This window comes from Mastigoproctus giganteus, chromosome 2 (genome assembly GCF_048544385.1).
Source record: "Mastigoproctus giganteus isolate SK-2022 chromosome 2, ASM4854438v1, whole genome shotgun sequence".
NCBI lineage: Eukaryota > Metazoa > Arthropoda > Arachnida > Uropygi > Thelyphonidae > Mastigoproctus > Mastigoproctus giganteus.
Window position 1 is genome coordinate 47,633,438 of NC_143576.1, and position 576,716 is coordinate 48,210,153.

Here is a 576,716-nt window from a genome sequence, read left to right on the forward strand (position 1 = left end):
GGTTCTTTCTGACTGCAGTCTCTGGCAAAGTGACCTTTGCCAGAAATTGCAGTCAGGCATATTTTAACTGGCATATTTATGGCAGTTAAAGCAACTTTGGATAGGGAAGTGTTCTTTAATCTATGACTGGCCCAGCCAGCATAGATTCTCTGTTGTCCCTGCAATACCTTCCAAATTTTTGGTGTAATTTCTGCAATTATGTTGAGTTATCCATTCCTTTTGTTTTTTGTTGCTCTTTTCAGCAGCAAATTCATCTATTGTCATTTCATTGTTAAAGTTTTTGAAGTAGATATCCATCATGAATTCTTTTTTCTATTAATGACACAGGTACATCAAAGATTATAATATTAGGGTTTTTCCCTTTTGGTTTTTCAGGGAGCAAGCCCAGTTTTTCCATCTCAGGATGGTTTTCTATTTTTCTTAGATCTTATTTGCTTGCTACCTCGATCAGGAGGACTCCATTATTCCTGATTTTCCGCATGTTGTTTATCTTTATTTTTCTCAGATGAAGCCTCAACTTTGTTACCACTGTGTCCTTAACTGCCTCACTGGTTTTATGGGTAGAGTCACTTTTTGCTTTCAGAATAATAATGTTCCTTTCCTTGTTTATATTAGGTTGCGTAGTAGCTATTTGTTTTGCTTTAGTTATGTCCTGTTTGCCGTTAAACTTTGCACATTGGGCATGGGTTAATGTGTTCATTGTTTTATAGTTGTTTTGCTCTTCAGTTGTAACCTCTAATTTTGATTTTAACACTTGGTCCTCTGTGTTTAATTCAATCAGGCGCTGCTCAAGCAGTGACCAACAGTTCACTATCTGCAGCCTAATTGCAGAAGTAATCCTGTTGGTTTGCTTGTGCATATTCTAGATACACTCTGTTTTCCTTTGCCTGTTTGATAGGCTCAGTCAAATTTGTTATGTAGTCTAGTTTTAGTTCTTCTTCTGTCTTTTGTTGCATCTCTGGAATTTCTATAGTTTCTTGATTTTTTCCTTTCCTGCCCTTCTTAATACTTCTTAATACGGAGGCCAGCTATCCAGTTCATTACCATTTTCCTCATTAACAGGGGCTTTCTCCCTGAGCACTCTAGCTTCATTTTCAGAGGAGGCTTTTAAGTCATCGTCCAGAATTTTGTCATTATTTGATTTTTCCGCCATAATTTATGCATTAAATTCACTTGGTAGCAATAAGACAATTTCTGACGTTTTATGTAGTGGTTTGAGGTACTTATTTCCAGTGTAGGCCCACTAGAAATAAAAAATCGCCATTTTCCAGTTTTGGCGGGAAACGCCCGTAGACAAAGAAAACAATCTTATAAACTAAGTATAAGTTAATTCTGTCAGTAGTATTATATTTTTCCATACAAAATAACCTTATCACAAGCAGTTTGAAGTATAATATAATCAAAATTTTTGGACTTTTGAGATGTACTCAAATCAGTGGCTATGCCAGTGGGCTCGCTACCGCTGAAGCTGTAGCGATCGCGCTGAGCAAAAACCTTCTCAAAAGAGCAAAAATAGTCTAATACAATCACAAAAGCTATTTTTTCCAGACTTAATTTACTTACTTTCATGGGTAGCACAGTGGTATCGTCATCGTCCTCCCCACACCGGGTGGAAAAGGCCCGGGTTCGAATCCCGTCGATGATGCGAGGAACTTTAGTGGTCTCTTTTCACTCCGTGGCTGAGTTAGTCGGTCTCAGGCGTAGATAGCAAGGTTTTTTCCCTCAGAAACTGAGGTTTTTTCGTCCAGCAAAACAGGCAAATCGACCAGGGAACACACGAATACGGGTTAATGTAATCATTTACGGGTAACCCTAATAAAGTAATATTTACCTTCATCTGTGATACTCTTCAAACCTGAAAAATCCATGTTGTAATACTTGACTAAATGGAAGATCGCTCAATATTTTCGTCAATTTTCGTCCGCCGTTTACATCAAGTGGAACTTCGTGCAGATGCGTCCGTAAGGCAAATGGGATGCTACCAGGTCAGTTTTATCCTTGGCTGAAGTGACAACAGAACCATCTGTTTTTGACAGAGATGGGCAAAAGTTATGGCCAATAGCTGTGGCAAGAGACCACAATGCTTGGCTACCATTAGGGCAAGAAGAAAGTTTTCTACTCTTAGCCTGTTCAAAATCTAGTTTGGACTGATTAATAACTGCTTTACAATTGTTGCGAGCTTTGGTGTAGGCACAAAATGAAACTGAAGAATTGGAAACAAGCCAATTACGATATGCAATGTTCTTCTCTTGAACAGCCTTAGCACATTTATTAGAAAACTAAGGGACGAGATTTTAATAGAAAGGACGAGATTTTAAAGTGAAGTGTGGAAAAAAGGATTCCATTCCTACAAGAATAATTTCATTGACACCACCTGAGCAAACTTTGACATTAGAAATTTTGAAACAGTAGTCTGACCAAGGAAATAAAGAAAATAAGTCTTGCAGGTTATCTATCCCATTTTGCGTTATTTTAATGCCAAATAATACGAGGTTCGGAATAGCCATGAGATGAAAGCTCCATTGGAGAAGAGACAATCGCCAAGTTGTGATCTGAGGTGCCTAAAGGACAACTCACTCCGACTGTGTACTTAGAAGGGTTACTTGTGAAAAAAGATCAAGTGTGTTAGCTGCATTGTTAGGACAGTCAGGTATTCTTGTAGTTAAATGAACAATCTGTGCAAGGTCATTAGAAATTGCAAAAGCTTCAGCATCTCGACCAGCCATATCGGTGTGACTAGAAAACGAGAGCCAGCTGGAGTTGGGAACATAAAATCACCAAGGAAAATTACCTCACTGTTAGTAGAGTTGGACTGGGAAAGTCAAGTTGCAAAGGGAGGAAGGCAAAGAGCTCCAAGTGCTTAGTGGAGTTGAGAGAATGGTAGAGACAAAAGATGAATTTGACACAATGAGGTAGAGAGATTTTAAGCCAGAGAAGATCGAAAAGAGGAGATTCCAAATTACCAAATCTCTGTCAGAGAATATCAGAATGGTAATATGCACAAGTATCACCTTCGAGTTTATTACAAAAAGGCAATACCAATCACAACTAACGGCTTAACCCTCAATGTTACCAATGATTGGAAGCAGGAGCAAAAAATAATTGATGCACACCTAACTCACATTTGCCAGACAAAATGAAATGACACCACCAAAGGAGCAATAACACACAAATTTCTTTCCCTAGTAACAAAAATGTACTCAAAAGCACCAGCATGGATCTACCCGGGCCTCAACACTACCTACTTATTAACAAGCCACGGCCCGTTCAAAGATAAACTAAACACAATGGGCATAATAGAAGATAGGAATTGTCCATGTGGAGAACCAGACACTTGGAGTCATGTCATGCATGACTGCGACAACTATGAAGATATAAGAGCAAATCTTATTGTAAGAGTTCAGTATAACCCAATCCACCAAGAGTCCCGAATATTTTACACACACGAACAGTACACAGTACTAACTAACTTCACAATACAATTATTCACAAGAAGAAAAACAATTTTCGCAATGAAACCTGATCCTCCGGAGGACAATAACACCTAATAGATATATCACAAACCAAATGTCATGGACGAATCAAAAATAAAGGAGAGACACAGAAGAGTCAAAGCAAGAGCAAAAGAATAAAATTTCAGCATGAAGAAATAAACATTTCTTTATGTTCCACCTATCCTTTTTAAAGGATAGGTGGAACAGGACCAGGGTATGTGTGCCAGGGGCAAAAGTTGTAGAGCGGATATCATCTTTTAAGGGCACAAAAGGTGATATAGTTGTACACGTTGGCACTAGCGATATTAAGAGTAGGAGACCGGCGGAATTACTTGACAAGTACAGGTCACTGATGAAAAAAAAGCCGTGAATTAGGGTTGAAATTGAAAGTGTCTGCAATTCTGCCCAGACACGATAGGAGGGAGTATATGATGAGAGCCCTGTCAATCAATTCGGCCCTGGAAAGATTGTGCAGGGCTCAAGGGGTAAAATTTTTTTCAGCCTGGTCTGTACTTGTTAGCAGGAGAGACTGCTTCTACAGGGATGGGATACACTTAAATAGAAAGGGTGCAAGAATGTTTGCTGATGCTATCGAGGCAGTGTTAGGCGGGTCGGAAAACTGCTAGATTGGGGGGATACAAGGACTAATAGATTAACAGTAGCCACTGGCAGAAGTGAAAGTGATTCTTGCACTGCTTCTATTGGAATGAGCCGCAGCCTGGAAAATAAGATGCAGGATATTTCAGAGACTGCTGGGAATCATTGGGGTACAAGTAAACACATGGGTTGTGTTAGGGTAGCTAAGAAAAAGAACAGGTGCATGTATACTTGCGTGTACACCAATGCTAGGAGTTTAGTAAATAAATTTGATGAATTTGAGGTATTGCTCAAAACATCAAAGGCAGATATTGTGGGGATTTCAGAGACGTGGTGTCAAACAGATATAAGGAATGCAGAACTGGAATTTGGGGAGTACAATGTGTATAGAAAGAATAGACGGGACAGGAGGGGAGGAGTGGTTATGCTATTAGTTAAAAAACACATAAAATCCAAGGAAGTGAAGCCATTCGACATTGATGGACAGGGCAGTGTCAGGTCAGTTTGGTGTGACATAAGCATTGGGAGATCAAAATTGAGAGTAGGAGTGTGCTATAGGCCTAATGACTCTGATGAGTATAATAAGAAACTGTTCGGAGAAATAGAGTGGGCCAGTAAATCAGAGAGTCTTATAATGGGAGATTTTAATTTCCCAGATATTGACTGGAATTTGGGGGCTGGTCACTCACACACTAGCAGGGCTTTTGTGGATTTATTGGATGATTGTTTTCTACATCAGCATGTTCGGGAGGCAACTAGAGGGAGTAATACTCTTGATTTGATTATCAGTAGTGATTCTTCATGCATTAAGAATCTGCAGATAAATGAACCACTAGGTGGCAGTGATCACAGTGTGCTGAAGTGGGAGTTACTCAAAGAGGTAACTACCATTAGGGGTAAAGGGAAGGGGTATTGCTTTCGTAAAGACGACTACAATGGACTGAGACAGTATTTAAATTCTATACAGTGGGATCAACTGATGATATTGCCAACAGCAAATTCAAAATGGGAAGCATTCAAAGAACTTATCTCGGAAGCTACTATGCTTTACATACCAACTAAGAAATATTGTTCAAGGTTTAGGCCTAAATGGATGTCAGATGAACTAATGACGCATATGGCAGAGAAGAAAAATGCATGGGATACATACAAATTAACACGTGACACAGACGCCTATGATAGATACAAGTTGATCTGTAACCAAGTTACAAAGGAGGTTACGCAGGCGAAGGCAGATTACGAGAGATCCTTGGCAAGGGATGCGAAGAAAAACAGCAAAGAGTTCTTTACTTATGTAAATTCTAGAAGGAAGGGGATGAATCAGATTGGTCCACTTGAGATCGATGGGTCAACTGTAGATGACCCTGCTCAGGTAGATAACAAACTAAATGAATATTTTTCATCGACATTCACACATGAGGAGTTATTCAGCGAGGGGAATGTCAGAGGTGTATTCAACTCTAGCAGTAAGCTAGAGAATCTTGTAATAACTGAGAGCAAAGTGGAGGAGAAATTGTTGAAGATAAACACAAGAAAGGCACCTGGGGTGGATGGGATCTATCCAGTTATATTAAAGGAGGCAGCAAAGGAAGTAAGCAAACCCTTAGCCATAATTATGAGAGCTTCCTTGGACTCAGGGGAGGTACCCATGGACTGGAGATGTGCAAATGTGACCCCAATTCACAAAGGGGGATCAAAGGCTGACACAAGTAATTATAGACCTGTGAGTTTAACTTCTGTTCCCGGAAAATTAATGGAGACTCTGGTTAAAGAAGCACTGCAGGATCATCTAGACAAGACTTCAGTTATAGCTAGGACACAGCATGGTTTTGTTAAGGGTAAGTCTTGCCTGACCAATTTGATTGTATACTATGATGCAGTCACAAAAGAACTGGATGCAGGGAATAACTTTGATATTATATACTTGGATCTTAGAAAGGCTTTTGATACTGTTGCACATGGAAGACTGCTGCACAAATTGGAGCAGTGTGGCATTGGAGGCAAATTGCTGCTATGGATAAAGGGGTGGTTGAGGGGGAGAAGACAGAGAGTAGTAATCAATGGACACTGCTCATCGTGGACTAATGTTATTAGTGGAGTCCCTCAGGGTTCAGTATTGGGTTCTTTAATGTTTTCTGTATTTATAAATGATATTGATGATGGTATATCAGGCTTAATGTCCAAGTTTGCAGACGATACGAAGGTTGGCAGGGTTGTTAAGGACACTACTGACACTATGCTACTGCAACAGGATTTGGAAAGGTTGAGCAGATGGGCTTCGAGGTGGCAAATGAAGTTTAACATTGACAAATGTAAAGTACTACATATGGGAAACAGCAACCCCACAGCAACGTATCAACTCTGTGGTACTACACTGACAGTGGTAGAGAATGAAAGGGACCTGGGGGTGGTTGTGCAGGCAGATATGAAGTTCTCTGAGCAGTGCAGACGGGCTGCAAGAGTAGCTCATGGTGTATTGTCAATGATATATAGGAATTTTTCTAGCAGGGATAAGGAGGTGATTATTCCCTTGTATAAAGCAATGGTCAGGCCTAGAGTACTGTATACAGGCCTGGAGGCCTCATTTCAGGAAGGATGTAGAGCTGCTGGAACGAGTACAGAGAAGGGCAACTAGATTGGTGAATGGGACAAAGCGGTGCTCTTACGAAGAAAGGCTTAAGTTTTGCGAATTACAGTGTCTGGAAACTAGGCACCAGCGAGGTGATCCGATAGAGGAAGCCTTGAATGGTTTGAGCATGCTCAATGCTGATGGGATTATTCCTCTTGCTCAGAATAATCACCTGAGAGGGCATAAATTCAAATTGAGGAAAGACAGATGTAGGATAGATGTGCGGAAATTTGCCTTTAGCCAGCGGGTGGTTGGTAAGTGGAACAGACTTCCATCCCTTGTCGTGGAAGTTGATAGCCTAAATAAGTTTAAGGCTCAGCTGGACAGGTATTTCGAACGAACAGAGGGGTGAAGTGGAAGTGGTTATTTTTATTTATGTTACTTTCTTTTTTTTTTTTTTGGCTGATGCTGCATAAGCTTGCTTTCTTGCATCAAATGCCTCTACTAATGCTAATGCTAATGCTAATATGCAATTTGAGCCTGAAGAGACCTAAGCAGGGCTATGCCTCCTGGGAGAGACCAAAGCAAGAATTCTGCGGCCGATCATCTCGGACTTGATACAAATGCGCCACAACGAAGTTCCTGAAAATGATGAAAACTGGAATGACATCAGAACTAGAGTGCCATCTGGCTATCAAATCTTGCACCTGCGAGATTTCTTTAAAAGCCTAATCCCTGGCGGAGGAAGAGACACGCGCTCCCTTCCCCCTTGCCAAACCTATTTCCCTCTGGTGAGGCATGGGCATGCCCCACTGAAAAACGGGGGTTCACCTTCCCTATCGATCCCTCTGCTTCCTATTTACCTCCAGCCTTCTGCCTCCCCACCCAAATCTGTGATCTCACACAACAATTAGCCCTACATCAAAATTTTAAGCCACACCAAAATTCTTGTCCTACCCAATTAGGCTTTATCAAAACCTTCAGTGTAAAACACCAAACAGTGCTCCTAAAGCAAAACCCCAAATTCGCAATAAAACAACCTTGCAACTATTTATTTTTCTAATTTTTATTTTATTTATTTTGGTCCTAGCCACTGAAATCCCAAGAAAGTGGGTGGCAGGACCTGCCAGAGTACTGATTCAATCACTGGTAACACCTGGCCGTGGCTGGTATTGGTAACGTCCTGTTAGCCGCCGGGCCCCTGGTGGGGCCCGGCGGCTAACAGGCCGAATTAACAATGGGCACAACATACTACATAGTACATATCCCACACACTTTTAAATCTCTGGCTTGGCCGATGCAGAGAACATACGCGGAGATGGGAGAAATCCCAGGTGCCATCAGACCCTCAACATATTTAATACCTAAAAAAAAAAAAAATGTCTCCATACTTCTGCTTATCCTCTCCAGTCTTCAACCTTCCCACCCACTCTGACTTTTGCAACTGTGTACGTCAGCCCTGGCCTGCCTCCCTAAAGTCCACTCATGCGCACATTCTCGATGGTAAGCCCTGTTACGTCACTTAGGTGGCAACAAACCTGTAGAGCGGTTCCCTTCAAGATGCCTGGTCAGCGTAAAGAGGAAAAGACGAAATCCTCCAGCATATGACAGCACCACGAAACAAATGGCCCTCAGTCCCCAGCGGCTTTTACTCACACTCTTACGGCAGCGAGAGGATCAGAGTGGAAGCAGAGGGTGCTAAGAATCTCTGGTTATGACAAGGCTGCCATGTTTTCAATAATTATGTTACCTGGAGGTGGCCATTGCTTCTTCCTCATTTGTTGAGAACAAAGGCCGTTGTCTGGAACTGCTGATCACGTGATCACAAGACCTGGTCTGGATTGGCTGGCTTAGCCTGTCCGAAGCTAGTCACTTATTCCACGGTTGGGCTTATAATTGTTTGTAATTAATAAATTAACTTCGTTAGGAGATTCATTGGTGGCGTCATAGTTAATGATTATTAATAGAGATCATTGATAAAAGATTTAGCTTTGAACCTTTTATAATGACTTTGATTAATATGGAAACTAAGGGTAAGTACTATGTGGCCGCTAAAGAATATGCTTCATCGGGGTTCTTTATGCAAATCAAGTAATTTGGCAGCATACCCCAGTGACAATAGTTTGAACTTAGGTTTTCAGGAAAAGTCACCTGCCTTCAACGGAAATCAGGAGAACCCAATAATTATCAGACATCTCACTGTAAGTTCAAAGTTTCAACCCAACTGGGCAAAACGCTTAGTAATGAGCTCCCAGGATGAATCAAGCTCTAAATTGGAAGAGCCATATGACCCTGAGTACCTCCTCTCACCTAAGTCAGGAGGTAAACCAAGGAGGAAGAAGATTAAGACCAAGAGAAGGTCCCAGGCCCATCCTCTCTCCTCTTCCAACAACCTGTCTCCAGAAGATAAAAACAGCAGGATCCTTACTGCTGATCCACCCCAGTCTCCCAGAGCTGAGCTAAACTTTAGCATTTCAACCCCTGTTGCTGCCTCCATTTTGGAATCTCTTGCCTCAGCAGCCACTGTTCCCCATCTTCAAGCCCTCTATCCAGTTTCCCCACCCAATCATCTAATCAAGCAGTCCTCAGACCCCAATCAGAGCACTCAAACTCTGACAGCTCCAACTGCCACTATGGCCACAAATTCATCACTAGCTGAAACAGGGAGAGCCTCCCAAGTTGCGTCATCACATCCGATCCTGGCCTCACCAGTTGCTCACATTCTCACCCCATCTTCTGCTCCAGAAACTTCTGCCACAGCACCTGGAGCTCCTCTTCTTCCCTCTGCCCTGGATCAACTGATTGCTTCAGACCTTCCAGCTTCTAGTAGTCTTGCTATTCCTGATACTGCTTCAGGCCTTCCAGCTTCTAGTAGACTTACTATTCCTGATACTGCTTCAGGCCTTCCAGCTTCTAGTAGACTTGCTATTCCTGATACTGCTTCAGTCCCTGGGCTGGACTCCAATGATGCAGCCTCACTCCACCAGGTCATCTCCATGCTACATAGGGGCCGGGCAAACTTTCTGAACCAGGAAACAAACAGATTCACCAGATCTGCTGCTAACTCCATTCAGGAGATGTGGGACAACTTAGTGTCAATAGCCACATCCCTGCTTATTCAAAATGCTAAGCTCAAGACTGCTAATGAGGAACTTTCCTCCCATACGGCTATTGTGGAGCAGGTCCTTGGTACCATCTCCAAGCTACCCTTGCCCTTAAGTGAGGGCCCAGAGCCTGTGAAGATGATAAAAGAGAAACAAAGTGGACCTCCATTAAAATCCTGTGCTTCTGTTGTGGGGTCAGCACACCCATCCCCCATCAGTCAGCAAGGAGGTCAAAGATTTGGTCCAAACCACCCTAAAGAAAGACTTTAAAACACTAAAAGTTAAATCGCTACCTGTCATTCGCAATCGAGGAGTCATCCTTGAAGCCACCAACAAGGAAGATCTGACCTCAATCTCAATGGCACCTGCTCTGCAGGCAGCTGGCCTGTCCAGCAACCCGCCTAAACGTACCGATCCATCAGTCCTTGTTTATGATGTGCCCAATACCATCTCTGATACAGAACTACTGGAGGACTTGTTTAACAAAAACCTTGACAAGTTTGACATCTCTTTTGAAGAGATTAAACAAGAGACGGGGTACAGGTTCTCTATGAAGGCTCGCTCATCTGAGGCATCACACCGCATCATTACAGTGTCCCCCAGACTCTTCAAGTACATCATGTCCCATGACAGAATCTTCCTAGGCTGTAGTGCTCACCGATTCAGACCCTTCACTGTACTAACAAAGTGTTTCTTGTGTCTTGGCTTTGGGCATACAGCACAGCATTGCACCCACTCCTCTCCTACATGTGGACACTGTGCCCGCAGTGGACAAGTGCTTGCTGAATGCTCACACAGGGATGAAAGTCCTTGCTGTGCTAATTGCAAAAGGAGAAAGAAAGAGCATGGCCACTCGGTCAGAGATGCAGCCTGCCCAGAATATCAAAGAGCCCTCAACCTGGCAAGACTAAGGACCGCTGATGGATGAACCTGTTCTAACCCTCCTACAGAAAGAGTCAGACAATGATAGGCCACCACAACCACTCCCAATATATTCAGCCTCAGTAAACTCTAGGAACAAGAATCCCTTTACAAAACTTAGAATAATGCAAATAAATGGTCACCGGTCTCGGGCAGTTTCTGACGAAATTAGAAGAGCAGCAGAAGAACATGCAATAGATATAATCTCCATCCAAGAGCCCTATGTCTCCAGAACTCCAATGTCCAACAGTGATAAGATTGTGGGATACTCCATACATGTAAAAGTCATCCACTCTGCTACAAAGAACTCAAAATCATCCTGTATTGTGGTGCTTAATAGAAAACTTGATGTACTGGTGATCCATGAATTATGCACAAAATTTGCAACCTGTATTCAGATAACATTCTACTCACACTCATTCTATCTAATATCTCTATACTGCCCACCATCTATGGATATTGAAGAGTCACTCCACTATATTGAGCACGCATTGGACTTTCTTGGCTCTAAAAAAACTTGGCTCTAAAGCTATCGTCATCACGTCAGATGTTAATGCAAAATCCCCACTCTGGCACTCCCCGGCTTCGGACCCTCGAGGACTTCTCCTGGAAGACTTGATCCTGTCTAGTATTCTTACTGTACACAATCAGCCCAGCCAGACAGGTCAGTCCAACATTGACATTACAGTCTCGACCAAGGATCTCAGGACAGCAATCAGCGAATGGACTGTCATTCCAGACTGGACACTCAGTGACCATAGGGTGATCCTATTCAACCTCTGCCTGAACTTGAAAAACTCAACATTCATGAACCGGACCCCGGACTTTGTTAGGTTCTCCACGAAAACAGTTCACTGGACCGCTTTTGATGATACCATCCAGAATGACTTCCCTGATTCAAACATCCAGGGCCTGGAGCACATCTCAGCAGTTGACCTAGGACATAAGATTCAGAAATCTTTATCAAAAGCAGCGTACAAGTCTGCTAGGAAAAAGACTATCGTGCTAAGACCCTGTGCCTGGTGGACAGCTAACAAACTCAGGAAAGACACCCACAGTGCTAGGAGGGAATATCAACGCCATAGAGACTGGCCTCCCCCTGATGTTGAACGTCTTCACACTGCCTACTTGACAAAGAAGAATGAATACACCAAGGCTATTGCTGCTCGCAAAAGAGAAACCTGGACTGGATTTGTCAGAGACTCAGGTAATACTAACCCATAGGGCCTCCTGTACAAAATCACGAGGGACAAAACCTTTGTCCCAGAAATCTATGGATCGGTTACCACTGCTATGAGGGAAACCACCAACTGGGAAGGCTCAGTCAACGAGATACTAGATAAGCTTTTCCCCCAGATGAAGTATCAGCAGATATGCCAGAACATATGACAATCAGAAGAAACAATGCTAACTATATAGCATCCAACAGTACTAATCCTTTTACCCCACAAGAACTTGAAACAGCTATGATGAAAATTAATCCAAAAAAAAATGTCCGGGCCCCGACTTGTTTGAGTACATGTTTATACAAAGATTCTATAAATTAAAACGCAACCTACTGCTACTCCTGTTTAACAAATGCCTCCTGGAGTCAAAATTTCCAAAATACTGGAAGGAAGCACTCCTCCGCCTTATACCTAAACCAAACAAGCCACCAATGGAGCCAAGATCCTTTAGGCCAATTACTTTTTTGGCCAACCTAGGCAAAATCCTGGAACGCCTCATGGCCCTGAGGATTGTCGACTTATTCCAATCACAAGATCTTATTTCCTTAGCACAATACGGTTTCACGCCTGGCCGCTCCTGCGAAGATGCCCTCTTCGACCTGGTTCTTCATCTAGAAACATCTAAGTCAAAGTATGAGCTTGCTGTTTGTGTTGACTTTGAGGGTGCATTTGACAAAGTTTGGTGGGAGAGTGCACTGGAGCGTCTCCGATCAGACAACTGCTTCTCACAACTCTACTGGCTAACTAGAAACTACTTTTCTGAAAGGTCAGTTATGGTGAAAACAAAGCATCGGCATGTCACCAGACCAGTCTTTAGGGGCTGCCCCCAAGGATCTGTCCTAGAACCCCTGGTCTGGAATGTAGTTTTACAAGATTGGCTGAGCAGATCATTTGAACGCACCAAAGTCATTGCATTTGCTGATGACCTTACCATTGTTGTCTCCGGACACTCAAGACTTGCTCTGGAAAAAGACTATCGTGCTAACCTATCGTGATATACTGCTAACCTAGTACTAACTAACCTTACCAACTGGGCTAAGACTAACAAACTGCACATCAATCCTCACAAGACAAATATGACGAATTTTAAAACTAAACTGGATCTTCGGCGGCCCCCTCAGGTCAAGATAAACGGAATACGGCTCCCCCTGGTGACACAGACCAGGGTTCTTGGGGTCGTTATTGATCACCGGCTATCCATCTTACCACACTTGCAACACTTATATGCCAAAATCAGAATATTCTCTGCCTCAATTATCAGAATCTCCAGAAGCGACTGGGGTCTCTCTAAACATACCTTACAGTTATACTATAAAGCTGTTTTCTTACCTATCGCTACCTATGCTGCAGGAGCGTGGTTTCACCGAGCGACCAATTGCAAAATCAAACAGAAGCTTAACTCCATCCAGAGAAGCATTATTCTTGCTACCCGTCGCGCTTGTAGAACTGTGTCAACTGCAGCATTGCAAGTAATATCTGGAAACATTCCCCTGGATCTATTCCTTATCTATAGAGAACTTGCCTACCGCCTGAAGAAAAGAATCCCAACTGAAATACTGGATATTGAACTCAACCTGGACAGTGATACCAAACAGGAAAGAGCTCGTTGCTATAACGAGCTAATCAATTTCTGGCAGACCAGATGGGACACGACCACAAAAGGTGTTGTTACGAGAACATTTATACCGGATATCACATTCGCAACCAGCAAAGCGGTCAACAAGTGGTTCTCAATCAGCATGGAAACCTACTTTCTGGTCACTGGACATGGATCTCTCAACCAGAAACTCCACCAACTAGGTCTACTAAATACCGATATCTGTTTCTGTGGGTCTGTCGAGAGTTGGGGACATCTACTCTTTGAATGTATTATCTACGAGGACCATAGATAACAACTGCAGGCAGCAATTTCGGGATTTTCTCCTGACCAAGTAGAACTCCTGGTCCATTCCAAAAGGAACTTAGGTGCACTACAGCACTTTGCGGCAGAGGTATTCAAGCGTAGAAGGAGGATCATCCTAGAAACTTCTGCAATTCAATAACTAGTTATTTATTTTTATTATTTATTATTATTATTATTATTTTTCTCTCTCTCTCTCTCTCTTCTCATAATCTGCTAGCACTAGTAGCCCTAGCACTCTCCTGATAGCCTTTTCCTATCCACCCCGCGTGGGATAATTATTAAAAAAAAAAAAATCTCTCTTTCTTTTCTTTTTTTATTTCCCCCATTATTCTACTTGCTGACATCCTGGCCCATGCTCTATTCCTTTCTTTGACCAGGTTGTGGGAATTAGACTCTTTTTTTTTTTTTTTTTTTTCTTCGCGTTCTGGCCTGGGCTGGGGCTCCCCAGACCAGGAAAGCTCCTCTCTCACACTATACGTTTATTTTATTATATTTTTAATTATTATTATTTTTTTATTTTTATTATTATTATTATTTTTTTTTGTTTGTTTGCGTTGTTGTTCTAGCTATCCATCCTGGATTGGGACTTCCCTGGGCCGGAACAGTCCTTCTCCTCTTTACTCCTTCCCTCTCTTCATCTTATACAAGTTTTTCTTTTTTCCCTGGGGACTCTTTCCCCAGGGAGGAGGGCGTGCAGATAGTAGGGGAGGCCTTGCCTCCTTCTGCCGGGGACGAGCACCTGGAGGAAGGTCGTCCAGGTGATCACTGCTTCCAGGTAGCCAAAAGGCCAAAACACAACATTACGCTACAGAACACACACATAAGCTCACAAACAGTTTTTCTTTCCTATCATTTTCTCCCGTTCGGGATGAAAAACTTTTTTTTTTTTTCTTTCTCTCTCGCCTTCCTTTTCATCTATCTTCATCAAACCTGGGATATTTCTGTGTAGATTTGGTTTGGGGGAGGAAAAGAGAAAAAAAGGGGGAAAAATTATTTATTCTTATTTTTACTAGATACACACTGGCCTTACCTTGACAGAGTCTGTAAAAATTGAACAGAGCAACGAGGCGGAGTTGAACTTCTGTTCTAGGAGCCGCCCATACAAAAACACAAAAATAAAAAACAATAAAAAAAATGCACGGAAACTGAACTTGGCCTGTTACAACGCAAGATCGCTCATCGGCGTAGAGCTGGAAAAGGAATTAGAAAGGGTAAATTGGAATATCATCGGTTTGGCTGAAACAAGAAGAAATGAATCACTTATAAGTTTATCAAGTGGAAATCTACTGTACATGAATGGAAACAGTGAAAGGAGCGAAGGTGGAATTGGGTTACTGGTTCCTAAATATATATAAAAAAACAACATTTTGGAATTCAAAAGTACATCACCAAGGATGCCAAGAATAATACTCAAGATTTCTATGAGGTACAAGCTAAAGGTTATAATGATTTATGCACCAACATCGAGCCATGATGATGAATGAAGAAATGTACACCGAAATTGAGAGTCTTCAAGATGAGCAGAAAACCCACTACACTATTATTATGGGTGACTTCAAAGGTTGGAAAAAGACAAAACAGCGCAGAAATGGGAACTATAGGAAATTTTGGAATTGGTGAAAGAGGTGAAAGACTTGTGGAATTTGCAGAATCTCAAGGATTGTCAGTAATACACACTTTTTTCAAGAAAAGGGTGAAAAAAAATGGACATGGAAGTCCAAATGGATTAACAACTAATGAAAGCGACTTCATCGTCACTAACAGAAGATATATCGTGAATGATGTTACCTTTTTTATAAGATAAATGTTGGAAGTGATCACAGAATGGTAAGATGCACACTTGATAGAGATATAGGAAAGGAAAGGAAAAACCTGACTCGAGTAAATAATATGAAGGTCTTTGAGATAACTGAAGAAGAGAAAAAGCAGTATGTACTGGAACTTGACAACAAGTTTGAGCTGCTGCAGACTGCTCAGGACCAAGATATCAACGAGGAATATTACAATTTTCTGAAAGTGATAAAGTCCAAGAAACCTATAGGGAAAATGAAATCCAAAGAAGAAAAATTAGTCAAGAAACACTTGTCATGATGAACCGAACGCGACAAATGAAGAGCAAGATAAACGCTGGCAAGGAGAAAATTGAGCATACTGGTTTATGCAAAGCCATTAGAAAGAGACACACACAGAGACGACATAACAAGATTTAACAGAAGAAAAGTAGAACAAGCATTAAGGGAAAACAAAGGACTTAAATCAGCAGCCATGAGCTGCTGATGGGTAAGATGGATCGCAAATTATCAACACATACAACATACCCAGTATTCTTCCTGATGAGGTAGAAAATGCGTTGAAGAAAATGAAGAATCAAAAAAACCCCGGGGAAGATGAAGTTACTGTAGAGTTGTTAAAATTGGGAGGAAGAAACATAACACAAAAACTGGCAAGGCTCGTCACAAAATGCATTACAAAAGATGTGATGCCTAAACAGTGGAATAATGCAATCACAGTTTTGCTGCATAAGAAAGGAGATAAATCAGAAATTGGAAATTACAGACTAATTAGCTTGTTATCCCACAGCTGCAAGTTGTTCACATGGGTCATTACTAACAGATTAGAAAGAATACGTGATGAGAATCAACCAAAAGAGTAAGCTGGCTTTAGGACGGTATTCTCAACTATGGATCACCTTCATGTAATATCACAGCAAATGGAGATGGCAAATGAATATTAAACACCATTATACCTGGCATTTGTGGATTATGAAAAGGCATTTGCCTCCATACAGCTTAAGGTAATGTTTCGGGCACTGGAAAGACAAGGCATAGATACCCCATACAGCTTGGCGTCGCATAACGCGAGTTCGATTAACACAATATTCAGTTAACGCTATTTGAAAAATGATACCAGTTTTTACTTTACACGATGCAAATTTCCAGTTAACGCGATATTTTTTTTTATGCGATAGTCGAAAAAGATTTGAATCGCGCGTTAAGCTTATCGCGAGTCGTAAGGTCAATAAACAAACGTTTGCCTGCTGCCCGCCTCGGTGTGTTCCATCAACCATCGGAAGAAGACGTGTTTGTCTCCTGCTAATAAAGTCAATGCAGACTTGCATTTAAAAATTCAAATTTTTAAATGAGCCAGATGAAAATGTTACCGCGAAGGAGCTAACGGTGTAAAAGAATTAGATGAAATCTTTCGTATCGCATAGGACCTCAAACAAAAGGTTTGATGTTCTCTGCTATATTTCGCCAGGGCCCAGAGAAGATTGGTGTCGGCTATCGGAAATTAATTGATGAAAAGGAAAGGCAATACTGTTCAAATATTTCCGCATCATTGTGTATTTTATGTCAGAGGTTCCCAACGTTTCTCAGTTAACGGCGCCTTTAATGTCTCAGTAATTTTTTCAAGGCGCACCCAGACCAAAAGAAAAACCTAACAGTTTCGTTTAGTAATTAGGTCCAAACAACTTAATAAGAAATGCGAAATGAAGTACCACGATCTAGTAGTTCGCGCGGTGTCCGACAGATGTCGAGTATCGCTGTGTTTCCGTCGAAAATTTAAAATATTCCGCGGCGCACAGTTTAAGAACCAATGTTTTATGCAATAAATATTTAATTCCATAATTATTTTCATTATCTTTTACATTATATACAGTTAAAAAGTTATTTAAAAGGAAATTTTAAAATTCTTTATGGACATTCCAGAAGGTCAAGGACCAATTATAATTTTTCCTATTGATTATTATATTCGATTAATGCGTTTCCGTTTTGCGCGATGCATTTGCGGCATGAATTAATATCATCATCATCAGCCATTTTCAATTCACTACAGGATGAAGGCCTCTCCAGCAACTTTCCAGTTCCTTCTGTTTTGTGCAATGGCCATCCATTTACTACACACAAACTCATGAATTTCATCTAACCATCTCCACCATTATCTTCCAGGTTTTCTTCTAGCTCCTCTTGGGTACCATTCTGTTATTTTCTTAGTCCATCTGTCGTTATGTCTTCGAGCTATGTGTCCTGCCTAAGACCATTTTAGTTCTTTAATTTTGATAAGAATGTCCTTTATTTGAGTTTGCTGCCTAATCCATGTATTTCTCTTCTTATCTAACAGTCTGATACCCAATATAATTTGTTCCATTCTTCGTTGTGTAGTTCTCAACTTCTCTTCCATTCTTTTGGTGAGTGCCCAAGTTTCACTAACATTAGTCATGGTGGGGAGATACATTGATTCATTATTTTACATTTCAGACAAACTGGGATATTGCTCTTCAGTATGTGACTATATTTCCTGAATGCTATGCATCCAAAACTTATTCTTCTCTTGACTTCCAGCCATTTATCATTATTACAGCTAATAACTTGTCCCAGATAAGTATTTGACTCCACCTTTTCAATTACTGCTCCATCAATCATTATTTCCCTTTCTGTGGCATACTTGTTCATCATTACTTTTGTTTTAGCCATATTCATCTTTAGTCCAAAATCCTTACTAACTGTGCATAATTGATTAAGATTTTCCTCTAATTCTTTGGGATCATGGCTTATGACCACAATGTCAACTGCAAATCGTAAATGGTTTGGGTACTCTCCGTTCACATTGACTCCTTTTTGCGACCAGTCTAATCTTCTGAAAGCTTCCTCAAGGGCAGCAGTAAACAGCTTCCGAGATATTGTGTCTCCTTGTTGAACTCCTTTCTCGATTTTAAATTTCTTACTGTCTTTGTCTAGTCTAATAAAGGAGGTAGCACTCTCATATATTTTCTTCAAAATCATAATATGTGGGGTATCTATGCCTTGTCTTTCCAGTGCCCGAAACATTGCCTTATGCTGTATGGAGTCAAATGCCTTTTCATAATCCACAAATGCCAGGCATAATGGTGTTTTATATTCATTTGCTTTCTCCATTAGCTGTGATATTACATGAAGGTGATCCATAGTTGAGAATCCTGTCTTAAAGCCAGCTTGCTCTTTTGGTTGATTCTCATCAAGTATTCTTTCTTATCTGTTAGTAATGACCCTTGTGAACAACTTTTAGACGTTGGATAACAAGCTAACTGGTCTATAATTTCCAATTTCTGATTTATCTCCTTTCTTATGCAGCAAAACTATGATTCCATTATTCCACTGCTTAGGCATCACACCTTTTCTAATGCACTTTGTGAAGAACCTTGCCAGTTTTTGTGTTATGTCTCTTCCTCCCAATTTTAACAACTCTACAGTAACTTCATCTTCCCCCTGGGCTTAACGCGTTTCCGTTTTGCGCGATGCGCTCGCGGGACGAATTAATCGCGTTAATCGAGGCCCGCCTGTATATTATGATTTTGAAGAAAATATATGAGAACCCTACCTCCTTTATTAGACAAGACAAAGACAAAAGCAAATTTAAAATCGAGATAGCAGTTCGATAAGGAGACACAATATCTCCGAAGCTGTTTACTGCTGCCCTTGAGGAAGCTTTGAGAAGACTAGACTGGTCTCAGAAAGGAATCAATATGAATGGAGAGTACCTAAACCATTTACGATTTGCAGATGACATTGTGTTCATAAGCCACGATCCCAAAGAATTATAGGAAAATATTAATCAGTTATGCACAGTTAGTAAGGATTTTGGACTAAAGGTGAATAATGGCTAAAACAAAAGTAATGATGAACAAGTATGCCACAGAAAGGGAAATAATGATTGAATGAGCAGTAATTGAAATGGTGGAGTCATATACTTATCTGGGACTAGTTATTAGCTGTAATAATGATAAATGGCTGGAAGTCAAGAGAAGAATAAATTTTGAATGGATTGCATTCAGGAAATATAGTCAGATACTGAAGAATAATATCACAGTTTGTCGGAAATGTAAAATAATGAACCAATGTATACTCCCCACCTTGACTTATGGAAGTGAAACTTGGGCACTCACCAAAAGAATGGAAGAAAAGCTGAGAACTACACAGCGAAGAATGGAACAAATTATATTGTGAATCAGACTGTTAGATAAGAAGAGAAACACATGGATTAGGCAGCAAACTCAAGTAAAGGACATTCTTATCAAAACTAAAGAACTAAAATGGTCTTGGGCAGGACACATAGCTCGAAGACATGATGACAGATGACAAAGAAAATAACAGAATGGTACCCAAGAGGTACCATAGAAGAGAACCTGGAATACAACGGCGGAAATGGATAGATAAAATTCAAGAGTTTGTGGGTAGTAAATGGATGGCCATTGCACAAAACAGAAGGAACTGGAAAGTTACTGGAGAGGCCTTCATCCTGCAGTGGATTGAAAAAGGCTGATAATGACGATGATGGTGACGTCAGCCCTCAGTCCAAATTTAACTCGATATCAAAGTTAAAATCAATCTTTTAACCCTATCGGAATACTTATAGTAAAGCGTTGTCCCACACATATTTTTTAATTTTTTTTTTTAGATCCTGTCCACTGAAATCTCTGGAAAGTAGGTGGCAAGGCCTGCCTGAGTGCTGAATATAAATCTACTGGGTACCCTGACCTGCCTCATGTGGAAAGTGCAGGCAACGGGGAATCCCACTAGTGGCCCAACGGCTGAATGGTCAGATATACAACGTTGGCATTAGCATTAGTAGAGGCATATGATGCAAGAAAGCAATCTTATGCAGCATCAGCCAAAAATAAAAAAAAAACGAGTTCAATTTCACCCCTCTTTTCGTTCGAAATACCTGTCCAGCTGAGCCTTAAATTTATTTAGGCTATCAACTTCCACAACAAGGGATGGAAGTCTGTTCCACCAACCAACTACCTGCTGGCTAAAGGCAAACTTCCGCACATCTATCCTACATCTGTCTTTCCTCCTCAGTTTGAATTTATGCCCTCTCAGGTGATTATTCTGAACATACCATGACATTACACAACAGGACACTGGCCATATACTTTTTGTAAATCTCTGGCCTTCCCAGACCTCTGTGCTACACCTACAATGCATACAACGTGGAGATGGGGGAAACCCCTGGTGCTATTATACATCAAATACTCTGCAGTTTACACTTTTTACTTGACGTGAAGATCGCCAATATGTCCGCCGTTATAGTCGGACACATTAAACATCGCTCCATAAATATTGCATAATAAGAAGGGTTTAGATTATATGTTGGTGACTAAACTTCACACCAGTCGGTAGATAAGTAAATTTTCAACACTATAACTAAAAACACTTTATTAAAATAAAATAAATATAAAATAGATATATATTTACAATAAAAATAAATAACGCCGATAAAATATACTAAAAACCGAAATTAAAAGCGATAATTTTTTTTTTTTTTTTTGCTGTAATTTTCGGAGGCAGCAGTCTCCTTCCTCAGCAGCATATGTATATTGTGCGGCACATCTTTAAATAGCAAATCCACGGCACACGTCACATTGTTCCATGGTTGGAATTTTCCATTTGCGCACCGGAACCGGAAATGGCTGGGGAGCGCGCTAGCTGAAACCGTTCATCACGTCCAAGAACGACGGTTTCCAGGAGGGGATGTAGACATACACCCCTATCCCTATTAATAGTATTGCTAGCTGCCCCAATACGTAGGATCGCAAGCCAATTAAGGTCTCAGAACCCTGTGCATGATCTGTGATGACAGCATCCTCTGGGGAAATTTGGTGTTGTTTCTCCCAGAAATGTTCTGCCACAACAGACGTCCCATAATTTGCGGACTTTATTGCGTTTTCATGCTCCCCCAGCCGATCTTTCATTCGCCGCCCCGTCTCACCCACATAACACACCCCACAATCCGGGCATTTAATTTCGTACACCACCCCACTGCTGGCTTCTTTGGATATGGGGTCTTTAACTCGAGATATCACTGTGTGCAACCTCCGACCTGGGAGTTACACACAGCGTATCTGACACCCCCGAACTATTCGTGCACTGTGGTCTGAAAGGCTCGGATATTAGGGAATGTATGCGGTGCTCACAGGGGCGAACTGCTCATTACGGGTGGACTCAAATCCTCTAATGACTCTGTCTAACACCTTCTGGGGGTAGCCGCACTTCTTGAGGTCTGCTGTGACCTGAAAAATTTCATTATCTTTATCATCGGAGGTGCTGCAGTGGGACCCCACCCTGTCTATTAAAGCCTTGACCACACTGTTTTTGTGTTGGCTGGCTTGTGTCAAGGTATAATGGGTATATTGACTCTGGCACATCGGCTTTCTAAATACCTTGGACTTAAGCCTACCACCTTCCCTAATTACCAACACGTCAAGGAATGGTAAGGTTCCCTCTGCCTCCACCTCCGAAGTAAATTTGATAAAAGGGGAGAAACTATTAAGTACATTAAATACCTGATCCTCCCTCCCCTTCTGTATAATGGAGAATGTGTCATCAACATATATCCTCCATCTGCACACTGCACACCAAACTTAATGGGAATACAAGTAAACAGTGATGTAACATCGAACGAAATCATTATCTCATATTCCCATATAGTCTGTCCTTTTATAAAGTCCACAAATTCCTTACTATTCTTAATGACAAAGCTGGAAAGTCCTACTATGCTGCAATTAGCTTAGCTAAGTACTTAGATAAAGCATACGTAGGACTGTTTATAAATGATACAATAGGTCTGAGCGGTGTACCTACTTTGTGTATTTTTGGAAGCCCATAGAATCTGGGTAATCAACATCCAGAAGCATGTAACGACAAATAGACTTCCTTAGATATCCATCGTGACTTTTCCCAATGTTGTAAAAGGTTATTCACTTGTCGTTCCCAACTAACAAACGGATTACGACGGGTAACTTTTATGTGGCAGTACTTAATGTACTTAATAGTTTCTCAGGTACTTAATATACTTAATATTTTCTCCCCTTTTATCAAATTTACTTCGGAGGTAGAGGCAGAGGGAACCTTGCCATTCCTTGACGTGTTGGTAATTAGGGAAGGTGGTAGGCTTAAGTCCAAGGTATTTAGAAAGCCGATGTGCCGGGGACAATATACTCATTATACCTCGACACAAGCCAGCCAACACATAAACAGTGTGGTCAAGGCTTTAATAGACAGGGTGGGGTCCCACTGCAGCACCTCCGATGATAAAGATAATGAAATTTTTCGGGTCACAGCAGACCTCAAGAAGTGCGGCTATCCCCAGAGGGTGTTAGACAGAGTCATTAGAGGAGTAGAGTCCACCCGTAATGAGCAGTTCGCCCCTGTGAGCACCGCATACATTCCCTAATATCTGGGCCTTTCAGACCACAGTGCACGAATAGTTCGGAGGTGTCAGATACGCTGTGTGTAACTCCCAGGTCGGAGGTTGCACACAGTGATATCTCGAGTTAAAGACCCCATATCCAAAGAAGCCAGCAGTGGGGTGGTGTACGAAATTAAATGCCCGGATTGTGGGGTGTGTTATGTGGGTGAGACGGGGCGGCGACTGAAAGACTGGCTGGGGGAGCATGAAAACGCAATAAAGTACGCAAATTATGGGAAGTCTGCTGTGGTAGAACATTTCTTGGAAAAAAACAACACCAAATTTCTCCGGAGGATGCTGTCATCACAGATCATGCACAGAGGTTCTGGGACCGTAAATGGCTTGAGAGCTTACGTATTGGGGCAGCTAGCAATACTATTAATAGGGATAGGGGTGTACGTCTACATCCCCTCCTAGAAACCGTCGTTCTTGGACGTGATGAACGGTTTCAGCTAGCGCGCTCCCGAGCCATTTCCGGTTCCTGTGCACAAATGGAAAATTCCAACCATGGAACCATGTGACGTGCCGTGGATCTGCTATTTAATTATGTGCCGCACATTAGACATATGCTGCTGAGGAAGGAAATTACAGCAAACAAAAAAAATTATCACTTTTAATTTCCACGTTTTTAGTATATTTTATCAATGTTATTTATTTTTATTGTAAATATATATCTATTTTATATTTATTTTATTGTAAATAAAGTGTTTTAGTTACAGTATTGAAAATTTACTTATCTACCGGCTGGTGTGAAGTTTAATCATCAACATGAATTGTCCGAGCCTTGTATGCCTATTAGGGATAGGTTTAGATTATAGTCTAAGTTTTAAAAAGTGCACTCATAAGAAGATATCAACTGCAAGATTCCAGTGGTGGACTCTTGCAGTCCGTAAATCCAATGATTAACTTTTCGTTAATCATTGGATTTACGCCAGATACCAGCGTTATTTTCTGTTTTCCTTTGTTTGCGAGCTGCATGGTTACCATGTGGCTCGAGGAAGGAAAATAGAAAAGCGTTCCGAGATAACGCGGCTGCCGCGCTATGATCCTACCCTTGACTGGGGGTGGGTACCCCCATCTGTGTAAACCAAGCAGACTACTGCTCCAACCTAACTGTGATCAGAATTGTGTTTCTACTGCTGCGAAACATATACTTAGTGATTTCCCACTCAGTCATCATAAACTTTCCATGGTGTCATCCAAACTTCCTTCTGGTGCATTTTAGAATAATTTTAATGTCATCATCATCTCTGCAGCGCCCAGAAAACCCATAGGGAACTAGCTCTACTGCTCTAGGGGTTCAGCTAGTTCCCTATGGGCTTTGGGGGAAACAGCACCTGGCTGTTCCTCCCCCAAAGTGATAGAGGGGGATAGCCCATATCTTCAAAGGCACACCAGTGGCTACCAAATATACCCACGAACTTGTAGCGGGCATCATTTACCAGCATTTTACCAACCCCAGCCAACCCTATGAACAATTTCTCACTCATTCGAACAGTCTCGTTAATCTTACTGCACCGTTCTCCCTTGTCGGCGCGCGTAGCAAAGTGGTATCGTCACCGTCCTCCCCGCACCGGGTGGAAAAGCTCCTGGTTCGAATCCCGTCGATGACGCCAATAACTTTAATGGACTTTTTAAACTCCGCGGCTGAATTAGTCGGTCTCAGGCGTAGATAACAATGTTTTTCTTCAGAAACTGCGCTTTTTCATCCAGCAAAACAGACAATTCGACGATAGAACACATGCAATTAACAGACATAAGACACACTGCACGGCAGATGAATTAATTATTCAGGTGGCCTAAAAATAATAGTTTAGTTGGGTTTTTTTTGCACCGTCTTCCCCACACCGGATGGAAAAGGCCGAGGTTCGAATACCGTCGATGACGCTAGGAACTTTAATGGGCTCTTTTCACTCCGCGGCTGAGTTAGTCGGTCTCAGGCGTAGATAGCAACTTTCCTCCCCCCCCCAGCACCTGGGTTTTTTTTGCCCAGCAAAACAGGAAATCGACCAGAGAACACACGCAATTAACAGACAGAAGATACACAGCACGGCAGATGAATTTCATTATTCGGTAGGCCTAAAATAATAATTAGTTAGTTGCACCTAACAATACCTCTTCAGTGACTTAAGGGTTCCATATTCGCATGCCACCACCACCCTTCTCTTCTTTTTTATTCCACGTGCTCTGGAGTTCCCACTCTAGTGCAGCTAGTTTATTTATTCATTTATTTTCATTTCATTTATTTATTTTATTTTTTCTTTATTTATTATTTTTATTTACTTAATTTTTTTCTTCACACACTCTGCCTTGAGTTCCCACTCTACTGCAGCCAATTTATTTCATTGTTATTTTTATTATTATTATTTCTTTATTTATTTTATTATTATTATTATTATTATTTATATATATTTTTATTAATTTTTTTTCCTTCCATTTTTTCCTCTAATTTTCCCCTCTTCTTTCTTTTTCCTCTAATTTTCCCCTCATTTCTTTTTCCTCTAATTTTCCCCTCATTTCTTTTTCCTCCTCCCTCTGGAATGGGCCCACAGAGGAATCTGGCCCACCTTCTGGCAACACTAGGTGGGTCAGAGTCTCTCTTGAGACAGTACGCGTTTTGCTGGGACTGGTCCACCTTCCCGTGGTGTGGACGAGTGCCCGGAATCATCTGTGCAGGTGACTGATGCTTCTGGGTAGTCAAGAGACCAGAACACACACATAATACACACAAACCTATGAGGCGCCTCCGTAGCCAGGTGGGAAGGAGCAGCAGCAGTGCGTAGCACACGCTTCTTCATTAAACCGTGGTTCGAGCCCGTCACCACCAAATACGGCGGATGCTGAAAGGTCAGGGAATGACCACCGCATATCCCGGAGCAATATGGCCTTAGTTGCTAATGCTCCTAAAAACTAAATAACAAAACAAAACAAACCTATGTCTCATATATATCTGGCCTATTTGTAGTGATACTGTATGTTCTTTACAGAGATACGAGGCGGTGCTGACCAAACGTTCTAGGCGCCACCCTTATATTACTGTACACATATTTATCTCCTGTTTGACCTCTTCCACATGTACTTCTGCGTGTCGTATTTTATGTTAACATGTGCTTCATTGGTGCTCCCAATTCCTTGGATTATTAGTGTGGATTTACGGCGATTTAAATATGGAAATTAGTGTCTCCTTCTTCATGAATGCCTAGTGAGTACATAGACAAAAGTTGCTTCCAGATTCTCCATGGAGATGCTTAGATATTTGTGTTAGGAAAACTGTCAAACCGTATAGAATGTCAAGCAATAGAAAAACAGTGTGCTGCCATATTGACTATATACTATATATAGGTTTGGTTGAGTTGTTTTGAAGGTAAAAAAATATTTTCTTCCTCGGTTGTTACCAACCGCCAGTTATCTTAGAAAATATTAGAAAACTTCAATCTTAAAACAGTGCTGTAGTCAAAATTATTCTGCATCATTTGAAATATGTTACCTTAAGCATAGATACAGATTTGGTCTCTTGAAAACAGAATTATAAATATTATATTTAAATTACTAAATAAAACTTCTGGGCTTAATGGCGGTCATGGCGTCTTCTTCATAAACTTTGGGAAGGAAAATTCCCAGCACCCATTTTGTCTTCCAGCGCTGTCTCGTAGATGCGTCTCCATTACATCTTCAGCTTGGAAAATTATCGAAAAATCAGAAAATAATTAAATATGTATAAAAACTTTGGTTTTCGCTTTCAAATTTTGGTCTGCATTACAAAAAAAAAAAAAAAAAAAGTGGTTGGGCTTGTAGTTATCCTAATCGGTTCAAAATTCATAACTCAGTTAAAAATCACCGTTAAATTTCAGGAAAAATTCCGAAATTCATTTTAAATCTTGTTCTACAGAATAAAAAATGGATTCGGACCATCAAGTTGAGTCTTAGGAGGGTTTCCATCCCCACCTTCTTCCTCACAAGTTGTTTATGGAAGTGATCCTGTAAATACTGTAACTACTTCTGTTTGTAGAGAAACCAGAGTTAAGCTCCATAGACTTAATTCAAAGGATTTACCTAAATCTATAGAGGGGTTGTCCCCTAAATTTGAGAAATCTGAATCCAGAACTGTAGGAGATTCAGTTGAAACTTTTGATCAATCTTAAGGCAATCTTGACCTTGGAGTTCATATGGATCACGTTTTTTCGTTGAGGTCTGTTCTCTCTTCCCTAATCTCTGTGGAGGAAGTCTGACCAAGCAAGTTACGAAACAGATTCAAGATATTTGGTCGGATATGGAGCAGATTCTCATTAACGTTATCACGGAGAATGAACGTCTGAAGGCAAAGTTAAAAGAGAAAGAATTACAATTCACTAAATATCAGGAGGAGGGATTTAGACCTCTTGCTTCTCGATCTTGCTCTGCATTGTCTTATGCACAGGTATACACCTGTGCATAAGACAATGCAGACAATTTGAAATTGTATACACCATTTCAAACTGCAGTAACTAGACAGGGCGTTGCAGGTAAGTCCAGGCAAGAACAACATATAATATTAATTAAAGCACAGGAAGGAAGTGCGCTTACCACCAGTGAAGAGGTCAAACAGGAGATAAAGACTAAACTAACTAAGGATATAAAAGACTTTAGAATTAAATATATGCCCAAAATAAGAGCTAACGGGGTCCTTATTGAGACTGCAACGTCAGAGGATCTGGATAAAATTAAAAATTGCACCAAACTGCAAGAAAGTGGCTTGAAATCAGAAACACCCAGGATATTAGGACCAACCATAATAATTCATGATATTCATAAAGACTGTAAATTCAATGAGATACTTGACGACATATATCAAAATAATTTAAAGGATCATGGTTATACGTTTGATGAGACTAAGGAACAAGTTAAATCACGATTCTCTACAAGGTCCAAGCCAGGCAAATCTAACGTGAATTGGATTCTAGAGGTCACCGTCGCAATACGCAAGATCTTACTGACTGCACGCAGAATTTATGCACGCAGAACGATGGAATGATTATACCATCGTTCCCAGGTGTTTTAAATGCCTGGGATATGGACATTCCGAGAATTTTCTCACAAGAAGCCCAGACCTGTGGACATTATGGTCTCACAGGGCACAATTATTCTGATTCCCGAAAAAAGAGAAGTCACCTGAATGTCCCGATTGTAAGCGAAGAAGAAGAAACTGTGCTCACTCATTCAAAGACTCCAAGTGCCAGGAATATTTGAAAGCCATAGAAGCTATTCGTTCTATAACATTATATGGATAATACTACTCATTCCAGTAATAATCCAAGATGCATGCAGAATTCAGAGCTCCGTTTTCTATAGTTAAATTTCCAGAGATCAATATCAGTTAGATTTCAGAAATTTTAGTTAGATCAATGATCTAACTAAAATTTCACAAGAGCATAACATTCAGGTTATGGCTCTGCAAAGGCCATATTTTTACAAAGGACTTCAAATTCGCTACAGATTCGTAGTCTAATTCGGTCACCATTGGTATAGGCAGAAATGCTCGCTGCAGAATCTGGGCAGCAGTTGTTTTAGATCCAAACATAACAATCACAAAAATCCCCAATTTATGTTCTACACATGCTGTTTGCGTTTGTTTGGAGAGATGGTTCGGTCAGGTTTTTTGTTATCTCCCTTTATTGTCAATGTTCCCAGTATAGAGACTCCATTATGACGTTCGTTGAGTATCTCGACGCAACTTTGCATTCTCTACGAGATAAAAATATCATCTTAATGTTAGATGCAAATGTCAGTTCCACTCTCTGGAACAGTAGCAGCATGAATGAAAAGGGAGAACTGTTAGAAGATATAATTTTATCTCATCTATTGACCATCTTAAACACCATGGGCCATCATCCAACATGTGTCACGACTATGGGTTCATCTTTTATTGATGTAACTCTTGCTTCTTCTATTGTGGTTCCTAGTCTTAATAACTGGAAATTACATACAAGCTTGTCCACAAGCGATCACAACGTGATTATATTTCAACTGAATTGTGATGTCAGGAGATCCAGGCTGGACTCTACTGATTTTCCCAGATTCCTTGTCAGGGATGCTAAGTGGATTATTTTTGATGTCTTAAAGGAGTCACTTACACGAGATCATATTAATGATCTGACTTCACTCACTGTTGACCAGCAGCAGGAAACTATTCAAGGTAAAATCATCACAGCTTGTAAATAGTGTATGCGGTACAAAAAAAGGAATCCGTATCATGTGCCGTGGCGGTCTCCTGAACTTTCTCATTTAAAACTAATAACTAGACAAACTAGAAGGGAATTTCAAAAGGCCAAAAGGGATAGATCGCGTACTAATTTGGATATGCCATCCTCCTTCAGAGTCGGTATAAGCAAGCTCGTCGAAACGACCATCAGGAGATATATGTAAAAGGAAAAAAGCAGCTTGGGAAAGCGTTGTGAGCACTCAAGGAAATGGTGATTTACATCTCATCTACAAATTCTTAAATAATAAGATTCCTCCTCGCGAAATGTTTTCCTCAGTGAGAACAGAAGATAATTTTGATACTTTGTCCTGGGTTCCTACTATAGACAGGATATTGGATGTAACCATACACCAGGAAGAGGAGACATGTAACCACCCATTACAACTAGGTATTAAAAGGGAAAATGCTAATTACGTGGGTCCTGATGATGAATTCCCTTTTACCGTCGAGGAGATACACTGTGCTGCCACTTTATTAGGTACACCCCTGCTGTGCATACAAATAGTTTGTCCCACAACGTTGCAAGTAACATGACCAGTTGTGGATATAAATGCAGCAGAACAAACTTTCTAGTATCAGTTAAGCATACAAACCATAGCAAGAATGGGGAAAGGAGTGATCTAACTGCTTCGAATGTGGAATGGTAGTAGGTGCAAGACGTGCTGGACACAGCATCTCTGAAAGGGCAGTTCTGAACTTTTCACGCATCCAAGTTTCAAGAGTGTATCGAGAAAGGTACAACGAACAGAAAACATCCTTTGAACGGCATTCCTGTGGAAGAAAATCGCTTGTTGATGACAGAGATCAGAGGAGGATGGCTAGAATTGTGCAAGCAAACAAACGGGCCACAATGTCGCACATCACGTCAGAATACAACCTTGGTGGGCAGAACAAAATATCGCAACGGACCACTAGTCGCACTTTGTCGCGAATGGGCTACAACAGCCGAAGGCCACATGGCGTACCTTTGTTATCAATGAAGAACAAGAGAGTATGCCTCCTGTGGGCACAGCAACACCAGCACTGGACTATCGAAGATTAGAAAATAGCTGATTGGTCTGACGAGTCGAAGTTCCTGGTGTATCATGTTGATGGAAGGCTCAGAATTTGACGAAAACAACATGAATCCATGGGCCCGTCATGTCTGACGACTAGTGTGCAAATTGATAGGGGCAGTGTTATGGTGTGGGGAATGTTTTCTTAGTACACTTTTGGTCCATTGATACCCATAGATTCACGTGTGAATGCCATACGTGAATCTTGGTAAGCCGTTGCTTACCAAGTGCATCCGTTCATGTTGACAGTTTATCCTTAGTCAGATGGTTACTTCCAGCAGGATAATGCGCTGGTGCACAAAGCCCGAATCACTATGGAATAATGTGGAATAGTTCCAGGAACACGACAATGACTGTTCTTTGCTGCAGTGGCCCGCTGAGTCCGCGGTTCTCAATCCCATTGAACATCTTTGAGATGAGCTGAAAAGGGCTGTTCGCTGCAGGCTTACACCTGCGTTGAATCTGAAGGAGCTGCATGACACTCATGTCTGCATGGTATCCGTTCCTGCACAACGTTTTCAGCATCTTGTTTAATCCATGCCTGGACGAATTCAGACTGCTTTGAAGGCTAACGGAGGCTCAAAACGCTACTAGGTAGGTGTACCTAATAATGTGGCAGCACAGTGTAGATTTAGCTATTAAACCTATGCGATCGGGAAAGTGCCCGGTATTGAGTAGTTCGAATTCGCTAATTTTATTGACGTCACTTCTAACATTACTGTATCAATAATTAAGACTTACTGTTTTTGTATATTTAACAACCCTAACACAATCCTTGAAGTTTTTTAGGCTCTCTTCCCTGGCATTAGCTACCCGCTCACTTGAAACGTTTCTACCCCCCGAACATCTAGATAATATGTCCAGTTGGGGTAACAGACAAGAACTCTTGAGGTATGTGCAAGAGTTACTTTGACCAATATTATCAGATAAATGCGTGTCAGTATTACACACATCCCCCCTAACTACAGTTTCCTTGAACCTTTAAGGTATCCTCAATAATACTGGCAAAAACATTTGCACCACCTTTTTTTAAGTGTATCCCGTCTCTACAAAACAAATTCCTTCTACTTACAAGTGTGGGCCATGCTGATAGAAATTTCCCCCCTAAAGCCTTGCAGAGTCCTTCAAGTCTTGAGTTAATCCACAATGCTTTTAACATATAATCCCTCCTATCGTGTCTGGGCAGAATTGCAGACACATAGACATTGTGGCCTAGCTCTAGGAATTTCCTCAGCATGGTCCTGTATTTTTCCCACAAATCGTCAGATCGTGTACGTTTAGTGTCATTAGTCCACACATGAATAATAATATTCTCTTTACCCCCCTTAAAATCCAACAATCTGTTGGTGACATCATTAATAGTTCCTTCCGGCCGACATACCCTGGTTCTACTCCACCTGTCCTTATTACAAAAATATTCCCCATTTCCCTGAGAATTGAGTCTCCTAATAAAACAATGTCCTTTTTAACCAGAGTAGTTTGCACTCGGTTTTTCTGTTTTGAGGCCCGAATCGGGTGTGCATCACTTGGTAGATTGCTGGAGTTTTGTGTCCCTGACGAGCTCCCAGATGCATTATTCTCGAGGGCAAGCACCCGTTTTTTCAGGGACTCAAATGGTTCAATCACTGCACAAAATTGTAATTTAAGATCGGTGCACTCCTTACATCGATCACAAAGAAAAGAATCCCCCAGGTGAGCTATGATTAGTCACCAAGTTGACCTTGGAAAACATTCCACAGGTTCCGCAACGGATTAAATCATGACTCACCCGTAAATCGCCATCGGCGTTTTCCGTCTGAGTACCCTGTGACGTGTTTAATGCAGATCTCATAACTGCCATTATAAAATTAGCTAAATATCATTGAAAATTAACTTTAAAAAATTATATCTATAATATCATTAAAATCAAACTGTTACAGGAAAACCTATAACAAAATAATCCAACAATATCTAAATAAATCAAATATTTTAAAAAAAATTAATATTAATATTAATTAACAGTAATCCAGTAACAGTTAACTGGATTAACACTTAATCCAGTAACACTTAACTGAGGAGCCCTGACGAAGCGCCTCCGCTCATCTCGAATGCCAACACCAAAAAAAGTTCTTTGAATGCTTCCCACTTTGAATTCGCTATTGGTAACCTCGTCAGTTGGTTCCACTGTATAGAATTTAAATACTGACTTAGACCATCATAGTCGCCTTTACGAAAGCAAACACCCTTCTCATTACCCCTGATGGTAGTTACCTCATTGACTAAATCCAACTTCAGCACACTGTGATCACTGCCACCTTTATCTGCAGATTCCTAATGCATGAAGAATCACTACTGATAATCAGATCAAGAGTATTACTCCCTCTAGTTGCCTTCCGAACATGGAGTCTTTTGGCGGGGAAAGAAAAATCAAACATACCTTCTCTTACACAGTTGATTAACCTTAACTAATACAAATAGTGCCTAATAAAACAATGTATTCTACATACAATTTTCTTTTTTAATAGGTTACTAGGGTTGTTTGACGATAACCAACGTCAACTTGGTACGATTTTGCACACAACAACCTTACCTTGGTTGAAGTAACCATGATTACAAATATTTTAAACCCAAAAAAAATTAATATTAACATGACTTAGGAGATATAATGTTCTGTTCACAAAGTGACCAATGTTCGTAGATTTTCGTGACTATGTCTTCTGGGTTCACATATTTTCTTTATTAATTATGCTGGAGAATGTTCTCCTGTTTGTGGATGTTGATTCTAGAAAACTATAGTTCTGATGTGCTAAAAAAAAAGGCCTATTGCTGGTTTGGAGGATCACTGGGAGTTCACCTCTGCAGAAACACGCAGAATGTAGCTTCCATGTCACACTCTTCACTCGATGCAGTAACATGATATGGAACAAAATAAACAAACAGTTAATATCTGCTCTTTTTCCTAACATTCATTCACAAATTATCTGGTATAATTTGTACTAGACATAATTCATATTTGTGACAATCAATATATAAAGACAATACATTGCACATATAATGTTATTTCATAACTCGTGTAATTATATATTTTGGCCAAATACAATATAAGTTTGCGTCCCTTAAAATACCTTATCAAAGTTTAATAGGTAACACACTCATAATGATTAAACCAACAACAAAAAAAAAATGTATTGAGTGATAAATTTGATTAACCGATAGTGTAATGATCTAAGAAGTTACATAGGCATTTATGTGATATCATAATTACTACATAAATAACTACGACAGATTCTACATTTCTGTCAGTTACTTATACAGCTATTGCAATTATATAGACATTAATAAAATCTGACATGTGATTATAATGAAATTTAAACATTTCTTTTTTTTTTTATATATATATATATACTTTGCCTCCTTCCTCTGTCGTCTGGTCAGGTCCTCCCTGGTTGTTGTCTGATAGTCTGAGTGAAGATCATTCCCACAATTCAGTCTGGGCCAGAGCACTTCTCACCTTCACTAGACCTTCAAACTCAAGCCATTGGGTGAAAGTGTTGGCTGTGTGCACTGCACAGTGCATTGCCGGGTGCTTCCAAGAACATTGAGTGGTTATCCCTTGCTGCCATAAGGGACTCTTTATTGGGGCAGGAGAAGATTCTGATGTGGAAAACTGTTTTAAAAGGAAGGGTCCCTTGTAGAGATTGTGCCTTCACTTCCCGTTCAGTGAGGATCGTCTGATATGGTTTAGCAATTGGGTTGATCCATGACCCGAAATGTGGGGAAGTGAAAGCTCCTGGCCTTTGATCCGAAGCTATATATTGGTTATCCCAGCCAATTATAGCTATCTCATCTGCCGAGAGCGCACCTTCTTCTTCTCTTGACAATAGAATGTCAATAAAAACCCAATTATTGAAGGGAAGGGGAGATGACCTGAGAGGATCTCTTGTCGATGACATCTTTGATGAAATCCTTGCGATAAAATACACTAAAATAAACCGGATAAAAACGATAAAAACTGGAGCTTTCGGAAGCATTGGCTTCCTTCCTCAGCAGTAACAAAACTTCCTGCAGCACGTCCTTATATAACAGGCTCATGCTACTTATACACATGGTTCAGTCGGCGCATGGTCTGAGCTGAAAGCGGAAACAGCTTGGGAACATGTCAAGCAAAACCGTTCATCCATACTTAGGATGATAGTTTCAAACAGAGGATGCATACGCATACCTCTGTCCCTATTCATAATATTGTGGTCCGATGAACAGATTCGTAGGCTCTCGAGCCATTTACGGTTGTCTGGTACCCTAAATTCACATGAACAAATGCAAATACGTCATGATAATGAAAAGTATGAAGGACCATCAAACATTGAACCCTTTTCACTCCTAGATCTGGGCTCTGCCGTAGCAAAGCTCAATGGTAATAAATGCCCCTGTATTTGATTGAGAACACATTCATAGTTAAATTTTTTTGATTTTTTCAACACATTCTTTTAAATTTGATGAATAAGTGTTTACTAGAAGGAATATTTCCAAGTCAATGGAAAACAGCTCTACTAAAGATTACTGCACAAGCATGAGAAATTAATATCAGATCCATGGGCCTACCGACCTATTTCGCTTTTAGCAAACCCGGGGAAATTGTTTGAGCAAATGTTAGCCCCAAGAATCCAAAAAATGCTAGAAGATCATCAGTTATGTTCAGAAGCAGAATACGGTTTTAAGAAAGGACAGTCGACTGAAGACGTTATAAATCTTCTAACCAACTGTGTCCAACTCACCTGCTAAATACGTACTCGCTGTGCTTGTGGACTTTCAGGGCACGTTTGACACTTTATGGTGGGAAAGTGCCTTCAGGAGCTTGAAATCCCCAGAGTGTGATGTGTATATCTACAGTGTCATGCGATCGTACTTTAGCGACAGACATATTAAGGTGGTGGCAAAACATCTTACGTACTGATGCCCCCAAGGATCAGTGTTAGGTCCTCTCCTCTGGAACGCTGTGCTGGATCAATGGTTAACGCGGCAAGACAATGGTATCAGTAAGATATCCTATGCAGATGATTTTTTGATCGTTGCTGATGGAAATACAAGGAGAGTAACTGAAGAGAAAATACAGCCTATCTTGGATGACTTGATGTCATGGGCTACAGTCAACAAGCTGAAAATATCCCCCATAAAACCAGTTTTATGACTTTTAAAAACCATTTTAGCCACAACAGACCGCCCAGAATCCGACTGAATAATACCCAAATACCATATGTATCCCAAACTAAATATTTGGGAATTACCTTAGATGATAAACTCAGTTTTCTGCCACACGTGTCACAACTCAGGGACAAAATCCGTTTTTTCACAGCCTCACTTATCAGAGTCTCAAGGAAAGAATGGGATTATCAAAGAAAACCTTGAACCTTTACTATAAAACCATATTTTTGCCTCTTATATCATACGCTGTAAGTGTTTGGTACCAAAAAGTATCAAAGGTAAAAGTGAAACAGAATCTTATTCCCACACAAAGATTAGTTCTTTTGACGATCAGTAATATTCCAAGGACTGTTTCAAACAACGCACTCCAAATACTTGGCGGTACGATTCCTGCAGATTTATATATTGCTTTTCGGGGTTTGATTTACTACCTAATAAAAGAACAGTCTAAGACAATGCTTGGAATTACAACTGACCCAGCCAGCGGCTTTAAAAGGGGGAAGAAAAGGCTTTGGAAGAAATTTACTGTTGTCCGGCAAAAAAGATGGGATGAGAGCGAATTTGGGCTTGTAACAAGAAAGTATATTGCGCAAGTGGAATTCTCAACAATCCCTGGAGTTATTTCGTCGTTTAGACCTTCTATGACAACTTTTTATCTGTTAACAGGGCATGGGTCCCTTTGGCCTAAGTTATTTGAGCGTGGCCTGCAGTGTGATCTGTACTGCACATGTGGGGAATATGAAACGTCGATTCGTGTATTTCTGAACTGTCCATTGTAGTCTTAACTTAGAACGGATTTATTGTCTGCTGTTCTAAACTTATTGGAGAACAATGCTAAGAACATCAGCTTCTTCTGGGAATTGATTTCACAAATGACCAAAAGACAAAAGGTTTAAGTGTAAACAGAAGATTTAAGTTAATTGTTATTGTGTTGACTTATATGGATTGCTATTGTGTTGGTTTATGTTAATTAATGTTGCACTGATTTTGGCCAATTGTTTTTGACAAGATGTATGTTACGCATGGTTTTCTTGGTTCCCAGTAATTCAGAGACTCTGAGAATATTTTTTAAAAAAAAGTATTGTATATATCTGTTTAATATAATAATTAATGGGTGTAAGTGAGGATAATTTGTGGAAGTTTTCCTCTAGCAATTCATTTGTTGACACCCACTGGAATTGAACTACATCCAGCGGGTGCGGGATTTGTGCATTCGGCACAAATACATAACGTAAACCCGGGCCTAGAGAAGGGCACCGGGCAACAGCTGTCTTATATTGACGGGGTAAAATACCTCGCCAGAACAGATGAACTAGGTGGAGATGGGCTTTTGCCTAGGAGCCACCCTTGACTCGGGGATATACGTACGAAGTGCACCAGGAAGTATAATGTATTGTCTTATATATGTGTAACGAGAATGTTGATGTATATAAAATTGTACATATATCTTTTTCTAAATATTGTATATATAACGTATAAGGTGTAAGGTATGTTAGTGTCTAACGGCTCCTGGGATTTCTCCCATCTCCGCGGGTGTACCGCGGAGATGGGAGATTGTATCGGGGCCAGAGATTTGAAGTGTGTGGGGGTAATGTGCTGTATATTGTATTGTGCCCTTTGTTCCTCCGGTCTATTAGCCACCGAGCCCCTAGTGGGATCTGACGTTACCACACCATGCCACGGGGAGGCTGACCGGGTGTACCACTGTAGCTAGAGTACTCTAGCGGGTCCTGCCACCTACTTTCCTGGGATTTCAGTGGCTAGGACCAGATTTGAGAATGAGATGATCGCTGTTTCTTGAGCAACGGTTGTAATTTTAACAGAGTGTAGGGTTGTTCGCTGATAACTTGTTCTAGGGACAAATAGGTTGGGCAGTAATTTTGATGTTTTTAGATTTAGACCTGTGGGGCATGTGTGTGTGTGTGTGTGTATATATATATATATATATATACACACACACACACACACACACACACACACACACACATATATATATATATATAAACTAAATAAAAAAAAAAAACGTTGCGCAAGAGAAAAGTAAGGGAGGAAAAAAAAATCATTCTGTAAGAGAAAAATACTACCCTCCAGTCTTTTTTTTTTTTTCGGCTTCTTTCTTCTGTTTCCTGCCATCCGTTCTTTTACTCTCCCCCTCCCTATTTTTCTCTTACAGAATGATTTTTTTTCCCTCCCTTACTTTTCTCTTGCGCAACGTTTTTTTTTTTTATTTAGTTTATATATATATATGTGTGTGTGTGTGACCACCTCCCCACAAAAAAAAAAAAAAAAAATCATTCTGTAAGAGAAAAATAGGGGGAGCAAAAGAACGGACGGCACGAAACAGAAGAAAGAAGCCGGAAAAAAAAAAAAAATGAGAGAGAGATATACCTCGCAAGTTCAGGGTAGGTACAGCTAGCATGGCCAGTCAGTTGGAGCCGACAACTTGCTGGAAATCCAGCAGTGTGAGTGCTGCTATGGTGGATGGGTAATGTTCAGGTGTCGTCATTGGGACTCCATTTGGTGAGTCTGTGTCACATCCAGACTGAAGGCTGATCCAGTAGTCCATCATAACGAACAGTGGGGGTGGTCAAAACCGGGAGCCCAAGATTGATGGTCAAGTCCAGGGATCGATGCTAGGCCTCTTCTTGATGAGATGTGTCACGTCTGGTCGAGAGAAGTTTCTCCAGGACTCAATGATGAGGAATTTGTCAAGTCAAGGTATGTGTGGACCCTGTCTTTGATTGCACTGATGGTCAAGTCTGTGCAAGTTGGTCCAAGGTGTTGGCATCCATGGCTCAATGATGCGTAGCAACAATTGGTAGTCATGGTTGTTATGACCTATTGATTCGGATACTAAGGTGGTGGTAGCGCTTTCTGCCTGGTAAATAGGTCCATTGCAAATTGAGTCAGAACTCAGTAAGTTTCTTCAGTCTGTAGGGTGAGGTGTTCTTGATTTTGGTAGTTGAAGCGTAGTTTCGTTATTAGGATCCTCCTGAAGTCCTCGTAGATTTCACAGCTGTGGGCAAGGTGCTCCCACGTCTGATCCTCTCCACAGTGGCAGCGGGGTGAGTCTGAAATTCTGAAGTCATGTAGTTTTTTCTGGAAGGAGCCATGTCCAGTGAGGAGGTAGGTAGCATAGAGTTCTGGTGAAAACCAGACAGGTATGAGGGGGTAGGAGGCCCTGACATCAGGGAGGAATCTTTTGGTGACAGCGCCTTTAGTTGATGTCTGCCATCTTTCTTGCCAGGTGTCTGTTAGATCTTCATTAAGTCTCTTGTTTTCAGCGTTTCTATTATTTGCTGGGTCAGTGGTGAAACCTGCACAAGTAACTGCTCTTCCTTTGGCTATTTGGTAGAGCAACTCATGACGAACAATCTCCAGGTCCAGTGGAAGAGATCCAGTGAGGACCTGGAGCGCATGGGTGCTGACAGTGCGACAGGCACACGAGGACAGAAGGAGAAGAGAGCGCTGGATAGTTCCTAGGCGCGATCTGTTTACTACTGTATTGGCCTTTTTGTACCAGACTCCAGAAGCATAGGTGATAACCGGGATGAAAACTGCCTTATAGAAGAGAGAAAGCGTTCTCTTCATCAAGCCCCAGTCGTTCCGGGCAACTCTTGAGACTTGGGCAGCATACTTCCTGATCTTAATCCTGAGTTGGTCTACATGAGGAGTGAAGGAAAGGTTTTTGTCTAAGATCAAACCTAGATATTTAAGCTCTGTTTTTAGTTTAACTGTAACACCATTGACCTTGATTTGGGGTGGTCTTCTCAAATCAAGGGTGCCTTTTAGTAGGTTCGAATTGGTTTTCTCTGGGGAGATCTTTAGGTTGTTATGCTCTGCCCAAGCTTGAAGGGTGGAGATGGCCTGGTTGGCAGTTGCTTCTAGTTGGGTTCTGTTATTGGCAGAAAAGAGCATGACCAGGTCATCTGCATAGGCCTGGGTTTGTACATTGTTGAGTTTGGTGTTCAGGAAATCATCCAGCACCAGATTCCAGAGGAGAGGTCCCAGGACAGATCCCTGAGGGCATCCCCTGAAGACTGGTCTGGAGACACTGCAGTGGGGAGCAGACACGACAACTCGCCGGTCCTGGAGATAGGTCTTGATGCATCTATATAAATTTTCTGGGACATGCGCTCTCCGGAGTCTGCCCAGGACGCTGGGCCGGCCACCAAAGGGAATCGAAGGCACCAGCAAAGTCAAAGGAGATTAGTAGAAAGTATTTGGAGCTGCAGTTGGTAGCAGCTTCAATGATTGTTTCCAGTGCATCAATCGTGGGGCGTCCTTTCCGGAAACTGTACTGCTTAGGTGAGGAGAGACCAGCGTCATTGTAGTGGGCTTCTATTCTATGGAAGATCATCCGTTCGAGAAGTTTGCTGAAAACTGGCAGCAGTGCCAGTAAGATTGGCCGGTAAGATTGTGGCAGATCATGTGGTTTGGTTGCATTCTTCAATATAAATCTAAGGGTTGCAGTCCTCCATTATGTGGGGAAGAATCCTAGGTGGAGACAGTGGTTTAACAGGTTGAGTATTGTAATGGGAATAAGTTCAATGGCCTTCTGGACGATTTCTGGATCGAGCATGTCTCTGCCCGGAGCCTTCTTGTTTCTGATTCTAGATGCAGCTAAGTTGAGCTCGGTTGTGGTGAAGGGTTCTTCAATTGCAGTTGTATGATATATTTCATTTTCCGTGCAGAGCTGTAGCTGTTCCGGTGTGTGTGGGTCAGCAGGCTGCTGGAATGTAGCGTCTAGAATATTATTGATAGTATCTTGCCACGATCTGGTGTAGAGTCCGTTCGGTAATTTTGTGGTTGATACGACCTAGCCTCTGGAGAGCTTGATAGTGGTCACTTTGTACACAGTCCCCCAGGGATCGGCGTTCCATTCAGTGCTTACCATGGATTCCCATGAGCGCCTTTTGCGCTGTTTTATTGTTGTGGTATACTGGTTCCTAGTCACTCGATATTGCTGAAGTAAAGCCTCTGTTTCTTCTGGAGGCCATGTTCTTCTTGCAGGTTGATGGCGTTTTCGTCGGTAAATGACTTCGCGTCTAAGAGCTTGGAGTTCAGGTGACCACCAGGGGACAGCACCAGGTGTGAATCTCTTCTTTTTGATAGCCTTGTTTGCAGCATTACTGACGAGCTGTGTAATTGCGCATTGATGCTGGTCTGGGCTGAGGCCGCTAGGATGGAAGCGGCTGGCTGCCCAGAACAATTCCTCCTTAAAAAGGTTCCAGTCAGCCTTATTCAGGGCATATCTTCTTTGTTGAGTTCGGTTGGTTGGTTGAGTGACTAGTGAACGGTGTAGTTGGAAGGTTAGTACCCTGTGGTCAGAGGTGGTCCAGTCCTCACGGACTGTCCAGGAAGTAAGGTGCTGAGCAATGGAGCTTGAGGCTAAGGTGATATCTATTGTAGCTTCCCACAGGGTACTGGAGAAAGTTGGCAGGCAGTTAGGTTTGTTTAGAATGACCAGGTTGCTGTTAGACAAGTAGTCCTCAAGACGTTGGCCATTTCTATTTCCTCTGTGATTTTGAGTTCGGCTGTGCCAGGCTGGGGACCAGCAGTCAACATCAGCCCCTATAATGAGTTTTGCATTTGGAATTTGTAGCTGGATGATCTGTAGATATCGGGTAGCAGGAAGATTATCTTCCCCCGGTCGACAGTATATCGAAACTAAGTAGAATTGGCCCAGTGGTGAAATTACATGTGCGCACACAGCCCAGATAGTAGACAGATCAGTGATTTAGGTGACAGTCAGTTCGGGATTGCGAACAACGATCGCGGCCCAGGGTGTGTCACCATCAACCTGGACCACTTTAAATCTCAAGGGGTAGCCTTTTACCTCCTTGTTATGAGTGTATGGCTCCTGAAGCAGCAGCACATCTAAGTTTCTCTTCATGCGCCTTTTTGACCAGTTGTGCAGCAACAGCCTTGGCCCTCTGAGCGTTATGTTGTGCTGTTTTCACGGTGTGGGTATTTAGGTTTGGTCTGTTACTCCCCATATTCTATTCTTGATTGTTGAGCACTTCTGGCTTTGAGATAAACTGGGCAACTGCTGTCACGGAGCGAATGGTTGGCTGGCACCTTTAGGGCCTTGCAATTGTCACATGTGGGAGGTTGAGACTTTTTGGGACATGTAGCGTATTCATGCCCCATTTCGGCACAGTGGCCACAGGTGGGCAGATTTTGCCTGCACGTGTGCGTGGTGTGGCCGAAACGGCAGCACCTCAAACATTTGGGGACGGCTACATGCTCCCTAAAGCGGTGGCTGCCCCAGTTGATGTAAATTCTTGTTTGTTGGGAGAGGATGTTCCAGGCCTTGGGTGATAGCTGAAAGACCCAGTTAATGGTGTGCCCAGCTCTGGGTTTTGTTTGGAATTTAGGGATTATGTGAGAAGTTGGTTCTTCATCTGGGAGTTCCTGTTTCAAGTTTCTGTGTAAAATTTCGCTTTGCAATTCCTCTGGAAGGAGATCCTTGTCCACATCTAGTACCAGTATGCAAGGGCCCTTTTGTCTAAGGGGCTCGGCCAGGAGTCCCAGAGATGGTAATTTAGGATTCTTAACAATCAGTTCAGCATCCTCTTTTGTGGCTGTTTCTATAATTACTCCTGTATTTCGCGTTTTGCGAATTGACTTGATTTTAGTGTTCTTTAAGTCATCTGTCAAGGAATCCATGATGGTCTTCTTGACCTCCTCACTGGACATACGACCTTCACTGGTAAGGGGTTTAAGTACCACCAAGTTAGGTCTGGGTGATAGCGTTTTCTACAGTGTAGTCCGTAGGTTGGCACCTGAATTGTTCGTCTGGTAGCTCAGTTCCTGAGATTCGGGAATAAAGTCCGGTGGTGACTTCCTCAGCGCTTGGGCACATGTGGAGTCGCGCTGTCGCATTTGTTTTACTCCACAGTCAGAGTAGGCTTCCAATTTTGCAGTTGCCTTTTCGCTTTCCAGGTGAGTCTGGATAAGCAGCGATTCTAGCTTATTCCATAGGGTGACGATTTCTGCCCTAAGAAGTGTTGTAACTCTGTTAGTTGGCTCTTTGAGCAAGTTCTCCAGTGCTACTTTGAGTTGTAGCGATTGTTGGTTAGATAACTGTCCCCTCAGGCATGCTGGGGTCAAGGGGAAGGTCAGGGTGTCTCATATCTCTGTACTCGGTTTGGGAGAGGGGGGGGTTCCATGGTCCCTCTGTCTTGAGATTTTGACCTGGTTTTTCGATCAAATTTGGTACCGATTGATTTTTTGTTCTTAATGGGGGGTTCAGTTTGAGATCCCTCATGTTCTTCGTGTTCCTCTGCTATTTTAGGGTTGTCGGTCTGGGTTGTGTTTACAGCCGATTTCCTCGCCGATTTTCTTGTTTACTGGCTGGGTTGTGTTTACAGCCGATTTCCTCGATGTACCCTCCATTTTGAGCAGATACGAATTGGCGAGTTCACTGCGGATGAGCGATGGCGAGACAGTCTCACAGAAAGAGCTCAGAAAATGAGTGCAGATGATACCCACTGCAAGTTAGTAGGTGAATCAACTTAAGAAGTGCTACACAAGAACAGCTACCACCAATAGCATTTAGGTGCTATTAAGTCGCGTGATATTTGCCCTGGGATGATATCCATATGGTCATTATAATGGTATTAAGTTACACCAGTGCTTGCAATATTATTTATATCGAGTGGCACAATTCTAATTTCTGCCGAAACCGTGGGGCAAAATCAGCCGTTCACATCCAGTATCAGCGCCCTAGTTTAAATAGCCGACTGGGCTAGGTGAGTAAACTGCCTGCCTGGCAACCCAAAGGTCGTGGGCTCAAATCTCGCCTCGGGCTTGGATCAGAGTACTGCAAAAACTTTGGGAGGTGTATTATAGCCACAGAAGCCAATGCGCCAACAACTAACTAGGGTTAAACGAGGCAGTCAGCGATTCATGAGTTAGGCCTAACAATATTACAAAAGTAATAAACTAATATTAACAGTTTACAAAATCTATTGAAATTTATAGCCAGTTAGGGAATAACTTACTGACAATTTCTGGACAACAACTGAATTAAATAAAGCACAATGAATACATTAGGATATTAAATGAAGTGCAGCATACTAAAACGTCAACCGTACTAGTGTTGCCAACTCTTAATAATACTTCCCGCTAGCCGCGTGCTCAAAATTCGCTATTTTTAACACTTAACCAGCTAACTTTTGAAATTTTCATTTGGGTTAAACCTATTAATGGTGCCATCAAAAAAATAATGGGTGCCTTAAAAATTTTTAAGACCTCAACATTATGTCCAAACAAAAACTTCCAAATTGCATATTAAATGCAGTTTATTCTGAGAAAGAAGTCAAAAATGACAAGAACCGTTTAACGGAGTTGATTAATTTATGCAGTGGCATGATCACTGGATTTCTTGGTTGGCGAAGAATTACATTTTGCACAGTACAGCTTTTTTTTGTTAGTGCATCAGCTTCTGTGGCCATAATGCACCTACCAAAGTTTTTGCAATTTACTCTGATCCAAGCCCGATGCGGGATTCGAACCCGCGACTGTTGGGTTACCAGGTAGGCACTTCATCAACCTGGCTAGCCCGGTCGGTACAGCTTTTTTTTTTTTTTTGTGAAGTTTGCAATCTTGAAATGCGGCTTACAAAAAGTAAATGTAAAACTAATGTTTAGATGGGGTTGTAAGAAACCTTGCCGTAAAACAAAGAGTATTAGACATAAATCATTTTTTAATGATAGTAGATTATCGTTATCTCAAAATTTATTATTTCTATACTTCTGTTCCCAAGATTGGAATCAAGATTGCATTGCTAAATATCAATAAAAACATTGTTATTGAAAAATGCAAAGATCTGAGGGAGATCTGCATGATATCAATAATTGATTAAGATAGTTAACTAGGGGGGATTTCAGAAAATGGAATTCCTATCGAAGTTGAAATTGATGAATCGGCATTTTTCAAAAGAAAATATAACTGAGGGCGACTAATAGGAACACAATGGGTTTTTGGTGCATTCGAAAGAATTACAAACATATTTTTTTAGTTACGGTAGAAAATAGAGATAAAACAACTCTATTATCAATTATAAGAGAGAGAATATTGCCAGGTACAAGAATCATCAATGATGGATGGCCTGCATATAAAGATTTCTACCGAGACATTAATTATACCCATGATGAGGTTATTCATCGCTATAATTTTGTTTCTCCAGATGATTCAAGTGTTCATACTCAATGTATTGAAAACACTTGGTTACATGCCCAAAATAAAATTAAAATACCATTCTTCTGTTTCTTGGTGATTCCCTTCTACTCTCTCTCTCTCTCTCTCTCTCTCTCTCACAGGTTAACTCAGGGAATTTTTTTTTTTTTTTTTTTTTTTGCGGGTGCAGCATAAGCCTCAGGCTTTCTTGCACCATATGGCTAATAATAATAATAATAATAATAATAATAGTTTGGAACACAGGATAGTCAACTAGAAGGTTATCTATATGAGTTTCTATTTAGAAGAAAATTTTCTAAAGAAAAATTATTTAATTATCTTATTTTAGAAATAAATAAATAAGAAAGGTAAAGTTTTTTGTGTTTTGAAAGTTAATTGAATTTTTGATTTTCCCTAATTTTTTATTTATTAAATTTTTTCTAACTTTTTTAAGCATATATTTTTTATTTTTTTATGGCATCCATTAATAGGATTTAGCCTTCATTTGTTTGTAAGGATTTAAAAAATATATTATATATAAATAGTTATTTATTTTCTGTTTTTAATATAAAATATCTAAATTAGAGTCGAAATTCAATACCTCCTCATCATATGCTTCTTGTGTACCCATTTTGTGAAGCACTTCTTCAGGTAAAACATATTTTTTACAACACTTTTCAACTCTTTTGAACCCGTATCGTAGCCACATTTCTCGATTTGATTCAAAAATTTAAAGGTATGACCCAACGGTCATGTCGTTTGTCCGCGAGTGTAACTACGTATTGAAATTGTTGGGTTCCCCTCAGGGGAATCCCTGTATAATATAAAACCGATTCTTCGCTTTATAAAAAAAAAAAAAAAAAACTGTGAAATAAGACATCTCTCTATGTTTACGATGTATATAAATAAAACATTTCAATTATAAAATATTTATACATATTATTAAATAAATATTTCTTAATTTAAATATTACACTGCCGAAATATATAAAATGCTAAACATATTTAAAAGTTTTACATTTATACTCTTTCCGCTAAAAAATCCGCTATCCGCAATTACATATTTTAATCCGCCAAATCTGAAGCAATTCCGCTAAAACTAGCGGGAAAACCGCTAAATTGGCAACACTGAACCGTATTAACAACGACATTAGCAACACCCCATTGTATAAAAATATGAATTTTTATAAATATATGAAATAATTGTGTGGGTATATATATATATATGAAATAATTGTGTGGGTACAAATAAATGAAAAAATGAAATTAATGGGGAGTGGCCTATCGGGTGACCACTAACCAGGAAACCGCAAGGAGAATATACAAAGACATGGCAAGAGTCAATTAACAATATCCTAGACGCCATGTTTCCAGAACATCTTAATCCATCACCCCATCCTCTCTGGAGCAAACACAGCTTTGCCAACAAAATATCTCCTACACAACAACACAGGAAGAAGAACCCTTCAGCAGGATTGAGATGGAGATTGCGACTGCCAAACTGAGGAACAAGAAGTCCACAGACGAAGATCTCTTAGAACCAGAGATTATTAAGACAACAGTTGAGACCATTCGGGAGGAAATATTAAAACTATACAACAAATAGATACGCCAGACACTTGCTACCTGGGAGTCTAAAACGGTGATAGAACTGATATTCGGGTGACACTCAAGTCAAGTGGACCCAATTTCGGCGAAATCCGGACGGTCTGTGAGAGGCAAATCCTCTGCTTGCACCTTCACGATGGTGGGACTGTTAGTAATCCTGGATATAACCTCAATGTACAAGTACATGGTGGGCGACCACCCAGGTGTGAACCAACGTAAGCAGGGATCGAGATGTGGCACCCACACCACATGGAGGAATGCCTCCCCTCAAGGTTACCAGGCAGTACTAGGTGGGATGACTCTCATCAACCCGTGCAATACTGCCACTTTGCTTATTGGAGGCTTGAAGTGGTGGAACCCAGGTTATGTCTAAAGCTAAGTCCCGGTGAACACTTCCCTCTCTTCCATCATGCAGTATGATTGATGACTTTTGAGGTTATGATGAACACCGTAGCGAGATCCAATATTCCTTATATTTCGAGGGTACAGCTCTTAAACGATGTTCGCATATGGATATGGCATACACATTCCCATGTGTACGCCATATCCAAAAATTTCATTACTTAATATAGCTTGCCCCCCCCACCCACTTTTTCTTACTATTGAATACATCACGAATTGTCAAACGATTAGAGCAAGCTTATCTGCGAAAAGATCTAAACCTCCCAAGCACTTCCTAATTCATTTCACAAATATACGTGATCTCAATTCTAATCTTAACGATGTGCATTTTCACTTGCAGTCTGTCAAACCCCATGTACTTTTTCTGACAGAATCTCAGTTATCGGTTGATTCAACTACTGCTCATATCAGATGCCCAAATTATTTGCTGTATGATTCCTTTCGCCTCAAAGGTGCATATGTCCGTTCTGATATTCCCTGTCAGAGACTTGGCAATTTGGAATTTCCTCTCATTGATCTTCTCTGACTTAAAATCTCTCAACCTCATTGTGTAAAATTCGTCTGTTGTCTCTACCGTTCTCCCAAGTCCACTAATCACTTGGAGCTCTTTGACTTCCTCTCTTTGCAACTTGACTTTCTCCAGTCCAACTTTCCTAACAGTTAGGTAATTTTCCTTTGTGATTTTAAGGTTCAGAACGACAAATGGCTTCCGTTTTCTAGTCACACCGACCCAGCTGGTCGAGATACTGAGGCTTTTGCAATTACTAATGACCTTGACAGATTGTTCATTTGCCTACAAGAATACTGGACAATCTTAATCATATAGCCAACACGTTTGATCTTTTTCTCACAAACAACCCTTCTAAGTACACGATCGAAGTGAGAGGTCCTTTAAGCATTTCCGATCATAACTTGGTAATTGTCTCTTCTCCAATGGAGCCTTCATCTCATGGCTATTCCCAACCTCGTTATGTTTGGCATTACAAGAATGCAAAATGGGATGACCTGCGAGACTTCTTTTCTTCTTTTCCTTGGTCGGATTACTGTTTCAAAACTTCTGATGTCACCGTTTGCTCAGATCGTGTCAGTGAAATTATTCTTGCAGGAATGGAATCCTTTATCCCACACTCCACATTAAAATCTCGTTCTTTATCTAAACCTTGGTTTTCCAATAAATGTGCTAAGGCTGTGCAAGAGAAGAATGTTGCATATCGTAATTAGCTTGTTTCTAAATCTTCAGTTTCATTTTCTGCCTACACCAAAGCTCGCAACAATTTTAAAGCAGTTATTAATCAGTCCAAACTAGAGTTTGCATAGGCTAAGAGTAGAAAACTTGCTTCTTGCCCTAATGGTAGCCGAGCATTCTGTTCCCTTGCCAAAGCAAAAGTTGGCCGCAACTTTTGCCCATCTCTGTCCACCCCAGATGGTTGTCATTTCAGCCAAGGATAATGCTGATCTGCTAGAATCCCATTTTTCTTCTAACTCGTGTATTAATGATCTTGGTAAAACACCTCCCACCAATTCCCAACATGCTCCATTCAATACCTCCTGTGGTCTTCCGTGAAAAGGATATCAGAAGGATTTTGACGAATTGTGATGCTAAGAAAGCTCCAGGTCCTGATGGTATTTCTCCAATTGTTCTCAAAACATGTGCTCCTGAATTTACTCCTGTTCTTTGCCGCATTTTTAACTTTCTTATTCCAAAGGTGTTTTCCTTCTGCTTGGAGATTTGTTCATATCCAGCCAGTTCCTAAAAAGGGTGACAAATCCCTCCCATCCAATTATCGTCCCATTGCAATTACTTCTACTCTTTCTAAAGTAATGCCAAAATCAATTAACCGCCAACTCTTAAACTACTTAGAAATTTTCCATCTGATCAACGATCGCCAGTATGGATTCCGTCACTATCGATCCACTGGTGATGTTCTGGCTCATATTACCCATTTATGGACTAATTCAATGGAAAGGTTCGGTGAAATACAAGTAGTTGCTCTTGACATCTCAAATGCTTTCGATCGTGTTTGGCATAAATGTCTTCTAAATAAGCTTCCAACTTATGGTTTGCCAACTGTTTTTAGTAATTGGTTATCCAGTTTTCTCTCTGATCACTCACTGAGGGTGATAATAGATGGCTCTCTGTCTTCTAACTTTTCCACTAATGCTGGTGTCTACCCAGGTTCAGTTCTTTTCCCCTTGTATATTAATGACCTTCTTCCATTTAGTGGAAATCCTATCCATTGTTTTGCCAATTATAGTACATTGCATTCCACTTTCCATTTTGAGAAAACTTCGTCTGTTCAATCTGCTTCAACTTCTCGAAAATCTGCTACCAATTCCTTAAATGCCGATCTTCTCATAATTTCCAAGTGGGGCAAAAACAACTTAGTTGATTTCAACCCTTGTAAAACTCAGTCTTGACTTATATCTCGCAAAAAGGATTCTTCTGCTCCTATGCTTATCTTTAGTGACACTCCGATTTCTAGACAAAATAATATATCTCTTTTGGGCAAAATGATATTACCCTGACTTCTAATCTCTTTTGGCACAAACACATTTCAAATATTGCTTCCTCTGAATCTAAAAAACTTGGTTTTCTCTTCTCTTTCGCTCTTGGCGTTACTTTTCTTCCAAACAGCTGCTCACTATGTATAAATCGCAAATCCGAACTGCCATGGAATATTGTTCCCACATGAGGGGTGGTGCCCCAAAACCTCTCTCAGGCTTCTTGATTCCATTCAGAAGAGGGCAGTTAGGTTAATTAATGATTCATTTCTAACAGAGTCTCTCCACTCGCTGTCTCATAGACGTACTCTTTCTGCTGCATGACTCTTCTACAGATACTTCCATGGGCACTGTTCTTCTGAATTGGCTTCTATAATTCCCGCTCTGTCTTTCAAAACAGTCCGAACACGTGCTGCCACCACCTAACATGCATTTACTGTCCAACTTCAAACTCACAGAACCAACTTTTCATCTTCCTCGTTTATTCATTCAACTGCCATTTTCTGAAACAACCTTTCTTCTTTCGTATTTTCTGAAAATTAGTCTGCAGAAGTTCAAGTCCAATGTTAACAAATATCTTCTTTCGTCTTCTCAACCTCCAACCCAAGCACAATACTAAGTACTTTAGGTTGTAATACCTCTCGTGTTTGGGGTTTACATAAAAAAAAAAAAAAGAATACCCAAAAGAAGGGTACTTCCTCCCGTGCTTGGAGGGTGGCCATGCTCCGACTAATCCTAAACACTACAACAAAGCGGTAGGACCTCTCGGGGTCTTAGCGACCCATAGCACTCCTCACAATACTCAGCAAACTGTTGGAACACCTGCTATGAAACACGAAAGAAAACCACTATGCAAATACATGCCTAGAGTCGTCGAATCAGTTCGGCATCCGGAAAGGACATACTGTGCATAGTGTTAGGGTCACCTCTGCACGATATATATGCTGTGAAGAGATACAGTACTCCTGTAAATGCCAGAAAAGTGAATGCCACTAGGAGGTAGCCAGGCTACCCATTTTACTCTGGCTAGTCTCCATCAGGGTTATCTGAGCTTCCTGAGTAGAGACCAATTAAAAAAAAAAATAAATAAAATAATAATAATAATAAATAAAAATAATTTAAAAATAATAAAAAAATAAAAAATAATAATACAAAATAAATAAAATAAATAATAATATAAATCATAATAGAAAAAATAAAAATAAATAAAATAAATAATAATATAAATAATAATAGAAAAATAAAAAAATAATAAATAAATAATAAAAATAAAAATAAATGGAAAAAAATAAAATAAATAAAGAGAATAATAATTTTTTTTTAGTATAGCAGAAGGGTATATTGAATGAAGGGAGTAAAGCTTGGAGAAGGTGTAGCGGCTGTAGAGAAGGCAACCTATCAAGTTCAGTGGAGCAAGGTCCACCAGGTGAAGGAAAGGGGAAGGGAACAAGTCCCAGGAAAAGGAAGAAAGTCCCACATGTTGGGGGGGGGGGGAGGAAGTGTGTTGAATGGAAGAATTGAATGGGGGGGGAAGTGAGAATGGAATGCGCACGGCACCAATTGTTGGAGGGGGTTTATGTTAGAATATTCTATAATTGTTTATTTGATGTTATCTGTCGTTAGGTCGTCACAACCATTTTTGATAGGAGAAATAATGAATAATGTCTTCTATTATAAAAGGCTATAATTGCTATAAAGGCGGTCATTAAGTTATATTTGCATGATTAAATTTTTCTCCTTAATCAGTAATCTTCCCCAACATAGTTATGGCTTAATCTGTGTGTCTTGTGGCTTTGTTTAGAAACAGATTTCGTATATCCTAATACATAATAGATGAGATGAATAACCTATTTCCTCTACTATGCATGCGATTTGAATCTGTTTTTGCGTTGTGTACTGAGGAAGGATTTAATTAATTAATTTAATTAATTATATATTTTCTTCCCCCAGCGCAATATTTTTAATTGAACTTAATCAACCCCAGGTGATTACTAATGTGATCTGAAGTCAGCAACGAGGCAGTATTTGTAACAAAACGATCATTTAATACAATATATAAAACACATTACAAAAGAAATACACATATATATAACTCATTCTCACTTTTATAACATTTCATCTTCTTATTAAAGATTAGGAAATTATCATCATTTGATTTAAACTGTTTTAAGATTATACTATGATTCCTTATAATTATATTTCTCTTACAAGGGCCACACCATTAATACAACAATCTATACTATCCATAAACATATCTATATATTTCTATTGGCCTTTGTTGAATATCAACTGGGTACCATCGTCTTTTTTACCTTTTTCTCTTCTATATAATATTTAAGACATTTAGTATTTGTGAACGTTTTAACATTTAAAACATTTATTATTTTAAGTACATACATTAGGATATCAGATCTTTATGTTAACCAGTTAATATTCATGGTACTTAACTGTTGTACCGCGGCATGTATATAATTCATGGGTAACATATATAAACATAGAAAGAAATCAACTTAGAAAGGAATCATCTTTTAAAACTGCGTCACTGTAGTATTCCATTTAAACTATCTCTTGTTCTCACACATACATGATGAAACATTTTAACTTACCGTTATCTCTCTCTTAGGCTTGCTTCAAGCTTCTTCCTTCTTTCTTCTGCTTGATTCTGCTGCTGGAAAGTTACTTGACTCCTCAATACGATTTTCACTGACCGATTTTTACTAAGTAGCGTTTCACTATATATAAAATGTCGCGACTCTCTTTTAATTTTTAGATCGAACTATCTTCCAATTCTTCTTACTAATGCTATGCTTAACAACAACAACGCCAACACTTCTTCTTCTCTCCTAACTCTCTCCTTTTTCTAGTACACTCTCCATCTGCTTTTATATTCAGGGTCACATTCTTCGGGTATCTTACCATCGCTTGTCTCATTGGATGTTCTAATTCCAAGGCCAAAATCTTAGGTAATCTTTGTACCATGTCATGGTCAAAGAATCTGTTGACCCTTCTTCTGGACCACTTAACGAGCAACAAACCCTATGCACGTCACGATTTTCTCAGTTGCTACGAAGGCGTTGCTGACGTTGATGTTATTTCTGACCATCTTTGGGCAAGCTAGATTGTTATTCTATATCACTATCATTTGGAAAGAGCTCAAGGTATTTTGTTGTTTATATGGGGATGGAACTGATCTTCCCCTGCTATAGCGTCTTCCCAACTTGCTGAATGCCAGCATGTTTATAGGAGAAGACACTTTTCCCTTGACATCTTGACCCTCCAACGGAAGTTTATACAGCTGGAACTGTACTGTATATACTTTTCTCCTAAGCAAGGTTACGAGTGGAGCTGGGTCTTTAGAGGATATTTAATATTCTATTTCTAATTTCGAATAACATTTACTTGACTTTACTGATTTCCGTCCATGCTGATGGTATTACAATTTCTATGAATTTCAACACAATTCAAATATACATCAGCAACCAGGGAAATCAGACTAATAGTTAATTTATCCATTACTGAATATTTAATTAATCCGAAAAGAGGAAGGTGGGATTCATACCGCTCGTAACACTGCTCTCTCCCCCGAGAAAAAGATTTAGTTTACGGGATGAAAATCCAGGAACTCAATCTTTGGTAAGCTTTGGGAAAGCAGGTGCGACTTCAAACAAAAAAAATGATTCCTTCCTTTACATAAAATAATTATTTGATAACATTACTAAATAATTGAAGATTAACATGGGTATATTTACTTTATCATTATATCAATGTAGCAATATAGATTATTAGAATACTTCTAAGTCATTAACATAAGTAATACAATGTTATATAAGAAAAGCATACATAATATTATTCTGAGACATTATTTATTTCTTGAATAATCACCATTCCTTTGCATTCGGGATTCACTATAGTCCTGAACACTTAGTCTTAGATAAAAAAACTGTTCAAAAAAAGAATACTGAGTGTTCAAACACATCTCTTATGTTCTTTCACTTCCCTTGTATTACTGTCCTTAATCACCTATGATTATACACTCACAGTCTAATCGTCCACTTCTTCAGTTTCGATTCGGTATCTGCATCTTTTCTTGCTTTAACTCTTCCATGGGTGTACACTATTATCATCTTTCACAATTAGTCTTTCTTTCCTTATCTTTCAAATCACTCAGAAGAGATGATACATATAATAAAAAAAACAAACAAACTTTAATATATATTCTTTCAGCATATTTATGAACAATGAATTACCTGATTATTAAAATACATATAGTAATAAATGACAAACACTATAAACTAAAACTTCAGTTTCATCAAAGAATAGAATATATCTAATAGAAAATGATAAATCATTAAAAAAAATGTTTATTTCCTTCTTCTTATTCTCTTCAATGATTGAGTTCTCTTCATCTTTTAATTGACCAATTTGAAGGAAACACATCACTATTGGTAACACTTGTGATGATTTTAGCAAACTGGAATTGAAGATCTCTCTTGAATAGGACGTATAGCACAAAGATATAATATGAGTATTGCATAATACATCAAGAAAATCAAAAAGAAAAATGCTTTATTAGAAGACTCAGTGATTAAGATGTTCACAAGTTCAGAACGATTCCAATTAAGTGGCAGTCTATTCTGATCTAAGTGGGAACTTCTTGTCTTTCATCTTCTCTTCTCAGATCTAACTATTGATGTTTTCTTCGTCAGTGATGTTTCTACTATAATATATTTGGTAAGAGTTGCTTATCTCTTCCATGTTATTTCCACGTTTTCGTAATTTCCACAACCCAGTTCCTAAGGTTATAATGATTAACAGTCCGGCTGGGACTCCTAACGTGAAAAAGATTGCTTCTTTTGATCAGTTTCTTTCTAAAGGTATGGTGAGTTTTAAATAACCCCATTTATTCCATGCGTGACACTGATAATGACCGAAATCTTCTACACGTACAGACTTAATCATAAGTGAACTACTGAGATTTCTTATTCCTTGCATTTCTATATGTGTGGTCAAATCATCCAAATTTGGGCCTTTCCAAGTCAGATTTTCGACAGGCGGCACATTTTTGAAAACGCAACGAAGTTGAACATCATCTCCAAGACTTGCGAGATGTGAACTGCATATGCCTTCTGGTGGTTCCTTCAGATAAATTAAGGCTTCGTCTTTTACCGACGGAAAATTCGGGATCACTCCTTCACATGAATAACGACCTGATGTTCTTGGCGACATCTTGGGGATCGTTAGAGTAGAAATAATGCTAGCTTGAATGAGTTTGCCTTCAAAGTACCATTTTACTGTAGGCAATGGAAATCCTCTGACATCGCACTGCAACACAACTGGGTTACCATAGGTTGTGGCAATGTCACTAAGTTTCGTGTTCAAGGTGGGGCCATATGATACCGTAATTAAAAATGAAACTTGAGCTGATCCTAATTCGTTTCGTACAACGCATGTGAAATTGTTATTGTGATTTTCTCTTCGAATGTTCCTGATTATAAGCGTAGCATTTCCTTCCTTTATTAATCGCTCTTCTCCTTTGAACCATTGATATGAGAAAACGTCAGGATTTGCTAACGCCTCACATTTCAACTTAAAATCATCATGCTCACGTGCAAATGTTGAAGTTGCTTTCATGGTAACTCTTGGTTTATATTTAACGATGATTGTTATGGAAATCATCAAAGGGTGAGGATAAGTCACATGATTTGCAATACATGAGAAAGCCTTTTTATCATATTCTGGTATCAGAGTAGTTATCCATTTTAAATAGGAGGTCATTCTAATTTTATCTGACCACAGCTCATGGCTAGATTGTAACGATCCTTTTATCATAGAACCATCGTATTTAATCCAGCTTAATGAAGCGGGTGGCTTTCCTGCTATAGACTTACATGTGAGAGTAGCTTGGTCCCCCTCATAAATTTTGAGTGATTAACCATTTTCGATTTGCCATGGTGAGAAGACTTACAAGATCCGTTTTATCTGCGCGTAGATCCAACAATTCGCAGAGGTTGTGAATATACCAAGATCCTTCTTCTGTGTGTTGCCACGACATACATTCAGACACTAAAGAATATACAATAAGCATGTCTGCCTGAAGAACTGGTTCGGTTACCGGGCTTTCCGTTTGAATATCATCTGGTATTTTACCAGGTCGCCTGCCAAAGCAGCACTACCCTGACAAGCTTGGATAAAGAAGATCTTAGGCTTATCTCTTAACGTCGGGAAAGCGCTCTCCCAAAAAGGTATGAACAATTGTTCCATGCCATATATCCCGTCTCGTGCAAACAAAGCGCCAACTCCTCCATGAGTTAGTATGCAGCACACAAAACAATCGGCCTCTGAATGATCACTTGCTGCACTTTGTTGTAACGCATGGATTAGCTCTCTTACCAGAAACTCATGATGTACTATGACATCAAAACCCAAATTGCTGAAACAGGTTGCCAACCGTACTGTGTCTTTTTCTACAGACCTGATATCCTTAAACACGGAGCTCGTCTGAAATTGAAATACTTTATTGCAGAAAATTATGCATGTTCCCCGTCTGTGATTTGCCATAGAGTACGTTGCATCTTCCATAGATGTTTGGAATGGGATTCCTTGACTTTTGATTGATTGGTGATTTATATTAGAGAGATTGGGCAACATCATCTTGGATAATTGCGTAGTTAATGGGCGTTCGCTCACCAATTGTGCTATCTTGTCTCCGGGTCTAATTCTTATTCCTATTCTACCCAGATTCAATAATTCTACTTCTAGATTTTCACACAATTCTGGGTTTTTCAAGCTTGCGCCGACTTCCAGGTAATGACTGATGGGAATGTCAGCCCTTGGAAGGATTCTCCCTACACATCCAGTGGGCATGCGAATTTGAAGATCTGTTTGAATTATAACTTTTGATAACGGGGGAATTAAATATTCCCTTGGACTATACAAATCAAAGGCGGTACTATCTGGCGAAACCCTTGTGGGGGTATGTGCCAGTGTTGACAGTTTTGTGAAAGTCAGATACGGGAGGCATATTTCACTATGAATTTCCATTTATATTTCTGATGAATGTCTTCTTGGGTATCCTATTTAAAAGAATGATTCCAATTCAGTATCTCTCAATTTATTCATTTATTGATTTTTTTTTCAAATTGTTGTTATTAGTTCCAATGGAATAAGTATTCTGGGTGAAAAGAAAAGAGGCTACTTCTGAAACTTCTTTAATATTCTTTTATTCCTAACTCACCATGTCTCACTCCCTTTTTTTTTTTTTTTTTTTTAAATAGAGAAGAGAAGGTACTGCATTTACTATTTCTTTCTCTCTCTTAAGCTTTAAACAAATAAAGCGTGAGAGCGTCTAATGGGTTGCTATCCCTCCTTTTCACCCTCATTCTCTTCATTTAAAATTTATTATATTTTTTTTATTTATTTATTTACATATTTTTTTATTTTTTTTCTTTCTTTTGAGATATTACTTCTTAAAACAGGTGAGGCACAATGAAAAAATAAATGAACACATCAGTATTATACTCAAAAGTATCAATGGTAGCTTGATCCAAGAGGTTAATCCATCACCAACTAGCTGTTGGAACCAAGTTGTCCATGGCGTTTGACCAGGAGAAAATCCAGAAATTTGGGATAACTGAGAAAAATTTGGATGAGTAATTTGTAAAGTAGGATCTTCCAAACAAAATTCTAATTCTTTGCAATCCGATATGGTTCTGCCTAACAGGCATATTTTCTCCTCATGACATTTCACATCTGTCTTAAATTCGATCATATAAGTAGTAGGTATCTCATATAATTTGATTGATCTTGTAGCCACCAATATGTCCTGGCCGCACTAAAGTATTATTCAGAAGGTATACCATTGACACCCATTGCTTTACACAATCATGGCAATTTGCCTTGATACAACTATCAGCAGGAATTACTTTAAGTAGATCCGTTGACGGATTCACTGATCCACATTTGTATGCACCTTGCTCAACTTTACATATTTCCACTGGGGCGTGGGTGATTACTTCATAAATTACGTGAACCAAAATCAGCAGTATTCTTGAATTTATCTTCATTCCCAACGTCCTTGTTCGAGTTCTTAGCGTTCTTAACCTACATAGAGTATAGAAAATAATCTATCAGTCTTGAACTTCGAACCCTCTTTGAGTAAACAATTGCCGTTTGGGATATCGAGCTTTTTGGTGACAAACAAAAAAAATGATCTCTTTTTTTTCGAAGGAGAAGGATAGGCGGCCTTTACTCTAAATAAAAAACTAGATCTTGTGTATTACATTTCTTAATTTTCTGCCCAGATAAACGGCTCACCTTGAAACGTTCAAAGCACTTATAGCTACAAGTCATTCTTTATGAATAAACCTTGAGTGATATGCCCTCTGATAAAACCTAATAGTAGGGCATAAATCAGACAGCTGATTTTTTTTTTCTTTTTTTTTTTTTTTCATACACAAAACAGTTGATAATAACTATGCATTTATCCTGTCTTGATGATCTTATGTTAATGCAATGTCATTAACTCCTTAATTCCATATGTGAAAGACTTATAATGAATAGATAAAGTTCTATTTCACAATTATTTGCAGAACTAAAATTCTGATGTAGATTGCTCCAGATCTTTTAAGAGTAAAATGAGTTTTTTTTTTTTTTTTTTTTGCAAAACAATCAGCACAAGAAGAAGATCCCCTTATCTTGATCTTGAAATTCAGATGTGATGTTATCTCTTATTTCCTTTAACTCTTCTTTTTAGAAACACGATAAAACAAATAGTAACTGGTGGGAGGAACCAGCCATCCCCAGGCTAAATGCCTCATCTCATCTCTAAAAAGGGCTATTATGATCTTCCCTAGATATCATTCTGAATCTTCTTTCTTGAGCTTGAATTTAGACTTACAATGAGAGGAAGAGAGAGAATGCAAAAGGGGACTAGGGGGGCGCCTAATAAAACCCTAGACCATTTGCAATCTTCCTCTCCTCTTTTAATCCTGTATACTCGAAATATAATTTTGCGGGATGAAAAATTATCATCTGCTCAGTAATAGTGGTTCATCACTATTAGTTAATAAAAGGTTCTGGCACAATTCTCCCTTTTTTTAACTCTGTCCCATAAAAGAATAACTTATGCTTTTGCTTGAAACTTCTCAGTTACAATAAATTAAATTCTCCTTCCTGTGTTACTAATTATACTGTATAACAATCTGTGCTCGTTGAGCTATCCAATCACAACTGCTGATAAAACATGATGATAGATTCGAATACAATCCGTTTTTTTTCAACCTTTCATTATGGTAACCTCTTTAATGCTGAATTAAATCAGTAGGTACAATACATGAAAATGCTAATTCCTGAGATGAATCATGTGCTCAGTCCTTTGCATTTATCCACTTCACTAAAAGATCATATCCATCGTTCGCCCAATTTCGTTCGGAAGTTGGTTCGGGATTGGGTTCAATTTCAGGTTCGTTCACCCATCGTACAAATCGATCATAAAGACTCTGATTTTCAGAGTGTGGCGCTGTTGCTTCTGCCCTTTCTTCAGAGCAGACTTGAACTGGCTGAGATTCATCTTCTTCCTTAGTATTTTCAGAGGGGCCACTTTGGTCTATTTCTTCATCTGACGTTTGAATTGTCTCAGGAACAATTACTCTATTTGATGCCTGAGGATGTATTTTCACATCTTCCTTTTCAGGAACTGATATAAAACGAGGTTCATGGCTTTTACTGCGTAAATTATATTGATGTGTTGGCTGAGAACACACTTGCTGTTTTCTGACTGGCAAAGTGACAGTTTCCTCTTGTATTCCACTCTGTGCACTTGCCTGTTGATCTTGCTTTATTTGTGTCGCTTGCTTCTGACCCCTATTTGGCAAGTATGCTAATGGAATTGAAACGGGTAAACTCTGTGGCTGATAGAAAACCGGTTCGACCCATTCTTCTTCTTCATCTGTTTCCGATTCCACATATACTCTTTTTGGTTTAGTGTTTTCTGAGGATCGTTCAGGTGATGTAGTAGTCTCAGAAGACTCTAAACGTAGCTCTGGAAATGGTTTGCGATCTATCACTTTCGTTAATTTGTCTACATGTACCAATTGCTTATCCTTAGGATGATATATATGTTGAATCTGAAAATTAACAGCGTATGTCTGTGATATGACACGATATGGACCACTACTCTGTCGAGACAATTTACGTGTTCTACCTGGTTTTACCATAGGAGTATAAAGATATACTATGCTTCCAACCCTAATCTGCTTATCTACAGCTTTAGTAGAGCGATATTGTTCTTGCGTTTGTGCAGCATCTTCCAGATGCTGCCAAACTATTTCATAAGTTCACTGCATCCTTGCTACCATTTGCTCTGAATAATGCTCTAAAGAAGCGTATGTAGGGTGGATTTCTGAAGTCCAGATGTGCTGAGGCATCACAATATCTCTACCATACATTAAATAATTTAGTGTTTCATGAGTAGCAGAATGTACAGCTGAATGATATGCTGCTACTGCTAATGGTATACAGGAATGCTAGTCTGATTGAGTGGCATTCACGACATGCGATAGAATTGCTGCTAAAGTTTTATTCAGCCTTTCTACTTTTGCGTTTGCCTGCGGATGATACGCAGTGGTTCCCAATTTCTTAATGCCTAGTTTTTGATAGATCTCTTTCATTAAGGTTGATAAGAAATTACTTCTCCTGTCAGTCAATAAAATCTGTGGAATTCCATGTCTAGCAACTACATGATTCACAAAAGCGGTTGCCACTTCTTCTGCTTTCTGTGTCTTCAGTGGTATTGCTTCTACATACCGCGTAAAACAGTCTACGACCATCAGCAGATATTTATCGCCAGCCAAACTGGTAGGCAGTGGACCAAGAATATCCATGCTTACTCGATACCAAGGCATTGTTTCAAAAGGAACCCGCATAAGGTTAGCTTTTGCTTTTGGATTATATCCTCTTCTTTCCAAACATGAAGGACAAGTGTTCACATAAGCTTTAATGTCAGAGAACATATTCACCCAGAAGAAATTTCTCTGTACCTTCTGTAAAGTTTTATCAAACGCTAAATGCCCGCTAGAAGGACTGCTGTGACAAGCATCTAAAATCTCTCGTTTTAATGCATGTGGAACCACTATTTGTTCGAAAGGCTGTTCTCGAGCTGATCTTGTGTCAGGTAAAGTATAATGGCATAAAACACCATCATTTAAATAGTATGAATCTGGAATTCTTGATAAAGCTTGGGTGTTTCCCTCTAAATGAGTGATCAACGATTTCAGCTTATTATCTTCTCTTTGTAATGTTCTTACCAACTCTTTAGTGGCCTCCTTCGGCACTACCAGTGTTTCAAGTGTAATTCCGGTTGACATCGTTGCACCATGTTCATTCTTAGATTTCTTTTGCCTCTTAGGCTTAGCATCTTCCTCTAATACTGGTCTGGATAAATAATCAGCATTAGAATGCAGTTTACCAGGATGGTAAGTAACCTCAAAATCGTACTCTTGTAACATTAAATTCCAGTGCGTTAAATAGGGGTTGGATTCTTCAATTGGAGAAGATATCTTAATGGTGCATGGTCAGAAATTATCTGAAATTTAAACCCGTATAGAAAAGGTCTAAACTTTGAAATGGAGAAAACGACTGCTAAACTCTCCTTTTCCACTGTACTATATGACTTTTCAGCTTGTTTTAACAGACGGCTAACATAAGCAATAGGATGTTTCTCTCCATCTTCTGCAATCTGTTCAAGAACGCCTGAGATGGCAATATTACTAGCATCAGATGACAAATAGAAAATTTTGGAAAAGTTAGGATAAATCAAAACAGGTTCTGTTATCAGGGCCATTTTAAGCTTCTCAAAAGCAGCCTGTGTTGCTTCGTCCCATTTGAAGGGAGTGTCTTTCTTTGTCAATCTAGTCAATGGGAAAGATATCTCTGCATAGTCTTTAATAAACTTTCTATAGAATCCTGTCATACCTAAAAATCTTCTGACTTGTTTTACTGTTTTAGGAACTAAACTCTTTTTGATGGCTTCCACATTTTCCAGATTTGGGCGGATGCTTTCAGAGTTGATGAGATGGCCAAGGTAAGTGACTTCTGGGTTTAGGAAATCACACTTAGAAGGTTTTAACTTGAGATCGTATTGTCTCAGTCGCTGAAAAACAGTTTCCAATCTTTCAAGATGTTCAGTAAAGGTTCTGCTGGCTATCACAACGTCATCCATATAACAGAAGATGGATTGTTTCTTTAAACCTTGCAAAGCAATTCCCATAGCTCGCACGAAACTTGCTGGGCTATTTTTTACTCCCTGTGGTAATTTTTCCCACTGCCATAAATCTTGACCCATTGTAAATGCCGTTTTGTGCTTATCAGCAGGATGAATTGGGATCTGCCAAAAGCCAGATTGGAGGTCAAGTATGGAAAAGAAACGAGATTCTGACAACAGCTGCAATATCTCCGAGATCTGAGGAAGAGGGTAACTATCTGCCACCATTTTCGCGTTAAGTTTTCGAAAATCAACACATAATCTAAAAGAATTGTAACGTTTTTTAACTATGACGATTGGAGCACTGTAAGGTGAAACGCTCGGAGAAATTATCCCTGCCTCTCTTAGTTCATCAATTTGGCGATCTACCTCAGTTCACAGAGAATAAGGCGTTCGGTATGCACGCTGTGCGACTGGAATGTCATCTGTGAGCTTTATTCTATGTTGTAAGATTTTAGAATTGCCTAACTGGGAAGGAGATTTGGCAAAAACATCTCTGTAATCAAGTAACAATTTAGACAGTTGCTTTCATTGAGAACCAGTTAAATGATTCAGTTTGAAGTCTTCTATAGACACTGGAGAAGACCTCCTAACTTTCTCTTTCTCCCCTGTAAAATTAGCTTCTTTCATATTAACACATTCAACTTTAACAAGACCTGTCCCTTTTGCTAAATGCAATGGCTCGGCCGAAACATTCGCAATCGCGACAGAAACACGCCTGTCTTGAGATAACTGATCTAATGAGCAACAAACAGCTAGGTCATTAATGCCTAAATTATAATTTGGTTCGATTATTACTGCCTGTTCAGGAAAAAGCTTGTGATTGCACTGCACAGTAAGCTCTGTCTCAGTATTAGGTGGGATAATGTGTTTAGATGTTAGTTTTCCTATAGTGGGTTTTGTATCACCTAAAATTCTTTCTCTAACCCCTATTTCTCTCATGCAAATGCCTAGTGGCACAGATTTTAAAATTCGTTTGCCTGAGTCTAGGACAAAAGATCGTTTTCGCAAAATATCCGATCCAAGAACAATATCATATTTTGGACTTAAGGCATCTAAGGCTACGAGGACCTGTTCTGTAAATGTCTTCCCATCCAAAGTTAAATTTACTGAAATTTTTGTGCGTATGGGCACAACTTTACCTCCTATCCCACAAACAGTAACTTCAGGGGGTCTTTGTTTCAAGGACCTGTGATGTCTGATTTTATTAAAGATCCCTGCACTAATTAAAGATACTGACACATCACTATCAATTAAAAATTTAGTTGGGATGCCCTGAATTAAACCAGCAACTAGAGGTAAATCCATGTCATTTTCGGCAGTGAAAATGCCATGTTCTGCTCTACGATATCTTAAATGAGGTTTAAATGGAAAGGGTCCTTTTAGTCAACTTGTTTGGCGATTAGGTTGCCAATGTGAATTAACTCCCATATGGTTTACCTGCCTGTGATTTTTTATTCTGGGCGATCGTCGTCCCCTGTTGATATTATATGTTTCTCTTCTATCTCTGACATATGAGGAATTAGGATCTATATTTTCTGGAAAGCGATTATCTGTCCTATCAGTAACGGACCTCCCAACTTGTGTCACCCCAGTGTAGTTATTTCTATCTGGCGCTCTCCGGCGGTAGATAGGCTCGTTTGGTTTCTCAGCAGGATATTGACACCATTTATCCCTATCAAGGTTTACAGGTCTCTGAGTTTGCCCCTGCCACTTACTGTTATATCTGGTGTAATTTGATACGTTTTGATTGCGAGCTTCTCGATTTCCCCATCTTTCTCCTTGTGGAGCAGTGTAAGAGATCGGTCTGACTGCTGTATCTCAGCATATATTAGGTGAGTAATAAGGCCTAAATTGTTTTTGTCTAATTTCTCCTAACTGTTGATTAGTTTCATCTGCATACTGCTGAAACCTGTTATTAAGTGAAGCCATTTGTTTTTCTAAACCGTTCAGATCTGCATTGTTAGTTGTTAACTTATCTAATGAATGTTGTAACGATAGAATTTGTTCTTGCACTGGTCCTAACATCTGTTTAATCTGAGGTTCAGTTGTTTGTACCGTGCTTATGGTTACATGTTTTCCCTGTACGAGGCTATCATTCTGTTCCTCTAGCATTGCTATGTCCAAGGCTAATTGAAAAGTGGCCGGATTTTGGCTTAGTACTAATCGCTTCAGTTTTATATTTAATCCGCTCAAAAATTGTGCCAAGAGAGTTTGATCTCTCAAAGTTATGACCTCCTGTGTTTCACTTTCTGTTTTGAAAGCTGCTCTGCACAAATTTTTCAGACGAGTTCCAAACTGGATAACTGATTCGTCTGTTCCCTGTCTAGCATTACTGAACTTCTGTAATTGCGATATGACAGGTTGTGTACGTTCAAATCTTGTCAAGAATGTTTCTTTAATTTTATCATAATCTTTTTCTGATCTTAACTCGATTGAGTGAGACAAGAACTTGGCGGCACAACCTCTAAGCCGACTTTTAATTACTGCGATTTTCTCCCTACCTGACCACCCAGCAATGACCCTGATTTCTTCTAATATCTCGAAAAAATAAGAAATCGTCATAACATCGTCACCTCTACCATGGTACATCGGGACCAGATTAAGAAAACCAGCAATTTGAGGTGGATACACCCTCGCAGGTGTTGTCTCAGGTTGGGTGGGAAATAATGGTTCAGACATTTCTAAATTTGGCCCTTCTAAACCTGGATCTTCCATTTTTTTTTTTAAATCAAATCTACCACTGTATCACAATTGCCCCACAAAAGGTATAATGCTAAGGTTAAGCTAGCAACAAGCAGTAACTAATATATATATATTTTGAACCTTTATAGATTTACTGATCTAAGTTTAAACTTCAAATTTTCTAACTAAATTTCCTTTAGTTAACTATTTCATGTCCTTAAACCAAGATATATATATAACTCCATGATTTTATTAAATATTACTATTTGTTGCTATACATGATCAAATAAAAATACCATAATTCATAACATATTTCATAATAATGATAATTCAGCAATGCTAAGTAAAACAGAAAACATAATACCTGTTGCTATACTCTCAGAACATCAGTAATCATTAACTTTTGCTTCAGACATTACTTTTATCCTTTTAATACCTATTCACATACTTAATGAACGTTAGAAACCTTAGTAAACTTCCCCTAATTTTCTAAAGCCATAATTGCTTATTTGTATTGATCGCGACAACAAAATGTTATTCGTGCTGGTCACGGCAACAATTGTTGGGGGGGAGGAAGTGTGTTGAATGGAAGAATTGAATGGGGGGGGGGAAGTGAGAATGGAATGCGCACGGCACCAATTGTTGGAGGGGGTTTATGTTAGAATATTCTATAATTGTTTATTTGATGTTATCTGTCGTTAGGTCGTCACAACCATTTTTGATAGGAGAAATAATGAATAATGTCTTCTATTATAAAAGGCTATAATTGCTATAAAGGCGGTCATTAAGTTATATTTGCATCATTAAATTTTTCTCCTTAATCAGTAATCTTCTCCAATATAGTTATGGCTTAATCTGTGTGTCTTGTGGCTTTGTTTAGAACCAGATTTCGTATATCCTAATACATAATAGATGATATGAATAACCTATTTCCTCTACTATGCATGCGATTTGAATCTGTTTTTGCGTTGTGTACTGAGGAAGGATTTAATTAATTAATTTAATTAATTATATATTTTCTTCCCCCAGCACAATATTTTTAATTGAACTTAATCAACCCCAGGTGATTACTAATGTGATCTGAAGTCAGCAACGAGGCAGTATTTGTAACAAAACGATCATTTAATACAATATATAAAACACATTACAAAAGAAATATACATACATATAACTCATTCTCACTTTTATAACATTTCATCTTCTTATTAAAGATTAGGAAATTATAATTTGATTTAAACTGTTTTAATATTATACTATGATTCCTTATAATTATATTTCTCTTACAAGGGCCACACCATTAATACAACAATCTATACTATCCATAAACATATCTATATATTTCTATTGGCCTTTGTTGAATATCAACTGAGTACCATCGTCTTTTTTACCTTTTTCTCTTCTATATAATATTTAAGACACTTAGTATTTGTGAACGTTTTAACATTTAAAACATTTATTATTTTAACTACATACATTAGGATATCAGATCTTTATGTTAACCAGTTAATATTCATGGTACTTAACTGTTGTACCGCGGCATGTATATAATTCATGGGTAACATATATAAACATAGAAAGAAATCAACTTAGAAAGGAATCATCTTTTAAAACTGCGTCACCGTAGTATTCCATTTAAACTATCTCTCGTTCTCACACATACATGATGAAACATTTTAACTTACCGTTATCTCTCTCTTAGGCTTGCTTCAAGCTTCTTCCTTCTTTCTTCTGCTTGATTCTGCTGCTGGAAAGTTACTTGACTCCTCAATACGATTTTTACTGACCGACTTTTACTAAGTAGCGTTTCACTATATATAAAATGTCACGACTCTCTTTTAATTTTTAGATCGAACTGTCTTCCAATTCTTCTTACTAATGCTATGCTTAACAACAACAACGCCAACACTTCTTCTTCTCTCCTAACTCTCTCCTTTTTCTAGTACACTCTCCATCTGCTTTTATATTCAGGGTCACATTCTTCGGGTATCTTACCATCGCTTGTCTCATTGGATGTTCTAATTCCAAGGCCAAAATCTTAGGTAATCTTTGTACCATGTCATGGTCAAAGAATCTGTTGACTCTTCTTCTGGACCACTTAACGACCAACAAACCCTATGTACGTCACGATTTTCTCAGTTGCTACGAAGGCGTTGCCGACATTGATGTTATTTCTGACCATCTTTGGGCAAGCTAGATTGTTATTGTATATCACCATCATTTGGAAAGAGCTCAAGGTATTTCGTTGTTTATATGGGGAAGGAACTGATCTTCCCCTGCTATAATCAGAAACGCTAAAATCAGAAGCGAATTTGCACCCAATCAAGCAATCAGAAACGCAAAATGAGGTAAATTACGTATTCCCAGTAATAAGCCAATCATAGAACTTGACTGAACAATCACTCCATTCTTCGCCCACGTCCGCAACGGAGATACAGTGTGATACAGTGTATATGATACTATTTTTATCAAGGCAATTTAAAGCATTCAGAGGGTCTTCAAAAAATTATATGAAAATGACAATGATAAATTTTTAAAACTTAGTGAAACAATTGCTAAATTTGATTCAGCTGTGGCAGAACATTTTCGCCTATTCAGAAATCTGAATAAAAAGTATGCATTATTTGGGTTAATTATGCATTATCTGAATAAAAAATATGTATTATTAAATGCATTATTTGGGTGATCAAATACAAAATGAAATTATTGAAATAATTTCACAAAATATTACAGATAAAATACTATAAATGACTAGAGAAGCTGAATATTTGCTATGATTGTACTATAATCACTGAACACGAAAATAAATATAGGGATACAAGGAATCATTCTAAATCAATAGCCTTGAAAATAGTGTCTTATAGTTTCTTTGTTCAATTATAATTTGGCATGATACTTTAAAAAAAATTAATCCGGAAAGTAAAATGCTCAAAAAAAAAAAAAAAAAAGAAAAAGAAAGAAAGAAAAAAAAACGAAAAAAGTATTCTGATATATATATATATATATATATATATATATATATATATATATGATATTATATTCAAGATATATATATATCTTGAATGTCTACAAAATATCAGGGAAGAATGTTTAAAAAATTTAGAACAGAGGAAGCAATCCAAACAATTCTTGATTCGGCTACTATCATTGGCATTGAAGATTCGTTTCCAGAAGGAAGCACTGTAAGGAAAGGATTGAAAAAACGTCATTTCGATTATAAAAGTAGAGATTAAGCTATTCAGGATCTGCTACTTTTTCAAAATTAATTTTTTTCTTTCAAGTAATGGACACAATAATTTTCTCATTTACAAATATGAAAGAAGGTGTAGAAATGTTTAAAATGCTTTATAACATTTTTGAATAAAAAAAATGGTCAGATGACGATTTATTAAATCATTGCAAAGATTTACATATTAAGTGACATTGATCGAAATGCAGTGGCGTAGCTACCATGTAGGCAGGCAAGGCAATTGCCTCCGGGCCCGAAAAAGGGTAACTACGCTACTGTCGTAATGAGTCTGATATTGATGGTTTACCATTATCTGAAGAACGTAAGTACAGTACTTCAAATTTATATTTAAAGACAATATTACGCAATTTGAAGTTTCACAATATATTTTTAAAAATGATTTTACAGATACTTTTCCAAATGTAGCAGATGCATTAAGAATTTTTCTAACTTTATCAGTTTCAGTTGTCTCAGGTGAACGGAGTTTTTCAAAATTAAAATTAATCAAAAATTATTTATGATCGACGATGTCTCAACAATGAATCTCTAATTTGTCAATAATTTCAATCGAAAATTATATTTTGGAACAAATAAACATAAATGAAATAATTCATCAATTCGCACATCTTAAAGCAAAGAAACATAAATTTGTATAATTTTTTAGCCTTATAATTTTTCTTTTATTTCATTTTTGTGGGTGATTTGGAATTTAATGATTTTTAATATTTGCTTGTTGTTTGATTATATTACATGTGAGATATGTTGTAATTCTTTTCTTTTTCAATAAATTAATAATAATTATTTACGCGTTTTTTATTTTTTAATCCAAATATTTTGGGGCAGAAAATTTGATTTCGCTTAATGGCTGCACATAGGGTCGCAGCGGCACTGCAGATCTTGGGCAAATTTGGTGAATGCATGATAGTACTGTTCTTCTGTAATGAGCAAGTGTTCATGTCCTTGTGGTATGTCTTGGATACTAGTGTAAAAGATGATACGAAGGTCCTCATAGAGTGGGCAGAGGTACAGTAAATGGTTCCAGTCCTCGATTTCTCTACAAGATCAAAGGGTATATATTGGAATTTTCTAATTTGTGAGAATATATTGGAATATATTCTTACAATTTAGACCGATTCATAGAACATTTAATTATACACGCAACAAACAGTTAAAATAGGATTTGCAATAAGTCGTTAGGAAAATGTTTAAGGGCTAGACAAAATTCCAAGAAGGAGGGTGAGTTCGACCTACAAAAAGGTCAGGTTAAATTTCCCCGAAATGGTCTGAACCAGGAGAAATATACGAAGAAACGGAGAAGGTCAAGGACGATGGATTATATTAAAATAAGGGATGGGAGGAGAATTTAGGATGAAGATATATAAGGATTTGTTCGGCGGGAAATAGTAGTTGTTAGTCGGTTTAGAGTGAGTTGGTGGGTTGGAAGTAATTGTTGGTGGGTTGGAAGTAATTGTTGGTCGGTTTAGAGTAAGTTGATAGTTTGGAGGTAGTTGTTGGTCATTTTAGAGAGAGTTGGTGGTTTTAAGTGAGTTGTAAAGTGAGCAGGAAGTTTTACGGTGTAGGCCGTATTAGAGTGAGTTGGTCGGTGAGTTTTTTGGTACAGAACAAAGGAACCCGATTTGAAGACCATAATGGAAAGTCGCCCAAAAAATCAAGGAGGCTGGCCCAATCTGGAGAAGGGGAGAATAAATTGTAAGTACTGTTTAGTATTGTTATACTTAGTCAAGGTATAGTCCTGGGAAAAGGAGAAAGGCATTCTGAAGTCCAATGAATGACTTGATTAATCTGTGAGGTGGAAGGAAAAACACAATTGATGTTTTAAAGGAACTGTAAATAAATCTTCCTGGTAATGAGATATAGTAAGGAACTTTTGTAACTGTATATCCTAGTGAAGGTGCCCGTATTAGAAATTTAGTGAAAATTTTGTATGTACATGAATCAGTTTCCTAGAATTAAACATGTTGCAATTTACTTGTGTTTTTTCAGTTGTCTCACTCATTTCTAGCAAATCTGAAAATCCCTGGACCAGTATACACAGTCAGAGGCCCAAGGGTAACACATAGTTACCAAAATAATGAACTAACCATAGGTGAAACAAAGGTATATACAGGGTGATTCACTACCAGTGCGACAAACTTGCAGGAGGTGTAGAAGAAACAAAGACGAATTGGAATCCCATAGCATTGCAGGGTCCGAAATGCCTTCATCATGCGGGAGGTCGTGTGAACAAAGAAGCAAAGAAAAAGAACAGAAACAGCAACTCGTTAGTGTAACGGAAATCATTTTAATGACAAGTTTTACTTTGGCAAAAAGCCATGCAACAGAAGGTGTTCAAAGGTTCGACCAGAAGCAGTCACACAGGCTTCACAGCGCCGCCGCATGGAATCCCTAATGTTCTAGAATATTCCTGGCATGTCTCGAATCTCCCCGGCAGCTACAGAGACGAGGTCTTCAACTGAATCAACGGGGGTCTTGTACACCAATGTTATCATTCGACCCCAGCAGAAGTCCAGGCATGATAGGTCCATTGATCTAGCAGGCCAATGAACCGGAGCACCACGACCTATCCAATGCTGTCCAAATGTTTAGGTGTTAGCGGATGTCATTGGTGTAATGTGGGGGTGCCCCATCATGCTGGAACCACATTGAGTGGCGCAACGACTGAGGCACATGTGCTTCTTCAATAAGTTCGGGCAGGACTCGCTGTAGAAAGATCAAGTATGCCTACCGTCCAGACAAGGGGGCAGAAGGTATGGTCCAATGAGGTGGTCTACAACAATGACGGCCCAAACATAGACAGAGAAATGCCATTGAGTTGCACGTGTTCGCGTACCATGGGGGGTTCTCCAAAGCCCGCAAATGGGTGTTATGTTGATTGAAGGTTCCCTCTCTTGTGAAACTTGCCTCATCTGTGAACAATACGGATGCAGCAAATGTGATGTCTGCCGCACTCTGTTGAAGAAACCAAGTAGAAAAAGTCTTCCGGAGTGGATAATCCGAGGCTCCAATGATTGGATGCATTGCAGATGGTATGAACTCATTTGGTTTGTTGACAGTATCCTCCATACAGTGGATTGGGAAATTCCCAATCGTTTACCTATCGCTCGAGTACTCATACTTAGATTGCCTTCTGCAAGATGTAGGACATTCTCCTCATTGTCTGGTGTACTCGTTGTTCGCTCTTGATTCATGGTACCTCTCGTGAAACAACCAGTCTCATGTAACCTTCTGTGCACATGTGCGAAAATCATATGATGAGGAACATGCCTGTGTGGGACACGTTTCTGGTACAAGCGCAGAGCGGCACGCCCATTACAGTCCGCAGCTCCATACGTGAGGTGCATGTTGGCCAGTTCAATGTTTGAATACTCGTCCATTCTACTGCCTCAGGAACCGGTTCGCAAATGCTGACTTCCAGCAGGATCGCTGTTCACATGACCTCCCATTCAATGTGCTCTACCGAACGACGAAGGCATTTCGGACCCTGCAATGCTATGTGTTTCTGATTCGTCTTTGCGCTCCCTACACCTCCTGTATGTTTGTCACACTGGTAGAGAATCACCCTGTATATATAAATGATATAACAATTAAATAAACAAATGTATATACATATATAATACACAGAGTAGAAAAGTGTATGCCTACAAGGGATTATCTCTTATGCCCATGGAATTCAAGTTTTGATTGATCAAACCATGCCCAGCTATTAGATAAGTTGTGTAAAGACCTGGGGAGAACCACAGTGGAGCTTTGGGGAAAACAAGAACAATGTCAGGAATAATTTTTTTTTGTAATTAGACACTTGTCAGCATCTGTCCATCTGGCCTGCCAGCTCTGTAGAAGCTTGGCTGCAATTAGTCTCTTCTCTGTCATGCTCTCATTGAGGGTGTTGATGATATAACCAAGAATGGAAGTGGGTAAACCCCTGGACAGCCAGTAATACAGTCCTCAATGGATGACCTCTAGATCGAGCAGAGGGACAACCGCAGGGACATGGAGGGTAGCAGAAATGACCAGGCAGTAGGCCCTGGTGGTAGTTGGTATGAAAAATATTTTAATTTCCATCCCTTTCGCTTGCTTTCAAGAAGCATGCATGCTTCTAGGTGCCCTATACTTTTTCTACGGCCTGTACAACTAAAAGAAATAGCATCACTTTTGGAGCTTTTGCATTTTACTTTCATTTTCGAACACCCAAGGGGATGCAGCCGCTGAAATATTACACTACTACGGGCATCTAGTCGGTCGATGATGTCACGTCGTTCTCCTGTGTAACGGGCAAGCGTCAAACATGAATATCTCAACAATGGTCAGGGCAGAAGGTGACTATTGTCATAAGTACAAAAATTAGCAAAACAAGACACATCACGTTTTGTGTAATCAGAACTCTATAAACACATTAAGATAACATATTTTCCTGTAGTGTCTAGTTCGCAATAGGCGACAGGTTCCCAGTGTAATTCTTTTCCCCATATTATTGACCCGTGAAACCAGAAGAGTCAGGGGGAATGCAGATGTATATATATTTTAAAAAGGGGGATAGCAGAGAGAAAGAGTTAGCTTCGGGTGAGACTTGACAGAAAGGAGTGAGCAGTGAGAGTTTTTGGCCAATTTTTGAGAGTGTGTGAGTGAAGAAGAAGGATAAAGAAAACAAATCACTAGTAAAAGATGAACAAAGAACCACAATGAACGTCTGGTCCAGAACTTCGTCCCCCCCTTGAGGCTGTGCAGAATTATTTGGGTAAGTCAACCCTTGTTGCTTAATTACAAACTATTCTAAATTGCCCCATAGTTGTACCTCCCCTCTACACTCGTTTTAATGCATTTACAAGATATCCTTCCTCATAGACTATTAGACAATTGTAACATTTTCTTAGTACTCAGTTTTAACAGATAATATGACTTATCAACTTAGTTGTCAAAATACTAATTATACTATTAACTTAATATATTTTCCTGTTCCAGCATTAGAACAGTTGTATGTTATGACAAACAACAATCATTTTGATACCTGTAAGATTGACAAGCAAAAAGATGACAGGAAGAACACTATTATCCAGTTATACCAACAGCAGTAATGTTTTAACCTACTATTTAGTTGTATCTAATCTGTTTTATAAGAGTGTCGTACAAATCATGATATATTTTGTCTAATAATCTACTGCATAATTTAGTATTTTAATAAACCTTGTTTTGTTTGTTTACCCTCTTGCATCCTGACTATTCTCTCTAGTTACACACAATTCACTTAATAAGTTTGGTAAAAGGACCATAGTTAATGCCATGGAGCCCAATCACATAGAAAGGAGCCCAAAGTATAATCACAGCGTGGTCTTTGATGTTGCAGTTTTTGATGTTTGATGTTTACTCAACGTCCATTTGGGTAAGTTTTCAGAACACAAGATCTTTGTCCTAATTTAACTGCTCGATTTTCATAGAAAACCCAGGTTTTCTGGACACACATGGTAGCATGTGATCTTGCTGGCAGCCGATTGATCAAGAGTACATTGATTGGCAAGCACACTACAACAGAAAAGACCCTGTGGAACACTGTAGCTGATCGTGATCAACATTGGAATGTGTTGTTGTGGGATGAAAAACCGTTTTATTTGAATGCTTTTGAGTAGTTGAGATTGCTGTAGACTAAAGAGCAAAGTGACAATAGGAGAAACTAGTGAATAGAAAACGAATTAAAGAAGATTACTGAGGTAATAGAAAGGAAGGGAAAATGCCCAGCACTAGTGATTTTGTGTTTATTTTATTTTTCTCTTTCAGCAATACAAACAACACAGATGTCTTTAAGTACCTACATATTAATAGCAGTTGGCAACTAGAATCATTTAAAACTAGTTTATTTATAAAAAAATAAAATAAAATAATAATAATAATAAATTTCAAAAAAAAAAACTCCAGTTGCTATATGTTAGAAACTCATTTTGTTTTATAGAATTGCTTAGTACTATCAGTTTAGTTCTATTTCAGTTACGCAAAAGTAAGTACACTATTTTGGAGGGACCCTTCCCCACCCCAAATTTTTACTCAAATATTAAAAGAGGCACTTAGTTTCACATAGACACTAATAAATCCAATATGGCAGAACAAATTACACAAACTTCAACAGAAGTCGAAGTCGATCCTGCAGCCGCAGTGTTTGGCACACAGCAGACACAATCCCCTCCCGAATCTGGCAGGCTGTGTGAGGCTAATGTCACAGGCTATCTTGGCCTAGTCCAGATATTTTTTGGTATGGATGAAGGCCCATCTGTCTAATATATTTTTTTGAAACTTTAGAAAGCATAGAGGAACTAGCATTTTGGTGCGATCCAGAGCTTATATCTATCTGTAGGGCAAAATTTCATTCAGCAGCAGCAGAATTCCTGGCACAATCCACTGAATTATGCAAAAAAAATTATAGCATGTTCAAAAATGTAGTAGAGGCACAGTTCGAGAAAACAGAACCCATAGTCACATGCTTGCACGAATTTGCCAATGCTGTTCAAAAGACTACAGAAAATGTGGCCAGTTTTAGGGCTACAGTAAAGAATTTAGCTGGACAGGCGTTTAAAATGGAAAGTAATTCACCAGAAACATTAAATATTCTGGATCAGGCAATGTTGGCCCAATTTTCTAAATTCGAATTGAGGAAGGACAGATGTAGGATAGACGTGAGGAAATTTGCCTTTAGACAGCGGGTTGGTTGGTTGGTTGGTGGACCAGACTTCCATCCCTTGTCGTGGAAGTCGATAGCCTAAATAAGTTTAAGGCTCAGCTGGACAGGTATTTCAAATGAACAGAGGGGTGAAGTGGAAGTGGTTATTTATTTATTTTTATTTTTTTATTTAATTTTAATTTTAATTTTTTTTTTCGCTGATGCTGCATAAGCTTGCTTTCTTGCATCAAATGCCTCTACTAATGCTAATGCTAATGCTAATTTCTTAGTGGTGTTTCAAATAAAATTAGGAGAATGGTACTTCCCCAGAATCCTTTAATTTTTCACAAGCAGTGACGATTGCAAAGTGCAAAGGAACCAACAATGAGCTTACAGAAACAAAACACAGACCAGTTAATGCCATGTATTGTCAGACTAACAATGACGAAGTCGGTAGCCAGCAGGAAAATTATTTTGAAAAAATTATTAAACCTTTACAAAACCAAAAAACTAGACTTACAAGAGTCATTAAAATCATTAACTGTAAGCAACACTACCTGTAATAACTTACAAATGCCAGTTAACGAAATGGAACGATGTCAAAGTTATGATGCGGCAGCTTATCCAATTCCCCTTCCCTACAGGCACAGAGCTCCCAATTTTATGTATCGCAGTCTCATGAACAGAGAGACGCTATGTCCTCAGGTGTCAGGGTCAATGAACTCACTCGATCTGAAAGACAGACGCTGTTTTGCTCCGTGCTATGCTAGGAAGCATATATACTATAATCCCTCTTACCAAGCAGAACAGGGAGAGAGAGATGCTATGCGGCTTGCAGTCACCCTAGTAGCTCCAGACTGATGCCAATTTCTCCTACCCGCCCATGCCCGAGTCACGCAGCATGCGAATACACTGCGTTACCAAAATATCAGTCATCTTCGGTTAACAGACAAAGTTGGAATTTTAATGGAAATGGGGTCAGAAATGCAAATAGAATGTACAATAATAATCAAAATAGGACTAATATGAACTCTTACACAAGGATAAGAAAAGAAATACCCAGAAATGAGTTTAATCAGGTACAAACTCACCCTAAAGTGATTTTTGGTAGGCCAATGAACCAGGTAGACAATGTAAGTTGCAGACAAGACAGAGATGGATATTTCTGACATAGACGGGTATCTGAACAAAGTAAAAGGGACTATCAATGTCATATAACTGTTTTAGCAGGTCAAAATTATTTTAGGGAAGATAAACCTTATGCCCACCACAAAAATGTACAACATGGAGTATATATTTTAGATAAGGATTCTCAATTGCCATTGATCACAGGATCAGTTCAAAATGTTGAGGCTAAATTTCTTGTGGATACAGGTGCAAGCAAAACATTAATAAGCACAGAACTTTTCAATAAAATTAAGCATGATAAGTCTAAATCCATGGGCTCCAAACTTGACTGTAACCGGAATTTCAGAATATCTGGTTCCCATACATATGGAAGTTACAGCAAATCTTAAGCTAGACAGTGCAATTTTTCAGGAAAATGTTTTGGTGGCTAATAGGAATTTTAAAGGGCAGTATGATGTAATATTGGGATTAAATGTTTTAAGACGTTTTCCGTTGATAATAGACTTAGGCAAAGGTATAATACGGCCAGTTCCATTGAAGGTCTACTTAAGCAAAAGAGGTGTTAGGGCCAGTTCATGAGTTCTAAACCCGTGGTAGCTAAACTCACATGTAAACATGTACTACCATTGTCACAACCCTCTCTGACAATGCTGGTAGTACATGTAAACATGTACTACCATTGTCACAACCCTCTCTGACAATGCTGGTAGTACATGTAAACATGTACTACCATTGTCACAACCCTCTCTGACAATGCTGGCAGTACATGTAAACATGTACTACCAGCATTGTCAGAGAGGGTTGTGACAGCATATTGTAACCACCTCGCTGTTTCCACAGAACAACTAGTGGTAACACAGCTGAATTCTAACCTAGGTGAAGACTTAGCTGTCAGATGTTCAGTGGACAAGGTAGGGTCTGATGGATTGGTATCGGTCTTGGTTGCAAATTTGATGATGGAGCCCAAAAAAGGGAATGGGGATTGCTAGTTTGGAAAGTGTTGATAATAGTCCAGTTTCTTTTGCAGGTAAGGAAGTAGATGAGAATAAGACATCTCCTGTGACCTTACAACACTTTGACCTCGATCACTTGACAGGTGATCAGAAACATAAACTATCAGATTTGTTATATGAATAGAGGGATGTTTTTGCTAAGTCTCCATATCAGCTAGGTAATTCGAAAGTGTTTCAGCATAGATTTAAATTGACAAACAAAATACCAGTAAAGCAGCCTATAGAGTTCCTTTTTTATTGAAAGATGAAGTCCGAAAGCAGGTAAATGAACTTTTGGAGGCAAACATCATCCAACCCAGTAATTCACCATTTTCGGCGCCAATTGTTTTAGTACATAAAAAAGACAAATCATATCGTCTTTGTATTGATTTCCAGAGATTAAATTCTAAAAGTATTTCTGATTCGTACCCAATCCCGGATTTGGCTGAAATTCTGCAACTTCTCGGACAGTCCGTTATTTTTCGTCTCTTGATTTGCAAAGTGGATTTCACCAAATTCAGGAACACCCAGCAGACTGCCACAAAACAGCTTTTACCACTGGTGAAACTTTGGGCGAAATTTTTAAAAATGCCTTTCGGGTTAAAAATAGGCCATCATTATTTGTAAGCGCCATGGCCTTGGTATTACAGGATTTGAAAAATGAATCGATATTCACTTATCTTGATGACATCATTGTCACATCAGTTACTGGGATTCGTATCTTGGTAAAATAAGAAAAGTCTTCCAGCATCTGAGAGATTATGACTTAAAATTGAAGCCTAAAAAGTGTGAATTTTTGAAACAACAGATATGTTACTTTGGCCACCTGGTGAGCGGGGACGGCATTTGCCCAAATCCCGCTAATGTCACAGCAGTCAGAGAGTGTAGGCCGCCCAGAACAATTAGACAAGTCCGATCATTTCTCGGAATGGCAGGTTTCTACAGAAAGTTCATACAAAATTTTGTGGAGATTGCAAGACCACTTACAAAAAAGGAAACGCCCTTTCTTTGGGACTGTTCCATGCAGCAGTCTTTCGATCAACTAAAAACTGCCTTGACAACTGAACCTGTCTAGTTTATCCAGACTTTCCCAAAGCGTTCCTTGTCTCATCAGATTCCTCATCGCATTGTGTTGCAGCATGCTTGGAGGTAAAGGTAGATGAGAATACAAGACAGCCAGACATTTCTAGGCTGTTGAAGAAATCGGAATTGAACTATAGTACGATGGAGAAAGAAGCTCTGGCAATTGTTTTTGCAGTAACACAATATAGACCTTTTGTAGTGTCAAATCATTTTACATTAATAACAGATCACTAACCGTTGAGTTATTTGCTCAATCTGAAAAATCCCTCAACTTGTCTAGCACATTGGAGCATGCTGTTACAAGAATACGATTTTAAAATTGTGTACCGTCTGGGTAAAGTACATTCAAATGCAGATTTTCTTTCAAGACCAGTGCTAGAAGAGGATCAAAAGAAGAAAAGGCCAAGGAAACCTAAAACAACTGAGTTAGTCACTCCCATATCAGCCAATGTAACCATGGAATCACTGGTGATGCCCCAGCAGCAAACCAGAACTTTGATTAAAACCCTGCAAAGAGAAGATCTCATTTTGCAAAAGTTAATTAAACAGTTGGAAGGAATACCCCAGGCATCAGCGAAAATCCCAGATTCCTTCTATCTAAGGAGGGAATACTATTTCATTACACTTTATCTAATCCTGGAGCAACAGGAGAGGAGCCAACAGAACAAAAAGTAGTCCCAATAGCTTGAAGACAGAGGTATTGAAGGAATGTCATGATAATATTCTCAATGGAGGACATTTGGCTTTGCAGAAGACATTGGAGAAACTCAGGAAGAATTTGTTTTGGATTGGGATGTTTAGCGATGTACAGAACCATATTGAGTCATGCCCGTCTTGTATGGAGCGTAAGGGTTACAATCCTAAGGCCAAAGTGGCTCTGATGACAGTTTCTGTTGAAAATTCACCTTGGACAAGAGTGGCCCTGGACATTTTAGGACCACTTCCAATGACTCTGAGAGGGCATAATTATCTATTGTTAGCAGTAGATAATTCTACTCGTTATTCTTAGGTGATCCCACTCCAGACTCAGAAGGCTGATGAAGTGCCTACAGCTTTTATAACAATGTGTTTGCCAGACATGGAATACCTAACTACATTCTCACTGATCAAGGTATGAACTTCATGTCTTCCTTAGTCTGACAAGTGTGTGAAAAACTGAATATTTATCAGTTTCACACTTCGTCTTTTCACATCCAGTGCAACGCTAAAGTTGAACTTTTGAATCACACTTTAGCAAACATTTTATCCCATGTGGTGAATTATACCCAGACTGACTGGGATGTCACGGTCCCCCTAGCAGTCACAGTATATCATGCTGCAACTCACAGTGCTACTCAGGAATCGCCTAACTTTTTAATCTACGGCAGAGATTTGGTGTTACCTTCAGACTTATGGTATGCAAAAATAAGGCAAACTTATTCATCGTTGGAGAACTATTTGGAACAGATGTGTGCAGCACTTAGGAGAAGTTATGAAATTGTTTCTGAACATTTGGAGGAAGCAGTGCAGAAGCAAAACAATGCAGAGCAGCAGTGCAGAAGCAAGAACAATGCAGAGCAGCAGTAGCTGTGGATAAGAATATTCGGGTAGGAAGTCTTGTTTACCTTTTCAGTCCTAAGGTGAAAGTAGGGGCTACAAAAAAACTAGCTCATTTGAGTACAGGTCCTTACAGGGTAATCAGTCAACCTTCATTGGTCAACTATGAAATACAGAGTATGAATAACCAGAAAGACAAGCAGATTGTACATGTTGATAGATTGACGAAGGTTATTGATCAAAATGTTTTTCCCGAACATAGAGTAGAAGAGTCAGAGGAATCAGAAGATGGTGAACTACAAGATCAATCTTGTACAGAGACAGTGCCAAAAGAAACATGGATCTTTGATGAACCCATTGTGGAAGAATGTGCTTTGATCCCACCCATAGATCCCCGACCTATGTATTTTCAGCCAACTAGAACTGCACCTATTCCAGAACCTTTGACGACGTCTCCAAATGAGAGCCGGAATAGGCCATCCATGATAAAACAGTCTGAGGAATCAGTTGAATCCACCTGTAGGCCAGCACAGACACATGACTACAATATGCGTAGCCATAGTCGAGTGACTCATACACCGCATGTGGTAGCCCTTATTCCGTCATCACGAAATGAAGTGATAATTCCCAAGTCAGTTTCGGTTAGAAGAGAGGAGATAGAACAAAATCATCCAACCATAGGTATGGAGGTTCAGAGGAGTGAACCTTCAGATCAAATAGTAAACAACAAAGAAATGCAGTTCAAGCAGATCAACCGAGTGGAGTCGATAGGACTATTCAGTGGATGTTGGGTGGTCTACTTGCCGCGAGGTTAGATGCACCAAGTAATGGAAAAGGATTGGATTTGGCAGGTGTTATCAGAGATGCGTGGAGAGATTAAAGAAAAAAAAGGAAAATCATAAGGTTGGAATTCTGTAGAACAAGGAAACAGTATAAGGGGAAGTTTCGTTAATTGTGTTTCCTGTGTCTTTAAAGAAAAGGAGTCAGTTCTTGGAAAGGGAAAGTAACACAGGAATAACAATTCCAGTTTCACAATAAATTGATTCACAGTGTCTTGAGACAAATATGGCATTTGGCCGAAGATGATTTGATTGTAGGGCTAAGAGATGCATTAAATGAAGTTTCTGATTAATTAGAGTATCAGACCCATGAAATTTATAATTCTAAGGGGAAAAGAAAGGATTGTTTTCATCAGACGCTGTCAATGTGTTTTTCAGCAGTTATGTTATGGATAATGCAGTGAGAACAGAGAATGAAAGGATGAAGGTAGACACATGGGAGAGAGAACCTGGATTGGAAAAAAAAGTAAAAGAGGACGAGTACTAGAACTCCTATTCAAATTTGACCATTGAGAAAATATTTTTATGGAATATTAATTATATTATTATCACCCTCCTCCAGCAAAACATGTTTAATTATATAGGCCATTGTAGAGAGGAAGGATGCAGATGGGCTAGGGCCTCATGGGTGCACCCCCTAGTTTCTTTTGTTTTCTCTCTCTCTCTCTCTCTCTCTCTCTCTCTCTCTCTCTCATTGCATGGATATATTTTAAGTCCAAGAAAAAAAAATTATTTGGCTTTTCTTTTGAAAATTGGATGAAATAAGTGGTGGTCTCAGGATGGCTGGTTCTGCCCAGTCACTGCTTGTTTTGTTGTTCCTCTGAAGAGAAGAGTTGAGTGAAAGAAATAGTAACACTCGTATTTCAAGATGTAGATAAGAGGATCTTTTCTTGGCCATTATTTTAAAGAATACTGAGCCTCATCCTGAGTTAAGGTTTTGAAATAATATAAATCAGAATTATAGTTCCATAAATATTATTTTTTTTCGAAAAGAAGTATATCCACTAATTTCAACTTTATCACATATGAAATTAGAGGAGTGAGTGATATTGTATTAATGTAAAGAGGGTTTAGACAGTATGCATATATAGTTAATATCGACTATAATGAAAAGAAGACTGCTGAAGTATCGCTCTTGTGCTCATGCCTTCGAAAATCCAAACAGCTAATAATAAAAACAGTGCGCTGATTGAGGAAACATGAGTTCATTTTCGAATTAAGAGAATAGTTTCCAATTCCTTTTGATGGAAATCTTGTTAAGCTTTCATGTGTGACTGGTGTGTTTCTTTTTTCGCAAATAGATTGAGAGTTCCATTTTTGTAAAGAAATGAAAGGAAATTAAGAAACTGACAGTTTTGAATGTGAGCGAGTACAAGAAGGAGTGTATGTGAAGTGTATATGACATGAGACCCACCCCCTCTCCTTCAGTTCAAAACAAAAAGCTAGAAGATGAGTAAATGTTGCAAACCTGTCAGTTGGACATGTTGAACAGTAAGAAGAAAGAATGAGCAAATCAGATCATTTTCTCCACTTAACGTTTTACCCTCTCCTTGCTCACAGTTTCTTTGATGATATTTTTTGCTGGCTGTCTTTTTTTTGTGCACGACTGTTGACTTTCTTCTGAATGCAAACAGTTCTCCCATTCAGAACTATAGTGAACATTGAATCTTTCTCCTGCCTTGGCATGACGTTCATGCCCGCTGTGAAGGACTATCCCCATGAATGTCCATGGAATCATCTAAAGGAACATTATGCTGCCTTCACTGCTGACAAGTGCATTCAGTGGCTTGAACTTAAAGGACTTGTGACGCCGCTAATTCTCCCTATCCAGGGGTATTGAGATACCTCGTAAGATGAATGATAACACCTCCAGAAGGTTGCAAACAGTTAAAAAAAAAAAAACTATTCAGTTGATCAATCGATACAACTGCCTGAACGTCCTGCCTTGGCATAACATTCATGCCTGCTGTGAAGGATTATCCCCATGAATGTTCATGGAATCAACTAAAGTAATGTTATGCTGTCTTCACAGCCAACAGGTGTACTCAGTGGCTTGAACTTAAAAGACTTGTGAAGCCGAGAATTCTCCCTATCTGGAGGTAGTCAGATACCTCGTAAGATGAATAATAACACCTCTAGGTTGTAAACAGTTAAAAAAAAAGAAAAGAAAAAAAACTATTCAATTGGTCAGTTGATACAACTGCCTAAATTTTTACAGTTGAATTTGTAGTCTTAGAACATTGCAAGTTAAGTCATAGGTTGAAACTTGCAACCATATTTACTCATATGTATTCCTTGTATTCAATGGTTTTGTCTTCTTGCAAATAGTATGTATAATTTGCAATCATATATTTGAGCATTTATATTATTTAATCACTTTGAGTTAATTGTTTGCTAAGTTTTCCTTTTAGAAAAAAAAGAAACTGGTCATATGTTGAAAAAACCATCTTTACTGTTTACTAGTTACATACATAAATACATTCATTATAACGGAATGTTATGTGTATTGTATACTTGTGTTATCTCAGTTGTTAAATGTCACAATGAATAGTAAGTATAGTGCATTTTATATTAATTATGTTAAAACAAGAATAGATATTGATTTTTTGATTTTTTTGTTGCATGTAATGCTATTGTGTCGAGTCAATAGTACGATAAAGGAGTTGCATCCTGAGAACTCTTTAAGAAGAAAGTTTCCAGTATTTCCCCAAACCAACAATGGATAGTCTAATAAGTATTCCAGTGCTTCAAACTTCCAGTCTTGACATTTCCAGCTTAGAGAACATTCGGTGCAATGAAACCAAAACAATGTGTTAATCCATTGAAAAAAAAAAAAAAAAAAATGTTACACTATAAACATTGGACATGTGATAAACAAGACATTCCACCTCAACTCATGTGAAAATTTACTTTGTTGTATGTGAATTTTTTTAGATCTGTGGAGACCAGTTTGTCTGTTGAACCAAGGCAAGATTGTTGGATGTTAAAATTTACATAAAATTATGATTATTAGATCCTAAATGACTCAGATTTTGGAAATTATTGGATAGGAACCTTATTTTCTTTTGGGTACTATTTATCATAATTAAGAATAATCCAATTTTGTAAGAGGCCAGATATTTGTGTCTACATTTTTCCCACCGGAAGATTTCATGTTACACGTACACTTCAAAGAAACTTGTAAATTTTGAGTGTGTGAAATTCTCTTTTCCCTTTGCACAAAATTTATGGCCATAGGTGTATAAAAATTATTTTAATTTCTATCCCTTTCGCTTGCTTTCAAGAAGCATGTATGCTTCTAGGTGCACAATACTTTTTCCACGGCCTGTACAACTAAAAAAAAATAGCATCACTTTCGGAGCTTGTGCATTTTACTTTCATTTTTGAATGCCCCAGGGGATGCGGCCACTGAAATATTACACTGCCGCGAGCATCTAGTCAATCCATGATGTTATGTAGTTCTCCTGTGTAACGGCATCGAACATGAATATCCCAAGAACGGTGAGGGCAAAAGGCAAATATTGTCATAAGTAGAACAATTAGCAGAACAAGACACATCACGTTTTGCGTAATCAGAACTCTACAAACACATTAAGATAACATATCATTTTCTTGTAGTGTCTAGTCGCAATAGGCGATAGGTCCCCAGTGTAATTCTTTTCTCCACATTATTGACCCATGAAACCAGAAAATGTCAGGGGAACACAGATGTATATATATTTTAAAAAGGGGGATAGCAGAGAGAGTTAGCTTTGGGTGAGACTTGACAGAAAGGAGTGAGCAGTGAGAGTGTTTGGCCAAATTTTGAGAGTGTGTGAGTGAAGAAGAAGGATAAAGAAAACAAGTCACTAGTAAAAGATGAGCAAAGAGCCACAATGGATGTCTGGTCCAGAACTTCGTTCCCCCTCGAGGCTGTGCAGAATTATTCGGGTAAGTCAACCCTTGTTGCTTAATTACAAACTATTCTAAATTTCCCCATAGTCGTACCTCCCCTCTACACTCGTTTTAATGCATTTACAAGATATCCTTCCTCGTAGACTATTAGACAATTGTAAAATTTTCTTTGTACTCAGTTTTAACAGATAATGTGACTTATCAACTTAGTTGTCAAAATATTAATTATACTATTAACTTAATATGTTTTCCTGTTCCAGCATTAGAACCGTTGTATGTTATGACAAACAACAATCATTTTGATACCTGTAAGATTGACAATCAAACAACCGACATACCAACAGCAGTAATGTTTTAACCTGCTATTTAGTTGTATCTAATCTATTTTATACAAGTGTCACACAAATCATGATATATTTTGTCTAATAATTTACTGAATGATTTAGTATTTTAATAAACTTTGTTTTGTTTGTTTACCCTCTTGCGTCCTGACTATTCTCTTTAGTTACACACAATTAACTTAATAAGTTTGGTAAAAGGACCATAGTTAATGCGGCACTTTGGAGCCCAATCACATAGAAAGGAGCCCAAAGTATAATCACAGCGCGGTCTTCGATGTTGCAGGCTTACTCAACGTTCATCTGGGAAAGTTTTCAGAACACAAGATCTTTGTCCTAATTTAACTGCTAATTTAATTTTCATATGAAACCCAGGTTTTCTGGACACACATGGTAGCGTGCGATCTTGCTAGCAGCAGAGTGATCCAAGAGTACATTGATTAGCAGGCACACTACAACAGAAAAGACCATGTGGAACAGAGGATACTTCGCTGGATAGTTTCTAGCTCGTACTGGTTGCAGATCAATATACCTTGGTGAAACCAGACCTTGGAGCAATATGTAATTATTGGTAGAAAGATGGATTTGTGGAGCAACTTAAGTGTGTGGCAGTTTAACCCCCAGTCTGACCGACTGATCCGAACAATGATGGCTGTTTAATTTCTGACCATGGTATTGAGATGAGAAAGATGTGGGGAAAAGGTGAGCTTGGAGTCCAAGAATAAGGTGCATTTTAACCTGCGGAGGTCTTGTTGCCTGAAGGGATCCCTTAAGGAGGACTGACTGGGTTTTCTGTGGGGAAAGACGTAGCTTATGGAGTTCCGCCCAATCCCGCATTATCTGAATCTCATGATTTGCGATGGCTTTAATGGATGCTCTTGAGTCTGCAGCGACTGTCATGGTAAGGTCGTCGGCGAATGCCTGTGTGGTAACAGGGATCAGGTCAAGAGCAAGGAGATCATCCAGAACAATGTTCCAGAGGAATGGGCCCAGAACTGACCCCTGTGGACAACCCCTGTGGACAGAGCGTGTGAGGCTTCTGTATGGAGTGGAAATTGTGATCTGGTTATCCAGGTATGTTTGAATACACTTGTACAAGTTGGGTGGGGTATGTACTTGCCACAGTCTTCACAGGATGCTCAGCCACCAGAGCATATCAAATGCTCCAGCAATATCTATTGCAATTATTAGGTAATATTTATGTGTTCTTGATGTGGCTGCACTGACTAATTGGCAGAGGGCATTCTCTGTGCAGCCTACTGGGCAAAAACCGAATTGAAGGTCAGTGCTCATATAATGTGTTTGGAGCTGCGGTTGGAGGAGTCTTTCGAAGAGCTTGTTTATCTTGGGTAAAAGAACAATGGGCCAGTAAGAGTTGGATTGCTTGGGTGGCTTGGATAGTTTCTTAAGTATAAGTCGAACATTTGCAGTTCTCTATTCTTCCGGGAAGTAACCAAAATTTAAGCATTTGTTGAAAAGATCCAAGAGGAACTGTGGGTTGATTGTTGCTGCCTTCTTAAGAATTTCAGATTCTATGAGATCTGGTCCAGGCCATTTTTTGTCCTTCATGTGAGCGATGGCCTGATGCAATTCCTCGATGGTGAATTGAGCTCAAGTTGCTTCTTTGTAATAAGTGCTATTAGAGTGGCAGATTTCCTGTTGTTGAGCTGTTTGGGGATCCACATCGCTAATAAATAAGATGTTGAAGATTAACCATTGATTCTTCCCAGGACGTAGTGATAACACCTTTGGGAGTGATAGTTGAATCAATTATCTCACCTTTGGGGAGCCTGTTAGTGGTCATGCGATATACTACTCCTCAGGGATCGGAGTTTGATGTAGTGAATACAGTTTCTCCCAGGAAGCTCTTTTCAGCTGTCTTATTAGTGAGTTATAATTTCTAGCACGAATGTATTCTTCACAGAGAGCATTGACTTCACTGACAGGCGACGAGGAGCATTGACTTCACTGACAGGCGACGAGGAGCATTGACTTCACTGACAGGCGACGATGAGCATTGACTTCACTGACAGGCGACGACGAACGAATGAGCGCTTTTTCTCTTCAGGCTGACCAGGCGTCTTGAAGAGAACTGCTCTACACGTTCGTTACCACCTAAGTGATGTAACAGGGCTTACCATCGAGAAGGTGTGCATGAGTGGAGTTTAGGGAGGTAGGCCAACTGGACTTCTCCTAAATCTTCTGAAATAGAAAGTTATTGGATCCATCAGTGTTTTAGACTGTGATAACCCAGACAATGCCTGTTCCACTTTAAGCCCTATTAGTGTACTACCACTGTATATAGTTAACTTGGTATTAATTGTATTGTTGCAGGACCTCTGATGAGGAAATTTATTTGTATTTATTGCAGGACGGCAATATTAGGGTTTAGTATATGTAAATCGATGTGCCAGGTTGGCTGTTGTGTGGGAGGTGTACTAGGACTTCGGCCTCTAATAAGGTACATAAATTGTAAATCCTAAATTGTTTAAATTGTAAATCTTCAATTCTATAAATTGTAACATATAGGTCTGACTCCATTCTAACCGAACTGGTAGGTTTTAACTGTCTGTAGAGCAGTTTAAGTTGCGAAGGTTAATGTAGAAATTAGTGCCTTCAACATATTATAATAAGTGAGTTTCAAGTGTTATGGATATATAGTTCGGCGGTATTACATTGGTTTCAGGCGAGAGATTTATTGGTTGTGATCATTCATGTGAAGTTGGTGGATCAAGATATTTTGCAAAACTAAAATTGTAAATAATGTACAGTTACTCTTCAGCGGCAGATAGGGATACACTGGAGCCGGCAGAAAATAATAAAATACTTTGAATACTTTGAGTACATATCTATCCAACAGATCTGTCAAAGTCACTGCTCCATACCGCACAGTAACAAGATCAATTTACAGAGGATGCCCACAAGGCTCCCTTCTAGGCCCACTTATTTGGAACGTGGTCCTGAACAGATTTCTGAATTTCAATCTCGGAAACATCCCAAGCCTATGGAGACGACCTCATTCTGATTCTGGCTGAGGACAGCAGAGCAAATCAGGAAATTACAGCAAACGAGGTGCTTCCAACCCTGCAATAATGGGCTGATAGAAACAACCCAGCAATATGTTGAGAAAAAACAAGCTCAATCCTACTCCGGGTGACCTTGGACATCAGTAGACTTCCCCAAATCAAAGTAATTGGTTAAGCTCACAACAGAAATTAAGCGCCTTGGTGTCATTCTAGACAGAAATTTATTCTTAACCCCATATAAAGTACCCCCAAAACAAAATTAGAACTTTCACCTCTCTCTTTACATGAATCATCTGTAAGGACTGGTGTCTGAGAAAAAGATCCTCGCCCTCTTCCACAAAACTGTCTTTCTGCAAGTCATCTGTCTGCGCCAGGAGTCTGATATAAAAAGCGATAACCACAACAAACAGAAGAAAGCTTGAAACTGTACAGAGATACATCCTGCTCACGATCGCCAATTGATGTTGGTGCCCAATGCAATATTGAAATTATTTGGTGTGACACTGAGAAAGGAAGAAAGAGAGTAGGTTTTTGTCATAGGCCAAATGAATCTGATGAGCATAATGAGCAATAGGGCAGAGAAATAGAGCGGGCCAGTAAATCAGAGTGTCTTATTGTAGGGGATTTTAATTTCCCAGAGACTGACTGAAATTTGTGGATTGGTCACTCACAAACTAGCAAGGCTGTTGTGAATTTATTGGATGATTGTTTTATAGAGCAGCAAGTTCGTGAGGCAAATAGAGGGAGTAATATTCTTGATCTGATTATCAGTAGCATTTCTTCATGCATCAAGAATCTGCAGATAAAGAAACCACTAGGCCGTAGTGATCACAGTGCACTCAAGTGGGTTTTACTCAAAGAGGTAACTAACATCAAGAGTAAAGGGAAGGGTTTTTGCTTTCATAAAGTTTATTATGGTGGTGAGACCGTATTTAAATTCTATACCGTAGCACCAACTGATGATGGTACAACAGCAAATTCAAAATGGGAAGCATTCAAAGAATTATTCTTGGAAGCTAGTAGGGTTTTCATACCAACAAAGAAATATTGTTCAAGGTTTGGGCCTAAATAGATGTCAGATGAACTAATTAGACATGCGACAGAGTAGGAAAATGCATAGGATGCATATAAATTAACATGTGACACAGAAGCCTATGATAGATATAAGCTGGTCTGTAACCAATTTGCAAAGGAGGTTAGGCAGTCGAAGGAAGATTACTAGAAATCTTTGGCAAAGGATGCAAAGAATAACAGAAAAGAGTTCTTTACTTATGGAAACTCTAGAAGGAAAGGGATGAACCAGATTGGTCCACTTGATATCGATGGTTCAACTGTTGATGATCCTGCTCAGGTAGCTAACAAACTAAATGAATATTTTGCATCTACAAATGAGAAGTTATTTAGGGAGTGTAATGCTAGAGGTGTATTAAACTGTGGCAGTAAGCTAGATAATCTTGTAATAACTGAGAGTAAAGTGGAGGATAAATTGTTGAAGTTACACATACGAATGGCACCTGGGGTGGATGGAATCTATCCAGTTATATTAAAGGAGGCGACAATGGGAGTAAGCAAACCGTTGGCCATAATTATGAGAGCTTTCCTGGACTCAGGAGAGGTACCCATGGATGGAGATGTGTAAATGTGACCGCAATGCACAAAGGAAGATCAAAGGGAGACACAGGTAATTACAGATACGAAGTTTTCTCAGCCGTGCAGATGGTCTGCAAGAGTAGCTCATGGTGCCTTGTCAAGGATATACAGCAACCTTTCTAGCAGCGATAAGGAGGTGATTATCGTCTTGTATAAGGCAATGGTCAGGCCACACCTAGTTTAACTTCTGTTCCGGGGAAATTTATGGAGGCATTGGTTAAAGAAGCATTGCAGGATCATCTAGACAAGACATCAGTTGTAGCTGTGATATAGCATGGGTTTGTTAAGGGAAAGCCTTGTCTGACTAATTTGATTGGACACTAGATGTAGTCACAAAGGAACTGGATGCAAAGAATATCTTTGTTATCATATATTTGGATCTTAGAAAGATTTTTGATACTGCTGCACATGGAAGACTGCTGGACAAATTGGAGCAGTGTGGCATTGGAAGCAAATTGCTGTTATGGATAAAGCGATGGATGAGTGGGAGAAGGTAAAGAGTGGTAATCAATGGACACTGCTCTTCGTGGAATAATGTTATTAGTGGAGTCCCCCAGGGTTCAGTGTTGGGTCCATTGTTGTTTTCTGTATTTATAAATGATATTGATGATAGCATATCAGGCTTAATGTCCAAGTTTGCAGACTATACGAAGGTTGGCAGGGTTGTTAATGACACTAATGGCAGTACACTGCTGCAACAGGATATAGAAAATTTGAGCAGATGGGCTGAGAGTTGGCAAATGAAGTTTAACATTGACAAAGTAAAGTACTACATATGGGAAGCAGTAATCCCAGAGTAACGTATCAGCTCTGTGGTACCACACTGACAGTGGTAGAGAATGAAAAGGACCCTGGGAGTAATTGTGGAGGCAGATACAAAGTTTTCTCATCCGTGCAGATGGTCTGCAAGAGTAGCTCATGGTGTCTTGTCAATGGTATACAGGAATTTTTCTAGCAGCGATAAGGAGGTGATTATCGTCTTGTATAAGGCAATGGTTAGGCCACACCTTGAGTACGTTATACAGGTCCGGAGGCCTCATTTTAAGAAGGATATAGAGCTGCTGGAACGATTACAGAGAAGGACAACAAGATTGGTGAATGGAGCAAAGAGTTGTTCTTAAGAAGAAAGGCTTAAGTTTTGCAAATTAGTGTCTGGAGACTAGACACCTGCGAGGTGATCTGATTGAGGTGTATAAAGCCTTGAATGGTTTGACCATGCTCAATGCTGATGAGATTCTTTCTGATGCTCGGAATAATCGCCTGAGAGGGCATAAATTCAAATTGAGGAAAGTCGGTTGTAGGATTATTGTGTGTAAATTTGCCTTTAGCCAGCGGGTGGTTAAATTCTGGAAATAACTTCCATCTATCGTTGTAGAAGTTGGTAGCTTAAATATATTCAAGGCAGAACTTGACAAACATTTGGAGTGAGAGGATAGGTGAAATAAGGGGTTTTTTTTTTTTTGGCTAATACTATATAAGCTGCTTTCTTGCATCATGTGCCCTTGCTAATGCTAATGCTAGTCTGCAGCACAGTCAGCTCTCATGCGCTCCAGTCCTTCCCCTGGACCTCGATATAGTTCGCTGTAGCCTCCTCTAAAATCTTTCCAATGGCAAAGCCGCTACCTGTCAGCCGTCACACTATACTTAACCAAAGTCTCGAAAATGGAGAAGAGTAGGCTCGCCTTACATCTTCAACAAATCTGGCAAACTCGCTGGGAGAACTCATCAAAAGGACAAATTACACGGAAATTCATGCCAATAATACAAACTGTCTACCCGGAATATCTGCACTGGTTCTCCCCAGGACTGCTGTTTATGTACCTGCTTACCAGTCGCGGTGCCATCAGACATAAACTATCAAACTTTCGACTCAGTGACAACCCCCTATGGTATTGTGGAATGATTGAAACATGGGAGCACCTTACGCACCACTGTCATTAATCGACGACCTTCGATGCCGCCTTATCACTGAAATCCAATATGTATTACAGAACCAAGATGACCATATACTGGAGGAAGAGGGTAGTTATAGGGCACTAACAAAATATGCGCAGGACCTCTTCGACAGAAGATGAACCTTCCCCGTGCCACAATCCTAGCAACCACAACCAACGTAAATCCTAGCTAATTCCCTCAATGAAACCACACATTCTGAAACCACCAAAGATCACTAGAATCTACCAAGTATGACCATGAATAATCTGGCCATGTAAACCACTACACAATGTCCATGGACGGACAGTCAGCTAACTGAACCAAACTACTTAGGATGGGACCACATCCCATGATAAAACACACTGGGAGAACTCATCAAAAGTACAAATTACACGGAAATTCTTGCAATAATACAAGCCGTCTACCCGGAATATTTGCACTGGTTCTCCCCAGGACTGGACGAAACACATTGATGTGATAACCACGCACTCGATCCACGAACTCGACCCAAAGATTTGACCAAATAACAAGTGTATTGCCACCGAACCTGATTGGCGAGCTGTGCCAGCTCCCTTGCCTGGCCCACTTTACCTTCCCTGGCGGGGGGAAGATGACGGTCTTACTGTCTTTCTCCCTCCCAGCCGTCACTCTCCTTTCCTTCTCTATCTTCACGCTAGCGTATGCCCCACATGTCAAAATCTAACTTTGTCCAAATTACTTTTCGTTCACTTGAAGTCTGAGAGGCCAAAAGGCCTCTCAGGCTTCAAGTGGTCTCCCCATCCAATCGATGATTTATTAAATAATCATTATATGTATATATAGATTTATTTATTTTTTATCTATTTATTTATTTTTTTATCTATTTATTTATTTTATTTTTATTTATTTATTATTTTTTTATTTACTTTTTATTTTATTTTATATATATATATTTTTTTATTTTTAATTATTATTTTTTAAAGGTCCTAGCCACTGAAATCTCAGAAAATTGGGTGGCAGGACCGGCCAGAGTATATACAAACTATTAGGTACCTGGTCTGCCTCCACGGGGTGAAGTGCGGGCAACCTCGTGCCTCAGAAGAGGTCTGGCGGCTAAATGGCCAGAAGAACAACGGTATATGACACCACACATTCTGGACTCCACAAACTTTTAAATCTTTGGCATTTACAGCAAACTGTATCATACCACAATGTAAACTACGCGGAGATGGGGAGATGAGGTAAACCGGTGGTACCGTCTGACCCTAAATACATTTTACACTTTACCTAAACATCATTGCTGACCAGGTACACCCTTTCATGTAAACGGTCTTCCCCTCCGGCGGTGCCGTCTTTCAGCAGGATAATGCGCCAGGCCACACCGCCCAGATTGTTCGAGACTGGTCTGCGGAACATGAGGAAGACTTCCAGGTATTGCCCTGGCCTCCAAATTCCCCAGCCATCAATCCCATCGAGCATCTGTAGTTTGTGTTGGAACAGCAAGTTCAATCTGCGGCGTCTCAACTACGGGCCTTACATGAGTTAAAGGATCTGCCTGTTACGTGTTGGTACCGGATACACAAGACACATTTAGAAATCTTGTAGCGTCCACGCCTTCCCGGGTACGACCTGTTTTAGATGTACGTCAAAGACCAACATCATATTAGCTAAGTGGTCATCATGTTTTGGCTCATCGGTGTGAGTTGAGTGTGTGACAACCGCAAGCTGAAAAAATTGCTGTTGAGCATTGTTCTTGTATTTTTGCTTGTGCACCGTCGTATTTTCTAGCCATATTTGTCCCATTTTCGTAGGTTCAGCTCTACAATCTCTGAGAGGAACAGCATGTTCTCTCAAATTACCAGTTATCAACTGGACAATTTCTTCTCCTATTTTGTTGCTACAATCTGCAAACTTGAGAAATCTTTCTTGAATCTCATACTGCATTTCTTTTAAAAGTACGTATCTCAAAAGAAATGTTGTTTGTTCAATATGGTAGGAATCTGGTGTGGTATCTTCTATTACTGCAAAGTAATTTGCTGATTGCTTCTCCAGAAAAATGTGTTGTTTCACAAGATTCATGCATTCTGCAATAAATTAATTTTGTGAGTCAGGGGACAGATAATGAACTTGAAGCCACTCACTCACTCCTTTTCTGTGACTTCTGTACACTTAGCACATGTTCCTGAAGGATGAGGTCCCACTGGAGAGCAGTTCAATATGCCCCTAAAAAGAGTCCATTGTTTGACTCACCAATTCAGTGTGATGAACCAGTAAAGGCCATAACACGTTCTCCCAAGAAGAGTACAACATCGATCATGCACTTTTTAAGGTTGTATCATTTCACAGCTTCAGTTTTCATTGACGCTTCTAATATAGTGTCAACTCCTGTCCCAGACAGCAGGCGTCTTTCTAGTTCTTGCCAAGCTAGGTAACATTCTCTGTGACTATTGCCTTTTTCATTTTTTGGGATCCTATAGGAAAGTTTCTGCCACTTCCCATTAGAATCCCAGCCTTCAGGATACCAGTGCAGATTTAGATGCAGAAGTGCTAGTCTTGAGACTATTGACTGTCTTGTGCCAAAATAATCGACATGGAAAGCAATATAATGTTTGTTTCTGTTGACTCCAGTCAATCCAGTCTCTTACATGTATTTCTCCATTGGTGCTTTGAAATTTCAGTATGCTTTCTGGGAAAACTTGATTGCAGGTATCTTTTGGGAATGTTTTAGGAAGAGGGCTGTGACCTTTCGTAACATACATTTCTACTTTCTTTTGAAATGGAAACTTGAATGTGATACATCCAATGTCAAGGCTTACATTATGGTTACTCCTCTCGTTTTCTAAATTCAATACAAATGTGCATGTATGTCTGTTTATTTCTGTTTTCCATTTTCATTTTCTGCATTTTCCCCTTCATCAGATGCCTCTGCATGATTACCCAAGTCAACTGTTCCTTGTTTGGGGATGAGGTTTCCAACAGTTTCTTCTTGCTCCAATTCTATAGGTGAGCTCAATAAAAAAAAATTTGAATCCGCACTTAATCCAAATTGAAAAGGCGTTTGTTGATTCTTTTTTTCATTTTCTTCTCGTTCTTTCTTGTTTTTTCTTTTCTAGGCTCCTGATTTGTGAGAATACATTTTGTAGGGATGATTTATGATTTAAACTTTTTATCTGAAAAAAAAGGAGAAAAAAAGATAATAAGACAAACAATATTATATACTAATAATTTAATAGTAGTACTAGTTGTAGAAGTAGTGGCAGCAGTGGTAGTAGACTAGTATTACTAGTAGTAGTAGTAATAGTGGTAGAAGTAGTACTGGTAGTAGTAGTAGTAGTGGTGGTAGAAGTAGTACTGGTAGTAGTAGTAGTAGTAATAGTAGTAGAAGTAGTGGTAGTGGTGGTAGTACACTAGTATTAATAGTAGTAGTAGAACTGCTATGCCGACCGGGCTAGCCGAGTGGGTAAAGTACCTACCCGGCAACCCAAAGGTCGCGGGTTCGATTCCCGCCTCGGGCTTGGATCAAAGTACTGCTAAAACCTTGGGAGGTGCAATATGGCCACAGAAGCCGATGCGCCAACAACTACCAAATCAAAAAAAAAAAAAAAAAAAAAAAAGAACTGCTATAATTAACATGACGTATATTGTCATTTTAGAGAACATGCTACTACATCTAAGTTCAGGCAATGTCAACATCCACCAGCCAACGATAAAAGCCATTCCGATTTTAAATATTGTATATTAATATACACTTTACCTTTTCATTATTCATGTACAAATTGCATAGCTACTTTAGTTTCGTTGTAGCATAAAATCATTGGCTTATCAGAACGTACAATATGTGATGCCGGATTCTTTGAATAGGCTTAGCCAAGCTGGCGATCATAGTTATCATCATTAGGCTTAAAAGTTCTATTGATAAGCTATGAACTGTTGCAATAACGTGTAATATAGGTCACAGTTGATACTTTGGCTCCAGGGCCCTGGTACGATGTACTCCCTGCGCATGCCTATCATAGGCCCTGCCCATATGCATTACTTTGCATTTGTTAACTTCAGTTGTTAATTCTCAGCCCATTTGCACAACTTTTACAGATCCTGTTGCAGTACCATACTATCATTACTGTCATTAACAGCCCTGCCAACCTTTCTATCATCTGCAAACTTCGACTTTACAAAATTCTGCTTTACATACCAACTACGAAATATTGTTCATGGTTTAGGCCTAAACGGATGTCAGATGAACTAATGAGACATGTGGCAGAGAAGCAAAATACATGGAATACATATAAACTAATGGGTGACATGGAAGCCTATGATAGATATAAGCTGGTCTGCAACTAAGTCACAAAGGAGATTAGGCAGGCAAAGGCAGATTATGAGATTTTCTTTGCATCCTTTTCCAAGGATGCAAAGAAAAACAACAAAGAGTTCTTGTTCTTTACCTATATAAACTCTAAAAGGAAAGGGATGAATAAGATTAGTCTACTGCAAAGTCAGCATCAGACTTTAAGAGCATTAACAACAGTTGTCAGCGAGATGTCCTCGCTTCCATCATCATCACAAAAAGAGAGCTTATCCAGGCCATCAATGATATCCCACCAACGTCTTGCACTGGATATGATGGGGTCCCACAATTCGTTCTTAAGAGCGTTAGTGTATTCATCATTGATGCACTCCTAGGTATCTTCAATGGAATCCTCACAACGCAAAGTTTCCCAATAGCCTGGAATCAATATATTGTCAGACCAATCCCCAAAACACAAGGAGCGACATCAATTTCACAATTCAGGCCAATAATGAAAGCCTCATGTCTCCTCAAAGTCATGGAGAAGTGCCTTCTTCCTATCCTAACCAACCAGGTTCTGCCATGTGAATCACCAAACATTCACTATGCCTTGTAACGCAGGTCCACCATTACAAACCTATAGCAAACCACCAACACCATTCTGGGGGCTCTACAAGATAGGGCTGAGATGGCAATTGTTTATCTGGATATCCAGTCTGCATTCGACAGCATAGACATCCAGCCCCTCCTGCAACTTTGTGAGGATGGATACCAGATAAAAGGCAATATACTGGAATTCTTGAAGTCGCTACTTACGACCAGGGTCCTTCACTTGACTGTGAATAAAAAATCTTTCACAAGGAAAGTTTGTGTAGGTGTACCCCAGGGCGGAGTTCTCTCAGGGCTCCTCTTTACAGCTGCCATCCACCCATTCCTGTGTCAGCAAACAGAATTTATCAGTTATGCAGACGACTTGAAGCTCCTCTATCGGATCAACGGGACCGCCCGATCTGATTCTGTTTCTGGAAACATTATCAACAGCCTCAAGAATCTGATTACATACTTGGCACAGTTCTCTCTTAAGAAAAATCCAAAAAAATCTGCACAAATGGCATTTTCTCTCAAATCAAACCCAACGCAACTAAACCTGGAAATCCACGGAACCCCCATCACCCCAGTCATCAAGCACAAAGATCTCGGCGTTATATTCGACCCTAAACTCAGTTTCAAACACCATGTTGCAGACATTCACAACAAGGTCTGCAGAGCAAGATGGCTTGCCAAACTACACCTCCTTCATGTCACAGAGCCTGAGTACACGCTCCAATACATATACCGGTTTCTGCATCCAGCCATCACCTACGGGTCAGAAATCTGGCCGTCAGCAACGAAAACCACGCTAAAAACCATTGCATCTGATGAGTACTGGCTTCTTCAGTGGATCCTCTTCAAGCATAAACTGCCACCGCTCATACATACTTCAGATATCACCCAACTTCTAAATTACAGAAAAGTCTCCAAACGGATATTTGCCCTCCGCTTGCTTGTGTCAATTAAAATGATAGCGGGTGAAGTCAATACGCCAAATTTTTGGCAGATGTGCAATTGGAGGATCCACCCAAAACCCTTAAGAGCCCTCCCCTCTCTGCAGTCTGTAGCGTGGAGGCTCAGAATAGGGGATAGATTCCTGCCCATGGAGATGCTCTACAATGTCCAGGATCTGGATGTGGACTACAAAAAGTTCATAGAGGACAAATCGTACAGAAGACGCATCATCAGGGACCAGCTTTCGTCTTCAACCGAGTGACTGTCATCGTCCTTTCATGTGTCTTCATTTCACATGTTAATATTAATTTTATATGTAAAATATGTAATTATACGTTTTATGTCCTAATATATGTTTTAAGTAATTTTTCTTGTATAAGTTATTTAATGTTAAACCCCTAGCATTGTCGCAGTTGTGGGTATTATTGCATCAGGCAATCATGTAACCAATCACTGCCTGCAATAAAGATATATATATTGATGGTTCAACTGTTGATGAACAATCAACAGTTGAACATCTACATTCACCCATGAGGACTTATTCAGGGAGGGGATGCCAGAGGGGAGTTAAACTCCTGCAGTGAGGTGGATGATTTTGTAATAACTGAGAGGAAATTGGAGGGAAAATTGTTGAAGATAACCATACAAAAAGGCTCTCGGGGTGGTCGGGATCTATCCAGTTATATTAAAGGAGGCAGCAAAGGAAGTAAGCAAACCCTTAACCATAATTTTGAGAGCTTCTTTGGACTCACGGGAGGTATCCATGGACTGGAGGTGTACAAATGTAATCCCAATTCACAAAGGAGGATCAAAGAGCAACACAAGTAATTATAGACAGGTTGGTTTAACTTCTGTTCCACGAAAATTAATGGAGGCACTGGTTAAGAAGCACTGCAGGATCATCTAGATAAGACTTCAGTTATAGCTCGGACACAGCATGGTTTTGTTAAGGGAAAGTTTTGTTTTGTTTGGTCTTGCCTGGCCAAATTGATCGGATACTATGATGTGGTTACAAAGGAACTGGATGCAGGGAATAACTTTGATATCATATATTTGGATCTTAGAAAGGCTTTTGCACATGGAAGACTGCTGCACAAATTGGAGCAGTGTTGCATTGGGGGAAAATTGATGGTTGAGTGGGAGAAGACAGAGAGTGGTAATCAATGGACACTGCTCATCCTGGACTAATGTTATTAGTGGAGTCCTTCATGGTTCAGTATTGGGTCCATTGTTGTTTTCTGTATTTATAAATGATATTGATGATGGTATATAAAGCTTAATGTCCAAGTTTGCAGACGATACAAAGGTTGGCAGGGTTGTTAAGGACACTACTGACGTGATGCTGCTGCAACAGGATCTGGAAAGATTGAGCAGATGGGCTGAGAGGTTGCAAATGAAGTTTAACATTGACAAATGTAAAATACTACATATGGGAAACAACAACCCCAGAACACCGTATCACCTCTGTGGTACTACAATGACAGTGGTAGAGAATGAAAAGGACCTGGGGGTAATTGTGCAGGCATATATGAAGTTCTCTGAGCAGTCCAGACCGTCTGCAAAAGCAGCTCATAGTGTCTTGTCAATGATATAAAGGAATTTTTCTAGCAGGGATAAGGAGGTGATTATCTCCTTATATAAGGGAATGGTACTGTATACAGGTCTGGATGCCTCATTTTAAGAAGGATGTAGAGCTGTTTGAACGAGTACAGAGAAGGGCAACAAGATTAGTGAATGGAACAAAGGGTTGATCTAACGAAGAAAGGCTTAAATTTTCCAAATTACAGTGTCTGGAGACTAGGGACCTGCGAGGTGATCAGATTCAGATGTATAAAGCCTTGAATGGTTTGAGCATGCTCAATGCTGACGGAATTCTGCTTCTTGCCCAGGATAATCATTTGAATGGGCATAAATTCAAATTGAGGAAAAACAGATGTAGGATAGATGTGTGGAAATTTGCCTTTAGGCAGCGGGTAGATTGGTTGGTGGAACAGACTTCCATCCCTTGTCGTGGAAGTTGATAGCCTAAATAAATTGAAGGCTGAGCTTGACAGGTACTTGGAACGAACGGTGCGGTGAAATGGGAGCGTGTATTTTTTTTTTTTTTTTTTTTGGCTGATGCTGCATAAGCTTGCTTTCTTGCATCCTATGCCTCTACTAATGCTAATGCTAATGCTAATTAACCCCACTTGAGGCCTGCACTTTTATGCCTAATTTTTAATTATAATTTGATACCCGGCCTCGTGATAGAAACTAATTATTTCTGAAATTTCTACTCAATCTACAAAATTGAAACTCTCAATATACATAAACAGAATATTTTTCTTTGATTTCCTACCTTTAAAGTTCAGCAAGACCTATTAATTAACTCAAAAACAGCAAAAATGTACGATCATATTTGCATTTTTATAGTTATGAGCGCAAAAAACAGTCGGCGAAATTCGTTTGATGTATATAACGCGTCTCTCCATACGTTTGAAATTCGCGCCAGATCGTTTCGCATCTGGCTAGAACGAATCAACTTACACAGAGCTGTAATTGACTGACGTAATTTTACGTCAGCGTTACCAAGGTGACTTATGTAATTTCACATCGGCGTTACCAAGGTGACTGACGTAGCCGACAGGGAGGAAAAAATATATATATGTACGCAAGTGTTTCTTGGCATAAGAAACTAACGGAAAGAATTGCAACGAATTGTTTTTGAAAAACAACAACATCTTATTTCCTTTCTTCAATATGTATTGTATCTACTAACCAAAAATCAAGAAAATTCATCTATTGGAAGCCACAGTGGAAACGGTAAAAAAAAAAAAAACTGGCGTAAAACTGATAACACAATGCTCATTTGAAAAGAAAAAAAACCTTCAGTTCACTGTAATTGTTTTAGAGAACAATATTTTGCATTATTCTTTTACCGTAATTGTAGTAGGCAACAATATCGGATACTGGATATATATTTGATCTTCTACAAAAATTTCAATTTCGAAAACGTGTCGAAGCAACTTTGCAATTTCGGGACCAAAATCGGACTTTTCTCGTTCGGCTCCCCTGTAAAAGAATTTCTCCATTGAAACTCTAATGACGCATTCCCGGAAAGCGCTCTCACGCACACCAAGGAATTATTATTGTTATTATTGCTCTTATATTATTTCTCCCTGATTAGGGGATTCCACTTCGTGACGGGTACTGCTACGAAGTACACAGGGTGGTTGTAATGTCTGGTGTTACTGTTGGTCGAGGAAATCTCTGATTCTCCGACAGGTGTTCAAGATCGCGACTTTCTGTTGTTCCTTGTAGGTGTTCTCTTGGAGACCTATTGCTGCCAGTAATCCGTTATCTTCAATATTTTCTAGCAATTTGTATTGTAAAAAAATATTGCAGTTTTGCGAAGAATACACACTTCAAAAAACAATGCCTTCATAGCGGATGATTTTTTTTCTTCTTCTTTTGCGCACCAGTTTTCGAAGTTTATATATAATGCTGCTATCAATAAATGAATTTCCTTGATTTTGTGTTACTAGATACAATTGAAGAAAAGAAATACGGTCTTTTTAATATTTCAAAAACAAATGTTTCTTATGGTTATTCAGTATACTATGCAAACAGATGCATGATGCCCCCGCTTTGGAGCACGTGTGGAGAATTCTGGCGTCATGCGGAAACGATTCCCACGCCAAAGTTTCGCAAACACAGCTCGTGCTCGCTAAAATAAAAAAACCAATGGAATATCGCGTTTCATGAGCCCTAGGCTAATTACGATGGAAATTAATAAAATAAGTCAAAAAGGCTTAAAAAATGCATACTTGATGTCACATTTTTGTCATTTGCGTGAAATTCAATAGAAAGGTCGGAAATTTTAAGTAGGACAACTCAAGAAAAAAAGTTCTGGTTCCAGCTATACCGAGTTTCAGCTCTGTAATTAGTGTAAAAATTATAGAATTTATGAATTGTAATTTGATCTGGGTAAACATTTGCCCAGAGGCCCCGTTCCTTCATCAATTTCACTGATAAATATAAAGCTGAAAAAAAGGCATGCTTCCCGATCTTCTAATAGTTCACAGAGACAATGAGAATAAACAGAAGATTGAAGGTGGCAAGCATGGCTTGCAGGGAACCATAACCAATAAAAATGAACAGAGTACTAAGAAACTGTAAGAACCATTTTTGTACAGAAGTTTGTAAAGCAAACTTTACAGACCGGATAAATTTCGAAATGACAATACCCTTCGAAGTATTGCACCAGTGAAGAAAATGAAGATTCCAACTACCTGTTTTTTCATATTTGACACTGTGTTGTACGTCAATTGTAATACCAGAAAAGCCAATAGAGATTTCGAATCGTCTGTAAAAAGAAAAAGCCTTGAGAGGCACGTAAAAGATCAGGGAGGGTGACATAACTTCATTAACAGTAATAACCACAGTGCGACATGTAACTGGCAATATGTTTCGATGAATAAAAAAAAAAAAAACAAAAAAAAAAAAAGACTTACCGTACTCTGAATAGCAACACTGTTAGAAAATCAGAACCTTGTGCCGGCGCCATAGGTACACATTGGGAGAAAGACCATCTATAATCATGCGCTTAAAAGGTGATTCTAAATTATTGTCGGGGTTTCCAATAATGTCTGGGAGATATTGTTGGCATTACTTCAAAATGGCGACTGTTCAAGAGAAGGCAATGTGCGTACTTGGTTTTTTGAAACCAAATCCTTTATCACAACGCAATATGTGATATCGTACAGAATTCAGTATGGAAAAGATCCACCTTCAGATAATGCTATCCGACGTTGGTGAAAGCAATTTCAAGAGACTGGTTGTGTTGTGTACCGAAAAGGAGCGGGAAGACCGAGCACTTTGCTGGAAGATGTTGATCGAATCCACGAAGCATTTTCTCGAAGCCCACAAAAATCAACTAGACGAGCTTCTTTGCAGTTAAGTATGCCACAAACAACTGTTTGGAGGATTGCTCCTAACCCTTCACCTCCATGCCTTCAAACTGCGGATTCTGCAGGCTTTAAAGCGAACGATGTACCCCGCCGTTTCCAAATTGACCAAGACATTTGTCAAACGTCGAAGCTGATAAAAATTACCTTTGGAGATGGAGATTTAGTGATGAAGCAATGCTTTACATAACAAGCAGGGTAAATCGTCATAACTGCAGAATATGGTCATAACTGCAGATCAGAAAATCCTCACGCCATTCGAGAATTCGAGAGAGATAGTCAAAAGGTCAATGTCTGGTGTGCTTTGTCATGTTCGGAAGTTTTCGGGCCCTTTTTTCCTGAAGAAAAAACAGTGACAACGGTGACCTATCTGGACATGCTACAGCTGTATCTGTTACCCCAGTTGGAAAATCATCAGCCAAATGTGGTGTTCCAGCAAGATGATGCACTGCCACATTGGGTACCGCCGATTCCGTGGCGCCTCCGTAGCCATGCGGGCAGGAGCAGCAGTGCGTAGCACACGCTTCTTGATTAGACCGGGGTTCGAGCCCGTGACCACCAAATACGGAAGATGCGGAAAGGTCAGGGAATGACCACTGCATATTGATGAATTTGAAGTATTGCTCAAAACATCAAAGGAAGATATTGTGGGGATTTCAGAGACGTGGTGTCACACAGATATAAGGAATGCAGAACTGGAATTTGGGGAGTACAATGTCTACAGAAGGGATAGACAGGATAGGAAGGGAGGAGAGGTTATGCTATTAGTTAAGAAATAAATAAAATCCAAGGAAGTCAAGCCAGTCGACATTGCTGGACAGAGCAGTGTCGAGTCAGTTTGGTGTGACATAAGCATTGGGAGATCAAAATTGAGAGTAGGATTGGGCTATAGGCCTAATGACTCTGATGAGTATAATAAGAAATTGTACAGGGAAATAGAGTGGAGCAGTAAACCAGGGTGTCTTATAATGGGGGATTTTAATTTCCCAGATATTGACTGGAATTTGGGGGATGGTCACTCACACACTAGCAAGGCTTTTGTGGATTTATTGGATGATTGTTTTCTACATCAGCATGTTCTGGAGGCAACTAGAGGGAGTAATACTCTTGATTTGATTATCAGTAGTGATTCTTCATGCATTAAGAATCTGCAGGTAAATGAACCACTAGGTGGCAGTGATCACAGTGTGCTGAAGTGGGATTTACTCAAAGAGGTAACTACTATTAGGGTTAAAGGAAAGGGTTATTGCTTTCATAAAGGCGACTATGATGGACTGAGACAATATTTAAATTCTATACACTGGGACCAATTGATGATGTGACCAACAGCAAATTCAAAATGGGAAGCATTCAAAGAATTTATCTTGGAAGATACTAGGCTTTACATACCAACTAAGAAATATTGTTCAAGGTTTAGGCCTAAGTGGATGTCAGATGAACTAATGAGGCATATGGCAGAGAAGAAAAATGCATCGGATACATACAAATTAACACGTGACACAGAAGCCTATAATAGATACAAGTTGATCTGTAACCAAGTTACAAAGGAGGTTAGGCAGGCGAAGGCAGATTACGAGAAATCCTTGGCAAGGGATGCAAAGAAAAACAGCAAAGAGTTCTTTACTTATGTAAACTCTAGAAGGAAGGGGATGAATCAGATTGGTCCACTTGATATCGATAGGTCAACTGTTGATGATCCTGCTCAGGTAGCTAACAAACTAAATGAATATTTTGCATCGACATTCACACATGAGGAGTTATTCAGCGAGGGAAATGCCAGAGGTGTATTCAACTCTGGCAGTAAGCTAGAGAATCTTGTAATAACTGAGAGTAAAGTGGAGGAGAAATTGTTGAAGATAAATACAAGAAAGGCACCTGGGATGGATGGCATCTATCCAGTTATATTAAAGGAGGCAGCAAAAGAAGTAAGCAAACACTTAGCCATAATTATTAGAGCTTCCTTGGACTCAGGGGAAGTACCCATGGACTGGAGATGTGCAAATGTGACCCCGATTCCCAAAGGAGGATCAAAGGGCGACACAAGTAATTATAGACCTGTTAGTTAAACTTCTGTTCCCGGAAAATTAATGGAGGCACTGGTTAAAGAGGATCATCTAGACAAGACTTCTGTTATAGCTCAGACACAGCATGGTTTTGTTAAGGGGAAGTCTTGCCTGACCAATTTGATTGGATACTATGATGCAGTCACAAAAGAACTGGATGCAGGGAATAACTTTGATATTATATACTTGGATCTTAGAAAGGCTTTTGATACTGTTGCACATGGAAGACTGCTGCACAAATTGGAGCAGTGTGGCATTGGAGGCAAATTGCTGCTATGGATAAAGGGGTGGTTGAGGGGGAGAAGACAGAGAAATCAATAGACACTGCTCACCGTGGACTAACGTTATTAGTGGAGTCCCTCAGGGTTCAGTATTGGGTCCATTGTTGTTTTCTGTATTTATAAATAATATTGATGATGGTATATCAAGCTTAATGTCCAAGTTTGGAGACGATACGATACGAAGGTTGGCAGGGTTGTTAAGGACACTACTGACACTATGCTACTGCAACAGGATTTGGGAAGGTTGAGCAGATGGGCTGAGAGTTGGCAAATGAAGTTTAACATTGACAAATGTAAAGTACTCCATATGGGAAACAGCAACCCCAGAGCAACGAATGAACTCTGTGGTACTACACTGACAGTGGTAGAGAATGAAAGGGACCTGGGGGTGGTTGTGCAGGCAGATATGAAGTTTTCTGAGCAGTGCAGACACCCTGCAAGAGTAGCTCATGGTGTATTGTGGATGATATATAGGAATTTTTCTAGCAGGGATAAGGAGGTGATTATTCCCTTGTATAAGGCAATGTAGCCAGGCCACATCTAGAGTACTGTATACAGGTCTGGAGGCCTCATTTCAAGAAGGATGTAGAGATGTTGGAACGAGTACAGAGAAGGGCAACAAGATTGGTAAATGGAACAAAGGGGTGCTCTTACGAAGAAAGGCTTAAGTTTTGCAAATTACAGTGTCTGGAGACTAGGCCCCAGCGAGGTGATCTGATAGAGGTGTATAAAGCCTTGAATGGTTTGAGCATGCTCAATGCTGATGGGATTCTTCATCTTGCTCAGAATAATCAACTGAGAAGGCATAAATTCAAATTGAGGAAAGACAGATGTAGGATAGACGTGAGGAAATTTGCCTTTAGCCAGTGGGTGGTTGGTTGGTGGAACAGAATTCCATCCCTTGTCGTGGAGGTTGATAGCCTCAATAAGTTTAAGGCTCAGCTGGACAGGTATTTCGAACGAACAGAGGGGTGAAGTGGAAGTGGTTATTTTTTATTTATTTATTTTTTTTTTTGTTGGCTGATGCTGCATAAGCTTGCTTTCTTGCATCAAATGTCTCTACTAATGCTAATGCTAATATTCCCTGAGCAATATGGCCTTAGTTGCTAATGCTCCTAAAAAAAAACAAAAATAGCCGATTCCGTGGCTTCGCGCTCAACCAATCTTAAGCTGCTTGATTTCTTCCTGTGGGGATACGTGAAGGACATTGTGTTCAAGACCCCTGTGACCTGCCTCGATGAACTGAAGCTCAGAATTGTTGCTGTGATCGAAACAGTTACACCGCAAATGCTGGAGCACACTTGGAGGGAAACCGAATACCGCTTGGACATCTACGTGCCACGAAAGGCGCGCACGTTGAATTTGTTTAGCATTCTGCAATATTGATTCTATAGTTAATAAAACTCTTTGACTTACACTTTCATATTCCGTAAGCAGTTTTATTTTATTGTTTCCCGTTTGAAAATTATAGGCCACGGAGACCCCAACAATGATTTATAATCACACTGTCCCCATGCGGCAGAAAAAAACATTATTTCCTCAAACTAGCAAACCCCTCATTTCTGTGGACTACCTATTTTGGTAAACGTGACAATATGGTAGTTTCCCCATTGTTAATAACAAACGTAGTCTGCTCATGGCCAGGTAGAAAACGAGGATTTGCCCAACCTGTACAGTAATATATTTTTTTCGCTCGTAGCACGAAGCACTTGCTCTAAATTGACTAGTGTTTTTTTTTTTTTTTAATCACCCTCGTAATATGGACATGTGTTGTGTGCTGCGGTTGTACCCAACTATTTGCATATTTATTATCTATTTATTGTTGTTATGAAACCGGAAATGATGATGAATGAAAGGTGTCTTTATTTATTTATTAAATTTTTTGCATCCGGAGTAATGGTATTACAGAGTAGTACATAACTCACTCGTCTTATGTGTTTGATACTGGTATGTGTTATGGCTGATAGCCATTGCTTCAACCACAGGAGTAGTCTGTTTACGTAATGTTATAACTATCTGTTTTTAAATCTTTTTTTTTTTTTTTTTTTAACTGTAGACGAATTTCAGTAAGACTCATTTCGAATGACTTACTTAAAATTGAAATAGTGCATACTTGTTTGATAAGAGTGAGATCGAAGTGTGAATCCCGAGTATACGCCTATAGTGGCATAACGTTAACTTTCTGTTTCTTTTCGCTGTATTATGATGTTATGCAGGTAGGTGAATGGCAGCTAAAGGGTGATTATAATATCACTTAATTGAAAAAAGGATCATATTATTCTAAATTCTTGTGTTTTATGCTTTATGGAAATTTTATTTTTATTGCCGTGAACAAAATTTAATACATATCTTAATAAAGCACGGTCTTAAATTTAATAAAATGTATAAAATCAATCTGAGCTGGATATCATCATTCTTCTGTTGGTGATTCTCTTCTACTTCTGACTCTTATTCCTCTCTGTCTCACAGGGGATTTTTTTTTTTTTCTTGGCTGGTGCAAAAGCTTCAGGCTTCCTTACACCATTTAACCCAGGGGCTGAGCATGGGCTTGGCAAACCCAGGGTCCTGAGCTGGATAACATTCTTCTCTTTCTTGCTGAATCCTTTCTACTTCTCTCTCCCTCCCTCCCAGGGTAACTCGAGAATTTTTTTTTTTTTTTTCTTTTGGCTGGTGCAGCATAAGCCTCAGGCTTCCATGCACCATATGGCTAATAATAATAATATAGCTAAATATAATAATTTAAAAAGAAATATGTATCTTGCAAGCTGAAAAATAAAAGATGACAATAAACAGATTAATATAAATGCTTATTTATGAGAAATGGTATGCTATTACATTTAGAATGAAAAATTTATTCTGTACAGAGAGATGAATAGCTGCAGCATTTACAATACAATTTTATATATTATATATAATTTATTGTGTGTATTATATATAATTTATAATATATATATTATAAAATATATACAATGGTGGATAAAAACTGCATCACCTTAAAAAAAAAAAAAATTTGTGGTGAAACATATAAGATATTGTTTGATTACATTCATTTTGTTTGTCGCAAAGCAAAGGTATTGTGTCAAATAATGCTTCTGTTGCATCAGACAGTAAATGCAAGGTATTGTTTCAACAAATACGGCTTTTGAATGGTATATAACCTCATTAGTATTATGTTTTGAGGAAGTGTAAGCATGGATCTATATGCCCAGTTGATACTAAGAAAAAGAAAAGTGTAGCTGTTGCTCTATAATACCAGAAAGGGTTTTCTACATGTGCTATCGCTGATAAATAGGCTGCCACCAGTCAGTAGTATCCCGGGTTCTGAAATTAAAGCATGAAATCAGTGATGTGAACAGAAGACCTGGATCAGGCCATAAGAGACTAAGCTTTCCCAAGATCGATATTTGAAATGGCTATGCCTTAGTAATCACCATGCTAGTGCTCCTGATCTAAAACTGGACTTTGAGATGGCCTCTGGTGTTGAAACTAGTGCACGAACTATCCAAAGACTGCTTTCGGAATGTGGTCTGCATGCTTATCGGCCCAAATAGAAGCCTTCGTTGACCCAACAAATGAGGAAGGTTGATTGGTCTAAAATGCATGTTTTATCCCAAGTTTTAGCTAAAATGACTTGCTTGGGCTAAAATGGATGTTTCACAACAAAAGAGCAATGGGGCACCATCATACCTTCCGACGAATCTAAATTCAATCTGCATGGCTTGTATGGGAAGCAATATGTCAGAAGACCAAAATTGGTGGCATACCATCCTGACTGCATAATTGAAAATAGATTGTAAAGTTCCCCGCTGGTCAGATGGTCTGGGGATACATAACAAGCAAAAGAGTGGACGAATTAACTTTATTAATGGACCAGTGAATGCAGAAACCCACACTGCTATCTTGTAGAAGTGCCTGAAATCCGTTATTAGGGATCACCACATAGACGTCCAAAACTTCATTTTTCAACAGAACTCAGCACCTTGCCACACAGCAAATTGGTAAGTTTTATGCTATTTAGATTTAATGGTGAGTTTGTCTTCTTGTCTCACAAGGCTTAAAACTGTTGTGGTACCAGTGTTTTCCCTCGTTTTTCTCTCCCTTAAGGTGCAGTCATACCTCAGAAATGCTGGAATTACGTGTTGGACTGGCCTAACAACAGTCAGATTTGAACCCTATTGAAAATTGCTGGTACATAATGTCATCTAAAATTTCTCAGAAGAAGCCAACAAGTTGATATTTGTTGTGGAAGTTGATAGCCTAAATAAATTTAAGGCTGAGCTGGACAGGTATTTGGAATGAATGGAGGGGTAAAATGGGAGTGGTATTTTTTTGGCTGACGGTGCATAAGCTTGCTTTCTTGCATCGTATGCCTCTACTAATGCTAATGCTAAAGTAAGATTCAGCTGCAGTGTAAAGGTGTGGTACCATGAAATTGGGCAACTGTATATCCAGAAGTTCATTAACTCTATGCCAGATTGTTGCACAGTTGTAATTGCAGCTCGAGGAGGAGGAACAAAATATTGAGGACTTATTTTGCTGATTTACAGTACATAATACTATTATGTTAACTTGTCATTTCAGTTTGTACACATAAATGCAATAAAATGTATGTTTGGTGGGCATGATTGCCATTAGCATGATTTCTCATATTTCCATTAATTACACATTTTACCCTTTGGGAAGATATTTATGGCAGTTAGGTATATTAGGTCAAGTCTTTTTATTGGATTTCATTCACAGAGATATATATTCCATCTAACAAATGCATTTTGAATATTTCTGCAACCCACAATGCAGTGTAAATCACATTATTTGCAAAATTCACAAATCATGCAGTTTTTTCCCTGCCACTGTAGTTTGGATAAATCGAGTTAAAGTAACATATACAATATGGAGATAGTGGCTAATTATGTTTATAAGAGTTATATGGTAAATGTACCCAAGTGCACAAAAGTATATATTTAAAGTTAAAGTAAGGTTTAACCTTATATATATGTATATATACACTGAGTGATCACTGAATTATGACCACCCCTATGAAAACTAAATTAACCCATTGACCATGTGAGGTACGAGAGTGTGGAGTCAGTCAACGTACGTAGCATAGATAAGGTGTCAGTGGTTCGGTAGGTAGTAAAATTCTGAGCGTGAGGAGTAAAAGGAAGGATTTATCAGACTTTGATAAAGGACAGATTGTCGGTGCTTGGCGAGCTGGTGCCTCGATTTACCAAACGGCTGAACTGGTGGGTGTTCGAGAGCCACCATACACCAGTTAGTGTATCAGGACTGGCATCAAAATGGTCAAACAATGACCCGATTTGAAAACGGCGAAGGTCAGTGAAAGGTTGATGTTAGAGGTGAGCGCTGGGTCTGACGACTCATACAGGCGAAGAGGAGTAGCACTGTTGAAGAGTTGGCTACCCAATACAACATGGGCCAACGCGGAACAGTATCTGGAATGACCATGCGTCACACACTCGCACGTATGGGCTATACCAGTAGACATCCCCTACAGCATCCTCTCCTAACCAAGGTTCATTGGCATAAAAGATTCATCTGGTGCAAAGAGAATGCAAGTTGCACGTTAGAAGACTGGAAGAAGGTGTGCTGGTCAGATGAGTCATGTTATTTACTATATTGTATGAGTTTCACCATTTTTTTTATAGCAGGATCATTTTTCATCCCTGATGTTGTGGCCATGTCAGTCACCTGCCTTTCAGGTAGCACATTTTGGCTGCTGATTTTTGTTTTTGGCAGTTCTTGTAGACTTGCCCAGGAACTGTGCAATGACCACATACAGAAGTTTTTTGGCAGTGTGACCATATTAATGGCAATTATAACACCTCTGTATTGGGTAATGCTTCCTGAATATATGACGAATCCAGCTAGCATGGATTCTCTGTTGTCCTTGCAGTGCCTTCCAAAATTTTTGATGGGATTCTACAATTATGTTAATCTGTCAATTTCTTTTACTTTTAGTTGCTGTTTTTTTGAACTTATCAGCAAATTCTTCCATTATCATTTCACTGTTAAACTTTTTTTTTTATGTGAACCCCAAACACGAGAGGTATTAGAACCTATAGTACTTAGTACCGTGCTTGAGTTTGAGGTTAAGAAGGCGAAAGAAGAAGATATTTGTTGACAAATATCTTCTATTTGTTGACTTGAACTTCTGTAGATTGTAATTTTCAGGAAATACGTATGAAGGAAGGTTGTTCCAGAAAACGGCAGTTGAATGAATAAATGAGGAAGATGAAAAGTTGGTTCTGTGGGTTTGAAGTTGGACAGTAAATGGATGTTGGCTAGTGGCGGCACGTGTTCAGACTGTTTTGAAAGAGAGAGCAGGAATTATAGAAGCCAATTCAGAAGAACAGTGCCCATGGAAGTATCTGTAGAAGAGGCATGCAGCAGAAACAGTGCATCTATGAGAAAGCGAGTGGAGAGATTCTGTTAGAGATGAATCATTAATTAACCTAACTGCCCTCTTCTGAATGGAATCAAGAAGCCTGAGAGAGGTTTTGGGGGCACCACCCCAGATGTGGGAACAATATTCCATGGCAGGGTGGATTTGCGATTTATACAGAGTGAGCAGCTGTTTGGAAGAAAAGTAACGCCGAGAGCGAAAGAGAAAACCAAGTTTTTTAGATGCAGAGGAAGCAATATTAGTAATGTGCTTGTGCCAAGAGAGATTAGAAGTTAGGGTAATCCCCAAAAGAGATATATCATTTTGCCTAGAAATCGGAGTGTCACTAAAGATAAGCATAGGAGCAGAAGAATCCTTTTTGCGAGATATAAGACAAGACTGAGTTTTAGAAGGGTTGAAATCAACTAAGTTGTCTTTGCCCCACTGGAGAAATACCTGAAGATCGGCATTTAAGGAATTGGTAGCAGATTTTCGAGAAGTTGAAGCTGATTGAGCAGGACAGGGTTTCTCAAAATGGAAAGTTGAATGCAATGTGCTATCATCGGCAAAACTATGGATAGGATTTCCAGTTAATGGAAGAAGGTCATTGATATACAAGAGGAAAAGAGTGGGGGAAAGAACTGAACCTTGGGGGACACCGGCATTAGTGGAGAAGTTAGAAGACAGAGAGCCATCTACCATCACCCTCAGTGAGCGATCAGAGAGAAAACTGGATAACCAATTACTAAAAACAGTTGGCAAACCATAAGATGGAAGCATGTTTAGAAGACCTTTATGCCAAACATGATCAAAAGCCTTTGAGACGTCAAGAGCAACTACTTGTGTTTCACCGAACTTTTCCATTGAATTAGTCCATAAATGGGTAACATAAGCCAGAATATCTCCAGTGGATCGACACTGACAGAATCCATACTGGTGATCGTTGATCAGACGGAAGGTTTCTAGGTAGTTTAAGAGTTGGTGGTTAATTGATTTCTCCATTACTTTAGAAAGAGGAGAAGTAATTGCAATGGGACGATAATTGGATGGGAGGGATTTGTCACCCTTTTTAGGAACTGGCTGGATATGACAAATTTCCAAGCAGAAGGAAAAATACCTTTGGAATACGAAAGTGAAAAAAGGCGGCAAAGAATAGGAGTAAGTTCAGGAGCACAGGTTTTGAGAACAAGTGGAGGAATACCATCAGGACCTGGAGCTTTCTTAGCATCAAGATTCATCAAAATCCTTCTGATATCCTTTTGACGGAAGACCACAGGAGGCATTGAATGGAGCGTGTTGGGAATGGTGGGAGGTGTTTTACCAAGATCATTAGTACATGAGCTGGAAGAAAAATGGGATGCTAGCAGGTCAACTTTATCCTTGGCAACAGAAGCTGAAGTGGCAACAGAACCACATGGTTTGGACAGAGGTGGGAGCAAAGATGGGCAAAAGTTGCGGCCAATAGCTTTGGCAAGATACCAGAATGCTCGGCTACCATTAGGGCAAGAAGCAAGTTTTCTACTCTTAACCTGTTCAAACTCTAGTTTTGACTGATTAATAACTGCTTTACAACTGTTGCGAGCTTTGGTGTAGGCAGAAAATGAAACTGAAGAATTAGAAACAAGCCAATTACGATATGCAACATTCTTCTCTTGGACAGCCTTAGCACATTTATTGGAAAACCAAGGTTTAGATAAAGGACGAGATTTTAAAGTGGAGTGTGGGATAAGGGATTCCATTCCTGCAAGTATAATTTCACTGACACGATCTGAGCAAACGTTGACATCAGAAGTTTTGAAACAGTAATCCGACCAAGGAAAAGAAGAAAAGAAGTCTCGCAGGTCATCCCATTTTGCATTCTTGTAATGCCAAACAACACGTGGTTGGGAATAGCCATGAGATAAAGGTTCCATTGGAGAAGAGACATATCACCAAGTTGTGATATGAAGTGCCTAAAGGACCTCTCAATTCGACCGTGTACTTAGAAGGGTTGTTTGTTAGAAAAAGATCAAGCGTATTGGCTGTATGATTAGGATTGTCCGGTATTCTTGTAGGTAAATGAACAATCTGTGCTAGGTCATTAGTAATTGCAAAAGCCTCAGCATCTCGACCTGCTGGGTCGGTGTGACTAGAAAATGGAAGCCAGCTGGAGTTGTGAACATTAAAATCACCAAGGAAAATTACCTCACTGTTAGGAAAGTTGGACTGGAGAAAGTCAAATTGCAAAGAGAGGAAGTCAAAGAGCTCCAAGTGATTAGTGGAGTTGGGAGAACGGTAGAGACAACAGATGAATTTGACACAATGAGGTAAATATCCAACATTAGATCTTTTTCTGATACTGCTTATGATATGTCAAACATAATATGGGTATTTTTGCCTCTTGGCTCGGCGCCTCCATAGCCAGGTGGGCAGGAGTAGCAGTGCGTAGCACACGTGTCTTGATTAGACCGGGGTTTGAGCCTGGAGCCACCAAATATGGAGGATGCGGAAAGGTCAGGGAATGACGACCGCATATCCCCAGAGCAATATGGCCTTAGTTGCTAATGCTCCTAAAAACCAAATAACAACAACAACAAGCCTCTTGGCTTTTCAGATAGCAAGCCCAAATTTTCAACCTCAGGATGGTTCATTATCTTTTTCAAATCTTTGACAGCTACTTGCTTTTGCTTGATAACAGGAGAGACTGCTTCTACAGGGATGGGACACGCTTAAATAGAAAGGGTGCAAGGATATTTGCTGATGCTATTGAGACAGAGTTAGGTTGGTCTGAAAACTGCTAGTTTGGGGGGGAATACACAAACTAATAGATTAACAGTAGCCGCTGGCAGAGATGAAAGTGATTCTTGCACTGCTTTTATTGAGATGCAATTGAGCAGCAGCCTGGAAAGCAAGGTAATGGGGATTTCCAGGACTGCTGGGAGTCATAGTTTAACAAATAAATACATGGGCTATGTTAGGGTAACTAAGAGTAGAAACAGGGGCATGTATACTTGCATGTACACCAATGCTAGGAGTATAGTTAATAAATTCAATGAGCTTGAAGTGCTAGTCAAGACATCAAAGGCAGATATTGTTGGTATATCAGAGACATGGTGTCACATACATAAGCAGTGCAGAATTGGAATATGGGGAGTACAATGTGTACAGAAAGGATAGACATGAAGGAAGGAGGGGTTATGTTGTTAGTTAAAAAACACATAAAATCTAAGGAAGTGCATTCAATTGATGTTGGTGGACAATGGGCAATTGTGCAGACAAATAGTGGGTCAGTAAATCAGAGTGTCTTATAATGGGGGATTTTATTTCCCAGAGATTGGCTGGAATTTGTGGGTTGATCACTCACACATTAGCAAGGCTTTTTGTGGATATATTGGATGATTGTTTTCTATATCAGCATGTTCGGGAGGCAACTAGAGGGATTAATACCCTTGATCTGATTATCAGTAGTGATTCTTCATGCATTAAGAATCTGCAGATAAAGGAACCACTAGGTGGCAGTGATCACAGTGTGCTGAAGTGGGATTTACTCAGAGGTATCTACCATCCCTTGATGGTAGTTACCTCTTTGAAGGGAAGGGTTTTTGCTTTCGTAAAGGTGACTACGGTGGTCTCAGACAGTATTTAAATTCTATACGGTGGGATCAACTGAAAATTTTTCCAACAGCAAATTCAAAATGGGAAGTATTCAAAGAATTAATCTTGGAAGCTACTAGGCTTTTCTTACCAACTAAGAAATATTGTTCAAGGTTTAGGCCTAAATGGATGTCAGATGAACTAATGAGACATATGGCAGAGAAGAAAAATGCATGGGATAGATATAAATTAGTTGGTGACATGGAAGCCTATGATACATATAAGCTGGTCTGTAACCAAGTCAAGGAGGTTAGGCAGGTGAAGGCAGATTACAAGAAATCTTTGGTAAAGGGTGCAAAGAAAAACATCAGAGTGCTTTACTTATGTAAACTGTAGAAGGAAGGAGATGAATCAGATTGGTCCACTTCATATCAATGGTTCAACTGTTTATGATCCTGCTCAGGTAGATAACAAACCAAATGAATATTTTGCATCTACATTCACACATGAGGAGTTATACAGGGAGCGGAATGCCAGAGGTGTATTAAACTCTAGCAGTAAGCTAGAGAATCTTGCAAGAACTGAGAGTAAAGCGGAGGAGAAATTGTTGAAGATAAACATAAGAAAGGCACCTGGGGTAGATGGAATCTATCCAGTTATATTAAAGTAGGTGACAAAGGAAGTAAGCAAACCCTTAGCCATAATTATGAGAGTTTCCCGGGACTCAGGGCAGGTACCTATGGACTGGAGATGTGGAAATGTGACCCTAATCCACAAAGGAGGATCAAAGGGCGACAGGTAATTACAGACCTGCTAGTTTGACTTCTGTTCCAGGGAAATTAATGGAGGCACTGGTTAAAGAAGCATTGCAGGATCATCTAGACAAGACTTCAGTTATAGCTTTGACACAGCATGGGTTTTGTTATGGGAAGTCTTGTCTGACCAATTTGATTGGATACTATGATGTAGTCACAAAGGAACTGAATGCAAAGAATAGCTTTGATATCATATTTTTAGATCTTAGAAAATCCTTTGATACTGTTGCACATGTAAGACTGCTGCACAAATTGGAGCAGGGTGGCATCGGAGGGTGGCAAATTGCTGCTATGGATAAAGGGATGGTTGAGTGGGAGAAGACAGAGAGTGATAATAAATGGACAGTGCTCTTCGTGGACTGATGTTATTAGTGGAGTCCCTCAGGGTTCAGTGTTGGGTCCATTGTTGTTTTCTATATTTATAAAGGATATTGATGATGGTATATCAGGGTTGATGTCCAAGTTTGCAGACGATACGAAGGTTAGCAGGGTTGTTAATGACAATAATGACAGTGCACTGCTGCAACAGGATCTGGAGGGTTTGAGCAGATGGGCTGAGAGGTGGCAAATGAAGTTTAAAATTGACAAATGTTAAGTACTACATAATGGAAGTAGTAACCCCAGAGTAATGTATCAACTCTGTGGTACTACATTGACAGTGGTAGAGAATGAAAAGGACCTGGGGGTAATTGTGCAAGCAGATATGAAGTTTTCTGCGCAGTGCAGATGGAGTGCAAGAGTAGCTAATGGTGTCTTGTCAATGATATACAGGAATTTTTCTAGCAGGGATAAGGATGTCATTATCCCCTTGTATAAAGCAATGATCAGGCCGCACCTTGAGTACTGTATACAAGTCTGGAGGCTTTATTTTAAGAAAGATGTAGAGCTGTTGGAACGAGTACCGAGAAGGGCAACAAGATTAGTGATTGCTCTTACAAAGAAAGGCTTAAGTTTTGCAAATGACAGTGTCTGGAGACTAGGTACCTGCGAGGTGTGATCTGATTGAGGTGTATAAAGCTTTGAATGGTTTGAGCATGCTCAATGCTGATGGGATTCTTCCTCTTTCTCAGAATAATTGCCTGAGAGGGCATAAATTCAAATTGAGGAAAGATGGGTGTAGGATATATGTACGGAAGTTTGCTTCTAGCCCGCGGGTGGTTGATTGCTGGAACAAACTTCCATCTGTCATTGTAGAAGTTGATAGCTTAAATAGATTGAAGGCATAACTTGACAAACATTTGGAGTCAGTGGATGGGTGAAATAAAGGTTGTTTTTTTTTTTTTGGCTGATGCTATATAAGCTTGCTTCCTTGCAGTAATGCTAATGCTACCTCAATTAAAATTCCATTGTCCCTAATTTTCTGTATGTTGTTAACCTTTATTTGCCTTCAGATGAAGCCTCAATTTTGTTTCCACTGTATCTTTATCTGCTTCACTGGATTTGTGGGCAGAGTCATTGCTTCTTTGAGGATGATAGAGTTGCTTTCTTTTTTTTTTATTTGTCTGCTTGTGTATTTGTTTAGACTTGGCACAGGCCTATTTTCTATTAACCTTTACAGATTGAGCATAGCTTAATGTGTCCTTCATTTGATAAGTATTTTTCTCTTCACTAGTTTAGTTTAGTCTTATCTCTAGTCTAGTTTTCAGTATTTAGTTTTCTGTGTTAAGTTCAATCAGGCACTGTTTAAGCAGTGACCATCAGTTCACTATCTGCAGCCTAATTAGAGAAGTAATCCTATTGGTTTGTGCATATATTCCTCAAAACCCTGGGGGCTCACATCTGGTGAGTATGGGCTTGGCAAACCCAGGGTCTTGAGCTGGATATCATCATTCTTCTCTTTCTTGGTGATTCCTTTCTACTTCTCTCTCTCTCTCTCTCTCTCTCTCTCAGGGGGTAACTTGGGATTTTTTTTTTTTTGGCTGGTGCAGCATAAGCCTTAGGCTTCCTTGTACCATATGGCCAATAATAATAATAATAATAAGTACACTTATTTTGTCTTCTTGACGGGATTAATCAAATTAGTTAAATACTCAATTTTCATTTCTTCCTCTGTTTTTTTGTTCCATTTCTGTGGTGAGAATTTCACCTTCAATTATTTTACTAATCCCTCTCAGAGCCTTATAAACTTCAGTCAGGTCACCTCTGAGGTGCCTGGTTGCCAAGTTCTGTAGCCCACATAATCAGTGTTTCCTCGTATTGCTATCTATCTGCCGATCTCACCATTCTAGTTGCCCGTCTTTCGACCCTTTCAAGAAGCTTGATGTCTTTTTTCAGATGAAGTCTCCATACTTGAACACAGTATTCCAAATGTAGTCTTACAATTTCCTTATGGGCACCTCCGTAGCCAGGGGGGAAGGAGCAGTAGTGCATATCACATGCTTCTTGATTAGACCGGGGTTCGAGCCCGTCACCACCAAATGCGGACGATGCGGAAAGGTCAGGGAATGACCACCACATATCCCAGAGCAATATGGCCTTAGTTGCTAATGCTCCTAAAAACCAAAACAACAACAGTTGCCTTATACAGTGGGATTATGACCTCCCCATGTCTACAGGATAATGTTTGATAAATCAACATTAGGACACCATGGGCTTTCCTGGCTGCTTGTTTACACTGTTCAAACTTGGTATCTGCCTGTATTTCAATGTCTAGATCCCTTTCCTCCTCCTCCAGTGTTTTTAATTTAACCCCCTATTTATTTGAGGGTTGAATTAAAAACAGTGGAGGAGGAAACTCCCATTAGCAGCATTAAAACATAGCTGCCATGTCTCTGACCATCTTTGAAGTCTGTTCAATCATCCTCAAGGGGAGCTGCTTGGCACTGATAATTAATTTAGGAAAATTACCATTAAGACTCCACACTACTGCATTACCAGGAACCACCTGTATCAACTAGGAACCCTGGTTCTTCATTGTTCCTTTTCTTATTCCTCAACATCCCGTATATCATCTTAATTTCCATTAATATCCTCCTCTAATTTTTGTGTAAACTCCATCCAACTTTTGTCCTTTTCCTCTTTTACAATTCTCTTTGCTTCTTTTTTCTTCTCATTATATGCCTTTCTGTTCTTTTCCAATTTTGTTTTTATAAATTTCCTGAAAGCATCATTCATCAGTTTCCTGCCCTTTTTAGCACTGTCATTCTACAAGTATCTCTCTTTCTTTTCTGATTCCTCCAGTTCTCCCACATACCTGTACAGCAGTTTGTACCATCACTTTCTTAAATTTTTCCCATTCCTTGTTAACATCTTCTGTCATTGTACTTGGTACTCTTCATCTCATTATCTCTCTAACATGCTGCTGTAGAAAACAATCATCCAAAAATATACAAAAGTCTTGCTAATGCATGAGCAGCCAACCCACCAATTCCAATTAACAATCTGGATAGTTAAAATCCCCCATTATGAGACATTCTGATTTGCTGACTGACTCAGTTTCTTTATTTAGATATTTCGTTTATTTAGCTATTTTGTATACTCATCACAGTCATTAGGCTTATCATCATCAGCCGTTTTCAATCCACTGCAGGATGAAGGCCTCTCCAGCAACTTTCCAGCTCCTTCTGTTTTGAGCACTGGCCATCCATTTATTACCCACAAACATATGAATTTCATCTATCCATCTCTGCCTTTGTCTTCCAGGTTTTCTTCTAGCTCCTCTTGGGTACCATTCTGTTATTTTCTTAGTCCATCTGTCATCATGTCTTCGAGCTGTGTGTCCTGCCCAAGACCATTTTAGTTCTTTAGTTTTGATAAGAATGTCCTTTACTTGAGTTTGCTGCCTAATCCATGTGTTTCTCTTCTTATCTAACAGTCTGATTCCCAATATAATTCGTTCCATTCTTCGCTGTGTAGTTCTCAGCTTCTCTTCCATTCTTTTGGTGAGTGCCCAAGTTTCACTTCCATAAGTCATGGTGGGGAGTATACATTGGTTCATTATTTTACGTTTCAGACAAACTGAGATATTGCTTTTCAGTATGTGACTATATTTCCTGAATGCTATCCATCCAAAATTTATTCTTCTCTTGACTTCCAGCCATTTATCATTATTACAGCTAATAACTTGTCCCAGATAAGTATATGACTCCACCTTTTCAATTACTGCTCCTTCAATCATTATTTCCATTTTTGTGGCATACTTGTTCATCATTACTTTTGTTTTAGCCATTATTCATCTTTAGTCCAAAATCCTTACTAACTGTGCAAAACTGATTAATATTTTCCTATAATTCTTTGGGATCGTGGCTTATGACCACAATGTCATCTGCAAATCGTAAATGGTTTAGGTACTCTCTGTTCACATCGACTCCTTTCTGCGACCAGTCTGATCTTCTGAAAGCTTCCTCAAGGGCAGCAGTAAACAGCTTCGGAGATATTGTCTCCCCTTGTCGAACTCCTTTCTCAATTTTAAATTTCCTGCTGTCTTTGTCTAGTCTAATAAAAGAGGTAGCATTCTCATATATTTTCTTCAAAATCATAATATGCATGGTATCTCTGCCTTGTCTTTCCAGTGCTCGAAACATTGCCTTATGCTGTATGGAGTCATATGCCTTTTCATAATCCACAAATGCCAGGCATAATGGTGTTTTATATTCATTTGCTTTCTCCATTAGCTGTGATATTACGTGAAGGTGATCCATAGTTGAGAATCCTGTCCTAAAGCCAGCTTGCTCTTTCGGTTGATTCTCATCAAGTATTCTTTCTAACACATAATTAGGCCTATAACACACTCCTACTCTCAGTTTTGTTTTCCCAGTGCTTACATCACACCAAACTGACTCAGCATTGCACTTGTCACCCATGTCAACTGGATGCACTGCCTTAGATTTAATATGCTTCTTAACTAAGAGCACTACCCTTCCACCTCTCCTATCCTGTATACTTTGTACTCCCCATATTCAAATTGCGCATCATTTATGTCTGACTGACACCATGTTTCTACTATTCTTACAATGTCTGCATTTGATGATTTAATCAGTACCTCAAATTCATCAAATTTATTTACAGTGCTTCTAGCATTAGTTATTATTATTTTGTTCACACTCAGTTATTCAAATTCAGTTGTTATATTATAAGTAGTATCAACATTGGCTATATGGTACATGGAAGCCACAGGCTTTTTCTGCTCAAGTCAAGAAAAAAAAATAGTCTCTCATTCAAATTGAATTGCTCTCATTGAAATTCATCTCCTCTGTTCAATTTCACATTCAAATTTGACTTCTTCATTGAAATTCAGTTCATAGTACAGAGAAGGGCAGTGAGATTGGTGATGGGAACAAAGGGGTGCTCTTACCAAGAAAGGTTTCAGTTCTGCGAATTGCAGCATCTGGAAACTGGGCACCTGCGAGGTGATCTGATTGAATTGTTTAAGGCTTTGAATGGATTGAGCAAGCTCAATGCTGATGGGTTTTTCCTCTTACTGACTTGGTGCACTATAGCCTTAGATGCTGATGCGCCATAAAAATCCTAATAACCAACCAACCATCCTCTTACTGACACACACACAGGACACAAATTCAAATTGAGGTAGGACTGTTGCAGAAGATGTGCATTTGGCCAGTGGGTGATTGATTGCTGGAACAAACTTTCATCTGTTGTTGTGGAAGTTGATAGCTTAAATAAATTCAAGGAAGAACTAGACAAACTATTGGAGGGAATGAATAAGGGAAATATGAGGTGTCTTTTTTTTTTATTTCTTTGGCTGATGCTGTATAAGCTTTCTTTCTTGCATCATTTGTTACTGCTAATGCCAATATTCAACTTACAAGTATTCTGAATTATAAAAAGTGGGCTTGTACTGGTTGACAGTATACATTGTTGTAAATCACCATTCTGTTTTATTGATTTTTGTTTTTATTTATTTAATTTGTATATAGCTTTTTTGAAGGAGTTTAATATTTATTTTGTCAGTTTATTTTTATTGTGTAAATTATATTTTAGTTTATTTTTATTATGTAAATTATATTTCACGTGCCTTAATTAATTATTTTATTTTTGACTAGTGCTCATTCAGCTCTTGGAAGAGTACTATTATTATTATGTGCTACTGTTATATGAAAGATTTGATGTGGCTTCCAGTGGTTTGCCAACATCTTTCAGGTAAGTTGTGCAGTTTATAGTTCAATAATTTCCTAGTATCTTTATTAATCCAATATAAATTACTGATATAACGAAAATTTTAAATATATAAATGTTATTTTGAATGTATAAAATAATTTACTGACTTTTTCATTTTATCAGCAATACCCTATTAGAAATAAATATTTTGGTTTACATGCACTGAAACAAAGGGGGAAACTGATTACAAGTGCTATGAGAACAACTTGCAGAAAAGAAAAGTAGCCCACCTTTCAAATTGAACTAATGAACTGATGTACTGTAATTTTCTATATTCAAGTACTTTTAGACTTGTTATATTCTTATTTAATGCACTATAGATCCAATATATTCGAAATTCGATCTACAGACACCAAGGCTGCTGATTACTATCACAATTAAAATTTATTATACAAGAAGGCGGCTGTGTTCCAGAACAAATTTACAATTGCAATGAAACAGGACTTTGTTATTGCATACTTCCCGATAAGATACTAGTTTGTAAATTCAATGAAAAAAAGGCTTGAACAGGGCTTGAAAGTGATGAAGGATAGGGGGCATTGCTGTTTTTCATCAATAAAACCAGCACATGCATAAGCCCAAATCACTGTGTGTAGGAAAATGGAAGGTGACAAGGTGTTTCCACCACAAAAAACATGCATATGTTAGTGTTTCGTATCACCACAGTAGGGAATACCTGGATGATAGCAGAGATTTTTTAGCAATGGTTTCATGAACTTTTTGTGCCATGTGGCACAAAACGTTCATGAAACCATTGAGTAAACACAGATGTGTTTACTCATTTAAGAAAGAAAAATATGGAACCTAAAGCACTTTTGCTGCTGGACAATTGTTTTTCCCACCCTCCTGCAAAAAACCACAAACTGTGGCTGTTAAATAAAGGTGAGCTAGTTGCCAAACAAAATACAACTTCAAAGATCCAGCTTTTGGATCTAGGCATTATATTGATCTCCAAGATGCACTACAGGAAAAATTTAATCAAAAGAATAATTTATGAGTAAATATCCATAAGTGAATGCCTGCAGAAGCTCACACTGGCTAGTGGTTTTGACTAGGCCAAGAAGGCATGGAGAACCATATTGCCATCTACAATTGAGAAGTATTGGGGTAAAGTTTGCATGAAGCATTTTTAATTGCACCTGGCTCAGAGAAACAAGAAAAAGATGAAGTAGTGTAGTCTGACTCAGAGGAAGAGTTTGAGGGGTTTATTCAAGAGGATGTCCGTAAGGCAAATGTAGTTTATCAGGAACTGGTTACACAGTCTGGCAATCACAACATTTATGACTGGACCCATATTGACAATGATTGACCTACCTATGAACGCTTAAGTGACCAGATGATTGCAGCAAATGCTCCGAGTTTCAAGGCCCAAACTGAAGCCACATCTTGTAACAGCAGTGCCGAGGAGGAAGGTGACACGCCACTTTCTCCACATTCCATTGTTATTGTTATTATTTGGTTTTAGGAGCATTAGCAACTAAGGCTATATTGCCCCGGAGATATGCGGTGGTCATTTCCTGACCTTTCCACATCCTCCGTATTTGGTGGGCACGGTCTCAAACCCTGGTCTAATCAACAAGCGTATGCTGCGCACTGCTGCTCTTGCCCACCTGGCTATGGAGGCGCCACATCCCAAACTAACAGAGGCTTTAGCAGCCATGGAAACTGCACTTTCATGACTAGAGTTAGAGAATGTTAATAGAATTCATTTCCTTCATTTTAAATCAATTATTAAAATTTCAAAACAGAAGGAACTGGAGATAACAGAGCACATAACTCTGTATTCATTTATTTAAAAAACCACAATGTAACAGAGTATTTTGTAGACTTCATCGAGTGCTCATGTCAGATAGTTATTGCTCTGTCAAATTGCATGTCTTGTTATTTCCACAATCTTAATCTTTAAGAGCTTTATCAATGTGTTTTTTTTTTTAAATTGATAATGATAGAGTGCAGATATTTTTCAACTTTGCATGTGTGGGCTTGGTTGTGTGCAAAATCAAAAAAATGTATATAATTGCTACATTTTTTTTTATATATTTTCATTCATTCACGTGTAATGATCATTAGTTGTAGTTACAACCTTTAGGTGGTTTTTTTTTATAATGGTCAAACATTGGTAAGTTTATGCAAGTATGTGTAATTTCGGTATATATAATGCAGACTCACTTATAACACGGTCCAAAATTTTGGACCCCATCATTCATGTTATATTGGGTCTAGGGTGTATTTGAAATTAATTTAAATTATAATATTAATTATATTGCTATTGCTTAATGAAAAAAATATTTCTCTTCAAGATGAATGATGCATATGGATTATAGAAGATTTCGCAAAGTGGTACAGAAGAAGAATGAACTGTTCAGCACTTTTGGAAAAGGAATATATTCCATCAGTGGAAGAATTTGTGTCGAGTATGGTGATAATCTTATTTCATTTTTTGTTGTTAGTGTACATTCGAAAACTGGACTCTATATTTCTTGAGATCACTGTACCTATTTTCCCCCACCTGGAAAAAAAAAATTGCACTTACAGTTGAATACAAGTAGGTTTACTGTATGAGAGAGTGAGAGGGTCTAAGAGAAATAAAATTACTGAAATAAAAATACCCTAATGAAGGAATTTATTTCAGCTACATCTTTAAACAGGAGAATCAGATGGATTGATATTAGATTGAATTTCTGTAGAATTGACTTTGAAATTGTTGATATTAGATTGAATTTCTGTAGAACTGTAATTTTCAGGAAATTCAATAAAAGAGTGGATAAATGAAGAAGAAAAAAGTTGGTTCTTTGAGTTTGAAGTTAGACAATAAAAGTATGTTGACTGGTTGTTGTATGTGTTTGAACTATTTTGGAAGAGAGAGCAGGAATTACAGAAGCCAATTCCAAAGAACAGTGCACATGGAAGTATCTGTAGAAAAGGCATGCAGCAGAAACAGTACGTCTATGACACAACGAGTGGCGAGACTCTGTTAGAGATGACACCTTATTTAACCTAACTGCCCTCTTATGAATGGAATCTAGATGCCTGAGAGAGGTTTTGGGGGCACTGCCCAGATGTGGGAACAATATTCTATAGTGGGGCGGATTTGCCATTTGTACAGAGTGAACAGCTGTTTGGAAGAAAAGTAACACCAAGAGCAAAAGAAAAAATCCAGTTTTTTAGATGCTTATGCCAAGAGAGATTAGAAGTCAGAGTAATCCCCAATAGAGATATATGATCTTGCCTAGAAATTGGAGTGTCATTGAAGTTAAGCATAGGAGCAGAAGAATACTTTTTGATGATATAAGACAGGCCTGCATTTTAGAAGGATTGAAATCAACTACATTATCTTTGCTCTACTGGAAAATTACCTGGAGATCAGCATTTAAGGAATTGATAGTGGATATTTGAGAAGTTGAAGCTGTTTGTGGTGGGCAAGGTTTCTCTAACTTGAAAGTGGAATGCAATGTGATATCATCAGCAAAACTATGGATAGGATTCCCATTCAATGGAAGAAGGTCATTAATATACAAAGGAGAAAGAGTGGATAAAAGAAGTGAACCTTGGGGAACACCAGCATTAGTGAAAAAGGTCAAAGACAGAGAGACATATCCTCTCACCCGAAGTTAGCGGTCAGAGAGAAAACTGGATACCAAATTAAAAAACAGCAGTTGGAAAACCATAAGGTGGAAGCTTATTTAGAAGACCTTTAGGCCAAACACGATCAAAAGCCATTGAAATTTTAAGATCAACTGCTTAAGTTTTGCCAAACGTTTCCATTGAATTTGTCCATAGATGGGTAAAATAAGCCAGAATATCACCAGTGGATTGACACTGAGGGAATCCATACTGGCAATCATTGCTCGGATGGAAGGTTTCTAGATAGTTTAAGCATTGACAGTTAACTGCTTTCTTGATTACTTTAGAAAGGGTGAAAGTAATTGCAATGGGACAATAATTGGATGGGAGGGATTTGTCACCCATTTTAGGAACTGGCTGGATATGAGCAAATTTCCAAGCAGAAGGAAAAACACCTTTGGAATAAGAAAGTGAAAAAAGGTGACACAGAACAGGAGTAAGTTCAGAATCACATGTTTTGAGAACAAGTGCAGAAATACCATCAGGACCTGGCACTTTCTGAGCATCAAGATTCTTCAAAATCCTGAGTCCTCTTGTTATACAGGTTTGTATATAGGTTTGGAGACCACATTTCAAGAAGGATGTAGAGCTGCTGGAACGAGTACAGAGAAGGGAAACAAGATTAGTGAATGGAACAAAGGGTTGCTCTTACGAAGAAAGGCTTAAGTTTTGCAAATTACAATGTCGGGAGACTAGGCACCGGCGAGGTGATCTGATAGAGGTATATAAAGCCTTGAATAGTTTAAGTATGCTCAGTGCCAATGGGATTCTTCCTCTTGCTCAGAATAATCACCTGAGAGGGCATAAATTCAAATCGAGGAAAGACAGATGTAGGATAGAAGTGCAGAAATTTGCCTTTAGCCAGCGGGTAGTTGGTTGGTGGAACAGACTTCCATCCCTTGTTGTGGAAGTTTATAGCCTAAATAAATTTAAAGCTCAGCTGGACAGGTATTTCGAACGAATGGAGAGGTGAAATGGGAGTGGTGTTTTTTTTTTTTTTTTTGGGTGATGCTGCATAAGCTTGCTTTCTTGCATCATATGCCGCTACTAATGCTAATGGTAGAAGACCACAGGAGGCATTGAATGTGGTGTACTGGAAATAGTGGGAGGTGGTTTAACAAGGTCATCGATACACTAGTTGGAAGAAAAATAGAATGCTAGCAGGTCAACTTTATCCTTAGCTGAAGTGGCAATAGAATGATCTGGTTTTGACTGAGGTGTGAACAGAGAGAGCAGAAGTTGCGGCCAATAGCTTTATCAACAGACTACAATGCTCAGCTGCCATTTATACAAGAAGCAAGTTTTCTACTCTTAGCCTGTTCAAAACTTAGTTTGGAATTATTGATAACTGCTTTTCAATTGTTGCGAGCTTTGGTGAAGGCAGACAATAAACTTGGAGATTTTGAAACAAGCCAATTACGATATGCAACAATCTTCTCTTGAATAGCATTAGCAGAGGCATACGATGCAAGAAAGCAAGCTTATGCAGCATCAGCCAAAAAAAAAACACTTCCACTTCACCCCTCCATTCGAAATACCTGTCCTGCTGAGCCTTAAATTTATTTAGGCTATCAACTTCCACAACAAGGGATGGTAGTCTGTTCCACCAACCAAACTACCTGCTGGATAAGGCAAATTTCCGCACATCTATCCTACATCTGTCTTTCCTCAATTTGAATTTATGCCCTCTCAGGTGATTATTCTGAGCAACAGGAAGAATCCCATCAGCATTGAGCATGCTCAAACCATTCAAGGCTTTGTACACCTCTATCAGATCACCTCGCTGGTGCCTAGTCTCCAGACACTGTAGTTTGCAAAACTTAAGCCTTTCTTCATATGAGCACCCCTTTGTTCCATTCACTAATCTTGTTGCCCTTCTCTGTACTCGTTCCAGCAGCTCTACATCCTTCTTGAAATGAGGCCTCCAGGCCTGTATACAGTACTCTAGGTGTGGCCTGACCATTGCCTTATACAAGGGAATAATCACCTCCTTATCCCTGCTAGAAAAATTCCTATATATCATTGACAATACACCATGAGCTACTCTTGCAGCCTGTCTGCACTGCCCAGAGAACTTCATATCTGCCTGCACAACCACCCCCAGGTGCCTTTCATTCTCTACCACTATCAGTGTAGTACCACAGAGTTGATACGTTGCTCTGGGGTTTCTGTTTCCCATATGTAGTACTTTACATTTGTCAATGTTAAACTTCATTTGCCACCTCTCAGCCCATGTGCCCAACCTTTCAAGATCCTGTTACAGCAGCGTAGTGTCCTTGACAACCCTGCCAACCTTCGTATCGTCTGCAAACTTGGACATTAAGCTTGATATACCATCATCAATACATTTATAAATACAGAAAACAATAATGGACCCAATACTGAACCCTGAGGGACTTCACTATAACATTAGTCCACGATGAGCAGTGTCCATTGATTACCACTCTCTGTCTTCTCCCCCTCAACCACCCCTTTGTAGGCCTGACGTAGCCGAGTGGTCAGGAGCGAGAGTGCATAGCACGCGTTCCTTGAGTGGACCGGGGTTCAAGCCCGTGACTACTAAATATGATAAATGTTTGTATTGACGATTTATTGTAAACTGTACTGATTTGGTTGTCGTGCCGGAGTATAAACAGAAAAAATTTATTCCACCCCTTTGTCCATAGCAGCAATTTGCCTCCAATGCCACACTGCTCCAATTTGTGCAGCAGTCTTCCTTGTGCAACAGTATCAAAAGCATTTCTAAGATCCCAGGTATATAATATCAAAGTTATTCCCTGCATCCAGCTCTTTTGTGACTTCATCATAGTATCCAATCAAATCGGTCAGGCAAGACCTCCCCTTAACAAAACCATGCTGTGTCTGAACTATAACTGAAGTCTTTTCTAGATGATCCTGCAGTGCTTCTTTAACTAGTGCCTCCATTAATTTTCCGGGAACAGAAGTGAAACTAACAGGTCTATAATTACTTGTGTCGCCCTTTGATCCTCCTTTGTGAATTGGGGTCACATTTGCACATCTCCAGTCCATGGGTACCTCCCCTGAGTCCAAGGAAGCTCTCATAATTATGGCTAAGGGTTTGCTTATTTCCTTTGCTGCCTCCTTTAATATAACTGGATAGATCCCATCCACCCCAGGTGCCTTTCTTGTGTTTATCTTCAACAATTTCTCCTCCACTTTACTCTCAGTTATTACAAGATTCTCTAGCTTACTGCCAGAATTGAACATACTTCTGGCATTCCCCTTGCTGAATAACTCCTCATGTGTGAATGTCGATGCAAAATATTCATTTAGTTTTTTAGCTACCTGAGCAGGATCCTCAACAGTTGACTCATCGATATCAAGTGGATCAATCCGATTCATCTCCTTCCTTCTAGAGTTTACATAAGTAAAGAACTCTTTGCTGTTTTTCTGTGCATTCTTTTCCAAAGATTTCTCGTAATCTGCCTTCGCCTGCCTAACCTCCTTTGTAACTTGGTTACAGATCAACTTGTATCTATCATAGGCTTTTGTGTCACGTGTTAATTTGTATGTATCCTATGCATTTTTCTTCTCTGCCATATGTCTCATTAGTTCATCTGACATCCATTTAGGCCTAAACCTTGAGCAATATTTCTTAGTTGGTGTGTAAAGCCTAGTAGCTTCCAAGATAAGTGCTTTGAATGCTTTCCATTTTGAATTTGCTGTTGGTAACATCATTGGTTGGTCCCACTGTATAGAATTTAAATACTGTCTCAGTCCATCGTAGTCGCCTTTACGAAAGCAATAACCCTTCCCTTTACCCCTAATGGTAGTTACCTCTTTGAGTAATTCCCATTTCAGCACACTGTGATCACTGCCACCTTGTGGTTCATTTATCTGCAGATTCTTAATGCATGAAGAATCACTACTGATAATCAAATCAAGAGTATTACTCCCTCTAGTTGCCTCCCGAACATGCTGATGTAGAAAACAGTCATCCATTAAATCCACAAAAGCCTTGCTAGTGTGTGAGTGACCAGCCCCCAAATTCCAGTCAATATCTGGGAAATTAAAATCCCCCATTATAAGACACTCTGATTTACTGGCCCACTCTATTTTCCTGTACAGTTTCTTATTATACTCATCAGAGTCATTAGGCCTAGCACACTCCTACTCTCAATTTTGATCTCCCAATGCTTATGTCACACCAAACTGACTCGACACTGCACTGTCCAGCGATGTCGGACTGGCTTCACTTCCTTGGATTTTATGTATTTCTTAACTAATAGCATAACCCCTCCTCTCTTCCTATCCTTTCTGTAGACATTGTACTCCCCAAATTCCAGTTCTGCATTCCTTATATCTGTGTGACACCAAGTCTCTGAAATCCCAACAATATCTGCCTTTGATGTTTTGAGCAATACCTCAAATTCATCAAATTTATTTACTAAACTCCTAGCATTGGTGTACACGCAAATATACATGCACCTTTTCTTTTTCTTAGCTACCCTAACACAACCCATGTGTTTACTTGTACCCCAGTGATTCCCAGCAGTCTCTGAAATATCCTGCATCTTATTTTCCAGGCTGCTGCTCATTCCAATAGATGCAGTGCAAGAATCAGGTGGTAGATGACTTTGATCAACCGGTGAAATACCACCAATTTGCTTATTGGAGGCTTGAAGTGGTGAAACCCATATTTAGTCTCTAGAGCAAAGTTTCCGGATCCTCCACCCCCACTCCCCTCTCCCCATACTTCTCCTTCAACCCATGCACCGTACTAAGTACTATAGGTTTTGATACCTTTCGTGTTTGGGGTTCTCATAAAAAAAAAAAAAAAAAATCACTTTCACCTCTGCCAGTGGCTACTGTTAATCTAGTAGTCCTTGTATCTCCCAATCTTGCAGTTTTCCGACCCACCTAACACTGCCTCGATAGCATCAGCAAACATTCTTGCACCCCTTTCTATTTAAGTGTATCCCATCCATGTAGAAGGAGTCTCTCCTGTTAACAAGTACAGACTATGCTGAAAAAAATTCTACCCTTCAGCCTTGCACAACCTTTCCAGGGCCGAATTGATCGACAGTGCTCTCATCATATACTCCCTCCTATTGTGTCTGGGCAGAATTGCAGACACTTTCAAATTCAACCCTAATTCACGGCTTTTTTTCAACAGTGATCTGTACTTGTTAAGTAATTCCGCTGGACTCCTACTCTTAATATCATTAGTGGCAACGTGTACAACTATATCACCTTTTATGCCCTTAAAAGATGATATCCGCTCTACGTCAGAACTGTGTCAGCTTTTGATCCTCCTTTGTGAATTGGGGTCACATTTGCACATCTCCAGTCTTTCAAAATGTTTTTCAAAATTTGTAATCAGGTCACAAAGGAGGTTAGGCAGGCGAAGGCAGATTACGAGAAATCCTTGGCAAAAGATGCTGAGAAAAACAGCAAGGATTTATTTACTTATATAAACTCTAAAAGGAAGGGGATGAATCTGATTTGTCCACTTGACATCGATGGTTCGACTGTTGATGATCCTGCTCAGATAGCAAACAAACTGAATGTGTATTTTGCATCTACATTCACACATGAAGAATTATTAAGGTTTGAAAATGGCAGGAGGTTATCAAATTGTAGCAGGATACTTAATGATTTTGTAATAACTGAGAGCAAAGTGGAGGAGAAATTGTCGAAGTTAAACATAAGAAAAGCACCTGGGGTGGATGGGATCTATCCAGTTATATTAAAGGAATCAGCAAAGCAACTAAGCAAACCCTTAGCCATAATTATGAGAGCATCCTTGGACTCAGGGGAGGTTCCCACAAACTGGAGATGTGCAAATGTATCCCCAATTCACAAAGGGTGTTCGAAAGGTGACACGAGTAATTACTAAGCAGTTAGTTTAACTTCTTTTCTGGGTAAAATAATGGAGTCACTGGTTAAAGATGCATTGCAGGATCATCTAGACAAGACTGCAGTAATAATTCAGACACAGCATGGGTTTGTTAAGGGAAAGTCTTGTCTGACAAATTTGATAGGGTATTACGATGTGGTTACAAAGGAACTGATGCAAAAAATAATTTTGATATCATATATTTGAATTTCAGGAAAGCTTTTGACACTGTTGCACGTCGAAGGCTATTGTACAAATTGGAGCAGAATGGTAGTAAGGATAAGTTGCTACAATGAATAAAAGGATGGTTAAGTGGGAGAAGACAGAGGGTTGTAATTAATGGGTGCTGCTCTTCGTGGACTAATGTTATTAGTGGAGTCCCACAGGGTTCGGTGTTGGGTCCACTGTTGTTTTGTATATTTTTCAATGATATTGATGAAGGTATATCAGGCTTAATGTTGAAGTCTGCAGATGATACAAAGGTTGGCAGGGTTGTTAATGACAGTAATGGCAGTGTGCTACTGCAAGAGGATCTAGATAATTTGGGCAGATGGGCTAAGAAGTGGCAACTGAAGTTTAATCTTGAAAAATGCAAAGTACTGCATATGGGTAGAAGTAACTCCAGAGAAACGTACCAACTGTGTGCTACTACACTTAAGTAACTCCAGAGAAACGTACACAACTGTGTGCTACTACTACCACCTTAATTACACTTAAGGTGGTAGAAAATGAAAAAGACCTGGGAGTAATTGTGCACTCAGAGATGAAGTTTTCTGAGCAATGCAGACAGGCTGCCAGGGCAGGTCATGGGGTTAGGAATATAGGAATATTGCTAGCACGTGTTAGAGATATAGGAATTTTGCTAGCACGGAAAAGGAGGTAATTGCCCCTTTGTATAAGGCAAAGGTCAGGCCATGCCTTGAGTACTGCGTACAGGTGTGGAGGCCTCATTTTAGGAAGGATGTAGATTTACTTGAGCGTGTACAGAGAAGGGCAGTAAGATTGGTGAGGGGAATGAAGGGATCCTCTTACCAAGAGAGGCTTAAATTCTGCAAATTGTAGTGGCTGGAGACTAGGCACCTTCGAGGTGATCTGATTGATTGAGGTGTATAAGGCCTTGAATGGGTCGAGCACGCTGAATTCTGATGGGATCCTTCCACTTGTTCAGATTACGAACCTAAGGTGGCATAAATTCAAATCAAGAAAGGATAGATGTAGAAGAGATGTGTGGAAATTTGCCTTTAGCCAGCGGGTAGTTAATTGCTGGAACAAACTTCCATCTGTCGTTGTGGAAGTTGATAGGTTGAATTAATTTAAGGAGGAAGTGGACAGGCATTTGGAGCGAATGGTGTGATTTTTTTTTTTGGCTGATTCTGCACAAGCTCATACACTTGCTTTCTTGCATCACATGCCACTACTACTATGGGTACCTCCCCTGAGTCCAAGGAACTCAGGGAAGGAGGAAAATAGCTTTAGCATATTTATTGGAAAACCAAGGTTTAGATAAAGGATAAGATTCTAATGTGCATTGTGGAATAAAGGATTCCATCCCTACAAAAATAATTCACTGACAAGATGTGAGAAAATGTTGACATCAGACGTTTTGAAACAGAAATCCAACCAAGGAAAAGAAGAGACAAAAAAACCTCATATCATCCCATTTTGTATTCTTGTAATGCCAAACAAATCAGGATTGAGAATGACAATGAGTGAAAGTCACCATTGGAGAATTGACCATCACCAAATTGTAATCTGAGGTGCCTAGAGGACCACTCACCTTGACCACGTACATTAGCATTAGTAGAGGCATATGATGCAACAAAGCAAGCTTATATAGCATCAACAAATTAAAAAAATGAAAAAAAAAAGCTAACCAGTTAACCAATCCACTCACTCCAAATGCTTCTCTAGTTCTGTCTTGAACTTATTAAAGTTGTCGACCTCCACTATGACAGATTGAAGTTTGTTCCAACTATCAACCACCCGCTGGCTGAAGGAAAATTTCTGCACTTCTGTTCTACAATTTTCTTTCCTCAATTTGCATTTGTGTCCTCAGGTGAGCAATCTGAGCAAGAGGAAGAATCCCATCAGCATTGAGCTTGTTCAAACCATTCAAGGCCTTATACACCTCAATCAGATCACCTTGCAGGTGCCTAGTCTCCAGATGCTGCAATTTGTAGAACTTAAGCCTTTAAATATAACAGCAACTCTTTATTCCATTCACCAATCTCGTTACTCATATATGTACTAATTTCCAGCAACTCAATGATCTCGAGGTGAGCAAAGGCTCTCCTGGATGATATGTGGCAACAGAAGGGCGACTGTGGTGCAACTCACCACTAATATGAATGCAGGTGACAGGAGTAATGTGTCACAACACACAGTACATTGAACCGTGCTGAAAATGGAGCCGCGTAGCCGCCGGCCGTTCCCAGTGCCCATACTAATCATTGTTCACCGGTGACAGTACCTACAATGGGCATGCAAGCGTCAAAACTGGACCTTGAGTGATTTGAAGAAGGTCGTCTGGTCCAATGAATCATGTTTCCTGTTACACTATGTGGATGGCCGGGTACGCGTGCTTCATTTACCTGGGGAAGTGATGCCACCTGGATGCACTGTGGGACGAAAACAAGCCGGTGAAGGCGGTGTCATGCTTTGGGCGATGTTCTGCTGGGATACCCTGGGTCTAGTCATCCATGTGCCGGGCCCTCTGGCATCTACCACCTACCTAAACATCATTGCTGACCAGGTACACCCAGGGGTGAAGTATAGTGGACTTGCATGGGCTCACAAGAGCCAATTGTTATTTATTTTTTTTTTTTTGAAATTTGTGAGCCAATTGTTGAGACAATCATTTATTTTACAAATGAAATCCTGAATGCAATTATTGAGTATCCAGAGCTGAAACTATGGTGCGGCAAGCGGCCCCATCCACATTATTTTAATGGCGAAATCAACCAGTTATGTATTTTAAAATTGTTTCATTTTTGATTTTATTAAAGTCAGACCTCTGTTTAACCACTTCTTAATAGCAAATTTTTTTTAATTCCTCTTACTAATTATATTTAAATAGTTTTCGTTGAATGAAGAAAATTTTCATGTAACAAACGGATTAGGAGAGACAACTTTGTGTGCGTTGTTCTCACCTCTGGCCTTTAGTCAATTAGAAAGTGCGAATTAAGGGTGAAAGGATTACCGTTTCACAATGTTATTGGTGTTCCTAAAACCTATGCAGTCACAACCGAGAAGTCGCGCTAGTCAATATGCTTTAGGCATCCAGTCAGATTATTAAGAAGATTCCCGACACGGTAATAGCCTCTGGTCAACTTGCGTTATGGTTACCCTTTACCCCGACAAACAGGATATGTTTTTCGGAGAAGTGAGTGATCCACACCTTCCAGTAAATTTCTCCTGTCTCTAAGTTTACGTGGTCACAGTACCTGAATATCCATGTGATTCCGACATTTTTCATGGTATTCAAAGAACTAGTGACAGTAGCAACGCAGAGAGGGGTGCATTGAGGCAACTAAAATATTACATAAACTTTACAAAGATGAAATGTTGGCAGATTTTGAAACTTTGTCGAGGCTTTCACTGTGCAGAAAATGTTTTAAAATATAATGGCATACAGGCAATAATTAAAAAAAAACAAAAAAAAACGCCAATCTCCAAAAAACTAGCATGAATTAAAGATGATTGCTAAAGAACTTGATGTGGAATCTTAAAGATCAGTCACATTCAGGCCACAATGGGCAGCTTGTAGGTTGCAGACGACAATTGCGGGTTTGAGGAATTATCGTGCTTTATGCAAACATTTTGAATCAGAAGTTAAATACTGTATTCTGGATTATTAAACCAGACTTTTCTATCTGGAATTTCTTAATGATTTAGCACTAACGATCAACATCTTGCAGGAGCTCTCTTACCTTTCAGAAGCTTTACAGAATCACTATGATAAAAACAGATAAATTAATGATTCGAACTATCAATGCTATTGCTAATTTGAAAAATTCTGAAGGGAATTATGAAGCTAAAATTGAGAGCACGTTGAAGTGGAAAGAATTTGAAGGAATCAAAATCGAAAGTAAGAACACATTTAAAAAAATACATCGTGACATATTAATGCAACAGTAATTTTAAATTAAATGAAGAAAATAAAGATACTATTGACGACAAGGAATTGAAAGAAATTTTAAACATATGTTACCCAAAATTGTGCAATATGAAAGAACTTTCGTCTCCATTTGGTGGTAAGAGAGTGAAAACCGAATGAGAAATTTAAGTTTCCTGATAAAAAATATGTAATAAAAATGAATGATTTTAGAGATTTTGTCAAAGACAGTTTATCTTTAAAATCGAGGGAAATTCCCTTTTGAAAGCCAGAAATATCTTTGAAACCATTGTGATTACCAGTGCTGAAGTTGAGCGAGCTTTCAGCGTAATGAATAATGTTGACAATTAAACACATTGCAGATTATGATGACCATACATCTAAATGGAAAACCATTGCTTCAATTTGATCCGGATCGTTACGTCAAATCATTCCTCTGTAATCGTCGCTCAGCTATTGAACAAAGCAGAAGATAGACAACAAAATTTAATATTAATAAATTGTATATGGCAATTTTTAGAATAAATTTTTCTTGAATATTTGCGTAATAATTTTTTTCAAGTAATCTGTGATTTTTGTGTACTTTTTCTAAAATAGTTTTTTTTTTTTTATGTAATATTTATTTTTATATTGTGGAATGTTTTGTGATAGTTTTTATGTTATTTGTGTTATGGGAAGTATTTCATGTTATTTTTTATTTGCAATATTAAAATTTTATCATGAAAAAAATGTATCCATTATATTTCCCTAGTTGTTAAAAAAAAAAAAAAACTAACAAAACCATTGTGCTAGTGCCTATCTCATCGGTAGATGGTTTATGTGAAATGTCCTTCGCATTTCTTTTGGTTATTTTGATTTGTATATATTGTTGAAATAAAAGAGCTTTTGTATTGTAAATATTTTATTGATCATTCACAAATTTTCGTAATTTCTGAAAGACAAGGTACAATGGATTTATGATAACTAAAGTAAGAGACGTTTACTTGCGACTGCAACATATCTAAATGTACCTGGAAAAGTGTCGATTGAAGTACCGATCTTGTAGTTTCATAGTGATAAGCTGGTAGCTCAGATAAACTAACTCCTGTTGTCCTACTGGTGAATAATCTACCAGATATATAACTAGTACTGTCATCGTGTTTGAATTTTATTTCTTTTACATCTTTAGTCCTTTCGATGAATGAAATTTGATTCTGGTCCAGATTTTGATCTTTTTGTTCACTGTCCAAATTATGCACAGCTGTTGCACTTTCAAGTGACGAGGAACTCATATGACAATGAAAATGACCACATTGATTTAAGTTCCATAAATTTATTTGTCTGTGTACTGAGTACACTTATGTTTTCATTTGTGCGCCTCCGTAGCCAGGTGGGAATGAGCAGCAGTGTGTAGCACACGCTTCTTGATTAGACCGGGGTTCGAGCCTGTCACCACCAAATACGGAAGATGCGGAAAGGTCAGGGAATGACCACTGCATATCCCAGAGCAATATGACCTTAGTTGCTAATGCTCCTAAAAAAAAAAACCAAACCAAACCAAGTTTTCATTTGCAGTGGTATCATTATAATTAGACGAATGAAGGTCGCGATAAGTAGTCGATATTTGATGCACTTTCTGCAGTTCACTGTTTGGAGAAACACTTACTGATGATGCCAATATATTAAAAGAGTCTGTAGAGTCTACAGCAGGCATTTTAACTTTAAGATCTTCATGATTGAAATCCAGAGCTCTTGCATTTTGTGCAACTGTAACGTTTACTGGAATATATTTCTCACTACTTTCACTTTGAACAGATGAATAGTGGAGAGTGGTTGAACATGACTAGCTTCTTTTGGATTTCTTGTTTCTTCAAATTCTTCAGTAGTATCAGAGTATATATTGCCTTAGCTTCTGTCTGTGTGGATCAGTTTCTCACTTGGCTTCTGACTGCATGTCTGTTCTTCACCTTCATGAAAGCCATCTTGTTGGTGAAAATTTTGTGTAATGTTAGTAGAACTTGAGTTAAGGATTTCTTGCAACTGCTCAACCCCATCATTCTTTGGGTTTTCATTCTCATCTGATGGATTATTGTAATGGAAATTACCTTCTTGTGGAGCATGAGTAATCTTGAAGTCGTGAGGGTCACCTTTTGCAGTCAAAAATTCAGACGTGGTTGTAGTTATGAATGCTATCCAAAACAGTGCAATACCAACGAATGCACAAGAATTTGTTATTCGCAGTTTCTTGTTGAAGACCATGGCCTGTTTACAATAGTTTCTGTTGCTGAACAAACGCTGACCACCAGTCCATTTTTATTTTATTCTTCATGAGGGCACCAATGTCTCAAATAAATATATGACAAATGCAGTTGTGAAAATTCCAATTGTTACAAATGGCATATCTTATCTGGCTACTCTTAGGAAATTTAATAGCCAACGAGAAGGGTACACAATGGTACGGCCATCGTCAACATTAAAAATCTGAACAAAAATTTTCTTCCTCAACATTGTTCTAAAAAAAATAAATTAAATAAAATCAGAATATACTTTAGCTGTCTCTACATTTCACTTCCCTCTAATTTTAATATTATGCAATGCAAAATATTTTTATTAGAATTTTTACACTGCCTTCCTCGACTGGCATTTAGCAATTTTGCGCCCACATTTTAAAAATTTTTGAGAAAATTTTACATTGACCAAATAAACAACTTTAAATCACGCTCAATTTGTGACATTATACCTCAAAAAAATTCATATCACAATCCTAAAAATATTCTAATTCACATACCATATGCTTCTACCCAAAATGAAATGGTATACACAGCTGTTAGGGGCACCTAACAATTTAATGTAACGAAAATGCGAGACAAAAAAAAGAAATTGTTGACAAATATTTGTATTGTTGAGTCATATGATAAACACTTGTATTGTCACAGTCATATGACAAATACTTGTATTGTTACAGTCATACTTCAGGAAGTATGAGTCCTGAAGTATGTTATATTAGCATTAGCATTAGTAGAGGCATATGATGCAAGAAAGCAAGCTTATTCAGCATCAGCCAAAAAAAAAAAAAAACCCCACTCCCATTTCACCCCTCCGTTCGTTTGAAATACCTGTCCAGTTGAGCCTTAAATTTGTTTAGGCTATCAACTTCAACAACAAGTGATGGAAGTCGGTTCCACCAACCAACCACCCGCTGGCCAAAGGCAAATTTCCGCACATCTATCCGACATCCGTCCTTCCTCAATTTGAATTTATGCCCTCTGAGGTGATTGTTCTGAGAAAGATGAAGAATCCCATTGGCATTGAGCATGCTCAAACCATTCAAAGCCTTATACACCTCTATCAGATCACCTCGCCGGTGCCTAGTCTCCAGACTCTGTAATTTGCAAAACTTAAGCCTTTCTTCGTAAGAGCAACCCTTTGTTCCATTCACTAATCTTGTTGCCCTTCTCTGTACCCATTCCAGCAGCTCTACATCCTTCTTGAAATGAGGCCTCCAGACTTGTATACAGTACTCAAGATGTGGCCTAACCATTGCCTTATACAAGGGAATAATCACCTCCTTATCCCTGCTAGAAAAATTCCTGTATATCATTGACAAGACACCATGAGCTACTCTTGCAGCTCGTCTGCACTGCTCAGAGAACTTCATATCTGCCTGCACAATTACCCCCAGGTCCTTTTCATTCTCCACCACTGTCAGTGTGGTACCGCAGAGTTGATACGTTGCTCTGGGGTTACTGTTTCCCATATGTAGTACTTTACATTTGTCAATGTTAAACTTCATTTGCCACCTCTCAGCCCATCTGTTCAACCTTTCCAGATCCTGTTGCAGCAGCATAGCGTCAGTAGTGTCCTTAACAACCCTGCCAACCTTTGTATCATCTGCAAACTTGGACATTAAACTTGATATCCCATCATCAATATCATTCATAAACACCGAAAACAACAACGGACCCAACACTGAACCCTGAGGAACTCCACTAATAACATTAGTCCACGTTGAGCAGTGTCCATTGATTACCACTCTCTGTCTTCTGCCACTCAACCATCCCCTTATCCATAGCAGCAATTTGCCTCCAATGCCACACTGCTCCAATTTGTGCAGCAGTCTTCCATGTGCAACAGTCTTCCATATCATCATCATACTATTCAAAAATTCTAAAAAGAACTCCAGACGTTATTGTATCCAGGTATCATCGTAAGGGGAGGCATGACAACCACGTTTTAAAGGTTTTTTTTTTTTTTTTAGATAGACCTAGGAATGTTATACACATGTTATACACTTATGTGCATGGTTAAGGAAATAAGAAGCCCCATCTGTCCAGCCCTGACTCGAAATATCATTCCAATCACAAAAAATGTGTCACACGCTATAATGACACTACTTTAGTGCAGGTAGTGGGAAGCACCTCTGGTGGAAGCTGCGGATGATGTCACTTCTGTGACAATTCAAATTTACTTGGTAGAAAGTCAGATAAATTGCGAGCCATTTGTTAAAATATTCACAGGTCAGAGCATATCCAAAACGGCACAGCTGGTGGGGTGCTCACGGTCAGCCGTGGTTAGTACCTACTGAAAGTGATCTGAAGAGGGAAAACCCATGAACCACTGGTGAGGTGTTGGATGACCACGGCTCATCGATGCTCGAGGTGAGCGAAGGCTCTTCCAGATGACACATGGCAACAGAATCTCAGTTATCGGTTGATTCAAGTACTGCTCATCTCAGATGCCCAAATTATTCGCTGTATGATTCCTTTCGCTTCAAAGGTGGTACTTGTGTATATGTCCGTTCTGATATTCCCTGTCAGAGACTTGGCAGTTTGGAATCTCGTCTCTTTGATCTTCTCTGGCTTAAAACCTCTCTACCTCTTTGTGTCAAATTCATCTGTTGTCTCTACCGTTCTCCCAACTCCACTAATCGCTTGGAGATCTTTTACTTCCTCTCTTAGCAACTTGACTTTCTCCTGTCCAACTCTCCTAACAGTGAGGTAATTTTCCTTGGTGATTTTAATGTTCACAACTCCAGCAGGTCGAGATGCTGAGGCTTTTGCAATTACTAGTGACCTAGCACAGATTGTTCATTTACCTACAAAAATACCGGACAATCCTAATCATACATCCAATACGCTTGATCTTTTTCTCACAAACAACCCTTCTAAATACACAGTCGAAGTGAAAGGTCCTTTAGGCACTTCAGATTACAAGTTGGTGATTGTCTCTTCTCCAATGGAACCTTTATCTCATGGCTATTCCCAACCTCTTGTTGTTTGGCATTACAAGAATGCAAAATGGGATGACCTGCGAGACTTCTTTTCTTCTTTTCCTTGGTCGGATTACTGTTAGCATTAGCATTAGTAGAGGCATATGATGCAAGAAAGCAAGCTTATGCAGCATCAGCCAAAAAAAAAAACCCTTCCACTTCACTCCTCCGTTCGTACGAAATAACTGTCCAGCTGAGCCTTAAATTTATTTAGGCTATCAACTTCCACAACAAGGGATGGAAGTCTGTTCCACTAACCAACTACTCGCTGGCTAAAGCCAAATTTCCGCACATCTATCCTACATCTGTCTTTCCTCAATTTGAATTTATGCCCTCTCAGGTGATTATTCTGAGCAAGAGGCAGTATCCCATCAGCATTGAGCATGCTCAAACCATTCAAGGCTTTGTACACCTGTCAGATCACCTCGCCGGTGCTTAGTCTCCAGACAGTGTAATTTGCAAAATTTAAGCCTTTCTTCGTAAGAGCAACCCTTCGTTCCATTCACTAACTTTGTTGTCCTTCTCTGTACTCATTTCAGCAGCTCTACATCCTTCTTGAAATGAGGCCTCCAGACCTGTATACAGTACTCAAGGTGTCGCCTGACCAATGCCTTATACAAGTGAATTATCCCTGCTAGAAAAATTCCTGTATATCATTGATAAGACACCATGAGCTACTCTTGCAGCCCGTCTGCACTGCTCAGAGAACTTCATATCTGCCTGCACAACCACCCCCAGGTCCCTTTCATTCTCTACCACAGTCAGTGTAGTACCACAGAGTTGATACGTTGCTCTGGGGTTGCTGTTTCCCATATGTAGTCTTTACATTTGTCAATGTTAAACTTCATTTGCCAACTCTCAGCCCATCTGCTCAAATTTTCTATATCCTGTTGCAGCAGCATAGCATCAGTAGCATCCTTAACAACCCTGCCAACCTTTGTTTCATCTGCAAACCTGGACATTAAACTTGATATACCATCATCAATATTATTTATAAATACAGAAACAACAATGGACCCAACACTGAACCCTGAAGGACTGCACTAATAACATTAGACCACGATGAGCAGTGTCCATTAATTACCACTCTGTCTTCTGACACTCAACCATCCCTTTATCCATAGCAACAGTTTGCCACCAATGCCATACTGCTCCAATTTGTGCAGCAGTCTTCCATGTGCAACAGTATCAAAAACCTTTCTAAGATCCAAATATATAATATCAAAGTTATTCCCTGCATCCAATTTTTTTGTGACTACATCATAGTATCCAATTAAATTGGTCAGGCAATACCTTCCCTTAACAAAACCATGCTTTGTCTGAGCTATAACTGAATTCTTGTCAAGATGATCCTGCAGTGCTTCTTTAACCAGTGCTTCCATTAATTTTCCTGGAACAGAAGTTAAACTCACAGGTTTATAATTACTTGTGTCAGCCTTTGATCCTCCTTTGTGAATTGGGGTTACATTTGCACATCTCCAGTCTGTGGGTACCTCCCCAGAGTCCAAGGAAGCTCTCATAATTATGGCTAACGGTTTGCTTACTTCCTTTGCTCCCTCCATTAATATAACTGGATAGATCCCATCCACCCCAGGTGCCTTTCTTGTATTTATCTTCAACAATTTCTCCTCCTCAATTATTACTCTCAATTATTACAAGATCATCTAGCTCATGCCAGTGTTTACTTCATCTATGGCATTCCCCTTCCTGAGTAACTCCTCATGTGTGAATGTAGATGCAAAATATTGATTTAGTTTGTTAGCTACCCGAGTAGGATCATGAACAGTTGAACCATCGATATCAAGTGGACCAATCTGATTCATCCCCTGCCTTCTAGAGTTTACATAAGTAAAGAACTCCTTGCTGTTTTTCTTTGCATCCCTTGCCAAAGATTTCTCGTAATCTGCCCTCACCTGCCTAACCTCCTTTGTACCTTGGTTACAGATATCTATCATAGGCTTCTGTGTCACATGTTAATTTATATGTATCCCATGCATCAGATGAACTAATAAGACATATGTCTCATTAGTTCATTTTGAGTTTGCTGTTGGTAACATCATCAGTTGGTCCCACTGAATAGAATTTAAATACTATCTCAGACCATCGTAGTCACCTTTACGAAAGCAGTAACCCTTTCCTTTAACCCTTGTGGTAGTTACCTCCTTGAGTAAATCCCACTTCAACACACTGTGATCACTGTCACCTAGTGGTTCCTGTATCTGCAGATTCTTAATGCATGAAGAATCACTACTGATAATGCATTAAGAATCTGCATATACAGAAACCACTAGCTGGCAGTGATTCAAAACTTCTGATGTCAACGTTTGCTCAGATCGTGTCAGTGAAATTGTTCTTGTAGGAATGGAATCCTTTATCCCACACTCCACTTTAAAATCTCGTCCTTTATCTAAACCTTGGTTTTCCAATAAATAAATGTGCTAAGGCTGTTCAAGAGAAGAATGTTGCATATCGTAATTGGCTTGTTTCTAATTCTTCAGTTTCATTTTCTGCCTACACCAAAGCTCGCAACAATTGTAAAGCAGTTATTAATCCATCCCAACTAGAGTTTGAACAGGCTAAGAGTAGAAAACTTGCTTCTTGCCCTAATGGTAGCCGAGCATTCTGGTCTCTTGCCAAAGCTATTGGCCGCAACGTTTGCCCACCTATGCTCCCACCTCTATCCAAACCAGATGGTTCTGTTGTCACTTCAGCCAAGGATAAAGCTGACCTGCTAGCATCCCATTTTTCTTCCAGCTCATGTATTAATGATCTTGGTTAAACACCTCCCACAATTCCCAACATGCTCCTTTCAATGCCTCCTGTGGTCTTCCGTCAAAAGGATATCAGAAGGATTTTTAAAAATCTGGATGCTAAGAAAGCTCCAAGTCCTGATGGTATTTCTCCCCTTGTTCACAAAATCTGTGCTCCTGAACTTACTCCTATTCTTTGCCGCCTTTTTTCACTTTCTTATACCAAAGGTATTTTTCCTTCTGCTTGGAAATTTGCTCATATCCACCCAGTTCCTAAAAAGGGTGACAAATCCCTCCCATCCAATTATCGTCCCATTGCAATTACTTGTACTCTTTCTAAAGTAATGGAGAAATCAATTAACCGCCAACTCTTAAACTACCTAGAAACCTTCCGTCTGATCAACGATCACCAGTATGGATTCCGTCAGTGTCGATCCACTGGTGATATTCTGGCTGATGTTACCCATTTATGGACTAATTCAATGGAAAGGTTCGGTGAAACACAAGTAGTTGCTCTTGACATCTGAAATGCTTTCGATCATGTTTGGCATAAAGGTCTTCTAAACAAGCTTCCATCTTATGGTGTGCCAACTGTTTTTAGTAATTGGTTATCCAGTTTTCTCTCTGATCGCTCACTGAGGGTGATGGTAGATGGCTCTCTGTCTTCTAACTTCTCCATTAAGGCCGGTGTTCCCCAAGGTTCAGTTCTTTCCCCACCCTTTTCCTCTTGTATATTAATGACCTTCTTCCATTGACTGGAAATCCTATCCATAGTTTTGCCGATGATAGCACATTGCATTCCGCTTTCCATTTTGAGAAACCTTGTCCTGCTCAATCAGCTTCAACTTCTCGAAACTCTGCTACCAATTGCTTAAATGCCGATCTCCAGTGGGGCAAAGACAACTTAGTTGATTTCAACCCTTCTAAAACTCAGTCTTTTCTTATATCTCGCAAAAAGGATTCTTCTGCTCCTATGCTTATCTTTAGTGATACTCCGATTTCTAGGCAAAATGATATATCTCTTTTGGGGATTACCCTGACTTCTAATCTCTCTTGGTACAAGCACATTACAAATATTGCTTCCTCTGCATCTAAAAAACTGGATTTTTTCTTTTGCTCTCGGTGTTACTTTTCTTCCAAACAGCTGCTCACTCTTTATAAATCGCAAATCCTCCCTGCCATGGAATATTGTTCCCACATCTAGGGTGGTGCCCCCAAAACCTCTTTCAGGCTTCTTGATTCCATTCAGAAGAGGGCAGTTAAGTTAATTAATGATTCATCTCTAACAGAGTCTCTCCACTCGCTTTCTCATAGACGTACTGTTTCTGCCGCATGCCTATTCTACAGATACTTCCATATGCACTGTTCTTGTGAATTGGCTTCTAAAATTCCTGCTCTCTCTTTCAAAACAGTCCGAACACGTGCCGCCACCAGCCAATATCCATTTACTGTCCATCTTCAAACCCACAGAACCAACTTTTCATCTTCCTCATTTATTCATTCAATTGCCGTTTTCTGGAACAACCTTCCTTCGTACGTATTTCTTGAAAATTACAATCTACAGAAGTTCAAGTCCAATGTCAACAAATATCTTCTTTCGTCTTCTCAACCTCCAACCCAAGCACGGTACTAAGTACTATAGGTTCTAATATCTCTCATGTTTGGGGTTCACATAAAAAAAAAAAACTAACAGGTATCAGGTTCTCTCACCCTTTGAAACCCCCTTTGTGAACTCTGGAAAAATTTGCACTGCTGGTGTCAGTGGGAATCTCCCCTGAGTCCAAGGATGCTCTCATTAATTTGGCTAAAGTTTTGCGTACTTCCTTTGCTGCTTCTTTTAATATAACTCGATAGATCCGATCCACCCCAGGTGCCTTTTTTATGTTCAATATCAACAATTTCTCCTCCACTTTGCTTTCGGTTATTACAAAATTGTTTATCTTTCTTCTAGAGTTTGATAAACTTCTGGCATATTCTAGGATCATCAACAATCAAACTATCGATATAAGTGGACCAATTGAATTCATCCCCTTCGTTCTAGAGTTTACATAAATAAAAGAAGACTTTTTGCTGTTTTTCTTTGCATCCTTTGCTAAAGATTTCTCATAATCTGTCTTTGCTTGCCAACCTCCTTTCTGTCTTGATTACAGACTAGCTTATATCTATCATGGTCTTCTGTGTTAGCTGATAATTTATATGTATCCCATGCATTTTTCTTCTCTGCCATGAGTCTCATGAGTTCATCTGACCTAAAATTTAGGCCTAAAATATGAACAGTATTTCTTTGTTGGTTCAAAAACCCTAGTAACTTCCAAGATTGCTTCCCTGAAAGATTCCTATTTAGAATTTGCTGTTGGTAACATCATCAGTTGGTCCCATTTTATTGAATTTAAAAACTGTGAGACCACTGTAATCTGTACGTAAAGGTACAAATAAAATTTGTACCTTTATGAAAGCAAAAACCCTTCTCTTTTCCCCTGATGGTAGTTACATCTTTGGATTGATCCTATGTCAGCACACTGTGTTCCTTTATATGCAGATTCTTTATGCAGGAAGAATCACTGCTGATAATCAGTTCAAGAGTGTTATTTTCTCTACGTGTCTCTCGAACATGCTGATGTAGAAAACAGTCATCCAATAAATCCATAAAAGCCTTGCTAGTGTGTGAGCGACCAATCTACAGGTTCCAATCAATATCTGGGAAGTTAAAATCCCCTATTATAAAACAATCCGATTTACTGGCTGGCCCACTCTAATTTTCTGCACAGTTGTTCATTGTATTCAACCGAGTCATTATGCCTATAACATACTGCTACTTGCAATTTTGCTTTCACAGTGCTTCTGGGCTGGCTTAAGGCACAATCGAGCAGTTCCCCCGAACAAGGACGCTAAAATTTGTACCCCAGATTTTTCTGTAAAAGTCAAGTCACGATACTGACTCGATCCTATATTTTGATTCAAGTACATTAGGTTTCATTTTTAATACATTCGAAACAATGTAGGTACAACATCTCTGTCGGAAAATATATATAGGCAGTCCTCTACTTATGTACAACGTCTCGTAGATGCGTACACAGCACAAAGCTTCTCAAAATTAATAAAAATATATAATGTGAACCCAATAACATGTTTTTTGGTAATTCGTTCCAAGACCGCATAAGTTGAAATTTTCACTATATAACTAAGCTATTTATCTCTCTGAAAGGTCACTTTTATAATGGAAATTCTATTAGTTTCATATAAATTTATGTCAAATAAGCACAACACAAAAATCACTTTTAAAATGCATTACACTTTCTCCATTTATTACTATGTTTGGTTATAAGAAGAATCAGTTTTGAATGGCTTCATGATATTTTTCTAAAGCAGATTTCTGGAGGTCATTCATAAAATAATGAAAACAATATGCACTTTCCATTTTATTGGGCTTTTCTGTTTGTGCAGTCTAATTATTAAATACATAGTAAACTCAATCTCTCTATTACAGAAGATTTAGGAGAAGTCCGATTGGCCTGCCTCCCTAAAATCCACTCATGCACACCTTCTCGGTGGTAAGTCCTGTTATGTCACTTAGGTGGCACCGAACATGTAGAGTGGTTCTCTTCAAGATGCCTGGTCAGCGTGAAGAGGAAAAGACCAAACCCTCCAGCATATGACAGCACTGCGAAACAAATGGCCCTCAGTCCCCAGCAGCTTTCACTCACCCTCTTACGGCAGCTAGAGAATCAGAGTGGAAGCAGAGGGTGCTAAGAATCTCTGGGTACAACAAGGCTGCCATGCACGTAAACTGAACTTGGCCTGTTACAATGTAAGATCGCTCATCGGTGAAGACAGGAAAAGGAGACAGGAGCTGGAAAAGGAATTAGAAAATGTGAATTGGAATATCATCGGTTTGGCTGTAACAAGATGAAGAAATAAATCACTTATAAGTTTATCAAGTGGAAATCTACTGTACACCAGTGGAAACAGCGAAAGGAGTGAAGGTGGAGTTGGGTTTCTGGTCCATAAAGATTTTAAAAAGCAACATTTTGGAATACAAAAGTACATCACCAAGGATGTCAAGACTAATACTCAAGATTTCTAAGAGGTACAAGCTAAAGATTATAATGATTTATGCACCAACATCAAGCCATGATGATGAAGAGGTTGAAGAAATGTACACCGAAATTGAGTCTTCTAGATGAGCAGAAAACCCACTACACTATTATTATGGGGGACTTCAATGCTAAGGTTGGAAAAAGGCAAAACAGCGCAGAAAGAGGAACAATAGGAAATTTTGGAATTGGTGAAAGAAATAAGAGGTGAAAGACTTGTGGAATTTGCAGAATCTCAAGGACTGTCAGTAATGAACACTTTTTTTCAAGAAAAGGGTGAACAGAAAGTGGACATGGAAGAGTCCAAATGGATTAACAACTAATGAAATTGACTTCATCCTCACTAACAGAAGATATATTGTGAATGATGTTACCATCCTGAATAAGGTAAATGTTGGAAGTGATTACAGAATGATAAGATGTACACTTGAAATAGATGTAGGAAAGGAAAAAACTGACTCGAGTAAATAATACAAAGGTATTTGAGATAACAGAAGAGGAGAAAAAGCAGTATGTGCTGGAACTTAAGAACAAGTTTGAGCTTCTGCAGACTGCTCAGGACCAAGATATCGATGAGAAATATTACAACTTTCTGAAAGTGATAAAACCCAAGAAACCTATAGGGAAAAAGAAATCCAAAGAAGAAAAAATTAGTCAAGAAACACTTGTCATGATGAACCGAAGACGACAAATGAAGAGCAAGAAAAACATTGGCAGGGAGAAAATTGAGTATACTGAGTTATGCAAAGCCATTAGAAAGAGACTCAGAGAGGACATAAGAAGATTTAACACAAGAAAAGTAGAACAAGCATTAAGGGAAAACAAAGGATTTAAATCAGCAGCCATGAGCAGTAATACAGAAAGACAAATGATACTGAAACTGAAGAATAGCGATGGTATACTTATAAACAGCAGAGAAGGCATAATTCAAATAGCAGAAGACTACTATAGAGAATTATACAAGGAGCGAGGGAATGATACCAGCAGTGGGGAAGATGGATTGCAAAGTAGCAACACATACGACATACCCGATATTCTTCCTGATGAGGTAGAACATGCATTGAAGAAAATGAAGAATCGGAAAGACCCGGGGGAAGATGAAGTTACTGTAGAGTTGTTAAAATTGGGAGGAAGAGACATAACACAAAAACTGGCAAGGCTCTTCACAAAGTGCATTAGAAAAGGTGTGACACCTGAGCAGTGGAATAATGCAATCATAGTTTTGCTGCATAAGAAAGGAGATAAATCAGAAATTGGAAATTATAGACCAATTAGCTTGTTATCCCACATCTACAAGTTCACAAGGGTCATTACTAACAGATTAGAAAGAATACTTGATGAGAATCAACCGAAAGAGCAAGTTGGCTTTAGGACAGGATTCTCAACTATGGATCACCCTCACGTAATATCACAGCTAATGGAGAAAGCAAATGAATATAAAACACCATTATGCCTGGCATTTGTGGATTATGAAAAGGCATTTGACTCCATACAGCATAAGGCAGTGTTTCGGGCACTGGAAAGACAAGGCATAGATACTCCATATATTATGATTTTGAAGAAAATATATGAGAGTGCTACCTCCTTTATTAGACTAGACAAAGACAGTAGGAAATTTAAAATCGAGAAAGGAGTTCGACAAGGAGACACAATATCTCCGAAGCTGTTTACTGCTGCCCTTGAGGAAGCTTTCAGAAGATTAGACTGGTCGCAGAAACGAGTCAATGTGAATGGAGAGTACCTAGACCATTTACGATTTGCAGATGACATTGTGCTCATAAGCCACGATCCCAAAGAATTAGAGGAAAATCTTAATCAGTTGTGCACAGTTAGTAAGGATTTTGGACTAAAGATGAATATGGCTAAAACAAAAGTAATGATGAACAGGTATGCCACGGAAAGGGAAATAATGATTGAAGGGGCAGTAATTGAAACGGTGGAGTCATATACTTATCTGGGACTAGTTATTAGCTGTAATAATGATAAATGGCTGGAAGTCAAGAGAAGAATAAATTTTGGATGGATAGCATTCAGGAAATATAGTCACATACTGAAGAGCAATATGCCAGTTTGTCTGAAACGTAAAATAATGAACCAGTGTATACTCCCCACCATGACTTATGGAAGTGAAACTTGGGCACTCACCAAAAGAATGGAAGAGAAGCTGAGAACTACACAGCGAAGAATTGGAACAAATTATATTGGGAATCAGACTGTTAGATAAGAAGAGAAACACATGGATTAGGCAGCAAACTCAAGTGAAGGACATTCTTATCAAAACTAAAGAACTAAAATGGTCTTGGGAAGGACACATAGCTCGAAGACATGATGACAGATGGACTAAGAAAATAATAGAATGGTACCCAAGAGGAGCTTGAAGAAAACCTGGAAGACAAAGGCGGAGATGGATAGATGAAATTCATGAGATTTTCGGTAGTAAATGGATGGCCAGTTGTCAAAACAGAAGGAACTGGAAAGTTGTTGGAGAGGCCTTCATCCTGCAGTGGATTGAAAATGGCTGATGATGATGATGAAACTCAGTCTTACTGCATTTTCGATAAAACCAATAGCTGGAATTGTGTGGGTTTTTATGTCATTATGGAGAAGTGTGTTTCCCTTTCACTGAAATCTTCAGTCATATAAAAAACAAATTTTCAGAATCTTCTCTTCTCTTCATTGCTCATCTTTTTTATTGTTTTCAATTTTGCAACCCAAAAAAAAAAAAAAAAAAAAAAATCAGTGAACAGAAATATCAATTAAGCTATTTATGTAAATTAAGCTATGTACGTAAGTGTAAATTTATTGTTACTCTGCTAACCTGTGGAAAATTCTCTTCTGATTTTCATGTATTTAATTTTGTTAATTTGTATAAAAAAAAAAAAAAAATAAAATAAATTAGATAGGGTTACCTGGAAATATCTTTCATATGTATTGTGTATGCAAATTGCGTATTATGCTCTGCGTTCTCTGCAGTAGCATAGCTAGCAGGGGGTGGCTTGCATCGGGTGCCAGCCAGAAAGGGGTGCCATCTCTTGAAAATACGAGAAGGAAGGTTTAACTTTAAGAAATAATTTCAAATAATTTTTTTAAAATTTATCTCTTTCTCCTATGTAATCTCAGTTTTTTAAAGGGATTTCTTTTTTTTAACACCCTGTTCCAAACTAGGGCTCTCACCTGTACCTACCATATAAACAGATACTGTTAACATTTAGTTTATTTGTTTATGTGCAAAGTTAAAGTGTGATATGTAGGAATGGTGAAATTATACTAGAAAGTTAAATGACTCATTTCTGCAAAACAACAGACGAAGGATAAAGGAAAATTACTCCTAATTCTCTAATGGTGTTTACATCAGAAAACAGATTGACCGTGGCGTATTGTCCCCATTGGGAATATACCTTAATCTGTTTCACTGGTTATAGACACTAAAAAGCAGTCGACCAGTGTGACTTTTTGGTACGGTATGTGAGGGAGGCGGTTGTAAATGTGTTACGGACACCACTATATCCACTAAATTGTGGAGAATTAATCTCTTTAGCTCGTAATTCATGCTTTCTACAGTAGCAGCAGCAGCTCAGTTGCCTAAAGGCCAGATGTGCAAACAATATGTCTCTCTGAAATTTGTTCATTATATGGAAATTTTATTTATTCCACAGAAACTAATTTAATTGGACCACCCATATGTTTCAGAATCTATTTAAGCTGAGACCAGAAAACTGTTAACATTTAGTTTAATTGTTTATGTGCAAAGTTAAAGTGTGACACGTAGGAGTGCACACATTGAAGTAAATATAGGTACGTATCGGTATCTTTGGAAATAATGTTGTAGTTTAATAAATTGTGATTCAGTTGTAACAGATAGTTTAAATATCATATCTATGTAATATTTAATTGTCTATCATATACTTGGATTTCAGGAAAGCTTTTGACACTGTTGCACATGGAAGACTACTGTACAAATTGGAGCATTATGGTATTAAGGGTAAGTTGCTACAATAAATAACAGGGTAGTTGATTGGGAGAAGACAAAAAGTGGTAATCAGTGAATGCTGCTCTTCATGGACTAATGTTATTAGTGGAGTTTCCCAGGATTCGGTGTTGGGCCCACTGTTGTTTTGTATATTTATCAATGATATTGATGAAGGTATATCAAGCTTAATGTCGAAGTTTGCAGATGAGATACAGAGGTTGGCAGGGTTGTTAATGACAGTGATGGCAGTGTGCTACTGCAATAGGATCTAGAAAATTTGGGCAGATGGTCTGAGAAGTGGCAACTGAAGTTTAACATTGACAAATGTAAAGTACTACATATGGGTAGAAATAACTCAAGGAGTGGTAGAAAATTAAAAAATCTGCAAGTAATTGTGCAGTCAGATCTGAAGTTTTCTGACAGGCTGCCAGAGCAGGTCGTGTGTTATTGTCAAATGATATACAGGAATTTTGCTAGTAGAGAAAAGGAGATTATCCCTTTATACAAGGCAATCGTCAGGCCATGCCTTGAATACTGTGTACAGGTCCGGAGGCCTCATTTTAGTAAGGATGTAGAGTTGCTTGAGCGTGTACAGAGAAGGGCAACAAGATTGATGAGGGGATAGAAGTGGTCCTCTTACCAAGAAAGGCTTAAGTTCTGCAAATTGCAGCAGCTGGAGACTAGGCACCTGAGAGGTGATCTAATTGGGGTATATAAGGTCTTGAATGTGTTGAGCATGCTGAATTCTGATGGGATTCTTCTGCTTGCTCAGATTATGAACCTAAGGGGAGGCATAAATTCAAATTGAGGAAGGGCAGTTGTAGAATAGATCTGTGGAAATTTGCCTTTAGCCAGCGGGTGTTTAATTGCTGGATCGAACTTCCATATCAAACTTCCATCTGTCATTGTGGAAGTTGATAGTGTAAATAAATTCAATGAGGAACTGAATAAACTTTTAGAGGGAATGGATGTGTGAAACTGGGTTTTTTCTTTTTTTTTTTTTTTTTGGCTGATGCCATAAACTCCTACATAAACTCATACTCCTGCTTTCTTGCATCACTTGCCTCCATTACTACTACTACTATTGTGACTGTGGCATATGTGTTCTTTATTGAGAGCTTTTTGGTTTCTAGTTCTTAAAATATGAATTGCTTCAAGTTTTAATTTTTTTATATTGAATCAATATCATTATCAGTATTCTGACATCACTTTTTGACTTATCCTGGTATCAGATAACTCGAGAATTTATTTTATTAAGAAGGGCAGTGAATATTTTCAAAATAAGGACGGATCTTCTGACACTGGTCAAAGAGCAGGAGAAAAAATTAAAGGGAAATATCGACAGCTAACAACTTTGTGGTTTTATTAGACACTGCCAAATGGAGAAAAAATATTAAGAACATGAATGGTTTATTCCCATCATCAGGAAATTTATATTTTTTTTCTGCAAACTATTTTCATTGAAGAATAAAGAAATTGAAACATCCAACTTTATCATGGAATTTAAAACTTGCTGGAACTGAAACCCAAAGATTTCTGACCATGAAAATAGTGAACAGCATCTCTCATGCTTGGAGTTCATGGTTGAAGTTTCAACAAACTATTGACGACATTTATGTGACAGTACTGGAGAAAGAAAGAAGAAAATGAAGAGATGTTTTACATCGGCTTTTAGATGTAATCTTATTTTTGGCTCATCAGAATTTTCCATTTCATGGACATGAATCCATATTTTTTTCTAATAAAGCAAATTTTAGAGAAATGGTAGAGTTGCTATCAAATTATGACTCAGTTTTTAAGAATGTATTGTTGGAAAGACTACTGTCGAACTCAAAAAAGAAATTTTGTGAGTTTGGCAGTAGTCTGCGCTCAAGGCTATGACAATGTCTGTGCTCAAGGCTATGACAATGTGGCAAACATGGCAGGAGTTCATGTTGGGGTCCAATTTAAAATCAAGGAAATTAATCCTGAAGCATAGTTTATACCCTGTGCAAACCACACCTTAAATTTATGTGGAGTGCATTCATTTGCAAGCATTTCGTCATGCATAACCTTTGGAACTTCAGAAAACCTTTTCTTTTCAGTCTCTCTACACTATTGGGAAATAATGAAAAAACATACAGGAATGAGAAAAATTCAAATTACCCAGAATTTCTTGTATATACCCATTTTGTGTCTATAAGTTGCATGTGTTCTCTGGTCGATTTGCCTGTTTTGCTACAAATATTATTTGGACACATGCACACACACACAGTGGTGTTCAAAGAAAGTGTATCACCAAGGAATTCACATTTCTAAGGCAAAGCTAAGTAATATTTGATGGGTGCTCTCAACATATTCCAAAATGAGCATTTGCAACCTTTATACAACAGTTTTGGTAAACGCGACAATTATGGCTGAAATGTTATCAGAAGCCCTAAATTTGCTTCAAAGAAAAAAAAAAAAAGTTCACCAGGTGCAAACTAATATTTAGTTGAACGGCCTCTGGCCCTTGATGACAACAGCACACCTTCTAGGTATTGACAAGATCAGTTTCTGAAGATAATCAACTGATAATTTGTGGTTCCAAACACGAATTATGGCTTCGTGAAGTTCACAAGGGTCTTTGGTTTCTTCTGGTAACTGCAGATTCTTTCTTCTGGTAACTGCAGATTAAACACGATGCCAACAGTTAGGTCTCTATAGGATTCGGGTCCAGCCTGTTTCCCGGACAGCCAAGAGTTGTAATGGACTGTTCTTCCAACCATTTTTTCACCTATCACAAATGTGTTTACATTTGTTATAGGTAAAAAATGCAGAAATTAAGCTAAAGTAACTACATAAGTGCCTACTTACACTTTTTGCCTGATGAAAAGGAGCAGAGTCCTGAAAAATACAGTTACTTGGCAGGTTCAAATGATCTAATGGTTGGCAGCAATTTGTCTTCAAATTTAGTCAGGTATCCATTGGCATTTGTGGAACCTTTTATAAACTGCAGGTGACCTATTCTGCAATACGAAATGCACTCCCATATCATTTGGCTGGTAGGGAATTTCACTGTAGACACCATACATTAGCATTAGTAGAGGCATATGATGCAAGAAAGCAAGCTTATGCAGCATCAGCAAAAGAAAAAAAAAAAACACTCCTATTTCACCCCACCGTTTGTTTGAAATACCTGTCCAGCTGAGCCTTAAATTTATTTAGGCTATTCAACTTCCACAACAAGGGATGGAAGTCTGTTCCACCAACCAACTACCTGCTGGCTAAAGGCAAATTTCCGCACATCTATCCTACATCTGTCTTTCCTCAATTTGAATTTATGCCCTCTCAGGTGATTATTCTGAGCAAGAGAAAGAATCCCATCAGCATTGAGCATGCTCAAACCATTCAAGGCTTACCTGTCAGATCACCTCGCCGGTGCCTAGTCTCCAGACACTGTAAGTTGCAAAACTTAAGCCTTTCTTCGTAAGTGCAACCCTTTGTTCCATTCACTAATCTTGTTGCCCTTCTCTGTACTCGTTCCAGCAGCTCTACATCCTTCTTGAAATGAGGCCTCCAGACCTGTATACAGTACTCAAGGTGTGGCCTGACCATTCCCTTATACAAGGGAATAATCACCTCCTTATCCCTGCTAGAAAAATTCCTGTATATCATTGACAAGACACCATGAGGTACTCTTGCAGCCTGTCTGTACTGCTCAGAAAACTTCATATCTGCCTGCTCAATTACCCCCAGGTCCTTTTCATTCTCTACCACTGTCAGTGTAATACCACAGAGTTGATACGTTGCTCTTGCGTTACTGTTTCCCATACGTAGTACTTTACATTTGTCAATGTTAAACTTCATTTGCCACCTCTCAGCCCATCTGCTCAACCTTTCCAGATCTTGTTGCAGCAGCAGCATACTGTCAGTAGTGTCCTTTACAACCCTGCCAACCTTTGTATCATCGGAAAACTTGGACATTAAGCTTGATATACCATCATCAATATTATTTATAAATACAGAAAACAATAATGGACCCAACACTGAACACTGAGGGACTCCGCTAATAACATTAGTCCACGATGAGCAGTGTCCATTGATTACCACTCTCTGTCTTCTCCCCCTCAACCACCCCTTTATCCATAGCAGCAATTTGCCTCCAGTGCCACACTGCTCCAATTTGTGCAGCAGTCTTCCATGTGCAACAGTATCAAAAGCCTTTCTAAGATCCAAATGTATAATATCAAAGTTATTCCTTGCATCCAGTTCTTTTGTGACTGCATCATAGTATCCAATCAAATTGGTCAGGCAACACTTTCCCTTAACAAAACCATGCTGTGTCCGAGCTATAACTGAAGTCTTGTCTAGATACAGTCTGGATAGGGATCCGAGATTCTGGGATCCTGAATATCGGGATCCCGGTAATTTTTTTCCCGTATTCAGATACCAGTATTGATTCAAAAATACTGGTTTTTCGATACTAATTTTAAAGAAATAGTTTATAATTTAATCTCATAAAGGTTATAAAATCACCTTTATGTGATTATCTCTACTAGCATATGTTCGATAAATCATCGATAGGACACCATGGAACATCGCAACCTGCCCACGATTCTCGGACAACTTCATGTCTGACTGTATCGTAACTCCCAAGTCCCGTTCCTCCACTACTGACTTTAGTTCAACTCCACCAAGTGTATAAGTTATTTTGGGGTTGCTGTTCCCGAGGTGTAATTTTGCTGAATTAAAGCATATAGCTGCCCCTTTTCTGACCATCCCGGAATTCTATCTAGGTCACTCTGAAGAATGATCAGTACAGTAGTTGATGAGCACCTCTCTGCTTGGTGGTGATCATTAACTACTGTACTGATCTTTACATCATCTGCAAGTTTAGACATCACACCCTTCGTAGATGTCATTTAAGATAATCAAAAACAACAGTGGTCCCAATACTGATCCCTGGCTTCTTACATTAACCCAATCTGAGGAATAATCACTTATCACCACCCCCTGCCTGGTGCCCTCAAGCCACCGTGCTATCCATCTAAGGATTTTCCCTATGATTCCAGCTTGCTCCAACTTATAAAATAACTGCTCATGTGGGACTGAGTTGAATGCTTTGCTGATATCTAAATAAGCAATGTCGAAAATTATTCTCTAAATCCAGCTCACGAGTGATCATCAAAATGGCTAACCAGATTTGTTAAACATTGTTTTCCCTTTTCAAAACCATGCCGTGTATCCTTCAGAATTCCATTTCCATCTAAATGATCCTGAATTCCAACCTTGATCATTGCCTCCATGATTTTCCCTACTACTGAAGTTAGATTGGCCGGTCGGTAATTTCCCGTTACACTCCTAGAACCACCTTTGTTCCAATTTACACCAATCCAAAGGAATCTCTCCTGTCCAGTGATGCTCTCATAACTAGTCTTAATGATCCAGTGCACTCACTTGCTGCCTCCTTTAAGATTATAGGGTATATGCATCAACCACAGGAGCCTTACTCGCCTGTAGGTGCGAAAGTTCTCATTAAATAATCATTTGAAATTTCAACTCATTAATTACATTTTTTTCAACTTCACTTCCATAATATCTCATTGGCACAAAGGGTTTTTTTTATGTAAATATCGATGCAAAGTAACTGTTGAGTTCATCTGCAACTTCAGCTATGTTCTAATACTATCCCATGTCCATCACATTGTTTTCCCTTTTCGAAACCATGCCGTGTATCCTTCAGAATTCCTTAACTGCCCTCTTTGCTCTCTTCTTTATTCCTTATCCCCACTCTTTGCTCTCTCCCAGACTCAGTAAAGATACTATAGTGAAAATTATACTTTGGTGAATAAAATGTGTTTCTCCTTCAGAAAATGATGAACATAATTCAATGGCGCCTCCGTAGCCAGGTGGGAAGGAGCACCAGTGTGTAACACACGCTTCTTGATTAGACCGGGGTTCGAGCCCGTCACCACCAAATATGGAGGATGCGGAAAGGTCAGGGAATGACCACCGCACATCCCCGGAGCAATATGGCCTTAGTTGCTAATGCTCCTAAAAAAAAAAAAACCAAATAACCGAACATAATTCAACAACATGGAACAGAACATCAATGTTCTCCAAATTCTTTCCAGAATAAAAAATTGCCCAACTCCAATGAGATTTTAAAAGATGAGCTTGAGTTGGAAATTAATGGAATACTTTTTAACTATTTTTGCTAAAAAAGTTCAAAGCCTAGAAAATATGGACTGAGATTGTCTACGATTATCTCAGTACAATAGTACCAGAATAGAATCCGAAAGGGTGTTTTTTGCCGCTAATCAAATATGTACCAAAATTAGCATTAGCATTAGTAGAGGCATTTGATGCAAGAAAGCAAGCTTATGCAGCGTCAGCCAAAAAAAAAAAAAAAAAAAAAACCACTTCCACTTCACCCCTCTGTTCGTTCAAAATACCTGTCCAGCTGAGCCTTAAACTTATTTAGGCTATCAACCTCCACCACAAGGGATGGAAGTCTGTTCCACCAACCAACCAACCACCCGCTGGCTAAAGGCAAATTTCCGCACGTCTATCCTACATCTGTCTTTCCTCAATTTGAATTTATGCCCTCTCAGGTGATTTTTCTGAGCTAGAGGAAGAATCCCATCAGCATTGAGCATGCTTAAACCATTCAAGGCTTTATACACCTCTATCAGATCACCTCGCTGGTGCCTAGTCTCCAGACACTGTAATTTGCAAAACTTAAGCCTTTCTTCGTAAGAGCACCCCTTTGTTCCATTCACTAATCTTGTTGCCCTTCTCTGTACTCGTTCCAGCAGCTCTACATCCTTCTTGAAATGAGGCCTCCAGACCTGTATACAGTACTCTAGGTGTGGCCTGACCATCGCCTTATACAATGGAATAATCACCTCCTTATCCCTGCTGGAAAAATTCCTGTATATCATTGACAATACTTCATGAGCTACTCTTGCAGCCCGTCTGCACTGCTCAGAGAACTTCATATCTGCCTGCACAACCACCCCCAAGTCCCTTTCATTCTCTACCACTGTCAGTGTTGTACCACAGAGTTGATACGTTGCTCTGGGGTTGCTGTTTCCCATGTGTAGTACTTTACATTTGTCAATGTTAAACTTCATTTGCCACCTCTCAGCCCATCTGCTCAACCTTTCCAGATCCTGTTGCAGCAGCATAGTGTCAGTAGTGTCCTTGACAACCCTGCCAACCTTTGTATCGTCTGCAAACTTGGACATTAAGCCCGATATACCATCATCAATATCATTTATAAATACAGAAAACAATAATGGACCCAACACTGAGCCCTGAGGGACTCCACTAATAACATCAGTGCACGATGAGCAGTGTCCATTGATTACCACTCTCTGTCTTCTCCCCCTCAACCACCCCTTTATCCAAAGCAGCAATTTGCCTCCAATGTCACACTGCTCCAATTTGTGTAGCAGTCTTCCATGTGCAACAGTATCAAAAGCCTTTCTAAGATCCAAGTATATAATGTCAAAGTTATTCCCTGCATCCAGTTCTTTTGTGACTGCATCATAGTATCCAATCAAGTTGGTCAGGCAAGACTTCCCCTTAACAAAACCATGCTGTGTCTGAGCTATAACTGAAGTCTTGTCTAAATGATCCTGCAGTGCTTCTTTAACCAGTGCCTCCATTAATTTTCCTGGAACAGAGGTTAAGCTCACAGGTCTATAATTACTTGTGTCAGCCTTTGATCCTCCTTTGTGAATTGGGGTCACATTTGCACATTTCCAGTCTATGGGTACCTCCCCTGAGTCCAAGGAAGCTCTCATAATTATGGCTAAGGGTTTGCTTACTTCCTTTGCTGCCTCCTTTAATATAACTGGATAGATCCCATCCACCCCGGGAGCCTTTCTTGTGTTTATCTTCAACAGTTTCTCCTCCACTTTACTCCCAGTTATTTCAAGATTCTGTAGCTTACTGCTAGAGTTGAATACACCTCTGGCATTCCCCTCGCTGAATAACTCCTCATGTGTGAATGTCGATGCAAAATATTCATTTAGTTTGTTAGCTACCTGAGCAGGATATCAACACTTGACCCATCAATACCAAGTGGACCAATCTGATTCATCCCCTTCCTTCTAGAGTTTACATAAGTAAAGAACTCTTTGCTGTTTTTCTTTGCATCCCTTGCCAAGGATTTCTCGTAATCTGCCTTCGCCTGCCTAACCTCCTTTGTAACTTGGTTGCATATCAACTTGTATCTATCATAGGCTTCTGTGTCATGTGTTAATTTGTATGTATCCCATGCATTTTTCTTCTCTGCCATATGCCTCATTAGTTCATCTGACATCCATTTTGGCCTAAACCTTGAACAATATTTCTTAGTTGGTATGTAAAGCCTAGTAGCTTCCAAGATAAGTTCTTTGAATGCTTCCCATTTTGAATTTGCTGTTGGTAACATCATCAGTTGGTCCCACTGTATAGAATTTAAATACTGTCTCAGTCCATCGTAGTCGCCTTTACGGAAGCAATAACCCTTCCCTTTACCCCTAATGGTAGTTACCTCTTTGAGTAAATCCCACTTCAGCACACTGTGATCACTGCCACCTAGTGGTTCATTTATCTGCAGATTCTTAATGCATGAAGAATCACTGCTGATAATCAAATCAAGAGTATTACTCCCTCTAGTTGCCTCCCGAACATGCTGATGTAGAAAACAATCATCCAATAAATCCACAAAAGCCCTGCTAGTGTGTGAGTAACCAGCCCCCAAAATCCAGTCAATATCTGGGAAATTAAAATCTCCCATTATAAGACACTCTGATTTACTGGCCCACTCTATTTCCCTGTACAGTTCCTTATTATACTCATCAGAGTCATTAGGCCTATAGCACACTCCTACTCTCAATTTTGATCTCCCAATGTTTATGTCACACCAAACTGACTCCACACTGCACTGTCCAGCGATGTCGACTGGCTTCACTTCCTTGGTTTTTATGTGTTTCTTAACTAATAGCATAACACCTCCCCCCTTCCTATCCTGTCTATCCTTTCTGTAGACGTTGTACTCCCCAAATTGCAGTTCCGCATCCCTTATATCTGTGTGACACCACGTCTCTGATATCCCAACAATATCTGCCTTCGATGTTTTGAGCAATACCTCAAATTCATCAAATTTATTTACTAAACTCCTAGCATTGGTGTACACGCAAGTATACCTGCACCTGTTTCTATTCTTAGCTACCCTAACACAACCCATGTGTTTACTTGTGCCGCAATGGCTCCCAGCAGTCTCTGAAATACCATGCATCTTGTTTTTCAGGCTTCTGCTCATTCTAATAGAAGCAGTGCAAGAATCTCTTTCACCTCTGCCAGTGGCTACTGTCAATCTATTGGTCTTTGTCTCCCCCCAAGCTAGCAGTTTTCCGACCCACCTAACACTGCCTCGATAGCATCAGCAAATATTCTTGCACCCTTTCTATTTAAGTGTATCCCATCCCTGTAGAAGCAATCTCTCCTGTTAACAAGTACAGTCCAGGCTGAAAAAAATTCTACCCCTTGAGCCTTGCACAATCTTTCCAGGGCCGAATTGATCGACAAGGCTCCATTTTAGATCCATTTTAAATGGATCTTAAAATTCATTTTAAGATTCATTTTAAAATTAGATCCATTTTAAATGATCATTCTATTGATTGCTTATGTTTCTTAAGAGCTCACTTTATTTGGACAGGTTGTGTGGATGCGCAAACATAACTGAACTTTGCAGTAACAAAATGTATTTTTAATGATTTTTTTCAGAATATTTATTATTGCAATAAAAGTTTATTTAAAACATGAATAATTCAAGTAATTACAGTACTTGTTTTTTTCCTTACTTTATTGCACCTAATTGTCATTAAAATTTATTGAGAAAAACGTTTGTTTTTGGAATACCAGTATTTATCCCGGATTCATAAATTAAAAATACTAAAATACCTGTATTAAGATTTTGGCTGGTATTGTAAGTCCTAAGTCTGGATGGTATTCCTCACCATGTCTACAGCGAATTGTTTATCTCCCATCAGAGCCATGCAGGTTGAATTTCTTCTCATCCGAGAATATAACTGACTTCCACTGCTTGGTGGGTCCATTTGACATGCTCCTTACACTAAATTAATCGGACCTTTTTAATTTTTTGTGTGAGGAGGGGCTTATTCTTAGGACGACAGGCTACAAGTTCATTTTTGAAGAGGCATCTTCTGACTGTTACTGCACTTGCTACCACTCCTGTACATTCTTCCCATTCTCTTTTCAGCTCAGACAACAGTTTTTAAGGCATAAGCACTTCAAAATGCGGTTCTGTTTTGATGTAGAGGCTCGCTTGCATCCGGTTCCTTTTTTCCTATCAGTAGAACCAGTGTTCTTGAGTTTGGAAAGAAATCTACTCACTGTCGACCGATTTCAAGACACTATAAGCAATATGATGAGAAGAACATCGTTCCTCAGGTAAAGCAACAATAGCACTTTCTTTGTGGCATCAACTGCACGTAACTCGCATCCTGACACAAGCAAGAACTCTTGCTTATATCAGGATGGCTGCAACTCTTGCAGAGTGTGCTAATATAGCTGAAAGTAACAGCTGATGCAGTATTACGTCATGATGTAAGAAATATTGCCATGTACTTACGTTATTTGGACAACAATTTCAATTTTAAGGTCTGCACTTTCTTTGAACACACACACACACACACACACACACACACACACACACACACACACACACACACACACACACACACACACACCAGTGTGTGTGTGTTTAGTATAATAGTAATTGGTATTGGAGTTGATTATAAGAGGAATATTAGAATGATTATGTAGTATGATAGTAATAGGTACTGGACTGATTATAAGAGCAATATTAGAATGATTATAGACCTGGGTTACTAGTAAGTAGAGTAGTATACATCCAACGACCATAAATAGATAAATAATTGTAGGAGATTAGGTTTTTAGTGTGGCTAGTGGCCGGTAGGTATTATAATCAATCGTAGGCCGAAATCATGGAATGGAAGTTGTAAAAAAGCAAATTCGTACCTCAAAAATAAAGGTAAAATCATATTAATAAAAATAGTACAGTGGTACCTCGGTATACGTCCGCTTTGGAATAAGTCCAACTTGATATACGTCCTGTTTGGATGCGAAAGCACGCACCGTGCGTATGCACGCACGGTGCGTATGCACGCACGGTGCGTGCTTACATCCTCGATCGACTGAATTCAGTTTTTGGAGAGGGGGTTAAGATCTGGCATCTTTGCCACGACTGCCCATGAGCGTCAGTGCGACAGTTTCTACCATTCAGTGAACAACCCGCACTATAACTCTCTATGAATTTTCAAGTGATTTTGTGTTTTTTTGTGTAAATTGTTTGTAAATTCATTAACCATGAGTTCTAAGAAAGTTAATGAGATGAGCCAAGCAACGAAGAAAATGGTTAGGATCACCATGGAGATGAAAAAAGAGATTGTTGAAAAGTATGAAGGTGGCATGCGTATCCGGGACTTTGCTGCTGTATACCATATGCCGAGAACGACGGTATCTATGATTGTGAAAAACAAAGACGTTATTAAATCTGCTAACGTTGCGAAGGGAGTGAAATCGATTACCAAACAAAGATCAGGGACATTAGAGCATGTTGAGAAATTGCTTTTGATCTGGATAACAGAAAAACAGTGTGCTGGTGATAGCGTATCGGAGGCAATGAGTTGCGAAAAGGCAAAACTAATGCATGCCGATCTTTTGAAAAACAAGGCAGGAATGAGCCAAGAAAGTGAAGTGTTTAAAGCCAGCCATGGCTGGTTTGATAATTTTAAGAAGAGGACTGGCATTCACAGTGTTGTAAGGCATGGAGAGGGAGCCAGTGCTGATAAAGATGCTGCCAATGATTTTGTTACAGAGTTTGGGGAATTTGTGGAGGCTGAGGGTTTTGTTCCCCAACAAGATTTTAATTGTGATGAAACAGGCCTGTTTTGGAAGAAAATGCCTAACAGGACCTATATTACACAAGAGGAGAAGGCATTGCCAGGGCACAAGCCAATGAAGGACAGGCTAACTCTCTTGTTCTGTAACAATTCAAGTGGGGATTGCAAACTGAAGCCTCTACTGATCTACCACTCTGAAAACTCGAGAGCCTTTAAGAAACATAACGTGCAGAAAACTCAGTTACCTGTGATGTGGAGGTCAAACAGCAAGGCTTGGGTAACCAGAGAATATTTCAGCGAGTGGTTTAATGTTATGTTTGGGCCAAGTTTAAAAAGTTATTTAGAGGAGAAAAACCTGCCTCTGAAGGCCCTCCTCATAATGGACAATGCTCCAGCTCACCGTCCAAGCTTGCAGGACTATGTGCTGCCAGAATTTGACTTCATCACTGTAAAGTTCCTATCCCCCCCTAATACGACCTCTCTCATTCAGCCCATGGACCAGCAAATCATCAGTAATTTCAAGAAACTCTACACTAAAGCACTATTCCAGAGGTGCTTTGAAGTGACCTCTGACACAGAATTAACCCTGAGAGAGTTTTGGAAAGATCACTTTACTATCGTCCATTGCATATCTCTCATTGACAAAACCTGGCAGGAAATTTCCTACAGAACAATGAACTCTGCTTGGAGGAATTTGTGGTCAGAAGCAGTGACTAAAAGGGACTTTGAGGCTGTGCCTATAGTGGAGGATATTGTCTCTCTGGGCAGGTCCATGGGTCTGGATGTGAGTGATGGTGATGTGGAGGAGTTAGTGGAGGGGCACAGGGAAGAGCTGACCACTGAGAAGCTGCAGGAACTTGAGAAGGAGGAGCACAAGACTAAGATGGATATACTCTCTTCAGGCTCGAGGAGGAGGAGATAGAGGAAGCCCCTACTTCATTAATCAAGGAAATCTTTGCCAAATGGATGGATGTCAAAAACTTTGCAGAGAAGTACAACCCCAACAAAGCCCAAACAAGCCATAATAGCATTGTCTGGAATGATCAGACAATGTCACATTTCCGAAACACCCTGAGGAGAAGGCAGAAGCAAAGTTCTTTGGACAGATTTTTAGTAAACGTCAAATCTGGTTATCCTCAACCAGGTCCAAGTAGGGAAAAGAGACGGAAAAGAGAAAATTAAAGTTTTTTTAAATTTTCATTTATTTCATCTAATTGCTTTTGTATTTATATATTTTAGTATTAAGCAGTGTTTAAATTATTTTATACAACCCCATCAATGTATAATATGCCAATAACAATAGGATTTTTTTTCATGGGAATGGATTAATCATTTTCCCTTTATTTCTTATGGGAAAAATTCGTTTGGTATACGTCCTGTTTGATATAAGTTCAAGGATCTGGAACGGATTAAGGACGTATACCGAGGTACCACTGTATATAGACTATAAGATATTTTAAGGGCAAAGGCCTCATACTACGAGGTAGAATGACTAACATGTAGGTAGTTAGTGCAAAAGCATAATTTTAGCGTAGCCATCTACCAAAATAGTTAAATTAATTAATTAAATTGGCATCGTTTTGGTTATATCTCATATTGTGAATGCCTTCACAATGAGTTTCCATGGTATTGTACTACCTCGAATAGATAACACTTCACCAGTGGAGAAGACTACTGTTATTTATTCTCAGCGGATATCACCACCCAGACGGCACTGTTTCAAAGCTTGTGGTCGAAAATTCGTAATAACAAATTTATAGATCAACTGGTTCTTCAGGGTCCAAAGCAAGTTCAACTTAAATTTTATCCTCACAATACCAACGGATGTCATTTCTCAAATAATCTTTATTTTTGTACACTTGCTAATAATGAATTTATACCACATAGATGGTTGATGTATGCCAAAACTGCAGGCCATATATTTTGTTTCTGTTGCCTTTGTTTTTATTGAGGCTTGAGATCACATTTCGCAAGTGATGAATTCAATGATTGGGGTCATTTATCTTCAGCCCTTAAAGGTCATGCAAATCACATGAAATTTTGAGTCGTAGATAGAAACTGAATCAAGACTTAAATTGGGAAGAACAATTGATAGAGCAGAACAAATGTTGATTCAAAAAGAATCAGATCATTGGAAAAATGTTTTGACTAGATTGATGAACATTGTTTTGTACCTTTCAGAAAATAGGATGGCATTTTGGGATTCGTCTGATAAATTGTATACGAAAAACAAAGGAAAATAGTTGTTTTATTCATTATTGGAAAAATTTGATTCTGTTAATCAAGAACACGTTGGCCATATTTTGAAAGACAAATTAGCGGTTCATTACTGCGGGAAGAATATTTTAAATGAACTTATTCAGTTAATGGCTGAAGAAGTGAACACTAGAATAATATCGAGCATACAAAACGCAAAATATTTTTCTATAATAGCCGACTTGTAGAGTTGTACACCAGTATTAGTCACGTAGAACAATTGTCTTTGACAATACAATTTGTTGATTTAACCAATACTGATGTTGAGATCTGTAAACTGTTCTTGCGATTTACTCCAGTAGTGGACTACTGGTAAAGGACTATTGGATGTTATAATGAAGTTGTTGGAAAAAAATAAAATATAGTTAAAAGCATTGTCGGGGTCAGGGTTACGACAATGGAGCAAATATGAAAGGGAAAAATAGTGGCTTTCAAAAGAGAATCTTGAATTATAATCCATTTGCATTATTTATGTCCTGCAGATGCCATAACCTGAACCTTGTGTTGTGTGATGCTGCAAAATCTTCTGTCAAATCTGTGTCACTATTTGGAATTTTAGGAAGATTATGCTCTCTGTTTGCTGTGTCTGTTAATCATTGGAAGATTTTAATTGACCATATTAAACTTTTCACATTAAAACGACTTAACGATGCATGCTGGGAGGCAAAAGTTTCCCCTGTGAGAGCTGTTAGATATCGGTTTGGTTGATATCCATGATGCACTCATCCATATGACTGAAAAAGCGGAAGAACATGATCTTGAAACTGCACATGTAGCTACAAATTTATGTGGCCAACTGAAAGATTTCAGTTTTCTCGTTTCATTAGTTGTATGGTACGACGTACTCTTCCAAATTAATGTCATCAGTAAATCAATGTAGAGTCAGAGTATTGATGTATGTAGTACTGTGGAATTAGCTAAGGGATGTATGAAATTTTTAGAAGAATATAAAGAAAACTGTTTGGAGAGAACTGTTTTAAGTGCTAGTGAACTTGCTACCCTTCTCAGATGTTGAACCTGAATTTAAATGAACAAAACGATTGAGGTACATTAAATGAGATTTCGATTGAGTAGAGACAAACCGATTGAAACACCCAAGAAACAATTTGAAATCAAATTTTTTAATACATTGCTATTATGTCAGCTCATGAAAGATTTGAGTAACTCAATAAGCACGCAGAAACATTGGGTTTCCTCTACAAAATAAAGGAACTACCAAAAAGGGAGAAGCTTGAAAAGCACTGCTCTGATCTCAGCTGGCATTAACTGTTGGTGAAGATAATGATATTGAATGCGGTCCTTTATGTAACAAACTGATAAGTATCCACAAATTTGTAAGGAACTTGGATAATCCAACCTGCTCAATGTTTTAAATTTTATAAAAAAGACGAAGCTGAAATATTTATATCCCAACGTGTGGGTATGTTTGAGAATCTTATTAACCCCACCAGTTTCTGTAGCTGGTGGTAAGAGAAGTCTCAAAATTGAAACTAATAAAAACATATATGCGCTCATCTATGTTGCAAGAAATGTTAACTTCACTAACAACCCTTTCAATCGAAAATAATGTGGCTCAAAACGCTGATTTTTCTGAATTAATTAAAACTTTCGCTAGTAAAAAGTGAGAAAAGTAAATTTTTCGTAATATTCATATTTTTATTTAGTAGTGCCAACCTATTTTTGAGTATTTAGTAGCCACTTGAATTTTATGCCAAAGAATTTAACTTTTTTTTCCCCCCTTGTTTGTCGATACTAATTTTATTATAAATAACATTATTATATTAAATAATTTTAAGTATTTAAAGTATTTTAAGTATTTTCCAAAAATAATATATTTTTAAAAACCCTCGTATTTCCATGTTTCTTGCTTTTTTAAGAAACCTTAACTTTTTTAACTAAAAAAAAATTTAAGTATTTTTCAGTTAACAACAAGGATAATATAATTTTTTAAAATAGACGAGTGGAAAGATTTGTTTGATGAGATAAGTTGGATAATAATAAAAAAAAATTCTTTAGTATGCTAAGTCAGTTAAAAATATAGCCAAGAATGTTATGGGTACCTCCTGTATTTTTCTCAGCAGTAAATTATCTTTTGGTTTTTATAGTCTATTGATGCCTGAGGAAGGCACATAAGGTACCAATAACATTGAGATTTTGATTATATTTTTAATAAAATGACTACTTTCTGAATTTTTTTATATACAGGGTGTTTCAGTTAAACGTTTCAGAACTTCTAAGAGGGGTAGGGTACATCCTGACAACTCGAAATCATATAGCAATGTGGGGTCGGAAATGCTTTCCTGAAGCGGTGTTGTACACAGAAGCACCATAAAGAAAAGAGACCGTAAGTGAGAAATCGTTTTAATAATACATGAAAAGAAGCAAAAGGTACATGGGTTAAAGTAAGTGTTCGAAGTTTCTTCCACGGTCTACAATGCATGCCTCACATCTCCGACGCATGGACATCCGAACATTCTGGAATACTCCAGGCGAATTTCGAATTTCTTCGGCAGCTACTGCGATTCTTGCAACCAGCTCCTCAACATTGTCAACAGGGGTGTCATAAACTAGCGATTTCATATGACCCCAGAAATAAAAATCAAGACATGATAGGTCGGGTGACCGAGCAGGCCAACGCACGGGACCACCACGTCCGATCCACTGTTGACCAAATGTGACATCCAGGTAGTTACGAACATCTCCGCTATAATGGGCAGGGGCTCCATCGTGTTGGAACCACATTGTCTGTTGCATCGATGCAGAAATCTGTTCATCTCTCAAAAGTTGTGGCAATACTTGCTGCAGAAAGATCAAGTAGATAGGTCCGGTTAGACGACACGGTAACAGGTAAGGTCCGATGAGGTGATCTCCCATAATACCGGCCCATACATTGACCGAAAATCGAATCTGTGCTGCACGACGTCGTATTGAATGCGGGTTCTCAACCGCCTAGATATGGTCGTTATGCGTGTTGAAAATTCCTTCCCTTGTGAAGGATGCCTCATCGGAAAACAACACTTCAGCAGGAAAAAGGGGATTTGTAGCACATTTTCCAAGGTACCACTGTCTTGTTCTCGGAGAATCCTCCAGACGCTGCAATGGGAAACCCCGACTGCGTTTGCTAGACTTCGTGTACTCGTTCTTGGATTCCCCTGTACATGCTGCAGCACATTCTGTTCGACGGCTGGAGTCCGTGCTGTTCTTACCCTGTCCCTGTCAGCTCTTTCAAATGAACCTCTCTCAGCTAACCTCTGGTGCAGTCTTGCAAAGAAATTATGACTGGGAATACGCCTCGTCGGATATCGTTCCGCGTACAAACGCTGTGCGGCTGGCCCACTACAATTTGCAGCCCCGTACGCCAAATGCATATCGGCTAACTCTCCGTTAGTGTAATCATCCATCCTACTAACTTGGCGTTCTTGTTCAAGAAATTCGAAATTCGCCTGGAGTATTCCAGAATGTTCGGATGTCCATGCGTCGGAGATGTGAGGCGTGCATTGTAGCCCGTGGAAGAAACTTCGAACACTTACTTTAATCCATGTACCTTTTGCTTCTTTTCATGTATTATTAAAATGATTTCTCACTTACGGTCTCTTTTCTTTATGGTGCTTCTGTGTACAACACCGCTTCAGGAAAGCATTTCCGACCCCACATTGCTATATGATTTCGAGTTGTCAGGATGTACCCTACCCCTCTTAGAAGTTCTGAAACGTTTAACTGAAACACCCTGTATAATTTTAAAATTTTTTAATAGTCGTGGGGAGCAAAAATAAATCTCGCACATGGCGTTGATAGACCTAAAGCCAGTCCTGTTGTGCTTAGTCACACCAAACTGACCAAGCATTGCACTGTCCTCCCATGTCAACTAAAAACCCCTCCTTTCTTTCTATCTTGTCTATCCTTTCTGTACACATTGTACTCCCCAAATTCCAATTCTTCATTCCTTATGACACAATGTCTCTGATATCCCAACAATATCTGCCTTTGATATCTTGACCAGCACCTCAAATTCGTGAAATTTATTTACTAAACCCTTAGTATTGTTGTACATGGAAGTATACATGCACCTGTCCTTGGCGCCTCCGTAGCCAGGTGGGCAGGAGCAGCAGTGCATAACACACGCTTCTTGATTAGACTGGGGTTCAAGCCCATGATCACCAAATACGGAGGATGCGGAAAGGTCAGGGAATGACCACCGCATATCCCGGAGCAATATGACCTTAGTTGCTAATGCTCCTAAAAACCAAATAACAAATAACAAGCACCTGTCCTTACTCTTAGTTACTCTAACACAGCCCATGTATTTACTTGTTTCATGATGTCTCCCAGCAGTCCTGGAAATCCTCAGTACCTTGCTTTCTAGCCTGCTGCTCATTCCAATAGAACTGTGCAAGAATCAGTTTCACATCTATCTGTGGCTACTGTTAATCTGCGAATCCCCCCCTCCCAAGCCAACAGTTAACCTAACGCTGTCTCAATAGCATCAGCAAATATTCTTGAACCATTTCTATTTAAGTGTATCCCATCCCTGTAGAAGCATTCTCTCTTGTTAACATGCACAGACCATGCTGAAAAATATTTACCCCATTACACTTGCACAGTCTCTCCAGAGCCAAATTGATTGGCAAGGCTCTCTTATATACTTCCTCCTGTCATGTCTGGGCAGAATTGCAGACACTTTCAAATTCAACCCTAACTTGCAACTTTTTTTCAACATTGACATGCTTTTAAAAAAAATGAACTATTTACTTTGAACAGCTTAATAGCACCCCTTGCACATGAAACAAACTACAAAAACAACAAGATATTTAAGGATGGCTGTGTATTCAATCATATCATATGGACAAGAATTATTTGCGTAAACCACTCCTACCCACATTAGGAGAATATGCTTCATAGAATTCTGGGTACTGAACAATAAGCACTGTGTCCCCCAATAAATTAAGGACCATGCAGCAGCTTGATGACCTTACAGGCTTCTGTTGCCTAGAAACAGCAGGAACATCAGTAAACATGAGGACTGGTGCAGATTTATATCATATAAATCTTTCGATTATCAGTAGAGTAATTTGCATCATAAGGAAAAAAAAATAATAAAGAAGCATTGCAGAATCACTAGACAAGACAGTAGTAATAATTTAGACACAGCATGGATTTGTCAAGGGGAAGTCTTGTCTGACCAGTTTGATTGGATACTATGATTTGGTCACAAAGGAACTGGATGCAAAAAAAAAAATTTAATATCATATACTTGGATTTCAGGAAAGCTTTTGATATTGTTGCATATGGAAGACTACTGTACAAATTAGAGCAGTATGTCATTAAGGGCAAACTGCTACAATGGATAAAACGATGGTTGAGTGGGAGAAGACATTGAATGATAATCAATGGGTGGACTAATGTTATTAGTGGTGTCCCTCAGGGTTCGGTGTTGAGCCCATTGTTGTTTTGAATATTTATCAATGATATTGATGAACTTTGACATTAAGCTTGAATATATCAAGCTTATTGTCAAAGTTTGCAGATGATACAAAGGTTGGCAGGGTTGTTAATAAAAGTAATGACAGTATGTTGCTGCAACAGGATCTGGAAAAGTTGGGCAGGTGGGCTGAGAAGTAGCAACTGAAGTTTAACATTGACAAATGCAAATTAATGCATATGGATAGCAGTAACCCCAGAGAAATGTACCAACTATGTGGCGTTACATTCAGGGTAGTGGAGAATGAAAGAGACCTGGGGGTAATTGTGCAGTCAGATATGAAGTTTTCTGAGCAGTGCAGACAGGCTGGCAGAGTAGGTCATGGGGGTCTTGTCAATGATATACAGGAATTTTGTAAGCAGGGATAAGGAGGTGATGATTATCCCCTTGTATAAGGCAATGGTCAGGCCACACCTTGAGTTCTGTATAGAGATCCTGAAAGCCTCATTTTAAGAAGGATGTAGAGTTGCTAGAACAAGTACAGAGAAGGGCAACAAGAAGGGAACAAAGGGGTGCTTTTATGAAGAAAGGCTAAGTTCTGGAAATTGCAGCTTCTGGAGGCTAGGCACCTGTGAGGCGATTTGATTGAGGTGTATAAGGCCTTGAATGGATTGAGCAGGCTTAATACTGATGGGATTCTTCCTCTTGCTCAGATTATAAACCTGAGATTAACAAACTGAGGAAAGACAGTTGTAGAATAGATGTGCTGAAGTTTGCCTTTAACCAGCCGGTAGTTGATTGCTGGAACAAACTTCCATCTGTCATTGTGGAAGTTGATAGCCTAAATAAATTCAAGGCAGAACTAGACAAACATTTGGAATGAATGGATCAGTGAAACGGGAAGGGTTTTTTTTTTTTTGGCTGATGCTTTATAAGCTTGCTTTCTTGCATCATGTCTCTCTCCTAATGCTCTAATGTTTCTGTCTGTTGTGTGAGTGATAGCACATCTCGCAAATAGCCTTAAAGGGTATGAAAACCCTGAGAATAAAAACCAGCAAATTAAAGATGGCAGATAGGTTTATACCAGCCAGGCCACCGAAATCTATTCAAGACTTAATTAATGTTGGAAGTGACCCTGAAAGGCTGTCAGCTGATGCATGCTGTAGGAAACAAACAGTGGTGTGGTTTGCTTAGGCTGCTGTAGCTTAGCTATTGCTCTGTCTAGTGCACATTCCAATACCTATTCCAATGTCAAATCATGAAGATCAAAGAGATGTGACTCATGTTTGTGTGAACAGTTGTGTGCATAATCATTATTAGTTTGTAAACTTCTAGTTGGGGCTCACATCTGTTAAGTATGGGCTTGGCACACCCAGGGTCCTGAGCTGGATATCTTCATTCTTCTCTTTCTTGGTGATCCTTTCCAATTCTCTCACTCTCTCAGGGTGACTTGGAAATTTTTTTTTGGCTGGTGCAGCATATGCCTTAGGCTTCCTTGCATCATCATCAGCCATTTTCAATCCACTGCAGGATGAAGGCCTCTCCAGCAACTTTCCAGTTCCTTCTGTTTTGAGCACCGGCCATCCATTTACTACCCAAAAACTCATGAATTTCATCTATCCATCTCCGCCTTTGTCTTCCAGGTTTTCTTCTAGCTCCTCTTGGATACCATTCTGTTATTTTCTTAGTCCATCTGTCTTCATGTCTTCGAGCTATGTGTCCTGCCCAAGACCATTTTAGTTCTTTAGTTTTGATAAGAATGTCCTTTACTTGAGTTTGCTGCCTAATCCATGTGTTTCTCTTCTTATCTAACAGTCTGATTCCCAATATAATTCGTTCCATTCTTCGCTGTGTAGTTCTCAGCTTCTCTTCCATTCTTTTGATGAGTGCCCAAGTTTCACTTCCATAAGTCATGGTGGGGAGTATACATTGGTTCATTATTTTATGTTTCAGACAAACTGGGATATTGCTCTTCAGTATGTGACTATATTTCCTGAATGCTATCCATCCAAACTTTATTCTTCTCTTGACTTCCAGCCATTTATTATTATTACAGCTAATAACTTGTCCCAGATAAGTATATGACTCCACCTATTCAATTACTGCTCCTTCAATCATTATTTCCCTTTCTGTGGCATACTTGTTCATCATTACTTTTGTTTTAGCCATATTCATCTTTAGTCCAAAATCCTTACTAGCTGTACATAACTGATTAACATTTTCCTCTAATTCTTTGGGATCATGGCTTATGACCACAATGTCATCAGCAAATCGTAAATGGTTTAGGTACTCTCCGTTCACATTGACTCCTTTCTGCGACCAGTCTAATCTTCTGAAAGCTTCCTCAAGGGCAGCAGTAAACAGCTTCGGAGATATCGTGTCTCCTTGTCGAACTCCTTTCTCAATTTTAAATTTGATACTGTCTTTGTCTAGTCTAATAAAGGAGATAGCACTCTCATATATTTTCTTCAAAATCATAATATATGGGGTATCAATGCCTTGTCTTTACAGTGCCCGAAACATTGCCTTATGCTGTATGGAGTCAAATGCCTTTTCATAATCCACAAATGCCAGGCATAATGGTGTTTTATATTCATTTGCTTTCTCCATTAGCTGTGATATTACGTGAAGGTGATCCATAGTTGAGAATCCTGTCCTAAAGCCAGCTTGCTCTTTCGGTTGATTCTCATCAAGTATTCTTTCTAATCTGTTAGTAATGACCCTTGTGAACAACTTATAGATGTGGGATAACAAGCTAATTGGTCTATAATTTCCAATTTCTGATTTATCTCCTTTCTTATGCAGCAAAACTATGATTGCATTATTCCACTGCTTAGGCATCACACCTTTTCTAATGCACTTTGTGAAGAGCCTTGCCAGTTTTTGTGTTATGTCTCTTCCTCCCAATTTTAAGAACTCTACAGTAACTTCATCTTCCCCCGGGGCTTTCCGATTCTTCATTTTCTTCAATGCATGTTCTACCTCATCAGGAAGAATATCGGGTATGTCGTATGTGTTGCTACTTTGCAATCCATCTCCCCCACTGCTGGCATCATTCCCTCGCTCCTTGTATAATTCTCTATAGTAGTCTTCTGCTATTTGAATTATGCCTTCTCTGCTGTTTATAAGTACACCATCGCTATTCTTCAGTTTCTGTATCATTTGTCTTTCTGTATTACTGCTCATGGCTGCTGATTTAAATCCTTTGTTTTCCCTTAATGCTTTTTCTACTTTTCTTGTGTTAAATCTTCTTATGTCCTCTCTGAGTCTCTTTCTAATGGATTTGCATAACTCAGTATACTCAATTTTCTCCCTGTCAGTATTTTTCTTGCTTTTCATTTGTTGTCTTCGGTTCATCATGACAAGTGTTGCTTGACTAATTTTTTCTTCTTTGGATTTCTTTTTCTCTATAGGTTTTTGGGCTTTATCACTTTCAAAAAGTTGTAATATTCCTTGTCGATATCTTGGTCCTCAGCAGTATGCAGAAGCTCAAACTTGTTCTTAAGTTCCAGTACATACTGCTTTTTCTCCTCTTCTGTTATCTCAAAGACCTTTGTATTATTTACTCGAGTCAGTTTTTTCCTTTCCTTTCCTACATCTATATCAAGTTTACATCTTACCATTCTGTGATCACTTCCAACATTTACCTTATTCAGGACGGTAACATCATTCACAATATATCTTCTGTTAGTGAGGATGAAGTTGATTTCATTAGTAGTTAATCCATTTGGACTCTTCCATGTCCTAGGCTTCCTTGTACCGTATGGCTAATAATAATAATAAAAATTACTCAACCATTCATCATCTATTTTAGTGCATGTCAATCCTCTGAAATCTACTTTCATGAAGGGAATTTGTCTCTTAACAGTATATATTTATCTTCTTATTTTATTTATTATTATTTTTTTTTTTTTGTAGGACAAATGAAGATTTATGTATTTATTTATTTATTTAAAGTTTGTAGATTGTAAAAATTATTATTGCTATGAGTATAAATCTCCATCCCTGAATATTAGCATTTGAGGAAGTGGAAGGAACTATATGTGGTTAGTGAATTGTCAGGAAAACAGGAAATATATTATGCAAAACGAAAAGGTGAAATAGGACAGGGTGTGTCTGCCAGGGACTGAAGTTGATGGAGCTGTAGAACAGCTATCATCTTTTAAGGACACAAAAGGTAATATTGTTGAATAAGCTGGTATTAATGATATTAACAGTAGGAGATTTGAGGATTTACTTAACAAGTACAGGGCAGTGTTGTCAAAAGTCGTGAGTTGCAATTAAATTAGAAAGTGTCAGCCGTTCTGCCAGATACCATAGGAGGGATACATGATTGAAAGTCTTATCAATAAGTTTTGCCTGAGAGAGATTAAGCATGGCTTATGGGGAGAATTTTTTTTCAATGTGGTCAGTGCTTGTTGGCAGCTTGATGACTTCATTTTACAGCAGTGTTTCTCAACCTTTTTTAATTATCGCCCCCAAAGGGCTTTTTTATACAATTTTTTTTTCATAATCACCCCCCCCCCATGAAATTTTAAACAAGGAAATACTTTATACTTACTTTTTTATTCAGTGGAATCCTGATGCTTGTTAGCTCAAAGTTCAATATGAGGTTAGTAAGTTTAATTCTAATGTCTCCTTTTGAACCTATATCAGTTCTGCTTCTTTCCTTTGTTAATATTTAATTTACTGAGCTAAAACCACTTTCAACCCTATAAGACGGAAAAGAAAGAAGTACTTTGGTCATTTTAGACCACATTGTTGGATAAAGAAGTTTAGTTGTTTTTGATTCCACAACTCAGCCATTCCACCTTTTTCAAATTTAAATTTGCTTTTTCAATGAGCTTCTTGAATTTCTTCACTAGCAGACCTGACATCACATCAAATTAGATCTACATCAATGGCTCTACTTCAAAAGATCATAAATCTGAAAATCTCTTTTTCATTTCACCTTTTAAAGAACATAAATGATCTGAATAATTCTTAAGATCATTCATGGTGAGAGATTCATTGATTTCAGCTAACCATACCACGAAATTGTTTTCTCATTAAATTGCTTTCAAATATTTCCAGTTTTTCAATGAAGGCTTTTAATGTTTGCAGTCTATCACTGTAATTAATTTCCCTTGAAGTTAAAGTGTTACTTCATTAAGTTTTCAAAAAATCCAAGCCAGGGTGATTCAAGAGGAATAGTAAATATTTTGGAGGTTATAGTATTGATTATTCTGAGTAAAAAAGTTCATATGAACATGTGTCCAATTCTCAGTGGATACGGAGATACAGCTGTTTGAAACTGGCACACACAAAGTCATTATGAGAGGTATTGAAAAATGATAAAGGACTTATTATTTGTATTTATTAACTTTTTGAATGATACAAAACACAAATAATTGACAATTTTTACAGTTCATAGTGAATGTTCGAAAATACTACTGCAGCCTCAATGCACTTTGCAAATTTCGTGTTAATACGAGGTGTTGTTCTACTGAGGTCGTCTTGGCGTTCCTTTATGAGGGCAGCAGTATCCAAAATGTGAGCAAGCAATTTGTCTCTTGTATTCACCTTTTCTTTGTATACTGTGCTTTTCATCCATCCCTACAAAAAAAATCTAACGGAGTGATGTCTTGATTACCTTGGTGACCAATGAATGGGATTACCTCAGCAGATCCATCATTCAGGGAAAGTTCAGTTTAAATATTGTATCACCAGTCACGTATAATGTGCAGGAGCTCTCTCATGCTGAAAGTACAACCATTCCTTGTAGCCAAGGGAATTTCCTCTAGTTGAAGTTTGTTTTGCAGAAATTCTAGGTAAATGGGCATAAACAACAGATCCAATCAACTGATTGTCGATGATATCGCACTACACATTTACACAGAAGCGATGTTGAAAATTTGTTTCTACAGTGGCATGTGGATTTCCATCTGGCCACCTATGAGAGTCACGGGTGAAAGTAGCTTCGTTGCTGAAGAGTATTAATAGAATTAATCAGTGATTAGCATTTCATCATCATCCATTTCCAATCCACTGCAGGATGAAGCCCTCTCCAGCAACTTTCCAGTTCCTTCTGTTTTGTGCAATGACCATCCATTTACTACCCACGAACTCGTGAATTTCATCTCTCTATCTCTGTTGTTGTCTTCCAAGTTTTCTTTTAGCTCCTCTTGGGTACCATTCTTTATTTTCTTAGTCTATCTGTCATCATGTCTTTGAGCTATGTGTCTTGCCCAAGACCATTTTAGTTCTTTAGTTTTGATAAGAAAGACCTTTACCTGAGTTTTCTGCCTAATTCGTGTATTTCTCTTCTTATCTAACAGTCGTGATTCTTAATATAATTTGTTCCATTCTTTGCTGTGTAGTTCTCAGCCTCTCTCATTCTTTTGGTGAGTGCCCAAGTATCACTTCCGTAAGACATGGTGGGGAGTATACATTGATTCATTTTACCTTTCAGACAAATAGGGATGTTGTTCCTCAGTATGTGACTATATTTCCTGATTGCTATCCATCCAAAATTTATTTTTCTCTTGACTTTAGCCATTTATCTTTATTACAGCTAATGACTTGTCCCAGATAAGTATACAAATCCACCTTTTCAATTACTGCTCCTTCAATGATTATATCCCTTTCTGTGGCATACTTGTTTGTCATTACTTTTGTTTTAGCCATATTCATGTTTAGTCTGAAATCCTTACTAACTCTGCATAACTGATTAAGATTTTCCTCTAATTGGATCATGGCTTATGATCACAATGTCATCTGCACATCATAAATAGTTTAGCTACTCTCCATTTACGTTGACTCCTTTCTGCGACCAGTCTAATCTTCTGAAAGCTTCCTCAAAGGCAGCAGTAAACAACTTTGGAGATATTGTGTCTCCTTGTCGAACTCCTTTCTCAATTTTAAATTTGCTATTGTCTTTGTCTAGTCTAATAAAGGAGTAGCTTTCTCATATATTTTCTTCAAAATCATAATAAATGGTGTATCTGTGCCTTGTTATTCCAGTGCTCGAAACATTTCCTTATGCTGTATGGAGTCAAATGCCTTTTCATAATCCACAAATGCCAGGCATAATGGTGTTTTATATTCATTTGCTTTCTCCATTAGCTATTATATTACGTGAAGGTAATCCATAGTTGAGAATCCTGTCCTAAAGCCAGCTTGCTCTTTCGGTTGATTCTCACCAAGTATTCTTTCTAATCTCTTAGGAATGATCCTTGTGAATTACTTTTAGATATGGGATAACAAGCTAATTGGTCTGTAAATTCCAATTTCTGATTTATCTCCTTATGTGGCAAAACTGTGATTGCATTATTCCACTCCTTAGGCGTCACAACTTTTCTAATGCATTTTGTGAAGAGTTTTGCCAGTTCTTCAGTTTAAGTATCATTTGCCTTTCTGTATTACTGGTCATGGCTATTGATTTTAGTCCTTTGTTTTCCCTTAATGCTTGTTCTACTTTTCTTGTGTTAAATCTTCTTATGTCCTCTCTGAGTCTCTTTCTAATGGCTTTGCATAACTCAGTATTCTCAATTTTATACTTGTCAGTGTTTATCTTGCTCTTCATTTGTTGTCTTCGGTTCATCATGACAAGTGTTTCTGGAATATTAGCATTTACCCACCAACAAAATTCGAATCGTTGGGCGTCATCTCCTGGCCAAAGGTGTTGCAACCACTGTATGCGAAATGGATACAAGCCTTAATGTTCGCCATACCCTTGTCTGCGAAACACCGATACATGTAGAAATTCTTCATGGGGCAATAGTAGGACTACGTTCTACTGACTGAAGAATGTGTTCAATTTCATCCACATATTATTCATTTGCAAGTTCAGAAGAAATATGAGAACTGGGAACTTTACCAGTCTCACACAGTTTTGTGTAAATGCTCTGGAATCTGGTATTCTGTAGTTAGCAAATGGTATTCTCTACAAGCAACAGTAGCATTTCCACAACACAAACTGTAGACAAGCACCATATTGACATATTCAGCATGTGTGAAGATGTGCGCTTTCTTAACAGCTTCTTGGTCACATCTGATTCAGGGAGTTCTGTGTGCCAGTTTAAAACAGCTGTATTTCCGTATCCATTGAAATTTGGGCACATGTTTATATGAACTTTTTACTCAGAATAATCAATATTATTGCCCTCCCAAAATATTTACTATTCCTCTGTATGTTGTTTTTGTGTTTGCTAATCTCCTTTTCTAAATCTGTCTCCTTTGCTTTCTAAAGAACTAATTATCGTATCAAAAAGATTTACAAATCTTGTTATAGTTTCCTTTAGAAAGCATCTGACTTCTGTATGTAAACGAAGCCTTGCATACTGTTCTTCATTATTAACAAAAAATTTTCTGAAAAGGCGATCAACATGATTTTAAATAAAGTCACATAGCAAACATTGCTATGTGACTTTATTTTATTGATGGTTTTAATAACTATACTGAGAGATTGATAAAGAACTGGACTAATATTTTTTCGCAATCAGATGATGTCGGTACACGATGCAGTGTATTGCACGAACTTCGTGACATACTTCCTTTAGGTGGGCTATAAAAACCTTTGTCTTCCAACAATGGAAGTAGCACCATCAGTGGCATAGGATACCACATTTTTCAATGGTATTTGTTTTTCCTTGAACCATGTTTTTACAGAAGCAAAAATGTATTCTCCAGTACAGTCAGTTCCTATAGATTTTACAAACATCTCTTCTTGCAATTTACAAACATCTCTTCTTGCAATTTACAATCATCATCGAAATAACTACCATATACCATTAGAATGACCTTATTGTCAGTAACTATGGATTCATCAATGTGATTAGAAAATTTTCTCGTTTTTAGTGTGTCGATTAGCAGCTGTTCAACGTTAACTGACATCTCATAGATTCGTCTTCGAATTGAATCGTTGCTCAATGGCAATGCTATTAAAATACTGGAAGGATTTTGATGCATCTCTTTTGAAATTACTGTCTGAAATGCAGGTCGTATAACAGTCTCAGCAACTGTAGCAGCACTACCAGTTTTTGCAATGATTTTGGCAATTTTATAAGATGCAGTTATTCCATTGTCATTTGTTTGTGTGTTCTTCTTAAATAAGGAAGTAACAGTGCTACGTTGCTCAAAATTCTCTTTAAAATTTTTAAAATATTTAATATGTTTACCAACTTTATCAGGATGTTACTTTTTAAATGATCTAAGTCTTGATGGTTTCATAGCCTCATTTGAAAAATAACTATTACACATAAGACACATGGGCTGTCTTGAGTTGAATGGGCTTTCAATAAAACCATAAGCTAGATATTCATCCATGCTACCAACACTTTCTTTTCAGCACTTGCCATGATTGATAATGAGTTGAATAACTACAAAGAATTAAATAATTTAATAATTAAATAAAAAAAGAACTGGATGCAGGGAATAACTTTGATATTATATACTTGGATCTTAGAAAGGCATTTGATACTGTTGCACATGGAAGACTGCTGCACAAATTGGAGCAGTGTGGCATTGGAGGCAAATTGCTGCTATGGATAAAGGGGTGGTTGAGGGGGGAGAACACGGAGAGTGGAAATCAATGGACACTGCTCATCGTGGACTAATGTTATTAGTGGAGTCCCTCAGGGTTCAGTATTGGGTCCATTATTGTTTTCTGTATTTATAAATGATATTGATGATGGTATATTCAGCTTAATGTCCAAGTTTGCAGACGATACGAAGGTTGGCAGGGTTGTCAAGGACACTACTGACACTATGCTACTGCAACAGGATCTGGAAAGGTTGAGCAGATGGGCTGAGAGGTGGCAAATGAAGTTTAACATTGACAAATGTAAAGTACTACATATGGGAAACAACAACCCCAGAGCAACATATCAACTCTGTTGTACTACACTGACAGTGGTAGAGAATGAAAGGGACCTGGGGATGGTTGTGCAGGCAGATATGAAGTTTTCTGAGCAGTGCAGACGGGCTGCAAGAGTAGCTCATGGTGTATTGTCGATGATATATAGGAATTTTTCTAGCAGGGATAAGGAGGTGATTATTCCCCTGTATAAGGCAATGGTCAGGCCACACCTAGAGTACTGTATACAGGTCTGGAGGCCTCATTTCAAGTAGGATGTAGAGATGCTGGAACGAGTACAGAGAAGGGCAACAAGATTAGTGAATGGAACAAAGGGGTGCTCTTACGAAGAAAGGCTTAAGTTTTGCAAATTACGGTGTCTGGGGACTAGGCACCAGCGAGGTGATCTGATAGAGGTGTATAAAGCCTTGAATGGTTTGAGCATGCACAATGCTGATGGGATTCTTCCTCTTGCTCAGAATAATCACCTGAGAGGGCATAAATTCAAATTGAGAAAAGACAGATGTAGGATAGACGTGAGGAAATTTGCCTTTAGCCAGCGGGTGGTTGGTTGGTGGAATAGACTTCCATCTCTTGTCGTGGAAGTTGATAGCCTAAATAAGTTTAAGGCTCAGCTGGACAGGTATTTCGAACGAACAGAGGGGTGAAGTGGAAGTGGTTATTTTTTATTTATTTATTTGTTATTATTATTTTATTTATTTTTTTTTTTTTTGGCTGATGCTGCATAAGCTTGCTTTCTTGCATCAAATGCCTCTACTAATGCTAATGCTAATAATAAATTATAAACTATTTTTATTTAATTCTCATAGCCCATGTCACTCACAAAAGCACTGTGAATCAAAAATAAACAACTTCCAGAAGGAAACAATAAATTAATACTAATTGTCACTTAGAAAGTAGAAACAATATATATATTTTTTTACTATTATTTTTGTATTTTTGTATGGGCGGCCCCTACAACAGAAGTTCATCTCCGCCTCATTGCTCTGTTCAGTTTTTTCAAGGTAAGGCCAGTGTGTGTCGTGTAAAAAAAAATAATAAATAAATAATAAAAAGTTTTATTTATTTTTTTTTCCAATCCAGATCCACAGAAATATCCCATGTTGGATGAAGATAGATGAAAAGGAAGGCGAGAGAGAGAAAAAAAAAAAGTTTTTCATCCTGCACGGGAGAATGTGATAGGAAAGAAAAACTGTTTGTGAGCTTATGTGTGTGTTCTGTAGCGTGATGTTGTGTTTTGGCCTTTTGCCTACCTGGAAGCAGTGATCACCTGGACGACTTCCTCCAGGTACTCGTCCCTAGCAGGAGGAGGGCAAGGCCTCCCCTACCATCTGCATGCCCTCCTCCATGGGGAAAGAGTTCCCAGGGAGGAAAGAAAAACTTATATAAGATGAAGAGAGGGAAGGAGTAAAGAGGAGAAGGACTATCCCGGCCCAGGGAAGTCACAATCCAGGATGGATTGCTAGAACAACAATGCAAACAAACAAACAAAAAAAAAAAAATAATAATAATAAATAAAAACAAAAAAAATAATACATAAATAATAAAAATAAATAAATAAAATAAACGTGTACTGTGAGAAAGGAGCTTTCCTGGTCTGGTGAGCCTCAGCCCAGATCAGAAGGAAAAAAAAAAAAAAAGTTTAAATCCCACAACCTGGTCAAGGAAAGGAATAGAGCGTTGGCCAGGATGTCAGTAGGCAGAACGATGGAAAAAAAAAAAAGAAAGAGGGATTTTTTTTTTTTTTTTTTATTATTATTATTATTAATTATCCACACGGGATGGATAGGAAAAGGCTAGCAGGAGGGTGCTAGGGCTACTAGTGCTAGCAGATCAGAAGAAGAGGGAGAGAGAAAAAAAAACAAAAACTAATTTCTTCCCATGCAAGATAAACGAAGTGCTGAGTTGGCATTAAGCCAAGCGGCCATTAGTTATTGAATTGCAGAAGCTTCTAGGATGATCCTCCTCCTACGCTTGAATACCTCTGCCGCAAAGTGCTGTAGTGCACCTAAGTTCCTTTGGGATTGTACCAGGAGTTCTACTTGGTCAGTAGAAAATCCCGAAATTGCTGCCTGGAGTTGTTGTCTATGGTCCTCGTAGATAGTACATTCAAAGAGTAGATGTTCCCAACTCTCGACAGACCCACAGAAACAGAGATCGGTATTTAGTAGACCTAGTTGTTGAAGTTTCTGGTTGAGAGATCCATGTCCAGTGACCAGAAAGGAGGTTTCCATTCTGATTGAGAACCACTTGTTGACTGCTTTGCTGATTGCAAAAGTGACATCCGGTATAAATGTTCTCGTAACAACACCTTTTGTGGTTGTGTCCCATCTTGTCTGCCAAAAATTGATTAGCTCGTTATAGCAACGAGCTCTTTCCTGTTTGGTATTACTGTCCAGGTTGAGTTCAGTATCCAGTATTTCAGTTGGGATTCTTTTCTTCAGGCGGTAGGCAAGTCCTCTATAGATAAGGAATAGATCTAGGGGGATGTTTCCAGATATTACTTGCAATGCTGCAGTTGACACAGTTCTATAAGCGCGATGGGTAGCAAGAATAATGCTTCTCTGGATGGAGTTAAGCTTCTGTTTGATTTTGAAATTGGTCGCTCAGCGAAACCACGCTCCTGCAGCATAGGTGGCGATAGGGAAGAAATAGCTTTATAGTATAACTGTAAGGTACGCTTGGAGAGACCCCAGTTGCTTCTGGAGATTCTGATAATTGAGGCAGAGAATATTCTGATTTTGGCATATAAGTGTTGCAAGTGTGGTAAGAAGGATAGTCGGTGATCAATAACGACCCCAAGGACCCTGGTCTGTGTCACCAGGGGGAGCTTTATTCCGTCTATCTTGACCTGAGGGGGCCGCTGAAGATGCAGTTTAGTTTTAAAAATCATATATTTGTCTTGTGAGGATTGATGTGCAGTTGGTAAGGTTAGTTAGTACTAGGTTAGCAGTATCTTGGTAAGAAGGATAGTCGGTGATCAATAACGACCCCAAGGACCCTGGTCTGTGTCACCAGGGGGAGCTTTATTCCATCTATCTTGACCTGAGGGGGCCGCTGAAGATGCAGTTTAGTTTTAAAAATTATATTTGTCTTGTGAGGATTGATGTGCAGTTGGTAAGGTTAGTTAGTACTAGGTTAGCAGTATCTTCCAGAGCAAGTCTTGAGTGTCCAGAGACAACAATGGTAAGTTCATCACCAAATGCAATGACCTTGGTGCATTCAAATGATTTGCTCAGCCAATCTTGTAAAACTGCATTCCAGATCAGGGGTCCTAGGACAGATCCTTGGTGACTGGTCTGGTGACTTGCCAATGCCTTTTGACCATAACTGACCTTTCAGAAAAGTAGTTTCTGGTCAGCCAGTAGAGTTGTGAGGAGCAGTTGGCTGATCGGAGACGCTCCAGTGCACTCTCCCACCAAACTTTGTCAAATGCTGCCTCAAAGTCAACACAAACAGCAAGCTCATACTTTGACTTAGATGTTTCTAGATGAAGAACCAGGTCGAAGAGAGCATCTTTGCAGGAACAGCCAGGCGTGAAACCGTATTGTGTTGGTTAAATAAGATCCTGTGATTGGAATAAGTTGACAATCCTCAGGGCCATGAGGCATTCCAAGATTTTGCCTAGGTTGGCCAAAAGTGCAATTGGCCTAAGGGATCTTGGCTCCATTGGTGGCTTGTTTGGTTTAGGTATAAGGCGGAGGAGTGCTTCCTTCCAGTACTTCGGAAATTTTGACTCCAGGAGGCATTTGTTAAACAGGAGTAGCAGTAGGTTGGGTTTTAATTTATAAAATCTTTATATAAACATATACTCAATCAAGTCGGGGCTCGGACATTTTTTTGGATTCATTTTCATCATAGCTGTGTCAAGTTCTTGTGGGGTAAAAGGGTTAGTACTGTTGGATGCTATATAGTTAGCATTGTTTCTTCTGATTGTCATGTGTTCTGGCATATCTGCTGATACGTCATCTGGGGGAAAAAGCTTATCTAGTATCTCGTTAACTGAGTCTTCCCAGTTGGTGGTTTTCCTCATAGCAGTAGTAACCGATCCATAGATTTCTGGGACAGAGGTTTTGTCCCTCGTGATTTTGTACAGGAGGCCCCATGGGTTAGTATTACCTGAGTCTCTGACAATTCCAGTCCAGGTTTCTCTTTCGCGAGCAGCAATAGCCTTGGTGTATTCATTCTTCTTTGTCAGATAGGCAGCGTGAAGATGTTCAACATCAGGGGGAGGCCAGTCTTGATGGCATTGGTATTCCCTCCTGGCACTGTGGGTATCTTTCCTGAGTTTTAGTTCAGCTGTCCACCAGGCACATGGTCTTAGCACGATAGTCATTTTCCTAGCAGACTTGTACGCTGCTTTTGATAAAGAATTCTGAATCTTATGTCCTAGTTCAACTGCTCTGGATGTTTTAATCAGGGAAGTCATTCTGGATGGTGTCATCAAAAGCAGTCCAGTGAACTGTTTTCATGGAGAACCTAACAAAGTCTGGGGTCCGGTTCACGGATGTTGAGTCTTTCAAGTTCAGGCAGAGGTTGAATAGGATCACTCTATGGTCACTGAGTGTCCAGTCTGGAATGACAATCCATTTGCTGACTGCTGTCCTAAGATCCTTGGTGGAAACTGTAATGTCGGTGTTGGACTGATCCGACAATAGACTGAAACATTTCCTTATCCCATCCATGCCTCATATATTGATCAATGAAACAAAATAAATAAATAAACCACGCCATGCCACCCCACTGTCAAGGTTGCAGCTGTCGGAAAGGCACAAACACAGCTCAGGCACAGCATGGTTTTGTTAAGAGGAAGTCTTGCCTGACCAACTTGATTGGATATTATGATGCAGTCACAAAAGAACTGGATGCAGGGAATAACTTTGATATTATATACTTGGATCTTAGAAAGGCTTTTGATACTGTTGCACATGGAAGACTGCTACACAAATTGGAGCAGTGTGACATTGGAGGCAAATTGCTGCTATGGATAAAGGGGTGGTTGAGGGGGAGAAGACAGAGAGTGGTAATCAATGGACACTGCTCATCGTGGACTAATGTTATTAGTGGAGTCCCTCAGGGCTCAGTATTGTGTCCATTATTGTTTTCTGTATTTATAAATGATATTGATGATGGTATATCAAGCTTAATGTCCATGTTTGCAGATGATACAAAGGTTGGCAGGGTTGTCAAGGACACTACTGACACTATGCTGCTGCAACAGGATCTTGAAAGGTTGAGCCCATCTGGCTGAGAGGTGGCAAATGAAGTTTAACATTGACAAATGTAAAGTACTACACATGGGAAACAGCAACCCCAGAGCAACGTATCAACTCTGTGGTACTACACTGACAGTGGTAGAGAATGAAAGGGACTTGGGGGTGGTTGTGCAGGCAGATATGAAGTTCTCTGAGCAGTGCAGACGGGTTGCAAGAGTAGCTCATGGAGTATTGTCAATGATATACAGGAATTTTTCCAGCAGGGATAAGGAGGTGATTATTCCATTGTATAAGGCGATGGTCAGGCCACACCTAGAGTACTGTATACAGGTCTGGAGGCCTCATTTCAAGAAGGATGTAGAGCTGCTGGAACGAGTACAGAGAAGGGCAACAAGATTAGTGAATGGAACAAAGGGGTGCTCTTACAAAGAAAGGCTTAAGTTTTGCAAATTACAGTGTCTGGAGAGTAGGCACCAGCGAGGTGATCTGATAGAGGTGTATAAAGCCTTGAATGGCTTAAGCATGCTCAATGCTGATGGGATTCTTCCTCTAGCTCAGAAAAATCACCTGAGAGGGCATAAATTCAAATTGCGGAAAGACAGATGTAGGATAGACGTGAGGAAATTTGCCTTTAGCCAGCGGGTGGTTGGTTGGTGGAACAGACTTCCATCCCTTGTGGTGGAGGTTGATAGCCTAAATAAGTTTAAGGCTCAGCTGGACAGGTATTTGGAACGAACAGAGGGGTGAAGTGGAAGTGGGTTTTTTTTTTTTTTTTTTTTTGGCTGATGCTGCATAAGCTTGCTTTCTTGCATCAAATGCCTCTACTAATGCTAATGCTAACTTCAAGGATTGTGGAGACATTACCTCTGAAAGCTTAAGCATTTAATGTCTATGAAAACTAAATTGAATTAAATCTAAATTGAATGATGTTTGAATTAAATCATGCCCACTATCTTCCTTTTATTAAAATTTCTCACTCACTCCTAATATAACATACCTATATGTTCAAAATCAGTTGTCTTATGGAAAAAGACAACTGAGTGAGAAAAATTAAATGTTAAGGAATAAGATGCCATTGGTTAGGGTTGAACTTTGGAGGGTCACAAACCATTGTATTACCCATGATTTTTTTCCCCCAAAAACCAATTTTTGCCCACCCCTTGGGGGGCAATATTGCCCCCATTGAGAATCCCTGTTTTACAGGAATGGGGTACACCTAAATTCAAGAGGTACAAGAAGAATATTTGCTGATGCTATAAAGGCAGTGTTAGATTGGTTTGAAAACTAGCTTGGGGGAGGGATTAATATATTAATAGCAGCTGCAGACAGAGGTGTAACTGATTCTTGTGCTGCTATTGGGACATGCAGCAGCCTGGAAAACAAGGTGTTGGGGATTTCAAGGCCTGCAGGGAGTTCTCACAAGATAAGCAAATTGACGAGCTGTGGGAGGAGGTTGCTAAGAATAAAATCAGCTGCACATATACTCACTTGTATGCTAATTTTAGGAGTATAGTAAACAAATTTCATGAATTTGAAATACTGGTTGAGTCATCAAATGTGGATACTATAGGGATATCAGAGGAAGTGTGTACATAATGTATAATGTCGATTGTCAAGCACCAGGGTCCCCTCCACAGTTGTATACTCTGTGTTTCAGTGCAAACTTTGTGAAGGCCAGAGATATTGTGTTTTAGTGTTGGTCTGCAAGGAAGTGTGTACAGCAGGGCCTTTTTTTTTTTTTTATTTCTTGGTTGAGGTAGTTCTCACCAGTACTGGTTGCCATCCCTGTCCCATAGAGATGGGCCATCTATTTTCACCATTCTCCATGGCAGAAGAATCAGAAGGGGAAAAAAGTCTTCAATACATAGCTTGGAGTCATGACACAATAGAAAGATTCGACTCTGGTTCAGGTAAAATTACAGTTCAGTTGGAGATCACATCAATCAAGATAAAATGCAGATATCAAATCCACAGATTTAACTACAGGAGGATTTGACATCTATAACAATATGTTACCTCTCCATAAACTATGAATAGACACAAAGTACAGAGTAGTCTGCATTCTAAAAATTACTAAAGGGGTTAGGCAAGCTAAGACTGATTATAAGAATTCTTTGGCTAAGAATGCAAAAAAAAAGTAACAAAGAATGCTTTTCTTATGTTAAATTAAAGGGGGTGAGTGAATGTGATTCAAAGATGAATCACATTCGCTCACTCCAGATAAGTGATGCAACTGTTGAAGATTCTGTTCAAGTTGTTGATAAATTAAATAATTTGCATCCCATGAAGTTTCTAGAGATAGGAATGCCAGTAGTAAACCAAGTTAGAACTAGGAGCTAAATGATTTTATGATAATTAAGCAGAAAATGGAAGAAAAATTGTTAAGCTAAAAGTAAACAAGGCACCTTGTTTACTTTTAACTTAACAACCTGTGTATGATGGGATCTATAATTATATTAAAGGAAGCAGAAAAAGAGTTAAGCAAACCCTTGGCCATAGTTATGAGAGCATTCTTGAATTCAGGGAAAGTTCCTGTAGATTGAAAAAAGAAACCCGTGGTAATTCTAAGTGTGTCATGAAGTTATTTGAGTAGTGTACCAGACTGCTAGGACAGCTCATAGGTTCTGTAAGGAACTTTGTTAAGGACATGAACCACCAGGAACAAGTTAGTGATCATCCCATTGTATGAGTTAATGGAAGAAGGCCTCTATAGCCAAGTGATTGGGAGTGCAGTAGCACATGCTCTTTGAGTAGACCGGGGTTGATGCCCCTGACTGCTAAATATGGTTGATCTGCCAATCCACACTGGACCAGCATGGCAGATTATGGTCCATTTCTTCTCTTTCTTGGTGATTCCCTTCTGGCCACAGTTGGCATTTTTTTTTTTTTTTTTTTTACTTTTATGAGTTAATGATTGTTGAGTATGGTCAGTTCTGCTATAACTTGCATTTTGACAATGTGAATGTGCTCCAAAGCGACTGATATATTCGGGAACAATGTGAGTATAACGCAATTTTCGCATTGGCTCATGTACGATCTCGTCTGAGTAATACCAGGTGAATGCAAAAACCAGGCACCAAGCTGAATGTAGTGACCTGTGCAGCAATACATACAAGTTTACAAAGCTTAAAAAATGTCAAATGTGTGAGAGCTATATTTCTCACTTACTGTAGTTGTATTGGTCGGAGACACTGTTGTCATTCGCTGTATTCACAAGATAACAGGTGATAGGCTGACTCATGTTTTCAGGAGCTCACATTTTTCAGTTCAAACAGAAATTTCCTGAGGCATGATAGTGTGAGTGGAGGTCACTACCATAAAACAGTAAAAGCAGTTTGCAGGTTTATTGGGGTTTTCTGTTAGTGCAGTCTAATTATAAATGGGCAGTAAACTCAATCTGATTGCATTTTCGATAATACCAATAGCTGGAATTTTGTGGGTTTTTACGTTATTATGGTGAAATGTTTCCCCTTCCATGTTCAATCAATCTTCAATCATATAAAAATCATAAATAAATTTTCAGAATCTACTCTTCATTCCTATTTTTAATGCGCAAAATTGTTATGCATGCAGTGTTTATTGTAATTGATTGTTTTTCTTTTTTACTGTTTTAAATTTTACAATCCAAAAAAAAATGTCAGCGAACAGAAATATCAATTAGTATGTTTATATTACAGTGGTATATTTACTGTAATATTTATTTATTTGGAATTTAAGATGTTTAAACCTGTGTTAGCAATTTTATTGGATTTCTAACTTTTATTAGTGTTTTTATTACCAGACCAAACATTTTTTTCTTTTTTTTTTTTGAGTGCTCTGCCCCATCCCTATTTTTCCCATAAGCCCTATTGTTTTTAATGCTTCAAATACCATAATATTGAGATTTTTAGGAACATATGTACTGCTTTATAGCAGAACTGACTGTACTGTATTTAGTACTCAATATTAGCATATTGAGTACTAAATACAGGTCTGGAAGCTTCATTTCTTCTTAAGAGGAATATAGATTTCTCTTGAAATGCATGCAGAGAAGAGCAACCAGATTAGTCAAGGACATAAAAAAAGCCCTTGCCACAAAAAGGTGCTGCAGTTCTTTGTGGTAAGCAAATTGCAGTGCTTGGAAACTAGGTATCTACTACCTACTTGGCATCTCGGTAGCCAGGTGGGCAGGAGCAGCAGTATGTAGCACACGCTTCTTGATTAGACTGGGGTTCAAGCCCGTGACCACCAAATGCGGAAAGGTCAGGGAATGACCACCGCATATCCCCGCAGCAATATGGCCTTAGTTGCTAAATGCTCCTAAAAAGCAAATAACAACAAACATAACTACCTACTTAGAAACTAGGTAAGGAGACCTGATTGAGGTGTCCAAGGCTTTAAATGGATTGAGAACACTAAATGCTGATGGCAACCTTGTTCTTTCTTGAACAATACACATAAGGGAATATAAACGTCACTTGAAGAAGAGTGGCTTCAAGATAGATGTATGGAAATTTGCTTTCAGCCAGAGTAATTGATTGCCCGAACAAATTACCATCTGGTGTTATGGAATTTTAAATAATTTTTAGGGCTAATCGGACAGTTTATTTGAGGTAATGGAAAGAAAAGCTGGCATTACTCAGAAGCTGAATTATTAGATTTCTGAAAAATTACATGCTGGGTTATTAGATTACTGCATTTCTTAACTTTTGTATCTTTTACAATATCTTTTACCGCGGTCGTATGAAACGTGCCTGCTTCAACTTCAGTCTCCAAACCTTAAAAGTGTGGATTGGTTATGTCCAGCTTACCTCCACCTCGAAATACAGAGAGCTGGATTCAACAAATCCAGACTCATGCAGGAGCTAAGAGGTTTGATCTCCCCATTAGCATTATCAAACTTAATTCACCCTCTTTGCTTTCAGGCCAACAGTGTGACTGAAGCTTAGTGCTCTCGCCAGCAACGTAAGTTTCTTAACCTGATCGGAGAGGAGGGGAAAGCTCCAGAAGTCTTCAGGACCGCCTTGCAGACGGGTCCCATCCCCCTGGGTGACTCTGAACACACTGCAATCACAGAGCATTTTTGGTAAACTCATCATGACCTCAACCCACAGGCGCGATAGTGAGGTGATCAACCAATCTCGACACTACTATCACTGCCTATGTTCAGAGTCCCTAAATATATCCAGCTGTCGGATAGAGCTTGAAGGATAGGGTGGATGCCCTCGAAGGATTAAAAGTGAGGGGCCCATCAAGCTCTCAGCTGCCCACACGAACACCAGAGTTTGCACTTGGGCATCACGCAACACAGCGGCAACCCCCAAGGCAGAATGCGCTGGTCCCAAAGGAACTACTAGTTGTTGGTGACTCTATTGTCAGGGAAACGGGAAATATGGTTTGTAAAAAGGATAGGTGGAACAGGACCAGGGTATATCTGCCAGGGGCAAAGGTTGATGACGTTGTAGAGGGGATATCATCTTTTAAGGGCACAAAAGGTGATATAGTTGTACACGTTGGCACTAATGTTATTAAGAGTAGGAGACCGGCGGAATTACTTAACAAGTATAGGTCACTGTTGAAAAAAAGCCATGAATTAGGGTTGAATTTGAAAGTGTCTGCAATTCTGCCCAGACACGATAGGAGGGAGTATATGATGAGAGCCCTGTCGATCAATTCGGCCCTGGAAAGATTCTGCAAAGCTCAAGGGGTAGAATTTTTTTAGCCTGGTCTGTGCTTGTTAACAGGAGAGACTGGTTTTACAGGGATGGGATACACTTAAATAGAAAGGGTGCAAGAATGTTTGCTGATGCTATCGAGGCAGTGTTAGGTGGGTCGGAAAACTGCTAGATTGGGAGATACAAGGACTACTAGATTAACAGTAGCCACTGGCAGAGGTGAAAGTGATTTTTTTTTTTTTTTTTTATGAGAACCCCAAACACGAAAGATATCAAAACCTATAGTACTTAGTACGGTGCATGGGTTGAAGGAGAAGTATGGGGAGAGGGGAGTGGGGGTGGAGGATCCGGAAACTTTGCTCTAGAGACTAAATATGGGTTTCACCACTTCAAGCCTCCAATAAGCAAATTGGTGGTATTTCACCGGTTGATCAAAGTCATCTACCACCTGATTCTTGCACTGCATCTATTGGAATGAGCAGCAGCCTGGAAAATAAAATGTAGGATATTTCAGAGACTGCTGGGAGTCATTGGGGTACAAGTAAACACATGTGTTGTGTTAGGGTAGCTAAGAAAAAGAACAGGTGCATGTATACTTGCGTGTACACCAATGCTAGGAGTTTGGTAAATAAATTTGATGAATTTGAGGTATTGCTCAAAGCATCAAAGGTGGATATTGTTGGGATATCTGAGACGTGGTGTCACACAGATATAATTAATGCAGAACTGGAATTTGGGCAGTACAACGTCTACAGAAAGGATAGACAGGATAGGAAGGGAGGAGTGGTTATGCTATTAGTTAAGCAACACACAAAATCCAAGGAAGTGAAGCCAGACGACATCGCTGGACAGTGCAGTGTCGAGTCACTTTGGTGTGACATAAGAATTGGGAGATCACAATTGAGAGTAGGAGTGTGCTATAGGCTTAATGACTCTGATGAGTGTAATAAGAAACTGTACATTGAAATAGAGTGGGCCAGTACATCAGAGAGTCTTATAATGGGGGATTTTAATTTCCCAGATATTGACTGGAATTTGTGGGTTGGTCACTAACACACTAGCAAGGCTTTTGTGGATTTATTGGATGATTGTTTTCTAAATCAGCATGTTTGGGAGGCAACTAGAGGGGGCAATACTCTTGATTTGATTATCAGTAGTGATTCTTCATGCATTAAGAATCTGCAGATACAGGAACCACTAGGTGGCAGTGATCACAGTGTGCTGAAGTGGGATTTACTCAAGGAGGTAACTACCATCAGGTGTAAAGGGAAGGGTTATTGCTTTCATAAAGGCGACTACGATGGTCTGAGACTGTATTTAAATTCTATACAGTGGGACCAACTGATGATGTTACCAACAGCAAACTCAAAATGGGAAGCATTCAAAGAACTTATCTTGGAAGCTACTAGGTTTTACATACCAACTAAGAAATATTGTTCAAGGTTCAGGCCTAAATGGATGTCAGATGAACTAATGGAACATATGACAGAGAAGAAAAATGCATGGGATACATATAAATTAACATGTGACACAGAAGCCTATGATAGATATAAGTTGATCTCTAACCAAGTTACAAAGGAGGTTAGGTAGGCGAAGTTAGATTACGAGAAATCTTTGGCAAGGGATGCAAAGAAAAACAGCAAGGATTTCTTTACTCATGTAAACTCTAGAAGGAAGGGGATGAATCAGATTAGTCCACTTGATATCAATGTTTCAACTGTTCATGATCCTGCTCAGGTAGCTAACAAACTAAATCAATATTTTGCATCTACATTCACACATGAGGAGTTATTCAGGAAGGGGAATGCCTTAGATGAAGTAAACACTGGCAGTGAGCTAGATGGTCTTGTAATAATTGAGAGTAAAGTGGAGGAGAAATTGTTGAAAATAAATACAAGAAAGGCACCTGGGGTGGATGGGATCTATCCAGTTATATTAAAGGAGGCAGCAAAGGAAGTAAGCAATCCGTTAGCCATAATTATGAGAGCTTCCTCACAGACTGGAGGTGTGCAAATGTAACCCCAATTCACAAAGGAGGATCAAAGGCTGACACAAGTAATTATAGACCTGTGAGTTTAACTTCTGTTCCAGGAAAATTAATGGAAGCACTGGTTAAAGAAGCACTGCAGGATCATCTTGACAAGAATTCGGTTATAGCTCAGACAAAGCATGGTTTTGTTAAGGGAAGGTCATGCCTGACAAATTTGATTGGATACTATGATGTAGTCACAAAAGAATTGGATGCAGGGAATAACTTTGATATTATATATTTGGATCTTAGAAAGGCTTTTGATACTGTTGCACATGGAAGACTGCTGCACAAATTGGAGCAGTGTGGCATTGTAGGCAAATTGTTGCTATGGATAAAGGGATGGTTGAGTGGCAGAAGACAGAGTGGTAATTAATGGACACTGCTCATCGTGGACTAATGTTATTAGTGGAGTCCCTCAGGTTTCAGTGTTGGGTCCATTGTTGTTTTCTGTATTTATAAATAATATTGATGATGGTATATCAAGCTTAATGTCCAAGTTTGCAGACGATATGAAGGTTGGCAGGGTTGTTAAGGATGCTACTGACGATATGCTGCTGCAACAGGATCTGGAAAGGTTGAGCAGATAGGATGTGAGGTGGCAAATGAAGTTTAACATTGACAAATGTAAAGTACTACATATGGGAAATATCAACCCCGGAGCAACGTATCAACTCTGTGGTACTATACTGACAGTGGTAGAGAATGAAAAGGGTAATTGTGCAGGCAGATATGAAGTTCTCTGAGCAGTGCAGACAGGCTGCAAGAGTAGCTCATGGTGTCTTATCAATGATATACAGGAATTTTTTTTTGCAGGGATAGGGAGGTGATTATTCCCTTGTAGAAGGCAATGGTCAGGCAGCACCTTCAGTACTGTATACAGGTCTGGAGGCCTCATTTCAAGAATAATGTAGAGCTGCTGCAACGAGTACAGAGAAGGGCAACAAGGTTAGTGAACGGAACGAAGGGTTGCTCTTACAAAGAAAGTCCTAAGTTTTGCAAATTACAGTGTCTGGAGACTAGGCACCGGTGAGGTGATCTGATCTGATAGAGGTGTACAAAGTCTTGAATGTTTTGAGCATGCTCAGTGCTGATGGGATATTGCCTCTTGCTCAGAATAATTACCTGGGAGCGCATAAATTCAAATTGTGGAAAGACAGATGTAGGATAGATGCGCGGAAATTTGCCTTTAGCCAGCGGGCAGTTGGTTAGTGGAACAGACTTCCATCCCTTGTTGTGGAAGTTGATAGCCCAAATAAATTTAAGGCTCAGCTGGACAGTTATTTCGTACGAACGGAGGAGTGAAGTGGAAGGGTTTTTTTTTTTGGCTGATGCTGCATAAGCTTGCTTTGTTGCATCGTATGTCTCTATTAATTCTAATGCTGTCACAAAGTTTTAAATCCCAGTAGAGGTACAAGACTACACCCAATTTTAGAATTGGTAGTTTTGAAACACTAAAATGCTGGCAGCAATTCCATATGCACTCTGCGCCAGCATCAATCGCCTGATCTGGACTAGTGAATGACTGAACATTTGCGTTCACATATGCTTTCTACCGGTCATTTGATCACTCACAGCCTATTTAGTATAATTTTTTCCATTCCTAATGTTTTTATGTTATGTTTGCATTTCTGTATGTATTTCAGGTTTGTTCCCCTGAAAGCTACTTGTCATATTAAAACTAATTAAATTTACTTTAGTTACTACTTCTACTTACTCTGCTGTATTTTCTCTTCTAAATCTTTCACTGCACATCTAAACTTTTGTCTTTCACAGCATTTCTAAAGTAATGATATGCTGTTTGTAGTAGTAGAAGTAGTCCCTATGGCTAATGCTGCGCATGAACCACAGTCACAAACTATGCATTGTTGTAGTTTCAACAACAAAAACTATTGTTTAATAATTTTCAAATAGATATTAACAGTATACCCAGTATAAAATAAAATATAAGTACAAATTCAGTAGCTTTCGGAACACGTGTCCCTTTATCAACTGAAAAATTTGAATACATTACAAGCAAAGTGTGGCACGTTACTCATGCGTCATTGTTGTAGCACGGACGTGTGCTGCCTTACGCCAGTGATCATCCATCAATAAAACGGTTGTCTCTAGGATGGGATGTATACGCATGCCTTTCTGGCGATTTAATGCCTTAGGGTTGTTTATTATGTTTAGTGACTCTAGCCATAGGCGGTGGCGAAAGTGTTGCGCGTGGTCCACTATCTCAAAGTCGCGCTTGGGGTCAAGATCGTGGTTGGTAGCCCAAAAATGTTCTGCAAGCGCGGACTGGTCAGTTTCGGCAAGCCGGATTGCTCTGTCGTGTTCCGTGAGGCGATCCTGGAGACGTCTCGATGTCTCACCTACGTAGCAACTGTTACAGGCCCTACAGGTGATACGGTACACTACATTGCTGCGTAAGACAGGTGTGACAGGGGTCTTCACACTGGAGACAAGTGAACGTAGGTTCCTACCTGGTAATTGCACACATTTGATGTTGTAACTTCTCAGGATCTTCGAGATACGTCTTGACACTCCTGGATAGTACGGAATGTAGGCGGATGATATGCCAACTTGCTTCGGAGGTCTTGGGTTGGAAGTAAGTTCTTGTGCCTGTAACAAGCATCTGTTTAGTACATGGGATGGATAACCGCATCTGGTTAGGTCCGCCTTCACACGGGAGATCTCGTTACGTCTAATTGTGTTGGTGCTGGAATGGCTCCAGGCCCTGGAGAACAGGGTGCGGGCAGTGCTATTGAGATGGCTTGGAGCGTGGCCGGACCCGTAGTTGGTGAATTGACCGCACCACATGGGTTTGAGGTATACTGAGGTCTCTAGATGTGGGCCTACGCGATGCACTAGCACGTCCAGAAACGGGAGCGAACCGTCCACCTCTGATTCTACGGTAAACTTGATGAAATTGGATAGAGAGTTGAGGTATTCTAGTAGTACCGTTTCAGAACCACGTGGTATTATCGTAAAAATATCGTCGACGTATCTACACCACGTTGTAATAGGTGTAGGTGGGTTCTGGTGTATCTGCTTCTCCAGATCTTCCATGGCGATGTTAGCTACTATGGAACTGACAGGGGCACCCATAGCAGTGCCATGTACTTGTTTGTAGAGTGAGTCTTCAAAGGTGAAGATGCTGCTAGAGAGGCATAGGTTGAGGGCAGTACAGATGTCATCAGTGGATAGTGACGTCCTGGATTGGAGGCTTAAGTCACTCTCAAAGAGCCTTCTGGCGCAGTGCACGGCCTGTTGGACGGGAATCGAGGTGAATAAAGAAACCACGTCAAATGATGCCATGACAGAGTTATCAGGGATTGAAATGTCCTTAATGATGTTAATGAATTCACTGCTGTTTTTAACGGTGTGAGATGTATTACCTATAAGAGGCGAGAGGAGGCTCGCGATGTGTTTGGACAGTTCATACGTTGGGGCACTGCAGCAAGACACTATAGGTCTGAGAGGAATACCCGGTTTATGGATCTTTGGTAATCCGTAGAATTGCGGTAGTTGGCAGCCAGTAGCACGTAGAAGATGGTGAGTCGCGGTCGCGATCTTCTTATCTTTAAGCCATGCGTGGACAAGTTTATTAACATTTGCTTCCAGACGTTTCAAGACTTTAACGGGAGGATCAGGTAGAGGTTCATATACGTTAGGATCGGGTAATAGGGCCAAGGCTTTCTCTCGGTAGGCTGATCGGTCCAGCACAACAGTCCGGCGCCCTTTATCCGCAGGAAGTACAACGATGGAGTTGTCTTTTCTTATAGATGACAGGGCGGCAACGCTGGTGGTGGATGAGGTTTGAGCACGGTTTTCGAGTGTTGCGGAGGACTGCAACACTCGACTACAGGCAACATTTACGCTTCGCACACAGATGCAAAAGCAATCGAATTATACCTAAAGGGTTCCGATACAAAGCCCCGTTCCACAACTCTCATATGGATCGTGCCTGCTTTAACTTCAGCCTACGCACATTAAATTTGTGGATATCCCATCTCCACCGTGAAATCAGGAATGCTGACTACAAGTCCAGACTGTTACAACATCTACAAGGTAAGGTCTCGCCTATTGTATTTACAAACCTTATACATACCATCTGCCATCGGGCTAGTCAGACCTCGGATACCTACCGTTTACGCCAACAGCGCAAGTTCATAAACTTAAGCATAGAAGCTAACTCCTTAAAGGCGAACACTCGTTCAGACGACATGACTTCTTTCGTCTTGAATCTAAGTAACAAACAACTGTCCGAGCAGCTGAGTGTTTTATCAAACGGTATGAAATTCGCCGTTATACCATCGAAACCTCCCATCACACAGCTCGCTATGGGTATAGAAGCCAGTATTACCAACCTTCCCGAAGAAACTGCCAACGAGATCCGATTCAAGACTGCCGCAGTCCTCCGCAACACTCGAAAAACGTGCTCAAACCTCAACCACCGCCAGCGTTGCCGCCCTGTCATCTATAAGAAAAGACAACTCCATCGTTGTACTTCCTGCGGATAAAGGGCGCCGGACTGTTGTGCTGGACCGATCAGCCTACCGAGAGAAAGCCTTGGCCCTATTACTCGATCCTAACGTATATGAACCTCTACCTGATCCTCCCGTTAAAGTCTTGAAACGTCTGGAAGCAAATGTTAATAAACTTGTCCACGCATGGCTTAAAGATAAGAAGATCGCGACCGCGACTCACCATCTTCTACGTGCTACTGGCTGCCAACTACCGCAATTCTACGGATTACCAAAGATCCATAAACCGGGTATTCCTCTCAGACCTATAGTGTCTTGCTGCAGTGCCCCAACGTATGAACTGTCCAAACACATCGCGAGCCTCCTCTCGCCTCTTATAGGTAATACATCTCACACCGTTAAAAACAGCAGTGAATTCATTAACATCATTAAGGACATTTCAATCCCTGATAACTCTGTCATGGCATCATTTGACGTGGTTTCTTTATTCACCTCGATTCCCGTCCAACAGGCCGTGCACTGCGCCAGAAGGCTCCTTGAGAGCGACTTAAGCCTCCAATCCAGGACGTCACTATCCACTGATGACATCTGTACCGCCCTCAACCTATGCCTCTCTAGCAGCATCTTCACCTTTGAAGACTCACTCTACAAACAAGTACACGGCACTGCTATGGGTGCCCCTGTCAGTTCCGTAGTAGCTAACATCGCCATGGAAGATCTGGAGAAGCAGATACACCAGAACCCACCTACACCTATTACAACGTGGTGTAGATACGTCGACGATATTTTTAACGACAATACCACGTGGTTCTGAAACGGTACTACTAGAATACCTCAACTCTCTATCCAATTTCATCAAGTTTACCGTAGAATCAGAGGTGGACGGTTCGCTCCCGTTTCTGGACGTGCTAGTGCATCGTGTAGGCCCACATCTAGAGACCTCAGTATACCGCAAACCCATGTGGTGCGGTCAATTCACCAACTACGGGTCCGGCCACGCTCCAAGCCATCTCAATAGCACTGCCCGCACCCTGTTCTCCAGGGCCTGGAGCCATTTCAGCACCGACACAATTAGACGTAACGAGATCTCCCGTGTGAAGGCGGACCTAACCAGATGCGGTTATCCATCCCATGTACTAAACAGATGCTTGTTACAGGCACAAGAACTTACTTCCAACCCAAGATCTCCGAAGCAAGTCGGCATATCATCCGCCTACATTCCGTACTATCCAGGAGTGTCAAGACGTATCTCGAAGATCCTGAGAAGTTACAACATCAAATGTGTGCAATTACCAGGTAGGAACCTACGTTCACTTGTCTCCAGTGTGAAGACCCCTGTCACACCTGTCTTACGCAGCAATGTAGTGTACCGTATCACCTGTAGGGCCTGTAACAGTTGCTACGTAGGTGAGACATCGAGACGTCTCCAGGATCGCCTCACGGAACACGACAGAGCAATCCGGCTTGCCGAAACTGACCAGTCCGCGCTTGCAGAACATTTTTGGGCTACCAACCACGATCTTGACCCCAAGCGCGACTTTGAGATAGTGGACCACGCGCAACACTTTCGCCACCGCCTATGGCTAGAGTCACTAAACATAATAAACAACCCTAAGGCATTAAATCGCCAGAAAGGCATGCGTATACATCCCATCCTAGAGACAACCGTTTTATTGATGGATGATCACTGGCGTAAGGCAGCACACGTCCGTGCTACAACAATGACGCATGAGTAACGTGCCACACTTTGCTTGTAATGTATTCAAATTTGTCAGTTGATAAAGGGACACGTGTTCCGAAAGCTACTGAATTTGTACTTATATTTTATTTTATACTGGGTATACTGTAAATATCTATTTGAAAATTATTAAACTATGGACCCCAGTACTCCAGGCCCATTTGTCACTAAAAACTATTGTTGTAATTTCAATAATATCATGATGAATTGAAACAAAAGGTGCTGGCTATTTTTCTGAATATATTTTGCTTCTTTTTTTATTCATGTGTTCATATTCTTCAGCTTTAGGAGAACTTAGTATTGGTCTTGTAATACTTGGAGGTCTAGTAACAGTTGCTATGGTTGGAATATTCCTTGAGGAGGGTTTCTATGTGTATCGGCATTGGCCATTGAGACATTTTCTTCTGAACTTGGGCTGTCTAAGTGTTTTTCCGGTGAGTAATTTTGACTTAAGCATTGAATTTAGTCATATAATTGGTAATTTTGCTTTGTGAAAGTGTTGGTATAAAGTACAGTAAACTCCATTATAGCACTGTTTTAGTGTTATCTTGCTTTTCATTTAAATTACTCTTTACTTCTGACCACGTAATAAATTCTGTGAAGTACTATGCATTTTTTAACATATATATCACTCCCATTTAAAATGCTTTCTTGCATATATTGCTTTTTTAAGATTTCCAGGAAGGAATAAATCCCAATTTAAACCTTCTTCCACTTGTGTGTTTTTTTTTTTTTTTAATGAATGGATTCATCAAAAAAAATTTTTTTTGATGAATGGACACTTGGTCTAGGAATTGTTTATGGTATCGTTTGTTTACTTCAAAGAAAACTCAAAGCATTAAAGGTAGATAAGCCACACTTTATAATTCAGTGTCTTCCCATTTATTGGTGCATTTGAATGCTCTTTTTTTTTTTAAATTCAACATTATGCGTAAATGCTACATTTATCTTTTTTTTTATTATTATTTTTTTCATGAAAACCCGAAAAATGAGAGGTATTAGAACCTGTAGTACATAGTACTCTGCATGGGTTGAAGATTAAGATGAAAGACGATATTTGATGGCATTAGATTCTGTTGATTGTAATTTTCAGAAAATACATATGAAGGGAGGTTGTTCCAGAGAACAGAAGTTGAATGGATAAATGAGGTTATTATTATTATTAGGATATTTATTATGCATCAGCATCTAAGGCTATAGTGCGCCAAGGATAAATGAGGATGGAAATAAGTTAGTTCTGTGAGTTTGAAATTAGACACTAAAAGGATGATGACTGGTTGCTGCATGTGTTTGAAAGAGAGAGGGGGGAGGGAAATACAGAAGCTAATTCAGAAGAACAGTGCCCATGGAATTATCTATAGAAAAGGCATGCAGCAGAAATAGAATGTCCAATGCAACAGAGATTGGAGAGACTCTTTTATAAATGAGTCATTATTTAACCTAACTTCCCTCTTTAGAATGGAATCTAGAAGTTTTGGGGGAACCCCCAGATGTGAGAACAATATTCTGTGGTAGGGAAGATGTGCAATTTGTACAGAGTGAACAGCTGTTTGGAAGGAAAGAGAGCAAAAGAGAAAACCCAGTTTTATAGATGCAGGGGAAGCAATATTTGTGATATGCTTATGCCAAGAGAGAGATTAGAAATCCCCAGTAGAGACATGATCTTGCCTAGAAATCGGAGTTTCGTCGAAGATAAGCATAGGAGTAGAAGAATCCTTTTTGCAAGATATGATAGGACAGAGTTTTTTAGAAGGATCGAAATCAACTAAGTTATCTTTACCCCATTGGATAATGGGGTAAAGATAACCTGTAGATCAGCATTTCAGGAATTGTAGTGGATATTCAAGAGGATTGAAGCTGTTTGTGTAGGGCAAGGTTTCTCAAACAGGAAGGTGGAATGCAATCAGCAAAATTATGAAGAAGATTCTGGTCAATGGAAGGAGGTCATTAATATACAAGAGGAAAACGATGGGAGAAAGAATTGAACCTTGAGGAACAACAATATTAGTGGAGAAAGTTAGAAGACAGAGAGCAATCTACCATCACCTGCAGTGAGCGACGAGAGATAAAACTGGATATCCAATTACAAAAAAAAAACAGTTCGGAAACCATAAGATGGAAGCTTATTTAGAAGTCCTTTATGCCAAACATGATTGAAAGGCTTTGAAATGTCAGGAGCAACTGCTTGAGTTTCACCAAACTTTTCCATTGAATTTTTCTATAGATGGATAACATAAGCCAGAATATTACCAGTGGATCAACACTGATGGAATCCATACTGCAATCATTAATCTAGTTAATTTAAGAGTTGGCTGGTAATTGATTTCTCCATTACTTTAGAAAGAGAAGAATTAAGTGCAATGGATTAATAATTAGATGGGAGAATTTGTCACCCTTTTTTAGGAACTGGTTCAATATGGCCAAATTTCCAAGCAGAGGGAAAAATGCCTTTGGAATAAGAAAGTGAAAAAAGCCAACCCAGGATTGGAGCAAGTTCAGGAGCACAGGTTTTGAGAACGAGTGGAGATTGATCATGATTGATCAAAACCCTCCTGACATTCTTTTGATGGAAGACCATCAAAAGGGTCAGCTTTATCTTTGGCTAAAGTGGCAATAGAACTATCTGGTTTAGACAGAGGTGGGAAATGAGACGGTCAAGAGTTGGGGCCAGTAGCTTTGACAAGAGAACAGAATGCTTGGCTACCATTTAGACAAGAAGCAAGTTTTCTACTCTTAGCCTGTTTGAAATTTAGCTTAGAATGATTAATAATTGCTTTACAATTGTTGTGAGCTTTGGCATAGGCAGAAAATAAACCTAGAGATTTGGAACAAGCCAATTATGATATGCAACATTCTTCTCTTGAACAGCCTTAGCACATTTATTAGAAAACCAAGATTTAGATAAAGCATGATATATAATGGTGGGGAGAGTAATAAAGGATTCCATCCCTACATGAATAATTTTACTGACATGATCTGCACAAACGTTGACATCTGAAAATTTGAAACAATAATCTGACCACGGAAAAGAAGAAGAAAATAAATCTAGCAGATCATCCAAATTTGCATTCTTGTAATGCCAAACAACATGGGGTTGAGAATGGCCAAGAGAGAAAGGCCCTAATGGAGAAGAGACCATCATCAATTTGTGATCTGCGGCACCTAGAGGACCATTCTCTTCAACACTGTACTTAGAAGGGTTGTTTATGAGAAACTGATTAAGCATGGTTAGGATCGTTTGGTATTTTGGTAGGTAAATGAACCATCTGTTTTAGGTCACTAGCTCCACTGGCTGGGTCCATGTGACTAGAAAATGGAGGCCAGCTAGAGTTGTAAACATTAAAATCACCATTAAACATTAAAATTTTATAAAGTTGTAAACATTAAAATTTCTTAACAGTGAGGAATATTTCCTCACTGTTAAGAAAGTTGGTAGAGAGATTTTAAGCCAGAGAAGATCAAAAAAGGAGATACCAAATTTCTGTCTTTGACAGGGAATATCAGAATGGACATAAGCACAACTACCACCTTTGAAGTTGAAGGAATCATACATCGAATAATTCGGACAACTAAGATGAGCAGTGGTTGAATCAATCGATAACTGAGATTCTGTCAGAAAAAGTACATGTGGTTTGGCAGACTGTAAGTGGAAATGGACATCATTGAGATTAAAACTGAGATCACTTATATTTGTGAAATGAACAAAGAATAAAGAAGTGTTTGGGAGGTTTAGATCTTTTTGCAGATAAGTTTGTTCTGTTAGTTTGACAATTCATGGTGCATTCAGTAATAAGAAAAGGAGGAACATGCTGTATGAAATAATTAAATTTTTGGATATGCCATACATATGGTAAAAATATACCTAGCTCTGCGAAATAACGTGGCCTCGACAATGCCCCCCCCCCACATACACACTGTTCAGACTCCCTCCAGCCACTATTTGGCAGAGTAGAGTAGAGACATTAGCATTAGTAGAGGCATTTGATGCAAGAAAGCAAGCTTATGCAGCATCAGCCAAAAAAAAAAAAAAAAAAAACCCACTTCCACTTCACCCCTCTGTTCGTTCAAAATACCTGTCCAGCTGAGCCTTAAACTTATTTAGGCTATCAACCTCCACCACAAGGGATGGAAGTCTGTTCCACCAACCAACCACTCGCTGGCTAAAGGCAAATTTCCGCACGTCTATCCTACATCTGTCTTTCCTCAATTTGAATTTATGCCCTCTCAGGTGATTTTTCTGAGCTAGAGGAAGAATCCCATCAGCATTGAGCATGCTTAAACCATTCAAGGCTTTATACACCTCTATCAGATCACCTCGCTGGTGCCTAGTCTCCAGACACTGTAATTTGCAAAACTTAAGCCTTTCTTCGTAAGAGCACCCCTTTGTTCCATTCACTAATCTTATTGCCCTTCTCTGTACTCGTTCCAGCAGCTCTACATCCTTCTTGAAATGAAGCCTCCAGACCTGTATACAGTACTCTAGGTGTGGCCTGACCATCGCCTTATACAATGGAATAATCACCTCCTTATCCCTGCTGGAAAAATTCCTGTATATCATTGACAATACCCCGTGAGTTACTCTTGCAGCCCGTCTGCACTGCTCAGAGAACTTCATATCTGCCTGCACAACCACCCCCAAGTCCCTTTCATTCTCTACCACTGTCAGTGTAGTACCACAGAGTTGATACGTTGCTCTGGGGTTGCTGTTTCCCATGTGTAGTACTTTACATTTGTCAATGTTAAACTTCATTTGCCACCACTCAGCCCATCTGCTCAACCTTTCCAGATCCTGTTGCAGCAGCATAGTGTCAGTAGTGTCCTTGACAACCCTGCCAACCTTTGTATCGTCTGCAAACTTGGACATTAAGCTTGATATACCATCATCAATATCATTTATAAATACAGAAAACAATAATGGACCCAACACTGAGCCCTGAGGGACTCCACTAATAAGATCAGTCCACGATGAGCAGTGTCCATTGATTACCACTCTCTGTCTTCTCCCCCTCAACCACCCCTTTATCCATAGCAGCAATTTGCCTCCAATGTCACACTGCTCCAATTTGTGTAGCAGTCTTCCATGTGCAACAGTATCAAAAGCCTTTCTAAGGTCCAAGTATATAATATCAAAGTTATTCCCTGCATCCAGTTCTTTTGTGACTGCATCATAGTATCCAATCAAGTTGGTCAGGCAAGACTTCCCCTTAACAAAACCATGCTGTGTCTGAGCTATAACTGAAGTCTTGTCTAAATGATCCTGCAGTGCTTCTTTAACCAGTGCCTCCATTAATTTTCCTGGAACAGAAGTTAAGCTCACAGGTCTATAATTATTTGTGTCAGCCTTTGATCCTCCTTTGTGAATTGGGGTCACATTTGCACATTTCCAGTCTATGGGTACCTCCCCTGAGTCCAAGGAAGCTCTCATAATTATGGCTAAGGGTTTGCTTACTTCCTTTGCTGCCTCCTTTAATATAACTGGATAGATCCCATCCACCCCGGGTGCCTTTCTTGTGTTTATCTTCAACAGTTTCTCCTACAGTTTACTCCCAGTTATTTCAAGATTCTGTAGCTTACTGCTAGAGTTGAATACACCTCTGGCATTCCCCTCGCTGAATAACTCCTCATGTATGAATGTCGATGCAAAATATTCATTTAGTTTGTTAGCTACCTGAGCAGGATCATCAACACTTGACCCATCAATATCAAGTGGACCAATCTGATTCATCCCCTTCCTTCTAGAGTTTACATAAGTAAAGAACTCTTTGCTGTTTTTCTTTGCATCCCTTGCCAAGGATTTCTCGTAATCTGCCTTCGCCTGCCAAACCTCCTTTGTAACTTGGTTGCATATCAACTTGTATCTATCATAGGCTTCTGTGTCATGTGTTAATTTGTATGTATCCCATGCATTTTTCTTCTCTGCCATATGCCTCATTAGTTCATCTGACATCCATTTTGGCCTAAACCTTGAACAATATTTCTTAGTTGGTATGTAAAGCCTAGTAGCTTCCAAGATAAGTTCTTTGAATGCTTCCCATTTTGAATTTGCTGTTGGTAACATCATCAGTTGGTCCCACTGTATAGAATTTAAATACTGTCTCAGTCCATCGTAGTCGCCTTTACGGAAGCAATAACCCTTCCCTTTACCCCTAATGGTAGTTACCTCTTTGAGTAAATCCCACTTCAGCACACTGTGATCACTGCCACCTAGTGGTTCATTTATCTGCAGATTCTTAATGCATGAAGAATCACTGCTGATAATCAAATCAAGAGTATTACTCCCTCTAGTTGCCTCCCGAACATGCTGATGTAGAAAACAATCATCCAATAAATCCACAAAAGTCCTGCTAGTGTGTGAGTAACCAGCCCCCAAATTCCAGTCAATATCTGGGAAATTAAAATCTCCCATTATAAGACACTCTGATTTACTGGCCCACTCTATTTCCCTGTACAGTTCCTTATTATACTCATCAGAGTCATTAGGCCTATAGCACACTCCTACTCTCAATTTTGATCTCCCAATGTTTATGTCACACCAAACTGACTCCACACTGCACTGTCCAGTGATGTCGACTGGCTTCACTTCCTTGGTTTTTATGTGTTTCTTAACTAATAGCATAACCCCTCCTCCCTTCCTATCCTGTCTATCCTTTCTGTAGACGTTGTACTCCCCAAATTGCAGTTCTGCATCCCTTATATCTGTGTGACACCCCGTCTCTGATATCCCAACAATATCTGCCTTCGATGTTTTGAGCAATACCTCAAATACATCAAATTTATTTACTAAACTCCTAGCATTGGTGTACACGCAAGTATACCTGCACCTGTTTCTATTCTTAGCTACCCTAACACAACCCATGTGTTTACTTGTACCGCAATGGCTCCCAGCAGTCTCTGAAATACCATGCATCTTGTTTTTCAGGCTTCTGCTCATTCTAATAGAAGCAGTGCAAGAATCTCTTTCACCTCTGCCAGTGGCTACTGTCAATCTATTGGTCTTTGTCTCCCCCCAAGCTAGCAGTTTTCCGACCCACCTAACACTGACTCGATAGCATCAGCAAATATTCTTGCACCCTTTCTATTTAAATGTATCCCATCCCTGTAGAAGCAATCTCTCCTGTTAACAAGTACAGTCCAGGCTGAAAAAAATTCTACCCCTTGAGCCTTGCACAATCTTTCCAGGGCCGAATTGATTGACAAGGCTCTCATCATATACACCCTCCTATCGTGTCTGGGCAGAATTGCAGACACTTTCAAATTCAACCCTAATTCTCGGCTTTTGTTCAACAGTGACCTGTACTTGTTAAGTAATTCTGCCGGTCTCCTACTCTTAATATTATTAGTGCCAACGTGTACAACTATATCACCTTTTGTGCCTTTAAAAGATGATATTCGCTCTACAACGTCATCAACCTTTGCCCCTGGCAGACATACCCTGGTCCTGTTCCACCTATCTTTTTTACAAAGCATGTTCCCCGTTTCCCTGACAATAGAGTCACCAACAACTACTAGTTCCTTCGGAACCAGCGCATTCTGCCTTAGGGGTTGTCTCTGTGTCACGCGATGCCCAAGTGCAAGCTCTGGCGTTGATGTGGGCAGCTGAGAGCTTGATGGGCCCCTCAATTTAGTTCCTTCGATGGCATCCACCCTGTCCTTCAAGCTCTCATATAGGCCCACAAGAACACCGAGTTGTTGCCTGATATCGATACACTCCTTGAATCGCGCACACACAAAGACATCCCCCTTGGCAGTATCATGTCCCGTACCCGATTGCTCTGCAAACATCAAGCAAACGGTGCATTTTATGAGCCATATAGTGTTAATTGTAATGTGGCTCCAGGGCTTCCCCCAACTCTGTGTCAGGCAATGTGATGAATATAAAACTCTGTAAAGGCCAGATTTATATAGCTTAGTGAGTGTTTGTGTAGTATTAGTGTGGGGTTATGTTGTTCATCTGGCCTCTTAGCCTAGGGGCTTGTTTTCTCTCAAAAATCTAGTTCACCCTGTGGTAGCCAGGGCTACAGATGGAGAACCCAGTTAAAAAAAAATAAAATGAAAGGTAGAAGATGATAGTGGGGAGACAAAGTAGGAGGGGATTAAAGTGATAGAGGGACAGTAGCATCCGGCTGGTTGAAAGGGGGACAGAATGCCATCCTGCCACCCAGGGGTGGGAGTTGACAGATGGCAGTGGGGTTACCCACCAGGTGAGGGGAGGAGTGAGCAAAAAAAAATCAACCCAGGTGGTAGGAATGAAGGATCATAGGGAAAGGGTTCACCACGTTGGAGCACCTGCATTGGTGCTCAATCACACTGGCCAAGAACGAAGACCTGTTGGTCAGTATCCCACACCACACTGGCCAACTAGCAGTGCTGTGGTGTCTGCTTATATAGGCAGGTGCCACTATGGTCCTCTGCCCATCAAATGGACAGGAATGGAGGAAGGCAGGCAATTTTATTCACTCATAATCCTCTCTGCTCTCATTCTGTTTTTTTTTAGTTTCTGCTTACATTTTATATTGTTTTTGCGTTTTTTTTATTTTTTCCCCCACACATTGGTCTTCTTTTTCGCACCGGGGGAAAGGAGAACGCAGTGGTATGTAGTGTACTTACTATACAAAACATCCAATACAGCAACTCCCCGACTTATGTAATGGTTGCATTCCGCAGAACTCTATGTAAGTCAGAACTTCCCCCAAGCTCTTGTAGCACTCACAACTGTGCTCTCTGAATTGATTGAATCAAAAAAGAATTATTTATTGTATTTATTTGATTTTTTTATTTCGTTGTGCAGGAAAAATAACAAGTGTGTGCATTTTATAATTATTATTATTATTTTTTTTTTTGGTAGTTGTTGGCACATCGGCTTCTGTGGCCATAATGCACCTTCCAAGGTTTTTGCAGTACTTTTATCCAAGCCTGAGGCGGAATTCGAACCCGGGACCTTTGGGTGGCCAGTCAGGCACTCTACCCACCTGGCTAGCCCTGTCGGCTTTATAATTATAAAAAGTTTTATAATTTTATTATTATTTTATTTTATAATTTTATAATTTTCAAAATTATAAAATTACAAAAAAAGAGAGGAGACAGGCATGATATCAGTAAGTTTTACCTCTCGAGCATCGTTGCCAGAATTGACATTTTGCAGAGGTTGAGGGTTGTGGAGATATAGAAGGGGTTGGCTGCTCAACCTTACGAAAGAACATTGTAATGGATGAACTAGATGCTGGCAGTTTTATTTTCACCATAGATTTCTTAGTAGCAAGCAAGCATATCATTCGCCCCTCTGTTATCTTTTAAGAATCATTCGCTGTCAGGATCCATCTTTTCAAACCTTGCCATTGCTGATGCAATTTCACAAAATGTCATTACTATCTCTCTGGTGGTGAAGTGTTTCGGCTCCTCATTTGGTTTATCTTGAGCTTCGTCAGCATTTTCTTCTTTCACTAGCGCTGCCTGCAAGTCAATAAGTTCTTTGTTAGATTATTCCTTCTCTTCTTCCTTTGGCATCAGCCTCCAACTGAAGTAGCTCTGCAACCTTTACAATCTTATCTGTAACCTCTTCATATGATTCGTCTTTTTCAAATCCTTTGAAGTCTTTTACGTGCAGTGGGCATATTTTCTTCCATGTGCCATTTAAACAACTTTTAGTAATTTCCACCCAGGCCTTATTAATGTTTAAGATGGCGTGGTAAATATTGTAAGATTTCCAAAAGTCTCTTAACTTAATTTTTCTCACTGTCTACTGCAGACAATGCCTGAGTAAATGTTTTGCATAAATAGAATGCTTTTAAATTCAAAATAACAGCTTGATCCATAGATTGGATGAGTGAAGTCGTGTTTGGCAGTAGAAATATGACTCCCACGTTTAAATTGAAATCATCTGCATGCATAGGATGCCCAGGAGCATTATCTAATAGAAGCACAATCTTGAAAGGAACGTCATTGTCTTTACAATATTTTTCAACCTCGGAAATGAAGCAGAATTTAAACTAATCTTAAAAGAGAGATATCGTCATCGATGATCTCCATTTCGATCGGAAATGCATGGGTAGGGTGGCTTTATTGAAGCCCTTAAATGCACGAGGATTTCCAGAATGGTACACAAGCAGTGGTTTTAATCTGTAATCCCCACTCAACGTTAAAAATTTTCTGTGTTGAATAGCTGCCTTCAACAATAATTTTTTCCAACATATCACAAAATTTCTCTGCAGCTGCAGAATTGGCACTGGCGACTTCACTGCATACTTTAGCATTGTGGAAACCAGCGCGATGCTTGAATCTATTAAACCACCCGTTGCTTGCCATGAACTTGGATTGGGGTTTGCCGTACTTATCCTTAATATCTTTATAAATATTTGTTGCTTTTTCTGGAATGGTCATTAGCCTCAGGGCACTCATTTCTGAATCTGATTTTCCATCTTTGTTATTAATATCTGTTCCATCTTCGATATAGCACCTGAATGCTCTTTTGTGATCACTGTTGATCTTAAGTGCATTGATCCTTTGACATGTTCTTTTATATGCACACTGTCCTTTAAAATAGTATTCACTGTTGAAGCAGCAAGGCCTAATTCCATGCAATAGATGACAAATTTTGTCTGTCTTCATACTTCTTAATAATTTTCGTCTTCATTTCTAAATCAATTTTGTTTCATTTCCTAGCACTGCCACCACTTGCACTTTCCGTTGGTTGCTTTCCCTTCATAATTGTAATATGTAAATAGGAATGAAGAGAAGTTTCTGAAAATTTGTTTTTTATATGATTAAAGATTTCAGTGAAGGGGAACACATTTCACCATGTAACATAAAAACCAACACAATTGCAGTTATCGGTATTTTCACAAATGCAATAAGTTCAAGTTTACTATCCGTTTATAATTATATGCACTAACAGAAAAGCCCAATAAACCGAAAAGTGCAAATTGTTTTATGGTCCTGACCTCCAGAAACATGCTTTAGAAAAATATCACAAGGGTGTTCAAAATTGATTCTTATAACGAGAACATATGATAACGATGAAAAGGTAGCGCAATTTCTATTATAAATTTTAGAGAGATTATTTATCTTCCTTTTAGAGAGATAAATAGTTTAGTAATATAGCGAAATTTTCAACTTCCAAGGGCTTGGAATGAATTACAAAAATAAAATAAAAAACCAATGTGTTATCGGGTTCACATTATGATATTTTCACAATACCTCCATTTATCCCTACAGATGCAAAATACGTTTCCATATTTTTTTCAGTTTGCACTGGCCGGCAAAAACTTACCTAAAGTCGAATTTGTTGCGTAAGACGAGTAATACATAAGTTGGGGAGTTCCTGTAATTAATATTTAGTGCCTAGAGACTGAGAGTTAGTAAACACTTAAATTAATCCATATGTGGTTTGCACCCTATCACACTTACAGACATAATCTCATTTATTCTGCAGGCATTTGTGTCATTTACTCAATTCTTTCTTACTGCACTGCTCTCCTCAGGCACTTCAACTTTCTAATACTTTTCAGTTCAAGTGCTGGCCTGACTACAGATCTTGCAAGCTGGGTGGGCTCAGTGTTTGTGTTGCTAGCATACAGTTGAGATTGTGTTAGTATTTCTAATAAATATATTGTTGTTATATATGTTCTTGCAGCAATTTGTTTCATTCCTTCACTCACTCACATTTACCTTAATCTCATTCCCTCTCTCTTGCTCCCTTGCTGGGTTGCCCTCTTCCACCAAAACCAACATTCATTCCCTTTTACCACAATTCCTCTCTCACTCTAACATTCAGTGCCCAGCCCATTCTCATCTTTCACACTCTTTCATTCATTCATTCTGAATTGCATCCCCTTGCTGCTACCTTACTAATATTTTTCAGCTAAGCTGCTTCCCTGGCTGCCTGTACATCTCCTTCCCCCTCCCCTACATGTTTACTTATTTGGTATGAGGCCCCAGGTCTCCCACTAGGGGTAGATTAATCCTTATGGCTCTAGTCAGTTCAGTTTAGTCAAAATTGGGTATCTGTTAGGGAGCTGGATACAGCTACCCTGTCAGTTTAAAAAGTCATTATTTGGTGAGAGACATGGGTACTTTGGCTATGGAATGTTTTTTTGTGGGGGCTGTAAGACCCATCTCTGAATATTTCTACACATATCAAATATTTTTTGTGTGAAGCTTGTATCTTCTTCTTTTGATGCAATTCCTATTGGCGATCACCACGCCGTACTTCTCTCTGTATTGGGTGAGATGAAAAAGATCCTTAGCTGATCTGCCAGTCCAATTGCAGATGTTTTTCAGCCAAGAAAGTTTCCTCTTCTCCACTCCTTGCTTTCCCTCTATTATTACTTGAAGCAATTTATATTTCAAAAGCTTGTATAAGTTTTATAATTATTTTCTTCTATTATAAATAAATGTTCCTGTTCCTTGGGTAAGGGGCCATTTTCTGTTATTAATTCGGTTCTTGGCATATCATAAATTTTACATTCATAGAGAATGTGTGCACAGCCTACTTTTGCCACAGGTAAAATTTAAACCCCAGGGACTCACATCTGGTGAGTATGGGCTTGGCACACCCAGGGCACTGAGCGGGACATCACCATTCTTCTCTTCCTTGGTGATTCCCTTTTATCTCTCTCTCTCTCTCTCTCTCTCTCTCTCTCTCTCTCTCTCTCTCTCTCTCTCTCTCTCTCTCTCTCAGGGGAGTTCAGAAATTTTTTTTTTTTTGGCTGGTGCAGCATAAGCCTCTGGCTTCCTTGCACCATATGGCTAATAATAATAATAGAATCATCAGTAAGCCCGAAGAAAGTTAATTTAGCCTTTGGAGAGCCAGACCTGTCAATATAAATTTTGTGAACTCTCCTGTAGCGTACCACTTTGGTGGCTTAGTACTAACCAGTTCCAACCTTGGGAGAAACCTTTTGGTAACCAGACCTCTGGTTTCCTGCTCCCCAATTTGTTTCCCATAGCTCACGGACCTTTTTTTTTTTTTTTCCCAGCATTGATGATGTTGGCTGTGTCAAGGGCTATCCCCAGAAATTCTGTGGGTATTTCCTTTTTAAGTCAGTAATATAAGCCTCTTATGTCTACTTCCAAATAAAGTGGGAAAGCACCAGCCAACACCTGCAGTTGCCAGTGTGCCCACAATGCAATATGTTCTGGTGATAGTGAGAAGTATTGTTCTGTGAATTCTAATTTGTTCCTGTTTCTGACTATGGCCATGCGGGTAAACCACACATTGACTCCATATGTGATGACAGGCAAGAATACTGCTCTGTACGATTGCCAGGGCCTTCTTTTGAGTCCACAGTCAGCCCAACTAATCCTGGCTGTCATGCCTGCGTAGTTTCTCACTTTTGCCAAGTATTCAAAATGGGGATAAAAAGTTAATTTTGAGTAAAACAAAACCTGGATAAATATTTTAGTTGTCATACCATTTTTATGGTTTTTCCATAGATTTTAATTTGAAGGGGTTTCCTTAGGTTTCCTTTCCATCGTAATGATTTAGTTTTTTTCAGGTGATATCCTGAGTATATGCATTTATGCCCACTCTCACAGTTGCATGTGGGCAGTATTTGATCTTTGCTCTACAACTACTCTTGTGATTGCTTTTATAAGGAGAATCAAATCATCGACAAAGGCTAAGCTTTCCACCATGCCCACCAGATCCAAGGTCAAAAATTCATCTAGTACAGTTGTCCAGATGATTGAGCCCTGTGGGCATCCTTTGTTCACAGAGTATGTCAAATCCTGGAACCGTGTGCTAACTGAGACACTTCTGTCTTTAAGGTAGCTGTTTATTACCTTATAGAGGATTTGTGGGACATTCGTCTGGCGGAGTCTCCTAAGGACACTATATGACCGGAGTGAATTAAATGCCCCTGCAAAGTCTATAGAAATTGCCAACATGTACTTTTCTCTATTTTTTACTCTTATCAGTGGGTGGTGCATGGCATCCTCTGCAGAGTTGCCCTGCTTAAAACCATACTGATTATTTGAGTGAAAGCCTGCTTCTGTATAATATGCAGATATCCTATTGGAAATTAGTCTTTCTTTCATATATTTTTCCTAGTACCAGGAGCAGAGCTATTGGTCTATATGATTTTGGATTAGTGAAAGGATGGGTTCTCTGGGTTCTTCATGATTAATCTTAGTACTGCCTTTTTTTTTTCAGATTTTAAGGAATATTTCCTCTGTCATATAGTGGTTGTATAAGGCTATTAGTTTATCTGGTGCTATTTCAGCTAATTTTTTAAATATTTCAACCTATAGGTGGTCAAAACCAGGGTTTTTGGTTTTGGTTAGAACTATTTATAATTCTTCTGTTGTAAAAGGAGGTTCTATGTTGGCATTTTCATTTTCACTATTATTTTTTATAATGTCAATCTGAGTAGGAAAATAATCCCCAACCTCAGTCTGTATAATAGTGTGTAAGATGTTGTTCACAGATTCTGCCCAACACAAGGTTGGGGTTCCATCTGGTTTAACTGTAGTTTCCGTTACATTTCTTGGCAACTTGTTGGTCACTGTTCTGTTGACAACTCCCCAAGGGTCAGCTTTTTTCAGAGGTTTTCACCAAATGCCCCCAGGATTCTTTTTTCTTTTTTCTAATGAGGGAAGTATATTGGTTCCTGAGAGTTCTGTAAGAATCTCTTATTGCATCAACTTCATTTTGTGACCAAGATGTTCTGGCTCTTTGAAAATTTCTTGATCCCTGGTGTACCCTTCTCCTGAGTATTGTCAGTTCAGCACACCACCATAGAACTGCCTGCTTTCTCAGTTTTTTCTTTTGGATAGACAGACAGGTTTTATATTTTTATTAAGACATTTGTCATAATCAGTGCATGGTTGTCCAGACTATAATTGTTTGACCTCTAGACCATTCATTTTCCTGCTTTTGTAGCTCAGCTGTTGTTAAAGTTCTGGGAATATATTCTAAATTTGCTTTCTTTATGTTGTAGCTTTTGATATCCAACAGGAATTGTTAGGCTGTTGGTAACTGTTTTTTTTTTTTTTTTTTTTAAGTTGGTCAGTTAGTTTGTTAGTTTCTTTAGTTTGATGATCTGGTGTGGTCCAGGCTGGCTGGACACACCGGTCTGTAATTTTATAAGCTATTGCATTTGTCACTCTCCCACATGGTGCTGCTAAAAGTTGGCAGGTTATTTGGCTGATTCACTACTTGAAATGTGGAGGTAACTATGTATTCCATATTTGGCCATTGTGTGTGTACCTGCTCTGTCTTCTGTACGGTTCTACCATAAGGTTGACCAGCAGATGACATCAGCACACAATAATGTTAGCATTAGGCAGCAAATCTGTAACTACTTGTAGATATTCAATAGTGTTATTTATATCTTCACCTGGCCTGGAATATAATGAAATGATATAAACCTGTCCCACAGCATGGTGATAATGTGCACACACTGCCACTGGGGAGCAGAGGTGATGAACCTTTGTGACAGTAAGATCAGTGTTTTTTACTACTATTGCAGTAGAAGAGTGTTGTGACCATAAAATCATAGAATACATCTGAGGTGTAGTTTATGATTTTATGGTCTCTTGGCTATCCTTGAACCCTACCCCTATGTGTGTGTAGGGTTCTTGGAATACCAAGATATCTATGTCCTTTTCTTCTGGTTTGAGTTTGATTTGATCTACAAGAGTTCTTGCTCTGTGAGCATTCCGGTGGATAAGATTTAGAGCCCTAGTTACATTTATGTTTTCAATCTCACCCGTAATTGTTCCTTGATTGTCTAAGTGTATCATCTTTTTACAGCAGGGGCATTTGCCATCCATGATAGTGTGGGAATAATCAGTCAACCATGCTGCCTTATAAGTAGCATATTTTGGCTGCTGGTTTTTGTTTTTGTAGTTGTGACCAGGGGCCACATAGTGACCACAGACAGTTTTCTGATTGCAGTCTCTGGCAGTATGACCATATTTGTGGCAGTTGAAACATCTTTGTACAGGAAAATCTATGGCTTGTCCAGCCAGCAAAGATTCTTTGCTGTCCTTGTAAGTGCTTCCAAATCTTAGGGGAAAGCTCCACTATTACATTTAACTGGCTGTTTTTCCTACTTTTTGTCTCTCTCTTTAAACTTGAAATTGTTCAGAAAACTCATTTATGTTTGTAATGAGAATGAATTCTATTAGAATGAGCAGAAGCCTGAAAAACAAGATGCATGGTATTTCAGAGACTGCTGGGAGCCATTGCGGTACAAGTAAACACATGGGTTGTGTTAGGGTAGCTAAGAATAGAAACAGGTGCAGGTATACTTGCGTGTACACCAATGCTAGGAGTTTAGTAAATAAATTTGATGAATTTGAGGTATTGCTCAAAACATCAAAGGCAGATATTGTTGGGATATCAGAGACGTGGTGTCACACAGATATAAGGGATGCAAAACTGCAATTTGGGGAGTACAACGTCTACAGAAAGGATAGACAGGATAGGAAGGGGGGAGGGGTTATGCTATTAGTTAAGAAACACATAAAAACCAAGGAAGTGAAGCCAGTCGACATCGCTGGACAGTGCAGTGTTGAGTCAGTTTGGTGTGACATAAGCAGTGGGAGATCAAAATTGAGAGTAGGAGTGTGCTATAGGCCTAATGACTCTGATGAGTATAATAAGGAACTGTACAGGGAAATAGAGTGGGCCAGTAAATCAGAGAGTCTTATAATGGGAGATTTTAATTTCCTAGATATTGACTGGAATTTGGGGGCTGGTTACTCACACACTAGCAGGGCTTTTGTGGATTTATTGGATGATTGTTTTCTACATCAGCATGTTCGGGAGGCAACTAGAGGGAGTAATACTCTTGATTTGATTATCAGCAGTGATTCTTCATGCATTAAGAATCTGCAGATAAATGAACCACTAGGTGGCAGTGATCACAGTGTGCTGAAGTGGGTTTACTCAAAGAGGTAACTACCATTAGCGGTAAAGGGAAGGGTTATTGCTTTCGTAAAGGTGACTACGATGGACTGAGACAGTATTTAAATTCTATACAGTGGGACCAACTGATGATGTTACCAACAGCAAATTCAAAATGGGAAGCATTCAAAGAACTTATCTTGGAAGCTACTAGGCTTTACATACCAACTAAGAAATATTGTTCAAGGTTTAGGCCAAAATGGATGTCAGATGAACTAATGAGGCATATGGCAGAGAAGAAAAATGCATGGGATACTTACAAATTAACACATGACACAGAAGCCTATGATAGATACAAGTTGATATGCAACCAAGTTACAAAGGAGGTTAGGCAGGCGAAGGCAGATTACGAGAAATCCTTGGCAAGGAATGCAAAGAAAAACAGCAAAGTGTTCTTTACTTATGTAAACTCTAGAAGGAAGGGGATGAATCAGATTGGTCCACTTGATATTGATGGGTCAGCTGTTGATGATCCTGCTCAGGTAGCTAACAAACTAAATGAATATTTTGCATCGACATTCACACATGAGGAGTTATTCAGCAAGGGGAATGCCAGAGGTGTATTCAACTGTAGCAGTAAGCTACAGAATCTTGAAATAACTGGGAGTAAAGTGGAGGAGAAACTGTTGAAGATAAACACAAGAAAGGCACCCGGGGTGGATAGGATCTATCCAGTTATATTAAAGGAGGCAGCAAAGGAAGTAAGCAAACCCTTAGCCATAATTATGAGAGCTTCTTTGGACTCAGGGGAGGTACCCATAGACTGGAAATGTGCAAATGTGACCCCAATTCACAAAGGTGGATCAAAGGCTGACACAAGTAATTATAGACCTGTGAGCTTAACTTCTGTTCCAGGAAAATTAATGGAGGCACTGGTTAAAGAAGCACTGCAGGATCATTTAGACAAGACTTCAGTTATAGCTCAGACACAGCATGGTTTTGTTAAGGGGAAGTCTTGCCTGACCAACTTGATTGGATACTATGATGCAGTCACAAAAGAACTGGATGCAGGGAATAACTTTGATATTATATACTTGGATCTTAGAAAGGCTTTTGATACTGTTGCACATGGAAGACTGCTACACAAATTGGAGCAGTGTGACATTGGAGGCAAATTGCTGCTATGGATAAAGGGGTGGTTGAGGGGGAGAAGACAGAGAGTGGTAATCAATGGACACTGCTCATCGTGGGCTATTGCTCAGTGTTGAGTCCATTATTGTTTTCTGTATTTATAAATGATATTGATGATGGTATATCAAGCTTAATGTCCAAGTTTGCAGACGATACAAAGGTTGGCAGCGTTGTCAAGGACACGACTGACACTATGCTGCTGCAACAGGATCTGGAAAGGTTGAGCAGATGGGCTGAGAGGTGGCAAATGAAGTTTAACATTGACAAATGTAAAGTACTACGCATGGGAAACAGCAACCCCAGAGCAACGTATCAACTCTGTGGTACTACACTGACAGTGGTAGAGAATGAAAGGGACTTGGGGGTGGTTGTGCAGGCAGATATGAAGTTCTCTGAGCAGTGCAGACGGGCTGCAAGAGTAGCTCATGGAGTATTGTCAATGATATACAGGAATTTTTCCAGCAGGGATAAGGAGGTGATTATTCCATTGTATATGGCAATGGTCAGGCCACACCTAGAGTACTGTATACAGGTCTGGAGGACTCATTTCAAGAAGGATGTAGAGCTGCTGGAATGAGTACAGAGAAGGGCAACAAGATTAGTGAATGGAACAAAGGGGTGCTCTTACAAAGAAAGGCTTAAGTTTTGCAAATTACAGTGTCTGGAGACTAGGCACCAGCGAGGTGATCTGATAGAGGTGTATAAAGCCTTGAATGGTTTAAGCATGCTCAATGCTGATGGGATTCTTTCTCTAGCTCAGAAAAATCACCTGAGAGGGCATAAATTCAAATTGAGGAAAGACAGATGTAGGATAGATAGACGTGCGGAAATTTGCCTTTACCAGCGGGTGGTTGGTTGGTGGAACAGACTTCCATCCCTTGTGGTGGAGGTTGATAGCCTAAATAAGTTTAAGGCTTAGCTGGACAGGTATTTTGAACGAACAGAGGGGTGAAGTGGAAGTGGTTTTTTTTTTTTTTTTTTTTTTGGCTGATGCTGCATAAGCTTGCTTTCTTGCATCAAATGCCTCTGCTAATGCTAATTTTATTTTGAAATTTTTATTGTATATTAGCAGTTTCAGGGGTGTTCTCTATGATATCAAATAACAAAATGTTTGGATTTTTCCCTTTTGGTTTTTCTGGTTTTAATCCAAGTTTTAAAACTTGAGGGTTAGTTTCCACCACTTTAAGGTCCTTTGTTTGCTATTTCCAGCAGCACACCATTATCCCTCACTTTGCAGAATTTCCAGCAATTTACAGTCTGCAGTCTTATAGCAGATATTATTCTGTTAGCCTGCTCCTGACCACTTGGCTACGGAGGCCCAAGACTTTCCAGCAATTAACAGTCTGCAGTCTTATAGCAGTTATAATTTTTATAGCCTTTACATGGATATAATTTTTATATCCTTTACATTTTATATCCTTTAATTGTGTTATTATAGTTTCTTTTAACTGCTTCGCCAGACTTGTGATCTAAGTCAAACCTCTCTTTTAAAATAACTATGTTTGTGTCCTTTGGTTTATTAACTTGTTTTGGTTGGTTAGTCTCTATTTTGTTTACCCTTGCTACTTGGGCATAATTTAATGTGTTCATCTCCTTATAATTTTTTTCCCCTCTGTCACTGTCTCCACTTTGGATTTTAATATTCTATTTTCTGTATTCAACTCTGACTCTCCACTCCAAGGTATAAAAAAAAAAAAAAAAAGTAAACTGCAGCCATTATCAACCCCCACCGCAGGAAGGAAGCCTCCTCAACAATTCAAGTTGAGAGAATTGCACCATAATCTGCCACACCGGTTCAGTGTGGGGTTGGCAGGCATTATAGCCCTAGTTGCTAATGTGCCATTAAAACCAAAACCCAAGCGGGTTGGCAGATCGACCGTATTTAGCAGTCAGGGGCTCGAACCCTGGTTTACTCAAGGAGCATATGCTATTCCACTCCTGCTCCTGATCACTTGGCTACGGAGGCCCAAGACTTTCCAGCAATTAACAGTCTGCAGTCTTATAGCAGATATTATTCTGTTAGTCTGTTTGTGGAGGAAGTTTTCTTCTTCTTCTTCAAGAGGAGTGTTTCCATTTACAATAGGTTTCCTCAGCCTACAAGTTATTTCTTGTTAGGAATTTTTTCCCGCCATAAAGTGTGGTTCAAGGTGTCTTGGTCGGTTAAGCCTCGGGCTGTCATGCACTCCCGTACTCCCTCCATCCATGTCCTCCTAGGTCTTCCTCTTCTTCTTCCAGGAGGTATCCATTTCAAGATAGCCTTTGGATATCTGTTTTCTTGCATCTGTTTTACATGTCCATACCATGTTAATATGCTTTTCTACCATACCATGTTAGATGCTTTTCTCTGATGGTGTCAATAATAGTCTTTTTCACTTCCATTTTTTCCCTTATGTCTTCATTCCGTTTTTCTGTCTCTTCTAGAAGTTCCTGCTGAGTGTCTCCAAAAATCCATTTCTGTGGAGAGCAATTTGTTTTCCGCTCACCTATTCAATGTCCAGGCTTCCGCTCCATACAATAGAAGACTTTGTACAATTGTTTGAAATATGTTTCTTTGTTTCATGTAGGATATTTTTGCTCCACAGAACAGAGTTTAACATGCCGATAGCCTTTCTGCCGTCTGTAATTCTCTTATTGATCTCTGCGTGGGATGATCCATCACTTTGTAAGATTGATCCCAAATATTTGAATTTATCGACTTGTTTGATTTTAAAACCTGCAATATTTAGAACGTGTCCTGGCCCTGAAGACAACATTTCAGACTTGCTAAAATTGATTTTTAGACCCCATTGTTTATATTCCTCAAACAATTGACGACATGCATACTTTGCATCTTCTAAGTCTTGTGCTATCACCACCTGATCATCTGCAAAAAGTAAATTGTGAATATAGGTGTTCTTATTAATCAGCAATCCCGTTTTATTACATTTTTTTGACCAGGATCTTAGGCAGATGTCGATATAAATTTTGAAGAGTGTTGGTGACATGCAGCAACCTTGTAATAAGCCTTTTGAAGTGTGGAATTCAGGTGACAAAGCTGATCCCACTTTAATTCTACATCTATTATTCCTGTAAATTGCCTTAGTAATGTTAATCAGTTGTCCATCAATATTTGCCTCTTTCAGTGCTTCCCATAAGAGTTTTCTAGGAACACTGTCATATGCCTTTTCAAGGTCAATGAAAATCATAAAGTTTTTTTTCCTTTTGATTGGCATTTTTCAAGGATCTGTTGTACTGTTGAGATATGATCTATACATGACCTCCCAGCTGAAAAACCACTTTGTTCTTCTGATACCTCAATTCGGGCTTCTAAATGGTTCCTGATCCATTTTCCAAGGATCTTTAACAGCGGATTCGGGATGCATATTCCTCTGTAATTTGAACAGCTTTTCCGATTGCCCTTCTTATAAATTGATGTAATATATCCTGTTATCATTTCTTTCGGTATTTCTTCTCCTCTCAGTATACTATTTAACAGTTTTTGTATCAGAACAGCCACTCCTTTTCCTCCATATTTCAGAAGTTCCATGTAAACTCCTCCAGGTCCAGATGATTTGCCATTCCTTCCTTCCTTTAGCAGGAGTTCCACTTCCCTAACAGAAACGTTTAAGCCCGAGTCTTCTACACCAAAATCCTCCATCATCTTGAACTCTTTCCAGTCTTCTTTTAAAAGTCCTTCGTAGTACTCCGTCCAGTCTTTCAAAGGTATTAATTGCAAACCAGCATTGTGTTTATTCTGTTTTTTCAAGTCTTTAAGGACCTTCCATGTTTCTGCTGATTGTTTGAAGCCCAATTTGCTATTAATAGTTGCGCATTTCCTTTCCCATTCTTTATTTTTCGCTTCTACTACCAACCGATTGGCTATTTTCTTTTTTTCAACATAAATGTTTCTATATGCATCATTCCTATCACCCAGCCATTTCTGATATGCAAGTTTCTTTTCCTCTACAGCAGCTCTTACTTTCTCTGTAATCCAGGTCTTTTTTTGTCCTTTGGCTCTTCTTTTTGCCTAGGATTTCATGAGCTATTTTTTTTTAACAGTATTTTTTAAATATTCGTAGATTTCTTCAGTATTACCTTTTATCTCTATGTTAATTGCAGCATCCAATCTCTGGGTGAAGTTGTTTCTAATACTGTCATCCTGGAGTAGGTCAATGTTAAATTGATCCACTTGTAGCATTTCTCCTTCCCTTCATTGTTGGTTGTCTACACATATTTTATTAATCCAGTTCCACCTCAGCATTGTTTTAACAAGAAAATGGTCAGATCCACATTCAGCTCCTCTGTAAACTCAGACGTCTTTCAATACATAGGTCCCTGAATGTTTTGAAATAATGTAATCTATAACTGATCTAATTTGTCTTGTCTCTTGTGACCAAGTATATTTATGGATATCCTTGTGTTGGAAAAATGTGTTGTTTATTCTCAAGTCGAACTGTTCACAAAGATTGCATAGTCTGTCTCCGTTGTCATTCCTCTCTTTCTCTCCAAATCTTCCAATAACTTTGCTATTTTGTTCAGTTCCTACTCTTGCATTGAAATCTCCCATTAGAAATATCTCTTTGTTCTTAGGAATTTTTTCTATTAGTTCTCTCAGATCCTCCCAAAATTCATCCTTCAAGGTATCGGCAGTGTCATTAGTCAGGGAATATATTCCCAAAATACATATTTCTCTCCCGTACATTTTCAATTCCAATGAGATCATTCTTTCATTAATAAATTGCCAGTTTTTTGATGTTGTGTCTCAATTTCATTTTAACAGCAGTAGAAACTCCTGCTCTTGCTCTTTCACTCTTATCAACTCCACTCCAAAAATAGTAGTATTCTCCCATTATTTCCTCTCCAGATCCCTTTTTCTTTGTCTCTGATAATACGACAATGTCTAACTTGAATTTTTGCAGTTCATCCGAAAGAAAGTTTCTTTTAGTTGAAAGGCCTTGAATATTCCAGCATTCCAAAATCATAGTCCTTTTCCGTTTGCCGAGTCGTTTCCGAAAGTGCAGTCCATTTTCATTTTCAGTTGTACATCGTTTAGCATTTGTGTATTTTTTACACTGAACAAGGAGCTAGCCCATTGCAGCAACCCCCAACCTGGAAGGCTGGGGTATCTCTCTTAGTCTGGCCCCTACCCTTTGACCTGTCCGGCTTGGGAGGCTCTACCAGTAGCTAAGCTACTGCCGACTTAGCTCTCCAGGTCATCGGGATATGCAAGCTCCCCCACCGCGACAAGGTGGAGAATACCATCGGGGGAGGAGGAAGTTTTCTAGATAGTTTTAATTCTTTTATCTGTCTTATTGGATTTTAAATTTCAGTTATCGTTTCAAAGCTTTTTTCCCTTCTGTTTTTATTTTCAGTTTGTTCAGTCAATTCTTTTTCTCTGCCTTCTCTATTTTAGATTTGGTTTCTCCATTTTTGGCTCTTTTCATACACTAAGGGAGCCTGCGGGACAAGGTATCAAGGTATTCATTATTTGTTTTGTCATTATTATTAGGGTTCCTTTCCTTTAAAACTTATTTCTGGGTCAGGGATATCATCATGTCTGTGTCGTGATTTCCGGGATTTTGCGCTTTTTCGTCAGGATTTTGGTCTTTTCCTTTAATTTTATCAATTTCGTGTTGGGGAGTAAAATAATGTTGTGGGGAGTAAAATAATGTGTCTATTTCCAATCTACACCTATTTTCGTGATTTGATGATTTGATTTTTGTGATTGATGAAACATGATTTTCCAGTTTAGGCAGGAAAATCGCTTATAACAAAAAACTATCTCACATTATAAAATAAGTTAAAACTATTGTTTGAATTGAGTTTCCCATCCATAATTAGCCCAGAATGCCTAGTTTTACTTCTGATATATTCAAAATCCTTGAGTTTTTGAGGTGCAAGCAAGCCAATAAGTTTGACAATGGGATCGCTACTGCTGGCACCACAGTGCTCATGCTGTTCAAAAACACCCTCAGAAATGCAAAAATAAGTAAATACTCTAACAAACAAAACTCTTACCTGGATTAAATTACTTATGTCCATCTGCAGATGTCTTTTAAATAAGATAAATCCATGGTAAAGTCCTAGTAGCAATCAATTCAACAAAGTCATCGTCAATCACTGTCTGGTGTTTACCTACCAAGCGGAGCTTCGTGCAGGCATGTCCGTTTGCTTCCGTGACAGCAACACTCTCCCACAGAGTGGTTTTCGACCTTTTTTTAATAACGGCACCCCTAAGTAATTTATTTTATTTTGTGGCACCCCTACTCAATCTAATATTAAAAAAAAATAAGTAATATGATAGTTATTACAATAATATAACTATAGACAAAATTACAAATCATATATACTTATATAATAATTTTATTCTTTATTGTACTAAATAAACATCAGTTATAGATCACCACAAAATTAAATAGATACTGTACACCTTTTCATAATGAAATAAATATATAAATTTTAAAGTCTTTACAAAAAGTAAAGTCTTTACTTTACCTCCCCACCTAAGTGCTTAAAAAACGGTACTCACCTTTGAATAAATCTGCAATAGTTTTTTAGAAAAGAATGGTAATTAAATCATTTAGGTGGGGAGGTAAAGTAAAGGGATTAAGGAGGTTAAGGTTAATTTAACGGAATTTTAAAATGGACCCAAGGAAGTAGAAGCACACATCTCCAATCCTAGGTTGTCATTAAAGAAAGAAGAAATCATTAAGAGTGAATCAAAATGGATAATATAGTATGATGGAGCCAGTAGTCGTTACAAAGGACTTTTGTTGGTTATAACGTCTTCAGTTGGCAAATTGGGCGGGAAGTAAACGTGTGCTGTATTTTAAAGGTTGTCTGTACTTCCCATGATGCTCTTTTGGACATGTGGGAACGTCAACCGCGAGAGGTACCAAGCTGGGGAAGTTTCATGTTTATGATGTTAAGGTTAGAAAATTTGCTAACTGAAGACGTTATAACCAACGCAAGTCCTTCGTAATGACTATTGGCTCCGTCATACTATATTATCCATTTTAATTCACTCTTAATGATTTCTTCTTTCTTTAATGACAACCTAGGATTGGAGATGTGCACTTCTACTTCCTTGGGCCCATTTTAAAATTCCATTAAATTAACCTTAACAACCTCCTTAATCCCTTTACTTTACCTCCCCACATAAATGATTTAATTACCATTCTTTTTTTAAAAAACTATTGCATATTTATTCAAAGGTGAGTACCGTTTTTTAAGCACTTGCTATTCCATATTTTAGTCTAATCTCACGGTATTATAAGATTTCTATAATTTCTAGCAATTTGTTTAAGTAACTTAAGCCCAAATTACGTGGTACCCCAGTTGAAAACCACTGCACATAGATTCGGTCCGGTGGTAGCTGGCCTACAAACACCTTTTTAAAGCTGTATTCTCAAAATGAAAGGAAGATTGTATCTTGCCATGATGTCCATTATAACTTCAAAAGACATCAATCGTACTGCATGATCAAAGAGATGGGGGAAGGTTTGCAGGAGCTTTGCTCTGGTGACTAAACATGGGTTCAAGCCTCTAATAAGCAAAGTGGTGTTATTGCACCAGTTGACGAGAGTCATCTAATCATGTTATCTAATCAAGTTATCATGGTTGTATAGTAATAATGCTCAAGATATAGTTACTTTAATTAAATAACTAAGTCATTAAGTTTTTCTTTTTAAAAATTTACATGTATATTTTTTTAATAGCATGCAATGAGAGGATGAAGCAAGTGCACAGGTTTTCAACTTGTGTCAACTTACATATAAACCATTGCTTTATGAACACTGCAAAAAAAAAAAAAAAAAAAAGCTAAAAAGTTAATTTTATCTACCAAAATAGTGATAAAAGTGAAAAATAGAATCCCCAATGGGCTTTTCCACATGTAATGCTCTTTGGGGCAGATCTCTTCAATAGTGCATAATGTGAGTTTACTGTATGTCACTAAGATGAAATTTCCTAGTACTCTTTCTTCCTCTCTCTTTGAAAAAAGTTAAATTCTTACAGGATTTAATTATTTTCAATTTTCAGAAGTAAAGTTAATGAATTTCAAGGAAGTAGAAGAAAATATGGGCAAAAATGAAAGGTGGACAAAATTTTTTCAGAATTAATATATTAATGATGCAATGTGTTACTCGTTACATATTGCTTCATTAAGTCTGAAAAAAATATTAATGAATATTTTGAAATTAAATAAGTTCCATCAGACATTTTCCATAAATGGAAATGAAATTAAAAATAAAATAATTATGATTAAAATAATTAAATTGTGAAAATAACTATGAAATAAGTTTCATATAACTAATAACAATTTTTCAAATAATAAATTTTAATATATATTTTTATAATTTTAATAATTTTGAATATACAGTCAAACTTCCCTATAACGAATTCGATAAATCCAGCAAAAAAATTCATTATAGAGAAATTTTATTATACAGAGAATATCTTTTTTATTGGAAATTGTTATCTAATCAGAAAATGAAAACGAATGTACATTTATTTTTAATGTATTTTATTTCAAAAATACATTAAAACACTTATTTAAATTATGTATACACAATCACTTATCACTTAAATTATGTATACACAACCGCCAAAACACTTATTTAAATTATGTATACACAATCTTTGCCGGTAAGTATCACAAATAAAAAAAAAAAAAATCGGTAATTTTCGTTTGCACGGAATTTTACAATTAAAAAATTTGATTCTCAAAGAAAACCTCACATTTATTCAGAGCATTAAGAACATTATTAGGAACATTTTCACAAAACTGTAGACCCAGATGAACTGTTTTAAAAGTTGAATGATTTCTTCACGAGTTGATTTTTCTACAGGTTGTTCTGATGCGCATTCAGCATCATCATTAATTTCTTTGTGATCGTGGTCGCTTCTAACACTGTTCAGCAGTATTTCATCTTCATTTCTTTGTTCTGTTGTAGCCAGATTGTGATCTACATAAACATAACCATCCAGCGTTATTTCATTTTTGTTGTTTCCGGATTATTCTAATAATGTCCAGAAGTTTTTCAGTTGCGAAAGGTGCAGTTAATCTTGTTCATCCAGTTGTCGTTAGACGTCTGTATTCAATGCAAATCTTCTTTCGAAAAACAATTTTGAATAGTGTTTTTAGTGACATCGTTTGTCCAAACTTTTGCCAGTTCAGAGATGCAGTCTCTAATGTTAATTGCAACCTCCAAGTTTCTATTTTCTCATAACGCATTGACAATCTTCATTATTCTCTTTCGATAATGAAATTTAAAATTTTTAATAATGCCTTGGTCAATCATTGGCTGGAGTTTCGACATTACATTTGGTGGTAAAAACAACTTCACACAACGGATGCAAATCGAATGAAGTTTGGCCGAAATACTGGCAGGATGTGCCAGACAGTTGTCGGTAATCAACACGATTTTTCTTTTTTCTTTTGTTATATGCTTGTCTAGTTTTAATATCCTTCTTCGAAAATATCACTTGTCACCCATGCTTTTTTATTAAAGGTGTAGTCAACTTCCAAAGATTTTGTGCCTCTAAAACATCTTGGGTTTTATGATTTTCCGATGACTAAAAGTCTTAATTTTTCACTTCCTGTCATATTGGCTCCAACTAGCACAGTGATTCTTTCTTTGCTTTCCGCCAAAACATTTATCATTCTTAAAAGCAAGCAAGTATTCTATTAGTTAAACATTTAAAGAATAAACCCAGTTTTGTTAGCATTAAAAACATCCTTAGGTTCATATTCTTCCAAAATCTTCTTTAAGGTGTTGTTCCTTGAACTGTTGAAATCTTCTTTGCTTACATTAACACTTTATCTACAAATAGCCTTTTCCACAATTCTGTGGCGCTTCTTAAATTTATCTAACCACCCAGTGCTCACATTAAATTCTGTATGTCCAAGGGACTGTGCAAATTTCAGAGCTTGTTGCTTAATTATTGGACCTGATATTGCTATATTCTTTTCACGTATCATTTCAATGTATCATTTCACGTATCATTTCAAAAAAAAAAAAAAAAATCACGAAAATCAACTACTGGGAGTCCAGTTAGGTGAGAACGAACATATACAAACACTATCATATAATGATTGACAGGAAGGTCACGTGGTACGGTCGAGGTGAGAAGCGAATGTCACTCAGTAGGCAAACTGACTATTGAAGCATGCAGTGTATTGCTGCCGCACCGTGCTAAAAGTTTACCCGCAGTGATTTTTCGTTTTCCCATTAGCCAACATCAATTTACAAATCTACCCTGTTTATTGCAAAGTTCATGACCACTTTTAAGAAAACCCATTTGGTTTTATAACTGTAACAAAAATGAAACCAAGATGGGCATCAATGACCACGAGTGGTCACTGAAAGGATTAATAATTCCAGATGGTAACGAGCAATTTCGGAGTGAAGGAGGCCGTACATTTGAGTGGCTGTTTAGCAGTAAATGCTTGAAATTTTTCAAAAATGCTTATGCTAATTTTTTTTAAAAATTCGTTATAGAGAGCTTAACACTTCGCTATATGGGGTTAATTTTATATGTAATTTTGTTTTTTGGTGCAATGTTTTGCGAAAAAATTCGTAATATACAGAAGTTCCACTGTATTTTTAATTATAATTTTGAATATTTTTGTTGGCCTATTTCCAGTTAACTGAAGGAGATACAAAAGATTAATGGAATTCACATATTAACTTTATTTTAGTGTTTTTAGATTTAAATAGTTCTTAAAATAATATTTATGAATGAGGTCTGTCGTGGTCATTTTTAAATTCTGATGTAGCTGTTTTTTGTGTGATTGACTGTCGGTTTGCATCTTCAATTTCTTTCTTTCAGCAACTTGGGTTTCTTTTACCATTAAAATACCAAACAACCTCACTTACTGCTCGAATGCTCTTTGTTTTATCACTGACACTGTATACACTCTAAAGATAGAATATGAATTTGATATTATTAGTTTTATCTTTTTAATACTATTTTGTACTGAAAGTGTTTTTTTTTTTTTTCTACAACTTTTAACTGTCACTTGTGCCCTCAATTCAACAAAAATGCTTGCTGGTGTCTGTGAAACACTCCTTTTTGTTTTAATTATAAAAAAATATATAATTTTAAACTTTTTACTGAATTGAAAGCAGTGATCTATTAATCTATTGAAAGTAGTGACTTGTAAATCTATTGAAAGTAGTGACTTGTAAATCTATTGAAAGCCTTGATCTGCTAAAATCAATTTAAAAATCATATGTGTACCCACGAAATCACACAAAAGTTGTTTTATCTCTGACAACACCTACTAAATTTTGAACAGCTAGAATCACGAAAGATGCAATTTATGCTCATGCCCGTTACTTACTCTACCGAATCAATGTTAGTGATAAATAGGATATACACACCCACTGCTTACTCTACCGAATCAACGTTTGGAAGAGGTTAGGCCAAAAGCCTAATTACCCATTTGATTGTAGCCATTTGTTGAATAGTATGAGTTCAACAATACATGTATTTGTATTGTTATAATCATACTATCATGTTGGATCATGTTAGTGAAGTCCCCAGGGTTCGGTGTTGGCCCCACTGTTATTTTGTATATTTATCAATGATATTGGCCGACCGGGCTAGCCGAGTGGGTAAAGTACCTGCCCGGCAACCCAAAGGTCGCTGGTTCGATTCCCGCCTCGGGCTTGGATCAAAGTACTGCAAAAACCTTGGGAGGTGCAATATGGCCACAGAAGCCAATGCGCCAACAACTACCAAATCAAAAAAAAAAAAAAAATGATATTGATGAAGGTATATCAGGCTTAATGTCGAAGTTTGCAGTTGATACAAAGGTTGACAGGATTGTTAATGACTAATGAGTGTGCTGCTGCAACAGAATCTAGAAAAGTTGGGCAGCTGGGCTGAGAAGTGGCAACTGAAATTTAACATCGACAAATGCAAAGTACTGCATATGGGTAGAAATAACCCCAGAGAAATGTACCAACTGTGTGTTACTACACTTAGAAAATGAAAAAGATCTGGAAGTAATTGTGCAGTTAGATATGAAGTTTTCTGAGCAATGCAGGCAGGCTGCCAGAGCTGATCATGGTGTTATTGCCAATGATATACAGGAATTTTGCTAGTAGGGAAAAGAAGGCAATTATCCATTTGTGTAAGGTGGTGTCCAACCTGTGACCTGCGTGCCGTACCAGCCCCCAAATAATTTTTATATGGCCTGCCCAGAAAGTGAACTAAGACATCATTTTTGCGAGTTGCACCACTGCGTGTACAGGCATGCAAGCATTGAGATTCACTGTATGAAATGTGTACATGTAGTCCAGTGCAGTCATAGGTATGTATCAATCTTTTCGTATTGTGAAATTCTACTATTTGGATATAACTTGTTCATTGTATTGAATTAAAAAATCATCCTTAAAAATATTCCAAAAGAGGAAAGTCGTTTTGGAGTGTTGTATTTTTTTATCATAGGTGGACTGAAGACTATGTCTTCATTGAGTACAACGAAAAAACAATGTGTTTCATGTGTAAAGAGACTGTGTCAGTTTTTAAAGAATATAATTTAAAACGACACTATGATTCCAAGCATAAATCTAATGATCAATACAAAGGAGTGTTGTGAAAGGAAAAGTGTTCAAAGTTACAAATCAAACTAAGAAAACAACAAAACACACCGAAAATGTACAATCAAGAAATTTATCTGCTATAAGTGACAGTTAGCATTAGCAGAGGCATTTGATGCAAGAAAGCAAGCTTATGCAGCATCAGCCAAAAAAAAAAAAAACCCCACTCTCTGTTCGTTCAAAATACCTGTCCAGTTGAGCCTTAAACTTATTTAGGCTATCAACCTCCACCACAAGGGATGGAAGTCTGTTCCACCAACCAACCACCCGCTGGCTAAAGGCAAATTTCCTCATGTCTATCCTACATCTGTCTTTCCTCAATTTGAATTTATGCCTTCTCAGGTGATTTATCTGAGCGAGAGGAAGAATCCCATCAGCATTGAGCATGCTGAAACCATTCAAGGCTTTATACACCTCTATCAGATCACCACGCTGGTGCCTAGTCTCCAGACACTGTAATTCGCAAAACTTAAGCCTTTCTTCGTAAGAGCACCCCTTCGTTCCATTCACTAATCTTGTTGCCCTTCTCTGTACTCGTTCCAGCAGCTCTACATCCTTCTTGAAATGAGGCCTCCAGACCTGTATACAGTACTCTAGGTGTGGCCTGACCATTGCCTTATACAAGGGAATAATCACCTCCTTATCCCTGCAAGAAAAATTCCTGTATATCATTGACAATACACCATGAGCTACTCTTGCAGCCCGTCTGCACTGCTCAGAGAACTTCATATCTGCCTGCACAACCTGATTCTGGATTAGACCGGGGTTCGAGCCTGTGTTACCACCAAATATGGAGGATGCGGAAAGATCAGGGAATGACCACTGCATATCCCGGAGCAATATGGCCTTAGTTGCTAATGCTCCTAAAAACCAAATAACGACAACAACTGAAACCATTCAAGGCTTTATACACCTCAGTCAGATCACCTTGCAGGTGCCTAATCTCCAGGCATTAATTTGCAAAATTTAAGCCTTTCTTCGTAAGAGCAACCCTTTGTTCCATTCACTAACTTTGTTGCCCTTCTCTGTACTCGTTTCAAGAGCTCTACATCCTTCTTAAAATGAGGCTTCCAGACCTGTATGCAGTACTAAAGGTGTGGCCTTACCATTGCCTTATATAAGGGGATAATTACTTCCTTATCCCTGCTAGAAAAATTCCTGTATATCATTGACGAGACACTGAGCTACTCTTGCAGACTGTCTGCACTGCTCCGTAAACTTCATATCCGCCTGCACAATTACCCCCAGGTCCTTTTCGTTCTCTACCACTGTCAGTGTAGTACCACAGAGTTGATACGTCACTCTGGGGTTGCTGCTTCCCATATGTAGTACTTTACATTTGTCAATGTTAAACTTCATTTGCCACCTCTCAGCCCATCTGCTCAACTTTTCTAGATCCTTTTGCAGCAGCATACTGTCATTAGTGTCCTTAATAACCCTGCCAATCTTCGTATCGTCTGCAAACTTGCACATTAAGCTTGATATACCATCATCAATATCATTTATAAATACAGAAAACAACAATGGACCCAATACTGAACCCTGAGGGACTCCACTAATAACATTAGTCCACGATGAGCAGTGTCCATTGATTACCACTCTCTGTCTTCTCCTACTCAACCATCCCTTTATCCATAGCAGCAATTTGCCTCCAGTGCCACACTGCTCCAATTTGTGTAGCAGTCTTCCATGTGCAACAGTATCAAAAGCCTTTCTAAGATCCAAATATATGATATCAAAGTTATTCCCTGCATCCAGTTCCTTTGTGACCACATCATAGTATCCAGTCAGATTTGTCAGGCAAGACTTTCCCTTAAATAAACCATGCAGTGTCCAAGCTATAACTGAAGTCTTGTCTAGATGATCCTGCAGTGCTTCTTTAACCAGTGCCTCCATTAATTTTCCTGGAACAGAAGTTAAACTAACAGTTCTATAATTACTTGTGTTGCCCTTTGATCCTCCTTTGTAAATTGGGGTCACATTTGCACATCTCCAGTCCATGGGTACCTGTGCTGAGTCCAAAGAAGCTCTCATATTTAAGCAATCAACTACCCGCTGGCTAAAGGCAAAGTTCCACACATCTGTTCTACAACTGTCTTTCCTCACTTTGAATCTATGCCCCTTCAGGTTCTTAATCTGAGAAATTGGAAGTATCCTATCAGCATTGAGCCTGCTCAAACCATCCAAGGCAAGGCTTTATACACCTCGATCGGATCACTTCTCAGGTGCCTAGTCTCCAGATGCTGCAACTTACACAACTTAAGCCTTCCTGTGCAAGTGCACCCCTTTGTTCCTCTCACCAATCTTGTTGTCCTTCTCTGTACCCATTCTAGCAACTCTACATCCTTCCTAAAATGCAGCCTCCAGACCTGTATATAGTACTGAAGGTGTGGTCTGATACATTGCCTTATACAAAGGGATAATCGCCTCCTTGTCTCTGCTAGCAAAATTCCTATATATCATTGAAAAACTCTCCATGACCTGTTCTGGCAGCCTGTCTGGGCTGCTCAGAGAACTTCATATCTGACAGAACAATTACCCCCAGATCTTTTTCATTCTCCACCTCCCTGAGTGTAGTACCTCAAAGTTGGTATGTTTCTCTTGGGTTATTACTACCCATATGCAGTATTTTGCATTTTTCAATGTTAAAATTCAGTTTCCACTCCTCAACCCATCTGCCTAACTTTTCTAGATCCTGTTGCAGTAGCATACTGTCTTTACTGTCATTAACAACCCTGCCAACCTTTGTATCATTTGCAAACTTGGACCTTAAGCCTTATATACCATCATCGATATCATTGATAAATAAACAAAATAAACAAAACAACAATGGGCCCAGAACCGAACCTTGGGGGTCTCCACTAATAACAATAGTCCATGTAGAGCAGTGTCCATTTATTACCACTCTCTGCTGTCTCCCACTCAACTATCCCTTTATCCATTGCAATAACTTAATTACATACCGCTCCAATTTGTATTTAATCATCCTTTTATCCATTGTAGCAACTTCCCTGTAATGCCATATTGCTTCAATTTGTACAGTAGTCTTTCATCTTTGATATGGTCTTTCATATCAAAAGCTTTCCTGAAATCCAAGTATATGATATCAAAATTATTTTTTGCATCCAGTTCCTTTGTGGCCACATTGTAGTATCTAATCAAATTGGTCTGACAAGACTTCCTCTTAACAAACCCATGCTGTGTCTGAACTATTACTGCTGTCTTGTCTGGGTGATCCTGTATCACCTCTTTACCAGTGACTCCATTATTTTCACTGGAACAGAAGTTAAATTGACAGGTCTATAATTATTTGTGTCACCCTTTGAACCCCATTTGTGAATTGGGGATACATCTGCCATCCATGGGGACCTCCCCTGACTCTAACGATGCTCTCATAATTATGGCTAAGGGTTTGCTTACTTCCCTTGCTGTCTCCTTCATTATAACTGGATAGATTCCATCTTCCCCGGGTGCCTTTTTTATGTTTAATTTCAACAATTTCTCCTCCACTTTTGTCTCAGTTATTACAAAATCACTTAGCTCCCTGTTAGAATTTGATAAACGTCTGGCATTCCTCTCCTTGAATAACTCCTCATGTGTGAATGTAGATGCAAAATACTCATTCATTTTATCAGCTACTTGAGCAGGATCATCGATAGCCGAACCATCTATTGGACCAATCTTAAGCGGACCAATTTGGTTCATTCCCTTCCTTCTAGAGTTTACATAAGTAAAGAACTCTTTGATGTTTTTCTTTGCATCCTTTGCCAAAGATATCTCATAATCTGCCTAACCTCATTTGTGACTTGATTACAGACTAGCTTATATCTGCTAGATGGGAAGCCTTCAGTAGAAGTTTGGATATATAGATGGCCTTAAATGCAAAATGGATGTCAAAATATATAATTGACAGCTCCTGTCTTTATTGTAAGTTTTCTAAAATATCCACTGTGGTTGTTGCAATATTAGTTGATCTTCCAGAGATCCCGTAGGCAAGTATATTTGTTCAGGACTGTCACGGAGACCATGGTGAGTGATGGATGGTAGTAGTGCTTTCTCCAGAATTTAAATATTTAAAAAGAAACAATAACAGATGAGAATCTTCATTCCGTATTGAGAATTGGCCTCAGAAATTTTCAACCAAATTTTGAATAATATCTAAAAACAGCCAGCCTTAATCATTACATTATATTTATGTATTCACCTTAATATTGAAAAGCAGGGATAATTTTCAGGTCGTAAAGTGAGCATTTAAAAAGAATAAGGTATTTAAAAAAAACAAAACAAAAGTGTGAAGTATATTTTAAAAACAAAAGTCGTATTTTTATGATTTTAATAAAATCTAAAAAATAAATCACTGACATAGATTTGTTGCACATAAAGGTGTTGCAAATTTCCGTTTTTTTATATATATAGCCTGAAAATAAAAAACGGTAACATGAAAATAGAAACTTTCCTTTTACGTGTAACAAGAAATGGAAAATGTAACACATTTTTTTCTAATCACTTAGTGTGGCTCGCTAAACAAATCTAACTTTGAATATGGCCCCTGTACGGGAAAAGGTTGGACACCACTGGTATAAGGCAATAATCAGGCCACATCTTGAGGTATTGCGTATAGGTCTGGAGGCCTCATTTTAGGAAGGATGTAGAGTTGCTGCTTGAGTATGTACAGAGAAGGAGATCAAGATTGATGAGGGAATGAAGGGGTCCTCTTATCAAGAAAGGATTGTTTTGCAAATTGCAGCAGCTGGAGACTAGGCATCTGCAAGGTGATGTGATTGAGGTGTATAAAGCCTTGAATGGGTTCGGAATGCTGAATTCTGATGGGATTCTTCTTCTTGCTCAGATTACGAACCTGGGGGGGGGGGAATAAATTCAAATTGAAGAAAGACAGTTGTGGAATAGATGTGCTGAAATTTGCCTTTAGCTAGCTGGTGGTTAATTGCTGGAACAAAGTTCCATCTGTTGTTGGGGAAGTTGATAGCTTAAATAAATTCAAGGATGGAATGGATGTGTGAAACCTTTTTTTTTTTTTTTTTTGGCTGATGCTACATGAAGCTATTTGTTATTGTTATTATTTGGTTTTTAGGAGCATTAGCAACTAAGGCCATATTGCTCAGGGAATATGCGGTGGTCATTTCCTGACCTTTCCGCATCCTTTGTATTTGGTGGTCACGGGCTCGAACCCCAGTCTAATCAAGAAGCGTATGCTATGCACTGCCGCTCCTGCCCATCTGGCTATGGAGGCACCGCTACATGAAGCTCATACACTTGCTTGCATCACATGCCTCCATTACTACCTACTACTCTGTCATGCTTTGTCCCAAATTACACATGCAGCACTACGAGATATGCAGGAAACTACAGTATCCATGTTATCGAAACTATGGCTTGGCTCAGGATCTCAACATGTGCAAGATGGTTAAGTTGCACATTCCATTTTGCAATGAGGAAACAGATACTGTCAGAGATAAAATATGTCAAGATCTATGACAACAATGAAGAGCTCATTCTACATCGTAAATTGTATGAATCGGACTTGGACATTCACAAAACGATTGGAATATGTAAGACAATGTGTCAAGGCGAAAACAACATTGCCTTGAAGAAGAATGCGCTCAGAGCCGGTTTATGCTAGCTCTGAGTGTAGCTGTGAATCACCTCAAGCTAGCAGGAAACTCCAAGTTTGGAGTGATTCACAGAAAAATAGATTAACAGTAGTCACAGGCAGAGGTGAAAGTGATTCTTGCACTGCTTCTATTGGAATGAGCAGCAGCCTGGAAAGCAAGGTGCTGCAGATTTCAAGGAATGCTGGGAGTCATCATGGAACAAGTAAATACGTGGGTTAGTGTAACTAAAAGTAAGAATAGGTGCATGTATACTTAAAGGTGTGAATGTATACTATACTACTAGCATGTACACCAGTGCTAGGCATATAGTAAATAAATTTGATGAATTTGAGGTGCTTGTTATGACATCAAAGGTGGATATTGTTGGGATATCAGAGACGTGGTGTAACACAAAGATAAGGGATGCAGAATCAGAAATTTGGAAGTACAATGTGTACAGAAAGGATATACAGGATAGAAAGGGAGGAGGGGTCGTGCTGTTAGTTAAGAAACATGAAATCTAAGGAAGTGCATCCAGTTGATATGGGTGAACAGTGCAGTCTAGAGTCAGTTTGGTGTGACATAAGCACTGGGAAAGCAAAGTTTGAGAGTAGGAGTATGTTATAGGCCTAATGACTCTGATGAGTACGACGAACAGCTGTACAAAGTGGGCTAGTAAATCAGATTATCTTATAATGGAAGATTTTAACTTCCCAGACTGGAACTTGTGGGTTGATCACTCACACACTATCAAGACTTTTGTTGATTTATTGGATGATTGTTTTCTACAGCAGAATATTCAAGAAGCAACCAGAGTGAGTAATACTCTTGATCTGATTATCAGCATTGATTATTTATGCATTAAGAATCAGCAGATAAAGTAACCACTAGGTGGCAGTGATCACAGTGTACTGATGTGGGATTTACTCAAAAATATAACTACCATCAGGGATAAAGGGAAGGTTGTTTACTTTCATAAAGTGACTACAGTTTTTAAATTTTATACAGTGGGACCACCTGATGATATAACCAACAGCAAATTTTAAATGGGAAGCATTCAAAAAATTCTTTTGGAAGCTGCTAGGCTTTTCATACCAACTGAGAAATAATTTTCATTTTCATATTTTTGGCCTAAATGGTGTCAGATGAACTAATGAGATTTGTGGTAGAGAAGAAAAATGCATGGGATGCATATAAATTCTTGGGAGACAGATGCCTGTGTGATATAAGATAGTCTGTAATCAAGTCACAAAGGAAGTTAGCTAAACAAAGACAGATTATGAGAAATCTTTGACAAAGGATGCAAAGAAAAACAGTAAAGACTACTTTACTTATGTAAACGCTAGACAAAGGGAATGAATCAGATTGGTCTACTTATATTGACGGTTTGATTGTTGAGGATTCTGCTCAGGTAGCTGACAAACTGAATGAGTATATTGCTTATACATTCACACATGAGGAATTCTGTAAGTAAGCAGAGGGCAGACCAGAAGCTTATCAAACAGTAACAGGGAGTTAAATGATTTTGTAATAACTGAGAGCAAAGTGGAGGGGAAATTACTGAAGTAAAACATAAAGAAAGCACCTGTGGCAAATGGGATCTATCCTGTTGTATTAAAGGTGACAGTAAACAAAGTAACCAGGCCCTTAAACATGATTATGATGGCATCTTTTGGCTCAGGGGAGGTTTTTGGCATCTTTTGGCTCCCCATAGACTGGAGATGTGCAAATATATCTCCAATTAGGCCAAAGAGGGATTGAAAGGTGACGTCAGTAACTTGAAAAGTTGAGCAGATGGGCTGAGAGGTGGCAACTGAAGTTTAACATCGACAAATGCAAAGTACTGCATATGGGTTGCAGTAATCACAGAGTAAGATACCAACTGTGCAATACTACACTCAGTGTAGTGGAGAATGAGTAGGACATGTGCATAGTTGTGCACTCAGATATGAAGTTTTCTGATCAGAGCAGACAGGCTGCAAGAGTAGCTCATGGGGTATGTCAATGATATATAGGAATTTTGCTAGCAGGATTGAGGGCGTGATTATCCCCTTGTTTAAGTCGATGGTCAGGCCACACCTCGAGTACTGCATACAGGTGTGGAGGCCTCATTTGAGGAAAGGTGGTGAGCTACTAGAAAGAGTGCAGAGAAGGGTGACGAGATTGATGAGTGGAACAAAGGATTGTGTTTTTTCCAAGGTAGGTTTAAATTCTGTGAATTGCAGCGTACAGAGACTAGGCACCTGCAAGGTGATCTGATTTAGATCTATAAGGCCTTGAATGGTTTAAGCTAGCTCAATGCTTTTGGGATTCTTCCTCTTGATCAGATTACACACCTGAGAGAGCATAAATTCAAATTGGGGAAAGTCAATTGTGGAAATTTGTCTTTAGCTAGCAGGTGAGTTTGAAAACTTAAATAAGCATTTGGAGTGAATGGATGAGTGAAAGCTGACCGGGCTAGCCAGGTGCCTGCCTTGCAACCCAAAGGTAAGTGTAAAGTGTGTTTAGGGTCACACGGCACCAGGGATTTCCACCATCTCCATGTAGTTTACATTGTCAGATGATACAGTACACTGTAAAGGCCAGAGATTTAAAAGTGTGTGGATCTTGGGGTGTGTAATGTCATGTACCGTTGTTCTTCTGGCCATCTAGCCACCAGACTTATGCTGAGGCCCGACGTTGCCCACACTTCGTCCTGTGGAGGCAGACCAGGTACCTAGTAGTTAGTTTACTCTGCCAGGTCCTGCCACCTACTGAGATTTCAGTGGTGAGGACTTTAAAAAAAAAAATTTCATTCGATCAAAGGGAGAATGCTTGAAGTATTAAAGGCCGAAAGAGTAGGCGAGAGTGATTTGGATAAAGTTAGATTTTGACGTGTGGGCGTACGCTAGCTTGCAGATAGAGAAGGTGGGGAGACTGAAGGCTGGGGAGAGAAAGACAGAAGTACGGGGTCGATAGTGAAGGCGACTCCAATCAGATGTCAGTGGGGCATGCCCATGCTCCAACAGAGGGAAGGAAAGGGGTGGTGAGCAGGGGGGAGACAGGGGACCGTCATCGCCCCTTTCTGCTGGGGAGGGGAGAGACAGTGAGCCAGGCAATGGAGCTAACTCAGATCACCAGTATGGCTCTGCAGTAGCATTTCTACTATTTGTTATATCATAGGTAGAAATGTCCAGGCAAGCTCCAGTGCCAGGGCTGGCTGTCCATTCAGTGCATGTGTCATTTCCAGGATCGGGTCTCATTGAGGGTAATTTTGGTTAGCTAGGTTTCCAGCTGAGCTCAATGCTTGCTAGTTGTCTGTCAGGTGCAGATTTTCACTTACAGTCCCACTGTGTCAGGCCAGTGTTTTAGTGCTTTCTAGAAAGCAGCTCCGTCTTGGGTAGTTGTCATATCTAAATGTCCATATGGACAGTGTCTTTGCCAGTTGTCTGGTCCGTGGATTTCAAGTTTGGGAAAGAAAGTCTCTTTAGGTTTTGTCTCTTCTATGTTTTAGCCATTCCTGGGGTGCAGTTTCTTCCAGATAGATGAGTCTTAAAAGGTGGGTATCCGTGTGATCGAGCTTCTCTCTGGGTCTGGTGAGGAGCAGAGATTACTGTCTTCGCAGTTGCTTTGGTTGTGGCACAGAGAAGGTCCTTCTTCTGCCAAAGAGGTCTTGCGCATATTTGGTCAAAGCTTTGTAGCTGTATTCCTCTTTCAGTACACGGTCCTCCTGATTTTGTAATACATATTGGGTCTCTGTAATTAGACGGCAGCGTAAGTCGTCGTATAATTGACAGTGGTGCATCAGGTGCTCCCACTTTTCTGTCTATCCACAGTGGCAGAGAGGTGTGTTGCTCAGTGCAAAATCTGATAGCTTCTGTCTGATGGCACCATGGCCGGTGAGCAAGTATGTGGTTAGTAGTCCTGGTGAAAGCCAGTGCAGGTATGTTGGTAATACAGAGTGTACTTTTGGCACGAATTTTCGAGTAATTGAACCCTTTGGTGAATTTTCCCAGCGTGTTTGCCAAGTTTGTTGGAGGTGCAGAGTTAGTCTCTTCTTTTCTGTTTTGGTGTCATTTGTCAGATCTGTTGTAAAGTTCTGGCTGGTAGCAGTTTGGCCTTTGGAGAGATGGTAGAGGAGTCCACATTGAACAACTTCCAAGTCCAGTGGAAGGGCACCCATGAGGACCTGGAGTGCGTGGGTGCTGACTGTATTTCAGGCTCTTGATACAGTGAGCAGGATGTATTGTTGTGTTGTTTCTAGCTTTCTTCTGTTTGTTGCGGTTGTTACTTTTGGATGCCAGACTCCCGGTGCATATAGGATGACTGGCAGGAAGATCGTTTTTTGGTAAAGGGCGAGGGTCTTCTTTCTTAGGCCCCAGTCCTTGCGAGTAATTCTTGTGAAGAGAGGAATATTTTACAATTTTGTTCCCGATATAGTTAATGTGGGGTGTGAAGGAAAAGTTCTTGTCTAAGATGACGCCGAGATACTTTAATTCTGTTGTTAGTGTGACTTTGGTTCCCTGAACTTTTATTTGGTGAGGCCTCCTGATGTCCAGAGTTCCCCGAAGTGATATTGAACTTGTCTTTGTTGGAGATATTGTCAGATTGTTTTGACTGGTCCATTGTTGTAAGGCAGCAAGTGCCCGGTTTGCATTGTTTTCTAATTGAGCTCTACTATCCTCAGCGAGCATCAGGACAAGGTCATACACGTAGGCCGATGTCTTAGCATTCCCAATATCGAGGTTTAAGAAGCCGTCCAGGACCACATTCCAGAGAAGTAGGCCTAGGACAGAGCCTTGTGGGCATCCTCTATGTACTGATCTTGAGACTGAGCAGAACGGGGCTGTGACAGTGATGAATCTATTTGACAAGGTAGGTAGCAATGCATTTATAAAGGTTGATTGGTATGTTAGCCTCCCAGAGGTCTGCCAAGGACACTTGGCCACCAGAGGGTATTAAACACCCCGGCAAAATCCACTGATATGACAAGAATTTTTTTTTTTTTTTTGTTTGTTGTTGTGGCTGCTTTCATGATGTTCTCCAGGGCATCAACAGTTGAGTGTCCTCTCTGGAAACCGTACTGGTTTGGCAATTGGAGTCCGCAATTGGTGTAGAGATTTTCAATCCTGCTCTGCAGTAGGTGTTCCAGGAGCTTGCTTAACACTGTCAATAGTGCTGTGGGTCAATAGGACCCTGGGAGGTCCTGTCACTTTGTAGGGTTTTTTAAGACAAGGCAGAGCGTTGCCGCCCTCTATGTGAGGTGAAAGTATCCTTCTTTTAAGCGTCTGTTGAAAAGGTTTAGTATTTGATCGGGAATGGCCTCAGCAGCCTTTTTTATGATTTTGGGCTCTAGGAGATCTATGCCTGGTGTTTTCTTGTTCCATAGTTTGGTGGCTGCATTTTCCAGGTCAATCTTGGTGAAAGGCTCCACTACATCTGCCGTAGTGTTGGTACTGTTTTGGTGGCATAGCAGCAGCAGTTCCGGCCTAATTGGGTCCTAGTGTTCCAGAAACATGGTGCCCAAGATGTTATTAATTGAGTCTTTCCACGTCTTGGTATGTTGTCCCTGTGGCTTTCCTGGTTGCTTGGATAACTTCACCTCTTGGAAGCTTTTTCATGGTCACACGAAAAACCACTCCCCAAGGATCATTTTCCTCTCTCAGAGACCAGGTGCTCCCATGTACGCTGCATCCGTTCCCGGATCTTAGCTGTGTATCGATTTCTGATTGCACGGTATTGCTCCCGCAGTGCCTCCGTTTCAGCATTCCTTAGTTGGTACATTCCCTTAGGCCAACTGCGCCTGGAGCGCTGGAAGCCTTTCCTGGAGGTGTTCATCTCCTGTCTGAGTTGTTGGAGCTCCGGGGACCACCAGGGGATGGCCCCTGGGATCGGTCTTTTCTTTTGATTGCTCTGTCAGCAGCGTCAGTGATTAGTTTTGTTATTATAGTTTGATGTTGATCTAGATTTAGTCTATCCGTTTGGATAGCATATCTAAATTGCTTTTGCCTTGGTGTTATTGTTCTGGTTATGGATCGGTTCAAGTTGAACGTGATTGCTCTATGATCAGATGTCCAATCTTTGGTAACAGTCTGCCAGGTAATGTGGTCAGCAATAGATCTGCTGGCCAGTGTAATATCTATTTTGGCCTCCCTCATGGTGCTGGAGAAGGTCGGCAGATTATTTGGTTGGTTTAAGATGGTGAAGTAACTGTTTGTGAGGAATTCCTCACGGCACTGTTTGTTTATAGCACCACATCATTCCTGGGTTTCACTGTGCCATGCAGGTGAGCGACAGTTTACGTCTGCACCAATAATTATTTTTGCGTTCATGAAGTCTGCACATATGCTCTGCAGATATGTTATGGCAAGTAAGATATCCTCTCCTGGCCTGCAGTAGAGTGAAATCGCATAGAATTTGCCCAGTTGAAAATGTGAGTGCACGCCGCCCAAGGGAGACAGTAATTCGTTAGCTTGGTTACTGTGTAGTTATGGTTTCTTATTAGAACTGCTGCCCAAGGGGTTTCCCCATCTATTTGGACTATTTTGTAATTCAGGGGGTATCCCCTGACCTTTTTACTGTGGGTGTAGGGCTCCTGTATAAGCAGGATGTCTATGTTCTCTTCATCAGCTCTTTTGGTTAGCTGAGCTGCGACTGCCTTGGATCTTTGGGCATTTAGCCGGACGAAATGGACCCTGTTATTGTTTAGTGTTTAAGGTGTGCTGCCATAGTCCAGTTGGACTATGGCATGTTGGTACGTTCCCTTTGCTTTAATATAAACAGAGCACTTGTTATCCCTGCCTTTTCTGCTTGCATTTGTTGCGACTTACAGTTTGCGCATGTTGACAGTTCTGCTTTTTTAGGGCATTCCTTGAATTCGTAGCCCTTTTCAGCGCAGTGTCCACATGTGGGAATGGTTTGGGCACAGGTATGTGTAGTGTGTCCGAATTGGCCACACCTAAAGCACTTGGGGATAGTCACGTGCTCATTGTAGCGATGACATCCCCAGTTTATAAAAACCCTGTTGTGTTGGTTTATGGTCTTCCATACTGCCATTTTCCTTGAACAGATTTTCAAAGGTCGTCTTTAGTAACAGGGATTTCTGGTAAACCGTATCCTCTGGCAGGGTAGAATCCAGCAGTGGGTTCTGCTGCTTGTCGTCACTCATTTCCTTCTGTTGACATGCTGTGTCCAGATGCTCTCTCGTCTCTGTCTGGGATCACGTTTCCCGTTCTGGTTTGGGACCTGTCCTTTTGATGTTTTTCCGCCTTGTCTGGGGGGCACCTGGTCAGATGTCCTCCATATCATCCATTTCTTCTGTGATGATCTGGATGTCCTCATACTGGTTGGATTGCTGAGAGTCCTTTCTTTTTTCTAGTTTCCCTTCCATGTCGATGCCGTCTGGATAAGCGGGAACTGTCCGGATTAGCAGGAAGTGGTTTGTGGAGTCTGCTAGAGCTTAAGATTTGGTGGCTACTACAGAACCATTTAGGTTTTGGGCTGGTCCCCCCAGTCGTTTTGGGGAGAAGGAAACAGCCTGTTATTAAAATGCCCTGAGACAAGCGGGATCACTTCCTTGGGGGGGTGGTATCTGAAGACGGCAAAGACGTGGTAGCATTGAAAACGTTGGTAGGCACACAGGGAAGAAGATATCACATTAACATTTTAAGTCTAAGGTGGGGGGAAGCACAACATTCATTGTTTCTGATTCAGATAGCACACGATTTTACACAATTCAGAAGTTTACGGCACAGTTTGGTGGGAGCGGTCTTTCAGCTCAGTTTTAAACACAGTTTGGGCACTTCCCAAGTCAAGTGTATACTACCAATACAGCTTCTGCTTTATATCAGTGCCTCTCTATGGCCCTGCTGCCAGCCACATGGTGACCATTGTAGTCTGACAACAAAGGACACAGATAGAAATGCTGGTAATTTGCTAAATTCCCAGTAGCTCACCTACGGAATCCTCCAGACAAGCTCTTTCAGATGGAACACTTTTTTAAACTGATTAGACATTTTAAACATTTAATTTCCACACAAATTCAGGAGTGTGAAGTAATGTGTCCGGTCATGATGGCAGCCATATTGGCAGTCATTGCAACCCAAAGGTCGTGGGTTCGAATCCTGCCTTGGGCTTGGATCAGAGTAAAATGCAAAAACTTTGGGAGGTGCATTATGGCTACAGAAGCCGATGCAGCAACCACTAACAAAAAAAAAAAAAAAAAGAGAGATGAGTGAAATGGGAAGGTTTTTTTTTTTTTTTTTTGCTGATGCTTGCTTTCTTGCATCACATGCCTCTGTTAATGCTAATTCCCTCCTAGCATCTAGTAAATGACAAACAAAAGCTTAATGTCTCTTAATTCATAATATATTGAAATGAAAGCAGAAAATACTGTGTAATCAGTTAGAAATTATTGGTATGTTACGGTACAAAGAAGATTTTTGGTTTCATTTACAAATTTGGCACCTCTGTAGCCAGGTGGGAAGGAGCAACAGTGCGTACCACACGCTTCTTGATTAGACCGGGGTTCGAGCCCATCACCACCAAATACGGAGGATGCGGGAAGGTCAGGGAATGACCACTGCAGTTGCTATTGCTCTTAAAAAAAAAAAAAAAAAAAAATATTTAATAACATTTTTGTCTGTCCCATGCTATACTAACAGTGGAAAGATAAGGAATTCTTCAGATATATAAATTTTTTTTTTTTTTTTTTTTTTTATGAAAACCCCAAACACAAAAGGTATCAAAACCTATAGTACTTAGTACCGTGCATGGGTTGAAGGAGAAGTATGGGGGGGGGATGCCGGAAACTGCTCTAGAGACTAAACATGGGTTTCACCACTTCAAGCCTCCAATAAGCAAAGTGGTGGTATTTCACCGGTTGATGAAAGTCATCTACCTGCATTTTGAAATCAATGTAGGAGAGTATTATCTTCTATTAACCTCAGCTGATGTTGCAGATGACCTCAACTAAATTACTTTTCATCAATATTTACAGAAGACAAACCTTTTATGTCAGTGAGAAATTCTGGGAGTGAAGTTGAAAAATATGTAATTAATGATATTGATATTTCACATGATTATTTAATGAAAAAACTTTCCAGCCTACAGGCAAGTAAGGCTCTTGGGGTTGATGGGCATATACCCTATAATTTTAAGGAAGGTGACAAGTGGTTGCATCGAACAATTGAGGCTAATTATCAGAGCATTTCTCGATCCTGGAGAGATTCCATTGGATTGGAAAAGTGCCAACATATCTCCAGCAGCGGCCGACCGGGCTAGCCGAGTGGGTAAAGTACCTGCCCGGCAACCCAAAGGTCGCGGGTTCGATTCCCGCCTCGGGCTTGGATCAAAGTACTGCAAAAACCTTGGGAGGTGCAATATGGCCACAGAAGCCGATGCGCCAACAACTACCAAATCAAAAAAAAAAAAAAAAAATCTCCAGCATAAGGATGGTTCTAAGAGTGAAGTGGGAAATTATCGACCTATCAGTCTAACTTCAGTAGTAGTGAAAATCATGTAGACAGTAAACAAGGTTGGAATTCAAGATCATTAAGAAAAAAAAAAAATAATTCTGAAGGATACAAAGCATGGTTTTGTAAAGGGAAAATCATTTTTAACAAATCTGGTTAACTATTTTGACAGGATCAAAATAGGATTTAGGGAATAATTTCGACATTGTTTATTTAGATTTCAGCAAAGCATTAGCATTATCAACGACACTTGATGCAAGAAATCAAGCTTATGTAGCTTCAGCAAAAAAAAAAAAAAAAACACCCCCCCTTCTAATTTCACTCATCCACCCGCTCCATATGTTTGTCTAGTTCTGCCTTGAATTTGTTTAAGCTATCAACTTTTATGACAGATGGAAGTTTGTTCCAGCAATCAATCACCCACTAGCTAAAGGCAAACTTCTGCCATTTATTCTACAACTGTCTTTCCTCAATTTGAATTTATGCCCTCTTAGGCGATTATTCTGAGCAAGAGGAGGAATCGCATCAGCATTGAGCATGCTCAGACCATTCAAGGCTTTATATACCTCAATCAGATCACCTCGCAGGTGCCTAGTCTCCAGACACTGTAATTTGTAAAACTTAAGCCTTTCTTCATAAGAGCAACCCTTTGTTCCATTCATAATCTTGTTGCCCTTCTCTGTACTCATTCCAACAGCTCTACATCCATCATAAAATGAGGCCTCCAGACCTGTATACAGTACTCAAGGTGTGGCAGACCATTGCCTTATACAAGGGAATAATCACCTCCTTATCCCTGTTAGAAAAATTCCTGTATATCATTGACAAAACACAATGAGCTACTCTTGCAGACCGTCTGCACTGCTCAGAAAACTTCATATCTGCCTGCATAATTATCCCCAGGTCCTTTTCACTCTCTACCTCTGTCAGTGTAGTACCACACAGTTGATACATTACTCTGGGGTTACTGCTTCCCATATGCGGTACTTTACATTTGTCATTGTTAAACTTCAGTTGTCACTTCTCAGCCCATCTACTTTTCAAGATCATTTTTCAACCTTTCAAGATACTGTTGCAGCAACGTACTGTCATTAGTGTCAATAACCCTGCCAACCTTCATATTGTCTGCAAACTTGGACATGAAGCCTGATATACCATCATCAATATCGTTAATGAATACAGAAAACAACAATGGACCCAACACTGAACCGTGGGGGACTCCACTAATAACATTAGTCCACGAAGAGGACCAATGTTATTAGTGCATTTGGCTGATGCAAGCTTTATAGCTTGCTTTCTTGAAGCTTGCATCAGCCAAATCAGCCAAAAAAAGAGAAAAACAGTCTCATTCCACCACTCGCTTCAAATTTTTGTCAAATTCTATCTTCAATCTATTTAAGCTATCAACTTCTACAAAGACAGATGGAAGTTTGTTCCAGCAATCAACCACCCGCTGGCTAAAGGCAAACTTCTGCACATCTATCCTACAACTGCCTTTCCTCAATTTGAATTTATGCCCTCTAAAGCGATTATTCTGAGCAAGAGGAAGAATCCCATCAGCATTAAAAATCTAGAAAGATACAACAACAGTTGAAAATATAATTTTGAGTGTGTCAGAAGCAACTGATGGCCTCAAATTGAATTGGGATTTGTTATCAGCAGTTATGATGGATGGCAATAAAAATATGGTCAGTACTAAAATTGGGTTAATGGGTCAGCTTCAGTGATTTAAGAGGAAAATCTTGAGAGTAAAAATATTAAAAAATCAATGCAATTTCATTGAATAATTCACCAGCAGTCTTTCTGAGGAAACTTTTTGGGCGTAGATGTCAACTGTAATATCAACGGTAAATGTAATATCAACGGTAATATCATGTATTCATGTCATGATAGTATTCATGTCAACTGTAATATCAACGGTAAATTTTATTTGCATGACTGGTCTGAATCGTTGGAAATTTAAAAATTTTATTGAGGCTGAATACAGTGATGATTTGTTATACACCACACTGAAGTATGATGGTTGAGTCTCGGTAATGTGTTGAAGCGATTTTTTGAACTTAAGATTGATTGATTTATTTTTGGTAAGTTACTGTGTAGCACAGAGCGAAACGGAAGGCAAAATAAAATAAATGACAAGTTTAATGTTAAATTGTAAAACATAATATGTTAAATACATACAGTACAAAAAGCTTGCAGTTATTATGTTGAACTGACAATTTAGGAACGTAGAACATAAGGGCATGTAGTGCTAGTCATGCACAATAAACTGAGTGATCTAATAGTTAACTGTTTGATGTTGAAGCCTGTGTTTGTGACATATGCGAACATTGGCAACTTTTATCAGTCATGAGAATAGTTGTTTCGATAATAGGGTGGACACGACATCCACTGCTTCTGTTGACCAAAGTATTAGGGCATGTGATGTGCAGTGACTCCAACCAGGCGCGGTGTCGGTAATGGCAGGACCGATCAATAACCATGACATCAGGGTGCAGGTCAGTGTCGTGTTGGCATGACCAGAAGTGCTCAGCAATGGCCGAGTGTTCTATGTCCGCTAAGTGGATGGCTCTTTCATGTTCTGAGATACGTTTGCCGAGGATTCTCCCAGTTTCTCCAGTGTAGCAGCTAGTGCAGTCACTGCAAGAAATGTGGAAGATTAGTCCACTTTGTAGTAAGGTGGGAACTGGTGTTTTAACTCTAGAGATGAGGGATCGCAATTGCCTGCCTGGGAGCTGTACACACTTTATCCCATGAGATTTCAGGACCCTAGGAACCTGCTGTGATAGGTTTGGGTATGGGATAAAGGCACTTGTGGTGGAGTCATTACCTTGAGTGTTCCTATTGGTCACTACATGGTCTTGTGCCTGCAGGTCACACCTATCTAGGGTACTGATGAGATAGCCACACCACCCAAGATCTGTCTTGACCCTAGCAATCTCGGTGTGCATCTCATCCACAGAACTAATGGGCCCAGGAACGAGTTAACAAGGTCCATGCAGTGCCAAGATGGCTGTGCGTGTGTGCTGACCGATAGTTGCTAAATTGGCCAGCACACATTGGCTTGCAGTAGACTGTTGTCTTCAAGCGTGTGCCCTCATGTTGGACAAGGGTGTCTTAAGTATGGTAGGGTATTGTCCGACTCTACTTCGATGGTGAATTTTATGAAAGGCGACAGAGAATTGAGGTGGTTTAAGAGTCGGTCACCCGAACTCTTCGGATAACTACAAACACATCTTCCACGTAGCAACACCAAAAGGCAATGGGATCTGGTACACTCGTTAATGCACGACCCTACAATTCTTCCATCGCGATGTTTGCTGTGACTGAACTAACTGGGGAACTCATGGCTGTGCTGTGCACCTGTTGGTAAATGGAGTCACTGCACCACCAGTTAAGGGTCTGAGGGTGGTGGAAATATCATTTGATGATGATTTATTTTTGAACAAAAAATTTAAACCTGTTCTGGAACTGTCAGTTCTCAAATGGTTGTGGAACCTTGCCTTTTTAACAGATATATGTGAACACCCAAATTTTCTTAATATGAAGCTACAAGGACCAGACAAACTTGTCAATGAACTGTATTATAATGCCAAAGCATTTGAAAATAACTGGAGTTATTTAAAAAAAGTTATTTAGAGGGCGCTGGGATCGCAGAACAGTATGGACGGCGGATTTTTGGCTGCTGTAAAGGGATAAGTATTTTAAAATTATTAACGTATTCTTCGATATTTAACGTAGTACATCGTGTTTTACGAAGATATTAAATAGCTTTAGTGCATTCGTTAGCTTCTTATTTTGAATTTAACCAGTGATTTTTGGAAGTTACGACTCCCGTTGTTGGCGCCAATATTGTTGAACTAGCCGCCATATTGTAGTCGATAAGAAATAGCTTAACGTATATATATATATATATATATCACGAACTGATAGTGTAAGGTATATAAAGTTAAGAGAGTGCTGTGGCTCGGGGGAGAAATGAAGGGGGCGATTCTCTAAAGCATAACAGTCTCAAAAAATATGCGAAATGTGAAATGTTTGCTGACTTTTCTAAAACAGGACATGATCTAGCCAAAGAGGATGCCTTTGTGTGTGTGGTAGGTGTCCGGAGTGTCAAGAAATTAGGTGCCAACTCAGCATTCTGATGGGCATCTATGAGAGCTTGAGGTGTAGGGTAAATACCCTCAAAGAAATTAATATGAGGGGCCCATCAGGCTCTCAGCTGCTCAGCTCAGTGACAGAGCTGGGTAGCTGTGCATCAGGCAACACAGAGGCAATCTCCAAGGCAGAATGCGCTGGTCCCAAAGGAACTAGTTATTGTTGGTGACTCTATTGTCAGGGAGATGGGGAATATACTATGTAAGAAGGATAGGTGGAACAGGACCAGGGCATGTGTGCCAGGGGCAAAAGTTGATGATGTTGTAGAACAGATATCATCTTTTCAGGGCACAAAAGGTGATATTGTTGTACATGTTGGAACTAACGACATTAAGAGTAAGAGATCTGCAGATTTACTCAACAAGTACAGGTCAATGTCAAAAAAAGTCGCGAGTTAGGGTTGAATGCGAAAGTGTCTGCAATTCTGCGCAGACATGATAAGAGGGAGTATATGATGAGAGCCTTGTCAATCAATATGGCCCTGGAGAGATTGTGCAAGGCTCAAGGTGTAGAATTTTTTTTCAGCCTGGTCTGTGCTTGTTGACAGGCGAGACGCTTCTACAGGGATGGGATATACTTAAATAGAAAGGGTGCAAGAAAGGGTGCTGATGTTTTCGAGGCAGTGTTAGGTGGGTCGGTAAACTGCTAGTGTGGGGGGGGATACACAGACTAAAAGGTTAACAGTGGCCGCAGGCAGAGACAAAAGTGATTCTTGTACTGCTTCTATTAGAATGGGCAGCAGACTGGAAAGCAAGGTAATGGAGATTTTCAGGATGGCTGGGAGTCAGTGTAACAAGTAAATACATGGGCTGTGTTAGAGTGGCAAGGAGCAGGAACAGGTGCATGTATACTTGCATGTACACCAATGCTAGGAGTTTAGTTAATAAATTTGATGAGCTTGAGGTGCTAGTCAAGACATCAAAGGCAAATATTGTTGGGATATCAGAGACGTGGTGTCACACAGATATAGGCAGTGCAGAGTTGGAATTTGGGAAGTACAATGTATATAGGAAGGGAGGAGGGGTTATGCTTTTAGTTAAGGAAGTGCATCCAATTGATGTTGGTGGACAATGCAGTGTTGAGTCTGTTTAGTGTGAAATAAGCACTGGGAAAGGAAAAATGAGAGTAGGTGTGTGTTATAGGACTAATGAATCTGATGAGTATAATGAGCAATTGTGCAGAGAAATAGTTGGCCAGTAAATCAGAATGTCTTATAATGGGAGATTTTAACTTTCCAGATATTGACTGGAATTTGGGGGAATTTGGTCACTCGCACACTAGCAAGAATTTTGTGGACTTATTGGATGACTGTTTTCTACAGCAACATGTTCAAGAGGGAGTAATACTCTTGATCTAATTATTAGTAGTGATTCTTCATGCATTAAGAATCTGCAAATGAAGGAACCACTGGGCGACGACAGTGATTACAATGTATTGATGTGGGAATTATTTAAAGACGTAACTACCATCAAGGCTAAAGGGCTTTTGCTTTTGCTTTCGTAAAGGTGACTACGATGGTCTCAAACAGTTTTTAAATTCTGTACAGTGGAATCGACTGATATTGTTACCAACACTAAGTGAATTCTAAATGGGAAGCCTTCAGGGACTTAATTTTGGAGGCTACTAGACTTTTCATTCCAACTAAGAAATACTGTCCAAGGTTTAGGCCTAAATGGATGTCAGATTAATTGAGGCTAGTGGCAGAGAAGAAGAATGTATGATGCATATAAAGTATCAAGCGATACAGAAGCCAATGGCAGGTATAAACTAGTCTGTAATCCAGTCACAAAGGAGGTTAGGCAGGCAAAGGCAGATTATGAGAAATATTTGGCAAAGGATGCAAAGAAAAACAGCAAGGAGTTCTTTGCTTATGTAAACTCTAGAAGGAAAGGGATGAATCAGATTGGACCACTTAACATAGATTGGGTGACTATTGATGATCATGCTCAGGTAGCTTATAAACCGAAGGAGTATTTTGCATCTACATTAACACATGAGGAGTTATTCAATGAGGGGAGTGCCAGAAGTTTATCAAACGCTAACAGGGAGCTAAGTGAGTTTGTAATGACTGAGAGCAAAGTGGACAAGAAATTGTTGAAGTTAAACATAAGGAAGGCACCTGGGATGGACGGGATCTATCCAGTTGTATTAAAGGAGGCAACAAAGGAAGTAATCAAACCCTTAGCCAAAATTATGAGAGCATCCTTGAACTCAAGGGACGTACCCATGGACTGGAGATGTGCAAATGTATCACCATTTCACAAAGGAGGTTCAAAAGGTGGCACAAGTAACTACAGACCTGTTAGTTTAACTTGTGTTCTGGGGAAAATAATGGAATCACTGGTTAAAGAAGCATTGCAGGATCATCTAGACAAGACTGCAGTAATAGTTAAGACACAGCATGGGTCTATGAGTGTCTATGAGTGTCTGATAACACACAGGTATCCTGTGTGTTATCAGACACTCAGCCTAAAACACTGATGGATCCAATATCTCTCTATTACAGAAGATTTAGGAGAAGTCCGGTTGGCCTGCCTCCCTAAAATACACTCGTGCACACCTTCTCGATGGTAAGCCCTGTTACGTCACTTAGGTGGCAACGAATGTGTAGAGTGGTTCTCTTCAAGACGCCTGGTCAGCGTGAAGAGGAAAAGACCAAACCCTCCAGCAGTGAGAGCACAACAATACAAATGGCCCTCAGTCCCCAACAGCTTTCACTCTCCCTCTTACGGCAGCGAGAGGATCAGAGTGGAAGCAGAGGGTGCTAAGAATCTCTGGGTACGACCAGGCTGCCATGCACGGACTTTGAACTTGGCCTGTTATAACGTACGATCACTCATCGGTGAAGACAGGATATTAGAGCTGGCTGGAAAAGGAATTAGAAAATGTGAATTGGAATATCATCGGTTTGGCTGAAACAAGAAGAAGAAATGAATCACTTATAAGTTTATCAAGTGGAAATCTGCTGTACACCAATGGAAACAGTGAAAGGAGTGAAGGTGGAGTTGGGTTTCTGGTCCATAAAGATTTTAAAAACAACATTTTGGAATTCAAAAGTACATCACCAAGGGTGCCAAGACTAATACTCAAGATTTCTAAGAGGTACAAGCTAAAGATTATAATGATTTATGCACCAACATCAAGACATGATGATGAAGAGGTTGAAGAAATGTACACCGAAATTGAGAGTCTTCTAGATGAGCAGAAAACCCACTACACTATTATTATGGGGGACTTCAATGCTAAGGATGGAAAAAGGCAAAACAGCGCAGAAAGAGGAACTATAGGAAATTTTGGAATTGGTGAAAGAAATAAAAGAGGTGAAAGACTTGTGGAATTTGCAGAATCTCAAGGACTGTCAGTAATGAACACTTTTTTCAAGAAAAGGGTGAACAGAAAGTGGACATGGAAGAGTCCAAATGGATTAACAACTAATGAAATCGACTTCATCCTCACTAACAGAAGATATATTGTGAATGATGTTACCGTCCTGAATAAGGTAAATGTTGGAAGTGATCACAGAATGGTAAGATGTACACTTGATATAGATGTAGGAAAGGAAAGGAAAAAACTGACTTGAGTAAATAATACAAAGGTCTTTGAAATAACAGAGGAGGAGAAAAGGCAGTATGTACTGGAACTTAAGAACAAGTTTGAGCTTCTGCAGACTGCTCAGGACCAAGATATCGACAAGGAATATTACAACTTTCTGAAAGTGATAAAGCCCAAGAAACCTATAGGAAAACAGAAATCCAAAGAAGAAAAAATTAGTCAAGAAACACTTGTCATGATGAACTAAAGACGACAAATGAAGAGCAAGAAAAACACTGACAGGGAGAAAATTGAGTATACTGAGTTATGCAAAGCCATTAGAAAGAGACTCAGAGAGGACATAAGAAGATTTAACACAAGAAAAGTAGAACAAGCATTAAGGGAAAACAAAGGGTTTAAATCAGCAGCCATGAGCAGTAATACAGAAAGACAAATGATACTGAAACTGAAGAATAGCGATGGTGTACTTATAAACAGCAGAGAAGGCATAATTCAAATAGCAGAAGACTACTATAGAGAATTATACAAGGAGCGAGGGTATGATACCAGCAGTGGGGAACATGGATTGCAAAGTAGCAACACATACGACATACCCGATATTCTTCCTGATGAGGTAGAACGTGCATTGAAGAAAATGAAGAATCGGAAAGCCCCGGGGGAAGATGAAGTTACTGTAGAGTTGTTAAAATTGGGAGGTAGAGACATAACACAAAAACTGGCAAGGCTCTTCACAAAGTGCATTAGAGAAGGTGTGATGCCTAAGCAGTGGAATAAAGCAATCATAGTTTTGCTGCATAAGAAAGGAGATAAATCAGAAATTGGAAATTATAGACCAATTAGCTTGTTATCCCATATCTACACGTTGTTCACAAGGGTCATTACTAACAGATTAGAAAGAATACTTGATGAGAATCATCCGAGAGAGCAAGCTGGCTTTAGGACAGGATTCTCAACTATGGATCACCTTCACGTAATATCACAGCTAATGGAGAAAGCAAATGAATATAAAACACCATTATGCTTGGCATTTGTGGATTATGAAAAGGCATTTGACTCCATACAGCATAAGGCAATGTTTCGGGCTCTGGAAAGACAAGGCATAGATACTCCATATATTATGATTTTGAAGAAAATATATGAGAGTGCTACATCCTTTATTAGACTAGACAAAGACAGTAGCAAATTTAAAATCGAGAAAGGAGTTAGACAAGGAGACACAATATCTCCGAAGCTGTTTACTGCTGCCCTTGAGGAAGCTTTCAGAAGATTAGACTGGTCGCATAAAGGAGTCAATGTGAACGGAGAGTACCTAAACCATTTACGATTTGCAGATGACATTGTGGTCATAAGCCACGATCCCAAAGAATTAGAGGAAAATCTTAATCAGTTATGCACAGTTAGTAAGGATTTTGGACTAAAGATGAATATGGCTAAAACAAAAGTAATGATGAACAAGTATGCCACGGAAAGGGAAATAATGATTGATGGAGCAGTAATTGAAAAGGTGGAGTCATATATCTGGGACAAGTTATTAGCTGTAATAATGATAAATGGCCGGAAGTCAAGAGAAGAATAAATTTTGGATGGATAGCATTCAGGAAATATAGTCACATACTGAAGAGCCGTATGGGGGCTCACATACTGGGGGCTTAGAGGGGAACAGGTATCCTGTGTGTTATCAGACACTCAGCCTAAAACACTGATGGATCCAATATCTCTCTATTACAGAAGATTTAGGAGAAGTCCGGTTGGCCTGCCTCCCTAAAATCCACTCATGCACACCTTCTCGATGGTAAGCCCTGTTACGTCACTTAGGTGGCAACGAACGTGTAGAGTGGTTCTCTTCAAGGTGCCTGGTCAGCATGAAGAGGAAAAGACCAACCCCTCCAGCAATATGAAAGCACGACGAAACAAATGGCCCTCAGTCCCCAGCAGTTTCACTCTCCCTCTTACGGCAGCGAGAGGATTAGAGTGGAAGCAGAGGGTGCTAAGAATCTCTGGGTACGACCAGGCTGCCATGCACGGAAACTGAACTTGGCCTGTTATAACGTAAGAACACTCATCGGTGAAGACAGGATATTAGAGCTGGAAAAGGAATTAGAAAATGTGAATTGGAATATCATCGGTTTGGCTGAAACAAGAAGAAGAAATGAATCACTTATAAGTTTATCAAGTGGAAATCTGCTGTACACCAATGGAAACAGTGAAAGGAGTGAAAGTGGAATTGGGTTTCTGGTCCATAAAGATTTTAAAAACAACATTTTGGAATTCAAAAGTACATCACCAAGGGTGTCAAGACTAATACTCAAGATTTCTAAGAGATACAAGCTAAAGATTATAATGATTTATGCACCAACATCGAGCCATGATGATGAAGAGGTTGAAGAAATGTACACTGAAATTGAGAGTCTTCTAGATGAGCAGAAAACCCACTACACTATTATTATGGGAGACTTCAATGCTAAGGTTGGAAAAAGACAAAACAGCACAGAAAGGGGAACTATAGGAAATTTTGGAATTGGTGAAAGTGGTGAAAGACTTGTGGAATTTGCAGAATCTCAAGGACTGTCAGTAATGAACACTTTTTTCAAGAAAAGGGTGAACAGAAAGTGGACATGGAAGAGTCCAAATGGATTAACTACTAATGAAATCGACTTCATCCTCACTAACAGAAGATATATTGTGAATGATGTTACCGTCCTGAATAAGGTAAATGTTGGAAGTGATCACAGAATGGTAAGATGTACACTTGATATAGATGTAGGAAAGGAAAGGAAAAAACTGACTCGAGTAAATAATACAAAGGTCTTTAAAATAACAGAGGAGGAGAAAAAGCAGTATGTACTGGAACTTAAGAACAAGTTTGAGCTTCTGCAGACTGCTGAGGACCAAGATATCGACGAGGAATATTACAACTTTGTGAAAGTGATAAAGCCCAAGAAACCTATAGGGAAAAAGAAATCCAAAGAAGAAAAAATTAGTCAAGAAACACTTGTCATGATGAACCGAAGACGACAAATGAAAAGCAAGAAAAACACTGACAGGGAGAAAATTGAGTATACTGAGTTATGCAAAGCCATTAGAAAGAGACTCAGAGAGGACATAAGAAGATTTAACACAAGAAAAGTAGAACAAGCATTAAGGGAAAACAAAGGATTTAAATCAGCAGCCATGAGCAGTAATACAGAAAGACAAATAATACTGAAACTGAAGAATAGCGATGGTGTACTTATAAACAGCAGAGAAGGCATAATTCAAATAGCAGAAGACCACTATAGAGAATTATACAAGGAGCAGGGGAATGATGCCAGCAGTGGGGAAGATGGATTGCAAAGTAGCAACACATACGACATACCCAATATTCTTCCTGATGAGGTAGAGCATGCATTGAAGAAAATGAAGAATCAGAAAGCCCCGGGGGAAGATGAAGTTACTGTAGAGTTGTTAAAATTGGGAGGAAGAGACATAACACAAAAACTGGCAAGGCTCTTCACAAAGTGCATTAGAAAAGGTGTGACTCCTAAGCAGTGGAATAATGCAATCATAGTTTTGCTGCATAAGAAAGGAGATAAATCAGAAATTGGAAATTATAGACCAATTAGCTTGTTATCTCACATCTACAAGTTGTTCACAAGGGTCATTACTAACAGATTAGAAAGAATACTGGATGAGAATCAACCGAAAGAGCAAGCTGGCTTTAGGACAGGATTCTCAACTATGGATCACCTTCATGTAATATCACAGCTAATGGAGAAAGCAAATGAATATAAAACACCATTATGCCTGGCATTTGTGGATTATGAAAAAGCATTTGACTCCATACAGCATAAGGCAATGTTTCGGGCACTGGAAAGACAAGGCATTGATACCCCATATATTATGATTTTGAAGAAAATATACGAGAGTGCTACCTCCTTTATTAGACTAGACAAAGACAGTAGGAAATTTAAAATTGAGAAAGGAGTTCGACAAGGAGACACAATATCTCCGAAGCTCTTTACTGCTGCCCTTGAGGAAGCTTTCAGAAGATTAGACCGGTCGCAGAAAGGAGTCAATGTGAATGGAGAGTACCTAAACCATTTACGATTTGCAGATGACATTGTGGTCATAAGCCATGATCCCAAAGAATTAGAGGAAAATCTTAATCAGTTATGCACAGCTAGTAAGGATTTTGGACTAAAGATGAATATGGCTAAAACAAAAGTAATGATGAACAAGTATGCCACAGAAAGGGAAATAATGATTGAAGGAGCAGTAATTGAAAAGGTGGAGTCATATACTTATCTGGGACAAGTTATTAGCTGTAATAATGATAAATGGCTGGAAGTCAAGAGAAGAATAAATTTTGGATGGATAGCATTCAGGAAATATAGTCACATACTGAAGAGCAATATCCCAGTTTGTCTGAAACGTAAAATAATGGACCAATGTATACTCCCCATCATGACTTATGGAAGTGAAACTTGGGCACTCACCAAAAGAATGGAAGAGAAGCTGAGAACTACACAGCAAAGAATGGAACGAATCATATTGGGAATAAGACTGTTAGATAAGAAGAGAAACACATGGATTAGGCAACAAACTCAAGTAAAGGACATTCTTATCAAAACTAAAGAACTAAAATGGTCTTGGGCAGGACACATAGCTCGAAGACATGATGACAGATGGACTAAGAAAATGACAGAATGGTATCCAAGAGGAGCTAGAAGAAAACCTGGAAGACAAAGGCGGAGATGGATAGATGAAATTCATGAGTTTGTGGGTAGTAAATGGATGTCCAGTGCTCAAAACAGAAGGAACTGGAAAGTTGCTGGAGAGGCCTTCATCCTGCAGTGGATTGAAAATGGCTGATGATGATGATGATGATGACTGAAGAGCAACATCCCAGTTTGTCTGAAATGTAAAATAATGAATCAATGTATACTCCCCACCATGACTTATGGAAGTGAAACTTGGGCACTCACCAAAAGAATGGAAGAGAAGCTAAGAACTACACAGCGAAGAATGGGACGAATTATATTGGGAATCAGACTGTTAGATAAGAAGAGAAACACATGGATTAGGTAGCAAACTCAAGTAAAGGACATTCTTATCAAAACTAAAGAACTAAAATGGTCTTGGGCAGGACACATAGCTCGAAGACATGATGACAGATGGACTAAGAAAATAACAGAATGGTACCCAAGAGGAGCTAGAAGAAAACCTGGAAGACAAAGGCGGAGATGGATAGATGAAATTCATGAGTTTTTGAGTAGTAAATGGATGGCCAGTGCTCAAAACAGAAGGAACTGGAAAGTTGCTGGAGAGGCCTTCATCCTGCAGTGGATTGAAAATGGCTGATGATGATGATGATGATGGGTCTATGAGATGGTCACAAAGGAACTGAATGCCAAAAATAATTTTGATATCATATACTTGGATTTCAGGAAAGCTTTTGATACTGTTGCACATGGAAAACTGCTGTACAATTTGGAGAGGTATGGCATCAAGGGTAAGCTGTTATAACGGATAAAGGGATGGTTGAGTGGGAGATAACAGAATGTGGTAATCAATGGACACTGCTCTTCGTGGGCAAATGTTATAAGTGTAGTTCCACAGGGTTTGGTGTAGGGCCCATTGTTGTTTTGTATATTTATCAATGATATTAATGAAGGTATATCAGGTTTAATGTCCAAGTTTACAGATGATACAAAGGTTGGCAGGGTTGTTAACGACAGTAATTAAAGTATGCTACTCCAACTGGAACTAGATAAGTTGAGAAAGTGGGTTGAGAAGTGCAAACTGGAGTTTAACTTTGACGAATGCAAAGTACTGCATGTGGGTAGCAATAACCGAAGAGAAACGTACCAACTGTGTGGTACTATAATCGGGGAGGTGGAAAGTGAAAAAGACCTCAGGGTAATTGTGCAGCCAAAAATGAAGTTCGCTGAGCAGTGCAGACGGACTGCCAGGGCAGGTCATGGAGTCGTGTCAATGATAAATAGGAATTTTGCTAGCAGGGACAGTGATAATCCCGTTATACATGCAATGGTCAGGCCACACCTAGAATACTGTACAGGTCTGGAGACCTCATTTTAGGAAGGATGTAGAGTTGCTAGAACGAGTAGAAAGAAGAGCAACAAGATTGGTGAGGGGAACAAAGGAGTGTTCTGACCAAGAAAGGCTTAAGTTCTGCAAATTGCAGCACCTGGAGAGTAGGCACCTACGAGGTGATCTGATTGAGGTGTATATGGCCTTGAATGGGTTGAGCAAGCTGAATGCTGATGTGATTCTTCGTCTTGCTCAGACTAAGAACCTGAGGGGGCACAGTTTCAAATTGAGGAAAGATAGTTGTAGAATAGATGTGCAGAAATTTGTCTTTAGCCAGTGGGTAATTGATTGGTGGAACAGGCTTCCACCTTTTGTTGTGGAAGCCAAAAGCCTAAATAAATTTTAGGGCCGAGCTGGACAGGCATTTGGAACGAGTGGAGCTAATGGGAGGGTTTTTTTTTTTTTTGGCTGATAATGCATAAGCTTGCTTTCTTGCATCTCATGCCTCTAATGCTGAAAGTCAACTCCTTTGGAATAATTTTTCACATTTTCTGTGTTGCAATAATTTATATAAAAATATGTGTAGTTGTAATTTTGTACAAAACATTAGTTTGTTGCTGGAAAATTTTGCGGCTAGAATTTCTGATTTTAAAAATAATTCAAAGGTGTTTGAATTTTTTCAAAATGGTTTTGATGTACCCGTCAACAATTTTAATGAGAATCTTCAATTAGAATTTCTAGAACTTCAATCTAATGATGCACTGAATACAATTATGTACAATTTAAAAATGAAAATCTAATTCAATTTTATTGAACATTATCTGAGTCGGATTATCCAAAAATTAAAAATTTTGCAAAAATGATTACATCAATTTTTGAAAGTACATGTGTATGTCAGCAGACGTTTTCAAAAATGATATACATAAAATTGAAAATATGATCATATCTAACTGACCGGCATTTACAGACTTTTTAAGAATTGGAACTAGTACTTTAAAACCCAGTATTACAAAACTTGGTCACATTCTACAACCACATTCTTCGCATTAATTATAATTTTGTTGTATTACTAACTGTATTTTTGTGATTAGTACAATAAATAAGTAATAATTAATTCGTATTACTAGTTGTATTTTTGTGATTAGTGTAATAAATAAGTAATAATTTAAATTTGATATAAAGAAACTGGTATATTTTATATTACATACCCATTGATTTATTTTTGAATCTGTAGATATAGATAGGTATAAAATTTGTTTCTGTGCATAACATTAAAGTTATGCAGAGAATGTAGATTTCAGTTCAGCCATTCCCCGATTAATGTAAGGGTTGCGTTCCGCGGAACTCTAAGTAAGTCTGATTTTTCATAAGTCGAAATTTCCCCAATGCTTGTGCAACTCTCACAACTGTGCTCTCTAAATTGATTGAATCCAAAAAGAAATATTTGACGAACATGTGAATAGAATTATTTATTGTATTTATTAAATTTTTTATCTCATGTGCAGGAAAAATTACAAAAACGTGCAATTTAAAAAATTTCAAAATTATAAAATTACAGAAAGGAGAGGAGACACGCATAAAGTCAGTAAGTTTTACTTCTCGAGCATCATTGCCAGAATCAACGTCTTCAGCTGATAAGTACGCCACTATGCAGGTTGAGGGCTGTGCAGATTTAGAACAGTTTGGCCACTCACCCTTTCAAGAGAACATATAAATGGATGACTGGATGGTGGCTTTTTTTTCTTTTCATTGTAGATTTCTTTGTAGCAAGCAAGCACCCCTCTGTTAACTTTTAAGAATCGTTTGCTGTCAGGATCCATCTTCTCAAACCTCGGCATTGCCGATGCAATTTCTCAAAATGCCATTGGTGATGAAGCATCTCGTCTCCTCATTTGGTTCATCTTGAGCTTCATCTGCATTTTCTTCTTTCACTATCACTACCTGTAAGTCAATAAGTTCTTCGTTAGATAATTCCTTCTCTTCATCTATTAACTCCTCCACATCTTTGGCATCAATATCCAATTGAAGTAGCTCTGCAACCCTTACAATATAATCTATAACCTCTTCATATGATTTGTCTTTTTCAAATCCTTTGAAGCCTTTTACGTGCTGTGGGCATATTTTCTTCCATGCACCATTTAAACAACTTTTAGTAATTTCTAGATCTGTAATTTCAATAGTAATTTCAATCCCTGGCCTTATTAATGTTTAAAATGGCGAGATAAATATTGTAAGATTTCCAAAAGTCTCTAAATGTAAAATTTTTCTCACTGTCTACTGCAGACAATGCCTGAGCAAATGTTGTGCGTAAATAGTATGCTTTTAAATTCGAAATAAAAGCCTGATACATAGGTTGGATGAGTGAAGTCGTGTTTGGCAGTAGAAATATAACTCACATGTTCAAATTGAAATTATCTAGATACGTAGGATGTCCAGGAGCATTATCTAATAGAAACAAAATCTTGAAAGAAATGTCGTTGTCTTTACAATATTTTTCAACCTCAGGAATGAGGCAGCATTTAAACCAATTCTCAAAGAGAGATATCGTCATTGATGCTCTCCGGTTCGATCGGAAATGCACGAGTAGGTGGCTTTATTGATACCCTTAAATGCACGAGGATTTCCAGAATGGTACACAAACAGTGGTATTAATCTGTAATCTCCTGCTGCATTAGACCCCAAGCCCTATCTTTTGAAGCCTTGAAACCCCCTTTCTTCTTTGGCAGTGTATGTTCGATCAACGGTAAAAATTTGCTGCATTTAAGTAGCCACCTTCACCAATAATTTTTTCTAACACATCACAAAATTTCTCTGCAGCTGCAGAATCAGCACTGGCGACTTTACCACATGCTCCAATGTTTTGGAAACCAGCGCGATGCGTAAACCTATTAACCCACACGTTGCTTGCCACGAACTTGGCTTGGGGTTTGCCATACTTATCCTTAATATCTTCATAAATACTTCTTGCTTTTGCTTGAATGGCCATTGGACTCGGGGGCACTTGCTGCTGAATCTGATTTTCCATCCATATTATTAATAGCTGTTCCATCTTCTATATAGCACCTGAATGATGTTTTTTGATCACTGTTGATCTTTTGACATGTTCTTTTATACGTGCACTGTCCTTTAAAATAGTATTCACTGTTGAAGCAGTGAGACCTAATTTTGTGCAATAGATGACAAACTTTGTATTGCTTCGTACTTCTTAATCATTTTCATCTGGCCCCGGGTGCCAAGCAATTGTGACCGAGCGTTTTCTCTGTGCTTAAATAGTGATTATCTAAAAGCAATTTATAATTCTTTTAAGTTCCTGTCCTTAAGAAGTTTATTTTTTTAATATCAGCTACTGTTACAAAAAGTACTTGTACAGAGCAAGAAAGAAAAGCTACCTTTCTCTATTTTTCATATTTCTTTTACTAACACTTACTACTTTACGCTTGGTCACACTGGGCACTGCTCCTGCATCCCCGTTGCGGTCCCGGAAATCTTGGCAGAAAAGCTAATCTGCCAAGGGCTAAAAGGAGCAAACATGGATCAACGTGCCTTTCCGCCTCTCGAGCCGACAAGCTCCCGACCAGAGTTAGACAACGAGCATAACACGTCGCAACCCAAGAGGTTGAAAACCACTTCCTCAGCGACAAATTGTCCTGCATTTCTAATAATGCACTCTCTTGCAGATCAGCCGCTCAGTAAGCTCTCTCCGTTTCTTATCCAGAAACACTTGGAAAGTCTGGCAGGATCTCCTAAGACAGTCAAGAGACTGCAATCAGGGGACCTACTAGTGGAGATAATAAACCATGGACATTCGCAGAAACTGCTAAACCTTGCCAACTTTGCTGGAATTCCAGTAAAGGTTTCTTCCCATGCAACCCTAAATTCATCCAAATTCATTCAATATATCCAGCTGGGATGTATTGAATGTCACGGAGGAGGAGATAACGCAAAAACTTCAAGACCAAAATGTCATTGCAGTCAAAAGGATTATGACTAAAAAAGACAATACACTTAAACCTACAAGGAACATTATTCTCACTTTCAATACTCCAAATCTACCAACATCGATAAAAGCAGGCTATCTACTTTGTCACATTAGGCCCTACATTCCTAATCCATTGAGATGTTTTAAGTGCCAAAAGTATGGCAACTCTCAAACGACATGCAGAGGAAATCAAGTTTGCCCCAATTGTGGGTCCTCTGACCACCCTCAAAGTGATTGCTCAGCAAACGAAATGGCCTGCCCCAACTGTAAAGGCAACCATCCTGCTTATTCCAGGTCATGCGACAAATGGAAAACTGAAATATAAGATTGAAAAAAAGTAAATTTTCAAGAAGCAAGGAAAGTAATTGCTCCCAGTATGACTAAGCGGACATAAGCCAGCAGTGCACAAAAGTATCAATCGGTGGGCACCCAAACTGATGTTACAGTCCCTTCAAACACTTCAATCTCTGACTGGGCTTGGGCTGTTCTCTCCCAGCAACCCAATACCCCTAAGCAGTTGAACCAGGCAAATAATACTGCACTTACAGTACCAGTAACATTTTCTTCTCCTCCCCCAGTGATTGCTTCTACATTGTATAATCGGAGCTCACATTTAAAAAAGAATATCCAAGAAACATCTATGGATACACTCGATACATGCAGAAGAAGAAATGGACACCGGTCGATCATTCTTCTCCAAAAAAGACAAACCAAAGCCTGAACATCACAAGCCAGTCATATTAAAAAAACAGTCGGATAGTCTTATATTCTTATAAACAGTCTTATATTCTACAATGGAATTGCAGAGGATTTCGTAGCAACCTTAATGATATTCAAATCTTAATTAACCGCTGCTCTCCAGTTTGTTTCTGTCTACAGGAAACCTATCTAACTCCTCAAATTTCCACCAACATTAAGAACTATGCCATTTATCGACAAGATCGTAATACTTCAAATGCTGCTCGTGGAGGCGTGGCCATCTTGGTCAGCTCAAAGATCCCGACCAAACAAATTGTTTTGCAAACTGAACGTTTAATAAGAGAAGCAAAGACAACCCAGATTGCGTTAACACTAGTATCAGTCTATCTCCCACCAAGTCAAACCTTCTCTTACCAAGATCTTGAAAACCTGCTAATGCAATTATCACCCGTCTGTCTCTTGGGTAGGGTGATTTCAATGGCCACCACCCCTTATGGGGATCAACAAAATTAGGTACACATGGCCGCCTAATTGAAACTTTTCTGGATAAGCTGTTCTTAATATTGGAGCACCCACCCACATACAATTACCAACTGGACAAACTTCTGCAGTCGATCTATCAGTATGTTCCCCGATTCTGTTTCCAATCATAGAATGGTCTGTTATGGATGACTCCTTGGGCAGTGATCATTTTCTAATTATTTGTGATCTGTTCACTGCACAACCACCATTAGTCAAACCCTGCAGGAAATGGAAGTTCTCTCAAGCCAACTGGGTCAAATATCAATCTTTTGTCACCCTGGATGAGCAGTATATATGAACACAGTCGATAGATGAAGCCACAGATTACATCACTTCACACCTACTATCTGCAGCTAAATGTTCAGTTCCATTGTCGAATCCACAGTCCCGATGGCACCTTAACTATTGGTGGAACGAAGACTGCACAAAAGCAAAGAAGTAAAAAAATAAAGCATTGAATTTATTTCGTAGATCACCAACCACGGCTAATCTTATCAATTACAAGAAGCTAAGAGCACGTCGCATTCAAAGAGAAGCCAAGAAAAATTCTTTGATTAGGTTTGCATCTACCATAAACAGAAACACTAACTCCAGGTTAATATGAAAAAAAATCAGGCAGATTTCCGGGAAATTTCCAACCACCCCATCACCAATTCTTTCATGGAATGGGCAGGAACTCTCTGCTCCTAAAGACATAGCAAATGCCTTGGGCAAAACCTTTGCTGAAGTTTCAGCGGCCTCAACTTATTCTGCGGATTTTCAGAAAATAAAGACCATGACTGAACAATGAGCCATCAACTTTTGAACCTCCATTTTCCTTCCGTATAACCAGCCTCTTCAATATCATGAACTTCTACATGCCATTAAAACAACACGCAACGGTGCCGCTGGGCCAGACGGAATATCTTGCATTATGTTACAAAACCTTGGTGACAAAAAATTACGAATACTGCTGGCCTACTATAATCGAATATTTATAGAAAACATTTATCCCAGCTCTTGGCATCATGCCACAGTTCTTGCCTTTTTGAAACCCGGAAAAGACCCGACCAATTTCCCTCTCCAGTTGCCTCCGTAAAATACTTGAAAAAATTATTCATAATCGACTTGTTTGGATTTTCGAAACACAACACCTAATGAGTAATAATCAGCATGGCTTTCGTAAGAACAGGTCCTCTTTAGATCTCGTAATCAAGGCAGAGTCTGCAATTCGGAATGCCTTTGTCAAAAATGAACATCTTGTTTTGGTTTCCATAGACATAGAGAAGGCATTTGACACTACCTGGCGCCATGGCAATCTCAGTGACCTCCATGCCCTTGGTCTACGAGGCAACCTTCCTATATTCATTAGGAATTTTCTCCAAAATCATTCGTTCCAAGTTCGATACCACAACTCTCTTTCTATGACATTTTTACAGGAAGAAGGAGTGCCACAAGGTTCTGTACTGAATGCAACCCTCTTTGCTCTTAAAATTGATTCTATCACAAAAGAACTTCCAAATACAGTTGAGGCCTATCTTTATGCGGATGATCTCTCCATTTTTTGCTACTCTCAGAATATGAGATACATTGAACGTCAATTGCAGATATCCTTGAATAAGGTCCAAAGGTGGGCAGGACTCAATGGCTGTTGTCTATCTCAGCAGAAAACCGTTGCAATCCACTTTTGTAATCAACGAAAAATGCATACAGATCCTGAACTTCAGATGTCAAATTTAACCATTCTAATGACCAGCAGTATCAGATTCTTGGGATTAATCCTTGACAGAAAATTAAATTTTTTTGAGCACATTAAATAGGTGTGTACTTCCTGTCTCAAAAAACTGAACATACACAGAGCTTTATCTGCCCTGTCTTGGGGAGCAGACCATCCATCTTTGCTTCTCTTATACAGAGTATTGATCAGATCCCGTTTGGATTATGGTGCTCCAATCTACGATTCTGCCTGACAGAGTACACTACGCCGGTTGGACCCTATACAGAATAGTGCATTGCGGATTGCCTTTGGAGCATTCAGGACATCTCCTACACACAGTTTATATATCAAAGCACATGAGGCCCCCCCTCCCTTTGTTTCCACAGGAAAACACTACTTCTTAAGTATGTAGCCTGAATACAAAGTTTCTGTCAGCATCCTATTGAGCCATACCTCTTTAATCCACCACTCTATGGAAATAAACCCAGTAAAATAAGACTGGCAGGCTTACGCCTAATTGAAATAACACAGAGTTGGAATATTCCTAATGTCAACAGACTAGAAGTAGTGAAATGCTCTCATCCACCTTGGACACCTCCTCCTCAATTACCTCCTCCTCCTCCTTAATTGTGATACTTATCTTCAAAAATGGGGAAAGAATCACCTACCGTCACTCAACGTGAAACAACTCCATGCAAGCCATATTCAGAAATATGCTAGTTTATTGCCAATATATACTGATGGCTCCAAATCACATTCAGCTGTTGGAGCAGCAAGTATTTCCCAAATACAATCATTTCTGCTTCCCTTCCACCTGAATATAGTAGCTTTTCTGCAGAACTTCATGCAATAAAATTAGCTTTTTAAAAATCAGAATCTCTACCTATCTTTAAAATATATTGTATACACTGACTCTCTAAGCTCAATTACAGCAATACAAAACTTTTCTTACTAGGTTCATCCTATGTTAAACCAAATCAGAAGCCTATTAGTAAAAATTGAGGAATGTCATCAATCAGTGACCTTTTGCTGGATCCCAGCCAATTCGGGTATAGGGAATGAACTCGCTGACAAAACTACCAAAAATCCATCAACCTATGATTTAACCCTTGCTCCTATTCCAATCTATGACTATAATCATGTCATACAAACAGCATGTCTCGTGCAGTGGAAAGACCCCTCGACGTGGGCACCTGTACGTGGTGAGGGGACCTCCCAGTGACGCTGCTGGACTTCCAGATTAGCATCACTGGTATCCAACGCCCACAGCCCAGGTTCCAGGCTTACATCAATGGAATCCGGCGTGTTTGCTGTGCGCTGCGACCCGTGGAAATTCGGAAAGGGGGATCCTGGTGGTTGAGGGGCCCAGCTTCAATACACCACTTTGGCCTCTGCATCGACAAGACGGGAGGTCCTGGAAGGTCCGGCTAGGATCAATCGGCTAGTAGGCTCGCCTGCGAGGGTCAACCGTGTCAGTGCCACGCCCCTACCCTCACGGTCCGAGGGACAGGATTCAGGCTGGTGGCGGTGCGGGTATGGTGTCTGGGTAGCCCTGGCGTCCCACTCCCGAGCGCATTTATTGCTTGCCGGGTAGTGGGCGTCCCTTTGGGACGCCCACTACCCGGCAAGTAAACGGTTGACCCTCGCAGGCGAGCCTACTAGCCGATTGATCCTAGCCGGACCTTCCAGGACCTCCCGTCTTGTCGAAGCAGAGGCCAAAGTGGTGTATTGAAGCTGGGCCACCCAGGTAGTGGGCATCCCAAAGGGACGCCCACTACCTGGGTGGGGAGCCCAGGCATTGAACCAAATAAAATTTCTATGAATCCTGATAAACTCACTTCTTCAGGGGCCCCAACCCGGTCCCTATCCGAAATCAATGAGAAAGATAAAGATAGCAGTATTGCTAAAAAGAGGCAGCGAACTGAATTACCATCAGGGCCTACCCAAGGTTTTTAATTATGCATTCTACCAATGAGACACCGATTGGTAAAATGTCACCCTTTTTTATTCAGAAAGGGTTAGATGGGTTAGCAGGTTCACCCAAATCAGTTAAGAGGCTTCGTTCTGGAGAAACTTTTAATTGAAACTAAAAATGACAGGCAATCAGAACATCTCCTCCGAGTAACATCAATCAGTGGAATACACATAACAGTGACACCACACAGAACACTCAATTCATCGAGAGGTGTCATTTCGGAGTGGGACCTTCTCGACGTAACCGAGGAGGAAATCTGCTCCGAATTAAAACCCCAGGGAGTTATTGCCGTCAAGAGAATTACTGCGCAAAGGGATGGAAAAATTGTTAAAACCAGGAGCATTATCCTGACTTTTAACTCTCCTAAACCTCCTGACAAGATTAAAGCTGGATACATCAATTGTTCAGTGCGTCCATACATTCCGAACCCTTTACGGTGTTTTAAATGCCAGAAGTATGGACATTCTCAAATGGCCTGCCGTGGAGTCCTTGCATGCGCTCGATGCGGTGCAAAGAACCACGAAACAACAGCATGTTCAGCCGCAAAATCCACCTGTATTAACTGTTAAGGTGAACACCCGGCCTGCTCACGAGCATGCCAGAGCTGGAAAGAAGAAAAAGAAATTCAACGGCTGAAGGCAGAGCTAAATATATCATACCAGGAGGCAAGGAAATCGGCGAAACCCCTGAATATCAATAAACCTACCTACGCCCAGAAGGTAGCAGGGAGATGTTCCGTCGGAACTCAGATGGACATGACCATTCCTCCAAAGGAGTCTTTCACTCCCATCGCGCGTTATCTCTTAAGTTCTCAAAAACCTGCACAGAAAAACCAATCAGCTGCCACTCCTATATCAGTACCTCCTAATGCTCCACAAGTAACAAAGGTAATTATGAAAGAAAAGAATAAGAAAGGGGAAGTCTCCCCTACTACCCAAGAAAACATGGATGTCGAGCAGAAGGAGGTACCCGAAGATTCAGTCTTGGAACTCTTTGCGGAGGAAGAAATGGACATGGGACAGCGTCCATTCTTTCCCAAAAAAGATAAACCCAAGACTGATAAAAGTAAGCCCTCAGCACCTCGGAAGCCGCCTGATGGACCCACCAAGCCAAAATAATGGCTAAATTCCTACAGTGGAATTGTTGTGGATTCCGGCGAAATACTGATGACATCAAGGCCCTCCTGCAAAAGCCCGAGCCAGTTTGCTTTTGCTTCCAGGAGACTTACCTAAAGGCAAATGATGATCCCACAATGCATAACACCACAATTTTTCGTAAGGATAGAATTGCGGATGGTCCTGCTCATGGAGGAGTGGCTATCCTTGTGGGAAACCAGACCCCAGTTCAGCCCTTGCTAATTACAACTAGCATAGAAGCTGTTGCAATTCGCCTTACAGTGGGATTTTTATTAACGGTCTGCTCTATTTATTTGCCACCTGGGACTGACATCTCCCAGGAAGACCTTGATGATCTTGTAACGCAGTTGCCTCCCCCTCTCTTACTTTTTGGGGATTTTAATGGACACAACACCCTGTGGGGTAGTGCTAACATCAACGGAAGGGGACGAGTCATAGAGTGTATGATCAATGACAATGACCTCTCCCTTCTAAATACTGAAACAAACACCTTCTTCCACATGCCTACCCGTACTTTTTCTGCAATTGATCTCTCTATCTGCTCCCCTTCTCTACTCCCTTCACTCACTTGGGAAGTGGAGGAGAATCCATACGGAAGTGATCACTTCCCTGTGATAACCTTGTTACACAGTGCGAGCCCATGCCTTCCTTTTAGGTTACCACGGTGAAAGTTTGATCAGGTTGACTGGAATGCCTTCCAACATCCGGCAAATTTTGACCTCAGTACAGTCAGTCGGGAGCCTATCAATGACGCAGTAAAGTACATCACAGAAATCATTGTCCAAGCAGCTGCTAATGCTGTCCCAAAAACATCTGCCCGGTTTCCACCATTTCCCAAACCTTGGTGGAATTCACAATGCACAACAGCAAGAAAGGCTCAAAACAAAGCGTGGGGGATATTTCGCCGATATCCTACCACAATCAACTTTATAGCCTTCAAATGCGCACGAGCCAAAGCACGCTACATCCGTCGTCAGAGTCAAAAGGAATCGTGGTTCCGTTTTACATCATCTATTAACCAGTCTACCAACTCTAAGGTAGTCTGGGATAAAATCCAGAAAATGAAGGGAAAATATACATCCCACCCTTCTTCAATCCTAGATTATAATGGATGCACTATTGCAGATCCAACTGCAATAGCCAATGCTCTTGGTGAAACATTCTCTAACATCTCCGCAACATCTTCGTATTCCCCAGAGTTCCTGGTTCTGAAACACAAAATCGAAAAACATGCACTTAATTTTAAGTCCCAGGTCCTCTATCCCTACTACGGGGCATTCACCATAGAGGAACTGAAAAGAGCCCTCACTCTTTCCAAAGCAAGTGCTGTTGGACCAGATGGAATCCATTATGACATGATTAAACATCTTTCACCAATATCTATGGATTGTCTGCTCCTTCTGTATAACAGAATCTTTATTGAGGGGCAGTTTCCGGACTCCTGGCGAAAGGCAATCGTTCTTGCCTTTCCTAAGCCAGGAAAGGATCCAAAAGTCACCACCAATTATCGTCCTATTGCTCTGACTAGCTGTCTGTGCAAAATCCTGGAGAGAATGGTTAATTCTCGTTTAATATGGTATCTAGAATCAAATGACCTTCTCTCCAACATCCAGTGCGGCTTCCGAAGGAACCGGTCCACTTTGGACCATCTTATTAGATTGGAAGCATCCATCCGGGATGCTTTCCTAAAACGCGAACAGTTGGTGTCGGTGTTCTTTGACATGGAGAAAGCGTATGACACAACTTGGAAATTTGGCATCTTAAAAGATCTGCATAGCCTTGGTCTTAGGGGGCAACTCCCAATTTTTATTAAAAACTTTTTAGCCAATCGATCTTTCCAAGTTCGCGTGGGATCCTCACTCTCTCCTTCCTTCAGCCAAGAGGAGGGAGTACCACAAGGATCAGTATTAAGTGTCACGCTTTTTGCCATCAAAATAAATTCAATCACAGAACAACTTCCTCCAACTTTAAACAGTGCCTCTATGTTGATGACGTTAGCATTTTTTGTCAGTCATGCAACATGAGGGTTATTGAAAGACAACTGCAGAAAGCCATTGATAATCTGAATTCCTGGGCACTTGCTAATGGCTTCAGGTTCTCGCCGGAGAAGACCGTTTGCGTACACTTTTGTCGTAAGCGTAATCTTCATCCTGAACCCGAATTAAGGCTCGGACAAAATGCTATTCCAGTAGCAGCGAACATAAAATTCTTGCGACTCATATTTGAAAAAAAACTCACCGTTTTGGATCATATTCGTCAACTCTGCACAAAGTGCACGCGTGGGCTTAATATTCTCCGCTCGCTCTCCTCTACATCTTGGGGAGCAGACCGATGTACCCTTCTTCAGCTTTACTGTGCACTTGTGCGATCCAAACTAGATTATGGGTCCTAGGTATGTTCCTCAGCCAGAGACAGTGTCCTCCGATGGCCGGACCCCGTCCATCATCAGGCCCTACGTATTGCTACTGGAGCATATTGCACATCTCCTGTCCAGAGCTTATACGTCGAAGCAAACGAACCACCGTTATCGCTTCGACGTAAGCAGTTGTCTTTAAAGTACGCTTTAAAATTGAAATCCCTGCCAGACCATCCTACGTGGCCATTCGTTTTTGAGCCACGATGGGAAAATTTATACAATACCTGTAAGACTGCCAATCGTCCTTTTGGTATTCGTCTCCAAGAGCTACTCAAAGAACTTAATATCAAGGTAGACAAGGTTGCCCAAACACCAAAGCAACCCTTTCCACCCTGGCATGCTCCTGTCCCGGCATGTGACTTGTCCCTTAGAAATTGGGGAAAGTCGGACACTCCATCATCTGTCTGCCTGCAGCTGCAGCTTTATTCAGCACACCGAGCTGAACATTGTGACTTCGCGCCAGTTTACACAGACGGCTCGAAGTCGGAATCATATGTGGGATCTGCTGCTGTCTTTGCAGACAGCACTACATCGGAGCAGATTCACTCTGAATGCAGTATATTTACTGCAGAGCTGCATGCTATAGAGTTAGCCTTGGATCACATTAGTGAATGCCAATACCAACGGTTCATTTTATATTCCAATTCTCTCAGTGTGTTATAGGCTTTAATATCTGTGAGGTATAATCCTCATCCAGTTCTGTCTAGTATTCAGCAGAAGATTCACTTCCTTCTTGGACGTGAATATGATATCCGCTTCTGCTGGATTCCCAGCCACATTGGGATTAGGGGAAATGATTTGGCTGATGCCGCAGCCAAATCAGCAATTCCCAATAATAACTGCTGCCTGTCAGTCCCCTATACAGACTACAGGCAAATAATACACCAAAACATACACTCCCAATGGCAAGACTCGTGGAATAGACAGACTGGGAATAAACTATATTGTATAAAGCCTGTAATTGAACCGTGGCAGTCTAGTCTGCGCAGGAATCGTAAGGAGGAAGTTGTTCTTGCCTGGACCCGCATAGGACACAGTCATTTAACTCATTCGTTTTTGCTGAGGGCTGATGACCCACCTATGTGTGTGTCCTGTGGCACAATTTTAACTATCAGACACATTTTAATTGATTGTCCAGATTTTAGTAATATCCGTTTTACTGCTTTTAATCATCTCACTGAGCCGTATACACTCAGCCAGATTTTATCCGACAATGACAATGTATCTGCTATTTTTAGATTTTTAAAATCAATAAATATTTTTGCTCGTTTATAAAATTTACATTTTTCTTATACCTCTTGACATAGTGACCTAACTAATTAGGTCACTGAAAGTTTAAACTTTTTTATAAATAACATGGTCTTGGCGCATTATAGCCTTAGTAGCTAATGCGCCATTAAAATCAAAACAAACAAACAAACAAACAAACAAGCAGTGGAAAGATTTACTGCACACCCAAACCAATAATAAACTATATCAGTTGAAACAGCACCCAAAGCTTTGGCACTCTAGCACCAAAACAGTGTGAAGAGAAGTAGTAGTACTTGCATGGGCATGAATAGAATATACGTATCTCACTCACCTCCATCTACTCACAGGAGAGGATCCCCCTCAGTGTTCAGCACATTTATCAGCGAAGCGTATCCTAATTGACTGCCCACAGTATCAACAGGACAGAACATCCGTCCTGTCTTCCCTGACAAATCTGCGAGAAATGATGACGTTAAAGCATATATTATTGGCGAGGAAGCAAATATCAATGAATTTTTATCTTTTCTGAAAAAAATTGGACTTTATCATTAATTCTGAAAGATTACCATAACAAAAATCAAGTCATTACAACTGAATTTTGTTTTTAGCAGTTCCCTATGAATAGGCACACTGTAGCCCCAGAAGCTTATGCGCCATTAAACCTCCATAACACACACACACACACACACACACACACACACACACACACACTCATTTTCATCTTCATTTCTAAATCAATTTTGTTTTGTTTTCCGGCACTGCTACCACTTGCACTTTCCATTGGTCGCTTTGCTACATTTTCCTACATTTCGCTTTCCCTGTAATACGTAAATAGGAATGAAGAGAAGTTTGTGAAAATTTGTTTTTTATATGGAATACATTTCACCATAATAACGTAACATAATAACCCACACAATTGCAGTTATCGGTATTATCGCAAATTCAATAAGATCGAGTTTACTCCCCAGTTATAATTAGATGCATTAACAGAAAAGCCCAATAAATTGGAAAGTGCAAATTGTTTTATGGTCGTGACCTCCAGAAACGTGCTTTGAAAAATATCACAAAGGTGTTCATAATTGATCCTTATAATGGGAACATATGAAAACGAAGAAAGGGTAGTGCAATTTCCATTATAAATATGACCTTTTAGAGCAGGGGTGGGCAACTTTTTTTCGTCAGCAGGCCGAATGAAATTTTCGCATCATGATGCGGGCGGAATAGATTGAACGATTTAATAAAAAAAATCAGAACCTAAAAAATGTTATATTACTTGAATTACCAAATTATTAATGTATTTTTAAAAAAAGTAAATACAATATTTAAATTTGTCAGAGCTCTATCTGTTTTGACAAAATTTTCAAAGTATTTTGTTGCTTACGCAAACCACATTTTAAATTTTCTGCTTCAATTTTCATTTGTTCCGGTGAAAATAGCTTATATTTTACGAAATGTTTTTTTTGAAAAATGCCTTTTTAGATTATATTCTTTAAAAATGGAAATAGTTTCGTTACAAACCAAACAAACAGCTTTATAGTCTATATTTGCAATTAAATATCTGAATGTCCAATTATCATTGAAAATGCGGCATTCGGCATCAATTTTTCTTTTTTTTTTTAGTTGGCTCGTTTTATGGGCTATAAATTATATTAAATTAAAAATTGTAATAATTAGAAAAGGCATAAAACATAAAATATCTCGCACCAATATTATTTTTTTCAATAAGAAGTCAAACCCAAAGGAACTTCGTTCGATCGACGCTACAATAATAATTAGGAAATAACTCTTTGACGCTGCGTAGAATCACTTGGTTACTGTTGTACTGGCCGCGATTCCCGATTGAACCGAATTAAGCCGAACTTTTACGGCGAGTGTAGTCAGGTATGGATTTTCTATATTTATGCATTTACCGAGGGGGCCGGATTCAACATCGTCGCGGGCCGGCTGTTGCCCACCCCTGTTTTAGAGAGATAAATAGCTTAGTAATATAGCAAAATTTTTAACTTCCAAGGACTTGGAACTAATTACAAAAAAAAAAAAAAAAAAATTGTTCATTGGGTTCTGATGATGATATTTTCACAATATCTCCGTTTAACCTTATGGGTGCAAAATACATTTCTATATTTTTTTTTAGTTTGCATTGGCTGGCAAAACCTTACTGAAGTTGAATTTGTGTAAGTCAGGTATTATGTAACTTGGGGAGTTTCTGTTATTAGGAATTTTCTCTGGCCCACAAATATTCCAAAAATTCATATGTGGCCCACTTCTCTAAAGGTTTGGGGAACCCTGGCCTAGATGATCCTGCATTGATTCTTTAACCAGTGTCCTCATTACTTTCCCCAGAATGGAAGTTAAACTGACAGGTCTGTAATTATTCATGTCACCCTTTGATTCCCCCTTTGTGAATTTTGGATACATTTGCACATGTCGAGCCCATGGGGACTTCCCCCTGAATCCAAGGATGCTCTCATAATTACGAGTAAGGTTTACTTACTTCCTTTGCTGCTTCCCGTAATATAACTGGAGAGATCCCATCCACCCCAGGTGCTTTTTTATGTTTAACTTCAACAATGTTTCCTCCACTTCACTCTCAGTTATTACAATATCATTTAGTTCCCTTTTAGAGTTTAGTTTGGTAAACTTCTGGTCTCCACTTACCTACCCAATTCCTTGTATGTGAATGTAGATGCAAAATACCTGTTCAGTTTGTAAGCTACCTGAGCAGGATCATCAACATTTGAACCAGTACTTTCGAACAGACCAGTCTGTTTCATCCCTTTCTTTCTAGAGTTTACATAAGTTAAAATAAGTAAAAATTATACTTAGCTAAAAAAGTAATGTTTACATATATATTATGTAAAAAGTAATTTTTACATAAGTAAAAATAAAGAGATATATTATGTGGAACATGGTAAATAAGACAGTGAAATGGATATTGAAAATTAAAGAAAATATAGACTGAATACATGTGAACTTATGGGAATGAATTAAAAGCAACATATAAGTGAAAGTAAACTTGTGAAGGATATACATATTAGGCAAGTTTGCTTCTATAGCAGGCCGACCGGGCTAGCCAGGTGGGGAAACTGTCTGCTTGGCAACCCAAAGGTCGCGGGTTCGAATCCCACCTCAGGCTTGGATCAGAGTAAAATGCAAAAACTTTGGGAGGTGCATTATGGCTACAGTAGCCGATGCGCCAACAACTAACAAAAAGAAAAAAAAAAGCTTCTATAGCTAGTCAGTCTATATTTTCTTTATTTTTAATTTGGTCCTTGAGGTTGTCACAGATATTAGACGTCGACGGCCACGTTCATCCACCCCCTTTCTCCTCTCAGATATGCCAGACAAGCTGTACTTGCTACCCGGGAGTCTAAAACGCTGATGGAACTGATATTCGGGTGACACTCAAGTCAAGTGGACCCAATTTCGGTGAATTCCGGATGATCTGTGACAGCCAAATCTTCTGCTTGTACCTTCACGATGGTGGGACAGTAGTAATCCTGGGTATAACTTCCATGCACAAGTACATGGTGGGTGACCACCCAGTTGTGAACCAACGTAAGCAGGGATCGAGGTGTGGCGCCCACACCACATGGAGGAATGCCGCCTCTCTATGTTATCAGGCAGTACTAGGTGGTAGATGACTCTCATCAACCGGTGAAATACCACCACTTTGCTTATTGGTGGCTTGAAGTAGTGCAACAAATGTTTAATCTCTAGAGCTAAGTTCCGGTCAGCCCTTCCCTTTCTCTTCCATCATGCAGTATGATTGATGACTATTGAGGTTATGATGAATGTCGTGGCGAGATCCAATATTCCTTACATTTTGAGGGTACAGCTCTAAAACGGTGTTTGTAGGCCGGCCGCTAGTTAGTACACTGGACCGAACCTATTGGTAACTCTCTAGGAGGCTTCCGAATCAGCTAGTGTATAATCTTGCTACCTCTACTCTGCCAGATAGTGACTGGAGGAAGTCCGAGTACTGCGGGGAGCATTGTCGAGGCCACGTTATGTCAAGGATCTGGTTATATTCTTACCACGTGTACGCCATATCCAAAAGTTTCATTACTTCATACAGCATGTCCCACCCACTTTTTCTTACGATTGAATACACCATGAATTACCATAAATTGTCAAACTAATAGAGCAAGTTTATCTGGGAAAAGATCTAAACCTCCCAAGCACTTCTTAATTCATTTCACAAATATATGTGGTCTCAATTCTAATCTCAACGATGTTCATTTCCACTTGCAGTCTGCCAAACCCCATGTACTTTTTCTGACAGACTCTCAGTTATCGGTTGATTCAACTACTGCTCATCTCAGATGCCCAAATTATTCGCTGTATGATTCCTTTTGCCTCAAAGGTGGTACTTGTGTGCATATGTCTGTTCTGATATTCCCTGTCAGAGACTTTGCAATTTGGAATCATCTCTCTACCTCATTGTGTCAAATTCATCTGTTGTCTCTACTGTTCACCCAGCTCCACTAATCACTTGGAGCTCTTTGACGTCCTTTCTTTGCAACTTGACTTTCTCCAGTCCAACTTTCCTAACAGTGAGGTAATTTTCCTTGGTGATTTTAATGTTCACAACTCCAGCAGGCTTCCGTTTTCTAGTCAAACCGACTCAGCAGGTCGAGATGCTGAGGCTTTTGCAATTACTAATGACCTAACACAGATAGTTCATTTACATACAAGAATACCGGACAATCCTAATCATACAGCCAATACGCTTGATCTTTTTCTCACAAATAACCCTTCTAAGTACACGATCAAAGTGAGAGGTCCTTTAGGCACTCCAGAACACAACTTGGTGATTGTCTCTTCTCCAATGGAACCTTTATCTCATGGCTATTACCAACCTCGTGTTATTTGGCATTAAAAGAATGCAAAATGGGATGACCTGCGAGACTTCTTTTCTTCTTTTCCTTGTTCGGATTACTATTTCAAAACTTCTCATGTCAGCTTTTGCTCAGATCGTGTCAGTGAAATTATTCTTGCAGGAATGGAATCCTTTATCCCACACTCCACTTTAAAATCTCGTCCTTTATCTAAACCTTGGTTTTCCAATAAATGTGCTAAGGCTGTTCAAGAGAAGAATTTTGCATATCGTAACTGGCTTGTTTCTAATTCTTCAGTTTCATTTTCTGCCTACACCAAAGCTCACAACAATTGTAAAGCAGTTATTAATCAGTCCAAACTAGAGTTTGAACAGGCTAAGAGTAGAAAACTTGCTTCTTGCCCTAATGGTAGCCGAGCATTCTGGTCTCTTGCCAAAGCTATTGGCCGCAACTTTTGCCCATCTCTGCTCCCACCTCTGTCCAAACCAGATGGTTCTGTTGTCACTTCAGCCAAGGATAAAGCTGACCTGCTAGCATCCCAATTTTTTTCCAGCTCATGTATTAATGATCTTGATAAAACACCTCCCACCATTCCCAACACGCTCCATTCAATGCCTCCTGTGGTCTTCCGTCAAAAGGATATCAAAAGGAATTTGATGAATCTTGATGCTAAGAAAGCTCCAGGTCCTGATGGTATTTCTCCACTTGTTCTCAAAACCTGTGCTCCTGAACTTACTCCTATTCTTTGCCGCCTTTTTTCACTTTCTTATTCCAAAGGTGTTTTTCCTTCTGCTTGGAAATTTGCTCATATCCAGCCAGTTCCTGAAAAGGGTGACAAATCCCTCCCATCCAATTATTGTCCCATTGCAATTACTTCTACTCTTTTTAAAGTAATGGAGAAATCAATTAACTGCCAACTCTTAAACTACCTAGAAACCTTCTGTCTGATTAACGATCGCCAGTATGGATTTCGTCAGTGTCGATCCACTGGTGATATTCTGGCTTATGTTACCCATTTACGGACTAATTCAATGGAAAAGTTCGGTGAAACACAAGTAGTTGCTCTTGACATCTCAAAGGCTTTTGATCGTGTTTGGCATAAAGGTCTTCTAAACAAGCTTCCATCTTATGGTTTGCCAACTGTTTTTAGCAATTGGTTATCCAGTTTTCTCTCTGATCGCTCGCTGAGGGTGATTTTAGATGGCTCTCTGTCTTCTAACTTCTCCACTAATGCCGGTGTCCCCCAAGGTTCAGTGCTTTCCCCCTTCTTTTCCTCTTGTATATTACTGACCTTCTTCCATTGACTGGAAATCCTATCCATAGTTTTGCCGTTGATAGCACATTGCATTCCACTTTCCATTTTGAGAAACCATGTCCTGCTCAATCAGCTTCAATTTCTCGAAAATCTGCTACAAATTCCTTAAATGCCGATCTTCAGGTAATTCTCCAGTGGGGCAAAGACAACTTAGTTGATTTCAACCCTTCTAAAACTCAGTCTTGTCTTATATCTCGCAAAAAGGATTCTTCTGCTCCTATGCTTATCTTTAGGGACACTCCGATTTCTAGGCAAAATCATATATCTGTTTTGGGGATTACCCTGACTTCTAATCTCTCTTGGCACAAGCACATTACAAATATTGCTTCCTCTGCATCTAAAAAACCTAGTTTTCTCTTTAGCTCTCGGTGTTACTTTTCTTCCAAACAGCTGCTCACTCTGTATAAATCGCAAATCCGCCCTGCCATGGAATATTTTTCACACATCTGGGGTGGTGCCCCCAAAACCTCTCAGGCTTCTTGATTCCATTTAGAAGAGGGCAGTTAGGTTAATTAATGATTCATCTCTAACAGAGTCTCTCCACTCGCTTTCTCATAGACGTACTGTTTCTGCTGCATGCCTCTTCTACAGGCACTGTTCTTCTGAATTGGCTTCTATAATTCCCGCTCTCTCTTTCAAAACAGTCCGAACACGTGCCGCCACCAGCCAACATCCATTTACAGTCCAACTTCAAATCCACATAACCAACTTTTCATCTTCCTCATTTAGTCATTCAACTGCCGTTTTCTGGAACAACCTTCCTTCATACGTATTTCCTGAAAATTACAATCTACAGAAGTTCAAGTCCAATGGCAACAAATATCTACTTTCATCTTTTCAACATCCAACCCAAGCACAGTACTAAGTACTATAGGTTCTAATACCTCTTGTGTTTGGGGTTCACATAAAAAAAAAAAAAAAAAAAAAATATCCATTTCACAATCTGATTTACGCAATTCTATTTATCACATGGTACTTCTTTTTTTTTTATGAAACCCCAAACATGAGAGGTATTAGAATCTTATAATACTTAGTAGCATGCTTGGATAGGAGGTTGAGAAGATAAAAGAAGATATATGTAGATATTAGACTTGAACTTCTGTAGACTGTAATTTTCAGGAAATACGTATGAAGGAAGGTGGTTCCAGAAAATGGCAGTTAAATGAATAAACTAGGAAGATAAAAAGTTAGTTCTGTGAGTTTGAAGTTGGACAGTAAATGGATGTTGGCTGGTGGTGGCACATGTTCGGACTGTTTTGAAAGAGAAAGCGGGAATTGTAGAAGCCAATTCAGAAGAACAGTGCCCATGGAAAAAATATCTGTAGAAAAGGCCTGCAGCAGAAACAGTACGTCTATGAGACAGCGAGTGGAGAGACTCTGTTAGAGAGGAGTCATTAATTAACTTAACTGTCCTCTTCTGCTGAATGGAATCTAGAAGCCTAAGAGAGGTTTTGTGGGCACGGCCCCGTATGTGAGAACAATATTCCATGGTAGGATGGATTTGTGATTTGTACAGAGTGAAAGATGTTTGGAAGAATAGTATGGCGAGAGTGAAAGAGAAAACCAAGTTTTTTAGATGCAGAGGAAGCAATATTTGAAATGTACTTGTGCCAAGAGAGATTAGAAGCCAGGGTAATCCCCATCGTTTTGCCTAGAAATTAAAGTGTCACCAAAGATAAGCATAGGAGCAAAAGAATCCTTTTTGCGAGATATAAGACAAGACTGAGTTTTAGAAGGGTTGAAATCAACTAAGTTGTCTTTGCCCCACTGGAGAATTACTTGGAGATCGGAATTTAAGGAATTAGTAGCAGATATTCGAGAAGTTTGAAGCTGATTGCAAGTCACGGTTTCTCAAAATGGAAAGTGGAATGCAATGTGCTATCATCAGCAAAACTATGGATAGAATTTACAGTCAATGGAAGAAGGTCATTAATATACAAGAGGAAAAGAGTGGGGGAAAGAACTGAACCTTGGGCAACACCAGCATTAGTGGATAAGTTGGAAGACAGATAGCTATCTACCATCACCCTCAGTGAGTGATCAGACAAAAACCTGGATAATCAATTTTAAAAAACAGTTGGCAAACCATAAAATTGTTTAGAAGATCTTTATGCCAAACACGATCGAAAGCCTTTGAGATGTCAAGAGCAACTGCTTGCATTTCACCAAACTTTTCCACTGAATTTGTCCATAAATGGGTAACATAAGCCAGTATATCACCAGTGGATTGACACTGACAGAATCCATACTGGCGATTGTTGATCAGACGGAAGGTTTCTAGGTAGTTTAAGAGTTGGTAGTTAGTTGGTTTCTCCATTACTTTAGAAAATGTAGAAGTAATGGCAATGGGACAATAATTGGATTGGTGGGGATTTGTCACCCTCTTTAGGAACTGGCTAAATATGAGCAGATTTCCAAGCAGAAGGAAAAAGACTTTTGGTTAAGAAAGTGAAAAAAGGTGGCAAAAGAACAGGAGTAAGTTCAGGAGCACAGTTTTTGAGAACAAGTGGAGAAATACCATCAGGGACCTGGAGCTTTCTTAGCATCAAGGTATGTCAAAATTCTTCTGACATCCTTTTGACGGAAGACCACAGGAATTGAATGGAGCATGGTGGAAATGGTGGGAAGTGTTTTACCAAGATCATTAATACATGAGTTGGAAGAAAAATGGGATGTTAGCAGGTCAGCTTTATCCTTGGCCAAAGTGACAACAGAACCATCTGGTTTTGACAGAGGTGGGAGCAGAGATAGGCGAAAGTTGCGGCCAATAGCTTTAGCAAGAGACCACAATGCGCGGCTGCCATTAGGGCAAGAAGCAAGTTTTCTACTCTTAGCCTGTTCAAAATCTAGTTTGACTGATTGACTGCTTTACAATTGTTGCGAGCTGTAGTGTGTAGGCAGAAAATGAAACTGAAAAATTGGAAACAAGCCAATTATGATATGCAACGTTCTTCTCTTGAACAGCCTTAGCACATTTATTGGAAAACCAAGGTTTAGATAAAGGACGAGATTTTAAAGTGGAGTGTGGAATAAAGCATTCCATTCCAACAAGAATAATTTCACTGACACGATCTGAGCAATGTTTACATCAGAAGTTTTGAAACAGTAGTCCGACCGAAAAAAAGAAATCTCGCAGGTCATCCCATTTTGCATTCTTGTAATGCCAAACAATACGAGGTTGGAAATAGCCATTAGATAAAGGCTTCATTGGAGAAGAGACAATCACCAAGTTGTGATCTGAGGTGTCTAAAGGGCCACTCACTTAGACCGTGTACTTAAAAGGGTTGTTTGTAAGAAAAAAGATCAAGCGTGTTGGCTGTATATTTAGGATTGTCCGCTATTCTTGTAGGTAAATGAACAAACATGCAAGGTGTTTAGTAATTGCAAAACCTTCAGCATCTCAACCAGCTGGGTCGGTGTGAATAGAAAACCGAAGCCAGCTGAGTTGTGAACATTAAAATCACCAAGGAAAATTACCTCACTGTTAGGAATGTTGGACTGGAGAAAGTAAGTTGCAAAGAGAGGAAGTCAAAATTCTCCAAGTGATTAAAGTGGTGTTGGTAGAATAGTAGAGACAACAGATGAATTTAACACAATGAGATAGAGAGATTTTAAGCCAGAGCAGATTCCCAATTACCAAGTCTCTCACAGGGAATGTCGGAAGGGACATATGCGCAAGTACCACCTTTGAGGCAAAAGAAATCATACAGTGAATAATTTGGGAAACTGAGATGAGCTGTAGTTGAATCAACCAATAACTGAGATTCTGTCAGAAAATGTACATGGAGTTTGGCAGACTGGAAGTTGAAATGGATGTCATTGAGTTTAGAATTGAGACCACATATATTTGGGAAATGAACTAGGAAGTGTTTAGGAAGTTTAGATCTTTTCGCAGATGAGCTTACTCTATTAGTTTGACAATTCATGGTGTATTCAATAGGAAGAAAAAGTGAGGAAGGACAATCTGCATGAAATAATTAAATTTTTGGATATGTCATACACATGGTAAGAATATACCCAGATTCTTGACATATCATGGCTTCGACAATGCCCCCTCCCCACATACACACTACTCAGACTCCAGTCACTATCTGGCAGAGTAGAGGTAGCAAGATTATACGCTAGCTGATCTAGATGCCTCCTAAAGAGTTACCAATATGTTTGTTCCGGTGTACTAACTAGCGGCCAGTCTGCAAACACCGTTTTAGAGCTGTACCCTCGAAATGTAAGGAAGATTTGATCTCGCCATGATGTTCATCATAATCACAAAAGTCATCAGTCATACCACATGATGGACGAGATGGGGAGGGTTGACCGGAACTTCGCTCTGGAGTTTAAACATGGGTTTGACCATTTCAAGCCTCCAATAAGCAAAATGGTGGTATTGCACAGGTTGATGAGATTCATCTACCACCTAGTATTGCCTGGTAACACAGAAGGGCATCATTCCTCCATGTGGTGTGGGCACCACACCTCAACCCCTGCTTGCATTGGTTCACACCTGGTTGGTTACCCACAGTGTGCCTGTGCATGGAGGTTATACCCAGGATTATTATCAGTCTCACCATTGTGAAGGTGCAAGCAGAGGATTTGGCTGTCAGAGACCTCTTCGGACTTCACCGAAATTGGGTCCACTTGACTTGAATGTCTCCTGAATATCAGTTCCATCAGCGTTTTAAACTCCCAAGTAGCAAGTACAGGTTGTCGGGCATATCTGAGAGAATGTCTGTGACAACCTCAAGGACCAAATCTACATGATCTCTCTTTTTATCTTCGTTTTACTTTTGTCTCAGTAATTTGTACAGTTGCTGTATAATACTTACTGTTTTTATAATCACGTGCTTCTTACCACTTTTCCAGCCACAGACTGCTTGCTACTCTGGGCTTTATCCCACATTTGTAATTCTTAGTTTTTCAGATATATACTGTATATAGGAGGGCCTCTATTAATGCGATTAATTCGTCCCGCGAGTACATTGCGCAAAACGGAAATGCGTTAATAGAATATAATAATCAATAGGAAAAATTATAATTGGTCCTTCACCTTCTGGAATGTCCATAAAGAATTTTAAAAATACCTTTTAAATAACTTTTTAACTGTATACAATGTAAAAGATAATGAAAATAATTATGGAATTAAATGTTTATTGCATAAAACAGCGGTTCCAAAACTGCGTGCCGCAGAATATTTTAAATTTTCGAGGGAAACACAGCGATACTCGACATCTGTCGGACACCGCGTGAACTACTAGCTCGAGGTAGTTCAGTTTCAACATTTCTTATTAAGTTGTTTGGACCTAACTCATCATCATCAGCCATTTTCAATCCAGCAGCTTTCCAGTTCCTTCTGTTTTGAGCACTGGCCATCCATTTACTACCCAAAAACTCATGAATTTCATCTATCCATTGCCTTTGTCTTCCAGGTTTTCTTCTAGCTCCTCTTGGGTACCATTCTGTTACTTTCTTAGTCCATCTGTCATCATGTCTTTGAGCTATGTGTCCTGCCCAAGACCATTTTAGTTCTTTAGTTTTGATAAGAATGTCCTTTACTTGAGTTTGCTGCCTAATCCATGTATTTCTCTTCTTATCTAACAGTCTGATTCCCAATATAATTCGTTCCATTCTTCGCTGTGTAGTTCTCACCTTCTCTTCCATTCTTTTGGTGAGTGCCCAAGTTTCACTAACATTAGTCATGGTGGGGAGTATACATTGATTCATTATTTTACATTTCAGACAAACTGGGATATTGCTCTTCAGTATGCGACTATATTTCCTGAATGCTATCCATCCAAAATTTATTCTTCTCTTGACTTCCAGCCATTTATCATTATTACAGCTAATAACTTGTCCCAGATAAGTATATGACTCCACCTTTTCAATTACTGCTCCTTCAATCATTATTTCCCTTTCCATGGCATACTTTTTCATCATCATTACTTTTGTTTTAGCCATATTCATCTTTAGTCCAAAATCCTTACTAACTGTGCATAACTGATTAAGATTTTCCTCTAATTCTTTGGGATCGTGGCTTATGACCACAATGTCATCTGCAAATCGTAAATGGTTTAGGTACTCTCCGTTCACATTGACTCCTTTCTGCGATCAGTCTAATCTTCTGAAAGCTTCCTCAAGGGCAACAGTAAACAGCTTTGGAGATATTGTGTCTCCTTGTCGAACTCCTTTCTCGATTTTAAATTTGATACTGTCTTTGTCTAGTCTAATAAAGGAGGTAGCACTCTCATATATTTTCTTCAAAATCATAATATATGGGGTATCTATGCCTTGTCTTTCCAGTGCCCGATATTACTTGAAGGTGATCCATAGTTGAGAATATTGTCCTAAAGCCAGCTTGCTCTTTCGGTTGATTCTCATCAAGTATTCTTTCTAATCTGTGAGTAATGACCCTTGTTGGTCTATAATTTCTGATTTATCTCCTTTCTTATGCAGCAAAACTATGATTGCATTATTTCACTTCTTAGGCGTCACACCTTTTCTAATGAACTTTGTGAAGAGCCTTGCCAGTTTTTGTGTTATGTCTCTTCCTCCCAATTTTAACAACTCTACAGTAACTTCATCTTCCCCCGGGGCTTTCCGATTCTTCATTTTCTTCAATGCATGTTCTACCTCATCAGGAAGAATATCGGGTATGTTGTATGTGTTGCTACTTTGCAATCCATCTCCCCCACTTCTGGCATCATTCCCCTGCTCCTTGTATAATTCTTTATAGTAGTCTTCTGCTATTTGAATTATGCCTTCTCTGCTGTTTATAAGTACACCATCGCTGTTCTTCAGTTTCAGTATCATTTGTCTTTCTGTATTACTGCTCATGGCTGCTGATTTAAATCTTTTGTTTTCCCTTAATGCTTGTTCTACTTTTCTTGTGTTAAATCTTCTTATGTCCTCTCCGAGTCTCTTTCTAATGGCTTTGCATAACTCAGTATACTCAATTTTCTCCCTGTCAGTGTTTGTCGTCTTCGGTTCATCATGACAAGTGTTTCTTGACTAATTTTCTCTTCTTTGGATTTCTTTTTACCTATAGGTTTCTTGGGCTTTATCACTTTCAGAAAGTTGTAATATTCCTCATCGATATCTTGGTCCTGAGCAGTCTGCAGAAGCTGAAACTTGTTCTTAAGTTCCAGTACATACTGCTTTTTCTCCTCCTCTGTTATCTCAAAGACCTTTGTATTATTTACTCGAGTCAGTTTTTTCCTTTCCTACATCTATATCAAGTGTACATCTTATCATTCTGTGATCACTTCCAACATTTACCTTATTCAGGATGGTAACATCATTCACAATATATCTTCTGTTAGTGAGGATGAAGTCAATTTCATTAGTTGTTAATCCATTTGGACTCCTCCATTTCCACTTCACTCTTTTCTTGAAAAAAGTGTTCATTACTGACAGTCCTTGAGATTCTGCAAATTCCACAAGTCTTTCACCTCTTTTATTTCTTTCACCAATTCCAAAATTTCCTATAGTTCCTCTTTCTGCGCTGTTTTGCCTTTTTCCCACCTTAGCATTGAAGTCCCCCATAATTATAGTGTAGTGGGTTTTTCTGCTCATCAGAAGACTCAATTTCGGTGTACATTTCTTCAACCTCTTCACCATCATGGCTCGATGTTGGTGCATAAATCATTATAATCTTTAGCTTGTACCTCTTAGAAATCTTGAGTATTAGTCTTGATACCCTTGGTGATGTACTTTTGAATTCCAAAATGTTGTTTTTAAAATCTTTATGGACCAGAAACCCAACTCCACCTTCACTCCTTTCACTGTTTCCATTGGTGTACAGCAGATTTCCACTTGATAAACGTATAAATGATTCATTTCTTTTTCTTGTTTCAGCCAAACCGATGATATTCCAATTCACATTTTCTAATTCCTTTTCCAGCCAGCTCTAATATCCTGTCTTCACCAATGAGTGATCATACGTTATAACAGGCCAAGTTCAATTTCCGTGCATGGCAGCCTGGTCGTACCCAGAGATTCTTAGCACCCTCTGCTTCCACTCTGATCCTGTCGCTGCCGTAAGAGGGAGAGTGAAAGCTGCTGGGGACTGAGGGCCATTTGTATTGTTGTGCTCTCATATGCTGGAGGGTTTGGTCTTTTCCTCTTCACGCTGACCAGGCATCTTGAAGAGAACCACTCTACACGTTCGTTGCCACCTAAGTGATGTAACAGGGCTTACCATCGAGAAGGTGTGCATGAGTGGATTTTAGGGAGGCAGGTCAACCAGACTTCTAAATCTTCTGTAATAGCGAGATATTGGATCCATCAGTGTTTTAGGCTGAGTGTCTGATAACACACAGGATACCTGTTCCCCTCTTGGACCTAACTACTAAGCGGGCAGCAGGCAAACGTTTGTTTATTGACCGTACTACACGCGGTAAACTTAACGCGTGATTCAAATATTTTTCAACGATCGCATAAAAAAAAAAAAGATTTGCATCGTGTTAAGTGAAAAGTGGTATAATTTTTCAAATAGTGTTAACTGAAATTTGCGTTAATCGAACTCGCGTTATGCGAGGCCTTCCTGTATATTTATATATATAAATGTGTAGTTTGTAGCATTAATACATGGTCTGCAAAGATTGATATGAGTAGTACACATTATTATTATTAGCCATATAGTGCAATGAAGCCTGAGGCTTATGCTGCATCAGCTAAAAAAAATTTCCGAGTTAACCTGAGAGAGAGAGAGGTAGAAGTGAATCACCAAGAAAGAGAAAAATGATGATATCCAGCTCAGGACCCTGGGTGTGCCAAGCCCTTGCTCACCAGATGTGAGCCCCTGGGGTTAATAGTGCCTCAACTAACAGGTATAAAGGATAGTAGAAAAAAGAAATAAAATAATAATGTAATAGGTGAAAGAATGTTAAAATCCTAGTGTGATTATGAATTTAAATAATTTAAATTCTTAAATTAAATTAAATTAAATAATTTAATTCCTATAGGAAGAAATGGGGTTGGACTCTGGAAAAAGTAAATACACAAAATAAATTTCAAAGGGGTATAACCAGTGGTGGGATTTGGCCGGTTTGCACCGGTTCGGCAGAACTGATACCTAATTTTTTGTTGAGTTCGGCGAACCGGTTGTTAAAATGGCAGTTGTGATGAGGGTTCTTTCTAAGGTGGGCACCTGGGAGCCACCCAATGTGGAAATCACAAAATTACATTCCTTACTCTTTTTTAACGTTCATCTACGCAATAGCGTATTCCAAGTGCCGGTAGTAATATTCATTCCGTCCATAAGTGAAAAAAATTAGACTGAACTATGCTTGTGGTATTTATTTATTAATTTCATAAAACTCATTATACCTTTGATGAAATACTACATTTTTATTCCCTCGCGTTTGTTACTTAAGTAAACAAACATATAACGTAAAGAGAAAAAGTGCCAAACAACCAGGGGGAGTGACACACTGTCATTTGTTTCAGCTTTGTGTTAGGCCCTAAATTCACACGAGATATTATGAGTGCGTTGGTGTTCCCCGATCAGTAAAAACAATAGGAAGCTAGGACACAACGAACCAATAGAAATATAGATTTCAAGGTTATCTTATCGCCCATTTCGGAAGCCGTGGAAGAATGTTCTTCCATGTTGGAATCCTTATGCCAGTGTGCACGTGGTAATTAAGACGTTTTTATCACAACTTTCCCGTGACAAACAGGTTTGTCGTACACATTATTCTATCGTATTTAATCTGCATAGCCTATGCCATTTATTAATTCAGCAAGAAATTTTCATTCAGTATCGATAAAATGAAGAAAATGTATGTTCTGACTGATGTTTATCAATGGTTAAGCACAGTGCTTTGTTTATGATATGACCACAAGTGGACAGAACCTGTAAAAATATTTAAATATATAGGCACATATCCGCTCCTGCTCTATAATATATTAAAATAAAACATTTTTTTAATTTTTTTGCAGTAGCCCTTAAAAGAATGAAAAGGCAACAGAGTTTGACAGATTTTTTCAATAAGAAACCAAAATCAGAATTTGTTGTATCAGAATTGGTCTTGGATGGTACAAAACAGTCACAAGCACAACCACTCCAACTTGAAGAAAGCAGCATGTCAGTTATTGAAATAAAAAATGATAACAATTCCAAAATTGAAAATAATCTTCCTGAATGCTGGACAGTGCAACAATATAACAATTTTAAAGAAAAATATGACTGACTGGTAATTTTTAAAAAAAAAAGTTAGGTTGGGAGTATTGCGCAAAATATAACTTTATAAAAGAGAAAAGTGTTCATGTGTCAAAAGAATGGAAATGTTTTCAGATTGAGGCATCAGGGAGAAATAAAGAGGTACAACAAGCTTCTCTAAGGAAAAAAATGAAAGAACATTTTTCATCAAAAGCTCATAACATTTGTAAAGAGAACTTAAACAGTGTGAGCAGGGTTCAATAACAAAAGTAATAGATACGATGAATGAAAAGTATTTACATGCTACTTGTAGTGTATTTAATACAGTTTACAGCCTGGCAAAAAGATGTAAACCGTTTTCAGACATAGAAGATGAGATAGAAGTGCAAATTAAAAATGGATTAGATATGGGAATAGGATTACATTCTCGTAAAACTGCTGTGAAAGTAGTTGATTTCATTGCAAAGGAAATTAAAAAAGAAATATTTAATAAAATTATTGAAAATAATCTGAAACTATGTTTGATTATTGACGAAGCTTCAACGATATCCTGCAAACCAGTTATTATATTTTTCTTAGAAGTTGAGGATTCAGTTACAATCACCAACAATTTTCGTTGAACTAGTTGAATTGGAAAAACAAGATGCAGAGACAATATGTTCTTCAGTTATGGAAAGTTTAAATAATGTTGGGCTTACTAAGAACTACCTAGAAAAAAATTTGATAGGATTTTGCTCCGATGGTGCCAGCGTTATGCTTGGGAGAAAATCTGGAGTGAGCACTAGGATTGCAAAAGAGTTTCCAAACATAATAATATGGCACTGTTTAAATTATCGCCTCCATCTTGTTTTAGATGATTCGGTAAAGGAAGTAAATCATTTTACAATATTTATTGATAAGATATATACTATTTTTCATCAATCCAATAAGAACCAAATTGAACTTTCCAAAATATCCGAACAGCTTGGAATTGAAATTATAAAGATTGGTAGAGTTTTGGGACCAAGATGGGCTGCCTGTAGTTTAAGGTCAACCCTAGCTGTGTGGCACGCTTATCCAGCAGTACATCACTATTTTTATTCAAATAAAAAGTACTTAGGTGTGGCTGCCCATTTTGAAAATATATATTTTATAACTGATTTGACATTGATGATTGATATTTTAAACGAAATTTCTCTTCTTTCAAATGCACTGCAAGCAAGAAATATAGACATAATAAAGGCTGAAAAACTCATGATAAGATCTATTAAAGCATTTCAAATGCTTGGAAAGGAAAAGGGTCCATACGAAAAAAAAGTTGATGAATTAATTACTTCAGAAGCCTTCAAAAATATATTAAATTTGTAGAAAATCATCGATTTGTCGGGCTTCCTCGGGAAAGACTTTTAGAAAACATCGTAACAAATTTGAAAAAAAGACTAATGGATTGTGAACATTTAAAAGCAAGTTGTAGCCAATTTCAAGATAGGAATAAATTACAATTTCTCAATTTTTTGGAGCCAGAATACTGGAATATTGAAGAAGTACTAGTTCCATGGAAAGCAGCTGAAGAACAATTGCTCGTATTTAATGACATTTTTAATTACCAAATTGATATTAATGATTATCGAGATTTCGTGGAAAACGTTTTAAAAAATTCCCAGAATTATGCAATTCCTGAAAGTGTTCAAAGAGCTAAAAATATTGTCAGAACAATTGCTGTAAGTTCAGCAGAAGCGGAAAGGGGTTTTTCAAAGATGAACATAATATGTTCAGAGAAGAGAAGTCACCTAACTGTTTCTAATATATCAAACACAATGACTATTAGTCTAATCGGCCTACCTCTAAAGGAATGGGATCCTACTCCTAAAGTGAAAAGATGGTTAAGGATAAACCACTCAGCCGATAATGCTCGGATAAAAGCGAAGAAAATTGCAAGTGAGGACGCCAATCAAGAAGCAATGTGGAAATATCTTAAATAACAGTTTTGTTTTTTGTCAGGTATAATTTAATATTTTAAAACTCTTTCTTATAACATAATCTAGTTTTGTGGGCCTCTTTTATTGTTCTTATTTAAGTATTAACTGCATGAAATAATGAACTACCTTTCGTTATATAGTTTTTTTATACTTAGAACGGTCATTAGGGCAGCGAACCGGTTGTTAAATTATTTGAATCCCACCACTGGGTATAACTGTATTCAGAGATGGGTGCGCAATTTTAGAAAGAAGGTAGGGATGGCAAATATGCAAAATCTGAAGATAGTTAAAAAGAAAAATTATACATGTTCAGGCATTTCAATAGAAGTCTACTCCTGACCATGTATCAGTAGCTGCATTTTCAAACTTGTCCATAGTACAAGAAAAGGGGGAAAAAATACAAAAGTAATGCCCCTGCCCCTGTCTTAATACTATCGGACAAGGTAGTCCCTACACAGTGTAAGTAGGCGCCTCCGTAGCCAGGTGGGAAGGAGCAGCAGTGCGTAGCACACGTTTCTTGATTAGACCGGGGTTCGAGCCCGTCACCACCAAATACGGAGGATGCCGAAAGGTCAAGGAATGACCACCACATATCCTTGAGCAATATGGCCTTAGTTGCTAATGCTCCTAAAAACCAAAACAAAACACAGTGTAAATTTAAATTTATAAGGGATAAAAATATAATACTAAATAATACAAATAGTGTTTACAGTATGGTATGGGGAGAAAACATCAACTGTAACAATACAATTTATAGTACAAATACAGTTTGAAGAAAAAATATGGTTAAAAATAATGTGAACAAGCAAATGGTATAGGGCAAGGTAAAAAATTATTTGAGGATGGAGAAGGGAAGAAAGAGTCGTTAAATGAAGATGAAAATAGCGATAGAATGAAGAATAGTAGGAGCATTCATATCACCCTCATATTACACTAATTGTTTTACGAATGGGAAGAAGATAGAAAAAGAAAGCAAAAGGATAAAAAGTGTAGAAAAAGTAATTAAAATTACTGAACTTACTTGGGTGTGTAAGGCCCAACCTTAAATTAAGGGTTCTGGTATTTGTAAGAGTTAGTAAAAAATGAGGCAGGTATTAACACCATAAGCTTCTAGAGAAGAAAGGCAAACCAAAAGTTAAAACATTACCTGGAGTAATTAAGCAAACCTGAGGCGAGATGACAAGGACCTTGAAAAATAAATGGCCGACGGTGAACACTGAACTTGTAATGTATCAATTTTCCCTTTTAACTGTCTTCAGATTTTGCATACTTGGCCATCCGTATATTCGGCCGTCTTTCTAAAATTGCTCACCCATATCTGAATACAGTTTATTTTGTTTAATTTGTTTGTTTAAACAAAATAATGTAATTTATTTTGTTTTTTTTATTTGTAAAATAATAAGAGGAGTTTACCTCAATGAGTATTACAGCTCTGATTCATGCTATCTAATTTATTTTGTATATTTACTTTTTCCACAGTCCCATTTCTTTCTATTGCCTTGTTAATTAAGCCCTTAATTATTTAAATTAATAATCACATTAGGATTTTAACATTCTTTCACCTATTACATTACTACTTTATTTCTGTTTTCTACTATCCTTTATACCCTTTTAGTTCAAGCACTATGTGTACTTCTCATATCCATCTTTGCAGACCCTGTATTAATGTTACTAACTAGACAGTTATATATATTTTTGCTTCCTTTATTGCTGCCCTGCGCATTTTGGAGCATTTGATATACGATCCTTTTCAAAAATTTCTCTCTCTCTATATATACACACACACACACACACACACACACACACACACTGTAAGAGTGGCACCTCCGTAGCCAGGTGGGCAGGAGCAGTAGTGCATAGCACACGCTACTTGATCTTGATTAGACCGGGGTTGGAGACCATGACCACCGCATATCCCCAGCCCAAAATAAAGGGTGAGGGTTGGCGTCAGGAAGGGCATCCGGCCGTAAAAATTGCATGCCAAAACAATAAAAATGCTGACCCCATGTAATAAAGGAAAAAAGGCGAGGACAAAAAAAAAAAAAAAAATATATATATATATATATATATATATATATATATATATATATACAGTGGATTCCGGTTATTTGGGCCACCGGTTAATCGGGGCAGCCGTTTATTTGGGGCAAATCTTAAAAAACAAAAACCAATCGAGAAAATAGCCAGGGTTTACTTCGCTTAATTGGGACAAAATGCCGTTTAATCGGGGCAGGAGACCTCAGCACTGGAGATTACCGTACGATTGTCTCCGACCGTACCACGTAGTTCGGTCGGATTTATGGAGGTCACAACCATAAAACAACAAAAACAATTAGCAGTCACCTGTTTATTTGGCTTTTCTGTTAGTGCAATCTATCATAAACGGACAGTAAACTCGATCTTATTGAATTTGCGATAATACCGACAGCTGGAATTCTGCGCGTTATTAGGGTGAAATGTGTTTACACTTCCATGGAATCTTCAATCATATAAAAAAAATTAATTTTCAGATCTTCTCTTCATTCCTATTTTTAAAGCTTCGTAATTTGTTACTCCGTTCTCACTTGCGCGTGTTGTGTTACTTGCAATTTGTGTGTGCCGTGTTCTTTGTTATTGATTGCTTATCTTTTTACTGTTTTAAATTTTAACCCCCAACTACAAATGTCAGTGAACAGAAATGTCAACTAGTTAGTATGTACATATCACAGAACGTATTAATTATTCCGATTATCACATATTCTACCGATTTTCACGTATCATTTAATTTTTTAATTGGTAAGGTAATAAAGAGAAAATCTGTGCTTAATATATCTTTACTTTTTTAGCCTGCGGATAATATTCCTCCTATTTTCACTAATTAGAATCGCTGTTTAATAGAATTAAAATTCAATTGACAAACGTGATCACAATGACCGGCGCTTACTACACATCGTATAGTGAACGGTACTTTACTGTGGTGAGTTCGTCGTAACGTGATTTCATTGTACAGTGAACTAATTGTAATGGGGGGGGGCTAAATTGTACTTTTAACTATATACGTGAAACTTCGGATAATTGGGGCAGCCGCTTAATCGGGCCAAAATGCACTAGGCCTGATGTGTCCCAAATAACCGGAATCGACTGTATATATATATATATATATATATATATATATATACAGGGTTATTCAAAATGAAATCCGGGGTTTCAAACAGTTCCTGCACACACATGAGCAGACATAGGAAGAAAGAAATATTTCCAGAATGCAAGTATAGTAATGAATTTTTTTTACGTACCTCATAAATATTCAATATGAGAGCCTTTAGTGATCCGGCAGACATCAACTCGGAAAAAGAATTCTTCCCACACATGGCTTAGTAAGTCAGGAGTGATGCTGTCAGTGGTTTTGGTGATCCAATCTTTCAGTTCTGGTATAGTCACAGGTAAGGGAGGCACAAAAACGTTATCCTTTACGAAACCCCACAGGAAGAAATCGCATGGTGTTAGGTCGGGAGACCGAGGCGGCGAGGATTCAATCTGCTGATCTGCAGCACTCCCACATTCGATCCATCGCTGCGGTAAATGGCGGTTTAAAAAATTCCGGACTATGTGATGGAAGTGACATGGGGCATCATGCTGTAGGATGAAGTTGCACTATTGTCCTGTAGTTGGGGTAGAAGCCATAAGCATAATAAATCCAGATAAATCTCTCCAGTTACAATTTTTTCACAAAAGAAAAATGGGCAGTAAACTTTCCTTTGAGATATGGCACAAAAGACATTTACTTTTGGAGAGTCCCGCTTGTGTTCCACCTGTGTATGCGGATTTGATGTCCCCCAAAATCGCACATTCTGCTTATTCACTTTCCCCGACAAATGGAAGGTCGATTCATCAGAAAAAAAATCACTCTGTCAGCAAGGCATGTCATCTTGTTCCATGCGGCTCTGCAGTGCAGTGCAGAAGTTACTTGTCGTGCACAGATCATCTGGTTTCAAAGACTGCAACAGGGTTAGACGATATGGTTTCATTAGTAATTGCTTCCACAAAACACGCCAAACTGTAGTTTGTGGGATGTGAAGTTCTTTGCTTGCTCTCATAGTGGATTTCCTTGGGCTCCTTAGAAAATTTTCCCTAATGTCTTCCACATTAGCATCTGATACGGGCGAGCGACCGGGACTTTTTCCCTTGCACAGACATCCTGTCTCCTTAAACTGCGTATACCATCATTTAATTGTCTTGTCCGTCGGCGGATCGTTCTTAAATTTTGTCTGAAAGTGGCGTTGCACAACGGTTATAGATTTACTTACATGAAACTCCAACACAGTAAAAGCTTTCTCATTACATTCCGAAGCCATGTCGCAACAAAGCAGAACTGGCGTCACAGGCAAACGAACGACTGTATGGCGATATGCATCCAATGGCATCTGGTGGTTAGCCCTGCAGCAGACCGAACATTGCGAGCGTGGGAACGAAACTTCAGATATTATGCATTCTTTCGAGATGGCTACAAATGATTATGACACATGCGCTTTCCCAAAAAAAAAATTCTGAAACCCCGGACTTCGTTTTGAATAACCCTGTATATATATTGTAATACCTTGTATAACGTCGTTAATTTGTTCCAAGGAAATATGGTGTTAATCAATACATTATTACATACAATGGATATTTTTTTTTTTTTTTTTTTTTAATTTTAGCATTAGCATTAGTCGAGGCATATCATGCAAGAAAGCAAGCTTATTCAGCATCAGCCAAAAAAAAAAAAAAAAAAAAAACACCATTCCCATTTCACCCCTCCGTTCGTTCGAAATACCTGTCCAGTTGAGCCTTAAATTTGTTTAGGCTATCAACTTCAACAACAAGTGATGGAAGTCGGTTCCACCAACCAACCACCCGCTGGCCAAATGCAAATTTCCGCACATCTATCCGACATCCGTCCTTCCTCAATTTGAATTTATGCCCTCTGAGGTGATTATTCTGAGCAAGATGAAGAATCCCATTGGCATTGAGCATGCTCAAACCATTCAAAGCTTAATACACCTCTATCAGATCACCTCGCCGGTACCTAGTCTCCAGACTCTGTAATTTGCAAAACTTAAGCCTTTCTTCGTAAGAGCAACCCTTTGTTCCATTCACTAATCTTGTTGCCCTTCTCTGTACCCGTTCCAGCAGCTCTATATCCTTCTTGAAATGAGGCCTCCAGACCTGTTTACAGTACTCAAGATGTGGCCTAACCATTGCCTTATACAAGGGAATAATCACCTCCTTATCCCTGCTAGAAAAATTCCTGTATATCATTGACAAGACACCATGAGCTCCTCTTGCAGCTCGTCTGCACTGCTCAGAGAACTTCATATCTGCCTGCACAATTACCCCCAGGTCCTTTTCATTCTCCACCACTGTCAGTGTAGTACCGCAGAGTTGATACGTTGCTCTGGGGTTACTGTTTCCCATATGTAGTACTTTACATTTGTCAATGTTAAACTTCATTTGCCACCTCTCAGCCCATCTGTTCAACCTTTCCAGATCCTGTTGCAGCAGCATAGCATCAGTAGTGTCCTTAACAACCCTGTCAACCTTTGTATCATCTGCAAACTTGGACATTAAACTTGATATACCATCATCAATATCATTCATAAACACCGAAAACAACAACGGACCCAACACTGAACCGTGAGGGACCCCACTAATAACATTAGTCCACGATGAGCAGTGTCCATTAATTACCACTCTCTGTCTTCTGCCACTCAACCATCCCCTTATCCATAGCAGCAATTTGCCTCCAATGCCACACTGCTCCAATTTGTGCAGCAGTCTTCCATGTGCAACAGTATCAAAAGCCTTTCTAAGATCCAAATATATAATATCAAAGTTATTCCCTGCATCCAGTTCTTTTGTGACTACATCATAGTATCCAATCAAATTGGTCAGGCAAGACCTGCCCTTAACAAAACCATGCTGCATCTGAGCTATAACTGAATTCTTGTCTAGATGATCCTGCAATGCCTCTTTAACCAGTGCCTCCATTAATTTTCCTGGAACAGAAGTTAAACTAACAGGTCTATAATTACTTGTGTCAGCCTTTGATCCTCCTTTGTGAGTTGGGGTTACATTTGCACATCTCCAGTCTATGGGTACCTCCCTTGAGTCCAAAGAAGCTCTCATAATTATGGCTAGGGGTTTGCTTACTTCCTTTGCTGCCTCCTTTAATATGACTGGATAGATCCCATGCATCCCAGGTGCCTTTTTTATGTTTATCCTCAACAATATCTCCTCCACTTTCCTCTCAGTTATTACAAAATCATCTAGCTCACTGCCAATGTTTACTTTACCTACGTCATTCTCATTCCTGAATAACTCCTCATGTGTGAATGTAGATGCAAAATAATCATTTAGATCGTTAGCCACTTGAACAGGATCCTCAACTGTTGAACCATCAATATCGAGTGGACCAATCTGATTCATCCCTTTCCTTCTTGTTTAAATAGGTAAAGAACTCTTTTCTGTTTTTCTTTGCATCCTTTGCCAAGGATTTTTCGTAGTCTGCCTTTGCCTGCCTAATCTCCTTTGTGACTTGGTTACAGACCAACTTATATCTATCATAGGCTTCCATGTCACCCATTAATTTGTATGTATCCCATGCATTTTTCTTCTCTGCCACATGTCTCATTAGTTCATCTGACAACCATTTAGGCCTAAACCTTGAACAATATTTCTTAGTTGGTATGTAAAGCCTGGTAGCTTCCAAGATTAGTTCCTTGAATGCTTCCCATTTTGAGTTTGCTGTTGGTAACATCATCAGGTGGTCCCACTGTATAGAATTTAAATACTGTCTCAGACCATCATAGTCGCCTTTACGAAAACAAAAACCCTTCCCTTTACCTCTGATGGTAGTTACCTCCTTGAGTAAATCCCACTTCAACACACTGTGATCACTGCCTCCTAGTGGTTCATTTATCTGCAGGTTCTTAATGCATGAAGAGTCACTACTGATAATCAGATCAAGAGTATTGCTCCCTCTTGTTGCCTCACGAACATGCTGATGTAGAAAACAATCATCCAATAAATCCACAAAAGCCTTGCTAGTGTGTGAATGACCAACCCACAAATTCCAGTCAATATCTGGGAAATTAAAATCCCCCATTATAAGACTCTTTGATTTACTGGCCCACTCTATTTCCCTTTACAATATCTTATTATACTCATCAGAGTCATTAGGCCTATAGCACACTCCTACTCTCAATTTTGATTTCCCTATGCTTATGTCACACCAAACTGACTCAACACTGCCCTGTCCATCGATGTCGACTGGCTTCACTTCCTTGGATTTTATGTGTTTCTTAACTAATAGCATAACCCCTCCTCCCCTCCTGTTCTGTCTCTCCTTTCTATACACATTGTATTCCCCAAATTCCAGTTCCGCATTCCTTATATCTGTGTGACACCACGTCTCTGATATCCCAACAATATCTTCCTTTGATGTTTTGAGCAATACCTCAAATTCATCAAATTTATTTACCAAACTCCTAGCATTGGTCTATACGCAGGTATACATGCACCTGTTTCTATTCTTAGCTACCCATTTTGCCAAACGTATGCCTTGCCAGCCTTTAATTACACTGTAATGCCTTAGTGCCGATCAATTATTTATTATTTGGTACCCAAAAATTAAAAATATGTATTTTTAGAAATGCTTATTGCTGAAAGCCAAAAACAATTTTACCCCACATGAGAAGCATGCAAAAGTTCAATGAAATTTACCAGTAAAAGTACTTTGCTCTAACGGCATTTGTATTGTTGCTCGCTCGGTAAACAGACGGTGGGTTTACTGGTCTGGAGTAGAAGTTCAATCCTATGGGAGCTAGAAACCCTCCTGAAGTGGAGGGGGGTAACCTGATCTTTTTTCTTTAGAATCACTAACAGAGTCATATCGGAAGTTTTGGCATCATAACGTAGTTTCACCAATAAACTTTTTTGAAGTTTGCCTTGCTTCTCGTGTGGTCTTTCTTTACCTTCACAACAATTTTTTTATTGTTTTGAAAAAACAATTTGTTTTAAAATCATAAAACAGTTTTGTTTTTGTTTTAAAATTATAAATCGCGTTGTAGCAAAACCTGCACTGATCAAAACTACATTACACAAGGTATTACAGTATATATATTTTGATTTTGTTCCTCTGTCTGTACATCTACCTCATGCTGCTTAACTGTTTTTACTTCCATTTGCTTCTTACTGCTATTCCCTTCATTGACTGCTTGCTACTTTAGACTTTATCCCACGATTTATAGTTCTTTGTTTTATTTATTTATTTTTTTGGCTGATGCTGTATAAGCTTGCTTACTTGCATCATATGCCTATGCTAATTTAGTTATCCGGGTATATAATAGAGTGGGCCAAGAAATCAAATTGTCTTATAATGGGGTATTTAAATTTCACAGATATTGACTGGAACTTGTGAGTTTGTCACTCACACACTAGCAAATCTTTTGCGGATTTTTTGAATAATTGTTTTCTACAGCAGCATGTTCGGGAGGCAACTACAGGGGTGATACTCTTCATCTGGTTATAAGTAGTGATTCTGCATGCATTAAGAATCTGCAGATAAATGAAAAGCTGGGTGGCAGTGATCACAGTGTGCTGATGTGGAATTTACTCAAAGAGGTAACTACCATCAGGGGTAAAGGGAAGGGATTTTGCTTTCGCAAAGGTGACTACAGTGGTCTTGAGACAGTTTTTAAGTTGTTACCAACGGCAAATTCAAAATGGGAAGTATTCCAGGAAGTAATTTTGGAAGCTACTAGGGCTCTTGTTCCAACTAAGAAATACCGTTCTAGGTTTAGGCCCAAATGGATGTCAGATGAACTAACGAGACTCATGACAGAGAAGAAAACTGCATGTGATACACATAAATTTTCAGGTGACACAGCAGTCTATGGTAGATATAAGCTAGTCTGTAATGAAATCACAAAAGAGACAGGCAAAGGATGCTAAAGAAAACAGCAAAGACTTTTTTTTACTTATTTAAACTCTAGAAGGAAGGGTCAAATGAGATTAGCATTAGCATTAGTAGAGGCATTTGATGCAAGAAAGCAAGCTTATGCAGCATCAGCAAAAAAATAAAATAAAATAAAATAAAAAAATTAAAAAATTAAATGAAAAAAAGAAAAAAAAAAAGAAACCACTTCCACTTCACCCCTCTGTTCGTTCAAAATACCTGTCCAGCTGAGCCTTAAACTTATTTAGGCTATCAACTTCCACGACAAGGGATGGAAGTCTGTTCCACCAACCAACCACCCGCTGGCTAAAGGCAAATTTCCGCACGTCTATCCTACATCTGTCTTTCCTCAATTTGAATTTATGCCCTCTCAGGTGATTATTCTGAGCGAGAGGAAGAATCCCATCAGCACTGAGCATGCTCAAACCATTCAAGGCTTTATACACTTCTATCAGATCACCTCGCTGGTGCCTAGTCTCCAGACACTGTAATTTGCAAAACCGAAGCCTTTCTTCGTAAGAGCAACCCTTTATTCCATTCACTAATCTTGTTGCCTTTCTCTGTACTCGTTCCAGCAGCTTTACATCCTTCTTGAAATGTGGCCTCCAGACCTATATACAGTACTCAAAGTGTGGCCTGATCATTGCCTTATACAAGGGGAATAATCACCTTATCCCTGCTAGAAAAATTCCTATATATCATTGACAATACACCATGAGCTACTCTTGCAGCCCGTCTGCACTGCTCAGAGAACTTCATATCTGCCTGCACAACCACCCCCAGGTCCCTTTCATTCTCTACCACAGTCAGTGTAGTACCACAGAGTTGATACGTTGCTCTGGGGTTGCTGTTTCCCATGTGTAGTACTTTACATTTGCCAATGTTAAACTTCATTTGCCACCTCTCAGCCCATCTGCTCAACCTTTCCAGATCCTGTTGCAGCAGCATAGTGTCAGTAGTGTCCTTGACAACCCTGCCTACCTTTGTATCGTCTGCAAACTTTGACATTAAGCTTTAATATACAATCATCAATATCATTTATGAATACAGAAAACAATAATGGACCCAACACTGAGCCCTGAGGGACTCCACTAATAACATTAGTCCACGACGAGCAGTGTCCATTGATTACCACTCTCTGTCTTCTCCCCCTCAGCCACCCCTTTATCCACAGCAGCAATTTGCCTCCAATGTCACACTGCTCCAATTTGTGCAGCAGTCTTCCATGTGCAACAGTATCAAAAGCCTTTCTAAGATCCAAGTGTATAATATCAAAGTTATTCCCTGCATCCAGTTCCTTTGTGACTGCATCATAGTATCTAATCAAATTGGTCAGGCAAGACTTCCCCTTAACAAAACCATGCTGTGTCCGAGCTATAACTGAAGTCTTGTCTAAATGATCCTGCAGTGCTTCTTTAACCAGTGCCTCCATTAATTTTCCTGGAACAGAAGTTAAGCTCACAGGTCTATAATTACTTGTGTCAGCCTTTGATCCTCCTTTGTGAATTGGGGTCACATTTGCACATCTCCAGTCTGTGGGTACCTCCCCTGAGTCCAAGGAAGCTCTCATAATTATGGCTAAGGGTTTGCTTACTTCCTCTGCTGCCTCCTTTAATATAACTGGATAGATCCCATCCACCCCGGGTGCCTTTCTTGTGTTTATCTTCAACAATTTCTCCTCCACTTTACTCTCAGTTATTGCAAGATTCTCTAGCTTACTGCTAGAGTTGAATACACCTCTGGCTTTCCCCTCGCTAAATAACTCCTCATGTGTGAATGTCGATGCAAAATATTCATTTAGTTTGTTAGCTACCTGAGCAGGATCATCAACAGTTGACCCATCGATATCAAGTGGTCCAATCCTATTCATCTCCTTCCTTCTAGAGTTTACATAAGTAAAGAACTCTTTGCTGTTTTTCTTTGCATCCCTTGCCAAAGATTTCTCGTAATCTGCCTTCGCCTGCCTAACCTCCTTTGTAACTTGGTTACAGATCAACTTTTATCTATTATAGCCTTCTGTGTCATGTGTTAATTTGTATGTATCCCATGCATGTTTCTTCTCTGCCATATGCCTCATCAGTTCATCTGACATCCATTTAGGCCTAAACCTTGAACAATATTTCTTGGTTGGTATGTAAAGCCTAGTAGCTTCCAAGATAAGTTCTTTGAATGCTTCCCATTTTGCATTTGCTGTTGGTAGCATCATCAGTTGGTCCCACTGTATAGAATTTAAATACTGTCTCAGTCCATCGTAGTCGCCTTTACGAAAGCAATAACCCTTCCCTTTACCCCTAATGGTAGTTACCTCTTTGAGTAAATCCCACTTCAGCACACTGTGATCACTGCCACCTAGTGGTTCATTTATCTGCAGATTCTTAATGCATGAAGAATCACTGCTGATAATCAAATCAAGAGTATTCCTCCCTCTAGTTGCCTCCCGAACATGCTGATGTAGAAAACAATCATCGAATAAATCCACAAAAGCCTTGCTAGTGTGTGTGACCAGCCCCCAAATTCCAGTCAATATCTGGGAAATTAAAATCTCCCATTATAAGACTCTGATTTACTGGCCAACTCCATTTCCCTGTACAGTTTCTTATTATACTCATCAGAGTCATTAGGCCTATATCACACTCCTACTCTCAATTTTGATCTGCCAATGCTTATGTCACACCAAACTGACTCGACACTGCACTGTCCAGCGATGTCGACTGGCTTCACTTCCTTAGATTTTGTGTATTTCTTAACTAATAGCATAACCCCTCCTCCCTTCCTATCCAGTCTATCCTTTCTGTAGACGTTGTACTCCCCAATTTCCAGTTCTGCATTCCTTATATCTGTGTGACACCAAGTCTCTGATATCCCAACAATATCTGCCTTTGATGTTTTGAGCAATACCTCAAATTCATCAAATTTATTTACTAAACTCCTAGCATTGGTGTACACGCAACTATACATGCACCTATTTCTATTCTTAGCTACCTTAACACAACCCATGTGTTTACTTGTACTGCAATGGCTCCCAGCACTCTCTGAAATATCCTGCATCTTGTTTTTCAGGCTTCTGCTCATTCCAATAGAAGCAGTGCAAGAATCTCTTTCTCCTCTGCCAGTGGCTACTGTTGATATATTCGTCTTTGTCTCCCCCCCAAGCTAGCAGTATTCCGACCCACCTAACACTGCCTCGATAGCATCAGCAAATATTCTTGCATCCTTTCTATTTAAGTGTATCCCATCCCTGTAGAAGCAATCTCTCCTGTTAACAAGTACAGTCCAGGCTGAAAATAATTCTAACCCTTTAGCCTTGCACAATCTTTCCAGGGGCGAATTGATCGACAAGGCTCTCATCATATACTCCCTCCTATCGTGTGTGGGCAGAATTGCAGACACTTTCAAATTCAACCCTATTTCACGGCTTTTTTTCAACAGTGACCTGTACTTGTTATGCAATTCTGCCGGTCTCCTACTCTTGATATCATTAGTGCCAACGTGTACAACTATATCACCTTTTGTGCCCTTAAAAAGATTGGTCCACTTGATATCGATGGTTTAACTATGGATGATCATTCTCAGAAGTAAGGTTGAGAGGTGGCAACCTAAGTTTAACATTGACAGATGTAAAGTACTGGATATGGGTAGCAGTCACCCCAGAGTAACATATCAACTGGGTGGTGTTAAACTCAGGATAGTGGAGAATTAAAGAGACCCAGGGGTAGTTGTGCGGTCAGATATGAAGTTTTCTAAGCAGTGCAGACAAGCTGCTAGAATAGGTCTTTTGGGAGCAGGGATAAGGAGGTGAATATTCCCTTGTATAAAGCAATGGTCAGGCCATGCCTTGTGTACTGCGTGCAGGTCTGGAAGCCTCATTTTAGGAAGGATGTAGATTTGCTAGAAAGAGTACAGGGAAGGGCAACAAGACTGGTGAAGGGAACAAAGGGGTGCAAAATGTATAAACTACAGTGCTCAGATTTTTGCCGAAAAGTATAAACTTTTGGGAAAAATTTATAATTTTGTGCTGCAGTGCCCAAGGGCAGCGCAGCAAACTCACAGGGGCGTGGTGGGATATTTTAAATTTTCGAGGGAAACACAGAGACGCTCGACATCTGTGGGACACCGCGCAAACTACTATCTCAAGGTAGTTCGCAGTTTCAACATTACTTATTAACTTGTTTGGACCAAACTACTTAATAAACAAAACTGTTAGGTATTTCTTTTGGCCTAGGGGTGCCGTGAACCGAAATGGTTTTGGGACCTCTGCATTAGACCTTGGCCAAAGGACAGGTAGCAAATTTGCCAATGACATCTGGATTTCATTGGCAAAGAGGGAATGTTGCAGTGAAGCATCTTATCATGTGGTTAGAAGCAAACTGGGTGCTCTGAAGTGGATGAGGCCAGTAGAAACGAATTACCTTCTACATATCTTTTATGGATACAAATGAATACAAATTTCTTGGAGCATGGAAGCTCTGGGGATTTTATTTTATTATTATTTTTTTCTTTTTGCACTATATTGAGTCATTTCACACAGAAGCCATTGCATAATGCAATTTACTTCACTCTTCTTTCGTATATGTCACACTATTGGAATGAGCAGCAGCAGCCCAGAAAGCAAGTTGCTGTGGGGATTTCAGGAACCGCTGGGAGTCAAGAAGTAAATACATAGGTTGTGTTAGAGAAATTAAAAGTAAGAACAGGTGCATGTTCTTACAGGTGTATACTTGCCTGTATGCCAAAGCTAGAAGTATAGTAAATCAATTTGATGAATTTGAAGTGCTGGTCAAGACGTCAATGGCGTGTATTATTGAATTATCAGAGACATGGTGTCACAGAGATTTAAGGAATGTAAAACTGGAATTTGGCGAGTACAATGTGTACTGAAAGGACAGGAAGGGAAGAGGGGTTAGGCTGTTAGTTAAGAAACACATAAAATCTAAGGAAGGTGCATCCAGTTGACATTGAGGTCAAAACAATGTTGAGTCAGTGTGGTGTGACACTTGGAAAGGGAAAATGAAAGTAGGAGTGTGTTTATGAGCCTAATGACTCAATGAATATATAATGAACAATTATACAGATAAATAGAGTTGGCCATTAAATCAGAGCATCTTATAATGGGAGATTTTAACTTTCGAGATATTGACTGGAACTTATGAGTTGGTCACTCGCACACTATCATGGCTTTTGTGGATTTATTGGATGATTGTTTTCTAAAGCAGCATGTTAGAGAGGCAACCAGAGGGAATAACTCTTGATCTGATTAACAGCAGTAATTATTGATGCATTAGAAATTTACAGATAAAGGAGCCACTAGGTGGCAGTGATAACAGTGTACTGATGGAGGATTTACTTAAAGGTCTAATTACCATCATGGGTAAAGGGAAGGGTTTTTGCTTTTTTAGAGGTACTACAGTGGTCTCACACATTTTTAAATTCTATACAGTGGGACCAAATAATGATATTACCAACAGCAAATTCTAAATGGGAAGCATTCAAGGAAATAATCTTGGAAGATCTTTGGGCCTATACATTGTTCAAGGTAAGGCCCAAATGGATGTCAGATGAACTGTTGAGACTCATGGCAGAGAAGAAAAATGCAAGGAATGTACATAAATTGTCAGGTGCAACAGAAGCCTATGATAGATATAAGCTAGTCTGTAATCAAGTCACAAAAGAGGTTAGGCAAGCAAAGGCAGATTATGAGACATCTTCGGCAAAGAATGCAAAGAAAAGCATCAAAGATTTCTTTACTTATATAAACTCTAAAAGGAAGGGGTTGAATCAGATTAGTTTGACTGTAGATGATCATTTTCAGATAGGTACTAAACTAAATGAGTATTTTGCATCTACATTCATACATGAGAAGTTATTCAAGGAGGAGAAGGCCAGATGTTTATCAAACTCTAACAGGGAGTTAAATGATTTTCTAATAACTGAGAGCAAAGTGGAGAAGAAATTGTTGAAGTTAAACATAAGGAAGTCACATGATGCAGATGGGTTCTATCCAGTTATATTAAAGGAGGCGACAAAGGAAATAGCAAACCCTTATCCAAAATTATGAGAGCATCCTTGGACTCATGAGGATTCCCATGGACTGGATTACGGATCTGTTCATTTAACTTCTATTCCAGGAAAAACAATGGAGTCACTGGTTAAAGAAGCATTGAAGGATCATCTATACAAGACTGCAGTAATAATTCATAGGTAAGGGGAAGTCTTGTCTGACCGATTTGATTGGATACTATGATGTCACAAAGGAACTGGATGCAAAAAATAATTTTGATATCATATACTTGGATTTCAGGAAAGCTTTTGATACCATTCCACATGGAAGACTACTACACAAATTGGAACAATATGGCATTGCAGTCAAGTTGCTGCAATGGATAAAAGGATGATTGAGTCAGAGAAGACAGAGAGTGGTAATCAATGGACACTGCCCTTCATGGACTAATGTTATTAGTGGTGTCATCCAGTGTTCGGTGTTGGGCCCATTGTTGCTTTGTATATTTATCAATGATATTGATGAAGTTATATCAAGCTTAATGTCAAAGTTTGCAGATGATACAAAGATTAGCAGGGTTGTTAATAACAGTAATGACAGTATGCTGCTGCAACAGGATCTGGAAGAGTTGGGCAGATGCAAAGTACTGCATATGGGTAGCAGTAACCCCAGAGAAATGTACCAACTAGGTGGTGTTACACTCGGGTAGTGGAAAATGAAAGAGACCTGGGGATGATTATGCAGTCAGATATGTAGTTTTCTGAGTAGTACAAGGAGGCTGCAAGAGTAGCTCATGGGTAGGATTGCCATTCGTCATTTATTTTAGTCAAACTGCCCTTGTCCTTTATTGAAATGAGAAAGGATGCAATTTGTCCTTTATTGAAATGTGAAAGGATGCAATTTGTCCTTCATTTTACAATGCCTGTTCCTCGTAATGGCAGTGGCAGATTTCTGCACAAGCATAGGGCACCTCCGTGGGCAGGAGCAGCAGTGTGTATCACGCACTTCTTGATTAGACCGGGGTTCGAACCCATGACCAAATATGGAGGATGCAGAAAGGTCAGGGAATGACTACCGCATATCCCCGGAGCAATATGGCCTTAGTTGCTAATGCTCCTAAAACCAAAAAAAAAAAAAAAAAAACAACCAAACACAGGTGTGGGAGGCATATGCTTTGGATCCCAGATAATTTGTCGGTTTGGGGGACCCCAGGTCCCACCAAACCGACAAAAAATTACAATTCCATTTCAAAGCTTTAACAGGGAGGGGATATGTTGAAAACCCCCTCAAATGCAAAATCCACCACTCAGAAATGAATCATAAAGAGAAAATCTTAACTATTCTAAACTCTCCAGCTCATTTATGTAGTTTCACGAACACCATGCACTTAATTTCATACTTCTCAATGAAATTATATTTTTTTGACAAAGCATAAAAATTTGCACCTTTGTTGTCATGATCTAATTTTCACGAAAGTCGTGCGACTGGCAGATTTTAATAAAATCATAGGTATCGGAAAAATCACTTTTTATAATATGGAGTTCAATGGCTTTGTTTAAACCATTTTCCCTATAACTTTAAAAAGAAATATTTGTTGGTGTCATTTATACGATTATAGGCACCTACATATTTCATGTTATGTACAAACATATTTTATTTTATTAGCCATCAAAAAAGGAATTTCCCTCAAAAAAGAAGAGACTTTGTTCTTATAACAAAAATTGGGAGCAAGAATACAAATGGCTAGCTTCAACAAATAATTGTCATGAGGCAACGTCTCCTATGCAAAAATGTATTTAAAGTTGGTTATATGGGCATCTTTGCAGTTACTCACCATAAAGACTCACAAGGTCAAAAATCAGCAAATTCTTCAAATTTTCTTGATAGGTTTCTTGTGAAAAAGAATATGAAAGAAGAGGATTTAGTTACTGCAGCTGAAATAACTCATATTTATCATTCAATTAAACATCACCATTCTTATAACTCATTAGATTGTGGCATGAAATTGATTTACAATGATTCAAAAATTGCACCAAAAATATGTGGACGCTCTAAATCTACTGTCATTGTTTGTAATGTTACAGGTAAAAAAAGCATTGCAAATTGTTTTGGATGATTTTAAACATCATGATCCACCATTATTTTTTTGTTTACAGATTAATGCTTCTAATAGAAAGGATATGAAAATATTTCCTTTGTCAGTTTTGCACATTATTTTTTATTGCACTTCAACAAAGAATATGGTCCAACAAACTATTTAGTTGATTTTTTTGAAAATGCTGATGAAAATTGCAGATCGAATGTTTGAGTGCCTAAAACATTAAATTTCAGTGAGTAATTTAGGATTGGATTGGCAAAAGGTATCTAGTTTCAGTGCAGATTGTAATTGTAAATGGTAATTTTGGGAATAATAAATCCTTATTCCAAAATATTAAGAAATTTAATGAAGACGTAATTAAAGTAAACTGCCATGCTCACATTATTCATAATTTATTTAAATATGCTTTCGGCAATTTAGATATTATCATTATTAGCCATATGGTGTGAGGAAGCCTGAGGCTTTTGCTGCACTAGGCAAAAAAGCTTTCTGAGTTACCCTGAGAGAGAGAGAGAGAGAGAGAGAGAGAGAGAGAGAGAGAGAGAGAGAGAGAGAGAGAGAGAGAGAGAGAGAGAGAGAATGAGAATATATGGTCATTTTTCTGTTTCACCTAAAAGATGGGATAACCTTAAAGAATTTCATGAGTTTGTCGAAACAGAGTTTAAGGAAATTTTAAAGCACATACCAACTAGATGACTTTCTTTACAACCATTTATAGAACGAATTTTGCTTTCATGGAAGGCTTTAAGCCTTTATTTCATACCAAAAGATTGTTCCAAACAGCTTTTTATAATTCTTTAAATTAATGAAAATTCAACAGAGGTCCCTATAATTATAGAATTATATTTTCTTAATTTATGCAATCGAAATAATTTTCAAAGCAGTAAAAGAGCTTGAAAAGAATCAAACATGTGCCAATGATATTTTTTATATAATGAATGATCTAAAAAATCTTGATCAAGAATTTTTTGGGTATCAAGTTCATCAACATTTTCAAAAATTATACTCTGTAGTTGAAAGCACAGTAATAAATAATTTCAAAGCATTTTATAATGCTGCTTTGAAATATTTAGGGAAGAAATTTAATTTTAATCAAAATACCCCTTTTTTGAAACTCGGCAAATTAAGCTTTAAAAATGGTCGTCCTAACTGACTCATTTGTTGAAGTAGCAGAATATTTTAAATTAATAGATAAACTAAAGTTGGATATGAATGATTTATTTGATAAAGTTTCAGTATTTGAAAACAAATTATTAAAATGTGTCAACCTCTGAAAAATTTAAAACTTGTTCGAATACTTCGAGTCAATGGCATTTAATTTTGAAAAGTGTTGATTTTAAGCTTTCAAATATTTTCAAGGTCATTTCGTATATTTTTTCAGTGCCGGGGACTTCAGCAAATTTAGAAAGAATTTTTAGAGTAATGGACTTGAAGTGGAGGGATGGGGGAAATAGATGTTCAGTTTTAAAGATAATTGTTTAGATTTTTCTTAAAAAATTAAAAATGATACCAGAGTTGTTAAGGCTGCTCGCAGTAGTACAAAATATGTTCAATGATTTCTAGCTATTAAACCAGTACCTTTTTTTTTTCTTTTTGCTTTTTTCACCTACCTAAAATTGCTTTAGCTTGATGTCAATTAATGCACTAAACTTGCATTCAAATATTTGGATCAATTCATGCTTTTTAATGTCATCCATATTCTTCATTATCCTTGTATATCAATATCCTTGTATACCCCATTGAAAGCCATGGTTTACCATTGAATATTTTGCCGACCGGGCTAGCCGGGTGGGTAAAGTGCCTGCCTGGCAACCCAAAAGTCGCGGGTTCGAATCCCACCTCGGGCTTGGATTAAAGTACTGCAAAAACCTTGGGAGGTGCATTATGGCCACAGAAGCCAATGTGCCAACAACTACCCAAAAAAAAAAAAAAAAAAAATTAATATTTTAAATTCTAAATTAAACTGAAATTTGCAAATATTTATAGGCAATATGAAAACTAATTTTTAAACCAAAATCTAAAAAATATAAACAAAATGTTTAATTAACTAAAAAAATCATTCAATTTTCCTTTTTTTGGGGTGCGAGGGGTGGAGTGAGAGTTGGAGAGTGGTAGCATTAATTATTTTTTTGTGTCCTTTAATCTAGTCATAGAGATCTGGCAACCCTGCTCATGGAGCCTTGTCAATGATATATACGAATTTTGCTAGCATGGATAAGGAGGTAATTATCCCCCATTATAAGGCAATGGTCACAGCACACCTTGAGTACAGGTCTGGAGGCCTCATTTAGGATAGACATAGCACTGCTGGAAAGAGTGCAGAGAAGGACAATGAGATTAGTGAATGGAATAAAGGGGGTGCTGTTACCATGATAGGCTTAAGTTCTGCAAATTGTAGAGTCTGGAGATGAGACCTCTGCGAAGTGATCTGATTTGAGGTGTATAAGGCCTTGAATGGTTTGAGCAAGTTCAATGCTGATAGGATTCTTCCTCTTACACAGATTCCGCATCTGAGGGGGCATAAATTCAAATTGAGGAAAGACTGTTGTAGAACAGATGTGTGAAAATTTGCCTTTAGCCAGCGGGTGGTTGATTGTTGGATCAAATTTCCATCTGTCATTGTGGGAGTCGACATCTTAAATAAATTCAAGGCTGAACAAGACATACTTTTGGAGTGAATTAATTTGGGTGAAACCAGGAAGGTTTTTTTTTTTTTTTTTTGGCTGATGCTATACGAGCTTGCGTCATATGTCTCTGCTAATGCTAAATGCAGCATCAGGTGTCATGCTGGCTCTGCATATTCTCATACAGTATACAGTGGAACTCATGATCTGGTTATCAACAGTGTTTATTTATGCATTAAGAATTTGCTGATAAAGGAACCACTAGGTGACAGTGATCATAGTGTACTGATGTGGGATTTACTTAAAGATATAATTACCATCAGGGATAAAGGGAAGGCATTTTGTTTTCATAAATGTGACTGCAGTGGCCTCAGACACTTTTTAAAATTCTACAAAATGAGACCAACTGATGATGTTGCCAACAGAAAATTGTAAATGGGAAGCATTCAATAAATTAATCTTGGAAGCTACTAGGCTTTTCGTACCGATTAAGAAATACTGTTCAAGGTTTAGCCTAAATGGGTGTCACAGATGAACTAATGAGACTTGTAGCAGAGAAAAAAAATGCATGGGATTCATATAAATTACCAGGCAACACAGAAGCCTATGGCAGATATAAGCTAGTCTGAAATCATTTCAGAAGGGAGATTAGGCAAGGAAAGGTAGATTACGAGAAATCTTTGGCAAAGGATGCTAAGAAAAACAGCAAGGTTTTCTTTACTTATATAATCTCTAAAAGGAAGTGGATGAATTCGATTAGTTCACTCGATATCGATGGTCCGACTGTTGATGATCTTGCTCAGAGAGCTGACATGCTGGCTTAATGATTTTGTAATAACTGAGAGCAAAGTGGAGGAGAAATGTGGAATCAAAGTGGAGTGAAGTTAAACATAAAGGCACCTGGAGTGGATGGAATCTATCCAGTTATATTAAAGAAGGTGGCAAAGGAAGTAAGCAAACCCTTAGCCACGATTATGAGAGCATCCTTGGACGTGGGAAGTCCCCCACAGACTGGAGGTGTGCAAATGTATCCCCAATTCAGAAAGGGGGGTGAAACGAGTAATTGCAGACCAGTTAGTTTAACTTCTGTTCTGGGGAAAATAATGAAATCACTGGTTAAAGATGCATTGCAGGATCACCTAGACAAGACTGGAGTAATAATTCAGACACAGCATGGGTTTGTTAAGGGAAAGTTTTGTCTAAAAAATTTGATTGGATACTATGATGTGGTTATAAAGGAACTGGATGCAAAAAATAATTTTAATATCATATACTTGGATTTCAGGAATGCATTGGACACTACTGTACAAATTGCAGCAGTATGGTATTAAGAGTAAGTTTCGACAATGGATAAAAGGGTGGTTGAGTGGAAGAAGATAGAGTGTGGTAATAAATGGACATTGTTCTGTGTGGACTAATATTATTAGGGTTTGGCATTCGGCCCACTGTTGTTTTGTATATTTATCAATGATATTGATGAAGGAATATCAGGGTTAATGTAGAAGTTTGCAGATGATACAAAGTTTGGCAGGGTTGCTAATGACGGTAATGGCAGTGTACAACTGCAACTGGATCTAGAAAACATGGGCAGATGTGTTGAGAATTGTCAACTGAAGTTTAACATTGAAAAATGCAAAGTACTGCATATGTGGTACCACACTTAGGGTGGGAGAAAATGAAAACAATCTGGCAGTAATTGTGCAGTAAGATATAAAATTTTCTGAGCAATGCAGACAGGCTGCCAGGGCAGGTCATGGGGTTTGTCAGTGATATACATGCATTTTGCTAGTAGAGAAAAAGGAGGTGATTATCCGTTTGTATAAGGCAATGGTTGGGCCACATCTTGAATACTGCGTACAGGTCTGTAGGCCTCATTTTAGGAAGGATGTGGAGTTTCTTGAGCATGTACAGAGAAGGGCAACAAAATTGATGAGAGGAACGAAGGGTTCCTCTTGCCAAGAAAGGCCTAAGTTCTGCTAATTGCAGCGGCTGCAGACTAGGAACCTGTGAGGTGATCTGATTTTGGTGTATAAGACCTTAAATGGGTTAAGCATGCTGAATTGTGATGGGATTCTTCTTTTTGCCAAGATTGCGAACCTCGGGGGACGTTATCATTATTAGCCATATGGTGCAAGGAAGCCGAGGCTTTTGCTGCACCAGGAAAAGAAAAAAAAAAAATTTTTCTGAATTTCCCTAGAGAGTGAGAGAGAGGGAAAGAAGGAAATCACTAAGAAAGAGAAGAATGATGATATCCAGCTCAGTACGCTGGGTGTTCCAAGCTCATACTCACCATATAAATTGAAATTGAGGAAAGACAGTTGTAGATGTATGGATATTTGACGTATTGGAATAAACTTCCATCTGCCGTGGGCGTTAATAGCTAAAAAAAATTCAGGGAGGAACTGGACAAATTTCTAGACGGAATGGATGTGGGAAATTTTTTTTTTTTTTGGCTGCTGCTAGAAAAGCTTATACACTTGCCTTCATTACTACTACTAAACTCTTAACAGGGATATAATGATTTTGTAACAACTGAGAGCGAAGTGGAGGAGAAATTTTCAAAGTTAAACATAAGAAAGTCACCTGGGGTGAATGGGATCTATTCAGTTTTATCAAAGGATGTAGCAGAGAAAGCATGCAGCTCCTTAGCCATAATTATGAAGGCATGGTTGAACTCAGTGGAGGTCCCCCACAGACCGGAGATGTGCAAACGTATTCCCAATTCATAGATGGGTGTCAAAGGGTGACATGAGTAATTACAGAACTATTAGTTTAACTTCTATTCTGGAGAAAATAATGGGTTCACTAGTTAGAGTACTGCAAGATCATCTAGAAAAGACTGCAGTAGTAATTCAAACATGGACTGGGCTTGTTAAGGGAAAGTCTTGTTTGACCAATTTGATTGCATATTATGATGTCATCACAAATGAACTGGATGCACAAAATAATTTTGATAACATGTAATTGGATTTCAGGAAATCTTTTGATGCTGTTACACATGGAAGAGTACTGTGCAAATTGGAGCTGTCATTAAGGGAAAGTTGCTACAATGAATACAAGAATAGTTGAGTGGAAGAAGACAGAGTGGTAGTAGTAGCAATAGAGGCATATGATGCAAGCATATGAGCTTATGTAGCATTAGCGAGAAAAAAAAAAAAAAAAAAAAAATCATTACATCCATTTCCTGTAAATGTTTGGCCAATTCTTCCATGAATTTATTTAAGCTATCAACAACAACAGATAGAAGTTTGTTCCAGCAATTAACCGCCTGTTGGCTAAATGCAAATTTCTGCACATCTATTGTACAACACTCTTTCCTCAATTTCAATTTATGCCCCCTCAGGTTCGTAATCTGAGCAAGCAGAAGAATCCCATCAGAATTCAGCATGCTCAGCCCATTCAAGGCCTTATACACCTCAAATCATCTCGCAGGTGCCTAGTCTCCAGGTGCTGCAATTTGAAGAACTTATGGCTTTCTTAGTAAAAGGACACCATTCGTTCCCATCACCAATCTTGTTGCCCTTGTCTTCCAAATCAGGTATTAATGATCTTTGTAAAACACCTCCCACCATTCCCAACATGCTCCATTCAGTGCCTCCTGTGGTCTTCCGTCAAAAGGATGTCAGAAGGACTTGACAAATGTAAATGGTAAGAAAGCTCCAGATCCTGATGTTATTTCTCCATTTGTTCTCAAAACCTGCGCTCCTGAACCTATTCCTGTTCTTTGCCGGCTTTTTTCACTTTGTTATTCCAAAGGTATATTTCATTCTGCTTGGAAATTTGATCATATCCAGCCAGTTCCTAAAGAGTGTGAAAAGTCCCTCCAATCCAATTATCGTCCCATTGCAATTACTTCTACTCTTTCTAAAGTAATTTAAAAAATCAATTAACTGCCTACTCTTAAACTGCCTAGAAACCTTCCGTCTGATCAACGATCGCCAGTTTGGATTCCGTCAGTGTCGATCCACTGGTGATGATCTGGCTTATGTTACCCATTTATGGACTAATTCAATGGAAAGGTTCAGTGAAACACAAGTAGTTGTGGCCCCGGGTGCCAAGCGATTTCTTTGCATATCTCAAAGCGTTATCTCTAAAGAGCCTTCAAGTGATAGATTATATTTTGTTTCAGCAACCGTTTTCTTTATTTATTAATTAGTGTAATATTAGTAAAATAATAAGAGGAGTTTACCTCAATATAGTGAATAGAACACTTCCGTATGATACCCTCCAGAAATTAAAACGGAAAAAACAAAAAAATCGACAACTTACCGGTACATTAGAGTAAAATATAAATAATTTAAATCACGCAGGATCAGATTAGGAAGGAAAATCGTTTTGAATATTTTCGTTAGATTCTTTTAATTGCGTTAATTTGATTTTTAATTGTTTTGAATTGATTTGATTTGTGTTAAATCGATTATTTAAATTATTTATATTTTACTCTAACGTACCGGTAAGTTGTCGTTTTTTTGTTTTTTCCGTTTTAATTTCTGGAGGGTATCATACGGAAGTGTTCTACTCACTATATTGAGGTAAACTCCTCCTATTATTTTACTAATATTATTATCAACGTAGAACATATTGAGTAGTACAACTCTGATTCATACTATATAATTAATTAGTGTAGTTCTTTTGCACTAGAAGAAGTAGGAAAAGGCCCAGAAAGGAAAGTTATCTTTCTGTTTTTTATTTCTAATAGTACTAACTAACTAACTTAGCTGCTTGGTCACCTTGTGGCACTGCTCCTGCCTCTCTGTGGCGGGGCCGGAAATCTGGGTGGTAAAACAAACCGCCAGGGCCAAAAGGAGCAAAACATGGACTGTGACAATATTCCACCGATTAGTACTGCAAATCCAAATTCATTGGATTTGCACATACCCGATAATGACTCATCCAATCCAAAGAGACTGAAGACGGATGCTCCCCGAATGGAAAACACAAGTTTTCTGATTCTGCATTCGCTAACTAACCAATCCTTGGGTAGTTTATCACCATTCCTCATTCAAAAATGTCTTGAGAGCGTAGCTGGCTCCCCTAAAATGGTAAAACGACTGAAATCTGGCGACCTGCTTGTTGAGACCACGAACTCCAAACACTCTGAGTCTCTACTCAGACTCACCTCATTTGGTGGAGTTCCAGTTAAGGTGTCACATCCAAATTAATTCATCCAAAGGTGTTATTTCTGAATGGGACCTAATGAATGTATCAGAAGAAGAAATTGTTCAGGAACTGCAGGATCAGAAAGTCACACAGGCAAAATGAATTATGATGAAAAAAGATGGCGAACTTCTTCCAATTCGCAGCATAATTTTGACATTCACAGCTCACCTAATTTACCTTCATCAGTAAAAGCAGGGTATTTGCATTGTCGCATTCGCCCATATATTCCGAACCCAATAAGATGTTACAAGTGTCAGAAATTCGGACACTCACAAACAGTCTGTTGAGGAGACCCCGTATGTCTAACTGTGATTCAAAAGATCATTCCCAGGCTGACTGTAAAGCCCAGGCTCCGCTCTGCCCCAATTGTAAAGGTAACCATCCAGCCTTTTCTAAAAATTGTGAACAATGGAAATATGAGAAAAAAATCCAGAAATATAAAATAGAAAAGAAAGTTTCATTCCCAGAAGCAAGAAAGCAAATACAACTAATGACACCTAGACGCACGTATGCTGAGCCTCTAAAAGTTTCATTCAGTATCAGTCCAGACTGATACATCAATACCTCCAAATATCTCTATTTCGTAATGGGCTCGTTCCCTGCTCAGTTCTGTACCTCAACCTTCAAAACAACAGATGTCTACTAGAGCTAACAATACACCAGTCACGATACCACCTTCTGCCGATGCAGATCCCGTAAGATCCGTCCAAGCAGATAACGCAGATTCTAATCGAAAACAGACATTTGACTCCTCCCTTATGGATACTAATGAAATTTCCAGTCAAGATAATACTGAAACCATTTTGGAGATCCATCCAGAGGATGAAATAGACAAAAGACCTGTTTTCTCAAAAAGAGATGGGATTAAAATTGACCGTGTCAAACAGACTTCCAAAAAGCAGTCAGATTCAGTTCCTTCATCTAAATTGAAACAATGAACAACGTTGTCCAATGGAATTGTAGAGGCTTTAGGAGCAACATTGATGACATATATGACATAATTAAGCAGCATAAACCAGTGGGCATCTGCTTACAGGAGACATATCTGACTCCTCAGGTATCTCCCTTGATAAAATCTATACTCTTTACAGACAAGATAAACTATTGCAAATAATGCTCTTGTTGGAGTAGCCATTCTCATAGATTTGCGAGTCCCATGCAGACGCATTTCTTTACAAACCTCTATAGAAGCCGTTGCTACCCGAATAGCAATTGGCATCACTCTGACTCTTGTTTCGATCTATCTACCACCCAATCATCCATGTACTATTCACGAACTTGAAAATCTTATCCTGCAGTTGCCAATCCCTTTCTGTTTATTGAGCGACTTCAATTGACACCATCCATTGTGGAGTTCCCCCAATGCAGATGGACAAGGGCAACTCATTGAAATGCTCATTGATAGACAAAACTTAACCATCCTAAATACCGGTTCGCCAACTTACATCCATCTCCCAACAGGAACAGTGTCTGCAATAGATCTATCTATATGCTCTCCGATCCTCTTTCCTAATATTGAGTGGACAGCTTTAGATGATCCACTAAACAGTGACCACTACCCATTAATCTGTAAGATCCAAACATCACACTCTTCAACTGCAAAAAACCAAATAAAATGGAAATTTTCCAAGGAAGATTGGGCCAAGTATACCTCTCATGTTTCATTTGATAAACAGATCGTTGAATCTTTCCCAATCGACACAGCCACTGATCATATCACCAAACAAATTCTAGCAGTTGCATCTATTGCCATCCCACAATCACAATCAGACACCTACAGACCCATAAACTATTGGTGGAATGATGACTGTAAGAATGCCAAAAAAGAAAAAAAAAAAACGAGCGTGGAATATATTTCGCAAATACCCTACTACCAATAATCTTATAAATTATACGAAACTAAGAGCCAAAGCCCGACACATTAGAAAGAAAGCTAAAAAAACACTCTTGGATCTGATTTGCAACTTCAATAAATAAAAATACTGATGTAAGAATAATATGGAAAAAAATAAGACAGCTAAATGGCAAATTTCCTCCATTATCCTCGCCAATATTCAACTGGAATGGACAGGAGCTCTCTACTCCTGTAGAAATTGTGACTACTCTAGGGACAGTATTCTCCCATTTGTCTGCCTCAACCTCATATGATCCGTCATTTCAGAAGATCAAAGCTTCAGCCGAAAAATCAAAACTTAACTTCAAAACCGCTGCTTCTCTACCATATAATCAGATACGTACTATGATCGAAGTTCAAAAAGCTATATATTCCTCAAAGAACAGTGCTGCTGGTCCCGATGGAGTATATTACATAATGCTTCAACACTTAGACAATAAATCATTATCCTTGCTGCTGACCTTTTACAACTGTATATTCATTGAACATTCATACCTCATTCGCTGGCATCACTCCTATGTACTGGCAATTCCCAAACCAGGGAAAGATCATTCAATCCCTCACAATTATAGACCCATCTCTCTTACCAGTTGCTTGAGTAAAACATTAGAAAAAATTATACACCGCCGATTAACATGGTATCTGGATTCAAAACATCTAATCTCTGATAACCAGTTTGGTTTCAGAAAAAATCGCTCATCCCTAGATCTTATGGTTAAAGCTGAAACAAATATCAGGAATGCATGTATTCGAAATGAACATCTTGTCATGGTCTGCCTTGACAGAGAGAAGGCCTTTGACACCACCTGGCGTTTTGGTATCTTAAAAGATCTTCATTCCCTTGACCTGAGAGGTCACTTATCATGCTACATATAAAACTTCCTTCAGTATAGATCTTTTCAAGTTCGCTATAGACAAGTCTTCTCGCAAATCTATATACAAGAGGAAGGAGTCCCACAGGGCTCAGTTCTCAGTGCTACTTTATTTGCATTGAGAATAAATCATATTACCAAATGTATTCCCAACACTGTGAACTCATATCTCTACGCTGATGATCTGATTGTTTCCTGCAGTTCGCTGAATATGAACTTCATTGAAAGGCAACTACAAATCTCACTAAACAGTATTGAACTATGGGTGACACAGAATGGTTACAGACTATCTCATCAAAAATCTAGTGCCATTCACTTTTGTAACAAACGAGGGATGCATTCTGACCCATAGCTACACCTGACAAATCATCCTATCTCAGTTATGAGTACAATTCGCCTCCTCAGTCTAATTTTTGATAGGAAACTTAATTTTTTAGAACATATCAAATATCTCTGGACAACCTGCCAGAAAAAAAATGAACATTCTCAAGAATTCTTTCTGCTACAACATGGGGTGCAGACCGTTACACCTTACTTCACCTGTATAGAACTCTAATTAGATCTCGTCTTGATTATGGAGCACAGGTGTATGACTCTGCTAGGGAGAGTGTGCTAGTACGGCTTGCTCCTGTTCAACATTCTGCCCTCAGGATTGCTATAGGTGCTTATAGAACATTGCCAGTACAAAGTCTCTACGCTGAAGCCCATGAAGTTCCACTCTGCCTCAGAAGAAAGGTGTTACTTCTGAATTATGCCGCTAAAGTTCAAAGCATGCCTAACCATCCAATTTGGCCTATACTTAGTGATCCACAGTTTAAAATGTTCTACAGAAATAAACCCAGAGCAGTCCAACCTACTGGCATCAGATTGCAGGCTCTATCTGAAAGCTGGAATTTACACCTTGAAAAAGTCCTCCAAGATCCAAACACTTCAGTTCCACCATGGTTCTGTATTAATCCATCCTGTGACAATTACTTCCTGAACTGGGAAAAAGATTCCCTTGCAAATATTAACGTGCGAAAACTTCATACTGCTCACACACAAAATTATCCGCATTTCATGAAAATATACACAGATGGATCAAAGTCTGATAGTGGAGTAGGTGCTGCAGCAGTTTTCCCTTTTAACACCATCTCTGTATCTCTGCCTACTGAATGCAGCAGTTATACAGCTGAGTTATTCGCCATCAAACTTGCCCTAGAAAATATTGTCCATCGCTCCATTAAAAAAAGTATAATATACTGACTCGCAGAGTACACTAGTAGCCCTACAAAACACCTCCTCACCAACCAATCCTTTAATAAAAACCATAAGAAGTAAGATGATTCTTATTGAGGAATGCCAGCAAGTAGTCATCTTCTGCTGGATCCCAGGTCACACTGGGATCCCAGGAAACGAATGCACGGACTATGCCGCAAAACATCCATCTAACCCGTCATCTTCAGGCTTTTGCGTTCCATATGTTGATTACAGACCTTTGATACGAAGGACATGTAAGGAACAATGGACACTTGTATGGCAAGCTCAAACAGATAATAAGCTATTGGAAATAAAACCAGAACCACAGTTATGGCCCTCTAGTTTTCGTACTAACAGAAAGGAAGAAGTAATCTTAACCAGAGCACGAATCGGCCACAGCCAGTTTATTCACCTATTTCTCCTCACAGGAAATGATCCTCCACAGTGTTTTCAATGCAACTGTCAGCTAACAATGAAGCACATTCTTGTTGAATGCACTCTGTACAAACATGCTTGGCAATGTTCATTCAGCTTCCTTCCAAATCTAAAAGAACCACTAAAACTCTCTCATATCATAGGCAACGATTCTAATCCCTTGGAGTTATTCTGCATTCTTAAACGAATAAAATTATATGATCGTCTCTGACTGTTTCCATAACAGTCACCATCGATAACTTTCATATCACTTATAGGCGCAATATGGTCTAAGCAGCCCTTGCGCCAAAAATAACAATAACAACAACAACAAGTAGTTGCTCTTCACATCTCAAATGCTTTCGATTGTATTTGGCATAAATGTCTTCTAAATAAGCTTCCATCTTATGGTTTGCCAACTGTTTTTAGTAATTGGTTATCCAGTTTTCTCTCTGAACGCTCACTGAGGGTGATGGTAGATGGCTATCTGTCTTCTAACTTCTCCACCAATGCTGGTGTCCCCCAAGGTTCAGTTCTTTGCCCCACTCTTTTCTTCTTGTATATTAATGACCTTCTTCCATTGACTGGAAATCCTATCCATAGTTTTGCTGATGATAGCACATTGCATTCCACTTTCCATTTTGGAAAATTTTGCCCTGCTCAATCAGCTTCAACTTCTCGAATATCTGCTACCAATTCCTTAAATGCCGATCTCCAGGTAATTCTCCAGTGGGGCAAAGAAAACTTAGTTTATTTCAATCCTTCTAAAACTCAGTCTTGTTTTATATCTCGAAAAAGGATTCTTCTGCTCTACGCTTATCTTTGCTGACACTCCGATTTCTAGGCAAAATGATATATCTCTTTTGCGGATTACCCTGACATCTAATCTCTCTCTCTTGGCACAAGCACATTACAAATATTGCTTCCTCTGCATCTAAAAAACTTGGTTTTCTCTTTCGCTCTCGGCGTTACTTTTCTTCCAAACTGTACTTTCATTCTGTACATATCGTAAATCTGTCCTACCATGGAATACTGTTCCCACATCTGCGGCAATGTCCCTAAAACCTCTCTCAGGCTTCTAGATTCCATTCATAAGAGAGCAGTTAGGTTAATTAAGGACTCCTATCTAACAGAGTCTCTCCACGCTCTATCTCATAGACATACTGTTTCTGCCGCATGCCTTTTCTACAGATACTTCCATGGGCATTGTTCTTCTGAATTGGCTTCTATAATTTCAACTCTCTCTTTCAAAACAGTCCAAACACATGCAGCCACTAGCCAACATTCATTTACTGTCCAACTTCAAACTCACAGAACCAACTTTTCATCTTCTTCGTTTATTCATTCAACTTCCGTTTTCTTGAATAACATTCTTTCATACGTATTTTCTGAAAATTACAGTCTACAGAAGTTCAAGTCTAATGTCGACAAATATCTTCTTTCATCTTCTCAATCTCCAACCCAAGCACGGTACCAAGTTCTAGAGGTTTTAATACTTCTCTTGTTTGGGGTTTTCATAAAAAAAAAATTGTACTAACTTACCCTTGATACCATACTGCTCAAATTTGTACAGTAGTGTTCAATGTGCAAAAGTGTCAAAAGCTTTCCTGATATTAGCATTAGAATTAGCATTAGTAGAGGCATATGATGCAAGAAAGCAAGCTTATTTATGCAGCATCAGCCAAAAAAAAAAAAAAAAACCCTTTCCACTTCACCCCTTCGTTTGTTTGAAATACCTGTCCAGCTGAGCCTTAAATTTATTTAGGCTATCAACTTCCACAACAAGGGATGGAAGTCTGTTCCACCAAGCAACTACACGCTGACTAAAGGCAAATTTCCACACATCTATCCTACATCTGTCTTTCCTCAATTTGAATTTATGCCCTCTCAGGTGATTATTCTGAGCAAGAGGAAGAATTCTATCGGCAGTGAGCATGCTCAAACCATTCAAGACTTTATACACCTCTATCAGATAAACCCTGCTGGTGCCTAGTCTCCAGACACTGTAATTTGCAAAACCTAAGCCTTTCTTCGTAAGAGCAACCCTTTATTCCATTCACTAATCTTGTTGCCTTTCTCTGTACTCGTTCCAGCAGCTTTACATCATTCTTGAAATGTGGCCTCCAGACCTATATACAGTACTCAAAGTGTGGCCTGATCATTGCCTTATACAAGGGGAATAATCACCTCCTTATCCCTGCTTAAAAATTTCCTGTATATAATTGACAAGACACCATGAGCTACTCTTGCAGCCCGTCTGCACTGCTCAGAGAACTTCATATCTGCCTGCACAATTACCCCCGGGTCCTTTTTATTCTCTACCACTGTCAGTGTAGTACCACATAGTTGATACGTTGCTCTGGGGTTGCTGTTTCCCATATGTAGTACTTTACATTTGTCAAGGTTAAACTTCATTTGCCACCTCTCAGCCCATCTGCTCAACCTTTCCAGATCCTGTTGCAGCAGCATAGCGCCAGTAGCATCCTTAACAACCCTGACAACTATTGTATCATCTGCAAACTTGGACATTAAGCTCGATATACCATCATCAATATTATTTATAAATACAGAAAACAACAATGGACCCAACACTGAACCTTGAGGGAGTCCACTAATAACATCACTCCACGATGAGCAGTGTCCATTAATTACCACTCTCTGTCTTCTGCCACTCAACCATCCCTTTATCCATAGCAACAATTTGCCACCAGTGCAACACTGCTCCAATTTGTGCAGCAGTCTTCCAAGTGCAACAGTATCAAAAGCCTTTCTAAGATCCAAATATATAATATCAAAGTTATTCCCTGCATCCAATTCTTTTGTGACTACATCGTAGTATCCAATCAAATTGGTCAGGCAAGATCTTCCCTTAACAAAACCGTGCTGTGTCTGAGCTATAACTGAATTCTTCTCAAGATGATCCTGCAGTGCTTCTTTAACCACTGCTTCCAATAATTTTCCTGGAACAGAAATTAAACCCACAGGTCTATAATTACTTGTGTCAGCCTTTGATCCTCCTTTGTGAATTGGAGTTACATTTGCACATCTCCAGTCTGTGATTACCTCCCCTGAGTTCAAGGAAGCTGTCATAATTATGGCTAACGGATTGCTTACTTCCTTTCCTGCCTCCTTTAATATAACTGGATAGATCCCATCCACCCCAGGTTTCTTTCTTGTATTTATCTTCAACAATTTCTCCTCCACTTTACTCTTAATTATTACAAGATCATCTAGTTCACTGCTAGTGTTTACTTCATCTATGGCATTTCCCTTCCTGAATAATTCCTCATGTGTGAATGTAGATACAAAATATTGATTTAGTTTGTTAGCTACCTGAGCAGGATCATGAACAGTTGAACCATCGATATCAAGTGGACCAATCTGATTCATCCCCTTCCTTCTAGAGTTTACATAAGTAAACAACTCCGTGCTGTTTTTCTTTGCATCACTTGCCAAAGATTTCTCGTAAACTGCCTTCACCTGCCTAACCTCCTTTGTAACTTGATTACAGATCAACTTATATCTATCATAGCCGTTAATTTATATGTATCCCATGCATTTTCCTTCTCTGCCATATGTCTCATTAGTTCATCTGACATCCATTTAGGCTTGAACAATATTTCTTAGTTGGTATGTAAAGCCTAGTAGCTTCCAAGATAAGTTCTTTGAATGCTTCCCATTTTGAGTTTGCTGTTGATAACATCATCAGTTGGTCTCACTGTATAGAATTTAAATACTGTCTCAGACCATCGTAGTCGCCTTTATGAAAGCAACAGCCCTTCCCTTTACCCCTGATGGTAGTTACCTCCTTGAGTAAATCCCACTTCAGCACACTGTGATCACTGCCACCTAGTGGTTCCTGTATCTGCAGATTCATAGTGCATGAAGAATCACTGCTGATAATCAAATGAAGAGTATTGCTCCCTCTAGTTGCCTCCCGAACATGCTGATTTAGAAAACAATCATCCAGTAAATCCACAAAAGCCTTGCTAGTGTGTGAGTGACCAACCCACAAATTCCAGTCAATATCTGGGAAATTAAAATCCCCCATTATAAGACGCTCTGATTTACTCGCTCCCTCTATTTCCCTGTACAGTTTCTTATTATACTCATCAGAGTCATTAGGCCTATAGCACACTCCTTCTCTCAATTTTGATCTCCCAATGCTTATGTCACACCAAACTGACTCGACACTGCACTGTCCAGCGATGGCGACTGGCTTCACTTCCTTGGATTTTGTGTTTCTTAACTAATAGCATAACCCCTCCTCCCATCCTATCCTGTCTATCCTTTCTGTAGACGTACTCCCCAAATTCCAGTTCTGCATTACTTATATCTGTGTGACACCACGTCTCTGATATCCCAACGATATCCGCCTTTGATGCTTTGAGTAATACCTCAAATTCATCAAATTTATTTACCAAACTCCTAGCATTGGTGTACACGCAAGTATACATGCACCTGTTCTTTTTCTTAGCTACCCTAACACAACTCATCTGTTTACTTGTACCCCAATGACTCCCAGCAGTCTCTGAAATATCCTGTATCTTATTTTCCAAGCTGCTGCTCATTCCAATAGAAGCAGTGCAAGAATCACTTTCACCTCTGTCAGTGGCTACTGTTAATCTATTAATCCTTGTATCCCCCAATCTAGCAGTTTTCCGACCTACCTAACACTGCCTCGATAGCATCAGCAAACATTCTTGCACCCTTTCTATTTAAGTGTGTCCCATCCCTGTAGAAGCAGTCTATCCTGTTAACAAGTACAGACCAGGCTGAAAAAAATTCTACCCCTTGAGCCTTGCACAATCTTTCCATGGCCGAATTGATCGACAGGGCTCTCATCATATACTTCCTCCTATCGTTTCTGGGCAGAATTGCAGTTACTTTTCAAATTCAACCCTAATTCACGGCTTTTTTTCAACAGCGACCTGTACTTGTTAAGTAATTCCGCCGGTCTCCTACTCTTAATATCATTAGTGCCAACGTGTACAACTATATCACCTTTTGTGCCCTTAAAAGATGATATCCGCTCTACAACGTCATCAAACTTTGCCCCTGGCAGACATACCCTGGTTCTGTTCCACCTATCCTTTTTACAAAGCATGTTTCCCGTTTTCCTGACAATAGAGTCACCAACAAATACTAGTTCCTTTGATACCAGCGCATTCTGCCTTGGGGGTTGCCGCTGTGTTTCATGATGCCCAAGTGCAAGCTCTCGAATTGGTGTGGGCAGCTGAGAGCTTGATGTGCCCCTCACTTTTAATCCTTTGAGGGCATCCACCCTGTCCTTCAAGCTCTCATATAGCCCCATAACAACGCTGAGTTGTCGCCTGATTTCCTTACACTCCTTACACTGCACACATATTGGTCCTTGAGGTTGTCACAGACATTCTCTCAGATATGCCAGACAAGCTGTTCTTGCTACCTGGGAGTCTAAAACGCTGATGGAACTGATATTCGGGTGAAACTCAAGTCTAAGTGGACCCAATTTCGGCGAAGTCCGTACGGTCTATGACAGCCAAATCCTCTCCTTGCACCTTCACGATGGTGGGACTGTTAGTAATCCTGGGTATAACCTTCATGCACAAGTACATGGTGGGTGACCACCCAGGTGTGAACCAACGTAAGCAGGGGTCGAGCTGTGGCGCCCACACCACATATAGGAACGCCGCCTCTCTATGTTACCAGGCAGTACTAGGTGGTAGATGACTCTCATCAACCGGTGAAATTCCACCACTTTGCTTATTGGAGGCTTGAAGTGGTGGAACCCATGTTTAGTCTCTAGAGCTAAGTTCCGGCCAACCCTTCCCTATCTCTTCCATCATGCAGTATTATTGATGATTTTTGAGGTTATGATGAATGTCGTGGCGAGATCCAATATTCCTTACATTTCGAGGGTACAGCTCTAAAACGGTGTTCGCAGGCCGGCCGCTAGTTAGTACACCGGACTGAACCAATTGGTAACTCTCTAGGAAGCTTCCGGATCAGCTAGTGTATAATCTTGCTACCTCTACTCTGCCAGATAGTGACTGGAGGGAGTCCGAGTAGTGTGTATGCGGGGAGCATTGTCGAGGCCACGTTATGTCAAGGATCTGGTTATATTCTTACCACATGTACGCCATATCCAAAAATTTCATTACTTCATACAGCATGTCCCACCCTCTTTTTCTTACTATTGAATACACCATGAATTGTCAAAATAATAGAGCAAGCTTATCTGCGAAAAGATCTAAACCTCCCAAGGACTTCCTAATTCATTTCACAAATATACGTGGTCTCAATTCTAATCTCAACGATGTCCATTTCCACTTGCAGTCTTCCAAACCCCATGTACTTTTTCTGACTGAATCTCAGTTATCAGTTGATTCAACTACTGCTCATCTCAGATGTCCAAATTATTTGCTGTATGATTCCTTTTGCCTCAAAGGTGGTACATGTGCATATGTCCGTTCTGATATTCCCTGTCAGAGACTTGGCAATTTGGAATCTCCTCTCTTTGATCTTCTCTGGCTTAAAATCTCTCTACCTCATTGTGTAAAATTCATCTGTTGTCTCTACCGTTCTCCCAACTCCACTAATCACTTGGAGCTCTTTGCAACTTGACTTTCTCCAGTCCAACTTTCCTAACAGTGAGGTAATTTTCCTTGGTGATTTTAACGTTCACAACTCCTGCTGGCTTCCGTTTTCTTGTCACACCGACCCAGCAGGTCGAGATGCTGAGGCTTTTGCAATTACTAATGACCTAGCACAGATTGTTCCTTTACCTACAAGAATACCGGACAATCCTAATCATACAGCCAATACGCTTGATCTTTTTCTTACAAACAACCCTTCTAAGTACAAGGTTGAAGTGAGAGGTCCTTTAGGAACTTCAGATCACAACTTGGTGATTGTCTCTTCTCCAATGGAACCTTTATCTCATGCCTATTCACAACCTCGTATTGTTTGGCATTACAAGAATGCAAATTGGGATGACCTGCGAGACTTCTTTTCTTCTTTTCCGTGGTCTGATTACTGTTTCACAACTTCTGATGTCAACGTTTGCTCAGATCGTGTCAGTGAAATTATTCTTGCAGGAATGGAATCCTTTATCCCACACTCCACTTTAAAATCTCGTCCTTTATCTAAACCTTGGTTTTCCAATAAATATGCTAAGGCTGTCCAAGAGAAGAACGTTGCATATCGTAATTGGCTTGTTTCTAATTCTTCAGTTTCATTTTCTGCCTACACCAAAGCTCGCAACAATTGTAAAGCAGTTATTAATCAGTCCAAACTAGAGTTTGAACAGGCTAAGAGTACAAAACTTGCTTCTTGCCCTAATGGTAGCCGAGCATTCTGGTCTCTTGCCAAAGCTATTGGCCGCAACTTTTGCCCATCTCTGCTCCCACCTCTGTCCAAACCAGATGGTTCTGTTGTCACTTCAGCCAAATATAAAACTGACCTGCTAGCATCCCATTTTTTTTCGAGCTCATGTATTAATGATCTTGGTAAAACACCTCCCACCATTCCTAACACGCTCCATTCAATGCCTCCTGTGGTCTTCCGTCAAAAGGATATCAGAAGGATTTTGATGAATCTTGATGCTAAGAAAGCTCCAGGTCCTGATGGTATTTCTCCACTTGTTCTCAAAACCTGTGCTCCTGAACTTACTCCTATTCTTTGCCGCCTTTTTTCACTTTCTTATTCCAAAGGTGTTTTTCCTTCTGCTTGGAAATTTGCTCATATCCAGCCAGTTCCTAAAAAGGGTGACAAATCCCTCCCATCCAATTATCGTCCCATTGCAATTACTTCTACTCTTTCTAAAGTAATGGAGAAATCAATTAACCGCCAACTCTTAAACTACCTAGAAACCTTCTGCCTGATCAACGGTCGCCAGTATGGATTCCGTCAGTGTCGATCCACTGGTGATATTCTCGCTTATGTTACCCATTTATGGACTAATTCAATGGAAAGGTTCGGTGAAACACAAGTAGTTGCTCTTGACATCTCAAAGGCTTTTGATCGTGTTTGGCATAAAGGTCTTCTAAACAAGCTTCCATCTTATGGTTTGCCAAATGTTTTTAGTAATTGGTTATCCAGTTTTCTCTCTGATCGCTCACTGAGGGTGATGGTAGATGGCTCTCTGTCTTCTAACTTCTCCACTAATGCTGGTGGCCCCCAAGGTTCAGTTCTTTCCCCCACTCTTTTCCTCTTGTATATCAATGACCTTCTTCCATTGACTGGAAATTCTATCCATAGTTTTGCCGATGATAGCACATTGCATTCAACTTTCCATTTTGAGAAACCTTGTCCAGCTCAATCAGCTTCAAGTTCTCGAAAATCTGCTGCCAATTCCTTAAATGCCGATCTTCAGGTAATTCTCCAGTGGGGCAAAGACAACTTAGTTGATTTCAACCCTTCTAAAACTCAATCTTGTCTTATATCTCGCAAAAAGGATTCTTCTGCTCCTATGCTTATCTTTAGTGACACTCCGATTTCTAGGCAAAATGATATATCTCTTTTGGGGATTACCCTGACTTCTAATCTCTCTTGGCACAAGCACATTACAAATATTGCTTCCTCTGCATCTAAAAAACTTGGTTTTCTCTTTCGCTCTCAGCGTTACTTTTCTCCCAAACAGCTGCTCACTCTGTATAAATCGCAAATCCGCCCTGCCATGGAATATTGTTCCCACATCTGGGGTGGTGCCCCCAAAACCTCTCTCAGGCTTCTTGATTCCATTCAGAAGAGGGCAGTTAGGTTAATTAATGATTCATCTCTAACAGAGTCTCTCCACTCGCTTTCTCATAGACGCACTGTTTCTGCTGCATGCCTCTTCTACAGATTCCATGGGCACTGTTCTTCCGAATTGGCTTCTATAATTCCCACTCTCTCTTTCAAAACAGTCCGAACACGTGCCACCACCAGCCAACATCCATTTACTGTCCAACTTCAAACCCACAGAACCAACTTTTCATCTTCCTCATTTATTCATTCAACTGCCGTTTTCTGGAACAACCTTCCTTCATATGTATTTCCTGAAAATTACAATCTACAGAAGTTCAAGTCCAATGTCAACAAATCTTTTTTCGTCTTCTCAACCTCCAACCCAAGCACGGTACTAAGTACTATAGGTTATAATACCTCTCGTGTTTGGGGTTCTCATAAAAAAAAAAAAAAAAAAATATAAAGACATCCCCCATGGCAGTATCATGTCCCGTACCTGACTGCTCCAAAAACATCAAGCAAATAGTGCATTTTAAAAGGCTGTGATTCAGAGGCAACTGCCCCCCTCAGTTCTCCCCTGAGCCACAGCACTCCCATTAGCTTGAGCCTTTTGCTTTGCTGCTCTGGTGTGAGTCATGATTTCGATTTAATTTCAATAAAATTTCAATTTCAGTACAAAATTAAAACCCTAAACTTGTATCTCAACACAGTTATAACGCTGTATTTATGTTTCAGTATCGAGTGTTATCTACGAAATCCCTTTATATAACTTCCGTATCAAGTTTAGTATTAATTATTTATTTTAGCTAATTATTTATGTTGTGTAATCTAAGTCATTATATGTATAAAGTTAAAAGTACAATTTAATTGACAATGAAGTTCAACAAGATTAATAGATTTACTGATTAATTGACAATATTATATTATGTACTATACTATACTAAGCTTATGCTGTCTAGTTTGAGATATTTTGTATCACGTAACAATGGCGGCAATTTACGAATGGTAAATCTACAGACACTTAAGTATCGATTAACTTCCAAATCTCGCTGTCTCAATTCAGAATAAACTAAGCATCCTGCCTAGCTACTTACAGAAAATAATTTGATATAACAGTTGGTTAATAAATCTAAATATGGTTAAAAAAAAAAAAACCTCTCCTTCAACGGAGCTGCAACTTGTAACACGTGGATTTGATACCCTTACCGATACTAAGTAATACCTACAAAATCTCTATCTAAGTTAAACTTTAAACTAAATATCGTAACTAGGAATATAAAGCTACTCTAGAAAATAAGTTAATATGCCAATTTAAGCTAATAAAACAGAAAATAAATCAGAAAAAACTTCCCTGTTCCAGGAGCGGCAATAAGCTACGTCCACACAGGCTACCCTCGTTTTCAAACTCCAACTTTATGATATCAAAATAATTTTTTGCATCCAGTTCCTTTGTAATGATATCATAGTATCCAATAAACTTGGTCAGACAAGACTTTCCCTTAACAAACCATAGAATAAAACTAAGGCCTTCTGCATTATGTTGCTCAAACTAACTTGCAAGAAACACCCCACTTCTGAAAGAATGTCTCATGAGAAGTGACCTGCTGAAAAAGTTGTAGTAGCGACACACACACATTTGTAGACTATTTTATTTAGCTGTACTGTTTTATATTAGCATACATAATTTTTGTTACGTTTGTGTATATAAATATACATATAAATTATGTATGCTAATATAAAGTAGTTTAGCTAAATAAAAAAAGCCAACTTGATAAGTGTGTATTTTTAGTCATCACTGTCACTACTTTGAACATTTTCTTTAGGTATCTTCCCAAAACATAATTCACAGACAGTCTTCGAGTGCTCCTTACAAACTCGTTCTAAACATGCTTCGCAGAATTTCTTTGTTTTACGATCTTTCTTCCTGGGACACTTGTAACATCTACTTGGCTTAGGTGGACACTGTTGGGAAGGTCCAGGAATTTCTTCTGGTGGAATACAAGCATATTTCGCTGCTTTCGCACGAAGATATTTTGGAAGAGTTACCGTGGCCGCTCTTTTACGGAGCTGTGGATTCACTAAACGTTTTCCAATCTCTGCGAGAAACTCGCTTCGAGGGGGTCTCACTTCTGGATTATTGCTATGGAAAATAGCCAAGGCATTTATTCCAGCAATGTTCAAAATCCTGTGGAAAAGTACCATTGGCCACCTTCTGGTTTTCCGATAAGTAGTATATGTTTCACACATTTCATTCAAGACATCAACTCCACCTTTGGTCATACTATAAAACGTAATAATTTCTGGCTTTCTTTTGTCGCCACTGTCAGGATCTATAGTATCGTCGTGGTGCTTAGTCGGTATTAGGATCACATTTCTGGTTTTTTTTGGTACATAGGACACAACTGTGGTCTGATCTTGGAATGTGAACAAACTACTAGTCGGCTTGTGTTCCTTCACATTGACCAATTCAGCTGGTAGCTCACGTTTATTTTTTCTTAGTGTGCCAACAACAGTAATGTTTTTTTCTCGTAATTTAGAAGCCAGAGGCACACTGGAGAACCAATTGTCTGTGGTCAAATTACGGTTGGTTCCTTCAATTGGGCGAACAAGCCGCATGACCACATCGAGGGGCGAATTTGACAGGGCATATGGCCCAGGAGGTTGTCTCCCCACATAAACTTCCATATTGAACGTGAAACACATCTTAGCATCGGCTAATGTAAATATTTTCAGTCCATATTTTGCCGGTTTACTTGGGATGTATTGAAGGAATGAGCATCTACCCCTGAATGGCACTAATTGTTCATCTACAGTTACATACTCCGAAAGTAAGTAAAATCTCTGGCATCTCTCCAAAAACATGAAAAAATTTTCACGAAACGCTGCAAGTCGGTCCGATTCTTTTCTAATGTGTCTATCACTCTTGCTATCGAATCACATAACCCGAAGGAGGAATGAAAACCTCTTATGGGTCATAACCGATGCCAGCAATTCCGGACCAAGTCCATCTTTACGCCACATATGTTCTGCGTTTATCCCTGCTAGCCCAGACATTCCTGACACTATTAAAATACCTATCAAAGCTCTCATTTCCTCGTTATCTGTTCTTCTAGCATCCTTGGCCAACGAAAAATTAGAAGATATTTTATCAACATATTCGTTAGTATGTTTCACTATACGAGTTATCATTTCATTATCGAAAAATAATAAAAAACAATCAATTGGTGATTTGGCGGACTTACCTGCAGCCTTCACACCTGGTAAATGAATAATGTTACCTCGAGCTGCGCGAATATTTAGACGAGGGGCAACTTTCCTCCACACCGTGCTTTTATCCTTCCCGATATATATATATATATATATCCTTCTCCAGCTGCTCCCAGTCGCTGTCATTGCCATCGCTTGTCTCTGTGCTACTCCGATGGTCCAATTCCTCACAGAAGGAGCTATCATCTTCTGATGATGACTGCTCATCAGCTGCCCTTTCTTCATAATTCCCTTCCAAGTAACTCGTTTGCATTTTCTAAGGTAAATCTGAAATCTAAATATGAAAATAAGTCTGAAATCTAAATGTGAAATATCAATGGTTGTCACTACTTAAATTGAAGTTCTTGCGTTGCGCAGAAGCAAGAAATGTGGAAAATCCGTTGAGCTTTTTCTTGTAGCTCTTTCTTGTAGTGAAAATAATTTGTTTGGGTGGAGTATGTGTTTTCACCTTCTACATATGTATAATTGTGAAAACTTCTTTGCGGTAAATTCAGCAAATAGTAGTCAATAATCCCTCTAGAAATATTGGGAAGTGTTTCATTCTAACCTTACGGTAAGATCAAACTATAGTACAGTAATCCTTTATTGCATGGAAAATATTGTCATCTAGAAACAATGTCAGGACAGTAACAATAAGCCTATGCAGTTAGAACGGGTGTTTTGTTCTGAGAGTCCGTTGAGTAGAATCAAAGAGGAAGTCACCCTTCATGTTACCGCCAGTAATTTGTTACGGTAAGGGAGATCAAAATCTTACCGTAATATCAAACCAAAGTACAGTAATATTTTTTGCATGGTAGTAGTTGTCATCTAGAAATAATGTCAGGACAGTAACAATAAGTGTATGCAGTTAGAACAGATGTTCTGTTCTGAGTTTCTTGCAGTAAAATCAAAGAGGAAGTTACTGTTCGTGTTACTGCAAGTAATTCGTTACGGTAGGGTAACATAAACTGTCTTCTGTTCGACAGATATCAGTATTTGCAATATTCCCAAAGGGGAATAATTTCAGCTTAGAAGGGACAGTGGACGGCATTCAATCCCTTTTTCGTCAATTGGATATACTAGCCATAAATATATTGGAAGCTGGATTATACATTTCAAACATTACTTGAATGCAAATGACTACACAGTTACTTTGGACTAATCTGATGTCTTCGGGTAAAATCAGTCTTTTTGTTGTAATTTTCCCAAATGTAATTGTATTCAAACAATTTTCCCAAATTGTTTGAATACAATCACATTTGATTTTACAAAATACAATTACAAAAAAAATATTCCTGTGTTCAAACAATTTGGGAAAATTGTTTGAACACAGGAATATTTTTTTATTTCCAATGTGTATTTTACTATCGTATTTCCTTTCTTCAATATGTATTTCAATACATATTATAATAATTTACATATTGTAAATTTCTTCAATACATATCGAAGAAATTACAATACATATTCTGTCTACTGACACAAAATCAAGAAAATTCAACTGAAAGCCACAGTAGAAACGAAAAAAAAAAGAAAAACACTTTGCTGTACTATTGTTTTAGGGAACAGTATTTAGCATTTTTACTTTCTAACAATATTTCACATTATTGCTCTGTTACAATGTTTTGCTTTGTTGCTTTACGTTATTGTTGTAGCGAACAATATCGTGCACGACATTTCATCACAGATGCTTTAGTTCTAATTAGTCAGTTCATCCTAGGATGCGGAATTACTAATTAGTCCGATTTTGGTCTGGTGCTCATTTGATAAAAAATCCAGAATAATTCCTCTGGAAATATTAGCTAGTGAACTGCATTATAAATTTCAAACATCGCTGTATTGCTTATCCTTCGAGTGACCGCATGTTTTCGCCTTGTACAATTGTTTTATTGTGGGCACTTTCTTCCAGTCAGTAAAATCATTATTATACCTATAAAGTAATATGTAATTCATTATGTTGGGGGAAACCGTTTTTGCTCCTAATTGATGTAGCACTTTCGAATTTCGCAAAGTGGATTATTTGAACACAACATACATTAGAAGGTCGGTAAAAGATGATTATTTGAACACAACATACATTAGAAGGTCGGTTGATAATTGATGGGCAGCATTCCGACAAACAAATTTTCTGTTTATATTACGTGATAACCACACTGTCAGAGATCCCGAAACAGAGAGAGAGAGAGAGAATACAAGAAACTGCACTGCATTTAGCAGTCACCGACTCATCTGCCAAAAACCACAGTAAAACAATAAAAGTGATGGGGAGTAAGTCTATTTGTCAGCGGAGTTTATCTGTTTATTGCAGTTCAGAACAGCATCATGACCGTGGATAGTGAATTTATTCGGCTTCTGAGCTAAAACAGAATTTCTCCCTTTGCGATGACATCAAAGCGTAACAAGCAAATATCTTCTAACGATACTTTTTGAGCAGCCGTTAGTTGTAATCTGTTAGCTTTGTATTGTTACAAATATTGCAGTTATGTGAACAATACACATTTCAAGAAAGAAAGAAATTCATAGCGGATGATTTTTTTTTCTTTCTTTTGATGCACCAGTTTCGAAGTTTATAACGCAGCTATAAATAGAAATATTTACTCGAAATTTGGTTAGAAGATCAAACCCAGGAAACTGCTGTTCTGATATTGTTTACTAAAAACAATTACAATAAAACAAACTTTTTTTTTTTATCAAATGCACATTGCAGCGTTATCAGTTTTACACCAGTTTTTCCCGTTTCCAACAGATGAATTTCCTTGATCTTCTGTTCGTAGGAGCAATACACTGTTGAAGATAGGATATACGATCTGTTCACCTTCCATAAACTGTTATTGGTACTGTATGGCTTTATTGCTTCTTATGTCAAAAACAGTAGCTCCTGTTCGTCTTTTGTTTATTTACACTTCTCCCTTACCGTCTCGATGTAGCTGTACGGGTGACGTGATATATACTTCCCACGCTTCGCTCGTATTCAGGCGGAGTTGTTTATCAGAACTGCTCCTCTCCGTAAAAAGAAATTCGCCCGCTTTACGCCAAGAAACGAATGAAGTGTCGGGTTTCATAAGCTCTAGGCTGGTTAGGGCGGGGGTAAAAAAATTAATTGAAAAGGCTTAAAAAATTGCATACTTGATGTCACATTTTTGTCATTTGCATGAAATTCAATAGAAGATTTTGAAAATTTAAGTGGAAAAATTCAAGAAAACAATTCTGGCTCCAACTATAGCGAGTTTCAGCTCTGTAATTAGAGTAAAAATTATAGAATTAACTTGCTGAACCCAGTTGGGGCTGGTACAAACCCCAACGGGCGGGAATACGGTTAAATAGAAAGGGTGCAAGATTATTTGCTGATGCTAAGGGGCAGTGTTAGGTGGGTCGGAAAACTGCTAGCTTGGTGGGGATACAAGGACTAATAGATTAACAGTAGCCACTGGCAGAGGTGAAAGTGATTTTTGCACTGCTTCTATTGGAATGAGCAGCAGCCTGGAAAACAAGATGTAGGATATTTCAGAGACTGCTGGGAGTCATTACGGTACAAGTAAACACATGGGTTGTGTTAGGGTAGCTAAGAATAGGAACAGTTGCATGTATACTTGCGTGTACACCAATGCTAGGAGTTTAGTAAATAAATTTGATGAATTTGAGGTATTGCTCAAAACATCAAAGGCAGATATTGTTGGGATATCAGAGACGTGGTGTCACACAGATATAAGGAATGCAGAACTGGAATTTGGGGAGTACAATGTGTACAGACAGGATAGGTAGGGAGGAGGGGTTATGCTATTAGTTAAGAAACACATAAAATCCAAGGAAGTGAAGCCAGTCGACACCGCTGGACAGTGCAGTGATGGGTCAGTTTGGTGTGACATAAGCATTGGGAGATCAAAATTGAGAGTAGGAGTGTGCTATAGGCCTAATGACTCTGATGACTATAATAAGAAGCTGTACAGGGAAATAGAGTGGGCCAGTAAATTGCAGAGTTTTATAATTGGGGGAATTTAATTTCCCGAATATTGACTGGAATTTGTGGGTTGGTCACTCACACACTAGCACGGGTTTTGTGGATTTATTGGATGATTGTTTTCTACATCAGCATGTTCGAGAGGCAACTAGAGGGAGTAATACTCTTGATCTGATTGTCAGTAGTGATTCTTCGTGCATTAAGAATCTGCAGGTAAAGGAACCACTAGGTGGCAGTGATCACAGTGTCCTGATGTGGGATTTATTCAAAGAGGTAACTACCATCATGGGTAAAGGGAAGGGTTTTTGCTTTCGTAAAGGCAACTACGATGGTCTCAGACAGTATTTAAATTCTATATAGTGGGACCAACTGATGATGTTACCAATAGCAAATTCAAAATGGGAAGCATTCAAAGAACTTATCTTGGAAGCTACTGAGCTTTACATACCAATTAAGAAATATTGTTCAAGGCCTAAATGGAAGCCATATGAACTAATGAGACATGTGGCAGAGAAGAAAAATGCATGGGATACATAAAAATTAGAGTTACATGGATGCCTACGATAGATATAAGCTGGTCTGTAACAAAGTCACAATGGAGATTAGGCAGGCAAAGGCAGATTATGAGAAATCGTTGGCAAAGGATGCAAAGAAAAACCGAAGAGAGTTCTTTACCTATGTAAATTCTAGAAGGAAAGGGATGAATCAGATTGGTCCACTGGATATTGATGGTTCAACAGTTGAGGACCCCGCTCAGGTGGCTAACAAACTAAAAGAGTATTTTGCATCTACATTCACACATGAGGAGTTATTCAGGAAGGGGAATGCCAGAGGGAATGCCAGAAAGTCTTGCCTGACCAATTTGATTGGATACTATGATGCAGTCACAAAAGAACTGGATGCAGGGAACGACTTTGATATTATATATTTAGATCTTAGAAAGGCTTTTGATACTGTTGCACGTCGAAGACTGCTGCACAAATTGGAGCAATGTGGCATTGGATGCAAATTGCTACCATGGTTAAAGGGATGATTGAGGGGGAGAAGACAGAGAGTGCTAATCAATAGACACTGCTCATCTTGGACTAATGTTATTAGTGGAGTCCCTCAGGATTCAGTGTTGGGTCCATTATTGTTTTCTGTATTCATAAATGATATTGATGATGGTATATCACACTTACTGTCCAAGTTTGCAGACGGTACAATGGTTGGCAGATTTGTTAAGGACACTACTGACGCTATTCTGCTGCAACAGGATCTGGAAAGGTTGAGCAGATTGGGCTGAGAGGTGGCAAATGAAGTTTGACATTGACAAATGTAAAGTACTATATATAGGAAACAGCAACCCCAGAGCAACGTATCAACTCTGTGGTACTACACTGACAGTGGTAGAGAATGAAAAGGACCTGGGGGTAATTGTGCAGGCAGATATGAAGTTCTATGAGCAGTGCAGACGAGCTGCAAGAGTAGCTCATGGTGTCTTGTCAATGATATACAGGAATTTTTCTAGCAGGGATAAGGAGGTGATTATTCCCTTGTATAAGGCAATGGTTAGGCCCCACCTTGAGTACTGTATGCAGGTCTGGAGGCGTCATTTCAAGAAGGATGTAGAGCTGCTGAAACGAGTACAGAGAAGAGCAACAAGATTAGTGAATGGAACAAAGGGTTGCTCTTACGAAGAAAGGCTTAAGTTTTGCAAATTACAATGTCTGGAGACTAGGCACCGGCGAGGTGATCTGATAGAGGTGTACAAAGCCTTGAATGGTTTGAGCATGCTCAATTCCGACGGGATTCTTCCTCTTGATCAGAATAATCACCTGAGAGGGCATAAATTCAAATTGAGGAAAGACAGATGTAGCATAGATAAGCGAAAGTTTGCCTTTAGCCAGCAGGTAGTTGGTTGGTGAACAGACTTCCATCCCTTGTTGTGGAAGTCGATAGCCTAAATAAATTTAACGCTCAGCTGGACAGGTATTTTGAACGAACGGAGGGGTGAAATGGAAGGGTTTTTTTTTTTTTTTTTTTGGCTGATGCTGCATGAGCTTTCTTTCTTGCATCATATATGCCTCTACTAATGCTGTCTGTATTAGCTGGTAATATATATGAATCCCATTCATTATTTTTCTCTGCCATAAGTCTCATTAGTTCATCTGTGACACTCATTTAGGCTAAACCTTGAACAGTATTTCTTAATACGTCTGAAAACCCAGACCAAGATTAATTTATTGAATGCTTCCCATTTAAAATTTTCTGTTGGCAACATCATCAGTTTGCCCCATTTTGTAGAATTTTATAACTGTCTGAGACCACTGTAGTCACGTTTACGGAAGCAAAAACCCTCCCCTTTACCTCCTGATGGTAATTATATCTTTAAGTAAATTCCACATCAATACACTGATCACTGCCACATAGCGGTTCCTTTATTTGCAAATTGTTAATGCCCGAATAATCACTACTGATAACTAGATGAATCTGGTTTCCTCTCAAACATGCTGCTTTAGAAAACAATCATCCAATAAATCCACAAAATTCTTGCTTGTGTGCAAGTGACCAAATCAAAAGTTCCAGTCAATATATGGGAAGTTAAAATCCCCCGTAAGAGCACAATCTGATTTACTAGCCCATTCTATTTCTCTATACAACTGTACGTTGAATTTATTCCAGTCATTAGGCCTATAACATACTCCTACTCTCATTTTTACTTTCCCAGTTATGACACCAAACTGACTCAGCATTGCACTGTCCATCTATGCCAACTGGAAGCAGTTCCTTAAATTTTGTTTTTTCTGAATTTACAACATATCCCTACCTATCCTGTACTGTATACATTGTATTCTCCAAATTCCAATTCTGCATGCCTAATTTCTGCGTGACACGACATCTCTGATATCCTAACAATATCAGCCTTTGATGTCTTGATCAGCACTTCAAAATCTGTTGACGAGGCTAGTAGGAGCCAGATGTGTTCAAAGCTGCTAAGTTAATTTTTCTTATTTATTGATTTGAAATTATTGTTTTTCTAAAACTTTTGATTTAAATTTAGTAGTATAGCATTATTTTGTGATTTTCTGATTAATCTGGTGTATTTATTCTTTACTCGGCCTTGTAATTGCATAAAAGTATCGGTAAGGGAATCAAATCCACGTGATACAAGTTGCAACTCCGCTGAACGAGTTTTTTAGCCATATTTAGCCGCTTTATTGAATATTTTTTACATATTTTCTGTAAGCAGCCCTAGTGACGATTGTTAGTTTATTCTGAATTGAGACAGCGAGAATTGAAAGTTAATTAATACTTAAGTGTCTGTAGATTTACCGTTTGTAACTTGTCGCCTTTGTCATAGATAGCGTTAGAATAGTGTAGGTTATAATATTGTCAGTTGATCGGTAGAATCTATTAAACTTGTTGAACTTTGTTGTCAATTAAATTGTACCTTTAACTAAATACATATAACGACTTAGATTACAAACGTAACATAATTAATTAATACATAGCTGATACAGAAGTTATATAAAGGGAACTCGTAGATAATTAATACTTGACACTGTAAAATATATATACCATTATAACTGTGTTGGGATACAAGTTTAGGGTTATAATTTTGAACTGAAATTGAAATTTTATCGAAATTAATAGAAATCATGACTCAGACCAGAGCAGCAAAGCAAAAGGCTCAAGCTAATGGAAGTACTGTGGCTCAGAAGAGAACTGAGGGGGGCAGTTGCCTTCTGAATCACAGCCTTTTAAAATGCACTGCTTGCATGATGTTTGTGGAGCAGTCAGGTAGGGGACATGATATTGCCATGGGGGATGTCTTTGTGTGTGCGCGATGCAAGGAGTGTATCGAAATCAGGCAACAACTCAGCGTTGTTATGGGCCTATATGAGAGCTTGAAGGACAGGGTGGATGCCCTCGAAGGAACTAAATTGAGGGGCCCATCAAGCTCTCAGCTGCCCACATCAACACCAGAGCTTGCACTTGGTCATCACGCAACACAGCGACAACCCCCAAAGCAGAATGCGCTGGTCCCACAGGAACTAGTAGTTGTTGGTGACTCTATTGAGGTTTGAGCACGAGAGTTTCCTGTGCGGACGTGCCTTTCTGCCACTACTGGAACAGAGAAGTTTTTTCTGATTTATATTCTGCTTTATTAGTTTATTAGCTTCTTTGGACTCAGGGGAGGTACCCATAGACTGGAGATGTGCAAATGTAACCCCAATTCACAAAGGAGGATCAAAGGCTGACACAAGTAATTATAGACCTGTTAGTTTAACTTCTGTTCCAGGTAAATTAATGGAGGCACTGGTTAAAGAAGCACTGCAGGATCATCTAGACAAGAATTCAGTTATAGCTCAGACGCAGCATGGTTTTGTTAAGGGCAGGTCTTGCCTGACCAATTTGATTGGATACTATGATGTAGTCACAAAAGAACTGGATGCAGGGAATAACTTTGATATTATATATTTGGATCTTAGAAAGGCTTTTGATACTGTTGCACATGGAAGACTGCTGCACAAATTGGAGCAGTGTGGCATTGGAGGCAAATTGCTGCTATGGATAAGGGGATGGTTGAGTGGCAGAAGACAGAGAGTGGTAATCAATGGACACTGCTCAACGTGGACTAATGTTATTAGTGGAGTTCCTCAAGGTTCAGTGTTGGGTCCGTTGTTGTTTTCGGTGTTTATGAATGATATTGATGATGGGATATCAAGTTTAATGTCCAAGTTTGCAGATGATACAAAGGTTGGCAGGGTCGTCAAGGACACTACTGACGCTATGCTGCTGCAACAGGATCTGGAAAGGTTGAACAGATGGGCTGAGAGGTGTCAAATGAAGTTTAACATTGACAAATGTAAAGTACTGCATATGGGAAACAGTAACCCCAGAGCAACGTATCAACTCTGCGGTACCACACTGACAGTGGTGGAGAATGAAAAGGACCTGGGGGTAATTGTGCAGGGAGATATGAAGTTCTCTGAGCAGTGCAGACGAGCTGCAAGAGTAGCTCATGGTGTCTTGTCAATGATATACAGGAATTTTTCTAGCAGGGATAAGGAGGTGATTATTCCCTTGTATAAGGCAATGGTTAGGCCACATCTTGAGTACTGTATACAGGTCTGGAGGCCTCATTTCAAGAAGGATGTAGAGCTGCTGGAACGGGTACAGAGAAGGGCAACAAGATTAGTAAATGGAACAAAGGGTTGCTCTTACGAAGAAAGGCTTAAGTTTTGCAAATTACAGAGTCTGGAGACTAGGCACCGGCGAGGTGATCTGATAGAGGTGTATAAGGCCTTGAATGGTTTGAGCATGCTCAATGCCAATGGGATTCTTCATCTTTCTCAGAATAATCACCTCAGAGGGCATAAATTCAAATTGAGGAAGGACGGATGTCGGATAGATGTGCGGAAATTTGCCTTTGGCCAGCGGGTGGTTGGTTGGTGGAACCGACTTCCATCACTTGTTGAAGTTGATAGCCTAAACAAATTTAAAGCTCAACTGGACAGGTATTTCGAACGAACGGAGGGGTGAAATGGGAGAGGGTTTTTTTTTTTTTTTTTTTTTTTTGGGCTGATGCTGAATAAGCTTGCTTTCTTGCATCGTATGCCTCTACTAATGCTAATGCTAATGCTATTGTCAGAGAAACGGGGAACATGCTTTGTAAAAAGGATAGGTGGAACAGGACCAGGGTATGTCTGCCAGGGGCAAAGGTTGATGATGTTGTAGGGCAGATATCATTTTGTGCCCTTAAAAGATACCATCTTTTAAGGGCACAAAAGGTGATATAGTTGTACACGTTGGCACTAATGATATCAAGAGTAAGAGACTGGCAGAATTACTTAACAAGTACAGGTCACTGTTAAAAAAAATAAGTGAATTAGGGTTGAATTTGAAAGTGTCTGCAATTCTGCCCAGACACGATAGGAGGGAGTACATGAGGAGAGCCTTGTCAATCAATTCGGCCCTGGAAAGATTGTGCAAGGCTCAAGGGGTAGAATTTTTTTCAGCCTGGACTGTACTTGTTAACAGGAGGGACTGCTTCTATAGGGATGGGGTATACTTAAATAGAAAGGGTGCAAGAATATTTTCTGATGCTATCGAGGCAGTGTTAGGTGGGTCAGAAAACTGCTAGCATGGGGGGAGACAAACACTAAAAGATTAACAGTAGCCACTGGCAGAGGTGAAAGAGATTCTTGCACTGCTTCTATTGGAATGAGCAGAAGCCTGAAAAACAACATGCAGGATATTTCAGAGACTGCTGGGAGTCATTGCGGTACAAGTAAACACATGGGTTGTGTTAGGGTAGCTAAGAATAGAAACAGGTGCATGTATACTTGCGTGTACACCAATGCTAGGAGTTTAGTAAATAAATTTGATGAATTAGAGGTATTGCTCAAAACCTCAAAGGCAGATATTGTTGGGATTTCAGAGACGTGGTGTCACACAGATATAAGTAATGCAGAACTGGAATTTGGGGAGTACAACATCTACAGAAAGGATAGACAGGATAGGAAGGGAGGAGGGGTTATGCTATTAGTTAAGAAACGCAAAATCCAAGGAAGTGAAGCCAGTCGACATCGCTGGACAGTCCAGGGTCGAGTCAGTTTCGTGTGACCTAAGCATTGGGAGATCAAAATTGAGAGTAGGAGTGTGCTATAGGCCTAATGTCTCTGATGAGTATAATAAGAAACTGTACAGGGAAATAGAGTGGGCCAGTAAATCAGAGTGTCTTATAATGGGAGATTTTAATTTCCCAGATACTGACTGGAATTTGGGGGCTGGTCACTCACACACTAGCAAGGCTTTTGTGGATTTATTGGATGATTGTTTTCTACATCAGCATGTGTGGGAGGCAACTAGAGGGAGGAATACTCTTGATTTGATTATCAGCAGTGATTCTTCATGCATTAAGAATCTGCAGATAAATGAATCACTAGGTGGCAGTGATCACAGTGTGCTGAAGTGGGATTTACTCAAAGAGGTAACTACCATTAGGAGTAAAGGGAAGGGTTATTGCTTTCGTAAAGGCGACTACGATGGACTGAGACAGTATTTAAATTCTATACAGTGGGACCAACTGATGATGTTACCAACAGCAAATGCAAAATGGGAAGCATTCAAAGAACTTACCTTGGAAGCTACTAGGCTTTACATACCAACCAAGAAATATTGTTCAATGTTTAGGCCTAAATGGATGTCAGATGAACTAATGAGGCATATGGCAGAGAAGAAACATGCATGGGATACATACAAATTAACACATGACACAGAAGCCTATGATAGGTACAAGTTGATCTGTAACCAAGTTACAAACAAAGGAGGTTAGGCAGGCGAAGGCAGATTACGAGAAAACTTTGGCAAGGGATGCAAAGAAAAACAGGAAAGAGTTCTTTACTTATGTAAACTCGAGAAGGAAGTTGATGAATCAGGTTGGTCCACTTGATATTGATGGGTCAACAGTTGATGATCCTGCTCAGGTAGCTAACAAACTAAATGAATATTTTCATCGACATTCACACATGAGGAGTTATTCAGCGAGGGGAATGCCAGAGGTGTATTTAACTCTGGCAGTAAGCTAGATAGATAATCTTGTAATAACTGAGAGTAAAGTGGAGGAGAAATTGTTGAAGATAAACACAAGAAAGGCACCTGGGGTGGATGGAATCTATCCAGTTATATTAAAGTAGGCAGCAAAGGAAGTAAGCCAACCCTTAGCCATAATTATGAGAGCTTCCTTGGACTCAGGGGAGGTACCCATAGACTGGAGCTGTGCAAATGTGACCCCAATTCATAAAGGAGAATCAAAGGCTGACACAAGTAATTATAAACCTGTGAGTTTACTTCTATTCCAGGAAAATTAATGGGGGCACTGGTTAAAGAAGCACTGCAGGATCATCTAGACAAGACTTCAGTTATAGCTCGGATACAGCATGATTTTGTTAAGGGGAAGTCTTGCCTGACCAATATCATTGGATACTATGATGCAGTCACAAAAGATCTGCATGCATGGAATAACTTTGATATTATATACTTGGATCTTAGAAAGACTTTTGATACCGTTGCACATCGAAGACTGCTGCACAAATTGGAGCAGTGTGGCATTGGAGGCAAATTGCTGCTATTGATAAAGGAGTGGTTGAGGGGGAGAAGACAGAGAGTGGTAATCAATGGATTAGTCGGACTCTGTGGGATTCTACTAATGTTATTAGTGGAGTCCCACAGAGTTCAGTGTTGGGTCCATTATTGTTTTCTGTATTTATAAATAATATTGATGATGGTATGTCAAGCTTAATGTCCAAGTTTTCAGACGATACAAAGGTTCGCAGGGTTGTTAAGGAAACTACTGATGCTATGCTGCTGCAACAGGATCTGGAAAGGTTGAGCAGTGGGCTGAGAGGTGGCAATTGAAGTTTAACCTTGACAAATGTTAATATGGGAAACAGCAACCCCAGAGCAACGTCTCAACTCTGTGGTACTACACTGACAGTGGTAGAGAATGGAAAGGACCTGGGGATAATTGTGCAGGCAGATATGAAGTTCTCTGAGCAGTGCAGACGGGCTGCAAGAGTAGCTCATGGTGTCTTGTCAATGATATACAGGAATTTTTCTAGCAGGGTAAGGAGGTGATTTTTCCCTTGTATAAGGCAATGGTCAGACCATGCCTTGAGTACTGTATACAGGTCTGGAGGCCTCATTTCAAGAAGGATGTTGAGCTACTGGAACGAGTACAGAGAAGGGCAACAAGATTAGTGAATGGAACAAAGGGTTGGTCTTACGAAGAAAGGCTTAAAATTTTCAAGTTACAGTGTCTGGAGACTAGGCACTGGTGAGGTGATCTGATAGAGATGTATGAAGCCTTGAATGGTTTGAGCATGCACAGTGCTGATGGGATTCTTCCTCTTGTTCAGAATAATTGAGGAAAGACAGATGTAGGATAGGTGTGCGGAAATTTGCCTTTAGCCAGCGGGTAGTTGGTTGGTGTAATGTAACAGACTTCCATCCCTTGTTGTGGAGGTTGATAGCCTAAATAAATTTAAGGCTCCGCTGGACAGGTATTTCGAACAAATGGAGGGGTGAAGTGGAAGTTTTTTTTTTTTTTGGCTGATGCTGCATAAGCTTGCTTTCTTGCATCAAATGCCTCTACTAATGCTAATGCTAAAAACTCTTACCAAGAAAGGCAAAAATTGCAAACTGCAGTGTTTGGAGACTGGGCTCTTGCGAGGTGATCTGATTGAGGTGTATAAGGCCTTGAATGGTTTAAGCAAGCTCAGTGACGATGGGATTCTTGTTCTTGCTCAGATTATGCATTTCATGGGGCATAAATCCAAATCGAGGAAAGACAGTTGTAGAATACATGAGCAGAAATTTGCTTTTGATCAACAAACTTCCATCCGTTGTTGTGGAAGTATACAGCTTATATAAATTCAAGATAGAACTAGACAAACTTTTGTTGACAGTATCAAGAGTGTATCGAGTATATGCCATTTCCAGAATAATGTTTGATGTAAGGAGTGTGAGGGAATGAAGCACCAATTCACCGTCGTAATGGGCTTTTATGAGAACTTGAAGAACAGCGTAGATGCTCCCAATTACTTTAATTGATGCGCCCATCAATACCAGAGCTTGCACTTGAACATTGGGCAACACAGTGGCAATCCCCAAGGCAGAATTCGCCGGTCCCACAGGAACTAGTTGTTGTCTGTGACTCTGTTGTTAGGAAAACAGGGAACAGGACAAGGGTATGTCTGCCAGGGACAAAAGTTGATGACGTAGAGCAGACATCTTTTAACGGCACAAAAGGTGATATTAGCATTAGCACATGACGCAAGAAAGCAAGCTTATATAGCATCAGCCAAAAAAAAAAAAAAAAAACGTTATTTCACCCATCCACTCGCTTCAAGTGTTTGTCAAGGTCTGCCTTGAATCTATTTAAGCTATCAACTTCTACAACGACAGATGGAAGTTTGTTCCTCCAATCAATCACCCGCTGCGTAAAGGCGAACTTCCGCACATATACAACAGTCTTTCCTCAATTTGAATTTATGCACTTTCAGGCGATAATTCTGAGCAAGAGGATGAATACCATCTACATTGAGCATGCTCAAAATATTCAAAGCTTTATACACCTTGATCAGATCACCTCGCAGGTGTCTAGTCTCCAGACAGTAATTTGCAAAACTTAAGCCTTTCTTCGTAAGAGCAACCCTTTTTTCCATTCACTAATCTTGTTGCCCTTCTCTGTACTCATTCCAACAACTTTACATCCTTCTTAAAATGAGGGCTCCAGACCTGTATACAGTACTCAAGGTGTGGCTTCACCATTGCCTTATACAAGGGAATAATCACCTCCTTATCCCTGCTAGAAAAATTCTTATATATCATTGACAAGACACCATGAGCTACTCTTTCAGACCGTCTGCACTGCTCAGAAAACTTCATACCTGCCTGCACAATTACCCCCAGGTCCTTTTCATTCTCTACCACTGTCAATGTAGTACCACAGAGTTGATACGTTACTCTGGGATTACTGCTTCCCATATGTAGTACTTTACATTTGTCAATGTTAAACTTCATTTCCCACCTCTCAGCCCATCTGCTCAACTTTTCTAGATCCTATTGCAGCAGTGTACTGTCATTAGTGACATTAAGAATCCTGCCAACCTTCGCATTGTCTGCAGACTTGGACATTAAGACTGATATCCATCATCAGTATCATTTATAAATACAGAAAACAACAATGGACCCAACACTGAACCCCGAGGGACTCCACGAAGAGCAGTGTCCATTGATTACCACTCTCTGTCTTCTCCCCTTCAGCCACCCCTTTACGCACAGCAGCAATTTGCCTCCAATGTTACACTGCTCCAATTTGTGCAGCAGTCTTCCATGTTCAACAGTATCAAAGGATTTTCTAAGATCCAAATATATAATATCAAAGTTATTCTTTGCATCCAGTTCCTTTGTGACTACATCATAGTATCCAATCAAATTAGTCAGACAAGACTTCCCCTTAACAAACCCATGCTGTGTCCGAGCTATAACTGAAGTCTTGTCTAGATGATCCTGCAGTGCTTCTTTAACCAGTGCCTCCATTAAAATCTCTGGAACAGAAGTTAAACTAACAGGTATGTAATTACCTGTCTCCCTTTAATCCTCCTCTGTGGATTGGGGTCACATTTGCACATCTCCAGTCCATGGGTACCTCCACTGATTCCAGGGAAGCTCTCATAGTTATGGCTAAGGGTTTGCTTACTTCCTTTGCTGCCTCCTATAATATAAATGGATAGATTCCATCTACCCTAGGTGCCTTTCTTGTGTTTATCTTCAACAATTTCTCCTCAACTTTACTCTTAGTTATTACAAGATTATCTAGCTTACTGCCAGTGTTGAATACACCTCTGGCATTCCCCTCCCTGAATAACTCCTCATGTGTGAATGTCAATGCAAAATATTCCTTTAGTTTTTTAGCTACCTGAGCAGTATCATCAACAGTTGAACCTTCGATATCAAGTGGACCAATCTGATTCATCCCCTTCCTTCTAGACTTTACATAAGTAAAGAACTCTTTGCTGTTTTTCTCTGCATCCTTTGTCAAAATTTTCTCGTAATCTGCCTTCGCCTGCCTAACTCCCTTTGTAACTTGGTTATATACCAGCTTGTATCTATCATAGGCTTCTGTGTCACATGTTAATGTTAATTTATATGTATCCCATGCATTTTTCTTCTCTGTCATATGTCTAATTAATCTGACATCCATTTAGGCCTAAATCTTGATCAATATTTCTTTGTTGGTATGAAAAGCCTAGTAGCTTCCAAGATTAATTCTTTGAATGCTTCCCATTTTGAATTTGCTGTTGGTAACATCATCAGTTGGTCCCACCGTACAGAATTTAAATACCGTCTCAGACCAGCGTAGTTACCTTTACGAAAGCAAAAACCCTTCCCTTTATCCTTGATAGTAGTTACTCCTTTGAGTAAATCCCACATCAGCACACTGTGATCACTGCCACCTAGAGGTTCCTTTATTTGCAGATTCTTAATGCATGAAAAATCACTACTGATAATCGGATCAAGAGTATTACTCCCTTTAGTTGCCTCCCGAACATGCTGCTGTAGAAAACAATCATCCAATAAATCCACAAAAGCCTTGCTAGTGTGTGAGTGACCAACCCACAAATTCCAGTCAGTATCTGGGAAATTAAAATCCCCCATTATATGACACTCTAATTTACTCGCCAACTATTTCTCTGCACTGTTGCTCATTATACTCATCAGATTCATTATGCCTATAACACACACCTACTCTCATTTTTCCTTTCCCAGTGCTTATGTAACACCAAACAGATTCAACATTGCATTGTCCACCCACATCAATTGGATGCACTTCCTTAGATTTTGTGTTTCTTTACTAACAGAATATCCTCTCCTCCCTTCCTGTCCTGTTTATCCTTTCTGTACACATTGTACTCCCCAAATTCCAGTTTTTCAGTGCTTATGTATGTGTGACACCATGTCTCTGATATCCCAACAATTTGATGTCTTTGACTAGCACTTCAAGCTCATCGAATTTATTAACTATACTCTTAGCATTGGTGTACATGCAAGTATATACACACCCCATGCATTTACTTGTTCCACTGTGACTCCCAGCAGTCCTGGAAATTCCCATTGTCTTGCTTTCCAATCTGCTGCTCAATTGCATTTCAATAAAACTAGTGCAAGAATCACTTTTACCTCTGCCAGCAGCTACTGTTAATCTATTAGTCCGTGTATTCCCCCAAGCTAGCAGTTTTCCGACCCACCTAACTCTGCCTCGATAGCATCAGCAAATATTATTGCACCCTTTCTATTTAAGTGTATCCCATTTAAGTGTAGAAGCAGTCTGTCCTGTTAACAAGCACAAACCAGGCTGAGAAAAATTCTACCACTTGAGTCTTGCACAATCTCTCCAGGGCAGAATTGATCGACAAGGCTCTCATCATATACTCCCTCCTATCGTGCCTTCGCAGAATTGCTGAGACTTTCGAATTCAACCCTAACTCATGGCTTTTTTCCAGCATTGTCTTGTACTTGTTAAGTAATTCTGCCAGTTTTCTACTCCTAATATCATTAGTGCCAATGATATCTGCCCTGCAACGTCATCAACCTTTGCCCCTGGCAGACATACCCTGGTCCTGTTCCATCTATCGTTTTTGCACAATATGTTCCCTGTTTCCCTGACAATAGTCGCAACAACTAGTTCCTTTGGGACCAGCGCATTCTGCCTTGAGAGTTCCTGCTGTGTTGCACTGTACACGTTGGCACCAATGATATTAAGAATAGCAGAACTGCAGAATTAGCTACTTAACAACTACAGGTCAGTGTTGAAAAAAAGCCGTGAGTTATGGTTGAATTTGAAGGTGTCTGCAATTCTGCCTAGACACTATAGGAGCGAGTATATGATGAGAGCCCTGGAGAAATTGTGCAAAGCTCATGGGGTAGAATTTTTCTCAGCCTGGTCTGTGCTTGTTAACAGGAGAGACTGCTTCTACACAGATGGGATACACTTAATATAAAGCTTACAAGAATATTTGCTGATGCTATTGTGCAGTGTTAGGTGGGTTGGAAAACTGCTAGCTTTGTGGGATACACGGACTAATAGATTATCAGTAGCCCCTGGCAGAGGTGAAAGTTATTCTTGCACTGCTTCTATGGGAATGAGCAGTAGCCTGGAAAACAAGGTGCCAGAGATTTCAGAGCCTAGGCATTCATTGCAGAACAAGTAAATACATGAGCTGTGTCAGGGTAGCTATGAATAAATAAATTTGATGAATTTGAGGTGCTGGTCAAAATATGCAGATATTTTTGGATTATCAGATACATCAGATTATCAGAAGCGACCTGGAGCGAGGGGTGTTGGGGGTTTCAGGGACGGATGGCAGTCATCCTGGAATAGTTGGGTATATGGGATGTGTTAGGGTAACAAGGAATAGGCATAGGAGCATGTATGCTTGCATGTATACCAATGCTAGAAGTATAGTAAATAAATTTGATGAATTTGAAGTGTTGGTCAAGACATCAAAGGCGGATATTGTTGGGATAGCAGAGACGTGGTGTCACAAAGATATAAGGAATGCAGAACTGGAATTTGGGGAGTACAATGTGTGCAGAAAGGATAGACAGGACAGAAAGGGAGGAGGTGTTATGCTGTTAATTAAGAAAAACATAAAATCAAAAGAAGTGCATCCAGTTGATATAGATGGACAGTGCACTGTTGAGTCAGTTTGGTGTGACATAAGCACTGCAAAAGCAAAAATAAGAGTAGGAGTGTGTTATAGGCCTAATGACTCGAATGAGTACAATGAACAATTGAACAGAGAAATAGAGTGGGCCAGTAAATCAGAATGTCTTTTAATGGGGGATTTTAACTTCCCAGATATTGACTGGAACTTGTGGGTTGGTCACTCACACACTAGTCAGACTTTTGTGGATTTATTGGATGATTGTTTTCTGCAGCAGCATGTTCGAGAGGCAACCAGAGAAAGTAATACTCTTGATCTGGTTATCAGCAGTGATCATTCGTGTATTAAGAATTTGCAGATAAAGGAACCACTAGGTGGCAGTGATCACAGTGTGCTGAAGTGGGGTTTACTCAAAGAGGTAACTACCGTCAGGGGTAAAGGAAAGGGTTTTTGCTTCCGTAAAGGGGAGTACAGTGGTCTCAGACAGTTTTTAAATTCTGTACAGTGGGATCGACTGACGATGTTACAAACAGTAAATTCTAAGTGGGAAGCATTCAAGGAATTAATCGTGGAAGCTACTAGACTTTTCATACCGATGAAGAAATATTGTTCAAGGTTTAGGCCTAAATGGTTATCAAATGAACTAATGAGACTCGTGACAGAGAAGAAAAATGCATGGGATGCATATAAATTATCAGGCGACGCAGAAGCCTGTAGCAGATATAAGCTAGTCTGTAATCAGGTCACAAAGGAGGTTCGGCAGGCAAAGGCGGAATACGAGAAATCTTTGGCAAAAGATGCTAAGAAAAACAGCAAGGATTTCTTTACTTATATAAACTCTAAAAGGAAGGGGCTGAATATGATTGGTCCACTTGACATCGATGGTTCGACTGTTGATGATCCTGCTCAGATAGCAAACAAACTGAATGAGTATTTTGCATCTACATTCACACGTGAGGAATCATTACAGTTTGAAAATGGAAGAAGGTTATCAATTTGTAGCAGTGTGCTTAATGATTTTGTAATAACTGAGAGCAAAGTGGAGGAGAAATTGTTGAAGTTAAACATAAGAAAGGCACCTGGGGCGGATGGGATCTATCCAGTTATATTAAAGGAGGCGGCAAAGCAACTAAGCAAACCCTTAGCCATAATTATGAGAGCATCCTTGGATTCAGGGGAGGTTCCCACGGACTGGAGATGTGCAAATGTATCCCCAATTCACAAAGGAGGTTCGAAGGGTGACACGAATAATTACAGACCAGTTAGTTTAACTTCTGTTCCGGGTAAAATAATGGAGTCACTGGTTAAAGATGCATTGCAGGATCATCTAGACAGGACTGCAGCAATAATTCAGACACAGCATGGGTTTGTTAAGGGAAAGTCTTGTCTGACAAATTTGATTGGTTATTATGATGTGGTCACAAAGGAACTGGATGCAAAAAATAATTTTGATATCATATACTTGGATTTCAGGAAAGCTTTTGACACTGTTGCGCATGGAAGACTACTGTACAAATTGGAGCAGAATGGTATTAAGGGTAAGTTGCTACAATGGATAAAAGGATGGTTAAGTGGGAGAAGACAGAGGGTGGTAATCAATGGGTGCTGCTCTTCGTGGACTAATGTTATTAGTGGAGTCCCACAAGGTTCGGTGTTGGGTCCACTGTTGTTTTGTATATTTATCAATGATATTGATGAAGGTATATCAGGCTTAATGTCGAAGTTTGCAGATGACACGAAGGTTGGCAGGGTTGTTAATGACAGTAATGGCAGTGTGCTACTGCAACAGGATCTAGATAATTTGGGCAGATGGGCTAAGAAGTGGCAACTGAAGTTTAACCTTGACAAATGCAAAGTACTGCATATGGGTAGAAGTAACCCCAGAGAAACATACCAACTGTGTGGTACACTTAAGGTGGTAGAAAATGAAAAAGACCTGGGAGTAATTGTGCAGTCAGATATGAAGTTTTCTGAGCAATGTAGACAGGCTGCTAGGGCAGATCATGGGGTTTTGTCAATGATATATAGGAATTTTGCTAGCAGGGAAAAGGAGGTGATTGTCCCTCTGTATAAGGCAATGGTCAGGCCACGCCTTGAGTACTGCGTACAGGTCTGGAGGCCTCATTTTAGGAAGGATGTAGATTTGCTTGAGCGTGTACAGAGAAGAGCAACACGATTGGTGAGGGGAATGAAGGGATCCTCTTAGCAAGAGAGGCTTAAGTTCTGCAAATTGCAGTGGCTGGAGACTAGGCACCTGCGCGGTGATCTGATTGAGGTCTATAAGGCCTTGAATGGGTTGAGCACGCTGAATTCTGATGGGATCCTCCCACTTGTTCAGAATACGAACCTACGGGGACATAAGTTCAAATTAAGAAAGGATAGATTTAGAATAGATGTGCGGAAATTTGCCTTTAGCCAGCGGGTGGTTAATTGGTGGAACAAACTTCCATCTGTTGTGGAAGTTGATAGGTTAAATAAATTTAAGGAGGAACTGGACAGGCAATTGGAAGGTATGGTGTGATTTTTTTTTTTTTTTTTTTTTTTGGCTGATGCTGCATAAGCTCCTAGACTTGCTTTCTTGCATCAAGTGCCACTACTACTACTACTACTACATGGTGTCACACAAATATACGGAATGCAGAATTGGAATATGGGGAGTTCAATGTGTATAGGACGGGAGGAGGGGTTATGTTATTAGTTAAAAAAAACACACAAAATCTAAGGACGTGCATCCTGTTGACATGGGTGGACAGTGCTGCGTTGAGTCAGTTTGGTGTGACATAAACACTGGGAAAGCAAAATCGAGAGTAGTAGTGTATTATATGCCTAATGACTCTGATGAGTATAATGAACAGCTGTAGAGAGAAATAGTGGGCCATTATATCAGATTGTCTTATATTGACTGGAACTTATGGGGTGGTCATGCTCACACTATCAAGGCTTTTGTGGATTTGTTGGATGATTGTTTTCTACAGCAGCATGTTTGGGAGGCAACCAGAAGGTGTAATACTCTTGATTTGATTGTCAATAGTGATTCTTCATCCATTAAAAATCTACAGATAAAGGAACCACTAGGTTGCAGTGATCATAGTGTGCTGATGTGGGATTTACTCAAAGAGGTAACTACCATCAGGAGTAAAGGAGACTATGGAGGTCTGAGTCAGTTTTTAAAGTCTATTCAGTGGAACCAACGGATGTTCCCAGCAGGAAATTCTAAATGGAAGTATTCAAAGAATTAATCTTGGAAGCTACTACGCTTTTCTTACCAACTAAGAAATATTGTTGAAACGTTAGGCCTAAATGGATGTCATATGAACTAATGAGACATGTGGCAGAGAAGAAGAATGCATGGGATACATATAAATTAACACAGAGAAGCCTATGGAAGATAAAAGCTGGTCTATAATCAAGTCACAAAGGAGGTTAGGCAGGCCAAGGCAGATTACGAGGTAGCTTTGGCAAAGGATGCAAAGGTAATAAGTAAAGAATCCTTTGGTAAAGGATTCTTTACTTATGTAAACTCTAGAAAGAAGAGGATGAATCAGATTGGTTCACTTGATATCGATAGTTCAACTGTTGATGATTCTGCTCAGGTAGCTAACAAACTGAATGAGTATTTCCATCTACATTTGCACATGAGGAGTTATTGAGGGAGGGGAATACCAGAGGTGTACTAATCAATGGTATTGAGTTAAATAATTTTTTAATAATTGAGAGCAAAATGGAGGAGAAATTGTAGAAGATAAACATAAAAAGGCACCTGGTGGAGGATGGAATTTATCCATTTATATTAAAGGTGGTGGCAAAGGAAGTAAGCAAACCCTTAGCCATAATTATGAGAGCTTCCTTGGACTCGGAGGATGCACAAATGTAACCCCAATTCACAAAAGAAGATCAAATTGGTGATACAAGTAATTTAACTTCTTAATTAGTTTAATTAAGAGTGTAGTCTATCAGACTACTCTTAATTGATCAATTGCAAAATGATTGATCAATTAAGGACTTGTACGTGAGTGGTGAGTGTAGTCTACCAATAAAATTAGATGAAAGGGGATAGAAAAAAAAAGAAAACTCAAACTGACAGATTTTATAGCTCTATCATCTTTTATGATTCTTAAACTGAAATTGATTCCAATAGGAAAAACGTTTTAGACACTGCAATGTATAAAATGGTTCAGGTTTTCAAGTTTTGATTCAGTAAATTGGCTGAATCACTTAACCAGTGATTCCTATAAGTAGAACATACTATGCAGCTAAAAATTTACGATAAATTAAAATAAAGAATTATGCCATGTACCCTTTAAAATCCTTTCGCATACCACACTTGGGGATACACTGAGTAAGAGAAAAATGACTCTGTCACTTTTGTTGAATTTAGAATCTAAGATCAAAAATAATGAGAAAAATATTAACAAACATTTTCAGACAGATAAAAGATACTGTCAAGATTTAAATAATTTAACACAGGTGAATCGAACACATAACACATGTGACGAGTCATTAAAAAATGAAATTGCAAAATGTATTGAAGGACAGATTTATTGTATGAATGAAGTTTACAAAAATTTTAAATTTTATCTAAGAAATCATTACTGAATTCAAATGATAATGAAATTATGATCATGCAAGATCTTATGTGAATCTTATTCCAGTGCTGATTTCATGGAACTTCAATTAGAGTTAAGGTAATTAAAAAAACATTTTATAAAATTTGACATCAAAGAAGATAAGTACCAAATGATCTCAAAGTGATCTCAGATGTTTTTTCCGTATTGACATTTTATTGAGAATAACCTTAATGCTTCCAGTTGGAATTGCTTTGGCAGAACGAAGTGTTAATAAATTAAAAATTTATTGATGAGCGTCAACAGGCCAACAATTTAATTCTTTTGCAATTCTTTCCTTAGAATATGAAATGCCAAAATTAAATTATAATAAATTAATTGATGTTCTTAACAAAGAGAACAAATAAAATTTAGTGGTATTCATTTCTGTATTTACATATTCTGTGCTCCAGAAGTAGTGCTTTGTTTGTATTTTTGTTTATATAGAATATAAAATATTTAAATATATAAAAGTTTTGAGAATATTATTATTCTTTTCTTACTATTTAAAATTTTCATAAAGGGTGCGAAAGGCTTGGATTTGCCAGGGGTGCAAAAAAAAGTTTCACGACAGCTCTTGACAAGAGAACACTTTTCTTCTCTTTTTATTTGTTTATGGCCAAACTTCCTCATTAACACAACATTAAGGATGCAATTCAGAATGAAACACAATAATTCAAAAATTTGTGTACATTGATATCACTCATATAGATTTTGAATAAATTTAAAATCAAGCATAAGCATATCCTAAGGTGTGCCTGTCCCAGAGTCAATATTGCGTTGTGGAAAGAATGATTGCCACTTTTAATTGTTATAATATTAATGAGGTTTTTTCGAAATATGACCAAGTTTGTAAAAACAGTTTTTTTATACTTGGAATTTTATTAATTGAAATATAAAAGCATAGATAATTAAGAAGTACATATAAAAAGTAATTCTGTATTTAAAATTTTTCAGGTTATAGGTTTCTGCTTTTTTCTCACATTGATTATGCCACGTGCCAGTTATATTACCACACCGGTTGTAGTTCTGTAAGTTACTTTTGTCTATTTTTTTTTCTTTTTTTTTTTAATAATTGCAGTATTACTAGATCAGAATCTTGATTTGCTTCATTATAGAACCTGCTAAAATCTGCTGTTAAAAAAAATTGACTCTGGGGCTGCTACTGTTTTTCATTTTTTATTTATTGTAATGGTGCCTGACCTTGTATCAATCCATTGGTATGATTAAAATGGAAGAATCACAGTTTCTTAGTTTTTTTTGTTTTTTTTTGTGAGAAATGCTGCCATGAAGGCAAAATGTAAACACATTTGCAAAATGTGGATAAATTCTCCACATTCTTGTTGGAATGAATTCTCCTCTTCTTCCTCTTATTCTTTTGACTTGAATAACCCCTTGGTCTTTTGGTTCTTCTTGGATTTCTTCCTCTACTACATAGAGGAGATGCCATTCTCTGATTACTTATTCCTTTTGAAGTGTTGAGGGTGGAACATGGAGTAACTGTTATTAGAATTTCTCCAAAGTGTTTTGCTTTTTGCAACTGTTATGCTTGTTTTTTTTTTGTTTGTCATCTTTACTAGTATGAGAGGCATTTGAAAAGCAAATGGCCTGAGTAGGATAGAGTAATGGTACAGTGTTAAAATTTCTGTACTTAATGTATAACATTTCAAATAGTAACCCACCAAGTTTTATGCTGCTTTAGTAATATCTTTTTTAAATTACAGGTCCTGAAATCAGCAAAGTTTTGTAAATGGGGAAAGATGGACAAAACCAGTCAGCATGCAGTCATCTGATATTTGGGAAAAAGGGGACCAAAACAAAGGCAATTCATGAGGGTATGGTTACAACATTGGGAGAGGATTCCCTCTGAGAGAGGGAGAACCTGGAAGATAACCCACACTGTGGAAGACTGCAGTGTCCATCACTTCAGAAGTTGCTCACAGTTTGGTACATTGCCAGCATCTTCGGCCTGTCATTTGAATGCATGTACTATATAATAACAGAGGTTCTCACAATGAAAAAGGTGTCAGCACAATGGATTCCAAAGGTTTTTTTATGGTAGATCAAAAACACACAAGAGTCATTAAGTCAAGTGAACATCTGCATCATTTTCAAGCTGATCCAGCAAATTTCCTTCCAAGGTTTGTGACCATGGATGAGACATAGGAACATTACTTTCAGCCAGAGGCAAAAGGGCAGTCCAAAGAAAAAAGCAGGTTGATTCCCTTTGCTGGCAAGATGATGCCATTAGTTTATTTGGATACTGATGAAGTGTTGCTGGTAGATTACCTTCAAGAAAGGCCAGATGGTCGCAGTAGCATATTACGCAGAGCTTGTGAGGTATTTGCATGAAAACATCAAAGCCAAATGCCAAGGAAAACTCAGCAAAGGAGTCCTGTTCCACCAGGGCAACATGCCTGCACTGCATGAGTGCAGTTTTGAAATCTTGGACCATACCCTACGTTCACCAGATCTAGCACGATCAGACTTGAACCTATTTCACCTAATTTTAAAAAATGCCTGGCTATCATCCATTTTTCAACCAGCACCTGAAGGGCCAAGAGAACTTTCTTTACAGCTAGAATCAACACATTGCAGAACCACTGTAAAAAATGTGTTTACTCTCAAGGGGACTATGTTGAAATGTAACATGTTGTCAGACTCTTAAAATAAACCTTACATACTCAGACCTCAAACTTTTCAAATACCCCTTGACAGCACCCTGATTTTAGTTGTTTGACTGTTTTAGAAGAACTAGCAATGCATTTCAAGAGATTTTGTATTTGGAAAGGGAATAGACTCCCCCATGGACTGTTTATTCATAGAATGAATAACTAAATATAGAGGTGTGACTAGAGGGTATGCCTCTGTCTTTTGTTGCCATATACAGGGTTATTAAAATTAATATATCCCTATGTAGAAGACTCTGGAGCAAGTTCTAAGGCTCATACTGAAGAGAAATTTGGACAACAGGTACAATAAAGAATGCATTCACTGTTTATTGGGAAAAAAAAAATAATTACAAAATATGTCACTATATGGTGCTGTGGCAATACAAATCACTTGAACAGCACTACAATTGTTCAATGTGTCCTTCATTTTGGGCAACAACAGTTTCCATTCGAAGAACAGCATGTAACATGTCAACTGGAATAGTCAGCACATGACATCCTTCCCGATACACTTGGTTCTTCAAAAACCCCACAACTAGAAGTCGCATGGGGTTGAGGTCCAGTCATTGGGGTGGCCAAGAGGTCTGGAAACAACGGCTGATGACCCATTCGTCTGTAAAGTGTTGCCTTATCAATCTTTGGACACAACGGTGGATGTGGGGTGGCACATCCTTTTGCATGAATATGGTATCCTGAAGGCACCCATGTTGTTGCAGATCTGATATTGCGAAATTTGCCAACATTTCATAATATCGCTGTCCAGTGAGGGAACAGGTGTGGGGTCCAGTTGGTGTTACCTGTTCAAAAAAATATGGCCCAATCATGAATGTGGCCATAAATCCACACCACACTGTCACTTTTGGCGAATGCAACAGGACCTCTTGGATAACTCGAGAGTTTTCTGTTGCTCAAATGCGACAGTTGTGCTATTCACTTGTCCATTTAAGCAGAAGTGGGCTTCATCACTCCAAAGGATGTTCCATGGCTAAGTGATATCCACTGCCATTTGTGCCAGAAACTGAAGTGCGTATGTTAAACGAATATCTGCATCACCATGCTTTAGCTGCTGTAGCATGTGCATCTCGTAAAGATAGTACCACAACACCTGACACATTACTAGCCTTACAGTGGAATACAGCATGTCCACTTAACAAGAAACAGCTGACACACTTGCGCTACCACATGGAGATTGACTTCATAAATCCATGACAGCCATAGCCACATCTTGAATACGAGAGGAGTCCACTCGCTTTTGACCTCTACCTGGTTGAACACCAAGATGTCCTGTCACTTCAAATTTTGCAGTCATTTTGGAGACAGCACAAACAGTCATAGTTCCACTCCTTATGTGCTTCTGACGCCGGAATTCTCCGATAGCCGCTACGTTGTTGCTGTTCTGATAGTACAGCTTCACTAATAGCACCTTTTCCTGCAACGTTGGTTTTTTTTTTTTTTTTTTTTTTATGAAAAATCCCAAACACGAAAGGTATCACGGTACTTAGTACCGTGCATGGGTTGAAGGAGAAGTATGGGGGGAGGGGGATGCTGGAAACTTTGCTCTAGAGACTAAACATGGGTTTCACCACTTCAAGCCTCCAATAAGCAAAGTGGTGGTATTTCACCGGTTGATGAAAGTCATCTACCACCTACTGTAGTGCAGGCAAACATCTACTGTATGATTTTGAAGAGACTGTTTTGCTTTTATACAGCACAGTAGATCTGAGTAGTGACGCTGTGGCAATAACTTATGATTATGCAAATAATATAAGTTATTTGTATAATTGTAACTAAGATAGTTACGTGCCATACAGTGACAAAATTTGTAACTAATTTTTGTTTTTACAATAAATGGCAAGTACATTCTTTATTGCAAAATGTGGATAAATTCCAAATTTCTCTTCAGTACGAGCCTTGGAACTCGCTCCAGAGCCCCTACATAGGGATACTTTAATTTTAAAAACCCTGTGTGTGTATATATGGGTGAAACCCATACACAAACACACACACACATATATATATATATATATATTATACATACAAAGTGTGTGTTTTTCCTTGTTAGTTGTTGGCGCATCAGCTTCTATGGCCATAATGCACCTCCCAAAGTTTTTTTGCATTTACCTGGGTACCTGCCCGCCCACTGATGATGAAGCCGCACAGCTTCGAAACGATCGTCTGGGTGGTGGTACCGCTGAAAATAAATAACAGTAGTCTTCTCTACTAGAGAAGTGTTATTTATTTAAAGTAATGCAATAGTAGCTATCTCGTTGTGAAGGCAACAACATTATGAGATACAATTAAAACGATGCCCTCTACGCTACATACGTAGTTCAAATATATGGTGTATTTACACCGATACTATATATATATATATATATATATATATACACACACACACACTTCTTTCATTAAGTTTTCTGCTGGGTTGAGCAGTAGTTTGATTGTCTGCATTTGCTATGTTTGCCTCTTTTTGCTCTTGCCATGACATTTGGTCCTTTTCTGTCACGGTTTCCAGCTCCACCGCAAGAGACAAGAGGCCAAGTGGTTGAGAGTTAGCTGGTCCGTAAAGTTATTTATATATAGGCTCCTCCGTAGCTAGGTGGGCAGGAGCAGCAGTGCGTAGCACACTCTTCTTGATTAGACCGGGGTTCGAGCCCGTCACCACCAAATACGGAGGATGCGGAAAGGTCAGGGAATGACCACTGCATATCCCCGGAGCAATATGGCCTTAGTTGGAAAGGTGAATTTCGTTTCTGTGTTCTTACTTGTGTCTTTATGATAGAAGTCTTTAAATTAACTGTTGACAAAAAAGGCAAATAGAAATTAAAAAAGAAACTCAAATGCTAATCAAAAGCATTGTCCAAATCAGAGTCAGAGTAGAATTGCTTGTTCTCCAAATACTATTGACACTCAGGGCCTTTTGGGCTGATGCTATATGCTTGCTTCCATGCATCATGAAAAGTTAAACTAATGGGAAAAACGTATATGTTAAAAGATCTAAAGCTTCCAAAAGTTTCCTAATTCACTTCAAATACATGTAGTCTGAGTTCCAAACTAGATTTCCATTTCCACATACAGTCTGCCAAACCCAGGGTGACCAGATATCCTGTTTATCAGCATTTTGTCCTGATGTCGCGTAAAGCCTTGTTGGGGCATAGGAATGTCCTGTTTTTTAATATTTTCAGGACCCCGACGATTAAATACAAATAAAAAGTAATACTTTCAATATAGGAAATGCCTACTTTGTTTCTCGTTCATCTATTCCGGTATGAAAGAAGAGGGTAATTGTGACAGTGGCAAGAGTTCCATAGGGCTTCAAATTACATCTGCATTTTTGTTTTGTGTCTCATTCAGTATTCTTCTTTCCCTTTAACATTGCAATAAATGACACACAACAGCCCATATATCTATAAAACTGGACATTTCCAATGTTTCTGTTGGTTACTTGCTGCAATGATTCCTTATCTTAGACTGAAAACAATTTTTTTTTTTTTCCAGTTTAGTAACTGTATATAAACCATTAAAAAAAATTGTAAACTTGAGGTTTCATAACATTCATTGGCGAAGGTAAAGAAAATCAACACAACAACCACGGCAAACTTTGGCCAACTAACTAGACAAATTGGTTTCCTATTACTGCAGTTTCTCCCTGCATTCTCAGTAAACAGATAGCGTGTGTTATTGGTAGTAGAAGTCGATAATGATGTACTGATTAGTTTTTTCTCATTATTAAAAGCATATTATTGGAGTGTGTAATGCCTTCGCAGCTGAAATTTACTTATGGGTACACCCTCCAGACTGTTTCAGTCTGGAGGCAGTCTGGAGGGTGTACCTGTGTATGTAATCAGGATGGAATAGTCCGGTAAACAAAAAAAACAAAAAATAAAAAAATAAAAAAAATTAATTCCCTTCCCGTTTTAAAATAGGAAAACGACTTCTACAGAAGGTGCATGTTATCAGTAGTGGCAGTAAAAGTCATTTTCCTATTTTAAAACAGTGGGAATGGGTGAATAAACACCCCCTTAAGACTGAGGCAGGCTGGAGGGTGTACCTGTAAGTAAATTTCAGCTGTGAAAACACTCATAAACTCCAATAATCTGCTTTTAATAATGAGAGAAAACTAATCAATACATTGTTATTGACTTCTACTGCCACACTACCGACTTCACAAACTTCAAGAAAACAAGTTTCTTGAAGTTTGCCTTGGTTCTCGTGTTGGCTTTCTGTACCTTAGCCTATTCATCATTTAAATCAAATGTCCAATTTTTCCTTCGTGTGACCAATGGCAACTTATGAAGAAGAATAGCAAAAGCTTCAAAAACGCTTTTGGACAAATTTATAAGAGGGCCAACTCAATCCATTCAAAGCCTTAAGCCCCTCAGTCAGACCTTTTTTTTTTTTTTTTTTTTATTGCTCCAAAACAGCTTATGCCTTACAGAGGAGAAACAAAATATATAATATTACACACATAAATTTAATAACAATAAAAAATAGAGTAAAATACAAAATATAATTAAAAATAAAGAAATTTGCATTTAAATGGAAAGCACTATAAAAAATAAATGATTTTCTAATAATACATTTGTGACTTTCATCTAAACAGCTCATATTTACACCTCATTAACATTGATTAAATGTTTTTAGTTTATTTTAATTTGAGTTCATTATTATTTTTTAATACTTTTTATACATTTATTTTTTAATTAATTAATTTTTTTTTTTTTTTTGTTTACCGGACTATTTCATCCTGATTACATACACAATAAATGTATAGACATATCCTGCTAAATACATAAATATTGAAATCATAGACACATGTTCATAGAATTTTTTTAATTTCATTTTTAATATTGATATGCTTGGTTAAAATATCAATATTAGATTCAATATCAGTATTAAATAATAATCTAGATAATAAATAAATAATTTTAATAATATTAAATAATAAATATCAATATTAAATAATAATCTAGCAGTCCTATTGAAAAATTCAAACTTTAAGTGATTAGTTTTGAATGGCCCTTGTACAAATAAATAATGCTTTCTCAATATTCTCTGTGGGCATCCAAAATTTATTAGGCAGAGTAACTCAGGTGCATCCAACTTACCATTAATTAAATTCATAAAGCACTTGCAGTCAGCAACAGCCCTTCTTTGATAAAACGGTAACATATTGAAATGAGTGCACCATTCTTTATAAGACTTTTCTGTAATTTCTAATCTTGATTTGTACACTAAAAATCTAATCATGGATCTCTGAATATGTTCCAACTGTTTGATAAGTATTAAAGTATGGGGGTTCCAAATCTGTGATGCAAGAATTGAGTTAATAACCATCATACATGCAGTTTTTATTACTTCTATGTTGGTGAAGTCAAAAAATAATCTTTTAATAACCCAAGGGACTTAGAAGCTTTTCCAGTAATCCTTTTAATATGTAAGTTAAAAGTCCCATTGGCAGAAAACCATATACCTCCCATGTATCATAGATCTCCCATGTACTTAGTCTCCAGACACTGCAATTTGCAAAACTGAATCCTTTCCTGGTAACAGCACCCTTTTGCTACACTAACTAATCTTGTTGCTGTTCTCTGCACTGCTTGATAGATCAACAACATTCCTGAAATGAGGCTACAGACCTGTATGTAGTGCTAAAGATGTGGCTTAACCATTGCCTTATACAACAGGATAATCACCTCCTTATCCCTACTGGAAAAATTCCTGTATATCACTGACAAAACACTGTAAGCTGTCTTATCAGCCTACACTGCTCAGAGAATTTCATATTTTGCTGCACAGTTACTCCTCTCTTCCAAGATTTTTTTTAATTCTCCACTAACTTGAGTGCATTCATATGGGGAACAGTAATCTGGGATTACTGTTCTCCATGTGAAGTACATTGTATTTGCCAATATTAAACTTCATCTCCCACTTTTCAGCCCATCTGCCTCATTTGTCTAGAGGTTGTTGCAGTAGTGTATCTGATTACTGACATTATCCACCGTGCCAACCTTTGTATCATATTTAAACTTAGACATTAATATGTCATCATCAGTATCATAAATAAATACAGAAAACAACAGTTTGCTCAACGCTGAGTCGTGGAGAATTCTAATGTTAACATTAGTCCAAGAAGAGCAGCTCCCATTGATAACCACTCTCTGTATTCTCACACTTGAGCATCCCTTTATCCATAGCAATAACTTGCCATTAATTAAATGCAGCTGCAGTGCCATACATTATTTACACAGACAGCTGAAATGTAAAATTGACTTGGTGGGAACACTAAAAACTAATCGTAACTAAATCATAGTTATTTCACATCTAGAAATTTGAAAAAGAATGAAATTCTTGCATTAGAATGCAGCAATTTCAAAGAATGCAAAAATCGCTCTCATCAACGGGAGCAATACCACCACTTTGCTTATTGGACGCTTGAAGTGGTGGAACCCATGTTTAGTCTCTAGAGCTAAGTTCTAGTCAACCCTTCCCTATCTCTTCAATCAATGCAGTATGATTGATGACTTTTGAGGTTATGATGAACATCATGGCGAGATCCAATATTCCCTACATTTCGAGGGTACAGCTCTAAATCGATGTTCGAAGGCCGGCCGCTAGTTAGTACACTGGACAGAACCTATTGGTAACTCTCCAGGCTTCTGGATCAGCTAGTGTACTATCTCCGGTCACTATCTCTATTCTGCGAGATAGTGACTGGAGGCAGTCCAAGTAGTGTGTATGCGGGGAGCATTCTCGAGGCCACGTTATGTCAAGGATCTGGGTATATTCTTACCATATATACGCCATATCCAAAAATTTCATTACTTCTTACAGCATGTCCCACTCACTTTTTCTTACTATTGAATACACCATGAATTGTCAAACTAATAGAGCAAGCTTATCTGCGAAAAGATCTAAACCTCCAAAGCACTTCCTAATTCATTTCACAAATATATGTGGTCTCAATTCTAATCTCAACGAGTCCGTTTCCACTTACAGTCTGCCAAACCCCACGTACTTTTTCTGACAGAATCTCAGTTATCGGTTGTTTCAACTACTGCTCATCTCAGATGTCCAAATTATTTGCTGTATGATACCTTCCGCCTCAAAGGTGGTACTTGTGCATATGTCCGTTCTGATATTCCTTGTCAGAGACTTGGCAATTTGAAATCTCCTCTCTTGAGGTTTTGATCTTCTCTGGCTTAAAATTTCTCTACCTCATTGTGTCAAATTCATCTGTTGTCTCTACCGTTCTCCCAACTCCACTAATCACTTGGAGCTCTTTGACTTCCTCTCTTTGCAACTGGACTTTCTCCAGTCCAACTTTTCTAACAGTGAGGTAATTTTCCTTGGTGATTTTAATGTTCACAATTCCAGCTGGCTTCCGTTTTCTAGTCACACCAACCCAGCAGGTCGAGATGCTGAGGCTTTTGCAATTACTAATCATCTAGCACAGATTGTTCATTTACCTACAAGAATACCTGACAATCCTAATCATACAGCCAATAGGCTTGATCTTTTTCTCACAAACAACCCTTCTAAGTACACGGTCGAAGTGAGAGGTACTTTAGGCACTTCAGATCACAACTTGGTGATTGTCTCTTCTCCAATGGAACCTTTATCTCATGGCTATTCCCAACCTCGTGTTATTTGGCATTACAAGAATGCAAAATGGGATGACCTGCGAGACTTCTTTTCCTTGGTTGGATTACTGTTTCAAAACTTCTGATGTCAATGTTTGCTCAGATTGTGTCAGTGAAATTATTCTTGCAGGAATGGAATCCTTTATCCCACACTCTACTTTAAAATCTCATCCTTTATCTAAACCTTGGTTTTCCAATAAATGTGCTAAGGTGCCTCCGTAGCCAGGTGGGAAGGAGCAGCAGTGCGTAGCACACGCTTCTTGATTAGACCGGGGTTCGAGCCCGTCACCACCAAATACGGTGGATGCGGAAAGGTCAGAGAATGACCACCGTATATCCGGGAGCAGTATGGCCTTAGTTGCTAATGTTCCTAAAAACCAAAATAACAACAAATGTGCTAAGGCTGTTCAAGAGAAGAATGTTGCATATCGTAAATGGCTTGTTTCTAATTCTTCAGTTTCATTTTCTGCCTACACCAACGGTGGCAACAATTGTAAAGCAGTTATTAATCAGTCCAAACTCGAGTTTGAACAGGTTAAGAGCAGAAAACTTGCTTGCCAAAGCTATTGGCTGCAACTTTTGTCCATCTCTGCTCCCACCTCTGGTGTCACTTCAGCCAAGGATAAAGCTGCCCTGCTAGCATCCCATTTTTCTTCCAACTCATGTATTAATAATCTTGGTAAAACACCTCCCACCATTCCCAACACACTCCATTCAATGCCTCCTGTGGTCTTCCATTAAAAGGATGTCAGAAGAATTTTGATGAATCTTGATGCTAAGAAAACTCCAGGTCCCGATAGTATTTCTCCACTTGTTCTCAAAACCTGTGCTCCTGAACTTACTCCTATTCTTTCCTGCCTTTTTTTACTTTCTTATTCCAAAGGTGTTTTTTCTTCTGCTTGGAAATTTGCTCATATCCTAAAAAGAGTGACAAATCCCTCCCATACAATTATCTTCCCATTGCAAATATTTCTACTCTTTCTAAAGTAATGGAGAAATCAATTAACCACCAACTCTTATACCACCTAGAAACCTTCCATCTGATCAGTGATCGCCAGTATGGATTCCGTCAGATATGATTGTCAATCCACTGGTGATATTCTGGCTTATGTTACCCATTTATGGACTGATTCAATGGAAAGATTCAGTGAAACACAAGTAGTTGCTCTTGACATCTCAAAGGCTTTCGATCGTGTTTGGCATAAAGGTCTTCTAAACAAACTTCCATGTTATGATTTGCCAACTGTTTTTAGTAATTGGTTATCCAGTTTTCTCTCTGATCGCTCACTGAGGGTGATGCGCTCTGTCTTCTAACTTCTCCAATAATGCCGGTGTCCCCCAAGGTTCAGTTCTTTCCCCCACTCTTTTCCTCTTGTATATTAATGACCTTCTTCCATTGACTGGAAATCCTATCCCTAGTTTTGCCGATGATAGCACATTGCATTTTACTTTCCATTTTGAGAAACCTTTTCCTGCTCCATCAGCTTCAATTTCTCGAAAATCTGCTATCAATTCTTTAAACGCCAATCTTCAGGTAATTCTCCGGTGGGGGCAAAGAAAATGTAGTTGATTTCAACCCTTCTAAAACTCAGTCTTGTCTTATATCTCGCAAAAAGGATTCTTCTGCTCCTCTGCTTATCTTTAGTGACACTCCGATTTCTAGGCAAATGATATATCTCTTTTGGGCATTACCCTGACTTCTAATCTTTCTTGGCACAAGCACATTACAAATACTGCTTTCTCTGCATCTAAAAAACTTGGTTTTCTCTTTCGCTCTTGGTGTTACTTTTCTTCCAAACAGCTGCTCACTCTGTATAAATCGCAAATATGCCCTGCCATGGAATATTGTTCCCACATCTGGGGTGGTGCCCCCCAAAACCTCCCTCAGGCTTCTTGATTCCATTCAGAAGAGGGCAGTTAGGTTAATTAATGATTCATCTCTAACATAGTCTCTTCACTCGCTATCTCATAGACGTACTGTTTCTGCTGCATGCCTGAACTTTAATATTGTTAATATTACCTGAACAAGGTAAGTCCTGTTACGTAAGAAACAGGACTTTTAAGGAAAAAAAACAGGATATCAGAAAGTAAGGAAAAAACTGACTCAAGTAAATAATACAAAGGTTTTTGAGATAACAGAAGAGAAGAAAAAGCAGAATGTACTGGACCTTAAGAACAAGTTTGAGCTTCTGCAGACTATTCAGGACCAAGATATCTATGAGGAATATTACAATTTTCCAAAAGTGATAAAACCCAAGAAACGTATAGGGAAAACCAAATCCAAGAAGAAAAAATTAGTCATGATGAACCGAAGACGACAAATGAAGAGCAAGATAAACACTGACAAAAATAAAATTGAGTATACTGAGTTATGCAAAGTCATTAGAAAGAGAATCAGAGAGGACATAAGAAGATTTAATACATGAAAAGTAGAACAAGTTGAAAGTACTATTAAGGAAAAATAAAGGACTTAAATCATCAGCCATGAACAGTAATACAGAAAGACAAATGATACTGAAGCTGGATATCATCATAGCAATGGTGTACTTATGAATTGCAGAGAAGGCATGATTCAAATAGCAGAAGGCTAATATAGAAAATTATACAAGGAGTGAGGGAATGATATCAGCAGTTGGGAAGGTGCACCAAAAAAATAGTAACAAAAATGACATACCTGACATGCTTTGAAGAAGAAGAAGAATCAGAAAGCCCCAAATGAAGATGAAGTTACTGTAGAGTTGTTAAAATTGGGAGGAAGAGACATGACACAGAAACTGGCAAGATTCTTCACAAAATGCATTAGAAAAGGAGCGACACCTGAGGAGTGGAATAATGCAATCATAGTTTTGCTGCATAAGAATGGATGTCAGATGAACTAATGAGACACATTAGTGTCTCATTAGTTCATCTGACATCAGAGAAAAAAAAATGCACGGGATACATATAAATTAATGGGTGACATGGAAGCCTATGATAAATATAAGCTGGTCTGTAACCAAGTCACAAAGGAGGTTAGGCAGATTATGAGAAATCTTTGGCAAAGGATGCAAAGAAAAACAGCAAAGAGTTTGTTACTTATGTAAACTCTAGAAGGAAGGGGATGAATCAGATTGGTCCACTTGATATCGATGTTTCAACTGTTGATGATCCTGCTCAGGTAGCTAACAAACTAAATGAATATTTTGCATCGACATTCACACATGAGGAGTTATTTAGCGAGGGGAATGCCAGAGGTGTATTCAACTCTGGCAGTAAGCTAGATAATCTTGTAATAACTGAGACTAAAGTGGAGGAGAAATTGTTGAATGTAAATACAAGAAAGGCACCTGGGGTGGATGGAATCTATCCGGTTATATTAAAGGAGGCAGCAAATGAAGTAAGCAAACCCTTAGCCATAATTATGAGAGCTTCCTTGGACTCAGAGGAGGTACCCATAGACTGGAGATGCGCAAATGTGACCCCAATTCACAAAGTAAGATCAAAGGCTGACACAAGTAATTATAGACCTGTGAGTTTAACTTCTGTTCCAGGCAAATTAATGGAGGCACTGGTTAAAGAAGCACTGCAGGATCATCTAGACAAGACTTCAGTTATAGCTCAGACACAGCATAGTTTTGTTAAGGGGAGGTCTTGCCTGACCAATTTGATTGGATACTATGATGCAGTCACGAAAGAGCTGGATGCAGGGAATAACTTTGATATTATATACTTGGATCTTAGAAAGGCTTTTGATACTGTTGCACATGGAAGACTACTGCACAAATTGGAGCAGTGTGGCATTTAAGGCAAATTGCTGCTATGGATAAAGGGGTGGTTGAGGGGGAGAAGACAGAGAGTGGTAATCAATGGACACTGCTCATCGTGGACTAATGTTATTAGTGGAGTCCCTCAGGGGTCAGTGTTGGGTAGGGTTACCATCCGTCCTCTTTTAACCGGATTTGTCCGGATTTTTTTGTCTAAAATTTTTGTCCAGGTGGATTTTTATAAATTTGTCTAAATATCCGGATTTTTACATGTACGCCATTTTTTTATGCAAACTTGATGAACACTACCGAGTTACATTATACAGAATCTTTTTCGGAATAGGAGACGATTCTTCAGTTCAAATTTCTGTGTTCACAATTAGGCGGAAGACCCCCGACAACGCTCAGGGATTACAGGAATTACAGGAATTCCTGCATGTCAAATAAATATTGACGGTTAGAGGGACTGTTTTCTCTAGAAATTGATTTCAGCATATGAAAACGTGGATTTGAGCTGTGTGCACACCAAATTGATTGAAAGTTGCGTACTGTCCACTAAATTTGGTATACTTATCAAAGATCCAATCAAGAGGCAGACACTAGTTTATTTAATACCAAAGTTTACCCTTTTTTAAAATACTGTTTTTCACTTTAATTACAAAAATATTTATTATCCATTTTTATACCTGTAGGTACTTTTATGCAATTAGGTTAGTTTAGTTGTGAATGTAAAACATAACCTAGCCTTAATAAAATTTATGCTTCGCTACTTACAATAAAAAATATTTATTATTATTTCAATTATAAAAATTAATATTATAAAGACTATACTTCCCCTAAAATGCCTAAAGGGAAGTGCATGTTTACAGAAGAGATGAAAAACAAATTTCCATGTTTTGTATCTGGCCGAGAGGAATGGGAAGCTGAATGTAAAGTTTGCAGAATGGGGACATATGTTTCAGTAGCCAATAAAGAGGTTGGTGATTTGAAACATCACATTGAAACTGAGAAGCACAATAAAGCGGTTCAAGGTGAGGCCTCTTCGGGAAAGGTTACAGATTTTTTTTACATAGCTGTCAGTAAAATAGAATATGATCTGGCTGCTGCAGAGGGTACCTTTGCTTTTCACACTGTTAAACATCATAGTAGTTACAAATCAATGGATTGCACAACTGTCATGTTAAAAAATGTATTTTTTGATTCTGAGATAGCAAAAAGATTTTCCTGCACTAGAACCAAGACAGAAGCCATTGTAAACTTTGTACTTGCAAATCATTCTCTTATTATTACTGTAAAAACTTTAAAAAGAAAATAAAATTGCATACTTTGGAGTCTCAACTGATGGAAGTAATCATGGTTCTGAAAAAATCTTCCCATTAACTATTCAGTATTTTGATGTAAATGAAGGAGGGTTACAAACAAAATTAATTGAATTACAGAAGATGCCTAACGAGACTGCACATACCATTTCTACGTATGTTAAAGAAACTCTTGAAAGAAATGGTTTGTGTGAAAAATGTATTACATTCACTGGGGACAATTGCAAAACAATGTTTGGAGGACTGAGACGAAATAAAGAAGGGAATAATGTCTTTGCAAAATTAAAGAAATTGTTGCATAACAAGACTTTGATTTGAGTGGGCTGCACTGCACATATTTTGAACAGTTGTTTTCAGAATGCCGCAGAACTTTGGGAAGTTGATGTAGAGAACATTTTTAAAATTTACCAGGATTTTCATAATTATACAGTCCGGACTGAAGAGCTTAAGGAATACTGTGAGTTTGTTGAGATTGGATATAGACAGCTCCTTTCTCACAGCAAGATGAGATGGCTTTTATTATTTCCAAGCATCACAAGGCTCATAGATATGTTTCCAGCTTTACAGGCTTATTTTCTTTCCCAAGAAAAACCTCTCATTGTGATTAAAAGGTTCTTTGAAAATGGATTTAGTGAGATTCATCTTTGGTTCGTGCAATGACTTATGAGTGTATTCCATACACACATACAACGAATTGAAAGGGAAAGTAACTCAGCTGCAGAAGTGCTAGATGTCTTAGTCTCAGGGAAAGAAATTATCTCGAAACGGATGGATCACAAATTCATGCCATTAAGAGTAAAGAAAATGCTATACAAAAAACATGATGAAGGACTTGTACTTGAATGTGAAAAATTTTCTAGTGATACAAAAAATCTGTATAGAAATTGCATGGAATATTTAGATAAGTGGCTTATGGAATCCATTTCCTGTTTTATTTGGATGAAAATGGATGCAATACCAAGCTGGAATGATATAGAATGTTCTATTTCCTACTTGATTGACAAAGGGGTAACAATTGATGTTAAGTGTTTTGACCAATTTAACAATTTGAAGAAATTTTTTGAGGGTCAAATGAATAATAAAGACTTTAAAAACATGCTTATACATGAAAAGTGGGCCAAATATTTTAGTAATTCAAAAAATATTGAATTTCATTTAGAATTGTTGAAAATTGCCCAGTTTTTCTTTGCAATTCGTCCTCACAATGCAAATGTAGAGAGAGTATTCTCTCTAATGCAAAGTCAGTGGGCGAAAGAAAGGAATAGGTTAAAAGTCAATTCTGTAAAAGGTATTTTGTTTTTGCAGTACAATTTCAAACATATGTCATGCGTTGATTTTTACACATATTTTAGAGGCAATCCAGAGCTATTGAAAGAAATAATTTCTCAAGACAGATGAATGTACTAATCCTAAACATCAGTAACTGTGGTTTACATTGTCTTTATTTTATTATTTGCATAATATATTTGTCCTCTTTTCTGTCCTCTTTTTTCATCCAAGATGGAACTTTTTGTCCTCTTTTATTCACCCCAAAACTTGTAAATGTCCTCTTTTTATGAGTGCAGAAGACGGTAACCCTAGTGTTGGGTCCATTATTGTCTTCTGTATTTATAAATAATATTGATGATGGTATATCAAGCTTAACGTCCAAGTTTGCGGACGATACAAAGGTTGGCAGGGTTGTTAAGGACGCTACTGACACTATGCTGCTGCAACAGGATCTGTAAAAGTTGAGCAGATGGGCTGAGAGGTGGCAAATGAAGTTTAACATTGACAAATGTAAAGTACTACATATGGGAAACAGCAACCCCAGAGCAACGTATCAACTCTGTGGTACTGCACTGACAGTGGTAGAGAATGAAAAGGACCTGAGGGTAATTGTGCAGGCAGATATGAAGTTCTCTCAGCAGTGCAGACAGGCTGCAAGAGTAGCTCATGGTGTCTTGTCAATAATATACAGGAATTTTTCTAACAGGGATAAGGAGATGATTATTCCCTTGTATAAGGCAATGGTCAGGCCACACCTTGAGTACTATATATAGGTCTGGAGGCCTCATCTCAAGAAGGATGTAGAGCTGTTGGAATGAGTACAGAGAAGGGCAACAAAATTAGTGAATGGAACAAAGGGTTGCTCTTACGAAGAAAGGCTTAAGAGCCTTTCTTCGTAAGACCTCGCCGGTGCCTAGTCTGGAGACTAGGCACCGGCGAGGTGATCTGATAGAGGTGTATAAAGCCTTGAATGGTTTGAGCATGCTCAGTGCTGATGGGATACTTCCTCTTGCTCAGAATAATCACCTGAGATGGCATGAATTCAAATTGAGGAAAGACAGATGTAGGATAGATGTGCAGAAATTTCCCTTTAGTCAGCGGGTAGTTGGTTGGTGGAACAGACTTCCATCCCTTGTTGTGGAGGTTGATAGCCTAAATAAATTTAAGGCTCAGCTGGACAGGTATTTTGAATGAACGGAGGGGTGAAGTGGAAGGTTTTTTTTTTTTTTGGCTGATGCTGCATAAGCTTGCTTTCTTGCATCATATGCCTCTACTAATGCTAATGCTAAAAGAAAGGAGATAAATCAGAAATTGGAAGTTAAAGACCAATTGTTGCCCCACATCTACAAATAGACCAAAAGCTTGTTATCTTGTAGAGCTGTTGGACAGCTCCTTTCTCACAGCAAGATGAGGGTCATTACTAACAGATTAGAAAGAATAATTGATGAGAATCAACAAGGAGTGTGTTATAGGCCTAATTATGTGTTAGAAAGAGTGTGTTAGAAAGATTACTTGATGTGAATCAACTGAAAGAGCAAGCTGGCTTTAGGACAGGATTCTCAACTATGGATCACCTTCACGTAATATCACATCTAATGGAGAAAGCAAATGTATACAGGGTGTTTCAGTTAAACGTTTCAGAACTTTTAAGAGGGGTAGGGTACATCCTGACAACTCGAAATCATATAGCAATGTGGGGTCGGAAATGCTTTCCTGAAGCAGTGTTGTACACAGAAGCACCATAAAGAAAAGAGACCGTAAGTGAGAAATTGTTTTAATAATACATGAAAAGAAGCAAAAGGTACATGGATTAAAGTAAGTGTTCAAAGTTTCTTCCACGGGCTACAATGCACGCCTCACATCTCCGACGCATGGACATCCGAACATTCTGGAATACTCCAGGAGAATTTCGAATTTCTTCGGCAGCCACTGCGATTCTTGCAACCAGCTCCTCAGCATTGTCAACAGGAGTGTCATAAACTAGCGATTTCATATGACCCCAGAAATAAAAATCAAGACATGATAGGTCGGGTGACCGAGCAGGCCAACGCACGGGACCACCACGTCCGATCCACTGTTGACCAAATGTGACATCCAGGTAGTTACGAACATCTCCGCTATAATGGGCAGGGGCTCCATCGTGTTGGAACCACATTGTCTGTTGCGTCGATGCAGAAATCTGTTCATCTCTCAAAAGTTGTGGCAATACTTGCTGCAGAAAGATCAAGTAGATAGGTCCGGTTAGACGACACGGTAACAGGTAAGGTCCGATGAGGTGATCTCCCATAATACCGGCCCATACATTGACCGAAAATCGAATCTGTGCTGCACGACGTCGTATTGCATGCGGGTTCTCGACCGCCCAGATATGGTTGTTATGCATGTTGAAAATTCCTTCCCTTGTGAAGGATGCCTCATCGGAAAACAACACTTCAGCAGGAAAAAGGGGATTTGTAGCACATTTTCCAAGGTACCACTGTGTGAAAGCAATACGAGGTGCATAATCCTCCGGTTGCTGTGTCTGGACACGCTGCACGTGAAACGGATGCATGTCTTGTTCTCGGAGAATCCTCCAGACGCTGCAATGGGAAACCCCGACTGCGTTTGCTAGACTTCATGTACTCGTTCTTGGATTCCCCTGTACATGCTGCAGCACATTCTGTTCGACGGCTGGAGTCCGTGCTGTTCTTACCCTGTCCCTGTCAGCTCTTTCAAATGAACCTCTCTCAGCTAACCTCTGGTGCAGTCTTGCAAAGAAATTATGACTGAGAATACGCCTTGTCGGATATCGTTCCGCATACAAACGCTGTGCGGCTGGCCCACTACAATTTGCAGCCCCGTACGCCAAATGCATATCTGCTAACTCTGCATTCATGTAATCATCCATCCTACTAACTTGGCGTTCTTGTTCAAGAAATTCGAAATTCGCCTCTAGTATTCCAGAATGTTCGGATGTCCATGTGTCGGAGATGTGAAGCGTGCATTGTAGCCCGTGGAAGAAACTTCGAACACTTACTTTAATCCATGTACCTTTTGCTTCTTTTCATGTATTATTAAAACGATTTCTCACTTACGGTCTCTTTTCTTTATGGTGCTTCTGTGTACAACACCGCTTCAGGAAAGCATTTCCGACCCCACATTGCTATATGATTTTGAGTTGTCAGGATGTACCCTACCCCTCTTAGAAGTTCTGAAACGTTTAACTGAAACACCCTGTATAAAACACAATTATGGCTGGCATTTGTGGATTACGAAAAGGCATTTAACTCCACACAGCATAAGGCAATGTTTCGGGCACTGAAAAGACAAGGCATAGATACCCCATATATTATGGTTTTGAAGAAAATGCATGAGAACACTACTTCCTTTATTAGACTAGACAAAGTCAGCAGCAAATTTAAAATTGTGAAAGGAGTTTGACAAGGAGACACAATATCTGTGAAGTTGTTTACTGCTGCCCTTGAAGAAACTTTCAGATTAGACTGGTTGCAGAAAGGAGTCAATGTGAATGGAGAGTACCTAAACCATTAACCTAGGGGATCCGTCTGGTGAGTATAGGTTTGGCACACTCAGGGTCCAGAGCTGGATATCATCATTCTTATCTTTCGTGCTGATTTCCTTCCACTTCAGACTCTCTCTCAGTAACTAATAATTTTTTTTTTTTTTTTGGCTGCTGCAGCAAAAGCCTCAGGCTTCCTTGCATCATATGGCTGCTACTACTACTATATTTCCGATTTGCAGATGACATTGTGATCATAAGCTATGATCCTGAAGAATTAGAGGAAAATCTTAATCATTTATGTGGAATTAGTAAGCATTTTGGACTAAAGATGAATATGGCTAAAACAAAAGTAATGATGAACAAGTATGCCACAGAGTGGGATATAATCATTGAAAGAGCAGTAATTGAATAGGTGGATTCATATACTTATCCGGGAAAAGTCATTAGCTGTAATAATGATAAATGGCTGGAAGTCAAGAGAAGAATAAATTTTGGATGGATAGCATTCAGGAAATATAGTCACATACTGAGGAGCAATATCCCAGTTTGTCTGAAACGTAAAATAATGAACCAGTGTATACTGCCCACCATGACTTATGGAAGTGAAACTTGGGCACTCGCCAAAAGAATGGAAGAGAAGCTGAAAACTACACAGCCAAGAATGGAACAAATTATATTAGGAATCAGGCTATTAGATAACAAGCGAAACATGTGGATTAGGCAGCAAACTCAAGTAGAGAACATTCTTATCAAAACCAAAGAACTAAAATTGTGTTGGGTAGGACACAGCTCAAAGACATGATGAAAGATGGACTAAGAAAATACCAGAATTGTACCCAAGAGAAGCTAGAAGAAGACCTGGAAGACAATGTTGGAGATGGAAAGATTAAATTCATGAGTTTGGGGGTAGTAAGTAGATGGCTATTGCACAAAGCAAAAGGAACTGGAAAGTTGCTGGAGAGGCCTTCATCCTGCAGTGAATTAAAAATGGCTGATGATGATGATTACATTTAGTTTATATCCAATAGTGTAACTGAACCTCTTTTCTCCTATAGCCATTTTCTGAGGGTAAAAATACTTTAAAATAATGTCAAACAATACGATTAGACAATATTGTTACGAAACAGGGTTTGATTAAAAACAACTGGTACACAATCAACACTGTTCTTTATTTTATTTCAGCCACCTACAATGATTACAAGTCATTTTTGAGTTATTCATACGCACTACTGTTCCTGCCCACCTGGCTATGGAGGTGCCTTGTAGTTGGTTTACTTCTTTACTTCTCTGTTTTCCATCTTTGGTTTACATTTCACATAAATTTGTACTTGCCGCCCATCAGAGGGGGTGCTGTTAAATTTCTATTTGATTGGGATTCAAAATTTAATTGATTATTATTATTTTATTATCTTTGCATTTAGATTTTCTAAATTATCTTTGAGAAATTATCTGCTGCAATATTTTTAATCTTGTTACCCTTCTCTTCCCTCTATGTCGGTTTGATCATTATGTTTAATTTTGACTATTTTCGCTCTTCTGTCTTGCCATGCTGCTGGCATTATTTTTTTTTTTAATTATCATTCTGATATATATATATCTATATATCATGTATGCATGTATAAAATATAAATGGAATTACAAAATCAAATCAATTTAAGCACATGTTGGCAGAATGGATAAATCCTGAAAAATACAGATACAATGAAGAAACTACAGTAAGAATAAAAACGTTGTATGAGGAATACTTGCAGAACAATTTAGAACTATTATTTAACAGAAAATATAATTTTTTTTAAAATCAGCTACAATCAAATTTAGACTGGTGCCACAATATATGCTAAAATGAATGAAGTGAAATATCACACAGTAGCAATACCTAAACCAATTGCAGCAATATAACAAAAAAATAATAATAATAATAAATAAAATAGAAGTGACTATTGAGTCCCAGTTTGTTGGAAGCCACAAGCCATCAGTAGCTATGGAAATCTGCATTTTAAATGCTAAATAATATCTGATCCATAATGCATCAGATAGCAACTGACAAATAAACCCAAATTGCCAACTAAAAAGAAAGTTAAATAACAAGAAAAGATTAGCAGTATGGCAGATTTTAACATCTTAGTATATTACTATTATATTACACGGAAACGGAACTTGGCCTGTTATAATGTAAGATCACTCATCGGTGAAGACAGGATATTAGAGCTGGAAAAGGAATTAAAAATTGTGAATTGGAATATCATCGGTTTGGTTGAAACAAGAAGAAGAAATGAATCACTTATAAGTTTATCAAGTGGAAATCTGCTGTACACCAATGGAAACAGTGAAAGGAGTGAAGGTGGAGTTGGGTTTCTGGTCCATAAAGATTTTAAAAACAATTTTGGAATTCAAAAGTACATCGCCAAGGGTGTCAAGACTAATACTCAAGATTTCTAAGAGGTACAAGCTAAAGATTATAATGATTAATGCACCAACATCGAGCCATGATGATGAAGAGGTTGAAGAAATGTACACCGAAATTGAGAGTCTTCTAGATGAGCAGAAAACCCACTACACTATTATTATGGGAACTTCAATGCTAAGGTTGGAAAAAGGCAAAACAGCGCAGAAAGAGGAACTATAGGAAATTTTGGAACTGGTGAAAGAAATAAAAAAGGTGAAAGACTTGTGGAATTTGCAGAATCTCAAGGACTGTCAGTAATGAACACTTTTTTTTCAAGAAAAGGGTGAACAGAAAGTGGACATGGGAGAGTCCAAATGGGTTAACAACTAATGAAATCGACTTCATCCTCACTAACAGAAGATATATTGTGAATGATGTTACCGTCCTGAATAAGGTAAATGTTGGAAGTGATCACAGAATGGTAAGATGTACACTTGATATAGATATAGGAAAGGAAAGGAAAAAACTGACTCGAGTAAATAATACAAAGGTCTTTGAGATAACAGAGGAGGAGAAAAAGCAGTATGTACTGGAACTTAAGAACAAGTTTGAGCTTCTGCAGACTGCTCAGGACCAAGATATCGATGAGGAATACTACAACTTTCTGAAAGTGATAAAGTGATAAAGTTTAGTGATAAAGCCCAAGAAACCTATAGGGAAAAAGAAATCCAAAGAAGAAAAAATTAGTCAAGAAACACTTGCCATGATGAACCGAAGACGACAAATGAAGAACAAGAAAAACACTGACAGTGAGAAAATTGAGTGTACTGAGTTATGCAAAGCCATTAGAAAGAGACTCAGAGAGGACATAAGAAGATTTAACACAAGAAAAGTAGAACAAGCATTAAGGGAAAACAAAGGATTTAAATCAGCAGCCATGAGCATTAATACAGAAAGACAAATGATACTGAAACTGAAGAATAGCGATGGTGTACTTATGAATTAGAATTAGGCAGCAAACTCAAGTAAAGGACATTCTTATCAAAACTAAAGAACTAAAATGGTCTTGGGCAGGACACATAGCTCGAAGACATGATGACAGATGGACTAAGAAAATAACAGAATGGTACCCAAGAGGTGCTAGAAGAAAACCTGGAAGACGAAGGCGGAGATGGATAGATGAAATTCATGAGTTTTTGGGTTGTAAATGGATGGTCAGTGCTCCAAACAGAAGGAACTGGAAAGTTGCTGGAGAGGCCTTCATCCTGCAGTGGATTGAAAATGGCTGATGATGATGATTATATTACACAAATAATAATTATTAAAATAGATTTTAAAAAATCGACTAAACCATTTCTATTAAATCATTTAGGAAACTAAATCAGTTTATGATCACTTAGGGGAAAGTGAAAGAGAAATTGTTGAAGCTAAACATGAAAAAGGTGGCTAGGGCAGATTGGATTTATCCAGTTATATTAATGGAAGTACTGCCATAGTTATAAGAATATCTTTGCAATTCGGGGGAAGTCCCCATGGAGATGTGCAAATGTATCCATCGATTAATAAAGGGGATCAAAGGGTGACACAAATAATTACAGACCTCTTAGCTTAACTTCTGTCCTAGGGAATCTAATGGAGTCACTGGTTAAAGAAGTAATGCATGACCATCTAGACAGGAATGCAATTTTACTGCAGTCAAATTTGTTAAGTGGTGATCTTGGATTTGTTAAGTGGTGATCTTGTCTGACCAGTAGGATTGTATACTGTGATGCAATAACAAAGGAACTGGATGCAGAAAATAATTTTGATATCATATACTTGGATTTCAGAAAGCCTTGATACTGCTTATACATAAAAGACTGCTGTATAAATTGGAGTAGTTTGGCATTAAGAGCAAGTTACTGCTATGGATAAAGGAATAGTTGAACGGCAGCGAGTGGTTATTAGTGGACACTGCTCTTCGGGGATTAATGTTATTAGTGCTAGGCCCATGGTTCCAAACTTATTGGAGAACAATGTAAATATTCTAGTTGAAGACCGTGATAATTTTACTACACTGCAACCCTACTCAAGAACTGTTTTTGCAATGAGAAGTGAGCTAAAGACTTCAGCTTATCCTGTAAATTGACTTCAAAACAAGGATCAAATAGAAACAGGTTACTTTTGAATTATAAATCGCTATGACTTCTAGCCACATTATATCCTTTAAAGAGTATTTATGTATTAAAATAAAATAAATAAATAAATTTTCTGTTTATACTCCAGCACGGCAACCAAGTCAGTAAAGTTTACAATAAATTGTCAGTACAAATATTTATCGTATTTAGTAGTAGTGGCATGTGATGCAAGAAAGCATGTGTATGAGCTTATGCAGCATCAGCCAAAAAAAAAAAAAAAAAAAAATCACACCATTCCCTCCAAATGCCTGTCCAGTTCCTCCTTAAATTTATTCAACCTATCAACTTCCACAACGACAGATGGAAGTTTGTTCCAGAAATTAACCACCCGCTGGCTAAAGGCAAATTTCCACACATCAATTCTACATCTGTCTTTTCTTAATTTGAATTTATGCCCCCTTAGGTTCGTAATCTGAACAAGTGGAAGGATCCCATCAGAATTCAGCGTGCTCAACCCATTCAAGGCCTTATACACCTCAATCATATCACTGCGCAGGTGCCTAGTCTCCAGCCACTGCAATTTGCAGAACTTAAGCCTCTCTTGGTAAGAGGATCCCATCATTCCCCTCACCAATCTTGTTGCCCTTCTCTGTACACGCTCAAGTAAATCTACATCCTTCCTAAAATGAGGCCTCCAGACCTGTACGCAGTACTCAAGGCATGGCCTGACCATTGCCTTATACAGAGGAATAATCATCTCCTTTTCCCTGCTAGCAAAATTCCTATATATCATTGAAAAAATCCCATGACCTGCCCTGGCAGCCTGTCTGCATTGCTCTGAAAACTTCATATCTGCCTGCGCAATTACTCCCAGGTCTTTTTCATTTTCTACCACCTTAAGTGTAGTACCACACAGTTGGTACATTTCTCTGGGGTTACTTCTACCCATATGCAGTACTTTGCATTTGTCAAGGTTATAACCCCAGTCCACTAAAGCAATGCGTGCTATGCACTCTCGCTCCTGACCACTCAGCTACATCAGGCCTAAAACTCAGTTGATGGTATTTAATTTAATTATACATTGTTTTCTTGTTCTCAGAAACTCTGAGCTTTGCATGTGGGGGGAAAAAAATTGCTTCTCAATGGTACTAAGTTTAATTGTGGAGGTTTCTCCACTGGTACAAAATTTTTATTTATTTTTTCTTTCTCCTGGGTCTTGGCAATCTGGGGGCGGGATTGCTGGCACCCACTGGTACTGCACTACCTTCGGCCCCTCGACGTGGGCACCTGTACGTGGTGAGGGGACCTCCCAGTGACGCTGCTGGACTTCCAGACTAGCATCACTGGGATCCAACGCCCACAGCCCAGGTTCCAGGCTTACATCAATGGAATCTGGCGTGTTTGCCGTGCACTGCGATCCGTGGAAATTCGGAAAGTGGGATCCTGGTGGTTGAGGGGCCCAGATTCAATACACCACTTTGGCCCCTGCTTCGACAAGACGCGTGGTCCTGGAAGGCCCGGCTAGGATCAATCGGCTAGTAGGCTCGCCTGCGAGGGTCAACCGTGTCAATGCCACGCCCCTACCCTCATGGTCCGAGGGACAGGATTCAGGCTGGCGGCGGTGCGGGTATGGTGTCTGGGTAGCCCTGGCGTCCCACTCCCGAGCGCATTTATTGCATGCCGGGTAGTGGGCGTCCCTTTGGGCTCCATGGTGGGTGGGGAGCCCGGGCACTGAACCATTTCAAAACTTCATGAATCCTGATAAATTTATTCCTTCAGGGGCCCCAACCTGGTCCCTATCTGAAAATACCGACGGAGAGGCAGATATTATTGTGAAAAAGAGGCAGCGAACTGAAACATCATCATCATCAGGACCTGTCCCAAGATTTTTAATTATCCATTCTACAAATGAAACACGGATTGGCAAAATGTCACCCTTCTTTATACAGAAAGGGTTAGATGGGTTAGCAGGGTCACCCAAATCAGTTAAGAGGCTCCGTTCTGGAGACCTCTTATTGAAACCAAGACTGACAGGCAGTCTGAGCAGCTACTCCGCGCAACATCAATTGGAGGAGTACCCATAACAGTGACACCACATAGAACACTCAATTCATCTAGAGGTGTCATTTCGGAGTGGGACCTTATCGACGTAACCGAGGAGGAAATCTGCTCAGAATTGAAACAACAGGGAGTTACTGCCGTCAAGAGAATTAACGCGCGTAAGGATGGGAAACTTGTTAAAACCAGGAGCATTATCCTGACTTTTAACTCTCCCAAACCTACATCAACTGTTCAGTGCGTCCATACGTTCCGAACCCTTTACGGTGTTTTAAATGCCAGAAGTATGGACATTCTCAAATAGCCTGCCGTGGAGTCCTTGCATGCGCTCGATGCGGTGCAAAGGACCACGAAACAACAGCATGTTCAGCCGCAAAACCCACCTGTATCAACTGTGAGGGAGAACACCCAGCCTACTCACGAGCATGCCAGAGGTGGAAAGAAGAAAAAGAAATTCAACGGCTGAAGGCAGAGCTAAATATATCATACCAGGAGGCAAGGAAATCGGTGAAACCCCTGAATACCAACAGACCTACCTACGCCCAGAAGGCAGCAGGGAGATGTTCCATCAGAACTCAGACGGACATGACGATTCCTCCAAAAGAATCATTCACTCCCATCACGCATTATCTCTTAAGTCCTCAAAAACCTGCACAGAAAGACCAATCAGCTGCCACTCCTATATCGGTACCTCCTAATGCTCCACAAGTAACAAAGGCAATCACCAAAAAAAAATAAGAAAGGTGAAGTACCTCCTACTACCCAAGAAAACATGGAGGTCAATCAGAAGGAGGTACACGAAGATTCAGTTTTGGAGCTCTTTGCTGAGGAGGAAATGGACACTGGTCAGCGTCCGTACTTCCCCAGGAAGGATAAAGCCAAAACTGAAAAAGGTAAGCCCTCGGCACCTCGGAAGCCGCCTGACGGACCCACCAAGCCAAAATAATGGCTAAATTCCTACAATGGAATTGTCGTGGATTCCGGCAAAATACTGATGACATCAAGGCCCTCCTGCAAAAGCATGAGCCAGTTTGCTTTTGCTTGCAGGAGACTTATCTGAAGGCAAATGAGGATCTCACCATGCACAACATCACAATTTTTCGAAAGGATAGAATTGCGGATGGTCCTGCTCATGGAGGAGTGGCTATCCTTGTGGACAACCAGACCCCAGTTCAGCCATTGCTAATTACAACCAGCATAGAGGCTGTTGCAATTCGCCTTTCAGTGGGATTTTTATTAACCGTCTGTTCTATTTATTTGCCACCTGGGACTGACATCTCCCAGGAAGACCTTGATGATCTTGTAATGCAGTTGCCTCCCCCTTTCTTATTTCTCGGGGATTTTAATGGACATAACACCCTGTGGGTTAGTGCTAACCTTAATGCAAGGGGACGAGTCATAGAGCGCACGCTCAATGACAATAACCTTTCCCTTCTAAATACTGGAACAAACACCTTCTTCCACATGACTACCTGTACCTTTTCTGCCATTGATCTCTCTATCTGCTCCCCTTCTCTACTCCCCTCACTCACCTGGGAAGTGTAGGAAAACCGATTCGGAAGTGATCACTTCCCTGTGATAACCTCGCTACACAGTGGAAGACCATGTCTTCCCTTCAAGTTACCACGGTGGAAAATTGATCAGGCTGACTGGATTGCCTTTCAACATCAGGCAAATTTCCACCTGAATACAGTCAGTCAGGAGCCTATCAATGATGCAGTAACGTACATCACAGAGGTTATCGTCCAAGCAGCTGCGAATGCTGTTCCAAAAACATCTGCCAGGCTTCCACCATTTCCCAAACCTTGGTGGAATTCCCAATGCACAGCAGCAAAAAAGGCTCAAAACAAAGCGTGGGGGATATTCCGCCGATATCCTACCACTAACAACCTTATAGCGTTTAAACGTGCACAAGCCAAAGCATGCTACATCTGCCGTCAGAGTCAAAGGGAATCGTGGATCCGCTTTACATCGTCTATTACCCAGTCTACCAACTCTAAGGTAGTCTGGGATAAAATCCGGAAAATGAAGGGAAATCATACATCCCACCCTTCTTCAATCCTAGATTATAATGGATGCGCTATTGCAGATCCAACTGCAATAGCCAACTCTCTTGTGGAAACATTCTCTAACATCTGTGCAACATCTTCGTATTCCCCAGAGTTCCTGGTCATGAAACATAAAATAGAAAAACAGGTACTTAATTTTAAGTGTAAGAGCGACTCTCCCTACAACGGGGAATTCACTATACACGAACTGAAAAGAGCCCTCACTCTTTCCAAAGCAAGTGCTGTTGGACCAGATGGCATCCATTATGAAATGATTAAACATCTTTCACCAAAATCTATGGATTATCTGCTCATTCTGTATAACAGAATCTTTATCGAAGGGCAGTTTCCGGATTCCTGGCAAAAGGCAACCGTTCTTGCCTTTGCTAAGCCAGGAAAGGATCCAAAAGTCACTAGAAATTATCGTCCCATTGCTCTGACTAGCTGTTTGTGCAAAATCCTGGAGAGAATGGTTAATTCTCGTTTAATCTGGTATTTAGAATCAAATGACCTTCTCTCCAACATCCAATGCGGCTTCCGAAGGAACCGGTCCACTTTGGACCATCTTATTAGACTGGAAACATCCATCCGGGATGCTTTCCTAAAACGCGAACACTTGGTGTCGGTGTTCTTTGACATGGAGAAAGCGTATGACACAACTTGGAGATTTGGCATCTTAAAAGATTTGCACAGCATAGGCCTTAGAGGGCATCTCCCCGTGTTTATTCAAAACTTTTTAGCCAATCGATCTTTCCAAGTTCGTGTGGGATCCTCACTCTCTCGTTCCTTCAGCCAAGAGGAGGGAGTACCACAAGGATCAGTATTAAGTGTCACGCTTTTCGCTATCAAAATAAATTCCATCACAGAACAACTTCCTCCAACTGTAAACAGTGCCCTCTATGTTGATGACTTTAGCATTTTTTGTCAGTCATGCAACATGAGGGTTATTGAAAGACAACTGCAGAAAGCCATTGATCGACTGAATTCCTGGGCACTAGCTAATGGCTTCAGGTTCTCGCCGGAGAAGACCGTTTGTGTACACTTTTGTCGCAAGCGTAATCTTCATCCTGAACCTGAATTAATGCTCGGACAAAATGCTATTCCAGTAGTGTCAAGCACAAAATTCTTGGGACTTGTGTTTGACAAAAAGTTGACATTTCTTGAACATATTCGTCAACTTCGTACAAAGTGCACGAAGGGACTAAATATTCTTCGCTCTCTCTCCTCTGCGCGTTGGGGAGCAGATAGGTGCATCCTAATACGTATTTATCGTGCACTTGTACGATCCAAATTAGACTACGGGGCCCAGGTATACTCCTCAGCTACAGACAGTGTCCTTCGATGGTTGGATCCCGTCCACCATCAGGCTATCCGTATCGCTACTGGAGCATTTCGAACATCTCCTGTCCAGAGCTTACACGTCGAAGCAAACGAACCACCGTTATCCCTTCGACGTAAGCAGTTGTCTTTAAGCTATGCTTTAAAGCTGAAATCCCTGCCAGAGCATCCTACGTGGACATCTGTCTTTGAGCCACGTTGGGAAAACTTGTACAATACCCGCCAGACTGCCAACCGACCTTTTGGTATTTGTGTCCAAGAGCTACAAAGAGAGTTTAACATCATGGTAGACAAGGTTGCACAAACACCAAAAGAGACTCTTCCACCCTGGCATGCTCATACTCCATTGTGCGACTTCTCCCTTAAGAAAGTCTTGGTTCTGCCATAAACCACAAGTGAAAAAATGCTGATATACAAAACTCTCCTACCTAGGCTAGGCGCATTATAGCCTAAGCTGCTCTTGCGCCAATAGCTTTCAAATAACAAACTAACAATAACCCTTAAGAAATGGGTAAAATCTGAGACCTCGTCATCTGTCTACCATCAGCTCTTTTCAGCACACCGAGCTGAGTATTCCGACTTCCTGCCCGTCTACACAGACGGCTCGAAGTCTGAATCGTGCATAGGATCTGCTGCTGTCTTTCGTGACACTATATCTCAGCAGATTCTTCCTGAATCCAGCATATACACTGCAGAGCTGCATGCTATAGAGTTAGCCTTGGATCACATTCGAACTTCTCAATGCCAAAGGTCAATAATATATTCTGATTCTTTGAGTGTATTACAGGCTTTATTATCTTTGAGACACAATTGTCATCCAGTTCTTTCTCGGGTTCAGCAGAAGATATATTCTCTTCATAAATACAAATTTGATATCCGCTTCTGCTGGATTCCTAGCCACATTGGGATAAAGGGAAATGATTTGGCTGACACTGCAGCCAAATCAGCAGCTCTTACTAACAATCGTTGCCTGTCAGTCCCCTATACAGACTACAGGCAAATAATACACCAAAAGATATATTCCCAATGGCAAGAACTATGGCAGAGAGAGAGAACAAATAAATTATACCAAATAAAGCCTCTAATACAAACATGGCAGTCCAGTCTGCGCAGGAATCGGAGCGAGGAAGTTGTTCTTGCCCGACTCCGCATAGGACACAGTCATCTGACACATTCGTTTCTGCTGAGGGCGGATGATCCTCCTATGTGCGAGCAATGCAACACCATTTTATCAGTTAAACATATTTTATGTGACTGTTCCAGTTTTAGTAATGCTCGTTTTATCGCTTTTAACCATCTGACTGAGCCTTATACACTCAGTCAGATTTTATCCGACTATGACCATGTGTCTGCTATTTTTAGTTTCCTGAAATCAGTAAACCTTTTTAATCATATTTAAAAAAAAAATCTTATTATTTTAAGATTTTTTATTTTTACCTTGTTTACTGATATTCGTGTTTTACAGTTTATACGTGGCTTTTATACCCTGACTTAGTGACCTAATTCGTTAGGTCACAGAAAGATTTTTACCATTTTTATGACAAGGTTTTGGCGCATTATAGCCTTAGTTGCTGATGCGCCAATAAAACTAAACCACAAGCACTACCTTCGGTGGTGGGACTTGTGCATTTCGGCACAAATGGAGACAGTAAACCTGCCCGACTCCTTGTGCCTGGGGGCAGGCAGCAGCTGCCCTTGTATTGGCTGCTCCCTGGTAGCATGGTGGTCTGACAGTAACACTTTTTCGGGCCATTTTCGTAGAGGTTCTACATCATCAAAGATGAACTAGGTGTAGATGGGCTTTGCCTAGGAGTGACCCTGGATAACAGGTTACACACACAGCACCAGGAGATCACATGTGACATGATATATATGTATAACGAGAATGTAAATGCATGTAGAATTGTATATAAATCTTTTTTTTAAGTTTTGTATATACAGGGTGTCTCAAAAATATTGGTACAAACGTTTAGGGTAGGTAACATCTAAAGGAATGTGAATCGCATAGGAACCCATAACCAGAAATGTCACTCTAAGTCGGTAGATGGCGCTGTTCATCAGTTGGCGAGAGGGAGAATTTCTTGTTTACTCATTCAAGCAGTAGTCGCCGCATGAAGAGCATGCATCTATATATGAACTGTGAGTTGGCAGACATGCACCTAGTGTATGGATTAGCAGAGAGAATTGGACGAGCCGCCCAACGAATTTATGGAGAACGCTTTCCAGACAGACATGTACTGGACCACCATTTGTTTGCGCGTGTGCATCAAAATTTGTGCGATTATGGGTCATTTAGAGGTAACAGGAGTAGTGCGGGCAGATGACGTTCGACTACCTGGATTAATCCTATTACCAGCACATATGCTGTTGCCTCTGCCTTAGGTGATTCCTTACACCCCTTTCATCTCCAAAGGGTTCAGTTACTGCTCCCCCAAGATCATCCTGCACGTGTGGCTTTTGCACAGTGGTTTCTCCAAGAAAGTGTTCAAGACTTGAATTTTCCAGCCTATGTTCACGGATGAGGCTTATTTCATTCGGGAAGGCTTATTCAATCAGCACAATGCTCATGTGTGGGCTCACGACAACCCACATGGTGTGCACCTCCATGCAGCACAACATCGCTTCGCAATAAATGTGTGGGCTGTTGTTGTTATTTGGTTTTTAGGAGCATTAGCAACTAAGGCCATATTGCTCCGGGGATATGCAGTGGGCATTCCCTGACCTTTCCGCATCCTCCGTATTTGGTGGTCATGGGCTCGAACCCTGGTCTAATCAAGAAGCGTGTGCTACGCACTGCTGCTCCTTCCCACCTGGCTACAGAGGCACCCGTGTGGGCAGGAATGGTCAGTGACTGCTTAGTCGGCCCATACCTGTTACCATCGCGCATGAACTCCGCTAAATATGAGATCTTTCTTAAACAAGTTCTACCAGGGTTACTTGATGATGTTCCAGCAAATGTGAGATGCAACATTTGGTTTCAACATGATGGGCGCCTGCCCATTATGGAAGGTGTGTTCGTGATCATTTGAACAGGCGTTTTGGTCATCGATGGATTGGCCAGGGTGGACCCGTCGCCTGGCCCCCACGCTCACCTGATTTATTGAACCTTGATTTCTTTCTTTATGTGGGGGGCCCTCAAATCTATCGTGTATGAATCGCCTGTGGAGATGGAAATGGATCTCATGGTGAGACTCATCTGCACTGCTACCACTGTCAAAGAAACTCCAGGTGTGTTCAACTGTGTCTGCCAATCCATGCTGCATCCGTGTCACGCATGCATTGCGTCTCATGGTAGAACCTTCGAGCATATTAACATTGTGAAATGCATCCATTTCACAATGTTAATATTATGTCAAATAAATGTTTGTCACTAATTACTGTCTTGTTTCATTTCTGCTTCTTGTGCCTCTGCCACTACTTTCCCATGATATTTCTGGTTATGGGTTCCTATGCGATTCACATTCCTTTAGATGTTACCTACCTTCCCTAAACGTTTGTACAAATATTTTTGAGACACCCTATATATAAAATTGTGTGTTTAAATAAATGGAATGTTGTTTTCTATATTTATTAATAATATTTATGAAATTGTTTTGTTCGGTTCACCTTGTTGAAGATTTTTTTTTTTTTAGATAACAAAAAAGCCTTCAATAAGGTGAATCAAACAAAACTGTTTGAAATCTTAAAAGAAGACGATATACCAAACCAGTTGATCGCAGCCATCCTCAATATCCATAAAAATAATAGAATAGAAATTAAGAATGAATCGCAAACAACTGAATTTGAAACAATAAATGCAGGAATGCTACAGGGAACTGGACTGTCCCATTTCTATTCAACATATTTATAAATCATATAAGAGAATGGAGGAAAATCTCCAAGGCAGGCATTGAAATTAGCCACAAAGCAAGAATAGACCCACTGCTTTTTGCTAATGACCAGTTCCTAATAGAAGAACATGAGAACTCATTGCAGAAAGCCATTTTTTCATTAAACAAAATAGCAAAATCATTTGATATCAAAATTTCAACTTAAAAGACAAGTGATGACATTTAAAGAAAGAGATCCAATAAGAAGCAAGATCTGCATTGACAATAATATTATCGAACAAGATAATACTTTCTAATACCTAGGATACCACCTGTCCTATGAAAAAGAAAAAATCTTGAGCTAAAAATAAATAATTACATAGGGATAACTAAAACTATAAATCATATTTTCAAATCTAATCTGGTACATTAGAAAATAAGGACACAAATACATAATGTCCTATCCTAACCTATGGATCTGAGGCATGGACAATGAGCAGAGGGGATAGGGGGAGATTGACTGGTGCAGAAATGTGCTTTGTGTACAGAACCGCAGGCTATAACATCCTTGGTATGAAAAGAAATCAAAACAACCTGTCAGAACTGGAGTAAATTTCAGTACTAAATTTTATCGATTCATACAGGTGGATCCATCATGTAGAGAGAGAGAGAGAATGGATGCTATCCAAAAGAGATTCTGAACTACAAACCCCAGGGAAGGAGAGACAGAGGCAACACCTGCAAAGATGGAGGGAGACCGTAACAGGCCACTAGGCCTAATACTGGACAGGAAGAAGAAGAAAATTTATTAAATTGTATGAGTCTAAGTTGCAGATTGTAGAAAGGTTGGCAAGATGGTTAATAATAGTAAACAAGGTAAGCTACTGCAACAAGATGTAGAAAAATTAGTCAGATGGGCTGAGAAAAGGCAGTTCAAGTTTAATATTGACAAATGTTTAATATTGACTTGATGTGTCTGTATACATCATGAAACTGAATACAGTCAGTCCTCTTATAACATGTGTTTACATTACATGAATTCGATCATACACGATTTATAAATAGGGGAACGATATCTTATATAACACGAACCGAATTCGCTTATGCACGATTCACCTTTGTGTTTACAAAAAGGCAGTCGAACGCGGAATCACCCCAACTGAACAAAACACAATAGGAATGAAAAGAAGATTCTGAAAATGTATTTATGTGTTTTATATCAGTGAAGGGGAAACACATTTCACCATAATAACGTAAAAACCAACACAATTCCAGCTATCGGTATTATCGCAAATGCAATTAGATTGAGTTTACTACCAGTTTATAACAGATTCCACTAGCAGAAACGCAGCTGGAAATAGTTTTTATTGTTTTATGGTAGTAACCCCTAGAAATGTGCTTTAGTAAAATGTGAGGTGTTAATAGTGTATCTCTGCCTTTACGGTGTTGTTTATTCAGTTGCTACACACACGCAGCTTTGTTTATGTGTATCGAGCGTGCCTCCTCGTTTTGTAATTGTGCTTTATTCCCTAAAAATGAGTAAAATAATTAAAAGGTGTGAAAAGGAAGCGTCCTGGTGAAGACACTGCAGATTCAAAGAGAAAAAAAAAGCAATATAGATAAATAGAGCCGGACTGGGTCAAAAATTCTTACCCGGGAAAATTTATAGTGGCCTCATACTACGGTTTATGGCCAAAATCACACCGGCCTCCGGCCCACCGGGGTTTCCCGGTAACGCTTATGGCCAGTCCGCCACTGTCGATAGAGAAAAAATATGGAACTGTGAAACGCTTTAAGCGAAATGAAAGACCATGTGATATTGCACGTGCTACAGACCTGAATGAGGCAACGCCAAAAATTACAAAGAATGCAGAGAAAATAAAAAACTTTCATAGCAGGAACAACTCAAAGTGTAATTAAAATCCATTAGATTAAGACACAAAGAATTGGAAGAGATGCAACGGCTCTTTTTTGTTTGATTTTCTATCCAACTGTTTGGATAGAAAATCAAACAAAAAACAAGCTTGCTTACGATAGAAGCAAAAGCATTAGCAATATTTTATTACGTAATAGTCGTAATAAAATATTTAAGTATTTTATTACGATTATTTATTGTGTTTGGTAATGTTTTGGTTACAAATGTGTGTTCAATCTTGGGTGGCTGGCACCTAACCATATTTTTCCCATAGGGCCTGTTGTTTATATTGCACGAGGGTTTCTAGGAACACAACTATCGTGCTATACGAGGACTGACTGTAATTGGAAACAAGCCAATTACGATATGCAACATTCATCATACATAGAACAAGGTTTGTTGTATGCGTGATGATGTATACATACAACATCAAGTTGTATGATGTATACAGACACATTAAGGATACTGCAGACTCTGCATAAAATCCTTGCCCATTCCTGGCCAGGATCTAGCAGATTTTACATTCTGTTTTTGAATGTTCTTTTGACATTTGTTTATGCTGGATCCCAAGCCACCCTGGGATCAAGGGTGGCCAATTCTGCATCCAGGTCACTGCTACCCCAGAACAATCATAGCCTGTTGTTACCCCTATGTAGACTACAGACGATTGATATGCAACAGTTTGCTCTCCCAGTGGCAACAATCTTGGCATGAGCAGGTCATGACCAAACACTTATCAGATAAAGTCTGTAATCCAACACTGGCAGTCTAATCTGCACAGGAACTGCAGTTCTTGCTCACCTCCACATAGGATACAGTCATCTAACTCATTCATTCTTGGGAAACATTTTTAACCATAAAACATATTTTATCCGAGTGTCCACTTTATAGGCACAAATGCCTTTTATATTTTACTGCTTTTATTAAATCTGACTGAGGCTTCTACTCAGTCAGATTTAATCCAACAGTGTCAACGTGTCTGCAGTTTTTAATTATTTCAAATATTTAAATATTTTTACACATATGTGACCGTGGTTTTGCTGATGCGCCAACCTCAAAGTAACAATAATAATTAGACAGTTTCGGATAGCCCTCATAACAGTGACCTCTTCCCAGTATATGCACATTCTGGATTAACTCTCCTCCTCAAACTGAAACAAAAATAGTCTGAAATGTTAGAGTTAACTGGATAAAATATAAAGAATTGGCACATTTACATATTCAGACTAGTGCACCACTGACTCTGCAAGAAAGTATATGACCTACCAGATAATGGCAGTTGCAGAATCCACCATATCCAAATCATCTATCAAAACCTGGTGGCAACCAAAAAATTGGTGTTAAAATCAAAATTAATGGGAAATACCCTTTTATAGCAGCTCTAATACTGCTTCTAAATGGGATGGAAATTCTTTATCCTCCTGAAATTACCAATTCTTTAGGTTTGAATTGCTTTCAGCTGTAACAGCACGTGAGCCAGTCTTTCACTCACATAAAGTATAGACAGAAAAGTATAATTTGAATTTTAATACAATACACCAGTTTCCATATAATGTCCCTCTTATCCATGACTGATTTAAGCAGTTTATTTGCATGATCTAAGAATAGTATTGCAAGCCCTGATGGAGTTTATTATGCCATGATTTATCATATCAGTTAAGAGTCCCTAACTGCTCTTATAAAACCGTTTAATAGGATCATCATTGAGGATTACTACCGAGCAAGCTGATGTCATTCTATTTTACTAATTTATCGGCTCGGAATGGCCAGGAAAGGGCCATTTCGAGCCGACAAATTACTGACCTTATCACTTTAACTAGTTGCTTAGGAAAAACAGAAAAAATAATTAAATTTTAATAATTAATTAAAAATAATAAATAATTTCAATCTCAAGGAACATGGTTCCTAGAGACTGAAAACAATCTACGTTGAAACACACATAGCTTTCAGTGAGCTAGGTAGACACTTGATCTCATGGTCAAAGCTGAAGCAAACATTGAAAAGGCATTTCCCAGGGATGAACACTTTGTGATGATATTGCATGACATCAAAAAAGCTTTTCACACAATCTGTATGAATTCAGTCTTCAACATCATCTTCCAAAGTTTATCTGAAACTTTTTCAGCATTAGATTCTTTCAGGTCTGTTTTCATTCTGCTCCCTCCCAAATATGAGGGGGTATCAAAAAGTTCGTACCCTTACCTTTTTTAGCATTAGCATTAATGCTAATGCTACCTAGAAATAATAACCCTTACCTAGAAATAATAGTCCTAGAAAAGTTAATGCCTTGATCAAAGAAGTCTGCACTTTTTGCTTGAAATCACGATTCCACTTCATTGATGACTTACTGAGACAAATCAAAGCGGTGCCCATGCAATGATTTCTTCATTTCTCGAAACAAGAACACCTAGCATTCATCATTTTGTCACCAACCGATCAAAGAAGTTCTCAGCATCTGCATTACACAAATCCAACAGTTGGCAAGAACATTGCATTCGACACTGCTTCTGCAAAGGCATCAGCAATCTTGGAACCCATCGTGCGGAGACCTTAGATATGTGCAGATGGTCATATAGACATATTTAGTATCTTATGTAAGAAGTAAATAAAATGGGGGGAAAAAATAATAATAAAAAAAAAATCATCCCACACCAATTTAAGGTGGTGCCAGCAGATGACCCCACCTCAGGACCAGCCTGAGGTTAGCCGGAAATAGAAATCAAGAAGACACAGTGATGTCACACGGCATCATACGAGTTTGTTAACCTACTGTCCAAGGGGAAGATGGTACTTGAGCTAAAAAAATGGTGGTGGTATGACGATGATAGAGACGCTGGTCTGGACTGGAGGTAGAGCTGGAATAGGAGTAATTCCTGAAATTGGGGCACTACTGATGATTTGTCCACATCTGGCAAAGGCTTTATGTGCAAAATCTTGCAGAAGATGAAATTTTTCTTTGGAGTCCAAGAGAGATGACTCATTGCCTGTGGAGAATGGTTGATGCAGACAGAGGCTGATGAAGATCCAAGTAATATGGGTATGTGAAAAGAACATGCTGCCAATCTTCTGGGCTGCCACAGTTACAGAGGGGAGAATCAGACAGATTAAACATAGTAAGTTTAGCATGAAGGGTACCATGGCCAGTTAAAAGAAAAAGAGTGCGGACACTCGGACTGAACCATTTTAAGGCAAAGTACTTTTTGTAAGGCCACAAAGGACACAGATGGAATAAACTTTCTTGTGACCATACCTTTTGAAGAAGAAGACCACCAATCTTTCCAGAGTTGAACAAGGTAGTTCCAGCAACGAGTTTTTTTTTTTTGGTTTTAGGATCGCAGTGGATATTAACAGTGAAGTCTAAAAAGTCAACTGGAATGGCATGTCTAAGGTAATAGCAAAAACCTCGATAAGCGATTTGGAGATCCAGAGGTAGGCAACTGTTTAACACTGCATTTGTGATGAAATGAATTGTCAAGTCTGCACTCAGCACCAGCTGCTCAACCTACAAGCATTTTACTGTCTGCAGATGTTGATGGCCTTCCTTTTCTTGGCTTGTCAAAGGCACTTGTATGACTGCACTGGAACTCCCATTTCCACATTTTTACAGTGTCATAGGATGGATAATTCTGCCCATACACAGCTTTCATATCTTTGTCAATTTCCTGAGCTTTCTTGCTCTGCAAATGTAGGAATTTGATCACTGCTCAATACTCCACTTTTTCAACCACAGCGTCCTTCCTCAGATTCCAGTCTCCACACTGGTGTACGATCACCTACAGGAATGAAATTTCACATGTTAGTTATTGAATATGTAGACAACTTATATTAAAAGTGGGATCTTCCTACTGATGTTTTATCCAAGTTACGGTACAAACGTTTTGATACCCCTCATATATATGCAAGAAGAAGTTGAGAGGAGTCTGTGTTTAGTGTCATGCTCTTTGCCACCAGGATCAATTCAATTATAGAATATATTCCTGACATGGTTGAAACATGCTTGTATGCTGACGATCTTGCAATCTCATGCCACTCTCGAAACATGCATCTAATTGAAAGCCACTTTCAAGGCACAATTAGCAGGCTTGTTCAGTTGGCAAAAAATAATGGTTATTGATTCACAAAGCAAAAAACAATACTATCCATTTTTACTGTAAACGGAATTTACATCCTGAAGTAGACTTACAACTCAGTTGTCATCCAATTACTTTTCAATGTAGTATCAGATTTTTTAGACTAACGGATAAAAAATTCGGTTTGGTGGAACATATTAAGCGTATTCATACAACCTGTCTAAGGAAACTAAATCTACATAGGGTAATTTTAGGGTAAACTATGAGTCTCCTGTATATGTCTCAGCTAGACAAAGTGTATTAAAATGACAAGACTGTGTACATCACAATGCTCTACAAATTGCACTAGGGACTTTTCATACATCACCCTTTCAGGGTCTTTATAGAGAAGCACACAAACTCCCACCACACCTCCATTGGCATACTCTGCTATTAAACTATGCAGCTAAAATCAGAAGTTTCTCACAGCATCCTATATACCTATTCATATCGAAATGGGTAATTTCAGTGAAACTAAATCATTGTAGAATAAGCATTTTGAATTACAGAGCACAAATGCATGTTAAAGACTAAATATGAATAACATAATTCCAGATGTTGGTAGTGCTACACCACCATGGCAAAGATCCTTGGAGCAACCATTTCCAACATTGTGAAAGAATGCCCTTCCAGATTTCAGTGTTAAGCGAATCTATGCAGCTCACTTTTTTTTGATTTTCTAGTTGTGCCAAAATATACACCGACAGTTCCAAGACAGACAGTAAATGGTTTAAATTGGGGCTCATCGAGCACTCAACTGCCCACATCAATGCCAGAGCTTGCACTTGAACATCAGGCACAGCCACAACTCTCAAGCAATGCACTAGTCCCACAGGAGCTAGTTGAAATGTACTGTGCAAAAAGGATTAGTGGAAGCAAAAGTGTGTTAGTTGTCTGACGGCACCAGGGGTTCCCCCATCTCCGCATTGTGTACTCTGTTTGTGTAGCACAGAACTCTATGAAGGCCAGAGATTTAAAAAGTGTGGGGAGTGGACGGATGTGTAGTGTTGTGTACTATTGTTCTTCTGATTATTTAGCTGTTGGGACCCACCCTTACCATACCGCACTTGGCCCCGGGGAGTCAGGTACCCAGTAGATTTTTTTGTACTCTGGCAGGCCCTGCCACCAAGTTTTTGAAGATTTCAGTGGCAAGGGCCTGTGTGAAAAAAAAAGGGGGAGAGGGGGTAATGCTAGAATAAAAGGCTGAGAGAGGTTTATGTAAGCATGGTTTAAATTTGGACATTATTAATAAGTTGTGTGGGGGTGTACACTGCGAGTTAGAGTAGGGGGAGACTGAGGGCTGGGGGGAAAAGACAGAGGAATGGGGATGATAGAGAAGGTGACCCCAGATGGTGGAAGAAGGGGGGGCAGAGAGGAGGTGCTCGGTTTGATTGCCAATGTGGCTTGTGGCAGAGAAGCTGCTGGTGTCTCCAATATCTGGGTTTGGAGTCTTGCATGGGATCAGGTCCCGGTTGATCTTGCCTGCAGATTCAGTTGCAGATATCAGCCCGATAAAACTTGGATGAAAGAAGTGAATTTTAGTTCAGTTGAGCTTCGATGAGGTTGGCGATTAATGCTACTGAAGAGGAGTGCCCATAATCTGTCTCAAGTTATTGGTCTTGGTTGTTTAATAGCCTCCTTAATGTGTTCTTTATCTGTTGAAGACATCTTGTGCAAAAGTGGTGAAGTATTTATAATTGTCATTGGTATGAATTAGTATAAGTTTTTGGTCCTTTGGCTAATCTTTGTGATCAGAATAGATCTCAAGTCTTCATAGTCAGGACACTCATACATTATATGGTGCTAAGAGTCATCAGTGCTACAGTGGCAGCATTGATCATCTGTGATGCCGAGAGACATTAATTTTTCTTGTATCGACCCATGGCTTTTGAGGAGGTATGTTATGTACAGGCCAGGTGAAAACCAGCTTGGAGCTTTTGGAAACGCAAACTTGAGGGATGAATTTCTTTGTAATTGCTCCCTTAGTGGATGTCATCCATCTGTCCTGCCAGGCCTGCTGCAGGTGAGCGAGAAGGCACCTTTTCTCTGTCTTGCAATTGATTGCTGGGTTGGAATAGGATCAGGGTATGTTTGCCAGATGCAAAAGTTAAGGTTAGCATTAGTAGTGGCAACAGAAGTAGTGCACTGCTTCTGTTGGAATGAGCAGCAGCCTGAAAAACAAGATGCAGGGTATTTCAGAGACTCTGGGAGTTTGCAGTAGAAGAAAACACATGGGGTGTGTTAGGGTAGCTAAGAATAGGATTAGGTGCATGTATACTTGCGTATACATCAGTTCTAGGAGTTTGGTAAATAAATTTGATAAATTTGAGGTATTGCTCAAAACATCAAAGGCAGATACTGTTGGGATATCAGAGATGTGGTGTAACACAGATATAAGGAATGCAGAACTGGAATTTGGGGAATACAATGTGTACAGGAAGGATAGACAGGATAGGAAGGGAGGAGGGATTATGCTATTACTTAAGAAACATAAAATCCAGGGAAGTGAAGCCGGTTGATATTGCTGGACAGTGCAGTGTCGAGTCACTTTGGTGTGACATAAACATTGGGAGATCAAAATTGAGAGTAGCAGTTTGTTATAAGCCTAATGACTCTGATGAGTATAATAAGAAACTGTACAGGGAAATAGAGTGGGCCAGTAAATCAGAGATTCTTATAATGGGGAATTCTAATTTCCCAGATATTGACTGAATTTGTGGGTTGGTCACTTACACACTAGCAAGGCTTTTGTGGATTTACTGGATGATTGGTTTCTATATCAGCATGTTCGAGAGGCAACTAAAGGGAGTAATACTCTTGATCTGATTATCAGTAATGATTCTTTATGCATGAAGAATTTCCAGATAAAGGAACCACTAGGTGGCAGTGATCACAGTGTGCTGAAGTGAGATTTACTCAAAGAGGTAACTACCATCAGGGGTAAAGGGAAGGGTTTTTGCTTTCGTAAAGGAGACTATGGTGGTCTAAGACAGTATTTATATGATACACTGTGGGACCAACTGATTATGTTACCAACAGCAAATTCAAAATGGGAGGCATTCAAAGAATTAATCTTGGAAGCTACCAGTCTTTACATACCAACTAAGAAATATTGTTCAAGGCTCATCATTGAACCTTGACAAATATTGTAAAGGTTCATCTGACATCCTATATGGATGTCAGATGAACTAATGAGACATATGGTAGAGAAGACGAATGCATCGGATACATGTAAATTAATGGGTGACATTGATGCTTATGCAAGATATAAGCTGGTCTGTAACTAAGTCACAAAGGAGATTAGGTAGGTGCAAACGCAGTTTATGAGAAATCTTTGGCAAAGGATGCAAAAGAAAAACAGCAAAGTGTTCTTTACCTATGTAAACTCTAGAAGGAAAGGGATGAATCATATTGGTCCAACGGATATTGATGGTTCAACTGTTGGTGATCCTGCTCAGGTGGCTAACAAACGAAATAAGTATTTTGCATCTACATTCACACATGAGGAGTTATTTAGGAAGGGGAATACCAGAGGTGAATTGAACCCTGGCAGTGAGCTAGATGATTAAGCTTCTGACTGGAATTTGTGGGTTGGTCACTCACACACTAGCAAGGCTTTTGTGGATTTATTGGATGATTGTTTCCTAAATCAGCATGTTCGGGAGGCAACTAGAGGGAGCAATACTCTTGATTTGATTATCAGTAGTGATTCTTCATGCATCAAGAATCTGCAGATACAGGAACCACTAGGTGGCAATGATCACAGTGTGCTGAAGTGGGATTTACTCAAGGAGGTAACTACCATCAGGGATAAAGGGAAGGGTTATTGCTTTCGTAAAGGCGACTACGATGGTCTGAGACAGTATTTAAATTCTATACAGTGGGACCAACTGATGATGTGACCGACAGCAAACTCGAAATGGGAAGCATTCAAGGAACTTATCTTGGAAGCTACTAGGGTTTACATACCAACTAAGAAATATTGTTCAAGGTTCAGGCCTAAATGGATGTCAGATGAACTAATGAGACATATGGCAGAGAAGAAAAATGCATGGGATACATAAAAATTAACATGTGACACAGAAGCCTATGATAGATATAAGTTGATCTATAACCAAGTTACAAAGGAGGTTAGGCAGGTGAAGGCAGATTACGAGAAATCTTTGGCAAGTGATGCAAAGAAAAACAGCAAGGAGTTCTTTACTTATGTAAACTCTAGAAGGAAGGGGATGAATCAGATTGGTCCACTTGATATTGATGGTTCAACTGTTAGCTCAGGTAGCTAACAAACTAAATCAATATTTTGCATCTACATTCACACATGAGGAGTTATTCAGAAAGGGGAATGCCATAGATGAAGTAAACACTGGCACTGAGCTACATTATCATGTAATAAATGAGAGTAAAGTGGAGGAGAAATTGTTGAAGATAAATACAAGAAAGGCATCTGGGGTGGATGGCATCTATCCAGTTATACTAAAGGAGGCAGCAAAGGAAGTAAGCAATCCATTAGCCATAATTATGAGAGCTTCCTTGGACTCAGAGGAGGTACCCACAGACTGGAGATGGGCAAATGTAACCCTAATTCACAAAGGAGGATCAAAGGCTGACACAAGTAATTATAGACCTGTGAGTTTAACTTCTGTTCCAGGAAAATTAATGAAAGCACTGGTTAAAGAAGCACTGCAGGATCATCTTGACAAGAATTCAGTTATACCTCAGACACAGCATGGTTTTGTTAAGGGAAGGTCTTGCCTGACCAATTTGATTGGATACTATGATGTAGTCACAAAAGAATTGGATGTAGGGAATAACTTTGATATTATATATTTGGATCTTAGAAAGGCTTTTGATATTGTTGCACATGGAAGACTGCTGCACAAATTGGAGCAGTGTGGCATTGGTGGCAAATTGTTGCTATGGATAAAGGGATGGTTGAGTGGCAGAAGACAGAGTGGTAATTAATGAACACTGCTCATCGTGGACTAATGTTATTAGTGGAGTCCCTCAGGGTTCAGTGTTGGGTCCATTGTTGTTTTCTGTATTTATAAATAATATTGATGATGGTATATCAAGCTTAATGTCCAAGTTTGCAGACGATACAAAGGTTAGCAGGGTTGTTAGGGACGCTACTGACACTATGCTGCTGCAACAGGATCTGGAAAGGTTGAGCTGATGGGCTGAGACGTGGCAAATGAAGTTTAACATTGACATATGTAAAGTACTACGTATAGGAAACAGCAACCCCAGAGCAATGTATCAGCTCTGTGGTACTACACTGACAGTGGTAGAGAATAAAAAGGACCTGGGTGTAATTGTGCAGGCAGCAGATATGAAGTTCTCTGAGTAGTGCAGACGGGCTGCAAGAGTAGCTCGTGGTGTCTTATCAATGATATACAGAAAATTTTCTAGCAGGGATAGGGAGGTGATTATTCCCTTGTATAAGGGGATGGTCAGGCCGCACCTTGAGTACTGTATACAGCTCTGGAGGTGTCATTTCAAGAAGGATGTAGAGCTGCTGGAACGAGTACAGAGAAGGGCAACAAGGTTATTGAACAGAATGAAGGGTTGCTGTTACGAACAGTGGCATAAATTTTGCAAATTACAGTGTCTGGAGACTAAGCACCGGCGAGGTGATCTGATAGAGGTGTACAAGGCTTTGAATGATTTGAGCATGCTCAATGCTGATGGGATACTGCCTCTTGCTCAGAATAATCACCTGAGAGGGCATAAATTCAAATTGAGGAAAGACAGATGTGTGGAGATTTGCCTTTAGTCAGTGGCTAGTTGGTTGGTGGAACAGACTTTCACCCCTTGTTGTGGAAGTTAATAGCCTAAATAAATTTAAGGCTCAGCTGGAGAGGTATTTCGAACGAACGGAGGGGTGAAGTGGAAGGGTTTTTTTTTTTTTTTTTTTCTTTTGGCTGATGCTGCATAAGCTTGCTTTCTTGCATCATATGCCTCTGCTAATGCTAATGATTTTGTAATAACTGAGAGGAAAGTGGAGGAGAAATTGTTGAAGATAAAAAAAAAAGTCACCCGGGATGAATGGGATCCATCCAGTTATATTAAAGGAGACAGCAAAGGAAGTACGCAAACCCTTAGCCCTATATATGAGAGCTTCTTTGGACTCCTGGGAGGTACCCATGGACTTGAGATGTGGAAATGTGACCCCAATTCACAAAGGAGGATCAAAGGGCGACACAAGTAATTATAGACCTGTTAGTTTAACTTCTATTCCAGGAAAATTAATACAGGCACTGGTTAAAGAAGCACTGCAGGATCATCTAGACAAGACTTCAGTTATAGCTCAGAATTGCATGGTTTTGTTAAGGGAAAGTCTTGCCTGACCAATTTGATTGGTTACTATGATGTGGTTACAAATGAACTGGATGCAAGGAATAAGTTTGATATCATATATATTGAATTTAGAATGGCTTTTGATATGGTTGCACATGGAAGACTGCTGAACAACTTGAAGCAGTGTGGCTTTGGAGGCAAATTGCTGCCGGCACCTCCGTAGCCAGGTGGGCAGTCTTGCCTGACCAATTTGATTGGTTACTATGATGTGGTTAAAAATGAACTGGATGCAAGGAATAAGTTTGATATCATATATATTGAATTTAGAATGGCTTTTGATATGGTTGCACATGGAAGACTGCTGAACAACTTGAAGCAGTGTGGCATTGGAGGCAAATTGCTGACGGCACCTCCGTAGCCAGGTGGGCAGGAGCAGCAGTGCATAGTGCACGCTTCTTGATCAGACCAGGGTTCGAGCCCATGACCACCAAATACGGAGGATGTGGAAAGGTCAGGAAATGACCATCGCATATCCCTAGAGCAATATGGCCTTAGTTGCTAATGCTCCTAGAAACTAAATAACAACAATAACAACAGCAAATTGCTGCTATCGATAAAGGGATGGTTGATTGGTAGAAGACAGAGAGTGGTAATGGTAACTGCTCATCATGGACTAATGTTATTAGGGGAGTACCGCAGGGTTCAGTGTTGGGTCTATTGCTGTTTTCTGTATTTATAAATGATATCGATGATTGTATACCAAACTTAATATCCAAGTTTGCAGACGATACTAAGGTTGGCAAGGTAGAAAAGTTGAGCAGATGGGCTGAGAGGTGGCAAATGAAGTTTAAAATTGACAAATGTAAAGTACTACATATCGCAAGCAGTTACCTCAGAGTAACGTATCAACTCTCTGGTACTCCACTGTCAGTGTCGTTTGCTTTGGTAATTGTGCAGGCAGATATGAAGTTTTCTGAGTAGTGCAGATGGTCTCCAAGAGTAGCTCATGGTTTCTTGTCAATGATATACAGGAATTTTTCTAGCAGGAATGAGGAGGTGATTATCCCCTTGTATAATGCAATGGTCAGGCCACAACTTGAGTACTGTATACAGGTCTGGAAGTCACATTTTAAGAAGGATGTAAAGCTGTTGGAACGAGTACAGAGAAAGGCAACAAGATTAGTGAATGGAATAATGCGTTGCTCTTACTAAGAAAGGCTTAAATTTTGCAAATTACAGTGTCTGGAGACTAGGCACCTGCGAAGTGATCTGATTGAGGTGTATAAAGCATTGAGTAGTTTAAGCATGCTCAGTGCTGTTGGGATTCTTCCTCTTGCTCAGAATAATCACCTGAGAGGGCATAAATTCATATTGAGGACAGACAGATGTAGGATAGATGTGTGGAAGAGTGCCTTTAGCCAGTGGTTAGTTGTTTGGTGAAACATACTTCCATCCTTTGTTGTGGAAGTTGATATCCTTAATAAATTTAAGGCTGGTCTGGACAGGTATTTAGAATGAACAGAGGGTTGAAATGGGATCGATTATTTGGCTGATGCTGCATAAGCTTGATTTCTTGCATCATGTGCCTCTACTAATGCTAATGCTAACCTGTACCAACTTAAATTGTAATAGATGCGTAGTACCCATTGCACCAATAAATCAAGCAAACAACAACATAATTCCTGGCCAATTTCTAATAGTATTAGAAATTACATTTTGAATAACCTTTCCTAAATGAACCTCGCCTAATATGGTGCAGGTACTTTAATAGGTATCCCATTGTAACACTTCCTAGTTAATTTCACAAATATACGTCATCTGGATTCTAATCTCAACAATGTCCATTTCCACTTGCAGTCTGCCAAGCCTCATGTACTTTTCTTGACTGAATCTCAGTTATCAGTTGATTCAACTACCGCTCATCTCAGTTGCCCAAATTATTCACTGTATCAATCCTTTCGCCTCAAAGTTGATACTTGTGCATATGTCTTTTCCGGTATTCCCTGTCAGAGACTTGGTAATTTGGAATCTCCTCTTTTCCATCTTCTCTTGGCTGAAAATCTCTCTACCTCATTCTGTCAAATCCATCTGTTGTCTCTACTGCTTTCCCAACTCCACTAATCACTTGGAGCTCTTCGACTTAGCATTAGCATATGATGCAAGAAAGCAAGCTTATGCAGCATCAGCCAAAAAATCCCTCCGTTCGTTCGAAATACCTGTCCAGCTGAGCCTTAAATTTATTTAGGCTATCAACTTCCACAACAAGGGATGGAAGTCTGTTCGACCAACCAACTACCTGCTGGCTAAAGGCAAATTTCTGCACATCTGTCCTACATCTGTCTTTCCTCAATTTGAATTTATGCCTCTCTCAGGTGATTATTCTGAGCAAGAGGCAGTATCCCATCAGCATTGAGCACGCTCAAACTATTCAAGGCTTTGTACACCTCTATCAGATCACCTCGCCGGTGCCTAGTCTCCAGACACTGTAATTTGCAAAACTTATGCCTTTCTTCGTAAGAGCAACCCTTCGTTCCGTTCACTAACCTTGTTGCCCTTCTCTGTACTTGTTCCAGCAGTTCTACATCCTTCTTGAAATGAGTTCTATAGACCTGTATACAGTACTCAAGGTGCGGCCTGACCATTGCCTTATACAAGGGAATAATCACCTCCCTATCCCTGCTAGAAAAATTCCTGTATATCATTGATAAGACACCATGAGCTACTCTTGCAGCTCGTCTGCACTGCTCAGAGAATTTCATATCTGCCTGCACAATTACCCTCAGGTCCTTTTCATTCTCTACCACTGTCAGCGTAGTAGCACAGAGTTGATACGTTGCTCTGGGGATGCTGTTTCCCCATATGTAGTACTTCACATTTGTCAATGTTAAACTTCATTTGCCACCTCTCAACCCATCTGCTTAACCTTTCCAGATCCTGTTGCAGCAGCATAGTGACAGTAGCGTCTTTAACAACCCTGCCAACCTTTGTATCGTCTGCAAACTTGGACATTAGGCTTGATATACCATTATCATTATATACCATTGATATACCATAATATTATTTATAAATACAGAAAACAGCAATGGACCCAACACTGAACCTTGAGGGACTCCACTAATAACATTAGTCCACGATGAGCAGTGTCCATTAATTACCACTCTCCGTCTTCTGCCACTCAACCATCCCTTTATCCATAGCAACAATTTGCCACCAATGCTACACTGTTCCAATTTGTGCAGCAGTCTTCCATGTGCAACATGGAAGACTGCTGACTTTCTGCAGTCCAATTTTCCTTGGCGATTTTAATGTTCACAAATCCAGTTGGCTTCCATTTTCTAGTAACACCTACTTAGCTGGTCTAGATGCTGTGACTTTTGTAATTACTAATGACCTTTCACAGATTGTTCATTTAGCATTAGCATTAGTAGCATTAGTAGAGGCATTTGATGCAAGAAAGCAATCTTATGTAGCATCAGCCAAAAAAAAAAAAAAAAAAAAAACCACTTCCACTTCACCCCCCTGTTCGTTCAAAATACATGTCCAGCTGAGCCTTAAACTTATTTAGGCTATCAACCTCCACCACAAGGGATGGAAGTCTGTTCCACCAACCAACCACCCGCTGGCTAAAGGCAAATTTCCGCACGTCTATCCTACATCTGTCTTTCCTCAATTTGAATTTATGCCCTCTCAGGTGATTTTTCTGAGCTAGAGGAAGAATCCCATCAGCATTGAGCATGCTTAAACCATTCAAGGCTTTATACACCTCTATCAGATCACCTCGCTGGTGCCTAGTCTCCAGACACTGTAATTTGCAAAACTTAAGCCTTTCTTCGTAAGAGCACCCCTTTGTTCCATTCACTAATCTTGTTGCCCTTCTCTGTACTCGTTCCAGCAGCTCTACATCCTTCTTGAAATGAGGCCTCCAGACCTGTATACAGTACTCTAGGTGTGGCCTGACCATCGCCTTATACAATGGAATAATCACCTCCTTATCCCTGCTGGAAAAATTCCTGTATATCATTGACAATACTCCATGAGCTACTCTTGCAGCCCGTCTGCACTGCTCAGAGAACTTCATATCTGCCTGCACAACCACCCCCAAGTCCCTTTCATTCTCTACCACTGTCAATGTTGTACCACAGAGTTGATACGTTGCTCTGGGGTTGCTGTTTCCCATGTGTAGTACTTTACATTTGTCAATGTTAAACTTCATTTGCCACCTCTCAGCAGATCTGCTCAACCTTTCCAGATCCTGTTGCAGCAGCATAGTGTCAGTAGTGTCCTTGACAACCCTGCCAACCTTTGTATCGTCTGCAAACTTGGACATTAAGCCCGATATACCATCATCAATATCATTTATAATTACAGAAAACAATAATGGACCCAACACTGAGCCCTGAGGGACTCCACTAATAACATCAGTCCACGATGAGCAGTGTCCATTGATTACCACTCTCTGTCTTCTCCCCCTCAACCACCCCTTTATCCATAGCAGCAATTTGCCTCCAATGTCACACTGCTCCAATTTGTGTAGCAGTCTTCCATGTGCAACAGTATCAAAAGCCTTTCTAAGATCCAAGTATATAATATCAAAGTTATTCCCTGCATCTAGTTCTTTTGTGACTGCATCATAGTATCCAATCAAGTTGGTCAGGCAAGACTTCCCCTTAACAAAACCATGCTGTGTCTGAGCTATAACTGAAGTCTTGTCTAAATGATCCTGCAGTGCTTCTTTAACCAGTGCCTCCATTAATTTTCCTGGAACAGAAGTTAAGCTCACAGGTCTATAATTACTTGTGTCAGCCTTTGATCCTCCTTTGTGAATTGGGGTCACATTTGCACATTTCCAGTCTATGGGTACCTCCCCTGAGTCCAAGGAAGCTCTCATAATTATGGCTAAGGGTTTGCTTACTTCCTTTGCTGCCTCCTTTAATATAACTGGATAGATCCCATCCACCCCGGGTGCCTTTCTTGTGTTTATCTTCAACAGTTTCTCCTCCACTTTACTCCCAGTTATTTCAAGATTCTGTAGCTTACTGCTAGAGTTGAATACACCTCTGGCATTCCCCTCGCTGAATACCTCCTCATGTGTGAATGTCGATGCAAAATATTCATTTAGTTTGTTAGCTACCTGAGCAGGATCATCAACACTTGACCCATCAATATCAAGTGGACCAATCTGATTCATCCCCTTCCTTCTAGAGTTTACATAAGTAAAGAACTCTTTGCTGTTTTTCTTTGCATCCCTTGCCAAAGATTTCTCGTAATCTGCCTTCGCCTTCCTAACCTCCTTTGTAACTTGGTAGCATATCAACTTGTATCTATCATAGGCTTCTGTGTCATGTGTTAATTTGTATGTATCCCATGCATTTTTCTTCTCTGCCATATGCCTCATTAGTTCATCTGACATCCATTTTGGCCTAAACCTTGAACAAAATTTCTTAGTTGGTATCTAAAGCCTAGTAGCTTCCAAGATAAGTTCTTTGAATGCTTCCCATTTTGAATTTGCTGTTGGTAACATCATCAGTTGGTCCCACTGTATAGAATTTAAATACTGTCTCAGTCCATCGTAGTCGCCTTTACGGAAGCAATAACCCTTCCCTTTACCCTTTACTTACTTCCCTTTACTTACAAGAATACCTCACAGTCCTAAACATACAGCTAACACGCTTGATCTCTTTCTTACAAACAACCCTTTTAAGTACACGATCAAAGTGAGTGGTGTTTTAGGCACGTCAGATCACAATTTGGTGATTGTCTCTTCTCCAATGGAGCCTTTATCTCATGGCTATTCCCAATCCCATGTTGTGTGGCATTACAAGAATGCAAAATGAGATGACCTGCAAGATTTCTTTTCGTTGGGCGGATTACTGTTTCAAAACTTTTGATGTCAACATTTGCTCAGATCCTGTCAGTGTAATTATTCTTGTAGGAATGGAATCCTTTATCCCACACTCCACTTTAAAAAATCGTCCCTTCCCTAAACATTGGTTTTCCAATAAATGTGCCAAGGCCTTTCAGGAGAAGAATGTTGCATATCTTAATTGGCTTGTTTCCAATTCTTCAGTTTCATTTTCTTCCTACACCAAAGATCGCAACAATTGCAAAGCAGTTATTAATCAGTCCAAACTTGATTTTGAACAGGCTTAGAGTTGAAAGCTTGCTTCTTGCCCTAATGGTAGCCAAGCTCTCGCCAAAGCTATTGGCCGCAACTTTTGCCCATCTCTGCTACCACCTCTGTCAAAACCAGATGGTTCTGTTGTCACTTCGGCCAAGGATAGAGCTGACCTGCTAGCATCCCATTTTTCTTCCAACTCATGTATTAATGATCTTGGTAAAACACCTCCCACCATTCCCAACACACTCCGTTCAATGCCTCTTGTGGTCTTTCGTCAAAAGGATGTCAGAAGGATTTTGATGCTATTTCTTAGCTATTTCGCTATTTTTTAGCAATTTCACACTATTTCTTAGCCTAATGCTAAGAAAGCTCCAGGTCCTGATTGTATTTCTCCACTTATTCTCAAAACCTGTGCCCTTCAACTTACTCCTGTTCTTTGCCTCCTTTTTTCACTTTCTTATTCCAAAGGTGTTTTTCCTTTTGCTTGGAAATATGTCATATCCAACCAGCTCGTAAAAAGGGTGATAAATCCCTCCCATCCATCCAGTTATTGTCCCATTGCAATTACTTCTACTCTTTCTAAAGTAATGGATAAATCAATTAACCGCCAACCCTTAAACTACCTAGAAACCTTCCTTCTGATCAACGATCGCCAGTATGGATTCTGTCAGTGCCGATCCACTGGTGATATTCTGGCTTATGTTACTCATTTATGGAAAATTTGAATGGAAAAGTTTGGTGAAACACAAGCAGTTGCTCTTGATATCTCAAAGGCTTTCAATCATGTTTGGCATAAAGGTCTTCTAAACGAGCTTCCATCTTATGGTTTACCAACTGTTTTTTGTGATTGGTTATCCAGTTTTCTCTCTGATCGCTCACTGAAGGTGATGGTAGATGGCTCTCTGTCTTCTAACTTCTCCACTCCCAAGGTTCAGTTCTTTTCCCCACTCTTTTCCTCTTGTATATTAATGACCTTCCATTGACTGGAAATTCTATCCGTAGTTTTGCCGATGATAACACATTGCATTCCACTTTCCATTTTGAGAAACCTCGCCCTGCTCAATCAGCTTTGACTTATCTTTGGTGACACTTCGATTTCTAGGCAAAATGATATATATATCTTTTGGGGGTTACCCTCACTTCTAATCTCTCTTGGCACAAGCACATTACAAATATTGCTTCCTCTGCATCTAAAAAACTTGGTTTTCTCTTTCACTCTCAGCGTTACTTTTCTTCGAAACAGTTGTTCACTCTGTACAAATCGCACATCCACCCTACCCTGGAATATTGTTCCCACGTCTGTGGAGGTGCCACCAAAACACCTCTTGGGCTTCTAGATTCCCTTCAGAAGAGGGCAGTTAGGTTAATTAATGACTCATCTTTAACAGAGGCTCTCCACTTGCTGTCTCGTACACATACTGTTTCTGCTGCATTCCTTTTCTACAGATACTTCCATGGGCACTGTTCTTCTGAATTGGCTTTTATAATTCCCGCTCTCTCTCTCTCTCTCTTTTAAAACAGTCCGAACATGTGCCGCCACCAGCCAACATGCATTTACTGTCCAACTTCAAACGCACAGAACCAACATTTCATCTTCTTTGTTTATTCATTCAACTGCCATTTTCTTGAATAACCTTCCTTCATATTTATTACCTGAAAATTATAGTCTACAGAAGTTCAAGTCTAATGTCAATAAATATCTTCTTTCATCTTCTCAACCTCCAACCCAAGCATAGTACTAAGTACTGTAGATTCCAATACCTCTGATGTTTGGGGTTTTCATTAAAAAAAAAAAAAAAATTTTTTTTTACCTTCTCTATTCAGAACTTTCGTGGGTAATTGACTTACAAGCACATTTTCTGTACAAATTTCTGTACAATTGGTCAGCAGACATGCAATGAAGGCAAGTGAATGTCAGGTTCAGTATGATACTACTAATTAGACTTGTGATGGTCACAGATTACTTACAGACCAGATTTCACAATTCGGCTGTCTGATGCAGTTCCTTTGGTGTGTGGCACTTAGTGAGGAAATGAAATTGGCAAACTGGAAAATACTGGTTCCAGAATTTAAATAAAAAAAAAAAAAAAAAAAAGAACTGTTGCAAGTCAATAGAGGATTCAGTTTGTGATATGTGCATACCAAAAAAAAAAAAAGAAAAATCTGTTAAAAAAAAAAAAAAAATCTACCAATTCACTGCATACATAATCTTGAATAGTAGCTCATGAGGATTTTACATGTCTGCAAATAAAAGGTATTGACAGACCTTTACAGAACTAAAATATGTAAATAGGATACATTATACAAATCAGAAACCACATCCAGGTGATAGAAGCTATCTTCAAATTTTTAACCAGAAAAGCGCACTCTACATTCATTCAAGATACCTTTTGTTTATGCTGTATTTAAAAGGAGAGAGCAAATAAAAGTAAGATATTAGAGCCCACCTCCCAGTGGGAGGGATGGAAACCAAGTCCACTGGAATAGGCAAGACTTACGATGAATGTCCAAAGTTTATCTTGCTTGGCTTGGTACAAGTGGCCCACCACCATCCAAGCTGAAGCTTATATGTGGCTTAGAACTTAACTCTTTTAACTCATGTAGTATAATAAAACTCAAAAATTAATTAATTTAACATAACTCAAAATAACACTAGTAACTAAGATTGAGAGCTCAGTATGCCACTTGTCCCAAGCCAAGTGAGATAAACTTTGGACATTTATCGTAAATCTCGCTCTTTCCAGTGGACTTGGTTTCCATCCCTGCCACTGGGAGTTGGGCTCTACTATCCTACTTTTATTTGCTCTCTCCTTTTAAATACAGCATAAACAAAATCATTAAAATAAGCAAACATATTTTTCCACAAACAGTCCATAAAGATCTTTGCTCAAGCCTTCCCACCAATATCTCCAATCTGCTCCTTATATCGACATAACAGCTGCATAGAACATTATATGTTCACATGTTTCCTCATGGTCTCCACCCAGGCAATTCTGAACTTTTGCCAACCCTAACTCGTAGTTAGCAAATACTCAACAAATCTACCAGCAGCCTACCTGAAACAACTTGATGAGCGTCTGTTGAAACAGTTTGACGTACTCTAGTGATTGACAAAAGAGTGAACCTTTGAGCCTGCAATATATACTCTTTAATTAATGAATTTGTCATTCTGTGAAGCCAAGCTGCTGAGGCATAGGTTGTTATTGGGACGAAGAGGCAATCATACAATAGATTAAGCGCTCTGCCTTTTATGCCCAAGTCCACCTTTATAAATAAAGGTGGATTTGGGACTCTTTAGCATGGCTTGGCATATAATGTTCTTATCGTCTTTTTCAAATACTTAGCATATGGGACAAAACTGATCCGCTCTCCTATCAATACACCCAATTATTTAACTGTCGTGACATATCGAGCAGACACTCCATATGCACGAACCAAAGGTTGCCTATTCTTGCTCAATTGTCCTTTTAACAATAGTTGCACAGTTTGGTTTCAGAAATTTGTAAGCCCTACAATGTGGTCCATTCCATTAAATCTCCCAAAACTCTTGCAGCCTGTTCTTCTATATGGATTCGAGTATTACCATACACCAAAAAGAGGTCATTGGCATAGGCTATCACATCAACACCCATAAAATTTCATTTCAGGAATTCATCTATTACAATGCAACAGGCATGAGGACAACCTCTCACTACATATTTTACAATTTCTGTGTAAGCTGTTCTTACAACAACTTTCCTACCTTCAAAATATTGTTGAAACAAAGAAAACAATTTTTCAGAACGTTTTGTTGCTCTTAACCTAGTTAAGATCCATCCCTTCCCACCACAGCCTATCAAATGCACCATGAAAATCCACAAAAACACCAAGTACATACCTGCCCCTCATACTCCTGTGTATACCTCACCATCTGACACACGGCATCTTCTGTTGATCTTCCCTTCCTATAACCAAATTGATTACAAGAGGAAAGATTTTGTTCGTATATAATCATAATTCTACTAATACATATTCGTTCATATGTTTTTGCCAGCACAGATAGTAAAGCAATTGGGCAGTATGCACCAGGCTCCTCTGGTATCTTATCTGGACTTTTTATAATTAATCTTAAGAGTGCAGTTCTCCAGGCCGAGGAAATGGAACCTTTGTCTAAACATTTATTATACATATCCACAAAGACAACAGGTCTCAAGTGGAATGCTCATTTCATTACTTTCACCTGTATCAAATCAAGGCCCAGCGATCGGTCCTCAGCCTCTGAAACCTCATCTTGAGAAAACAACACTTCATCCTTGTCTGTTTGTTCCATTTCTAATGCCAGAAACTTATCGAAGATTATGTTTGTGGAATCATACCATTCAATGGCACTAAAATTTCCACTGTTAATTGCATAACTCATTTCATTAAAACATACATTTTCAGTTACAGTCTTAAAAATTGATACCCATGGGTCTCTCGATCCTTTCTCATTCAGAAACTTCTTCCAAGAAGTTTCTTTTACAACCTTTATACTCCTTACATATTCTTTCCTTAACATCCTATATTCTAATGTGTGTGTGTGTGTATATATATATATATATATATATATATATATATATATATATATATCAGCCCTATTAACATCACGAACGCAACGATAAAATTGAAATTGTTTTCTAACAGTCCTTAACTCCTTTCTCAGTAAATCCAATAATCCACTCCACCGATTTACAGGATACCTTCTAAATTTCTTTGTACGCATACTACACTTTGATGATACATATAAAGCTTGTACATGCTCAATATCCGACAATTCATTCCATTTGACATTATTTATCTGAGTACAGAAAGCCAGGTTGAATTGAATTGCCTTCTTGGACACTCCATAGTCTTTACAGTTTGCAGATCTCGCTAACTCCTCTTCTCTGGCAACTGCTTATTTCAAAGAGAATTGCATTATGGTCACTAGTCAAAAAGTCTTCAAGGACCCGCCAATTTTCTATCTTACTATAAACAGAAATCGTACTCACAGTTAAATCTATATGGGACTTCCCATGTACAGTGGAATAAGTAGACTGATCTCCTGGTGTATTTATTATGACCAACCTCGAGGCAGAAAGGAAATCCTCAAAAATTTCTTCTTTCTTTCATTAGGCAATAACACATGGTATATCCTCTCTAACTTATTTATATATGGCTCAATTTCCTCAGAAGGTGGACAATATAAGGAAACAAAATAGATCTTTCCAAAATTCCCAATAATTCCACAAGATGTTATACTTTCATCTGAAAGATGAGTTAATATGGTCATTACCATTCTTATATTCCTTACCAAAATAACAGTTTTGGGATGATCACCTTCAGACAAAATCCTGTAACTCATAGGATATCCTCTAACTTTACCCATCACTTCATAAGGTTCTTGAACCAGAGAAATATGTAATTCTTTCTTCTCCATCTCATATGCCAATTGTGATCAACTGTACCACACTTAGTTTTTCAGCCATAATTTATCTTCTGTTTATACATTTGCAATGCTCTTTTATATTCTTGGCAATTCTTATCCACTGCAACATGGTTCATTGCCCAGTTATTACAAACTGGTTCATTTGCAGTTATTACAAACCGGTCCTTCATTTTTACGAGTACAATTTTTATAAGAATGCCTTGTTTCGGAACAGTGTCGACAAACAACAGTTCCCTGACAATATTTTGAAATATTTCCAAAACTTAGACATTTGAAGTTACCGAGAAGATTTCACAGAATTTATATGCCATCCATAGGGCATATAATCTTCATGCTTTCCAGACTGATGCTTTTCATGCTTTAGCCTGACCTCCAGCACCCAATTAATCTTATAACTATTCCTAGATTTATTTACAGAAACAAGTCCAACATTCTCATTGAATGCCTTCTTGGACACTCCATAGTCTTTACAGTTCTTTAGCCACAACTAATCCAGGAACTCTTCTTGGTTTACATCCTTATCTATGTCAAAAATCACAATCCTTGGATGAATTGTCCTTGGTACACTCAATCTTAAACCCACTTCCAGTATCTTGGCACAACCTTTGATTTTGCGTGTATCATCAACCCTCTCGGCCTCCACTAGCACACCACAATCTCGTACTATTCTAATGGGTTTTTTTTTTTTTTTACTTTCACATCTTTCATTAAGGGTTTTACTTCTTTTAATAATTTTGTTTTCACCTCTTCACTGGTTTTGAATCTTTCACTATCGCTATTTTATCAACAATGCCTTTTGGGCTGCCGACCGGGCTAGCCAGGTGGGTTAAGTGCCTGTCTGGCAACCCAAAGGTCGTGGGTTCAGATCCCGTCTCTGGCTTGGATCAGAGTAAAATGAAAAAACATTTTACTCTGATTATTGCCACAGAGGCCGAAGCACCAACAACTAACAAAAAAAAAAAAAAAAAAAACTTTCGGTCAGTCTTTTCTTTTGGACTTTCTTGTATTCCAGCATAAGTTTTCACTTCTTGAGCCTTTTAATTTAATTGTTCCCTCGATAGCAAGTTCTCCATAGCCTTTGTTCATTGTTCAAGTCCATTGCCTTTGTTTCCAACACATTCCACATTTCCAAGGTTATTCTCATGCCAGCTGTAGGAACTTGACTATATTTATCAAACAAATAGGCTTTCAGTCTTTCTCTTATTTCTTTAACATGATCAAACTCTTTAAATTTAGATCTTTCCTTACTATGATCATCATGCTTTTTTTTATATATCCCTCCTGTATCTATATTTTGAGACTGTTCCTTCTTGGCACTGTTGCTTGCCCTTGATTTCCTTTTGTTTGATTTTGGCGCACTATCACTTTTAGATTGTGAGGTCTGAGGCAGGCCCAAGAGAGATGATGACGTAGAACCCTTAAGCGGCAGAATTCTCTAAATAGTTTTTCCAGAGAATATCTCAATTTCTGCTAGGTCCTGCACTTCTGATGAAATCTTCTTATCTGTCTCCTCTTTCATCATTGGTGACTGCTGATGTTACTTCTAACAATTCCTCTTCATTAATCATTTCTGGTGGCACTGTGCTATCAGGATCTTCTTCTATAATTATATATTTTAAAATTTAAATATATTTACAATAAAAGCTGAATCCTTAAAATAGAAAACAGCCAACTATTTAAAAAATGTACAAACTCACAGTACAGGATCGAGAGCCCACAAATATGGTGTACTTTGAATGACTCTAAAATGCTCACAAATTCACAAGCAAGCTAAAACCCACCTCATTGAAGTAAGGTGGGTTTTTTTCCCTGGGACCCTTACACGAATAAGGGTCCCAGGGAAAAAACTTAATTTGGTGAGGCACAGATTTCAATAACCTCAGAAAGAGGTAAAATAAGCCCCCTCATGAGTTTTGAAAATTTTCCAAAAGTTTAAATGTCAAAACAAAACTTTTTTTTTTTTTTTTTATGAAAACTCCAAACGCGAGAGGTAATAGAACCTATAGTACTTAGTACCGTGCTTGGGTTGGAGGTTGAGAAGACGAAAGAAGATATTTGTTGATATTAGACTTGAACTTCTGTAGATTGTAACTTCGTGCGATCACCGTCCGAACGCCTGCAACGGTGGAGTGAATTCTTCAAAGCATTGTATAATCACGACCCACCTCAGGGACCGCCAGAAGCCGCACTATCGATCGATCCCCCTGAAGTCTCCATGGTCGATGTTGAGCCTACAGTAGAAGAAGTGAAAGCAGCCATACAATCCCTAAAGAATGGCAGGGCACCAGGAGTGGACCAAGTCACCACAGAAGCGATCAAAGCCGGGGGAGATGTACTGCTTCACCGACTACACTCACTCCTCAAAACCAACTGGTGCACTGAACAAATTCCGCTAACATGGAGGAAAGCCATTATCATACCGATCCACAAGAAAGATTGCAAGAACTACCGTGGCATCAGCCTCCTTTCCATCATCAGAAAGGTCTTTATGAAGATCATCCAGTCAAGGCTGCAAAAACATCGCGAGCAAACCAGTCGAGAAGAACAGGCAGGATTTAGACCCGGGCGAATTTGCTGTGATCAATCAAATCTTTGCCATCCGTCAGCTGATGGAGGAGAGGATCCGGTGTGGACAGCGAACCGTCATTGTTTTCATTGACTTTAAGTCTGCTTTCGACTGTGTCCATCGGCGTGCCTTATGGAAACTACTAGAGGTCGAACATGTACCTCGAAAAGTCATCACACTCCTCCAAACTGCATACAACGGTTTAACCAGCCAGGTTCGCATCCAGAATGATTTATCTGAGGAATTTACCATCCAAACTGGAGTCCGCCAAGGGTATGTAGCCTCCCCGTTGCTTTTCAACATCGTGGTCGATGCCATTATGAGGCAAGCATTCAGAAACAGACGGGGCATACAATATGACAAGGATCACTATGTGACTGACCTGATGTTTGCCGATGATAGTGCTATCTTTGCTGGTAACGACTCTGAAGCCACGGACATCCTCTACGACATTGCCCGCATTGCCCGGCCATACGGTTTGAAGATCAATGCTGATAAGACAAAGGCCCTGACAACAGATGGGTCGCAAGCCACCATCTATCTCGAAGGCGTCCAGATCGAGCAAGTGCAGGACTTAAAATACCTTGGGTCGCTGGTCCAGGAGAAGAAAGTTGCATCCACCATGGAAATCCACAGCAGAATTGGACAGGCGGCCACTGCGTTTGCCTCACTCAAATGGTGTCTGTGGAAGAGGACCAACATTTCCTCAAAAACTAAAATCCGACTCTTCCGGACTTTGATCCTGCCCATTTTCCTTTACGGATCAGAAACATGGATTTGTCTCAAGCTAGATTTAAACAAACTTGAGGTATTCCAAATGCAATGACTGTGGCAGATTTTGGGCATCTCACTTCGTGACCGCATCACTAATGATACCATCCGCACCAGATGCCAACAGCAACCAACCATTGCCGACCAAATCCAGAAGCGTAGGCTTAGATGGTTTGGCCACATATGTAGAATGGGCACGAACAGAATACCATCCACACTCCTTTGGAGACAACGACCCACCCAATGGAGCATCCAACGGACTGCGCCTAGGAAAACGTGGGCCAAGCAAGTGGAAAATGACTTGAAGAGCCGACGTCTCGACCTTAACCAGGCCAGGACTGACGCCATGGATCGTAAAGTATGGAAGAACATCATAGAGCAAGTCCGAAACCCTGCGGCACCTACAGCAGCATACTGGTTGCGTGGCCAACCGCCTCCCCCAGCTGCCAGCTAAGGACCAAGAAGAAGAAGAAGACTGTAATTTTCAGGAAATACATACGAAGGGAGGTTGTTCCAGAAAGCGGCAGTTGGATGAATAAACAAGGAAGATGAAAAGTTGGTTCTGTGAGTTTGAACTGGGACAGTAAATGGATGTTGGCTGGTGGAGGGCACGTGTACGGACTGCTTTTAAAGATAGAGCAGGAATTATAGAAGCCAATTCAGAAGAACAATGCCTATGGAAGTATCTATGGAAAAGGCATGCAGCAGAAACAGTACGTCTGTGAGAAAGCAAGTGGAGAGACTCTGTTAGAGAGGAGTCATTAATTAACCTAACTGCCCTCTTCTGAATGGAATCTAGAAGCCTGAAAGAGGTTTTGGGGGCACCACCCCAGATGTGGGAACAATATTCCATGGTAGAATAGATTTGCAATTTGTACAGATTGAACAGCTGTTTGGAAGAAAAATAATGGCGAGAGCGAAAGATAAAACCAAGTTTTATAGATGCAGGGGAAGCAATATTTGTAATGTGCTTGTGCCAAGAGAGATTAGAAGTCAGAGTAATCCCCAAAAGAGATATATCATTTTGCCTAGAAATCGGAGTGTCACTAAAGATAAGCATAGGAGCAGAAGAATCCTTTTTGCGAGATATAAGACAAGACTGAGTTTTAGAAGGGTTGAAATCAACTAAGTTGTCTTTGCCCCACTGGAGAATTACCTGAAGATCGGCATTTAAGGAATTGGTAGCAGAATTTCGAAAAGTTGAAGCTGATTGAGCAGGACAAGGTTTCTCAAAATGGAAAGTGGAATGCAATGTGCTATCATCGGCAAAACTATGGATAGAATTTCCAGTCAATGGAAGAAGGTCATTAATATACAAGAGGAAAAGAGTGGGAGAAAGAACTGAACGTTGGGGGACACCGGCATTAGTGGAGAAGTTAGAAGACAGAGAGCCATCTACTATCACCCTCAGGGAGCGATCAGAGAGAACACTGGATAACCAATTACTAAAAACAGTTGGCAAACCATAAGATGGAAGCTTGTTTAGAAGACCTTTATGCCAAACACGATCGAAAGCCTTTGAGATGTCAAGAACAACTACTTGTGTTTCACCGAACTTTTTCCATAGAATTAGTCCATAAATGGGTAACATAAGCCAGAATATCACCAGTGGATCGACACTGACGGAATCCATACTGGCGATCGTTGATCAGACAGAAGGTTTCTAGGTAGTTTAAGAGTTGGCGGTTAATTGATTTCTCCATTACGTTAGAAAGAGTAGAAGTAATTGCAATCGGACGATAATTGGATGGGAGGGATTTGTCACCCTTTTTAGGAACTGGCTGGATATGAGCAAATTTCCAAGCAGAAGGAAAAACATCTTTGGAATAAAAAAGTGAAAAGAGGCGGCAAAGAATAGGGGTAAATTCAGGAGCACAGGTTTTGAGAACAAGTGAAGAAATACCATCAGGACCTGGAGCTTTCTTAGCATCAAGATTCATCAAAATCCTTTTTTTGACATCAAAAGGATATAAAAAAAAAAATTTTTTTTTTTTTTATATCCTTTTGACGGAAGACCACAGGAGGCATTGAATAGAGCGTATTGGGAATGGTGGGAGGTGTTTTACCAAGATCATTAATACATGAGCTGGAAGAAAAATGGGATGCTAGCAGGTCAGCTTTATCCTTGGCTAAAGTGACAACAGAACCATCTGGTTTGGACAGAGGTGGAAGCAGAGATGGGCAAAAGTCAACAGCTTTGGCAAGAGACCAGAACGCTCGGCTACCATTGGGGTAAGAAGCAAGTTTTCTACTCTTAGCCTGTTCAAACTCTGGTTTGGACTGATTGATACTGCTTTAAAATTGTTGCGAGCTTTGGTGTAGGCAGAAAATGAAACTGAAGAATTAGAAACAAGCCAATTACGATATGCAACATTCTTCTCTTGAACAGCCTTAGCACATTTATTGGACGAGATTTTAAAGTGGAGTGTGCGATAAAGGATTTCATTCCTGGAAGAATAATTTCACTGACACGATCTGAGCAAACGTTGACATCAGAAGTTTTGAAACAGTAATCCGACCAAGGAAAAGAAGAAAAGAAGTCTCGCAGGTCATCCCATTTTGCATTCTTTTAATGCCAAATAACACGAGGTTGGGAATAGCCATGAGATAAAGGTTCCATTGGAGAAGAGAAAATCACCAAGTTGTGATCTGAAGTGCCTAAAGGACCTCTCACTTTGCAACTTCACTTTCTCACTGGAGAAAGTGAAGTTGCAAAGAGAGGAAGTCAAAGAGCTCCAAGTGATTAGTGGGGTTCAGAGAACGGTAGAGTCAACAGATGAATTTGACACAATGAGGTAGAGAGATTTTAAGCCAGAGAAGATCAAAGAGAGGAGATTCCAAATTGCCAAGTCTCTGACAGGGAATATCAGAATGGACATATGCACAAGTACCACCTTTGAGGCGAAAGGAATCATACAGCGAATAATTTGGGCATCTGAAATGAGCAGTAGTTGAATCAACCGATAACTGAGAGTCTGTCAGAAAAAGTACATGGGCTTTGGCAGACTGCAAGTGGCAATGGACATCGTTGAGATTAGAATTGAGACCACGTATATTTGTGAAATGAATTAGGAAGTGCTTGGGAGGTTTAGATCTTTTCGCAGATAAGCTAGCTCTATTAGTTTGAAAATTCATGGTGTATTCAATAGTAAGAAAAAGTGAGTGGGACATGCTGTATGAAGTAATCAAATTTTTGGATATAGCGTACATGTGGTAAGAATATACCCAGATCCTTGACAATGCTCCCCACATACATGCTACTCGGACTCCCTTCAGTCACTATCTGGCAGAGTAGAGGTAGCAAGATTATACACTTGCTGATCCAGAAGCCTCCTAGAGAGTTACCAATAGGTTTGGTCCAGTGTACTAACTAGCGGCCGGCCTGCGAACACTGTTTTGGAGCTGTACCCTCGAAATGTAAGGAATATTGGATCTCCCCACGACGTTCATCATAACCTCAAAAGTCATCAATCATACTGCATGATGGAAGAGGTAGGGAAGGGTTGACCAGAACTTAGCTCTAGAGACTAAACATGGGTTCCACCACTTCAAGCCTCCAATAAGCAAAGTGGTGGTATTTCACCAGTTGATGAGAGTCATCTACCACCTAGTACTGCCTGGTAACATACAGGGGCGGCGTACCTCCATGTGGTGTGGGTGCCACACCTTGACCCCTGCTTACGTTGGTTCACACCTGGGTGGCCACCCACCATGTACTTGTGCATGGAGTTTATACCCAGAATTACTAAAAGTCCCACTATCGTGAAGGTGCAAGCAGAGGATTTGGCTGTCACAGACCGTCCGGACTTCGCCGAAATTGGGTGCACTTGACTTGAGTGTCACCCGAATATCAGTTCCATCAGTGTTTTAGACTCCCAGGTAGCAAGTACAGCTTGTCTGGCATATCTGAGAGAATGTCTGTGACAACCACAAGGACCGACCGTTCTACCGTTCTCCCAATTCCGCTAATCACTTGGAGCTCTTTGACTTCCTCTCTTTGCAACTTGACTTTCTTCAGTCCAACTTTCCTAACAGCGAGGTAATTTTCCTTGGTGATTTTAATGTTCAGAACTCCAGCTGGCTTCCGTTTTCTAGTCACACCAACCCAGATGGGTCGAGATGCTGAGGCTTTTGCAATTACTAATGACCTTGCACAGATTGTTCATTTACTTACAAGAATACCGGACAATCCTAATCATACAGCCAGTCTGCTTGATCTTTTTCTCATAAACAACCCTTCTAAGTACACGATCGAAGTGAGAAGTCCTTTAGCCACTTCAGATCACAACTTGGTGATTTTCTCTTCTCCAATGGAACCTTTATCTCATGGCTATTCCCAACCTCGTGTTATTTGGCATTAAAAGAATGCAAAATGCGATGACCTGCGAGACTTCTTTTCTTCTTTTCCTTGGTCGGATTACTGTTTCAAAACTTCTGATGTCAACGTTTGCTCATATCGTGTCAGTGAAATTCTTCTTGCAGGAATGGAATCCTTTATCCCACACTCCACTTTAAAATCTCGTCCTTTTTATCTAAACCTTGGTTTTCCAATAAATGTTCTAAGGCTGTTCAAGAGAAGAATGTTGCATATCGTAATTGGCTTGTTTCTAATTCTCCAGTTTCATTTTCTGCCTACACCAAAGCTCGCAACAATTGTCAAGCATTTATTAATCAGTCCAAAGTAGAGTTTGAACAGACTAAGAGTAGAAAACTTGCTTTTTGCCCTAATGGTAGCTGAGCATTCTGGTCTCTTGCCAAAGCTATTGGCCGCAACTTTTGCCCATCTCTGCTCCCACCTCTGTCCAAACCAGATGTTTCTGTTGTCACTTCAGCCAAGGATAAAGCTGACCTGCTAGCATCCCATTTTTCTTCCAACTCATGTATTAATGATCTTGGTAAAAACACCTCCCACCATGCCCCATTCAATGTCTCCTGTTGTCTTCCGTCAGAAGGATTTTGACAAATCTTGATGCTAAGAAAGCTCCAGGTCCCGATGGTATTTCTCCACTTGTTCTCAAAACCTGTGCTCCTGAACGTGCTCCTGAACGTACTCCTATTCTTTGCCGCCTTTTTTCACTTTCTTATTTCAAAGGGGTTTTTCCTTCCGCTTGGAAATTTGCTCATATCCAGCCAGTTCCTAAAAACGGTGACAAGTCCCTCCCATTCAATTATCGTCCCATTGCAATTACTTCTACTCTTTCTCAAGTAATGGAGAAATCAATTAACCGCCAACTCTTAAACGACCTAGAAACCTTCCATCTGATCAACGATCGCTAGTATGGATTCCATCAGTGTCGATCCACTGGTGATATTCTGGCTTATGTTACCCATTTATGGACTAATTCTATGGAACGTTTCGGTGAAACACAAGTAGTTGCTCCTGAGATATCAAAGGCATTTGATCGTGTTTGGCCTAAAGGTCTTCTAAACAAGCTTCCATCTTATGGTTTTCCAACTGTTTTTAGTAATTGGTTATCCAGGTTTCTCTCTGAATGCTCGCTGAGGGTGATGGTAGATGGCTCTCTGTCTTCTAACTTTTCCACTAATGCCGGTGTCTCCCAAGGTTCAGTTCTTTCCCCCACTCTTTTCCTCTTGTATATTAATGACCTTCTTCCATTGATTGGAAATCCTATCCATAGTTTTGCCGATGATAGCACATTGCATTCCACTTTCCATTTTGAGAAACCTTGTCCTGCTCAATCAGCTTCAACTTTTCGAAATTCTGCTACCAATTCCTTAAATGCCGATCTTCAGGTAATTCTCCAGTGGGGCAAAGACAACTTAGTTGATTTCAACCCTTCTAAAACTCAGTCTTGTCTTATATCTCGCAAAAAGGATTCTTCTGCTCCTATGCTTATCTTTAGTGACACTCCGATTTCTAGGCAAAATGATATATCTCTTTTGGGGATTACTCTGACTTCTAATCTCTCTTGGCACAAGCACATTACAAATATTGCTTGCTCTGCATCTAAAAAACTTGGTTTTCTCTTTCGCTCCCGGCTTTACTTTTCTTCCAAACAGCTGTTCAATCTGTACAAATTGCAAATCTATTCTACCATGGAATATTGTTCCCACATCTGGGGTGGTGCCCCCAAAACCTGTCTCAGGCTTCTTGATTCCATTCAGAAGAGGGCAGTTAGGTTAATTAATGATTCATCTCTAACAGAGTCTCTCCACTCACTCGCTCATAGATATACTGTTTCTGCTGCATGTCTCTTCTACAGATACTTCCATGGGCACTGTTCTTCTGAATTGGCTTCTATAATTCCCTCTCTCTCTTTCAAAACAGTCCGAACATGTACCACCACCAGCCAACATCCATTTACTGTTCAACTTCAAACTCACAGAACCAACTTTTTATCTTCCTCGTTTATTTATTCAACTGCAGTTTTCTAGAACAACCTTCCTTCATACGTATTTCCTGAAAATTACAGTCTACAGAAGTTCAAGTCTAATGTCAACAAATATCTTCTTTCATCTTCTCAACTGCCACCCAAGCACGGTACTAAGTACTATAGGTTCTAATACCTCTTGTGTTTGGGGTTTACATAAAAAAAATAAAAAATAATTTAAGGTAGTCATTATTGCATCCAGGACAGGCCTGCAATTTGGCCATAGTAGCCCTTGCTCCATAAAAACCCCACTCCAACCAACAAGGACTTAGGATTTTCTTCAGAATTCCTGTGAGGATGGCACATTTCCTCTTCCAATTTCAGAAGTTTTCTTCATAAGTATCCTTCTTAGACAGTGTTCTCCAAAGGTGACATAACTCTTTGATCTATGAAAGTCTTGGTGAACTGTCTTCCCTGGGATCATTGAGATGTCCTGGGGAAAATGTTTAAAGCTAGAATTTAAAGATTTGCTGCTTCTTAGCCTTGCAATAATCTTTAATAGCAACTCCAAGAATAGATTGACTTTCTTATTCAGAAGGATCATTCTGTTCCTGGGAAACTGTATCTAAGTATAGATATCACCTCTTGAAGGTGCATTAACCAGAATATCCCTACCTCCTCAACTTTTAAGATTTGCTTTTCCTATTCTGTGTTCTTCCTCGGCTGTTCAGGGAACACCACAGCTCTCAAAAAACTGTCAAACCATAAAGTGCTTGTCTTAAGTTCCTCTTCTGTTGATATCAATCTGTCATGCTCTTTAACAGTTTGTTAAAACATTTTGGCCTTCATTGCTACCATACTCTAAGGCAGAGGTTTCTAAACTACTGAGATTTACGGACCCCTTCAAAAATCAGAACATGTTTGTGGACCCCCTTCAAAAATCAAAAGAAATTTGTGGACCTCCTGGGTTTCTGAAAAGAATCCGAGGTCCACAAAACCCTCAGAAAACCCAGGGTTTTCTGAAAAGAAAATTCAAAGTTTAATGTGTGAAACAACTCAACTTTATTCTTATTTTTATACAAATACATAATAATAACTTTATTTATCATCAATTTGCTATACATAGAATGAATAATTTGAAATACGTTTACAATTATATACACCAATCGTATCGAAAATATGTAATGTTCTATATCCAAGTTCATTGTGATCCTGTCAGTATATTTTTTAAGAAAATAAACACATATTACTTGATACCTTCTGAACGTTTCGCTGACCCCCTGGAACTGGTCTATGGACCCCAGTTTGGGAAACGCTGCTCTGAGGAATGTGCTTTCAAGTCTTGTTTTGACACCAGATAAACAAAAGCTTTTCCATTTCGGTAATATGTGAATTATAGTTCTTTATACTCATCGATGTCACGACAGTAGCATTCCAAATTCTCTCAAGAAATTTATCCCTTCCCTTAACAATCTTTGCACCTTAGCTCAGGTTTCAATGCTCGTTAGATGGAACTTATATTCCAAATTGAATTTACTTGCTACCTCCATATTATTAGCACCATTTTCATAGATTTCAGACATTTTTCTTTAAATACAAGGTAAAAGGGTTTTCTTTTAATTCTATTCACACTTCAAACAACCAACCAACAGCAGCATTTTTTGCAATGCATTCTTAATTTTATGAAATTTTTTTTGGAATTGCCTAATCACAAAAACAAAGTGAATGCATCACCTTACTTACGTTGATGCGTGTATATAAAATCACGAGTAATTACACATGTATCCATACCACATACAGATAGGATTAAGGAATAGTAGACAATTGAACTCTATAGTAAATTGTTATTAATACAGAGAGAGAGATGGTGTCAGTTAAAATAAATTGTTATATAAGAGGGCGGCAAGTGTTTCTAGTGATCAGATGATTTCTCTGCAATTATAAAGCGATTTCTAAAGTGATAGAGTGATACATATTTCTAGAGTTGAAAGCTAATTCTCTATTATATATATATATATAGTTGCTAAAAAGTGTCAGCGCAAATGTTTCTAAGAAAGGAAACACACCCTTCTTTTATTTATATCCTAGTCCAACTAACCACCAATCTACTTCCTGTTGGTCACTAGGTGGCACTGCTCCTGTCTCCCTGTGGCAGGACTGTAAACCTGAGAGGAAAAGCTCTGAACAAGGAAGAAGGAAACCTGGGAGTGATCCCAGTGCTAAAAGTAGCAAACATGAATGATTCAAATATAACAACCACGGATCCCAAAGATCTGACTCCTTTGAGCCGAAAAAATGAGGAAAATGAGACGATTATGACTAAAAGACAAAAAAAGGACCTTGCATTGCTTCGTGCACCTACTTTTCTATTCCTTCATTGTATGACAGAACAGCCATTAGGAAAGCTGTTGCCATTTGTCATCCAGAAATGTCTAGAAAGTGTGGCTGGAACACTAAAAAATGTCAAGTGATTGAAATCAGGCGACATTCTAGTTGAGACAGCTAATCTAAAACATGCAGAGAGGCTGCTTCACATGACAACTTTTGGTTGGATCCCAGTAAAGGTCTCTCCCCATAATACCCTAAACACATCCAAAGGAGTAATTTCTGAGTGGGACCTCATCAGCGTCTCTGAAGAAAAAATTAAAAATGAGCTGGAAGATCAAGGTGTCATAGCTGTGAGAAGGATTAAAGTAACTAGCAATGGGACACTTACACCAACCAGAAATTTTATACTGACCCAAACCTCAGTGAAGGCTGGATATCTAAATTGTAACATCAGACCATCATCAGCAAATCCTCTCTGCTGGTTTAAATGCCAAAGTATGGTCATTCACAAATGGCATGCTATGGAGTTGCTATCTGTTCAAATTGTGGTTCTCAGGAACAAACCAGTCAGAATTGTCCAGCAGAGCAACCGAAATGTCCAAACTGCAAGTGGGGCCATTCTGCCTATTCCAAAAACTGTAAATATTGGAAAAGAAAAAATCAAACAGAAAGTAGAACATTTTGTGCAAGAGAACTGTACTACCAACTACCACATACCTTCCTATGCATATGTCAAAAAGGCGCCTCCATAGCCAGGTGGGAAGGAGCAGCAGTGCATAGCACACGCTTCTTGATTAGACCAGGGTTCGAGCCCGTCACCACCAAATACGGAGGATGCGGAAAAGTCAAGGAATGACTACCGCATATTCCCGGAGCAATATGGCCTTAGTTGCTAATGCTCTTAAAAACCAAATAACAACAACAACAACAGCAGCATATGTCATAAGAAATCAGCATACAGTAGAGACCCAAACAGATTTCACAATTCCTCTAAAGAATTCCATTTCAGATCGGGCACGAGCACTACTTATAACCTCTCAGCCAAAACAAAAACAGAAAATCGCAAACACAGCACTATCTGATCTGTACCTCCTGATGCAAAACACTCAGAAACAAAAGACCCTCAAGCAAAACATAATGCCATAAGCCAGAAGTTAATGGAACAAATTGATACAGAAGTGACCAATCAAGCAGATGAATTAGTACTAGAGATTTTTGCAGAAGAAGATATGGATACCAGTAAACCATATTTTCCAAAGGAAAAACCTAAGTTCGAAAAGCATAAAGCACTGTCTAGGAAACAGTCTGAAACCTTCTCCAAAACTAAATAATGAGAACTACAATCCAATGGAACTGCAGAGGATTCCGCACTAATATAGATGATATATACAATCTGATTGCACAGCATGTCTGTGTCTCAAGAAACATATCTCAGACCTCAAGACTCTACCACAGTGAAAAACTATATCACATACTGTAAAGACAGAGTAGCAGGTAGCATGACCCATGGTGGTGTGGCAATTCTGGTAAATTTGCATATTCCTTCCCAGATTCTTCCACTAAATATAACTCTCGAAGCGGTTGCCATACGCATAGCCACTAAATCACTCATAATATTATAACAATTTATGTTCCCCAAACCAAGAATCATTACACCAAGATTTAGAAGATATACTAATTCAGTTACCTCCCCCTTCTGTATACTGGGAGACCTTGACGGACACAGCCCTTTGTGGAGTAACACAGCTGTAGACCTGAGAAGAAGACAAATTGAAAAATGGATAGAAGCGAATGACTTAATCCTAATGACGGCACACACATACGTACATCTTCCATCAGGAAACAGCACAGCTATCGACCTATCTATATGATCTCCAATATTATTTTCAATACTTGATTGGTTAGTACACAGAGATCCTCTCAGCAGCAATCACTATCTGATAATCATTACCATGGCATTGAGAACCACATGTACATGGAAAATGTATAAATCTATTGCAAAATTGGATGTAGATATTATTAAGCAAAAACTGTTACATGCAGCAGTACAATCTGTAACAAATAAACTAATCCAAGCCGCTGAGCAGACTATTCCGAAAACATCATCACACCTCTCAACACATCCAAAACCATTGTGTAATGAAGAATGTTTACAAGCTAAAAGACAGAGAAATAAAACCTGGAATAATTTTCAAAGATGTCACTGCAGCGGCTCGAATCTGGTGAGTATGGGCTTGCCACACCCAGGGTCCTGAGCTGGATATCATCATTTTTCTCTTTCTTGGTGATTCCTTTCTACTTTGGATTCTTTCTTTCTCAGGGTAACTTGTGAAGTTTTTTTGGCAGGTGCATCATAAGCCTCAGGCTTATGATGCTCCATATGGCTGATAATAATAATAATGTCCCACTATAGAGAACTTCATATCATTCAAAAAGGCACGAGCGAGAGCCAGACACATTAGAAGAGCCAGTAGAAATGCATCCTGGATAAAATTTGCATCCACATTAACAAGTTCTGCACCATCTCAAACTGTCTGGAATAAAATTAGCAAAATGAATGGCATATACCAGATTAATCCACCTCCAATCCTAAACTGGAATGGACAAGTCACTGAACAACCTTCAGAAATAGCCAAACCTTTGCCAAAACTTCAGCAACCAACTCATATACTCACAGTTTTTCAAATTTACGAGGCAAGAATAGAAAGACACAAACTGAATTTTTCCACAAGAAATGATGAACAGTACAACCTTCCATTAACTTTCCATGAATTGAAAACAGCTCTATTGCAGACAAAGTAGAACCATACCAAATTCACTACATGATGCTAAAAGAACTTAACGACCAATCCCAAATGGCATTACTAAATTGTATAACAAAATCTTATTAGAAAACTAGTTTCCAGATCATGTTGGCATCATGCAATAATTCTAGCTTTCCCAAAACCGGAAAGGATCTCTCTAATGCATGAACTACCATCACTTTAACAAGTTGCCTAGGCAGTGTCATGGAAAAAATTATCAGTGCTCTTTTAACATAGTTTTTAAACAGAAATAACCTCGATCCAGCATAGCATAGTTTCAGAAAAAAATCGCTCAATGCTAGATTTACTTATAAAATTAGAGGTGCCTCCGTAGCCAGATGGACAGGAGCAGCAGTGTGTAGCATACGTTTCTTGATTAGACCAGGGTTCGAGCCCGTGCCCACCAAATACGGAGGATGCGGAAAGGTCAGGGAATGACCACCGCATATCCCCGGAGCAATAAGGCCTTAGTTGCTAATGCTCCTAAAAACCAAATAACAAACAAACAAACTACCCTTTTTGCTATTAAAATAAATACCATAACCAAGCACATTCCAAGAACCGTTGATGCAGCTTTATATGTTGACAATTTTAGTATTTCCTACCTCTCTCAGAATATGTGAAATATAGAATGGCAGCTACAAGGAACAATAAACAAAATAAGCAAATGAGCTCAAACAAATAGTTTCTGGATTTCTTAGGATAAGAAACTAACATTCATAAGATTCTTAGGATAAGAAACTAACATTCATAAGATTCTTAGGATAAGAAACTAACATTCATAAGACTCTTAGGATAAGAAACTAACATTCCTTAAGCACATTAAACAACTCAGACTTTTGTGCCTAAAGAAATTAAACATACTTAGAATTCTTTCTGCAACAACTTGGGGAGCAGATCGATATACGCTTTAACTCCGTCGAGCAATTGTACGTTCCGAACTAGATTATGGAGCAGCTGTTTACGACTTGGCAAAACCAAGTGCACTGAAATGGTTAGACCCCCATACACCACAGGATCCCTATAGCACTTGGAGCTTTCTGCACTTCACCTGTGCAAAGTCTTTATGCAGAAGCCAATGAATTCTCACTGCAGCTTAGACGACAAAACTTTTTATTACACTACGCTGTCAAGATAAAATCTGGCATTGATCATCCAAATAGAGAATTACTGTTTTCATCTAACTGGGAACACATATACCAAGCCCATCCACAAATGAATCGACCTGCCAACATCCGTCTGAAAGATTTGCTGCTAAGCCGAGAGCTTAATTATGACACTGTAGCTACTATGATCGCACAGCCCATTCCACCATGGTGTGTCTAGTTCAACCCATATATGACATGTATTTTCAAACCTGGGGGGAAACAACTCTATCGAGAACAAATTGCCAGCAGCTTCATGCAGCATACAAAGAACAATATGCACATCACACTTTCATATACAGGGTGTCTCAAAAATATTGGTACAAACATTTAGGGGAGGTAGGTAACATCTAAAGGAATGTGAATCGCATAGGAACCCATAACCGGAAACGTCATGGGAAAGTAGTAGCAGAGGCACAAGAAGCAAAAATGACACAAGACAGTAATTAGTGGCAAACATTTATTTGACATAATATTAACAATGGAGTACGAGATGGATGCGTTACAACAGATGCTCGAAGGTTCCACCATGAGAAGCGATGCATGCGTGACACCGACGCAGCATGGATTGGCGGACACGGTCGAACACACCTGGAGTTTCTTTGACAGTAGCAGCAGCAGCGCAGACGAGGCTCGCCACGAGATCCATTTCCGTCTCCACAGGCAATTTATACATGATAGATTTCAGGGTCCCCCACAGAAAGAAATCAAGGCTCGATAAATCAGGTGAGCATGTGGGCCAAGCAACGTGTCCACCATGGCCAATCCATCGATGCCCAAAACACCTGTTCAAATGGTCATGAACACACTTTCCATAATGGGCAGGCGTCCCTGTTACCATCCCACATGAACTCCACTATTTAGCAGAGTTCATGTGGAATGGTAAGCAGTCACCGACCATACCTGTCCACATATTTATTGTGATGTTGTGCCACATGGGAGTGCACACCGTGTGGGTTGTCGTGAGCCACACTAGCATTGTGCTGATTGAATAAACCTTCCCGAGTGAAATAAGCCTCATCCGTGAACAAAACATAGGCTGGAAAATTCAAGTCTTGAACACTTTCTTGGAGAAACCACTGTGCAAAAGCCATACGTGCAGGATGATCTTGGGGGAGCAGTAACTGAACCCTTTGGAGATGAAAGGGGTGTAAGGAATTGTTGTACCAGACACACTGTACACTGCAATGAGATGCTCCTAAGACAGAGGCAACGGCATGTGTGCTTGTAGTAGGATTATTCTGGATGGCATTCAACATACTTTCTTCCATGGCGGGAGTTCGCATCGAATGTGGTCTGTCCCCACTACTCCTGTTACCTATAAATGACCCATAATCGCACAAATTTTGATGCACACCCGCAAACAAACAGTGGTCCACTACATGCCTGCCTGGGAAGCATTCTCCATAAATTCATTGAGCAGCTTGTCCATTGCCCTCTGCTAATCCATACACTAGGTGCATGTCTCTGCCAGCTCACAGTTCGTATATCGATGCATGCTCTTCGTGCGGCGACTAACGCGCCGTCTACTGACTTACAGTGACGTTTCCGGTTGTGGGTTCCTATTCGATTCACATTCCTTTAGATGTTACCTACCTCCCCTAAACATTTGTACCAATATTTTTGAGACACCCTGTTATACAGCTGGGTCAAAAACAGAGACTTGTGTAGGAACTGGGATTCACTTTGAAGATCATACCCTCATCCATCAACTTCCAAAAGAATGCAGTATTTTTAATACTGAATTGCAATAAATTTTGATGGCCATAAACCAAATTAAATGTAAACAGATAGCAAACAGCATAATTTTCACTGACTCACTTAGGTCTGTTATTGGCTTGCAGAATGCTAATACCACAACACACCCAGTTTTACAACAGATCCAATATTCAGTATCAAATCTATTGCAAATAAATCACAATATCAGATTCTGCTGAATCCCAGGCCACACAGGAATAACAGGAAATGAAAGAGCAGACAAAGCAGCAAAAGAAGCTGCCACCTCTTATTATGCCTTTTGCTCAATACCATATACTGACTACAAGTCCTTAATTCATCAAAGCAGTACAAAACAGTGGCAACAACACTGGCTAGATCAGACCAGCAACAAACTTCTTTTAATTAAACAAATACTTTGACCATGGCTGACTAGTTTCCGATCCAACAGACAAGAAGAAATGACCGTTGCTCAATTGCGAATCGGGCATACACATATCACCCACTCTTATCTACTCAGAGGTGAAGAACCTCCTCAATGCCAAAACTGTCAAGTTCCGCTTACTGTACATCGCTTCATGGCGAACTGTCCAAAATTTAATAGAGAATGCTTAAGAGTGTTTCAAAAAATCATAAATCTGCAAAACAACCTCATATTTAAAACTATTTTAGATTACCGTCCAAATATTAACATCATTTTTTTTTTCCTTAAGCTAATTGGATACTTAAGAAACTATATAAAATTAATAGTACAGCATTTATGGAGAAGCTACATGATTATAAAGCAGAACCTTTACTTTCTTCTAAACCACACCAAGAAAAGTAAAAAATGTTGAAATATGAAACTCTCCTAGGCTAGGCGCATTATAACCTAGGCTGCTCTTACGCCAATAGCTCTCAAACAACAACAACAACAAGTTATATAAGAATTTGTTAAACAAGAACTGTGTGTACATTTATCTCATTTTTGTAATAAGAATGTTTAAACTGTTTTACTTTGGTTTAATTTACAGTTTAAATTATTCGTTTTCAGCTATCTTCCTGTTCCAATGGTGATATTCCACTGGTTAATAATTGCATATTCTACAAAAGAAGAGCAATTTCTTCAAAAAATAGAGGGTAAGGAAATACCACTTCAGGGGCCTCCTCTGTGTTGCATATGTTGGTGGTGTCCAAAAGTTCATTTTACTAGGTATGTAATGTTATTTTCTGAAACTTTATTGGTAACATATTTCTATCTGTGTGTACACCTATTGTTAATATTGAGTGTGGAGTTTTGCGCAGGCAGTTTTCATTAACATTATTTAGTCTATGCTTAGCCATATCTAAAACTTTAAATTTTCTTTTAATTTTTAATCTATGCTACGTGTAAGATGGAAAACTAGTGCAGTGTTTCAATAGATTTTATTTATTGGGGAAACTGGTTATTTTTTCTTTATCTTTTAAAAGAAAAAAATTATTCCAAAGCCAGAGTTACCAAGAAGTGCAAAAGGGCCCAGACTATATAATCCTGGCATTGCCCACCATGGCTGTTTATTGGATTTTCCAGCCTATTATTAAATTAGATGCATTAATGTAGTCACTTTTCTTTTCTGAGATGACTCAGATACTTATTTTTTTCAGCTTCTGCAGTAATTACACAAGTCTACAAGTTAGAGCTTGTAGAATTGAATTTGAAGCATTTTATTTTTCTGTTGCCTCCTCTACGATTGCTATATTTTGATTACAAAATTAGTGTCCCTTTTTGAATTACTTAAGTTTTTATGCATTGGGGAAAAAGAAAACACATTTTTTCTTATTTTGTAATTTATTTGATTTTTGTACTATACTTTAGGATTGCATGGATAGTTTCAATGTAATTGAAGTCAATTTTGATCCCAGAGAGGCTTTCTGCTGTCCCCTCAACGTGGGCACCTGTACGTGGTGAGGGGACCTCCCAGTGACGCTGCTGGACTTCCAGACTAGCATCACTGGGATCCAACGCCCACAGCCCAGGTTCCAGGCTTACATCAATGGAATCCGGCGTGTTTGCCGTGCGCTGCGACCCGTGGAAATTCGGAAAGGGGGATCCTGGTGGTTGAGGGGCCCAGCTTCAATACACCACTTTGGCCCCTGCTTCGACAAGACGGGAGGTCCTGGAAGGCCCGGCTAGGATCAATCGGCTAGTAGGCTCGCCTGCGAGGGTCAACCGTGTCAATGCCACGCCCCTACCCTCATGGTCCGAGGGACAGGATTCAGGCTGGCGGCGGTGCGGGTATAGTGTCTGGGTAGCCCTGGTGTCCCACTCCCGAGCGCATTTATTGCATGCCGGGTAGTGGGCGTCCCTTTGGGCTCCGTGGTGGGTGGGGAGCCCGGGCACTGAACAATTTAAAAAACTCCATGAATCCTGATAAACTGATTTCTTCAGGGGCCCCAACCCGGTCCCTATCTGAAAATATAGACACTGACAGCACTATTGCTTCAAAGAGGCAGCGGACTGAACTACCATCAGGGCCTATCCCGCGGTTTTTAATCATGCACTCCACCACTGAAAAACCGATTGGTAAAATGTCACCTTTCTTTATACAGAAAGGGTTAGATGGGTTAGCTGGTTCACCCAAATCAGTTAAGAGGCTCCGTTCTGGGGATCTCTTGATTGATACTAAAAATGACAGGCAATCTGAACATCTACTCCGAGTAACATCAATCGGAGGAATCCCTGTAACCGTGACACCACACAGAACACTAAATTCATTGAGAGGTGTAATTTCAGAGTGGGACCTTCTCGACGTTACCGAGGAGGAAATCTGCTCGGAATTGAAGTCCCAGGGAGTTATTGCCGTCAAAAGAATTAGTGCACGTAGGGATGGGAAACTGGTTCAAACCAGAAACATTATCCTGACATTCAATTCACCTAAATCTCCTGATGAGATTAAAGCTCGATACATAAACTGCCCCGTGCGTCCATATGTTCCGAACCCTTTACGGTGTTTCAAATGCCAGAAATATGGACACTCGCAAATGGCCTGCCGTGGTTCCCTTGCATGCACTCGATGTGGTGCAAAGGACCACTAAATAACTGGATGTTCAGCTACAAAAGCCGCATCTATTAACTGCAATGGAGAACACCCTGCATATTCAAGAGCTTGCCAGCGGTGGAAGGAAGAAAAGGAAATACAAAGACTAAAGGTAGAACTTAATATCTCATACCAAGAGGCCAGGAAAGCAGTTAAACCAGTAAGTAGCGGCAAAGCAACATACGCCGAAATGGTATCCAATAAATGCTCGATTGGCACCCAAACGGATATGACCGTGCCACCAAAAGAGTCATTCACGCCCATCGCCTGCTATCTATTAAGTTCAGTAAAACCAGCACAGAAATCTCAGTCAGCTGCCACTCCAATATCGGTACCTCCCAGTGCTCAAGCACTATCAAAAGCGAGCACTAAAGTAACAGTACAAAAAAATCAAGAGCCCATGCCAGGACAAAAAAAAAATGGATGTCGAAACCAAGGAGGTACATGACGGTTCAGTCTTGGAACTCTTTACGGAGGAAGAGATGGACACAGGACAGCGCCCTTTCTTCCCCAAAAAAGACAAATCCAAGACTGATAAAAGTAAGCCCTCAGCACCTCGGAAGCCGCCTGATGGACCCACCAAGCCAAAATAATGGCTAAAATCCTACAGTGGAACTGTCGTGGATTCCGACGAAACATTAATGACATCAAGGCACTTCTGCAAAAGTACAAGCCATCGTGCTTTTGTGTACAGGAACCCTATTTAAAGGCGAATGATGACCCCACCATACGTAACATTACGATCATTTGTAAAGACAGAATTGGGGACGGTCCTGCTCATGGAGGAGTTGCAATCCTCGTGAGCAACCAGATTCCCTTTCAGCCTTTGCAACTTACAACCAACGTAGAGGCTGTAGCAGTTCGCCTTAAAGTGGGGTTCTTATTAACTGTTTGCTCTCTTTATTTACCCCTTGGTATTGAAATCCTCCAGGAAGACCTTGATGATCTCGTCATGCAGTTGCCTCCCCCTTTATTATTTCTTGGGGACTTTAATGGACATAACACTCTGTGGGGTAGTACTAACATTAACGGAAGGGGACGAGTCATAGAGCGTATGCTCACTGACAATGACCTCTCCCTTCTCAATGTGGGAACACACACTTTCTTCCACATGCCTACCCGTACTTTTTCTGCCATTGATCTTTCTATCTGCTCCCCTTCCCTCCTTCCTTCAGCTATATGGGAGGTGGAAGAAAACCCATATGGAAGTGATCACTTCCCCGTGATAACCACCTTAACTAGTGGTAGACCGTGTCAGCCATTTAGTTTACCGCGGTGGAAGATTGATCAGGCTGACTGGAATGCCTTTCAACATCTGGCAAATCTTGACATCGCTACAGTCAGTCGGGAACATATCAATGATGCAGTCGCGTACGTTACAGAAAGTATTGTCCAATCAGCTGCAATTGCAATCCCAAAAACATCCAGCCGGTTTCCACTATTTCCTAAGCCTTGGTGGAATTCAGAGTGCACAACAGCAAAAAAGGCCCAAAACAAAGCCTGGGGGTTATTCCGTCGATATCCCACAACCGATAATCTAATATCATTTAAATGTGCACGTGCAAAAGCACGTTATATCCAACGTCAGAGCCAAAGGAAATCTTGGATCCGTTTTACATCATCCATAACCCAGACTGCCAACTCAAAAGTAGTCTGGGACAAGATCCGGAAAATGAAGGGCAAATACCCACCGTGCCCTTCGGTGATTCTCGAGCACAATGGATGTCTAATTGCAGACCGAACTGCAATTGTAAATACTCTAGGGGAAACATTTGCGAAAATATCTGCAACAACATCATTCCCTCCAGAGTTCTTGGCCTTGAAAGAAAAACGTGAGAAACATCCATTAAACTTCTCTTCAAAAGGTTCGAACCATATAACAAGCCCTTTACACAAGAAGAGTTAAATGCAGCACTCTTTCTTACGCATGCAAGTGCTGTCGGGCCCAATGACATCCACTACGAAATGATAAAACATCACCACATTCTAAAAATCACTTATTAATTTTGTTTAACAGAATTTTTCTTGATAAACAATTTCCGGATTCCTGGCGGAAAGCAATCGTTCTTGCCTTCCAAAACCAGGAAAGGATCCTAGATATCCAAGTAACTATCGTCCTATTGCTCTGACAAGCTGTTTGTGCAAGGTCCTGGAAAGAATGGTTAATGCCCGCCTTGTGTGGGTATTTGGAAACAAATGATCTGCTTTCCAGGACTCAGTGTGGCTTCCGAAGAGACAGAACCACTTTGGATCATTTAATCCGACTTGAAACATACATTCGTGACTCTTTTATTAAATCCGAGCATCTGGTAGCAGTTTTCTTTGATATTGAAAAAGCGTACGACACAGCCTGGCGATTTGGAATATTAAAAGACCTCTACAACTTTGGTCTTAGGGGTAACCTTCCTCTCTTTATCAAAAACTTCCTTTCGAATCGTCATTTTCAAGTGCGTTTAGGATCTACTCTCTCTCAAGAGTTCTGTCAGGAAGAGGGAGTCCCACAAGGGTCCGTTCTAAGTGTCACGCTTTTTGCAATCAAAATAAACTCTATCACGGAACAACTTCCGCCCACAATAAACAATGCCCTCTATGTTGACGACTTTACTATATTTTGTCACTCGTGCAATATGAGGGTCATTGAAAGGCAACTGCAGAAAGCCATTGACCACCTTACATCTTGGTCATTGGCTAATGGGTTCAGATTTTCATCACAGAAGACCGTTTGTGTACACTTCTGTCGCAAACGTAATCTTCATCCTGAACCGGATTTAAGGCTTGGGCAAAACAACATCCCAGTCGTAGCAGAAGTCAAATTCCTTGGACTTATCTTCGACAAAAGTTGACATTTCTTCAACATATTCGTCAGCTTAGGACAAGGTGTGTTAAAGGGCTTAACATCCTTCGTGCCCTTTCGTCAACTTCATGGGGCGCAGATCGCTCTACTCTTCTTCGTCTCTACCGAGCCCTTGTCCGTTCTAAACTCGATTATGGGTCCCAGGTACATGGATCTGCTAGAGATAGTGTACTTCGTTGGTTTGATCCAGTTCACCATCAGGCCATTCGGATAGCCACAGGAGCATTTCGCACATCTCCAGTCCAAAGCCTTTACGTCGAAGCAAATGAACCATCCCTATCTTTTCGACATAAGCAGTTGTCTTTACATTACACCTTTAAATTGAAAACCCTGCCTGATCATCCCACATGGGCATCAGTTTTTGAGCCACGTTGGGAAAATCTCTATAACACCCGTCGGACTGCCAACAGACCTTTTGGTATTCGGATGCAAGGGCTATTAAATGAACTAAATATGACGGTAAACAATATTGCCCAGTCACCAAGGCAACTCCTTCCACCCTGGTATGCACATTTGCCAATGTGTGACTTCTCCCTCAAGATCATGGAGAAGGCTAATACACCGGCGGCCGTCTATCAGCAACTCTTCGCATCACATAGAGAGCAGTACTCTCTGCCAGTCTATACAGATGGCTCAAAGTCAGAATCTTATGTGGGATCTGCTGTTGTATTTCCTCAGAAGACATTATCATTCAAGATCCCACAAGAAGCTAGCATTTATACTGCAGAGTTGCATGCAATTGAATCCTTGATTTCATTATAAATAGCGATTACCAAAGATACATGATTTACTGTGATTCATTGAGCGTGTTACAGGCTCTAGTATCGATGAGGTACAACTCTCATCCGGTCCTGTCCCGGATCCGGCAGATGCTTTGTTCTGCCTTTGAATCAGAATTTGACATTCGCTTCTGCTGGATCCCAAGCCACATTGGGATCCGGGGAAATGAATTAGCTGATACCGCTGCCAAATCAGCCATTTCCCTGGATAGTCATTGCCTGTCAGTCCCCTATACAGACTACAGGCAAATAATACGATGTAAATTATACTCCCAATGGCAAGACTCTTGGCACGGACAGACCGCGAATAAACTACAGCGTATTAAGCCTGTAATTATGCAATGGCAGTCCAGTCTACGCAGGGTCCGAAAAGAGGAAGTTGTTCTTGCTCGGCTCTGCATAGGTCATAGCCATCTAACACACTCCTTTTTGCTGAGGGTGGATGGCCCACCTATGTGCGAGACGTGTAACGTTATTTTAACTGTTTCTCACATTTTTATTGAATGTCCTGTCTTTAGACGATCATTTTCTAGAACTTTTAATAATCTGGCTGAACCATTTACACTTAGTCAGATTTTAGGTGACAGAGACAATATGTCTGACGTTTTTAATTTTTTACACTCGATCAATTTATACACAAAGATTTAATGTCATATCTTTTACTTTTTTATATAAACTTTAACGATAGTATCATTTTTATCTTTTTGACACGGTAGCCTGTTTTTAGACTGACCAATATTTTTGTATTAGTTTTATTTTTTGATTTGGCGCATTATGGCCATAGCTGCCAATGCGCCATTAAAAACCAAACCAAACCAAGCTTTCTGCTCTCACTGAAGACCAAGGTCTAAGGCTTTGTGGCTTGTTCAGAGGAACAAATACCTATTTTGCATAATGTGCCTATTGGTAATTTCTTTTCAACTACAGCTACTACCCAGCTTACGTAATACTCGACTTATGGAAATTCAACTTTATGTAAATTTTTGCTGGCCGGTGCAAACATATTTTTCATCCCATAGAAATAAATGGAGGCATTGTGAAAATATCATAATGTGAACCCAATCAACTTTTTTTTTTTTTTTTTTTTTGGTAATTCATTCCAAGACCTCGGAAGTTGAAATATTCACTATATAACTAAGCTATTTATCTCTAAAAGGTAATTTTTATTATTGAAATTGCACTACACTTTCATCGTTGTCATATGTTCCCTTATAAGAATCAATTTTGAATGCCTTTGTGATATTTTTCTAAAACACATTTCTGGAGGTCACTACCATAAAACAATTTGCACTTTCTGGTTTATTAGGCTTTTCTGTTAGCGCAATCTATTATAAATAGTAAGCTCGATCTTATTCCATTTATGATAATACCAATAACTGGAATTGTGTGGGTTTTTACATTATGCTATTATGGTGAAATGAGTTCCCCTTCACTGAAATCTTCAATCATATAAAAAACATAAATAAATTTTCAGAATCTTCTCTTCATTCCAATTACTTATTGCAGTGGTGAAGAGAAAGGGACCAATGGAAAGGGCAAGTGCTGGCAGTGCTAGGAAACGAAACAAAATTGATTTAGAAATGAAGATAGTCAATTAAGAAGCAGGACAAAGTTTGTCATCTATTGCATAGAAGTATGTCTCGCTGCTTCAACTGTGAATACTATTTTAAGGGACAGTGCGCATATAAAAGAACATATTAAAGATCAACGCATTTAAGATCAACAGTGATCACAAAACAGCATTCAGGTGCTATATCGAAGATGGAAAAGCTATTAATAATATGGATGGAAAATCAGATTCAGAAGCAAGTGCCCCTGAGTCCAATGGCCAATCAAGCAAAAACAAGAAGTATTTATGAAGATATTAAAGATAAGTACAGCAAACCCCAAGCCAAGTTCGTGGCAAGCAATGGGTGGTTTAATAGGTTCAAGCATTGTGCTGGTTTCCAAAACATTAAAGTATGTGGTGTGCCAATTCTGCAGCTGCAGAGAAATTTTATGGTGTGTTGGGAAAAAAACCCTTCTAAATCTCCACAGCCCTCAACTTCCACAGCAGTGTATTTTGCAGCTATTTTGGTGACAATGCTCGAAAGGTAACACTTGCTGATGTTATGCCTATCTCCTCTCTCTCTTTGTGTAATTTTATAATTTTGAAATTTTTGTAATTTTGTACACTTTTGTAATTTTTCCTGGTCATGGAAACAAAAAAAAATGGAATAAATATTTCTGTTTTCATGTTCGTCGAACATTTCTTTTTTGCTTTAATCAAATTTGCGAGTGCTGCATAAGCATTTAGAGAAATTCCAACTTTTGTAGAGTTCCGTGGAACGCAACCCTTACATAAGTTAATCCCTTTAGCTCTTGGGTAAACTGGTATCCTAAAATTTACCACTAAATTGCCATCAATCCCTCCTGAAATTCAGCAAGTGTCCAGTAATTTTCAGGCAAAACTACTGGAAGTATTATAGTCAAGAGATAAATAATTATGAGGAAAAGAGGGGGAGTGAGTGAGTGGTTTCATGCCCATCACAGGACATTTCGATAAAATCTTCATTGGAATGTGCACTGAAATAATTGAAAGTGGAAGGGAGAAATATTTTTGCAGGTGAAAAATTTTAAATTTATCAATGAAAAAAAAAAAACATTAAAGTGGCTAAGTGTTCAGAAGTTATATATAAGTGTTGTGTATTCATAAAAGTTGGGAGACAGGAAAAGAAAAGAAAACTGAAAGATGAGAGGAGGTACTATAGTTATAGTTAGTTGCAAAAAATAATACATTTTAAACTTAAGATATATACGAACAATCCTGGTGTTTCTTCAAGTGTCAACCACCAGAACTGCAATAAAAAATGATATTGCCATTTTTTTGTGCAATGTTTTTTTGGGACTAATCTTCACCATATACTAATACATACATGTTAACAAATAATATTATATATTACATTATGGTCATGTTGTATATATTGCCACAGCGGTAGCACTAGTCCATAAACACTGTATACAAATATTAATTAAAAAAACAGCGTAATGCAAATATTAACTCTGTTATAACAATAACAGAGAAACTGTTAACGATGGTTTTGTTTTTAATGACAGTATGCAGCTGCAACAGGATCTAGAAAATTTGAGCAGATGGGCTGAGAAGTGGCAACTGAAGTTTAACATTGACAAATGGAAAGTACTGCATATGGGTAGAAGTAACCCCAGAGGAACGTACAAGGAGGTGATTATCCCTTTATATAAGAGAATGGTCAGACCACACCTTGAGTACTGTGTACAGGTCTGGAGGCCTCATTTTGGGAAGGATTTAGAGTTGCTTGAGCATGTACAAAGAAGGGCAACAAAATTGGTGAGGTGAACAAAGGGGTCCTCTTACCAAGAAAGGCTTAAGTTCTGCAAATTGTAGCGGCTGGAGAGTAGGCACCTGCAAGGTGATCTGATCGAGGTGTTTAAGGCCTTGAATGGGTTAAGCATGCTGAATTCTGATGGGATTCTTCCACTTGCTCAGATTACAAACCTGAGGCAGCATAAATTGAATTTGAGGTAAGACCGTTGTAGACTAGATGTACGGAAATGGAATTGCCTTTAGCCGGCGGGTGGTTAATTGCTGGAATAAATTTCCATCTGTTATTGTGAATGTTGATAGCTTAAATAAATTCAAGGAGGAGTTCCGGACAAACTTTTGGAGGGAATGGATGTGTAATTTTTTTTTTTTTTTTTTTTTTTGCTAATGCTACATAAGCTCAAAGCAAGTGTAATGCTACACTTGTTTTCTTGCATCACATGCCTCTATTACTACTACTACTAACATTTGAGTTGTGCTTTTTCATCGATTGTAAGGTATGTTGTGTACTACTGTTGCATCACTTTAAAACATTTTTGACTGAATGTTTTGATTTAAATTTTATTGTCAGAGTTAAATTGTGTAGAAAGAGAGCCCGAAAACATATAGTATATAATAATTTTCGATTTAATACTTCAATTATCAAGTGCACAATGAATTTATGCATTATCAACAGTATGTAAATTGACATATCAATATATAAAGTAGATATATCATATATATCAAGATGTAACGTAAATATAATACGTAAATTCATCATCCACTGATTATTAAAGTGGAGGTTATTATATTATAAATTGTTCCGGGCTATATTTGTACATAATTTAACTTTAAACAACAAAATTTAAATTGAAACACATTCGTTAAGCAATGTTTTACCATCACACAATAATAGTACACGATTGCCATAACTAATCTATTTATGTAAGAAAAACTGGTGTAAATGATGATAACAATATATTGAATTAAAATTTATAAAAATTATCCATTCATTTTGCTGCTTATTTGTTGCCAACGTTTCTCCACAGTATTCCTGTTCAAATGTAGTTTTTCTCTTTTATCCCATATTGGCCGTCTAATATAAACCTTTGAAATTAAAGAGTCTATGTCAATGTTGAAATCAATGCCTTGCTTCAACAACCAGCAAGCTTAAATTAAAATCCGTGGCAGCAAACGGGGATTAACACAACCAGCACTAATTCTGATACATTTTTACCGAGACGATTGTCTACTTGTGACTTGGTTTAAGAGTGGGTTGAGGAGGTGAATCACTTTTTCAGTTAATAGGTTAATTATGGATAATAATCGGCGATTTTTTTTCAGTAATAGAAATAATAGTGTATTGTTTCTATTACTCAGCTAAATGATATGTAGTTTTCAAAATAATTAAGTTTCATTTAATGTTAATTGAAGATAGAAAACCTAGATTAATTAGGAAATAGAAAATATGAAACTGGTGCGTGTTAGCAATTACTGTCTTTTTAAGGCCATGCTGTAAAATATAATGCATATTTTATGCACTATGCAGACTGCCATTTGTTGAAGAAAGCAAAACAGTAAGAAACTTAAAAAAAAAAAAAAATCGATGATAATAAAATGCAATGTGTATTTTATTATGTGCATATAATAATAATAATAATAAATATACATAAATATACATCTGAAAACTGAAGTAATGAAAAGTTAATTTTGCATATTCCAAAACTTTTTTTTTTTTCAAGATTTGAAAACAGTAAGGAACTGATGGCCCAATTTCCATACATTATAGTAAAAAAAATTTTTGAATACCATAATTTATGCAATGAATTGGAAGGTTATGAAGGGCAATTTTTAAATAGCATTAGTGGCTGACACTGCATATGATGCAAGAAAGCAATCTTAAGCAACATCAACCAAAAAAAAAAAAAAAACGCTTCCATTTCACCCCTCCATTCATTCCAAATACCTGTCCAGCTCAGCCTTAAATTTATTTAGGCTATCAACTTCCACAATATAGGATGGAAGTCTGTACCACCAACCAACTACACGCGGGCTAAAGGCAAACTTCTGCACATCTATCTTACATCTGTCTTTCCTCAATTTGAATTTATGCCTTCTCTCATGATTATTCTGAGCAAGAGGAAGAATCCCATCAGCATTGAGCATGCTCAAGCCATTCAAGCCTTTATACACTTTAATCAGATCACCTCGCAGGTGCCTTGTCTTCAGACACTGTAATTTGCAAAACTTAAGATTTTCTTCGTAAGAGAAACCCTTTGTTCCATTCACTAATCTTGTTGCCCTTCTCTATACTTGTTCCAACAGCTCTACATCCTTAAAATGAGGCTTCCAGACCTGTATACAATACTCAAGATGTAGCCTGACCATTGCCTTATACATGGGGATAATCCCTGCTAGAAACATTCCTGTATATCATTGACAAGACACCATGAGCTACTCTTGCAGACTGTCTACACTGATCAGAAAACTTCATATCTGCCTGCACAATTACACCCTGGTCCTTTTCGTTCTCTACCACTCTCAGTTTAGTACCACAAAGTTGATACATTACTTTGAGGTTACGGCTTCCCATATGTAGTAATTTACATTTCACACTGCTCATCGTGGACTAATGTTATTAGTGGAGTCCCTCAGGGTTCAGTATTGGGTCCATTATTGTTTTCTGTATTTATAAATGATATTGATGATGGTATGTCAAGCTTAATGTCCAAGTTTGCCGACGATATGAAGGTTGGCAGGGTTGTCAAGGGCACTACTGACACTATGCTACTGCAACAGGATCTGGAAAGGTTGAGCAGATGGGCTTCAAGGTGGCAAATGAAGTTTAACATTGACAAATGTAAAGTACTACGTATGGGAAACAGTAACCCCAGAGCAACATATCAACTCTGTGGTATTACACTGACAGTGGTAGAGAAAGAAAAGGACCTGGGGGTAATTGAGCAGGCAGATATGAAGTTTTCTGAGCAGTGCAGATGGGCTGCAAGAGTAGCTCATGGTGTATTGTCGATGATATATAGGAATTTTTCTAGCAGGGATAAGGAGGTGATTATTCCCTTGTATAAGGCAATGGTCAGACCACACCTAGAGTTCTGTATACAGGTCTGGAGGCCTCATTTCAAGAAGGATGTAGAGATGCTGGAACGAGTACAGAGAAGGGCAACAAGATTAGTGAATGGAACAAAGGGGTGCTCTTATGAAGAAAGGCTTAAGTTTTGCAAATTACAGTGTCTGGAGACTAGGCACCGGCGAGGTGATCTGATAGAGGTGTATAAAGCCTTGAATGGTTTGAGCATGCTCAGTGCTGATGGGATTCTTCCTCTTGCTCAGAATAATCGCCTGAGAGGGCATAAATTCAAATTGAGAAAAGACAGATGTAGGATAGACGTGAGGAAATTTGCCTTTAGCCAGAGGGTGGTTGATTGGTGGAATAAACTTCCATCCCTTGTCGTGGAAGTTGATAGCCTAAATAAGTTTAAGGCTCAGCTGGACAGGTATTTCGAACAAACAGAGGGGTGAAGTGGAAGTGGTTATTTTTTTTAATTTTTTTTTTTTTTATTTATTTATTTATTTATTTTTTTTTTTTGGCTGATGCTGCATAAGCTTGCTTTCTTGCATCAAATGCCTCTACTAATGCTAATGCTAATTTGTCAATGTTAACCTTCGTACTGTCACTGGTGTCCTTAATAATCCTACCAACCTTCGTATCGTCTGCAAACTTGGACAGACCTGATATATAATCATCAACAAACCTGATATATAATCATCAGTATCATTTAGAAATACAGTAAACAACAATGGACCCAACACTGAACCCTGAGGGACTCCACTAATAGCATTAGTCCACAATGACCATCCCTTTATCCATAGCAGCAATTTGCCTCCATTGCCACACTGCTCAAATTTGTTCAGCAGTCTTCCATGTGCAACAGTATCAAAAGCATTTATAAGAATCAAATATATGATATCAAAGTTATTCCCTGGATCCAGTTCCTTTGTGACCACATCATAGTATCCAATCAAATTGGCAGGCAAGACTTTCCCTTAACAAAACCATGCAGTGTCCAAGCTAGAACTGAAGTCTTCTCTACGTGATCCTGCAGTGCTTCTTTCACCAGTGCCTCCATTAATTTTCCTGGAACAAAAGTTAAACTAACAGGTCTATAATTACTTTTGTTGCCCTTTGATCCTCCTTTGTGAATTGGGGTCACATTTTTACATCTCCAGTCCATAGGTACATGCAAAATACTCATTTAGTTTGTTAGCCACCTGAGCAGGATCATCAACAGTTGAACCATCAATATCCAGTGGACTAATCTGATTCATCCCTTTCCTTCTGGAGCTTATATAGGTAAAGAACTCTTTGCTGTTTTTCTTTGCATCCTTTGCCAAAGATTTCTCATAATCTGCCTTTGCCTGCCTAATTTCCTTTGTGACCTGTTTACAGACCAGCTTATATCTATCAGAGGCTTCCATGTCACCCATTAATTTATATGTATTCCATGCATTTTTCTTCTCTGCTCCTTGTCTCATTAATTCATCTTACATCCATTTTGGCCTAAACCTTGAACAATATTTCTTAGTTGGTATGTAAACCCTAGTGGCTTCCAAGATAAATTCTTTGAATACTTCTCATTTTGAATTTGCTGTTGGTAACAGCATCAGTTGGTCCCACTGTATAGAATTTAAATACTGTGTCAGTTTTATTTCGTAGTCGCCTTTACGAAAGCAAAAACCCTTCCCTTTGGTAGTTACCCCTGATTGGTAGTTACCTCTTTGAGTAAATCCCACTTCAGCACACTGTGATCACTGTCACCTAGTGGTTCCTTTATCTGCAGATTCTTAATGCATGAAGCATCACTACTGATAATCAGATCAAGAGTATTACTCCCTTTAGTTGCCTCCCGAACATGCTGATATAGAAAACAATCATCCAATATATCAACAAAAACCTTGCTAGTGTGTGAATGACCAGCCCACAAATTCCAGTCAATATCTGGGAAATTAAAATCACCAATTCTAAGACTCTCTGATTTACTGCACCACTCTATTTCCCTGTAAAGTTTCTTATTATACTCATCAGAGTCATTAGGCCTATAACACACTCCTATTCTCAATTTTGATCTCCCAATGCTTATGTCACACCAAACTGGCTGGACACTGCACTGTCCAGTGGTGTCGACTGGCTTCACTTCCTTGGATGTTATGTCTTTCTTAACTAATAGTATAACCCCTCCTCTCTTCCTCTCCTTTCTGTACACATTGTACTCCCCAAATTCCAGTTCTACCTTCCTTATATCTATGTGACATCACATCTCTGATATCCAAACAATATCTGCCTTTGATGTTTTGAGCAATACCTCAAATTCATCAAATTTAGGAACTTCCGTAGCCAGGTGGGAAGGAGCAGCAGTGCGTAGCACACGGTTCTTGATTATACCGGGGTTCGAGCCCATCACCACCAAATACGGAGGATGCGGAAAGGTCAGGGAATGACCACAGCATATCCCGGAGAAATATGGCCTTAGTTGCTAATGCTCCTAAAAAAACCAAAATAACAAAATAACATCAAATTTAATTATCAAACTCCTAGCATTAGTGTATACACAAGTATACATGCACGCAGTGGTGAGCTGTGAATATTTTAACAATGGGCTCACACTTTTGCCGACTGTTTGATGTGAAACATCCTTTTGGGGGGGGGGGGTACCTACCGAGTAAATGTGATCGGTCACAGAAGTGACGTCACTTCCGTGACAGATCACATTTACTTGGTTGGAACCCCCCCTTCAAAAGGATGTTTCACATGAAACCATCTACGCTTGTGCTCGGCAGACGCACGACTTTTTTATTCTTTTTTTTACAAGTAGGGATACATTTTTTTCATGATAAAATTTTAATATTGCAAATAAAAAAATAACAAAAATATTTCCCATATTACAAATAATGAATTATCACAAAACATTCTAGAATACATAACCAAATATTACATAAAAAACAAACTGTTCTAGAAAAGGTACACAAAAATCACAGATTACATGAAAAAAAAATATTGCACAAAAATATTCAAGAAAATTTTCTTTTAAAAATTGCCATATGAAACTTACTTCTTTATTAATATTGACATAACGATCTGGATCAAATTGAAGCAATAGTTTTCCATTTAGATTTATGGTCATCATAATCTGCAACATGTTTAATTTTCAACATTATTCATTCATTCATACGATATTATTCGTTACGCTGAAAGCTCGCTCAGTTTATGCACTGCTAATTGCAATGGTTTCAAAGATATTTCTGGCTTTCTTAATTTTAAAGGGAATTTCACTCTATTTTATAGATAAACTGCCCTTCGACAAAATCTCTAAAACCATTAATTTTTATTTCATATTTTATCAGAAAACAAATTTCTTATTCGGTTTTCAAGTCTTGCCACCGAGACGAAAGTTCTTCCACGATTTCCGGTAGAATATGTTTAAAATTTCTTTCAATGGTATGATTATTTTCTTTATTTAATTTAAAATTACCCTGTTGCATTAATAACTTATCCTGGATAAAACAATGCATTTAATAACTTGTCACGAGGTAATTTTACTGTTCTTACTTTCGATTTTGATTCCTTCAAATTCTTTCCACTTTAACATGCTCTCAATTTTAGCTTCATATTTTCCTTCAGAATTTTTCAAATTAGCAATAGCATTGATAGTTCGAATAATTAATTTATCTGCTTTTGCCATAGTGAATCTGTAAAGCTTCTGAAATGTAAGATAGCTCCTGCAAGATGTCTAAATGGTTAAGAAATTCCAGATTTAAAAGTCGCTTTAACAATCCCTAATAAAAATAAATTTTCTGTTTATACTCCAGGGCGACCACATGGTCAGAGGAGTTCACAAGGTAGAGAGAATACAAGAAACAGCACCGTATTCAGCAGTCACGGTGCTTGAACCTGGTTCACTCAAGGCACTTATATTTATGCACTTGCGCGCCTGACCACTGGGCTATGGCGGCCTCTGATTCAAAATGTTTGCACAATGCAGGATAATTCCCTTAACTCGCAATTACTATTCGCAGGCTACAAGCTACTCTTTGTAGCCCGAACACACGACCGATCTTTGTAATTTCCACATCAAGTTCTTTAGCAATCATCCTTAATTCGCACTAGTTTTTTGGAGATTGGTAATAGTTTTTTTTTTTTTTAATTATTGCCTATATGCCATTATATTTTAGAACATTTTCTACGCAGTGAAAGGCTCGGCAAAGTTTCAAAATCTGTCAACATTTCATCTTCGTAAATTTATATAATATCTTAGTTTCCTCAATTGCTCCCCATATGTTGTTACTGTCACTAGTTCTTTGAATACTACAAAATATTGGAATCACTCAGATATTCAGCTACTGTGACTATGTAAACATAGACAAGAGAAATTTACTGGAAGGCAGGGATCACTCACTTCTCCGAAAAACATACGCCCATTTCTTGGAGTAAAGGGGAACCACAACACAGATTGACCAGAGGCTGTTATCCATGTCGGGAATCTTCTTAATCCTCTGACTGGCTATGGAAAGCATATTGACTAGCGCGACTTCTCGGAATGTGGCTGCATAAGTTTTACGGCCACCATTAACGTTGTGAAACGATAATTCCTTTCACCCTTAATTCGCTCTTTCTAATTACGTACCTAAAGGCCAGAGGTGAAAAGAATGCATACAAAGTTGTCTCGCCTAATGCGTTCGTTACATGGAAATAATTTTCGTTCTATGGAAACTACTGTATTTTAAATGTAATTACCAAGCAGAATTTTAAAAAAACATTTGGTATAAAGAAGTTTATTAAACAGAGATCTGACAGTAATTAAATCAAAAATGAAGCAATTTTAGAATACATAACTGATCGATTGCGCCATTAAAATGCTGGGAATGTGGCCCCATTCGTTCCGCCGTAGTTTCGGCTCTGGATATTCAATAATTGCGCATTTAGGATTTCATTTGTAAAATAAATGATCATCTCAACAATGGGCTCGCAAATTTTCAAAAAAAATAACAATCTCTCTTTGCAAGCCCACTATAGCTCACCACTGTATGCACCTGTTCCTATTCTTAGCTATCCTAAAACAACCCATGTGTTTACTTGTACCTCAATGACTCCCAGCAGTCTCTGAAATACCTTGCATCTTGTTTTCCAGGCTGCTGCTCATTCCAATAGAAGCAGTGCAAGAATCACTTTCATCTCTGCCAGTGGCTACTGTTAATCTATTAGTCCTTGTATCCCCCCCCCAAGCAAGCAGTTTTTCGACCCACCTAACACTGACTCGATATCATCAGCAAATATTCTTGCGCCCTTTTTATTGAAGTGTATCCCATCCCTGTAGAAGCAGTCTCTCCTGTTAACAAGTACAGACCAGGCTGAAAAAAATTCTATCCCTTAAGCCTTGTACAATCTTTCCAGGACTGAATTGATCGACAATGCTCTCATCATATACTCCCTCCTATCGTGTCTGTGCAGAATTGCAAACACTTTCAAATTCAACCCTAATTCACAGCCTTTTTTTTAAAGTGACTTGTACTTGTTAAGTAATTCCACCGGTCTCCTACTCTTAATATCATTAGTGCCAACGTGTACAACAATATCACCTTTTGTGCCATTAAAATACGATATCTGCTCTACAACATCATCAACCATTGCCCCTGACAGACATACTGATGGGATTCTTCCTCTTACTCAGAATAATAATCTAAGAGGGCATAAATTCAAATTGAGGAAATACAGATGTAGGATAGATGTGCGGAAGTTTGCATTTAGCCAGCAGATAGTTTGTTGGTGGAACAGACTTCCATCCCTTGTTGTGGAAGTTGATAGCCTGAATAAACTTAAGGCCGAGCTGGACAGATATTTGGAACGAACGGAGGGGTGAAATGGGAGTGTTTTTTTTTTTTTTTTTTGGCTGATGCTGCATAAGCTTGCTTTCTTGCATCATATGCCTCTACTAATGCTAATACCCTGGTCCTGTTCCACCTATCCTTTTTACATATCATGTTCCCCGTTTCCCTGACAATAGAGTCACCAACAACTACTAGTTCCTGTGGGAACCAGCGCATTCCGCCTTGGGGGTTGCCGCTGTGTTGCATGATGATCAAGTGGAAGCTCTGGCGTTGATGTGGGCAGCTGAGAGCTTGATGGGCCTCTCAATTTAGATCCTTCAAAGGCATCTACCCTGTCCTTCAAGCTCTCATATAGGCCCATAACAACGCTGAGTTGTCGCCTGATTTCCTCACACTCCTTACATCGTGCACACACAAAAACATTCCCCTTGACAATATCATGTCTCATACCTGATTGCTTCACAAACATCAAGCAAGCAGTGCATTTTAAAAGGATGTGATTTAGAGGGCAACTGCCCCCCCCCCCCTCAGTTCTGCCCTGAGCCACAGCACTCCCATTATTGTGAGCCTTTTGCTTTGCTGCTCTGAGTGTCTGAGTCATGATTTCGATTCAATTTCAATAAAATTTCAGTTTCAGTACAAAATTAGAACCATAAACTTGTATCCCAACACAGTTATAACAATATATATCAATATATATATTTTCAGTATCGAGTATTATCTCCGAGTTCCGTTATATATAACTTCCATATCAAGTTATGTATCAGTTAATTATGTTACGTTTCTAAAATCTGAGTCGTTATATGGATTTAGTTAAAAAGTACAATTTAATTGACAATGATTAACAAGATTAATAATTTTTACTGATTAATTGATAATATTATATACTATACAAAGCTAACACTATCTAGTTCGGTGTATAACGTTGTATCGTATAACAATGGCGGGAAGTTGTGAACAGTAAATCAATGGACACTTAAGTATTAAATGAATTGAGAAATGTTATGTTTTGAACTTGAATAATAATAAAAACATGGACTAACCGACAAATTCTACTTATTTATTAGCACTTTACAGATAAATATCAGGAAAAAAAAAAAAAAAAAAAAAAACTGTTGTTATTTTGAGACATAAATGGTATTATTATTATATCTTGTTAGCATTTCTTCATGGTATTCCTGTTTGAACTTTTGGTACTTTTATCCCAAATTGCGTATAATGTAAACTTTTTATATAAAATAATAATTAAAATTTCAGTATCAAATTTCAGTAATTAAAATGAAAATTTCAGTATCCATGCTTAAAACTTCTGTATTAGAAGTTTTCTTTATGTCAACATGAATTCTTGCTTTCTATATCAACAGCATTTCTAATAATTGCCTAAAGTCCAGAGGTATGAATAGTGCATAGCCAGTTGAGTGACGTTTGTACTTCCATCTGCTGGGAATCAGCAAGCTTAATTTGTTGAGGCAAGGTGGTGGATTAACACAAGAAGTGATGGCCAATGCCCACACAACTGTTACTGTATGCACTCCCATTAACTTGCATGGTTCATTTAGGCAACCTGTGGCTGCTGGTCCTGGGTAAGCATGGTACCTGCATTCTATGTGTAAGCAACCTTAGGTCTGAGTACTTCTTGATCTTTTCCTCATATGTTTTACGGAGATTGCTGGTATTGGACACTGCTGTGTCGATCAGGTGGGTAGCCATTTCTTTCTTGTCGATGAGGGTTATGTCTGTTCTGTTGTGCAGGATCATATTGTCTGTTATTATGGCATGTTACCAGAATATTCTGTGAGTAAAAGTCTCTAGTATGGCCTAATGGCTCGTACTTGTAATGTGGAAAACTTTCTTTGATTATCTAGTAATTTTGCATTAGCTTCTGGTGTATTATCCTGTTACCTGGTCATGTCTGTGAGTGTACTCTATCTGGGTGATCACTCTGCATCCTGTAGTGATGTTCCAGATTGTTTCTGGGGCCAGGTGGAATCAGCAGCATGTGTCATCTGTTACTCCAGGACCCTGTGGTTGTATTTCCTGTAGTTTTCTGGTGTTGATTACCTGATCTTGGAGGGCAAGAATGAATCCTTCGTTTTGTTCTAGTTTCTGACATATTATCCTGGCCACTTTGTTATATCTGTGAGTGTACTCTGTCTGGTAAAATCACTCTGCATCCTACAGTGATGTGCTGGATTGTTTCTGGGGCCAGGTGGCATTGTGACGTCTTCTGTTACTCCAGGGCTCCGTGATAATGTGTTTCCTGTAGTTTCTGGTGTTGATTATCTGATGGCAAGCATAAATCTTTGGTCCTGAGGAAGAGCTTTCCTTTTGTGAGCCAAGTTTTAGAAGCCATCTTATCTATGCAGTCTCGGTAGAGATCATTGTAGTGCCTGCCATGGAGTGTCTTCTTCATCCTTCTTCGGTCTCCTTGTTGAGTGTTATGTATCATTTGTTTATCCTTCTTATAGCTTGTTAGATTGATACTGTGTTTTCTTGGAAGTAATCTCACAGGTTCTTGATCTCCTTTTTTCTCTCTTGTTCAATGAGGTCATTCAGTCCCTTCCCTTCTGCTTTACTGGCTATGGTCAGTCTCTTAATGGCCAACATTGGGTGGTGTTAGCATCTCTTGGTCATCGTTATCCTCATTGATCTCATAATCTCATCCAGCTCAGTGTTCGTCCAGTCTATGAGTATATTAGTACTGGGACTGCATAAGTCATGAGCTTTTATTTTAACAGACTTCTCAGCCTCTGATAGTATTTCCTTAGTCAGGCAGACATTGATCTTGTTGAGTTTTAACTGGTGGGCCTGCATCAGCTCCAGATATTTTTATGTGTATCCCTCTGTCATGGCTTCAATCTCTTAACCAGTCTTCAACTGGTAGTTTAGTCCAACTAGATGTCCTTGATGTAATCCATGGGTCTTGCATTTGTCTAGGCCAAATTGCATCCTGAACTCTTCAGGACGCAATCTGGATCACCGAAGAGTCAGTGCTGAACTCTTCGGTGATCCAGAGGAGCTGTTAGAGTTGATTCTCAGGCAGGGAATAGAGTTTGGTTTCATTCACGTACATCAACAGAGAGAGGGTGTACTCTCTCACCTCCCTTCTTTTAGGGTAAATCCATACTTGCTGTTATTGAGCATGGTGGACAGTGGGTTGAGTGCTAGATAAAACTATCGTGGGCTCTGGCCATCGTGACCCAGACAGAAATGCCTGCAGGCATTTCCACTGTGAGTAGTAGTTGTAGTAGTAATGGCAAATCATACAAGAAAGCGAGCTTATGTAGCATCAGCCAAAAAAAAAAAAACGCCTACACAGTTCACCCATCCATACCCTCCTAGAATCTGTCTTCTTCCTTGAATTAGTGACCCACTTGCTGAAGGCAAACTTCTGCACATCTATCCTGAGTCATGAGTTCATTATTTGTATAACCTATGGCATTTACTTGTATAGCCTGTGGCATGTAATGCCATGTATAAGGGTGGTCTAGTAGACAAACTTAGCTCAACTGACACTTCTTTTCTTTACACCCGATGTAAGGAATGTAACAATCTCAAATTAAATCTTGGTGCATTAAAAGAAAAAGAAATTGAGTCCCTGAAGAAATGTGTACCATAGAAACAAGTGGAGCTGGGAGCTCATTAGGGATGAGCTTTGATGAATGAGATGAATGGTTTGAGCAAGCTCAATGCTAATGGGATTCTTCCTCTTGCTCACATTACTCACCTGAGGGGACATAAATTCAAATTGAGGAAAGACAATTGTAGAATATATGTGCGGAAATTCGTCTTTAGCCAGCGGGTGGTTGATAGTTGGAACAAACTTCCATCTGTTGTAGTGGAGGTCGAAAAGTTTTTTTTTTTTGGCTGATGTTATATAAGCTTGCTTTCTTGCATCATATGCCTCTACTAATGCTAACATGTCACATAATATACAATATATTATTATTATTGCTCTTTATATTATTTCTCCCTGATTGGGGGTTCCACCTCGTGATGGGTACTGCTACCAAGTACACAGGGTGGTTATTGTGTCTGGTGTTACTGTTGGTTGAGGAACTCTCTGACTATCCTACAGGTGTGCAGGATTGAAACTTTCTGGAGTTCCTTGTAGGCAGTGGCAGACTGGTCTGGGTGTCAGCTTGCCCAATGGCAAGTGGGCCCCCTTGCAATAACATTAGACAATATGTTAAAAATGTTAATGACCTTTTAGTAGCTTGAAAATATAATAGTTGTGGGTGGGCCCCCTTTTTCTCCTAGCAACCAATATTTTTAGATCCAGTCCGCCACTGCTTATGGGTGTTTGCTGGGAGACCTAATGCTGCTAGGCTGTTATGTAGGGTCTTTGGTACCATATCGATGGTTGACACAATGATCGGGATGGTCTATACTTCTTGCATATGCCACATCTCCTTGACTTCGTGTCTCAGGTTCATGTACTTCCTAATTTTTTCCTCATGGTTTTCTGGACATTGCTAGTGTTGGGCACCACTATGTCAATCAGCTAAGTAGCTTTTTCTATCTTGTCCACAAGGGTTATGTCCAGTCTGTTGTGCAGAATGGTCTTATCCGTTATTATGGCACGGTCCCAGTACAGCTTGTGGGTTTGGGTCTCTAGTACTGCCTGGAGTTCGTACTTGTAGTATGGTACACTTTCTTTGGTCAACTGGTATTTCCTCGATAGCTTCTGATGTATTATCCTGGCTACCTGGTCATGTCTATGAGTGTACTCAGTCTGGGTGAATACCTTGCAACCCGCGGTGATGTGTTGGATTGTTTCTGAGGCCAGGTGGCATCGTCGACATTTGACATTCCAGGCTCCTTTGCGATATTTTCTATAGTTTCTGGTTGATTACCTGGTCTTGGATGGCCAGCATGAATCCTTCAATCTCGGGGAAGAGCGTCCCTCTTATGAGCCATACATTGGAAGCAATGTCATCGATATGATCTTGATGGAGGTCATTGTAGTGTCTGCCATGGAGTGTCTTCTTTGCCCATCTTTCTAACTTCGTTTCTTGTTGAGTTTTCTTAGTTTTCTTTGTTTCGTAGGTTGAGTGGGGTATACCACTTATCTATCTTCCTTATGACCTGGTGGAGTGTTGCTGTGTTGTTCTCAAAGTAATCCTTCAGGTTAACTATCACTGTTTTCTGTTGCTCTATCAGGCCCCTTCCTCCCTCTTTCAGAGCTATTGTTAGTCTCTCCATTGCTGATTTTGGGTGGTGTTGTCAGCTCTTGGTCATCATTGTCCTTGTCTTTTGCATGATATCTTCTAGCTCGGTGTTAGTCCAATCTATGACCCCAAAGGTCAGTACTGGTGCTGACTGTATGTATGTCAGTACTGGTGCTGCATAGGTGTTTATGGCTTTGACTGTGTTCCCGCCATTCAATTTTGCTTTCAACAGGCTTCTGAGTCTCTGATAATATTTTTCGGTCAGGCACTTCTTGATTTCCTTGTGCTCTAACTGCTGAGCCTGCATCATCCCTTGGTATTTGTAGGTCTCTCCTTCTGTCATAGCTTCGATCTCTTTACCAGTCAGCTGCTGGTAGTTTCGGCCAACTAATTTTCCATGGTGCAGTGTGTGGGTCTTGCATTTGTCTAGACCAAATTCCATCCTGATGTCCTTACTGAATTCTTCGGTTATTATTATTATTATTAGCCATATGGTGCGGAATATCAGAAATATGATATTTGATCCTATATCAGACTCCAAATCCTATGTTTCCCTTCATCTATTACAGAAATTTATTTGAATAATTAAGAACTTTTGAATACTCAAGGAAATCTGAAGGAAATTTTTTTCCCAAACTAGCTGAACTCTGTATATAACAAAAAAGTATTCCAATAAATACTAGTTATTATAAAATTGGTGAAATGTTAGATAAAAAATTTTATTTATTTCTGTTGTATTTTTTTTTCTTCTTCTCTTAGGAAGCGATTCCAGTACATAAAGATAGCAATATACCAGTTCCTTTTTATTCCCATAATTTTGTTTTGTATTGCTGTATTATGCATTCAAACAGGGGTATTCAAAGAGGCACAGGTAAGGGTAAGGCTAAAATTCTTCTTAACTCTGATATATTAATAACATTAGCATAAGTTTGGAATACCCATTTTTCAGAAAAGGCACATGCTGTTTGTCTATGTTAATGTCAGCAAGCAAAAATTATATACAGGGTGGGTCAAAATTATATACACACACTTTAACAATCTATAATTCATGAGTTAGATGACCAATTTGTATTATTTTTTTTTTTTTTTTTTTTTTTGGCTGAAACCCACAGAAATGAAGGAGAATGTACAATTAAATGTTGATGAGAGAGAGAAAGTGGAGGGGCAATTTTTAAGTGGAAATCTGTAAATTTGGAAATATCATAAAGGTTCAGTGTGCATGAGAAAAACAGTATTACTGCATGCAATACATGAAGGTGATCCAGATCAGTGAATACTATTTTGAGTAGTATTGTCATAAAAATAGTGGAATCAGCACTTTTCAAGATGCATTTGTATGGTCAGACAAAGCCATCTTCAAACCAAATGGACGTTTGAATCATCACAACTGTGTTTACTGAGCAAGTGAAAATCCTCACCTCACCTTGCAGAAAGATGATAACCTGCCAGAGATAACTGTGTAGATGGAAATCTCTTGCATGAGTATCAGACCCCTTATAGCATGGCACATCTTGAAATGTTAAGGAATTATGCAGTACAAATAAGAAGCATGTTTTCAGATGCAATGCTATTTTTTCCACAAGATGGCTCACATCCATATTTTCAGACTGAACAAGGGAATTTCATGAACAATGAATAGTTTGGAGGAGTGCTTTTGAATACCCTCCAAGGCCACTGCACCTCAGTCCCGTATTTTATTTTTTTATTTTTTTTTTTGTTTGAGGATACCTGAAAGATAAGGTGTATGCTCAAAAACAAACAACATTGGTGGATATGTGAATGGTGATACAGCAAAAAACATGTAGAATTTCAACTGACTTATGCACTGTTGCATCTGTGTATATGTTGTGTGAGCATTGCAAAAAGAAGTTATTTATGCATGTAAATAATCACTTTTTATTTAATACTATTTAACTTTATCTCTTTCATAATAGAGTCACTGGTTAAAGATGCATTGCAGAATCATCTAAACAAGACTGCAGTAATAATTCAGAAATATAGGAGGATATTTTGAACATCTTAAATAAGTTTTTCTTTTAAATAATAGCCAAACACATAATTCAGCTTTAATTTAAAAAACTATTTAAATTTATTGTTGGAGTCACAAGTTATGGATTGTTAAAGTGTGTACATAACCTGACTTGCTCTATAGTTAATTCAAATCAAATTTTAACATACAGGTAATTCCTGCTTAACGCTGATAATTCGTTCTGCAAAAACAGAGCGCTAAGTGAATCAGCACTAAGTGAGTGCTGTATTCCCGTAATGTAACATATGTATTTGTGAGTCGCGGTGTATACAACCATGACTCACAAATAATAAATGGTAGTGAAAAGACGGCAAATTTCGGTCAAAATATTTAATATTAAAAATACCTACATAAAAAATATTCTCCATTACATACGTATATAATTATGTGGTAAGTAACTACATTTCATATCAAAATTAAACTTAAAAAAATGCCAATTAAAATCATGAATCTATTAATTCGATGGCCCTGGGCTGTCAAGTTTTCATATCTTTGGTCGATTTTGGGTTGTATTTTGGCCCTCTTCCTAGTAAACTAAAAGGGGTTTTACTTTAAAATTTCCCGTAGCATTACCACTCAACAATAAAGTCTACAGATCCTTCACTGCTTTGAAGCCTGGCACGTTTTTTTTTTTTTTTTCTATCACTATGAAACTTCTTTTAGGCATTCTTTTCCAAAAAAGGCCTGTTTCATCTATGTTATAAACTTGTTTAGAAGTATAACACCTCTCTTCAATAATTTTTCAAGAAAGTTCTTTTTTTGAAAGTTTCAACTCCTTTTTGATCTGCACTTAGGGCTTCTCCCTGAATTAAAAAAAATTTTTTTTTTTTTTTTTTTAGTTCAGCTTTTTTCAGATCACCGCAGACTAATCACTTTTTATTTAATACGATTTAACTTTATCTCTTTCATAATAGAGTCACTGGTTAAAGATGCATTGCAGAATCATCTAAACGAGACTGCAGTAATAATTCAGAAATAGTAAGGATTTATTAAGGGAAAGTCTTGTCTGACAAATTTGATTGGATACTATGATGTGGTTACAAAGGAACTTGATGCACAAAATATTTTTGACATATACTTGGATTTCAGGAGAGCTTTTCATACTGTTGCACATGGAAGACTGCTGTGCAAATTAGAGGGCACCTCAGTAGCCAGGTGGGCAGGAGCTGTTATGTTATTTGGTTTTTTTTAGGAGCATTAGCAGCTAAGGCCATATTGCTCTGGGATATGCGATGGTCATTCCCTGACCTTTCCGCATCCTCCGTATTTGGTGGTGACGGGCTCGAACCCCGGTCTAATCAAGAAGCGTGTGCTACGCACTGCTGCTCCTTCCCACCTGGCTACGGAGGCGCCTGAGGGCAGGAGCAGCAGTGCATACCACATGCTTCTTGATTAGACTGGTGTTCAAGCCCGTGACCACCAAATACGGAGGATGCAGAAAGGTTAGGAAATTTACCACCGCATATCCCCAGAGCAATATGGCCTTAGGTGCTAATGCTCCTATAAACCAAATAACAAACAAATTAGAGAGGCATTAAGGGAAAGTTGCTACAATGGATAAAGGGATGGTTGAGTGAGAGACGACAGAGAGTAAAAATCAATGGACACTGCTCATCGTGGATAAATGTTATTAGTGGAGTTCAACAGGGTTCGGTGCTGGACCCATTGTTTAGCATTTAGCATTAGCAAGGGCACATGATGCAAGAAAGCAAGCTTATATAGCATCAGCAAAAAAAAAAAAAAAACCCTTATTTCACCCATCCCCTCGCTCCAAATGTTTGTCAAGGTCTGCCTTGAATCTATTAAAGCTATCAACTTCTACCATGACAGATGGAAGTTTTTTCCAGCAATCAACCACACGCTCGCTAAAGGCAAACTTCCGCACATCTATCCTACAACCGTCTTTCCTCAATTTGAATTTATGACCTCTCAGGTGATTATTCTGATCAAGAGGAAGAATCCCGTCAGGATTGAGCATGCTCAAACCATTCAAGGCTTTATACACCTCTATCAGATCACCTCGCAGGTGCATAGTCTCCAGACACTGTAATTTGCAAAACTTAAGCCTTTCTTCATAAGAGCACCCCTTTGTTCCATTCACTAATCTTGTTGCCCTTCTCTGTACTCGTTCCAACAGCTCTACATCCTTCTTAAAATGGAGCTTCCAGACCTTTATACAATACTCAATGTGTGGCCTTACCATTGCCTTATACAAGGTAATAATCACCTCCTTATCCCTGCTAGAAAAATTCCTGTATATCATTGACAAGACAGCATGAGCTACTCTTACAGCCCGTCTGCACTGCTCAGAGAACTTCATATCTGCCTGCACAATTACCCCCAGGTCCTTTTCATTCTCTACCACTGTCAGTGTAGTACCACAGAGTTGATACGATGCTCTGTGGTTGCTGTTTCCCATATGTAATACTTTACATTTGTCAATGTTAAACTTCATTTGCCACCTCTCAGCCCATCTGCTCAACCTTTCCAGATCCTGTTGCAGCAGCATAGCGTCAGTAGTGTCCTTAGCAACCCTCCCAACCTTCGTATCGTCTGCAAACTTGGACATTAAGCCTGATGTACCATCTGATATACATAAATGATATATCAATATCATTTATAAATACAGAAAACAACAATGGACTGAACCCTGAGGGACTCCACTAATAACATTAGTCCACAAAGAGCAGTATCCATTGATTACCACTCTCTGTCTTGTCTCACTCAACCATCCCTTTATCCATAGCAGCAATTTGCCTCCAATGCTACACTGCTTCTATTTGTGCAGCAGTCTTTCATGTGCAACAGTATCAAAGGCCTTTCTAAGATCCAAATATATGATATAAAAGTTCTTCTTTGCATCCAGTTCCTTTGTGACTACATCATAGTATCCAATCAAATTAGTCAGATAAGACTTCTCCTTAACAAACCCATGCTGTGTCTAAGCTATAACTGAAGTCTTGTCTAGATGATCCTGCAATGCTTCTTTAACCAGTGCCTCCATTAATTTCCCTGGAACAGAAGTTAAACTAACAGTTCTGTAATTACCCGTGTCTCCCTTAGATCCTCCTTTGTGGATTGGGGCCACATTTGCACATCTCCAGTCCATGTTTGTTATTTGGTTTTTAGGAGAATTAGCAACTAAGGCCATATTGCTCTGGGGATATGCGGTGGTCATTCCCTGACCTTTCCGCATCCTCCGTATTTGGTGGTCACGGGCTCGAATTCCGGTCTAATCAACAAGCGTGTACTATGCACTGCTGCTCCTGCACTCATAATTATGGCTAAGGGTTTGCTTCCTTCCTTTGCCACCTCCTTTAATATAACTGGATCGATCCCATCCACCCCAGGTGCCTTTCTTATGTTTATCTTCAACAATTTCTCCTCCACTTTACTCTCAGTTATTACAAGATTATCTAGCTTACTGCTAGAGTTGAATACACTTCTGGCATTCCCCTCCCTAAATAGCTACTCATGTGTGAATGTAGATGCAAAATACTCATTTAGTTTGTTAGCCACCTGATCAGGATCATCAACAGTTGAACCATCAATATCCAGTGGATCAATTTGATTCATCCCTTTCCTTCTAGAGTTTACATAGGTAAAGAACTCTTTGCTGTTTTTCTTTTCATCCTTTGCCAAAGATTACCCATAATCTGCCTTTGCTTGCCTAATCTCCTTTGTGACTTGGTTACAGACCAGCTTATATCTGTCAATAGCTTACATGTCACCTATTAATTTATATGTATCCCATGTATTTTTCTTCTCTGCGATATGTCTCATTTGATGCAAGATCAGTGTTCATCTGATATCCATTTAGTTCTAAACTTTGAACAATATTTCTTAGTTGGTATGTAAAGCTTCGTAGCTTCCAAGATTAATTCTTTGAATGCTTCCTATTTTGAATTTGCTGTTGGTAACATCATCAGTTGGTCCCACCGTATAGAATTTAAATACTGTCTCAGACCACTGTAATCGCCTTTACAAAAGCAAAAGCCCTTGCCTTGGTGGTAGTTACATCCTTAACTAATTCCCACATCAGTACATTGTGATCACTGTCACCCAATGGTTCCTTTATCTGCAAATTCTTAATGCATGAATAATCACTGCTGATAATCAGATCAAGAGTATTATTCCCTCTGGTTGCCTCTCGAACATGCTTATGCAGAAAACAATCATCCAGTAAATCCACAAAAGCCTTGCTAGTGTGTGAGTGACCAACCCACAAATTCCAGTCAATATCTGGGAAATTAAAATCCCCAATTACAAGACTCTGATTTACTGGTCCACTCTATTTCCTTGTACAGAGTCTTATTATTCTCATCAGAGTCATTAGGCCTATAACACCTATACAATTTTGATCTCCCAATGCTTATGTCACACCAAACTGACTCGACACTGCACTGTCCAGCGATGTCGACTGGCTTCACTTTCTTGGATTTTTTGTGTTTCTTAACTAATAACATAACCCCTCCTCCCTTCCTATCCTTTCTGTACACATACACAGCACCTCCGTAGCCAGGTGAGCAGGACATAGCATATGCTTCTTGATTATACCGGGGTTCGAGCCCGTGACCACCAAATACGGTGATGCGGAAAGGTCAGGGAATGACCACTGCATATCCCCTGGAGCAATATGGCCTTAGTTGCTAATGCTCCTAAAAACCAAATAACAAACAAACAAACTTTCTGTACACATTGTACTCCCCAAATTCCAGTTCTGCATTCCTTACATCTGTGTGACTCCAAGTCTCTGATAACACAACAATATCTGCCTTTGATGTTTGAGCAATACCTCAAATTCATCAAATTTATTTACCAACTCCTGGCATTTGTGTATGCGCAAGTATACGAACAGGTGCACGTATACTTGCGTATACTTGTGTATGCGCAAGTATACGTGCACCTGTTCCTATTCTTAGCTACCCTGATATGCAAATGTATCTCCAATTCACAAAGGAGGATCAAAGGATGACACAAGTAATTACAGACTTGTTAGTTTGACTTCTGTTCCAGGGAAAATAATGGAGTCACTGGTTAAAAAAGCATTGCAGGATCACCTTGACAAGACAGCAGTAATAATTCAGACACAGCATGGGGAAGTCTTGTCTGATCAATTTGGTTAGATAGTGTGATGTGATCACAAAGGAACTGGATGTAAAAAATAATTTTTATATCATATACTTGGATTTCAGGAAAGCTTTTGATACTGTTGCACATGGATGACTACTATACAAATTGGAACAGTATGGCATTAAGGACAAGTTGCTACAATGGATAAAAGGATGGTTGAGTGGGAGAAGACAGAGAATGGTAATCAATGGGTCTATGTGGACTAATGTTATTAGTAGTGACCATCAGGATTCGGTGTTGGGCCCATTGTTGTTTTATATATTCATCAATGATATTGATGAAGGTATATGAAGCTTAATCTCAATGTTTGCAGATGATACAAAGGTTGGCTGGGTTATTAATAACAGTAATGACAGTATGCTGCTGCAACAGGATCTGGAAAAGTTGGGTAGATAGTCTGAAAAGTGGCAACTGAAGTTTAACATTGACAAATGCAAAGTACTGCATACAGGTAGCAGTAACCCCAGAGAAATGTACCAACTGTGCAGTTTTACACTCAGGGTAGTGGAGAATGAAAGAGACCTGGGGGTAATTGTGCAGTCAGATATGAAGTTCTCTGAGCAGTGCAGACAGGCTTCCAGAGTAGGTCATGAGGTCTTGTTAATAATATACACAAATTTTGTGAGCAGGGATAAGGAGGTGATTATCACCTTGTATAAGGCAGTGGTCAGGCCACACCTTAAGTAATGCATACATGTCTGGAAGCCTCATTTTAGGAAGGAGTTGCTAGAATGAGTACAGAGAAGTGCAACAGGACTGGTGAAGGGAACAAAGGGGTGCCTTATGAATAAAGGCTTAAGTTTTGCAGCTTCTGGAGGCTAGGCACATGCGAGGTGATCCCATTGAGGCGTATAAGGCCTTGAATGGATTGAGCAGTCTCAGTGCTGATGGGATTCTTCCTCTTGCTTATATTATTACTAACCGGAGGGGGCATAGATTCAAAATGAGGAAAGGCAGTTGTAAAATAGATGTGTGGAAATTTGCCTTTTGCCTTCTGATAATCAATGGGTACTGCTCTGTGAAAGTTGATAGCTAAAATAAATTCAAGGCAGAACTAGACAAACATTTCGAACATATGGGATTAGTGAAATGAGGTTTTTTTTTTTTTTTTATATTAATTTTTGCTGATGCTGTATAAGAAGTAATGTAGGACCATTTGGACAGGCATGCAATTATACTGCAATCTCAGCATGGATTTATTAAGGGACAGTATTCTCTAACCAATCTTACAGGGGTTCGAACCTGTGACCACCGGATGCGGAAAGGTCAGGGAATGACCACTGCATATCCCCGGAGAAATATGGCCTCAGTTGCTAATGCTCCTAAAAAAAAAAAAAACCAAATAACCAATCTGACAGTGCCAGATTAAAGTACGAGCTAGCAGGGCCTTTCCCATTGTGCCATTCTTTAAGAGGTGCTAAATTTTACAAATCATGAAATATATAAATCTTTCTGCCGTGGGTATGGTGAAATACCTTGTTCCAGGCCTGCAATCTGATAGGTTACTATGATGCAGTAACCAAAAAATTGGATGCAAAAATAATTTTTAAGATCATATATTTGGATTTCAGGAATGCTTTTGATAATATTGCATATATAAAACTGATGTACAAACTGGAGCAATGTGGCATTAAGGGCAAGTTACTGATAAATTGATCATTAAGTGGAAATGACAGGGAGTAATTAACAATGGGTACTGCTCTTCATGGACTAATGTTATTAGTGGAGTTACTCAGGTTTTAGTGCTGGGCTCATTGTTGTTTTCAATATTTTTCAATGATATTAATGAAGGTTTCTTCGGCTTAATGTCTAATTTTGGAAATGATACAAAGGTTGGCAGGGTGGTTAACAACAAGCATTAGGATGAGCTACTGCAATGAGATCTTGAATATTGGGTTGATGGGTTGAGAAATTGCAGTTGAAGTTTAACATTGACAAATACAAGGTTTTGCATATGGATATCAGTAACCCCAGAGTAACTTATCAACCATTCATTAATTATTCTAAATCATTCTAAATCTGATTGAAAAAGGAGCAGACATTACCAAAACATTAACTCTCAATATTAATCTCTTCTCGTATTCAGTACTCATAAATGTATACAAGAGAACGTTTAATCTGGAAAGAAAATAATTATTCAAACAAAATTTTTAATATAATTTAATAATGTTAAGTAGGGCACAATATTTCCAGATAATATAAAAAATCACATTGACAAATGCAATAAAATGCATAATGACAAATGCATAATGACAATAAAACTTTAAGAACAGAAGAAGCGAGCATGAATTACAAGCGAAATATTATTAGTTACTCAGATAATGGACATAAGGAATTAATGTGTCAAAATAATTTTGCTTTGAAAATTGATCGTGAAATCTTAAAAACAACATAGATTACATAGGTAATTTGAAATTAATTATTTAATTTTAAAAATAAAATGGCCTCCATTAACCTTGGGCCTAAACAACTCCTTTTATCAATCAAAATGATCTTTTATGTCAGAGAATCTTTCTACACTTGCTTGTGTGGCAGGAACTGTGAAAATTACTTTGGCTAGCTGATTTGGCTCTGGGTGACTAAACTCTCTTGCTTTACAATATCTTAAGATGCTTGTTTTTGTTAGTACCTTTTCAATATCGTCAAAATTGTTCAGATGAGCCATTAAGTTGAATTTCTTTGTTTCCACTATCTGTCTCTTTTTCATTTCTTTTTCAAATAACAGCTTTGATGTCATCCATGGTTTCACCCATTACAGTAATATATGAAATTTTATTTGAACTTTTTGCTTCAGGATTTTTTTTCTGTAGACTAGCTGGCACAAGCTATCATATATGTTCCTTAGCTTTCTGTTTTTGGATATTATCTAGTAATATTTGGTACCTGGGGTCCAGATATATACAAGCTAAAAAAGTCTCGCTTTCGATTAAACTTACTTCTCGTAGCTTGAGAGAGGTTACCAAAATAGATGACAGTTCATTTTCAATTTTTCTAACTTCCATCTTGCATTTCATCCATGTGTAGTAAAAATCAGTCATCGTCAGCTGCTCTGACTGCAACACTTCACATGCTACCCTAACAGGTTCCAAAACTTCTATATTTTCATTCTTTTGCCACACACTGGGGGTGCCTCCGTAGCCAGGTGGACAGGAGCAGCAGTGCATAGCACACGCTTCTTGATTAGACCGGGGTTCGAGCCCGTCACCACCAAATACGGAGGATGCGGAAAGGTCAGGGAATGACCACTGCATATTCCCGGAGCAATATGGCCTTAGTTGCTAATGCTCCAAAAAAAACCAACCAACCAACCACACACTGGCTGACGAATAGAATTCCTTTATGGATACAGATAAATCGATGCAAAATTGTTTTAGCTACACAAGACATTGTAACATATTAACAGTAGAATTCCATCTGGTTTTGCAGTCTAGTATTGGTTTCCTACACTTTTCTCTTTTAATGTGTATAAGGATAGAAGGGGTTCGACAGGTTTTTCACCATTGCTCGTGCTTTGGCCAAGGGAATTTCAATTCACCACATTTCAGAACATCTTTAACAGCCAATTGCAGAGAATGTGCAGCACAACGAACAGATACCATAATACTCTAAACACGTAGATCATGGAAATTTTCCTTACATACTTTTCTATATTTCTTTGATATCTTCAGTATCATTATCTTCCATATCAAGTTTTCCAGTTTGTTAGCATTAGTAGAGGCATATGACACAAGAAAGCAAGCTTATATAGCATCAGCCAAAAAAAAAAAAAAAAAAAATTCCCCATTTCAACCATCCATTCACTCCAGATTTTTGTTTAGTTCTTTAAGTTCTTGACCTCCACTACAACACATGGAACTTTGTTCCAACTATCAACTGCCCCCTGGCTAAAGGCAAATTTCTGCACAACTGTTCTACAATTGGCTTTTCTTAATTTGAATTTGTCCCCTCGGTGAGTTATCTGAGCAAGAGGAAGGATCTCATCAGCACTGAGCTTGCTCAAACCCTTCAAGGCCTTATACACCTCAATAAGATCACTTCACAGGTGCCTAGTCTCCAGACGCCGTAATTTGCAGAACTTAAGCCTTTATTGGTAACAACAACCCTTTGTTCCACTCACCAATCTCATTGCCCTTCTCTGTACTCGTTCCAGCAGTTCTATATCCTTCCTAAAATGAGGCCTCCAGACCTGTATGCAGTATTCAAGGTGTGGCCTGACCATTGTTTTATTTTTATTTATTTTTTTTATGAAAACCCCAAACACGAAAGGTATCAAAACCTATAGTACTTAGTACCATGCATGGGTTGAAGGAGAACTGTGGGGGGAGGGGGATGCCGGAAACTTTGCTCTAGAGACTAAACATGGGTTTCACCACTTCAAGCCTCCAATAAGCAAAGTGGTGGTATTTCACCGGTTGATGAAAGTCATCTACCACCTTAGTACAAGGGAACAGTCACCTCCTTATCTCTGCTAGCAAAATTCCTGTATATCACTGACAAGACACCATGAGCTACTCTTGCAGCCTGTCTGCACTGCTCAGAAAACTTCATATCTAACTGCACAATTATCACCAGGTCATTTTCATTCTCCACTACCCTGTGTGGTATCACTCATTTGGTACATTACTCTGGGGTTACTGCTACCCCTATGCAGTGCTTTGCAAGGAACAAGTACTTTGCAGTACTTGTTCCTGAGCAAGTAATTTGAATGTCCTTATCATATTAGCCCTGTTGTCCGTTGTTAAACACTTGTTCTAATGTAATTTCAAATTTTTTCAAGACACTTGAAACTTTTGTATAAATTACTGCTTGTAGCCCGATCATACAATTCTTGCATTGCAAGAGTTTTTAGAACAATCTTGTCACAATCAAAAAATTGTACACATATTCCCATAATTGATCTCTCAAATCGAGTTGCAGGATCTCTTTTCAAAGAAATTAATCTGCCCTTCAAAAGAGCTGTGAGTTCTTTACACGAATGATTAGCTTGTCTACTTATCTCATCTTGAATATTTTCATGATCTATCTGAAGTTTACTACCAAGTCCCATAACAATTGGATCCAGTAATTTTCGGAATCCCGTGTCTTCAAGCAGAAAAAATGGTTTGCCATTAACAGTCACTAATTGCACACATGCATCTTTAACTATTTCTGCAGATATATCAACCAATACGGTTTTTCTAACACTAGATGTAACAAATTTTATAATGGCTGCTGAGACTACTTTTGCTTTCTTTTTTAAAACATCCTCATAATTAGTGACATGCTTTCTTTTTAAATGTCTCAGTGGGTTTTCTGACATTTTTCCCTTCAATTCCATTTTACAAACTTGTTTACTCTTGTCCGTGTCTATTATAATGAAATTTTTCGTGGACAGGATTGCCCATTTCTGTTGCCATTCATTGTTGGGGGAGGGAAAAACAGAAATAAATATTTATTTTTAAATTGTTACAAAAATAATATTTAAGAGACATACACTAACAAGTTGTAACAACTCAATAAAGGTGAAGTATGCCAAATGTTCCAATCAAAAACTACGAAAGTATGTACATAAAATGAACAAAAACATTATCATCAAATTACTTAGAATATCCTTTATTTCTTAAATATTACGCAGCACTTATCAATAAATAAGAGTGCATAATCTTTTTTTAGCAACAGGGCTACATTATTGATCTTTTTCTGAGCTTATCTGCCACAAAAAAGTGATAAATACATAGATTCTTTCACACCTACTATTTTTCTCTAAAACTAAAAATTGAATAATAATAAATAAAAAAAATTGAATACAGTAAGACCCCCCCTCCCACATCTGCAGGGGGATGCGTTCCAAGACCTACCGTGGATGGCTGAAACCGCGGATATAAGCGAACACCTGCTGACCCCATATATAATGTGATTTTCTTGTATATACATATGTATAATAAAGTTCTAGGGCTAGTTGGCCCGTTTTCGGTGCCGTATGGGTGGTGGTATCCACTGAGAATAAGTAACAACAGTCTTTTCCCTTGGTGAAGCGTTACTTATTCGAAGTAGTGCAATATCATGGCAACTCGTTGTGAAGGTATTCACAATATGAGATATAACTTAAACGATGCCGCCTATGCAAAAATTTGTTAATTCAGAGTTTAGCTGTGTACTATTATGATGCGTTTCCACTAACTTGTACGTAGTCTAATTCTCTTGCAGCCTGAGGCATAAGACCTTAATGCATCTTAGTCTTTATTCATCTGATACACCATCAGGCATCTCTCATATTGTGGAGTTATACTTCATAACTGTTTTGCCATCATTGCATCACTTGGGTACCTACCCACCCACCGAAGAAGGGCCAAATAGCCCTGAAATGGCACCAGGGGGAGCCTGATGATGTCCAGAGTTTCCAAGAATAGGTAACAACAGCCTTCTCTACTGGGGAAGCGTTGCCTATTCCTATTAGTCGAGTTATTATCCCACACAAATACATATTCAAGGAGTTTGAGTTTTTTTTTTTGAGTTGAAGGAGTTACTGTCCCTTCCATTCTTCTACACCGTTTCTTTTCTTCTTCCACTCCTATTATTTACTTTCCCTCTACCTTTTTGCTTTTCTAAGTCTAATAGGGACAAGTGGATAATTGAGTTATTATCCTACACATATACAAATAGCCCTGAAATGGCATCAGGGGGAGCCTGATGATGTCCGGAGTTTCCAAAAATAGGTAACAACAGTCTTCCCCACTGGGGAAGCGTTGCCTATTCAAGGAGTTTGAGTTTTTGAGTGGTGTGAGTTGAAGGAGTTACTGTCCCTTTCATTCTTCTACACCGTTTCTTTTCCTCTTATACTCCTACTATTACTTTCCCTCTACCTTTTTGCTTTTTCTAAGTCTAATAGGGATAACTGGATAGTTGAGTTATTATCCCACACAAATACAAAATAGCCCTGAAACGGTGCCGTCTGGGTGGTGTTATCTGCTGAGAATAAGCAACAACTGTCTTCTCCCTTGGTGAAGCGTTACTTATTTGAAGTAGTGCAGTATCATGGCAACTCATTGTGAAGGTATTCACAATATGAGATATAACTTAAATGATGTCACCTTTGCAAAAATTTGCTAATTCAGAGCACGGTTCCCTCTAAGCTGAACGCGTGCGTGGCCGCGCACTGATTTCTACGATGTTGCACGGGTCCTTTTACTTCCCGCACACGCAGCTGACATACTAGATGGCAACAGGAATATTAGGGGAAGAATGGATATAGGAAGGGGGGGATAGCTCATGCCATAAGATTCACTATTGTATCACATTCCTACATCTTTTATTTACAAATACATAGTGCATAGTGAAAAGTTATATATTTTTTGATTTTTATTTATATAAATAAAATTATTACATTATGAATATATAAATGACTGTAGCAGTTGTAGTTTATATTGTATGTTTTTAAGGTGAGCTTATTGTTATAAAAATAATATAAATACCATATAATAGGGAAAGTCAGCATTTTTACATTCCATCCACTCAACCACACACATACACAGTATGTTTGGGGGGTAGAGTGTGTAAGGAGTGTATTGTGATCATGAAAATTTTCGAAGTCGAGTGTTTTATGTATTAATTTTTACTAATCAATATGTAAAAATATGTGGGTGGAATGTCGGCAGATCTACTGACCGGATTTTGTTTTATGTATAACCAAAATCGTTTAGTATTACTTAATATTTTATTAATTAAACAAGGTAAAATATGAAATATTAACCTTTTTTTAAATTTTTATAAACTATTTTAATAATGCATTAAAAATTTGTGATTTTTCCTAATATTTTATAATAACTTCTTTTACAAAATACAGAGAATTAATAAAATTCTTTAATTTTAAAATTTTTCAGATAAAAAATGACCAAAAGAAAAACTGAAGACATAAATAAAAAAAAAATTGCAAAACATTTAAAAAGGATTGGCTTTTAAAACAAACTGATGCTGAAATTCCATCATCAAACAAAAAGCAAAACCTAAAACTAGGAGATATTTTACAATACAATAAAGAAAATGGTGTTATCTTGTGTACTTTTTGTGCAGAAGCAAAAGTTGCAGGAGAATTTAGTACAGGAATAAAATGAGAAGAATGGAAACTAGATTATTTAAGACGACATCTAAGTCAGAAGATACATATAGACACAGTTACCAAGTTACGTAATCTGAAAAAAGGTGGAATTTTAAGTATTTTGACAGAAACTGTAGAAGTACGTAACATAAAAAAAAAGGAAAGAAGTGAACGATTGAAATCAAATTTTGATATGGTTAAGGTTTTAATTAATGATGTGATATTAGCCATAAAAATTAATGCATCAATGAACTCTGTACAAGATTTCATCAATGAGAGTGCAATGAACACTTGTAAAATTTTTCCATGTGTTCATGAATGAACACATGGAAAAATTTTTTAGATATACCTAAAAATTGGAGAAGCAAAAATTATTCATTTGAATTTGTTGAATGTATAAATTCTGTTCTCATAAAAAATATCCCAAAAGAAATAAGAGAATCTACTTTCCATACGTTAATTGTAGATGAAGGTACTGATATTTCAGTACAAAAAGTATTAATTTTGTATTTTAAATTTTGAGTGAAAAATAAAACATATAACAAAACAGTATTTGGAGGGAATTTTAGAAAAAATAAAAAATTTTTACAACGAATATAATCTTGATTTTCAAAATATGTAAAGTTTACGTCAGATGGAGCAAGTGTTATGCTTGGTAGGAAAAATGGAGTAGCAGCAATTCTCAAAAAGGAAATATTACATCTATCTGAACAACATTGTGTTGCACACCGAGAAGATTTAAGACTGGACGATGCGTGGAAAAATGTATCTATTATGCAAAATATAGAGACATTGCTTAGAACTGTATACACAATGTTTAGCAGGTCTAGCATAAAAAAAGGAAAATTAGAAAAACTAGCCCAGGTTACAGATGTTGTATCTTTTAGACCATTAAATGAAGTCAGATGGCTATCCAGACATTTTGCAGTTGATGCTTTAGTAAAAAATTATAAAATATTAATGGAATATTGCAATGAGCAGGTTAACAAATGTAATGATCCTATTAGTAAATACTGTTTACAAATTTTGACAAATTCACAACATCATGTGACATTAATTGCACTCAGGAGAGCTTACATCACTTTGCAAATATCTACAAAAAAGTTGTTTAAACATTATTGATGCACATCAATATGTTAAAGCTAAAATAAACAAATTAAGAAGCCAATATCTTGGAAAAAATATTTTCTTGAGTGAAAATGTGAAAGAAGTATTATCAAAAATTCAAAGTGATGTTGACACTGCAGCTATAATTCCCTTTATCAAAACGTGTATGTGATCACTTAGATAACAGATTTCCTGATGATGAATTAAACAATTGGAAAGTATTTGATATTGATGCTATCACAAATGAAAGCAATAATTTTGATTTTGGGAAACTTAATGTGATACGCCTTGCAAAAAAATATTCACAATTTATTACAAATAACGAAAGTGATGTTATTTCTAAAATATCAGAAGAATATTCGGAATTAAAATTTATAATTGCCGAAAAAACTAAAACTGGAACATTTAAAACTTTCAGTGACACTGACATATCTTAATTTCGTACTTAAAATTTAGAGTTTTGTAACATATCCATTTTCTATGATATTATGGGAACATAATTTCTGCACTGCACAGCTATAAGAAAAAATAGAGGGAACGTTGATTTAGAGTTTAGCTGTGTACTAATATTAATTATTAGTACACTAACTTTGCACTTTACGTGTTTGCACTAACTTGCACATAAATAAAAAAAATCAAATAATCAATTTTAAAAAATTGAATAATGTGCAAATGCAGCATATTAGTACGCAGAAATTCTAAAAAACTGCAAAGCCAGCACACTTCGATAATTGGATGCAAGAGATTGCACTCTATACATATATGCACTTGATCATGGATTCTCCCCTGTTTGTATAATAACTAGCAGAGATTTCTGGAATTTTCAGTAAAAAGAATCAAAGAATCAAATCACTGAAACTCCCCAATAGCTCTCAAAAAAAAAAAAAAGCTTTTTTTTTTTTTTTTAGCTATTTGGAGTTTCAGTTGTGAGTAGTGAGTACATGAAGAGCATGTTGCAGCATATTGCTGAAATCATGCTGTATACCTATAGAAATCCATCTCGATTTCAACTATAACCACTGACCCAGTGCACCCTTCCTAGAGTTCACAAATGCAGAAGTTTCCTGTTCATTGTATATGTATAGTTGGAAAAGTATGTAGACTGGAAGACTATATGAATGAAAAAGTTATGATATCTTGGTGAGAATACAAGGCAAATTGTATACCACCCAAATTTCAATGACTTTTGTGTCAACTACCAAAACTGAGAGGAAAGACAGCAATATGTGGGTGCTCTGTTTCTGTAGAAAACCATATGCAAGCAATAATAATTACCAGAGACCAAGATTTTGAATTTTGGTTTTAAAAGTTAGGCCTAGTAGATGCCAAATAAGTGTGGTCTTCTGAAGCATACAGCTTTCTTTATACTTGCAATAATGACACCTATTTATTACTGCTTGGACTATTTGCCAAAGATTGGATCAGATTGAGATCTGTTAGGCACTGAGAGTAGGTAATAAAATGAATGGAAGTGAAATATTCACAGCTATAAATGATAGAATGGATTGTTATAAGTTTTCTTTGAGCTAGTGTGTTGTTAATTACTGGGATAAGTTACTGCCGCTGCAAGTAGCTGAGGAGAAATTTAAAGGTCAACTAGACTGGTACCTACACAAGCAGGAAAACATGTAAGCAGCTTAAATTAATTAATTTATTTTTTTGTACATTTATTATTATTATTTTATTTTTTTTATTATTATTATTATTATTTTATTTTTTTATTATTATTATTATTTTATTTTTTTATTATTATTTTATTTTATTATATTTTTTTTTTTGGCTGGTGCAGCAAAAAACCTAAGGCTTTCTTGCACTATATGGTTTTTTTTTTATGACAACCCCATGCATAAGAGGTATTAGAACCTAGAGTACTTGGCACAGTACATGGGTTAATACTAAACCAGGGAGAAAAACAACAGGAGTCTCACAATCACTCACTTGGCTTACTACTCTGTACTAACAGTATGGAGAAAAGGCCTAGTAAGTGACTTTGACACTCACCAGTCATCTCCTTGCTATAATACTAATTATAAATTTGTTTGTTGGAAATTAAATTTTAATAAATGGATGGATGGTTGGGAAACAGTTGTTTTCAAGTAATCATATAAATGATGGATGCAATAATTGTAAAAATAAAAATACCATTTGCATAATTATAAATGAGTAACATCACTTTGTTAGGTATTAATTTTCTTTCTTTTTTAGTTTGTATTAGATAATGCTGCACCCTACCTGACTGTATTAAATATGGTCTCCTTCTTTGTGGGAGTCTATGGACTAGTCATCTTTACCAGAACGGCAGCTACCCTTTTGAGTGGATTTCATATCAGGGGAAAATTTATTTCTCTTCAGATGCACTTCATCTTAATACGATTTCATTTCTTTGCTTTTGATAATCTAGGAAGATTAGGCTTTTTCCCATGTCGTCCTCCTGTTTCATCATTTGTCACTGCACTATGTAAGTCAGTTAACACATAAGTTGTTTTAAAGTTTTGATCAGTTTTGTAAATACCTTATAAAGATTTTCATTTACTTTAATACTATATTCTGAAAGAATAGTGAAAATTAAACTCTCGGTTATTTATTTATTGGCTTCCTTAAGAGTTTTTGTTTGTTTAATTTAGTTTCCTAAAATTTAAACTTTAGTTTCTTTTTACTTTATTATTTTTATTATTATTGATATTTTTCTTTCTTTTTTTTTTTTTTTTTTTTAGATATTAGAAGTGCCTTACTTTTGGGAGAAGGATTTATTTTAGCTGTTGTGGGACGCTTCTTTTTCCTGCATTCACCTCCACAACATTTTCAATCCAGAGAAACTTCAACAACAGTTGGCTGATCTGTGGATAATTTTTATTCTGTTAATTTTTGCATCCCTTCTTTACTTTTCACTTATTAGGTAGGAAAAATTTATTGGGTTTTTGCAGTAATGCATTTAAATAGTGCCGTAAACTTGTAATTACAAGTATATGCAATTATTGAGCATTTGGTAATTATAACTATATAAAACAGTAAAATTTCTGTTGTTTTCCTATGTAAAATAAATATTAGTATGAACAATTAATGAAAACCATATGATAAACACTATGGAGTACTTTTAAATGAAGAAAATAAAATTAATTTATTGTACTTTATTGCAGTAAATTTAGTTAAGTGGGGTGGTTGTTGTTGTTATTTGGTTTTTAGGAGCATTAGCAACTAAGGCCATATTGCTCCGGGGATATGCGGTGGTCATTCCCTGACCTTTCCGCATCCTCCGTATTTGGTGGTCATGGGCTCGAACCCCGGTCTAATCAAGAAGTGTGTGCTATGCACTGCTACTCCTGTCCACCTGGCTACGTAGGTGCCCACCAAGTGGGGTGGAATGCTAACCAGTAAGCAAGTTGTGAAACAGTTAAAGAATCATATGTTTTTTTTTTTTTTTTTTACTTTGTTTATTGCAATGATATGTTACAAATTGTAATAATATGCTTTTGTTACATGTTGAAATTAGCTATAAATATTTTCCTAAGTAATTTAGAGCAAAAGTCATAAATAGTAATATTTTTAAGAACGACATATTCAGAATTTTATTTTAATCACAAACTTAACATGGTATTAAAATAAATTTTAAAAAGATTTTTAAAAAAAAATATATATATATATATATATATATACACACACATTATGGCTGTAGGGTACGTTTTGCTAATGCAGTGTCCCTGATCCATAATCAACATTATCTTCCTTTTTGTACTGTTACTCTCCACCCTCTATGATTACTTAGCTTCTTAATACTATTATTCTTTTATTATTTATATATATATATATATATATATATATATATATTAAATGTAATATAAAATCATGAGTATTAAACATGTAGTTTCAGTTGATGGATAAATAAGCAATGTATGACAAATGCACCAAAACACACAAAGCAGCAGTAAAGGATGCAGAAGTAAATATGTCTGTAAGAATTGAAAGTCTGATAAGAGTTTTCACATATGAAGTGAAAAATACACAAAGTGTGGTACTAGAAGAGCAAGCATAGCAGGAAAAAAAAAGTATTGTAGATTTGTAATATCCTATAAGTTATGATGAATTAAGAGAATTATAGGCTGAATTGCAATGCCAATTAGAGGTGCGGGAACTGCAAAGTAAAATGATTAATACCAAATGATTAAACAAATAAAATAAAAGGTGATAGCTATCATCAGATTTCCATTGATTTTTTGCATTATATATATATATAATGCAAAAAAATCAATGGAAAAGTAAATAAATAATACTAATATATTAAAGTGGAAACGTTTTTCAGGTACCCAATGTTTTTTCCATTGTTATTACTTCCGGTTTTGCCACCTTCTTCCACCTTTTCCCCAATCTACTTATCTACATTCCATTGTGGTCATTGGTTATGTCTGCTATTTCTAGTAGTACCAGTAATACACCTAGCCTGTAAACCATCTTAATATATCTTTATATATTATTCTTTATTACTATGATTTCAACTTTCACTACAACTCTTATATATATATATATTTAATGGAATAATAACAAAGTGGAAATAAGAAGATAGAAAAATGGGGAAGTAGTCAAAGGCAGCAAATGCAGAGGATGGCAAAGGACCTAAGCAGAGCATGGACAATAAAGCAAGAAAAAATAATAATAAGTAAAGAAATTGAGAGGGATAGAGAGTGATAGAAGGGAGATAGAAGTTAACTAATAAAATATGCATAATAAGAAATAAATAATTACAAAATGAGATTACAAAATGAGATTACGAAATGAATGATTACAAAATGAGATTATGAAATGAATGATTACAAATGAATTACCAAATAAAAATTAGATTTTTATTTATTTTTTCCTATTTTTATTTATGTTTATGCTTTTTACCCTTTGGGTTGTGGTTTACATCAGAAATAAAAGACACATTGCTATTTTAAACCCCGGGGGCTCACATCTGGTGAGTATGGGCTTGGCAAACCCAGGGTCCTGAGCTGGATATCATCATTCTTCTCTTTCTTGGTGATTCCTTTCTACTTCTCTCTCTCTCTCTCTCTCTCTCTCTCTCTCTCTCTCTCTCTCTCTCTCTCTCTCTCTCTCTCTCTCTCTCTCTCTCTCAGGGTAACTCGGGAATTATTTTTTTTTTGACTGGTGTAGCATAAGCCTCAGGCTTCCTTGTACCATGTGGCTAATAATAATAAATAATAAAATAATAATAATAAATTTTACTTGCAATCCTGGCCATTGACACCTGATGAGAGGTTGGTTTTGTAAGATGTGTTGACATCCTTATTTTGTAAATATTTTATCTGTTTTGTAATTATTAATTTCTTATTATGCATATTTTATTAGTTATCTTCTATCTCCCTAATTTTTTTCTTATTTTTTTTATTATTATTTTTACCCTCACTTTATATATATAAAAAGGAAAGGAATAGACAAAAATGCATAGGGAGAGAAAATAAGGAAAGAGCTCAAGGACTAGGGCTGCTGATAATCAGAAAAACCAACAACTACGATGACTACTAGTTTAGTGGTAAAAGTTATGGAGAGAAAGAGAATGAATAAACAGAAAAGGAATAAAGTAGAATTAAGGCAATGAAAATGAAAAAAATCAATGTAAAAAATATATAAATACATTAGAAAGAAATATTACTGCATAATTTACAACATTGGTGTCTTCATCAGAGTGTCAGTCATCAAGATTGTACGATTAAAAAAAAAAGCAATATCATGTCTCTGTTCTGATTGCAAAGTACATGCCAAAAAGGTTAGCTCAATACAAAAGTAAACAAATGATGGGAATTTGGATAAAATGTAATGAAATTTAAGCTAAAACAAAATTAAGAGGGGGGGGGGGGAATATTATATGGTAGGCATGTAGTCTATAGAGAATGCATGGGCCTGGCCCAAAATCTAACAGCCCAGAATCCCGGCAGTATCTACTATATTGTAAAAATATTTGAATATCATTCTGTATACTGTATTTATTAGTTTTTTAGTAAGTAAAAATTTACCTTATTAGATTAATTTTGTATAGAAAGAATATAAAAAATAACAAAAATTTTAATGACAAATACCTCTTTCAATTTGAAGATCATTTTTTCTGTTACAAAAACAGTTTTAAAATACAATCAGCAAATAAAAACAACTTATTTAATTTTACTTTATTATATTGTATTTAATTGGTAATTTTTCAAGTCTAGTTTTGCTGTTTGTATAGGTCATTTGAGCATTAATTATAGGTATGAAATGCTAAAGATAAAAAACTTGAAATAAGAATACTTTCAGAATACGAAAATTTAGAGTAATGTATTTTGGCAACTGCGTAACATTTGCCGTAAATATCATTAGCATAACTTAAACTGTAATTATACAGGTATTTATTTATTTATTTGTTATTAGCTGTACTTTCACGAATATCTTTGACATGTACCATGGCATGGAGGCATGAACATGGGCACTGGCAGGATATTTTGAAAGGGGTAACAGGGAAAAATATCCCATTTTCTTCTTATTATTATAATACTTAAGATTATTTAAGTATTATTATTATGATTATTGAAAGATATTAAGATTATTGCAATACTTAAACGTTTGATTATAATTTGTATGATTTTTTTGCAAATTTTAATCTGTGATTTTGATATCATTAAACTGTGATTATTGTCGGTAATGTGGTTTTTGTGAACTGATTGTATACTGTTAGTATATATATATATATATATATATATATATATATATATATATATATATATATAAGTGTGTGTTGTTTATTCATTAATATGACATAAAACATTAACATTATCATATACTGTTTTTATATCTGCAATGTACATGTTCCTTGTGTTCAAATAAAATTTTAATGTTTTTAGTGGCCGTTTTGATTACATGAAAAATATTTTTTATTGCAAGCAAACACAGTTTCTGAGATATTGACACTGACTTTTTTTTTTAATATAATCAGTATGTCGGGATTTCGGCTGTCGAGATTTTGGGTGGCACCAAGAATGCACGTACAACTACAGAAAAAAATGTATACAACTGAGAAACTTACCACAACTGTTGACGATACAGGCGAGAAAATAGAAGTGGCTAAATATATGCAGCATAGACAAACAACTTCTAGTTGATAATAAAAAAAAAAAGAGAGAAATTAAATTCATGATAAATAAAACTCATTATAGGTAAGAAGCTAATTAATGAACAAAGCAACAAGGAAAAGTGCTGAAAACTTTGGGGAGGCAAAACAAGTTAATATAGGAAGAAAATAGTTTTTCAGTAGGCAGTCATAAAACTAATAGCTCAAAAAAGTAAGAAGAAGAATGTATATATACATATGTATAGATAAGAGGAAATGCAGCAAAATTAAACTGAGTTTTGAAAGTATGAATCACAAATTTAAAATAATGCAAAAATAATGGAAATGTAGGGATAGTAATAAACTAATAGTAAGTAAAAAAAACAAAAAAAAACCAGACTTGCATAGTATAATAAAGCATACTTAGTCATACATTATATAATGTATGATATTTATAGAATGTACAAATCTGGAAAATGACAAATTTTGAATAAAATTAACTGAAGCACCTTCTGAAATTAAGATGTAGTTAGACAAAATGTTATGGAAATTTAGTTAGAAATCTGCTTTAAATCAGTATGATCTAGTAAGAATTTTTTTTTTAAAATTGATAATATTAAGGACTTTAATTATGCATCTGAGGGGGCATAAATTCAAATTGAGGAAAGACAGTTGTAGAACAGATGTGCGGAAATTTTCCTTTAGCCAGTGATCGATTGCTGAAACATACTTCCATCTGCCGTTCTGGAAGTTGGTAGCTTAAATAAATTCAAGGAAGAATCAGACACACTTTTGAAGAAAATGGGAAGTTTTTTTTTTTTTTTGACTGATACTGTATAAGCTTGCTTTATTGCATCGTGTGTCTCTACTAATGCTAATATTATTTAAGGTATAGACAAAGAAGAAAAATGCATCTGTTTATTGTAAGTTATCAACAAGCATGCAAATATACAGTAAAGATAAACTATCTGTAGTCAGGACACAGAGGGGATTAGACAAGTTAATACAAGGAATGCATAGAAATGTATTCTATGCATTCTTTATTAAACTTTTTTTTGCTTATGCTTAACACTAGAAAGGAGGAGTGAACCACATTGCTAAGTATCAATTACGTAACTATCAGTGATGATCTTCTCAGTGCTGACAAACTAAATAAATATTTTGCAACTATATTCATGCATGAAGTGCTTAGGAATGGGTATACAGTATTATGCTAACTGTCTATACTATAATTGTGTGCCAAATGATTTTGTGATAACTGAGAGAAAACTGGACGAGAAATTGTTGACAGCAACAGTAATTAAGGCACCTGGTGCTGATCTAATCTATCCAAATAATTGAGAGGGGAACAGAAAAGGTCACAATCCTTTAGCCATAATTATGTGGGCATCCTTCAGTTCAAAGGAGGTACTATGAACTGGAGATGTGTGACCTTCTTTCTAATGAAAATAATGGAGTCACTGGTTCAATTAGTAATGCAGGACCATTTAGGAAGGAATGCAGTTATGCTGCAGTCACAACATGGATTTGTTATGGGGTGATCTTGTCTGACCAATTCAAAGGAACTGAATACAAAAAGTAACTTTGAAATCACATGCTTTGATTTTAGAAAAGCTTTTTATACTGTTGAACATAAAAGACTGGTGCTCAGGTTGGAGCAGTGTGGCATTAGATGTAATTTACTGTTATGGATAAAGAGTTGTTTGATGCAGGATAAGACAGAGTGGTTATCACTAGGTGCTGCTATTCAATTTGATCCCCTCTTAACCATTAGTTAATCCCCTCAAGGTTCATTGCTTGGCCCGTTACTGTTTTCAATATTTATTAATTATAATTGATGAAGACATACCAAGGTTTTCAAAGTTTTCAGGTGATACAAAGGTTTACAGGGTGGTTAATGAGAGAAATCAGGGTATGATGTTTCAACAAAACCTATAAAAATTACCACAATGGGTCAAGGAGTCGCAATTGAGATTTAACATTGAAAAATGCAATATACAGCAAGATAATTCCAGAATTATGAAAGTAATATTGCAATTAAAGGAAAAGAGTTACCAGTGACCTTAAGGTAGAATTTTTTAATGTTGGAGATAGCAATATTGGAATTAAATTCGTGCCACTATTCACATTATTATTTTAAATCAGTGATTCATACTCTCTCTTCCTGACCACCCGGGCTAGCCAGGTGAGTAAAATGCCTGCCTGGCAACCCAACGGTTGCGGGTTTGAATCCCGCCTCGGGCTTGGATCAGTGTAAAATGCAAAAACTTTGAGAGGTGCATTATGGCCACAGAAGCCGATATTCATACTCTCAGAACTCAGTTCAAGGGCCTTTCTATAGGAATGAGATTTGCAACCCCATACTGCCAGAGCCTTGCTATTTTTGCTGCATTTCCTCTGCTTTTTACTGCTCTACACTCATTCTCTTATTTTTTGAGAGCTATTAGCTTTACAAATGCACATCGAGAAACTATTTTCTTCCTGTATTTCAGTATTTTTTCTTGCCGTTTTGTTCATTAATTACCATCTTACCTATGCTGAGTTGTATTTATCATGAATTTAATTTCTTTTTTTCTTTTGCTAAAAGTTGCTAGTCTACACTATATATATTTGGCCACTTCTATTTTCTCTTTCATGTCTGCCTTCAACAGTGAGTTCTTTGGTTCTATATATTTTGTGAATTATGTGAATGTATCCCCATTTTACAGAGGGTGATCTAAGGATGGAGTGAGTAATTACAGCCCTGTAAGCTTTACTCCTGTTCTAATGAAAATAATAACGTCACTGGTTCAATTAGTAATGCAGGACCTTCTAGAAAGGAATGCAGTTATACTGCAGTCACGTCATGGATTTGTTTTGGGATGATCTTGTTTGGCCAATTTAATTGGATACTGTGATATGATAGCAAAGGAACTGGATACAAAAAATAACTTTTTGCTACATTTCTTCTGCTTTATACTGTTCTACATTCTTCTTCTTATTTCTTGAATTTCTGTAGTTGTACTTACATTCTCTGTAAGTGTCAACTGCAAACTACATGCCTACCACATAATATCTCCCCCCCCCCCCACCTTCCTTTTTAATTTCATTTTAGCTTAAATTTTATCAAAATTTTTCTCCAAATTCCCATCATTTATTTACTTTTGTAATGACCTAAAATTTTCGGCATGTATTTTACAACCAAAACAGAGACACAATATTGTTGCATTTTCCTACAATCTTGATGGCTGATGCTCTGATGACACCAAGGTTTTAAATTATGTAGCAATATTCCTTTCTAGGTTATATATATTTCTTCTGTAGTTGTACATGCATTCTCTATATGTGACAACTGTAAACTACACGAATACACATAATATCCCCCTTTTTTTCATTTTAGCTTAAATTTTATCCAAATTTACTGCAAATTCCCTTTATTTATTTACTTTTGTAGTGACCTAACCTTTTCAGAGACATGATACTGCTGTTTTTCCCTACAATATTGACGATTCACATTCTGATGAAGCCACCAGAATGTGAGCCATCAAGATTATAAGTTATACAGAAATATTCCTTTCTAGTATATTTATTTATTTAATTATTATTTTTTTTTACATTAATTTATTTCATTTTCATTGCCTTACTTCTATTTTATTCCTTTTCTATTTATTTTTCCTCTATTTCTCTTTCTCTCCGTAACTTTTATCATGTAAACTATATATATATATATATACACACACACACACTGTGCTGCCACTTTATTAGGTACACCCCTGCTGTGCACAGCAGGGGTTGTCCCACAAACCATGTTGCAAGTCCCATGACCACAGTTGTAGATATAAATGCAGTAGAACAACCTTTCTAGTATACAAACTGTAGCAAGAATGTGGAAAAGGAGTGATCTAACGGACTTCGAACGTAGCATGGTAATAGGTGCAAGACGTACTGGACAAAGCATCTCTGAAACGGCACTTCTCCTGAACTTTTCACACACTTCAGTTTCAAGGGTGCATCAATAATGGTGCAACGAACAGAAAACATCCTCTCAGTGGCACTCCTGTGGAAGAAAATTGCTTGTTGATGAGAGGGGTCAGAGGAGGATGGTTAGAGTTGTAGAAGCAAACAAACAGGCCACAATATTGCACATCACGTCAGAATACAACCTTGGTGCACAGAACAAAATATCGCAATGGACCACTAGTTGCACTTTGTCGCAAATGGGCTACAATAGCCAATGGCCACATTGCGTACCTTTGTTATCTATGAAGAACAAGAGAGCACGCCTCCTTGTGGGCCCAGCAACACCAGCACTGAACTATCGAGGATTGGAAAACAGTTGTTTGGTCTGATAAGTCGAAGTTCCTGGTGCATCATGTTGATGGAAGGCTCAGAATTTGGTGAAAACAACATGAATCCATTGATCCGTCATGTCTGATGACTACTGTGCAAGGTGGTGGGGTCAGTGTTATGGTGTGGGGAATGTTTGCTTGGCACACGTTGGATCCATTGATTTACATCTCAATGCCACATCGTACCTAAACATCATTGTTGACCAAGTGCATCCGTTCATGTTGACAGTTTATCCTCAGTCAGATAATTACTTCCAGCAGGGTAATGTGCTGGTGCACAAAGCCCGGATCACTATGGAATGGATCCAGGAACATGACAATGACTTTTCTTTGCTGCAGTGACCCGCTCAGTCCCTGGATCTCAATCCTATTGAACATCTTTGAGATGAGCTGGAAAGGGCTGTTTGCTGTACTCCTACACCCCCGTCGAATCTCAAGGAACTGCATGACACACTCATGTCTGCATGGTACTCCATTCCTGCACAACGTTTTCGGCATTTGTTCAATCCATGCCTAGACAAATTCAGGCTGTTTTGAAGGCTAAAGGAGGCCCAACACGCTACTAGGTAGGTATACCTAATAAAGTGGCAGCACAGTGTATATATACAGGTAGCCCTCATTTTGCGCTGGTCCAATTTGTGCCGAATTGCAATAACGCCGATCACTAACCACAACATGCCATTTTTATTTTTATTTATTTATTTTTGCAATATTTTTATAAATTGAAAGTTTAAAATCTTCAGACAAAATTTATTGGCATCATACTGTGCTATGTATCATGCACTGTTCACATGATTTAGGACAATCTGAGCCAATCAGCAATTAGCGCATTCGTATCAGAGACGAGAAAGATTCTCGCCCTCAAAGTAACCACTCGTGGATGTGGGTAGTAACGGTCAATGCGGTGAAGCATTCACTTGGTTATTGTTTGCGCTATTTACACGTGTTGGAAATTTATTATGCTAACATTTTTATTAATTGTCCTACTAATAAATCGTGTTATAAAATTTTTAATTTAATAGAATAAAAACACGCGCTATCTGGTAAAAGTAATTAATTGAATCCTAGTACAGTATTCAGAGGATAGAATCTGATGAGAGCCGCCCTAATGTGTGTAGGGCTATGAATATGCCTCCATCGACTATTACTGCAACTATAGAGTGCTAATAAAATAAAACAATCGATGCAAAGTAGTAGGTAAAATTTTTGGTGCCTGGAACCTAAATAACCCAGTGATTTCCGATTGACTCCATTATATAAAGGGTTCCATTTATGCCTGTCCCTTCAGGAATCCAACCCTGATGTAAATTGAGGGCTACCTGTAAATTTACTCCATTATATAAAGGGTTTCATTTGCGCCTGCCTCCCCCCCCCCAGGAACCCAACCCCGACGTAAATCGAGGGAAACCCTGGTGGACCAGAGGCCGGTGTGATTTTCAGTATTACATTCTGACTTCAGAATGCATGTACAACTACAGAAAAAAAATATATACAACTGAGGAACTCACCACAACTGTTGAAGATACAGGCGAGAAAGTAGAAGTGGCTAAATATATGCAGCACAGACTAACAACTTCTAGTTGATAATAAAAAGAAGAGAGAGAAATTAAATTCATAATAAATACGACTCACTTGCAGCATAGACCCACTACATAATGACAAAAGGTAGTGTGAGGACTATCAAACATCACGGAAGGGATAAAACCCCATAATGACAGCCAGTAGACTTGATTATGACCCCAAGATAATGACCAGAAAATAGGACCCAGACCACATGCAGTCTGGAAGGATGACATCCCAGATTTAACCCCCTATTAGTGTCCCACCTAGATGAGACTCAACGGCCAGCTTTTTAGGGCCTGCAAACTGATGGATCCGACATACGGTGGCACTCTCCCGCCTGAACAGCCTATTGGCGACCCAAATCCGCACTCTCTTGAGCGGATCTTTCTTTCCAAACTCCTGGGAAGGAGAGGCAAGCCTCTCCTCCCCAGGAGTTTGGAAAGAAAGTTTGGTGAGCATGCCTCTCCTAGTGAGGCATGCTCACGGGCATGCCTCACTACCTGCAGGGGCTATCTACTCTATCGGCCCCTTATTTCCAACTTCTTCCCCCAAACTTTTGTCTTGCACAGCGTTTAGCCCTACATTTCAAAATCAAAAGAGAGATCAAAATTCTTGCCCGAACCTATTTGGTTTTTAAAACTCACTTTCACCGCACAGCCCCACGTCGCATACTATTAATACTAACTTGCTAAGTATCACTAATATCAACCTCGATTTATTTATTTATTATAATTATTTTATTTTATTTTTTATTTATTTTTTTTTTTATTGGTCCTAGCCACTGAAATCCCAGGAAAGTAAGTGGCAAGACCAGCCAGAGTACAAATATTGGTAACACCCGGCCGGCCTCCCTGTGGCGGGTATTGGTAACGTCGGGTCTCACTAGGGGCCCGGGCGGCTAACAGGCTGGATGAACAATGGGCACAACAAACTACACAGTACATATCCCACACACTTTTAAATCTCTGGCTTGTCCGATACAGAAAACATACGTGGAGATGGGAGAAATCCCAGGTGCCGTCAGACCCCAAACATACCTAATACCTAATATAGGTAAGAAGATAATTAATGAACTAAGCAACAAGGAAAAGTGCTGAAAACAGTAAGAATTTTAAACTCAGTCCATCTGTGTGTGTATATATATATATATATATATATTGATATAATTGAATCTATTATGCCATTGAAATTATTTCAGTAATAATCTATAATGCATGCCATAGCTAAATTATAAATTGTGCTCATGTACTTTTTTTTTTTCTAATGTACCAATTACTAATATGCAACTAAGTGAAGAAGAGTGATAGAGATATTAAAACTAGCATTAACATATTGAATACAATAAATATTTAAATTTATCTCCTGCTGATTATAGCCTGTATACATTAAGGGGCACTCAACAGGAATCAGCACCCATCAATGTACAAGTGAAAGCAATCATCATAAACCTGTTTCTATGATCTGTATTCCAGTTTAACAGATTTTTTTAATACTAATAAAAATTATATCAATTGGGGAGTTAATTTAGTTGTAAACTAGAAATAGTGAACTGTTTGGTCATGGTCATTGATAATGGCACAAATAATTAAAATTATAGAATTAACCTGAAGGTATCCTTACCATAGTGTAGCTAAATAAGAAAAGACCGTGTGCATTTTTTTTTTTTTATATTGCTGCTATGCGTATATTGCAATGCCCTCTAACCTATTTTGTTTAGGTTAGGTATTGTGTGATATGATGAGGTATAGGTACAAACATCTGTTGTATTTAGAATTAAAATAAATAAGTAAAGGAATAAAGAGAAATGAAATAAAAATAAAAACAAAATAAAATGAAAAAAAATATATAAAAAATTAAATAAATGAAAATAAATTGAAATCTGAGTCTAGCACTTGCTAATATAGTGGACATCCCCAAAGATCATTGGTCATACCAAGCAAACAATTAAGGACCATACCATAGCTATATGTATACAGTGGTTCCAATAGTGTAAGGCATATATAGACAATGCTTATTGTCTATATATCTACTTACTCGATGTAGAGCTAACTCACGAAATATAGGATTTAGCAATTGCTGTGATTTTGGAATACCTTAAAGTGCTGCTGCCCATATATCTGCAATAAATAAGGTGATGGAAAATCCTTCTGACCATATGTGTAGATGCAGTATTCTGTTAATATGATATTTAATGAAATTTTACGGGTACCCCGTTATGCTTAAGTTTACTGATCAACTTCATACATTCGCTTTTAATATTATTATCCTGTTCCATATATTTAGAATTATTATGTATTATATTATATTAAGCTTTTCATTTTTATTATATTTCCATGAATGTTTTTTAGGGCTGTTGGCCTGCCAAAGGCTTCTCGTTTATCATATATTTTAGCTTGCACATATTCTAGTTCAGTAGAGATAAGAATATCCAGGTATGTGTCTCTAGTGTGGTTGTTGGGTTTGCTGTTATGTGAGTTTTATGACTCATAAGCTACTTTGGCTATAATGCGCCTATGTGGTTGTTGGGGTTAGTGCAATTAGTGCAATTTTTTCGTTTAATTAATTTTTTACTTAATTTGTAATTGCATTAAATTGACTTTTAATTATTTCTTACTGTAATGTAAGATTTTTGATTTTTTAATTGTTTTTGTTTTAATTTCTGGAGAGTATCATACGGAAGTGTTCTACGCATCATATTGAGGTAAACTCTTCTTATTCTTTTACAAATATTGATATCAACGTAGAACTATTGAGCATTATAGCTCTGGTTCATGTTATCAAGTACTTTCTGAATAAACATATGCTTGGTAATCCAGACCAGTAAACCTTATTACACTTCAGGGTATTTTGGAATTAACTGTACTAATCACCTACACCACTAATAGTTGCCAACACCACTACACCACTCGTCATCATCAGCCATTTTCAGTCCACTGCAGGATGAAGGCCTCTCCAGCAATAGTTGCCAACACCACTAATAGTTGTCAACTTATTCCTACACCACTAATAGTCACTGACTTACAACACTAGGTTTTGGCACACTATAGCCTTAGTTGCTAATGTGCCAATAAAACCCAACCAATCAACCAACTTACACCACTATGAAAAGAAGATTAACAACAGCATTATAATGTTGTGTTATGAAGATGACCTACACCATAAATCAACCAGAGTTTGAAAATATCGCTACCAATATATACCCATCGGAATTGGCCATTACTCGCACTAACCCCAACAACCACACCAGAGACACACACTTGGATATTCTTATCTCTATTGAAACAGAACATATGTAAGCTAAAATATACGATAAATGAGAAGCCTTTAGTGTTAATACAATTAGCCTCCCAGATTGGCAGGCTAACTGCTCTAAAAAAACATTCATGGAAATATAATAATAATAAAAATGCAATGCTTAATAATTATATTAAAAGCGAATGTAAGTTAATCAGTAAACGTATGCATAACAGGGTACCCTTAAATTTCATTAAATATCATAGTAACAGGACGTTGCATATACACATATCGCCAGATAGTTTTTCCACCACCTTGTTTATTGCAGATAAACAAGGCAGCAGCACTTTAATGTATTTTAAAATTGCCAAAATCACAGCAATTGTTAAAGCCTGTATTTCTTGAGTTGGCTCTACATCGAGTATGCCATAAGCATTCTCTATATATGTCTTACACAATTGGAACCACTGTACACATATAGCTAGGGTATGGTCCTTATTCGCTTGCTTGGTATGATCAGTGATCTTTGGTGATGTCTACTATACTAGCAAGCATTAGACTCAGATTTTATTTTATTTTTATAGTGATTATAATAGTGGTTATTTTAATCACTATTAAATAAAATGGTGATTATTTAATCACTATTTTAAATTCAACGACATATGTTTCTATTCCTTATTATATCACATAATACTAACCTAAACAGAATCAGTTAGAGCATTGCAACATATGCATAGCAGCAAGACAAAAAAGATGCACATGGGCTTTTCTTATTTAGCTGCATTATGTAAGAAGATCTTTGAATTAATTCTATAATTTTAATTAATTGTGCCACTATCTATTGGACCAATGATCCATTATTTTCAGTTTATAACCAATTAACTAAATTAACTCCCCAATTGATATGATTTCTATACCTATTAATAAAACTCTGTTAAACTGGAATATAGATCATAGAATATAGAAATAGGTTTATGATTATTGCTTTCACTTGTACATTTATGGGTGTTGGTCCCTGCTGATTACCCATTGATGTATACCGGCTGTAATCAGTAGAAGATAAATTTAAATATTTATTGTGTTCAATATGTTAATTTTAATATCCCTATTACCCTTCTTCACTATTACCCTTAGTTGAATATTAGTAATTGGTACATTAGAAATTCTATTACATTAACAAAATTTATAATTTCACTATGGCATGTATTACGGGTTATTACTGAAATAATTTCAGTGGCATAATAGATTTAATTATATCAGTAAATATTTGGTGATCACATAATGTTGAATTATTTAATGGAATTAGCAATCGTCAATGTTAAGTAACGATGCATCTCTGCTTTACCTTAAAAGTAAGTCATCGTATTGCCCTTTGTTTATAAGAATATATATTCATTTATTCAGTGCATGTCTTGCATAGTGCAGGAAAGACAGAGCATGATGTAGGCATATATTTCAGTTTTTTTTTTGTTTTTTTCATAACTTTGTCCAATAGTTTCCTTCATGAGGTTGCAGGTCTAGCAATTTTTGATGAATGAAGACAGAAAAATGGAGCTGTCTTATTTCTAGAATAGAAAGACAATTCCTGGTTTAGGAACACCTAATTACTCAGAGCATTGAAATAAGTATTGAAAATAAAAAAAGGTATTGCTCAAAACATCAAAGGCAGATATTGTTGGGATATCAGAGACATGGTATCACGCAGATGTAAGGAATGCAGAACTGGAATTTGGGGAGTACAATGTGTACAGACAGGATAGGTAGGGAGGAGGGGGTTATGCTATTAGTTAAGAAACACATAAAATCCAAGGAAGTGAAGCCAGTCGACATCGCTGGACAGTGCAGTGACGGGTCAGTTTGGTGTGACATAAGCATTGGGAGATCAAAATTGAGAGTAGGAGTGTGATACAGGCCTAATGACTCTGATGAGAATAATAAAAAACTGTACAGGGAAATAGAGTGGGCCAGTAAATCAGAGAGTCTTATAATGGGGGATTTTAATTTCCCAGATATTGACTGGAATTTGTGGGTTGGTCACTCACACACTAGCAAGGCTTTTGTGGATTTATTGGATGATTGTTTTCTGCATCAGCATATTCGCAAGGCAACTAGAGGGAGTAATACTCTTGATCTGATTATCAGTAGTGATTCTTCATGCATTAAGAATCTGCAGATAAAGGAACCACTAGGTGGCAGTGATCACAGTGTGCTGAAGTGGGATTTACTCAAAGAGGTAACTACCATCAGGGGTAAAGGGAAGGGTTTTTGATTTCATACAGGCAACTACTATGGTCTGAGACAGTATTTAAATTCTATACAGTGAGACTAACTGATGATTTAACCAACAGCAAATTCAAAATAGGAAGCATTCAAAGAACTGATCTTGGAAGCTACTAGGCTTTACATACCAACTAAGAAATATTGTTCAAGGTTTAGGCCAAAATGGATGTCAGATGAACTAATGAGACATATGGCAGAGAAGAAAAATGCATGGGATACATAAAAATTAATGGATGACATGGAAGCCTATGATAGATATAAGCTGGTCTGTAACCAAGTCACAAAGGAGATTAGGCAGATTATGAGAAATCCTTGGCAAAGGATGCAAAGAAAAACAGAAAAGAGTTCTTTACCTATGTAAACTCTAGAAGGAATGGGATGAATCAGATTGGTCCACTGGATATTGATGGTTCAACAGTTGAGGATCCTGCCCAGGTGGCTAACAAACTAAACGAGTATTTGCATCTACATTCACACATGAGGAGTTATTTGGGAAGGGGAATGCCAGAGGTGAAGTAAACTCTGACAGTGAGCTCGATGATTTTGTAATAACTGAGAGGAAAGTGAAGGAGAAATTGTTGAGGATAAACATGTAAAAGGCACCTGGGGTGGATGGGATCTATCCAGTTATATTAAAGGAGGCAACAAAGGAAACCCTTAGCCATACTTATGAGAGTTTCTTCGGACTCAGGGGAGGTACCCATAGTCTGGAGATGTGCAAATGTGATCCCAATTCACAAAGAAGGATCAAAGACTAACAGGAATTTTTTAAGCAGGGATAAGGAGGTGATTATTCCCTTGTATAAGGCAACGGTCAGGCCACACTTTGAGTACTGTATACAGGTCTGGAGGCCTCATTTAAAGAAGGATGTAGAGCTGCTGGAATGAGTACAGAGAAGGGCAACAAGATTAGTGAATGGAATAAAGGGTTGCTCTTACGAAGAAAGGCTTAAGTTTTGCAAATTACGGTGTCTGGAGACTAGGCACCAGCGAGGTTATCTGATAGAGGTGTATAAAGACTTGAATGGTTTGAGCATGCTCAATGCCGATAGAATTCTTCCTCTTGCTCAGAATAATTCCCTGAGAGGGCATAAATTCAGATTGAGGAAAGACAAATGTAGGATAGATGTGCGGAAATTTGCCTTTAGCCAGCGGGTAGTTGGAACAGACTTCCATCCCTTGTTGCGGAAGTTGATAGCCTAAATAAATTTACGGCTCAGCTGGACAGGTATTTCGAATGAACGGAGGGGTGAAATGGAAGTGGGTTTTTTTTTTTTTTTTTTGGCTGATGCTGCATAAACTTGCTTTCTTGCATCATATGCCTCTGCTAATGTAATGATAACTTGTCAGAAAGTGAAAAGTGTATGAGTGATGACTATAAAGCTTGTATTCAGCTTTGCCAGTGTCATATTTTCCTGTCCTTTTCATATAATTGCTATGGGAAAAAAAGAGTGGTTGTGCAAAGTGACACTGAGTAAGTTTAAAATAATTAAAGTATTTGATTATGAGAAATGATTTAATTTCCCATATATCAACCAGTTACTGTAACTATTAGTTATACATACGGAATTATAAATACAATTAGCATATATATATAAAAGTAGAGATGAGTTGCCTCCCCCTTCCCCCATGGACAATATCTTGGATGGTTTCAAACCTAGAGGGACTAGCACACTATGTAGAAAGCCACATATTATACAGAAAATAACTTCTGTCTCATGATTTTTACTTGCTGCTGCCTTGTCTGTATATTCTTACATGGGAATGGTTATGTCTAATCTTGTCAGATATTGTGGCAGCTTACATTACCACTTTCCTTGGTTGGCAGCTAGCCCTAAACTACCCACAGCCGACCGGGCTAGCCGAGTGGGTAAAGTACCTGCCCGGCAACCCAAAGGTCGCAGGTTCGATTCCCGCCTCGGGCTTGGATCAAAGTACTGCAAAAACCTTGGGAGGTGCAATATGGCCACAGAAGCCGATGCGCCAACAACTACCAAATCAAAAAAAAAAAAAAAAACTACCCACAAATTCTTAAAATTGTTAAGATAATTGTTTAAAACAATTATCTTAACACAATTAAGGTACTGTGTAAACACACACACAATTGTGTGTGTTTACACAGTACCAGTTTTGTTACTTATCAGTTACCCTTAAAGGCCCGCAAATTATTAAATATGTTAAGTTGATATATATATATATATATATATATATATATATATATATATATATATATATATATATACACACACAGTCGATTCCGGTTAATTGGGACACATCGGGACTAGTGCATTTTGACCCGATTAAACGGCTTCCCTGATTATCCGAAGTTTCATGTAAAAAAGTAAAAATACAATGGACCCCCACTTTACAATTGATTCACTGTACAATCAAATCATATTACGATGGAGTCACCATAGTAAAGTACCTTTCATTATTGATGTGTGGTAAGCGCCGGTCATTGCAATCACATTTGCGAAGTGAATTTTAATTCTATTAAACAGCGATTCTAATGAGCAAAATTAGGAGGAAATTTATCCACAGGCTATAAAAGTAAAGATATATTAAGCACAAATTTATCTTTTATTACCTTACCAACAGAGGCAGACCGTTAACTTTGGGGGGCTACCCAATTAACCCAAATTTGGGTTAGTTGTGGCGACTCAACACGCCATTTTGTCGAAACTGTTTTTTTACCCTTTTTTAAATAGGAAAAATTATAGGCAACAGACATTGAAGAACTTTTTTTATTTTATTTTATGCACTTGGATATACCAACTTTTATATACAATTATAATGAAAAAAGGTTTTGTATACATAATAAACATCAAACATAAATAAAAAATAAAATGTATTAGATATTACTTTTAGTAACAAACAAAAAACACGAAACAACAAATTCTCAGGTCAAGAATAAAGACTAAGAAGAAAAAAAATAATACTTATTCTTAAAAATAAAATAAATAAAACATTCTTGGAGTTATATAATGTAAGTATTTTTAATACATTAAAGACATTTAAAGAGTAACTCTTCTGCATTTTTTCCCTGCAAATTCTTTTATTTGATCATCACATTGTAATCTTTGGTTAAATCACAGTTTATGGAAAGAATTGATAAATAATTTAATTTTCATTCGTCATTGTTGTCCTATACATATTTGTTTTCTATATAGGACATCCTGGATAAGAATCGCTCCGCCTCACAGCTGGTGATTGGCAACGCCAAAAATTTTTTTAAGATTGTATAGCAATTCGGAAAGACATCGACAAGTTTCTTTTCATAAATTAGCTTGAATATATATTCACCGCATGAGTCGTATGAATATGAGTCTGGCTTAGTCTGTAAGTAGGATATTAACTGAATACATTCATTGACTAAATGTTCGTCTATGTCATCCGAATAATAATCAACAACATTACGTGCACTTTCCAAGTCAATATTTTCGAAATTAATGGCTTGCAAATCCATTAAAAATTTGAATCTTTTGCTAAATTCCCCATAGACATGGCATCTTCTGTATAAATCCATAATCAACTTATCTAATGCAACGTTTAGCGTATCCCGTTTAAATTTATCTGCTCTATTTAGCGAAACATTTTCTGTAGATTTATCCGAAATTTTTGAAGTAATACGTCTCTTTTTTAAATCACTGTATTCTTTTTCCACAATAGTACTTAATTTTTTGGCTGTCTCCTCGTATTCGTTTAGTTTCTGATCTGATTGTTCTCATATGTTGCTCATGATCGCTTCTAATGATTAATTTCTCACTTTCACATATGTCTTAGCCTGGGGTCTGCACTTTTTTGTTAATTAAATTGAATCTCTAAAATTTCTTCCCAAAAAACAGTTAAAATCGCAGTTTCAAGTTTCGCCAAATTATTATATAAATTCTGTGCTTCTTCGAAAATCAAGTTTCTCATCCATATTGTCACTAAATGTTTTTAATATGTTCAAGATATCACCGTAACTATTTTTTAAAACTCTAACAGCATCATAGTGACAAGACCATCTAGTCTGGCTTAAACTTTTTATCGAAAATTTTAGTTTTGTTTCATGATTTAGAAGCTCCCACCTACGGGTAGTTTCAGAAAAGAAAATATATATTTGTTGCACTACTCCAAAAAAGTTTACAATTTGAGTTGCAACTTTAACCGCTTCCCCACCAACTAGATTTAGGGAATACACGGCACATAATCAGCACATTTATGTTTTCGTTTGAGATGTGCTTGCACACCATTGTATCGGCCGGACATATTTGCAGCGTTGTCAAAAGACTGTCCTCTACAATTATCCAGTGGCAGTTCATTTTTTTCTAGAAATTCTTGTAAGGAATTGAATAAAGATATGCCACTATGACTACTAATTTTAATGAAAGGTACACATCTTCAATACACTTTTCACTCAAAACAATATCGTACTATAATAGCTAGTTGGTCATTGTGGGACAAATCTGGTGTCGAGTCCATCACAATTGAGTAGTACTTTGCATTGTCGCTATTATTATTATTATTATTATTAGCCATATGGTACAAGGAAGCCTGAGGCTTATGCTGCACCAGCCAAAAAAAAAAATTCCCGAGTTACCCCCTGTGTGTGTGTGTGTGTGTGAGTGAGAGAGAGAGAGAGAGAAGTAGAAGGCATCACCAAGAAAGAGAAGAATGGTGATATCCAGCTCAGGACCCTGGGTTTGCCAAGCCCATACTCACCAGATGTGAGCCCCCGGGGTAAAGTATTTATTTCAGCTGTAATTCTTTTTATTACTTGTTTTCCCATAATCTCTATTATTTATTCATAAACTGTTTTTGATAAGTACGAAGTGAAAGGCTTTGGTCGCAGTTCTCGTTGTTGGATATGTTCGCGCATGAATGGATCAAACTCTGCTAGTAATTCCAGAGCCCCCATAAAATTACCATTGTGCGGAAAGTCAAATATTTCCTCGTGACCTCTGAATGCACTTAAACTTAAATACACAAATATTTTAGGACATTGTGGTAATATTCCGTATCTTTTCTTAGTTGCTCCTGCAACTGCTTATCAAGACTTATTTTCTTTACGTGTTAACCATACTAACAATGATTTCTTATGTTCATTAGAATTTTCGTGACTTTCTAAACAAGGTCCTATATGTTTCCAGTCAGAGGATCCGGTTGTGTATTGAGAAGGGACTTTAGAGTAAAGTTTGCAGACTAGACAAAAACACTTCCCATACTGGTAGAAAAGCACAACCAAGATCTTTCCAGTAATTCACCATTTTTAATTTTTTTCGTAAAGTACTTATTTGAAAATGATCTGTTTTGTTCTTTGTAATTCCTTATTGAAACTGGATATATATTTTTATTTTGGAAATACGTCATTTCATGTGAGAGACAGTGACTAATAAAATTATCGTTTAACTGTGTAGGCCACAAACCTACGTCAACATATTTAGCAAGCAACTCTGCATTTTCTAAAGCCTCTTCTGCCTCTTTATCACTATCTTCTTGCAAAACAGCAACAGAGACTTAAGAGAACTGGTCGTCGTCTAGGTCTTGTATATTTTTGTCTGGTACTGAATCTCATGTTGACTTTGACGTTTTTGTCAACGTCAACATTGTTTTTAGAGGTTCTTGGTTGTGATTCTAGTTCTAGTAATTCTTCGTTATTGTTATATACATTTTGTTTTTTTCTGTTTCTCTTCAGATAAGTTATTCTCCCTTTCGCTTATTACTGCACCTATATCGTTTAGATTCTCATTTTTATTTTCCAATACAAAAAATTTTGAAATTTTGGCATATTTACTTCTTTCTTTTTCTTTATTTAATTGTATTTTTTGTTTTTCAGCTCCGCTTTTATATTTTACACCAGACATTTTTTTTAGGTATTTATTTAATCTGAAAAGAAATTAAAAAAACCTAAAAAAAAAAAACAATCCATCACCATGTTAGGTTAGTTGTTGTGGGGGGGTTATTTTTTTATGTTATATTTTATTATATTATTTTTATTATTTACTTAAAAATTTTCTTATTAACTATCTAAAAATTCGCAATTCGCTGAACACCCTATTGACCTCTTTATCACCCCCACCTACACAAATCTGACTATCTGACTACAATTTTCAGAAAATTCCAATTTCTAGGGTGTGTAAAGTGGTTGTTAGCAGAACATTAAAGGCACACATTTTGTTTACAAAATTTAACAAACTGTTAATTAGCATACAACATTTACATAAATACAGCATTTACATAAAAGAAACAAATAATTACAATCTTCCTAATTTCATACACATATGTAAACCATGCTACACTACACTGTCTGTCTGTCTGTCTTCTCAGTTATTCTCAATATGACATTTATTAACATCAGTTTGTATCAGTTGTATTTTACCTAAAATTCACTCCACAATGATTACTCAATCATTCTCTTACCTTACCAATTTTTTTTCTTTCTTTCTCTTACATCAATAATATTTACTTCAGCTCTTATTACTCCTTTAGAATCTTTGTTTTAGCCTCTCGCACATAAAACGTATTACGTCTGGTACCCTCTTATCTCAATAACATTCCTTATAGGTCACCCATTCTGCCTTAATTAATATCCTAGCCACCCTAGTTATCACCTTAGTCATCCCTCTTTACTCATGAGGTTTATCTATTAATAAAATTTATTTCTCTTTGCACCTCTACTGATATGTTACCTTGTTTGGTACTTGGCATAATTTAATGACATAGGTTAACCTATCCTTACAGTACTACCCTTATAAATATAATTTCTTTACTAATTCCTTTACATTATTACTTTGATTTTGCTACTCCTGAACCACCCTTACATTTTTTCATAATCTTTAACAATAGGAATGCTCCTTTCTTTTGCAAGGACTATCACTCAATGGCTTACAGAGCTAGGTTATGAGTCCTTGAGTTCAGTATTCAATAAAGAAACAGACTTACTTTCCGACTTCACCGCTACTTCCAATGTCCTCGCGTTCAGGTTTCCCATGCGGCTGACAGACTTCAGTTTCTTGGGCTCTCCGGTTGTCCATCGAGGCAGACAGGCTTACTTCAGATCCTTGGGCACTCCGGTTTTCCTTCGAGACTGCTGTGGGCACTCTGGTTTTCTTTCGAGCCTGACATGCTTACTTTCACTTCTAGGGCACCCTTGACATGATGCACCTTCTTGTGTAGACGATATATTCACAGGTGTACATACCTGACACCTACATTACCAAACTCACCTACCTCCACTTCAACACGCACTCATGACATTTCTCCTCTTTGACCATATCACACAGAAATCAGACACAGAATGCTCTTTTCTCTCAATTTTTCTTTCTCCGAACTTCACTCTACCCCTCAAGTTTGGCACGCCTCCCCCAACCAATCCTTCCCCTCTGTTTAAATTTACTTTCCATTTGCCAACACAATTCTCCCTAGCGCGCAAACCAACCCTTTTCTCGAACTTTCTTATTTATTTATTATTTTTTTTTTTTTTACAGGCAGTATGACCCTTTCATGTCCACCGGCAACCTCCAGAAACACTCATTTTCGTTTCACACCTTTCTCTCTAAAAGTATCCCAACACCCAAAAATCAGTCAGCCTGACGCCGTTTTTAATTTGACGCGAACACCGAACGTCCACTCATTTCCTGTTTTGGCTCCAACGGTGTTATAGATCAAAGGAGACACCTCGCATAATTCCGTTTCACGTCTTTATTGTTCTTCCTTAAGCAACCCCTTCACGCCCGTTCTCAAATGGCACCGCTTTACTTAATCCTGCTGTCCCTGTTTGCTCTCTCATATTATTTGAATTACTTGTCACTTTGCTACTATTCTCAATTCTCACACTTAAACTATACATTACTAAATCTAGCGTTAATGTTAAAGTTAAAGTTCTTCAAACTTTAACATTACTTCTAGCAAATCAATTATTTTTATTTTAAATTTGTAGGATTTCACATCTTACATTGTCAAGTAGGCACGCTTACTAGTGCCTGCCGCTTACTTCAAATAAACGGTGTCCAGTTATTTTTATTATGGCTTATTTCGAGGAAATGCAAAAAAACAATTGAATTTACGTGCCGACAAAAGATTTCCGGAGAATGCTTTAACTTATATTTATTTAGTATTTAGTAAACTTTGACGATACTCACCAGTGAAGAAACAAAGCACCTGAAGAGTACACTTCACGGAATGAATGACTATTTAATATTCAACTATAAAAAAAAAAAATTCAACTATACATAACTTCAAATGTCAAACGGTGAGAGTTACAGTAAGCTAACACGCTGTAGAGGGGCTAGACTTGCAATCCCATTCCGACGTTGCCACATTATTTGCATAATTGACAAATGACAAAGTATATTTTGATTTTACCGACTACTGACAGAGGCGATAGAAGACAGAGCCGTATTTACTGTTTACTGTCATTTAAAACATTGATATTTGATATTTTATTCAAATCCAATAGTGTTGCAAACCAACGATTTAAACTTTATCTAGGTACGAAAAAATTTTGTATAATTTATGTTTTCTTAAATTTTTAATTTAAATTGTTTTTATTTATTTTATTTTTTTTTTACCGCGAAGGGGCCCTTTGATTGGCCCATAAAGACCATGCCTAAATCCCCCCCCCCCCGCTTACCAATTAAAAAATTAAATGATACATGAAAATCGGAAGAATATATGTGATAATCGGAATAATTAATACGTACTATAATATGTATATACTAACTAGTTGACATTTCTGGGTCGTGGTTAACATCTAAAACAGTATAAAGATAAGCAATCAATAACAAAACACAGCACACACAAATTGCAAGTAACGCGATATGCGCAAGTGGGAACAGAGAAACAAGTTACAAAGCTTTAAAAATAGGAATGAAGAGAAGATTCTGAAAACTAATTTTTTTTTATATGATTGAAGATTCCATAGAACTGTAAACACATTTCACCATAATAACCCACAGAATTTCAACTGTTGGTATTATTGCAAATTCAATAAGATCGAGTTTACTATCCGTTTATGATAGATTGCACAAACAGAAAAGCCCAGTAAACAGGTGACTGCTAATTGTTTTTATTGTTTTATGGTTGTGACCTCCAGAAATCCGACCAAACAACGTGGAACAGTCGGACAATCGGTAGGGTAATCTGCAGTGCTGCAGTCTCCTGACCTGATTAAACGGCATCTTGTCCCAATTAAGCAACGTAAACTTTGGCTATTTTCTCAATTGGTTTCTGTTTTTTAAGATTTGTCCCAAATAAACGGCTATCCCGTTTAACCGGTGGCCCAAATAACCGGAATCCACTGTATATTATCTTAAAGGCATTTTTTGTATAAGTATGAAAAGAATTTGTATGAAAATACTTGCCTATCTTGCGACTGGCTGCAAAGATAGAACTAGTAAGTTTATATTTATTTAAAATAAATGTGTTACAATTAGCATTCAATGTCTGGCAGTTTAGCTAATGGGAGGCGAAGTTAGGAAGGTAATTAGAATAGCAATAGAAACTCCTGCCCTCGTATTGCATTAATAGCTCAGAGTGTTGCAGAATTATAGGGTAGGAAAGTAAACAGAATATGACTGAAGAATATAAAGCTGGTGCTCAGGTATATATGACCAGCCTTATATTCTTCAGTCATATTCTTTTTCCTTTCCTACCCCTATAATTCTTCAACACTCTGAGCTATTAATGCAATACGAGGGCAGGAGTTTCGATTGCTATCCTAATTACCTTTCTAACTTCGCCTCCCATTAGCTAAACTGCCAGACATTGACTACTAATCATAATACAACATTCATTTTAAATATATATATATATATATATATATATATATATACGGGGTGTCTCAAAAATATTGGCACAAACGTTTAGGGAAGGTAGGTAACATCTAAAGGAATGTGAATTGCATAGGAACCCATAACCGGAAATGTCGCGGGGAAGTAGTAGCAGAGGCACAAGAAGCAGAAATGACACAAGACAGTAATTAGTGGCAAACATTTATTTTACATAATATTAACAATGGAGTACGAGATGGATCCATTTCATGATGTTACAACAGATGCTCGAAGGTTCCACCATGAGTTGCGATGCATGAAACCTATGCAGCATGGATTGGCGGACGCGGTCGAACACACCTGGAGTTTCTTCGACAGTAGCAGGAGTGCAGACGAGTCTCGCCCCGAGATCCATTTCCGTCTCCACAGGCAATTCATACACGATAGATTTGAAGGTCCCCCACAGAAAGAAATCAAGGCTCGATAAATCAGGTGAGCGTGGGAGCCAGGCAACAGGTCCACCACGGCAAATCCATCGATGCCCAAAACGCCTGTTCAAATGGTCACGAACACACCTTTCATAATGGGCAGGCGCCAGTCATGTTGAAACCAAATGTTGCGTCTCACATTTGCTGGAGCATCGTCAAGTAACCCTGGTGGAACTTGTTCAAGAAAGATCCAATATTTAGCGGAGTTCATGCGGATGGTAACAGGTATGGGCCAACTAAGCAGTCACCGACCATACCTGCCCACACACTTAAATCTACACCCTCTGTACCACATTGCCCATCTTTAAATCTCTGGCACTTCCAGTGAACTGGTACACCCACAATGAAAACTACGCGGAGATGGGGGAACCCCTGGTGCCGTCTGACACTAAATACACCTTACCCCATGCGCGGTGTGCGCCCAGCTTATAGGACCTATGGGATCGTTCCACGTGATCTCATTGTATTGTCGTCCAGGCGAAGATTTAGCCCTTGCCATCAGGTATCTGCAAGCAGTCCAAGCCTCTCAGATGGGAAGATTATTCTCTGTGCCGACGTTAATTGCCGTTCTGCAATGTGGCACAGCAACTCGGAAGATCGCCCGGGCAATCACAATGGTCGGCAACTCAAGAACTTTCTCGCTACATCCTCTCTTGTAATCCTTAACAAGCGGGACAACATGCCTACCTTCAGTAATACCCTATGGGAGTCCACAATAGACATCTCAGCAGCCACAAGATCCATTGCCACTAAGATCACTGACTGGAAAGTCCGCGAGGCTTGGACAACTTCCAACCATAGGGTGATTACTTTTACCCTTCAACGCTCAATAGAATCATCACCTCCGCCTAGAAACAATATCATCCGTTATTCAATTAACAAAGCCAACTGGAACCTCTTTAATTTAACGGTCCAAGCTTCCCTTCAAATTCCTGGAAACACCAACCTCAACCACAACCAGCATCAGAGGAAAATAACATCAATCATAACCAATGTCTGTGACAAAACAATAAAGAAGAAACACCCTTTCCCGAGTGCTGTCCCATGGTGGTTCAACCAACTGGATCATCTTCGCCATCAGGTTCATACAGCATGGGAATCATTTCAACATGCTCGCCGTACCTGGCCCCCTCATGAAGTTGATGCCCTATGCAATAACTATCGTAGGCTAAGAAATGATTACATTAGTTTAATTAGAGCCAAGAAGAAACAGTCTTGGGAGCACCTGGTCTCCACGTCTGTAAACAGCACCCCCTGGGGAGTTGTGTATCGCATTGTTACGAACAAGCTCGCCAGGGGTGAGGTCATCTCCTCTACAGTCAACCCGGAGGGCACCACAACCCTAACATGGGAAGAATCAGTAAACATCTTGGACACCCTGTTCCCACTAAACACAGATCCTCAATCCAGCCAGCAACAAGAAATCTGTACTGAAAACGCTTCTATAGAACAGCCTTTCAACTTAGATGAATTAAAACTTTCCATTCTATAGAACAGCCTTTCAACTTAGATGAATTAAAACTTTCCATTGGCAAAACAAAAAAAAGCCCAGGGTTAGACTTCATTGAAGCAGACGTAATTAAGAAGCTTGCAGAGACGCAATCAAATCTTCTCAGCCTGTACAACCATTGTCTGGAAGTTGGACTCTTCCCAGATGACTGGAAAGAGGCCAATCTGCGCCTCATTTTGAAGAACCCAAGTAAACCACCAGAGCAGCCAAGGTCATAGAGACCCATAGCACTCCGTCCTGTTTTAAGCAAAATATTTGAACGTCTTCTCTTATCCAGATTGGAAAAACACTATAAAAATGCAAATCTCCAGTCCCCAAACCAGTTCGGTTTTCGGGCAGGCCGTTCAGCAGAAGATGCTCTTCGACAGCTCATAGATTCAGTCAAAAATTCAGCCACCAAATACTTCTTAGTAATATCAGTGGATTTCGCCGGGGCTTTTGACTTGCTGTGGTGGCCAAGTATACTACGAAGACTCAGAGAAGCTAGCGTTCCAGCAAATCTTTACAGCTGCATACAGGACTATCTTCACAACAAAAGTGTTACAGTCAGAAATGCCTATCGACAAGTCTCCAGAAATGCCTACAGAGGATGCCCCCAGGGCTCTGTCCTTGATCCTTTCCTATGGAATGTGGTCATGGACGAGTTCCTGAACCTAGACCTGGGGGATGTTTCCAACCAAGCCTTCGCAGACGACTTGATACTGACAGTTACTGTAAACTCCATAGCTTCCCTGGAAACAACAGCCAACGGAGCCCTTACAAAGCTACAAGAATGGGCCAGCCTCCATAAACTCCATATATCCCCTGAGAAAACCACTTCAATTCTACTCAGAGGAACCCTTCAAATAAGCAGGCCGCCACAGATTAAAATTACTGGTAGAACTATCAAACTGACAACTGAGTTGAAGTACCTTGGGGTAATTCTCGACCCGAAGCTCACGTTTTACCTGCATATAGACTACCTTCATCGCAAAGTCAGGAACTACACGGCAATGGTAGTGAGGATCAGCAGGTCTGACGGGCCTAAATCGCCGCTCACTGCATATGCTATACAAAGCTGTACTTATTCCCACTATAACCTACTGTGCAGGTGTCTGGTATCATCGTGCATTCATTGTTCGTAACCAAAGGAAGCTCACCTCCATCCAGCGTAATATCCCTCTCACTATCACCCGTGCCTGCACAATAAGCAACCCAGCGCTCCAAGTTTTGGCAGGAGTTCTCCCTCTAGACCTGCAGATAATTCGCAAAGGCGTGCACTACCGGCTCGCAAAGGGACTCCCTACCACCATCCTGGATTTCACTACAAACCCAGCAAACACCATCAACGAAGAAAAAAAGCGCCTTGCAGCTTAACGCCTGGCAAAACAGATGGAATACCACCCCTAAGGTTCCATCACTAAAAAATAGCCCAAATCTACCCTAAAGCTCCAACATGGTACAGCCCAGGGTTATATACCACTTTCCTAATTACAGGCCATGGATCCATAAATCACAAACTTGCCTCTATGAATATCGTGGATGACCCTCGTTGTCTTTGTGATGAAAACGAAGACTGGGATCACCTATTCTACATTTACCCGCTCTACGAGGACCTGCGAACGTTGCTCATATCAAAAATACATGCCTTGCCTCGAGGAAATGAACATTTTCTGATCAATGAGGAAGACCAGTACCACGCTTTCTCTGCCTTCGCCCATGATCTCTTCACCAGAAGAAGATCACTGGTACAACATCCCTGAACTGATGCACATTGATCAACACCCTTTTCTCATATACTGAACATCTTCACCTAGATTGTGACCACTTCTAGCTATTGGACTTGACACTCAGGTTGCTTGAATTGTTTCCTCCGTGTCTCTCTTGATACGTGATTGTCTTCCCACCCTCTCGAGGGGCCTCTTCTTCCACTTCTGCTTAGGTGAGAGAATTCCCACCCAACCTGTGGAGGATGCCTTCCCTTACATCCTCCGTCACTCTGTCTATACCTCCTTTCCTTTACCCTCTCCAGTACGTGCTGTACTCCCTGAACCCTATTATTTTATTTTATTTTATATATATTTTTTTAAATTTTTTTCCAGGAAGCTCCTGTGACCTGGAGGAGATTAGCCAGAGAATTATGGGCAGCCTGGCTACCTCCTAGTGGTGTGTGCGGGAAACGTGGGGTCCCATCAGGGGCCCTGCGGCCAAAAGTCAGGACACCCAACAGAACCCAGCACATTACTTCATTTACAACACAAAAATGTTTTCTGGCTTTCACAGTGATACTGTTTGTCTCCACAGAGTATATATGGCACAGATGTGGGAAAATTGCCTAGGGGCTCACATCTGGTGAGTATGGGCATGGCACACCCAGGGTCCTGAGCTGGATATCATTTTTCTCTTTCTTGATGATTTCCTTCTACTTCTAACTCTTGTTCTCTCTCTCTCTCTCTCTCTCTCTCTCTCTCTCTCTCTCTCTCTCTCTCGGTAACTCAGAAATTTTTTTTTTTTTTTTTTTTGGCTGGTGCAGCAAAAGCCTTAGGCTTCCTTGCACCATAGGGCTGATTATAATAATAATAATAATAATAATAACCACCAGAGGCGCCTATCCCCCAACACTATGCACACTATGTGCCGCATGGCGATACACACCGTGTGCGTTGTGCGCCCACACATGAGCATTGTGCTGATTGAATAAGAATTCCCGAGTGAAATTAGCCTCATCCGTGAACAAAACATAGGCTGGAAAATTCAAGTCTTGAACACTTTCTTGGAGAAACCACTGATCTTGAGGCAGCAGTAACTGAACCCTTGGAGATGAAAGGGGTGTAAGGAATCGTCGTACCAGACACGCTGTAATCTGCAACGAGACACTCCTAAGGCAGAGGCAATGCACATGTGCTCGTAGTAGGATTATTCTGGGTGGCATTCAACACACTTTCTTCCATGGCAGGAGTTCGCGTCGAACATGGTCTGCCCACACTAATCCTGTTACCTCTAAATGACCCATAATTGCATGAATTTTGTTGCACACGCGCAAACAAATGGTGGTCCGGTACATGTCTGTCTGAGAAGCGTTCTCCATAAATTCGGTGAGCGGCTCGTCCATTGCCCTCTGCTAATCCATACACTAGGTGCATGTCTGCCAGCTCACGGTTGGTATATATCGATGCATGCTCTTCGTGAGGCAACTAGTGCTTTAGCATTAGCATTAGTAGAGGCATTTGATGCTAGAAAGCAAGCTTATGCAGCATCAGCCAAAAAAATTAAAGTAAAATAAATAAATAAAAAATAACCACTTCCACTTCACCCCCCTGTTCGTTCGAAATACCTATCCAGCCGAGCCTTAAACTTATTTAGACTATCAACTTCCACGAAAAGGGATGGAAGTCTGTTCCACCTACCAACCACCCGCTCGCTAAAGGCAAATTTCCGAACATGTATCCTACATCTGTCTTTCCTCAATTTGAATTTATGCCCTCTCAGGTGATTATTCTGAGCAAGAGGAAGAATCCCATCAGCATTGAGCATGCTCAAGCCATTCAAGGCTTTGTACACCTCTATCAGATCACCTCGCTGGTGCCTAGTCTCCAGACACTGTAATTCGCAAAACTTAAGCCTTTCTTCGTAAGAGTACCCCTTTGTTCCATTCACTAATCTTGTTGCCCTTCCCTGTACTCGTTCCAGCAGCTCTACATCCTTCTTGAAATGAGGTCACCAGGCCTGTATACAGTACTCTAGGTGTGGCCTGACCATTGCCTTATACAAGGGGATAATCACCTCCTTATCACTGCTAGAAAAATTCCTATATATCATTGACAATACAACATGAGCTACTCTTGCAGCCCGTCTGCACTGCTCAGAGAACTTCATATCTGCCTGCACAACCACCCCCAGGTCCCTTTCATTCTCTACCACTGTCAGTGTAGTACCATAGAGTTGATACATTGCTCTGGGGTTGCTGTTTCCCATATGTAGTACTTTACATTTGTCAATGTTAAACTTCATTTGCCACCTCTCAGCCCATTTGCTCAACCTTTCCAGATCCTATTGCAGCAGCATAGTGTCAGTAGTGTCCTTGAGAACCCTGCCAACCTTCGTATCGTCTGCAAACTTGGGCACTAAGCTTGATATACCATCATCAATATCATTTATAAACACAGAAAACAATAAAGGACCCAATACTGAACCCTGAGGGACTCCACTAATAACATTAGTCCACAATGAGCAGTGTCCATTGATTACCACTCTCTGTCTTCTCCCCCTCAACCACCCCTTTATCCATACCAGCAATTTGCCTCCAATGCCACACTGCCCCAATTTGTGCAGCAGTCTTCCATGTGCAACAGTATCAAAAGCCTTTCTAAGATCCAAGTATATAATATCAAAGTTATTCCCTGCATCCAGTTCTTTTGTGGCTGCATCATAGTATCCAATCAAATTGGTCAGGCAAGACTTCCCCTTAACAAAACCATGCTGTGTCTGAGCTATAACTGAAGTCTTGTATAGATGATCCTGCAGTGCTACTTTAACCAGTGCCTCCATTAATTTTCCGGGAACAGAAGTTAAACTCACAGGTATCATTTAGCAGAAGTTAAACTCAACGCTTCTGTGTCACGTGTTAATTTGTATGTATCCCATGCCTTTTTCTTCTCTGCCATATGCCTCATTAGTTCATCTGACATCCATTTAGGCCTAAACCTTGAACAATATTTCTTAGTTGGTATGTAAAGCCTAGTAGCTTCCAAGATAAGTTCTTTGAATGCTTCCCATTTTGAATTTGTTGTTGGTAACATCATCAGTTGATCCCACTGTATAGAATTTAAATACTGTCTCAGTCCATCATAGTCGCCTTTACGAAAGCAATACCCTTCCCTTTACCCCTAATGGTAGTTACCTCTTTGAGTAAATCCCACTTCAGAACACTGTGATCACTGCCACCTAGTGTTTCATTTATCTGCAGATTCTTAATGCATGAAGAATCACTACTGATAATCAAATCAAGAGTATTACTCCCTCTAGTTGCCTCCCGAACATGCTGATGCAGAAAACAATCATCCAATAAATCCACAAAAGCCTTGCTAGTGTGTGAGTGACCAGCCCCCAAATTCCAGTCACTATCTGAGAAATTAAAATCCCCCATAATAAGACTCTCTGATTTACTGGCCCACTCTATTTCTCTGTACAGTTTCTTATTATGCTCATCAGAGTCATGAGGCCTATAGCACACTCCTACTCTCAATTTTGATCTCCCAATGCTTATGTTACACCAAACTGACTCGACACTGCACTGTCCAGCGATATCGACTGGCTTCACTTCCTTGGATTTTATGTGTTTCTTAACTAATAGCATAACCCCTCCTCCTTTCCTATCCTGTCTATCCTTTCTGTAGACATTGTACTCCCCAAATTCCAGTTCTGCACTCCTTATAACTGTGTGACACCACGTATCTGAAATCCCAACAATATCTGCCTTTGATGTTTTGGGCAATACCTCAAATTCATCAAATTTATTTACTAGACTCCTAGCATTGGTGTACACTCAAGTATACATGCTCTTCCTCTTAGCCACCCTAAAACAACCCATGTGTTTATTTGTACCCCAATGATTCCCAGCAGTCTCTGAAATATCCTGCATCTTATTTTCCAGGCTGCTGCTCATTCCAATAGAAGCAGTGCAAGAATCACTTCCTCCTCTGCCAGTGGCTACTGTTAATCTATTAGTCCTTGTATCCCCCCAATCTAGCAGTTTTCCGACCCTCCTAACACTGCCTCGATAGCATCAGCAAACATTCTTGCCCCCTTTCTATTTAAGTGTATCCCATCCCTGTAGAAGCAGTCTCTCCTGTTAAAAAGTACAGACCAGGGTGAAAAAAATTCTACCCCTTGAGCCTTGCACAATCTTTCCATGGCCGAATTGATTGACAGGGCTCTCATCATATACTCCCTCCTATCGTGTCTGGGCAGAATTGCAGACACTTTCAAATTCAACCCTAATTCATGGCTTTTTTTCATCAGTGACCTGTACTTGTTAAGTAATTCCGCCGGTCTCCTACTCTTAATATCATTAGTGCCAACGTGTACAACTATATCACCTTTTGTGCCCTTAAAAGATGATATCCGCTCTACAACGTCATCAACCTTTGCCCCTGGCAGACATACCCTGGTCCTGTTTCACCTATCCTTTTTACAAAGCATGTTTCCCGTTTCCCTGACAATAGAATCACCAACAACTACTAGTTCCTTTGGGACCAGCGCATTTTGCCTTGGGGGCTGCCACTGTATTGCGCGATAACCAAGTGCAAGCTCTGGCATTGGTGTGGGCAGCTGAGAGCTTGATGAGCCCCTCACTTGTAATCCTTCGAGGGCATCCATCCTGTCTTTCAAGCTCTCATATAGGCCCATAACAATGCTGAGTTGACGCCTAATTTCCTTACACTCCTTCCATCGCGCACATACAAAGACATCCCCCATGGCAGTATCATGTCCCATACCTGACTGCTCCGCAAACATCAAGCAAATAGTGCATCTTAAAAGGCTGTGATTCAGAGGGCAACTAGCCCCCTGAGTTCTCCTCTGAGACACAGCATTCCCATTAGCTTGAGCCTTTTGCTTTGCTGCTCTGGTTTGAGTCATGATTTCGATTTACGTTTAATAAAAATTTCAATTTTAGTACAAAATTAAATCCTAAACTTGTATCTCAACACAGTTATAACGCTATATTTATGTTTCAGTAACGAGTGTTATCTACGAAATATTTGTTTCAGTAACGAGTGTTATCTACGAAATCCCTTTATATAACTTCCGTATCAAGTTATGTATTAATTATTTATTTTTACTAATTATTTATATTATGTAACCTAAGTGGTTATATGTATAGTTAAAAGTACAATTTAATTGCCAATGAAGTTCGACAAGATTAATAGATTTTCTGATTAATTTTCGCGTAGCAATGGCGGCTATTTACGATCGGTAAACACGTGGATTTGATACCCTTTCCATACTAAGTAATACCTACAAAATCTCTATCTAAGTTACTTTAAACTTAAGTACCGTAAATAGGAATATAAAGCTACTCTAGGAAATAAGTTAATATGTCAATTTAAACTAATAAAGCAGAAAATAAATCAGAAAAAACTTCTCTGTTCCACGAGCGGCAGAAAGGCACTCCCGCACAGGCAACCCTCGTACTCAGACTTGTCCTCAAACGTCACCGTGTACCGACTTACGGTGACGTTTCCGGTTATGGGTTCCTATGCAATACACATTCCTTTAGATGTTACCTACTTCCCCAAAACGTTTATACCAATATTCTTGAGACACCCTGTATATATGCATTTTTTTCCCTTACTTCTTAGTTCAGCTAAGAGGAGGTAAAATTATGTAAAGAAATAGATTAGAAATAGACAGTTCTGCCCTTGTATAAATTAATAGCCCAAAGTGCAAAAAAAATTAGTTGGAGGAAAAACTTTATACGAACGAAGAATATAAAATTAGTGTTCAGGGTATCTGAGGATGCATTTCCCGTCCATGCTAGTAACTATCTTGGACATTGTAGATATATGTACCAAAACAATTTCTGAGTTACCCTGAGAGAAAGTCAGAAGTACAAGGGAATCACCAAGAAAGAAAAGAATAATGATCGTGCCAAGTCCATACTCACCAGATATGAGCCCCTGGTGATTCTTATAACTTTCACTTATCCCAAAGAAATGGAATCTCTTCGTGATGATTTCACTATTTCAGTATATTATTATTATTATTATTATTAGCTATATGGTGCAAGGAAGGCTGAAGCTTATGCTGCACCAGGCAAAATTCCCAAGTTACCCTAAGAGAGAGAGAGCAAGAGTCGGAAGTAGAAGAGAATCAACAATAAAGAGAAGAAACATGATATCCAGCTCAAAACCCTGGGTGTGCCAAGCACACACTCACCAGGTGTTAGCCCCTGGGGTAAATATATACTAAGATAGTCCAGACGTGCAACCTGTAACGTTTCAGTAGTTTTCTGCACACATATACTATTCGGAGTGCTGTGGCTCAGGCAAGAACTGGGGGGGGGGAGTGTCCTCTGAATCACAGCCTTTTGAAATGCACTGCTTGTTTGATATTTGTGGACAATCAGGAACAGGGCATAATATTGCCAAGGGGAATGTCTTTTTGTGCGTTGTAAGAGTGTGAAGAAATCAGGCGCCACCTGAGCATTGTTATGAGCCTATATGAGAGCTTGAAAGACAGGGTGGATGCCCTCGAAAGGTATAAATTGAGTGATCCATCAGGCTCTCAGCTGCCCACATCAATGCCAGAACTGGCACTTGAACATCATGCAACACAGTGGCAATCCCCAAGCCAGAATGCGCTGGTTCCAAAGGAACTAGTTGTTGTCAGTGGCTGTATTGTCAGAGAAATGGGGAACATATTGTGCAAAAAGGATGGGTGGAACAGGTCCAGGGTATATCTGCCAGGGGCAAATGTTGATGACATTGTAGAGCAGATATGTTTTTAAGGGCACAAACGATGATATTGTTGTCCATGTTGGCACTACTGATATTAAAGGGTAGAAGACCGGCAAAATTACTTAACAAGTACGGATCAATGTTTAAAAAAGTTCATGAATTAGGATTGAATCTGAAAGTGTCTGCAATTCTGCCCAGACACGATTGGAGGGAGTATATGATGAGAACCTCGTCGATCAATTCGGCCCTGGAGAGATTGCGCAAGTCTCAAGGGGTAGAATTTTTCCAGCCTGATATGTGCTTGTTAACAGGAGAGACTGCTTCTACAGGGATAGGATACACTTAAATAGAAAGGGTGCAAGAATATTTGCGGATACTATCGAGGCAGAGTAAGGTGGGTCGGAAAACTGCTTGCTTGGGGAGGGATACATGGACTAATATATTAACAGTAGCCGCTGGCAGAAGTGAAAGTGATTCTAACACTGCTTTTATTGAAATGAGCAGCATCCTGGAAAACCAAGTGCAGGGGATTCCAGAGACTGCTGTCAGTCAATGCGAAACAAGTAAATGTATGGGCTGTGTCAGGGTAGCTAAGAATAGGAACAAGTGCATGTATACTTGTGTGTACACCAATACTAGGAGTTTGGTAAATAAATTTGATTAAATTAGCATTAGCATTAGTAGAGGCATATGATGCAAGAAAGCAAACTTATGCAGCATCATCCAAAAGAAATGCTCCGATTTCACCACTCCGTTCGTTCCAAATACCTGTCCAGCTCAGCCTTAAATTTATTTAGGCTATCAACTTCAACAATATAGGATGAAAATCTGTTTCATCAAGCAACTACCCGCTGGCTAAAGGCAAACTTCGGTACACCTATCCTGTCTTTCCTCAATTTGAATTTATTCCCTCTCAGGTGATTATTCTGAGCAAGAGGAAGAATCCCATCAGCATTGAGCATGCTCAGACCATTCAAGGCTTTATACACCTCAATCAGATCACATCGCAGGTACCTAGTCTCCAAACACTAATATGCAAAACTTAAGCCTTTATTCGTAAAAGCAACCCTTTGTTCCATTCACTAATCTTGTTGCCTTTCTCTGTACTCGTTCCAACAGCTCTACATCCTTCTTAAAATGAGGCCTCCAGACCTGTATACAGTACTCATGGTGTGGCCTGACCATTGCCTTATACAAGGGGATAATCACCTCTCTATCCCTGCTAGAAAAATTCCTGTATATCATTGACAAGACACCATGAGCTACTCTTGCTGCCCGTCTGCACTGCTCAGAGAACTTCATATCTGCCAGCACAATTACCCCCTGGTCCTTTTGGTTCTCTACCACTGTCAGTGTAGTACCACTGAGTTGATACGTTACTCTGGCGTTACTGCTCCCCGTATGTAGTACTTTACATTTGTCAATGTTAAACTTCCTTTGCCACCTCTCATCCCATCTACTCAACTTTTCTAGATCCTGTTGCTGCAGCGTACTGTCATTAGTGTCCTTAACAACCCTGCCATCCGTCTGCAAACTTGGAAATTAAGTTTGATATACCATCATAAATTTCATTTATAAATGCAGAAAACAACAATGGACCCAACACTGAACCCTGAGGGACTCCACTAATAACATTAGTCCACGAAGAGAAGTATCCATTGATTACCACTGTCTTCTTCCACTCAACCAACCATAGCAGCAATTTGTCTCAAATGCCACACTGCTCCAATTTGTGCAGCTGTCTTCCATATGCAACAGTATCAAAAGCCTTTTTAAGATCCAAATATATAATATCAAAGTTATTCCCTGCATCCAATTCCTTTGTGACACATCATATTATCCAATCATATTGGTCAGACAAGACTTCGCCTTAACAAAACCATGCTGTGTCCAAGCTATAACTGAAGTTTTGTCTAAATAATCCTGCAGAGCTTCTTTAATCAGTGCTTCCATTAATTTTCCTGGAACATAAGTTAAACTAACAGGTCGATTATTACTTGTGTCGCACTTTGATCCTCCTTTATGAATATTAATAAAATTTGCACATCTCCAGTCTAAGGAAGCTCTCATAATCATGGCCGTGGGTTTGCTTACTCCATTGCTGCCTCCTTTAATATAACTGTATAGATCCCAACCACCCAGGGTGCCTTTTTTAGGTTTATCTTCAACAATTTCTCCTCCACTATCCTCTCAGTTATTACAAAATCATCTATCCTACTGCCAGAGTTTAATTCACCTTTGGCATTCCCCTCCCTGAATAATTCCTCATGTGTGAATGTAGATGCAAAATACTTATTTAGTTTGTTAGCCACCTCGTAATCAGATCAAGGGTATTACTCCCTCTAGTTGCCTCCTGAATATGCTGATGTAGAAAACAATCATGGAATAAATCCACAAAAGCCTTGCTAATGTGTGATTGGTCAATCCACAAATTCCAGTCAATATCTGGAAAATTATAATCCCCCATTATTTACTGATCAGAGTAAATCCTCTCTGATTTACTGGCCCACTCTGTTTCCCTGTACAGTTTTTTATTATACTCATTAGAGTCATTTGGCCTATAACACACTCCTACTCTCAATTTTGATCTCCCAATGCTTATGTCACACGAAACTGACTCTGCACTGCACAGTCCAGCGATGTCGACTGGCTGCACTTCCTTGGATTTTATGTGTTTCTTAACTAATAGCATAATCTCTCCCATCCTAGTCCTGTAAACATTGTACTCCCCATAATTCCAGTTCTGCATTCCTTATATCTGTGTGACACCAGGTCTCTGATGTCCCAGCAATATCTGCTTTCGATGTTTTGAGCAATACATCAAATTCTTAAAATTTATTTACCAAACTCCTAGCATTGCTGTATACACAAGTATACATGTACCTGTTCCTATTCTTCGCTACCCTAAGACAACCCATGTGTTTATTTGTATCGCAATGACTCCCAGCAGTCTCTGAAATACCCTGCATCTTGTTTTCCAGGCTGCTGCTCATTCGAATAGAAGCAGTGCAAGAATCACTTACACCTCCTCCAGCAGCCACTGTTAATCTATTAATCCATGTATCTCCCCCAAACAAGCAGTTTTCCGACCCACCTAGCACTGCCTCCATAGCATCAGAAAATATTCTTGCACCCTTTCTATTTAAGTGTATCCCATCCATGTAGAAACAGTCTCTCCTGTTAACAAGTACAGACCAAGCTGAAAAAAATTCTACCCCTTGAGCTTTGCACAATCTTTCCAGCGGAAAATTGATCGACAAGGCTCTCATCATATACCCCCTCCTATCGTGCCTGCACAGAATTGGAGATACTTTCAGATTCATCCATAATCCACGGCTTTTTTTAACACTGACTTGTACTTGTTAAATAATTCCACCGGTTTCCTACTCTTAATATCATTAGTGCCAACGTGTACAACTATATTACATTTTGTGCCCTTAAAAGATGATATCCGCTCTACAACGTCATCAACCTTTGCCCCTGGCAGACATACCCTGGTCCTGTTCCACCTATCCTTTTAACATACCATGTTTCCCGTTTCCCTGACAATAGAATCATCAACAACTACTTGTTCCTGTGGGACCAGTGCATTCTGCCTTGGGGGTTGCCGCTGTGTTGCGTGATGATCATGCACTTGCATGATTTGTCGTTGATGTGGGCAGCCGAGAGCTTGATGGGTCCCTCAAATTAGATCCTTTGAGGGCATCCACCGTGTCCTTCAAGCTCTCATATAAGCCCATAACAGTGCTTAGTTGTCTCCTGATTTCCTCATACTCCTTACATCGTGCACACACAAAGACATTCCCCTTGGCTATATCATGTCCCATACCCGATTGCTCCACAAACATCAAGCAAACAATGCATTTTAAAAGGCTGTGATTCAGAGGGCAACTGCCCCTTCAGTTCTCCCCTGAGCCACAGCACTCCTATTAGCTTGAGCCTTTTGAGTCATGATTTCGATTCAGTTTCAGTAAAATGTTATAAAAGTGTTAAAACTGCGTATCCCAACGCAGTTATAACACTATATATTTATATATATATATATATATATATATATATTTTTTTTTTTTTTTTTTTTCCCCTCAGTATCGAATATTATCTCCGAGTTCCATTATATAACTTCCGTATCGAGTTAAGTATTAATTAATAATGTTACGTTAGTAATATAATAATGTTACGTTAATAATAACATAATGTAACGTTAATAATATAAAGATAACATAGCTGCCACAGTTACCTGCACATAAAACCCATAAAAAAATTCATCCCAAATTGGTAATTAAATTTTATTTGCTAAAATACTTTTCTGCACTTCACAAATGTGCAGAAAACTATTGAAATGTTATATTTGCATTAGCAGAGGCATATAATGCAAGAAAGCAAGTTTGTACAGCATTAGCCAAAAAAAAAAAAAAACTCTTCCCATTTCACCCATCTGGTCACTACAAATATATGTTTATTTAAGTTATCAACTTCCACAACAACAGATGGAACATTGCGGGTTAAAATATAATTTTAATTATAGATTTTATTAAAATTATAAAAATATGTCGTTTGTTTTAAAAAAAAAATACCTTACTTTTGCTTTTAAATTCTCACTTTAGAAAATTTACAACCTGAAAGGTTCACTGCTTAAGAATATAAGGTGAATATAAGGTGAATAAATAAAAATAATGATACACCTAAAATTAAAAATATTTGAAAATTTTATCAAGTACAATACATGATTCCATTTACTAAATAACATATTTAATGAGAATTTTTTTTGATAATTAGCAAAATTTAAAATGCTGTATTCACTCTCCGCGCAGGAGAGTGAATACAGCATTTTAAATTTATAATCATCAGTTGTTTTGTGGAAGTGCGTTATCCACATTTTTCTGTAAATCTTCCCTATCTCTGTTTGCATGGCCACAGTAGCTGAATATCTGAATGACAATGACATTTTGGACAGTTACAAAAAAAAAAAAAAAAAAAGAAAAAAATTCAAATTTAAGAGCTTGTGACAATATCAATGACAAGAGAAAATAAGGACAGTGAAGGTATTAAATCTTCTAAACATGAAATTTTGGCATTTGGTGATCTTCTAAACATGAAATGTTAGCATTTGGTGAGAATGAAGTTAGAAAATTGTCAATTAGGCTTCAATTAAATGAAAGAGTTAAAATTCGTGGATTTCGAGAATACCTAATCGAAAAGACAGTTTCAGAAAAATTGAAGAACATTTGATGAACGCTCTGAGTACGATACCAGTTTCATCGAGTGAATGTGACCGAGGATTTTCACAAATGAATCTGATCATGAGCCCAACCAGAGGTTCATTGATGACAAAAACAATTTCTTCCCTACTATTTCTTAAAATTGTAGGCCCACCGCTGACACGCTTCGATCCAGCAAATATGTTGATTCGTGGCTGCTCCGGAAATGTCATTCATCAACAGACACAAACAGAACAAAAGAAGTCAGCATAGTGTGTTGGATGAGAACTCAATAAAAATTTGGAATATTCTATAAAAACTTTATTATGAAATTTATTTTACTAATTTTTACTCATTACTTATTTTTTTATATACACGAATAATAAATTTATGCTTAATAAACTATGTGGTAATATACTTAATTTGTTGTTTTTATTCCAAAAACGTTACTACTAAAGTAACAATATCAGGAAATATTTTTTTAGAGTTCTGTACTTTTCACGTCCTTTTAGTTTTCAATTTTTCCTGACAGCAAAGAATGAGTACTTTGCAAAGGGTTATCTCAAGTCTCTTGCTCTCTTTTAAGGTTGCTTGCTTTTTTACTGTGTGTTCAAATATTTTTACCTTAACTCGTATTAGACTAATATGTTATATATCTCTCTAGAAATTTCTGTTCTCAATTCTAGGTTTAATTTCTCGTCTTCATAGAGTCAACTGTAAAGTTCACAAGCCATTTTCTAAAACCACCCTTTTTATCCTTGTAATTTTTATTTTGTTTACAAAATTTTATTTTCATTTATTTTTGTAACAATTTTTTTTCTCATTATTATTTATGTTTATGCTTTTTACCATTTGGCTTGCGGTTTACATCAGAAATGAAGACACATGTTGCTATTTTGCTTGCAATCCTAGCCGTTGACACCTGATAAAATGCCAATTTAATAAGTTGTGTAGCAACGTCCTTATTTTGACAATTTTGTAATTATTTATTTCTTATTATGCATATGTTATTAGTTATCTTCTGTCTCCCTTCTGTTATTCTCTATCTCCCTCACCTCCATTCCTTATTTTTTTTTCTCACTTTATATATATTTATGTATTTTTTAAAAACTGTATATATATTTTTTAAATTACTAAAAGCAATAGTAGAAAGCATCAGATAATGGGTAGGCACATTTAGCTATAATTTCAAAAAAGGGGTTAGAGCAAATATGCAATTAAATCTGATGTTAGCAAAAGTAAATACAGTCAGTCCTCGTATAGCATGATAGTTGTGTTCCTAGAAATCCTCATGCAATGCAAAATCATGCAATATAAATAACAGGCCCTATGGGAAAAATAGGGTTAGGTGCCGACCACCCAAGATTGAACACACATTTGTAACCAAAACATTACAAAACACAATAAATAATCGTAATAAAATACTTACGTATTTTATTACGACTATTACATAATAAAATTTTGCTAATGCTTTTGCTTCTATCGTAAGCAAGCTTGTTTTTTTTTTTTTTTTTTTTGATTTTCTATCCAAACGGATGACAGCTGTTCCATCTCTTCTAATTCTTTGTGTCTTGATCTAATGGATTTTAATTACACTTTGAGTTGTTCCTGCAATGAAAGTTGTTTTTATTTTCTCTGCATTCTTTCTAATTCTCGGCGTTGCCTCATTTAGGCCAGTAGTACGTGCAATATCACATGGTCTTAATTTCGCTCAAAGTGTTTCAAAATTTCATATTTTTTCTCTATCAACAGAGGCGGACTGGCTATAAGTCTTACCAGGAAAACCCCGGTGGGCCGGTGTGATTTTGGCCATAAACGCTAGTATGAAGCTGCTACAAATTTTCCTGGGTAAGAATTTTTGAACCAGTCCGCCTGTATTTATCGATATTACTTTTCTTTTTCTCTATGAATCTGTAGTGCCTTCACCAGGACGCTTCGTTTTCACACCTTTTAAGTATTTTACTCATTTTAGGGAATAAAGCACAATTACAAAATGAGGAGGCACACTTGATACACATAAACAAAGCTGCTTGCGTGTATCAACAGAATAAACAATACCGTAAAGGGAGAGAGAGACACTAACACCTCACTAGCTCACATTTTACTAAAGCACATTTCTAGGGGTTACTACCATAAAACAATAAAAACTATTTCCAGCTGCGTTTCTGCTAGTGGAATCTGTTATAAACTGGTAGTAAACGCAATCTAATTGCATTTGCGATAATACCGATAGCTGGAATTGTGTGGGTTTTTACATTATTATGGCGAAAAGCAAAAGCTTCACTGATACAAAAAACATAAATATATTTTCAGAATCTTCTCTTTATTGCTATCGTGTTGCGTTCAGTTGGAGTTATTCGGCATTCGACTGCCATTTCTTGTAAACACAAAGGCGAATCGGCATAAGCCAATTCGGTTCATGTTATATACGATTATGTACGATATTGTTCCCCTATTTATACATCGTGTATGGTCGAATTTGTGTAGTGTAAACACGTGTTATACGAGGACTGACTGTATAGGGGCTCACATCTGGTGAGTATGGGCTTTGCACACCCAGGGTCCTGAGTTGGATATCACCATTCTTCTTTTTCTTGGTGATTCTCTTTTACTTCTGACCCTTGTTCTCTCTCTCTCTCACTCTCAGGGTTAAAAAAAAATTTTTTTTTTTGGCTGTTGCAGTATAAGCCTCAGGCTTCCTTGCACCATATGGCTAATGATAATAATAATAATAATAACATGATCAGGTATTTCATCAGGGGACTACACCTGATCATGCATCAAGGACTACATTTCTACACTTGTCCATATCTGGGGAAGAGAAGAAATTTAAAAAATAAACTAACTGAGATCAAAATGGGGAAAGCAGTATACCTCTCACAAAGTATGGACAAGGTGTGCCCACCTGCTCTTGAGGAAGCTTTCAGAAGATTTGACTGGTTGCAGAAAGGAGTCAATGTGAATGGAGAGTACCTAAACTATTAGAGGAAAATCTTAATCAGTTATGCAGAGTTAGGATTTCGGACTAAAGATGACTATGACTAAAACAAAAGTAATGATGAACAAGTATGCCACAGAAAGGGATATAATCATTGAAGGATCAGTAATTGAAAAGGTGGATTCATATAGTTATCTGGGACAAGTCAATAGCTGTAATAATGATAAATGGCCGGAAGTCAAGAGAATAATAAATTTTGGATGGATAGCATTCAGGAAATATAGTCACATACTGAGGAGCAATGTCCCAATTTGTCTGAAACATAAAATAATGAACCAATGTATACTCCCCACCATGACTTATGGAAGTGAAACTTGGGTACTCACCAAAAGAATGGAAGAGAAGCTGAGAACTATGAAAAGCAGCAAAGAATAGAACGAATTATATTGGGAATCAGACTGTTAGATAAGAAGAGAAACATATGTATTGGGCAGCAAACTCAAGTAAAGGACATTCTTATCAAAACTAAAGAACTTAAAACAGCTTGGGAAGGACACATAGTTCGAAGACATGATGATAGATAGACTAAGAAAATAACAAAATTATACCCAAGAGTAGCTAAAAGAAAACCTGAAGACAATGATGGAGATGGACAGATGAAATTCACGAATTTGTGGATAGTAAGCGGGTGCCCTTTGCACAAAACAGAAGGAACTGGTTGATAGTTATTGATATTTATTACTTAAAGCGGTCCCAGCCAACCAATGGCAACCCCACTGTCAGTTACACATAATTTAGCAGTACTTTTATATACTCCCTCTCCTGTTTGCCCAAGTACAGGGAGGGAAAAAACTTGCCATGACCAAAAAAGATTGATATGAATAAATGAAAAATAATCAAATTACATAAAAAATAAAATATACATAAAATTAAATTTTAGACAGACTCCAAACTTCATTGGAAAGATCTGTATCTGTTCACAGTCTGTTGAAAAGAGAAATACCAGCGCCAGGAGCTACCGAGAGCAGAAATTCCAGCACAAGGAGCTGGAGTTGCAGTGGATATAGCAGACTCAAGCCTCAATGATTTCACAGAATTCTAGGTAATTCGCCATACACCATTCCGCATTGCAAATCCAAGGCTTCCAGATGCAGAAGAGTTCCGCCTAAGAAATATTCCAGTTGCAAAGCCAAGAAGTTCTCCTGTTTATCAACTGGAATTGTCTGACAGCCTTCTGCCATAAGATTGAGATTACTAACCCGAGGTACCAATTCAATTTGTAGATCACAGCCCTCCTCACAGTTGTACATAATATGTTCCCATGATATTCTTTCACCACAATGGCAACTAGATCTCATTAATTCCTAAATCATGCAATGTTCAGTTAATCGAACCATGACCAGTTAATAAGAACATAGCTTGTAAGTTTGGGGCAAACCTTTTGAATTTTATCTAGGCTGCATTTCTTAAATGTGGGAAACATTTTTGTGTAATCTGCCCTTTATCACAAACACTCCAACGCTCTTGCCAGACTTTCATGCACAATACAATAAATGCAGATCAATAGGCAATTTTCCAGTCACAATCTGCAAAGCTGGGGTCGACACAGTTCTGCATCCCATGCACATCCTAAGGAGCATTACTCTTTGAATGGAACTGAGCTTTCTAGTAAATACTTTTGGTGCACCATGCATTACCATGGGGATAAATACACATTCATATAGCAAGTTCAGCGCTTTACGTTTTATTCCCCAGCCAATTCTAGTGATTCGAGTAATCATCCCAATAAATTTCCTCACCTTTTCTGATAGATAAGTAACATGTGAGTTGAAAGTCAAAGATCCCTCAAACATAATGATCAAACATAATGATAATGCCTAGATATTTTAATTTCCTTGCTCGATCCATTCATTCTAACAACCAGGGATCTTCTACTCGAAAATTGATCTTTAAAGACCATTGTTCTTGTTTTGGTTCCTGATACAGTCAGTTTATGTAACCTACACTAGTTATTAAGTTCAAACAAAACCTGCTGTGACCTGGTTTCTAGTTGCATCCGTGTATTTCCTTCAATAAGCAACACATGATCATCGGCATATGCCACCATCTCTGTATGCTCAAAGTCCCTATGCAACCAGTCCTCCAAAACTAGGTTCCACGTTAGTGGTCCAGAAACCGATCCTTGTGGGCATCCCCTGGTCACCTCTCGTACAATCGAATCAACTGACGACTTAACAGTCACAGCACGGTGCATGAAAGTAGTCCTTTACCACCCTAAAGATCTTAGTTGAACAGCCTGCAAGTCTCAACATCATAAGAACGTTGCTCCATTGAATGGAGTCAAAAGCTCCCTCAAAGTCAATAAAGATTCCAAGGATATACTTACTGTTCAAGCCTAATATATAGTTTTGCAATGCCGAAGTGCATCTTCTGTTCCACGACCTGGGGTAAAACAATATTGTCTGCCAGACCAGCCTAAGTTTTTTTTTCAGTGTAGTCAGTAATCCGTCTCGCCAGCATCATTTCAGACACCTTTCCTAATCCATAGAGGAGGGCAATAGGTCGATAAGATCGTGGATCATTCTTTGGCCTACATGGTTCAGTATCAGTATCAGCTTTAATAGGGCATCCTTCCATGGTGATGGAAAGGCCCTGTCATACAGGCAGCTATTAAAAGCTTCCAGAAAGATCCCTGATATCAGTTAATGAGCCCTTTTAATGACCTCTACTTCAATGAGGTCCATCCCTAGGAATTTATTGTTCCTTATGCGTTGTACTGCATCACAGAGTTCAATCAGGCTAAAGGGATCCTAGTTATGTACCCCAGAGTAAGCATGATTAAGCCTTTTCATCAACATCTGTTCCTCATCGTCTTGCTCGGAGATAGTATCTCCAATCAGATGATCCAAAATCGCAGACATACTTTCTCTCCAACTTGTACTTTCCTGGTCAACACTTCCAGTAGAGTATGCTGTATCTCCATTATATATTTTAGTCTGGCCAGTACATAGCTTATATACAATTCCTCATTGCCCAATGTTCTAACCAACGTTCTCCAGGCAGTTAATTTTGATTTAGATATCATACGCATGTATGCATTCCGTATCCTTTGATACTCTACTTTAAGTACATTAACTTCCTCCTCCCCATTGTTAAGCCTACTTCTTTGGTACCTTTTCCGTGCTTTATGAAGGCGTCTCCCTAGCCAGGTGGGAAGGAGCAGCAGTGCATAGCACACGCTTCTTGATTAGACCGGGGTTCGAGCCCGTCACCACCAAATACGGAAGATGCGGAAAGGTCAGGGAATGACCACCGCATATCCCTGGAGCCTTAGTTGCTAATGCTCCTGAAAACCAAATAACAAACAAACAAACAATCGTGCTTTATGAACCTGCTTCCGAAGTTGGCTTAACTCACCAGACCACCATTTAACTGGAATCCTGTTACAGTTCTTTTGCTTCATAGATGTGCTGGAAGACTCAAAGAGAGAGCGCTGAAGTTACCCCACTGCATTCTCTCCAGACATCTGACTGAATGCTCAAATACCCAGATTCCCAAGTCGGACATGAATATGTTCGTCAAACCTATATTTTTGGCGCCTCTGTAGCCAGGTGGGAAGGAGCAGCAGTGCGTAGCACACGCTTCTTGATTAGACTCGGCGTTCGAGCCCGTCACCACCAAATACGGAGGATGCGAAAAGGTCAAGGAATGACCACCGCATTTCCCGGAGCAATATGGCCTTAGTTGCTAATGCTTCTAAAAACCAAATAAAACAAGTCAAACCTATTCCACTTTGCATTTTCGATAGCAAATCGTTGTGACTGTTCCTGAGACGGAGCTAGTTTTGTTATGTCCCTGACAGAAAATACAATGGCCCGATGATCAGAGCAGACCCAGTCTGCTCTTAATTGCCAATTATCCACGATACCAGCTGCCCTTACGTTACAGATTGTCATGTCAAGTCAATATTTGATTCTCCATTAACAATGAAGAAAGTACTATCTGAACTTGGTAGATTTTGTATAAACAATCCACAACAAGCCAAAAATTCATCTAGTTGACGACCACGATCATTTGTAATTCTATCAAACCACAATGCTGATCTTGCGTTAGAATCCATCGCAAATATTACTGAATTACACCCCAAGAGATTTTGAACCAGTTCCACGTACCTGATGTAGAAATTAATGTCTGTTAAGTGATGACAATAGATACAACATAGATAGAATGATGCAAGATCTCTACCCCCTGTGCACACCATCTGTGAAGAGCACAACGAATTTATAACAGTAATAATTATGTCTTTATTAAACACTTCAATTGCAGCTCTTAAGTCTGGTTCATCTGCACAGAGTACATGTGCTGAAGGTGGATGTCCTGTAGGCCGACCTTTCACTAAGTATGGTTCCTGTATGCAGGCTATATCAATATTCTCTCTGCTGCACACTAATCTAACTTCATCAGCCACCGATTTTGATCTCTGAGCATTAATCTGTAGTATACGTAGGTTACCATTCGATTTTGCATTGTACTGTTTAAGAATTAAGTGATTATCAGTATCTGCCATTAACGTTATCAAATTGCCGTGCTCTTTCTTTGACGAACCTAAGTGCATTCAAGTATTCTGGACACTGTTTACTCCTTACAGAATGATTTGCAGCTCGATTTTTTGCATTACAGTTGGAACAGATCGGTTGTTCTCACTGATGAGTATAAAATGTGTAGGAGTGTCCTATACCTGCACAGTGACTGCAGACAGGGTCTGTGCGATAAGATGTTCTGGCTGTATGACCAAATCCCTGACAATTGTAGCACAACGTAAATGAAAGTCATCGAACTTATACGACATGAAGCCAATGAAAATCCTACCATGCAGTAACAAATGACTTCTAATACGCTTTGACACCTGGAGGACCCAATTATTTCCTGTTTTTGCTTTATTAATACTACAAAAACGGACAAATATCTCAATCTTCACTTCCTCCCTAGAGATGTTCATATTTAGTAAATTTTTGTTGTATGATGTGGAAAAAACAACAAACAATTTTTGTTTGTTGTTTTTTCCACATCATACAATATTATGTTTCGCCCTGGCTCTTTTGGAGTCGAGAGAATCACGCCCAATCGTTTAATGCTCTCGCATTCCTTTACCTCTTTTAGTACCTTTTATGTTTGCATCTCCAATACCACACCATTAACCCTAATCTTCCGAAGCCTCCTTATCCTAATTTTCTTTAAGCTGCTTTTAAGCTCTTTAGTTACTGCTAAACGTACCTCATCACTATTTTTCAATCTTGATCCCTCAGCTGCTTTCACTATCAGAACATGTCCTCCTGTCCCATCCAATGACGAGGAAGACAAGCACATCTGAATTTCATTTCTGCCCTTAGTTTGCCCTCATCCCTTGTTGGAGAGGCCTTCATCCAGCAGTGGATTGAAAATGGCCGATGCCTACCTTGTCGATACAAATGTGCCCACACATATCTGATACTATTGCTTTTATTAATTTAATCATTTTTGCTTTACAGATCACTCGTCTCTAATTGGCTTTACAATTCAGCATATCATTTTACTTAATTCATTATAACATATAGGATATTCACATTCTTTCTTTATTTTTCACACTGACACAAATTTCTCGTATTTCTGCTATCCTTTTCCTATTAGTTTTTGGCATTTTGTGTAATTTACACTTCTCTTTACACTTAACTGACTTGTTAATTCAACCATATATCCAGGATTATCATTGGCATGAACAGGAAATAACACCCAACTACAAGCTTTATAGTCTTCGTATACCTTTTTGCTTTCTGTAGCTATTTATTTCAACACTCTGATCTATTAGCACTCATGAATTTTCCACACATTTCTTCACAGGTAACTCCAACGAAACCTTGGTCAGTCAAGCACTAGATGTCTTGTCCGGCAGGAGATGTAAGGCTTCTCAGGCCGTCAGCCAACGAAATTCTTACAGAACCTTGGAACATCAGAACTCTGCTCCAGACAGGAAAGCTGGAATGCATTAAAAAAGAAATGAGACGATACCAACTCAAGATTTTAGGATTAAGCGACGTCAGATGGAAAGAAGGAGACTTCTGTAGTGATTCACTCAGACTTCTGTAGAGACTTCACTAGTGATTCAGAGTAATTCACTCTGGCACCACAAATGGACAAGGAGGTGTAGCACTAATTATGGAAAGAAAAATCGGAAAAGAAATAACAGACATACGTGTCATAGGTACGAGAATAATAACAGCAAGAATAGCAGCAGTACCAACAGACATGTTAATCATCCAAGTCTACATGACAACGTCAAACCACGAGGAACAGGAAGTAGAAGACATCTACGAACAACAGGAGGAAGTACTCAAAGACACACAATCAAACCTCAATGTGGTGATCATGGGAGATTGGAATGCGGTGGTAGGAGAAGAAAGAGAAGACAAGATCACTGGAAATTACGGACTGGGAAACCCAAATGAACGAGGGAAGCGCCTTGTAGATTTCTGCAGACAAGAGAAACTCATCGTCACAAATACATGGTACCAAGTTCCCAAAAGAAGAAGGTATACTCAAATAGATATACCCTTGAGACTCAAATAGATATCAGCTAGATGATATCCTAGTAAAAGGATTTTTTTTTTTTTTTTTTTTGTAGTTGTTGGCGCATCGGCTTCTGTGGCCATAATGCACCTCCCAAGGTTTTTGCAGTACTTTTGATCCAAGCCCGCAGCGGGATTCGAACCCAGGACCTTTGGGTTGCCAGGGAGGCACTTTACCCGCCTGGCTAGCCCGGTCGGCCCTAGTAAAAGAAAGATATCGAAACCAAGTCAGAAAGTCCATAGCTTACCCAGGTGCAGATGCAGATAGTGATCACAATTTTGTAATGTTAAAGAGCAAACTACAATTTAAATCACTAAAGAAACGGAGGAACAGGAAGAAGTGGAATTTAGAATTATTAAGACAAGAAGAAATATTTAGAATTATTCAGACAGACAGGGGCTTAGAGGGGAACAGGTATCCTGTGTTTTAGCCTAAAACACTGATGGATCCAATATTTCTCTATTACAGAAGATTTAGGAGAAGTCCGGTTGGACTGCCTCACTAAAATCCACTCATGCACACCTTCTCGACGGTAAGCCCTGTTACGTCACTTAGGTGGCAACGAACGTTCTCTTCAAGACGCCTGGTCAGCGTGAACAGGAAAAGACCAAACCCTCCAGCATATGACCACACGACAAAACAAATGGCCCTCAGTCCCCAGCAGCTTTCACTCTCCCTCTTACGGCAGCGACAAGGTCAGAGTGGAAGCAGAGGGTACTAAGAATCTCTGGGTACGACCAGGCTGCCATGCAGGGAAACTGAACTTGGCCTGTTACAACGTAAGATCACTCATCGGTGAAGACAGGATATTAGAGCTGGAAAAGGAATTTTAAAATGTGAATTGGAATATCATCGGTTTGGCTGAAACAAGAAGAAGAAATGAATCACTTATAAGTTTATCAAGTGGAAATCTGCTATACACCAATGGAAACAGTGAAAGGAGTGAAGGTGGAGTTGAGTTTCTGGTCCATAAAGATTTCAAAAACAACATTTTGGAATTAATTCAAAAGTACATCACCAAGGGTGTCAAGACTAATACTCAAGATTTCTAAGAGGAACAAGCTAAAGATTATAATGATTTATGCACCAACATCGAGCCATGATGATGAAGAGGTTGAAGAAATGTACACCGAAATTGAGAGTCTTCTAGATGAGCAGAAAATCCACTACACTATTATTATGGGGGACTTCAATGCTAAGGTTGGAAAAAAAAACAAAACAGTGCAGAAAGGGGAAACTATAGGAAATTTTAGAATTGGTGAAACAAATGAAAGCGGTAAAAGACTTGTGGAATTTGCAGAATCTCAAGGACTGTCAGTAATGAACACTTTTTTCAAGAAAAGGGTGAACAGAAAGTGGACATGGAAGAGTCCAAATGGCTTAAATACTAATGAAATCGACTTCATCCTCACTAACAGAAGATATATTGTGCATGATGTTACCGTCCTGAATAAGTTAAATATTGAAAGTGATCACAGAATGGTAAGATGTACACTTGATATAGATGTAGGAAAGGAAAGGAAAAAACTGACTCGAGTAAATAAGAGAACGAGGGTATCCTGTGCGGACGTACATTTTTGCCGCTCCTGGAACAGAGAAGTTTTTTCTGATTTATTTTCTGTTTTATTAGCTTAAATTGGCATATTAACTTATTTTCTAGAGTAGTTTTATATTCTTATTTACGATACTAAGATTAATAACTTAGTAACTTAGATAGAGATTTTGTAGGTATTACTTAGTATCGGACAGGGTATCAAATTCATTGTAACGCGATACAAAATATCTGAAAATAGATAGCATAAGCTTAATATAGTATAGTATAGTACATAATATTGTCAATTAATCAGATAATTAATCTTGTTGAACTTCATTTCAATTAAATTGTACTTTTAATTATACATATAACGACTTGGGTTACGTAACATAAATAATTAGTAAAAAATAAATAATTAATACTTAACTTGATACGGAAGTTATATAAAGGGATTTCGTAGATAACACTCGATACTGAAACATAAATATAGCGTTATAACTGTGTTGAGATATAAGTTTAGGGTTTTAATTTTGTACTGAAATTGAAATTTTATTCAAATTAAATCGAAATCATGACTCTGACCAGAGCAGCAAAGCAAAAGGCTCAAGCTAATGGGAGTGCTGTGGCTCAGGGGAGAACTGAGGGGGTCAGTTGCCCTCTGAATCACAGCCTATTAAAATGCAGTACTTGCTTGATTTTGTGGAGCAGTCAAATACGGGACATGATACTGCCATGGGGGATGTCGTTCTGTGTGCGCGATGCAAGGAGTGTAAGGAAATCAGGCGACAACTCAGCATTGTTATGGGCCTATATGAGAGCTTGAAGGACAGGGTGGATGCCCTTGAAGGATTAAAAGTGAGGGCCCATCAAGCTCTCAGCTGCCCACACCAATGCCAGAGCTTCCACTTGGTCATCGGCAACACAGCGGCAGCCCCCAAGGCAGAATGCGCTGGTCCCAAAGGAACTAGTAGTTGTTGGTGACTCTATTGTCAGGGAAACGGGAAACATGCTTTGTAAAAAGGATAGGTGGAACAGGACCAGGCTATGCCTGCCAGGGGCAAAGGTTGATGACGTTGTAGAGCGGATATCATCTTTTAACGGCACAAAAGGTGATATAGTTGTACACGTTGCACTAATGATATTAAGAGTAGGAGACCGGCGGAATTACTTAACAAGTACAGGTCACTGATGAAAAAAAGCCGTGAATTAGGGTTGAATTTGAAAGTGTCTGCAATTCTGCCGCGACACGATAGGAGGGAGTATATGATGAGAGCCCTGTCGATCAATTAGGCCCTGGAAGGATTGTGCAAGGCTCAAGGGGTAGAATTTTATTTCAGCCTGGTCTGTACTTGTTAACAGGAGAGACTGCTTCTACAGGGATGGGATACACTTAAATAGAAAGGGTGCAAGGATGTTTGCTGATGCTATCGAGGCAGAGTCAGGTGGGTCGGAAAACTGCTAGATTGGGGGAATACAAGGATTAATAGATTAACAGTAGCCACTGGCAGAGGTGAAAGTGATTCTTGCACTGCTTCTATTGGAATGAGTTGCAGCCTGGAAAATAAAATGCAGGATATTTCAGAGACAGCTATGAATCATTGGAGTACAAATAAACACATAGGTTGTATTAGGGTAGCTAATAATGTATACTTGCGTGTACACCAATGCTAGGAGTTTAGTAAATAAATTTGATGAATTTGAGGTATTGCGCAAAATATCAAAGGCAGATATTGTGGGGATTTCAGAGACGTGGTGTCACACAGATATAAGGAATGCAGAAATGGAATTTGGGGAGTACAATGTCTACATAAAGGATAGACAGGATAGGAAGGGAGGAGGGTTTATGCTATTAGTTAAGAAATACATAAAATCCAAGGAAGTGAAGCCAGTCGACATTGCTGGACAGTGCAATGTCGAGTCAGTTTGGTGTGACATAAGCATTGGGAGATCAAAATTGAGAGGAGGAGTGTGCTATAGGCCTAATGACTCTGTTGAGTATAATAAGAAACTGTACGGGGAAATAGAGTGAGCCAGTAAATCAGAGACTCTTATAATGGGGATTTTAATTTCCCACATATTGACTGGAATTTGTGGGTTGGTCACTCACACACTAGCAAGGGTTTTGTGGATTTATTTGATGATTGTTTTCTAAATCAGCATGATCGGGAGGCAACTAGAGGGAGCAATACTCTTGATTTGATTATCATGCACTAAGAATCTGCAGATACAGGAACCACTAGGTGGCAGTGATCACAGTGTGCTGCAGTGGGATTTACTCAAGGAGGTAACTACCATCAGGGGTAAAGGGAAGGGTTGTTGCTTTCGTAAAGGCGACTACGATGGACTGAGACGGTATTTAAATTCCATACAGTGGGACCAACTGATGATGTTACCAACAGCAAATTCAGAATGGGAAGCATCCAAAGAACTTATCTTGGAAGCTACTAGGCTTCACATACCAACTAAGAAATATTGTTCATGGTTTAGGCTTAAGTGGATGTCAGATGAACTAATGGAAGATATGGCAGAGAAGAAAAATGCATGGGATACATACAAATTAACACGTGTCACAGAAGCCTATGATAGATACAAGTTGATCTGTAACCAAGTTACAAAGGAGGTTAGGCAGGCGAAGGCAGATTACGAGAAATCTTTGGCAAGGGATGCAAAGAAAAACAGCAAAGAGTTCTTTACTTATGTAAACTCTAGAAGGAAGGGGATGAATCAGATTGGTCCACTTGATATCGATGGGTCAGCTGTTGATGATCCTGCTAAGATAGCTAACAAAGTGAATGAATATTTTGCACCGACATTCACACATGAGGAGTTATTCAGCGAGGGGAATGCCTGAGGTGTATTCAACTCTGGCAGTAAGCTAGAGAATATTGTAATAACTGAGAGTAAAGTGGAGGACAAATTGTTGAAGATAAATACAAGAAAGGCACCTGGGGTGGATGGGATCTATCGAGTTATATTAAAGGAAACAGCAAAGGATGTAAGCAAACCCTTAGCCATAATTATGAGAGATTCCTTGGACTCAGGGGAAGTACCCATGGACTGGAGATGTGCAAATGTGACCCCAATTCACAAAGGAGGATCAAAGGCTGACACAAGTAATTATAGACCTGTTAGTTTAACTTCATTCCTAAAAAATTAATGGCGGCACTGGTTAAAGAAGCACTGCAGGATCATCTAGACAAGAATTCAGTTATAGTTCAGACACAGCCTGACCAATATGATTGGATACTATGATGCAGTCACAAAAGAACTGGATGCAGGGAATAACTTTGATATTATATACTTGGATTTTAGAAAGGCTTTTGATACTGTTGCACATGGAAGACTGCTGCACAAATTGGAGCAGTGTGGCATTGGAGACAAATTGCTGCTATGAATAAAGGGGTGGTTGAGGGGGTGAAGACAGAGAGTGGTAATCAATAGATACTGCTCATCGTGGACTAATGTTATTAGTGGAGTCCCTCAGGGTTCAGTATTGGGTCCATTATTGTTTTCTGTATTTATAAATGATATTGATGATGGTATGTCAAGCTTAATGTCCAAGTTTGCCGACGATACGAAGGTTGGCAGGGTTGTCAAGGGCACTACTGACACTATGCTACTGCAACAGGATTTGGAAAGGTTGAGCAGATGGGCTGAGAGGTGGCAAATGAAGTTTAACATTGACAAATGTAAAGTACTACATATGGGAAACAGCAACCCCAGAGCAACGTATCAACTCTGTGGTACTACACTGAGAGTGGTAGAGAATGAAAGCGACCTGGGGGTGGTTGTGCATTCAGATATGAAATTTTCTGAGCACTGCAGACGGGCTGAAAGTGTAGCTCATGGTGTATTGTCGATGATATATAGGAATTTTTCTAGCAGGGATAAGGAGGTGATTATTCTCTTGTATAAGGCAATGGTCAGACCACAGCTAGAGTACTGTATACAGGTACTCTAGCTGTATTCATTTCAAGAAGGATGTAGAGATGAGTACTGTATACAGGTCTGGAGGCCTCATTTCAAGAAGGATGTAGAGATGCTGGAACGAGTACAGAGAAGGGCAACAAGATTAGTGAATGGAACAAAGGGGTGCTCTTACGAAGAAAGGCTTATGTTTTGCAAATTACAGTGTCTGGAGACTAGGCTCCGGCGAGGTGAACTGATAGAGGTGTATAAAGCCTTGGATGGTTTGAGCATGCTCAGTGCTGATGGGATTCTTCCTTTTGCTCAGAATAATCACCTGAGAGGGCATAAATTCAAATTGAGGAAAGACAGATGTAGGATAGACGTGAGGAAATTTGCCTTTAGCCAGCGGGTAGTTCGTTGCTGGAATAGACTTCCATCCCTTGTCGTGGAAGTTGATAGCCTAAATAAGTTAAAGGCTCAGCTGTACAGGTATTTCGAACGAACAGAGGGGTGAAGTGGAAGTGGTTATTTTTTATTTTTTTGGCTGATGCTGCATAAGCTTGCTTTCTTGCATCAAATGCTTCTACTAATGCTAATAATACAAAGGTATTTGAGATAACAGCAGAGGAGAAAAAGCAGTATATACTGGAACTTAAGAACAAGTTTGAGCTTCTGAAGACTGCTCAGGACCAAGATATCGACGAGGAATATTACAACTTTCTGAAAGTGATAAAGCCCAAGAAACCTATAGGAAAAAAGAAATCCAAAAAGAAAAAAAAATAGTCAAGAAACACTTTTCATGATGAACCGAAGACGACAAATGAAAAGCAAGAAAAACACTGACAGGGAGAAAATTGAGTATACAGAGTTATGCAAAACCATGGAACGAAAGAGACTCAGAGAGGACATAAGAGGTTTTAACACAAGAAAAGTAGAACAAGCATTAAGGGAAAACAAAGGATTTAAATCAGCAGCAATGAGCAGTAATACAGAAAGACAAATGATACTGAAACTGAAGAATAGCGATGGTGTACTTATAAATAGCAGAGAAGACATAATTCAAATAGCAGAAGACTACTATAGAGAATTATACAAGTAGCAGGGAAATAATGCTAGCAGTGGGGAAGGTGGATTGCAAAGTAGCAACACATACGACATACCCGATATTCTTCCTGATGAGGTAGAACATGCATTGAAGAAAATGAAGAATCGGAAAGCCCCGGGGGAAGATGAAGTTACTGTAGAGTTCTTAAAATTGGGAGGAAGAGACATAACACAAAAACTGGCAAGGCTCTTTACAAAGTGCATTAGAAAAGGTGTGACGCCTAAGCAGTGGAATAATGCAATCATAATTTTGCTGCATAAGAAGGGAGATAAATCAAAAATTGGAAATTATAGACCAATTAGCTTGTTATCCCACATCTACAAGTTGTTCACAAGGGTCATTACTAACAGATTAGAAAGAATACTTGATGAGAATCAACCGAAAGAGCAAGCTGGCTTTAGGACAGGATTCTCAACTATGGATCACCTTCACGTAATATCACAGCTAATGAAGAAAGCAAATGAATATAAAACCCATTATGCCTGGCATTTGTGGATTATGAAAAGGCATTTGACTCCATACAGCATATGGCAATGTCTCGGGGACTCGAAAGACAAGGCATAGATACTCCATGTGTTATGATTTTGAAGAAAATATACGAGAATGCTACCTCCTTTATTAGACTAGACAAAGACAGTAGGAAATTTAAAATTGAGAAAGGAGTTCGACAAGGAGACACAATATCTCCGAAGCTGTTTACTGCTGCCCTTGAAGAAGCTTCCAGAAGATTAGACTGGTCGCAGAAAGGAGTCAATGTGAACGGTGAGTACCTAAACCATTTACGATTTGCAGATGACATTGTGGTCATAAGCCACGATCCCAAAGAATTATAGGAAAATATTAATCAATTATGCACAGTTAGTAGGGATTTTGGACTAAAGATGAATATGGCTAAAACAAAAGTAATGATGAACAAGTATGCCACAGAAAGGGAAATAATGATTGAAGGAGCATTAATTGAAAAGGTGGAGTCATATACTTATCTAGGACAAGTTATTAGCTGTAATAATAATAAATGACTGGAACTCAAGAGAAGAATAAATTTTGGATGGATAGCATTCAGGAAATATAGTCACATACTGAAAAGCAATATCTCAGTTTGTCTGAAACGTAAAATAATGAACCAATGTATACTCCCCACCATGACTTATGGAAGTGAAACTTGAGCACTCATCAAAAGAATGGAAGAGAAACTGAGAACTACAGAATGGAAGAGAAACTGAGAACTACACAGCGAAGAATGGAACGAATTATATTGGGAATCACACTGTTAGATAAGGAGAGAAACACATGGATTAGGCAGCAAAATCAAGTAAAGGACATTCTTATCAAAACTAAAGAACTAAAATGGTCTTGGGCAGGACACGTTGCTCGAAGACATGATGACAGATGGACTAATAAAATAACAGAATAGTATCCAAGAGAAGCTAGAAGAAAACCTGGAAGACAAAGGCCGAGATGGATAGATGAAATTCATGAGTTTGTGGGTAGTAAATGGATGGCCAGTGCTCAAAACAGAAGGAACTGGAAAGTTGCTGTAGAGGCCTTCATTCTGCAATGAATTGAAAATGGCTGTTGATGATGAAGACAAGAAGAAGCAAAGCAAAAATTCAAAGACGCAATAGGCGAAGCGGTACAAAAAAATCTTAATGAAATCAAAACAGTAGTAGAAGAATGGAAGTTTATTAAAGAAACCATAACCAGAGCAGCAACAGGAATTGTAGGCTTCAAAGGAACAAAAACCCTGGATCTCACAAGAAATATGGGCAAAAGTAGAGGAAAAAAAAGGAAATGGAAAACCAACAGTACTGAAGAAGGTGTAGCAAAATATAAGAAATGCACCTCCGTAGCAAGGTGGGCAGGAGCAGCAGTGCGTAGCACATGCTTCTTGATCAGACCGGGGTTCGAGCCCGTGACCACCAAATACGGAGGATGCGGAAAGTTCAGGGAATGACCACCGCATATCCCCGGAGCAATATGGCCTTAGTTGCTAATGCTCCTAAAAAACAAATAACAAACAAACATAAGAAATTAAAAAATGAACTACAATGAGAGTGTAGGTAAGCAAGGGAAACGTAGTGGAGCGAGAGGTCTAGGTTCATTGAAGATCTAGGTAAAAAAGGCAGATCAGATCTAGCTTTCAACGAAATTAGACACTTCACAAGGAAGAAGTGAATAAGATCCAGCACCATAAACAACAAACATGGTCAACTTTTGACAGAACCTAAAGAAATAAAAACAAGATGGAAAGAATATATCACTGAACTCTACCAAAGAGACCACCAACAAGAAATAGAAATCAAAAGGTGTGGCTCAGAAGACAAGATGGAAGACCTGCCAATAACCAAAGAAGAATTTGAAGCGGCACTAAAAGCAGTGCCTAATGGAAAAGCAGCAGGAACTGACTCCTTGCTTATTGAGCTCATTACAGAGGGTGGTGATGAGCTACATGAAAGTATTTTCACCTTAACAAACCAGATGCACAAAGAAGGTTCATGGCCTGAAGATCATTGCACAGCAATCATAAACCTATTCCCCAAAAAGCACAATACCAAGAAATGCAGCCAACACCGGACTATCAGCCTTATCCCGCATGTATCCAAAATACTACTAAAAATAATAATACAGAGAATCAGTGACAAAATTAACAGGTATTTAGCACCCGTCCAATTTGGTTTCAGAAAAGATAGGGGCACAAGAGATGCCATTGCAGCCCTAAGGCTCATGGGAGAGAGATTTATTGACCTAAGAAAAAATCTTTACATCTGCTTCATTGATTTTGAGATAGCCTTCGATAGAATAGAGTGGCCAAAACTCTTCTCAATCCTGGAAAAAATAGGAATGGTCGAAAACATACTAAACTTAATAAAAAAAAAAATGTACAAATAACAGAAAGCCATAGTATACATTGATAACTTGGAAACAGACCCAACAAAAATAGAAAAAGGAGTACGACAAGACTGCCTACTTTCACCAGGCCTATTTAACTTCTGTGTGGAGGAAATGATGGCAGAAGTCCTTGGAAACAGCAATTTAGGAGTGACCATAAATGGTGAACAAATAAAAGAAATAAAATTTGTGGATGATCAAGCAATTGTAGCAACCAGAAGGAGTGACCTGATGGAAATATTAAAGCTGATCGACCACACAGCAGAGGCTTATGATATGAAAATTAACATGAACAAAACGAAGTGCATGACATTCTCAAAGGACCCCAAAGCTATGAACATCAAAATAGGAAACAATAATATTGAACAGGTAGCAAAATTTAAATATTTAGGATAAATGCTGAGCCAAGATGTAAGATGCACCAACGAAATAAAAGCAAGAATTGGGCAAGCAAAACCAGCTTTCGAGAAAAAACAAAAAAATTCAGACAACAAAGTATTTGAATGAGCATATAAGGAAAAGAATTCTAAAATCCTCTGTTTGGAACACGGCCTAAATGCATCTGAAACCTGGATGATAAACAAACGAGACGGACAGAGAATTTAAGCATTTGAGATGTGGTGCTGGAGAAAATTCAAGAAAATAAGCTGGACTGAAAAAAAGGCCAATGAAGAAGTCTTATAAGAGCTAGGAGAAAAACGAAAAATGATAAATCTAATCAAGGAGCGAAGAGGAAGGTGGTCCGGACATAACCTAAGACACAGTGAAATGTTAAGCCTGATTATAGAAGGAAAGATTAATGGAACTAGACCCAGAGGGCAGCCCAGAAACAATTTCATAAAGCAACTGCAAAGGGATACAACAAGATCATACCAGGACTTGAAGAAGCTGGCACTCAACAGAGAGATGTGGAAAAAAGTAATAAGCGCTACCAACCAGTCGTAGAGACTGAAGGAACCCATGATGATGATCTATTAGGTTATTAGAGGGTAGAAGTTGTCTGTGTCTATCTTAAATCTTTAACTAATTCACCTTCATTCAACATGAAATTTTAGACATTGCCTCTTGACCAAAAAATGCTAAACAAACTTTTGAATAAAAATTGTAAAAAAAAAAAAAAAAAAAATATATATATATATATATATATATATATATATATATATATATATATATATATATATATATCGTTATTTCTTTTTGTATTATCATTCTATTGTGGTTTATTCTGTCTTTGTTCATTTTCTTAATTACAGGTATTTTCTACACATAGGTATTATAGTTAATACATTACTGGTCTTTAAGCTAGCCTAATCTCGGTTATCTTAATTTCATTAGGCTAGCTTAAAGACCAGTAATGTATTAACTATAATACCTATGTGTAGAAAATACCTGTAATTAAGAAAATGAACAAAGACGGAATAAACCACAATAGAATGATAATACAAAAAGAAATAACGATATGTACTCTGTTCGTACCCATGCATTGCTAAAACAGCTACTGGGACAACAGAAAAAGCTAGAGATAGAAATAAATTAAGTAAAACTACTATAAAAGCATATTAAAAATAAAATACAACATGAATTATCATATTACAAAAGAATAACACATATATATATATATATATATATATATATATAACCATACAAATAAATTAGAATGAGAGTTAAAATAAAAAATAAAATAATGGCAGCAGTATGGCAAGACAAGAGCGAAAATAATCGAAATTAAACCTAAATTAAATCAAACCAAGCAGGGAGGGAAGAGAGGGGTAACAAGAGTAAAAATATTGCAGCAGAAAATCTCTAAAATAATTTAGAAAATCTAAATGTAAGAATAATAATTCATTGAATTTTAAAAGCCAATTAAATAGAAATTTAACGGTGCCCCCTCTGACGGGCACCAGGTCCAAATTTATGTGAAATATCACCGACAGAGATGTAAACCACTACAATAAAACAAAACTAGAAATAAAAATAAACCAAAAATAGACTGACCATTACGCGGCATCTGACAGGGGACCACAAGGCCAATAATGGTCAGGGAATCGCTGCATTTCGAACGCTAGCCAAATCGCCGCAAAGGAGAATCTATCGAAAGATCAGTCCGCCACCTGATCCCCAGATCGAATCGCCAATGCAGGGAACTTGAACAGCGGCAGGTCCTGATGCAGCGAAAATTAAAAATAGAACAGATATGAGCATAGCCACACTACTGACAAAAGTGAACAGTGCATAGCCACACTACTGACAAAAGTAATCTTAACCAGTTTATATAGAAATAATGAACTATGGATGAACTATGACAAATAATGAACTATGAATGGCAGCACAGGCGCAGCGTTAGCAATTCGCCTACTACTATCATGTGATATAATTATACGTATATTTGAATAACGTTTAAAATAGTTGGAAACGGAATTTTTTATAATAAAGATAAAAAGGTACAGCCTACATGGAACTATGGATGGCAGCACAGCCGCAGCTAACGCTGCGCCTGTGCTGCCATCCATAGTTCATTATTTGTCTATATAAACTGGTTAAAATTACTTTTGTCAGTAGTGTGGTTTTGCACTGGAGTGCTCATATCTGTTCTATTTTTAATTTTCGCTGCATCAGGACCACCGCTGTTCAAGTCCCCTGCATTGGCGGTTCGATCTGGGGATCGGGTGGCGGACTGATCTTTTGATCGATTCTCCTTTGCAGCGATTTGTCTAGCGTTCGAAATGCAGCGATTTGTCTAGCGTTCGAAATGCAGCGATTCCCTGACCATTATTGGCCTTGTAGTCCTCTGTCGAGATGGAGCGTAATGGTCAGTCTATTTTTGTTTTTTTGTTTTGTTTTATTGTAGTGGTTTACATCTCTGTTGGTGATATTTCTCATAAATGTGGATCTGGTGCCCGTCAGAGGGGGCACCATTAAATTTCTATTTAATTGGCTTTTAAAATTCAATGAATTATTGTTCTTACATTTAGATTTTCCAAATTATTTTAGAGATTTTCTGCTGCAATATTTTTACTCTTGTTACCCCTCTCTTCCCTCCCTACTTGGTTTGATTTAATTTAGGTTTCATTTCGACTATTTTCGCTCTTGTCTTGCCATACTACTGGCATTATTTTATTTTAACTCTTATTCTAATTTATTTGTATGGTTATATTTCAAGCATCATGTAGAGGAATATACTTTTTGCTGCCTCTGATCTGTTTCCAACTATTTTAAACGTTATTCAAATATATGTATAATTATATATGTGCGTGTGTGTGGATTTTTCTTGTGACGGATCTCATTGTTTTAATATAAATGTTTACGTTAGTTTATCATGACAAGTAACTTCCTTTCTTTGAGGAAGATGTATTTATCTTTAGTATAAGAAAATACACAGTACAGTATATAAATATTAAAATTTTACTGTTGTATTCAGAATTTACATTAAATATATATATATATTTTTTAAAATATAAAATGGTGCAAAGACAATTACTCTAATCCTTTTCTAGTATGCCTGGTCTATATATTTTTAAAAATTTTTAACTAGATAATGTGAACAGAACCATCTAAAACGGCACTTTCTTTTCATAAAACATAGTTTTTGTAAATGTTTAAAAATTATTTCATTGGAAGAATTGAAAAAAAATGATTAGGTATGGACAATCCGATTTCATCAGTTAGGTATGGACAATCAATCCGATTGTCCCTACCTATCTTTTTTTTTTTTTTAAGATTTATAATATCCAACTACTACAGATCTAAATGTAACGTACCGTAAAATATATGTATCATACGTGAAAATTATGTATGTTAATATGACACACTCCATTCATGACATGCAAGATTGTTGTCAGTTTAACACTACATTTTAATGCACTGTTTGTGTGCATTTTTATTGCATCTTTTTTTTTTGGGGGGGGGGGGTGTCATTGCTACTGTAAGTCTGAGAAAATAAATAAATTATTTCATTCAAAATAGCTGCATTTATTTGATTACTTTTGCGTTTAACAAAATTCACACTAATGACGAATTAAATATATACACACCGTTATATCACAACAAATACATTAATTTTACAAAATAAATATTAACAAGAATATTATCATTAACCATGTTTATCAGTCACTTGAACTGAAACTGGTTCATCCAGCTGTGGGTAACTTAGATTGCACACTAGCTGCATCAATATATGCTATTTACATCTCACCGTCATAATATAGTTACAAACAGTTCTTTTTTTTTTTTTTTTTTTTTCAAAAACTTAATTTACGGTGATCTCTTTCTTTTCACAAAAAAATATAATGATAATAAAACTAAATTAAAATTGTTTTTTTATTTTGTGAATTTCTGCTATTTCATTAACATATTGGCTATCAAGCATGCTGCAGAGACTATGGACAATTATTTCATAGTACTTGTGCAGTGCAAAGCTAATTAATAATGTCTTTCTGTAAGATGCCAAAGAAATGTGACATAAATTTTTGGAAGATATATGCAGAAGACTTCCATGTAGCATAAAATCAAAATAGGGTAACACTTTTGCCTTGTGTACTGTACAGTGGTGTGATATTTAAATTTCAAGTGAAACATGCTGTAATTTACATCTTCTAACAGATAAGCATAACCACAACATCCATTGCATAGAAAGAAATTAAAAATTAATTTTGGCATTTCGTGGTGATAGCATTTGTAGAGGCATATGATGCAAGAAAGCAAGCTTATACACCAGCCAAAAAAAAAAAAAAAAAAAAAATCCCATTTCACCCATTCATTCATTCCAAACGTTTGTCCAATTACTCCTTGAATTTATTTAAGCTATCAACTTCCACAACGACAGATGGAAGTTTGTTCCAGCAATCAACTACATGCTAGCTAAAGGCAAATTTCCACACATCTATTCAACAACTGTCTTTCCTCAATTTACAAACCTGTACCCCCTCAGGTTTGTAATCTGAGCAAGAGGAAGAACCCCATCAGCATTAAGCCTGCTGCAATCCATTCAAGGCCTTATACACCTCGATCAGATCAACTTGCTGTAACCTTGTCTCCAGATTCTGCAATTTGCAGAATGTGAGCGTTTCTTCGTAAAAGCACCCCTTTGTTCCTTTCACCAGTCTTCTTGCCCTTCTCTGTACTCATTCTAGCAACTCTACATCCTTCCTAAAATGAGGCTTCCAGACCTGTGCGCAGTACTCAAGGTGTGGCCTGACGATTGCCTTATATAAGGGGATAATCACCTTATCCCTGCTAGTAAAATTCCTGTATATCATTGGCAACACCCCAATACCTTGCTCTTGCAGCCTGTCTGCACTGCTCGTTAAACTTCATATCTGACTGCACAGTTACCTCCAGATCTCTTTCATTCTTCTCTACCCTGAATGTAACACCACACAGTGGTACATTGCTCTGAGATTACTGCTACCCAAATGCAGTACTTTGCATTTGTGAATGTTAAACTTCTGTTTGCACTTTTCTGCCCAACTTTTCTAGATCCTGTTGCAAAGTACTGTTTGCTTGAAATATATTTTATATCATTTGTAATAAATTATAAAACAGCCAAATTCAAGATAATTGGCAAATTCATCAATTCATAACAATTTTAAAATACTCTTGATAGACATAGGCAATTAAAATATCAAACCACTGCTTTAAAATCTGTTGGAAATATTACTAAAAAGGCAAAAATATATTTTCTTGATTTATTGGCAAATGAAAGTACAGTCGAACATGTTTATAACAAAAGCCAAGGGACAGAATATTGCTTGTCATTACAATTACTCATTATATCCATTATTGTAGCTATATATTACTTTTGCGGTTATTCACTACATTTATCATGTCCATTTTGACTGATGCTATATAAGCTTGCTTTCTTGCATCATGTGCCTTGCTAAAGCCTTGGAACCTGGCATTGTATTTTCCTCTTTGGCAATGTATATTCGATCTGGTATTTTTTCCCAATACAGAGCAATCTCGTCAACATTAAAAATTTGCTGCATTGAATAGCCTTCATCAATAATTTTTTTCCAACACACAATTTCTCTGCAGCTGCAGAATCGGCACTGGCGACTTCACATCATACTTTAACGCTGTGGAAGCCAGCACGATGCTTGAACCTATTAAACCACCCGTTGCTTGCCACGAACTTGGGTTGGGATTCGCAGTACTTATCCTTAATATCTTCATAAATACTTTTGCTTTTGCGTGAATGGTCATTAGACTCAAGGGCACCGTTTCTCAATCTGATTTTCCATCCATATTATTAACAACCGTTCCATCTTCGATATAGCACCTGAACATTGTTTTGTGATCACCGTTGTTCTTAAGTGTGTTGATCCTTTGACATGTTTTTTTATACGCACACTGTCCTTTAAAATACTATTCATTGTTGAAACAGCGAGACCTAATTATCTTTCAATAGATGACAAACTTTGTCCTGCTTCGTACTTAATCATTTTCATCTTTATTTCTAAATCAATTTTGTTTTGTTTCCTGGCACTACCACCACTTGCCCTTTCTGTTGGTTGCTTTCCCTTCATCATTGTAATATGTAAATAGGAACGAAGAGAAGTTTCTGAAATTTGTTTTTTATATGATTGAAGATTTCATTGAAGGGGAACACATTTCACCATAATAACGTAAAAACCCACACAATTGCAGTTATTGGTATTATCGCAAACGCAATAAGATTGAGTTTACTACCCGTTTATAATTAGATGCACTAACAGAAAAACCTAATAAACTGGAAAGTGCAAACTGTTTTTATTGTTTTATGAGAGTGACTGCCAGAAATGTGTTTTAGAAAATTATCACAAAGTGTTCAAAATTGATTCTTATAACAGGAACATATAATAACGATGAAAGGTTAGTGCAATTTCCATTGTAAATATGATCTTTTAGAGAGATAAATAGCTTAGCTATATAGCGAAAATTTCAACTTCCAAGGTCTTGGAACAAATTAGCAAAAAAAAAAAAAACACACTGTTATTGGGTTAAGATTATGATATTTTCACGATTTTTTTAAGTTTTCACCGGCCGGCATAAACTTATGTAAAGTCGAATTTGTGTAAGTCGAGTATTACATGTTGGGAAGTTCCTGTAATGTCTTTCATTTTATTGAGATAAAATTGAATTTCATGATCGATGTCACTGGTTTCAGAAAACAAAGAAAGAGTACTTAAAGAATTTTGTGCCTCTGCTCAACACTATTACCTGGATACTCCACCATCTTCCTCGCTGTCGTCTTCGAAAGACTTTCTCCAACAGCTTTGGGAAACTCCTCATCTCTCAGTGTTTTGGCAATCGTGAGGTCATTGTCCTCACGATTGTAATCACGAGTCTTGTAATCACCCACACATGCCTATCCAAGTTATGTAGATGACTCTCATCAACCAGTGCAATACCACTGAGTATTATTGGTTCTCTTCCATAAATCATGCAGTATGACTCACGCCTTTTGAGGTTATGATGGACATCATTGTGAGATCTCATCTTCCTTACATTTCTTATAGCATTCCTTACACTCATAAACCGGTGCAATACCACTGGGCGTTATTGATTGTCTCTTCCATCAATCATGCAGCATGATTCATGCCTTTTGAGGTTATCCTGGTGAGATCCCATCTTTAGATTTCAAGGGTATGGCTCTAAAACAGAGTTTGTAGGCCGGCCACTTGATAGTCCACCGATCTGATCCTGTTGGTAACTCTCTAGGAGGCTTCTAGATCAGCTATTGCATAATCTTGCTGCCTCTGCTCTGCCAGATAGTGACTGGAGGGAATCCAAGTACTGTGTATGCAGTGGGGGCATTGTCAAAGTCATGTTATGCCAAGGACCTCAGAAAATTTTTGACGTGTGTACACGATATCCAAAAATTGCATTACTTCATATAGTATGTCCCCTTTTCTTACTACTGAATACACCATGAATTGTCAAACCAAGGAAACAAACATATCTGCAAAAAGATCTAAACCTCGAAAACACTTCCTCATTCATTTCACAAATATACATGGTATCAGTTCTAATCTCGATGTCCATTTCCACTTACAGTCTGCCAAACCCCATATATCTTTTTCTGACAGAATCCCAGTTATCAGTTGATTCAACCACTGCTCATCCCAGTTCTCCAAATTATTTACTGTATGATTCCTTTTGCTTCAAAGGTGGTATTTGTGCATATGCCCATTCCCTCTACTACATTCTATCAAATACGTCTGTTGCCTCCTATTGTTCTCCCAACTCCACTAATAATTTGGAACTCTTTAAATTCCTTTCTCTCTCCGGTTCAACTTTCCTAATAGTGAGGTAATTTTCCTTGGTGATTCTAATGTTCACAACTTCAGATGGCTTTTGTTTTCCAGTCACATGGACCCACCTGGTAAACATGCTGAGGCTTTTGCATTTACTAATGACATCACACAATTTTTTAATTTACTTACCAGACAATCCTAACCATAAAGCCAACACGTTTGATCTTTTTCTCACAAACAACCCTTCTAAGTACGTAGTCAAGGTGAGTTGGCACTTCAGATCACCATTTAGTGATGGGCTATTCTCCAGTGGAGACTTTCTCTTTTGGGCATTCTCAACCTCGTGTTGTTTGTCATTACAACGATGCAAAATGGAATGATCTGCGAAATTTCTTTTCTTCTTCTCCTTGGTCGGATTATGGTTTCAAATCTGATGGTAACGTTTGCTCGGATCGTGTCGTTAAAATTACTCTTAATGGGATGAAATCCTCTATTCTACACTCCACCTTAAAATCTCGTCCGATATTTAAACTTGGTTTTCCAATAAATGTGCTAAGGCTGTTCAAGAGAAGAATGTTGCCTGTTGTAATTGGCTTGTACCCAAATCTTCAGGTTCATTTTCTGCCTACACCAAATCTCTCAATAATTGTAAAGCAGTTATTAATCAGTCCAAACTAGATTTTAAACAGGCTAAGATTAGAAAACTTGCTTCTTGTCAAATGGTAGTCAGATGGCTTGCCAAAGGTCTATTAGCCACAACGTTTGTCCATCTATGTTCCCACCCTCTGTCAAAACCAGATTGCCACTTCAGCCAAAGATAAAGCTGACCTGCTAATATTCTACTTTTCTTCCAAATATTGATGATCTTTGTAAACCCTCTACCATTCCATTCCCAGTACACTGTATTAGTAAAAGTAATAGAGGCATGTGATGTAAAAAAGCAAGAATATGAAGCATCAGCCAAAAAATATAAAATTAAATTTCACGACCATTCCCTCTAAAAGTTTGTCAAGTTCCTCCTTAAATTTATTTAAGCTATCAACTTCCACAATGACAGATGAAGTTTATTTCAGCAATTAACCACCCACTTGCTAAAGGCAAATTTCCACATCTACTCTACCACTGTCTTTCCTCAATTTGAATTTATGCCCCCTCAGGTTCGCAATCTAAGAAAGCAGAAGAATCCCATCAGAATTCAGTGTGCTCAACCCATTATACACCTCAATCAGATCACCTTGTAGGTGCCTAGTCTCCAGCAGCTGCAATTTGCAGAACTTTAGCCTTTCTTGGTAAGAGGACCCCTTTGTTCCCCTCACCAATTTTGTTGCCCTTGTCTGTAAATGCTCAAGCAACTCTACATCTTTCCTAAAATGAAGTCTCCAGACCTGTACGCAGTACTCAAGGTGTGGCCTGACCATTGCCTTATACAAAGGGACAAGCACCTCCTTTTCTCTGGTAGCAAAATTCCTGTATATACCCCATGACCTGCTCTGGCAGCCTGTCTGCATTGCTTAAATTGCATAGATTAGCGAAATCCAGAATGGTGTATTTCGTGTCAGTTTTGTTAACATTTAGTTAGCTCTTGGAACGTAACCCCCTTTTTGTATTAGTTATTAGTCCCGTATAAAACGTTTCGCACTACACGTTAATTTAAAGGAACCTAACTACCGTGTTATACGAGGGTTACCTGTATGTAACATAGTTGCCACTTTTCTAACCATCCTTAGTCTGTTGAAGTCATTGTGATGGAATGTTGCTTTCTACTAATCGTTACTTGATCAATCTTTACAGCGGCAAATTTTTACATCAGCCATTCTATTGCATTGTCGATGTCGCATATGAAAGTCAGAAATAACAGTGGTCCAAGAACCGATCCTTGGGGACTCCACTTCTGACTTTATACCAATTTTAAGAATATCCATTAATCACAACCCTGCCTTGTAACCATATATCAATCCATCTTAGAATCTTTCCAGTAATCCCGCCATGTTCCAGCTTATGGTGAGGTAATTCCAGTAAATCCGCCATGTTCCAGTAACTTCTGATGAGGGACTGTGTCAAATGCTTTTGCTAAAATCCAAACAAACTATGTCGAAATTGTCCCCTACATCCAGCAACTATCAAAATAGCCTGCTAAATTAGTTAAACATGATTTTCCCTTAATAAAACCATGGTATATATCCTTCAGAATGTCATATCTATCTAAATTAGCATTAGCAAGGGCACATGATGGAAGAAAGCAAGCTTATATAGCATCAGCCAAAAAAAAAAAAAAAAACACTTATTTCACCCATCCCCTCGCTCCAAATGTTTGTTCTATCATACAACCGTCTTTCCTCAATTTGAATTTATGCCCTCTCAGGCGATTATTCTGAGCAAGAGGAAGAATCCCATCAGCACTGAGCATGCTCAAACCATTCAAGGCTTTATACACTTCAATCAAATCACCTCGCAGGTGCCTCGTCTCCAGACACTGTAATTTGCAAAACTTAAGCCTTTCTTTGTAAGAGCAAGCCTTTGTTCTGTTCACTAATCTTGTTGCCCTTCTCTACGATTTTCCATACCACTGAAGTCAGGCAGTGATTGCAATACATTCCTGGGTGCTTTACATGTGGCATGTCTAGTAAGACAGCTGCCGAAAATACGCTCTGCTTCTCAGCTCAGTCACTTCCGTCCAATTTTCTCTGCGTCCAGCCTATTAAAGCTCTTTGAGAAATCTCTTCTGAGAACGTTAACCCTCCAAATAATGCTACCACAGATCCACTATGCCACCCGGTCAACATCCTCCACTACAAATCTAGTCACCACCACTACCAAAATTCTCGAAGCATTTGAACTCCATTCGGAAATCACCGTTACGTATATCGACGTCCAGGCAGCAATTGATTCCATATCCGTTTACGTGTTGGAAAGGCTACTACATTAGTATTACTTCATTGTAGAGACGTGCTCTGGTTTATTCATACAATGCTTGAGAACAGGACCATTATTGTTCTTGATGGCACTCTGTCGCGCTGCACCAGGAATCTTGATCTCAGATGTTCTCGTGTACTTCCGGACGGGCCGAACTGATATCATCACCTTTGCCGATGACATAAAGCTGTTTACTCCCATCACCCTGGAGACACTGCTGAATACATCAATGCCTTAATCCTTCAGAAAATCCGGAACCTTGAGGCCTTCCTCTCCGGTTTCGGATTTCTCATCAATCCTGAATTGAAGTCAAAACAATTGACTTTCTCTCTCAAACGGACCCCAACAATAGTACAGAGGATCTGCGATTTTTGCCGTCCAACAACATACAGATCTGGGCGTTATTTTTGATTAAAAGCTCTCCTTTCTACCGCACATAGACCACTTACAAATAATAAAGTTCTGGCGACTCCGGTGGATGATTAAACAACAACTTATGCATGTCCATGACTAGGCTGTTGGGTGAAGATATATTAAGACATATTTATCCAGTCATACTCTATTGCGCCAAAGTCTGGACTTCAACTGCTACGACCCATCGTAGACGGATTTTCGCGGGGGAATTCTGGCTACTGAAGTGGGCCATATGGAAATTTCGGCTTTCCCCCCTGCACCAAGAACCACCCAGATGGTGGCAGCTCTCAGCATCAGACGTCTTCCTGCCATCATTCACCAGACGTCTTTGCCATCAAAATGAAATAATGTCGACCAACATGCAGATGGTCGGCATTATTTCAGTACCAGATTTCTGAACATTAGGGCTAATCCAATCCTTCAGGCCATTCCAAACCGGTTAGAGTTATCTGATCGGTTCCTACCCGTGCAAATGCTGCAATACATACACTCTTTGGACGGCGACCCCTACAAATTCGCAGTAGATAATAAATATAGGCAGAAAGTACTCGGTCGACTTCCTTCCCAGGACAACATCAGAGGACACTAGAACCTGCTCCCGAGGGCCTATCCATCACTCCAGCGTTCAAACCTTTCTGGAGTCATAATGCTGTTTTTTTGTTTTTTTTTTTTCTATCTTTCTAAGGGATTTCTACAAACCCCTGGCTTGTAGCAGTGAAGGGAGTTATATACAGCAATGTGCCTTCTGTACATCATAAAGAGTTCTTCTATTACCGTGATGCAGAGGAGATCCAAGTGTCCATCCTCGGTTACTGACTCACCTTTATGTGTTTGTAACACCTTGGCACTTCTCCAATCCAAAGGAACAGTGGTGCGTTACCCTATAGGCAAAAAAGACATCAGCCTAGGGCCCCGATCATAGGGGTCCCCAAAATTACTGTTCTAAAACTCATTGCTGTTTGTTACTATTATTTTTAAGCGATTTTTATCAGAAACTTAACTTTCTACCCGCCAAGGTCAATGAACTTTACTTGAAGATTAATTCGAAAATTACGTTTTTATCAAAAATGGTGTTACTGATTTCGATGGAATTTTATATTTAGTTCTTATGCCCTATAACTTGTTTCATTTGTTGTCACAATAAAATGAAATTGAAAATCTTTCTTATTAGTTTTTCTTTAAGTGGGGCCCCCAAATTCCATTTTGCCTTGGGCCCCTGAAGGCATAATGCGGCACTGCAAAGGAATCTCTCCCAAGTCCAAAGATCTCCTCATAATTAACCTCACTGGTTCAATACACTCCTTGGCCGCCTTCCTCAAAATTACTGGGTACATGCCAACATCTTCGGGAGCCTTACCTGCTTGCTCAAAAGTTTTTCTAATAAGCAGTATTCTAATAATTTTTTCTAATAAGCAGTATTCTAATAATTTTTTCTAATAAGCAGTATTCTAATAAGCCTCTACAATTTCGAAATCACTGAATTCATATGGCTCATCCTCAGGGCCGTAGTTGTAAACAGGCGCTGAGCCTCTCGCCTCGTGCCTCACCATGGTCTCTATAACCTCAAATTTTTAAAGTGATCTTTGTATTACAATGTTTGTACAGATCGGTAAAAATATGTTTTTTCCTTTTATTTTATTATATATGCACGTTTTTCCTTTTTGGATCTTTGGTATCTTTAAAGGAGGCCCCGTAAGAGCTTAGCACCTCAGGTCCCGAGAAATGTAAGTACGGCCCCTTAAGAGCTTAGCACCTCAGGTCCCGAGAAATGTAAGTACGGCCCCTTAAGAGCTTAGCGCCTCAGGTCCCGAGAAATGTAATTATGGTACTGCTCATCCTCACTTGCACAGTCTCTTATCAGCATGAATGGTCTTCCATCAGTAAAGACAGATGTAAAGTACCTATTCAATTTATCTGCGACATCAGCTGGGTTATCTAAGACTTTCCCTTAACCAGTGCACAAGGGTCTTATATGATTAGGTTTCTAATTCTTTGTATTTATATACATGAAAAATTCCCTGTCCCCATTTTTTACTCGCTTAGCCTGTTTTCTCATACTCGCTCTTTACACTTTTGCTTCCAACTAACTCACAACATGCAGATTTTGTGCTGGCAGACCTAACTACATACTCATCAAAAGAAGCTCTTTTCGCGCTCACGATGCTTCTGATAAGAAGCATGACACTCCACCCCCCCCTCTATCTTTCCTAAATACTACATGCTGTAGTGGAACTTGTCACCCCCAATTTTAGAGTGGCACAACGTTTCTGTTAGCCCTATTATGTCAGCATAAACTGGTCGAATATGAACTAAGTTCATATTCGACCATTTTATTGACAACGCTCCTGACATTACTGTATGTACAGTTAAGACGATAATTCTTCTATACCAGTGGTTTTCAACCTTTTTTTTAATAACGGCACCCACCCCTAAGTAATTTATTTTATTTTGCGGCACACCTGCTCAACTTTCTTCCTGTTAGATCCGATTCTCTCTCTCTCTCTCTCTCTCTCTCTCTATATATATATATATATATATATATATATATATATATATCATCATCAGCCATTTTCAATCCACTGCAGGATGAAGGCCTCTCCAGCAACTTTCCAGTTCCTTCTGTTTTGAGCACTGGCCATCCATTTACTACCCAAAAACTCGTGAATTTCATCTATCCTTCTCCGCCTTTGTCTTCCAGCTTTTCTTCTAGCTCCTCTTGGGTACCGTTCTGTTATTTTCTTAGTCCATCTGTCATCATGTCTTCGAGCTATGTGTCCTGCCCAAGACCATTTTAGTTCTTTAGTTTTGATAAGAATGTCCTTTACTTGAGTTTGCTGCCTAATCCATGTGTTTCTCTTCTTATCTAACAGTCTGATTCCCAATATAATTCGTTCCATTCTTCGCTGTGTAGTTCTCAGCTTCTCTTCCATTCTTTTGGTGAGTGCCCAAGTTTCACTTCCATAAGTCATGGTGGGGAATATACATTGATTCATTATTTTACGTTTCAGACAAACTGGGATATTGCTCTTCAGTATGTGATTATATTTCCTGAATGCTATCCATCCAAAATTTATTCTTCTCTTGACTTCCCTCCATTTATGATTATTACAGCTAATAACTTGTCCCAGATAAGTATATGACTCCACCTTTTCAATTACTGCTCCTTCAATCATTATTTTCCTTTCCGTGGCATAAGTATGCCACGGAAAGGAAAATAATGTTTTGTTTACTTTTGTTTTAGTCATATTCATCTTTAGTCCAAAATCCTTACTAACTGTGCATAACTGATTAAGATTTTCCTCTAATTCTTTGGGATCGTGGCTTATAACCACAATGTCATCTGCAAATCGTAAATGGTTTAGGTACTCTCCGTTCACATTGACTCCTTTCTGCGACCAGTCTAATCTTCTGAAAGCTTCCTCAATGGCAGCAGTAAACAGCTTCGGAGATATTGTGTCTCCTTGTCGAACTCCTTTCTCGATTTTAAATTTCCTACTGTCTTTGTCTAGTGTAATAAAGGAGGTAGCACTCTCATATATTTTCTTCAAAATCATAATATATGGGGTATCTATGCCTTGTCTTTGCAGTGCCCGCAGTGCCCCATTTGACTCCATACAGCATAAGGCACTGCATTGCCTTATGCTGTATGGAGTCAAATGCCTTTTCATAATCCACAAATGCCAGGCATAATGGTGTTTTATATTCATTTGCTTTCTCCATTAGCTGTGATATTACATGAAGGTGATCCATAGTTGAGAATCCTGTCCTAAAGCCAGCTTGCTCTTTCGGCTGATTCTCATCAAGTATACTTTCTAATCTATTAGTAATGACCCTTGTGAACAACTTGTAGATGTGGGATAACAAGCTAATTGGCCTATAATTTCCAATTTTTGATTTATCTCCTTTCTTATGCAGCAAATCTATGATTGCATTATTCCACTGCTTAGGCGTCACACCTTTTCTAATGCACTTTGTGAAGAGCCTTGCCAATTTTAACAACTCTACAGTAACTTCATCTTCCCCCGGGGCTTTCCAATTCTTCATTTTCTTCAATTTATGTTCTACCTCATCAGGAAGAATATCGGGTATGTCGTATGTGTTGCTACTTTGCAATCCATCTTCCTCACTGCTGGTATCATTCCCTCGCTCCTTGTGTAATTCTCTATAGTAGTCTTCTGCTATTTGAATTATGCCTTTTCTGCTGTTTATAAGTACACCATCGCTGTTCTTCAGTTTCAGTATCATTTGTCTTTCTGTATTACTGCTCATGGCTGCTGATTTAAATCCTTTGTTTTCCCTTAATGCGTGTTCTACTTTTCTTGTGTTAAATCTTCTTATGTCCTCTCTGAGTCTCTTTCTAATGGCTTTGCATAACTCAGTATACTCAATTTTCTCCCTGTCAGTGTTTTTCTTGCTCTTCATTTGTCATCTTCGGTTCATCATGACAAGTGTTTCTTGTCTAATTTTTTCTTCTTTGGATTTCTGTTTCCCTATAGGTTTCTTGGGCTTTATCACTTTCAGAAAGTTGTAATATTACTCGTCGATATCTTGGTCCTGAGCAGTCTGCAGAAGCTCAAACTTGTTCTTAAGTTCCAGTACATACTGCTTTTTCTCCTCCTCTGTTATCTCAAAGACCTTTGTATTATTTACTCGAGTCAGTTTTTTCCTTTCCTTTCCTACATCTATATCAAGTGTACATCTTACCATTCTGTGATCACTTCCAACATTTACCTTATTCAGGACGGTAACATCATTCACAATATATCTTCTGTTAGTGAGGATGAAGTCGATTTCATTAGTTGTTAATCCATTTGGACTCTTCCATATCCACTTTCTGTTCACTCTTTTCTTGAAAAAAGTGTTCATTACTGACAGTCCTTGAGATTCTGGAAATTCCACAAGTCTTTCACCTCTTTTATTTCTTTCACCAATTCCAAAATTTCCTATAGTTCCTCTTTCTGGGCTGTTTTGCCTTTTTCCAACCTTAGCATTGAAGTCCCCCATAATAATAGTGTAGTGGGTTTTCTGCTCATCTAGAAGACTCTCAATTTCGGTGTACATTTCTTCAACCTCTTCATCATGGCTCGATGTTGGTGCATAAATCATTATAATCTTTAGCTTGTACCTCTTAGAAATGTTGAGTATTAGTCTTGACACCCTTGGTGATGTACTTTTGAATTAATTCCAAAATGTTGTTTTTAAAATCTTTATGGACCAGAAACCCAACTCCACCTTCACTCCTTTCACTGTTTCCATTGGTGTACAGCAGATTTCCACTTGGTAAACTTATAAATGATTCATTTCTTCTTCTTGTTTTAGCCAAACCTTGATATTCCAATTCACATTTTCTAATTCCTTTTCCAGCTCTAATATCCTGTCTTCACCGATGAGTGATCGTACGTTATAACAGGCCAAGTTCAGTTTCCGTGCATGGCAGCCTAGTCGTACCTAGAGATTCTTAGCACCCTCTGCTTCCACTCTGGTCCTGTCGCTGCCGTAAGAGGGAGAGTGAAAGCTGCTGGGGACTGAGGGCCATTTGTATTGTTGTGCTCTCATATGTTGGAGGGTTTGGTCTTTTCCTGTTCACGCTGACCAGGCGTCTTGAAGAGAACCACTCTACACGTTCGTTGCCACCTAAGTGACATAACAGGGCTTACCATCGAGAAGGTGTTCATGAGTGGATTTTAGGGAGGCAGGCCAACCGGACTTCTCCTAAATCCTCTCTATATATAAAATATTAAAAAATATATATGTTATATGATATTTATTACAATAATATGATTATAAAAATTACATTTCATAATACAAATATATATACGGTATATAATAATTTTATTCTTTATATATACGTACTAAGTAAACATCAATTAAAGATCACCAAAAAATTAAAAAGATACGGTTCACCGTTTTATAATGAAATAAACATATCGATTAAAAAAATAATAAGTTTAAGTAACTTGAACCCAAATTACATGGCATTCCTGGAATTTTGTTGCGGAACCCGAGTTGAAACCACTGTTCTATACTTAACTATCCTGACACGCCCCATAAAGTTATTTCGGCTTGTTTCTCTAGCTTTATCATCCCGTTCATTTGAGATGTTGCTACCCTCAGAACATTTTGCTAACATTGGCTGTTGTAGCAAACCAGAATTCTTGAGGTGAGTGCAAGCGTTACTTTGATCCATATCATCAGATAAACGAGAATCAGTATTACCCTTCCTCCTCTAACTAGTAGTTTCCCTGAAACCTTAAGCTGTGCTCAATGATCATGGCAAAAATCCTTGCACCACTTTTATTCAAATGAATACCATCTCTACAAAATGGATACTTTCTACCCACAAGTATATAATACACTAGGATTTTAGCAAAGCTTGTGATATTGTTGCACAGGGCCGGGTCGAGGCACAATCCTAAGGCATAATCGAGCTCCCCCGCAAACAAGGCTCCAAAATTTGCTCCCCAAATTTTTCTGTAAAAGTCAAGTCTCAATACTAACTCAATCTTATATTTTGCTTCAAGTACGGTTTCATTTTTCATACATTTGAAACAATGTCAGTGGTGGACAAAAAACTGCATCATTTGTGAATTTTGCAAATAATGTGTTTTGCGCCATTGTGGGTTGCAGAAATGTTCGAAATGCATTTGTTAGATGGGATATATATATATATATATCTGTGAATGATATCCAATAAAAAGACTCCACCTGATATACCAAATTGCCATAAATATCTTCCCAAAGGATAAAATACGTAATTAATGGAAATAAGAGAAATCATGCAAATGGCAATCATGACAACCAAATATACATTTTATTGCATTTACGTGTACAAACCGAAATGACAACTTAACGTAATAGTATTATGTACTATAAATCAACAAAATAAGTCCCCAATATTTTGCTCTTCCACCTAGAGCTGAAATTACAACCTTGCAACGATCTGGCATAGAGTTAAGCAGCTTCTGGATATACGGTTGCCCAATTTCTTGGTACCACACCCTTAAAATGCTCTCCTGCAGTTGAATCTTATTTGTTGACTTCTTCTGAGCATTTTTAGACGACATTAAGTACCAGCAATTTTCAATAGGGTTCAAATCTGCCCTGTTGCCGCACACTGTAACGGGCCAGCCGAACACTGTAATGCCACCATTTCCAAGGTATTTCTGTGACTGCACTTCTATGTATTTCTATGACTCACTTAAAAAAATCGTGGAAACGTATTTTGCACCAGTAATGGAGTTAAATCACAAGGTGGGTCTATCCAGTTATATTAAAGGAGGCAGCACGGACTGGGGATGTGAAAATGTATGTCCCATTCACAAAAGGGATCAAACGATGACACGAGTAACAGACCTTTTAGTTTGACTTCTGTTCCAGGGAAAATAATCGAGTCACTGGCTAAAGAAGTATACTCAGTGTCATCTAGACAAGACTACAGTACTAATTCAGACACAGCATGGGTTTGTTAAGGGGCGTTTTCTCATTACTTCGATTGGATATTATGACGTGGTCACAAAGGAACTAAGATGCAAAAAATAATTTCGATATCATATACTTGGATTTCAGAAAAGCATTTGATACTGTTGCATATGGAAGGCCACTGTACAGATTGGGCAGTATGGCGTTAAGGGCAAGTTGCTACAATGGATAAAGGGATGATTGAGTGGGAGAAGACAGAGAGTAGTAATAAATGGACACTGCTCTTCGTGGACTAATGTTATTAGTGGTGTCCCCCAGGGTTCGGTGTTGGGCCCATTGTTGTTTTATTTATTTATTAATGATATTGATAAAGATACCAAGCTTAATGTCAAAGTTTGCAGACAATACAAAGGTTCGCAGAGTTGTAAATGACAGTATGCTGCTGCAACAGGATCTGGAAAAGTTGGGCAGATGGGCTGAGAACTGGAAACTGAAGTTTAACATTGACAAATGCAAAGTGCTATATGTGTGTAGCAGTAAACCCAGTGAAATGTACCAACTGGGTGCTGTTACACTCAAGGTAGTGGAGAATGAAAGAGACCTGAGTGTAATTGTGCAGTCATATATTTTTATGAAAACCCCAAACACGAGAGGTATTAGAATCTATAGTACTTAGTACCGTGCTTGGGTTGGAGGTTGAGAAGACGAAAGAAGATATTTGTTGATATTAGACTTGAACTTGATATTAGACAGGAAATACATATGAAGGGAGGTTGTTCCAGAAAACGGCAGTTGGATTAATAAACAAGGAAGATGAAAAGTTGGTTCTGTGAGTTTGAAGTTGGACAGTAAATGGATGTTGGCTGGTGGTGGCACGTGCTCGGACGATTTTTAAAGAGAGCGGGAATTATAGAAGCCAATTCAGAAGTACAGTGCCCATGGAAGTATCTGTAGAAAAGGCATGCTGATTGACCGCCAGGTGGCCGGTAGTACAAGTTGATGGTAAATTGTGCTCTCTAAAGTAACTTAAATTTAGTAAAAAATCTAGATTATTACCCAATATGATAGATATCATCTTATAGTGGACGCCAAATGCTTTCCAATCATACGGGTCATGGAGGCACTGGACTTATAGCAGATAAGTAACTTTTAATTTTAATTTGTGTTTGAACAATTTTGTTAAAGCCGAAGCAAACTACTGCCATTGTCTTGACCGGCTGAAGGTCACTGGTGTGAATGTAGCTTTTTATTCGCTATATTGCCTTCGGCAGTAGTTGCCCGCCCGCGACCACCTGTAGTTAACCCAATAGACTTAAACGTTATTGTTCTTCCTACAACTCTACTGCAGAACAGTAAACTGACTACCCTTCCCCTATTAATACTTGATTTGTCATCTGCTGCTTATAGCTCTGCATAATGGCTGGAAAAGTAAATGCACATCGTAGAGCTTCACTGCGTTCCTGCAGGCAACCGCACCAGTCCTCGGGGGAAGAAAACTCGGAGGGGATTTCCTCCTCGATCGCGATGACTAAAAACAAAATTCGGACCGCGAAACAACAGGCTTCCGCGGAAAATGAACACGGCATACCCGCCGCGGACAACTCTCCCGGCGGCGACGATGCTGATTGTAATGGGGTGAACAGCGATTGTGATCCCGCAGCATCCACGAAGAGACTTCCTACCCTCAGGAAAAAGGTTCTCAAAAGACCAGACGCATCTGGTTCACTCCCCGCTAAACAATGGGAGGATGAAGAGGAATGGGATGAAATGCCGAATTTATTCAGCAAAGATTTTCCCAACCTGAAAATTATACACAAACTGAGGCACAAAATGGAATACTGTCTCAGTACCAAAAACAGCATCACCAGGGCCGTATCGTTACAAATTTCGCGCTGCTGGGGCTCTTTAGAGAAGAAGTTATATGAGGTCATTATAGAAAATGAACAGCTGAAGGCCACCAATGCCCAACTCCAACAAACTAATAAAACTCTCTAAAGTAACTAAAAATCCAACTATAGCAGCTCTGAATACCGGGCTACCTTCCAACCAAGCTTCTGATGAAGATACCCGGCACCAGTTGTCTTATGCTGCCACGCTCAAACTACCTCAGATCCCCATCACACAGAACAAACATATGCTGATTATAAAAGCTAGAGAAGGGTGCGACATCCCAGATAGCGATGGAGTGAAGGACACCGTCCTAAAGATGATAAAACCAAAATTAGACAATCTCCAAATCAAAAACATTCGCAAAATTCTCGACAAAGGGATAATATTGGAAGCAGCCACTAAGTCAGATCTAGAGCAGATCAAGCCTTGCGGCACAGCTGAAGATCTAACTCTTACCTTTGAAACCCCTAAACTTAGGGGACCAAGTTTAATTGTGTTTGATGTAGATGGCTCAATCCAGAAAGTTGACCTACTGGAGGAAGTATATAACAGAAATCTCTTTGAATCCATGAGCAAAGAAGAAGCCATTAAGGAGATGAAAATTCAATTTTCCACCAATGCACGGACTCGCGGTCGACTTAATTGGGTTATAGAAGTGTCCCCCAGGATAAGGAGATTCCTACACAGCCAGGATAGAATTTTTCTGGGCTGGTCATCCCACAGATTCAGAGATTTTGTACCAGTCCTGAAATGCTACAAATGTCTTGGTTATGGGCACACCTCTGCTAAGTGTCTTAAAAAACAACCAATATGTGGGCATTGTGCTGAGGCAGGGCATCTCTACAAGGACTGTCCCAACAAAGCCTCACCTACTAAATGCTCAAATTGCAAAGCAATTAACAAACCCTACGATCACTCTGTGCGGGATGGAGTGTGCCTTGTATATAGAATAGCAGCAGATATAGTACGCAATAAGACTAACTATGGAAAATAGGATGCTCAACCCCCCCCCCCTCTCCCAGACTTCGTATAGCTCAAATCAATGGCCAAAAATCGATCTCAGTGGCAACACAGCTTCATCCACTAATGGACGAGTTGAATCGACATTCTTCTCCTTCAGGAACCATACTGCATCCGTGGAAGGGTCTCTGGTTACCCCCTGGCTTTCAGGAAAATCCAGACTACAAACCAGTTGTGCCTCGCTGCTATCATCGTCCGCAATCCAGACTTAGTAGTAACACAGATAGAATCACTTTGCACTCCCCACCTAGCGGGGGCTACAATAGAAGGCAGCTTCGGCCGTATTGCGGTCCTAACAGCATACTTCCAATTTGGTACAGATATCCTCCCGCACATAGCTCGACTGGAACAAGCTCTTGACCTCCTGGAGAACACTGATGTCATCATAGCCGCAGATTCGAATGCCCAGTCAACACCTCTACCAATGCAAGAGGAGATATGTTAGATGAATTCATTGACTCACGCAGCCTTGAAATCATCAACAGACCAGGACAACCAACCACCTACTCTTCGGGAACTGGAGAGTCTAAACTGGACATCACACTAACTACTTCTTCTCTTCGCAATAGACTCCTCCATTGGCAGGTGCATGACACAGCCACTACTAGCGACCATCGCCTCATCACTTACAGTGTCATCGATTCTGCCCTCCCTCGTCAAGTGCCTATCCAGGATATTGTAAGATTCTCTACTAAAACAGCGAACTGGGACCAGTTTGACAATGTAATTCAAGATGCTCTTCATGACCCAGCTAGCAACTTCTACCAATCAATGAACAGTGCGCAGAAAACAAACTTTGTGCAGAGTCTGCTCCTCAAAGCTTCAGAGGCTTCCATGAAAAAATGTTCCAGGAAACCAAGATCTGTTCCATGGTGGTCGCAGGAACTCACTAACCTGCGCAATTCTCTGAAGCGCGCTCGGAAAGAATACCAACGCAAGAGAAGGACTGAACCTGCTCACATTGTAGAACAGTATAGAGACCGATTCAAAGCAGTCCGCCGTGAATATACTAACAAAATTTACCATGCCAAGCAAAGCTCCTGGCGTTCCCTTGTCGAGACTGAGGGGAACCGGAATCCGTGGGGTTTAGTCCACAAACTCGTGAGGAATAAGCTGGGATCCACGGATGTCATACACTCTGTCCGCTCTGATGACTCGTCTGAGACTACACACTGGGAAGATACAATCAACCGGATTCTGGATGAACTAATATATCAGGACAACACCAACTCTGACACTGACATCCACAAGAAGATAGCAGTACAAAATTCCAGCTTCCAGCCAGACAGAGGAAGAAGTCGATGCAGCAATTAAAAAAAATCAAAAAAGGTAAAGCTCCTGGTCTGGATTTTATTGAAGGCGAGACTGTGCAATGTCTCTGGGCCATAGCTCCAATGATACTTCTTCTGCTCTTCAACACCTGTCTGAATGAGGGTAACTTTCCATCACGTTGGAAGCATGCTAACCTGAGGCTCTTACCTAAGGATCCCACAGGTACCTCCAAATCATATCGCCCGATTGCGCTGCTTCCCATTCCCGGCAAGGTTTTTGAGAGATTGCTGCTCTTCCGCTTCCAACCCCCGATATGAAGCCAGTGGTTTGGCATCCTCGCTTCAATTTGGATTCAAACAACGGTGCTCCACAATTGATGCTCTATCTAAAACCCTCAAAGTTGCAGAACAGTCGGATGCAACTTATGAACTGGCAATCTTCATTGACTTCAAAGGAGCTTTTGACACAGTGTGGTGGCTGGGCGTTCTTCAGAGGGCCAGAGTCTCTAACTGCACTTGGAATTTCTACAACTGCCTCAAAAGCTACTTCTCTAACCGCAAGGTCAGCATCAAAACAAAATATCACTGCATCACCCGACATCTAACCCGAGGCTGTCCCCAGGGCTCCACCCTGGGACCAGCTGTCTGGAATATGATACTCGATGACTGGCTCCTGAGGGACTACCCACACACTACTCAGCTTTCTTATGCCGACGACATGGTTATTATCATGGGGGCCCCACCCGCGCCACCATAGAAACCCAGGCTACGGTTGTTCTCGCTGCTCTGTCCGTATGGGCCACGGAAAATAAACTCTCAGTCTCCACTGAGAACAGCAAAACTCTCCTATTAAAAGGTAAACTGGACTTCTCCAGACCTCCTACCATACGTTTTAATGGCCGCTCACTGAAAAACTACCGATCGGTGAAGTACCTAGGAGTAATTTTGGACGACAGGAGAACATTCATTCCTCATATCCAAGCTATCAAAGAAAAGATAAAAAATTACATCACTATGTTAGCACGCTTTACCCGCAAGAACTGGGGTCTTAAAGGACCAACTCAACGCCTTTTATACTCAGCAGTATTTATACCAATTGTCACATATGGAGCTGCAGTATGGTACCACCGAATGACTTTAGTGCATGCTCAACGTAAAATTCAGCAAATTCAACGACTTATGCTACTACAAATGACCCGCGCATGTAGAACGACATCAACTGCCGCCCTACAGCTACTAACAGGCCGCCTCCCTTTGGACCTCCACGTCGCTTTTATCGGACTTTCTCATGCCATCAAGAAGAATAAGGAAGCTGAATTCCTCACTATTCAAACCCGTACCGATACCGACATCAAACAGGAACATAAACGTGTGTGGCTCCAATTCATAAACTTATGGCAAACCCGCTGGAATAACTCCACAACTGGTGCAACTACTAAACTTTTCCATCCTGTGGTAACTTACATCAACAAGCAACGTTCCACTTGGTTCTTCCCTAACATCTATGCTTCCTTCCTATTAACTGGCCACGGGTCCTTCAAGAGACGCCTTCTAGAGTTCGGCCTAGTCGAGGATGCCCTCTGTACCTGCGGAGAACCTGAAGACTGGGATCACGTGATGCACTCATGCAACGTATACTTAGATCTAAGAAACCAACTATTCCTATACCTCCACACTACATCACTTCGGCCAGAAACCAAGTTATTGGAATCTAATGATGCCTTCCGTGCACTGACCAGTTATGCCAACGAGGTCTTTCGTCGTCGCTGGCATCACCTGCAACTCCCGAACACTACTCCTGGATAACCTCCTCTAGACAGCAACTGATACCCAGCACCGGAAACTTCCAGACATGAAACTGCAAATGGCGGACAGCCCTGTCGATGCCGCTCCGTGATTCTCCATTGTGACGATCCTGGGCTCTTTAATTTGAACTTTACCTATTCTCTTCTTACTACCCACAGTCTTTCTACAGGACTCCCACAACTGCACCTAGCACTCTTCCTGCTCCGTTTCGCCTGGGAGGATGCCTACGCTCTGTCATCCTCGCTATCTTGTCTGTCTTCCACTTTCCTGTCTCTTCTCCGCTCTTTCCTTGGCCCTCCCCACTCTCGCTTCTGCAAGAGTGTGGACGGCCCGTCAGATGTCTTTTACTCCCTGGTCCGGCTCCTCGTGCCAGTGGACGGATGCTGGGAGGCTCCTTCCTGGTGATCGCGCCTCCCAGTAACGAAGAGGCCAGTCAAACAACACACTACTCACACATAACCCACACTGACTGGCTTTGCTATGTTAACAGAGTATTTAACGCGGATTTGTGGGAAACCACGGGAACCGCATAACAAAAAACACTATGTCCATTATGTAGAAAAGGCATGCAGCAGAAACAGTACGTCTATGAGACAACGTGTGGAGAGACTCTGTTAGAGAGGAGTCATTAATTAACCTAACTGCCCTCTTCTGTATGGAATCTAGAAGCCTGAGAGAGGTTTTAGGGGCACCGCCCCAGTTGTGGGAACAATATTCCATGGTAGAGCGGATTTGCAATTTGTACAGAATGAACAGCTGTTTGGAAGAAAAGTAACGCCGAGAGCTAAAGAGAAAACCAAGTGTTTTAGATGCAGAGGAAGCAATATTTGTAATGTGCTTGTGCTAAGACATAGAGATTAGAAGTCAGTGTAATTCCCAAAAGACATATATATCATTTTGCCTAGAAATCAGAATGTCACTAAAGATAAGCATAGGAGCAGAAGAATCCTTTTTTGCGAGATATAAAACAAGACTGAGTTTTAGAAGGATTGAAATCAACTAAGTGGTCTTTGCCCCATTGGAGATTACCTGGAGATCAGCATTTAAGGAATTGGTAGCAGATATTCGAGAAGTTTAAGCTGATTGAACAGGGTAAGGTTTCTCAAAATGGAAAGTGGAATGCATTGTGCTATCATCGGCAAAACTATAGATAAGGTTTGCAGTCAATGGAAAATGGTCATTAATATACAAGAGGAAAAGAGTGGGGGAATGAACTGAACCTTGGGCGACACCAGGATTAGTGGAAAAGTTAGAAGACAGAGAACCATCTACCATCACCCCAGATCAGAGAGAAAACTGGATAACCAATTACAAAAAACAGTCGGCAAACCATAAGATAGAAGCTTGTTTAGAAGACCATTATGCCAAACACGATCGAAAGCCTTTGAGATGTCAAGAGCAACTGATTGTGTTTCACTGAACGTTTCCATTGAATTTTTCCATAAATGGGTAACATAAGCCAGAATATCACCATTGGACCGACACTGGCGATCGTTGTTCAGGCGGTAGGTTTCTAGGTAGTTTAAGAGAAGTTTAGTAGAAGTAGTTTCTACTAATCTTTAGTAAAACTGACCTGCTAGCAGTTCAACTTTATCCTTGGCCGAGTCTGCGCGGTAGCACAGTGGTATCGTCACCGTCCTCCCCACACCGGGTGAAAAAGGCCTGGGTTCGAATCCCGTCGATGACGCCAGGAACTTTAATGGGCTTTTTTCTCCGTGGCTGAGTTAGTTGGCCTCAGGCATAGATAGCAAGGTTTTTCTCCCCAGTAACTGGGTTTTTTTTCGTCCAGCAAAACAGGCAAATAAACCATAGAACATACGCAATTTACAGACACAAATACGGGTTAATGTATTTAATTACGGGCAACCCTAAAATAATAGTTTGATTTTTTTTTTTTTTTTTTATCCTTGGCCGAAGTGACAACAGAACCCTCTGGTTTTGACAGAGGTGGGAGCAGAGATGGGCAAAAGTTTCAGTCAATAGCCTTGGCAAGAGACCATAACGGTCGGCTACCATTAGGGCAAGAGACCATAACGGTCGGCTATCATTAGGGCAAGAGACCATAACGGTCGGCTACCATTAGGGCAAGAAACGAGTTTTCTACTCTTAGCCTGCTGAAAATCTAGTTTGGACTGATTAATAACTGCTTTACAATTGTTGCGAGCTTTGGTGTAGACAGAAAATGAATGAAAAAAAATTGGAAACAAGCCAATTACAATATGCAACGTTCTTCTCTTGAACAGCCTTAGCACATTTATTGGAAAACCAAGGTTTAGATAAAGGACGAGTTTTTAAAGTGAAGTGTGCAATAAAGGATTCCTCTCCTACAAGAATAAAAAAAATCAAATTATTATTTTAGGATAGTCCGTAATTGAATACATTAACTCGTAATAATGTCTGTAAATTGCATGTGTTCTATGGCCGATTTGACTGTTTTGCTGGACAAAAAAACCCAGTTTCCGGAAGAAAAAAAAAAAACCTTGCTATCTCCGTCTGAGATTGACTAACTCAGCCACGGAGTGAAAAAACCCAATTAAAGTTCCTCGCGTTATCGACGGAATTCGAACCCACGCCTTTTCCACCTGGTGTGCAAAGGCCGGTGACGATGGCACTGTGCTACCAGCGCAGACTCTTCCGAGGTTGGAAATAGCCATGAGATAAATGCTCCATTGGAGAAGAGACAATCACCACGTTGTGATCTGAGGTTCCGAAAGGACCACTCACTTCGACCGTGTACTTAGATGGGTTGTTTGTGAGAAAAAGATCAAGCATGTTGGCTGTATGGTTAGGGTTGTTTCTTGTAGATAAATGAAAAATCTGTACAAGGTCATTAGTAATTGCAAAAGCCTCAGCATCTGGACCAGCTAGGTTAGTGTGACTAGAAAGCTTGTGCTGGAGTTGTGAACATTAAAATCACCAAGGAAAATTGCCACACTGTTAGGAAAGTTGGACTAGAGAAAGTCAAGTTGCAAAGAGAGGAAATCAAAGAGCTCCGAGTGATTAGTGGAGTTAGAGAATGGTAGAGACAACAGATGAATTTGACACAATGAGGTAGAGAGATTTTAAGCTAGAGAAGATCGAAAAGAGGAGATTCCAAATTACCAAGTCTCTGACAGTGAATATCGGAAAGCACATATATATAGGTACCATCTCTGAGGCGAAAGGAATCATACAGCGAATAATTTGGGCAACTGAGATGAGCAGTAGTTGAATCGACTGATAACTGAGATTCTGTCAAAAAAAGTACATCGGGTTTGTTAGACTGCAAGTGGAAATGAACATCGTAGAGATTACAATTGAGACCACATATATTTGTGAAATGAACTAGGAAGTGTTTGGGAGGTTTAGATCTTTTCGGAGATAAGCTTACTCTATTAGTTTGACAATTCATAGTGTATTCAATAGTAGGAGATGGTGGGGGGGGAGCCATGCTGTATGAAGTAATGAAATTTTTGGATATGGCGTACACATGGTAAGAATATACCCAGATCTTTGACATAACGTGGCCTCGACAATGCCGACCGCATACACACACTATTCGAACCACCTCCAGTCACTATGTGACAAAGTAGATGTAGCAAGATTACACGCTAGGTGATCCGGAAGCCTCCTAAAGAGTTACAAATATGTTTGGTCCGGTGTAGTAACTAGCGGCCGGCCTGCGAACACCGTTTTAGAGCTGTACCCGCGAAATGTAAGGAAGATTGGATCTCGCCATAACCTCAAAAGTCATTATAGTGTGCATAGTGTTAGGTTCAGGCGCCACCTGTGATTTCTCACATCTGCGCCATATGTACGCTGTGAAGAAATACAGAACTACTGTAAATGCCAGAAAAGTGTTGTCTGTTGTATATGACATATTGCGTTAGGTTCTGTTGGGTGTCCTGGCATTTGGCCGCGGGGCCCCTGGTGGGACCTCACGTTGCCCGCACACACCGCTAGGAGGTAGCCAGGCTGCCCTTTATTCTCTGGCTGGTCTCCGCCAGGGTCGCCTGAGCGTCCTGGACGAAGACCAAGTTATAAAAAAAAAAAAAAAAAAAAAAAAAAGAGAGAGAGGAAGAGAAGAGAAGAGAAGAGAAGGCCTGGGGAACAAGAGGAAGAGGGATCTGAATGTGAGGAACAAGCTAAAGTGGACAGATAGAGAAGGCAGTCCACCCGAGTAAGGAGAAATAGGGGATGGGTAGAGGGATCAAAAGTCACAGGGGCAGGCGCCACTGTGCGAGTGCCAAAGGCCAAGCACTCTCTGGGGGGTCAGCTTTTCAAGGAGTGCCAACCATGATGATGGGAGCATAGCATTTTAATCTTCAGTCTTACTCTTTTATCAGTTCGAAAAATGCTATCCGACCCCAGTTTGTGTTTGTACTTGAGGGTCGTTGTTCTGAGCAGCTCTAAGTTCAGCAAACTTTGCCCGTCTGATGGTAAAGACAGCTTGTGCGTAACTCGTTAAATCTTTGTATGTTGTTTCATTCTGAAGCAGGTATGTTTCATGGTTACGAGGGTTCTCCTGGATTTCAGTCAAAAATTTGAGCCTACAATCATCGTAAGCAGGGCACTCATACATGACATGCCCCCATGACTCCTCTTCGCCACAGTGGCAGAATGGATTGCTTTCAATTCCCATTGCTGTCAATTTTTGTTGAAAGGGCCCATGTCCTGTGATCAGGAATGTAACTTGCAGACCAGGTGAAAACCAGGAAGGAGACTTCGGGAAAGTCATGTCAATGGATGGGAGGAATCTTCTGGTAATTTCTCCTTTGGGCGTGGTTTCCCATGAATGCTGCCAAATACCTTGAAGGTGTGTGAAGATACGTTTTCTTTCTTGTTTCAGGTCATTGGTAAGCTGCAGTTGAAGATTTAACAACTGTGTCGGAATTCCCTTCTTTAATCGATGGTAAAGTCCCCTTTTAATCACCTCAAGATAGAGTGGCAAGTATCCAGTAATAACCTGTAGGGCAGGGGTGCTGACAGTGCGACATGCCCTGCAGATAGATAACATCATGAATCTTTGTATTGAGTCAAGTTTACGCTTGTTCTTTTCCAGGATGGCCTTTGTACACCAAACTGAGGTTCCATAACACACAATTGGGAGAAACGCCGCTTTATAGATGAGAGACAAAGCTTTATGCTTCAAACACCAGTCCGCTCTGCTGACTCTTCTTATCATAGACGTATACTTTCGGATTTTTGTGGATAAGTACTTCAGATGAGAGTGAAAGGTAAGACCGGTGTCAATGTAGATTCCCAGGTATTTGACTTCTGTGTAGAGACGTATAGGGATGTTATTTAACTTCATTGTTGGAGGCCTGCGTATTTGTAGCTTTCCTTTGAGGAGAATCGATTTTAGTGATACTGCATGATGGAAGAGATGGGGAAGGGTCGGCCAGATCTTAGCTCTCGAGACTAAATATGGGTTCCACCACTTCAAGCCGCCAATAAGCAAAGCGGTGGTAGATGAGAATCCTCTACCCCCGCTATTGCCTGGTAACACTGAGGAGTGGCATTCCTTCAGGTGGTGGTGTGGTCGCCACACCTCGACCCTGCTTATGTTGGTTCACACCTGGATGGTTACCCACAGTGTGCTTGTGCTTGGAGGTTATACCCAGGATTCTTAACAGTCCCACTATTGTGAAGATGCAAGCAGAGGATTTAGCTGTCACAGACCGTCCGGACTTCGCCGAAATTGGGTCCCCTTGACTTGAATGTCACACGAATATCAGTTTCATCAGCGTTTTAGACTCCCAGGTAGCAAGTACAGCTTGTCTGGCATATCTGAGAGAGTGTCTGTGACAACTCAAGGTATGATGTTTTCTGAGCAATGCAGACAGGGTGCCAGAGTAGGCAATGGGGTCTTGTAAATGATTTTATTTTTCTCTCCAAAAAGTTAAACAGCCTGTCAATATGGTAATCTTATTCTTTCGACAGTGTTTTTTTTTTTTTTTTCATATTTTTAGTTGCACATGTAAATTTAACAATTCGGTGTCATTATCTTTTAGGTTATATTTGTAATAAATTACTGAAAAAATCTACAATTGTTTTAATAACCACTCTCTTTCTTTTAAGGTAATTGAACGCGTTGTCGATGATGTTTCAAAAATCTGTATAATTATCGACATGGACGATTTTATGTTGAAATGTGGGACCACCTGAACGTCAACTGACCACAGACAGTTCCAGGAAATGGGTCAAAAATCAGCAGTTATCGATTTACAGATGTTTCTAAATTCTCATGGAAATTATTTTATAAAGGAAGTTGCATTTTTTGACGGTGAAAATTTATTTATTTAGCACTGTAATGTACCCACCATGTGGGTGGAATGAATTACCAAACGCAATTAAGAGACAAAATATTTGGATTTTTAAAAACTGTCACCAATTACCATGGAATTCGGGTTTCATTCAACAAAAAGATTTAAGGATGTGGTTAGATATGGTCACTTCAAAGAGTAGTATAATTTATGTGAAAGGAGAAGAAAAGAAACACATTTTGTCAAAATACACGAATGCATCTGTAATTAATTTAGAAAAATTCGGCTGTCCACAAAGAAAGGAAATTCAGCTTGAAACGACCCCTTGTTTATTTGATCACAATACTTATTATTGCGCTCATACAAACGTGCAATTATTTTTTTATTGGCATAAAAATAATGTAAAAAAATAAGCTGTGTAATTAGAAATTGTGTTCCAAAAATAACGCTAAAGGGTTATGATGCGAATACCCTAAAGGGTTATGACGTCATAAGCTTCTTAGGCCATGCAATGGTTTTAATCACGATTACACATGTCTAAAGTTCAACAATTTACAGATTTAAAAAGGTTTGGAAGTTTATACCTTTGCGCATGTATGTATCTGGTTTTGATTGGTTGAAAAGTAGGGTGATATTTGGTTTAAAAAGGGTTTTTGATCTGTGCTCATTTCAACTCTCTCTCTCTCTTTCTCCAGCCATGGCGTCTAAGTTTTGCTATTAGAGTTTCTATTGCTCTGTGTCTTCAAAATGGCTTGTCCGTGTTGGATTTGTAAATTTTAAACGCTGTGTTCAGTTGGAGTCCGATTCTCAAGTAATTGTTATTAAGTGTGAAGAATGGATGCTGCTTCAAAAGAACTTCCGGAATTTTCAAAATATTTGAACCAAAAAGAAGAAACGCCGAATGCAGAATAAGAGAAAATCTGGCAACAGTGTGTGGGAATGGTTTTTTTTAATATTCGTCGTATAGAGAACGACGATATTCACGATGTTAAACTCGATGATTTCGAGGTGGAAATTTTGTCAATTAAAACCATATCCATTAAAAAACAACTGCAGTTTTTACAGGAGGAAGCGGCTATCTTCAAACTTATATGTGATATTATTGTTTCACATTTATATCAATCTCGTGACGTGTTCCTAAAAAGGAAACTCTTCCAAACCGCGAAGAACGGCGCTGAGTATGAAAATTTCATCAATATATATGAATTATATTTAAAGACTGTATGACGTCATAAGCTTGTTAGGCCATGCAATGGTTTTAATCACGATTGAACATGTCTAAAGTTCAACAATTTACAGATTTAAAAAGATAACAGATAAAAGATTACAGATAACAACATCATATCCTTATGATGTTGTTCGTGAATTTGACGGGGAAAAGAAAGGTAAAGGACTCTTCTCACAATTCGATTCTTATCAAATATTCAATGCTGTAAATTCAATGTTATCTGAACTGAGATCCATGTTGTTAGACCAAGCAGGTGCTCATTTTTATTATTAGTTTCCATTGTACATATTGAAGAGAGAGCGGTGTGTAAAGATTTTATCAGAATAATTGTAAATAATTTTGTTAACAGTGTTCAATAAAAGACGTCGTTCATTATAATTCTGTGTCTTCATTAAAAATTATATTGAAAATCACTTTCAACTGACAAAATACCGTTGGTTAAAAATATTGTTCATGAATACTTTAATTATGTTCAAATAATACCATTGATTTGCTCATGAATACTTTAAAAAATACCATTGGTTACAAATATTGGTCATGAATAATACTTTATGTTCATATAATGCCATTGATTTGTTCATGAAATGTTCATATCATACCTTTTGATTTTTTCACGAATAGCACTAATTAATTTATTGCCTAAAAATAACATGTTGTTTAAAATAGTCTTCATTTTTAAAAATATACATGTGCTACCAACCAGCAGCGAAATTAAAAATCACCTTCAAATGCATGGGGGAACAAAACTCTCTCTTTGAATTCCAAGAATTACTACAAAGGATTATGACGTCATAAGACATGCAACACTGTGCGACGGTGCAGCCGCCTAGCGACAGGGGTGAGAAGAGGGAGGGAGGGTAGAACACAACTCCCTCTTAGTTTTGTTCAAAGTATTTCGGTGGCAGCGCCACCGAAATACTTTGAACAAAACTAAAAAATTCTGTTCAAAGTGTTTCTATGGCAGCGCCACCTAGCATGGTGACGGTAGGGAGGGTGGAAGACCACCCGCTGACAAAATCGATTCAAAACGGTAGCGCCACCTAGCGGCTACAGTTGAAACTAAAATCGGTTCAAAGTGCCTCCCTTCCTACTCACGCAGATATACTGGGAAATACTTCGTTTTTATCGAAATCCTTGAAACTAAAAAAGATATTCCACATGGTGTCAGATTCACATAGTAAACTATAGATGATTTTTTTCTGAAAAAATTTATTTAATTTCGGTTATTTTTTTACAAAAATTAGCAGGTTTACTTATCTCACGCAGATATATTTGGAACACATCGAAAGCCTTGAAATTAAAAAGTTATTCAACATGGCATGAGATTCCCATAGTAAAGCATAGGAGTGATTTGTTTTGCAAAAAACTCACTTAATTTTCGTATTCTCTTTACGACATCTCGCAAATTTACTTATCTCATGCATATATATACTGGGAAACACTCGTTTCGTTTTTATCGAAATCCTTGAAACTAAAAAAGATATTCCACATGGTGTCAGATTCCCATAGTAAAGCATAGGGGTGATTTTTTCAGGAAAAAGCCTATTTAATTTCGGTTCTTTCTTTACAAAACCTAGCAGGTTTACTTAATTTACGTAGATGTACTTGGAAGCACATCGTTTTTTATCGAAATCCTTGAAACTAAAAAAAAGTTATTCCGCATGGAATGACATTCATATAGTAAATATGAAATGTTCATATCATAAGTATGTTAACGTATCTAACCAAGCATAGGGAGGATTTCCATAGGAGCAATGGGAAATCAGTTTCTTATTTAAACTTAATTTCTGCTGAAAACTTGATGATAATATGTTAATATACTTATAAATAAGCTACATTAAATGTTTAATCAGTTTTATGATCGAAATCGGTGAGTATTATTTAAGATGCGATTAGGGTCAAAACTGGCAAAAATCAAAGATTTTCGTTCTAAAATGCAGAAAATTCTGCATTTTTTCTAAAGTCGTTTTGTGTCACATAGGGAAGCATTGAAGATAATTCTTTCTTCAACAACTCACTTAATTTCCATTATTTCTCTAAGAAAATTAGCCAGTTAACGTATCTAACCAAGAATTAAAACAAAACACTTCGTTTTTATAGAAATCCTTGAAACTAAAAAGACATTCCACATGGTGACATATTCCCATAGTAAAGCATAGGGTTTTTTTTTTTATATAAATCCCAAACACGAGATGTGTTAGAACCTACAGTACTTAGTACCGTGCTAGGGTTGAGGTTGAGAAAATGAAATGAAAATGAAGATATTTGTTGACATTAGTCTTGAACTACTGTAGACTGTAATTTTCAGGAAATACGTATGAAGGATGGTTGTTCCAGAAACGGCAGTTGAATGAAACGAGGAAGATGAAAAGTTGGATCTGTTAGTTTGAAATTGGACAGTAAATGGATGGTGACTGGTGGCGGCACGTGTTCGGACTGTTTTGAAAGAGAGAGCAGGAATTATAGAAGCTAATTCAGAAGAACAGTGCCCATGGAAGTATCCGTAGAAGAGGCATGCAGCAGAAACCGTACGTCTATGATATAACGAGTGCAGAGACTCGGTTAGAGATGAATCATTAATTAACGTAACTGCCCTCTTCTGAATGGAGTCAAAAAGCCTGAGACAGGTTTTGGGGGAACCACTCCAGGTGTGGGAACAATATTCCCTGGCAGGACGGATTTGCGATTTATACAGGGTGAGCAACAGTTTGGAAGAAAAGTAACGCCGGGAGCGAAAGAGAAAACTAAGTTTTTTAGATGAAGAGGGAGCAGTATTTGTAATGTACTTATTCCAAGAGAGATTAGAAGTCACGTAATTCCCAGAAGAGATATATCATTTTGCCTAGAAATCGAAGTGTCCTTAAAGATAAGCATAGGAGCAGAAGAATCCTTTTTGCGATATATAAGAGAAGACTGAGTTTTAGAAATGTTGAAATCAACTAAGTTGTCTTTTCCCCACTTTAGAATTACCTGAAGATCGACGTTTAAGGAATTGGTAGCAGATTTTCGAGAAATTGAAGCTGATTGAGCAGGACAAGGTTTCCCGAAAAGGAAATTGGAATGCAATGTGCTATCATCGGCAAAACTGTGGATGGGATTTCCAGTCAATGGATGAAGGTCATTAATATACAAAAGGAAAATAATGGGGGAAAGAACTGAACCTTGGGGGACACCGGCATTAGTGGAGAAGTTAGAAGACAGAGAGCCATCTACAATTACCCTCATTGAGCGATCAGAGAGAAAACTGGTTAACCAATTACTAAAAATAGTGAAGCAGATATAGTGGGAAACACTTCGTTTTTATAGAAATCCTTCATATGAAATAACTGAATCGACATGGTATTTGATTCCCATAGTAAAGCAAAGGGAGGATTCCCATAGTAAAACATAGGGTTGAATTGTTCTGGAAAAAACTAACTTAATTTCCGTTTTTTCTTTACAAAATATGGCAAATTCGCTTTATTCACGCAGAAACACTTCGTTTTATCGAAATACTTGAAACTAAAAAAGATATTCCACATGGTGTCATATTTCCATAGTAAAGCAAGGGGTGATTTTTTCTGGAAAAACTTATTTAATTTCGGTTCCTTCTTTACAAAAACTAGAAGGATTACTTAATTTACGTAGATATACTTGGAACCACATCGTTTTTTTTATCGAATTCCTTGAAAATAAAAAAAGTTATTCCACATTGAATGACATTCATATATAACCAAAGGGAGGATTCCCATAGGAGCAATGGGAAATCAGTTTCTTTTTTAAAATTAATTTCTGCTAAAATCTTGATGATAATATGTTAATATACCTATAAATAAGCTATATTAAATGTATAATCCATTTTAGGATCGAAATCCTTGAGTATTATTTAAGATGGGATTAGTGTCAAAAATGGCAAAATCAAAGATTTTCGTTCTAAAATGCACAAAATTCTACACTTTTTCTGAAGTCTGTTGTGTCCCATAGGGAAGCATTGAAAAAAATTCTTTCTTCACCAACTCACTTAATTTTCATTATTTCTCTACAAAACTGAGCCAGTTAACGTATATTACCAAGTTTTAATAGAAAACACTTCTTTTTACAGAAATACTTGAAATTAAAAAAGATATTCCACATGGGGTCATATTCCCATAATAAAGCATAGGGATGATTTTTCTGGAAAAAAATTCAATTAATTTCTGGTCTTTCTTGAAAAAACGGGGCAGGTTTACTTCACTCACGCAGATATAGTGGGATACATTTCGTTTTTATATAAATCCTTCATATGAAATAAGTGAATCGACATGGTATTTGATTCCCATAGTAAACCACAGGAAGGATTCCCATAGTAAAGCATAGAGAGGATTCCCATAGTAAAGCATAGGGAAGAATTGTTCTGGAAAAAAGTAAGTTAATTTCTGTTTTTTCTGTACAAAATCTGGCAAATTCACTTTATTCACTCAGACATACTGGGAAACACTTCGTTTTTATCGAAATACTTGAAACTAAAAAAGATATTCCAAATGGTGTCATATTCCCATAGTAAAGCATAGGAGTGAATTTTCTGGAAAAAACTCAATTAATATCGGGTCTTTCTTGAAAAAAAGGGGCAGGATTACTTCATTTACGTAGATATACTTGGAATCACATCGTTTTTTTTTCGAAATCCTTGCAAATAAAAAATTTATTGCACATTGAATGACATTCATACAGTAAGCATAGGGAGGATTCCCATAGGCGCAATGGGAAATGAGTTTCTTACTTAAACTTAATTTCTGCTAAAATGTTGATGATAATATGTTAATATACCTATAAATAAGCTATGTTAAATGTTTAATCCATTTTAGGTTCTAAATCCTTGAGTATTATTTAAGATGCGATTAGTGTCAAAAATGGCAAAATCAAAGATTTTCGTTCTAAAATGCACAAAATTCTACACTTTTTCTGAAGTCGTTTTGTGTCCCACAGGGAAGCACTGTAAAAAATTCTTTCTTCAACAGCTCACTTACTTTCCATTATTTCTCTCCTTAACTTAGCCAGTTAACGTATCTTCCCAAGGATTACTAGAAAGCACTTCTTTTTTTAACGAAATACTTGAAATTAAAAAAGATATTCCACATGGTGTCATATTCCCATAATATACCATAGGGGTAAATTTTTCTTGAAAAAACTCATTTAATTTCTGGTCTTTCTTGAAAAAAAGGGGCAGGTTTACTTCCTTCACGCAGATACAGTGGGAAACACTTCGTTTTTATAGAAATCCTTCACATGAAAAAAGGGAATCGACATGGTATTTGATTCCCATAGTAAAGCATAGTTCTGGGAGAAGTGTTCTGGAAAAAACTTACTTAAGTTCCATTTTTTCTTTACAATAATTGGCAAACTCACTTTAGTCACGCAGATATACTGGGAAACACTTCGTTTTTATCGAAATACTTGAAATTAAAAAAGATATTACACATGGTGTCATATTCAAATAGTAAAGAATAGGGATGATTTTTCTGGAAAAAACTCAACTAATTTCAGGTCTTTCTGGAAAAAAGGGGTAGGTTTACTTCATTGACGCAGATACAGTGGGAAACAAGTCGTTTTTATAGAAATCCGTCACATGAAATAAGGGAATCGACATGGTATTTCATTCCCATAGTAAAGCATAGGGAGGATTCCCATAGTAAAACATAGGGAAGAATTGTTCTGGAAAAAACTAACTTAATTTAAATTTTTTTCTTTACAATATCTGGCAAATTCACTGTATTCACGCAGATATACTGGGAAACACTTCGATTTTATCGAAATACTTGAAATTAAAAAAGATATTCCACATGGGGTCATATTCCCATAGTAAAGCCCAGGGGTGAATTTACTGAAAAAAACTCAATTAATTTCTGGTCTTTCTTGAAAAAATGGGGCAGGTTTATTTCACTCACGCAGATTAGTGGGAAACACTTCGTTTTTATAGAAATCCTTCACATGAAATAAGGGAATCGACATGGTATTTGATCCCCATAGTAAAGCACAGGGGGGATTCCCATAGTAAAGCATAGAGAGGATTCCCATAGTAAAACAGAGGGAAGAATTGTTCAGGAAAAAAGTAAGTTAATTTCCGTTTTTTCTTTTTTTCCGTTAATTTCTTCGTTTTTTTTGAAATTCCTGAAATTAAAAAAGATATTCCACATGGGGTCAGATTGCCATAGTAATTCATAGGAATGATTTTTCTTGGAAAAACTAGTTTAATTTCTGGTCTTTCGTTAAAAAAAGGGTGTAGTATACTTCATTCACGCAGATATAGTGTGAAGGACCTCGTTTTTATCGAATTCGTTCAAACGAAATAAGTTTATCGACATGGCATTTGACTCCCATAGTAAAGCATTGGGAGGATTCCCATAGGAGACAATGGGAAATGAGTTTCTTTCAATGGGAAATTAATTTCTGCTGAAAACTTGATGATAATATGTTAATATACCTATAAATAAGCTATATTACATGTTTAATCAGTTTTATAATCGAAATCCTTGAGTTTTATTTAATATGACTTTTGTGTCAAAACTGGCAAAATCAAAGATTTTCGTTCTGAAATGAATGAAATTCGTTACTTTTCTGAAGCCGTTTTGTGTATTACAGGGAAGCATTGAAGATAATTCTTTCCTCAACAACTCACTTAATTTCCATTATATCTCTACAAAAATTAGCCAATTAACGTAGCTAACCAAGAATTAATAGAAAACACATCGTTGTATGGAAATTACTGAAACTAAAAAAGATATTCCACATGGGGTCATATTGCAATAGTAATGCATAGGGGTGATTTTTTTTGGAAAAACTCATTTAATTTCAGGTCTTTCTTTAAAAAAAGGGTGCAGTTTACTTTATTCACGCAGATATAGTGTGAAGGACGTCGTTTTTATCGAATTCGTTCATATGAAATAAGTTAATCGACATGTCATTTGACTCCCATAGTAAAGCATTGGGGATTCCCATAGAAAAGCAATAGGGAAAAATCATTCTGGAAAAACTCACTTAATTACAGTTTGTTCTTTACCAAACTTGGCAAATTTACTTTACTCACGTAGATATACTGGGCCACACTTCGATTTTATCGAAATCTCTGAAATTAAAATAGATATTCCACATGGGGTCAGATTCCCATAGTAATGCATAGGGGCGATTTTTTTGGAAAATCTCATTTAATTTCTAGTATTTCTTACAAAAAAGGGTGTAGTTTACTTCATTTACGCAGATATAGTGTGACGGACCTCGTCTTGATCGAATTCGTTCAAACGAAATAAGTTTATCGACATGGCATTTGACTCCCATAGTAAAGCATTGGGAGGATTCCCATAGGAGACAATGGGAAATCAGTTTCTTTTTTAAAATTAATTTCTGCCAAAAATTTGATGATAATATGTTAATATACCTATAAATAAGCTATATTAAACGTTTAATTAGTTTTATAATCGAAATTCTTGAGTATTATTTAAGATGGGTTTAGTATCAAAAGTGGCAAAATCAAAGATTTTTCTTCTAAAGTGAACGAAATTCCTAACTTTTCTGTAGCGTTTTGTGTATTACAGGGAAGCACTGAAGATAATTGTTTCCTCAACAACTCACTTAATTTCCATTATATCTCTACAAATATTAGCCAGTTAACGTATCTAGCCAAGAATTAATACAAAACACATCGTTTTTATGGAAATTCCTGAAACTATAAAAGATATTCCACATGTGGTCAGATTCCCATAGTAATGCATAGGGGAGATTTTTTTTGGAAAAACTCATTTAATTTCTGGTCTTTCTTTAAACAAAGGGTGTAGTTTACTTCATTTACGCAGATATAGTGTGACGGACCTCGTTTTTATCGAATTCGTTCATATGAAGTAAGTTAATCGAGATGTCATTTGACTCCCATAGTAAAGCATGGGGAGGATTCCCATAGAAAAGCACAGGAGTAAATTATTCTGGAAAAACTCACATAATTACTGTTTGTTCTTTACCAAACTTGGCAAATGTACTTTACTCACGTAAGCACACTGGGGCACACTTCGACTTTATCGAAATCCCTGAAATTAACAAAAATATTCCACATGTGGTGAGATTCCCATAGTAATGCATAGGGGAGATTTTTTTTGGAAAAACTCATTTAATTTCTGGTCTTTCTTTAAACAAAGGGTGTAGTTTACTTCATTTACGCAGATATAGTGTGACGGACCTCGTTTTTATCGAATTCGTTCATATGAAGTAAGTTAATCGACATGTAAGTTGATTCCCATAGTAAAGCATGGGGAGGATTCCCATAGAAAAGCATAGGAGTAAATTATTCTGGAAAAACTCACTTAATTACAGTTTGTTCTTTACCAAACTTGGCAAATTTACTTTATTCACGTAAGCACACTGGGATACACTTCGACTTTATCGAAATCCCTGAACTTAAAAAAGATATTCCACATGTGGTCAGATTCCCATAGTAATGCATAGGGGAGATTTTGTTGGGAAAAACTCATTGAATTTCTGGTCTTTCTTTAAACAAAGGGTGTAGTTTACTTCATTTACGCAGATATAGTGTGACGGACCTCGTTTTTATCGAATTCGTTCATATGAAGTAAGTTAATCGACATGTCATTTGACTCCCATAGTAAAGCATGGGGAGGATTCCCATAGAAAAGCATAGGAGTAAATTATTCTGGAAAAAGTCACTTAATTACAGTTTGTTCTTTACCAAACTTGGCAAATATACTTTATTCACGTAAGCACACTGGGATACACTTCGACTTTATCGAAATCCCTGAAATTAAAAAAGATATTCCACATGTGGTCAGATTCCCATCGTAATGCATAGGGGAGATTTTGTTTGGAAAAACTCATATAATTTCTGGACTTTCTTTAAACAAAGGGTGTAGTTTACTTCATTTACGCATATATAGTGTGACGGACCTCGTTTTTATCGAATTCGTTCATATGAAGTAAGTTAATCGAGATGTCATTTGACTCCGATAGTAAAGCATTGGGAGGATTCCCATAGAGAAGCATAGGAGTAAATTATTCTGGAAAAACTCACATAATTACTGTTTGTTCTTTACCAAACGTGCTAAATTTACTTTATTCACGTAAGCACACTGGGAGACACTTCGACTTTATCGAAATCCCTGAAATTAAAAAAGATATTCCACATGTGGTCAGATTCCCATAGTAATGCATAGGGGAGTTTTTTTTTTGGAAAAGCTCATTTAATTTCTGGTCTTTCTTTAAACAAAGGGTGTAGTTTACTTCATTTACGCAGATATAGTGTGACGGACTTCGCTTTTACCGAATTCGTTCATACGAAGTAAGTTAATCGACATGTCATTTGACTCCCATATTAAAGCATGGGGAGGATTCCCATAGAAAAGCATAGGAGTAAATTATTCTTGAAAAACTCACTTAATTACAGTTTGTTCTTTACCAAACGTGGCAAATTTACTTGATTCACGTAAATACACTGGGATGCACTTCGACTTTATCGAAATCCCTGAAATTAAAAAAGATATTCCACATGGGGTCAGATTCCCATAGTAAAGAATAGGGGAGAATTTGTTTTGGAAAAATCATTTAATTTCTGGTCTTTCTTTAAAAAAAGGGCCTAGTTTACTTCATTTACGCACATATAGTGTGGTGGACCTCGTTTTTATCGAATTCGTTCATATGGAATAAGTTAATCGACAAGTCATTTGACTCCAAGAGTAAAGCAATGGGAGGATTCCCATAGGAGACAACGGGAAATCATTTTTTTTTTTTAAATTAATTTCTGCTGAAAACGTGATTATAGTATGTTAATATACCTACAAATAAGCTATATTACACGTTTAATTAGTTTTATAATCGAAATTCTTGAGTATTATTTAAGATGGGTTTAGTGTCAATCAAAGATTTTTCTTCTAAAGTGAACGAAATTCCTTACTTTTCTGCAGCGTTTTGTGTATTACAGGGAAGCACTGATGATAATTCTTTCCTCAACAACTCACTTAATTTCCATTATATCTCTACAAACATTAGCCAATTAAGGTATCTTGCCAAGAATAAATAGAAAACACATCGTTTTTATGGAAATTCCTGAAACTATAAAAGATATTCCACATGTGGTCAGATTCCCATAGTAATGCATAGGGGAGTTTTTTTTGGAAAAACTCATTTAATTTCTGGTCTTTCTTTAAACAAAGGGTGTTGCTTACTTAATTTACGCAGATATAGTGTGACAGACCTCGTTTTTATCGAATTCGTTCATATGAAGTAAGTTAATCGAGATGTCATTTGACTCCCATAGTAAAGCATTGGGAGGATTCCCATACAGAAACATTGGAGTAAATTATTCTGGAAAAACTCACATAATTACTGTTTATTCTTTACCAAACTTGGCAAATTTACTTTATTCACGAAAGCACACTGGGTGACACTTCGACTTTATCGAAATCCTTGAAATTAAAAAAGATATTCCACATATGGTCAGATTCCCATAGTAATGCATAGGGGAGATTTTTTTTGGAAAAACTCATTTAATTTCTGGTCTTTCTTTAAACAAAGGGTGTAGTTTACTTCATTTACGCAGATATAGTGTGACGGACCTCGTTTTTATCGAATTCGTTCATATGAAGTTAATCGACATGTCATTTGACTCCCATAGTAAAGCATGGGGAGGATTCCCATAGAAAAGCACAGGAGTAAATTATTCTGGAAAAACTCACTTAATTACAGTTTGTTCTTTACCAAACTGGGCAAATTTGCGTTTTTCACGTAGGCACACTGGGATACACTTCTACTTTATCGAAATCCCTGAAATTAAAAAAGGTATTCCACATGTGGTCAGATTCCCACAGTAATGCATAGGGGAGATTTTGTTTGGAAAAACTCATTTAATTTCTGGTCTTTCTTTAAACAAAGGGTGTAGTTTACTTCATTTACGCAGATATAGTGTGACGGACCTCGTTTTTATCGAATTCGTTCATATGAAGTAAGTTAACCGAGATGTCATTTGACTCCTATAGTAAAGCATTGGGAGGGTTCCCCTAGAGAAGCATAGGAGTAAATTAATCTGGAAAAACTCACATAATTACTGTTTGTTCTTTACCAAACTTGGCAAATTTACTTTACTCACGGAAGCACACTGGGATACACTTCGACTTTATCGAAATCCCTGAAATTAACAAAAATATTCCACATGTGGTGAGATTCCCCTAGTAATGCATAGGGGAGATTTTTTTTGGAAAAACTCATTTAATTTTTTGTCTTTCTTTAAACAAAGGGTGTAGTTTACTTCATTTACGCAGATATAGTGTGACGGACCTCGTTTTTATCGAATTCGTTCATATGAAGTAAGTTAATCGACATGTAAGTTGACTCCCATAGTAAAGCACTGGGAGGATTCCCATACAGAACATAGGAGTAAATTATTGTGGAAAACCTCACATAATTACTGTTTGTTCTTTACCAAACTTGGCAAATTTACTTTATTCACGTAAGCACACTGGGATACACTTCGACTTTATCGAA

General features: G+C 38.8%; 2 protein-coding genes across 9 annotated transcripts; one reads left to right on the forward strand and one right to left on the reverse strand.

Moving 5' to 3' along the window:
- Window positions 1-54,070: 54,070 nt before the first annotated feature.
- Window positions 54,071-54,988, reverse strand: LOC150089291 (irregular chiasm C-roughest protein-like). The gene has a single exon (XM_090389934.1). It carries the CDS (start codon window positions 54,986-54,988, stop codon window positions 54,071-54,073), a length of 918 nt encoding a protein of 305 aa, XP_090246060.1.
- A 50,187-nt stretch (window positions 54,989-105,175) lies between these two features.
- LOC150089292 (organic solute transporter subunit alpha-like) lies at window positions 105,176-472,903 on the forward strand. Of its 8 annotated transcripts, none has more exons than XM_090368470.1 (9): window positions 105,176-105,211; window positions 120,361-120,457; window positions 122,776-122,894; window positions 198,964-199,115; window positions 355,023-355,096; window positions 430,553-430,711; window positions 454,362-454,479; window positions 472,151-472,403; window positions 472,660-472,903. In XM_090368470.1, exons 3-9 carry the CDS (start codon window positions 122,780-122,782, stop codon window positions 472,779-472,781), a joined length of 993 nt encoding a protein of 330 aa, XP_090224596.1. In that variant the 5' UTR covers window positions 105,176-105,211; window positions 120,361-120,457; window positions 122,776-122,779; the 3' UTR covers window positions 472,782-472,903. The 8 variants fall into 8 exon arrangements, with proteins under 8 accessions (XP_090224596.1, XP_090224600.1, XP_090224604.1 ...); XM_090368474.1 differs by having other exon boundaries at window positions 105,179-105,211; window positions 454,362-454,473; window positions 472,660-472,895; XM_090368476.1 differs by having other exon boundaries at window positions 105,180-105,211; window positions 122,776-122,889; window positions 472,660-472,892.
- The last annotated feature ends 103,813 nt before the right edge of the window (window positions 472,904-576,716 follow it).

Coding starts and splice junctions, on each gene's coding strand:
- LOC150089291 (XM_090389934.1), bottom strand. CDS start 54,988: ATGACCTCCTATTTAAAATGGATAACTACTCTGATACCAGAATATGAT.
- LOC150089292 (XM_090368470.1), top strand. CDS start 122,780: ATGATGCATATGGATTATAGAAGATTTCGCAAAGTGGTACAGAAGAAG. Junction 122,895..198,963: donor AAGAATTTGTGTCGAGTATG/GTGATAATCTTA, acceptor CATATTCTTCAG/CTTTAGGAGAACTTAGTATT. Junction 199,116..355,022: donor GCTGTCTAAGTGTTTTTCCG/GTGAGTAATTTT, acceptor AAAATTTTTCAG/GTTATAGGTTTCTGCTTTTT.